The 576,716-nt window shown below is 45.2% G+C and overlaps 19 protein-coding genes and 4 long non-coding RNA genes across 23 annotated transcripts in view; 5 read left to right on the forward strand and 18 right to left on the reverse strand.

Moving 5' to 3' along the window:
- Positions 1-3,818, reverse strand: part of LOC135809325 (uncharacterized) — an 11,161-nt gene extending 7,343 nt beyond the window's left edge. Inside the window, exon 1 of the mRNA XM_065322657.1 lies at positions 3,518-3,818. Coding sequence (XP_065178729.1) covers positions 3,518-3,611 — 94 coding nt within the window. The 5' untranslated portion in view covers positions 3,612-3,818. The remainder of the gene's footprint in view (positions 1-3,517) is intronic.
- A 6,326-nt stretch (positions 3,819-10,144) lies between these two features.
- On the forward strand, positions 10,145-11,687 carry LOC135810449 (uncharacterized). Its single transcript, XM_065323942.1, has 3 exons — positions 10,145-10,798; positions 11,018-11,526; positions 11,645-11,687. The coding sequence occupies exons 1-3, from the start codon at positions 10,244-10,246 to the stop codon at positions 11,685-11,687; spliced, it is 1,107 nt and encodes a 368-aa protein (XP_065180014.1). The 5' UTR covers positions 10,145-10,243.
- Positions 11,688-11,701: 14 nt separating this feature from the next.
- Positions 11,702-14,139, forward strand: LOC135810450 (uncharacterized). The gene is made up of 3 exons (XM_065323943.1): positions 11,702-12,054; positions 12,250-12,897; positions 13,351-14,139. The coding sequence occupies exons 1-3, from the start codon at positions 11,980-11,982 to the stop codon at positions 14,137-14,139; spliced, it is 1,512 nt and encodes a 503-aa protein (XP_065180015.1). The 5' UTR covers positions 11,702-11,979.
- A 16,718-nt stretch (positions 14,140-30,857) lies between these two features.
- On the forward strand, positions 30,858-32,934 carry LOC135810451 (uncharacterized). The gene is made up of 3 exons (XM_065323944.1): positions 30,858-30,920; positions 31,885-32,068; positions 32,438-32,934. Exons 1-3 carry the CDS (start codon positions 30,858-30,860, stop codon positions 32,932-32,934), a joined length of 744 nt encoding a protein of 247 aa, XP_065180016.1.
- A 6,517-nt stretch (positions 32,935-39,451) lies between these two features.
- Positions 39,452-119,001, reverse strand: LOC135809326 (uncharacterized). The gene is made up of 99 exons (XM_065322659.1): positions 118,937-119,001; positions 118,542-118,664; positions 118,002-118,187; positions 117,560-117,682; positions 115,482-115,637; positions 115,007-115,204; positions 114,664-114,786; positions 113,754-113,909; positions 112,543-112,749; positions 112,140-112,286; positions 111,535-111,684; positions 110,251-110,427; positions 108,778-108,903; positions 105,241-105,363; positions 104,688-104,873; positions 102,556-102,681; positions 102,231-102,386; positions 101,884-102,081; positions 101,565-101,687; positions 101,040-101,195; positions 100,621-100,818; positions 100,310-100,432; positions 98,612-98,767; positions 98,137-98,334; positions 97,787-97,909; positions 96,765-96,920; positions 95,771-95,977; positions 95,348-95,494; positions 94,747-94,896; positions 94,119-94,295; positions 93,547-93,672; positions 93,129-93,248; positions 92,721-92,897; positions 92,079-92,201; positions 91,546-91,656; positions 90,941-91,054; positions 90,703-90,816; positions 90,057-90,170; positions 89,630-89,743; positions 88,357-88,470; positions 87,555-88,067; positions 86,565-86,708; positions 86,104-86,213; positions 85,358-85,639; positions 84,228-84,644; positions 83,534-83,723; positions 81,790-81,993; positions 80,864-81,070; positions 80,000-80,104; positions 79,344-79,586; positions 78,153-78,524; positions 77,544-77,834; positions 77,212-77,349; positions 76,794-76,928; positions 76,428-76,603; positions 75,517-75,667; positions 68,627-68,758; positions 68,024-68,152; positions 67,700-67,834; positions 67,284-67,415; positions 66,973-67,095; positions 65,543-65,665; positions 65,202-65,319; positions 64,784-65,001; positions 63,888-63,999; positions 63,396-63,589; positions 62,457-62,568; positions 61,571-61,779; positions 60,555-60,663; positions 60,100-60,314; positions 58,750-58,928; positions 58,123-58,261; positions 57,113-57,219; positions 56,382-56,637; positions 55,793-55,968; positions 55,407-55,560; positions 54,598-54,785; positions 54,173-54,329; positions 52,486-52,803; positions 51,563-51,768; positions 50,984-51,101; positions 50,534-50,824; positions 49,818-49,963; positions 49,074-49,623; positions 48,716-48,873; positions 48,342-48,464; positions 47,825-47,894; positions 47,407-47,604; positions 47,028-47,140; positions 46,739-46,824; positions 46,263-46,387; positions 45,745-45,847; positions 44,590-45,118; positions 44,209-44,343; positions 43,270-43,398; positions 42,545-42,696; positions 41,927-42,062; positions 41,203-41,278; positions 39,452-40,377 (listed from the first exon to the last, which is right to left on the reverse strand). The coding sequence occupies exons 2-99, from the start codon at positions 118,600-118,602 to the stop codon at positions 40,301-40,303; spliced, it is 16,674 nt and encodes a 5,557-aa protein (XP_065178731.1). The 5' UTR covers positions 118,603-118,664; positions 118,937-119,001; the 3' UTR covers positions 39,452-40,300.
- On the reverse strand, positions 118,890-149,568 carry LOC135810452 (sushi, von Willebrand factor type A, EGF and pentraxin domain-containing protein 1-like). The gene is made up of 21 exons (XM_065323945.1): positions 149,340-149,568; positions 134,361-134,513; positions 133,969-134,166; positions 133,091-133,222; positions 132,668-132,820; positions 132,276-132,473; positions 130,516-130,662; positions 129,953-130,102; positions 129,541-129,717; positions 128,796-128,921; positions 127,524-127,646; positions 126,413-126,598; positions 124,618-124,749; positions 124,195-124,347; positions 122,906-123,037; positions 122,482-122,634; positions 122,090-122,287; positions 120,788-120,934; positions 120,417-120,566; positions 120,005-120,181; positions 118,890-119,110 (listed from the first exon to the last, which is right to left on the reverse strand). The coding sequence occupies exons 1-21, from the start codon at positions 149,566-149,568 to the stop codon at positions 118,890-118,892; spliced, it is 3,435 nt and encodes a 1,144-aa protein (XP_065180017.1).
- Positions 149,569-153,716: 4,148 nt separating this feature from the next.
- LOC135809328 (uncharacterized) lies at positions 153,717-154,956 on the forward strand. The gene is made up of 3 exons (XM_065322661.1): positions 153,717-154,249; positions 154,554-154,681; positions 154,875-154,956. The coding sequence occupies exons 1-3, from the start codon at positions 153,801-153,803 to the stop codon at positions 154,937-154,939; spliced, it is 642 nt and encodes a 213-aa protein (XP_065178733.1). The 5' UTR covers positions 153,717-153,800; the 3' UTR covers positions 154,940-154,956.
- On the reverse strand, positions 154,871-162,662 carry LOC135809327 (uncharacterized). The gene is made up of 9 exons (XM_065322660.1): positions 162,341-162,662; positions 161,364-161,519; positions 160,571-160,714; positions 159,755-160,178; positions 159,256-159,447; positions 158,522-158,727; positions 157,897-158,257; positions 156,228-156,328; positions 154,871-155,949 (listed from the first exon to the last, which is right to left on the reverse strand). Exons 1-9 carry the CDS (start codon positions 162,656-162,658, stop codon positions 155,410-155,412), a joined length of 2,442 nt encoding a protein of 813 aa, XP_065178732.1. The 5' UTR covers positions 162,659-162,662; the 3' UTR covers positions 154,871-155,409.
- A 12,609-nt stretch (positions 162,663-175,271) lies between these two features.
- On the reverse strand, positions 175,272-236,116 carry LOC135810453 (uncharacterized; the record flags this gene model as incomplete). The annotated part of the gene is made up of 67 exons (XM_065323946.1): positions 175,272-175,721; positions 176,630-176,705; positions 177,474-177,609; positions 177,746-177,897; positions 178,625-178,753; positions 179,080-179,214; positions 180,762-181,257; positions 181,898-182,000; positions 182,546-182,676; positions 184,591-184,676; positions 185,167-185,276; positions 185,587-185,784; positions 186,095-186,164; positions 186,483-186,605; positions 188,045-188,202; positions 188,452-189,001; positions 189,516-189,661; positions 190,343-190,627; positions 191,162-191,279; positions 191,784-191,989; positions 192,450-192,767; positions 193,944-194,094; positions 194,644-194,831; positions 195,517-195,673; positions 196,128-196,303; positions 197,177-197,432; positions 198,058-198,164; positions 199,062-199,200; positions 199,622-199,800; positions 199,953-200,167; positions 201,046-201,154; positions 202,628-202,836; positions 203,098-203,209; positions 203,439-203,632; positions 204,789-204,900; positions 205,061-205,281; positions 205,486-205,603; positions 208,063-208,176; positions 208,553-208,672; positions 209,133-209,264; positions 209,922-210,056; positions 210,394-210,522; positions 210,736-210,867; positions 212,527-212,677; positions 214,188-214,360; positions 215,412-215,546; positions 219,650-219,787; positions 219,996-220,286; positions 220,780-221,154; positions 222,365-222,610; positions 223,061-223,165; positions 223,445-223,651; positions 224,513-224,710; positions 225,704-225,884; positions 226,345-226,761; positions 227,542-227,823; positions 228,608-228,717; positions 229,247-229,390; positions 231,232-231,741; positions 231,874-231,987; positions 233,232-233,345; positions 233,467-233,580; positions 234,072-234,185; positions 234,303-234,416; positions 234,854-234,964; positions 235,350-235,472; positions 235,984-236,116. Coding segments are annotated over 67 exons (11,808 nt in total), but the record flags the coding sequence as incomplete, so codon positions are not given.
- Positions 236,117-236,303: 187 nt separating this feature from the next.
- Positions 236,304-395,328, reverse strand: LOC135810454 (fibrillin-2-like). Its single transcript, XM_065323947.1, has 45 exons — positions 395,301-395,328; positions 394,452-394,556; positions 372,398-372,511; positions 371,678-371,854; positions 370,203-370,325; positions 289,147-289,299; positions 288,677-288,880; positions 287,639-287,764; positions 286,238-286,363; positions 285,651-285,806; positions 285,278-285,481; positions 284,132-284,257; positions 282,590-282,745; positions 281,629-281,832; positions 279,842-279,988; positions 278,868-279,017; positions 277,340-277,516; positions 274,523-274,654; positions 273,474-273,593; positions 272,453-272,629; positions 270,920-271,123; positions 266,748-266,894; positions 266,155-266,280; positions 264,179-264,334; positions 261,258-261,461; positions 260,491-260,616; positions 259,480-259,635; positions 259,107-259,310; positions 257,564-257,689; positions 256,540-256,695; positions 253,938-254,141; positions 252,679-252,804; positions 248,918-249,121; positions 248,348-248,494; positions 246,176-246,325; positions 243,179-243,355; positions 241,559-241,684; positions 239,994-240,113; positions 239,067-239,243; positions 238,433-238,555; positions 237,937-238,047; positions 237,386-237,499; positions 237,155-237,268; positions 236,550-236,663; positions 236,304-236,428 (listed from the first exon to the last, which is right to left on the reverse strand). The coding sequence occupies exons 1-45, from the start codon at positions 395,326-395,328 to the stop codon at positions 236,304-236,306; spliced, it is 6,642 nt and encodes a 2,213-aa protein (XP_065180019.1).
- On the reverse strand, positions 289,875-305,097 carry LOC135810971 (fibrillin-1-like). The gene is made up of 22 exons (XM_065324340.1): positions 305,088-305,097; positions 304,456-304,578; positions 304,105-304,257; positions 303,662-303,865; positions 303,119-303,241; positions 301,906-302,061; positions 301,213-301,416; positions 299,045-299,191; positions 298,735-298,884; positions 298,270-298,446; positions 297,989-298,114; positions 296,584-296,709; positions 295,099-295,281; positions 294,613-294,735; positions 294,118-294,273; positions 293,278-293,481; positions 292,623-292,745; positions 292,063-292,218; positions 291,430-291,633; positions 290,822-290,944; positions 290,517-290,610; positions 289,875-289,908 (listed from the first exon to the last, which is right to left on the reverse strand). Exons 1-22 carry the CDS (start codon positions 305,095-305,097, stop codon positions 289,875-289,877), a joined length of 3,099 nt encoding a protein of 1,032 aa, XP_065180412.1.
- LOC135809330 (uncharacterized) lies at positions 306,242-306,995 on the reverse strand. Its single transcript, XR_010552184.1, has 3 exons — positions 306,844-306,995; positions 306,547-306,669; positions 306,242-306,358 (listed from the first exon to the last, which is right to left on the reverse strand). It is a non-coding gene; the product is annotated as an uncharacterized LOC135809330 (long non-coding RNA).
- Positions 316,268-329,383, reverse strand: LOC135810972 (fibrillin-1-like). Its single transcript, XM_065324341.1, has 18 exons — positions 329,323-329,383; positions 328,269-328,424; positions 327,819-328,022; positions 326,994-327,140; positions 326,666-326,815; positions 325,410-325,586; positions 323,635-323,757; positions 322,969-323,124; positions 321,743-321,946; positions 321,238-321,384; positions 319,581-319,730; positions 319,171-319,347; positions 318,874-318,996; positions 318,563-318,685; positions 318,208-318,363; positions 317,483-317,686; positions 316,643-316,765; positions 316,268-316,443 (listed from the first exon to the last, which is right to left on the reverse strand). The coding sequence occupies exons 1-18, from the start codon at positions 329,381-329,383 to the stop codon at positions 316,268-316,270; spliced, it is 2,757 nt and encodes a 918-aa protein (XP_065180413.1).
- Positions 346,249-348,281, reverse strand: LOC135809329 (uncharacterized). The gene is made up of 3 exons (XR_010552183.1): positions 348,129-348,281; positions 346,715-346,837; positions 346,249-346,392 (listed from the first exon to the last, which is right to left on the reverse strand). It is a non-coding gene; the product is annotated as an uncharacterized LOC135809329 (long non-coding RNA).
- Positions 395,329-412,418: 17,090 nt separating the features above from the next.
- On the reverse strand, positions 412,419-414,232 carry LOC135810455 (integrase/recombinase xerD homolog). The gene is made up of 2 exons (XM_065323948.1): positions 413,480-414,232; positions 412,419-412,505 (listed from the first exon to the last, which is right to left on the reverse strand). Exons 1-2 carry the CDS (start codon positions 414,230-414,232, stop codon positions 412,419-412,421), a joined length of 840 nt encoding a protein of 279 aa, XP_065180020.1.
- Positions 414,233-414,327: 95 nt separating this feature from the next.
- Positions 414,328-428,427, reverse strand: LOC135810456 (mucin-2-like). The gene is made up of 13 exons (XM_065323949.1): positions 428,382-428,427; positions 427,591-427,656; positions 426,748-426,852; positions 424,559-424,657; positions 423,886-424,011; positions 423,029-423,094; positions 422,172-422,276; positions 420,679-420,777; positions 420,006-420,131; positions 419,145-419,210; positions 418,288-418,392; positions 416,795-416,893; positions 414,328-414,839 (listed from the first exon to the last, which is right to left on the reverse strand). The coding sequence occupies exons 1-13, from the start codon at positions 428,425-428,427 to the stop codon at positions 414,328-414,330; spliced, it is 1,620 nt and encodes a 539-aa protein (XP_065180021.1).
- Positions 428,428-430,424: 1,997 nt separating this feature from the next.
- Positions 430,425-438,449, reverse strand: LOC135810811 (uncharacterized). The gene is made up of 5 exons (XM_065324243.1): positions 438,327-438,449; positions 437,458-437,523; positions 436,600-436,704; positions 431,281-431,379; positions 430,425-430,733 (listed from the first exon to the last, which is right to left on the reverse strand). The coding sequence occupies exons 1-5, from the start codon at positions 438,403-438,405 to the stop codon at positions 430,552-430,554; spliced, it is 531 nt and encodes a 176-aa protein (XP_065180315.1). The 5' UTR covers positions 438,406-438,449; the 3' UTR covers positions 430,425-430,551.
- Positions 432,791-434,557, reverse strand: LOC135810810 (uncharacterized). Its single transcript, XR_010552404.1, has 3 exons — positions 434,435-434,557; positions 433,629-433,694; positions 432,791-432,877 (listed from the first exon to the last, which is right to left on the reverse strand). It is a non-coding gene; the product is annotated as an uncharacterized LOC135810810 (long non-coding RNA).
- A 2,037-nt stretch (positions 438,450-440,486) lies between the features above and the next one.
- On the reverse strand, positions 440,487-475,967 carry LOC135810457 (mucin-2-like). The gene is made up of 15 exons (XM_065323950.1): positions 475,913-475,967; positions 475,419-475,544; positions 467,746-467,811; positions 466,662-466,766; positions 461,546-461,644; positions 460,873-460,998; positions 460,016-460,081; positions 458,258-458,356; positions 457,585-457,710; positions 456,715-456,780; positions 455,425-455,529; positions 442,900-442,998; positions 442,225-442,350; positions 441,350-441,415; positions 440,487-440,596 (listed from the first exon to the last, which is right to left on the reverse strand). Exons 1-15 carry the CDS (start codon positions 475,965-475,967, stop codon positions 440,487-440,489), a joined length of 1,440 nt encoding a protein of 479 aa, XP_065180022.1.
- Positions 475,968-483,701: 7,734 nt separating this feature from the next.
- Positions 483,702-504,193, reverse strand: LOC135810459 (mucin-5AC-like). Its single transcript, XM_065323951.1, has 13 exons — positions 504,157-504,193; positions 503,536-503,598; positions 502,502-502,627; positions 499,773-499,877; positions 499,172-499,234; positions 498,139-498,264; positions 495,410-495,514; positions 494,809-494,871; positions 493,776-493,901; positions 487,350-487,454; positions 485,303-485,365; positions 484,270-484,395; positions 483,702-483,748 (listed from the first exon to the last, which is right to left on the reverse strand). The coding sequence occupies exons 1-13, from the start codon at positions 504,191-504,193 to the stop codon at positions 483,702-483,704; spliced, it is 1,155 nt and encodes a 384-aa protein (XP_065180023.1).
- Positions 504,194-507,215: 3,022 nt separating this feature from the next.
- LOC135810460 (integrase/recombinase xerD homolog) lies at positions 507,216-507,638 on the forward strand. The gene has a single exon (XM_065323952.1). It carries the CDS (start codon positions 507,216-507,218, stop codon positions 507,636-507,638), a length of 423 nt encoding a protein of 140 aa, XP_065180024.1.
- Positions 507,639-510,817: 3,179 nt separating this feature from the next.
- Positions 510,818-559,320, reverse strand: LOC135810461 (mucin-2-like). The gene is made up of 31 exons (XM_065323953.1): positions 559,284-559,320; positions 558,060-558,122; positions 556,662-556,787; positions 553,942-554,046; positions 552,009-552,071; positions 550,315-550,440; positions 548,350-548,454; positions 546,415-546,477; positions 544,721-544,846; positions 542,985-543,089; positions 541,734-541,796; positions 540,336-540,461; positions 537,619-537,723; positions 536,332-536,436; positions 535,684-535,746; positions 533,844-533,969; positions 531,135-531,239; positions 529,848-529,952; positions 529,200-529,262; positions 526,652-526,777; positions 524,914-525,018; positions 523,663-523,725; positions 522,262-522,387; positions 519,060-519,164; positions 518,409-518,513; positions 517,811-517,873; positions 516,778-516,903; positions 514,060-514,164; positions 512,787-512,849; positions 511,386-511,511; positions 510,818-510,864 (listed from the first exon to the last, which is right to left on the reverse strand). The coding sequence occupies exons 1-31, from the start codon at positions 559,318-559,320 to the stop codon at positions 510,818-510,820; spliced, it is 2,940 nt and encodes a 979-aa protein (XP_065180025.1).
- A 1,737-nt stretch (positions 559,321-561,057) lies between these two features.
- On the reverse strand, positions 561,058-567,764 carry LOC135810812 (uncharacterized). The gene is made up of 3 exons (XR_010552405.1): positions 567,435-567,764; positions 565,974-566,072; positions 561,058-561,161 (listed from the first exon to the last, which is right to left on the reverse strand). It is a non-coding gene; the product is annotated as an uncharacterized LOC135810812 (long non-coding RNA).
- Positions 567,765-576,716: the final 8,952 nt, after the last annotated feature.

The following is a 576,716-nucleotide window of genomic DNA, read 5'->3' on the forward strand; positions in this document are numbered from 1 at the left end:
TTTTTTTTAAGACATAACCTGGGATTCGAACCCGCACTATCGCCCTGCATGCATTCCCCCGATACACTTCGCATACATACTCATTCTTCCACGTTGCTTCACATTATGATCTTGCATTTGAAAGCCCTATTTGAATATTGTGGCCAGCTGTCTTTGACGGTACGGTACGGGTCAGGTACGGGATAGCGCCAGGCATGCCGACGGCACAAACACACAAACATGGAATTAAAGCTGTGTGGACCCTGGCTAGCGCCCGACGCTTTACTGAAGTAAAATATATAGTCACTAGTTCCAGTGCCAGGTTCAGCAAAAAATTGCTACTAAATATCGACGTCAAAGGAGTATATCGTGGCTAGCTAACACTCTCCCACTCCCTCCAAATTGGCCGGTGTTCCCCATTGTGCCTTGAGATGTTGCAATAAAAATAAATAAAAAAGGAGCAAACATCTGTCTGGGATTACAAGTAGGTAGTTCAGCCTACGGTTCTGGCCCATAAGAGGTGAAAACTGCAGTCACGACTCGTGTGGCACCTGTTTCGGCTCACTTCGAGCCCGCTTCTATCTGATCCCGTGGCCACCTCTCCCTTGTCGATGCTATTTTTAGGTAGCCGAGGTCATTACCTCTCCATTAATGCCTCACATGCCATGCTTGAAAAAAAGTAGGGGTCAAACGGGTGTACCTTTAACTAACGAACGGGTAATTTTCTCAACGGGCGGGTTAACGGGTACCCTTTAGCAGCCATGTTTATTTTTTGCGCAATTTTCACATAAATCAAGATTTTAATTCATCTGTTCTCGGGTTGCATTTTGACATCACATTGTGATTCGCAAATCGATTGGTGTCTGATAGTCGCAGGAGTAGATCTACTAGGTGCGAAAAAGCAACAACAATGCAGACATCCAACGTGGAGTTGTAAATAATTGACTGCCACCTGGAATACACGATCCCAGCAGTGTTGCTCCGTACTGACTGGTTCATCAAAATCCAAACGGCTACCCTTTTACTAACGGCACCTGAGATTAACGGTCGGGTACCCGGGTACCCGGTACACCCCTTTGACCCCTAAAAAAAAGGGAGCTGCGCCTTGTGCAAAGGCATTGCGAACTACTAATTTTGACCAGATGCATACTTGGCCCCGGGAGGAACACCCAATGTTTGTGTTCAGCGGCCTCGAATAAGTCTAAAACAAGAGGATTCTAAAACATTTAGGTTCGCGCTTCATCCCGGTAGAAGGGGAAACGATCACAGAAAACAGCCCACAGCGATTTCCCGATGGTGGGCGAAAACAAACGAGTGAACTGTGAACACAGTAGAAGCGGTGACGATGAGAACGTGTGTGAGAACGTGTGAGTTGGTCAAGTACGCGCGCACGACATGTCGCGAACCATGGACATGCCCTTTACATAAACCACTCGAAGCAGACCATATTTTCCTTAGTGCCCAATTTTCTTGTGAATCAAGACTGAAGAATATTTACAAGGGGAGAGCGATAATATAGGGGAGTCGGAGTGCATGCCTGTAGCAGTAGTGTGCCGTGAAAGTGTCTTGCGTACAGTGTCAGCAGAAATATACAAGCGATAAATTATATACAAACGCATCGAAATAAGCTCACAAGGAGTAGCAAAGAATCAAAGAGAAGCAAGAAGAGCACCAAGTTGTGGAACTAAAACAGCTCCACGTGCATGTAGCTGAAAAGGTGACACATAAAGATACGCACGGTGCAACGAGTCCAACTGTGAGCATGAAAATGGATAGTGAAGGCCATCAAACGATTCAAAGATGCCGATAGTCGTACACACAGTCCGTGTTGGTTGTCAGTGCATGTGCAAGCCAAAGTGCATGGGTTCAAAGGGTGCCCGGAACGGAAACATTAGAAATGCAACGAAGTGCAAGGTGAGAAAAAGGGTACCCAGAATTGAACCTTAGATATACAAACGAGTGCAAGGTGAAAAAGGGGTGTCACAAAGGGATGCGAGTGATTGAACGTACAAATCATGCACTGAACAAGGATACATGTATACTAGCTGTGAATTCTTGGTTATATACATGCATTGTGCTCGTGACTACGAATAAATCCGATCGCATTCGCGACACGACATGCGTGTGCACATTCTGTATCGCTATGCACTTCAGTTCGCATGTGCATGTACGCACCAGATAGTGCAGTGCTGGACGGAAACCACACCAGCCCCATTCGGACTTCTAGAGGGTTTTATGCAAAACTCGCGAATTTGACTCTTACTGTCAACTCCCTACACTACAGGGAGGTTGCCTGGTGGACTGAGCTGTCAACATCTGGGCGGTGCTTGCCATAGCAACAGTGTCTGGTGGACTGCGTGGCAAGTGCTAGTCTCTAGCTCTGTACATGGCGTGCTGCACATACATTTGCATACAGTTGTAGTGACCTCGCTGCATGACGTCAGCTCGCTCACTACAGTACTGTCGGTCGCCGAAGAACTGGGGTGTCAGCCTCCTCCTCGCCTAGAACTGGGGGTCAGCCTCCTAGCCTAGACCTGGGGTGTCAGCCTCCTCGCCTAGAACTGGGGTGTCAGCCTCCTCCTCGCCTAGACCGTTCTTATTTTCATGTACTACAGTAGTCGATGCACAGTTGAGTCCTCGTGTATACATTGGTATGCTGTGCTTGATGAAATTCTAGCCTGGCCGTTCTTCGGCGCCCGACAGTACTGTAGTCATACGCATGCGCATGAAACATGTCTTCCTCTTTGTTCTAAAATAAACAACTATTAGACAAAGTTACCCTCTCCTCGGAGTTGTAAATTATTAGCCCCCAGGGTGGTGTGTCCCTGGATTCATCTGTCCCCATGTGAACCGGCAGATAAGACCTCTGCCACCTTGGGTGCCCAAATTGGTGACCCCCGACGCTGCGCTTGCGGAGTATTTGTAGATTTGACTTTTCCGGATTTGGGATTTGTGGTGCCTCTCGCCGCCCACCCGCCCTCGGCACACCTGGAGCTGCTGCGGACTTTGCTCTCCTCTTCCGCCGCCATCCGTCGTCATGCTGCTTCTGTTTTCTCCATCCGTCAGCCTGCCAGCCATCACTGGTTTTCGCCGCAGTCCGTTCCTGCGTGCACCACATTCTGGCTGCCTGTCAATCGCCAGCTGTTAACTTGATATTTTGATATTTATTATTTAAAGGATTTCCCAAAGGCATAGCCTATCGGAGGGATTTGACATTAAACTTGAGCCTCACCAGCCGCACTTCACCGCCTGGACTCGGAGCTGCTGTGGAGCAACCACCCTCCGCCCACCGTGGTCGCTACACAGTAGCCATAATCTTACTACTTCAAAAGTGTAGCTTTAGTTTTCTTGTGTTCGCAACACGCGTGGACGAGTGTTAGTAAAAGTTTGTCGCACATCCGCGTTGTCAGCGGGTGTTCGTGTGGACACTCAAAAATGGATCGAAAACGCTATGAAGACGGGTAAAAGCGCTTCACCTCATCTCCGTGCAAACCTGTAAGCGGAGCGGCCCAAATAATTGAACAGAAGTGTCGCTCACCTTCCGTGACTCCTCCTCGTGCCGTGTAGTGCGGAGCCAAACTGACAAAGAGTGCCCAAATCACCGGAAACACCAAGAACATGTTCAGCTCCATAAGACGTGCGACCGTGACCAGAAAAACCCGTGACACACTAGCTTGCGCTGTTCAGGTTGAGAAAATGACGGGAGTAGCGGAAGTAGTTCCATGAAGGGACACGACCCTTATAACAGCTAAGCAGAAGAGCAACAAACAACAGGAAAGAATGCCACAACTCAAGAAAGTCGGACCAACACACCAAAGCCTCTCTACGACTAGCTCTCTTTGACTTACTGGGCCAGCGAGCCGTGTTCCTGCCTTTGGCATTTCGAGGAGTACTGTGCTGCAGTGCAGCATGGTTCTTCGTTGCGCTTTCATCGGATCGCGGACGGACCGTCCCACGTGAAACCGTGCCTACTGCAGCCTACATCATGTAGCCTTGTAGGCTAGCGTCCGTGCAGGATCCGGTTATCATTCACGGCATCGGTCATACATACTACACACACGTCATTAGTACATAGCTTATTGATAACTGCAAGTGGCCCTGGGTTGGACCTACTGTACTACTACTACTAGTAGATCTACTAGTGAGAATGAGTTAGTTGAAGACACCACTGCAGCTGTACTTATGGTTGATAAGTACTACAAATTACAATAAATAAGATGAATTGTGCACTCATAACAACAGCAAAAATGAAGAAAGTCAAGTTCCATAACGTTTTCTTGTGACTGTCATCAGTGGAACGCCGTCACATAAAAATGTAATAACTAAAACACACACTTATAATTATACATGTAGCTAATATGGTTTCAGGTAGAAATACAGCAGCTAACAAGTACAAAAAGCGAAGTTTGCACCTTTGCAATGTGTGAATATAGTGTATGTGAGAAAGGTAGTGGCAGATGAATGTGATACTGTGTGAATGAATGTAATGGTGCGTGTGTATTACTTGAAGAGTGTGAGTGATACAACGTTTTCTTTCTGTTTACATAGCACAGGGTCACGAGTACGAATATACACAGCTTCCAACACCTGCAATTGCTTGAAGAAACGTGCGCAACGAATAACACTAAACCAGGAATCGTCAAACACCTTACGACATTCTGGACTGGACACCAAATGCTTGTACACTGCAGACTTCCTCTTGTCAACATCAAACTCCTCCTCATCACTACTCTCATCCTCCACCTCCATTCCAATGCCGCCGTCCATCCCATCGCACTCGTATTCGTCGTCATCAGTCTCCATCTCCTCGCGACACCGCTTCCCTCTCCTTGATTCGTTCTGTGCCGTGCCTGTGCTTCCTCCTGCGTCTCCTTGCCTTGTGTTCTCCACTTGTCTCAGTCGTGCCTCTGCCAGTCTCTTGCTTCTCCTCGGTTCTGCTCTGTTTTCAAGTTGTTCCCCTTCCGCTCTTACCGTTGTAGCAACATGGTTTGTCGAGGAGCGACCGTCCGGCGGCCTCCCTTGCCGTGGTCCGGTTTCCGAGGGGGGAACCAGATTAGTCTGCTCGTTCTCCATGGAAGTAGTCGGTGTTTCTGTTTCCGAATTGTGAGCCGTGCTAGGTGTAGAAATAGGCAGCGGATGTTTCCGTGGCCTCCCACGCTTGGGCCTGCTTAATCTGGCAGCCTGGGACTACAATGATAATGGGACGTGCTGCTTGATGCGTTCGGACAAGTGTTGAAGCGTCCTGCCAACATACCGACTACCACATTGTCGGCATTCAAATTGATAAATGAGATGGCTCAAATGGTGGGTTGGCAGGACGTCCTTCAACACTGTGAACGAACGCACCGTTGTAAAGACAGTAACTACATTCACTGCATAGTATGTCTTTTGCACGATCGATTTCACTGCACGACTGACTTTTGTTGATTCAGAGCCTTTCCAAGGCAGGCATAAGAACACCCGACACGGTGTTGGCCCGATTTTGTGTTCCTTCCGCGGCTCTTTGCTCGTGAGCAGTTTTGCTAAGAGTGATGATGGATATCCATTTTTCAGGAAAACTGAGCCCAGGAAATCGAGTTCAGGTTGTAATTTACTGTCAGCGCAAATGCGTCTTGCCCTATCCACCAAGTTCCGGACTAAATTGATCTTGTACTGGGCCGAGCAATATGAGTCATACATTATAATTATATTGGCCAAGGATCTGCTAAAACCACCCTTTGGTGCTATTTTGCCGAAAATGAGTTTTTGGCGGGAAGTTGGTCCCTGGCCATTGCCCAAACATATGGTGAAGTATTAGGCTCAAATTGTATAATAAATTATATTCATTGAAATATGACCCATCTTATGAAAGCTTTTGGTGCATAAAAATGCCGAAAATAATTGATATTCACAGTATAATTCGTATCTGAGGCTTCATACACCTGTCATACACCTGTCTATGTACAGAGAAAAACTATTTTGCACAGTTATCCAGTATTCTACTATGTATGTTCCGAACATATAATTAGGACATTGGCCGTCTGCTTGGTCTGGTGCTGGGCCGGTGATATCTCTGCTCTCTGCGTGGCAGTGCTGACGAATCTGTTGGTGCAAGTACTTTGCACGCTCGGTGAGATTCCAGCCGTCTCGAGCGTCACTGGCAGATGATCAGATGCCAGGCAGTAATACACTTTTGATAAAGGTCACGGGCCACGTTAGCTTCATCAATATGAGCTTTGAGTGCGTCAGTGTGCTTTTAAAAGCGAGTTTCTGCCGTTCTTGCCCTTACGATCTGAGACTGCAGATCGGAACATACACCGCACACATCTTCTTTTGGCCTCATAATTATCACATCACTGCACTCGCTGCTCCATATTTTCAGGAACGTTGTGTATGCTGCTGTTCCTCCAGCCTTGATATATTCAGTATGCGCATGCTTCTTGGTAGACAGGTGGTAGTACTAGTAGCACATGGCAGGTAAGTTGGAGCGGGCCTCTGGCCCTGGCCCCTGGGCCCCAGGGAAGTCCATTGATGTCACCATCGTTGCAGGCAGCGCATTCCAGGGCAAAGTACCCGCACGTGCGTGCTGAGGGGGGAGCGACAGCATGCTCATACTCATAATATAATAATATTCGCGGGATCCGCGTTAGCATCACTTGAATGTTCAGAAACACACAAGCTATAGCCTTCGCTTCCGCAGGCCACCACTATGCCTTTACACCTTAGTGGCGAATGCAGACCTCACAAGTGAGTCAGGGGAGAGGAGGTGAGTCTCTCAACCAATCGGGCGTGTAACGGCCCATAACCCTGTAAACTGCATCCTTGTTATCCTCACTCGAGCTGTGAGTACCCAGTTGACCGTGGGTTTCGGCGCAGTTCAACACGCGTAAAAAGTCTTTTTACACGCTCCCTGCTGCCAGCGCGGGTCTCGAACTCGGGACCTCATGATTCGCAGGCAGGCCTGCAAACCAATCGGCCATATGCGTTGGTCGCTCATACTCATACTCCTTTAAAATTTTGTTTTAGCTTCCACTCCTTTACATAATGATTATGTGCGTACATGATAACAGTCTGGCACACCTCGTCACCATCCACTTCATAGCGATAAGTCTTAGTGGACCGGACCTTTCTCCGCGCTGCATCCATTGTGCGATGCTTCCATGGTGAGAAGTAACTGCACCGCGTCGTCTAAACACATCGAGCTTTCCAGCGACGTAACACTACTACTAACAGTACAGCTCCTCGTTCGTCATTGCGAGCGCTGTGTTGCGTGCAGTGAGTAGAGTATCCAGTGACACGTTCTTGAAACAGTTGACATCGGCACAACTGCAGCACTTGTCCACTCGCGCCTGTACCTCTTCAACAGTACTGGGCGCCGCCTGGCCACGGGATTTCTTAGGTTGGCCCTGTCCTCGGGCGGCGAGGGCTTGTGCTGGCTGTAGCGCTGGCGACTCGTCCAAATTCTCCTCCGCATCGATCGCAAGCGCGATCGGCAGGGTCACGAGCGGAGAGGCGTCGGTCGATTCGTCATCGCTCTGGTCGTCAGAATCTTGATCTGACCACCCGAAGAACGATCTATCGTCATTTGGCAGTGCTGACGACTCCGCTGCCGAGAATCCGACAACAATATTTGTGCGAACGAGCGCCTTCGTCCTCCTTCCGCCAGGACTGTCACCTGCGATGATGAGAAAATCGAGACGTGCTGACGTTTTCATCATTTTCTCCGAAAAATTACACAGCACCGAAGGGTGGTTTTAGCAGATCGCGTCTTGCCCTATCCACCAAGTTCCGGATCTTGTACTGGGCCGAGCAATATGAGTCATACATTATATATTGTCCTGTAAACGTAGGCTTACGATAAACCGATGTGACAACACCATCACACGTCCTTTCGACTAAGACATCCAAAAACGACAATTTTCTGGATTCTTCGTGTTCACACGTGAAGCGCAGCGCAGGATGGACATCATTCAATTCAGTTAGAAAGGCTTCACTGTCACGTCTTGATTCGAAATAGGTAAATGAGTCATCCACAAATCGAACGTACAACTGAGGCCACTTTACTTTATCCATTCTCGACTCGCAATATCCAACGCCCCAGTCAAATCTGCCGTTAGCGACCTCTGCTGTTTTTTTGTTTTTTTGTTTTTTTTGTAAAAGCCTCTTTTACGGGCGAACAAAACACAATTTGCCATGGCGGAGAGAACAAATCACATAATGATGACGTCGCATGTGATCAGACAGCAAGAGAAGCATAGCATAGTCCGCACAATCACGGGGCAAGGCTCAACGGGACACCCTAGCCTCCACGACAGCCAGGCCTGGCTGTCGTGGAGGCTGCAGGGAGGCACAGCAGTAGGAAGTAACGAGCGGGTTCTGGGACAGGGGGCGCCCGGGTCCCAAAAAATGGGGTATTATTGAAAAATGGGGTACTAATAGTACCCCATTTTTGCGGTGAAAATTATTTTTGGCCCGGTTTTTTTGCGGATAAAAATATGTGCCAGGGGGTGCCCCTACCTCAAAAAAAAGGGGGTATTATTGAAAATATGTATTGGGGTGTTATGCTCTACCCTAAACAATAAGGTAATATGGTGTCATGATTTGGAATTCTACATGTATCATTAATTTTGATTTTTAGGGTGTGGGTAATATGTCCTACCCTACATCATAATATTGCATTCCGATGTCTAAAATATTACTATTTCAAATGTCAATGTTATCTCACTTTTTCCAATTTTATATTAATCAGAACTCATAGTTTTGCAGTATTTTGACTTGTAATTTCAATTTTTCGGATCATTTTCCGGACGAGAACGCGCGTCGACACCCTGCACACATACTCCGCAATCTCCATGGGAGTCAAGTCCACCCGATCCGGGTGAAGAAGCATGGGTCTTAGCTCGTAGGCTGTGCCCAGATCGGTGAGTAACCGAACGGTTAATTCATCTTTATTACTACAAGAAAATAAATAGAACTTCTCTACATATGGTTCGGAGGTTGACCAGGCCGACATCTTTGATCTGATAGAGAGAGAAATTCTGGAGACGGTACTCGATCATCCAATGGACTCAAAAATGAATTGTGAACCAAAAATGAAATTATATCAGGTTTTATAGGTCCCGCCAAGTCCCGTCCCGCCGGGTCCCGCCTCCGGGAAGGTGACGACCTTGGAGAACACGGTGAACACGGTGCGCGCCAAAAACCAAAACGTTGCTCGCGACATGCCGTGTCTTTTTTTGTTCGGGTTTGGAATCTTTCCATTGACATAAGTCAATTAGTTTTCCATCTATGTCCGTAATCGAAAGGTCCATGAGGTGTAGAATTTTTCTAGCTTTCCTCTCGTATAATTCTTTTCGACATACAACAATTCTTTCTCGAACTTTTAGCTGCTGGAATACCGGATTCATCTTGACCTCAGATGCACAGATCAGGCATCCATGCATTGACGTCACAGTACATCATTGCAGCACTGATTTCACTGTGAAGTGTGGAACATGGGTCAATGCGCGATAAAAGGATGAACGTGATTTCAGCGGGAAGTGCGCTAATTGGTCACATGTTTTCAGCGGGAAGTGCGGTAAGTGGTTAATTGTTTCCAGCGGGAGATGAGTGGATTGGTTAATTGAAAAACAACCAGTTATTCCGAATTCAACTATTACGAAAACCCTATAAAAATAGGTCCTCGGTACCTTGTCAAGCCATTGTGTGGTTGTCCGCCACCACCCCTGCTCAGGATGGAACCCCTTCGGAAGAAACCTCGTCAGTCTTTTGATGTAGTGAGATCATCTGATCTGTTGCAATTCTTTAGTTATTGTCCTGATCAAGAGTTTGCAGATGTACTAAAGTTTTTCTCTCATGTTCTACCGTCGCTGGAGCTGCTTCTTGAAGAGAATATTGAGCAATGGGGTCAGTACAAGTGTTCTTTGGTAGTTCAGGTGGTGATGCAGAAGCTGAATCCTGCTACAGGACAAATGGTTTCCAACACATTCTTCTTCCGATCGAGTACAACGCTGGTGCTCAACACCATGGAGCTGAGGGACCTTCTCAGTACAATGATTGCTCAGATCAACGCTCGTCTTGATGATTTCGTTCGTCATGGATCAGGTTGGGTAGTTGAACGGATTTCCTGTTTACACATCGAAATGTCACGCTATTGTGTACTTGGAGGAAGTTCGTACATCCCCTTGCCACCGGAGTTGAAGTCGAAGAAGGCCATTGTTAACGTGCAGAACACTGACAACAAGTGTTTACTGTAAGTATAGCAGTGGGGTTTCAGTGTTGTGTTATGGTGTATGGATTGAACTGTATGCCGCCTGTCCATGTCTTATGTCATCCGTACTTTAGATGGTCAATACTGGCTGCTAAATTTTCGGCAGACAAGTCTCGTCCATGTCGTCAATCGTCGTACGCAGAACATGCGGATACTGTGGATGTGAGCGGCATCGAGTTTCCAGCAAAACTGGAAGACATACCAGTCATCGAAAGACTGAACGACGGTCTTTACATCAACGTCTTCGGATATGAAGAGAAAGTCATATATCCGTTAAGAATTTCTCAGCAACCGCAGTCCGCCATCAATGTATTGCTCATCCAAGACGAACGCAATGACGTGGAGGTGCAGCACTGGGTGTGGATAAAGTCATTCAGTCGTCTTGTTGCTACTGGAGCACGTCGAGCACATTTCGTCTGCTTCAGATGTCTCTCAACACACGTCACGGAGAAGGCATTGAATAATCATATGATGTACTGCAGTGAACATCCTGAAGCTACGGTGGAGATGCCAAAGGCTGGCGATAGAGTGATGTTCAGGAATGTGAACAAGCAGCTTCAAGCCCCATTTGTAAGTAGAACACACTGTGGTCTGTTTTTTTTTTTTTTTCTTTCTTTACTGCACATGTTTCTTGACTCTGAGTGTTCACCTTTCTGCTGTTTTACTCGGTGTTGTCTCTGCAGCTATTCCTAATTCTCTATCTGTCCTTTCTGCTGTTTTACTCGGTGTTGTCCCTGCTGCTATTCCTACTTCTCTCTCTCGCTCTCTCTCTCTCTCTCTCAAATGCAGGTGATCTATGCCGATTGTGAGGCTTTCATAGAACCTCTGTCCGCTGACAATAAAATCGGTCATTCGACATTCCAAAAGAACAAGCATGTAGCCTGTTCCTGTTCGTACATTGTAGTACGATCTGATGGCGTCGTCACGAACCGTTTCTTCTACCGTGGAGAAGATTCTATGTTCTGTTTTCTGCTGTCACTTGAGCAAGAGGAGGAGACTATCCGTGATGAGCTTCTAGCATGTAATGCTGGTCAAATGATCATTTCAGAAAGTCAGCAACGTGAATTTGAAACGGTAGTCTCCTGTTGGATCTGTGGTGAAGCGTTGGGTAGCGATCGTGTACGTGACCACTGTCACATCACCGGTGCTTATCGTGGTGCAGCACACAACCATTGTAACCTGAACATGCGGATTGAGCCGTTCAAGATCAAGATTCCTGTGATCTTTCATAACTTGAAGGGATCCGATTCTCATCACATCATATCTGCCATTGGGAGAACGTCCATTGATGAGATTACGTATGTGAACGAGAAAGGACAAGAACGGGTACGTTACATATGCGTGGTGTGTGTGTGTGTGTGTGTGTGTGTGTGTGTGCGTGTGTGTGTGCGTGGATCATGATGTTTTTCTAAGAAGGAAGATCATTACTATGTTGGTACTCATATTCACGTTTATATGATTGATATTCATCTTTACAGCTGCACCTTAAAACTGTGTCTCCTCTTTTTCTTTCTTCTTCTCAGACCAAGCGTCTCGGTGCTATCAACGTGATTCCCATCAACAGTGAAAAATATGTCACATTCGGATGGAGACAGTTCCAGTTCATCGACAGCCTGGCATTCTTGAACACCTCCCTAGACCGGTTGGTTTCGGCTACACCACCAGATGCATTCGCCCTTCTATCCGCACGATTTCCAGACGAGGATGAACGCAAACTGTTGACACGAAAGGGTGTCTACCCGTATGAATATATGGAGTCGTACGACCAATTCGAAGAAACGCGTCTACCACCCAAGGATGCATTCCACTCAACGCTAACGAACACGGTGAGTAGTGTGACAGATATAGTAGATCTTTCTCTCTTTCTTTTTTCACCATCTTACTTCGAAGTACTAAAATAAGCCAAAATGTGTTTGAACGCTTCCTGCAGCTTCATACTAAATAATTGATTTTGTGGGCGAACTACTAAAATAAGTTCGTTGATTTGTTTTTCTTTTTGGTGTACATTTTCTATTCCCTAGGGTATCAGTGATGAAGATTATGCCTATGCGCAAACAGTATGGACTGCGTTTGACTGTGAAGATCTAGGAGACTATCACGACCTCTACCTGGAGACTGATGTGCTGCTGTTGGCTGACGTTTTCGAAAACTTCAGAAGAACTGCTCACGCAACCTATGGATTGGATCCCGCTAATTACCTCACCTTACCGGGATTTGCCTGGGATTCGCTGCTGAAAATGACGAAGGTGTCCCTTCATCTCATTTCCGACATTGACATGTTCAACTTCATTGAGCATGGCAAAAGAGGTGGCATAAGCATGGTGTCCGCTAGACACGCCACCGCCAACAACAGATATCTATCGGAATACAATCCAGACGAGCCGTCAAGCTTCATCCAATATTTAGATGCGAACAATCTATATGGATGGGCCATGTCTCAACCCTTGCCCGTGTCGGACTTCTGCTTTGAAGCAGTGACGGATGATCTTCTGGAGTCGGTACTCGATCATCCAATGGACTCTTCGACGGGATACATGGTGGAGTGCGATTTAAGGATTCCAGATGGTGTGCATGACATGATGAATGATTATCCGTTGGCTCCTGAGCAGATGAAGGTGACACGAGATATGCTTTCTCCATATCAGACCCACATGGCAGAGAAACTAATGGTAAGTCATGGTCTATCTGGTGGATATGCTTGTATTAATCTTCTAAGGTTTGTGTATATCTATACTGTACTCTTGTAGGTGAGCGGTTTGGAAGCGAAGAAACTGGTGCCAAATCTACTACCGAAAGAGCACTATGTTCTGCACTACAGAAACTTGCAGCAGTATGTGTCCTTGGGTGTGGAGATTACAGATGTGCATCGTGTGCTCTCCTTCACACAACACCCATGGATGAAGCCATACATCGACACTAATACTGACCTGAGAAAGCTATAAACTTCTGATTTCGAGAAAGACTTCTATAAGGTGGGTACTCCACTTCATGTGTGTGTGTGTGTGTGTGTATTTAGCGATAGTGTGGGATCTAGTATGTACTGGAAGTGTGAATGACCTGAAGATAACAGTTTTCTTATTGTTGTTTTTCTTGTCTTTTCTTTGTATGCCTGTTTATCATAGTTGATGAACAATGCTGTATATGGCAAGACCATGGAAAACGTTCGAAACAGAGTAAACATCAAGCTCATTCGTGAACAGGATGAAAAACCACGTCTCCAGAAAAGCATCAACAAACCTTCGTACATCCGCAGTGTAGCCTTTGAGAACGATCTGATAGCAATCGAGTTTGCCAGGACAAAGGTGACTCTCAATAAACCCATTTATGTGGGTACAGCCATCCTCGATCTGTCGAAGCACTTGATGTATTCCTTTTACTATGAAGTTCTCCTACCCCGCTATGGACAAAATGTACGTTTGCTCTACACTGATACTGATAGTCTGATCGTACATATTCAAACCGATGATCTGTACACCGATATGTCAAACAACATAACAGCCTATGACACATCCAACTATTCACCATCCCACCACCTGTACAGCACGGTCAACAAGAAGGTGGTAGGGAAGTTCAAGGACGAACTAGGTGGCAAACCCATCAAGGAGTTCATTGGTTTGCGGAGCAAGATATACGCATACCGCTGTGAAGACAACGACGACAATGGCAAGCGTGCCAAAGGTGTGCAGAGAAGCGTGTTGAAAAACACCATAACCGTCGATGATTATCGAACATGTCTCGTCGAGGAGTCTCAGCTGAAGAGAACAATGAATGTTCTTCGAAGTCGACGACATTGCATTCACGGAGAGGAGCTACGCAAGATTGCCCTCAGTGGATTCGACAGTAAGCGTTACATTCTGGAGGATGGTATCAACACCCTGGCATTCGGACACAGGGATATTCCAAAGCACTGAGGGATTTCCACACATACTAGAGCATATGTCATATCTTCTCATGAAATACATTGTAAATACTATGCGATTCATAATATTCACGTTAATCCAAAGCATGAGCTACATTGTACATATGAAATGCTAATACTTTTTGAGATCATTCACATCCTTCTTTGTTAACCAGGTATGGAATTTTTCGTCTTGATAACCCCTCCATTTGACGAGCCGACTGTTCTTGTTGTATTTCAACACCTTATCGAATCTCAATCCTGTGTGTCTGGCATGTTGTAGCTCAGCTCCATAGAACTGTCCTTGAATGACTTCTCCCATCAGGTCTTGAACACGATAGGTGTGGGGTACAGTGGGTAGGACATCGTTTACCACGAACACTTCCTCTGTCCAGTTGGGCGTGTACCCTTTCTCGAAATGACGTTTAGCTACAGCCAAACGCACATCATCACCCACTTTGAATTTTGCTGGTGATTGCTTCGAGTGTACGTCTGCATCTTTTGGTTTTCCATCAAGAGAAGCTTTCGTGGGACTCATGCCGATACTGCGATGTTTCGAGCTGTTGTACTTGACCATAAGCTGAGGAAGGACGTCAAGATACTGTGTCGTAGCTTTCTCCGTGAAATGGCGCCACATTCTGCCTTTCAGTGTTCTATTGAAGCGTTCCACCACCACGGCTTTTCCTTCGTTGTGGGTGCTGTACATGATGATGTTGTGATCCTTGACCCATTGCTTCATTGTTGCATTGTAGAACTCCTTGCCTTCGTCTACCCATAGTTTTTGTGGTACCCTGTTCGATGTTTTCAGGATCATGTCGAATGCATCCCTGACAGCAGAGCCAGTTTTGGTTTTCAGGGGTACTGCCCAGGCATAGCGACTGTACAGATCGATGACGGTCAGCAGGAATTTGTAGTTCTTGTTGCTTCGGGCAAACCGTTGCATATCCACTAGATCGGCACTCCAGATGTGATCCACAGACCTGCTCTTCACCTTGCGTCTTTTGAAATGCACTCGTCTGGGTTTGTGCAATTCGTTAGCCAGTTGCGTGTGGAATGGTGTGGACTGCGACTTCTTCTTCTGTCTTCCATCATGAAGTGCTTTTTGCACTTTCGTATCCCACAAGGCTCCACCACCTCGCAAGACACCTAAACTGAGAACCAGTTGATCGTTTTCCAGCTTTTCATCCTCATCGAAGACTCTTCGGAAAGTTCGAAGTGCTTCATCCAGACCATATTTGGAAAATAGCTTTCCCATCAATATGGCATACCATCCACATACTGCTGTGCTTCTGTCTTGAACGGCTTGGGTGTTGGTGATGATCTTACAGTCTGCATAGGCTTCTTTAAAGAAATCGCACAGTGCAGGTTCAGTGTAATCTTGCTCCATAGTGTATAGACTGCGTCCGAAACTGTCAAAAACCAGGATCACGTTTTGCTCGCGACACACGGTCAACCAATGATGTCCACCTTCCGGTGCATCGTACACCGGTAGAACGTTGTCGGTGTTGACGATACAAAAGTCTCCATTGTTCAAGGGTGGTAAGAGGTCGTAACTTGTACACCCCACGAACCCTCCAACACCATTCAATCTTCCTTTGATGTCGGCACTGCTGAGAGGGTAGTCCATTCTTGATCATAGCCTGAAAATTTTCGCGCACGTGATCACATTGAACGTCCACTCAGGATATCCTTGATGATACGAGTGATCCTGCTTTTATCCTTCAGAACCTCTTGAATGAATGATGCATCGTCCACCATCACCTTTTGTGCTCTGATCATGAAATGCTCGGGATGGATCAATTTTGCTTCAGTTGTTCTACCATACGTAGAAGTCATATCGTTGAGATCTTGAAACTTGAGCTGCGATCCTGGTACAGCTAGCACTAGGGTGGCTAGTTCATGAATCTTTCGTTCTGATCGAAGGAATCCATCGACATGTTTGTGGATTCCCACCGCACCCGCTATGGTTGCAAACGGGTACCTGGACATGTAGATGCGATTCGTCTCGTTGACCAGAGTAGTGTAGTCGTTCATCGTCTGCGTCTTCAGGGCATCCGCAGCCGCTTCCACCCGACTCCTGAACCTCAGTCGATCTTCATCGTAGAGTTGCAGCAGTTGTGATCGGCTTGTGAAATAGTTGCTCTTCAAAAAGGTTGCCGGTATATTTGTATGTCGGAGGAAACTGTCCAGGATTTGTAGGATCCATCGGTCAAATTCGTGGTCTTGTAATAGATTGAAAGGCACCGATGTTAAAGGTGCCTTTCTCTTCTTCCTGACATCTGCAACGGAATCGCGAACTTGATCGGTAGTGGAATCATAGTTGAGTATGTTGGATGCAATCACATTTCTCACAGACGGGTAACTGATGTGATCGGGATTGTTTTTGAAGTGGGTGTCATATAGACGCTTTACTCGCGGATCAGCTTGCAGTTCCAACAGGGTGGAGGTGCTCAAACTGTGATCTGGCACTTGGGAAAGAACTTTCTTGACGCTTTTCAAGTAGGTATTGTAGTTATTACCTCCTTTTTGCCGCATGAGTGGTGGTATACCGAGAACTTCCCACGAATTTACTCTCTTCTTGAGGATGTGTTGAGGATGTTTCGACATAAACTGCAAGGTTTGCAACCTTTTACGCTTGGGTATCGAGAAGGATCCCTTTCTGGACCCCACCCTCTGTATACTGCTCGGTAGCCCATTTGAGAATTTCACCGTAAGATGCTCCATTCTTATTCATGATTGGAATTTTTTTTCAATGTTTCGGCTAACTTTTCGGCTAACTTTTCGGCTAACTTTTCGGCTAACTTTTCGGCTAACTTTTCGGCTAACTTTTCGGCTAACTTTTCGGCTAACTTTTCGGCTAACTTTTCGGCTAACTTTTCGGCTAAACACGCACATCAACGAGGTTTTTATTCAAAAGTCACCTTTAATGCAGTGTCTTCGCAATACGTGTAGTACTGATTAGAAGAGCAATCAATGGTTAGGATAGGTCTGCGACACACCGCCAATAACTTCTCATACAATCTAAAGATAATGGATGACTTCGTGCACAGACCACCAAACAGAGTATTGAGATAACGCTTGATATTGCTTTTATCAGTGAAGCGAAATAGATACATAAAGTTTGCATTGATCTTCATGTCCTTAATGTTATCAAAGCTCTGAGAGAGAAAGAACACGTTCAACTTATGATGATGACTGTACATGGTGAAGAACTTGTAGAGACACTCTCTTTGGCTGCCGTGCTTCAAACCCATCACTCTGATGTCATCAATGATCACATAGGTGTTAGGCTGGAGATCCATGTCTTCGATACACTCGGGCATGGTGCTGTAATGCTTGAAGGATTTGAGGCTTGGGAGACGATACTGATCGGCCGGCGTGTTGGAGATGACAACTATACGCTCAGGTTGCACACGTTTCAGGAGCTTGATGAGAAAGTAGGATTTACCCATGTTGCTCTGTCCCAGAAACAATACGTTTTGACCCCAGGATTTCAGAGCAGGAATGATTTCCGTGAACCAATCCTTAGACTCGAACTGAAGACCAGGAATGTGCAGCCCGTGTCGAGCAGTGGCCGTGGTCGGAACATCGTCGTTCCTTACGGGACTAGTCTTTTTCTTCCTCCCGATTTCCTGTCCAAGGAGCGAGATAAAGTCCATGATCAGATGTTGTAGGATGGACCGATGTGAGCGGAACTCATAGAAGACGGTCCTGCACTGTTAATGTTCTGTCGAATTTTTTGAGCAAATGGAGTTTCAGGACGGGTTAGGGATCTACGAGGTGCAGACAGGAACGATGAAGCTTCGTCGAGGGCACGATGTCCTAGTTTTTTGAACAAGGCCCTTCCTTGTTTCTTTATTCCTCGTGCCCTGCGGCCTTTGGAGCGAACTTGACGAGCTGGCTTCTTGGTTTTTCGAGATGCTCGTTGACGAATCTTCTTCGGTGCATGCCGACGACGACGACTTTTAGTGCGCTTCATGGCACCTGCTGAGCTTCCCTTCCTTACTCCTCTGCCGAATATTTTATCCATTACGTTGTCACCCAGTGATGCCATGGTACCCATGGCCAAGGGAGCAGCCAGGTTCGTCAGGAGTGGTATGGCCTTGGCGGCTAATCCTGGTGGAATGGCTAGACCTCCTCGGTGCATGGCAGGGTTGTAAGCTGTTTTCATTTGCGTTTCCACAATGTCTCCGGACTCTCCTCTCCCCAAAAGCATGGGAAGAAGTGTCATTCCTGCCATGGCAGCCAGGGGTCCAAGTCCACCGCGTTGCATTGCATCTTGTTTTGTCGTGGGTTCCGCCATCTGCTTTTCCATCTCATCCGGTCCAGCACCGATTAGGTTTTTCCAGAAGCTCTTTTTCCAGAAGAATCCACCGTGTTGTCGACTCGATGTTTTCAAATCACCACCGTAGACACGATGTCTGGTCTCCAGGTCACCACCTTCCATGATGCCCTTTTACTACTAGGTCGGAATTAATTCATACAACTTCGGCTTTGATACCTTCATCTTTGCTCATGGTGTACAAGTACTTGTCCATGCAGAGAAGGTTGACTTTGATCGAGGCACCATTTTCACTAGGTCTCCTCACGGGGGCGTTTGTCACGTCGCTAAATTGATAGTCGATGGACAGATTTCCTCTCGATCTTGGATTGTCTGTGGTCCGATCCAGATTCAAGTTGATAGGCACCATAAAGTAGTGATTGCAGTAATCTGCAGCGGTGATGGGGATTTGCGTTCCATACGTCTTGCCGAAAAAGTCTTGAACCAGATTGTAGCCACGCAGGTAGGAGGATTTGTTGTAATCGTAGAAGTATTGCCCTTCAGTATTACGACTCACATCCCACTGGAACTTGAGCGGGTTGTCAAAGAGCGTCTGGTCGTTGACAGTGACACGAAGTTGACTGAGATTTGCATGAATCATGGCCAGTCTGTTCGAAGAATGCGATGCTTCACCTCCAGCCAATGCTGGCTGTGTACCATGCGTCAAATCTGTGAAGAACAGGATCATCCTGCGTGGAATGTCCGCATTGTGAAGCAGTTCCAGTGTACCAGCATCATCTGAAATGCTCTTTTGTATGAGACGAGGGCACCACGTGTGGAAATAGAGTTGTTTGGGAAGGCGTACACGATCGGTGAGATTGGGTTCCATGCGATAGGTAGTGTACACAAAGTCCAATTGGAGTAGATCGATCTCAATATCACCGACGCTCAGAGCACTGTTGGCACCACCGCCTTGATCGCTAAGCATGATGTATCTGGAAAGCTCGGATTGTGGCAGATCAAAGCGAAGCTTCACCTGTGTACCCGGGGGTAACCAAGCATCGTCCTGATTGAAAAACGGTAGGAAGGGTCTCAGCTTGTACTGAAACCGTCCAACAGCTGCACGAAGTGCATTTTCCTGAACCGTGTTGGAGAAGCCTTCGTTGGTGACAAGCTCGACGGTGGGTGCACGCCTGAGTGTGAAATCATCGACGAAATCCGGTGCTTGTGCTGCATTAGCGTTTGCAGCGTTTGTTTCGAAGGCATAGCCATGCTTACGCTTCACACCAAGTTGATAGGGCGATAAATCCACACCTCTCAATGCTCTTTGCGGATCCAGTTTCTGTAGACCGTAGAGATCCGAGTCCACGTACTGAAGGCGTTCGCTGCTGCTTTCCATTAGACTGAGGATATGCTGAACCATTTGCATGTCGGCAACTTTACTCGATTGCGTGACCTCTGTTCCGTTGATCTCCACTCGAATGTTCTTGAACCACGAAAAGGCTGGTGACGTGGTGCACACCCATCGCGTGTAGTCTCCAGGCTGGTTATTGAGATTGTTTTTGACACTATAGCGCATTTTCACGATGAAATAGCTCTCCCCCAGAGCAATGAAATTCGGCGACGAGATGTCTAGTTCATTGTTCAGGGATGGTGGTGATCGATCTGCTGTGGAAAAGAGTCGTACTCCGCGTCTACCCTCAAGCAACGAGAGTTTCTTCTCCGTCCTGTCGATGATGTTCTTCTGAACGATCTTCGTGTTGGTCAGGAGTCCCGTGAAGGACTCCGGAGCTTGTGGTGAGTATATCTCCTGTGCCATTCTTGCGAGTCACATTATAATAGGGGTGAATTTTTTTTAAAGATCCAATATCCAGTGTCTTGCGAAAGTCGTTCATCATCGATATCAATCGTTGATGCTCCTCGTTAGTGAGCTTCCCATCTTCCAGAGTAATGCCCAATTCCAACATGAACGAGTCTTCAGCTCTCTCCATCTGCTGCAGTTGTTCAATACACTTGACAAGCTGACGTTTGGTGTCGAGAACGTGTTTACCAATGCATGCCATGATCACACCGATGATCGTGCTACTGATGGCGATGATTCGAATGCGATGTTCTCCAGATACAACACCACTCCCTTGAAGAATGTTGAGAATGGTTTGAATGAGTATGAGAAAGGACAAGATTGCAGTGTTGTAAATTACGTACTTCTCCCGGCAACGCACCTTTTCGCTCTCCAATTTCTTTCGTTTTGCTATATCCTCCACCATGTCACGCACGTGACGGACACGAACATCTGGAAGATCCATCTAAGTAGTTGTGTTGGTGATCCGAAGATCAAGGTAGACGGGATATCCGGAAGTAATGTGTTCACCGGTGTTGAATTTCAACCAGAACGAAATGCTAGTCACGTTTTCGTGTGGAAGCAGCAGTCGTTTGTCTTCTTTCCCGAACACGTAGTTATTCAAACCGTTGAGGGTTTGAATAAGAAAAGTCTTCAGCACCCTCGAATCAGTATTGTCTTCGTACTCCACAGCAGGTCCAATGAGGTCGGTGTAGAGCAGGACAAGTCTTCTGCCTTTCGTCAGATCCACAACGAACGGGAACGTGTGAGATCCCTCGATCGTGTATGGCTTGAGAATAGTGCCCACACCCAGCACCAATGCGGGTGAGTCCTTCTTCAACAAGCACCGTTTATTCCTGGGTACCGAGACACTTATACGGCTGGTGTGACGAGAGTAGGAAAACACAATGTCTCCGTGTCCTGCTCGTTTCAGAGTGGCATTGATAATAGACGCCAAATCGTCTACATCGCTGTATGTTCCCGTCTTGATGGAAAGTCTATCCTCTTCTTCTTCTTCTTCTTCTTCTACACCATGTACCACATAGAGTTTGTTCGTTGCCTCGTCTATGTTCTCAAAGTGTACTTCAAACTGAGCCGATTCAACATGCAGGACTTTATCACGCGTATCGAGCTCCTTCACATTTAGAGTAAAGTTCGGTTTGTGCAATCCCCTGCTCACGCCCGACGTGTTGTTCGCCACTGTCAATATCACAGACATTCTGGTGTTGTGATGACACTCACTATAGATAGGTTTTATTTTTCATTTTCATCTCAAGAATGTAGTGTAGCCTGTGTGCTATATATTATGTACAATCAAAGTAGCACTTTCATATATCGTAGTGTGCCATGAGTTCTGTGTGGATGCGCTGGATTGTATGAGAAGATAAACTCTCTGCAAAGTGCAAATGACAGAACAACTTTGATGAAGTGCCGTTGAAGAATTGAGTACCACCAATGCTATAATTGCAATCTTCGATTCCATTGGTTCTGGAAAATGGGACAGTGTCTAAGTTGGAATGTATCAAAATGGAGTTTACGTATAGAGTGAATAGGCCTTCTGAATTCCGAGCGTAACTTATGACACACTTTGTACCCAAGAGATCCGTCATGCTCGACACAGGTTTATCCAAAGCCGCCGATAATTGGCTGACTACAGACGAAACGGGTATGTTGAATGATGAATGGCCGGGACGCGTGAAGTAGTTGCCACTTATGTGGGTGGCAGTGAACAACACGTACAAACTATCCAAGCTGAAATTTCCGACAGTATCGATATCGAATGCCTTCAATGACATGTTTCTAGGGTCAGGTGCGTCCACTTGAATTACTTGGAACATTGCAAAAGACATGTTGTCGTGAAACAGATTGACGAATCGTTCTCTAATGGAAACTTGGCTGGGTTGTGTAATGTTGAGGTAGAAGTGATCGTCTCGGAACATGTCGATGCTGTTCACGTTGATTCTCTTGTCCTTCATGTCAACGAGATTTATCCCTCTGTATCTGTTTCTGCTCACCCTGGTGACGGATTCAAATCTGCTAGGATGAGAGTATATGTAGAGGTAGGCGTTTCTCCGAATGAGAGGTAGTAGATGAAACGGATCGGATAGGTTCTGATTTGATTGCGGACCCATGGGACCTCTGGTTCCTTGAGGACCTATGGGGCCGATGATTCCTTGGAGACCCACGGAACCTCTGTTTCCTGGAGGACCGGTTGGACCGATGGTTCCTTGGGGACCCATGGGACCTGTGGTTCCTTGATCACCTTGCACACCACGTTCACCTTGTGGGCCGTCTTGCCCATCTTCTCCTCTAGGTCCAATCTCACCTTCAGGCCCGACCAATCCACGTTCTCCACGTGGTCCAACTTCACCTCTGGGACCTTCTGGACCAGGTATTCCTTGATCACCTTTTTGACCGCGTTCACCACCTTGCCCATCAGCTCCTCTAGGTCCAGTCTCGCCTTCAGGACCGATCAATCCACGTTCTCCACGTGGACCAGCTTCACCTCTTGATCCATGAAGCCGACCAAACGCCATCCATTTCAAGCTGAATTTCTTGTACACGATGAGCGTGGTTGCATCGAGATAGAAGTCACCATTTCTCCCTACAGAGTTCAGTGGCATGCCACCTCCGCTAAGCCATCCCAATCCCCGATCACCACGAGGTCCTTTCATCTTGCGCACAGTGTCCATACCAGTTTGCAATCTCGATGATGCTTGTTGGATTTCGTTCCTCACCCATCCAGCAGGGACAGCACATGACGAAGAGTTACTATAGTCAAACGTTACATTACAGATGGAGTGCTGATTCATGTCGAGGTTAGCATCCATGGTCACGGATCCATCTGTTTTCACGTGCAGCTCATCAGCTGCTATGGCTTGATCTGTGTAGCGCGTAGATCTGTTTTCCACATCTTCCACTTTGCTCTCATCGGCTTTCTCCTCCTTCAGTTTCTCCACATCATGAACCAAGGTGTTTTCGGTGTCATCGTTCCCCACAACTGATTGTATTTCGGTAATATCATTCTGCATGCTTTGCATGTGCTTGAGGGAAGTCTCCTCCCCATCACTCCTATGGAAATGCGTAGCCCAGTACGCCATCTTCACACACACACACACACACACACACACACACACACACACTGTTCTAATTATGATAGGAAATATTTTCTTTCTCAAATAAATCATTATGATACTCATGTGTGCTAGTGGTAATCTAATGAAGCGATGATATGTTAGCAAGAGAGAGAGAGAGAGAGCAAGAGAGCATGAAAAAAAAGGGTTAGGATATAAAGTCTTTCTGATCAATCAATGTGGTAAGATAGACTAAGCATTTAGCAGATTCAAGTCCAGTGAATTGTCCGGTAGGGTGTCAGGGAGAGACGCTGCCGCCGCCACCGTTGTGTCAAACGCAATGTCAGCAGTCACGTTGTCAGCAGTGCTCCACTTCTTGAGGAATGCAATCACCAGTCGAGTCAATTCAGTCTCGGGAAGGTCTTGCACGGTGTCGTGATCCCTTTCACAAAGCCGTGAGTCTACAAACATCAGGGGGATTGCCGAAAGCCATGCCTTGAATTCGCACTTCTCCCTGTTGAAAGATATAGTGGAAGGATGCAGATAGAGCTGACACTCTTCGTTCATCGGGAAGTTGGGTATACCCTTGGTTGGCTTGAGATACAAAGCAGTCACACTCTTCCCTTGGTACATTGCAGGGAAGATGTTACTCCGTATCCTGTTGATATGCGGAGATCTCACGGCACGTCTCAAAGGTGTTGAGGTCTTCAGGAAGAATTGAATGAGATCGTCTTGTGAAGCCTGGACGTACAGCTTAAGTTGACCAAAGCGTCCTTCACATACCGTGCCATTGACAAGCATGCCCGGTAAATCACCGCGCGTATAGTAGAAATCGGTGCCAGGAGCAACATGATAGTCGTGGGCGGTCTTGCTGTACATTGCTTGAACACACTCTGCTGCCCCATCCGTAATAATGGTGGCGACACCTGGCAGTATGGTAGGACGAGGAGATGGCATCTTGATCTTAGGCAGAGGCTCCAGATTCGGATTACGGCTAGCACGTCGCTTGTAGAGACCGGGTTTCTTTATCGTCTTGATAGCGAACGGGTCAATACCCAAACAGTCCACAACATCTTCACCAGCAACAACAGCATCAGTGGCCATCATGATATCAGTCACGAGAGATCCAGAGAGATCCAGAGGGAGAGAGAGAGAGAGAGAGAAGGCTTGAGCAACGAAACAACAAAGGCAGTTGTGAGTGAATGGAGGACTGTGCTTGCACATATATACCCTTTTGACCGCCGCCGAGTTTGAAATAACATCCTATGGGAGGTGACGACCTTGGAGAACACGGTGAAATTGTTCAAGAATCAACCAATCAGAGGACACGGTGAGCAGATGATAAGATTTAACCAATCACAGCACGACTTGCACTTGACCTGTCGGAACATGTCTCGGTCATGACTGAACGTGTCTCGACCATGTCTCAGAACAGGTTCCCGAGAGTGTAAATCTCCAACGCATTGCTAACGTTGATGACGTACTGCAGTCTTGGTAAATTGATAGAGTATGTTGGCAAGATCAGGTGGGAGAGAGGTCACGTGATCTACTAAATATTCCAGACTGTAGTCATGCCAACAATAGGCATCTATTAGAAGATGCATCATGGACAGGTCTGCAGGTGACATCAAGGACAAATTAACTTTCAGAGTGTTCAGCTGTCTAGCGGACAGAGGACCCTTGATGTGTTCCATGAGATGTAGAAGAAACATCAGTGGAAAACATGATGGAAGAGGTTGTGTAATGCGGCTGCTTCTCAACCATGATACATTACTGCGCGGTAAAGAAGAACGCAGTGTGCGCACTGCATCATGATCCTCATGAAGTATACACGATAATGCTATTGCATAGTTCATGCTTTTATAGCTACTGGACTTCTTCATTGCTTGCAGTGCCTCTTGAACAGGGTGAAACTGTGCATGCGGTAAAGTGAACTCGATCTTGTTGAGAAAATGAACAAGATGACGATTCACACCTTGAATGCGATCGGAATCCGTGTAGGTCTTTATGCTAGTACAACGCTCTCTCCACTTTACCTCGGGCATGTAAATGTCCGCCATTACCAATGCACACTGAGAACAAACTCTATGACCAGCATGCTCAACTTGTTCTTCACGATGATAACACACTTCTTCACTTTCCTCTATCTCCTTCTTCTTCTTCTTCTTCTTCTTTTCCTCCAGCGCACATTGCTTCTTTGAACGTACATAAGCATACAGGATCTCAAATTCAGAATCCATTTTCACTGCACCACAACAACTTGAAACTGACTGGATCATCATTCAAGAACACACCTTTTATACTTACATAATCATGACACCATATTACCTTATTGTTTAGGGTAGAGCATAACACCCCAATACATATTTTCAATAATACCCCCTTTTTTTTGAGGTAGGGGCACCCCCTGGCACATATTTTTATCCGCAAAAAAACCGGGCCAAAAATAATTTTCACCGCAAAAATGGGGTACTATTAGTACCCCATTTTTCAATAATACCCCATTTTTTGGGACCCGGGCGCCCCCTGTCCCAGAACCCGCTCGTTACTTCCTACTCACAGCCATCCATTGGAGGCTGCCAAACTCGGCGAGCCCCACGCAGACACATGACACTCGAACGCAGCAGGGCGAAAGACAGCCTGCAGCGGAGGTGGGCAATTAGCACAGAATACGCCTCCCTCCCACGTAGCGACTGGAGATGTGCAATCCGGCTCACCAGTGCAGCGGCACCCTTGCCGCATCCTCCGGTGGAAGAGAGCACAAAGGGGAGAAAAGTGGATCGCTCCACTTCTCGGACTCTCCGATCATATCGACGCCGTTTCTCTTGCTCATGGTGCCGGTAGCAGCCAGAGAGAGAGGAGGTGCGGTTCGAAGACGCATAGGGGTTGAACACCCGTACATCAATAAAAGTGCGTTCGAACCGACCCCCCCAAACTGGCACTGGCCACCACATCCAAACGAGCTTGATCCTCGGCGACCTCTGCTGTAGGCGACCATCTACCGTTAGCGACCGATTTTCCGTGCACCGACGGTTTCACATACAAACTGATCTGTCCAGAGCGACCATCTGCTGTGCGCGACCAGCGACCGCGATTTCATGCACGGTGGCTGCATTCAAATCTGCTGTAAGCGACCGCGACCCAGGTTCAGTAAGGTGCGAAACTGTACTTGCCAGTGCGCTGTCAACTGCAAAGTGTGAAAATGCGCTGTCTTGCAAGTGCGATCGACTGGCGCCTGGCTTGTACTGAGGCTGTGCTGTAGCTCTCAAGTCCAGGCAGTGTCGATCTACTGCCGTGTCGCATACGCGTACTATACGGGTATGGTCGTCGTTGAATATCCAATATTAAAATGATATAAAAAATCACATTATTCTCGTCGATTTGAGTACATGGAAGCATATACCTGGTATGCCGGATTTACCATACATCTGCCGTAAGAGACCATCTGCCGTAAGCGACCGCTTTTTCTTGCACCAAGGGGCGGTCGCTTACGACAGATTTGACTGTACTACTAGTACTAGTAGACTATAGTAGTAGGACTCTAGTCTAGGACTCAGATGCAGAGTACATGTACATGATTGTACTAATATTAATAATAATACCGGTACACAACAGAACAACAAGGACAATCAAGGCTTGTTTGCTGCTACTTTAAGTTTCATGCTTACGCAATCATCAGGCAACATGAAGATCGGGTGCCGACCATGCCGGTATATATGCCAGGAGAGGGTGGTATAAAAAGCTGTGTGAGACTGTGGGGGCTAGCGCAGTAGCGGTGATGTTTTAGGCAGGGGGCTGTGTGCAGAGTGTGTGGTTGTTGAAGGCAGGGGCTAGCAGTGCAGTGTGAGCGCGAAGTGTGTGGCTGGTGTGGGCAGGAGGTGGTGAACAATGCGTGTGGATGTTGTAGGCAGGAGGCTGTAGAGCTAGCAGTGTGATAATAGCGCAATGTAAATGGATATGTCTGGTGTGGGCAGGGTGTTATGAGCAAGGTGTGTGAACGTGAATGGTGTGGGCAGGAGGCTGTGGAGACATGTTTAGGTGACACCGTGGTTTTTTAGGAGATACTTGTTCTCGTGTCGGCACTTGGACACCATTTCGGAGCGCTTGTTGAGGCTGGACGGTGACCCTAGCGTGTTCAGGATGTGATACTTTTCTCTGGTACAGAGGGAACACCGCTTCGTGATGTTGGAGTATGCCCGGGCGCGATCTTTGCGTAATTGCGTGATTGCGTAAGCATGAAACTTAAAGTAGCAGCAAACAAGCCTTGATTGTCCTTGTTGTTCTGTTGTGTATTACGCTCTGCCTTTGTGGTGTTGAGCACTGTCAAGCACTCTGGGTACATCCTTCGGTAATACCGGTACATGTACTCTGCAGTCTGCATCTGAGTCCTAGACTAGAGTCCTAGCCTACTACTACTAGTACTAGTAGATCTACTAGTAGTAGGACTCTAGTCTAGGACTCAGATGCAGAGTACATGTACATGTACTACTAAAAACTTGTAGTCCAAGGCCTAGGCGTGTGTGGCATTAGTACTATCATGATCATGGCATAGGCATAGGCGCTACATGTAGCGAGTCGAGAGTGACTGACTGTGCACTGACAGTGACAGTCTGTGTAGAATCTACTGAGTCTGTCCGTAATGAGATTATGATTACTGTTTGTAACCAGTGAGTGCGTTCGATTACACGCGCGAATCGATTCACGAATCGATTCATGAATCGATTCGCGCACATCACCCCATGTGAATAGAGGGAATGGATTCTGAATCGATTCCAGGGCTCATGACATGAAATCGAACGACTTGAATGCATGCGAATGGATTCATGAATCGATTCAAGTGTGTAATTGCCCATTTCACAAGCAATGATGCATTGTGATGTGAAGTGGGGATTGTATGAGGAGCGGAGAGCGGAGATATAACAGTGTATACCAACCCGAAATCGGGTTTTCCTTTGCTCGAGATAGCATTTTCAAAACGCAGTTTTACTAAAATTTGACAAACAAATTTTCGTAAGGAAAACTGCTCCACACGTGATCCATCAGCTCAAACGCGGGAACTAGGCCTGTCCGAAAAATGTGTTTTAATTTGCTGAAAATGGAAATGCAAAATGCACGGTTTTCCAGCCAACATTCAAACAAGAAATCAAAGGGGAATGTAAAAAAAATCAAAAAATCAAAGCCGAACAACCCAAAACGCAGAGAAAATGCATCCGTTGCCATGGCAACCAGAATTTAAAATGGCCGCCATGCCATGGTGATCACAAATTTTTTTCCATGTCACACTGTAGATGTACATGTACGTATACATGTAGTATCCCTGCCTAGCGCCTTGCTAGTACATGTACTCTAATCATGTCACGTGTACACGCACTGCATGGTCATAATCTTGTCACCCCTTTTGCTGACATTGCCTGACAAACCTGCAAAGCTAATCATTTTCTCACCATTGCAAGTGACTTCAACGGTGTTTGCTGGATTGCATACTACCTATACCATGTATACTACACATGTACTACTATACTACTACTACTAGAACATATATTTGTTGTTTTTATCACACCTGCATGTACATGTAGAACTAAACACCCATGTGTTCCCATTTGTGTGATTAGGAGGCCAGTGCAACTAAATTAAGTCTAGTGTCTCAGCCAAGAGGGACAGAAGACACCGAAATAGCAAGCCGAACTTGACTTGGTCGAGCTGAAACCTTGGCTGAAACCTTAGAATTCGACCAAAAATGGGCAAAATTCAGAAAAAATGCAAAAATGCAAAATGTACCCCAAAATGCAAAAAAAATTCAGAACATTTTTCGGACAGGCCTAGCGGGAACTCTAGCTTCTTCTTCACCCTTTTTTCAGCGCATTATAGATCTTATTAGGGAGGGTACCCGGGTGGGACTGTTATATCTCCGCTCTCCGCTCCTCATACAATCCCCACTTCACATCACAATGCATCATTGCTTGTGAAATGGGCAATAGGGCTTGAAAGTGATGACGTCAAAAACGGCCAGGGAGTACTAAGTTGACATCAGATTTCTATTTTGGATCCACTAAGGTGTGACTTTGCTATTGCCTCAGTATGTGGGTGCATAGCAACCCACTCATGTCGTATGCAGGGGTGACTTTTATTTCGCCACCAGTTGTAACCCCGCCCCCAGTAGCCAAATCAGTCAGTTTCACTGGTTACATCACCTTGCCGAGAGTAAGACGGCTTGAAATGTGCTTGGATCCATACAACAACTGGATCCAAGTGGATCCAATTTTTGAATTTTTGAAATTGTTGCTATGCTGTGACGTAGCACTTTCAAGCCCTATTGCATATCGGAGCTTCGAGCTTCGATATAACAGTGTATACTTCACAGCGCACGTCAACCGGCCTCCGTGGCAACAGTTATTTATGCACAAATGGCGACTACGAGCGTCAGTGATATAATTTTGACGCAGCAAACCAGCACACCCAGGCTGGAATATAACACAAGGCCTAACACCAACTAAATGTGTGGCCACATGAAAACCAAAATCTGGAAAATATTCATAACCTAGTATGGCGAAGAAGAAGCTAGAGTTCCCGCGTTTGAGCTGATGGATCACGTGTGGAGCAGTTTTCCTTACGAAAATTTGTTTGTCAAATTTTAGGAAAACTGCGTTTTGAAAATGCTATCTCGAGCAAAGGAAAACCCGATTTCGGGTTGGTATACACTGTTATATCGAAGCTCGAAGCTCCGATATGCAATCGAACGCACTCACTAAGTCTGTCTGTGTTGGATAACTACAAGTACATTGTAGTCGACTGCATGCAGATCATTATACATAAATGACTCGTAATCGATAATCGTATGAGTATGACACCACCAGTCATTACTACAGTATGAATACGTATACCATGTAGTACATGTATGTCACTTCTCTGCGGTTGACGTCACCGTATAACTATAAGAATTAGCACCTAGATTAGAATAGAACGGAGAAGTAGTGTTCTCTGTCCACCCGGGAACGTGCTGTGGTGGCCCCCACTGCCACTGTACTGGCAATGTTCACGTGTCCAATAGTGGTGTATACACGTATGGCCACCGGGTGAGTGTGCGGATGTGTGCGCAACGAGTGAGTCGAGTGCAGGGTGGACAGAGAACTACAGTCATGATTGTATACCAGGGAGTCGTAAAATACCTATTTACGTATTTTACGACTCCCTGATGTATACCAGCTAGTGAACTAGTACTGTCGATTGTCACCACTGCCAGTGGTCACCATGGTCACGCCGTGAGTCTCGCCAAGAGAGCCAGATGGAGTGACAGCTACATCCCAGGATCCCGTCAATGAAGGGATCCTGGGATGTGAAGGCTTGTGGTGAATTATTTGTGGTCTCACCTAGTTGTAAGCTAGACCTGCACGTCGGTCCGCAAAACTACAAACATTTCATTATTTTGTAGGCAGTACGGACTCCGGAGCTCCGTCGTGTGGCCAAAGGAATCCGACCAGCGAATCTTTACTTTGAACTGAGACAGTTTGAGGCAAAAACAAACTCAAAACAACCAAGCCAAACTAGGTGCTCACGTCATGTCAGCACCGCGACCGGCAGGCCTGGCAGGCTGGCACTACCTGCCCACTATGCACTACTCAGTATGTATCTAATATTGACTGAGTACGAGGTCAATATCGGAAATAAAAGCCGAGTAAAAGACCGAGGCGAAGGCGAGGTCTTTTACGAGGTTTTTATTTCCTATACTGACCAAGTACGAAGTCAATATTAGATTTATCACGACTAACCAAAGCATGTGTTCAACCGCTAAAAAGGAGTCAAATATAAGCGGTCAATATAGCCCTAAGGAGTCAAATATGCAGGAATATTTGACTGCTTAGGTATGGCAAAAATCTATGTGAGTCAATACTAAGGGAGTGATAAAGTATTATAAATGCCGGCTTTGACTCAGTTTGAGTATCAAAGCCAAGTTAGCCCACGCGGGCACATGCGCATGATGGAATCATGATGCATATCATTAATTATTATTCTGTGCCGAGTATGATCTGTATTTTTGCACTGCTGCCACTGTTGCCTTTATGCGCGCTGCATGCAGTACTCAGTGGCAGTAGCTAGTTGAATGCAGTTTGGTTTGTCTTTCCTTTGGACAAGAAGTGCTTTCCGTGTCATTGCGTGGTGGCGTTGGTTTGCTGCCACTTGGAATGGCCGTTCTTTCTTTCATGACCTCCAGTGGTCCACATCCCCTGATCTTGATCTCTTTACTGATGCTTCAGATGTCGGCTTTGGTGGCTATTATGCCCGCCAGTGGTTTTTGGGACGGTGGCCCGCTGAACTGCTCGACGAACCGATTATGGTTCGCGAGCTGATCCCTATTGGCTAGCTCGCGCCGTTTGGGGTCATGCTTGGTCTGGCAAGCGGCTTATGTTCCATTGCGATAATGAGGCTGCTGTGCTGGCATGGCGGATAGGGTCATGTCGTAACAAGAATGCAATGGCTATTATCAGATTTCTGCTGGCTGAAGCTGCATCTGGCAATTACATTTTGTTCATACGGCACATTGCTGGTGTAAATAATGCTGTGGCTGATGCGTTGTCTCTGTTTCAGATGTCTCGGTTCCGAGAACCTGGAGAACTGGCCCCCGCAGCCTGCAGCCATCCACATGGTACACGTGCCTTCCCCCAGCTCGCTGCTCTGAGTGCGGCCAGTGACGCGCTAGTTGAGGACTCCGTCTCGGAGCGTACCAAACAAACATTTAAGCCTGGCATTGCTGCTTATTTAGAGTTCTGCCGTACTAACTCCATTGTGGCACTTTCTCCTACTACTGAAAATATTGTGTCCTTCACCACTGTAGTCTCTTTCAAGTCTTTGTTGTAAGAAGTCTGTCTCTGTCAACAATTCGCGTTTACCTAGCGGCAGTCCGCTACTACCTGTTGTGCAATGGGGGGGCAGTGGATGTTTTAAAGTCTGCTCGCCTAACAGCAGTGTTGCATGGCATAGAGAGACGGCAACCCCCCTCAGCGTTGGCTCGGAGAGAGCTTTCGGTGGACGACTTGATCCATTTCCGGCGATACTTGCAACGTTCAAATTATGCATATGTGGGTCAGACTATGCTGTGGGCAAGTGTAACTCTAGCCTTCTACGGCTTGCTGCGTGCCAGTGAGTATCTGGCGCCTTCTATTCACACGTTTGACAGCCAAAGAGCACTTGTGTGGACGGCCGGCTGTCAGTATCGCACCCGACTCGGTCACGTTGCGGCTGAAAGTCACTAAGACGCGCCAATCTGGCGACGGTGGAACTGTTACGGTGTCTTCTACTGGCGACGAAACGTGCCCGGTACTGGCAATGTCCGAATTCCGGCGCACGACAGCTCAAGCCTGCAGCTCTCAACCTGTGTTCGCTTTTGCTGAAGGGAATAACCTTACTCCGCCATGTTTGAACAAGATACTTCGTCAGGCTCTCAACTGCAACCAGGTGAGCTCCCACTCCATGCGGATTGGTGGGGCGACACTCCTGGCGTCCAGAGGTGCAAGTGAAGCGGTGATACGACGGGCAGGGCGGTGGCGCAGTACAGCTTCTGAGCGCTATGTTCGGCAAGTGGCCGGCATGCCACCCCAATGGACAAGTAGTGTAGCATCTCTACGTGACAGGGTGTGAGTGCAAGTGAGTGTTATGTTCTGCTGACATTAATGATTCCGTGACGATAGGCGGTATACAGATCCCATCATTTAACTATAAGCATTAGGTGGGGTTTGCCATTGTCACTCATGTCGGCCCTGATAAGCAGTGTGATGGATGCGTTTGGCTCCAGGTGTCTGTTTTTGGGAGGGCCACGTATACATGGCTGCTGTGTTGCTGCTGCAATGTTGTGGCAGTGCCATCTTGATGTGATGGACTGGTGTTGTAACAGTGTACCCATTTGCTGTTGCTGGGTACCGTAGTTTGTCAGTTGTGCCTGTTTGAAGTTGCCAGGCCAGCTTGTATTGGTGCGTTCCCGTTTGCTGTTGCCGGGACACCATGTTTGTAACGGCGTACCCGTTTGCTGTTGCCGGGGCCGTGTTTGTACTGGTGCGTTCCCGTTTGCTGTTGCCGGGGCACCATGTTTGTAACGGCGTACCCGTTCGCTGTTGCCGGGGCCGTGTTTGTATTGGTGCGTTCCCGTTGAGTTTGCCGGGGCACCTTGTTTGTAACGATGTACCCGTTTGCTGTTGCCGGGTGACATGTTTGCCAATTGTGCTTGTTACAAATTGCCGTGCTGTGCTCGTTATGAGGCGACAGGAATTATGAGCCATGCATTGGCTTGTGCCCAATGGCTCTTGCTAACACGGCAATTTGCTATCATTGGTGATATTTCAAAGAGTGACAAATGTGAAAAAAAGATAATGGCAAACCCCCGCTAGGTTCTATGCTTGGTGTGCTGGTGCGAGCAAGTTTTGCAAGCATATTGCAATGTGGAATACATGCGTGTGTATACATAATACTTATTATTACGCTTGGCCACAAGGCCTAGCGGGTATGTGCACGCACACTTGGGTGTGCGGTGGCAGGTGCATGCATGTGGGTTTTAAAACTACTTATAAAGTAGTTACCGTAGTTTATAAGTATTAAAGGTTAGTACATGTATATTGTATAACCAAGCAGGCTTTTCATTATACCGGTAGTTATTGCGCTTCCAAACCTGGGCTCTGCGCCACGAGGAGAAGTTGTCTTTCAGCATACGCTAAATGTAATAGCGATGTTTGTGTGGTTGAGGTATTTCTAGGCGGCGCGCAACGCTGATTGTTATTTCAGCGTGTAGAGCTTACCCGAATTAGTCTAGATCTTAGTTTTCAGCGTCGTAGCTGGCTGCGCTCCGACTTTGTTGGAGGTTTCGTGGTAGATGTACATGTAGCTGGAACTGACCATGTCGTATCCCCACTTCAGGCACTTGCGCTCCACTGAGCGGTCAATGAGTGGCGTTGTTGCAGATCTTTTGTGTGCGAACTCCCATCCTATCCAGTTCGCAGGAGCGAAGGCGGTTTGACCAAAGCCGCAAAGGAGCTGTGTTGGACCTAGACAACTGTTACTTGAACTGCGCAGTAAGCTCTGCAATATTATACCGGTATTGAAAAATATGTGCTTGTCCTGGCTGTGAATCTGTGATCACTGACTGAGGCATGCAAACAGAGACACGTCAGGGAGGTGGTTGACGAAGGCCAGTTCCCGTAAAAAAAATTAAAAAATCGAAAATTATTGGTTTGGCCGCACCTGCCGCACCGTACCGGTTCCGACGCCCCTGTTATGTCTGCTTCCCTTGTTCTTCTATATGGGCACAACCACAGCATATTTCCAGGCAGTAGGAAAAACGCAGCTGGACAGGGAATTGTTGAAGATAATAGAGAGGTTAAGTTACACGTTTTTTGCCCTTTTTCAAAACGCGGTGCAAATCTCACGTTACGTGTAATTTTTAGAGGTTAAGTTACACGTGCGACGTGACGTGAAATTTTGCCTGGCAGGATTCGGGTTTAGTACGCACAAATATCAAATCTTCCAACAAACTCGATAAAACTCGATAAAATTCCGGAAACTCGCACAAATTCGGTCGGGATAACCAAGCGCAACTTCCAAAAACTCACGTCATGAACTTACGTGCGGGACAGTCAACTCACGTAAAACACGTCAAATTTTACGTGAGTTTTTTCACTTTTTGACGTAAAAGTTCACGGACGTAAGACTTTTACGTGAAACTTAACCCAAGAGAGAGAGAGGCTAGGAGATAGAAAGTGTCAAGGCTTTCAGAATCTCTTTGTTTATACCGTCACAGCCTGGAGACTTCCCTGTGTAAAACAGCACTGTACTGGACAATAAGCAGCAGTTTCACATGACGATCGTTTTGCCGTATATATAAGGACGGCTCATCAGGTGTGACAATTCCACACAGTGATCGACTTTCTCTCTGGTGGAGCTAAGCCGTTCGTACGTCATCACTGCTCTGGTCGCTATGGCAACGTGAGCATACAATTGGCGATTTGGCAAGTTTGGCTTATTGTATGGAAGCGAGAGATGTGCCATTCGAACCGATATCAAATTGTCTTCCTGCTGGACTAGCTCCACCAAGAATCGCTGCTCTGGGGAGTCTGGTGTTAGGTGATCATGTACTGTGCCAAGATCGATATGTCCCTAGCGTCTCTCTTCTGCTTGCATTTCAATTGAAGCAGACAGGGGCCGTGGCGGAAGCCATGATGAGGTGAGAGACTCATCAGGGGTTTCATTGTTGACTGTGTGAGGCGGTGGACGCAGTGGAAGCACAAGTCTGATGCATCACCCCCAATCAGCGAAAAAACATCAGTTCGCTCCCGGTCAGCTGAGACATTATCTGCCGACCCAGAATCCGGCGTAGCTTCCACATTGTTGGTGCAAGTAACAGTTACTGGGTTCCGCTCCACTGCCACTTCGGACGATTCCTCGTCCGTCAATGCTACTTCCGACAATTCCACGTCCGTGCCCAGAGCTGCACCTGGCCAGCCTGCAGCCGTTCGCGTACTATCCGCAGCAAGCTGTGGCACCGCTGCCTCAATTATTGGGCGCACGGCTGAGGTACACTGCGAATACTCACCCTCACATAATGGTGGAAATGGGGGGATGCCTAGCCCACCACGGCGGCATGGAAGTCCCATTAGCTGACGAAGGGGACTACTACGACCAAGAGTACATAATATGTATGTACTCTTGCTACTACTACTACAGTCAACTTCGCTTATAACGACACTCGGTGGGGCATCAGAAAAGTGTCCTTATTCGCGAAGTGTCCTGATACCCGAAGTCTCATATTACCGTATATCAAGAGTACATAACCCCCCAGAGTGTGCAACGCCTGATCCAGCTCTGCATAGGGTCTTGGTCGAGCGTAATCGGATCTTTGCGTCATAATACCGTACACATCTGAGAGGAACCCGGGGAGTCGCGGGTACTCTTTTTTTAAAAAGAGTTGGCACCTATGAATTCAGGGGATGGCCCACGCCTGGTAAAAAGAAAAAGAAAGAAAAAAGGATGTCTGGCACCTATGAATTCAGGGGATGGCCCACGCCTGGTAAAAAGAAAAAGAAATCATATTTACAAAGAAAACTAAAGAAAAAGAATGTTTGGCACCTATGAATTCAGGGGATGGCCCACGCCTGGTAAAAAGAAAAAGAAAAAAAGAAATCATAACAAAGAAAACTAACTAATAGCGAAAACAATACAGCCATAACAAGAGGTGAGGGTTAACCCAGACGACACTCAGCATTCACTAGAGCTGAGGGGCACTCCAGCTGCTGATCCAAAGGTGCTCGCCTGGATCGATGACCTCTTAAGCTTGCAATCGCCGATCTGATGAGGGCAAACCCTAGGCGGCAACGAAGGTGAGCCATCACCATGGAGAACGGTTCCTTCCGCTTCTCGGCCAGCATTGATGCAATGCGCTTGAGGAAAGCAGAGGCAGCCTTGCCTTGACCACCGGAGGCACAAAACACCAAGGGGACGAACGATGCCTTCTCTACTTCCCTAACACGCTCTTCATAGTGTCGCCGTTTCTCCTTCTCGTGCTTAGTGAACGTGCTGTTGAGGGAGGGAGCGGTGTTCGATCGGACAAAAGGGTTAAATACCCGGACATCAAAGAATGTCCTCTCGAAACGGCCGCCCCACACCCCGCTGGCAGCAACATCTAGGCGGGCGCCATCCTCGCTGATTGCAGTACGATACCTCATCCGTTCCCCGGAAAGGGGCTGGAGAGACGGCTCCACACTTACGTCATGTGCGACGCGTGAAAGCAGTGAGGCGGTGATGTCTCGCAGCTCGTTATGCCGGAGTGACGGATACCCTCCAATAGGGCACGACAGGGCATGCGCGGTGCTGAATGCCTGACCACAGACGCAGGCGGACGGCAGCATTGGAGGGACCCAGCCATAGCGAACATGGATGGCGTCGCGAAAGCCAGCCTTGCTGAGGGAAAAGCCGTGGACTTTCAGTGGCCGGCACGTGAGCCAATTGGAGGCCCCCTTCAGCGAAGCAAGCTCCACACAACGCTGCAATTCCTGTGAAGCGGCTGAGACGACATCCTTGGCGATGGTTGACTCCTTATTCCGCTGTCGGCTGCGGACTTCGGACTTCCTGTGCAGCGTAAGCTGCGTGACGTCGGGCAGGTAGGACATGCCAGAGAGGATTCCCTCAACCAGCGTTTGGGTGATGTGGCAGGATGAAAGGAACTGTTCTGCTAACGAAGAGACGATGATTAGTCCCAGGCCACCCAAGCGACATGGTAGAGCCAGGATCTTCCGTTCGGCAGAGCCTGGAGAGGGGCGACCGAGGAGGGCTGGGAGTAGCAGGTGTACAACCGCCTGCTCCAAGGGCTCCAGCAGGGTAGCTGTGTTGGGTACTGTCCTGGCCACAAATGCCCAGCGATGCCGTAGACCGTGCGTAAAGGTGGAATACGCCGCATGCGGCTGGGAGTGGGCAAATGTAGACAGCTTGTCAACCTCCTTGCACCATGTGTTCACCTTGCCCGTGACATAAGCCGCTACAAATTCCGGGGTGCCGAGTGCTGCACCTAGATGTCGGTACCCATCTGAGCGGACTTGGATACGTGTGTCAGCGAACAATTCAGTGGCACGCTCGAGATGTGCAGGCTTCACTAGTAGTACGGATTTCTCCGGGTTGAGGAAGTATCCATAGGCCTCACCGCGCTGCGATAGGATGTCCCACCAGTGGCGAAGTGGCAGCAGTGTTGACGCTGCTGTAGCGTCATCGGCGTACCAACTCTGGGTGGCTCCACTGCTACGGCATTCTTCAATGAGGGGGATTGTGGCGATAGCGTACATGGCCATGGCGAGCGGGTCCCCTTGGGTGGTGCCCTCACAAGACCACACTGTCTCGCCATCCACAAATAGCTGGGCAGGGCTTCGGTATGTGTTAACAAGAGTTGTCGCCAGCTCGGGACACAGGCATTGGACATTGCGCAGGCATACGTCCCGGTTGATGCGATTAAATGCATTGGAAGCGTCGTACTCTCGGATCAAAAACAATGGTGCCCTGCCTTGTGCTGGTGTGGAGTGTACGCATGACATCACGCATGACATGGGGTTATGTACTCTTGTGGCATGTTCGTTTGGTAGGATCGGGATCCCGATCCACCAGATCCACTGGATTCGCACCCTTTCGATTGCTCGAATCCGGATCCGGATCCTTCGGATTTGGATCCGGTCAACCCACCTCGGGGAGCAGGGTTGACCGGATCCAAATCTGACCTTTGTGCGTATATGGCGGGTAAAACTCGTTTTTGTGCACACGTGGATCGAGATAGAGCTTGCTGACTTTTTGTACAACTGGCGCTGTGAGTACGACTTTTTTAATACTTCGTCCACATGGCAACAGTCAAGGCTCAAAAAAGTGTCCAGTTGACTCTGAAGGATCCGACGGATCTGAGATCTGAGATCTGGATCCCGATCCTTACCAATCGAACATGCCCTTGGTTATACCAAGAGTACATAACCCCCCAGAGTGTGCAACTCCCACATACCCTGTTGAGTGTTGTCCCGACAGAATTTCAAGTTGACGTCATTATTTATGACGCAATGCTCCTTGCAGCAGTGATTTACAACATGTGTACGGGTGTCAACGCATCACACGTTTTTCTTTGCAATAATTTGTACAGGATCGATCGGCTTCGGTCAACCACAGGTTCCGGATTCGTATGATAATCCGTGTACAGTGCGCATTGCATCATCAAAATGACGTCAACTTGAAATTCTGTCGGGACAGCACCCATAGTGGAGTTGCACACTCTGGGGGGTTATGTACTCTTGGTTATACGCATGCACAAGAAACATTCTTCTTCCTCTTTGCTCGAAATAAAACAGCAACAGTTAGACAAAGTCGCCCTCTCCCGTGGAGTTGTAATTTATTAGGCCACAGGTTGGTATGTCCTGGGAAATATCTGTCTCCATGTGAACAAATAGAAATAGGACCTCTGCCATCGTGGGTGCCCAAAAGTTCGCAAAGTAGCTGTTCTGCTGCTTTCTGCGTAGCAAAAGTGTAGATTCTGCGGATTATGTCAATTTATGTGAAAATTGCGGAATTGTGTTTTTCAAAGGGGACAACATAGCGTATAGCTGCACTTTCTGAGGACACAGCGTCAAACACGGACCAGATTACCCGCACTAACTTCACACTGCACTAGAGTTCCCAGTAAAAAGGCAGTAGCCTGTTGGGACTCCCCTAGTAAAGTAATCACAATAGAAACTACTGCACAGACCAACAACTGTAGCAGGAAGGGTACATGTACCGCCGGGTGGACAATTTATTGAGAGATGCTGTACGAAAACACCCTAAAACACAATGCGTACTGGAAATATTGGACGCGCAAATGTTCAGAATACTAGTAGGCAGTGTTAGCAGGGAGTGTTGGAATGCAGCTCTTCAGCCGCGTGAGCTGGGATGACGGTGTGCCGGCAAGCTATACCAAATTCCGGTCTGTGGTGCCACAATCAGTCATGGGCTGTAGCACTATTGAGCCGGAAGATGGTCATTCAAAAGGGGGCATGTGAACGCACATGAACGTTTAAACGAACACACTTACATCGGAAGTAGGATCGAATGCGAATATCACCAGAAAAGCGGCGATGCTATTCAAGCAGCGGTGGTATTCGGGATTATTTAAAATAACATTGACTTCAAAAGAAGTGTGTTGGGGTCAATAAAAATATTCTTAAACGCGCATTGGCGCAGAAGCTCTTAGGCTAGTTGAAAAAAGAAAAGAGAGGTAGAAAGCCTAGAGCTGGCCTTGCAATGGCAAAATCATTTTCAAAAATCCAATGGGAGCTTTCTAGGATATACATGAAGCAGATCAATACGGAAAAGAAAAGAAAAAAGGACATATTGGCAGAGGCAGCAGTTAAGCAATTGGGAATAAGGGGCAGGGGTGTGTGCAAAATGCCAATATTGGCGAAGAACGATACAGGTGAAGAAACAAGCAAATGGGTAGCAGCAATCAAGCAGAAGACCAGCTTCTTTAGATGGCTGCCTGGAGGACTCCAGGGCCAAGCATGTTGGAGCGAATATTGTTGATGATATCGGCACCGGTTGCATCTGAATGAGAAAGAAGAAGTAACAAGGAAAAAGCGCGACAGTGAGCCTTCGTACATATCCTCCCTCGGCGATCATTTACAAAGTGGCGAACCATAAAAATGTAGGGGTGACTGGGCCATTCACAGATTCGTTAGAGCCTTAGAGCCCCGTTCTAAGCCAAGCAGAGCGGGACAGGCGCAGGTGCAGGGGTTCGTCATCATAGTATTGGTAACAAATCAACAGAGCACATCGTCAATAATGAGGCAGAAGTACTGACAGTACTGACAGTGCTTCCACCATGCCTTTGGCGCTGCATACTGCTAGATGATTATTCCTTACCATGCCGGCTGCTATGAATTTCTGTGATGGACCTTTGATGAAATGCAGACTTTTCTGGCGGGTCCATTCCCCCACTGCAGCATTCACAAGTTGTCACTACCTCTCCCCCCCCCCCCCCTTCCCCTCCCCATCGGCCCACCCCACTGATTGCTCCTACTCAGTTCCAATTACACAATACCCAGTAAGCCAGCTCTAGATGCTCATGGTGTACAGTAGGTATTGAAATCCTTGAACAGCAGTATTTTATTGAATCATGCAACAATGGGACTTTCAAGGGACCTTTCAGGACAAGACAAGATGAGAAAAATTGCAAACAAGGTAAAGAGAAGTTGCAAATCCTTATTCCGAGATGCCTTGGTTCTACAATGGAACAAAGACCGATGTCACAACAGGCAATCTCAGTCTCATTGTTGTTCCCAACAGAAAGGACAGAAGCATTGTGTCAGCACAAGGGTTTGTCCCATGAAGATAACTACCTTCACACTATCCTAATTCATGAGCACTTACTGGGCGAAGATTTCTTTGCATTGAGGTAGAGTTCAGCAACACTTGTCATGGCTTTGTACAAGAAGATGTACTGAGCCTAGAAAGGCGAGATATTCCAAAGGAGAAAAAATCAGCAAATTAACACACTTCATTTACGAACGTGTAAACACCTGAAGTACCATGGTTGAACGGGACTGAGACAGGCCCATCACTCGCACATATGCATGCAAGCACACACACGCACACACAAAGTGTGTGCATAAAACAGCATCAGTGAAACAGTTGTGTAGAGTGTAGTTCACCAGGTAAAACTGCTCGAAGCAAGAGCACATAGATCAGATGGCGCAGCCTAGCAAGCGTGTGCGACAGTGAAATTCATCGTCACTTTGATGAGCCATGCAGTACGCGACTGAAGTATTGCATTTCATTAGCACAACTTGCGCACGAGTGACGTACATGACAACTCTGCATTTCTGGCTGCCTACTGAGATGCAGTCTCTGGTTAATGTACTCGAACATCTAAGTGTAACTCTAAAGTCAAGGGATCAATTTTGGGATAAGGGTTCATGTAAAAAACACACACACATCTACCCACCCACCCACCCACACGCACACACGCGCGCGCACGCACACACCCACCCACACGCACACACACGCACACACGCACACACCCACACACACCCACACACACCCCCACACACACACGCACATACACAAAGATGATATAGGTAGTCAAGAAACTGACCTCAGTTTGAACCATCAAGTTCCTCTGCATGCGCATGGCACAGATGGTGCCGTAGACATCGATGGTTGGGCGGTACACAAGGCGTTGCAGCAATGTGTCAACACAGATGAAGGTGCCTGTGCGACCAACACCAGCACTGCAAACGGAGGAGAGTAATGGCACATGCACAACAGGATACATCAGGTATAGCATTGAACAGGTACAAGTAATAAATGAATGCACAGAGGCTAGATGTTGGGGGAAAGTCTCGGCTAGAGAACGGCGACTATCCCACTGACAGCGAATACGCTACTCCATAAAACACGGTACTAACTGCTGTCACCGCAAGTCGCACAGTTTTCTGGCCTTGGAAACCACAGCGAAAGGCAGCACCACTGGGATTGCGACTAATAGCCTCGCATATGCACACAGAATGTCGCACTGAAGCGTATGTCATTTTAGTATTCTTTGTTTGTGTGGATGAAAAGGCATGTCATGTAGATTCAAATACCCCCCCCCCCCCCCCCCTTGCACACACACACACACACACACACACACATAATGTGCGACATGTAACGTTGCATTAGAAAGAGCAGGCACGCATGGACTCTGAGCCTTGTTGTTTCCTGCAACACGTACCTGCAATGTACTGTCATAGGTGCGTCACTGTTGGCTGGGACATACTGGCGTACTGTGAAGACGAAGCGGATGAGAACGTCTGATGTGGCCGGCACACCATGATCAGGCCAGGACTGGAAGGCTAGATGATGAACGGTCTTCTCAGTTTGACCCTATGGCAGAACGTAGAAGTGAAGAAACAATATAATTATAGACTTGGATGGATGATTGGACATTAGAGCGTATCTTGTACATCCTTGGTCCTTTTCTTCCCTATAATATATTGAAGAAACATTCCCTGCAGTATTTAAAAAAATGTCTGCTTGAGACTTCGCATTCTCTAAAGTATTGCGAAACTTTGCAACATATTGAATGTTTGCTTTCGAAGCCTGGAAACATTGCAGAGCACTGGTCTTCATCTCCTGAGAGTCCTGGGAGTGCTGGCAAGAGAATACGGCAAGCAGGCCATGGAATAGGGGGGGGGGGGGGGCAGTTTTGCAAAATGGCTCTACATGTACTTTCAAAAAACAAACTATTGCCAGCCGCTTGGTCATGCCAGAAACTGCTAGTAATCGGACAAGTACACACCGCTCCTCTATAAACATTGATACAATGGCCAGGGCACAATTCAGGCTGCGACACAGCCAAACCACAAAAGCCGGCTAAAATTCCAGATCAGGCTGCCTGGGGAACATCTGTTGAGGCCAGTTAACAATATCGAGGCCAAGCAAAGAAGTTGGACTCACATCGGAGACTAAGATCTTTCGGACGTGCCAGTCAGTGTTGCTGGTATCCTCGGACAACAACGTAACAGTCAGCTCTCCATGCTCAAATGGTTGATGAAGCTCTTCCGGCCAGTACTTGTGGCATTTCACCTGAAACCAGAACACCAAATGCAGACGGCATTGTTGAAGTGGCTAGTCCATGATTGCAATACGGCATAAATCACTTGGCATACATCTGGAATTGGTATGATAGAAACATGGTTATAATGTACATACTGTATTGTACAAAAAGTCCATCTCTTATTATTATTATTTATTCAACATCTTATGGCTTCCGATGGCAGCCAAAACGGGAAGATGTGGGTGATAGCCAACCATGGTAAAAGAAGGAGAAGATTATATACATGAAAAGGAAACAGCCGAAAAGCTATATTGATTAGTTTTTTTTACTTGCAAGTATAATTATTATGGTGCACTCAGTCATCAGCAGTCCCTCAGATTCACTTTAAATTCTTTCAATGATGCAGAAGTCTTCACTCAGTCGGGAAGTTGTAGCCACGCACAGTAGCCCTGGAAGAATGGCTCCACTCCAAGTGTAAAGTCCGTCTCTTATACTAGCACACTCCAAGTGTATAAATCCTGTTGTAGTTTCATCATTCCCTTTAGTCATGAATTCCATCGATAATTGCGACAAGAAAACGTTCTAGAGTACTACATGTATATTTGTTGCTATGGTTGTGATATGAGTGCGCATATAGTTTTATTCATTGCATTATCTGACATAGAAGCTTGTTTCGAACAGGTCAGCAGCCTGATTTTTTAAGCCTGGCTTTCATTTCGATGTATGTAGAGAAAAGGTTTGAAATCAAGCCCAATTCAAATAGAAATCATGATTCCCCCGCGCCTGCATGTACATAAACCAGCCCAGCTTGGCACCTACATTCATAGCAAGCCACTTACACGTGAGCGCTCTAGGAGTTGAGTAACCATGGCAATGACCGGGACATTGTTGTCCCAAATCATGCACCAGAAGTCTGCGGCAGTCTGCGGCAGTGGTCCTTGGCAAGCAATGTACACATTCCTCTTGCGATATCCCTACGGGCAAATGAAAGGAGTAGTGGAGGAGAAGAGATAATTAGGCTGTTAAAAAAAAAGACTTTGCCGTGCAAGGTAAGAGGCAACTAATTGCAAAACGCATGGAAGAACCACACTATCACAAACAGTCACCTATTCCACTATTCTTTAGATGAAAACCATTACATCAAAAAGAAAGAATTTTCAATGCACTCTGTAAATCCCATTACACAGGCAACAAAAAGTCAAGAAACGCATAGAACTTACATGAATGAAGTTGGCGTTGATATAGTCACTAAGGCCAGTTCGCGGTGGAAGTACAACACGAGAGTGATCGTATGCCAAGATGTTGGTGTAGCGGTTCTTTGGCTTGTTCACTTCATGCCTGGACACGGTAGCGAGCTGCGATGTACCGACTGTTTTGATGAAATCAAACTCTTCAGCAAAGATAAGGTCATCATTGGCACTGCGCACTCGAGTCTCTCCTTGCATGTTGGAGACCTCAATGGGCTTACTCATCGTGGTGTCCTCGACGGGCAGTGATGGTTTGGTGCTAAGAGAGTCCTGTCTAGGCTCAGATGATACCTGAACACGAGATGGTGAGGGACTTTTGAAAGAAGAAGTGTCGTATGCTGTGTTGGGCTGAGTCCTGTCTCCTATAGGAGATGTCACTGCATCACTCTTGCTCATGCTGGATGTGCGCACAATTTCATTAATCAGTGCGTCTGACTTGGGTGTTGTGTACTTTTTCAAGTTGCTCATTGAGTTCTTGTGCAGTTCTTCAATATTCATTGACCTGTAGCACAAAGGAATAGCAATGCACATAGAAAGCAATTACACCAACACAACACCGACCCCGCCATCTGCCATGTGCTTATTTTTTACACAAACATTCGTATTTTATGATAAGAAACAAACAGCGAGCTAGACCAAGTAACTTGTCGACATGCAAAGACTACTTCGAGCGAGAAGGCTATACATATGGCACGAAAAGCGACGCACTTACATTCCCCGAATTTCGGAATTATCAAGTTTTCAGAATCTGGAGGGAGGAGCCAAAAAAGTAGTAAAACTTCCGGGAGTATGGTGGCGAAAGTGCATGGTTTTCCGAAAACAGCTCGGTTCTTTCCGGCTTTGCCGGGCATGCGACAAATTTCGGTTTTGGCGCTTTCTTTACTCAACATTCTGTTTTTGCATGGCAACCATTGGAAATGAAGTGGAATCAGATTTTCGGAATGCAAAACAATGAAAATGGCATTTTCGGCAAGTAACAGTTACTTTCTTTTCGGAAAGACACAGTGCAAAACCTCTCTAATATTGCTCTGTTTGGGATTAGCCAAATAAAACCAAGATGTACTTGCAATGCTAGCCAACTGCAGCAAATCAGGCAAACCGGAAGAAAAGAAGCTCACCACCACTTACTTAGTTTGGAGTTTTCGGTGGTAGACGAAACCAAAAATGGCAGCCGCCCCAAGTAGTAGAATAAGGACAACCACAACGGCAATAACCGTTCCAGAAGAAGATTCTGAGAGAGAGAGAGAGAGAGAGAGAGAGAGAGAGAGAGAGAGAGAGAGAGAGAGAGAGGGAGAGTTCAAAAAGCATGCACACACCAGCCATGAGCAATACATATTGAAGTCGTGGGGAGCAATGGGTAGAATGAAAGAAACGGGCACACTTCACCTCTATACCTCCTACATATATCATTTGTTCTCCTAAGCTCGTTATCATTGTTGAGATGATTTTCCTTGATGACAGTCTCATGAAATTTGATTAGGAAATGTCTTCATTCATAATACCGGAATATCATTCTGCTACTTCAACGTGCAATGTTAATACTTTGCACAGCTCTAGTAGAACTCCTGTCTCCACATCATGTGAGATTGAAGAGAGCACAGGGGAGGGTGGGGTCACTATTCATTAGCTGACCATCGGTACCCTACCTGCAGGAGTAGTTGTGCCGAAAGATCCAGCCACAACATTTGTGGAAAAGGCCAAACGCAGTGTTGCAATGTCTGCACTCAGTGCGTTTGGAGATGGGCCGCTGGTGACAGCACTAACAAGAATCCTGGAATGGACAACAGAAAGAAAATTTATATTATTGTAAGCAGCCAGAGCAAAAGGAAGTGATGGCTGAAGTAGCAGATCTCAATAGGGCGGAGTACAAAATTCATTTGAATACATCGCATACTGAGTATGGCGCTCTGTCACCTCCTGAATGTGATGACCAACATGAGAGGTTTCCCGAGCTATTCACGGGGAGGGGTAAGACTCTATGTGCTTCATTCTATCAGCACTGCTTGCCACTGCTTACCACTGCTGACCACTGCTTACCACTGCTTACCTGAATTCTATCAGCACTGCTTACCTGAATTCTATCAGCACTGCTTACCTGAATTCTATCAGCACTGCTGCTTACCTGAATTGGCTTCCAGATGGCAAGGGAGGATTACACACAACTGAACAGGATTGAGGATTGGTCTCGGAGCCGAGTTGTGCAATGGACTGAAACAGATTGGCAGAAGAGGAACACAGTATACATTTACAGCAGCAACACCACAGGATACAGCACCGGCAAACATCTTACACTTGTATACAGTCGCAACGAATACGCACACACACACGCTTGCATGCGCGCGCACGCGAACAACAGACTCCCTGTTGTACGGAAAAGAACACAACACGAAGTAGCAATGCGCAGAACTTACCGTAGTCCCTCCAGTTGATGAGGAGATGTTGAAACGAGGTCCATACAGAGCAATGTATGGCGGGCATGGGCATGTCCTGCACTTTGAGTACTCAGTGTATGGAACAGCAGCAGCTAAAGAGGATAGCATACAAAATCAACAAGAAGATCTTGTAAATTAACAGAGCCGCAACATGTTGGTTGTATGGCACCACCAAGCAATGCATTAACAGATGGGGACACGGAACAAACTGAGATCAGCAAGAAAAAGAAAGTATGTAGTTGCACTGAGGTGCACTAGCTCTGCACAGTTAATATTTGCATTTATTCATATCATGTCCATCGCCTGGCTACTACAATACACAGTAGTTCATGCACAATAGCAGCACTCTCAATCTCACCATTGCTGTACTTTCCACCACACGCTACAGCCACTTCTATCATATAGTATTCGATCTTGCCGTGAGTCTCATCATCTGCCGGAATGGTAACTAGGATATGGCGTGTGGAATCATAGTTTGGTGCAACTGACACAAATACATTCGGTGGCACAGTAGGTAACATGGCAGTGCCTATCGGCAGCTGAACAGTTGGAGCAGCTGTAGAAAGAGAAGCAGAAGAAGCAGAGCCCTCGCATATGAAGAGAACAAGTACAAGGCGGGGAGCATAACCCAGTCTGGAAATACTTCAATTGAAAGTAATCCAAGCAATCAGCAATTAAACGCTACACCAGCAGTGCAGCAGAGCACCAAGGCTGTCAATACGTGTAGCTGTGCATAAAGTAGTTCGCCATTTGCATTCAAGTCAACTTGAACTCACCTTGTACAGGACTGTTAAAGCTGATAACAGTGTTGTTGTTACTTGGTAGGCCACCAATGTAGGCAATGACCTTGGAGAAGACATAGAAAAGCAAGGAGTCAGGAGTCAAGCCAATAGTGCTGATTACTGTAAAACACGTAATTTTCGGTGTAACTTTAATTTCGGTGATTTCGGTAGAGAAACCAGGCACCTAAATTTAAATTACATCTAAAAGGCACTAGAGTATGCACTGTATGTGAAGGGAACGCTGCTCACCTAATTCTAAATTACACCTGAAACCTGGCAGGTCCCTGGCACCGAAATTGTAATGCACCTAAAATTACATGTTTTACAGTATGCATGAAAGTTGCTCGCAACGGAACAACTTATGTTCAGTCTTTCGAATGTCATTTACCTCAAATGGTTCTTCACTTTCGGCATCACACTTTGTGGATTGAACAATAAAGATGACTGCAGTACATCAATTCAGAACTGCAGATCTGCTGCGAAGGAAGTTTTCAGAGAGCTGCAAACATACCTCAAATGTGTACGAAGTGGAGCCGGTCAATTTGCGAAGAACAAGAGAAAACGGCCTGTTTAGCTCAGTGCCAGCAGCCTCATTCACAGGTAGCGAATCATAGAGTGTGTCGTTGAGAATAACCTGTACAGAAGGAATCATTAAAAGCATCACAAGAACAATGGTGTATAGATAGTATTAGATACAGTAACAATGGTGTATAGATAGTATTAGATACAGTAACTGCACTGACGTACCCTTACATCTGCACGAGCATGTCAAACGCCAATGCAACATAATGAACACCCCTGCAACCTTTTTGGATTGCGTGCATTGCATTAACATGAATTCCTTCAGAGTTCCTATGAGCCGCAGAGTCTGGCAGCTGTACTTACCAGTCGTCCATTCACCGACACCCTCTTTGTTGCCTTGCGAAGAACTTGGTACTGCGTAATGATGCCATTCAGTACAGATGGAGATGTCCAGGAGACTGTGACATGAGCAGGCTGGCCACTAACTAAGGTAGCAACAGTATTGCTCACCGAAAGTGGATCTGAAAAAACAAGGAAGATGCAAAAGGCATGAAGCCTGAACTTGATATACGCTGGCAATGACACAGCTCAGTCAATCTGGACTTGATTTGCCTGATGCAAAAGAGAGACCATATAATTATATTGGGAAGACGCAAGCCCGGGCAAATTAGCGTAAACAAATACTGACACTGCTACTCCCTGCTGTGTACGAATGACTTACTCGTGACGGCTGATCTGAAGCTTCCATTGACTGACGGTCCACGACCAGCAGCGTTAGCAGCTACAATAGAATAGGAGTAGTTGTAGTAAGCTTCCAGGCCTCTAACAACTGTTGTAAAGGTGCTGCTAGTTACATTGAAATCTTGCAAGAACGAGGTCAAATTGCGACTGTCAGATGACCAAACAATGATGTGGTAAGCTTGAATAATACCATGATGGAATGTTTCATTCGGGGCATGCCAAGACAGTCGAACAGAATCATGCTGGATCTCCAGAACAACTCCCAAAACTCCAGCACCGGGTGCTTCTTCAATTGTAAATATATTGATCGCTGAGGAAACATTGCTGCAGCCAATCAAGGTGCAGCTTGACACTGATAGACTGTAAGTTGTATTTGGGTGGAGATTGTCGAAAATCTGACTATAGGAGTCAGCAGAAGTCTCCTCCGGCACGCCAACACGATGAGTACAGCCGGTTAGTGGGTCTTGTCCAATAGTGCCATTTAATGAGTCCTTATTACGTTGGTAGGTGACGCTGCGCATGTTTGCAAACTGCAATGGGAGAAAAAAAGACAAGTGAATAGGTCCAGCCCATGGTCACAAACAGTAAACAACAGAATAGGAAGCTTGCTATAGCATCGTCATCCCACTTCTATGAACTTACAACATTGGAAACCTTATATGCAAGTTGAAACTAAATGGGGAATCATAGTACACATATAAAATGCACATGCACAGTGACTTACATGACCTGCAGAAGTGAACCGCATGAGTGTGAAGACGTAATGAGTGATGATACCATTACGTTCTGTCACAGCCATCGGTGACCACACAGCTTCAAAATTTCTGGAAGAGATTCCTTGAACCGAGAAGACTGGATTTCCAATGGGAACTGCATGGCCGACATATTGCACAACAACACGCACACGCAGTATGCACACATACCATACACAAGGGCATAGGCACAGGCATAGGCACACACACACAAACACAAACATTGTGAAGCAATTAAAATTCCAGAGAGTGGTAGCAGAGGATAGCAGTGATGTGACAGTGCCCAGTCCATATTGGGATACACGGGTACAGTCTAGTACAGTAGAACTCCCTATTCGGGCAGGTTGGGAGCGAGCTCTGTTTCCTAATTAGGAATTGCCCACGACATAATAAACACTTAGTGAAGTGAAAAGATGACAAATCCACAATGGAGCTTCAGGGTTCTTTAAAAAAAAGTAGATGCAAGTCACTTGTTATGCCTATCAATAATACTATCAATAATACCCTTGGGGTCTTTTTCGGTCGAAAATCCCGGTTATGTGAGCCCTAATGGGTAAGAAAGGTGCCCGGAAGACGAAAGTGCCCTGGAATAGGGAATTTTACTGTATGACATCTTATCTTGGGTATTGGGTTTCATATAACAATATCACAAAGGAAATGTTACTTCAAGTAGAAAGGTCTTACTTACCACTTTGACAAGTGACAAAAGACACGTTGGAATTAGTTCCCGGACCGGTCAATGTGGAGGAGTAGACTTCAACCCAATATCGCACAAACTCGTCCAGAGAATCAAGCACATGTGAAAACGTGTTCACAGCCAGATTGAATGTGACGTTGCTCTTATTAGATACAAGTGTGTTGGTCAAAACCAATGTAGTACCAACTGGTATTCCATGATAGTTGGATGGACGAGCCCAGGTAATATTGGAAGCTGTTGGGGCTACAGATGAGAAGTTCAACTGCTCGACAGCCTCAGGCACTGGGAAGGAAATCACAAAATGAAATGAAACAGACACACTCCGAATGAAACTACAATATTCAAAGTGCTATCTGCGGCTACAAGTACATTGTCGCCACTGTTGAATGGAAAGAGTGCTACAAAACACAGGCAACCGATTTTCTTAAAGCAATGAATTACCTGACTCTCCGGTGAAAATCAGAGCGCGGAATTCCGGCCCCTCTTGGCCCAGGCCATTATAGGCAGTAATTGTCAGCACATAGCCGGTGAAGCTTTCGAGTTCAGGTCCACCAACAGTCTGCAAGGTACAGGGAAGCAAGTTCAAGCACACACACTTCTATACAGTTCTATACAGTTCTACAGTTCTATTTCGACATTTGAATACAAGAACGCCAAAGTGTAGATTCGGTGTCTGTCTTGAAAGCCAACTGGACAGTAAATGTGGCTGACTGTGCATAGATCCCAAGTAGCCTTGTACAGGCAGTTATGTACAGGCAGTTAATGTTTAAAATAGTCACATCACAAGTGTCCCTCCATCCACCCCATCCACCCCTGAAAAAGCATGAAGACGAAGGCAAGGCGAAAAATAGATACAATAGATGCGACATGTTGCACAGGAGCACGCCCGGACCGTACCAAGGCTACAGAATAGGGGACAAGCGACACAGGACTTTGCAGAGCATTCAACACATAGCTGTACAGGAGACATGCCTAAGCAACGTTGATCACCAGTACCGCAACTGGAGGTGCAAAACTTACTGTTGATACGCTTTCTCTTGATGATGACACAGATCGGTTGGCTGTAGCCAGGGTAACTTGTGCATCTTGAACACGCAGGACATACCCTCTGATAATACTGTTGCGGTCTACCTCGGGAAGTGCCTCAAATGACACTCTCAAAACAGCACTTGACTGAGTGACAGTTCCATTAGCTATCACAACATTCTGGACAATGCCAGTTGGTGCTGGATACAGAAGAGAAAGAAAGCAACAGTCTCAGTGATATAGGGACCGGTAAGTGACGGCAGCTCCAGGGTCGTCCTAAGCCGGTGTAGTGTTCACACATACATATATGGACTGAACACTACAGCCGGGTGGCCATCACAAACAGATGCATCCCGCTGCTCACGGCAAGACACAGCAAGGGTACGATGTACGATAATTATTTTACCAGTACAGTTCATAAACATCACAGGCTGAAATGGCAAGAGAAGGGCAGGGAAGCCTTGACCATGGAGTCATGGGGAAGCCTTGACCATGGAGTCATGGGGAAGCCTTGACCATGGAGTCATGGGGAAGCCTTGACCATGGAGTCATGGGGAAGCCTTGACCATGGAGTCATGGGGAAGCCTTGACCATGGAGTCATGGGGAAGCCTTGACCATGGAGTCATGGGGAAGCCTTGACCATGGAGTCATGGGGAAGCCTTGACCATGGAGTCATGGGGAAGCCTTGACCATGGAGTCATGGGGAAGCCTTGACCATGGAGTCATGGGGAAGCCTTGACCATGGAGTCATACTACAGGTGTGAGATACATGTACTTGTAAAACACATGTACTTGTAGAGGCTTTCGCTAAAAGTGCCTTGCAAGACAGGCAACATGATTGAGTATCCAAAGTTCAGGGCTGGATGGAAGATCTATGAAATTCTAGTCTGAGAAGGGCAAGCAAAGTAGATCTTACCATCTTCCAAAGTTGTAGCATTGGTGTTTGTTGTGACCACGGAGCAACCGATCTGCGTGCAGGTTGTCACTGCAAATGTGTACAACTGGAACTTCCTCAAACCAGAGATAACAAGTGCCCGGGCGTCCTCGTGATTATCGGTGATGGGGACAGAGAACGTGCGTGATCGTGCAATCGGCGAGAGCGGACTGCTGAAGGCCACCCTATAAGCCGTGATGAGACCATTCCTATTCAACAGGGCTGGCGGAGACACAGTCAAGCTAATAGAAGTAGAGCTTACAACCGTTGCCTTGACAGCTGAAGCAGATGTGGCAGGCGCTGTAGAACAATAGTCAATACAAGAACAAGGACAGGTTTCAATTGTTTGCTGCATGGATCAGGCTGAGAACGTGTGATCGATATTGAAAGTCTCAATGGACATCAAGCACAATGCAATAAAAAGTCCTCGTCATCCTACACTACAATAGTAAATAAAAATATGAAGCACTAGAAACGCGGAGTTTGTCCTGGGGTCAGGTGCTGTTCCGACAACATCACATGCCATCAACTTTCAACCTATAGTCCATTTCAAAAAGATTAGCAATCAGGTTTTGGTCTTAAAAAGTATGAAGATAAGGGAAATTCGGGCAACAAAGTACATAGAATGGCTTGTTAGGACACGGCAAATTGTTCTGTGAAAGTTTCGAAACAATTGGACCAGCCGTTAAGGAGTTAGAATTTCGGCCAGGTTTCCGGCCTTTTCCCATGGTTTACAATTTGCCCTGGATGTCAGTATCGATTTTGTATCAAAACCCACGATTTATCCTTTCCTTTTTGGCCTTGTGGTTATGAATGCTGTCTGCTGACCATGAAGTTGTGAGTTCAAATCCCAAACTATCTTCAAGTCAAACTTTTTTTCATTGTTTTGGTGATCACGCTGGTACAAAAGTACAAGCCAAAGATGAGAAGGACTGGGTGGCTGCGCCAAACGACTTGTTGTTGTTGGAGCTCGCGTTTCCTGCCGAACAAAGACACTTGACTGGTTCACGCCATGTGAACACACCCACAACACTGAAACGGTGTGAGTGAACACGGAAGTCATTGCGCTGTAGCTACGTGTTGTTGCACATCGATCGATCGATTTCTCTTTGAGAATTATTAATTATTAAAAAGTATTTCAAGATCGCCACTTTATTTGAATTTAGGAGTCAACGCCGTCTTCTATCAGCTTTCACAGGCGTCTGCTTTTCTCAAAATGTCGTCGAAGTCACACGGATAGCTTTGCCAAGTCATGGCCTTGGGAATGAGTCTGTGTCGATGTCGTTTTCGTCACATCGTGAGAGTAAATTGCATCGCAGCCGCAGTCAAAGAAATTGGGCACGAAACGAATTGGGACCCATCCCGCTCGTCAACATTTACCACACTTCCGACATGTCCTCTCTGTCCATATCGATACGAGGAAGAACTCGTTTGTTGTAAACCAGACGTACATGTACCGACGAGAGTGAGTTGTCATTTTTTCATTCTTTCGCGCGGATTATTTCTTCGAATTCACAGTGAGTTTTTCCAGCCAGCTCTCGAGCGCGCATACGGTAAGACGGCAAACTCCCCGGGCGATCGCCAGGATTGCTAATCTTTTTGAAACTGACTGTAGGCACAAACTTGAGCAATCCAAGTCATTACAAGCATGCTTGAAAGCAGATCTCACCAGATTCCAAAGTAGAAAATAGTACAACCGCAGTTTCTACGGAGCACTGTGGCGTCCCATTAGCTGACGATGTGCAGGCCGCCATAAACCCAGCATAAATAGCACCCTCCTCCAAGCCATCAAAAGTGAATTGGGCGAACTGTGAAGCAGGGCTTACCTGCAAAGATGTTACCATAAACAAATACAAATGGCACGTAATGAGGGGAATTCATATTGTAAAAATTGATCCAGCGTGGCCGAAAGAGATCCCCAACACTACGGGAACAAGGATGCACATCAATTTGAAAATTGCCTCTTATAAATCGCTTTTCACTTTCCACACAAGTCACAAGCTATCAAAAATCCATGACACGCTTGCGATTGCAATGAAAACAAAGCTCAGAAGTTAGTTCACCGTACAAGTGTCAGCAAAATACACTACTAACCTGGCGAGTTACATTATTTATAGGATCTGGGCTAGGACTGGGAGCAGCATTCACAAGAGTACGTGGCACTGAAAAACGGTAATGAGTGATAGGACCGTTGGAATCCAAAAGACCAGGAAGTTCAACAGTCAATGTGGCCGTAGTTGACGTTGTTGTTTCCAATGTGACCCGTCCACTGGCAGAGGGTTCTGGACACCGACAACATTGAATTTAATTTAATTTACAGCGAAGGCAACCAATGATTACAACTTTGCTACGACTTTGAACACTCCAAACACAGATTTGCTATGACTTTGCATATGCAAGCCATGAATCCCAACATGGGAATCTGGCTACCATATTGACTGGCAGCTGTGTGCATGTACGTGTTAAAAAAGACAACATAACTAAAAGATTCCGTGTTCGCTTATAACAGAGTAGTAACAAAGTGTGATGCACTCAATCCAGAAGTACAAAATCCACATGCTCAATTGCTGGCAACTTACGAAGACGCATAGATTTTGTTATATTGAATGGAATTTGACCATCTCTGAAAATTAACACAGTTTAGTGGGGTTCAAGCTATTTGTGCATGAACTATGGCATGTAAAAGAGGAAGACCAAAATGTTGCACATTTTGACTAACAGTCCACCACTATGAAATGATTTGTGATTCACATTGCCTAGAATAAAAAATACCATTTCGTTTGGGAAATTAATGTTGTTCGCCCGTGCAGTACGATGTAATGTCTCCATTCACCAATCACAACTTTCAACCAACCACAACACAGCATTATCCATGTGGGAAGAAAGAAGACTGAAGAACCTACCATCAGTCAAAGTAGTAAACATGGGTGCCTGCATCTGATCACTGCATCCATCAACACTGCATGCCTGTATGGCTACACTGTAGGTGCTGCTGGGCTCCAGGGCCAATGAAGAAGAAGCACAGTTCTGTCGAGTTGAAGAACTTGCAATTCTCAGCTGCAAAAAGCAAGAAAACAGGAAATTTTATCATCTTTTGCAAGATATTATAAGCGGGAACACACACTTTGCTTTTTGTGTGCAGTTGGCCGGAAGCGCTAGGTCCAACATTCACAGGCAGTATTGTTAGATGAACAGAAAGCAATGTAGAACATGTCATCACACTACTGGCAAGGAGATCCATTAAAAGACGGCAACAACAACGCCATACGTGGACAAAATGGAAACTCACCATCACAGGTGTTGCCGATTGCCTAACATTCTGCACCCTCTCAAGAGTGTAAAACACAAGGTAAGAGGTTACTGTGCCATGCTGCAGAGCTTGTAGCGGAGGTGAGAAGCAAACCGTGAAGCTCGTGGGTGTGAGGTCACTAACTGTAGGTGTTCCGCTGAAGGCAGCTTCTGGTCCTGTAGACAAGTACAGAATTGTCAGATAAGGTTAGGTGTGGCCATGATGTGTGAAGCATGCTGCTCAAAAGGTTCTGATGCCGATTACTTCGGACAACCAACAAGAGCGAAGAAGATCACAATTCTCAATGCAAAGAGTGCACATTTCATTCTATTGAGAACTTAATTTTGTCTCCAAAGAGACTACTCGTATGCTGGATAACTCGCAACAGACTAGGCCATAATTATAATCTTGACAATGCATCAACACGTAACTGATGGCTTGCAGCAATAGTCTACTTTGAAGAAGTTGGCTGCTCCCAACGTGAACACTAACTTCCTCAGGTGCTACCGCTGAAAGCACTGGCCTATTTCTATCGTTCACAAAGTATGCACATGGAAGAGACAGGAAGTGTACAGGATAGAGAACGTACGTGTTGTTGCAGTTGTTGTTTGGAACACAGGGCTGAGCTGGCTTTGATGCTGGTAGGTACTGTTCAGAGAAGAGCTACTGTAAACACGAGACTGAACACTGTACTGAGTATTGGGCTTCAGGTTTGTGAACAATACTGAGGCATCGGGTGCGGCCTCCCCAATGGCATGGCCAGGAACGGTGGCATTGAGCAGAATAGATGATGTTTCACCAGATTGAGTAAGGATGGCTTCATATGCCGTCACAAGACTGTTAAGCTACAACAAGAGAGAGAGAGAGAATTACAACCAAACGTATGCACGCAAACACATACATTTAAAACTCGGGATGTACTAACAGTGGGAAGACATTTATTATTGACGGAGAAACGGAGAGAAAGACGAACTAAACGACTACATAGACATTATGAAAGAGAAAGAGAGAGAGAGTGTGTGAGAGTTTGAGAGAACGTGCTAGACAAAAAGGCCTGGGTAGCTATGGCAAAAATGGGCGCGCAAGTAGCTACCCAGGCCATTGGAACGACAGGTGAGTACGCACGTGGTGCATACAGCATTACAGGCAAGCTAGAAAAGGTTGCAGAATGTACGGGAGGAGGTACCTGACAACACAATAAACCTGGTAGACAGCCCGCTCAACATGGCACGTGCTTCGTTTGGAAACATAGCAAAACAAATATGCACTGGGCTACGTTTCACTGATGGTCACGACTCTATGTGCTACGACACAACTTACCTCTAGAATGGGAATGGAGTTTCCATTAAAAGTGACATTGAGAGTTGAGATGAAAGTGATGTTGTCACTCAACGAAGAGAACATTACATCTGGGGCACGGTCGGCAGCTTTTACAGCGGAGAAAAAAAGAAAAAAAGTGGAAATTAGTACAGTGTTGCATCAATAGTAACAAGAACCACTCCTGGCGTTCCAGCCAACAGGCAAATGACCGTCCAGGGTATAAGAAGTACGGGGCACAAAGTTTAAAACGAGAAAAATGCAACGTTACAGGAGTGCCACTCCTTCTCTCTTCTGGACTAGAGAAATAAAAGACGGGCGTTTGATGGCAGGGTCGTTGTACCCGCCGAGTGGGGAAATTTTGCAAATCTGTAATTCTCGTCACGCTTTCAACTCTTACATTAGGCTACACAGGAGGAAAGTCAAGCACCAGGTCAAGTCCAGATTGGAGTTAATGATAGCTTCCATGCCGTCCTACCGGTAGGACCCAAGAAATCGCGCCGCAAAAGTGCTTTTGGTTCGGAAATTTCTTGAAACAATTGTTGTGATGAGGTCTTTGTCAGGCAAAGTAATGGCGGAAAATGTAAGACTATGTCTAGTGCATTGCATATGTGCAATTTTATCAATTGTCAAAATGGCCGCACGTACTCATGTCGGAGCGCTAGCAACTCTGTCCCAAATGAATTTTGACCATTGCGCATCAATCGTGGTGAAGACTTTATGTTTTTATTAGCCTGTCAAGGCAGTGGAATGCAAAATTCCATACTTTGTTTCCATGGTTACCATGGGCTGTTGACATGGAATTTCATAGTAGGCCTTGTGCGATCACGTCTAAAATTTGTGGACTCCTTCATTAGCCCATTTGCAACCGTTTAGGGTCAAGTTTTAGGTCAATGTTAGAACAGAGGCCGTGCAGCATGCCTGTGTATGATGGTCCTACCGGTAGGACCGAGGTCTGTTTAATGAAAGAGAGCAGCCGGAATAATCCTATTGTTTTCATAATTATGCAATACCTTTGGAGTTGGTTGTGATATTGCGTGATGTTCCTGTACTGCATACAGATGCAGCACTCTCGAGACAAGACGAGACTGTGAAAGTAAACACCGAGTGCTCCTCAAGATTGGAAATGGTAGCCACGACGGAATCACCACTCTGCGAGATGCAAACAAACGCAACGTCAGGTTGAATAAGGTTCTGAATTCTCGGAGAGATTTTGCAGAAAGCAACAAAACGAGTACACAAGGAGGGCATGTAGTAGATTGTGAATCGTTGAACCCCCCACCAACACTTCAACACTTCAAACCACAACTACAGTCACAATAAAATGGTAAATGTTTGGTCAAGCATCGGTGCACACACACACACACACACACACACACACACACACACACACACACACGCACACACACGCACGCACACACACAATGAATATAAGATGCAGCTTCAAATTATCTTCTGATAACATTTGCCATTGGAAACATATCCTTGGTTGAAAGCAGCAAAAATAAAGCTTTGTGAGTGACTCCTTTGCCCCAGTGTGCATGTGTGCACACTGCTACCAGTTTCGCAAACGCCGAGGTAAGGCAGAAGAATATTCTGTACAATAGCCATTGAAATGATTGTCCAATGCCATCTCTTACCAAAAGGCTAGCACTTTCAGTCTGGGGCGGAGCGTCAGTACGCGGGACAATTTGCTGATAAGTGATGGAAAATCCTCCAATTTTTCCATTGCGCAAGACAAGCAAGGGCTGTGCAATGGTAAGAACAATGTTGTTCACACCAGCCACAAGGCCGAGGGACGAGAAGTCAGATGCAGGTACTGTACAGGAGAGAACAAACGTATGAAACCCAATTAGTGTCAAGGAACACATTATATTCGCTGCAGCAAATTCCACATCAAAAACACTCTTGGAAAGGAGGACAGAACAAAATTCTTTGAATGCATTTGTCATGACCCGGATCGGACTCGTCGTGAAAGCGACCATGCATTGAGTTCAGCAGCCAAAAGCTGGGCTCCGAAATATCCTAGAGTTCTGTAAGAACCATGATTAGTCCTACGAAGGATTTGGCACTTTCGTTAGTTGAGCAATCATGGCTTACAACTCGTGGCTTAGAGTCGCAAGTGTTGTCGTACGTCGGCAACACCTTCAGTACAAGTCGTCAGCATTGTACTCACTACACTGTTGAGCTTGAGGGGACCCTGCTTAGTCCTGCAAGGGAGCTGATACCTTTGTTAGTCGAGCAAGCATGGCACCTCTTCTCGCGTCGTACGACGTAAAGGGTCCTGCAAGTGTTTCGCGCACTGCGGACTCCGTTATCCCTTTTTTTGGGAGAGGTCGCGGCTTGACCGTGAAGCACCCTACGGGGTAATGAGAGGGAAGAGCCTACGGGCAGGAGATGAAGGGTGACCAACGACCAAGGCAGCGTACGGAGGCGGCGTGCTCTAGCTGCAGCAACTTCCGACAGCATACTCCAGGCGATGCAGGCCCCGTCGCACGAAGAGCCTCGGAGTCCTTTCATGTAATGTGGGTGAGCAAGCTCCCCGTATGGATTGATCATTCTTTGTACTATATTCTAGTTTGGCTGATTGCACATATTGCACCACTGTTTGTAATAGAAATAATCCTTACGCATTCTTGCCACTGTATACTTTTGATCACATAATGTAGCATATATAAGGAGCTGTTTTGCTAACATTCATCCTCGATTCTCGGGGAGCTCACTACTCCTCTCGATTCTGAGAGAGTCACTCCGACTCTCTCCTGCTTTGGTCTTTTGACTCTACACACTTGATCTTTCGATCTAGTACTGCAATGGTTCAAATAAACACTGTTCAAGTGGAATCAGAAACCTGTCGTTCTATGTGAGCTAGCAACTTGGATGGCGACTATATTGGTCGTCTACCTGGGTAGCCACTAGATCTAAGCCAAGTCACAAACCCGCCGAGCGCGGCCATGACACATTAAAACTTTTCATGACAGTGTACATACCTGAATCTAAGGTAGACAGAGTAAGCACTTCACTGAAATCTCCGGCCACAGGGTGAGCATTCACAGCTTGAACGGCAATGGAATATACAGAGCCAGCTGACAATGAACTCAACGAATACTGATGAGAAACTTGAGCAGCTGTAACTGGAATTGAATGAACGGCGGCGGTCTCTGAAACTGGCACACCACTTAGCTGTGTTCTCCTCACAGACAATCTGCACATTGACAGAACATATCGCACACAATATGCATTTATATGAGCCCCGGCCAGCGAAAAACACAGCACAAAGTTACAACAGCTTAACGGCTGGAATGGAATGGTGCTCTCTTCTCTCTTCTTCTGCATTGCTCCATTCCAAGCTGAAATACAAAATTTGTGTATTTTAAGGGAAATGGGTATGGAGAGAAATATAACACAAGAAAGGAACAACTCCTAAGTGACCAACAACTCTGACCTGTAATGAGTGATCCTGCCATTTTGCATGGTATTGGTCAATGGAAGAATAGTAATACTGGCAGTTGTTGCTGTGGCTGTGCCTGCTGGTCGGGGGAGTTTCCCAGGTTCTGCAGAGAAAGGAAGAAAAGTATTTATTCAAAAGCCACAACACTCATGTTTATAGTAAAGAAAAAGGGACCCAGAAACTACAAGCTACGCTATAACGTCCACTAACACCACCAGTTACTAAACAATCAGCTCACGCGATAACATTGCGGTACTGACGTTCTACAACTAACTGGCTAAGAGCTCTAGCACATCTTGTTACTTGTATGTTATTTCTATAAGTTGGAAGGCTCAGGTCACCCCATGAGAGAAGGTTGAGTTATTGAATGACTTGAAAAGAAATGAGCACCTACTCTATACCGACTCTTGAAATAAGAGATGGTGCGCTAATGAGCGGTCTCAATGACTGACACAGCTGTCGGAAGGCATTATATTTCAGTACTCCGAAGGAACGTCTTGTTGCTGTGGGAAGTGCGTGTGTGGTTGGCCACAGAGCGCAGGTGGCGGTGTGGTCAATGCACCAAGTAATGAATAATCACTGCTCTAGCCAAATGCCAGGATGGTGACTTCAAATTCAGGTATACCCTGAATCAAGAGTACATGAAAACCAGAGTGTGCAGCTCGGATGGGTTGCTGTCACGGCGAAATTCCGTGATTACATCATTTTAGTGATGTAGTGCGTACAAGCAGGATTCAAGCAGGTCTCTTTCTGCACAACTGCAGCTCAGTTGTACGCACTACGCCATTTCCCGCCTAGATCTGGGCCAAATATGATGTAATCACGGAATTTCGCCGTGACAGACACCCATAGCAGAAAAGGCCCCAAGCTGCACACTCTGGTTTTCATGTACTCTTGCCTGAATGGCTTGGACGGAGTTTTCTTCTCTAATGAGATGATCAAAGACACACTCCTGAAAAACAAGCTACCGATTCACAAGTAAAATAGGTGGAACATGGTGTAGAACTTACTGGAAGTAGCTGTCTTGATAGTAAGGGCTGGGCTACTAGCACCAGACATGCCATTCTGAGCAGAAACTGTGATACTGTACTCAGAGGCAGGTGTCAGTGAAGTCAAAGTAGCCACAACAGCAGAGTTTTGTGAGGTTGCTACAACCGTTTGAGTAGTGGGACTCTCAGACACTGTGTAAGTGCTAACGGATGTCCTCAAAATTGAAACGCTGAAAACATGAATGAGAGACCAATACATGAAATAAATTAATGGTGCTGACTGCTGACCCACTTCACATTGGATACATACTAATTTGGTGCAAGTATTATTAAAGGTAGAACACAGTTTTATTGCTAATGGGGTTTCACCCTTACGCGATCATCAGGCACAATTAATCGAATATCATATTGGGGAGGGGGGTATCAGGTGGGAGTACATTTTCTATTTTCTCAAGCATTCCAAGCCGGTCATGGTCGAAATCCTTTATCTCCTTGACATGTGGTTGGCACCTTCGGGACTTCAGGCCAAAGGTTTTCCTGTTTAGTGTGTCATTTTCGTCTTTGCTTTTCAGGAAGGAGAATGATGCCTTTCTCTGCCATCTCGATGAGCCTAAAGATCAAGACCAAGCCACTGCGGATATTCAATCTTGGCGTGGAAAGGTAGGGAGAACGTGCTCAACCTCATAGGCGGGAGAGGTCTACACAGCGTTAGCTATAACGACCAATAAAGGCACATTGTTCACAGCCGTTGCAGCATTCCCAGCATTCCAATCAAAAATGTAGGTATTGATATACACAAGACATACGGTGCAGTGTTTTAACAGGCAAAACACACAGCCATGCATCAAGACGATATACTGTACTCATTCTTCTACTGAGGGCAAAACAAAATCACGACGACTCTCACCGGTATTCAGTAATTCTCCCATTGCGGAGCGACAATGCCAATGGCAAGATTGAAATACTAGCATTCGTCGAAACGACTGAGAGTAGGCTAGGAGCGGCAAGTTGCCCAGGTGCTGCAGAAGAGACCATATGCAGGAAATTGAATCGTCAGCTTTATTCTTAATGAAACAGTTACAGTGGTTGTAGTTTAGCACCTTGCTAAATTGCAAACAACAACCCAATTCCAGAGATCAGGAAAGGTCCATCATAATAATTATTATGATGCGGCCTATAAACAATATCAGTGGTGTGCATGTACACACACTATTATATGGAAATGGATAATGGTAAAAACAGCAAAAGACGCCAATGTGAACATAACAGTCTATAATTATGCAAACACTACAGCAACACAGCAGAATTCGTGAATGTCCATATACATGCATGCATGAATGTATGTACAGACGAACTTCAAGGGACTGAGCAAGTTTGTTCGTCTTAGAAAATTGTTATGCATATCGTATGGATAGTATTTACTAGTATGTGAAGGTGAATGCTATGGCACATGTAAACCGTTTATTCACAGCATAAGCAAGCAACAGGTCCAATGTGCAATGAATTCATGACAGCTTGCCTCCACCTTGTAACATGCTGTCAATTCCGTTTGCCGGTACAAGAGGCCTAGACTATCAAACAAAAAACTACAGCTAGTGCCCACACACATTAATCGAAAGTTCGTACTACGCGATGATTTTTTTTAAATCACGCTTCAGGAAAGTTCGCCAAGCAGAGTTCGTTGTAAACGAATAATTTTGACTTGATATGATGCCTGGCCAAGCATAGGATTGGCCCTAGTTCGTACTAAAGGAAAGTTTGCCTTATCAGTGTTCGTCCTAAATCAGTTTGACTGTATGTATTTGCTCCCACCCACTCAACATGCACACAGTTAATGCATGCATACCTGCATTGCTGGTGGTGGCAGAATCTGAAGTGCTGAACAGTCCAGCTAGGGTGTTGAAAGCACGGACACGTATTTGGTACTTTGTAGCAGCAGTAAGGCCGCTGACAACATGATCCCCACTGCCTGTGACATTGATACTTGTCACCACTGGAGTAACGAGTTCCTGGCTTTGTTCTACCGTTGAGTATTCAATGCTACAATCATACAGAAAAACACACAAACCTTATAGATGTTGCATGTATTGTAGATACTTGCAAAGGAGAATAATATATTGAGGAACTACAATCAAGATACATGTGCACACAAAACTACTGCATTTGATGATCAGTTCTGTTTGGTGAAGATGTCACGCCACTAAATGTTCCACACTCTCTGTCAAATGCTACTGCTGCTTATTGTTGGACTGTTACAAGTAGTGAGAAAGGCGAACAACAACATCAGCAGTGAGACCAATTCTAGCTATGAACAAGCTGTTTACTCAACACAACACACCTGTATTGTTGAATTACTCCAAGTTGCCGATTAGCTGTAAGTGCAGCAATCGTGACACGCAACTGCGTGGCACTGTTAACAGTCACTGTCGGAGCAGTTGGCGCCAAGGGAGCTGGGAAAAATGAGAATTGCAAAGAGGACATATTTATTAAGATTCAATTAACAGCAGGCTGAAGACAAACACAATGGAATCAGAAAGGCATGGTGGAGACACTTGGATTTTCATTCAGATGGTTAATGGTGAGCTCTTAGAAATATACTCAAACGAATGAAATTTAGTACTAGTGGTGAAACGAATATTCGAATATTCGAACATTCGTTCGGTTTGTCACATTCGAATATTCGTTAAGTCACATTCGAGTATTCGTTACGTCACTTCGAATGCAGTGCCTGTACATACATGCATGCCGAACACGGTACAGTGCAGTGCGTACAGCCTGCCGGTGACTTTGTACTGCATGTTCGCACATGTATGTCCATACTGGACTGCCAATGTTGCACATAACATTTATGAACTTCGAAGTAGCCTTATGTGGCAGTATATTTTACGTGGCACTACCGTTTGTCATACCTAATAATATATTAGTATTGACAATATCCATCAAATGACTGAGAGGAGGGCATGTGATGTCATCTGTGTTACCAAAAGAATACTCGTTCATTCGTTCGTTAAGCTGAAGAATATTCGACTAGTAGGTTTTGACATTCGTTTCACCACTAAAATTTACACATTTGGGAAACTTCACCTCCCAACCAGGCCCGAAAACTTTGTGTAATGTAAATTTGAATTTGAATCGCAGTGAAGAGACCATTTTAGGAGCTGTGAAGTGAATTTTCCTAAATGTGTAAATGGCTGCGTTGGAGTTTCCGGACAATTAGAAAAGAATGAAATTTACCTTCTTCTAATGTTGTGCTAGTTACTCCATTACTTGGAAGGCTCAAGCCACGATTATTCCGAGCAGATACTGTGATTATGTACTGCGATGCTGGGAAGAGACCACCAATCCTGAACATCACTGGATTGAGCCATTGGTTGGGCTGGAGGACCAGTGTTCTTAATTCAGCAGCCTCTGTTACATTAATTCCAAGGTATTGTGTCCGTTGAATACTAATCCTGTGAGCAAAATTTCAAGAGAATACCCATTAGGTCGTGTATTCCTTCAAAAGCACACAGGGTGATTTCCAATTGCAAAACGTATGGTAAAATTCACCTCAAACTAGAGATCTAAACAACATGCATACCTGCAAAATTCAAGGTGGGCAGCTAGCCAATATGAGCGAAGCAGCCAACTTCATACGTATGTAGCAACTTACTGGTAAAGACTCAAACTGTTATCACCATTGATGCTGTTGGCCGCGACACCGGGGATTAGAATGTCAATTCTTCGGCTTGCAGTGGTGCTTATGGTGGCAGGTTGCAGTTTATCCGGAACTAAAGAAAAAGACAGGCATAGGAAACACCAACTGAAGGAGCATGACCAGTATAATGGTCCCAGGTTTGAGCCTCGGTTGGGTTAAGGAAATCCATTTGCATGTTTAAAGAGACCCTTTAAGCAAAAGGCTGCTGGCCATCATAGACCAGTAGCATGGACACACATGGAGAGATACAGATAAGCACTTTAAAAACAAGCCATGCACTTAGCCGAATCTCTTACTATTGCATGTAGGCAGAGATGTTTGTGTGCCAGACGAGCATTGGCATGTAAAAGAGCCATCAGTGTTCTGACACATTTCAGCCATATGACATGGTGATGCAGTGGAGGAGCATTCATCAATATCTGAACAAGAACGCAGAAACAACACACTAGCAGCATGACTGAGTGTCCACAAAAAATGCTACCCCGTAGCACCCGCAGCATCATCAAAGCAGGCCAAAAGGACCTGGTCTCTACCTGGTCAGTCTGCCCATAAATTACAGATCATGCAAGTGAGAGAGAGAGAGAGAGAAAAATGAGACTGTCATCAGGGAAATAAGTCTCAATGATGAAATCTAGCAATAAAGAACAATATATACATGGAAGAGTACGAAATGCACTAGGTGAAAGAAAAATAGGAGAAAAGAAGGAGAAGTAGGAAAGACTAGAGAAGTGTGAACAAATAACATGGGTGGACGAAGAGAATATAAATTGATGAGGAGGTGAGAACTAATAACAATGTGAGACTATGAGAGGGTAAAGTGTAAGGAGTACGCACGTGGATGTGTGTGTGTGTGTGTACTTTTTGTTAGATTTCATTATTGAGACGTATTTCCCTGATGAATGTCTCTAGAAATTTTTTATTGCTATAATAAAGTTATTGTCTCCGTGCCGCTTATTAACCCTTTGTGTACGGACTGTACAACTTTCGATCCCCTGGGATCGAAATTTTCAAAATTTCAATCGATCGTAACTCAGTCATTTCTTTTTCTTTTTAGTTATTTCCAGAAACTAAAATATGTAGGTCGAAGAAAAAACTGCCAGCTGTCCATTGAAACAATCGCTGAAGCGCTCTGATGTGCAGGTCCAGAGTTACGAAGCTTGAAAGTCGAATCACGGCAAATGTCGCTCAATAGCCGCGTGTGCAGATTTGAATGAGGGATTTCCCCATCATTCTGGACATGCAGTGACGTAGAAACACGTTCAACATGGCAAGCGGACTCGTGGCAGTTTGTGAATTTTTTGAAGTGACACTAGTTGTTACAAGCAAGGAGAGCGAAATGGCTGATACAAGACGATTTCTGTCGGAATATTGGCGTTGGAGCTAAGACGCTGGGCTGTAGCGCTGGAGTTTTGACCTTCTTGGTGGCAAGTATGGGCACATTGTGTTTCTCTTGCGACGAGCTTTCCATGAAGGACAATATTGAAAAAATCGTCAAAAGGAGACCAAAGTTATGACCCGGAGAATTTTGGAATTTGAGAAGAGTCGAGATCAAATTCAGTCTACGTACATTTTTTCCGTACATAAAGGGTTAAAATATCACTGCACAAATAGTAATATTCATCGTCATTTAGAAATGTTGGCATTTCGTGTAAGGAGCAGAACTGCTATAGCCATAGAGAAAGTGGTGTGACTGGTACAAAGCAAAGCACCTCAGAACTAGACGTACCTGAGCAAGGTGATCCAGTATATCCAGTCTTGCAAGCACATGTGAATCCCTTTCCAGCTGGTGCATTAGTACAGGTTTCAACTGATGTGCAATTGTGCACTCCACTCTGACACTCATCCACATCTGTGCACACAGAATGCAGCCAGCCAGGACCAGAATGAAAGATTCGACACGTTTTAATTAAAATCTCAGAAAGTATATTCATAGGTAAGGAAAGTAGGAAAAACAAAACACACAACAGACAGAAAAAAACCCAGAGCCACTGCGAGCTAGAACAGTAAACATCAATGAAATGCATGCCTCAGCCTTACCGACACATCCCGTTCTATCTCCGTTGAGTTTAAAGCCAGCACCGCACACGCACTGATAGGAGCCAACTGTGTTTATACATACACTGTTGATAATGCCGACACACACTCCAGTTTGTAAACATTCATCCACATCTAATCCAAGGGAGAAACAAAGGAAGATAAATGCACCTAAGCTACAGGCTTAGACAGTATTCCAGTCCAGTATATTATAGATTCACACCAATATACCAAAAAAATGTTCAAAACCGAGTTCTAATGGATAAAAGGAACTGAAAGTGATGCCATCATGATGGGACAAATATGTTGCAGCAGCCACGAATGCTTAAAATTTTATTTTCTTCTGAGGGAGTTGTCGATTTCCACGGGCGTTGCTACACATAGCATGCAGCAGTTGTATAACTAACTTAAATTCTCACCTTGACATGGACTAGCAGAAGTTCCACCACCAGTATATCCAGCTACACAACTACACTGATAGCTTCCACTGGTGTCGGAGCAAGTTGAAAATGGTGAAGTGCAGGGACTGACTGAAAGGCTACATTCATCGATATCTAAAATGGATAAACGAACACGTATTAATGTCTGGAAAAATACATGCTCAAGGTGTGGTCCAATAGTTCATAGCCATACTACTTGCATGGCAACAGGAAAACAACCAGCAGCAATGGCTAGGCTAACGTTAGCATCAACCCTTGCAGTGACCAGCAGCCATAACATGAAATTGGATCATTGAAACTTACTTGCACAGCTGCTTATGCCGTCACCGGTAAATCCAATAGCACACGCACAGGTGTAAGAACCCATGGTGTCAGAGCAAACTGCATTAGATGCAGTACACTTGTGAACACCAGTGGTGCATTCATCGACGTCTGTTAGTGCAAGGGATACACAGAAAGGGATTAGCAATATGACTAGGTGCACGCACACACTGCGGGCCGGCTGATCGCGCACATTGCACACATTGTTAACGAGAAGGCAATATCTGTGCAGCAAGTGTGGCGAATGTGTCCTGGCAAGGCAATATCTGTGCAGCAAGTGTGGCGAATGTGTCATGGCAAGGCAATATCTGTGCAGCAAGTGTGGCGAATGTGTCCTGGCAAGGCAATATCTGTGCAGCAAGTGTGGCGAATGTGTCCTGGCAAGGCAATATCTGTGCAGCAAGTGTGGCGAATGTGTCCTGGCAAGGCAATATCTGTGCAGCAAGTGTGGCGAATGTGTCCTGGCAAGGCAATATCTGTGCAGCAAGTGTGGCGAATGTGTCCTGGCAAGGCAATATCTGTGCAGCAAGTGCGGCGAATGTGTCCTCAATCCTTGCACACTACAGATTTAGGAGGGTCACTTACTAGCGCAACCTGATGGTCCTCGGCCATTCCCATTGTATCCAAGTGGACATGTGCAGACAAAAGATCCCAAGGTATTATTACATGTTGCTGCAACTGCACAATCAGCTGTTCCTTCTGTGCATTCATCTCGGTCTGAACACAAGAACAGAAAAAGTATTCATACCTCTTAATTTTTGTCACCAGCACATCTCACTACATAGGATTTACTTTCTGGCTAAAATGTTTTGATGAACAACCCATACAAATTGGCGAAATGAGTGCCACGAGTTTCCATGCACTCCCGTAGGAATTTCTAGCCGGTTGGCCAATTTTCCAGGTGTAAATTCTGCCGTGGCACTGTTAAGAAAACCTGTGGCGGTACTCTTCAAACAACCACAGACATCTGTCCATGGTACCTTTGTACTTGTTCAGCATACAGCACTTTTGTATTACTGTCATGGCCCTGCGTAGATAGCACTACTCACCAATACTATAGTAGTGCTGCACACATTCATTATCAGCCTGTCACCTACCTCTACCGCGGCTCTTCATCAATGTTCTCTTCCTTTTGATTAGGATAGGGTTACCTCTCCTGTCGCCGGACCTAGACTATCCATTACCATAGAACTGTCAGCTATTGTCTCTGTTGCCGGTCCGCTGTTCTGCTGTTCCGCTTAGTTGCTCCGATTCATGATTAGCATTAGCTTCAATACTTAGATACATTACTCTTTGCTGAGTTTAGCACAGCTCACTAGTCGTTCGCTGCTGCCTGCTCGATCCTTCCCTTCGTGGCCGCTCGCATAGATTTCAGCTAGTATAAGTTCGCTGACTTAGTCAGATATCGAGGAGTCTTCGATTAGTCTTGGATTAGTCTTGTATGAGTCTTGGATTAGTCTTGTATGAGTCTTCGATTAGTCTTGTATGAGTCTTGTATTAGTCTTATTCTCTTTTATAGCTTTCTTGACTTTCTTTATAGGAGTTCCGCTACCGCTCAAGCGGACTTGTCCGCTTGAGCCGGTGTGGCCTTTGACTTTGTAGTTTCTTACTGTTCCTTTGTTCCTTTACTATCGGACCTGAGGGCTCCGCCACCCTGACTTCTCTCTGTGCTTTGGGTCTGAGGTACGCCTGAGTGGAACTACCAAGAGGCGCACATATACTTTGTGCAAACGGGCTTGGGATAACTAACACGTAGGGACGATCAGCCAGCCACGACACTTGGTGCTGTGACCAGGATTCTTCTTGGTCTAGTTTCCCAGGTCCTCCGCCCTACTCTTGGTGTACGCCCTTTCACTCTCCATCATCGTTCCGTCCTCCGCTGTGGCTCTGCCGCACAGGCTCTGTAATCTACGCCGCCTCACGAGTTCTTTGGATTGTGAGTGCCTACTGACGATTCCTCGTCGATCGACGAGTCGTACGCCAAATCCGTTGAAGACACGCGCTCCGAGTTGCGAACGGCAACAAAGAGAATACTTACGCCAGGTTACCACTGCGTTCGCAGTCGTTTCCTCTTTGAAGAGACTGAGCAAAAGAGACGTTCCTCGGTGTTGATCGTCAGTTGCGCCGCTCTGCTGTTTCAGCAAAGCCATACGCTCCCAAACGTGTTGTGGTACTGTCTGTGCTGCTTCCGTTGGCCTACGCCTTTGTGATCAGTCCTGCCTCCGGAGCCCTGGTCAATCTGTTCGCCTGTGTTACGCCTGTGAGCTGTGTTACGCTCGCAAAGCAAAAAAAATTAGTTTCGTCTCTTCGCCGGATGCTCCGCGATCCTTGTTGTACATGATTGTACAGTCCGCACTCTCTGAGCATGCGCTCACTCCGTTAACGCGTTGTGTGTTCAAACCAGCTCAGCTGGTATGGTTCACCGGTTTCTCCGCCGATGTACATGTACTTGTACTTACGTAGTTCCTGTGGGAGCTGTTGACGAAACGCTCATGAGTTACGTGAGTGCTCCGTTGTACTCGACGAGTTTGGGTCCCGCGCGTTGGGTCATTCACCGCTGCAGCACTTCCTCCGGGAAGAGGTTGACTCTACGCGCTCTCCGTCTGATGGAGATGGCCATCCTCCAGCTCTGTGCTCGAGCTCGTTTACGCTGTGTGACGGAGTATGCGCGTCATGCCTCGTCGGTCTTCCGCTTGATTCCGCCAGACCACTTACGCTTATCCCCTGGTGTTGGCCTTTGTCCGCTGTCCACAGCTCCTGTGGTGCATTGATTGTCTTGATAATTGAGTGATTGAGAGATGGCTCTCGTGATACTGATACGCCCTGCAACAGGCGCCTGGCGCCACCTCCGTCCTATTCATGTTTCGTTTCTGTTTCCGCTGATAATTGTCCTTTGTCCCGCGTGGCGATTGAGTTTCGCCTGGTTTACGCTTCGTCTGGTCTGATGCGCCTTTGGCGATGTGGTTCCGCCTGGTGCAAGAGAAGGATTGTGCGCACGATTGGTGCGGTTCGGATCGTCACTGGAGAAGTTCCTGGTCTCGTGACTGGATCCAAGATCGGAGTAGAGAGAAAAGGCTCCGATGGCTCGCGGTTAGTGGTTGCGCTGATTGCCCGTCGTTGTATTGCTGCCGAGTGCTGGCGACGGAATTGAAGTCCGATCTGACCGTGGAGTGGTTTGTGTTGTAAAATGCGTAGCCGGCTACGTGACAAGCGGCGAAAGGCTGCTGTGGTGCTCGGGAGCTCGCGTCCGACTGATCAACGGAGAGCGGAGCTGGCCAGGTAAGAGTACGGAGATATATGCACGCGATCAGACCATCGTCATTTTGTGAGTTTTGTTTTTGGTTGTCAGTGGAGGTTAGCTGGTTTCATTTTTCAAGGTTTTGGAAGGGTTTGTCTGAAGTATTTGTTTTGCAAGCAGTAACGGGTTTACTGGGTTTTGAAGGGGAGCAGAGGTAATGAATGGTAGTTATTGAGTTCACGGAGGTTGAGAATCTTGGGTTTACTTTAGATTGAAGAATACGTACTAGAAAGTTCAGGCACCAGCTGTTGACGTAACATTGTTTTGTTATCATTTTGTTATTATTTTTGGAGGTTTTGTTGATTTATCCACCTATTCTATCACGGGTTCCGGGTCACTGATGAGTACCATTCTACTATGATGTCTATGTGAAGTACACCTTTGGGCTGTTACTTTTTCGTGTTACCAGGGTGTCAGGCTCTGTTTTGAAGTACATGTAGGTTGAAGGTAGTTGTAGTCTTGTCGTATGAATCATTGCGGGGAGTGTGACTGCATTAATGTTGTTATTGTTGCCGTTGTTGTCTATCGGTACGAGAGTACACTACGCCGCCCAGTGGGCCTTCCGTATCCCTGTGTCGTTCATTTCCGCCGGTTTGCATACTGTGGTTGTAAATCACTCTGGTCCGCGTACCAGAAAGACAAAGTACGTAATCATTGTGGTTGCACATGTCTCGAATGACACTGCTCTTACGCCTACTTGTGTTGTCTATCTGGCACACGCCGCCGCTGCTGATATTGCAGCCTAGGGAGACCTATTTGTATCTCACTGAAGTGCCTGATGGCTTGTTACAGTTTGATACGCGCCGTCCTTTCCGCCAATTGTGCCCCTCTGTGGTGTTTTTGGTATTCCGCTGCTAAGTTCACTTAGCCATATCATGAATTTTACGCTGCATTATGCTGGGCTGTTGCCACCTGGCCTTGACTGACCAGGCTGCCCACCATAGTTCCATGACCCATCAATCTCGTTGTTACACGAAGCTGGATTCTGTAGTGAATCTGATCAGTACGTGCAACACAGCTTGGGTCCTCTTTCCGCTAACGCTTTTGGCGTTAAATCCCATTGCTGGAGAGTCAATTCTCCCACTGCCGCTCAGATCATTGATTGTGGTGTGCAGCCGTGAGCCATGCTAACAGACTATCACGTCGTGCTCGTTCAGCACAGTTCGTGTGTGTGCACACTTGGTCTATGGCTTGCATTCCGCTGAGGTACAAACCGTTGCGTTTCCTACCCTCATGTGTATCAGGTAAACGTTACGCCAGAAACTTTGTGCATGCGCATTCTGTGTGCACAAAACGTTCGCCTGTATCTGTCTGCACTGCCCGTCCTCATGACATTGGCGCTCGTCTGGTGCATCTCGTTTCTAGTAACCTTATCTGGTTGCTGGTCCTCGCCGATTGGTTGAAGTTTCCCCAAACTTTGTGTATACTAACTATGGTGTGGACTATTCCTGGTACGAGACCGTCTCTTGGATGTTGTGTATTGCGTCCCAACTACGCCCGGTCTTCGTGATTATTCTCAGTGATTCTTGTGGATCAACTGTCTCGCTGCCGTGTTCTTTATGAGCTAGGCCACCATCCTTCGAGATGGAAGAAAAAATTCGCTTCTTGAGTTGGTGGAAGATCTGCCTTCTCCCTACGCCAGTCCAGTCACCTGTGAGTGAGGCATTCCTACTGCTACCTGACTTCGAGTCATTGGCTCTGCTGTTCTACCACTACGTCTCATCGTTTCACCCTACCATGCGGATACCATCACTCACCTATAGTACGATGACATGAACACCAGGATTCCATTCCGTGGTCTGCTGAGCCTCACCAAGTATCTGTCTTACCCAGCCATTGCCACCAGTTGCTGGAGTATCAATGTTTCTGCTATGTCTTCGTTGTCCGTCCACCCTGTCACTATAGCCGATTCCGTTTGGTACTGCACTTACACTAGTACTGCTATGATGTCGTCTGTTCCCTACTACCCTGAGTGCACTGTTCCAGTCTACCATCTTGTACTGCCATCATCTTCTATAGTGTCTACCGTCAAAGTACTGTCTTCCATGTGCCTAATAGTGTCTGCTCAACTTGATTCAAGTGCTGTCGTCCACCATCGTCATGAGTACCGCCCGCACTGATCTCTGTCTGCTACCCGCTGAGTGTCACCAAGTAAGACTATCTATGTACGAACAATTGTGCCCCATATCGTTAGTTCTCTAAGTTCAGCCTTTGCTCATAGCTACCTCTCGAGTGCCTACTGCCCAACTGTTACCCCTGGTCCTGTGCCTTAGGCAGTGAACAATTAGCTCCTAGCCCCATCGTGCTTTGATTAGGATTGTTTCCCAGCACACAACAAGATTTTGTGCCAATAGATTAGATCCGCTGTCCATTCGTTTTGTTCTGTTCGGCATAGCTCATCAGTTATCCTAGTTTTGTTCTGCTGCTAGTGACTGTTTTGCGTCACAATTTTTCCAAAGTTAGACCCTGCTAGAGATGCCACCTGCCAAAGAAATTAGACTTTACATTGTGTTCATTAGTTCTAACCGTAGGTTCTTTCCGATTTCGTTTTCCTGATTCGAAGTCTGAAGCTTTGTTCCCTCTTGCTCACACCCTCTTTGGTACTACGGCGATGTTTAGTTTCCTTTTATTTTAGCCCTTTTTCATTTGCTCTTTTGTGTTATTTCTTCCCGTCACGAGGACGTGACCCTTTTCTTTGTAGCCGAGGGAGATGTCATGGCCCTGCGTAGATAGCACTACTCACCAATACTATAGTAGTGCTGCACACATTCATTATCAGCCTGTCACCTACCTCTACCGCGGCTCTTCATCAATGTTCTCTTCCTTTTGATTAGGATAGGGTTACCTCTCCTGTCGCCGGACCTAGACTATCCATTACCATAGAACTGTCAGCTATTGTCTCTGTTGCCGGTCCGCTGTTCTGCTGTTCCGCTTAGTTGCTCCGATTCATGATTAGCATTAGCTTCAATACTTAGATACATTACTCTTTGCTGAGTTTAGCACAGCTCACTAGTCGTTCGCTGCTGCCTGCTCGATCCTTCCCTTCGTGGCCGCTCGCATAGATTTCAGCTAGTATAAGTTCGCTGACTTAGTCAGATATCGAGGAGTCTTCGATTAGTCTTGGATTAGTCTTGTATGAGTCTTGGATTAGTCTTGTATGAGTCTTCGATTAGTCTTGTATGAGTCTTGTATTAGTCTTATTCTCTTTTATAGCTTTCTTGACTTTCTTTATAGGAGTTCCGCTACCGCTCAAGCGGACTTGTCCGCTTGAGCCGGTGTGGCCTTTGACTTTGTAGTTTCTTACTGTTCCTTTGTTCCTTTACTATCGGACCTGAGGGCTCCGCCACCCTGACTTCTCTCTGTGCTTTGGGTCTGAGGTACGCCTGAGTGGAACTACCAAGAGGCGCACATATACTTTGTGCAAACGGGCTTGGGATAACTAACACGTAGGGACGATCAGCCAGCCACGACATTACTTTCCCTGCAAGTTCTATCATCATTGCATCCATTGCAACACTCAAATCCTATACTAGTATAATAGAATCTCCCAAAACACTGGAATGTCCTCACTAAAATATCTTTCGGTGAAACGAAAAACTGAGACTTTTCCGGCAAAACTTCTGAAGAGAGAACGGATGCTGCCCAAACACCTTACAGTGCACTCTGGCGCGGTAGTATGATCATGATTTTCGAAAACAATCCCATATACTTCAAACCTTTCCTACATACTGGGAAACGTTTGCGCCAGTTTTAATTTGTGATTTGCTAGCACAGACTAATTTTGCAACTGAAGATGTTTGTGATTGGAGTCAATTTCCTCACTTCCTTTACTACAGTTCTATGCTGATGTTCGTGATTGGAGTCAATTTCCTCACTTCCTTTACTACAGTTCTATGCTTTGCGCTAGTTTACTGGCTGCAACTTCACACCCATCGCCAAACCGTGAAGGATTCCAGATGGCAACGGTTTCCAAGTTTACAGTTTGGGATTTGATAGATAAAGAGATACTATGTCCTGGCCCATGTTCCGCAGGCAAAGGATAGCACAGTGGCGCTACTTATTCCAAAAGCAGGCAAGCAAGACTTTGCACAATCATGATATTCTATAGATGGCGGGTACAATGGGACCAGATCAAAATTGGATTGTGAAAACAAATGTGAATTTCTAAACATCTTACCAACAGAAAGCACAACTTGACCAGATGTACTGCCACGGTCATTAGTTGCTGTGCATATGTAGTTGCCATCAGGGACTATCCTTTCACCATTTGAAGCAATTGCAAAGGAGGATGTGAACATTAAAGTACCCTCAGTTGTACCAGAGGTGAGCTGCAAATAGGGCAAAAAGAACGTGAACCCGACCTTACTGCGTCAAACGTCAACCCAAAACAACTGAAATAAAAAGCATTCTTCTAACGCTGAGTTTTGTATTCAGAAACACTCAACAGATGGTTATCTTGCCTTTGTGTGTTGCACTTTACCCTGGCTAGAGCACAGAGCACTAGTTTCAGCAAGGACGCAAAACACATTGTCTACTGCCATTCATCTGCACGGATCATCTGCACGGATTTAGGCAAAAATCGATGGCGCACACTGCACTCAAGATACAAAAAAGTGTGCATCATATCCAAATATTGGTGGTGGTGGTGGTGGTGGTGGTGGTGGTGGTGGTGGTGGTGGTGGTGGTGGTGGTGGGTGGGTGTGCGCGTGTGTGCATGTGTGTGTGTGTGTGTGCGTGTGTGCATGTGTGTAATGTGTGCATGTGTGCATGTGTGGAATGTGTGGAATGTGTGGAATGTGTGTATGTTGGGGGGGGGGGGGTAGATTTGGCAATAAGTAAACCCAGGCAGCTAACACCATCAAGAGAAAGCAGTCAATGCACCATCAAGAGAAAGCAGTTAATGCACCATCAAGAGAAAGCAGTTTTAAATGCACCATCAAGAGAAAGCAGTTAATGCACCATCAAGAGAAAGCAGTTAATGCACCATCAAGAGAAAGCAGTTAATGCACCATCAAGAGAAAGCAGTTAATGCACCATCCTGTCTATTGTGCAGACTATAGAGAGGCGTGCCAATGGAAGGATTCTTACCAATGTTGTTGTTGAACTGAAGGCTGAACCAGCAGCAGCAGTAGCAATCCTGTTGCCACTAGGCGAGGTCCAAACAATGCCTCCAGTCACAACACCAGTAAAGGAGCAAATGAAACTGACGGAGGCAGCATTTGGAACAATCATCGGCATGGTGACAGTCTGAAGTTCTGCAAGTACTGTAACATAAAAACCACAAACGCAAAAGAAACTGAACAATTCGGAAATGACACAGGAACCAGGGGTTCTCCAAAAAAATAATCTCTACGTTCTTCTCCACGCAAGTTCTGCAAAGTAACTAGCAAAGAAAAGTTGCAGAAACACACGTAGGAATTTGGGCTTGCTTGAGCAAGACAGAACAGTACATACCAATACAATTTCCAGCAGATGTTTGCAACTGGCCGTCCGGACAAGTGCAGTTGAAACTGTTTGCAGTTGAGGGATTTTCAGTACACGTGGCACTGCTGTGACAGTTGTGTCCACCAAGCAGACATTGGTTGAAGTCTGGAAACAGGACAAATACGCACAGAACACATGAAGCTGAAATGCTTACCAAAACAAGATTAGAAAGACACAAAGAGAGAAAGAGAGAAAGCAAACCTCTGTAAAAAAAAGAAAAGAGAAACGCCTCTTCTTCATAATTCTTACTGCTGAAATACGCACTTTCCTGTATGATGGCAAAGAAATTCCTGTTGTATTCCTAGCCGATTCAACGCTGATACTTCAACTAAAAAATTTAATGGTGCTGATATGCAAAGAACACTTCCATTCACACATGTCAACGTACCTTGGCATGGGGCACCTGCCACTCCCGCTCCAGTGTATCCAGCTTCACAGCTACACGTAAATGATCCAACATTGTTAGCACAGACTGCATTGTTCATAACGTCACAGTTATGACTGCCAGCCAAACACTCATCCACATCTGCAGCGGGAAACAAACGAAGACAAGTAAAGTTACACAGCCATACACACCGTTGTGTTGCTCTGTAGTCGACATGACCAGCAGTGGACCAGCAGTGGACCAGCAGTGGGCGAGAAGAGAGGGATCCAATCAAGTCAGTGATAGCAGAATTTTAGAAGTACAAGCGACATGGGGCTAAAGTAGCAGGAACTTACCTCGACAGTTATTGTCGCCACTGCCAGTATATCCAGATTTGCATGGACACATGTATGAACCGACAGTATCTTGGCAAGTATTGATAGTGCTATTACATGGACTCCTTGTGGTGCATTCATTGATATTAACACATGCATCATCAACACTGCTGGGAGTTGTGTAGCCTGATGGACATGCTGAGCACTGTCGACCAGATGAGGGAGCCACTAGATCTGTGCAGTTACGCAATGCTGCACAAGGTGTAGTCGTGCAAGCATCAATGTCGGACAGACACTGATCTCCAGTGAAGCCTACACACAACAAGAGGAGGGAGAGAATGGAAGTTATAGCAACATTTGCAACCAATTGCCGATCATTACAGCTGTAAGTGTACCAAAACAGTCAAAAGGTTCAATTCATACGGGAATGACTATATGCCTACGAACTTCCTGCTTGCATGTTTTACTAGGAGGCCCTACACAAGCGATTGTCATTATCCCCCTTACTAGGTTTACAAAGATGTGAACTACCACAAGGATCATCAATATCTGTTCTTTTATTCTTCCTCTTCGTTCTCCATGAAACCTGAAGAAAATGAGAACGCCCCTAGGTGGATGAATGCCACTTACCCGGGTCACAAGCGATGCAAGGAAGCTGGGTGAACTGGGAGACAGGAGTTTGGGGTGGACTACCACAAGATCCTTGACAACCACAAAGTGCGATAGGAACTTGGAGAAGGGAAGATTGACCAGCGCTGTCGGTGGCAATTATTGATAGAGTCGATGATCGTACACGGACACTTGGCAGCCAGCGAAGAGCAAGCTCATTTGTACCATTCGCAACCCAGGATAGGTCGGAAGGAGTACCAAATCCAGTCATTGTGTGGATTGACAAATTGACAATAGAGTTAGTAGAATTTACTTTGACGCCTAAGGAGCTGTTTTGGCCAAACACTCCAACAAAGAATGTAGTATTTAGAATGATTGCAGGAGGCACAGCACCTAGAAGAAAAAAACACAAGAAGTGCAATGATCATTGATCATAAGAGTTTTCAGTTAGTTAGTATAGCTTGACCATAAAATTCTTCAGAAAACAATGATTTGTGCACTCTGGCACTCACACGTGCACCGATAGTTGGCTTTGTCAGTACAAACAAGTTTGACTTACACAAGTACCATAAGTACATACCGTAATTTTATGTGGGGCTAATGCAGTTAACCCTGATCACATGCGCAGACTCTCGCTGATTCTGTTCCTCATGTTCCTTATACTTGGACATGTCGTTTTTGTCTTTGGGTATCTATATACATGTACAGCTTATGCCCCAAGAGTGTGCAACTCCCGCATACCCTTCTGTCAAGGCAGAATTTCAAAATGAGGTCATGTTTCAGTATGACGCGATGCTCTTACTTCAAGCAGCAACAGTAATTTGTGATGTTTGTTCAGGTATCAACGCATCACACATGTTTCCTTCAACTAGTATGTACCGGAATAAATTGTGATTTGACCAATACAGGCGCAGAATACGTCTGTTGGTACGTGAACGATGTGCATTGGAGGCGATGTACTCTTGCTAGTACTAATGACATGAGGTAGTCATAGCTTTCGAAAATTGAATATATAGAGCCATCGCTCAGCCTACCCTGACCATGCTTGCAGTTGGCTTCGCAATTGCACGCAATTGCACGTAAAAATTTGTTCAAATTCCACATAACAATTTTCCGTACAAAATGGAAATTTGGCAGCACTGACACAACGGTGACAACAACAACGATGAAGACAGCGACAACAACAAGAATGGTCATCTTTTTAAAACGTACTGATGATTAAACTGGTCGCATCGAACGCGTTCTTAAAATCAAGTGTAGCTTCACCAAAGCCCTCTTGCCCAGTGGCAGCAAAGTCCAACGCGCACTGCACGTTGCCATTGCAGAAAGCAGGTGGATTTTGAGTGAGCAAGTCTGCAATGAAGACGGGGCTGGGAATACCAGCATGAGGGTTGAATGTTGCGTACGAGGCTCCAGGACCATAAGTGAAAGGACTGTCCACTTGCTGAAGATGGTCTGTAATAACACAGTAGAATGTTGCAAGTAGACACGCAAAGAAGAGCGATCACCATCAGCATTATGCTCACTTCTCTTTTTTATAAATTCGAACTCTTTACCATTCGACACTACAGCAGGACACTACTATTCAGCCAAGAACACTGAATGACCGTAACAAAATATGCTGGCAAAGAACTGGAGGGTTAGCATGTTGCAATTTTGTCCTTTTACTCTAATAAACTGAAAACGGCAAATATATTTCCCAAACACAATATGAAATGGAATTGGGGATGATCGAGTCGTTCATATAGCATGATGTTCATATAGCATGAACGACTCCAGTGCAAACACAAACACGCACACACACACACACACACACACACACGCACACACATACACACATGCAGGCAATAGCCATAGCACACACTTACACAGGGAATACGCAGTAGTGAAAACAACTGTCCTGTTAGCGGTGGATGAAAGATCATTCTCGATGTTAAGTAAGCCAGAAATTCGTGGAATTTGATTTTGATAAACTGGAAGGCAAAAACAGTGCAACATGGAGCATGTGTGAACGCACAAAACAGCACTACATAACTGAAAGAAAATAAGCATTTTTTTATTCAATGATACGTTTTCGGTTACTGAGGCAACTCGCCTTGCTCATCTAGTCATGTCGAAGACCTCGGCAGGCACAGGCGATACTGCACATTCACCTAACGTGTTGGAAGCTGTGTGTATCCACGACCAACAGCCAGACTTATGCAAACAAAAAGACTCAAAAAAGAAGTCACCACACTCACACCTTTGCACCAACTTTGCTATATTTCCACACTATCTTTCATTTCTTTTCGCACTTTCTCTCTATACTGAGTCTAGAAAACGCTCTTGCAATTCACCCAACAACTTGAATTGTGTGTGTAAAGAATGAGTGTGCAGCGGATCCTATTTATTGCTATGATCCGGATGATTAAAGGTTTTCTCCTCGGGCATTTGGGGTTCGAATTACCAGGAGTCTACCTGTATGTCATAAGTCGACCCCCGCTTTTTAGCAAGATGCCTGATCCACAGAAGATGCCCAGAAGATGTATTTATTCGGGAAATACGCTAACTGGTAAACACGTCATTGGCGAGCAGAGGACGTTTCCAATTGTGCACCTAGAATTGTACATTTACTGGCTGATCTTGAATCAACACAGCATCTTGAATCAACACAGCAGCAGGCAATACTAGTGGTGACAGGCACCTGGATCTCTTTTTCTTTTGCAAGTACAGGTGCACACAATCTACAATACCTTGCATTTCCACGCTCAGGGCAATACCAGACTGAACATTAACTGTTGCCGTTATTCTGCCGGCAGAAACTGATACAACATTGGCCCGCCTTAGCATTAGGAATCGAACACTTCCATTAGTCACATTTCTGGTGATGTCAGTACCGTTCTGGGTGATAATAATGTTGCCAGCACTGCCCAAGTGCATTTCATAAGTCAGGTTCTGACCTGAAACAAATAAAACCACGTCAAATCACAAGACTGAAGTGTACTGGCACATTCTACACTATGGGTGATATCATACGGAACAAAGAGCAATATTGAATACCAGCTGTTAAGCTATACTGGCTCTCAACGTCTGTTTACCACAACTCCATGAGCGACTCTGACTCGCGCTGCTGCCTGGGGCTTCACAAGGTGTTTGTCGCGCTGGAAACAAAGTATCTCTGTAAGTTTGTATCCCTGGTGATGGTTTGGCCTGGAGAGCAGTATATAAGTGGTACTTTTCAGGCACAATCTTTCTCAGCCTACTCAAGCGCAACTGATGAGGGGTGAATTCCCCGAAACACTGTGTATTGAGCAGGGAGTGGTGCTTTCTTGCAGGTTTGCTGAGAGGAAGGTGCGACGTGCGCCTTGTGTGCTCCGGATGGCAGTCGTGAGTCAGTCAAGTGTCAAGTGTTCGGCAAGAAGCGTGTGTTCCTAGTTGGAACAATAAACTTCACAGCTGTTAAGGATAGTATTAATTTTGCCAACACATGTGTGTGGATGAAAGGTGCAACAGGAAGGTGGAGAATTGATGGCAATCATCCGTGAAGAGTTAGAAGTATATTCTAAAAACATGAATAAAACAGCATGGTTTCATAATACAATGAATACATGTATATGCGCATTCATATCATAATCATAGCAAGTGTTCCAGAACGTTCTCTTTTCATATCAAATTTTACCTAATTCAAACGCCAGTCTTGTTGCAGATGTGGCTCCAAACGGATTAGGAGGATTGACTTCATAACGAGCTGATACTCTGAATTCCATGTTGCTATTTCCAAGAAGAGTGACATTAGTTGATGAAAGAACAAATTCACCAGTAACATGAAACTCGTAGGAGAAATTTCTCATGGTGGTTACATGTGGATCACCAAAAGATGTTGCTGAAAACAAAGTACAACGAAACAGCAAAGTCAAAGACAAGACGTACTTTGTGCATCCTGTAAAATCGGTTGTGGCAACAAACGCGATTAGGCCGGCTGCAGGGACGCCGTAATGTCGCACTTGCCCCAGCACCATTCAAACAATTCCCTTTGGCAGTTCACGGCACGAACTTCAACAAAGCCCCGTGAATGCGTACCAGGGGAAGGCTAGACAGCATGTTTCTAGACATCAATAGGCATCGTATGAAAAGCCAGTCAATAGCACTAAAGAGCGAAAGCCTTTGTCACGGTTCGGTTTCACTCGCGCACCGGGCCCGAGCTGGCAGCACAAACAAACGCCGGACGCGAGCTGGCAGCACAAACAAACGCCGTACTCACACGAGCGTTGGGCGAACGGATGGCCACAGCCATCAAAAACAGGAACAAACCCATCCACGGCTCTTTCTCTTGCTAGCTGTGCTGCTGCGTGCATCCAACTGTTTTGCAATTTCTCCCTCCCACCCACGCCTCAGGGCCTGGTATTTATTATCGCTCTACACTATCCTACGTCTCGCAATGAGTGCCACTCAGCATGATGGTACTCCAAGCTACATTGTATTTGATCTGTCCTAGCTCACTATTCTGGACAAAATATTAATTCAATTGCAATGAAGCGCCGGGGGCCGGCGGGGGCATTCGGCGGCTTGGTCTGATTCCTAGCTTGTTGGTAACCGGCTTGAGATTTCCAAGGTTGCTATGACAACGTGCAGTCATGCGCAGGGCCACCCAACATGCATTTGGGGGCCCAGGAAAGACAGAAACGCGTTGCTAGGCAACAGCAAAAGCGCTCGGCGAGTATCACGCTACTCATGCAGCACGCACGTTGGCTTAGGGTATCACGCTACCCTTGCGCTGCGGGGTACCACATTGCCCCTCGCTGGAATCAGACCCGCGCCCCGGATACCTTGCGCTGGCCTCCTGACGGCCAAACTCAACCAACTACTTGTGCGCTGTGACTGGGGTTGTGCATGTATTAGCAACATAATGTGGCCGAGGTCGGCAGACTTTCAATTAGCCAAGCGAGCTACTCAGGCCAGGGTGCATGATCACTATTCGCAGCACTTATCGTCCATGCAGCAGTCGGGTTAATGGTGGAGTATATTTGTGCACACCCAGAAGAGGACATACAGTAGGTATCGGCTATAGCGTGGGTGTTTGAAAAACGACTTTCTATTCATATTTCCGATCTTTCTTACACACGATAAAAAAAGGGAAATGCCTAGTTCGCATGCTGGGATCCCAAACCACAGGAATCTCCACGTTTCAACCATCTCAGAGCTTTGGAGAGCCTCCTAAAACTCAGAGAGGATATAAGAACAGCTCTCGAACTTTCCCTCAGTTGCCGTTCTTGGATTTTTCCATATTTCCTTTGAAGAGAAGGGAACGGAAAGGTTTCGTTTTGAAACTGTGGTTCTGTAAGGCTGGTGTGCATTGTACATTACTTTCAAATTTGTACGTGTGCTTCCGATTTGTCTAGGGTACAATACTAGTAGCTACTTACCTGCTAAGACTGGATCACCGGTACTGTATGTACTGTATGGAGATGGACGAAGAGAGTAAAAATAGGAGAGGAAATACTGCGAGTTGGTTCGCAAGCAGGCAAGGAGGTACGTTTCGTCCATGTCGGACAACTGGACGTATGCGCGCCCAGTGGAGCCTGAAAGCAAGAAGTCTCCATCGTAGCAGCAAACCTGTGAGAAGATGCCAGGCAATGCAAAACAGACAAATTAATGATTTTTTTGATACTACAGTCCATTTCAAAACTATAGACGCGTACCTAGGCAAAAACCGTTATGCCAGCATCTATACCACATAACTTGAAATCTGTGATCACTTTGTGCATAATTTTTTCCAAATTGGGCGTCTGTTATCCAATCCTTTAGAAACTATATGAGAGTAATTGTGGAGCGATCCTGAGCAATATTCCGAAAACTATTCTCAAAAAGGTCCAGCCAAATTTGAAATATTTCAAAAACCCTACGCGTCTCTAGTTTTGAAATGCACTGTAAGTGAGAGGCCATGATACAGGCTGAGAGTGACACCTTAACTGGAGTTTAGACCAAAAAGAATTGTACTGTATCATGATCGACTGCTTCCAAATTTCCAAACTAGTTAGATGAAGAAAATGCCCCATCCCCATCCCCTCCCCCTCCTCTCTGCCTAGGCCTATATAAACTGACGAATTCTGAACTTACAGTTGCGATGCTGCCAATGCCCAATGCAGGCAGCGGCGTGCTGCGATAGCAAGTTTGACTCGTCACAGATGTGTAAGTAGAAAATGCATCCTGCAGTCTGATGCTGCGATGCAACTCTGGACAGACTGGATACACGTCTGGGTTGACAGTCAATGAGCTGAACGTTGGTGTTGCCCTGCATGTTACTTGGTTGAGTAAACTTGCACTGCAGCCAGGAGTAAGTCTGGAGATATATCTGCTTGTCACATTATCAATATCATTGGAACTGCTGAGACCAGACAGAGGGTGGAACTGGCCTCCTGCACCAATTACAGCTGGACTGAGTTCTCCACTCCACTGAATGCCACCAACAGGGTAATTGAAGATTGCAAATGATTGACAGGCATCACTTGCAATTACTGCTTGGAAGGTGTTCAGCTGTAATGAAGACGAAACCAAAAAACGGAGCATGAAGAGCTAAGTACGGAGCCAAATCAATTGGATCTGCATACACATGCAGACATGACATGCAGACAATGTGTGCTTTTGAGTTGATAGAGGTTTAGCACTATGTAAAGTCAAGCAACTTTGCGTGAAAAAAACTTTAATTCCCCAGTTTGCACTCAGAGAAAGTTGTTAACGGAGAGTACGTACATGGGGACTTCAGTATTGAAAGTGATGGATTGCGGGGTACATGGGGGATTCTCTCTCCGAGTCTTTCGTGTTTCCCGTCCAGAGTTGCCATAGGCAGCCACGTGGTTTGAAAACTCCGTATGGCGGAACACAGATCCCTATGCAGTGTACATACTGAAACTTTCCGTAGATTGACCAAGGTTCTTTGTAACGTGATAATGTAGCGTGAAACCTGTCTATCGCACCAATTCGGTTACACTTATCGGTGGCTCCACATTACATAGGAAATCTAAAACATACCAGTTTATTCGACAGGCTACATGGAGAAACTGTCCGGAATATTCTACAACAAGTGTGACACGGAAGCATTCTGGATGCTAGGAAGCAATGTTTGTGATATGAGTGCACACTATGTATTCATCAATGTACCTGCTTATGGTAGTGTACTTGCTTACAGTACCCACCTGCTTATAGTAATGTACTTGCTTATAGTAATGTACTTGCTTATAGTAATGTACCTGTTTATAGTTGGATGACTGGCGAATGCCATTCCAAGTCACAATCAGAGCTTCGGTAGCAGCAAATGTCTGGGTAGGCTTCTGAATGCTGTTGATATCGCTGTTTATTGCTTGCACAGTAGCGGCATCGGCACGTGTCACGGAAACACTTGCACCGCAGCTCAGATCTGCACCTTCTGAAGTCCAGAATGGTGCCACGACTGTTGAAGCATCTGTTACATGCCGCGGCAAGTTAACTTGTCCAGCAAACTGGCGGAAAGAAAGGAAGCCACTTGGAGAGACCTGTATTCCCAAACAAAGGCCAACAAGCATAAATCAGCTGTCCATTTGGCGATGTTCTATGCAGGCCTGGAGTGGTGCTTAGTGTATGCATACCAGCTCTCGGGGTATTTGCAGAATTGAAAACATGTAGCAGCACTGCAACTACTTTACTGTTTTCTGATGATCGCTTAGTGAATGAAACTCGGAGTAAAAGCATGTTTTTCGTCCTCTTATTATTGTTTGAACTTGCTCTGCCTCTCGGTATTGAACACTCTCTTGGACACCCTGGAACCTCTCTATTCTAACAGCCCTGATAAAATGGTGTAGTGCACACAGTCAACACGGATCCATTCCGAGGGCCCTCCAAACGGCTTCAGAAAAGCATACCTGTACCAGTCAACTTTCAATGGCCATGTTTAACAGAATCATACATCTTTTTGGCTGAGGCCTAAACGTGTGTGTATGTGTATGGCTGTGAAACTGACCGTAACATTGGTGTATTGCTCATAGGATGCTCCAAAGTAGAAGGGTTGGCTCAGTGAGACCTGAAGGCCAAGCTCAGGGCCACTTGAACTATAAAGGTTTGCCGGCAACTCTAAACAGGGGAAGAAGAAGAAGAAGAATAAAAAGAATAAAAACTGAAGGTGATGCTTCCCGACTTGCTGTATGCCATGACGTCGAGAGCTCAGGTCGGCTGAGGGCAAATAGCCTCACCATCACTATGCTCCCACTATGCATTTTTTTGTCTTTGCCTGTGAGCTGTGATCATTGTAGAAAAAAATGCGATATACATACAAGTACCTTCTAGAGGAAATCAATGAAAAGAAGACAACATGCTTTCAACTAGCAAAGAATCCGCATTCTACCTGCAGAGACACCATGGCCTATGCTTATCCGTAGTCTACACACACGTAGATGGCCAATTCTGGGATGATCTTAAACTTACCAACACATCCAGATGCCTCGGAATAGTACTGGCTTGAGCTTGTGCATTGGTCACATCTGGAGCCAGTATAGCCAGTTTTACATGTACACTGTCCCGATGGTGAGCATGCTGTTCCGGATGAACCATGTTGCGAACATTCGCAGCCTGTACACAAAAGTTGGCGAATAATGACAAGATTGAATTGCCAGATGTGCGTCTGATCAGGGTTCCAGATTCCAACATACTAGAAAAGGCACATTCTAAAAAAACTCAGTGAGAGATAGGTAATATACTGTAACGCCGTGTATAAATGCTGGGTGCATTCCTGTAAAAGTCTATGCAGAACTAGGCTTCCACCACTGTAGTACTCAAATCAGGCTTGCATTCAAACCAGTTTTTTCACTGAACTTCACTTTTTTTCGAGTTGATGGTGCATATGGAAAATCAGGCGTGTATTCAAAACCGGCTTCTATAGGAGACGGGCTCATATACACGACCTTTCGTCACTGGCAATGCATTCCGCTACTCATCAAGCACTTTTAAACCGGCAAAAAAAACAAAAAAAGCATTAACCCGCAAGCGTGCACTTGCAAACACACGGATATCATTTTAAACGTGGTGTCCCAGCAACTTCAAACGGGACCGCACCCATACAAAATACAGCCCGGCAACAGCACCACAGTTCATATAACAGCATCAGTAGCAATATTGCCAAAATGCAAATTCTAGACCAGACTCAGCAACTAAATTCATAGCAATTAAATTTTCTTTTTGGCCTTGATACTCAAAAGCCCACAATTTTAAACACTAAATTAGAATGTGGACTGCATGTTTGGATGGCATTTTGCATGGGGAAGGGAGGGGGTGGGGGAGGGTGCAGAAAACAACAGTACTGGCGTGGTAGTGATGTGTGATAAACATTCGGCTGCATAGCCAGTGCTGTTTAGTGCATAACTTTTGTGACGTATATACACTGTACAAAGCTGGGCAACTAACTCCAACTTGACTTACCCTGGCAACGCTGAACAGAGTTGATATTGAAGCACGTGGTGGTCGAAGAAGGGAGGAAAGAGCCTGATTGACAACTGTCACACTGACGGCCAGTGCTTAGTCTCTTGCAACTACATTGCCCTGTTGCCCTATCACATGTATCACTCAATGATCCACTGCTATCACATGAGCACAGGGAGCAATCTCCATTGTCAGCATAGTATCCTCGATTGCAGCTGCTACAGGTTAGGCCAGAATAAGCAGCTGTGCAGCTACATTCGCCTGAAGTTGAGTTGCACATGCCAAGAGTACGACCAGCTTGGCATGGACATGAGGTGCATGTACTGAAATCATTCAACTTTGCTGTGTAATACCCACTAGCACACTGGTTGCAGTTATCTCCTTGAACATTAGATTTGCATGTACAAGTGCCCGCGGTCTGGGAGCAGCTGGTTGTACCACTTGCATCGCAGGAGCAGGGAATACAATTTACGTTGTCTGTAGCTCTCCTGTGAAGTGCTGGGCACGACCGAACTGGAGAACAACAAGCGAAACCAAGTATTCAGGTCAAAAGCTGACAGTATACTCCACTTCTTCACATGGCAAGAATGAGGTAAGTAAAACAGGGCTAGGGCATACTGCAATGGCAATGTAAAAACACGGGTTTATTCAAACAATACGGCATGGAAAGAAGGAAGAACACCAAAGATACAAGGGATGAAACTCGGCGATGAAATTAAAAAGAAAAATTGAAATAGTCTAATCCAAAGAAACTCTTGGCAGATGTATCAAGTGCAACAGAACTCCAGCAAGTACCACTTACGGTTCTGACAGTTAGCACCTTCATAGTTTCTGGTACAGTTGCAAGAATATGAGTTCACATTGTCAATACAGGCTCCACCATTCTGGCATGGTGAGCTCGAGCATTCATCAACATCTTCGAGAAGAGAAGCAACAGACAAAAGAAAGAAAGTAAATTGATCAGTTTTCCGGATGACTATTGTACGCAGACGGTGTGGCTCACATGATTTGCTGGCACTGTTTTCATGAGCCTATGCCTCAATTTGCCTCAATTTGAAAATCTTGGTACGGGATATCACTGTGTCGGTCGTACACTAGTAATATGATGTCATGCCATAGGACAAATAGTGGAACATTGTAAGCTGAAATCAGGTTGCACCCCCACCAGAGACTGAGCACATTTTGTGAAAAGTGTGCCAAACTTGATTGCATTCTTCAAACTGTGTACGAGTCACCATGGTCACCTTGTACGGTATAATGGGTGAAGCCTTAAGGCCGATTCATACTTAATTTCGCGTACGGGAAACGCGTCGCGTCGCAAAAAAGTTGATCTGAGCTCAACTATTTCGCGTACTGGAAAGCCGTCGCGCGACATGAAGTATGAATCGGCCTTTAAAGATTGTGAACGTGATCATTTGGGACAAAAATCAATGTTCTCGCCAGGTTTCACTGTGAAAAAGTGAAACTGCTCGGTCTGCTTCGGCTTTGAGGCAGGAGCAAGCAGAAAATGTTCTGGCAGAGCTGGAACAGGTGAAGTCCCAACCAAACGGGCTGTTCAGGTGAATCCTGTTCTAGGACTGGGAAATATATTGACATTTTAAGTATATCCCACTGGCTAGCAACTCGAAATCTAACTGCTGTGCATGAAAATATAGCAATAGACATTTTGCAGGGAAACAACAGGGCAAAGGCAAAGATTTTTCAATATGGCTCAGCGAGGATTCGCTCGGCCATACATACAAGCTATGCTCAGCCATACACGTCACGCTCACCCATACCGTAAAGTACCGTTGACCGCACCCTCTCTAATCCCCCCCCTGTCGATTTTCTACCTGTGAAGCGACTTCGGCATATACAACAAAAATACGATGTTGAACCGACGCATGCACTGCTGTACACAATACTTGCCAGTCCAGGATGAAAATGTGCACAATCCAGCACATCGAATCTGAACTTCTACGTTGTTGTACATCGTCCGCCCCTGCCGAAAATCCAGCTGGGAAGCGACATGGCGTGGGGGGCGGATCAACAGTACTTTCTGGTACTAGTGCATGTCATGCGCAGCATTCTCTTACCTGTTTCGCAGTTAATTCCTGTATAGCCAGGTAGACAGGCACACGTGTACAGAGCTACACCTTGGGTGCATGTAGCAGCATTTTGGCATGGGTTGTTTGCACATTCATCAATGTCTGGCAAACGAGCACATCAACAAACCACCGCAATCACTATCTACACATCACGTCAGCATGAGATTGAGCAACATGCCCAGAATGGTCTTGTAACCACTGGAAATGCACAATGCTGTGTCTGTCAGGACAAGGACTAGTTTTTGTTTCTGATAGAGATCTAATGCTGTGTCTGTCAGGGCAAGGACTAGTTGTTTTGTTTCTGATAGAGATCTAATGCTGTGTCTGTCAGGACAAGGACTAGTTGTTTTGTTTCTGATAGAGATCTAATACTGTGTCTAGGAGAGCTCTGAACACATACAGGACAGGCACTTACCAACACTGCAGGTGCTTCCAGTATAACCTGGCTGGCATGCGCAAGTGAAGTCAGCAATCCCATCAGAGCATGCACCGCCATTCACACAAGGGTTTGGTGCGCAGTCGTTTATGTCTGCATAGAGAGAGGAAGGAGACACAGCGGTGGCAATCAAAAATAAGAGAATGGGAATGATTCCAAATACGACAAAGGCGCTGTTTCGATCTATATGATAGAGACGTCTGCTTGTGTTAGACCAGTTCCCATTTCAACCCAAAATAGGAGATCCTACCTTCCTCTATCAGCAGATAAATTAAATGTCACTTTGAAGTGATGACGCCACACACACACAAGGACAAAACACACAAACACACACACATACACACACACACACGTGCGCGCGCACACACACACACACACACACACGCACACCTCACACACACACACACACACACACACACACACACACACACACACACACACACACACACACTTCGAATCCCTATCAGAACTTTCTTCCACAACAGATCTCAGTCAACATCGTTTCTATTATGACATGCACTATTATCTATAATTCGAACCTGGAAGTACGGGATTAAGCCTAGTATTCTAAAGGAAGGGCTATGCCTTGATTTGGAACAAAACAAGAAAAGAACGGATATCTTACTCATGTCACAGGTGATGCCTTGGAAACCCGTTGGACAAGTGCAGTTGTAACCATTCACTTGATCCATACAAGTGGCACCGTTCAGACACGGAGATGACGAACATTCATTAATATCTGCGCAGAGAAAGAGATGATAATGAAACCAGTACCGGAAATCGGTACCCTAGACCAAAACGATAATCCAACAGGACGGAAAACAGAAAGTTCATTTACAGTTCAATTATCGTGTACAACTAACCAGTCTGGCAGAATGTTGATGTGTATCCCGGCAAGCAAGTGCAAGTGTATTGATTGATGCCATCCTGACATGTCGCACCATTTTGACAAAGCGAGTTTGCACATTCATCAATATCTAGAGAGGAAATAAAGGCAATGAATCAGTCAATCCGTCTTATTGGCACGAGTCACCATCGTGAGAATAAAAGATAATAAGAACGGGCATGTATCTCTGGGGACTTGCCAGCTCTAAACTAAACTGCACTGGTACCCGGTCAACACCAGCCGAGGGATGTCTTGATCCGAGAAGGCGAGATGTTGATTAAGGATTTTAGCAACGAAGGAAACCCTCTTGCAGACCATTACATTATGATTAGCATTTCATACTCCTGGCTGAAGAGGCTAGCAGATGTGTACAATCTTAATTGCTTCAGGTTTTTACAGCAAATATACAGAATTGTTGAATTCTCGGGGTGAAGAACTCCTACAAAGAAGGCCCACTCCGCATTCGGATTCCACGGGCGGCTACTACTAAAAGCACAGACTGCGACATGCTCATGCTGTCATCACGACTAAGTCGTCAGCAAGTACAGTGGAAAGCAAAAGAGCTACACATCAAAGACCTACCTGTTTGACATTCACTCCCGGTGTATCCAGGATCACACGTACACTGGTAGAGGTCAACCAGATTGTTACAAACTCCATTCTGGCAAGGGTTACTGCTGCATTCATCAATGTCTGAGCAACATTTCACAGACAGCACACACAGGAACATCAATTAAAAACACTAGTGATTTTTACAGCAATCATTTACGGCAATAAGTCAAACAAAGAACAAATAAGAATCTCGGATATTGAGCCAATAATAATGTAGAAAGGAAAAGGGTATATGGAAACGAGTTAAGAGTAATAATGTGAATAAATACTATAGTATTAGATACTGAGTGAAAGTGACCACTATACAGTTATTGGCAGGAAATCACTGCTAGAACTCCTCATCAAATAAATAAGGAGTAATGGACACCAGGAGCTACTTGTATGCCGGTCCAAGGCCCATTTTTGGCTGAATTATACTTGGAGATCTAAGCCTAATTTTGGCCCAAATCAGGTTTAACACAAGCACAGCACTGGGTTCGATTATGTAGCTTCAAGACACTCACCTTGACAGTTGGTACCATTTCCAGTATAGCCAAGATTGCATGCACATGCATAGGAGCCATCATTGTTGCTACACGCTGCATTAGCTGAACATGCGTGTGTCCGAAGGGTACATTCATCGTTATCTGCAGTGCATAACGCGGTACACAGTGCTTGAATAAACTTCCGCACCAACAAATACAAAATACACTATTTTTGTCAACTTGGAATTTGTTGGCAAGAGACTGTCGATTTCATAGAACACCAGAAACTTTGGACGCATCCGATTACATGCTCTGAGATTACGGCCATGTAAACGAATGAATGGAATTTGTCGTGAATTCTGTACTCGTGACCGTGGAAAGGGTTCACGTATACAACTATTAGTATAAATCATGTACTCAAATATAATATGTAGCAAACAAGCATGCGGTCCAGAAAGTACACACCAAATGCGTAAATTCTGGCGGTAGAATTCGAAATTCCGCCTTCACTTCACTTCAATTCCTTGGATTCTGACGACGAATTCTGTGTAATCATGCATGGAAACGAATTCCAGAATGGACAGAATTGGGTGTGATCAAATGCTCCCATGCTCCCTGCCAATCGGCAATTTGTTCCCAGTTTGGTAGAAAATGTGAGAATAGCGCAATACTGCAACTCACCAGCACACGTGGTCGTTGTATAATTTGTTGGTTGTCCACTGTGTTCGCAAAGAACATGATCAGCTCCTTCCAAAGTGTAGCCAGTATCACATGAAAAGTTCAGCCGCTGGTTATAAGTAAAGATGCCCAGAGATACGGTACCATTGCGTGGCGGAGTAGGCCTCTGGCAGGTAACAACTGCAGGATCAAACCAGAATGCAGAAATGTTTAAAAAAGAAAGATCCCAAAACAGCGTACACGCAACTGTCGGGCACAGAAACAAGGTCCAAAGTGTCAGGCACAGACAGAGCTGCAATGCAGAAACAAGATCCAACGTGACTGCATCGCAAGTGACAATCACGTACAACCGGCCAAAGACTGCCTGCCTAGATGCAAAGGGTGTGTGACAAACTGAGTGTACAGACTTACTTGTACAAGAGAATCCTGTGCCATTGTAGCCAACAACACAGTCACAACGATAAGTACCAATCATATCCGTACAGTTTGCATTCGTGTCACATTCGTGCCCACTTACACACTCATTGATATCTACAAAGAGAAGACATACAAAATGCAGATCAAAAGGCTGCATTGCACAAGTTCACCACCTGATTCCGGGCATTGAAGTTGACTGTTGATTATGGTTCAAAGAGAGAACAGTTACCGGTAAGTATGGCTGATATGACAAGCCCACCTTTTTGTGTTCTTCTCAGACATGCTCTCTAAGAAATAATTTGATCTATCGCAATCGTACTACTGTGCTAGGGGAAATTAATATGGCTATGTAAACAGTAGATGACACACAATTCCACAAGCACATGTTATAGGATACGGAGACAAAACTTACTTGTGCAATAGGTCCCGTTTCCAGTGTAGCCACTCTTACATGAACACCCAAAACTTCCTTGAGTGTTAGTACACATTGCATCATGGTGGCAATCATGGAGAGTAGCGTTATCACACTCTACAATATCTGGTTGATGGAATAAATAAGACAAGAACATGACAAAATACTGTAAGTCGAATAAATTCACAGCAGCAGCTTCTTGTGACTGCAGTGGACCCGTAGCAAGCCATATCAGGACAGACAGAAGCAGGTTTTGGTTAATCCGGCAATACCATAGCCTTTCATACAGTTTGTGTATGATATGGAGGGTATACACATGATATGGAGGGTATACTAGGGTATACACATGATATGGAGGGTATACACATGATATGGAGGGTATACACATGATATGGAGGGTATACACATGATATGGAGGGTATACACATGATATGGAGGGTATACACATGGCCACCTCAACAGTAAACACACATTGATGGCCAAACGTTGGTCCGGCCATGGCCTGACCAACCGGACCGGTTCCGCCGCCTCCACCCTGCATATCCTTAATAACTACATTGAACTACACTCACCTTGGCACACGGGGGCCGCGGCTGTAAGACTTCCACTATCATCACAAAGAGAACTAGGCTCACCAACCAAACGGTAGCCAGTATTGCAGGAGTAAGTTACATTCTGATCAAAGTTAATTGTCGGCGGAAGTGGACTGACACTACCATTTGCGGGTGCAGTAATTTGACATACTTTGACTGCATAAGAAAAAACATCAGAAGCAACAAAAATCATGTAGATAAACTCCATAATACATGCTATTTCTTGGTTAAACTCCAGTGCCTTACGTTTAAATATGTACTCTGATAAAACCAAATTGGCTGTGCTGCAAACAGCCTCCTCTGTACTGTCAACATACACAGTCTAGAGTTGCGCGCGTGCGCAGTATGCAGCACATGGACTTGGCCCGACCGCAAATATTCGAATTTTCGAACCTTCGACCTAGATATTATCCGATCGATTATTCGTTGCAGTTGAAGACATCGAGGAAATTAGAATAATCGATTATTCGCTGCGTCACTAGTTATCATAATTATGGACTGAACTCCCATGGCATGAACTGGGCTTATAGACAGATTCAATCTTGCTATGTAAGAATGTGCAGCAAGAGCCTAAAAGCAGATATGCTGGGAAAGATATCCAACTTACTTGTGCATGTTGGTGCATTCTGCCACAGCCCACCAGTGTTGGTACACGTTTGAGCTGTTTGGCCTGGAATGTTCTCATAACCAGGAACACAGGTTACAACTCCAGTGGTAAGAATGGAATCAATGAACTGCCCTTCTGGAATCTTGCAAGCTATAGCAAAGAATGAAACAAAATAATGAAGAAAAACATTGCTGAGGATTCAAGAAGAGGCCTTCTCCATCTTGCCCATGAGTGCGATCACTCTCAGATTTCTTCATATACCAGAGAACATCAGTTGCAACAATTTACAGGAAAGTGAAAAAGGCTGCAGGTGCAGAAATATTCATCGCACCGTCTTGGTTACAACAGTACGAATGGGAATCTTACAAATGTTTGCCCCTGAAAGCATCATCAGGAATGGAAAGGACTTTGACACAGAGACTAGTAACATAGTTCAAAGGTAGAAATAGACATTGCACGTAAGTGACAATTCACACAGGTGACGATACCAGTAGGGCCCTTAGGGTGATATCCAGCAGAAAACAGCACAAACATTAGTAGCAAAAACATTACGTAAAAGCATTGAAAAAATCGTATGGCCAAATGGGCAAAAAACACATACCTTGACAACTGCCAATGTTCTGCCAGGACACAAACGCATCTTGGCAAACAGGCAGCGACCCATTGTAATAGTATCCATCGTTGCATGTTACTGTGCCACTAGCTGACACAGAGGCAATGTTGTGACCACTACCATCAACCGTACAGGCTAATCATAAACAGAAATCACAAAGAAGGTGTAAACACACATGAGGAAAGCTAGCAAAACACAACCAGCACAGGACTATTATCAAAATACACAAGCATTGCAGGCGCAAGTCAGCGCACCTCAGTGCTATTTACCACCATTTCAACAAGTCTCCAACAAATCACCTCTAACATGTTAGTGCACTTGAAAAGTAAATCTCTGAGGTACACATTCTCACATGTGCATATGTAACAGCAAACAAGTAGGCCAGCATGCAGTGTGCAGCAGGAGTCATACCTTGACAAGCTGGTATTGATCCAAAATCAGCGACATCACTCGAGACGGAACAATTAACAAGCGTGTTGCTCGTGCCTGTTGAAAGCCTATATCCCTGATCGCAGTTATACACAGCTGAAGAGTACAAGTTTGCTGAAGAGCCAGAAACAGCTACTCGAGTTCCATTCACAACACCATTGGTGATTGCTGCTGGCTCGCTGCACAAAGCTGCAAAGCACAAAGATTGCCCAAACACATGCCATTAAATTATTATTATTGCAGTACAATGGTGCTGATTTGAACCTCAATTTTCCGGCAAGTAACTTTTAACTATCCCAAACTGTATGTTAAACCCAATATCATGTATGTCAGATTGAAATAAGCAAGACATTCAAATTAAATTTGAAAGCATTGGGACACCTTTAAATTCAAAGGATAAATCAGGGAAGTGAACTGCCTGAAAGGTTCGATTGCTGGTGAGGTTGGCATTCTTTTCTCTTTTCAGACTGATCCTTTGAACCTTCAAAACCATAATTTGAATTATCGTACTGTAAATCAACAATTTTCTACGAGAGAGAGAGAGAGAGACAGCATAACAATGGACTAGGAGGAGCAATTGGTAACGTTACAATGACAGCCGTGACTGTAGTATACACCTCGATGTTCTAATGGCTACTACTCAGAAGTGTCACAGGTAAATAATGGAGTGATCATATGCAATAATTTAATCAAAACGATGGCTGGATGTTACAGAAACCCCTGGAAACAGGAGCTGGACGTTGCAGGAACCTCTCATTTCGCTTCACAAGAGAATCTCAAAGTGAGAACAGCCTTGCAATTAAGAGTGTCTAAAACTGAGGGAGGCAAAAACTTCAGTGAACTCATGGGACGGAATCATACCTGATGATCAACACCAATCGAAAGAAGAGAAACAAAAAATAAGTTACCGGCAAGCCACCACAGGTGTGCTGCCCTCTTATGTAACAAGGCAGAGAAGGACGTATATAAAATATACCTCTGCAGTTTCCAACTCCTTCCCAATTGCCAGTTGTTGAGTTCTTGGGGCATGTAGCAACTGAGTTGCCTTCAACACGTGTATAGCCAGTTGCACAGGTTACTTGGCCAGTAGTTCTGTCAACACTGGCGATGTTCAATTCAGGGAAGGTACAACCTGAAGAAAAAAAATCAAAACAAATGCAAGTAAGGCAACGTGGCGACAATAATCTTAATAGTGCAATGAATAAAACTACAGTTGTCGCAGGACTTCATGGCGCTCGGACAACTGCAATACTAGTACACAGACTCTCACTAGCTACATAGTACTCTGATTCTGGCACGTTATTTCTGCATTGAATAGTGATTGATTTTCCGCGCCGAATTTCCGACGCTGCATGCATGTCCAATGCGCGTCAACAGTACTTCACACTTTCCTTTTCCCGCGTTATCACCTCAGCTATGCCAGTTTTGTATGTGGAAACCCCTATAATAGCAGTTTGGTCCATATTTTTAATCATTCAACATCTACCTTCACTGATGAGCTATGTATTAGCGAAGCAGCTGTCTGAAGGAGTTTATCAATATCGTCTAGGGAAGTGTCCTCGCAATGGTGATGGTTGTGTGCAGGAGGGTCTAGTCGGCTAAAGAGCGCAATGTAATGAGTGAGCCAATTAGTTTTATTCATTGCATTATTGAAATGCAAGTAAAACTACACTCACCAATCTGGCAAGAGAGCAGAATCGGTGGTACAAAAGTTCAGAAAAACGATTAACTGCTGACGAAATATGTTAGTACAGTCAAACCTCTTTAGCCCGAACACTAATAAGGCGAACATTCCATTAGTACGAACTAGGGCTAATCCTATGGTTGGCCAGGTATCAAATCAAGTCGAAATTATTTCTCAACGACGAACTCCTGAACGATGATCTATTTTCAAATTTGATTTGAACAAACTGCTGACGAAACACGTTAGTAACTTAGTATCACAAGCAATCAGTCAGTCTGAAGCTCCTGTCCCATGCAATGCGTACAACTCCTCACCCCGACAAGAGGTTCCATTTCCGTAGAAACCAGCATTACAAGCGCATGTGAATGATCCAACAGTGTTTGTGCACGTTGCTGATGAGTCACAGTTATGTGCACTGGATGCACATTCATTGATATCTGAAATCATCGTAATAATTGTAAAAAAGAACATAATTTTACACTGCACAGAAACACACACTTCCAACACCAGAAACACCAGAAACATATTAATCATTATACTGATACAGGTGAACCGACACTGAATAGTTGGTATGCAGCCGCCATCTACAATGGAAGTTTGGCTATGAATTAAGTTACATAGGTAAGCACCAATGAAAACATAAAAGCAATAAGCAATTGCTCACCATCACATCTAGGTGGTAAGGTAAACTCTGGATTGTCATTTACAACAGAACATTGAATAGTTGCCCGGTCACTCGATAGACTGTATCCTCCATTACAGGTATACACAACTGAAGAGTAGAAGTCAGCAGTGGAGTTTGCAACAACAACGACACTTCCATTTGCCACTCCATTCACAATCACCGGAGTGCTGCACAAGGCTATATGAAAAAGCAAAAAGGCGTGAATAGTAAGAATGATGTGAAAAGGCCATTGCAGCAACATAGTAGGAAAATGGTGAATAAAACACACTTGACAAGATGGCAGTAAATACCCAGATGCCCAGAAGTAACTGGGCATTCTCCGTCTGCATTCAATAGTTATTTCAAAACGATACTCCTTCAAACCCACCCACCCCCAAACAAAAACTTTTTCGTTTTGAAAATATTATTGGTAACTTTAGCTGGCCCCTATTATACATAATAAATTGTCAAGTACCTCTGCAGCTTCCAACTCCTTCCCAATTGCCAGTTGTTGAGTTCTTGAGGCATGTAGCAACTGAATTGCCTTCAACACGTGTATAGCCAGTTGCACAGGTTACTTGGCCAGTAGTTCTGTTAACACCGACGATGTTCAACTCAGTGTAGGTACAACCTGCAAATGATAAAGACCAATGGAAGTAAAATTTACACTTATCCAGCTGGCAAGAGAAAAGTTGTTGTAGAATTATTGCAACAAAAGATTAGACCAATGAGCAACTGCTTGCAGAAATACCTAAGCATCACCAGTAAGGGGCCATCGGGAAATAATAGTGTCATGACCCGGATCAGACTCGTCGTGAAAGCGACCACGCATTGAGTTCAGCAGCCAAAGCTAGACTCCGAAAGAACCATGATTAGTCCTGCGAAGGATTTGGCACTTTCGTTAGTTGAGCAATCATGGCTTACAACTCGTGGCCTAGAGTCGCAAAGTGTTGTCGTACGTCGGCAACACCTTCAGTACAAACCGTCAGCATTGTACTCACTACACTCTGAGCTTGAGGAAACCACGCTTAGTCCTGCAAGGGAGCTGATACCTTTGTTAGTGGAGCAATAGTGGCACCTCTTCTCGTGTCGTAAGACGCAAAGGGTCGACAGTACTTCGCGTACTCTAGACCCCAGGCCTGTTGGAGGGAACACGGCATTGCCGTCTGCTGCTATGCTTGGGGGAAGAGCCCGCCTGTACTGCTGCAATGCATCCCAGCCACCGGAGCGCGGACCAAGATCGTGCCAGCATTTGGAGATCACTGATATTCACATTTGGGTGAGTGGGCTCCCCGTATTGATCTCTGTACTATATTCTAGTCTGGCAGCATTTGGAGATCACTGATATTCACATTTGGGTGAGTGGGCTCCCCGTATTGATCTCTGTACTATATTCTAGTCTGGCAGCATTTGGAGATCACTGATATTCACATTTGGGTGAGTGGGCTCCCCGTATTGATCTCTGTACTATATTCTAGTCTGACTGATTGTAATAATATTATAGAAATAACACGCATTCTTGCCGCTGTATACTTTTGATCACATAATGTAGCATATATAAGGAGCTGTTTTGCTAACACCTCGATCCGGGGAGCTCACTCCTCTCTCGATTCTCGACTCTCGGGGAGCTCACTACTCCTCCGACTCTCTCCTGCTTTGGGTCTTTTGACTGCTCAAGTGGAATTAGAAACCTGTCGTTCCGTGTGAGCTAGCTAATTTGGATGGCGACTATATTGGTCGTCTACATGGGGAGCCACTAGACTGATCTAAGCCAAGTCACAAACCCGCCAACGCGCGGCCATGACAATAGTATTTATTTAGATTAGAAACGAAAACAAGTCGTTTCTCTTCAACCCCCATCACCTCCTTGAGAAACGAACACATGCAAATGGTACATAGTATCGTTATTTTTACTTTTTTTGTACATCGATATTTTTCAAGAAATGAACAGGCGCTCAATCCGCTCCCCCTAAACGACTAGTTATTGTTTCTAAATAAATAACTATATTCAGGGATGGCCTCTAAGTGTGAATGTGTTCAAAGAAGCAAATAGGAGATCATCTAGATCTCGGTCTGATTAAGCCAACAAAGCAGGTACACATGCTGGGGTCCATTTCTAGATATCAAAGTCAATCTAAAGCGCTGGTCTCATGCAATGCGTACAGCACCTCACCCTGACAAGATGTTCCATTTCCATAGAAACCAGCATTACAAGCGCATGTGAATGATCCAGCAGTGTTTGTGCACGTTGCTGATGAGTCACAGTCATCTGTGCTAGAGATACATTCATTGATGTCTGCAATCATCGGAATAATTGTAGAAAAGAACATTACAGTATATTACATTGCACAGACACACACTTCCAACACCAGAAACATAATTATACTGATAGCGGTGAGCCAAAACTACATAGTTTGTAGGCAGCTGCCATCTATACATAAGCATCAATGACAACATCAGTAAAAGCAATAAGCAATTGCTCACCATCACATGTAGGTGGTAAGGTAAACTCTGGATTGTCATTTACAACAGAACATTGAATAGTTGTCCGGTTACTCGATAGACTGTATCCTCCATGACAGGTATACACAACTGAAGAGTAGAAGTCAGCAGCCGAGTTTGCAACAACAACGGCACTTCCATCCGCCACTCCATCCGCGATCATTGGAGTGTTGCATAAGGCTGGATGACACAAAATGAAAAACAACAAGACGTGAATATCAAGAAAACATGTAGTGCAGAGCAGGAACAAACAGTTTATTGGTATGGGGAATGAGGTTAAATGAAAAAAGCAAAACAAATGGTGTGAATAGTGAGGAACAACACAATCCATCAATCATAATTATACAGTTTGTGGACCCGAAAGGGTGAAACACATTTACGAGACATAAATTGTCAAGTACCTCTGCAGCTTCCAACTCCTTCCCAATTGCCAGTTGTTGAGTTCTTGGGGCATGTAGCTACTGAATTGCCTTCAACACGTGTATAGCCAGTTGTGCAGGTTACTTGGCCAGTAGTTCTGTTAACACCGGCGATGTTCAATTCAGTATAGGTACAACCTGAAAAATAAGAGGAATGGGGGGGGGGGGGGGGGAGAGAGAGAGAGAGATGCATTCTGGCCTATAGCTACATACTTCTAACAGAACGTGGCACCAATATTCTCTACATATTATCAAGTGGCATTCAGATGGCAGGAGGAGAAACGTCCAAAGTTAGGAGAAGCGACTTCTTCGACTTTCAAAGAAAAGTAATCATGCGATGCACCAACGCTATCATTGTGATCCCAGTCGGAAGGGTGATCCCAGTCGGAAGGGAGGGGGAGGAGGCATTTTACCGTAACAATACCACATTGTTTGGTTCAGATGGGGCAGGAGATTATACTGACTAGATATAAAATCCAATGTATACCCACTATTACACAAACTTACCCTGACAAGAGGTTCCATTTCCATAGAAACCAGCGTTACAAGCGCATGTGAATGATCCAACAGTGTTTGTGCACGTTGCTGATGAGTCACAGTTATGTGCACTGGATGCACATTCATTGATATCTGCAATAATAGGATTAATTGTAATAAAGAACATTATTTTTTAATATTTTACACTGCAAAGAAACACACACCTCCAATACCAGAAACATAGTATACTGATAGAGGTGAACCGACACTGCATAGTCGGCTATGAATTAAAAGTTACATAGGCCAGCATCAAGGACAACATCAGTAAAAGCAATAAGCAACTGCTCACCATCACATGTAGGTGGCGAGGTAAACTCTGGATTGTCATTTACAACAGAACATTGAATAGTTGCCCGGTCACTCGATAGACTGTATCCTCCATTACAGGTATACACAATTGAAGAGTAGAAGTCAGTAGCGGAGTTTGCAACAACAATGACACTTCCATTTGCCACTCCATCCGCGATCACTGGCGTGCTACATAAGGCTGAATGTCACAAAGTATGACACAAAATGAAAACAACATGACGTGAATAAGCAAGAAAAACATGTAGTGCAGAGCAGGAACAACAAGCATACATGTACAAACATATATACGTATACTTCTACATACTCCATGCACAAATTGTCAAGTACCTCTGCAGCTTCCAACTCCTTCCCAATTGCCAGTTGTTGAGTTCTTGGGGCACGCAGCAACTGAATTGCCTTCAACACGTGTATAGCCAGTTGTGCAGGTTACTTGGCCAGTAGTTCTGTGAACACCAGCGATGTTCAATTCAGTGTAGGTACAACCTGGACAAAAATGCAAGGAAAATCAACTAAAATTACACTCAGCCATCTGGCTACAGGAAGCTGAACTGGTGCAAGTTCAGACAAACTAGCTGCTGATGAAACACGTTAGTATCACAAGCAATCAGTCAGTCTGAAGCTCCTGTGCCGTGCAATGCGTACAACTCCTCACCCTGACAAGAGGTTCCATTTCCATAGAAACCAGCATTACAAGAGCATGTGAATGATCCAACAGTGTTTGTGCACGTTGCTGATGAGGCACAATCATTTACACCAGAGGGACTGCATTCATCGATATCTGCAATAATAGGAACATTAAGCACCAATGACAACATAAAAGCAAAAAGGAATTGCTCACCATCACATGTAGGTGGTAAGGTAAACTCTGGATTGTCATTTACAGTTGTGGCAATTGAAATCCGACACTTGGCATAAGGGACTACACCATGCAGTCTGCAGCCCTGCGTACGTACAGTACATGTGTTGCATACTACTTTATCTGTCTGATGACATAACTCGTACTCATCACAGTCAAGGTTCAAAAGGTGCTGGCAAAAATGAATGGGGATTGGATACCAATACTCCTTATGTGTACCATGTTTGTGAACTGTGTGTATCTACGCTGTGACCTTTCGATCCGTTTTGGATGCATACGGCTCTATTGTACAAATTAGGTGCAGTGCATTACATCATTGATGTCCATTTGTGGCGCTGTCCCCTATGGCAAGAGTCGGATTTCACTTGCCACAACTGTACAACAGAATATTGAACAGTTGTCCTGGATTCAACGCTCGATGGACTGTATCCTCCATTACAAGTGTACACTCTACCTCGCCGCCGGGCACATGGTTGGCAGCGCAACAAACGGCCATAGCATGAATGCAGTGTGGGTCATGCCGGTGGTCGCAGCCGTGAAAAGGAGGAAACCTTTTGCAAGTTACCCTTGTGCTGCATGGAGGTTACCACATTGCCCCTCGCTGGAACCAGACATGTACCCTGAACACCTAGCCTCCTGACGATCAAACTCAACACATCTGTGCTGCGTGCCTGAGGTTGTGAATGTGGTCGATGTCCACTGGCTCCCAATCAGCCATGCTAGCCAGGGCAGGGGCATGATCACAGTCCGCAGCACCTGCTGTCCGTGGAGCAATCGGTTTAAGTAGTATGCAATTAAAGGGGAAGTTAAGACTTAAATCAAATTTTTACCGCCATATTGCCAGGTGTGTCTTTACCACCATATTTATCAACCATAAGTACAGCTGCAGTGGTGTCCTCAACTTCATTATTATATTTAAAGGGGAAGTATACCCTAAAATCAAATTTTCACCAGTTGTAGTCTTCGGGGTGCTGAGTCGAATGGTCTTGGTCCGAGGAAGCTGAGACGCTCCCTTCCTACTTTAATCCCAATCGAACTCGTGCACTTCCACAGAAACTGGATGACTGCGCCCTACTACATGGGGATTTGTATGCAAAATGTCACTAAAAGCGCCATTTCGTTCTTATAAAAGCACGGATGAGGCCCATATGTTGTAGTCTTTTGGACGCTGAGTCGACTGGTTTTGGTCCGAAAAGGGTGCGATGCAGCGTTCGGCCCTTATTCCCAATCGAACATGCTTGAACAAACGGTCACGTGCTCCTGCGTACACCAGTCACCTGGTCACTGTGCCTGCAGGTTTTGGTCCGAGAAAGCTGCGATGCAGCGTTCCTCCTTTATTCCCAATCGAACATGGTTGAACAAGCGGTCACAGCGCCAGCAGGCGACAACTTTCACACCAAGGTTCAACTCGAGTTCAACTCGAGTGGCAGGACTGCACCCAAAAAAGGTCAAACAGGCTGTAAGTTGTACCCTGCAGGCACGGTGACATTTTGCATACAAATCCCCATCTAGTAGGGCGCAGTCACCCAGTTTCGGTGGAAGTGCGAGAGTTCGATTTGGATTAAAGAATAAAGTAGGAAGGGAGCGGCTCAGCTTCCTCGGACCAAGACCATTCGACTCACCACCCTGAAGACTACAACTGATGAAATTTTGATTTTAGCCTTAACTTCCCCTTTAATTCCACGTACCACAGGCTTTCCAACAAACTAACACCTACAGTAAGCACAACAACAAATCAATAACTATACTCACCATCACAAGTGATGCCACAACAACAAATCAATAACTATACTCACCATCACAAGTGATGCCACAACAACAAATCAATAACTATACTCACCATCACAAGTGATGCCACAACAACAAATCAATAACTATACTCACCATCACAAGTGATGCCACAACAACAAATCAATAACTATACTCACCATCACAAGTGATGCCACTAGTCGCAGAAGGTTTCCCGTTGGCTTGACAAACCACACTATGACCACCATTCAGCTGATACCCGGTCAGACAAAAAATGCTCAGGCTGATGTTGAACGTGAAGCTTCCCTGACTGACTGGGGTGATTAGACCGTTGGTAGGCGGCTGGGGCACTGTACAAGTTATAACTGAACAGACACACAGACAGACAACTCCTCAGAGTGCAATCCAACTAGCACAAACTGCAGTTTTCAGGCCTGCACCAATACAAACACTGATTATCAGTAAAGAGTGGCAAGTTGTATGGCGAATATGTACAGTGGTGACAGAAATGACTAAGATAAAAAAAAGATTACGAAAATCCATTCACCCGGGGCTTGCAGTTGAACAAGATCAATACAGAGCCTTGGTACTGCACATGGCCAATGTGCTAGGGCACAGACTTGTACATCACCGAGATACAGTGTAGCGGCTTGGACTATGAAACCGTGTTTTGACTTCGGTCACGTCCACACTGGATTATCTCAAGCAAAACAGATTGAACAATGATCTTACTTTCGCAATGTGTTGTATTTCCTGTGTAACCAGTCTTGCAGTGGCAGTTAAATGTGCCCATTGTGTCCGTGCAAATGGCGTCTTGATGACAGTTGTGAAGATCAGAACTGCACTCATCAATATCTAGATACATGTGAAAAGTGAGCATTCAAAATAGACATAGGCAATGAGCATTCCACACACAAGAAAAGAACATAAGGGGAACATAAATAATGAAAGCACGTCGAATGTGGTATATGTCTATGATACTATCTCATCTCTGTTACGCCTCTAATTGCTTCTTTCCTGCGCTTTCACGGTCTCTGCTAAATTGCCTTGTAAAACTGCATAAGTCTGGTATTCGTGCTGTGTTTCAGGCTCCCCGCCGCACTGCAACAGCTCCCTTGCTTGCTAAGTTATCCATACCATCACTTCACCAAGTCCTTTTACAGAAGCTGCTTGTATTTGTTTTCCGGTCTATACACGGATCTGCAAGCTCTCTCTTTCAAGATTATTTTGTATTACTTGCCCAGCCTCAGATACCACTTGCTGATCGTATAGTCACCCGTGGGCAGCTGCATAATTTACTTCGCATCCCATTCCTACCCAATCCTGCTGGGAGATGTTCTATCCAATTTCTGGGCAGCACCACATGGAACTCTCTACCTGATGCTACCCGCTCTCTAACAAACCTTGTTCATTTCAAAAAATCTCTTTCAGATCTTGATCTCACTTCACTCCATTAGCTATTGACACACGAGTACGTTCTGTCCCCTGTCCATCATCAATATTATCTACATGTACAACCACAACACACATAAAATACACTGCTGCATGGTATTTTTATAATTGTCCTGCTGACGGTCATGACATCTTATCAAATATTAATCTATCATACTATTATATTTTTCATCATAGCCTAGGAGCTGTGGCATCATTAATGATCCACAGCAAGAAGGCAGCAATGACTGTACCTATGGTGAAGTAAAATAAAGCTAACATAACATAACTTGAGGGGAACATGAGGGGAACATGAGGGGAACATGAGGGGAACATGAGGGGAACATGAGGGGAACATGAGGGGAGCGTCATCAAAGTCAATGTGTAAGTGAAATTGCCCTCCATCAACTCCAGGATAACATGCATGGCTGGATACAACTGCTATCTTCATACTTGGCACAGGTATGGGTATGAGTGCTGCCATTTTGTGGCAAAACCGATTACTAGTAGCAAGAGTTGTTTGAAATAATAAGAGCACAGTCTCTACAGTCCATTCAGAAAAAGATGGACTTCTAGCTTTTGGCCATAAATAGGGCAAACGTTGAGTTTTTTTAGAATTTTTTTCTGCAATCCCCTATGGAATCCTCTTCCAATTATGTTTCTGAAGCCTATTTCTCCAAAAAGCAAGCCATAGCAAGAATAGGATTTCGGCCAGGTTTTGCCCCAAGAGCACTGAATTGAGAAACCCATCAAAATCCAGGCCGTTTGGCACTGCCTGCAACAGTGCATTGTACGGTTCGAACCCCAGTTCAGGTACCCTTTTGGACCCTTTTTCAAATTTCAAATTTCACAGCATGCACTGCACTGTGTGCGATAAAATCTTGAAAAATCGCCTAATACGGGAGCTCGCCAGAGCCAGGGCCCATCTTTTTGTGAATGGACTGTAGTAGTAGCGCGGGTCACAATTGGAATATGCAAAAGTATATTGGCTGCATATAAAACAGCAGTACAGCATGCCACTCACATACATGTGTTTGTAAGGAGGTTTTCGGTCTACTACTTCCCACGCCATTGTAAAACATCAGTTTTGACAATATTCCTAAGTGTGGGGAGAAAAGCAGTCTTGATATGGGTAGTTACGCCTATATAGACTGGAGTTGGCTTGATAGTGGAGGATTGAAAACGAGAGAGCTTGGAAGCTCAGGGCCCTACGCTATGCTTTTATGCTTTTTTGCCTAGCTCATCGTACATGTTATAAGAACTGAGGCAAAAGTATTTGCAGAATTTATTGCGGATTGTTATTTCTCTAATAATCATCTTCTTTTGGTTTGCTCCTTCTTTTCTTTTTATCTCCTTATACTGTAAATCAACAAATTTTGGCTGATGAGAAATAGAAACCTCTCTATTAGAGAGGTTAAGATGCACGTTATTTCCGACGCGACGCGCAATTTCACGTCAAATTTGAAATCGATAAGTATTTTTGCTCTCACATGCATCCATTGCTCAATAAAGCATCAATTTTCTCTATGACAAACTTTGGCCTGTGATTTACTTTGGCCGGTTGGTACCAAGCGGCGAAATCAGCGAAATTAAATCGCCAGCGAAAATTAGTTGATTTTAATACAGTAATCGGATTTTCTGGGATTTGTAGTAATACATGTACATTGACCTGTTGAGCCAATGACGACGCCGAATGCATGGTTGCCTGTGGAGCACATTACATAACTTAGCAGTCTCCTAAAATACGTATCCTGTCCGACTGCAAAAGAGTCTGCAGATTTAGTTTTTCTGCGCGTCGACGGGATGTCTGCGACGCGAAAGTTCAGCTCGCGTTATTTGGCTCGCACGTCGAAAAATCAACGCGAGTGACCTGCTGCTCACGTGGAAATTTGGACATTACATAACTTTACAGTCTCCTATAATACGTATCCTGTCCGACGGCAAAAGAGGCTGCAGATTTAGTTTTTCTGCGCGTCGACGGGATGTCTGTCCTGACGTTCACTGGGACCGGCGCTGACTCTGCCGATCACAGGCGTTCTGGACTCGACAGGATGTCTGTCCTGACGTTTCCTGGGACCGGCTTAGACTCTGCCGATCACGGGCGTTCTGGACTCAACGGGATGTCTGTCCTGACGTTGCTGGGACCGGCGGACTCTGCCGATCACGGGCGTTCTGGAGTCGACGGGATCTCTCTTCCGACGTTTCCTGTGACCGGCGCTGAATCGCTCGTTCACGCTTATTTTGGAGACGACTCTCTTCCAAAGTACATGTATATTTATGCTGACGCTGTTTATGCTGACGCATCCTATCACCTATTCGGCGTCTATTCTAATTTAATTTCCTCCTCGTCTCACTATTTCTTTCCAAATCTCCCTCTACATCAGGGAGTCGTATACATAATACGACGAATATTGGTACGGTACGGGATAGATACAGGAGCCCGCAAATATTGTGGACAGCTGATATGTACAATCCTGTAGAGCCTTTGTAGTCACAGATACGGGACAGATACGGGATAGCGCCAGGCGTGACACAAACAAACAAACAAACACACAAACAAACAAATACCAAATTAAAGCTGTGTGGACCCTGGCTAGCGCCAGACGTTACTGAAGTAACGTCTTCTGCATAGCTACGGGAATTAAATAAAATAGTAGCACCGTCTCTAATAGGAGCGCAGGTAGAGCTGTCGCTGAAATAAAAAAGAGCCCTGGGCTCTTTAATATCAGAGAAAATACGGTAAATATATTCCAGGCAACAGGTCAGTTGCATACCTAGGGCATGAAGCACCTACTTCCAAGTAGATGTAGCACCAACTTACAGTCCCAATACACTTACTCTCACAGTAGGTTCCATTTCCAGCATAGCCGGTCAAACAAGAACAGGTATAACTCCCCACGGAGTTGTTACACCGTGCATCACGGTGACAATCATGAAGAGTCTCGTTGTTGCATTCATGAATGTCTGACAACGCGTAGAAGGCAGTAGAAACAGTCAGGTCATGATACAACACTACACATGCAGCGAAAAGTAAGAAATAAAGAGAAAGAGGTTGTGACTTTTAAACGTGTTGTATGCTAAAGCAATCAGACAAGGCATCCTGCACATAGACTTGCCGGGGCTCGGGAGGCTGAGGCTGAGGTGCGGAACAGCGGTGAACAGCTAGACCACCCTTGCTTCGAAACCAACGCCCACAATTTCCACAGTGGCAAGCCCCTCGCTGCTCAGCAATCGGCTTTGCCCGCTCAACCACACATTTGTGGCGAGCACGATTTCCAGGGCGCGAGAAGGACCGATTGCAATCCGCACATACCACTGGGCAAGGCTGAGGCACATTCTCCACAGGCTCGGCGTACATAGTTCGCTAGTCAGCACGGGACTCACAGGCAATAGGGTACCATTCCTTGGCGAGGCCACGAACTCTTAGGTCGGAGACAACGCAATCCTTCCAGCGCTTGCGAGGGCCATGTGCTGGGCGACGTGTGGGAAGTGAGCCAAACAGGATCTGTCTCGGCATCCGGCTACTGTTCATCCGGACAACATGGCCCAGCCACTCTAGGCGACGCTGTGCAACCTTCACGCAGATGGTATCAGTGTCACCCCACATCTCCAACAGTTGGGCGTTGGTCGTGTCATTATGCCAGCAATCTCTGCGGGGCACACCCAAGATGGAACGGATGCACCGCATATGGAAGACTGACAAGCGTTGGAGATCGTGTTGCAATGGTGTCCAACACCCATAGAGGAGGAGCGACAGCACACATCCATTAAACACACACCTCTTGATATGCAAATCGAGGTCAGAATTGCTGAAGATGGTTCCTTGCAAGGCGCCACAAGCACGAGAGGCATGCGCAATCCGAGCAGTGATGTCCTGTGTCGACCGGCCACCGCGATGGATGAGAGATCCAAGATAGCGAAACTCCGCACACACACACACACACACACACATACACACGCAATTTCAATGTGCAAAGAACTGTCATATTTCCATGCCCATGACAGTAGCTTGAAAAGCATGCAAACTCCAAAGATCTTGCCGACAGGCATCTTTTCTTGCGGACAATAGAAAGGTTCCGGAAGTACTAATTATGTTAGTAAAAAACGTAATCGATCTACGGAAAGTCTTACGTGCACTTGCATGCAAATCCGTGTTCCGCCATACATAGCTTTCACGTAGCTGCCCATGGTAACTAACTCCATACGCGACAGTGTACGACCTTTGGGAGAGAGGCATACATGTATACCCCAATCCACTTACGAAGTACAAACCCCTGCATATCCTTAAGAACTACATTGAACTACACTCACCTTGGCACACGGGGGCCGCGGCTGTAAGACTTCCACTATCATCACAACGAGAGCTAGGCTCACCAACCAAACGGAAGCCAGTATTGCAGGAGTAAATTACGCTCTGATTAAAGTTAATTGTCGGCGGAGGTGGACTGACACTACCATTTGCAGGTGTAGTAGTTTGACATACTTTGACTACATAAGAAAACATCAAAAGCAACAAAATACAGTAAAAAATCATTAAGATAAAGTCCATAATCCATGTTATTTCTTGGTTATACTCCAGGGCCTTATATCTAAATGATGTGTAGTCCGATCCTTGGAGAGCTGAAAAAGTACTTACTATCCGAGGCATTTCTTATCCAAAGTTGAATCCTACGGTCCCTCCAAAACGATACATGTGCAGTATGTTAAAATGCTCAAAATTATTTTTTGCACTCAGAAAGACACGTGGCTAGTGCCACAAAACCAGATTGGCTGCGCTGCAAACAGCCTCCTCTGTACGGTCAACATACACAGGTGTAAAAAAACACCAACTAGTATGTAGTAAGAGAGGCCAGATCTATCAGGATCTGCTGAAAAGTCGTCATACACTACCGTATTTCCCCGTAAGTTAGTACGTACTAACTTTCGAACTTAGCAGCCACGTGAGTACTAACTTTCGGGGTGGTACTATCTTTCGGGGAGTACTTTTTTATCGGGGGTAAATGACACACAGTGGGAAGCCTGCGCAACTCTAGTGTCTGTGCTTATGATGCATGTATTGTATGGTGTCTGTACATGTAGGACGGGTACGAACTTACTATCTTTCGGGGGGAACTGTCCTTCGGGGTGATAACCTCTGCAGTGGAAAGTGTGTTTTTTATAGGAGGGTACTAAGTCATTGGGGAGAACTAACTTACGGGGAAATACGGTAGTTCCACGTATTATCAGAGTATGTCGTACCCGTGAATATTTATACGCACTTTACATAATAAAGTGCGTATGGTAGGAAAATCAATTCGATGGTAAAGGACTGTGCCAACCATGTGTAAGTCTTACCCGGGTATGCACTAATAGCTACAGGTGTTCTGAAACCAAACAGCAAAGCAGCCGCATGGTGGATGAAAAGGCACAAAGGCATGAAGTCTGTTTTGCTTCTACTGCCCAAGGCCAAAAGCTATCAAAAATTGTCAAGGTTACTATCATATGGACTGAACTCGCATGGCATGAACCGGGCTTATAGACAGATTCAATCTTGCTATGTAAGAATGTGCAGAAAGAGCCTAAAAGCAGATATGCTGGGAAAGATATCCAACTTACTTGTGCATGTTGGTGCATTCTGCCACAGCCCACCAGTGTTGGTACACGTTTGAGCTGTTTGGCCTGGAATGTTCTCATAACCAGTAACACAGGTTACAACTCCAGTGGTAAGAATGGAATCAATGAACTGCCCTTCTGGAATCTTGCAAGCTATAGCAAAGAATGAAACAAAATAATGAAGAAAAACATTGCTGAGGATTCAAGAAGAGGCCTTCTCCATCTTGCCCATGAGTGCGAACACTCTCAGATTTCTTCATATACCAGAGAACATCAGTTGCAACAATTTACAGGACAGTGAAAAAGGCTGCAGTTGCAGAAATATTCATCGCACCGTCTTCCCCAGTCTTGGTTACAACAGTACAAATGGGATTCTTACAAATGTTTGCCCCTGAAAGCATCATCAGGAAGGACTTTGACACAGAGACTAGTAACATAGTTCAAAGGTAGAAATAGACATTGCACGTAAGTGACAATTCACACAGGTGACGATACCAGTAGGGCCCTTAGGGTGATATCCAGCAGAAAACAGCACAAACATTAGTAGCAAAAACATTACGTAAAAGCATTGAAAAAATCGTATGGCCAAATGGGCAAAAAACACATACCTTGACAACTGCCAATGTTCTGCCAGGACACAAACGCATCTTGGCAAACAGGCAGCGACCCATTGTAATAGTATCCATCGTTGCATGTTACTGTGCCACTAGCTGACACTGAGGCAATGTTGTGACCACTACCATCAACCGTACAGGCTAATCATAAACAGAAATCACAAAGAAGGTGTAAACACACATGAGGAAAGCTAGCAAAACACAACCAGCACAGGACTATTATCAAAATACACAAGCATTGCAGGTGCAAGTCAGCACCATTTCAACAAGTCTCCAACAAATCACCTCTAACATGTTAGTGCACTTGAAAAGTAAATCTCTGAGGTACACATTCTCACATGTGCATATGTAACAGCAAACAAGTAGGCCAGCATGCAGTGTGCAGCAGGAGTCATACCTTGACAAGCTGGTATTGATCCAAAATCAGCGACATCACTCGAGACGGAACAATTAACAAGCGTGTTGCTCGTGCCTGTTGAAAGCCTATATCCCTGATTGCAGTTATACACAGCTGAAGAGTACAAGTTTGCTGAAGAGTCAGAAACAGCAACTTGAGTTCCATTCACAACACCATTGGTGATTGCTGCTGGCTCGCTGCACAAAGCTGCAAAGCACAAAGATTGCCCGAATACATGCCATTAATAATAATAATTATTATATTGCAGTACAATGGTCCTGATTTGAACCTCAATTTTCCGGCAAGTAACTTCTAACTATCCAAAACTGTATATTAAACCCAATATCATGTATGTCAGATTGAAATAAGCAAGACATTCAAATTAAATTTGAAAGCATTGGGACACCTTGAAACTTCAAATTCAAAGGATAAATCAGGGAAGTGAACTGTCCAGGTGGGGTTGGCATTCCTTTTCTCTTTTCAGACAGTTCACTTCCCCGACAGATGCTTCGAACCTTCAAACTAGACCATACCGTATTTTCCGGAGTATAGTACGCACTTTAGATGTGCTATTTTAGGCCCTAAATCGCAGGTGCGCACTATGCTCCGAATATGAAATGCATGTACTTCAAGAGAGACAGCATAACAATGGACAAGAAGGAGCAACTGGTAACTTTACAATGACAGCCGTGACTGTAGTATACACGTTCTAATGGCTACTACTCAGAAGCCTCACAGATAAATAATGGAGTGATCATATGCAATTATTTAATCAAAACGATGGCTGGATGTTACAGAAACCCCTGGAAACAGGAGCTGGACGTTGCAGGAACCTCTCATTTCGCTTCACAAGAGACTCTCAAAGTGAAAACAGCCGTGGGAATAAGAGTGGCTAAAACTGAGGGAGGCAAAAATACAGTGAACTCGGCACGGTAAGGAATAATCATACCTGCATACCATTAAAACCAATAAGGAATCATACCTGACCATTTACACCAATAAGGAACCATACATGACCATTTACACCAATGGAAAGAAGAGAAACAAAAAATAAGTTACCGGCAACCCCCCACATGTGTGCTACTCTCTTATGTAACAAGGAAGAGAAGGACGATAAAATATACCTCTGCAGTTTCGAACTGCAGTTTCATTTTGAAAATATTATTGGTAACTTTAGCTGGCCCCTAAATACATAATAAATTGTCAAGTACCTCTGCAGCTTCCAACTCCTTCCCAATTGCCAGTTGTTGAGTTCTTGAGGCATGTAGCAATTGAATTGCCTTCAACACGTGTATAGCCAGTTGCACAGGTTACTTGGCCAGTAGTTCTGTTAACACCGACGATGTTCAATTCAGTGTAGGTACAACCTAAACAAAATGCAAGTAAGGCGACGTGGAGACAATAGTCTTAATAATGCAATTGTTAGGTGCCTCCTCCCGTACAATCTTACCTACAACCTTTCCGAAGCTGGCCGGCCTGCATGTACCCGTACTACGTCATACTCACCTTTCGTTCCGTTGGCCTGGGTAGCTACTTGCGCGCCCATGTTTGCCATAGCTACCCAGGCCTTTTATATTGGGCTGTCCGTTCTAATGTCTGGAGAAGATGTCGTCAGTCGTCCTTCTTCAGACTCAACACAATGAATAAAACTACAGGCGCACTCATATCACAATCTTAGCAACGAATAAATTTTTCCAGGACATTTTCTCGTCCCAATTATCAATGGAAACTCGTGACTGAAGATAATATCAAAATAAAAATATGATTTATGCACTTAGAGTGATAAAAACAAGGATACGAGTAAGAAAGTAGCACACAATTGATAAGAGTATAATACACTGGTTACTGAGGGTTTCCTTTGATCATTGGGACGAGAAAACGTCCTGGAACAATTTATTCGTTGCTATGTTTGTGATATGAGTGAGCCTATAGTTTTATTCATTGCATTATCGAAATACAAGAAAACTACACTCACCAATCTGGTAAGAGAGAGCAGAATCGGTGCAACAAAGTTCAGACAAACGATTAACTGCTGAGTAACTGCTGACGAAAACACGTTAGAATCACAAGCAATCAGTCAGTCTGAAGCTCCTGTCCCATGCAATGCGTACAACTCCTCACCCTGACAAGAGGTTCCATTTCCATAGAAACCAGCATTACAAGCGCATGTGAATGATCCAACAGTGTTTGTGCACGTTGCTGATGAATCACAGTTATGTGCACTGGATGCACATTCATCGATATCTGAAATCATAGGAATAATTGTAAAAAAGAACGTTATTTTACACTGCACAGAAACACACACTCCAACACCAGAAACATAATTAATACATGTATACTGATACAGGTGAACCGACACTGCATAGTTGGTAGGCAGCTGCCATCTACAATGGAAATTTGGCTATGAATTAAGTTACATAGGTAAGCACCAATGAAAACATAAAAGCAATAAGCAATTGCTCACCATCACATCTAGGTGGTAAGGTAAACTCTGGATTGTCATTTACAACAGAACATTGAATAGTTGCCCGGTCACTCGATAGACTGTATCCTCCATTACAGGTATACACAACTGAAGAGTAGAAGTCAGCAGCCGAGTTTGCAACAACAACGGCACTTCCATTTGCCACTCCATTCACAATCATCGGAGTGCTGCACAAGGCTATATGAAAAAGCAAAAAGGCGTGGATAGTGAGAATGATGTGAAAAGTCCATTGCAGCACCATAGTAGGAAAATGGTGAATAAAACACACCTGACAAGATGGCGGTAAATACTCAGACACCCAGAAGTAACTAGGCATTCTCCGTCTGCATTCAATAGTTATTTCAAAACGATACTCCTTCAAACCCACCCACCCCCAAACGAAAACTTTTTCGTTTTGAAAATATTATTGGTAACTTTAGCTGGCCCCTATTATACATAATAAATTGTCAAGTACCTCTGCAGCTTCCAACTCCTTCCCAATTGCCAGTTGTTGAGTTCTTGGGGCATGTAGCAACTGAATTGCCTTCAACACGTGTATAGCCAGTTTCACAGGTTACTTGACCAGTAGTTCTGTTAACACCGACGATGTTCAATTCAGTGTAGGTACAACCTGCAAATGATAAAGACCAATGGAAGTAAAATTTACACGTATCCAGCTGGCAAGAGAAAAGTTGATGTAGAATTATTGCAACAAAAGATTAGACCAAAGAGCAACTGCTTGCAGAAATACCTTAGTGTCACCAGTAAGGGGCCATCAGTAAAATAACAGTATTTATTTAGAAACGAAAACCCTCCTCCCTGATATTTTTTCCTTTTTTTCTGGTCGTGCTCAATCCGCTCCCCCTAGACGACTATTTTTTCGTATAGTTTTGCTCTCCCTAGCAGACACAACAATTCTTAAAGATACAACAATGCTTACAAATCGTTTAAAAACCTCTAGCTTTCCAAACAATGTCCGTATTCTCACGGCAGATGTGGAATCACTTTACACTAACATGAACTGGCATGACACTATAGCTGCAGTCGATTCCCTGTTAGTCAACCACCCACTTCGAAATCTCTTGTTAGATCTGTTAAAGTTTGTTCTAGAAAACAACTACTTCATTTTTGATAACATTCTATACCACCAAGAGTTCGGAATGGCCATGGGTACCCCAATGGCCGTAAATGTGGCCAACGCTTTCCTTTTCGTACATGAAATGAAGTCTATTACCACATTCAAGTCATCCATGCATTTATTCAATAGATTCATTGATGATCTTATCTTAGTGATCGAAGAATCTGCTAATTTAGCAGCTTTGCAAGCGTCTCTCTACAGTGAGCTTCCAAGTATCAAATTAAATTGGACATTGCCCTCGGACTCTTGCATCTTCCTGGATCTGGACATTTTCAAAACATCTAACAATGATCACTGTGTGTTTGAGTTTCGTACATTCCAGAAACCTCGCAACGCATACCTTTACATACCATTTATCTCCGATCACCTAAGAGCTAATCTGCGTGCTTTCATCAAGGCTGAGCTGCTGCGTTACAACAGAACAAACTCAAGACTTGCTGACATTCAACATGTAAGATCTTTGTTCTGGAAACGTTTACGCAGAAGAGGTTATCCTCCGCAATTTCTGGCTAGCTCATTCACTGATGTTTTGCCTACTGTAATGAATCATGCTATAGAAAGCAAAACTCCCAAGCCTAAATCTGATACTATTGTATTTACTACTCAGTACCATCCGCATTTCATTACTAATGATTACAAAGCTCTCATTAAACAATCCTTTATGAAAGACGGGAAAATCTTTTTCAGGAGAACTAAGCAATTGTTCTATTAATCTTGTACAATTTAGATTCCTCTACTACATGTAGTACTAAGCTTACATTCTATTGTACAAATCACTGACACTGGCAGAGCACAGCGCTCTGCGTTTAGGTGGGAACCAGAAATTTCTGGTTCCCACCTAAACTTTCCCGCCCATTTTTTCCCGCTCTTTTTTGATTCTGCATGATCTTGACTCTGTACAAACATTCTGGTACTATGACCGCATATTTTGACCCCCAGTCTTACGTTTTAGTACATTAGTTCAACTTGTACAACTTTTTTGACATTTGTTACACTTGTCTGCAACTCAAGTTATTGCGACTTTAAACTTGCTTGATAGCGCATTTACCGCCCAAGCACCCATCTGGCACATAGAATCAAGCCCTATATAACTACCAGTCTTTATTCATATCATTTCATCCTTGTCTCTGACGAATCCTTACAGGCAGAAACGCGTAAGATTAATGGATCATAACTATATATAAAGACTTGACCTTGCTGTGTGTGTGTGTGCTGTGTCGGAGGACCTTACATCCTACCACATTTACGGATGGCGCCTAAGTGTGAATGTGTTCAAAGAAGCAAACAAATCCTGGGAGATCATCTACATCTCGGTCTGATTAAGCCAACAAAGCAGGTACACATGCTGGGGTCCATTTCTGGATATCAAAGTCAATCTAAAGCGCTGGTCTCATGCAATGTGTACAACTCCTCACCCTGACAAGAGGTTCCATTTCCATAGAAACCAGCATTACAAGTGCATGTGAATGATCCAACAGTGTTTGTGCACGTTGCTGATGAGTCACAGTTATGTGCACTGGATGCACATTCATCGATATCTGAAATCATAGGAATAATGGTAAAAAAAAGAACATTATTTTACACTGCACAGAAACACACACTTCCAACACCAGAAACATATACTGATACACATTATACTGATACACATGATGATCTTATATACTGATACAGGTGAACCGGAACTACATAACTAGTACCAAGTAACGATATATTCCGAGCAGCTGATCTCATTTTTCCTCTGACCATTTGCAGGTTTCCTGGTCCAGGAGAAGTCATAATTCTTTGTTGCCATTCATCAGCAGAGATATATGTTGAGTGGCAACTGCTGATAATCCATTTGTCTTCAACTATACTCACCATCACAAGTGATGCCACTAGTCGCAGAAGGTTTCCCGTTGGCTTGACAAGCCACACTATGACCACCATTCAGCTGATACCCGGTCAGACAAGAAATGCTCAGGCTGATGTTGAACATGAAGCTTCCCTGACTGATTGGACTGATTAGACCGTTGGTGGGCGGCTGGGGCACTGTACAAGTTATAACTGAACAAACACAACAAACATTCTACTTAAAAAAAGTGTAACCAAATATTGCACAAACTGCAGTAGTCAGATCTGCTGAAAGTTGTTTCAGTACTATCATGTGAGGTCTACAAGCACATGTAAAAGGAGCAAACATTCATAAAAAAATATCAGGCTTTCCAACACCATCACTGGACCAAAGGAGGACAACGGCTTTCCAACACCATCACTGTGCCAAAGGAGGACGCCAACACATATCATGTGTTTCGCATAGAAAAATGCATTCATATGCGTTAGTCCTTCTTCACAACAGTCTGATTTGACGCAATGTCAGTGAAACCTGTGAGGGAACAGTCTTGCCAGAAAAGATCTTACTTTCGCAATGTGTTGTATTTCCTGTGTAACCAGTCTTGCAATGGCAGTTAAATGTACCCATTGTGTCAGTGCAAATGGCGTCCTGATGACAGTTGTGAAGATCTGAACTGCACTCGTCAATATCTACACATGAAAATTGAGCATTCAAAATAGACATACGAGAAGAAACACACGAGTGCAGAACAGCAAAGACTATTAGTGGGTTGTCAGATCGCAGCAATTACCAGGTAAGACATGCCATAGTACATGTGTACCTAAACCTGTAGAAGGATCATCTTTCCCACTCACACACACACGCGCGCGCGCGCGCGCGAATCATAGCTTGCACATGGCTGCTAGACCTCCACTTCATACCAAGTAGATGTAGCACCAACTTACAGTCCCAATACACTTACTCTCACAGTAGGTTCCATTTCCAGCATAGCCGGTCAAACAAGAACAGGTATAACTCCCCACGGTGTTGTTGCACTGTGCATCACGGTGACAATCATGAAGAGTCTCGTTGTTACATTCACGAATGTCTGACAATGCGTAGAAGGCAGGAGAAACAGTCAGGTCATGATACAACACTACACATGCAGCGAAACGTAAGAAATAAAGAGAAAGAGGTCGCGACTTTAAACGTGTTGTATGCTAAGGCAATCATCATCAGACAACTGATAGTAAGACTGGAGACTAATCACACGCCAGTCTTGGTGCTGAATAGTTAAACTAAGGGGTACAACCAAACGTTCATTGAGACGTTCAATTCATCTCTTGAAAGTGGGCACAATAGCAACCAAAGCCTTGGAAAATGTGAGAAATTCAAAAGAATTTATAGTAGGTAAGGGGCCGTCCAAGGTTACCAATAATATTTTCAAAACGAAATGTTTTCGTTTGGGGGTGGGTGGGTTTGATGGAGTTTCGTTTTGAAAATAATTATTGAATGCAGATGGAGAATGTCCAGTTACTTCTGGGTGTCGAAAATTGACATCAATATTTTACTGGAATTCGTTTTACCTGCAGAAAAGATGGGTGGGTGGGTGGGGGCTGAAAATACTAAAACCTTTCGTTTTGTAAAAACAATCGGTAACCCCGAACGGCCCCTAAGCTGAAACGAGGGTCATGCAATGCTGCCTGGCTGTAAAAATGCATTTGGGGCTGGATGGCATATAGCGTACGATCTGTACTTTGTATGCGATATCGCTAAAATATATGTTGCAGATTGCCATACTGACACACACACACACACACACACACACACACACACACACACACACACACACACACACACACACACACACACACACACACACACACTCACTATAAACCAAGAGGATATCAAGATGTTAAGCAAAGTGGATTCATCAGTTGGCGATGGGTTATTTTCAACTATGAGTATGAACAACACTGCAAGCACGCAAGGAGCAGCACGTACACACTGTAGTGATCTAACTGTTGCACTGACCTCTCAATTCACTTACCTTGGCATATTGGTTTGGCAGCATCCAGATCACCAGTTGCTAGGCAATGAGCACTGGCTTCGCCCACAAGGCGGAAACCAGTGTGACAAGAATATACAACCGTCTCATTGAAGTTGATAGTAGCAGAAAGAGGAGTTGCGGTGCCATTGTTGGGTGCCTGAATCGGACAGGTTTTGACTGTGCACGAAAACAAATCAAAATGACATGGCAGGCAGAGTATAGACGTTCACAGGAAGATGTACCCGGTGTGCTGATGGTGTAAACTTCAAAGTAGACATTCAAATATCTCACAAAACACTGCATTGTGTCCACACGCATACATTCAGGACCAAGAGCAAAAGTATGACAGTTACACGCGAAAGACTAGGGAAGGATTGTATCTACAGAATACAATGGATATGTCATCACTCACTGGTGCAGGTTGATACATTCTGCCACAGACCATCAGCATTCGTACAGGTTTGTGCAGCACTACCGACACGATCCGCATAGCCACTGATGCAAGTTATGGCTCCAGCGCTGGAAATCGACTCAACGAACTTCCCAGCAGGAATCTTACATACTGCAACGGGAATGAAAAGGAAAGACATACACCGAGAACAACGCATATAAAAGGACATCCTATTATGATGGTTGTCACAATATTTGTGCCAGGCAACACAACCTAAAGTTAACATGCACATAGTAGGCAGGGAGCCTCGCGTAAAATTAAGGCACTGGACTCCAGTTCGGACAGGAGAAGAACCTGGAGGTGAGAGATCACACAGACCACTGGACACATACCTTGACAAGATACAAGGTTTTGCCAGTGTACGGATGACTCTCCACAGACTGGCAGCGTTCCATTATAGTAGTATCCATCAGCACACACGACTGTGCCATCATGAGATACAGAAGAGATACTGTGACCGGTGCCATTAATCTGGCAAGCTGACAGACAACACAGACATGCACAGAAACGCCCGTGCACTCAATATACACCTGGATGCTTTTGAATAGATCACGCATCTGTATCAAACCCGACAAAACAACATGTCAATTCACGATACACACAAAGAAAAGGACTCGAAATCGATTACTAGGACCGTAAAGTACCGCGAAAGCACCCCGTCTCGCAAGACCACCCTACCTTGATTTTACAGCCAAGGGAAGGAAAATCGTACGGCAGAGTGCTACTACCTTCCTAATAGTTTGTACGGTTTGAGAACCGTAGTGTACCGTAGGTCACACTTTGGCATGTTTTGTGTGGAGCTGGCATCCGCTCGAAGGTAAACTGAGTACGGAATGACTGCACAACGTGCGATGTGTGTACAAGATCCGCGTCATATGACTTACAGACAGGTCACCAGACTCACCACCACCAAAAGACAATCACGAGAGGACAAGATGATGGGGCACTGTACGGTAGGGCTGGAACGAATGCTCAATGAAGCGAACGAATATTCTTTTTCCAATTACTTGTGGAACGAAGAATATTCCGAATATACTAAACCATGCACCATACATGGATACCTAGTTGTATCCATGGTAACCATAGACCATCATCACCTGGTGGTTACCCCAATAAAAAGAGAGGCATTTGAAAAAGGACAATGTTATCATTTGTCTTGCTGATGATAACACGTGCAGTTCTTACATTATTTTCATACGTACTTCCGTAGAGCGAAACATCCCTATTATCCGCCTCCGACCTCTATTAAATTCCTTTCTTTTCTTAGAATGGACTCAGATGGAGAGCCAAGGATAAAGGGCTCTTGGTCCTTTTTTCTTTTGTTAGAAAATAATAGTGAAACACGTCAGAATATTCAGGCCACAGATACCAGGCCACTTAGAACAGCAGGTCTCCGTAGTAGATAAAGAGTCATCAGTAACTTGCCCGGCCTACTTTTCAAGGATTTACGGCGATAAAAAGCCAAGTACTTTATAGGTATATTTTGCAATTGTCAGCACGAGTCGAGTACAATGCGTAAGTGCAAGTAATTGGCATGATTGCTGCAGATCCATGAATACTAGTATTATTGAATACATTATTTACACCCAGAGATCAAGAACTACAATACACATTTTCACACAGTACAAACATACCTTCACATGTAGGTGGTGAAATGAACGCAGCTGCATCATTTGTCACGGAGCACTTTGTTGTTGCGTTAGTGACGCCAGTTGACAGTCTGAATCCCGGATTGCAATTGTACACAGCAGATGAGTAATATGTAGTACTGGACTGGTTGAACTGTGTTCCACTGGCATATCCATTGGCGATGGTCGGTGCAGTGCACAGTGCTGTGACATTACGCAAACAGAAAACAGGTCTTGTTGTATGACACTCCAAAAATACTGGGTAGACATGGAAACCTTCACAAAGAAAACATTGGCTTCACAACATACACAAATGGAAGTACTCAACAGACCAAACTTTTTATATTGAAAGCAACCAGTGTGTAGAGAAAGGAAATATGAGCAAACTAGTGTATTACCTTCACAGTTTCCTACTGCTCCCCACTCTCCAGTTGTAGAGTTGGATGGACAGGTTGCATTGGTATTGCCTCCTACTCTTGTGTAACCAGAGGAGCAAGTTACAGTACCAGATGTAGTGATGGAATCAACATTTGCCTCAGAGAAGGTACAGCCTGGAGTGAACACATGAAAGTGGTCAGAATGAGAGTCAGAAGATAAAATGAACAAAACAGAACAATAACTTGAGATGCATGCACCTGAAAGAAGGCATTTTTATTGCATTAGTGTCAAGTTAACAAAGTTCTTCCCCAAGTGTAGCAAAAAAGAAAATTTGTTCCATGCTTGCAGTGGGTAAAAAATGACATTGTACATAGTACTCTGAAGCAGTCTAGAAACGAGGGAGCAAAAAGTTTGATTGATGCGCACTGGTACGTATATCCTTACTCTGACATGGGGAGGTCGAGGTTCCAACTCCGTAGTAACCAGGATTGCAAGAACATGTGAAGGATCCAATAGTGTTTGTGCAAGTTGCTGCTGAGTGACAGTTATCAGTGCTAGAAGCACATTCATTGATGTCTGCAATCACAGAAATGATTATATCAAGACAATACACAATACATACAGTCAGGTACACGAGTGATAATCATATGACGTTAAAGGGGAAGTTAAGGCAAAAATAAAAATTTCACCAGTTGTAGTCTTCGGGGTGCTGAGTCCAATGGTCTTGGTCCGAGAAAGCTGAGACGCTCCCTTCCTACTTGAATCCCAATCGAACTCGCGCACTTCCACCAAAACTGGGTGACTGCGCCCTACTAGATGGGGATTTGTATGCAAAATGTCACTAAAAGCGCCGTTTCGTTCTTTTAAAAGCACGGATGACCGCGATTGGCCCATATGTTGTAGTCTTTTGGACGCTGAGTCGACTGGTTTTGGTCCGAAAAGGCTGTGATGCAGCGTTCCTCCTTTATTCCCAATCGAACATGGTTGAACAAGTGGTCACGTGCTCCTGGGTGCCCAAATCACCTGGTCACCACGCCAGCAGGCGTCAACTTTCACACCAAGGTTCAACTCGAGTTCAACTCGAGTGACAGGACTGCACCCAAAAAAGGTCAAACAGGCTAGTAAGTTGTACCCTGCAGGCACGGTGACCAGCTGACTGGTGTACGCAGGAGCACGTGACCGCTGAAGATTGCTGAAGTCATCAAAAATGCTTAGAAAGTGGATCGTACCCATGCCCGGCTCAAGTTCACCAAAACAAGGAAATAGATCAACCCATTCATTGTGTACAACAACATATCAAGAGCAGCACTACTCAGCAAAACTCAGCAAAACAAAACATACCAATACATGTAGGTGCTGAGCTGAACGCAGCTGCATCATTTGTTACAGAGCAGTTTATTCTGGTATTATTGACGCCAGTTGACAGCCTGAATCCCGGATTGCAATTGTACACAGCAGATGAGTAATACGTAGTACTGGACTGGTTGAACTGTGTTCCACTGGCATATCCATTGGCGATGGTCGGTGCAGTGCACAGTGCTGTGACATTACGCAAACAGAAAACAGGTCTTGTTGTATGACACTCCAAAAATACTGGGTAGACCTGGAAACCTTCACAAAGAAAACATTGGCTTCACAACATACACAAATGGAAGTACTCAACAGACCAAACTTTTTATATTGAAAGCAACCAGTGTGTAGAGAAAGGAAATATGAGCAAACTAGTGTATTACCTTCACAGTTTCCTACTGCTTCCCACTCTCCAGTTGTAGAGTTGGATGGACAGGTTGCATTGGTATTGCCTCCTACTCTTGTGTAACCAGAGGAGCAAGTTACAGTACCAGATGTAGTGATGGAATCAACATTTGCCTCAGAGAAGGTACAGCCTGGAGTGAACACATGACAGTGGTCAGAATGAGAGTCAGAAGATAAAATGAACAAAACAGAACAATAAATGAGATGCATGCACCTGAAAGAAGGCATTTTTATTGCATTAGTGTCAAGTTAACAAAGTTCTTCCCCAAGTGTAGCAAAAAAGAAAATTTGTTCCATGCTTGCAGTGGGTAAAAAATGACATTGTACATAGTACTCTGAAGCAGTCTAGAAACGAGGGAGCAAAAAGTTTGATTGATGCGCACTGGTACGTATATCCTTACTCTGACATGGGGAGGTCGAGGTTCCAACTCCGTAGTAACCAGGATTGCAAGAACATGTGAAGGATCCAATAGTGTTTGTGCAAGTTGCTGCTGAGTGACAGTTATCTGTGCTAGAAGCACATTCATTGATGTCTGCAATCACAGAAATGATTATATCAAGACAATACACAATACATACAGTCAGGTAAAAGTAAAAAAGTAAATTATCGCGTCCGTTCCCGAAGGGAACTCACGACGGCCGCTAACACCCGGTAAACCCTAGCGGCAGACGCAGCGCCTAACGGTGGGGGTGAGTGGATAAGTCTCACAACCACTGGTACAAGTACCGAGAACGACCCCCATTAGCTGCATCCATGTACCCCTTGTGCCTGGCCACAGTTCCCAGTTGACTGTGGGTAGCAGCACGGCTGAAAAAAAACCGCTCCCAGGCAGGACTTGAACTAGTCAGGTACACGAGTGATAATCAACATGACGTTAGGGGCCATCCGGCAATAGAGAGGTTAAGTTACACGTTTTTTGCCCTTTTTCAAAACGCGGTGCAAATCTCACGTTACGTGTAATTTTTAGAGGTTAAGTGACGTGAAATTTTGCCTGGCAGGATTCGGGTTTAGTTCGCACAAATATCAAATCTTCTTAACAAACTCGATAAATCTCGATAAAATTCCGGAAACTCACACAAATTCGGTCGGGATAACCAAGCGAAACTTCCAAAAACTCACGTCATGAACTTACGTGCGGGACAGTCAACTCACGTAAAACACGTCAAATTTTACGTGATTTTTATCACTTTTTGACGTAAAAGTTCATGGACGTAAGACTTCACTAAGGGCATGTTCGATTGGTAGGATCGGGATCCCGATCCACTGGATTCGCACCCTTTCGATTGGTCGAATCCGGATCCTTCGGATTTGGATCCGGTCAACCCTCCTCGGGGAGCAGGCTTGACTGGATCCAACGGATCCAAATGTGACCTTTGTGCGTATATGGCGGGTAAAAATCATTTTTGTACACATTGTGGTACGCACACGTGGATGGAGATAGAGCGTGTTGACTTTTTGTACTACGCACTCGATGAGTACGATGTTCACCCTTTTGGGTGCCTTGTGAGCGCCATTTTCAACATGGCAACAGTCAAGGTCCAAAATAAAGTGTTCAGTTGAATCTGAAGGATCCGAGGGATCTGAAATCTGGATCTTGATCCCGATCCTTACCAATCGAACATGCCCTAAGCTCCATGCACCAGTTCATCTGTCAAGATTCAAACACCAGCAGAACCAGGCTGTTCTAGCGCTCATTTTTGGTGCATGTCACGCATGGGCTGTGCACTGGGGAAATCGCAAACACATACTTCAGCATGAAGTGCGTCACAGCCACACGCTTGAAATTTCAACTTCACCCGTTTCCTGGACTTCGAGTTTCGGCGCTTGAGTATTTTTTTGTTTTTACAGTGCTCTATGCTCGTTTAGCATGAAGTGTGCCACGCTTGAAATTTCAACTTCACACCGGGTGCATTCAACCGTGATTTTCTCGAAAAAAATGATGTGCAGCACACGGTTTTCTCAATGGTAGGTGATTCCGTAGGTTTTCAGCAGTAGTTTGCGATTATTCGGACCGCGGTGCGGCAAAAGACCATGGTTTACAGAGCGAAAAACGAATACGTCGAATTCGACGCATTCGCACTATGTACGGCTGGTAATGGGTTAAGCAAAGGATGTTCATCTAAAAAATATATCTCAGGAGAGATATATGTTGAATGGCAACTGCTGATGATCCATTTGTCTTCAACTATACTCACCATCACAAGTGATGCCACTAGTCGCAGAAGGTTTCCCGTTGGCTTGACAAGCCACACTATGACCACCATTCAGCTGATACCCGGTCAGACAAGAAATGCTCAGGCTGATGTTGAACGTGAAGCTTCCCTGACTGATTGGACTGATTAGACCGTTGGTGGGCGGCTGGGGCACTGTACAAGTTATAACTGAACAAACACAACAAACATTCTACTTAAAAAAAGTGTAACCAAATATTGCACAAACTGCAGTAGTCAGATCTGCTGAAAGTTGTTTCAGCACTAGGATCCTACCTTAGGAAACGCAAAATCCGAATCGACTTTAATACACCCAAGCAGGATCTTAATAAAAAAGCTAACATTGAATCCCTTCTTTACCGCAGGCAGTTTTTAAGCTTAGTTACCATGCACAAATTTATTTTCAAGTATCGACATTGCCTAGCTTCATTCCATTTCAATATCACGCAGAGTGCGAGACGCCCTAACAAAATAATTCTCCCTAAAGCAAAGACCACATCAAAATCGTTGTTTCTCTTCCAAACCTCCCTCTTATGAAACTGCCTCCCACCAAGACTAACTGCAGAACCATCCATTATTGTTTTCAAGAATGAGCTTCGCAAACTCACTTGCAAACATAGTGCTTCGCTCTCCGGTATGCCTACGCCATGTACATAACCCCCCCCCCCCCCCCCCCCCGTGTACTCCCCACCGCATTCACGCTGCACAACTTTTCACTACTTTCACTTTAGCTCATACATGTACATGTACATCCTTCAAAGCGGTGAACCCCTTGATAGGCGACAAGCCTCTGGGTCATCCTAATAAAGATATTATTATTATTATTATTACTATCATGTGAGGTCGACAATCACATGTAAAAGGAGCAAACATTCATATAAAAATATCAGACAAAGGCTTTCCCACACCATCACTGGACCAAAGGAGGACAACGGCTTTCCAACACCATCACTGTACCAAAGGAGGACGCCAACACATGTCATGTGTTTCGCATAGAAAATGCATTCACATGTGTTAGTCCTACTCCACAACACACTCTGATTTGACGCAATGTCCATGAAAACTGTGAGGGAAGTCTTGCCAGTAAAGGTCTTACTTTCGCAATGTGTTGTATTTCCTGTGTAACCAGTCTTGCAATGGCAGTTAAATGTACCCATTGTGTCAGTGCAAATGGCGTCTTGATGACAGTTGTGAAGATCTGAACTGCACTCGTCAATATCTACACATTAAAATTGAGCATTCAAAATAGACATACGAGAAGAAACACACGAGTGCAGAACAGCAGACTATTAGTGGGATGTCAGATCGCAGCAATTACCAGGTAAGACATGTCAGTAAAAAACATAGTACATGTGTACACAAACCTGGACTGCCTCCGTTAACAAAAACTTCGCAATCACTTTCTTGCCATGAAAGAGGTACGATGCAAGGAAAGCGACCTTTCGCAACAAGCTGAGCGGAAACGATGGTTGCGCTGTGGAAACATAGGTGATGACAGTCATAGCGAGCGAAACTGAAATACAACTTCTCCGAGGGGATATTGCGCTGCTTGGCCTCTCTACCACTTTAGCACTAAGTAAGTTGGAGAGCGATAGAGAGCGATAAAACGGAGCAGCGAACCCACACAATGAGCGAGTGAACAAGGAGCTGCTCCGATCGCACGGCTCAATGAAAATAATTCTGAACTGAAGTTCTTGTTAAACCTGCGCAAAGCCCAGATTCGAATGCTGATCGCCGTGTACATGTATTCTTTCAGAAGTCTGCAGTGCGATGCGTGTCTCATGGCTAAAGAAAGTCGACTGGACTTGCTAGCCGCTGCCGTTCAGTGCTGGCAGGGGTATCCATTAGAGAAAATGGAATCAGTTCGGCTGTGCTTTTACTCCTCGTTTTGCGAGTTCTGGAGAGCGAAGATGAAACCAGGGAGTCGTAAAATATTTTTCACGGCTCCCTGGTGGAAACGAGTAATCGCCATCGCGGCGGATCACGCAGCTTGAAAGCCAGGCGACGTCAAGGTCAGCGGAGTGTGATCAGCAGATAACAACTCGCGTGCAGCAGATGACGACAGCGACGCAAACTGAACTCTCTGCTCATTCCGCCAACAGTTTCTCTTGTAAAGACGCTGCACATAGGCTGAATCACCTTTGTCCAGTGATTTGCAGTCGATGCAAACTATTCTCGACCTGTTCTAAGCGTTTTCATTTCCATCAAAATCCATCACGAAGTTTTTGTTAACGGAGGAAGTAGAAGGATCATCTTTCCCACTCACACACACACACACACACGCATGCGAATCATAGCTTGCACATAGCTGCTAGACCTCCACTTCATACTAAGTAGATGCACCAACTTACAGTCCCAATCCACTTACTCTCACAGTAGGTTCCATTTCCAGCATAGCCGGTCAAACAAGAACAGGTATAACTCCCCACAGTGTTGTTACACCGTGCATCACGGTGACAATCATGAAGAGTCTCGTTGCTACATTCACGAATGTCTGACAATGCGCAGAAGGCAGTAGAAACAGAAACAGTCAGGTCATGATACAACACTACACATGCAGCGAAACGTAAGAAATAAAGAGAAAGAGGCCGTGACTTTTAAACATGTTGTATGCTAAGGCAATCATCATCAGACAACTGATAGTAAGACTGGAGACTAATCACACGCCAATCTTGGTGCTGAATAGTTAAACTAAGGGGTACAACCAAACGTTCATTGAGACGTTCAATTCATCTCTTGAAAGTGAGCACAATAGCAACCAAAGCCTTGGAAAATGTGAGAAATTCAAAAGAATTTATAGTAGGTAAGCTGAAACGAGGGTCATGCAATGCTGCCTGGCTGTAAAAATGCATTTGGGGCTGGATGGAATATAGCGTACGATCTGTACTTCGTATGCGGTATCGCTAAAATATATGTTGCAGATTGGCATACTGACACACACACACACACACACTATAAACCAAGAGGATATCAAGATGATGAGCAAAGTGGATTCATCAGTTGGCGATGGGTTATTTTCAACTATGAGTATGAACAACACTGCAAGCACGCAAGGAGCAGCACGTACACACTGTAGTGATCTAACTGTTGCACTGACCTCTCAATTCACTTACCTTGGCATATTGGTTTGGCAGCATCCAGATCACCAGTTGCTAGGCAATGAGCACTGGCTTCGCCCACAAGGCGGAAACCAGTGTGACAAGAATATACAACCGTCTCATTGAAGTTGATAGTAGCAGAAAGAGGAGTTGCGGTGCCATTGTTGGGTGCCTGAATCGGACAGGTTTTGACTGTGCACGAAAACAAATCAAAATGACATGGCAGGCAGAATATAGACGTTCACAGGAAGATGTACCCGGTGTTCTGATGGTGTAAACTTCAAAGTAGACATTCAAATATCTCACAAAACACTGCATTGTGTCCACACGCATACATTCAGAACCAAGAGCAAAAGTATGACAGTTAAACGCGAAAGACTAGGGAAGGATTGTATCTACAGAATACAATGGATATGTCATCACTCACTGGTGCAGGTTGATACATTCTGCCACAGACCATCAGCATTCGTACAGGTTTGTGCAGCACTACCCACACGATCCGCATAGCCACTGATGCAAGTTACGGCTCCAGCGCTGGAAATCGACTCAACGAACTTCCCGCTAGGAATCTTACATGCTGCAACGGGAATGAAAAGGAAAGACATACACCGAGAACAACGCATATAAAAGGACATCCTATTAGCATGGGTGTGACAATATTTGTGCCAGGCAACACAACCTAAAGTTAACATGCACATAGTAGGCAGGTTTTTGTTACAGGTAATGGATGCGCGAAAATGGGAAACCTCGCGTAAAATTAAATGGGAGTCTCATGCAAAATTAGGGCACTGGACTCCAGTTCGGAAGGTTGTGTTCAGTCACACAGATTCAAAACTTGTGAAAGAACATCTGCAAAAAAAGTCGCTTCGGACACAAACTAAACGTTTCGTGAGGGTTCGGGAAACAATGAAAGCACCTGTTCTGCTGACCCATTTTTGGACAGGAGAAGAACCTGGGGGTGAGAGATCACACAGACCACTGGACACATACCTTGACAAGATACAAGGTGTTGCCAGTGTACGGATGACTCTCCACAGACGGGCAGCGTTCCATTATAGTAGTATCCATCAGCACATACGACAGTGCCATCATGAGATACAGAAGAGATACTGTGGCCAGTGCCATTAATCTGGCAAGCTGACAGACAACACAGACATGCACAGAAACGCCCGTGCATTCAATATATACCTGGATGCTTTGAATAGATCACGCATATCAAGAGTACATAACCAAGAGTGTGCAACTCGACGATCCCCCAGCCCACGGCGGAATTTTTTATGACATCAGTCTTTGGCGGCGGTCTGGCTTACTGATGCCATCATGCGTAGCCAGAGATCAAAGTACAAATGAGTTGTACATTACAGCTACGGTAGTTGAAGCAGAACAACGGACGATAGATCAATGTGTCTTGAACCTGACGAACTCTCACCGTATCTACAAAACAAGCGTGGGAAAGCATACCCACTTCGTCATGCTTCTGCCAAAGAATGACGCAATAAAAAACTTCCGCCGTGGGTGAACCCATCGCAGCTCAAGATAGGAGTTGCACACTCTTGGTTATGTACTCTTGCGCATATGTATCAAACCCGACAAAACAATACTGTAAAAGCCATATATATAACGAAGTGACAACTCTAACGAGTTAACGAGGAGAAACCTGTCGTTAAAATAGAAATCGTTATAAAGAAATTGATACAATACTGTCCTGTTGAGCGTTGAGAATAAGTGAGGATCGTTACCTTTGGTACACGTAAACTAGTCAATTTTGGGAAATCGTTATATATGCGCCTCGTTAGAATAATGGCTTTTACAGTATGTCAATTCACCCAGTCCCGCGAGAGGACTCTACCTTGATTTTACAGCCAAGGAGAGGAAAATCGTATGGCAGTGCTACCACCTTCCTAATAGTTTGTACGGTTTGAGAACCGTAGTGTATTAAGGTCACACTTTGCCATGTTTTTGTCTGGAGCTGGCATCTGCTCGAAGGTAAACTGAGTACAGAATGACTGCACGAAGTGCGATGTGTGTACAAGATCCACGTCATATGACCTACAGACAGGTCACCACCACCAAAAGACAATCAAGAGAGGACAAGATGATGGGGCACTCTCGCCGGTACTTTACGGTAGGCCTGGAACGAATATTCTTTTTCCGATTACTTGTGGAACGAAGAATAATCCAAATATTCTTCACCATGAAACATCCCTGGATACCTAGTTGTATCCATGGTAACCATAGACCATCACCTGGTGGTTACCCCAATAAAAAGAGAGGCATTTGAAAAAGGACAATGTTATCATTTGTCTTGCTGATGATAACACGTGGAGTTCTTACGTTATTTTCATACGTACTTCCGTAGAGCGAAACCTCCCTATTATCCGCCTCCGACCTCTATTAAATTCCTTTCTTTTCTTAGAATGGACTCAGATGGAGAGCCAAGGATAAAGGGCTCTTGGTCCTTTTTTTTCTTTTCTATTGTTAGAAAATAATAGTGAAACACGTCAGAATATTCAGGCCACAGATACCAGGCCACTTAGAACAGCAGGTCTCCGTAGTACATAAAGAGATATGAGTAACTTGCCCGGCCTATTTTTCAAGCATTATGGCAAAAAAAGCGCCAAGCACTTGATAGGCATATTTTGCAATTGTCAGCACGAGTCGAGTACGACCGTAACGAGTAAGTGCAAATAATTGGCATGATTGCTACAACCGTAAAACAGATCCATGAATACATTATTTTACAAACATACCTTCACATGTAGGTGGTGAACTGAACGCAGCTGCATCATTTGTCACGGAGCAGTTTGTTGTTGTGTTAGTGACGCCAGTTGACAGCCTGAATCCCGGATTGCAATTGTACACAGCAGATGAGTAATATGTAGTACTGGACTGGGTGAACTGTGTTCCACTGGCATATCCATTGGCGATGGTCGGTGCAGTGCACAGTGCTGTGACAATACGCAAACAGACAACAGATCTTGTTGTAAGACACTCCAAAAATACTGGGTAGACATGGAAAACTTCACAAAGAAAACATTGGCTTCACAACATACACAAATGGAAGTACTCAACAGGCCAAACTGTTTATATTGAAAGCAACCAGTGTGTAGAGAAAGGAAATATGAGCAAACTAGTGTATTACCTTCACAGTTTCCTACTTCTTCCCACTCTCCAGTTGTAGAGTTGGATGGACAGGTTGCATTGGTATTGCCTCCTACTCTCGTGTAACCAGAGGAGCAAGTTACAGTACCAGATGTAGTGATGGAATCAACATTTGCCTTAGAGAAGGTACAGCCTGGAGTGAACACATGACAATGGTCAGAACGAGAGTCAGAAGATAAAATGAACAAAACAGAACAATAAATGAGATGCATGCACCTGAAAGAAAGCACTTTTATTGCATTAGTGTCAAGTTAACAAAATTCTTCCCCAAGTGTAGCAAAAAAGAAAATTTGTTCCATGCATGCAGTGGGTAAAAAATGACATTGTACATAGCACTCTGAAGCAGCCTAGAAACGAGGGAGCAAAAAGTTTGATTGATGCGCACTGGTACGTATATCCTTACTCTGACATGGGGAGGTCGAGGTTCCAACTCCGTAGTAACCAGGATTGCAAGAACATGTAAAGGATCCAATAGTGTTTGTGCAAGTTGCTGCTGAGTGACAGTTATCTGTGCTAGAAGTACATTCATTGATGTCTGCAATCACAAAAATGATTATATCAAGACAATACACAATACATACAGTCAGGTACACGAGTGATAATCATATGACGTTAAGAACAGGATGTTCATCTAAAAATATATATCTCAGCAGAGATTTATGTTGCATGGAAACTGCTGATGATCCATTTGTCTTCAACTATACTCACCATCACAAGTGATGCCACTAGTCGCAGAAGGTTTCCCGTTGGCTTGACAAGCCACACTATGACCACCATTCAGCTGATACCCGGTCAGACAAGAAATGCTCAGGCTGATGTTGAGGGAAAAGAGGTCGCGACTTTTAAACGTGTTGTATGCCAAGGCAATCATCATCAGACAACTGATAGAAGACTGGAGACTAGTCACACGCCAGTCTTGGTGCTGAATAGTTAAACTAAGGTGCACAACCAAACGTTCATTGAGACGTGTTAGTCATGAAGTTGGTTGTTCCAACGCTCCTCGTGGGCTCCGGATGGCAGCCGTTAGTCAGTCAAGTTCAAGTTTGGCAGGAAGTGTGTGTTCCTCGTTGGAACGGCCAACTTCATGCAGGTAAAATAAAAAAGAATATATGAGGCGACTTTGAGATTGCTGAAGTCATCAAAAATGCGTAGAAAGTGGATCGTACCCATGCCCAGCACAAGTTGTAAAATGTAGAAGCACACCAAAACAAGGAAATAGATCAACCCATATATTGTGTACAACATATCAAGAGCAGCACTACTCAGCCAAACAAAACATACCAATACATGTAGGTGGTGAACTGAACCCAGCTGCATCATTTGTTACAGAGCAGTTTATTCTGGTATTATTGACGCCAGTTGACAGCCTGAATCCCGGATTGCAATTGTACACAGCAGATGAGTAATACGTAGTACTGGACTGGTTGAACTGTGTTCCACTGGCATATCCATTGGCGATGGTCGGTGCAGTGCACAGTGCTGTGACAATACGCAAACAGACAACAGATCTTGTTGTAAGACACTCCAAAAATACTGGGTAGACATGGAAAACTTCACAAAGAAAACATTGGCTTCACAACATACACAAATGGAAGTACTCAACAGGCCAAACTGTTTATATTGAAAGCAACCAGTGTGTAGAGAAAGGAAATATGAGCAAACTAGTGTATTACCTTCACAGTTTCCTACTTCTTCCCACTCTCCAGTTGTAGAGTTGGATGGACAGGTTGCATTGGTATTGCCTCCTACTCTCGTGTAACCAGAGGAGCAAGTTACAGTACCAGATGTAGTGATGGAATCAACATTTGCCTTAGAGAAGGTACAGCCTGGAGTGAACACATGACAATGGTCAGAATGAGAGTCAGAAGATGAAAGAAAGCAGTTCTACGGCATTAGTGTCAAGTTAACAAAGTCCACACAAACCAGGAGGGCTTGATGAAGAGCAATTACTGGGGACACTCAAGCTGACTGTGAACCTCATGAACATGCAGACATGGAATGATGAGGGAGAGGGCATTCATTTGCCAGTATATACTGCTAGAATTCACACGTGATAGACCACATGGATTGTGCACCAAACATAGAGTGCAGGTTAGCCACTAAGGGTATTAAATAAATCCTTTAATGGATCAATGACTGTGGAGGATGCACTTCATTGTTGCAGTGAAAACGGAACAAGTCCTGATGTTAATATTATCAGTGAATATTGAGTTTACGAACGCTATGCGCATGTGGAGAACGGGAACACATTTCATTATGTGTTCATATTGGGTGTGGCGGGCGCTCTTTGCTGGTCCATGATGAAAGATGCAAGTCGATGGTGGTGTGATATGTGTTAAGGAACTTTATTGGTTCAAGTTAATTTATTCTTCAGATATTGTGCCGTGTAGTTTTTGTTTGAATGAATGGAATGGATGTGAAGGTGTAAAAAGTAGACAGGTAAGGTTATGCATGGGTATGTGCAGCTGTTAGAAGGGTCATACATGGAATGTCTTGTTGTGTGCTCTCTCTCTCTCTCTCTCTCTCTCTCTCTCAGGAATTTCAAAATTTTATATAACATGTATGTGCCAATAGACTGAAAAATGATGTGACAGTCTTTTTGAAGAGTATTGTTTCCAACGAATTGAGCGGATATGCTAGTGACATGCATCATAACTCGTTACACACGCGTTTTCATGTCTTGAGTAGAAGTGCAAGGTAGAGGAAAGATACGATTGCCAGAGAAATGCAACTGAATGATCGGCCTTGAAAAGAAAAAGTAAATAAAAATTCTAAAGTAGGAAATATTGTGAGAATCAGTGTCCTGGTGCACGAGTAGAGACAAATTCTATTCTACTGGACCCTGTGTACGTAAGTCGCAAAAGACATTTACTGAAAAGGTAGTTCAAAAACAATGTTCATCACTTCAAGCAATAAGTTAAGTTTGAAATACGAAAAAGAAATGTTCTGAAAGGGAAGTGAATTAGAATTTTTTTAAGATCAACATGACAACAGAAATCACTGAAAAGAAATTGTTGGATGAAAGTGAAAATATCAATAGTAATAGAGACATATTATCATACCAAGTTTGTATTGTTTGTACTTTAGAATGCCGCTGCATGATATGTGTCGTATGATTTGACCTTAGATGGATGCTTCAGACCACACTGGGCTAAGTGGACAGCAGCAAGTAATATACCGAGCTCGCCAGGGGTCACCTTGCTATATCAATGTGTTGTGCATATGCTGTGCGTGTGGATGTGACTGTGTGTGTGTGTGCATGTAGCTGTGTGTGTATGCATGTAGCTGTGTGTGTGTGCATGTAGCTGTGTGTGTGTGTGTGCCTGTAGCTGTATGTGTGCATGTGGTTGTGCAGACATGTGACTATGTGCAAGCACAGATACAGATACAGACCATGATACGGGAATGCAAGCATGTGCTTTGTTCAGTTTCTCACAGGAGTTTTTTTTGTGGAACGACAGAAGCAAACGCTCGATATGTTTTTTGGGTACCGGCTTTAATACTTTGATACGCTTTTTGATGTGTTTCTGGTGCAGACATGCTAAAGGGAAAAAGTGTTTATTTAGGAGCAATCATGTCTGAAATGCAAATATGTCGTGGATTCCAGCAAGTCACTGTGCTGTTGAGCTTTGCCTTGGCCTGAAATATGTGTAGGATATACCAGTGAGAAAGGTGCAAATGTCGACATGCATACAAGATCATTTCTGCATCATTCTGCTTCTAATAATAATAGTAATCATGAATATAATTGCAAATGACAAGTGTATGCAAGATATTATTTTGCATGCACCTGTCACCGGTAATTATGAACGAAATAAGAAGCTAAATGTGTCACTGTGTTGTAATGGTTACCAACGTTTAATGCTCATGATTTATCCGTAGATGTCATTGGTTCTGGTTGCTTGTATTCCACTTGAAACGAATGCCCGAAAACTGGATCTGTAATTTTCTGAGTCCTGACTTATCAAATTTGTAGGTTTTCTTTACGAAAATAAGAAGCAATGTTCCTTCGAGCTACAAACTTGCTCCGTGTTATGCGTTAACTCAGTTTTGTTGTGTTTTGTATTGTGCAGGTGAATGGGTGTTTTCTACAGTGCGACTGGAAGACTCACAAATGTGCCTTCTGGGGTACCCTGCGTTGGACAGTTTGTTCGTCGATTACTGTATAAGCAGAAATATTCGTCTGGAATTTAATTTCGTCTTTTTCGTCCAAGGAACTTTTGGACTAAATTAAGTGCCGGACTAATGTCGATTTGTCCAGCTTTTCTATACACTATTACGAACAATGGACAAAATGTTCAACCGGACGAACTCCCTTTCTTAGGAGTTGGACGAAAATTTTGACCGACGAAATTTTCTGCCTCTACAGTATCCTTTTTTCTATAGTTATCATGTCACTTGTGCATACTGTACAACAAGCAGGTTTTTTAAGCATACTGTGTGCAATGTAATCACGGTGGATAAAGTAAAAATATTGTACTCAGATGGAGAGCCAAGGTTTTTTGTTTAGTAACTGGTGGTGTTAGTGGACAGTATAGCGTAACTTGTAGTTCCTTGGTCTTTCTCTTTTGTATAAAAATATTGTGTTTGTATAAAGGATGTTGTAAACTGGTAGCATGATGTATCACTGTATGCTGAATGCTCTGCAAAGAGATTTGCCACGAACTCGTGAAAATGATCAGGAATAAACTGTAAATGAAGAAGTATGGAGACAGCAGATACCAGTTTATTTGCACTGTGCCACATTTCTACCAAGTTCTTTGTAGACCCAACATTTGTTCTGTTTTGGCTCCAGCCCCCGCGGCCAGACCTGCCAGGAAAACCTGGGGGCGTTCGTTTTTGATCTATAGCTTTGGGTAGAAATTACTTCGTTCGCTAGATGCAAACGGGAAAGTCTGAAGAAAAAATTGACTGCCACCACCAGGACTCGAACCGGGGACCTTCGGTCGAGGCCAGCGATGCTCTAACTATTGAGCAGTAGATGTGTTCGGGTTTTTCCTACCCCAAACAGTAGATTCTACTTTCCTCTACCAGCTATACCAGGTTTGAGGCTGATAAAAATTGGTAGAGGTACGGTATTTCTTTATTTGTTTGGCAATGAGAGCTGGTTTCCAAAAAATACCGTATATCGTACTGTAAAATCCACATTCTAACGAAAAGGGTACATCTGCATTCGTAAACTACCATCTGCCGGCCTTTAACAATGACTTTATTAGGATGACCCAAAGGCTGACCGCCTATCTTGGGGTCCGTCGCATTGAAGGATGATGGTACAAGAGAGTACAGATTGGGAAAAGGGTTTTGATCCACTCTACTCTACCAAGTAGACAAAAACGAAAGCAGCCTTAGGTAGAAAATGGATATGGTCAAAACCAATCATGTTTGCCCATTTCTGCATTGCAGTACAAACCTTGCCAAGTGTGGCACATTGAAAAATATTCTGGTTCTGGTCCTGCATGTACACCAGTTGTTTTGATCTTGGTTCGGATCGTGCTAGCCAAATGAATCCCAAAGCCACATGTTACAAAAATAGTATAGAGATTATGCGATAACGTCAAATCCGCCATATATAGGAGCCAGTTGGGGTGGCAAAATGCCCAAAGCGGGTACAGAAACCCCTTATTTAGAAGAATTTGGGGTGGCAATGACGTGTATCGCATAACCTCTTATACCCGGTAAGTACAGCCTGAGAGAACTACAACCGAAAGTAACTACAAACTGAGGGAATGCACCCAAATATGGGGATGAAATTTAGAGATACATGTAGCATGATTCTACATAAGTCCATATATGATCATTTCAGCCCAATTCCTTCATAAAAGGAATTAAAATACAGCCGCATGCCCTCCACAGATTAGAGACATGGAGCTTGTACTTGCTGAATGTGACCAAGTGATTGCGCGATTGGCGACATATTTTACTCGAACTGAATATGGCATGTGCTGTGTATGCACGTGTGTACATGCAAGTGTATGTGCATGGGTGTGTGTATATATGTGTGTATGTTGATAGTCTAGGGGCTCCCGTAAGAAGACCATAGGTCTGTGGGAAACACCCTAGTAAAATAAAAGTTAATAATAATAATAATAAATAGTAGTAGTAGTGTATACTATGTATGTGAGTGCGTGGTCACTGTGGTGTAAGCTGTCACAGCTTTCATCATCACAACCACAACCTACGAGCGACAGAAAACAAAGTCCATTGAGTTGAGCCAGAGATGACACACAACTAGCTCTGCATGCACAGCATTGAAAAAGCTGGTAAGAATGCAACAACATTATCCTTCTTCAAGGTATCATAATTATCATGCAATACCCAATCACTGATGCTTGCACAACTGATAGCAGGTTTTACTTCCATAGCATAATACTTCTCCTTACCATGAGGCTTATTCTTATACCTAACCCTATTGCACATAAGCGATGTTGATAATATAATTTATCATGTTATATCCACACACAATACGGTTAGCACTGGTCACAGTACCATTGACATGCTCCAGAACCCTCCTTCTTCTCCAATACATGTACCTCCACATAAAGAACATACCTTTGGGGGCCAGCACGACTATATAATCCATACACTGGTGCCAAGCCTAACATCTACACAAACCTCAGCTGCCATCGGCATTGCCATCAACTCTTAGTCGTGGAGTCGGAGCAGCACAATGCTAGCCTAGAACTGGAACGCCTAGGGAAACCCACACAAACCCACACACAAACCCACACACACACACACAGAAATCTTCATAGAACAATTTTTCCAATGCATGTACAAGCATACCGTATAGTCACGTATAAGAGCCAGATTTAGCCTTGCACAAGCTGATGCAAGGTCTAGGTTTCCAATGGAATCAGGCTTGCATTCGAACCAGGTGTTGTAATGTATATTTGGGCCAGGTGAAATCCTACTCCGAAACTGGCATATTCGGACACACATGTTCAAACAAAGTGATGTAATGGGTATTGGGGCCGGGTTCCAAGCTTTGCACTTTGGGTCGGATTTCACTTTGTGCAACAGTAGTAACAGGAGCGGTTTAGTGTAGCGTATGTCGTCAAACCTTTGCCGGTCGGATACAACAGCTGAACATGTACTCTCTACGTTTGACAAACGCAATACCGTGATGTTGCGTATAGAGCCAGGTGTACTCCTGTGCCAGTGTCAGTACCAGGTTTCTGTTCAAAGCAGGTAACTATAGGTTACTACAGGTTTCTATAGGCTTATTTAAATTTTTGTTGAAAGGATCTCACTGGGTACTCGTAAACTCATTCGCCAAAAACTCTGCTCGTTTTTGCGGCGAGCTCGTTAGCACTAACGAGCACTGCATACGGTATAGCATGCACATTACAGTACAGTCAGTGCATCTCGTGAACTCTCCGTTCTAGAGAAAGTCACGCTTAGTCGTTTCGGAAGTTTTTTCCCGCAATGCAGCGAAGAACAGGGCACCTTGAAATCTTTCAAGTACGGTCTTTTCTTACAATGGCGGCTCAACGAAGGTGAAGAAAACACATCTCGACACCAAACATCCGTCCGATGTGAAGCCAGTCGAAAGCAGCAGCAACCCCAACGTCGGGGGTGGAATTCAAAGAAGCTGAATTCAGAAAATCGTCTTGGCCACATCCCTCGATAGCTCGCTCTTTGGTGGAACTGTTCACTTGTTTGTTATCCTGTAAAAGCCATTATTCTAACGAGGCGCATATAATTAAAACGATTTCCCAAAATTGACTAGTTTACGTGTACCAAAGGTAACGATTCTCACTCATTCTCAACGCTCAATAGGACAGTATATGTATCGATTTCTGTATAACGATTTCTATTTTAACGACAGATTTCTCCTCGTTAACTCGTTAGAGTTAGCACTTCGTTATATATATGGCTTTTACAGTAGATGCGCTCGCTTCAGCACTAACAATTTGGTACGAGTTATGACTGAAACGGTCCACCGATGTATTCAGACCATACAAAGTCAGATAGTGCAACGCCTGGGCACTAAAATTGACAGGAGGTACGGAAACGGAGACATTCAATGACACTTTATCACACATAAATATAAGGTACACTGTAGATCCCAGGCTCATGGGTACATAATGTAAGGTGTGCGACCATGCCCACACGGTCATGTGCGTAGATGTGTGTCTGCAAATGACACCGTGCCTTACATGTACTGTCGCCGTGTGGTGCCTTTCTGCAAGTTTCAGGTGCACAAGTATATACATGCACAAGAGAAGCCATAGATGGCCAATAGCCACACCGGACCAAACAATGATGGAAAGGAAAGAGACGGGGTACTAACTGTCTAATACAGGTCGTCCCTCGTTAATACATAATCTCTGGGACTTGACAAATGTTATGTATTAACGGGGTTTATGTACTAAACGAAAGTGTACATAACTTGCTTGTATACTAGAATTTTTCACTTTTTTCAAATTTTCTGAGTGTTTCTTGCTGCCATGACTAGGGAGCGAGATATTCTTGATTCCCTCGATATAACATAAAAATTATGTTATAACGGTCACAGTCAGCGAAGATTCTACAGTTTACATGATACATGTCCAGCCGTTCCTGTATACAGTCACTCGAAAAAAAACAGAGCTTTGTCGGTTTGTGATGTGCGCTCTGATTTCTGAGCTAATTGAATCCACAAGTAGAAACTAGAACACGACGTGCCTCCACTGGAAGGCCAAAAGACCAACAAATTATGTACTATTGAGGTAGGTGGCATGCGGGTACGGAGAAATGTTATGTACTAACGGGGTTTATGTACTAACGAATTATGTACTAACCGACAAAATTTGTATGGAAGTGACCACGTTTCGTCCGGGACTTGAGATTTCTTATGTACTAACGGGGTTTATGTACTAACCGGACTCGTATTAACGGGGGACGACCTGTATCATGATAGCCATTTTGATCATAGCATGTACTACTGCCGTGGACATGGAAATCCAGCTCAATGACCAGGGCTGGCGCCCTCAGCGCATACAGATCGGTGAATGCAGTGCACATGTTGATCCGATGCGACCAGCGCGCTGCAGCGCATAAATGCATAATGACGGCTGCATGACCAGCTACCTGGGGCCGCTACTCGGCGCTTGACGTGCGACCGGATTTCCATGTCCATGACAGTACATGTAGTATTATAGCTTACAAAGTACCATTTTTTCTTTTCTTTTGCTTCACATTATCATATTCATCAATTAGTAGGAGCCGTGGTTGGCTCTGGCCATCCCGGCGAGAAGGCAGATATGCATGTTCGATTGGTGAATAAAAATAAAAATACCACACCATACCATACCATATTTGTACATGTTTTGATACCGGCACATCCCGTAGTGCCCAATGTAAAGCTGCTCCACTTCTTTGTATGACCATACGGGACAGCAATGTTGGTTCAAATGTCCACATGCCATGTGCATCCTCTATTTTCTAGGTTTCTACACATAGCTGTAGTCACATGATGTGCAACTAGTAACTACTCTGTCTTTACAGCATAGTGATTGTAATGATAATTTTTCCTGGCAAAATACATCTGGATTTAGATATTCTTGCTCCGATATCACAATCCTTGCACTCAGTCACTGTAGTCTGTAGCCCATACAGACTGTAGTACACTGTACAAGAAGTCTCCAGACGTCGCGATCGTATTAATTTTGACAGCTGGACCATTTGTCAGGAAGTACTTGTAAAACTGCGGCAATAATTATTCTAATGCCACACAGTGCTGTTTCAGTATAATCCAGTCACAATATTCCAGTTATCTTCCAGTTTGATAGGGTTACTAAACCATACGGCCATAAACAACTGCACAGAACAAACTAAATGGGATCCTTGTTTCGACAAAATGTTTTTTTCTGAGCACGATGCATGGCGATTTGTGCATGCAAGATGCTTCAAATTCTTCTCCAGCTTACCGATAAATTCCGTGGTATTGCCGACGGCCCCTACAATTTCGACACGTTTTGCTTCCAAACTTTCGCTGCGGCGATGCCCTTCAGGTTCACCAGCTTCTTTGGCATACTCCAATCCTACAAAACTTGAAACGGCAATTCTCTTTGGGGCTTCAAGATCTTTTTTTCTACCTAATGCGGAAAATAAGGCACACCGCCCGTGTTTGGACATGAAAGCTTCCAAATTTGCCTGTTTTTGATCACAAATGTCAACAAGGAAGACCTGACAGTGAAGAGGAGTCTGATCCTTTGCCTTTGCGGCTGCTAACAAATGAGAGCATGCGCGCGCGCGACATATGATTATGAACATGAACAGCATGCAGCTACAGCAGTTGAAAGCGTACATGTATGAAACGCGGGACGGCGGACTGTGACCAGTAGATCTACCGCGCGCAGTGCGGTGCAGTGGATCATGGCCATGCATGGAGCCCAACACAGCATACCTGTACTCGGTGTACGCGACTGGGTACGAGCATCGTAGATGTACGACTACTACTATTTTAACTTACTTATAAGTAGCACAATGTCATGTTTTAGGGTAAACTCTCGCCACTCCGGAGACATATTTTCCACACCTGTGTACGAGCTCGTACTATTATTAATTTTTTATTTTTTTTTTACTAAGGCCACAGCTTCCAAACATGACATGCAAAGCAGCGGTGCAGCATCGCAGGCATGAATCGTGGACGTGGAGGTCTGATGTGCTCCACCGACCTAGGGGAGCACATCAGACCCCGTCACCACGTCCACGATTCATGCCTGCAATGCTGCACCGCGTACCGCTGCTTTGCATGTCATGATTGGAAGCTGTGGCCTTAGTAAAAAAATAATAATAATAAAAATAAAAATAAAAAAATTTAATAATAGTACGAGCTCGTACACATGTGGAAAATATGTCTCCGGAGTGGCGAGAGTTTACCCTAAAACATGACATTAATATTATCTTCCTATCATACCCTGGTTTCTCATCATTGTGTTGCTTTTGCCCGTAAAAGAGGCTGTTCTAAAAGTACAATGTCATGTACTACATAATGCATTGTTTCCTCATTTGTTGCTGTTGGATTCTTTTCTACTTCTTTGCTTTGCACTTTTTGTCATAGGTCGACATCAAGAATTTTTTAGGTACATGCAGCAGATCTACAGGGCTAGCGCCTACATGTAGGCTAGATCGAGTAGGGAGAGTACAGTAGGATCTTCAGACTACGGCCAAAATCACTAAATTAGGCTATTCAGACTACGGCCAAAATCACGTCTGAACTTGAATTTCCATGGTGATCCAGTCGTGTTTCAAAATGATCATGCACAATCGCTGATCAAACACGGCTGAGTCGTAGAAACGTGGTCACAGTTGGCCGTAGTCTGAGGGCATGTTCGATTGGTAGGATCGGGATCCCGATCCACTGGATTCGCACCCTTTCGATTGGTCGAATCCGGATCCTTCGGATTTGGATCCAGTCAACCCACCTCGGAGAGCAGGGTTGACCGGATCCAACGGATCCAAATGTGACCTTTGTGCGTATATGGCGGGTGAAAATCGCTTGTGTACACATTGTGGTACGCACACGTGGATCGAGATTTTTTTTTTCCGACTGTCGACACTGCATTTATTCGCACAGCAGAAAAGCAACCAACAGAAAATCACGGAGTCACACAACAAAACAAGATCATCGGATAATAAAAAGTGTGGCTAGACACGGCTACTCCGCAAGAGTCTCAGTCACGCAACTGACAGTCGTTGACTGCCAGCACAACAGGAGTGGCAGCATCCAAACGACTGCGGTAGGGAGAAGCACGGTGACCACGGAGGCTCATGTTGCAGGATCGAACCAAAGCAAAGGAGACGTGGATCGAGATACAGCAAGGCTGAGCCAGCCTAGCTTGTCGAATTGTTGTACAACTTGCACGTTGGCCGTTAACATTCATGCGTATGGCACTTGTTATTATTGCATGTCACATGAGGGTTGCCTGTACTACAGCCAATGAGCGCTCTTGCTCAGCGGTCTGTATTTCTCGGTATTGCCCGGCAAGTTATTGCCCGCTCAGTTACATGTACGCGCATGCGGACTGTCATTCTTGTACTTTGTGGTTCGTGATCAGATCAAGTGTCTACTGTTCGGAGTTTCAAATTTGAAACACAAAACAGCAACTTGATCTGACTACAAACTACAAAGCACGAGAATGACAGACCACACACGCGCGCATGTAACTGAGCGGACAATAACTTACTTGTTCCAGCCACCTGAACCAGCCGCCTCAGAAGGTGAATGCAACCTTGACATCGATGTCGATGCGTTGATGAGCAGCCGACGAACTAGACGAACTGAATGCGTTCGAGACGAAGTTGTGGAGCCCATCCCACTTTCAGTTCCTGTTCCTACACGCAGTGCTCAATCACGAACAACAACACCATCGATATCGTAAAGAAATAGAGAATTTCAAAACCACAAACGACGTTTACCACTGAACAAGTGTGTCGGGAGACTGAGAAAGTCGGAAAGGTTTCTCTCCATTTTCTGGAATGTTTGGGTCAAGCATGCAATAAATGATTTACTGCGCCTCGTACGCACTCGTACACGGGCAATACCGGCTTGATACATGACCTCACGGCTGGCGCCGTTCGGTCATGTATCAGCCGGTATTGCCCTTGTACTCGTTTGTACTCGTGCAGTAAATCATATATAGGCCAAACTAAAGAAGGTGTGTGGTTCGACTAACATGGACATTTTTTTTGCGGGCGGGCGGGCGGATTTTTTTTTTTTTAATATATATTTTTAGTACAGTTTAGTGCTGTCTACAGCATTGGGTATCACGCTCCTCGGTTTTCGCCTTGTTGAGCACTCTCAGTAGGCTGCTCTAGTGCTGCTGCATCGCGCAATGCCAGCTACATATTGTAGTTTGAGCACTCTGGCGCTAGAGCGACGAGCTACCTTAATGTCTGTGGTGCCTCCTTTGCACCATGGCTGGTAGCTCGGCCTATTTAGCTCGTAGCTGTACTGACCGCTCATCTATACAAAAACATATAGGGTACCCCGTAAGAAGGCCTTAGGCCTGTGGGAATGCCCTATTAAAAATTTAATAAATAATAATAATAATAATAATGAGGCCTTTATGGCCGAAACAGCTTGCTGTCTACAGCATTGGGTATCACGCTCCTCGGTTTTCGCCTTGTTGAGCACTCTCAGTAGGCTGCTCTAGTGCTGCTGCATCGCGCAATGCCCGCTACATATTGTAGTTTGAGCACTCTGGCGCTAGAGCGACGAGCTACCTTAATGTCTGTGGTGCCTCCTTTGCACCATGGCTGGTAGCTCGGCCTATTTAGCTCGTAGCTGTACTGATGAGGCCTTTATGGCCGAAACAGCTTGCTGTCTACAGCATTGGGTATCACGCTCCTCGGTTTTCGCCTTGTTGAGCACTCTCAGTAGGCTGCTCTAGTGCTGCTGCATCGCGCAATGCCCGCTACATATTGTAGTTTGAGCACTCTGGCGCTAGAGCGACGAGCTACCTTAATGTCTGTGGTGCCTCCTTTGCACCATGGCTGGTAGCTCGGCCTATTTAGCTCGTAGCTGTACTGATGAGGCCTTTATGGCCGAAACAGCTTGCTGTCTACAGCATTGGGTATCACGCTCCTCGGTTTTCGCCTTGTTGAGCACTCTCAGTAGGCTGCTCTAGTGCTGCTGCATCGCGCAATGCCCGCTACATATTGTAGTTTGAGCACTCTGGCGCTAGAGCGACGAGCTACCTTAATGTCTGTGGTGCCTCCTTTGCACCATGGCTGGTAGCTCGGCCTATTTAGCTCGTAGCTGTACTGATGAGGCCTTTATGGCCGAAACAGCTTGCTGTCTACAGCATTGGGTATTTTTAGTACATGTAAATACACTGTACTGCCTTTAGACACCCAGTACATCGGCATTATTACGCAGTGTTATGCCATACATGTTGTATAAAGGGATCACTGGCTAATACTTTGAAACATTGTGTAGCTCTGGAACGAGAAGAGAATAACTTCAAGCGGTGACTCTGACTGTCCAAATCATCAAGCAAATGAAGAACGATGCGAGTTGAAAGTAAGTTCGGGAACTACTTCGAACTCAATCGAAGGACAAATTGTACAATGTACCGGCACATGTATTGCTAGTTTTGTGTCGGCGTGCACGAATACATGGGCTTTTTCCATCGACGCTTCCTGTGCTTAAAACCAATGCATGGCTCGTAATTATTATCGCCTTACTCAGGACCGCCGGATGCAGCGTTTGAGTGGTCCGGTAGTATCATCCGGTACAGGTGAACTATCGTTCCCAATACACGAGGAAAGTGCAATCTCGTCTGTCCTTCATCCCAAAACAGAAGGCCGTCCTTAATCTGGAACGAGGCAATCACTCTCAACCGGACGGTCACTTCAAAATAAGTCTCGCCAGTCTGCCGGTGGTCGTATCGAGTAGACTCAACTACCAGCACAAGGCAGCAGTCGTACCACTCACTGCACTGCACTGCAGTACAACTACAAGTCAAGTCCAAAAGGAGCCGCCTGCGTCCGCAGACTCACGCTGCACAACACGTAGACGTGGACGTGTTCAGTCCACGTACGTCAGTCACACGACAGCCCGCCGAAAAAAAGTTACGGTCGGGCTGAAAAATGTACGGTCGGTCGGGTGAGTCGAACCACAGACCTTCTTCAGGGTGGCCTTATTATTATCAAATTTTTGATAGGGCAATCCCCACAGGCGGGATTCACAGAAGCTTTTTTGCGATACGACACGCGATGCGACAGCCGCGAAACCGGGAAATCCCCAAATCGCAACCATCGCGGACCCCACGCAACTGCCACAACAGGGCCATCGCATGCGCGCAGGCCATCGCAGAAGTTGAGCTTGGCTCAACTTTTGCAATGCGATGCGATGCGACAAGCGATTTGGCGTACGATTTTGACCTTTTCTACAGCAAAGTTGTACAAAGGTTCAAGAGTTGCCTATAGGCCTTGGCGGATAATACTACAGTACAATTTTATTGAAACAAAGAAAAATGATGGCACCTATGTACAGGGGATGGCCCACGCCTGGTATAAAGTAAACGTAAAAGAGAAAAAAGTAGTACAGTGAAATCGATAACAATAGTTCAGTTCCCACACAATACCGCTCCTGAGCCGGATCAGACCACAATCCTAGCCTCGGCAACCGCCAGTGCGGCAGAAGCAGAGACAAGGCGGTGGCAGTGGATCGGTCGGCGGGCACCCCGAAGACAGGCAACACTTGCACGCAGGAGGGCGAAGCTCAGCCGGGCACGAATCCAGGCCATGACAGAGGAGTAGGCTTCACGAGTCTTCTCGGACCCTTGGCGGATAATAGGGAGGTTTCGCTCTACGTAATTACGTATGAAAATCCGTATGTGGTACGCGCCGGGGAGCGAGGGCAACTTTCATACGTAAATCTCTCTACGGATTTCCGTAGGAAAGCTCTTTCCTACGTTGGGTCCTCCGTAGGACTTTTTGAAATAATTTTCGCTTTTTTGTCCATGGCAATATTCAAGCCGCGCGAAACACAAGGTACACACACCGTACACCACGTGCAAAATATAATGGAAAACGCGGTTTCGGTTCATGGTGCATACGGTGGGCGCATGCAGCCAACGCGTCTCCAAAGCAACAACACATGTTTAACAGTCGTGGAGTAATCACGTAGAGCGAAATTCGAAACCCAACAGCTCTGATTTTTACGTATGAAAATTCCGTGCAGTTCATACGTTATTTTCATACGTAATTCCGTAGAGCGAAACCTCCCTAATGCTCGAAAAGGTGGCAGATTCTGCTTTTTTTGCACCGAAATTGGCAGAACCATACAAACCTTATGGCGGGCAATTCCTCGAATTCTGCTCCATTTCTTTATCCACATACCAAACATGCATGAAACTTACCAGAAAAAGTACCGAATTCTGCCAATTTTTCTGCCGGCATTATCCGCCAAGGCCTAGTTGCCTATAAATTTGTACAAGTTGTATGAAACCGCGCAAATATCATGGTGACGTAGCCAAATCAGCAAGATGTTGTCGCATCACTGACTTCTTCTGTGAATGGTATTTCGCGAGTTCGCATCGCACGCGTCCGTCGCAGATCGCGTCGCATCGCGTGTTGCATCGCAAAAAAAGCTTCTGTGAATCCCGCTTAAGGCCTTCTTACAGGGTACCCTAGAAATGAAAGTACTGAATTACGGAATAGATGCAGGGAAGAGCATAAGCGGACTGCAGCGGGGAGTGCATTCCAACGGTCGGAACCGATGAAAGAAACTGAAAAGAGACCGAAACGAGTTTTAGCTTTGGGTAGAGTCACAGACGAAGATACCTGGGAGCGAGTGCAGGAATTGGTACGAGTAGAAGTAGAACGAAGGCAAAAGCAATCAGTAAGGAGAGTAGTAGTTAACTGATTCAGGACACGAAACACTAAGATATAGAGTTTGAACTGATAGCGCACAGACAAAGGGAGAATGTGATGGCGTGCATTAATAAGGGGTACGTCAGAAAAGCGAGGCATACTGAACACAATGCGTAGAGCTCTATTACTAAGACGGACTAGACGGTCATGCAGAGTTACTGACAAGCAGTGAGCAAATGAGTTGCTCCCATACTCGAGTACTATCTGAATGGAACAAATGTAAAATGCACGCTTTGCAGTTACCGTCATGTGATCTCGGACCTTTCTGAACATGGCTAACTTACTTCCAACTTTCCGCTCTAGTTGCCTAACGTGCTCTCCGAAGGAGAGATGTTCGTCGAGTACAATGCCAAGGTATCGAATGTGTGCACTAGGGTTGATTGTGACCTCACCCAGCTGTAGAGCGACGCTAGGGTCAAGGGGCTTGCACTTTGACCTGAACACGACAAACTGCGTCTTGGAAGGATTCAGCAGTAAGCTTCTGGCCGCCAAGAACTCTTTCACTTTCACCATGTCTTCTGCCAACTCCTTGCACAATAGTTTGACGTTCTTGCCAGCTTTGTACAGGGAGACGTCGTCCGCGTACTGTCGAGCCTTGCAGTGCTGGGGTCACCCCAGGCGAAATTACTGGTCAGTCGGCGACTAGGCCCCGGCGGATAATGCCGGCAGAATTTCGAGCAGAATCAGGGGTTTCAAAATCGGAGCAGAATGCGGCAGAATGAGGCAATTGGCGGGCAGAACGGAGCACCAGAGGAGCAGACGGAGCACCAGACGAGCAGAACGGAGCATGAGACGAGCAGAACCGAGCACTACAAATGTAGACGAGCTGAGAACCGAGCACTAAACGAGCAGAGCGGTAGACGAGCAGAACCGAGCACTGTAGTTCTCAGTACGCAGAGCTTACGCACGTCGACGTGACGTCATGCCACTCAGCTTCGGTATCCGTAACGGACCTTTTGCAGTTTTGGCCTATTTGGGAGTCCTTGGTAATCAGGACGGTCTCGTGTATGGCTCCCTGGACGTTCGAAGATTCGCCTCAGCTCAGACTCACTGTACTTGGACATTTTTGGTCGTTGTTCATGACCACGTGACGGGTATGCATAAGCTCTATAGAGGAGTTTTGCAACACCTTGTGAATCGTTACATGCCATTTTAGCCCAAATTAGGGCTGGTGCCTTCAGAAATGGAAAGGCCGGATCGCGGGATAATCGATGTTCTACTGTAAAGGAATATTAATGTTTTACTTTTTGTTGTACTTTAGTTCATTACCATTGCCTGGATGTTGAATTGTGGGCTGGTAATTTAGTGTCTTGACCTGCGACCCTGATATGCTCTGTGTGCGGCAATGGCGGAATTCGGTGATGTACGTGACAGATCAGCCGACTTCGATTCCGCCGAAGAAGATCTTATAATTGTTGATATTCTTGACGACGAAGATGATACACCAGTGGACACGGAAGGCCAGTCTGGCGAAGAGTGGCAAAGCCTGGACATAGCGGAGGAAGCTGAAATCTCCCGTGTAAGGTCTGTCTCATGATTTTGCATAATGACCACCTGTGCTACAGCAAGTGAATGGAGTCACACACCTCGCAGGTCTATTTCCTACTTTGCTGACCTCTAGATCTGTAACACACCAAAGGCATTCCTCTGCTTTAAAATTCTTGCCGCACCACTTGTACAAGAAAAGAGGAACTTGTCTATTGTATTACATTGATCTATAATGAAGTTCAAGTAATACTCTAATGTACATGTCATCTCTGACATGGAGCAGAATTGAGCAGAATGTGGGTGTTTTGCGAGCAGAATGCGAGCATAATGAAAAGCAGAATGGGCCTAATTCCCGAGCATTATCCGCCGGGGCCTATCGGCGACACGCATTTTTCACAAAAATTTGCGTTTCACCTGCATGCTGGGAGAGTATGCGTGTATACATGTACTCGAGTCTCATCCTGAGCACGTTTTTTTCTTTCTTTTTTCAGCTCCAGTATAATAATAATAATATTCGCGGGATCCGCGTCGGCATGGCATCGCTTGAATGTTCAGAAACACACAAACTAGCCTTCGCATCCGCAGGCCACCACTATGCCTATTAGAAGGAAGTTAGGGAAGTTAAGGCAAAAATCAAAATTTCACCAGTTGTAGTTTTCGGGGTGCTGAGTCGAATGGTCTTGGTCCGAGAAAGCTGAGACGCTCCCTTCCTACTTTAATCCCAATCGAACTCGCGCACTTCCACCGAAACTGGGTGACTGCGCCCTACGAGATGGGGATTTGTATGCAAAATGTCACTAAAAGCGCCATTTCGTTCTTATAAAAGCACGGATGACCGCGATTGGCCCATATGTTGTAGTCTTTTGGACGCTGAGTCGACTGGTTTTGGTCCGAAAAGGCTGCGATGCAGCGTTCCTCCTTTATTCCCTATCGAACATGGTTGAAGAAGCGGTCACGTGGTCCTGGGTGCCCAAATCACCTGGTCACCACGCCAGCAGGCGACAAACTCATTGCGCGAAATCACGCGACACCTGTACATTTTCGATCTGCGGGATGAAGATGACGACGTCCATGCATCAGGTATCAGGGGGTAGTAAGATACTGGTATATTACTACTCCACGCCTCAAATCGTGCTGTCAAGCGTATGCGGGGGAGTGTAGCATGCCATCCCTTACACTTTCCAGCTCAGGGTTACCCTCGCTACCAATGGACGAAATTTCAGGGTCACAGCTTGCGCAACGGCTTTGTCCTGTGCGAATGGCCACTCGACATACTCAGCACAAATTTTCTATTGCATGCATGCACAAAATGTTCAACTTTCGTATTTTTGGCGACTTTACCACCGTCGTGGAGGCTGGTTGGTGAGGAGCAGGTAGCCATCCCTTGTGGAATCAAACACATGGTTCCACAGTGTGGCTGATTCCGCAAGAGCCAGGTCCATACGAGGAACATTCGCTTTGTCTTTTGCCATCGAAGTAAGTCACTTTTCTTGTTCTCAGTGTTTTTTACGTTCAACGTTTCTGAGATTTTTGAATTATTCACTTTTCATTCTTTCATACTTTATTTCTTCATGTTCACTGCCTCACTTGCCTTCTGATCTGGAGAATGTGACGGAGGTGACTGTTGGTTACTGCCTGGTATAACGGTTGTCGTGCTGTTGCTGTATTTCCGTCCTGCTCGCGACGTTGTAGATCACAAACAATTTGAAATCACATGAATTGTACTTACCGTCGTGCGTGCGGTATTAGGAAACACTGTGCAGATTAGATCGTCGCCATGTATCTATATGTGTATCTGGTCATCCTGTGCCACGCAAGAACTCCAACCAGATGCATTCGTCCTCGGCCCTGTTGATCGATTGTCCACTCGTCTTTCCTTGAAGAACGATCGATCAAAAAAATCGAGCTCGAGGACTTTTTGCAAAAAACGGCTGAAAAAGGAAGAAAAAAGGGTGCTCAGAATGAGATTCGAGTACACAACCATGGTCCCAGCAGTTTATGTGGATGTCGCTCATAGATGCGCGATTTCGCGCAATGTTTCACACCAAGGTTCAACTCGAGTGACAGGAGTGCACCCAAAAAAGGTCACACAGGCTAGTAAGTTGTACCCTGCAGGCACGGTGACCAGGTGACTGGTGTACGCAGGAGCACGTGACCACTTGTTGAACCATGTTCGATTGGGAATAAAGGAGGAACGCTACATCGCAGCCTTTTCGGACCAAAACCAGTCGACTCAGCGTCCAAAGGACTACAACATATGGGCCAATCGCGGTCATCCGTGCTTTTATAAGAACGAAATGGCGCTTTTAGTGACATTTTGCATACAAATCCCCATCTCGTAGGGCGCAGTCACCCAGTTTCGGTGGAAGTGCGCGAGTTCGATTGGGATTCAAGTAGGAAGGGAGCGTCTCAGCTTCCTCGGACCAAGACCATTCGACTCAGCACCCCGAAGACTACAACTGGTGAAATAATTTTTGCCTTAAAGGGGAAGTATACCCTAAAATCAAATTTTCACCAGTTGTAGTCTTCGGGGTGCTGAGTCGAATGGTCTTGGTCCGAGGAAGCTGAGACGCTCCCTTCCTTCTTTATTTCCAATCGAACACGCGCACTTCCACCGAAACTGGGTGACTGCGCCCTACTAGATGGGGATTTGTATGCAAAAAGTCACTAAAAACGCCGTTTCGTTCTTATAAAAGCACGGGTGACCACGATCGGTCCATATGTTGTAGTCTTTTGGACGCTAAATCGAATGGTCTTGGTCCGAGGAGGCTGCGATATAGCGTTCAGCCCAAATTCCCAATCGAACGCGGTAAAATACGGTCCCGTACGAGATCCCGTACCGATGCGTACAAAAGTCACTGGCCTGGTCACCGTGCCAGTGCATGCAGTGCAGTGCACTGACTGTGCCGGCCGGCTACAGTCTATGATCTAGTCTGTGACACGATCGAGGGCATGCCGGCATCTCGCTCTCATCCAGGGTTCAAGAGTTCATAACTGAAACTCACCGAATGAGCTTTCGGTCTATGTTATGTATGTAGCCGGCTAGCCAGACATGTCGGCAAGGGTGCATGACGGGAAGAGTTCAAAGTGTGCTGCAGTGCTTACACATGGATTACAATGACTGTCATGTTCTTTGAATCTGGGTGTGAAATGCCTTCTTTTTCCTGGTTCATGGCGACACTAGCCGCTCAGCACTGCGTGTTTTATTTTTCCAGCCACTGCGTTTGCTATTCCGTATTCGACGCTCTTGACTTTGCATGAACTCAGCAATGGCTGGCAAAGAGACCCCGACCAGTTTGCGTACAGAAGCCATAGATGTATTAGCATATGCAAGGGAGCCAGAGTTTACCACTGAAGAGCTCCAGAGTTTCCGTGACGGTGGCGAGGAGCACGTTGAAAATGAGGAGGAAGCTGCTGCTGCTGCGAGCGTCGAAGAAGCCTGGCCTCCCCACACCAGAGTCGGCAACGTTTCCTGGTGTGAATGTACATGCTGCGTGCAGATGGAGTGTAGACTGGACTGCATATGCTGCCGTGAAGTGGGTGCCGTGTTGCAGTTCCTCTCAGGCACCGCACAACGGTGCGTGTCTGAGACGGAAGAGTTCCAGACAGGATGCCTAAATAAACACGTTTTGACCATCGCCTTGCGCGGATACCTGGACATGACCAAGCAGCTGTGCAACCAGCCGCCGACAAATTTTGACAATAGGTGAGTGAGTTCAACTAACTAATTACTTCAACTTTTATCTTGCCTTAGCTGTGGGGACAGGTGTGTAGATCAAACTATAAAAAAGGTCTTGGGAGGACTGGGGCGAACTCGGTGCCTGTTCACAACTCACAAGTTCTCAGTAACAGTCTACCGTGAGTGGCACTAACAGCGCGGCCGGATAAACCTGTCCCCAACAGGTGTCTATTTTCTTAGATGGGACTGGACTCAGTGAAAGTGTGCTGTGCTGTTCAGTCCACTTTCATGAAGTCATGATGGATTGAATATTGTGTACTTCCTTGCCCAGATCATTCAGATATGCTGCCTACCGACAGGTAACGTGGATGATCCATGGGAAAATGGGTCGTGGTGTAAGATGTCGTATTCCAGCATGCCTTGTGGGAGCAATACGCCAGTGCTTTCCAAACCCTCCGGGTAAGCAGTGATTTCTTATGGAGTGAATATAAATACGAGTGAAATGTGGCAACTCCATTGCTTGGAAGTCTTATGAACTTGGAGATGTCAACTTATAAAGATAAATGAATGAACGCTTCGGGTGCGGATCTGCCTGCCTGCGTGCATGTGTGTGTGTGCGTGTGCGTGTGTGTGATGACAATTGTCTGTGAAGGTGTACCGTACCATGGGTTTGAAGAAGCCAGGGATGAGGCGGATACTCAGTGGCCCGAAGATTGACATCATAACTTTTAGAGGTAAGCAATGACTTGCCTTCTCTAATACTTCAATGTAAAGAATAAGCTATTTAGGATTCCTGAACGATAGGCATTGAGGACTGGCAACAAAATCAGATACATGTGCACAGGCATAATCTCCGAACATGCAAATTGGACAACACACCATTTGTTCTTGTTGGTCATTACTCCTTGCAAAACACTTCCACCACAACTAAAACGAAAAGAAGGGAAAAAGGCCAGCAAAGGCACAGCATGCTCGCACCATCACATATACGTACACGTGACACAAAAGGTATCATAGTGCGAGCATGACTCATACTCATAGTCACAGCACATACAGCCCGGCGCAGTTGTACAAGCGAATGATCGCGGGCACAAACGGCTTTAAAAAACAAATAATTTATCATGAGAGCAGCTCAAACAACTACAGGTTTGAAGCGGAAATAAAAATAGAGCTGTGTTGCCGTGTGTTCATATTTGGGTGGGAACATCGCATTGAACAACGCACTGCTGTTGTCCTTCATCTTCGCTGTCCTGGTCTTCCTCCTGCACATACCCTGCATCATCCTCTAACGTTACTTCATACTCTTGTTCCTCTTCCTCCTCTGGTGCAACTGATGGTGATGCTTCTGCTGTTGCTGCCATTGCCAATCTCGTTTGCAGATTGGCGACCACTGCTGCCTTGACTGGAGCCCCGCGTCGCGACACGTTGACAGGCTTACACTTCTGGATGGGTGGCACTGTCAGCCTCTTCGTGGCCACATCACTGACCTGCTGCATCATGCTGTGCATGCATCCGTATTTCTTTTCACTGTAGATTTTTTTGGCCACGAAATCACCCTTCACTCGAGAAAACTGGACCTTGTACTGTGGCTGACCTTTTGATGTTGCCTGTTCTCTGCCAGCATTGAAGTTATGGTCAAGAGCAGCAAGCTGGGTGCGGGCCTCCATTCCCTCTCTACTGAATTGAATTCGCTTCGGCATGTACTTCGTCATCATGCTATGGTACACCTGCATGCACATGACGAACAAGAAAGTTATTCAGGTCACTGATACCTGGTTCTGACTGATATGCTCCTTATGTCAATTATTGACAGAACTTACGTATGTTATGGGAACACAGTGCAATGCTGAGTGAGTCAATATTTTAGTACCACTGCCAATATGAGCACGGCGTTCCGATGGTCGGTCTATGTTATGGCTGGTGTAAGGATAACAGACATTCTCCCATTGGACTGTTGGATATTTGTAAGTAAAAGTCATATATCCAGGATCCATTTCCTCCTTACCTCTAAGTTTCCAGTGTGCTGGAAATCTGACAAATGCATCAAATCTGCCAGCAGTCTCTTGTCTTGAACAACTGATTCCAGAACCTTGTAGGCTGGAGACCCTAAAGAAGTGAGAAAGATAAAAGAGTCAGAATCTATACTGCCGGTCTACTGTTAATTTTGTGTGAGTGGGTAAAAGTGTATACGTAAATGTTAGATGCTCAGACATTGTATTGCTCATGCTTGACTTATTGATAGGGGTGTCATCGAGTAGTAGGGTACCCGTGCTACCCGTAATTAGAGCGGATATTTTAGGGTAGCAGTTTACTGAGTACTCCTGAGAACCCAATCGGGTAGTTGCGGTACGGTGTTTTCACAATGGTGCATGTAAAAAGCATGGCTACTTGCTTACTGTACGCTTTCTATGTAGCGCAAGTGCACACGCACTGTACAAACCATGTCCGCAAAAATACCCGATAGGGTGCCCGTGCTACCGGATAGAAATACGATTTATTCCCGTAGCTATGCAGAAGACGTTACTTCAGTAACGTCTGGCGCTAGCCAGGGTCCACACAGCTTTAATTTGGTATTTGTGTGTTTGTTTGTTTGTGTCACGCCTGGCGCTATCCCGTATCTGACGGCAAAAAATCATAGGGATGTTATAAATTTTTCAATTCTATTTTTTTCAGGCATATCCTTGGATTCGAACCCGCACTATCGCCCTACATGCATTCGCCCATACACTTCGCATTCATACCCATTCTTCCAAGTTGCTTCACGTTATGATCTTGCGTTTGAAGGCCCTATTTGAATATTGCGGCCAGCTGTATGTGGCCAGCTGTGTTTGTTGGTACGGTACGGGAGACGGTGTCGTATTACCCTCGATCGTACCTGTCCCGTACCTATCCCTACCGTACCGTACCATCAAAGACGGCTGGCCACAATGCATATTCAAATAGGGCTTTCAAATGCAAGATCATAATGTGAAGCAACTTTGAAGAATTAGTATATATGCGAAGTGTATCGGGGGATGCATGCAGGGCGCGATAGTGCGGGTTCGAATCCCAGGTTATGTCTAAAAAAAAAGGAATTTTTTAAAGAATTTTATAACATCCCTATGCTTTTTTTCGTCTAGGTCATCAAGGCAAAAAAGCATAGCGTAGGGCCCTGAGCTTCCAAGCTCTCTCGTTTTTACCTGATCTCATTACCCGGCCAAACCCCTACCCGTTGCAGCCCTACTTATTGAAATTCAGTGCTGCCAACTTTCCGTATTTTCCGTATTTGTAAGGAAAATCACTCCTTCGTCCGCAGTGCGGAATTGAAAAATGGTATGGAAAATTGAAGAGGATCGATCAGCCACCGATACTTATGTAGAAGCATGGCAAGCGGAAGCTGAGCGATGAATATCCCTGTGCCAAAGTGAGCGCATACCATGCTTCGACTACATGTAGCACAAAATATCATGTCATCACGGGTACAAGTCACACATGTTTTGCACTAGCAAAATCAGCCACCGACAAGCATGTGGGTGTCAAAAAAGCACAATACAAGCAATGCATATGACAGTACTCTGGTAGTACGAAAGGAGACACTGCAACATATGGAAAATCAGTCCGCAAAGAAAGACCCAGTTGGTTGGCAGCACTGGAATTTGATATTGATAGCGACACAACTTTCACGCTTTACTTACCGGGTGTCAGCCACTTTTTCTGTCGCTGCTCATCAGTGGAAAGCGGAGGATGTGCACACTGCGTGAAGAGTGTACCCTCAGTCCAGCTATGTCGGTTGACGATGTGGTAGAGGACTGAGTTCCACTTTTCACGCAGCAGCACAGCATTGCCTCCGCACGACCGGGCGCAGTACCACAAGTGGTTATTGATGGCCGGTAACCACTCGAGCAAGGCCTGCTGGTCTTTCCTCCTGCATCCTGCCCTGATCTTGGAGGCGACACTCTTGGCATAGTGCCATACATCAAACTGATGCTTGATGGAGTGGCGTCCTCGCATCTCCTTCTTTATGCTGGGGCTCCGGTCAGTGACAACAGTGGCAATCTGGAGAAGGGGATGAAGCACGCAAATGTACACATACAAGGAGAGAAATTTGATCCCAGAGGGTGGTGGCGTTCCCACGGCGGATGCGGAAAACTCGGCTTCCAGCCGAGTCTCACGCAAACCGTGAAATTTAAGGAGAGAAATGTAGGATTTGTGGGTGTTTTCCTCAGGGTCATAAATCATCAAAACAAGCAGAACTTCAAAATTAGATTGCAAGTTGCACATTGTTTTAAAATAAGGAAAATATATCCAATCTGTACACACCTTCAACCCTTGCTCCAAACAACGGTCAAGTGTGACAACGAATCCCATCTTCTCCATTGCCACTGAGCTGGTTGTGTCCGTGGACATCGCCAGATGGTAATCAACAATTAGGTCGGATGCAACATCCATGAAAGTGTATGTCCCGAATCGTGCGGAATAGCCAGGGCTGTCACACCTGCCATCTCCAGCTAGAGTGAGTTGTCTGCCTACAGTGCAGCATAACAAAGATAACATATGCAGAAATTTCCTCCTGCCCTTCAACAAAGTGTGGGTACTCCCAAGTGCCAAAATTCTGGACGTGAAAGCAAACAGCTAAACATACTGATGGGTTTTGCTTTTGCAAGTATGCATGGTGTAGTGTACATGTATGTGCTGATGATACACTCATGGACATTTCTTACGTCATCATTATCATCAAACTATTGACGTCACACCATGCGCAGATAATTTTAGTATGTCTGCCTTTTTGTATTGACACACGGGTCTCCTTGTTCTTGTTACGTTGACATAATTTACTTGCAATTGTAGTTGGTCTTCTTCTAGTCTCCATGTAATCGATCATAGAATAAACCGAACCCCGTCTCTAGCTGAGACACTACACATGGCCCATGGAATATTCACTGGTCAAGGCAGTGAGCAGATTCTCCTGTACTGTTCTCCCTCAGCATCACAGACAATCCACCAATGCTGCACTATATACTACATAGCATATACAATCAGCAAAGACCCCTTACCTAACAAAAGTGAATGAACACGCGTACGCTCTGCAAGCCATGCCGCTTGGATAACTGGAAATACAAACTTCTGTTGTATTGAAAAGAAGGTTCGTCTTGACATGAATTGCAAGTGGAAAAATTCAGCAAACTTGCTGAATTTACTGTAGGTGCCGCCGCACAGAAGGATGGCTGCTACGAGCAGAATAGAACCTGCAGTGCAAAGTGCCAACATTCATGAGTACACACAGCTATCACTGTCTTGATCACGATGTGCCGGAGACTTAAACGTCATGTATAATGTTTGCTGGTCTCGATAAGATTTCAGCATGCAGCCCTCAAATCCCAAACATCACTGACACTCCCATGAACCATGGTATTTAAAATTAACAAAACCCTCCTGAATACAGCCCCTCCCAACTAAATGCAGTGCCAAAAACCTCGCCAAGTTTCAGTAATAGGAGAAAAAGGTGATTTAAAGAAATGGAAGCCAGAAAATATTGGAAAAACATGTACTCACACAGTGACTGCTGCTGAGCCTTCCCCGTGGTGGTGTGGGACCGCCAAATGACGTCACAGTCCTGCTCACATATCATCTTCACCACTAGCATAGGACCAACTAAGGTTTTGGTTCGACAGATAACTTTCCCTCCGCACTTGGGGCAGTACTTCATTAGCATAAAGAGGGATGACTCACAGACAAAGTACATGTCTTCAGGTGATGTGTCACTGGCTGGAGGCAAGCTGTCGGATTCACTGTGGGAGGCTGAACTATCAGTGTCTGGCACGTAGTCTGATGAGTTTGATATTATTGTCTCTGTGCTAGAAACTTGGATACCAGGTGCCACTTTGACGGGAGTAGATGGTTGGAGAGTGCTGATTCCAGTGACTGTTTCCCCCCAGTCCACCCTCTTCTTCCCTGCCTCAGCTCCCGTAATGCCCACCTATGAAAGTAGAGAATTATACACGGGGATTATAATCAAATCAATATGAAAGGTAGGATGAACAAATTCTACTATACCTATGGTCCTAAGTTATAACCTACTGTTCAAGTACTGAGTATACATGTTGTTCTTCTGAAGATACACGGAACACCTTACACAGACCATCCTCAAAGCAAGTGGTCAGATCATGCAAGGGGGCATCGTAAAATTGTATTTATTTGTACTATTTCAAAGTAGACAATCAGCAGAGATGGGCACATACATATGTAGCCTTTGGAAATAACTCCAATACTCCAATACTCAGATAATCGGACTCAGACTCTGCGTTTTGCTGCCACATTTCCCCCATAATCTAAACCTAACAGGAAATTACGTAAACGCATAGCTGTTACCTCCATGTCCTCTTCACACACCATCTTTGCAGCATCATCATAATCAGCCAACTCTGGAGCCGGACCATGAGTCGCTGTCACTGCAGTAGCATGCACTTGTTGTGTTGAGCTTGGCTCTGCATGTGCAGGACTCGCGGCAAATGTCTGCGTGGCAACAAAAACCATTATGCACCTGTTAGGCATTTTTCACTTCCCTTAGGCCACCCTTTGTTAATTCATTGTTTAACGTCCTTTTTTTCGCGAAAAGGTACGCGGGAGGGCAGAAAAAAAACAAAAGCCCATTCCAAAAACTGGAAACCCCAATCAAACATTTTGACCAGTAAAGCATGTGATATATACAATATATCTGGGTCTAACGGCACTTGCAGGCATAGAACAACACTCTTTGATGGTACATTGGAGCACATGCCTGATGAATCCAACAAAACAGGTACATAGCATGGAGTTAGCATGTCATGAATTCATTACATCTGGATTTTTACTAGGACACACACCGTACGATATTTAAAAGCCAACAAAAAAAAGAAAAAGAACACAAGACAAAGGCATGCCCGGGAGGCAAGATTATAAGTTTAAGGTTATGATCGGCACACTGTGAAACTACACAATCATGTATTTACAACTTCGCATATTATTGGTACTACTACTTTCTTGTTTTTTTTTCCGGTCGGAGGCAAAAAGGTACGCGGGCGCGGACGTTAAACAACGAAAAAAGAAAGGGTGGCCTTACAGATAATTGGACTGATTGAGTACTACAGATACTTAGTATGACTGTAATGGTATGATCGCTTACCTTGCCACTGTCCACTGCATATGCCGTCTTGGTAATGCTATCATGGCCATCCAACTCAGAAGTTGGGTATTCCGTGGCTGTGGCAGTTGCAGAGGCTACAGGAGGCTGAACTTGATGTTGCGGAATTGACGGTCCCGTGTCTGCTTGAGGTGATATCTGCAAAGACACGGTAAAGGCAACTGTTGTAATTTTTGCACTTATGTAATAATAATAATAATAATAATAATACCACAGCACGCGTACAAAGGCCAAAGAACAATGCATGAGAATACACTGAAATTAAGCCAAGTCCGCTTCTGTCTCCAGTCAACAAAAACTCATCCATAAACAATGTCTGATCAGAGTCCATTTCGTCTTGTCTGCAGCAAATGCTCGTGCTCCTTCTAGGTCGCTGGCATTCTTCAAAGGGATGTCGTGCCCTGCCAGGTCCTTCATGATGGTGGTAGGGAGAGTAGCCGCGGGACGGCCCCTTCGTCCACGTGACCCCGCTTGAAAATAGCAGGACATCGCAAGGCAAGGGGGTGACTGCTCACTCATCCTCAGCACATGGCCAGTGAGGCTACGTCGTCGCTTGGCAACAAGCTCCGACAGTGGCTGCGAGCCACATCTGGAATACAGATCATCATTCGTAATTCTGTCTTGCACTTATGTACTAAGGCCAAACAATATGCATCAGTCCTAATTAGCCTTTTCGAGCAATTCGCATACAGCATATCTATGAGTTTAGTTTGGCGAAGCTTAGCGTCCTGGCTACTCTGAAAGCACATGTCTGCATACAGGTAGTGGAGTTTTGGTGAAAAGTACACGTTATTCAGAGATTTTTGACCGCATGACTTTATTCAAGTAACAGTGGATCAGGGAGTGTATGTGCCGAACTGAAACACTGTATAACAGTCACAGTGCTTCACTTCTCCTTCACTAAAATAACCTAGAGCGGAAACACATTCCGCATCAGGTGCCGGTATAAAAGCCCGTACCTTATTTGGTTCCCTTTTTTGTTGGTAAGTAGACTTCCGTCGCTTCGGCGGAGGCGGATGGTGTGGCCAAAGTCTCAGGGACGGGACAGCGGTTGGCTTCAGATGTAGCGTTGGCGGAGTATTAGCCGAGGGCACGTCCGCAATAAAGTCGTCTGGATGTACAAAATGAGCAGAGCAGACCGCGCAGGTATCGGGCAGAGTAACCCTCCTCAGTGCTCTCACCCAAGCGGCGCGTCGTTTTGCCTCTGCGGGGAGTCTGTGAAGGGAGATGCCTCCACCGCTACGATTTCCGCAGCCCACAACGGCACAGGCAGGCATAGCCGGTGGTGGAATAAAACAAAAACGAACACAAGGTACAGAGCTGCTAGCGTCACCATGTACCAAGAAAGCGAAAGGACTTCAGACTTGATTAGCAATGTAAAAACAACTTCAAACAAAGACTCAAAGTAGTGGCTAGTGCACGACTGTATTATGCAGTGCAGCACACTTTGAACTCTTCCCGTTGTTGTTGTTGTTGTTGTTGTTGTTGTTGTTGTTGTTGGTGGTGGTGTTTTTATTTGAATTCGCAATACCACCCGTCCCTCCCGTCATGCACCCTTGCCGACATGTCTGGCTAGCCAGGCACAGCGCATTAGTTCTTCCGCCTGTTTCTACGCAATATGGCATGCGTTCTATTTCTTTCCTGGCGGCAGACAGATGGAATGCTCTTCCCACTGACTGCCGTCAGGCCCCGTCTCTTACTCTGTATGTAAACATGGTAAAAATTCACCTAGGGTTCCCAGTAAAAAGGCAACGCCTGTTGGGACTCCCCTAGTAAAAATAATAAAATCTACTACTACTAGTGTACTAGCCGGCTACATACATAACATAGCTAGACCGAGAGCTCATTCGGTGAGTTACAGTTGTGAACTCTTGAACCCTGGATGAGAGCGAGATGCCGGCATGCCCTCTTTCGTGTCACAGACTAGATCATAGACTGTAGCCGGCCGGCACAGTCAGTGCACTGCACTGCATGCACTGGCACGGTGACCAGGCCAGTGACTTTTGTACGCATCGGTACGGGATCTCGTACGGGACCGTATTTTACCGCGTTCGATTGGGAATTTGGGCTGAACGCTATATCGCAGCCTCCTCGGACCAAGACCATTCGATTTAGCGTCCAAAAGACTACAACATATGGACCGATCGTGGTCACCCGTGCTTTTATAAGAACGAAACGGCGTTTTTAGTGACTTTTTGCATACAAATCCCCATCTAGTAGGGCGCAGTCACCCAGTTTCGGTGGAAGTGCGCGTGTTCGATTGGAAATAAAGAAGGAAGGGAGCGTCTCAGCTTCCTCGGACCAAGACCATTCGACTCAGCACCCCGAAGACTACAACTGGTGAAAATTTGATTTTAGGGTATACTTCCCCTTTAACTTCCCCTTTAAGGAGGCTCCGAACAGTTGCGCAGCGCAGTGTAAAAAGGGCACCTCCGAAATCTGTTTTTTGCCGCGAGATTCGAAAAATGTTGTGTTCCATGCGGAAACAAGCTGTTGTTCAGAAAGAAGTTTTTTGATTTCTCTGTGCTCGCAGTTGTTCCAGGATGTAGTTCTACTCGTTACAGTGTTTCTGTAGCCGTGGCTGTTTCTACACTGGAAAGAATCACTGGCCATGGCTAGTGCTAAACAAAGGCAGTTCCTACGCTGCTTGATTTTTTTTGAAAGCTTTGTTGAAGCGGTACGATGTGGCCACGAAGAACAAATATATTACTGACGAAGAAGGGTGAGAAAAGCAGGCTGAAGTCAGTGAAGACATCGATGTCGAACGTAGTGATACTAGTACTGGCACTGGAATTTAGCATGGACTACCTGTGGAGCGTGAAGTGGCTGCCCACTCGCTGGTAAGTGGACCCACTTGCAGCTCCAGTCGCACGAGTGCCGTTTGAAACTGTTTCTGTGGATCCTAGAGTATCCTGAGCTCAGTGGACGACGCATCTCAGAGCTGCTGAACTTACTTGGGCTACTGTCCCTGTACAGGAATGAGGTTCGTGTCAACCACTGTACTGCACTGATGGTGTAAGGAAAACGCTGGCCAGAAGCTTGTGTTCTGAACCAGGGACGAACTTCTAAATCCTGCTTTTGTAAAAATGGGGATGCCACAACTAAGATGTGCACACTCAGGTGTGTATTGGGTAAATGCCTGTGGTTGATTATTTTGAATCCTTTTCTATGCGCAAGTACATGCGTTTGTGTGTGTGTGTGTACGCGCGCATGTGTGTGTGTGTACGCGCGCATGTGTGTGTGTGTACTCGCGCGCGCGCACGAGTGTGTGTGTGTACGCGCGCGCACATGCGCGTGTGTGTGTGCAAGCTGTTGAAAGGTGTAATCCGAGCACAAGTTGCTATGTCTAACGTAGTTTGTTCGCTATCCTCGCTTCAGCGTTGGGCAGGTGTACGAGTGTGTGTGTACGCACGTGTGTGTGTGTGCGCGCGTGCTCGTGCCCGCATGTGTGGGTTCGCACGCAATGTTGATCTGGGTTATGCACATGTCCCCACGAGTGCACTGTGTGCATGTGCATGCAAATGTCTGTGTACATGTATGTGTGTATGCACGTGCATGTGTGCGCGCGTGTGCAAAGCTAGGTGTGGAAGGGGGGGGGGGGGCTCACGGTGCTGGTTCTGTATGCCTCTCTGATGTCCGCAAGGACAGTGTGGTAATGGCTTTACAGTACAGGAGTTGCATGTGAATGCGCATTTGTGAACCGTATTTGAGACACAAAAAGAATTGCCGAGAGAGCATGACAGTACATTACATGTATATCGTATATGTGCACGCCAGCGTGTGTAGATGCATATTGCCCTTCATGCGATGTTTTTCTGGAGTCTGCTGCTATCAACGCAAGTGACAACCAGCAAATGCACGCCCAGTGCAGTGGCTGGTCTTCAGGCTTTTATTTACACTAAGTCCTACTATGGACTAGTAGTGTTACAATGATGCGTGCATGAGAGTGCGTGCATGTGGGTGGGTGTTTATGTGCGTGCGCACGCGTGTGAGTGTTTAGTGTGCCTTATTTTGAATGCCTGCTTTCACATTATTCATGTGCCAGTTTCATGGTCGAGGTTGTTATGAAACCTCGCTGCCTTACATGTACATGTACACTACTCGTATATCAATGTGCTAGGACTGAAGGCTACATGACATACATGTACATGTAATTATACATGTACCTTTCAAAGCACAGACTGTCTGGTATGTCCAAAGGAGGTTGCAGCATGAAAATAACTTCTTCTAAAATAATATTACCATACTACCATGTCATTGGTAGTGATATTCAGTCAAGAAGGCAAGAATGGTCAGATTTTCTAAAAATGCTATTTCAGAATTGGCCTAAAAATACCATATTTTGATACCTATATTGTTTGGTAGGGGCCTAAAGTGCCTGGTGACACCATCAAAACTGTCCATTATCGGTTTCCTTGGGGCTCAAGGATCACAGAAAGCCACAAAAATCAATATGTCCATGGACAAAATGTTGCAGGCTGAACCATTTCACAATTCAGCACCCGATGGAAATTTCGGTACCCGTAATTTCGAAAAAGTGGCTCGCCAAGGGCAAAACCAAGACGCAGTCTATCTTGTGTAGCCAAGATACCTCCAAATGTGGTTCTTAAACATATGATGAAGAAAATGCTTAGTATCCTCCTTCCAGGAGGCTTCTTTGGGTCAAAAACCAAATTTTTTTACCATTTTTTTACCGAAAATCAAGAAATTGTACACTCACTAAATACACCAGAATACCTCTTATATGCCTGGTGACCCTACCTAAAAACTATACCAAATTGGAGAAGAGACATCACTCCACCATTCTATGCATAAAAAACAGGGTGTCCATGGACCTTTTATTTTTACTTCTTTAGGTGGGAGCCTCCTTAAGTTAGTGGCGAATGCAGACCTCACAAGTGAGCTCCAGTATAGCTGTATTTTTCATTGCAAGCCCTCCTCGATTGATGTGTTCGTTGTTCAAACGAAGTGGACATTCAATCATGAAGGCAGAGGACATAGGAGCCTGATTGGAGTTTCTCGTGGCATAGGACGGCCACACAGAGACACTTTGGGATTTTCTGAATATAAAATACCCTACGCACGATGCTGAGATCAATTTGTGCGATATCAAATTGTTTGTGATCTACCACATCGAGCAGAACGGGATCCAAACACAAGCTTACCGACGGTTAGGCTGCCGACCTGACTGGACAAATGATCCCTGGCTTCACCCGACGCCAGAAGTCGGACACCATGTCCTTTGCCGCGACGTCCATCTCCAAAAAGAACTCCATCTTCGTCGTGAAAAGGCTTGAAATACTCAATATTCAACCGAGATTCGCGGTCTCACCCTTTCTCAGATCAAATCATTTTTTGTTGTAGCAGTTGCAGGGCAGATCCCTGCCACTACTTCAACAGAAGATGGCTCTAAAGCATGCCTGGAACAAGCCATATCGAGGTTGCAAGCCACCCCTCTCAGCACTTTTTTTGAAGAAATTCGAAATTTCAGTGGTGGAAGATATACTATGGAGAGAATTTCAAAAAGTATGTTTCGCGGAGCGATCGCTCAACCTACGTCATTCAAACTTTGCAGGATGGTTCAGACGTACACGTACATGCTAGGCATGGAACCATAGCTGACACACAGAGTCACACACACAGCAGATTCGTGTGCACAGATACTAAATTAGTGGACGTCGTCATCTTCTTCCCGCTGATCTCAAATGTACTATGCCGTGACGTGCTATTTCGCCTGACAGATGGGAGCTTTCTGACTGACAGATTGAAGAGAGAGGGCCCCAAGACGGAGCCTTGCGGAACCCCCTGTTGCTGCTATATGTCAGGCCTTGCTGTGTCTTGGTGACCACACGTTGCTTCCTGTGGGTAAGGTAGCTACAGAACCACTGCAAGGCAGTACCACCGACACCGATCTCCAGAAGTTCACTCAGTAGAACTTCATGACTAACTGTGTCGAATGCCTTAGACATGTCTAGAAAGGCAGCTACGACATAATCACCATTGTCCAAGGAGAGCATCCAGTCGTTGATCACGGGAGTGAGCAAGTCCTCGCAGGAGTGGCCTCTGCGGTAGGCAAATTGCTCAGCAGGTAGGGGTAACAGTGGCGGTGGTGCATTATAGACATAGTACATTAGTTGGTCGTGTACAATATGTTCCAGTAGCTTAGACATGTGGGACAGGAGTGATATTGGTCTATAGTTGGATGGGACTGACTTATCTCCACGCTTGTAGATAGGCCGCACATTTGCTACAAGTTTGTATGTCGATGGAAAATCGCCAGACGTAAGAGACTTGGTAAATAGTTTGGCTAAAGATGGGGCGATCTCATCTTTGATGAGCTTGTAGGCCTGGGCGGGGATGTTATCAGGTCCTGTGGCTTTACGACTGTTCATTCTCTCACCAGCTTCTTCGTGAGAGTTACTGGTGACCGCACTCGGGGAGCAGCACATCACCTCGTTCGAGTACCATTTTGGCCCGGTCCTGCGGGTCGAGCGACCATGCAGTTCATCGGCGCAGTCCTGTGGAACCAGCTCCCGCCTGATCTCCGTTCCGAGCCCAGCCACCTTCAGTTCTGTGCCCTGCTAAAAGCGCATCATGGCTCCGCTTAAATGCTTTTCGGCTAGTGTGTTTCTGTGGTATAGCGGACTGAAGAATAGTAAACGTGTTTTGCAATATATGTATGAACCTATTTTGTATAGTATGTTCCCATTCCGTTTTTGCTTTGGTGTAGCCCTGAGGTTGATTGCTTATTTATTTCTACCCTTCCTCTCTCCATACTTCTGTCCCCCCCCTCTCTCTCATTCCTTCTGTCGTCCACATGTATCAAAGGAGGCGAAATCGCCTGTTTGTGGTGCGACGTTAAATAAACTTCTACAACTACAACTACAACAACAGAATGATTGCCCTCTAGTGCGCCTCTCGGTGCAAGTAGCAGCCGACTGGAGGGTGAACATTGAGGAAAGAAGAGGACTTGTAAGCTGATGAATACAGCGGAAAACAAAAATAAAAAGCCTCAAGTAGTGTACTGCCAGAAAGTGATGTATCGTTGACAACGTCTGTAAATGTCTTTGTGATGTCGGCTACTTCGGCAGCAGGTTCCTGGTTGATTTTAATTCTACCCAGTAGATTGTTCATGACACTCCATTGCTCTCTTGGGTGGTTTCGATGATTGATTAGTTGTTGCTGGAAGTATGTAGACCGTTTCTTCCTACAAGTTTACATTGTCTTCGTAGAGTTCGGAAATGTTGCAGCAGGTCTGAGCGATCAGGACGTTTTATCATTGCACGGTGTGCTCGTTTACGCTTGAATAAAGTCTGCCGGAGCTCATCGTCTACCCAAGGCGATGGAGTATAGCTCTTCTTGGCGTTAACAGTCTTTAGTGGGCAGTACTCATTCAATGCATCACTGACTGCATCCTGCCAGTGTTCAGTATAACTATCTAGAGACATCTGTGATGAACTGCGTGTGATCTGCTGGTGGAGAGTAGACATATGTATAGCAGCTGTCTCTTGGAATTGCTTAATCTTCAACGTACGCAGCGGTGGCTTTCGTACTTGTACCTGTCTGTTTGTCTTGAGCGTGCTGGTGGTAGCATGGATATTGTAGATCCCGCCAGATGTCCCCCTCCCGCTGGAGAATCGCTTACAGACACTGCCGCTGCAAGCTACGGCTCCGCCGAGCCAAGGCTTCGCCGCCCGCTGTCTATTGTTCTGTGTGTCTGTCCAGGGTCGCCAGCCCCGCTTGCATAACATCCTGCCGGATGTCCACCTCCCGCCGGAGGATCGCTTACCGCCGCAAGCCACGGCTACGCAAGCCAACGCTTACGTGCCCCTCCATGCGTCCACCCACAAGGCTAAGTATCTATGGATTAGGCCAATAGCAGAGGCTCCCAGCCCGCGAGGCTGGGGAGGAGGGGGCTCTCGGGTCGTATTTGCATTAGCCCCACGGGACGAGGGCGAACCTCGGCCAAACCAGTACAGGAACGCCCCGCCGAGGTCAGGGGGGGGGGGGGGGGAGATCTCCCACTAGCATAACCCACGGGTCCCCTGCTTACAATCCGCAGCCACGCCGCCGGGCCAGTGTGTTCCGGGAGGCGGGCCGCCGTTCGGCGACTCGGCGCAGGATGCATACACCGCAGCTTGGCCGCCGTGCCATGTTGCCTGTTTAGGGAATGTGCACGTGTGCGGGCGTATGCGTGTGTGCATTTGTGTTGCATGCGCTTGTGCCTGTGTCCTCTTAGGCTCGCTAGCCGCCGCTCTCTCAGCGCGAGAAGAGCACCTGATTGCCAACTCAGTAGCCACTGGCACACAGCGCACGTACGCCCCAGGCTGGCGTGCATTCCTGGAGTTCATGGGTCGCATGCGCCGCGACGCGCATCACCCAGATCAGAACGATGTCATGCTGTTCGCTGCCGCAATGTCTCACTCAGTCAGCGCCAGCACCCTGAGAGTCTACCTGGCCGCGGTCAAATACCACCTCCTCCGCATGGGAGGCCCGGTCGGGGTTACATCCTCAAGCAGCATCACAGCCCTGCTCAAGGGCTTAGAGAGGGAGAGAGCGTCTCTCCCCAGGCATCCGTCAGCACGCCCTCAGCGCCAAGCAATCACCGTCCACCAGCTGAAGGCTCTCCGCCATTTCTTGGATCTGTCCTTGTACTCTCCGACAGACAGACTAATGCTATGGGCTGCTCTGATGACAGCCTTCCACGGCCTGCTGTGTGTGAGTGAGTACACGTCGCTGTCACCACACGGTCTCGGCGGCTTCAAGACGCTGAGGCGCGAACACCTCCAACTAGCCCAGCAGGAGGCCTCTCTGCAGCTCCAGAGGACGAAGACATCTCAATTAACAACAGGCGGGGAGGTAGCGCTGCATCGCTACGCTGACCCTGCACTATGTCCCGTCCGAGCCCTGCAGGCTTACGTTCGGTCCAGCAAATGGAGCAATGACAAGCAACCCCTCTTCAAGTTTCAGGATGGTCGCCATCTCACGCCGAACGACATCAATGCTGTCCTACACAAAGTGCTAGGTCCAAGCATCAGCAGCCATTCCTTACGCGCCGGGGGAGCCACACACATGGCGGATCGAGGCGCCCCAGAGTATGCCCTGATGGCTGCAGGCCGCTGGTCCAGCGGGGCATATCGTACGTACATTCGCAGGCCCGCACGCAGGCATGCCACAGCACTACTAGAGCCTGCGTGTCGCAAGCCACTCGGTACCTTTATTGGAGGCACGGGTGCTGCCGATGGGCGCCGCATAGTGCACGCACATCGGCACCATTGAACTATTCATGTGTACTAAGATTTAGTGTTCCGCTGCCATAGCAACCTAGTAGTACACGTAGCCGTTCCGACGGCGCAGGACCCCGCGGGTCGCTTCTGCTGTCCTTGCCTCCCTGATGCGCGATATGTGTACATCATAATAATCATGACCTCATACTGAGTACATGTACGTCATACTTGATCACCGATCACAGGCTCATGATTATTCATGCTGGAATAAACGCTTGCGACACCCCACAGGCTCGTCTCTCTTGTGTGGCATGAGGGTTAACACTTCTTCGTACTGAACTCCAAAAAAAGGCACCTCGACTGGGTTTAGAAGTGGACTTTTGGCGGCATATCAGTATTCGACCCGGGTCAACTGTCTTCATGTAAACGCTCACCTCTTTTGTCTATCGTACAGACTTTCAACCCAGGCTGAACTCGACCCGGGTTGAAATTTCTCATGTAAACACAGCATAAGTTTGCCCCATTGGGCGCTTTCGATTACACGTTTACACAATTCTGGAACTGGGTTTTGTAATTCTCGAATGACCAAAATGTACGAATTCCGGCCATGTAAACAAACGACTGGAATTCACAACGCATTTTATTCATGGCATATCACAAACAAAATAATTGGTCTGTGAGAAAGGGTTTGCTCCCCACACCTACTACTTCGTAAAATAATTGGTCGTAAAAAGATATCACGTACACTCTCTCGCGCGCGCGCGCGCGTCGACCCAGCTTCGCGTACTGGTCCCGGATGATCCCGGCGAAGGCTCCATGTCGGCAACAATATTGGGCTTCGATAAAGCTGAACGCGTGTGCGAAAGGACCACCCAAAATGAGCCGGTCTAATCATCTCCCAGGGGAAACTCAACAGTGGCAATTAGCTTTTCGGGAAGACAAAAGTAGCAACTACATGCAGTTTTAGCCCTGCTTTCGCGCCACACCGGCCAGGGAGGCTCTTCCTTGACTTGAGTCATACATGGCCAGACCGGTAACACACCGAGTGTGCTGGCGCCAGAATTAGAGAAATTCCGCCCTCTCTTCAGAATTGACGGAATTGGATTCAATCAATTCTAACGACGGAATTTGTGTAATCGAACTCTGCATCAACAATAACTAATTCTAGAATTGACCGATTTGTGTGTAATCGAACGCGCCCATTGTAAAGAACGGCTTTAGAGGATGTCCAGATTTGGGTTATTGTAGGCTATCACTAGATTTATATTATGTGGGTGGCCCTATGTGTTTATAAGCGTACTGCTGGGTAGAACCCCATTATTTCCCAAAGACGTAGTCTAAATTGAAGGGTGTTCCATTATAATGGGAGGCTGTAGGGTTGAGATAGCAGACAGTGGAGGGCTAATGATTCGTAATGAACAGCCTAGCTAGAGAAATACAATTATGCTGAATGTTCCAGAATGGTCCTTTACTCAATAATACCTATAGCCTCGAGGTATGCCTTGAAATACGAAATATACCGAAACAGAAACACAAAATAAGAATAAGCGCAACGCTCAAAGAAGAAGGACAGAGGCATGTCAGTGAGGAGTGGCATTGTGTTTGGTGTCAGAGAAGTGCGTGCAAATGTGACTGTGAAACAGGGACTGCGAGGCTGTGGCTCTCAGGTCTGCGGGCAAGGCATTCCAGACAGTAGCGGTGCGGAAGAGAAATGACCTCCCGGCGTGTTTCCCAACCCGTGTCAGAGTGAATGCGAGTTGGCGGCGGCGACTACGCGTGGGGCAGTATCCCGGTGCTTCAAAAAGTTCTGGTTGGGTGGTGACCAGATGGAAGAATTCCATAAGGCAGGCGATCTTCCTGCGCCAGGATAGACTTGGCCACCCCAACTGTTTAAACAATGATGACTTGGGCTCGTCTGATGGGCAAGGGCATCTCTCAAGCCGCATGACTGTGCGAGCTACTCTGGCTTGCAGCCGTTCAAGGGTGAGCCGCTGTGCAGCAGAGAGGGAGGACTCCCATACTGGGGCGGCATATTCTGCTGTGGGGCGGACATACGTAAGGTACAGCTTCCTGACGATGTCTCCTGTTAAACGGTCAGCCATATGGCACAGAAGAACGCAGCGCTGTCTAAACTTGCTTATTGTCTGTTCAATTGTCTGTTCAATATGCTCCTGGAAGCTAAGTGTTTCACTCAACAACACTCCCAGGTGACGGTGACTGGTTGACGGCTGAATACCGCGGATGATCTCTGCAGCTCAGGCAGTGACAGCATCCCAGGAGTACTTCTGAAGTGCTGTGCTGATATCATTGCTCCGTCTGCTGCTGCTCTTTTCAATTATCCCGTGGTACAGTACCCTCTGCCTTCAAGCTTGCACACGTATCACCGCTAAAATCTGAATCAATGCCTCACTATCCCGTGGTACAGTACCCTCTGCCTTCAAGCTTGCACACGTATCACCGCTATAATAAAGCTGGTGACCCAGCAGTTCCCACTCACTTCCGTCCCATTTCCCTTCTCCCAATCCTGTCCAAGCTATTAGAGAAGCTGGTGCAGAAGGAATACTTGTATGATGTTGTATCAGTCAGGAACAGCACTGAGTCACTTCCCTCCACTCAGTTTGCATTTCGCAGCGGCCATTCCACTGAGGATGCACTAGCTCTCATCACCAACCGTATCCTTACTGCCCGGGACAAACGAATGTACACAGGTGTCTGCTTACTGGACATGTCAAAAGCATTCGATAAAGTTAGGCATCACCTACTAATTCTCGACCTCTTCGATGTTGGCGTCACGGCCACAGCCCTGCGGTGGTTCATGACAATCATGTCTTACCTCTCCGAACGGACCCAGCGTCTGTGTATCGGACCATCACGCAGCACCATCACTCGCTGCACCTGCTGAGTGCCACAGGGATCTGTGCTCGGCCCCATTTTGTTCAACGTAGACACTCGGGAAATACCCTATGTTGCTGGACAAGCTTTGTCTTTGCAGTTTGCAGATGACATTGGTCTCACTTGCAGCAAACCGACTAAGCCTGAAGTGTCTGCAATTCTGTCTGCGTCAGCTTCAGCTATTGCTAACTGGCTAAACGACCGTGGCTTGATCCTGAATGCTTCCAAAAGCCAGGTGATCTCCATTTCTGGGAACCTACCTGAGAAGCATACTCCACTCTCGGTTAACTGTAACGGGACCCTGCTGCCACTTGTGGAGTCTGCCAGGTACCTTGGAGTAACATTTGATAGCAACTTGTCTTGGGATGACCACGTAACCCGCTGTGCAAACCGTGTATCACAAAAGATCGGAGTCCTGTGGAGGATGCGGCGTTGCCTCAGCACACAGGGTCGGATAACTTACTTCCAGTCCATCATAATGCCCGATCTTCTATATGGATCAAATGCATTCTCGACATCTCTGGCAGCCAGGCACTGTCATCGACTACAGGTTCTGCAAAACTGTGGTGCCCGTGTAGTGTTCGGACGCCCGCCATGGACATCCGCACATGACCTACTGGAGCGCCTCTCACTGTCGGGCTACTGAAGTATACAAGAAGAAGCTGGCATTCCTTGCATGGCGCTGCCGTTACGGCCAAGCAAGTCCTGAGCTTCAGGTTCTCTTGCTGCCAGCTTGTGGCCGGTCCACGCGCCTGGACTCCGCATGGGTCTCTGCCTGCCACCCGCCCGCTGCAACTCTGGAAAGGGGACATTCGCCTTCCAGGGTGCGCTATGCTGGAACAACCTGCCTAGCAGCTCCATCCCATTCCTCGTCAGTTCCGTGCTGCAGCAGTCTCGTTTCTTCTATGAACTGAGAACATTGCAAAGCAATTGTACTGTCGTGGACATGGAAATCCGGTCGCACGTCTAGCGGCCCCAGGGCGATGGCCATGCAGCCGTGGATAAGCGGTAGGTCTACACACATGCATTTATGCGCTGCAGCGCGTGCTGGTCGCATCGGATCTAATCAACATGTGCACTCACGCAGCGTTCTGAACGCGCTGAGGGCGCCGGCCCCGGTCAATCGACTGGATTTCCATGTCCGCTACAGTACGTGTGGCTGTCAATGTACATGTGTGTGTGTGTGTGTGTGTGTGTATGTGCGTGTGTGCGTGCGTGTGGGGGGAGTATGTGTCTGGGTATGTGTGTGTGTGTGTGTGTGTGTGTGTGTGTGTGTGTGCGTGTGTGTGTGTATGTGTGTGTGTGTATGTGTGTGTGTGTGTGGATGTGTGGATGTGTGGGTGTAGCTATGCAATGCTTCGATTTCTCTCTCTTCTCTTCTCTTCTCTCTTCCTGTCGGTGTCTCCCGCTTCTGGGCCTGTTGTTGTTATGTCTACTGTGTCTTGCCGCTACTCCGGCTTTGTCCGTGACCACGATGTGTCGCCGCCTTTTCTCCTTTATCCTTTCCTTTCTCTTTTTGTAAAAGCTTTCTTCTCGCCGTGACCACGATTTTTCTTCTTTTTCTCCTTTATTCTTTTTCTTTCCTTCTTTTCTCTTCTCCCTTTGCTGAGAGCCTTCTGTTCCATATTTTCTTTTCATCTGTGTCCCCATTCCTGGGTTCGAGCGTTGAGCGTTGTAACGTTGTAGGATTGGAACAAATCAAGCAAGTACGGGTTTGCTGACACGAGGGATTGTGCTTTTCAGTGCATGAGCACAGCAGACAAGTTACGGATTGAAGTCAGCAAACACCAGTTCAACATTGGAGAGCTATCAGCAGTGATTTTTCAATGGCTATACTCTTGCAGAATGGATGAAGAACAAAAGGATTGTGATATGGTGCGATATAATTATGCGAGAAGGAAGACTGGAAAAAATGAAGAAAGAAGGAGGGTTGGAATGGATGAAGAAGTAAGATTGGGAAGGATGAAGAACAAAAAAAACTGCTAAGGGAAAACAACTTTTCATCTGGGCAACGGATTGGAATGAAATGGGAAGCTAAATGAAAATAATACTTCAAAGAAGTAGAAATCGAATCAAAAGATCTACGCACACTGAAAGAATATAATGAATAGGTTGCTATATGTCCTATTATCAGCCTAGATGAGCTAGAACTGATGTTCTGGAACACCAGTCTCGAGCATCTTGCTGCGGATTGTATTCATGATGTCAGCACCTGTTGCATCTGTAGATGGAAACAGGGAACAGCATAATATTAGCAAAACTATAGAACTTATATACAATGGTAAACCCAAAGCATAGTGTTGCGGACATTGAAATCCGTTGAAAAGTTCAGCGGCCACGCGCTGTGCTGGCCGTGCACGCAGCTGTAGGCACAGCTGGCCAATTTTGACAGTGCTACAGTGCGTGCACACGTTAAAGAGCAAGTAAGGGCGCCGGCCCCGGTCATTCCACCGAATATGTCCACAACAGTAGCTGTAATAATTGTCATCTTTGCCCAATGCTGGTTCATGCAGCGTTGCGCAAAATAAAAAAGGCAGGTCATGGAGTATCTGGAGTATAGCATGTGGAGTATGGAGTCTAGCTACTAAGTTGAGTAATAACGCATAGGCTGGGCTGGCTTTGAAGGCGTTCATATGGCTCTGAGCGTTACACGTGCTGCTCATACACAGTGTTGTGGATGGGTATTTTGAGTACATGTACAGCATGGGTTTGTGGTTTGGGTGCACAGTTGTGTTGCTGTTGTGTTGGAGCCGGTATTCGTCTCGAGCCTTCCATGTTCAATTCTATTGCTGCCGTCTTCAACAGTCGTTTGCTAAAAATAGTGTTAGATTGTGGTTGAATGCACCTCTACAGTGCAATTATGCAGATGGCAGATGGCTGGGTACAGGAGCTGCAATCGGCCAGTACAACAACAGCACTACTGAAAGTGTTGTCCGCAATAGTTTCTAAAGAAGTATGTCCCTGGGGGTCTGGTCCAATGTTCTACCAGCCACAGGCATTAAAGCAACGTTGAAATTCTGGTCTAATGTTCTACCAGCCACAGGCATTAAAGCAACTTTGAAATTCCTTGAATCCTCTCTCCCTCTCTTTCTGTCTGTTCTTCTCTCTTGGGTGGTAGTGATTACTTACTTGGTGAAGTTTCCTTGACCTTGAGGTAGAGGTCGGCAACGGTTGTCATTGCTTTGTAAAGGAAGATATACTGGGCCTGGACGAGGATCAAGAGCATAAAGAGCACATATCAATGTCTTTTAAAGGATCTCACTAAAAATCATCCAAGATAGCTGTTCAGTATAAGTAAACAAAAGCAGAGGACACCTGACTTTGGAGAAGCAGAGTGAATAAATTACAATACATGTAGTCCTAATTTTACGAAATTAAAACACAAATACCTCTTAGTGTGGATTATAAAAATACTACATAGTACAGGGAATAATTTACTTTCAATCTTTTGCATAGCAATTCCAAAATGGTGCGTAGCAATTTTCTTCAACACTTGACAACCGTCCTTCTGGAGAGCTGATCAGAGTGCAAGCTCAAACCACAAGTACACTGTAACACCTTAGTTGCAAACCTAGCCTGGTGCCAGGATGCATAGCCCAGCACTTTCGAAGTTTCGTGCATCTATTTTATCCCTAAGAGACACACCCGGCATGTACACTGTGCATCATAGGGCACAGTGAACAATCAATATGCATCGCAGTTTTCTGCGACACATTTCTGAAGTTGCTTCGCACCTCAGAAGAATTGCGTAGCAAACTGCGATGCGATACCGGTTAAATTATTCTATGTAGTATCACATTCTTAGATGGCTAATATACACTAGGCTTATTACACACCACGTGCTGACAATTATCAGTGATATACATAATAGAGATTTATCATGCCTATTGTACTATTTCAGCTTTGAGTTGAGGGAGATCAGAACCACCAGTGCAAGTTTACAAGATGCACAGAAGTGTATAAAGATGCCTACCTCAGTCTGGACCATCAAGTTGCGCTGAACACGCATGGCACAGATTGTTCCATAGACATCGATAGTTGGACGGTGTACCAAACGTTGCAGCAACGTGTCAACGCAGATGAAAGTACCCGTGCGACCAACACCAGCACTGCATTGTAGGAGCATCAAGAAAAGAAAAGAAAGAGTCCAGCACCTTGCTTTTCAAAGGCCTATTGTACTTCAACACGGGTAAATGAAGTACTAGAGACCAGAAGACCACTTTGAATAAATGCATCAGTTCTTACCTGCAGTGCACAGTAATAGGTGCGTGGCAGTTGTCAGGAACATATTTGCGCACTGTGAAGACAAAGCGGATGAGAACGTCTGATGTGGCCGGCACACCATGATCGGGCCAGGACTGGAAGGCCAGATGATGAACAATCTTCTCATCAATACCCTACGGAAAATAGAGGTAGCATTGAGTAGGACACATATGCTGGGTTAGTGTACATATGCTGGGTTAGTGTACATATGCTGGGTTAGTGTACATATGCTGGGTTAGTGTACATATGCTGGGTTAGTGTACATATGCTGGGTTAGTGTACATATGCTGGGTTAGTGTACATATGCTGGGTTAGTGTACATATGCTGGGTTAGTGTACATATGCTGGGTTAGTGTACATATGCTGGGTTAGTGTACATATGCTGGGTTAGTGTACATATGCTGGGTTAGTGTACATATGCTGGGTTAGTGTACATATGCTGGGTTAGTGTACATATGCTGGGTTAGTGTACATATGCTGGGTTAGTGTACATATGCTGGGTTAGTGTACAGGAGACACATTTTAAAGTAAAGACAAGGACAACTGCAAAGAAGAGTATAATATACCTCACGATCAGGCTTGCATGCATCATGAAAAAGCATTTGCCAAACAAGTGCTGTCTTTTTGTTCGAAGTTGTTCTCTGGCATGCCTAGACCCCTGGAATGATTCCATCTGGGGGATACGTATGCATTTTGTTGCACCTACGGCAGCTTTTAAAAGCACACAAATTAACGTTATCCAAACTTCGAGGCCCCATAAGTACATTGTACATGTACAAGAAAAAAATATCAAGAGAGGTTTGACCTGGCTTTTTATCAGAAAGGCCCAAACTACTATATAGACCAACAAAACACACTCACATTATAGATAGAGATCTTTCGGACATGCCAGTCATTGTTGCTCGTGTCCTCTGCCAGCAGAGTAACAGTGAGCTCCCCATGACCAACTGGTTGGTGAAGTTCTTCCGGCCAGTACTTGTGACACTTGATCTAAACCAGCGAAAAGAAGAAGAAGAACTAGTCACTACAGCGTGCCCTGGTCTGTTTAATCGCTGAACATCCTTACAGCTCAACAATGTTTCTTGTTGAAATGTTCTTTTCTAGCTGCGTATATGCATCAATGGAGCATTTCTCTGCACTCAAACACATCTTCTGAATGGTAGAGTAAAGCTTTCGAATGAAGGTACTTGAAAACCAGAGGGGGAAAGGGGATCGGCGTGACTCAGTGTTCCCTGGCAGCAAGAACACTAACTACAAGGAATATTATCTTGGGACTTTTGAACTACCACCATAAGGCTGAGCAGTAAACCACTTACACGAGAGCGTTCCATGAGTTGAGTTACCATTGCAATAACCGGAACATTGTTGTCCCAAATCATGTACCAGAAGTCTGAAGCAGTCTGCGGCAGTGGTCCTTGGCAAGCAATGTACACCTTCCTCCTTTCATAACCCTATTGAACAGTACAGGAAAAGGCCAATAAAGTATGATTTTGAAAACCCTCAATTCGATGAATATTATTGTGATGTATCGGGGCTCCCCCGTACTAGGTATTAAACAAAAAAACTACTGTCTGCACTTCATGGCACATCATGGAACTAGCCAATACAAGGAAGCGAGAGCAAATATGCAATTAAAGAAAGAAGGAAAGAAAAAATACATATCGGTACAGACTGGGGCTTTTGTGCGTGCGGTGTGTAGCTACAATGAGGGCTGTATCCCACCAGCTTGTGTAGTGGTGTCACAAAACGCACGACTTTCGATGTCTAAAGAAAATGTTGAACGGCGTCGCCTGGGATGACAGCTACAACATAGCTTAGTGATAAGGGCATCACTGGCCTAAAGTGAAGGTCCCTGGTTCGAGTACTGGTAGTGAGTCAATGTTTCTTCAGACGTTTCTCTTTTTAACACCCATAACTGATGAAAGGATGATCATATATATGTGGTATGAGTTTATTGTGAATAAAGCACTGCGAACACCAGACACCTTTTAAGTAGAATTCGAGTTCTTCAAAGACGATCACCTAGTCGTAAAAATACTGCTAGAAGATACTCAAAAGTATCTAGGTGAGGAAAGGTGGCCAAGGCTCACGAGTGTTTGGCTAAAAGTACAGCAACGCCTCACTTCTAGAATGTAATACTGTAACAGTAAGCATACTAATTTACTAGCAGCTCCAGTCAACACAACACATCGAACTCACTCCTTCTGGACTAACCAAGAACTGAGGGGAAACCCTCGTCGTGGCCAGCTTCATATTTCAGAATAAATGCAGGGAGTCATATTCGACTCCCTGCTGTGTTCAGAGTACGGTGTGGGAGGTAGAATAAGGATGTGTGTAGAGAAATAGTTGTCCATTATGCATGAATAATAATAAGTAATTCGGGGATCACCATACAGAGCATGCAGAAAGAGTGTAAGTCATTATGTGATTGGAAGGCCAACGGGAATGGGGGAAGCAGTCTCTAAGACCATTCCCGTCACAAATACACTGTGTGAAAAGTGCTGCCTAGTGAGTCCTGGTAAGCTGCCAGTTAGTGCAGACATCTCAGAAGGCATGCAATGCATATTATGCAGCCATTTCGAATCAGGGTGCGTGAAATGAAAAAAGACATGCACCTATAGAACATGACTAATTGAAGCTAACATTTGCTTATGTATACCCTTCACATGCATGAAGCACTGTAAAAGCAGAAATTTTCGGTGGTGTAATATTTTCGGTATTCTCCAAAATTGGCGGTTCGGCGGAGGGAAATTTTTTCGGTAAAATCCGTTTCCAGGCAAGTGTACTTGTACTACATGCATACAGTACCGGCAGTACCGACATTTTCGGTGGGTTTTATTTTCGTTAAAAATTGTCGGCACCGAAGTTACCACCACAAACACCACCGAAAAATTCTGCTTTTACAGTAGGTGTGTGTGTGTGGGGGGGGGGGGGAGAGAGGGGTAGATTTCACAGGCCATCACGCTCACACTAAGCAAACGAAGAAAAAAGAACTCACGTGTACAAAGTTTCCATTGACATAGTCACTAAGGCCAGGGCGCGGTGGAAGTACAACACGAGAGTGGTCGTATGCCAAGATGTTGGTGTAGCGATTCTTTGGCTTGTTCACTTCATGCCTGGACACGGTAGCGAGCTGTGTTGTACCGACTGTTTTGATGAAATCAAACTCTTCAGCAAAGACAAGGTCATCATTGGCACTACGCAACCGTGTCTCTGCTTGCATGTTGGTGATATCGATAGGCTTACTCATGATTTCATCTTGAACTGGCAGAGAAAGCCTTCTACCTTGTCTTGAGTCAGTTGATGTCCGTGATCTTGGGCTGCTTGGGATTGGTGGGGGAGCACCTAATTTGGCTGAAGGACTTCGTTCAGGCACACGTGGTGTGATGCTCTCTACAACTGGCTGTCCAGTTCGGGGTTTTTGGGGCTTCATGGGTACAATTACGTCAGTCTTCTTTCTCAAAGACTTTTCGAGGCTCTGTATGTTCACTGACCTACACATACAGGAGCAGAGCAACAAAACACAGTGTGAGCACCAAATGCAGGACAAAATAACTTCTAGTCTCCTGCATTGACTCCCCAAGGTCAGTGGTGATCAGAGCTGGTACTGGGGACAACTTAGGAAGCAAGACGTTTGTATCGTAATATGTGCTCCCTACATTCACAAGTAGCAGGATCCAAGGGCACGTGGCCGTCCCCGTCACAACTGGTTTACGAATTTAAAGGAGGGTTCCAATATGTCATGCAGTTCTCTCTCTTCCTCTCTTCCTCTCTCTTCCTCTCTCTTCCTCTCTCTTCCTCTCTCTTCCTCTCTCTTCCTCTCTCTTCCTCTCTCTTCCTCTCTCTTCCTCTCTCTTCCTCTCTCTTCCTCTCTCTCTCTCTCTCTCTCTCTCTCTCTCTCTCTCTCTCTCTCTCTCTCTCTCTCTCTCTCTCTCTCTCTCTCTCTCTCTCTCTCTCTCTCTCTCTGCCTGCCTGCCTCCCTCCCATATTTCAAACTCCCACTACCCACAGGAGTTTTGCCTGAATTTTGTAGGATGAATGTTGTAAGAGCCTCAGGGATACAGATACTAGATCTTTACCGTGAACTCATCAACCATGCCAGAGACTAGATTCAACACACGTTGGATTGCTTACTGTGTCTGTAGTTTCCTGTAGTACAAGAATCCAACAGCCACTCCAGCAAGGACCAGAACCACAGCAATGATGGCTCCAATTATAGCACCACCAGAAGAAGAGCCTGAACAACAACATTACACACACAGTTTGGACAACAATCCGCAACAAGATTAAATTTTATTGAAGTCGTAACAAAAGACACAACATAAGAAAGGCGTGCGGGGCAGGGGTGGGGATTTATTGGATTGACAGCCATGCATAGTCAGGGTAGGAGGTCCTTGATACATAGCGCACCCGCCAAGTAGTGTTGGACAAGTAGTTGTGAGTATAGGCCAGGAGACACTGGCTACAAAAACTATTCATAAATGCTACGACAGGCACATCAAGTACCAGCCGCAGCCAGGGGCGTCGGAACCAGTGCGGCATGTGCGGTTAAAGCCGCACCAATAATTTCATATTGTAATTTTTGAAGCAATGAAATATGACCTGTTTGGGCCCAATTTCCCGTGGGGGACGCCCATAGGACCCCACCTCTCCATAGACGCATAAAAAACCAAATACCTTCCGACGCCCCTGTCAGCCATGCTCGAGCAATAAACATTATGCATGTCGAGCTAAAGGAACGTGATGGAATTTCAAAATTTTCAGTAGATGTTTATCTCATACCTGGAGGAGATGCAGTGCTATAGCTTCCAGCCACAACAACACTTGAGTACTGGCGGGAAGAGGTCAGTGTAGACATGTCTTGACTCAAAGCCTGTGGACTAGGGCCCTGTGTGAGAGCACTCACGGCAACTCTGCAAGCACAATGATTAGAAATAGAAAACAGTTGAGACAACAGGCAATAGCCACAAAGAATGGTCCAGAAATTCTCCTAGAGATACCTTAGTTTGGAGACGGAGAGGTTTAGAGAAGGATGGTGTTGTAAGTCGACTACAATGGCACACTAGTAAAGTTTCTTGAGCTAGAAATGGGAGTTCTCGTTTTATCGATGCAATCGACATGGGGTGCATTATTCCCCCACACGAAGAACTCCTCTTTCCCGATCTCAAAACATGTAGAATTGTACACTGGAGTGACGCTGTGTACTAGCCAGGCATTATAGTTGCAGGAGAGAGAGAGAGAGAGAGAGAGAGAGAGAGAGAGAGAGAGAGAGAGAGAGAGAGAGAGAGAGAGAGAGAGAGAGAGACAGGAACATGGACAGCGTGAGCATGAATATTACTGCAATAACAGGCATTGAGCATTGTGCGCAAGACTAAATATCTGGCTTATAAATTCAGGGCTGGTATTTGGGATCACAAAACGGCAAACACGTCAGAGGCCATCTTGAATCACTCTACGTCATCAGATACCCGCACGTGATGCGCATGCGGGGCCCCGAGATCGCGACTGTGCAAAAGTGTACTTGCCAGTGCAGTCTTTGACCTAGCTGCAAGAGCAAGTGCTAGTTTTTATCATAGTTTTTATTTTCGGTGGTGCTTGAACTAGTTCGAACTGCTTCCCTTCGACTTTCTTTGACAGAGCGGGTGCTGTTAGGGTTTCCTGTTGTCAGTTTGTATCCACCACCGGTCTTGTTTGTGAGTGCTTGTACAAGGAGGTGTTCAGTAGTTATTTTCAGTCCGCGCCATGGGTCGCATCCAGGGTAGGAAAAAGTCGCACTCTGACCGGCTTGCTAATCCCGAGTCGAGAAAGAAGCGAACTAGTGGCCAGTTCGGCTCAGTATCATGGCCAGCTGGACGTAGATCAGATCGCCCTGAGGTCGAACAAACCGACAGTAGTCCTGAAATCCTTACCTCGCAGAACATTGACGATGTGGAGCGCGGTGTTCAAGAACAAGGAACCATGGTAATAATTGGATTCGCTCCAGAAAATTATTCTCGTGGTTCCCGGTTCCTTTCCCATGACTCTAATATTTCCTATGGTCTGGATACGTGCATCACGCTGAAGCCTAGATGAATCAGATTGTAAGTCAGTCTTCTCTCTAGCTCAAGATTTTGCGAACATGTTATCAGTGAACAATAAAAGCAAAGGACACAGTGCAACAAATGGAAAATGCACGTCTCCTTCTTTTCCTTGCCGTGTGGACTGCACTGTCACAGTCTGCAGTTCTGACTGGAAGGTGTCTTCCGTTTGTGAAAGAACCAGCGCAAATCGCGCGTGGCGCGGCGTCCTTCAAAACGACACAAGTGAGCTCTACATGAGCCGATTTTGACAATCGATGGCTCAAAATTTTCAGTAGGAGATGCTTCATACTTTGACCGAAGCGAATTTCGCCAAAACGATCCTAGATGTGGGACACGTTTACCGAGTTTGAGGGTGTTATTTGAGGTCTAAATTGCGAAAATCAAAAAATCCTTCGGTGAATCCCTTTGCCCCTTTCCCTTTGCCTGCAAAATCTCAGCCTGCTAGAGAGAACTGTGGCTCACTTGCGTGGATATGAACAGGCCAGAGTCGACGCGAAGTACAGCAAGATTCCCTGTACACAGCATGGTGTGGCACATGTCACGTGAACCAAAATGGCGCCCACGTGTTTCTGTACAAGTACTAGCCCTGAAATTTGTGCACGGCAAGCCCTAGGATCATCTCCAAATATGGACGCATCACACACCAGGACACAAGTGATTGTTGCTACTTCTCTTTGGCACGAGACAACAAAAAGCACGAAATGCGAAGCAAAAAGAGACCCTGAGTGACATTCAAGGGTAGCTTACCTAAAAAGGCCACCAGCGGGCAGAGGAGGGTTACACACTACCGTGCAGGATGTTTGGTCATCCTCTGCTCCAAGTAGCGCTACGGACTGAAGACGAAATATAGAAACAAGCAGAGGGCATATAATGGATGACACTTGTGGGTGAAAAGAAAGATACAATGAGGAGGTTCAGTCTCTACAGCTCAATACCCTTTAGTTACGGAAGTAACATGTTCCCATCAATCGTATTACACCACTCACGACCAAGCTGCTGCTCTATTATAGGAATGAAAGCTGATCCGTAGTAGACTGTGGGTCGCAGCACGGCTTGAACGTGGTACCCTCTGTTTCTCATTCATGGTACCCTCTGTTTCTCATTCATGGTCTTGGACCATGTCACTATACCTGCCTGGGTTGACATTTTCTAGCTTTGGCCCTTCTTCTTAATTTTAATCCTTGGCTCTCCATCCGAGTCAAACTCTGGACAACTAGTCGCATATAACCACTGTTCATGATACTGCACATGTCCAAGTAGTGCAGATGACCCTGGACAAACTAGAGAGAGGTAGTCAGACAGTACGTATAACTTATAACCTACCGTGGATCCGGTTGCTGCTGAGATCCTGTCGCGGGCTCCATACAAGGCGATGTAAGGTGGACAGGGACAAGTCGTGCACTTGGCATACTCAGTGTATGACACAGCAGTAGCTAAATAAGGTAGAGACGTGAAGCCAAGAAGAAAAATGGAACAGCCAAAATCAGTGATGTTGACAAATCATAAGGAAAGAAAGTGTCAACATATCAGTGAACAAATATTGGAAGCAGAACAAGGATAAGCAGAACATGCAGACGTGGTGTAAGTACAAAGAAAACTAATGTGACAGCTGATGTTGTCACCCTGATCCTGACATAGATCCTGAAATGCATTGTCGTTTCATGAGTTCGAGAGACTAAAAAGAGAAAAGCCTGGACACAGTGCTTGAAATGGTCAGTCAAGAACAACATTAGAGCAACTTACCCTCGCTGTACTTTCCACCGCACGCCACGGCCACTTCTATCATATAGTATTTGATCTTGCCGTGAGTCTCGTCATCTGCTGGAATGGTAACTAGGATATGGCGTGTGGAATCATAGTTTGGTGCAACTGACACAAAGATATGAGGTGGTATCGTAGGCAACATGGCTGTTCCAGTTGGCAACTGCACGGTTGGAGCAGCTGTAGGAAGAAAGAAAAGAACATTCAATTCAACTTTGCAGCAATGGGGGCAGGTGCATCACGTGGGTCACGTGCAACACTACAAGGACACCCATGCCCTTGGGTGATTCTAGTCATAACTCATTCCGGCAGTCAGGAGGATGAGTTAACGCCAAATCAAGCCCGTGAATCAGCCACAACCGCACAACTACACATTGTTTTTCCCCAAGCCTAATAAAGTCTAAACACTGTTATGTCACTGTGTCAACGATTGGCACCATGACACTTAATGTGCACGATTCACTGTAGCCGGTACACCATCACAACTCACCTTGTACATGACTGGTATAACTGATGACGGTGTTGTTCTTGCTTTGCAAACTACCAACATAGGCGATGACCTAAGAAGAGGTGCAAAGTGGTACAGTTTTACACTCGTGCTCAACTATTCTCCACAGCAGCCAAATGTGTATAACACTACCAACTAAGATACCATTGTGAAGACGTAGAAGCCCTTCTAACTTATTCAAATTCCCCTCCACAAGAACACCCAGAGAAAATGCATGTACAAGAACCACAGATAGAAAATTACCTGCACCTTCAAAAGAAAATCTACACATTTGATTCTAAGCTATTCTAAGCTATTCACTGAGCATTCACACTACTAGTACACATACAGAGCAAAAACTGTAAACAAACGAAAACAAACGAAAACATACCTCAAATGTGTAAGAAGTGGAGCCAATCAACTTGGGAAGTACCAGGGAGAATGCCTTGTCCAGTTCAGTACCATCATCCTCATCCACAGGTAGCGAGTCATACAGTGTATCATTGAGAGTGACCTGCAGAAAGTGAATACGTTTGTAGGATGAGAAGGCATGCACTGATAATCTACAGAAGGTACTTTCAAAATCACTATTCAAGTGGAATAAACACATACACACACACACACACACACACACACACACACACACACACACACACAAACACACACACACACACACTCACTCACACACACACACACACACACACACACACACACACACACACACAAACACACACACCACACACACACACACACACACACACACACACACACACACACACACACACACACACACACACACACACACACACACACACACACACACACACACACACACACACACACACAAGCACACAAGCACAAAAAACTAGCACAGCTCCAGACTGCTGTGGATGCCCTAGCTGAATGGGGCCGGAGCTGGAAGACCGCATTCGAGCCGACAAAGTCGCAAGTCTTGACGATTTCGCATCATCGTCAACCCTGGCCGATTCCTCCAGCCACTTTCAATGGGGTGGCCATAGAGGAAGTGGAGGAGCTGAAGTTGCTCGGAGTGCTCTTCGATCGGAGCCTCTCCTTCCGTTCCCACATTCGACAGGTTGCAGTCCGTGGTCACCAACGTCTTGGCTTCATGAGGAAGGCCCTGCCAATTCTCGACAAGGCCAAGTATGCCGTGTACCGTGGCTCCGTCCGCCCAGTACTTGAGTCCTGCCCGCTTTCATGGTTAGGTGCGTCCCAGTCTACCCTGAACCAGCTGGACCAGGTACAGCACCGAGCCCTAAAGCTCATCGGCCCAGGGGCATACCTCCCAAGCCTCACTGTTCGGCGTCAAGTCGCAGCACTCACATGCCTGTACAAGCTGCATTGGATTGACGGTCCCCAATCCTGACCACCATGACACCACCGAGGGCAGTCGCTAACCAGCACCGGCGCTTCACTCGCCACCAGCAAGAGAAGCAGCACCAGCACCAACTAGCACCGACACTGCCCGCCGGAGCCCGTAATAGTGCTCTCCGATCATTCCCCCATGCCACGATCCAAGACTGGAATCGTCTCCCATCTACCCTGCTACGCAATCTTCCCATGCAGAAGGGAATGCAGGCATTCAAGGAAGGCACCTACAAGTCTCTCCGCAGTCGAGACTGGCTCTCAGCCACAGATGCCCTCTGAACCCTCCCTGAACACCCTCTCCGCTTGCACCCTGACCCCCCTTTTTTTACTCTATCACATGTATCATCTTTCCGTTTTCCTTCCTATATAAATGTACTCCCCCTCCCCTCCCTCTGTGCCTACTCCCCTAGTTTTGGGTGCACTGAAGTGTCGCTGAAGCCGAGACCTCAGGTCGGCGGAGATGCTCCAGTTTCACCACCTCTATCATGCAGTATTCTGTTCTCGAGGTTCGTGGTTTCTCGTAAAAAAAAAACAAAAAACACGCATCATTCCTCGGGCCATGCTTACCAGTCGTCCATTCACTGACACTCTCTTTGTTGCCTTGCGAAGAACTTTGTATTCCGTAATGATGCCCTTCAGTATAGATGGAGATGTCCAGGAGACTGTGACATGATCAGGCCGGCCACTAATTGCGGTGGCAGCAGCATTGCTCACTGGAAGTGGATCTGTAAAGGAAGTGGCAGAAAAAACAATAAGCTATGGTATGGCATGTCAATGCGAAAAAGAAAAAAATCAACCCTCCACAATCATTAGTGCCAGAGCTAGTACATGTATTCTTCACTTGAAACACACCGTGATCTATAGCATGCTGAAGCGGTTAGGGTGTCTGCACGCCTAACGATACTCAGAGATTATCATCTACAGTGCTGCAGATATATTTGTTGTAAACACATCCACAATGTGACTGTACATACTTGTTACAGTTGTTGTAAAGCTTCCATTGACTGACGGTCCACGGCCAGCAGCATTAGCAGCTACAATAGAATAGGAGTAGTTGTAATAAGCTTCCAGGCCTCTAACAACTGTTGTAAAGGTGCTGCTAGTTACATTGAAATCTTGCAAGAACCTGGTCAAATTGCGATCGTCAGATGACCAAACAATGATGTGGTAAGCTTGAATGATACCATGATGGAATGTTTCATTCGGGGCATGCCAAGACAGTCGAACAGAATCATGCTGGATCTCCAGAACAACTCCCAACACTCCAGCACCGGGTGCTTCTTCAATTGTAAATATATCGATCGCTGAGGAGACATTGCTGCAACCAATCAAGGTGCAGCTTGACACTGATAGACTGTAAGTTGTATTTGGGTGGAGATTGTCGAAAATCTGACTATAGGAGTCAGCAGAAGTCTCCTCTGGCACGCCAACACGATGAGTACAGCCAGTTTGTGGGTCTTGTCCATCGGTGCCATTTAATGAGTCAGGATGGCGTGGATAATTGGTGGTGACGGAGTCCACGGACTGAACAAGTGAAAGACACAAAAGACGGTTTCTTCACGTGTGTGACAGTTAAAAGGTGCTGGAAGCTATATACATTCACTTACTCAAGCCTAACTTATGCACTCAGAAGGAGTTATTTTACGAAGAAATTAGTTTAGAAGTTGCGACTTTGGCGGTATTAGTGATGAAGTTGGTTGTTCCTACGTGGAACATACGCTTCCTGCCGAACTTGACACTTGACTGACTCACGACTGCCATCCATGTCCTTGTGTGTTCCGGATGGCAGTCGTGAGTCAGTCAAGTGTCCCGTTCTGCAGAAAGCGTCTGTTCCACGTAGGAACAACCAATTTCATATGAAAAGTAGTTGTCTAATATTTGTCCAGGGACATGAAATTACAGTAATACAACCAAGCAAAAGTGTGATACTTTGTATCCTTTGTTGTAAATTATGGTCTATATATGTGGACAGTATGTGTCAATATGCCAGGAACATAAGAATATGTAAGTTACAATTGGCTTAGAAGTACAGACTTACATGACCTGCAGAAGTGAACCGCATTAGTGTGAAGACGTAATGAGTGATGATACCATTACGTTCTGTCACAGCCATCGGTGACCACACAGCTTCAAAATTTCTGGAAGAGATCCCTTGAACCGAGATGATTGGATTGCCAATAGGAACTGCATAAACACACCACATTGCCAAAACAGAACTTGACTCAACACTGAGCACAAAACAAGTAAAAAGTTTCATGTTTGAGGCACTTTCATATCCACTAAATATGGCCTAGAATGAGTCCACCCAGTGGCACTCTACTGGAGGATGATCCAACATGCAAGCACTTTAAAAAGCACACACTAACGTGGTAATTGGTAAAGCCAGCCATACTGGTAGTGGCAGAGCATTGCCTTCATATGCAAAGAGATCTTTACAGTAATGTATACCTGTATTGTCTAGTCATTCTTCAAATATGTAATCTGCTCAATCTGCACATGTAAAACTAATACCGCTATACACAATCAAAAATCAATAACAATGCTACGGTATAAAGTAAAGTACTGCGAAAGTGCCCCACTGCCGTGGTGGTGTTTTGTTGGTGGTGATGTTTTGTATACGTTCATTGTACACATGCTGCAGTCAGTCCATACAAGCGCAACACAAGAATATTGGGTATGTGTTGGGCCAAATGGGACCCTAGGAAAACTCAGGTTCTTACACCACACCACATGACCAGAGTTGCATTTGGCAATATGGTCTTTCCTCGACTGTAAATCAAGGTAGGACGCTGCAGAGAGAAGGGACAGCACTTTGGCAATACGTTACAGTACTTTGGTGACCGACATCTTTCAAGTCTCACTTACCACTTTGACAAGTGACAAAAGACACATTTGAGCTGGTTCCTGGGCCAGTCTGAGTGGAGGAATACACTTCAGCCCAATAGCGCACGAACTCATCCAATGATTCAGTCATGAGTGAAAACGTGTTCACACCCAGATTAAATGTGGTTGAAGAGGAATTCAAAGTATTCGTCAAAATCAAAGTTGTGCGAATGGGGATTCCATGATAGTTGGATGGACGACTCCAAGTAAGGCTGGTGGACCTGGCGGCTACAGACGAGAAGTTCAACTGTTGAACCGGCTCTGGAACTACAGGTACGTGTAACAAAAGCAGATAAATGGGCATCATCATCAGTCTAGTTTCAAAGATCTGGTATTACCTCATATGCAAGTTTTTGCTTGAATGCGTTACGGAGACCATGCCCATAATACAGGGTTATGAGAGAATTTACATGGTACCCATGAAAAGTGCTTAAAGCAGAGGATGGGCTTCTATTTTGTGGCTAAACTCATGGAAAATATTATTAAAATATAAAACATTTGCATGGGTGCTACAAGGATAGAATTCTTTGTTGCCATCTTCAAAAGGTCCGTCAAATAGTCAGGACTACTTGCTTTCGTGGAGTGTGGCTGGTGAACAGTACGTGCTGTGGTCTGCAAGCGTCGTGTGGTCTCGTCGGGTCAAATGAAAAATCTATTACTGCTACAAGGATATATCGGAATTTGGCATTGTCTGCACAATATTCTCGTTAGCAATGTGTGCCTGGCGTGCAAAAGTGCTCAGATATTTCAGTTTGCATTTCAACTAGGGCTGAGAGGTAGGCAACAAAATATATCTCATACCTGATTCCCCAGTAAAGACTGGAATGGAATATTCTGGACCTTCCTGGCCAAGACCATTGTATGCTGCGATTGTCAGAGTATACCTGGTGTAGCTATCGAGCATATTCCCACCTACCGTCTACAATTGAGGAAACGAAAATGTAAAACAAAACAAAATTGGACCGAAATCAGACCATGGAACCAGGTGCAAACCCCCAATTGCAAAAAAATTGAAAATAAAATCAAAAACTGGACCACAGGAAAAATAGCGACATACAAGCCAAAGGTTCTTCATCATTTTGTGAGAGCTTGGACAATCCACTTGACCAAGCAAGGCAGCAATGCCTGTTCATTCTGGCAAAGTAAAATAAAATATACCAACCAACCAAAGGCCATAACCAATAGCAGCATGCCTGTATATTTTGGGAACACCTGTCAGACTAGTGTGTGTGGTAACTTGAGAGGGTCAGGGATTTTGTGCAGGCAATCAGTGAACAGTTTTGGACATCAGACGTGTGCAAGCAATCAGCACTCGGCGTGACATTTGAAATACGCAATTCACTGTTTTAAAGGGAATTCCCTTTTTCCTTCGTCATGTTCATACTTTGCTCTGCACTCGGATGTGTATCAGTATACGGCTTACCGTGTCAACATTCTCTGTGGGCGAAGCTACCGATTTGTTAGCAGTGGCCAGAGTAGTACCTGAGTCTTTAACCCGGAGAATATAACCTCTGATAATACTGTTGCGGTCTACCTCAGCTAGTGGTTCAAATGACACTCTCAAAACAGCACTTGTTTGGGTCACAGTTCCATTAGCTATCACAACATTCTGGACAATGCCAGTTGGTGCTGGATACAAGAGAAACAGCAGGACAGGAAACAGCAAATTGAGCAAGACACATATACAAGTGCATAATATTGTGAATACTGGAATACTAAAAATAACTTCTCATTTCCAGGATACTGACTGACTTAGACAGGTTACAATAGGTTAGCGCTTGCACCCGAATGCTTCAGAGCAGTGTATAGGAAATGGGAGAGCCAAGTGACTACATGCAATGGAAAGTCACAGAGCAAAGCTGCATACAAATTCCGGTTGCTGCTCAGTGACACTGCAAAGGAAAGCGCAAGCCAAAGTCAGCGCAGCAAGAGCTACCCAAGGCGATTTGGGTGCGCATGCGCAGCAGTTGAGTGCACGTGTGAAGCCAGCTCAGTCGCAGCTAGCTAGCATGAGATAGAGAGCAGCGCATCGGTCTTATCGCTAACTTGGGTTAGCCCAAAAGCTAACCCAACATATAAAGGAGCTTACCATCTTCAAAAGTGGTGGCAAAGGCATCAGTGGTCGCCGCAGAACAACCAGCTCGAGTACAGGCCTTCACTACAAATGTGTACCGCTGGAACTTCCGCAAGCTTGATAAATGCAAAGTGCGCTGTGCGTCTTGATCAGATGAACTGGTCACTGCAAATGTTTTAGTGATAGGAATGCTTGCGAGTGGACTGCTGTAAGAAACACGGTACTCAGTAATAATGCCATTTCGATCCAACAAAGCTGGTGGAGAGACAGTGACAATCACTGAAGTGGAGCTAATGACTGCTGCAGTGGCAATCGAAGCAGATTTGGCTGGGCCTGCACAGAGGAGGGAAGAAGTGGTATCGAATAAAGATTAAAATTGTGTAAGGAATGCTCTGTAAACAAACTTGAGAAAATCATATTTTTAGTTGAGTGTACTGAAAAGGTCTAGGGGCAACGCAAGGCAAAATTTCACATCCAAAATCTGACTACAGTCCATTCAGAAAAAGATGGACTTCTAGCTTTGGGCCATAAATGGGTCAAACGTTGAGTTTTTTTAGAATTTTTTTCTGCAATCCCCTACGGAATCCTCTTCCAATTATGTTTCTGAAGTCTATTTCTCCAAAAAAGCAAGCCGTGACAAGAATAGGGTTTCGGCCAGGTTTTGCCCCAAGAGCACTGAATTGAGAAAAACCATCAAAATCCAGGCCGTTTGACCCTGCCTGAAACAGTTCAAACCCCAGTTCAGGTACCCTTTTTGGACCCTTTGTCAAATTTCAAATTTCGCAGCACTGCACTGTGTACGATAAAATCTTGAAAAATCGCCAAATACGGGAGCTCGCCAGAGCCAGGGCCCATCTTTTTGTGAATGGACTGTAGAACCATTTCAAAACTGCAACCCAAGTATGGATTAAGATACAAACCGCACATAAATGTGTCCTTCTTTGGCCACTATTCAAAAGGTGATGAAATGGATTTAGCGGGTTTTGCATTCCAGCTCTTCAATTGTACGTGAATAAATTCAGCTAAGGAGTTTCCTTTATCAGGCTGCTTTGTTTCTCGACATAGTCCTTGTTCATCAGTGACATGCCATGGCCTTCGGACATTTCAAAATGATACAAACATGCATAGATTGTGACCCACAACAATGGCTGGCATTATTGCCAGCAACATTTTGCTGAAGCGAGTGTGGAGCTGAAGCTGGATGGGTTACTGTCGTACAACCTACAGCCAGGACATCACCTCTAAACACGACCGAAGAAAGGGAGTGAAGCCAGGGCCCATCTTTTTATGAATGGACTGTAGTCAAGGTGGGATGCTCTTGAGAGATGGGGCACTCTTGTGGTACTTTACGGTTATCTTTTATACCCTCCGTCTTCCTCCTTCCCAAATGACCAAGGAAAGCAGAAAAACGGGAAGAAGTTATGAAAACACAGAGTACACCCAGTGTTCAAGTCTGATGCTAAAGTAAAATATGCCGTATGTCCTGGTCTGCATGCCTATCAAACTCACTTGATTCTTGAGTGGAGAATTGTATTTGAATAGTGGAGGAGGAGCATTGTAGAGCACCAGCAGCCGATGATGTGCAGGCCGTAGCTGATCCGGAATATGTAGCACTCTCCTCCAGGGTAACAAAGCCGAATGTAGGGGGTACTGCTGTCACCTTTGGTCCGCAATCAGTTGGAAGAAATATCAGCACAAAGACCAAAGTAGAGAGGTTGCAACAGATGTCCGGATCAATAACCATTGAGTGAAACAGCATCAACAATAAAATAGAAGTGACATTGGCCATAAATTGTCCCAAAGAGCAAGGCAGGTGCACTTCCACACTCTTTGCATTCTGCCCGAACACAGTATTATAGTGTTACAGAATCATTGTCATTCCATCGCACTAGAATGCAGAGGTTACCGTGTTTTCAGGAATTAACACCGTATGTAAATTAGTACCAAATGGAAATGAATGCCATGCTTCAAACCTGCAGATTTGTCGCATTCGCCGTACGTTTTTACCACGGCGGGGCATACCACCATGGTATACCGGCATTATTATACTGCTCTGATCATGTCTGTGAACTGACTGTTGAATCTTTACGTGTTAGTGCACACGCGAACACACACACACAGACACACACACGCACATACATGCTTGCATACACACACACACACACACACACACACATACACACACACACACACACACACACACACTCACCTTGCGAGTTATCAGATTTATGGGATCTGAGCTAGCACTGCCAACACCATTTACATGAGTGCGTGGCACTGTAAAGCGGTAATGAGTGATAGGACCATTGGCTTCCAAAAGATCTGGAAGTTGAATGGTCAACATGGCTGAATCTGAAGTTGCTGTTGCCGATGTGACACTTCCACTGGCAGTAGGGGCTGGAAAGAATGCCACAATCACTGTATTAGTAAATTGGCCTTTCAGATGGAATTCACGGCCAAACAGGGATCTGATTGGCATGCACAGCCACTGGACCCACTGGACATACTCATGCGAGCACTAGCATGTACAGATCCAGAGTAAGTACAGGCAATGTGGCCACCACACTGATCACTACACATTGGACATGACATTCGGTACGGGATATGTTTGATGGCATCTTGTCGTGTCAACCTACACGGCATGCACTCTGTGCACGTAGTGTACACGTACACATGGAGGAATCAGCAGGGAAAGCTGATGCTGAAATGTGACCTGCGCTCTTGCCCACTCATAGGGGTCACTTGCTCATGTGATATGCAAACACCCACAACCCCTCCAAAAATGCACACTCGCACAGATTAAAAGCTGGTGGGCTTTGGCTGCGTCAGACGAAGTACGTCAGATTGTGACATAGCTTAGGGGAGTGTTCAAAAATAGCTTCGGGAAATAAAGTCCTCATTTCAAATATAGCAGCATGATTACCATTTGGCAGCATGTTGTCTGTTGACTGTCACTACATAGATGCAAAATGATTAAGAACACCCCACCCTAAACTTGGTTTTACTGTTATATTGTACATCCCTTCTGTTGCAGTACAAGAGGCAGAAATTGAACAGTAATGTGTTGGAGGATGCCACTTACCATCAGTCAAAGTAGTAAACTTTGGAGCCAGCAACTGATCACTGCATCCACCAACACTACATGCCTGTATGGCGACACTGTAGGTGCTGCTGGGCTCCAATGACCCGGAAGAAGAAGAAGCACAGTTTTCTCCAGTTGAAGGACTTGCAATTGTCAGCTGGGAAAAGCGAGAAAACGACAATGATTCAAACAATATACCTTGTTCTGGCGTAATGCGCCAAATTAGTGCAGAGAGGGTGAAAATAGGCAAGTCCGGTTTGTTAAAGTCATCGACGAGTAGTCATCGGTTTTCGATTTCATTGACAGACAGGAGTTGACATATCAGGATATCAGGAATTCCTGGTGTTATATATAATAATACACAAGTTCTACAAGTGCACATTTCCTCATTAGGACAGGTGCTAATTAAATCTGACTAAAATCATTTTTGAAATACAAAATTTAATAAAGCACCAAAATACTGAATATCGTCGACAATCATAATCGCTGTACCCAGCCAGTTTGAAGACCTAATCACATAATGGTTTCTTTGCTGCAAAACCTGTCAGTATTGTGAGATAGTAGATGGTGCTGGTGAAGCAGTCCGACATGAGATAGTGTGAGAAACTTACCATGACAGGTGTCGCAGCTTGCTTAACATTCTGCACCCTCTCAAGAGTGTAAAACACAAGGTAAGAGGTTACAATGCTATGCCGCTGGGATTGTAGCGGAGGTGAGAAGCAAACCATGAAGCTCGTGGATGTAACGGTACGAATTGTAGGTGTTCCACTAAATGCAGATTCTGGTCCTGTAGACAAAAACAGAAAAGTTTGATTCCCAGATGAGGTGGCTATTCTTGAAACCAGGCCTAAAAGGTGTGACAGCAATGTATTGGCATCACTACTCTAGAACACCACAATTTGAGCAGTACTAAAAGTGCAGCTTGCATCTTCTTACTCTATAATACGTATACACAAGAGAGAGATTGGAAGCTGTGTTGCAACTCCGAGTTTCACGTATTCACGATCATCAGATAACTCCAAAACCGGCAGCCTGAACATAAGGGGGAGCAAGGTGAGAAATACTGAGGGGAGCGTGCTACTTGATTACGTGAATACGTATACATGTATATCCCATGGGACAGGAACAGAACTGCAGTAAATATGAAGTATGCTTGTTGCATAGCATTCAGGGATTACAGTGCAAACTTGTTGACTTCACTAGTCGTCTACTTCAGTACAATCGTATGCCATATCAATACATCAAACATAGCAGATGCAATTAACGATTTGCAGCAATCAACTGCACAACATATATATTCCATGTTTGAAGTACATGTACCATAAAGTACAGCGAGAGCGCCCCACCATCTCATCCTTCCGTGGTCATCTTGTGGAGGTGGTGTCCTTTTCGTAGGTCATACGATGCGGACTGTGTACACACATTGCACGTTGTGCAGTCAATCAGTACTCAGTTTACCTTCTAGCGGATGCGAGCTCCACACAAGAACATATCAAGTGTGACCTCAGTACACCAAGGTTCTCAAACCGTACAAACTGTGTAGCACTCTGCCATACAATTGTCTTTCCCTTGGCTGTAAAATCAAGGTGGGCGCTCTCGCGGTACTTTATGGTATGTACATAGAACAGAGTCTGTGAAGTGTACAGGATAGAGAACATACGTGTCATTGCGGTTGTTGTTCCGAACTTTTCACTGAGCTGGCTTTGATGTTGATGGCTACTGTTCAGAGAAGAACTACTGTAAACACGAGACTGAATATAATACTGGATATTCGGTCTCAGGTTGGTGAACACTACTGTGGCGTTAGGCGCTGTCTCCCCAATGGCATGGCCAGAAACGGTGGCATTGAGCTGAGTAGATGATGTTTCACCAAATGGAGTAAGGATGGCTTCATATGCAGTCACAAGACTGTTGAGCTACAATAAGAAAGAGAATTACACATGCGTTTTACATACGCAAACATGCACAAACATACATTCAATACTCATGATGTCATAATCACCTAAAATGAAGTGGTGTAGACCCGTTCACCCAAGAATCCTGAGATAAAGGGTATGGCAAAACTTGATTTTTCACTATTATGGGCTATGTGTGCAGCAATGCAGCAATAAGACTCCAAAGAATGAAATGGTGGACATCACACAACTGCATTGTAAATAAAAGGGGGTTTGTCAACTGACAACCGCTCTATTTAGTTGCAATTCACTCTTGGCGCATGTGCTGGATGAAAATTCTTTTATCAGTAATGTCGAAAATAATCGGCGTTTCGGGCCAGTCACCCATTGTCAGAAGGGGCGAACCTGGACCTACCATGGCATATGTCGAGTGCGTCAATTCGTGTTCGAGAATTAGAAATTCCGCCCTCTCTTCAGAATTGACAATTCTGACGACGGAATTTGTGTAATCGAACGGTGCATCTACCATAACTAATTCTAGAATTGACCCAAATGTGTGTAATTGAACGCGTCCAATGTAGTATGATTTAGGCAAAGCGGAATAATACATACAATGGAATGCACCAATCAAAATGCGACAACTTACCTTCAAGATGGGAATGGAGGCTCCAACAAAAGTCACTGTGAGAGTTGATGTGAAGGTGATGTTGTTGCTCAACGAAGAAAAGGTAACATCAGGGGCACTGTCCGCAGCTATAAAAGCAAAGACAATAAAAATTATCACAAATCCCGTTTGAACCTTTCCCTCAAACTAATGAACAAATCCCATAACTGGTACTTTAAGTGGCGAGGCTTGCTGCAGCTTCATACCAATAAAAGTGGTGCAGAGCAGTCCTGCTCTTTCCAGACTACACTGCAATCAGCCAACTCCGTTTCTTAATACAGTGTCCATAAAAGTCTGTAAATAAGTACCTGCCCAAAATAAAATAAATATTCTCTTCATCCTTTCGACTCCGTCTGTTGAAGTCAATAATAATAAACAATAACATTATACATGTACTGCCTGGAATAAGTACCGGCACGGTTCGCACATCCAGCGTGTCGCATGTACAGGTATATGTGCATGCTAAGGCATGTCGCATCTGGATAGATTCTACTGCACCAGGGACGTCCGGTAAAGACAGGTTTTACTGGACTATAACTGCTCCTTTGTGGGTTTGCAAAACCACTGTAAATCTGATGAGGCGGTTTGCCGAAACATTACTAATGTAACCGCACAAAGAAACAGAGTTGGATGATTGCAGTGTAATTGCGAAAGAGCAGTTCTGCTCTGTATGAATTTCATTTGGTAATTTAAGAGCCCATACTAGTAAACCATGGACAGGTGATATGTGGCAAAATTAATTATGGTTACTCCTAACAACTCTCTTGTTTACACGCTCATACTACAATGCAAACTGCTGGAATGCTGGCAGTTTCAGGGTTTCAGGTTACCATAAAACAACATCTGGCATTCATAGCGAGGCCAGGACCTTGAAAATCAAGTATATTACAAAAATCAAGTATATTACTAATGGAATCCATTCCCCGTTACAAAAGACTCACAGGATCTAACAATCAAAGCTGTGGATGTTTATAGAATTACAATACCTTTGGAGTGAGTTGTGATATTGCGTGATGTTCCTGCACTGCATACAGATGCATCACTCTTGAGACAAGACGCCACTGTGAAAGTAAACACTGAATGTTCCTCGAGACTGGAAACAGTAGCCATGGCTGAATCACCACCCTATGAAATGCAAACAAACGTGCTTTCAGTTTGAATCAGGAAAGGTTCTCAGAAAGTGGAGGATATGAAGAAAGCAACAAAACTAATAAACTAGGTCATTTATTAGATTCTGAGCCGTGAAAGAATTCACACATTAAAAAAATCACAGATAGCCACAACAAACTTGCAAAATGCTGGTAAACCATTTGCACGCACAATGAGCATAAAAAAGTAGCTGCAAACAATCTGTTGATAACATTTGCCGATGGAAACAGATCCTTTGTTGAAAGCGGCGAGGTCGAAGGAACCTCGGTGAGAGACTCCTTTGCCCAAGTGTACATGTGTGCACACACTGCTGTGCCAGTTTTGGCAAACGCTGAGGAAGACAGGAGAATATTCCGTACATAGCCAATTGAAATGGATGTCCAACGCCATCTCTTACCTGCAGGATAGCAAATGTAGTGCCGGCCGCATTTTCAGTACGCGGGACAATTTGTTGATAAGAGATAGAAAATCTTCCAATTTCTCCATTGCGCAAGACAAGCAAGGGCTGTGCAATGGTAAGAACAACGTTGTTCACACCAGCCACAAGGCCGAGGGACGAGAAGTCAGATGCAGGTACTGTACAGGAGAGAACAAACGTATGAAACCCAATTAATGTCAAGGAACACATATATTCGCTGCAGCAAATTCCACCTCGAAAACACTCTTGGAAAGGAGGACAGCACAAAATTCTTTGAATGCATCAAAACTTTTCATGACAGTGTACATACCTGAATCTAAGGTAGACAGAGAAAGCACTTCACTGAAATCTCCGACCACTGGGTTAGCATTCACAGCTTGAACGGCAATGGAATATTTAGAGCCGGCTGACAATGCACTCAACGAATACTGCTGAAAAACTTGAGCATCTGTAACTGGAATTGAATGAACGGCGGTAGTCTGTGGAACTGATACTCCACTTAGATGTGTTCTGTTCACAGATAATCTGCACATTGACAAAAATTGTATGGACAATTTATGAATCCATCTACCCTTCCACATGCCCTCCGATGTATTTCTTCATCATTTCCACCGGATCAATGCCATTCCTCATTATTTCCCATCATTATTAAGCAAATTTTGCAGAATTCTTCGCACTATGTAGGAATTTATTAGTAAATCTGTCTAGGGAGGACGCATAATACTCACACCCGCGAATAAAAGTAGAATATAGCAACAAAAGCAGCAATAGTAGCAGTACAAATAGCAACAGATTAGATTTTGGCTTAACAATTCCTCCATGAACACTAATATTGAAAAGAGTAGCAGCAGCTTCCCAAGCTGTGTGCTCACTACGCTGATTGCAGAGAATTACACACATAGAAGACGAAAGATCACTGGAAATTAGGCGCAACTGAGTGGGTTTCAATTACTTATTTCGAGGGCTAAGAATGGAATTATGACCATGACTTCTCTCTTCCACTGCGCTGCTTCATTTTCATTTACAATATGGCGGCATTTGTACTCGCATGGCAGGTAAAACTAATGATTACAGGAAGGTTGAAGAAAGTGTTGAATAGTCTCTGCTGGAAGGATGAGTACACTATAGCTTAGTGGTAGAGCATCGCTAGCCTAGAGTGAAGTTCCCTGGTTTGAGTCCTGGTGGTGATGGTTTGCTTCCATTTCCCTTTTTACTCTCTCTCTCTCTCTCTCTCTCTCTCTCTCTCTCTCTCTCTCTCTCTCTCTCTCTCTCTCTAATGAATATGGCCAAATGGAATGGCTTCTTGAGAAACAGATCGAGCATGAGCTAGCTCTCTGTGTGTCTGTCTCTTTATATGTCTGTGTCTGGAGGAAAGAAGCAGCGTGTACGAGAGCAACTCTGACCTGTAATGAGTGATCTTGCCATTTTGCATGGTATTGCTCAATGGAGAAATAGTAATAGTGGCACTTGTTGCTGTGGGTGTGCCAGTTGGTTTGAGGAGTTTTCCAGGTTCTGCAGAGTAAGGAAGAAGAGGATTGAAAAAAAAGCTTTTACGAACTAAGACCAAACTGCTTTCTTATAATCCTATGGCTAGTTCAGCAATACCATCCTTGTGTTATGGCATTCGTCATTCTGCCACAGCATACATACCAGCACCCATGAGCACACACATGTACTCTTACAGTCATGTACTACTGCAGTGCATCCGCTTGAGTGCTACCACATGATGCGTACCCATCATGCATATAAAAAAAGTGGCGAATTCATTTTGAAATAGTGGGGGAGGGCACAGCGTCCCGCCGTGTCGCTTTGGCCAGAACCCTGTGGATGGTGAGACTGAAGATGGATAGTGAGTTGTGAAACAAGTATCACAAGTTACTGACTCGTTACTGACTTGTCAGTCGGGCCAACATGACTCTTCAATGTTCGAGGAGTCCATCTCCAGGTGCAATCATGGGGTATTCACTGCTTGGGACAGTTCCTTATACTTGTACATTGTTTGGAAGCTTCGGTCAAGAAGAGCAAATAGAAGCATTCAGCCCGGTAAATATGCACTGCGCCATGATATCGCATGTAGTATCGACATGACTGGGCCTTACTATCTGTAATGTAGGAAATCCCAGTGCTTTCTTGCAATTAGTGTTTTACTACAGTGCTGCTCAACGAAAATTGTTACGAAATCCAGTTCCGCGAGTCAAGTCTACACCATGTACCTGTTTACATCCCAGTGTTTGGGTTGATCTTGAGAAACGGGAGGTACCATGATCAAGTCCTGCTTGGAAACGGGTTTCAATGATGCTACGACACAAAGGGAATTTTGAACTTGTTATCTGGTAAAAGGATAATATGGATGCTACAAATGGGATTTCGGCCTTTGGTCTCTGGTTGGTGGATCTGGCCTATCCTTCCCCATCATCCAGGAGCTGCATCTGATGCGTGATCATGGTGTGGTGGCGTTCCAAGGTGGTTCTTGAATTGCCCAACAGCTGTATCTATTTATTTATTTTACTTTTTACACTAAAGTGGCAGAGTTATGCTTCATTTCCTTCTTTAGTACAAAGGTGATGTTTGATGTTGAGTGTAATCTAGCCGTTAAATATTCAATCTTCGCTGACTAAAATAGCCTATCTGAAGGAATTTTTGAAATACTTGCCGAAATCTCGTCCTGCTGATGATATGCTGTGGTGGTCAAAGTAGTAGCAAAGTACTGTCGTGGACATGGAAATCCAGTCGAATTACCAGGGCCGGTGCCCTCAGTGCGTACAGAACGTTGCATGCAGTGCACATGTTGATCCGATGTGACCAGTGAGCTGCAGCGCATCATAAATGAATGTGTGTACCGTATGCGTACCCACGGCTGCATCACCATGGCCCTGGGGCTGCTAGACGTGCGACCGGATTTCCATGTCCATGAGAGTAGCTGCTAAGTTCATTGAAATCGACCGATTCACAAGTAACATAGGTGGAACATGGTGTAGAACTTACTGGAAGTAGCTGTCTTGATAGTAAGGGCTGGGCTACTAGCACCAGACATGCCATTCTGAGCAGAAACTGTGATATTGTAGGCAGAGGCAGGTGTCAGTGAAGTCAAAGTAGCCACAACAGCAGAGTTTTGTGAGGATACTACAACCGTTTGAGTAGTGGCACTATCAGACACTGGGTAGGTACTAACAGATGTCCTCAAAATTGAAATTCTGAACAAATGAGGGGAAAAAGAGTGCATGACATTAATCAATAATGCAGATCGTTCAAGGTAAACCCACGTCACATTGAATACTTAGTAGTTCCGATGATTGAGGCACATCGTTTACAAAAGCATTCCGACCACAATGGAAGTATTGCTCTGCAAAGACACAGAATGTTGTATAAACAGGCAGACTCGCAGCCATGCATCAAGATGACACACTGCATTCATTGTTCTTCTGAGGACAAAACAAAATCACTACGACTCTCACCGGTATTCAGTGATGCGACCATTGCGGAGTGACAGTGCCAATGGCGAGATTGAAATTCCAGCATTCATTGAAGAGACTGAGATGACGCTAGGAGCTGAAAGTTGTCCAGGTGCTAAAGATTATGGAAAAATGTACATAGGGATTTGATAGACAATCGAATCGTCAGCTTTAAGTGATGAGGAAGACAAAGCAGGATGGATTGGATATTATTTGCCATGATTGTAGAAGTAGTGCACAGGCCAACATAGCAGACTTGCCCCTGTATCCACATGAATGCATGCATGCATGCATGTTTGCATGAATTCACCCACTCAACATACACACAGTTAATGCATGCATACCTGCATTGCTGGTGGTGGCATTATCTGAAGTGCTGAACAGTCCTGCTAGGGTGTTGAAAGCACGGACACGTATTTGGTACTTTGTAGCAGCAGTAAGGCCGCTGACAACATGATTCCCACTGCCTGTGACATTGATACTTGTCACCACTGGAGTAACGGCTTCCCCGCTTTGTTCTACAGTTGAATATTCAATGCTACAATCATACAGAAAAAGACACAAACCTTATAGATTTTGCACGTAGATGCTTGCAACCGAAAATTACCAAACATTTGGTGAATGCACTTTTAATAATTATTTGTAGTGACATATGCAGAAAAGAGACCATATCTTGCAGTTGGGGTACCCTGGTAAAGATGCAAAGCCACTAAATGTTTCCACACTCCCTGTCAACTGCTGCTGAAGATCATTCTTGGACCTACCAAGCATCCCGATTTTTTCGGGAGTATCCCGCACTTTTGGATGAGCTCCCGCGATCCCGAAAATCACTGTCACACGAAATAAGTCTTGATATTGTTCCTGGAGCACTTCAAGTGACTTGTCTAGTTGTCCTTGTTGATTCTGTACCGCCTTAGCTGTAGTACCAGTGGATTCTCTAGTACTCTTCCATGAACAGTCCCCGACAACCTCTTTTGAGTCTTGAACATGTGTAAAATGTGATGTACATGTACATGTATATCATTACCCGATCAACTACAATTGCTACCGACAATGTCACAAAATGTTCAGGGGCGTAGCACCCGCTACGACTGGCCGTACCACTTTTTGAAAAGTGTGGTCCGTCCGGAACGTGCAAAACCGTAATAACAAATATCAGGATCCATCAATGCATATGCGCATCAGGCTTTGACCTTTTCCTACTGTAGACTCGTATTCGTAGAGCTGCCATGCATCTGCAGTCGTACTGAGTACTAGTTGTACTCGACTCGACTACGCACTGAACAGTCCCAGAACGCAGGATTTCGTGTCTTTTTTACAAAAAATTTCCCGCGGGAGGTCCCCTGGACCCTCCTGCAACACGGCCTTCAGCCGCACGCCGACCTTTGGTCGTACCACTTCCCAAACCCTTCCTACGCCCCTCATGTTAGTGTCATCATATAAAAAGTAAGTTGAAAAAAGGAATTTCGGAAAAAATATGGCATATCCCGAAAAATCCCCGGAATTTGCCGTGGTGATCCAAAAAAGCACTCTCAGTACTTGGCAGGTATGAGAAAGGCGAATCTGTTCCTTTCTTTTTCCAGTCGGTGAGCAGAACTTGTGCAGCTGAGCACATTGCATAGCATACCTGTCAACAATATCAGGAGCGAGGCCAATTATAGCTATGAACTATCTGTTTACTCAACACAACACACCTGTATTGTTGAATTACTCCACGTTTCCGATCAGCTGTAAGTGCAGCAATCTGGACAATCAACTGTGTGGCACTGTTAACAGTCACTACCGGAGCAGTTGGCGCCAAGGGAGCTGGGAAAAATGAGAATTGCAAAGAGAACACAATATTAAATTAACAGCAGGCTGATGACAAACACAATGGAATCAGAAAGGCATAGTGGAGTCACTGGGATTCTCATTAAGATGGTTAGTGGTGAGCTTTTAGAAATATATTCAAACAAATGAAATTTACCTTCTTCTAATGTTGTGCTAGTTACTCCATTACTTGGAAGGCTCAAGCCACGATTATTCCGAGCAGATACTGTGATTGTGTACTGCGATGCTGGGAAGAGACCACCAATCCTGAACACCACTGGATTGAGCCATTGTCTGGACTGCAGGACCAGTGTTCTTAATTCAGCAGCCACTAACGGTACACCAAGTCCAAGGTATTGTGTCCGTTGAATACTTATCCTGTAAGCAAAATTTAATTTCAAGAGAATGCCCATTAGTTCGTGCATTCCTTCAAAAGCACACAGGGTGATTTCCAATCGCAAAACGTATGGTAAAATTCACCTCAAACTAGAGATCTGAACAACATGCATACCGCAAAATTCAAGGTGGGCAGCTAGCCAATACAAGCGAAGCAGCCAACATCATAGGTATGTAGCAACTTACTGGTAAAGACTCAAACTTTCATCACCATTGATGCTGTTGGCCATGGCACCGGGAATTTGAATTTCAATGCTTCGGCTTGCAGTGGTGCTTATGGTAGCAGGTTGCAGTTTATCCGGAACTAAAGAAAAAGACAGGCATTGGAAAGGCATGGAGACTAGGTCTTTCACACTAAAAAAATTCAACTCAGATACTGAGCCAATAATATTCCAGGGGAACTCACTTAGTACATACCTGGGTAGGAAGTACACCTGCTTCGTACAATCCTTTTTTGTCGCACAGATTTTCCTACCATAAGCGCCGTAATGGCAGCGGACCGACAGGCATGGCGTGGAGCCCGCCCCACCTAACAGGACTGACCAGACATGTTGTATGCATATTCTATTTTATTTTATACTTTGGATGAAGTTTTCCATTAGTCATATTGGTGTTGTTGCTAACGGCTTTTGTTGACGTCACTTCTGTCATTTCATTGTATCGTATTACTCTTCAGACATCAATCCTGAATGGCATAAGCGAAAGTGGCACCCCCGCCACCTACGCGGACATGCTTTTAATAATAATAATAATAATAATAATAATAATAATAAGCGCCGTACTCTGTTAAAACATACAACTTGTGTATGACAGACTTTTCAGCACGTCCCAATAGAGCTAGTCTCGCATTCTACGTACTTTTTGGTGCTTTCATACCTCTTTACACATTATCTTCGCTTTATGATCACACTTTTTACCGATACATTTCAGTGCCCCAGAACGGTTTATAGCGGCTCAGAATGAGTTGAGGAGTCACTGAACATCAAAAATATCCCAAGTCAAAAAAAGTAGAAGTCATCCGTTGTCGTCAGCCTACGAAGCGCTTGTTGTCAGGTAGTCCTTTGCTACTTCCAGAAGCACAACTATTTCATATCGACACTTTCCACGTGTTCACCTCACTCAGGTGTACGATCGGCCGTGTTTCTAACCAGCCAAAACTGATTCGTTGTGAGCAGCTCTGCTACCAATGTGCCAGTGGTGACTATAATATTTTAGAATGAGGTCTGTCTCGTTGTCCAGGAAATGACCAATCAGCAACATCCTTGATTGATAAAAGCAAGCGTCCATAAACAAGAGTATGCAGCTGTAATCTCTTTTCTATGGGTCAGGCGTGCGGCGCACTGCCTTCATTACATCATTCAGCTGCAGTTCGTGCACTGCGGAAAATCAAACACTGCACTTTCCCTCTGGTTTGAAATGAACTTTTGTACGGAACTGGAGTTCACGCCACAAAATTTAGATATCGCATAGGTACTGGAACGAATCAAGCAAAAACGGATGGGCTTGCACGAGAAATTGTGGGTTTGAGTGCATGCTTTCAGAGCGTGATGAAGGCAAGTTACGTAATGAAGGCAGCGCCGCACACTGACCCATAACCACAGTGGCAAACTCTTGGTAACGCACGCTAGATAAAAGCAAGAGTACATGAAAACCAGAGTGTGCAGCTTGGGGCCTTTTCTGCTATGGGTGTCTGTCACGGCGAAATTCCGTGATTACATCATATTTGGCCCAGATCTGAGGCGGGAAATGGCGTAGTGCGTACAACTGAGCTGCAGTTGTGCAGAGAGAGACCGGCTTGAATCCTGCTTGTACGCACTACATCACTAAAATGATGTAATCACGGAATTTCGCCGTGACAGCAACCCATCCGAGCTGCACACTCTGGTTTTCATGTACTCTTGATAAAAGTATGTGCTGTCCGTAAAGGGTTAAGGTAGGACCAAAGAGGGGAAGGTACAAAAACCATGGCTTCCACGAGTTGGAATTCTTCGCATCCATAGGAACACTACCACCATCAAGCATCAAGGATTCTACTTTAGTAAAATCTTTTGAAATCATTGTGTAACAAGACAGATAATTATATCAAGAGCTAGTACCATAAAGTACTGTTGATCCCCCCCCCCCCCCTCCATGTCGCTTCCCAGTTGTTTTTTTGGCAGGGGACGGGAGTGAGATCAAGTACGTCAAGTGCAGTACGATGTACAATGCGGAAGATCACGCTGGGCATGCTGGATTGTGCACATTTTCATCCTGCACTGGCAAGTATTGTGAACAGCAGTGCATGCATCGGTTCAACACAAGTTCTCATTGTGTACGCCGAAGTTGTTTTACAGGCCGAAATTTCAACAGTACTTTACGATAAGCACCATAGAGTAATAACATGGCATGTATCAAAATACACACATGCACATCTACACATATTCTATAACCACATGAAGCAAAGAAGCCACGGGAATTTTGATGAGGCCTTTCGTACCATTTGAAATGGGGATATGAGCAGCAGCCCATATATCTAGCTTTTGGGCGGTCAGGACAGTGACAAAATTGCACCTACTCAAGTAAAAGAGTGCAAGTGGCACCAACTACATGGTGAAACCACCAATACAGAGCAGGATACAACAACAATGGGGACTACACTATTACATGTACAATGTCAAAACAGAGACAACCCTCGCATGTACTTCTTCTGCATACACAGTTCAGATTTCAGCAGGGCAATATACACTACATACTCTATTCCAGAAACAGTTGCGAATCGCTTACCACTACAAGCAGGACGTTGGTCATCAGTGGGGCATTGGCAAGCAAAAGAGCCAGCTGTGTTACTACATGTCCCTGATGCACATAGGGACGGGGACTGGGAGCATTCATCGATATCTATACAAGTACACAAAGAGCAACAGGTTTGCCACAAGACAAGAACATCTGCCCATGCTGCTGAACCCATGGACTTCCTTTGTGAACAGCCTCTGAATAATATCTATATCAAAAGATATCACCAGTGCTCATAGAAAGAAAAGAGTCCAAGAGTAACATCAAGGGATAGAACTGTACTTCACAATAGAACGAATTAACGTCCCGTATATTCCACTGATGATCGGAAAAAGATTCTACCAATTCTAGAAGATAACCCCTACACGTAGAGTTCGAACAAGTGTCATCTTGCGTGGTGATGTCAGCGGCTTTCAGACTCTTTATAGCCCTGACTAAAGTAAGACTAGGTGCTAAAGCCGCATAGAACTACTAGACGTACCTGAGCAGGGTGATCCAGTGTAACCAGCCTTACAAGTACATGTGAATCCCTTTCCACGTAGCAAATTGGTGCAGGTCTCAGTTGATGTGCAGTTGTGAACTTTTTGGCACTCATCCACATCTGGGCACATCATGAAAAAAACCAAAGATATGAGCACGTGAGTTTACCCAGGCTCGTATCAAGTCGCAGTGTCGAGGAAAGTGAACTCACGTTTTACTGAAACACAACTAGTTAGTACAGTTCACTCTAGGTATACTGAACCATGATGGGCAGAAGAATCAGTTCTTTATAGCTGAGAACATAAATGCCCACAAGGTATTCTGGCTTGTAGCCTGTGGCTGCGTCAGTGCAATAGATTCACATGATCCCCTACAAGATTCGCTATAAACTAAAACAGTTGGCTACAAATTAATGATCAATTTGTATGAGTTCAAGCACGGACATGGAAACTGGCTTTCTATATCATAATTCGTGCGCGTTTGTTGTAAATAGAGTCAGCTGTACATGTATATTTTGCCAAAGTACCCTCAACACCTTCATCGTTCTGCTGAGGAGCCACAAATCCATGCTGCATCCTTACCGACACATCCTGTTCCATCTCCGTTGAGTTCAAAGCCAGCACCGCACACACACTGATAGGAGCTAACTGTGTTTATACATACACTGTTGATAATGCCGACACACACTCCAGTTTGTAAACATTCGTCCACATCTAATCCAAGGGAGAAACAAGGAAGATGAATGCACCTAAGCTACAGGCTTACATAGTATTCCAGTATTATAGATTCATACCAATACCTATACAGCCTATACCTATCTATGCCTATACAGCCCCACATTCACACACAGCTTTTCATACAGCGCTACAAGACCCACTCTCTCCTGGCATATATACCGGCATGGCCAGTATCATCCTCGTGTGCCCTGATGATTGCGAAAGTGACAAATTAGCCTTGCTTGCCCTTGTTGTTCTGTGTATTATGCTCTGCCTCTGCAGTGTTGAGCACTGTCAGCACACTGGGTGCATCCTCCGGTAGATTCATACCAATAAAACAATAATGTACAAAAACGATTTCTAATGGCTAAAAGGAACTGCAAATAACGCCATCATGATGGGATGCCGAACCTGCAGGAGAGATCAATGTTTAAAAACAAACTTCAAATTCAAAAATCTGGGTTTGAGATCTGTTCACAATGTTTACAACTATACATGGGAGACATTTGGGTACCAGTTTAACTTCTTTGTTCATTTCCACAGGGCTTTCCTACACACAGCATGTGGTGACAGGAATGTGTCGTGGGATTGAAGACGTCATCACTTAATGCATGTGCAGACAACTAACTGACTTCAACTCCCAACTCTTCTCACCTTGACATGGACTAGCAGAGGTTCCACCACCTGCATATCCAGATAAACAACCACACTGATAGCTTCCACTGGTATCCGAGCAAGTTGAAAATGGTGAAGTGCAGGGACTGACTGAAAGGCTACATTCATCGATATCTAACATGAATAATCAAACATAAACAAACATAGATATTAGCATATGCACCTAGTACTCTATACTGAGAGGCCGGGCCAATAGTTCCTTGAATATATTAATTTATTAACAAGAAAACAGCACAATCAGGGGCCCCACAGCAGGGAGAGGAGAAACAATATTAATGTCATTGCTTATCCAGTAAGAAATATTTATAAAATAGAAGAAAAACACATGGGAACGAGTTATGAATCAGTCTTGTGCCCTGTTATCGCACATTCTGACTGCTTATTATCTTGTTACAGTCGTGGATACCGGTAGTTGCTTCATTGCTTATGCCATTATTTTAATGAAACTTACTTGTACATGTGGTTACACCATCACCAGCAAAGCCACTGCCACACGCACAGGTATAAGAACCCATGGTGTCAGAGCAAACTGCATTAGATGCAGTACACTTGTGAACACCAGTGGTGCATTCATCCTGATCTGAAACAGAAGACATTTAGATCCTGATTTAACAATGTTTTCAAGAGCACGGTGGCTTGGCACCGGCGGTAACGCGAATGTGCGGACTTACTTTTTACATAAATGCATAGCTATGATACAAAATACATCCTTATAGAAAAGCCCAGTTTAGTGCAGCACAGCAAGCCAGGTGAATGTGTACCCAGTCATTGCACACTTATGATGATTACTTACTAGTGCAACCTGATGGTCCTCGGCCATTCCCATTGTATCCAAGTGGGCATGTGCAGACAAAAGATCCCAAGGTATTATTACATGTTGCTGCAACTGCACAATCAGCTGTTCCTTCTGTGCATTCATCTCGGTCTGAACACAAGAACATTTTAAAGGATGTTTCTGTCATACAGTGTGAGCTTCCGAAGTTATGTGCATCAGAAGTCACAATGGTACTATTTATTCAGAAAGCAGAGAAGCAAGACTTTGCACAAACTTGATCTATAGGCCATACAATGAGTAGTTGTTCTTTACTGCTATACATTCTACTTGGTCCGCCAAGTTAAAATTGGCGCTTATCTTCGCCCTTCATTTTTCGTTATTCTGCCTGTCTGATACGATTGACCATTGCATCCAACAAAAGGACAGCACAAGCCATCACAGAAGTTGCGATCGGCTCGTTTTAGACGTTTGACTTGAGCTGCCAGTGACGGACATTTCCGTCCACACAAGACGATTTCCAGTCCGTAAAAGAAGTCTGAATGTTCCCACTCCAGGGCGATGGAGACTAGTTTCTGCCTACTTGTACAGTTGCCTGATGCCAGTGATGGTAAAGATTGTTTACCGCAGGGAGGTGTAGAAAAATTGCTTCTGGAGCTTGAATTTGAGTGCTGCCACAGTACAGCGCCTAGTGAAGAGTTAACGCCAGAAAATTGCTGAGAAGAAACTGCAGCTCATGCCAGCACCAATATCTCCAGAATGAGAGACTAATCCGGCTGACGCACTCTGAAGCTCACAGAGGACCTGGCAAAGGAGCTGATCTAAATAAACAGCGAGTCCTGGGGATTCGCTCGTGCAAAATACCTTTCGGAAAGCTTGCAGAAAAGAACTCCTCCTGCTCCAGAGAGTTCGTGCGACACTGCACTGGTACGTGGTGCAAGGCGTTAGGTGCAGCACATGCAGGTGCTCCATCACACGGAAGCTATCCTTGCGCTGCAAGCACCAGCGGTTCTCTTGGTCGCTGATCAGTAGGTACAAGTACGACAAGCGCAGAAGGCGATTTGAAAAAGAATTTCAGTGATGCGCCGTTGCCTTTTTACCTCAAACAAAGGCAGTATGGCGACGACGCCACACCAGTAATCTCACTCAGCTTCTGAGCTGCTAGGTGACAGGCACGGCAGGTAACTGCCTTTGAGCATGATTCGAGACGAGGAAAAGTCGAACCAGCTGCTGTATGACGTAGGCGCTGACCGGTGGAATGCACTGCCACCTGCTTACCGCCTTTCTAATTCACCTGCTGAATTTCGATCATCCATCAAGACGTTCTTAGGGTGCTCTGTAAGAAAGCGATGACACCTGTTGGGAATTCCCTAGTAAAATAAGAATACAAATAAATAAATAAATGACATGTGCAGCAGCCGTCCGGATAGAATGTGTTGAGCTCCATATTCCAGCGAAGATATTGGCGAAAAGGACGTCTAACCTGCTTGGATATTCGGCAGCGTTGCTTGCTGACATGTCAATCATCATGTACATAGTGTTTTCTGGTCGTGCCATGCTTCAAATATTTGTATTTTCTTCCTGAGACAAATGTGAAAATGAGCGCCAATTTTAACTTGGCGGACCAATTAACACTATTGAGATGCCTTTTGTTGGTGAATTTGTTTGTTTTCTTTTTTTTTTTGTTGGCTCTTCTGCCTGGATTTCATTGACAGATGCGTTAAGCCAATGGATCCTTCCATGAGTGACAGGCGAACTGTAAAGGGTTAGTCCCAGCAGCAGTCAAAAGGTTAAGTGGATTAATGATCTTACCAACAGAAAACACAACTTGACCAGATGTACTGCCACGGTCATTAGTTGCCGTGCATGTGTAGTTGCCATCAGGGATTATCCTTTCACCGTTTGAAGCAATTGCAAAGGAGGATGTGAAGTTCAATATACCTTCAGTTATATCAGAGGAAAGCTGCAAATAGTGCACACATAAAACAAATCCGCAGTGCAGTGTCAAATGAATATCCTACAGCAGATACAGTGAAACCAAGAGCATAACCGTAGTGTGCAGTGTCACATGTGGGTTCAGGACATTGCAATTTGGCACCTACAGTTCATTCATAAAAAGATGGACTTCTAGCTTTTGGCCATAAATGGGTCAAACTTTTGAGTTTTTTTAGAATTTCTTTCTGCAAACCCCTGTGGAATCCTCTTCCAATTATGTTTCTGAAGTCTATTTCTCCAAAAAGCAAGCCCTAACAAGACTAGGATTTCGGCCAGGTTTTGCCCCAAAAGCACTGAATTGGGAAAAACGGATGAAAATCCACTCCGTTTGACTCTACCTGCAACAGTGCTTTGTGCGGTTCGAACCCCAGTTGAGGTTGGACCCTTTTCCAAAATTTCGCAGCACTGTACTGTGTACTTGTACTTGTATAATAAAATCACGAAAAATCGCCAAATACGGGAGCTAGCCAGAGCAGGGTCCATCTTTTTATGAATGGACTGTAGCCATCACTGAAACAACGCAAAAGAGCAGTCGCGTATCTGGACTTGCAATTCTCATGAATGACGAATTCTGCTTTGCCATAACTCGTCTTAAGTTGAGCATTTAGATCAATTCGGATGGTGAGCCAATTAAGTTATGGTGAAAAAGGAGGACAAAATGTTACGAGTTATGACTAACTGTCCACCAACATAACCAGATCTTATACAGTCAGCGAGTGCGACAAAATGGCACAAAACTGACCAGGAGTACTGAGACATTCGGCGACCTGACACCTAGCTCCAACACTTCTCCAAGGCGCAAACCAACAACCTTCCAACTTGGAAGGCTCAGTTTTGTCGCACTTGCTGACTGTATAAGATCTGGTTACGTTGGTGGACAGTTAGTCATAACTTGTAACATTTTGTCCTTCTCCTTTTTCACCATAATTTAGATCAATGCACTATAGAAGTTATGCAAATGATGCAATGGGGATGAGTCAGCAGAACCGCTTGTGGGCGGTATGTATGGAACGTGAGTGGCTAGTGCAGCGCTGTACTGTGACTTCACCAAACCATCTCAACTAATGATTTAATCTCCATAGTAAGACTGTTCCAGTTATAAACGGTAATATAGAGATTTAGCCAGGTTGTGGTATAGGTCATGGATGCGTATGTATACATATCTACTACACATGATTTCTTTACACATTTCATCTAAATGTGGGTAATCTGCCTTCTCTTTTCATTCCTTATATCATGAAAACCATTACTGTAGATGTGTGAATCAGGATGTCCTCTGTCAGCAGGGTATGCACTACACTCCGGATAAAAAATAATAATCACCAGATGCAAGTCAAAGGGAAGAGAGAGAGAGAGAGAGAGAGAGAGAGAGAGAGAGAGAGAGAGAGAGAGAGAGAGAGAGAGAGAGAGAGAGAGAGAGAGAGAGAGAGAAAGAGATAGATAGATATATAGAGAAATGATTCTTAAATGATTCTTACTGCTTGTGTTTTTGAACTGAAGGCTGCACTGGCAACAGTTTCAATCTTCTTGCCATTGGGAGATATCCAGAGAATGTCTCCATTCACTACACCATTGAAGGTGCAAATGAACCGGACGGCAGCAGCATTAGAAACAATCGTTGGAACGGTAAAATTCTGAAGTTGTGAAAGTACTGCAACATGAAAACAAGAGAAATGATAAATGATAAATTTTAGGGTGAAACAATCACATCAATTACGTGTCTCCTACCCGTTATGGTTGTACCCAATGCTCACGAACAGTTGCAAAATGTGCTTATCAACTACTGTACTGGGGAGGCTTTTTAGCCAAACATTGTGGGAAAGCACTGCAGGCCAAGCTACTCACAACTCGAATCAAGATATCTACTATGGAAAACTGCGATTTCAAGTGGTCTGGCACATGTGGGCCAAAACACGTGAGATAGTCGCTATCGCTGCAAACTTGATCCTTAACAACACTGGTAAACAACCAATTTCCAGTGGTCATTTCATCCCATATGATAACAATCTCTACTTATTTGATTCATTAGTGGCTATGGAATATGATTCATTTTATCACCACTGCACACTTTCTCCATTAACAGTATAATACAGGTGACTACCAAAATTTATTTTAAAAACGGACAAAAATTGGAGGTGTATCCAATTTCGAAAAAAAGTGTGAGCACCGACGAAATCCACACCATCAAGTAAAGCCAGTAAAAAAAGTGTGAGCACCGACGAAATCCACACCGTCAAGTAAAGCTAGAAACCTAACGTGTTCGTTCCCTTCTCATAATGGAAAAATGTCAAAATACAGCAACTCGTAGAGCTAAAGCAAAAGCATAGCTATACACTGTACATGTGGCATAAAAAATATAATTCAGCTGCACAGGTCAAAAACAGGGTGAAGGTGAAGAGATGACTAAAGCGTAATGAAAACATCAATGAGGAGCAGTATTCCTGACACTTTCACGAGGATTGGCGCCAAACAACTGAAGTGACAAAACATTTCCCTTCTGAACACATAGTTCGGGGGACAACTTACGAATATACAACGCTTCCAATACAGACAATTGTAATACAGACCTGCCACGGGCCAAAACTGAGAAAACATCATCTCTGTACAACTCACGACAACTATCACTAACCCACAGACCAAAATTAATATTAGTTCAACCTTCACAGGGGTTTTGGGCTCAAGCAATAGAGAAGGTTGCTTACCCGCACAATTCCCAGCAGCTGTTTGCAACTGCCTGTCAGGACAAGTGCAGTTGAAACTGTTTGCAGTTGAGGGATCTTCAGTACACGTGGCACTGCTGTGACAGTTGTGTCCACCAAGCAGACATTGGTTGTAGTCTGGAAACAGGACAAACAGGAAAGGCACACTCAAATAAAGATACAACAAATTAAAGAATTACAGATGGAGCGGACTCGCTCCCTTCTATTTACACTGCAACGTTCGAACACATTTTCGTAGTTAAAACAACGTTTCGGCATATAGCCCTCATCAGGTTTGCAATGATGTGCACTCTACAAAGGAGCAGCAAATATACTGTGCCGTGCTGTGTTTGCGCTAAATGTGTCAGCTACAAAGGTGGCGAAAGGGATTGGTGATATATTAATACCCAGATACGATATATTCACAGTAGTGCCCAGCCAGCATTAGTGTTTACTTGTGGCCGCAAGTTGCGGATTTCAACAGCTTCTCGCAGTTTTCTGCTTGCTCTGTCGCCTGCCCTTGCCAGGACTGACACAGCCGAGAACACACTATCCGCAGCAGCTATACTCTCGCCAGAATGTTTGTCGCGCACGTGGTCACCCCATGGCTTATCGAGAGTGCGACGGCGTGCCTCGCCATTGTGCTCCCGAATTCTTGTTTCCAAGGAGCGTTCCGTCTCCCCTACATACGTTTCCCGGCACCATTTGCATTGCAATTCGTAGACTACATTCTTTGTCATACATACTCGTTCGCCTCCAGACTGACAGGTAATGCAAGGCCCTAGTGGACGTCCTCTTCGTCTTTTTTCAGTAATGTTGGGCTCGTTTACGCACTTGGGTGGTAACAGCGCCGAACGGCACAGTTGACGCCTGAGGCTGCCCGAGTGCTCGTATACGACACGTACCGGCAACTTGTATTTCCGTATTGCTTTGTTCACATGGTGGTGTACTTCATCGGACTTGAACGGTAGTTTAAGGAAGGCAGAGCGGGGATTACCGCGTCGTCTACGCCGAGGTTTCCTGGCAGCTTCCCTTGCTTCCGATATGATACTGTCTGGGTAGTTATTTATGCGCAGTTGTTTGTGTATTTTTTGTTCGCTCTCGGCTTGCATCATGGGGTTAGACGATAGTCGCTGTGCCCTTACGAATTGAGATTGAGCGACGGCTAACTTGATGTGGTGAGGAACTGCCGATGAATAATCCACCAGTAGGCCACTACTGCATGCCTTCTGGAACAATTTGAATGACAGCTCTCCGGTTTGCCCAACCGCGATCGTTACGTCCATGTAGTCTATGCAGCCACTGTCACAACTTAATTCATGCGTGAATTTGATACGTTCGTGGCTGGCGTTGAATCTTTCTATGAGCTCCAGAAGGCGCTGCCTACCATGTGTCCATAGGATGATGATATCGTCGATGTATCGTCTGAACAGAATAGGTTGGAAGGGTGAGTCCTGAAGAAGTCGTGTCTCAATGGTGTGCATAAACAGGATGGCAAATGGAGGTGCCAGGTTGTTCCCCATAGCAACCCCATCTAGCTGGTGGTAGATCTGTCTGCCAAATCTGAAGTAGTTATGACTCAGAACAAACTTCAGTAGTGTCCTGACTTGGGTCACGCTCAGCCCGAGCATATCAACTCTGTTACGGTGTTGCTCTAGCACGTCACTAACGGCATTCACGCCCTCTTCGATCGGTATGCTGGGATACAAACCCACCACATCCATCGTAGCCAGAATCGTTCCAGCAGGTGCTTTAAGGCCAGGGTATATGGTGCGGATATTGTCTAGCGCGTCTTTGGTGTTGATGAGGTGCGATGGGACAAATGCAAGCAGTTGATGCAATATGCGTTCGAGAACCACCGAAATTCCTGTGACTGGACTGTCACAAGCAGAGACAACAGGTCGGAGGGGCAAATTTTGCTTGTGGTCCTTTGGAAGACCGTATAGTTCCGGGAATCGTGTGTCATGAGGGAGTATTGCAGTCAGAAGATCAGGATCCATATTCGTGCATTGCTCTTCCAGTATGGATTTAACCTCTTTCTCATACGCAGTGATAGTTAGATCCACTTTTCTGTACATAGTGCTGTCAGACAGAAGTGCCTCTGCCTTCTCCAGGTAGAGTTCCTGTTTCATAGCTACTAGCTTCTTGCTCTTGTCGGATTGCTTTATCACTACACTGGGGTCATGGCGAAGTTCTCTCAGTCCGTCGCGTTCCTCTTGCGTCATATTATGCTTGGGAGGTCTTTGTTTGCCATATGCTGCCAAAACTTCGTCCTTGAAGTTGGCCATCTTTCTTTCCCCATCCTGGCTCATTCTGGGCGGTTGCTTGAAGCCATGCTTCTTTAGCTTCCACAGCCTGCGATCACACTCGGTACCGGTATCGTGGTCGTCCTCTGGCTGGTCCACACCCTGAGGCCGCGCCTGCTGCCATCTCAAAGTGTAGGCCATCCGTTCTACGGAGGTGACCACTTCTGATTTCTCACGACTGGTTAACTTGCCCGTGGACGGTACAAAACCGGGTCCCAGTTCCAATACCCGTCTGGCATTGTCTGTTACACACGAGTCCATGACAAGCGTTCGCCGAGAATGCTCCATTCCCGTCCGGCCGGGACTACCCAGGGCTGTCCCACTCTGGTAGGACGACGCGGGCAAACATGCCTCATGCGCTTCCCTGGCATCTTCTTGGGCTTGAAGCCTAGACACCTTCCATCGAAGCCTTGCATTGGTACGGATGCGCTCCTCCGTAACCACACAGCGCCGCAGGGCGCGAATACGCACGTAATCCTCCCTGGAAAACGACCAAAGCTGTTCGCAGAAGTACCGGCACTGTCTTGTACGGAAGTCCCTTTCTGCGCACTTGTCCTGTATTGCGTCGCTCAGAAGTCGGAGACAGTACTGGAAGCGTCTTTGCTGTCGAACACTCTTGTGCCTTGAGGCTGGAGGTGGCCGAACCGATTGCGTGATGAACCGTGGGATGATACGCTCCCGCCGGCATTGAAGAAGAAACGACAACTGGCACTGGCTCCTCTGGAGAAATGTGTTCGAACGTTGCAGTGTAAATAGAAGGGAGCGAGTCCGCTCCATCTGTAATTCTGTATGAAACTGCAGGAGGCCTCACCGCTTCTAACAAATTAAAACACACAGAAAGGGTAAAGGGAGAAAGGAGTATTGTCTCCTCACAGATTATTTGGCGTATAAGGATTTTTTTAAATAAATTCAGAGCGATGCTTCTCGCAGCTTCATTGTAACAGGGCAGGTGGCAGAACTGGCCAACACTCTGCAATTTCGCACAGTCTATTGGAAGTTGTGGTTCAACATTTTGGTCGCTATGACATTCGTGATGAAGTAGTCAAGGAAGCAAGGCTGACTTTTAAAACAACAAGGTTGCTAGGAGGGTATGGAATGCAGCATTAAACCCTTGGGCAAAAAATTGTCACATGCCACATAATCATAGTAGTGGGAACGTTCTCCGATATAATCATGTGAGAGATGATGGTGGTAAAGTGTACAATTCGTGGGTGTTTCACAAGAAAAAGAACTCTTGCACCATTAACTGACAAACCAGGAAACGTCATGCTCAATAGTGTACGCTGGTGAGGAAGAGTTGAGCTAGGACAGGAAGTTCGCAATCACAAATCGCAGGATCAATATGCGAGTCATATTTTCTTGCCATTCAGCGAAATCATCAAAATCAAGTATGCTGCTTGTCAGAGCTAAGAAGCAAGCTCATTTACAACTGCTATCCATACGAGATCCCATCCTGAACTGGTGTTGATGTTGGGCTCCACGTCCCGCATTTCGACAGCCACCGGAATCTTTTTTTGTGCTCTGCCTCGCTATGTCGCAAAAAGAATTCCGTACTTGTCATCCACCACCTTGTTTCGAGCCTCATTGCATGCATTTTTATTCTGGTGCCAAGCTTCGGCCGGTTGTCCGACATAGCCATCACCATATCAGCATTAGATCACAGTATGCCGGGTGCAATCTCTTTCTCCTGTTTTGCAGGCCACACAAGCCGCTTATTGCCTGCCTCTCCTCTTTGGCAGCACTGAATCCACAAACGTTCTGCACTGAAAACAATTATAGCGATGAACAAATTAAATGCGCGCTCATATCACAAACATTGCAACAAAACTAGTTTTGTGTCCAGAACGTTTTCTCGTCACAATCATCAGTTGCATATCGCGACTAAAGGGAAAGGGAAAACAATTATAAAGATTTATACATTAATATCACAAGTACCTTGGCATGGGGCGCCTGCCACTCCCGATCCAGTGTATCCAGCTTTACAGCTACACGTAAATGATCCAATAGTGTTAGTACAGACTGCATTGTTCATAACGTCACAGTTATGACTGCCAGCCGAACACTCATCCACATCTGCAGCGGGAAACAGACAAAGACAAAAAGAGTTGCACAGCCACACACATAACAGCGTAACAAGAGAATAGATCACTGCTGTACTTGCTCTATAACGGACACGAAGAGTTTGCCAGCAGTTGGTAAGAGCAGGGGAATCCAATAAAGTTAGTGATAGCAGAATTTAGAAATGCTAGCGACAAGGGGCTAGAAAGTAGCAGGAACTTACCTTGACAGTTATTGTCGCCACTGCCAGCATATCCAGATTTGCATGGACACATGTATGAACCGACAGTATCTTGGCAAGTATTGATAGTGCTATCACATGGACTCCTTGTGGTGCATTCATTGATATTTACACATGCATCATCAACACTGCTGGGAGTTGTGTAGCCTGATGGACATGCTGAGCACTGTCGACCAGATGAGGGAGCAACTAGATCTGTGCAGTTACGCAATGCTGCACAAGGTGTAGTCGTGCAAGCATCAATGTCGGACAGACACTGATCTCCGGTTAGGCCTGTGGACAAAGAAGAGAAAAAGTGACATTTAAAACGGAAGGTGCAAGCCAAGGCAATGTGGAGAGTATTGGAGAAGGTTAATATGCTGGTACAGAGTAAAAAAAATGGTGTTCTCCACCAACTGGAATCGAGTCAGCCACACTAGAATTATAGAAATACATACAGAACAGAACAACAAGGACAATCAAGGCTTGTTTGCTGCTATTTCAAGTTTCATGCTCACGCAATCATCAGGCAACAAAGCCTTGATTGTCCTTGTTGTTCTGTTCTGTATTACGCTCTGCCTTTGTGGTGTTGAGCACTGTCAGCACTCTGGAGGTACATCCTCCGGTAGAAATACATACATGTACTCTAACAGTGGACTCAGCTTCCTGCTGGTAGCATTTCAATGAGGAAATGCTAACAGTAATAGTAATAATAACCCAAACAATACTAAACTCGACAGGCACACAACACTACACGGAAAATTCAGTTTTCATCCATTTGACTTACCAGGGTCACATGAAATGCAAAGCAGCTGCAAAAATTTGGCGACTGGATTTTGTGGTGCACTGGCGCATGTTCCGCGGCAGCCACACAATGCAACTGGAACGTCAATGACGGATGTCAGACCCATATCATCGGTGGCAAGGATTGAAAGGGCTGATGGTTGCTTGCGGACACTTGGCAGCCAGCTGATATGAAGTTCATTTGGACTAACCAGCACCGAGGAAATGTCCAAAGAAGTATTGCCAAACCCACTGAGTGTGTGCACCGACAGATTGACGATAGAATTTGTTGAATTGACCTTCACAGCCAACGTACTGTTTTGGCCAAACACTCCAATAAAGGTGGTGCTACTCAGGGCTATTGTTGGAGGCACAGAGCCTGAGCAAAGATACAGCAGGGTATGACAAAGTTACGTATAGAATAGCTGTAATGGTACTTTGAAGTATAGCCATCGTAAGGTTCTCAGTTGCTTAGTCTAAAACAGCGGTCAACACGCGGCGAACATCACACGTTCTATCTAGCTGCAAACAGTTTTGTCACATCTTGCAAATCCATCCCTCGCCATTAACGTACTAGTTGATGAGTGACATCTTACTTGGGACTTCCTGGATGTATTGACCGCCATTTTACAGACTATAGAGGGAGCAGCATGTGGAGTCTTCAAACCTTTTTCAAAGTAATAAAAGGAAGAAGAACAGCTTTTTAGCCTGTAGTGTGATTGCATTATTATAAAAAAAAGAAGAGAACATACGGAAGATTCATCAAGTTGCAGGGGGACGCATCTCAAGAATGAGGAAAGAAAAACATGATCACATATTTTCATAGAAGAAGCCACCCTGACCCACACTACCAAAACCTCACTTCCATTGTCTTCCGTGTATGGCACGGAACATTTGTTGGTATTGCCATTTTCAGTGGATGGTGATGTGGCCGGTGTGACTTCTTTTGCAGCTTGAAAACAATGAGGATGCTGGGGGATGCTTACTGTAACCCGGAATCCTTCGCGGTTTTCGTGATGGGTGTGAAATTGTAAAAGTAAGGGAGTGTGAAACGTAGAACTGTAATAACGAAATGAGGAAATTGATTTCAATTACAAGCATCTCCAGGTGAAAATGTGCCTGTGCTCGCAAATCGCAAACTAAAGCCGGCGCAAACGTTTCCCGGCTTACAGTATGCTTTTTTTGCTGTACTTGTGTGGAATGTTGTGTTTTTCGTACTTTCAAGCGGCCATAAATACCACAAAATGTATCCCCATACAAATATTATTTCTGGGGACAACTTCGAACACTATCTTCGGAAGCATACAGTGGTCAGGGTTGAGTCAATTTTTCACCACGCAGAAATTGCAAGTCAGTGATGAAAGGCAGAAACACATACAAGTACTTTCATAGGAGCATTATTGTACTTTGAAATGTTGGTTCTGTCATTAGGCTCGGACGTTGCATTCAGCAACCACCAACCGCGATCATCCATACATGTTGATGCCATTTCTCATTCTTTTATCAAGTTTTGTAACTTTTGTTCCATTTTTGTCTCCGAGAAAATTTCAATACAGAGGGCTGTTTACGGGCAGGTGCCATGAACTTACCAATGAGACTACTGACAGTATCAAAGTGTGTCTTGAAGTCGAGTGTTGCCTGGCCAAAGCCTTCTTGAGCAGTGGCAGCAACATCCAACAAGCACTGCTGATTCCCATTGCAGAAGGTTGGTTGCACTGCACTTTTAGGAATCTGATCTCCAATAAAAACAGGGGGTGGAATATCAGGATGAGGGTTGAATGTTGCATAAGTTCCAGACCCATATGTGAAAGGACTGTCCGTATTATTAAGGTGATCTGTAGGCACAGGCAAAGTTGACCAGGCATATATACACCAGTGAGCAGTAGAGCCTACTCAGCCTGCACATGTTAAAAAGAGTGCTTGAACAATGCACTATTCAAATGGGAACATTGCAGCTCAGACATAATAGTGAAACTGTGCCTCATTTGGTCAAGTTGGATAGAGCAAATGAGAAAGTACCCTATGATAGCATGCCTTGTTGAATTGTTAATTTCAGCTTCATTATCACATGAGCAATTCCTTGCAGAACAATGACACTGGGGTCTTCAAACTGTAAACGAATAATATCACCTACAAGTAGCTGATAATATGAGTTATTGTGATGAGTAAACATGCAACGGTCTCAGCAAACCAAAAAAAAAAAAAATGGACGGATACGACATATGAGCATTGCTAAGAGCAAAGTGATGACCACAGCCAGCAGTACCAAAACGTGACCCACTTACACAGTGCATAAGCTGTCCTGAATACAGCAGTTTTGTTTCCGGTAGAGGAAAGATCATTCTCGATGTTCAAGAGGCCGGAAATTTGCGAAATCTGATTCCGGTAAACTGAAGAAAAAAACATTGACAGTTGCTTTGCGGATGGTAGTTCAAACACAGTAGTAATGAACACGTGTAAAACAAATCAGATAACGTTCAGATCCCTCTCTAGCTCGCTCCCGACCCCCCCCCCCCCCACACACACACACCAGCATGGACAGTTGAAGGGTTGACATTATTCTTCCACTTACAAAGACATGAGGCTATGGCATATTCTGATGTTCCATACAAAGATCAGGATGGGCTTGTGTGTGCTTAGAAAAAGGCAAAAAGTATCAGTAACCATACCTTGTAAGTCTACATTGAGGGCAACACCAGCTTGCACATTGACAGCGGCTGCTATGCTGCCAACCGAAACCAATGCAATGTTGGGCTGTCTGAAGCTCAGATATTGAACATTTCCACTAGCAACATCGTTGGTGATATCCGAACCACTCTGACTGATGATAATGCTGCCGGTGGAACTTAAGTACATTTCATAGGGTGAATTTTTCCCTGAAAGAAAAAAACGAGTTTCAAAGGCAATCACACTCCAACACAGGTATATTCTTAAAAAGGCTTCAGGAATTTCATCAGATTAAGGATTTAAACACGCTGCAATATTTCACATTTCCTCAAGCATTTTTATTGCCTTCTCTTCAGGTGGATACAGGCAAGTATGTAAGTAGGGCTCAGTTGCTTTTAAATGTTTTTGGAGGCTGTCTACATTCACACAAGAAAGCCAAACCTATGCACACAGAAACAGAACACAGTCATGCCCAGGCAGGATATCTACACATCGTTAGTTCAGTTCATTCATTGTCTAGTTTTGTCACAATACATATCATGCTGATCACACCTCTTCACATGTACATCGCTAGTGACTGATTGTAGACTGCAGAATTCGCTATGTTTCAATGTGTGGGTGAGAATCATTACGTTATCAATTATTCTGTGTTTGTGTATCATCACTGATCTACCAACTGCTGCTTATGTCACCTGTATTGTGCTGGTTAGTTTCTTCTATCTGAAGAGGAAGCAATGAAAGTGCTTGTGTAAATGTGAAGGAGAGAAAAATACTCAGTAATATACCCATCAGGTGCTCCTATAACATCAGTCATGCACAATAGTACTAGTAGAAGCCAGTTATGCTGCACACACGTTGAACTCCAAGCAAATGCAAGCTAAGTTGACATGAGAAAGCACAAGCAAACTGGAAAGACAATACAACAAAAAGAGAAAGTAAAAGCACTACAAACAAGCAACGTACCAAAAATAATGCACACCGGGTGCGTACAACAGCTAAGGCGCATTCAAAGAAACAACATCACGGTCACATTACACAAATATGCACAAAGAACAGAATCGACTCTTTACCAATCTCAAAGGCCAGTCTTGTTGCTGATGTGGCACCGTATGTATTGGGAGGATTAACTTGATAACGAGCTGATACTCTAAATCTCAATTTATTGGCCATGAGGGCACTAGTTGATGCCAGAATAAATTCGCCGGTAGCATGAAACTCATATGTAAAGTTCCTGATGGTGGACACATGTGGATCACCAAAAGATGTTGCTGGACAAGAAACAAAAGAATGGAGAATTAAGAACTCAGATGGTGAGCCAAGGAAAAATTGTAACATGGAAAAACATGGGCACAAGTTATGCGATCGAGTCCACCAACTAAATCAGATTTTTGAACAGTCAATCGTGCACAATCTACTAGTAGCACAAAACTGACAAGGAGTACTGAGACATTCCAAGGCATGAAAGTCAGCTTGAGCATTGCTCGATAGCACTAACCAACGGCCTTCCAACTACGTTTCCTATCATGTTTATTCTTGACAGCGCTTGAAATCTTGACAGGTGTAGTGAGTCCACGCCGACTCCACACTCAAAATAACCTGTGTTCATTTGTTCAGCTGTAGTATCGAAAGATTCCTTTCAGGAATCAGGACCATGAAAAATCAGCCAAAATTCAAGAAGGAGCTTCACGAGCAACATTTGATTTCCTACAGCACGGTCGCTAGTTACGGGTCAACAATCGTCTTTGGGACAAGAAAAGGCGGTCGCTGGTCGCGTTCAGCAGGTAGTTGCTAGTCACAGTGCATTTTGAATGTGAGACCGTCCGTGCCTGGCGAAGTGGTCGGTAGTACCAGGCTGGTTGCTAGTGATGGTGGTCTTTAGTTACAGGTTTTACTGTATGCGAATGGTCTTAACTACGCACGTATGCAGTGGGAATAGTAATGGCCTGGCCTACATCAGGATCAAGTAGGTAAGCCACTTATGAACATGCGCGTGAAATATGCCAGTTGCTAAATGAAGTAGCACACTTACTGTAAGAGGTGAATCTCTAATGGGGCACAACGTCTACGTTTTAACGAGAAAAAATCCATCACTAACTCAAGAAACGTTACATGCATGTTATTCCTTCTCTGCTAGAGAAACAGAAGACAGGTGTGTGATGGCATGATGGCAGGGTCGTTAAACTTTGTGCTCGCCAAGTGGGAAATTTTTGCAAATCGTTTAACTTTAGACTCGTCACACTTTCAACTCCTACGGTACTCACCTGAAAAAACTTGAGTCTCAGTGCTATACGGAGCAGGGCGAAGAGAATAAAAATAGGACAAAAAGTACTGAGAATTGGTTTGAATACAGGCAAGCAAAGCTGTCTCATCCATGTCAGACAGCTGGACATATGCTCGTCCATGAGAGGCTGTACTTAGGTACTCCCTCTCGTAGCAGCACACCTGTAGCAAGGTGTATACAGGCAAGAGAAACAGAAGAAACAGAATACAAAGTGTGAGAAACTAGATAACTGTGCCAATGTATCACAAGGAGATCCTAAACATCTCAAGGCAAGCTTTTCCAGCAGGTCGCATCTAGATACACAGAGACCAAAAATTTCCAGCACTTGCACAAATATCCTTTTTTTTAAACACCCTGAAATCAAACAAATCAACCAGACAAAATTGAAGAAACTTCGAGTCTTGCTTTTGGAATAAGACTTAGTGGAAGGCTGTCGCCATTTGTCAAGTGGGAGTAAAACAACCTTTTTGGTGTTGATGAGCAGTTTGCAATCATATGAAATAAGCAACAGAGCTTGAAATACTGCGCGCAGCTGGAAGGAAACCAGATCTAGTAGACTGGGATTACGGTCATGTCTTGCCAGAACTCAAACTGAATATGCTGAAAATGTTCAGAACTTACAGTTGAAACGTTGGCAACACCAGCTAAGGGCACCGGGGTGCTGCGATAGCAAATTTGCTTTGTCACTGAGGTATAAGAAGAAAATGCTTCTTGAACTTTGATGCTGGTTTCTGACTGTGGGCATACTGGGTATACATCGGAGTTGACATTCAACGAACTGAACGCTGGTGTTGCCCTGCACTTTACTTGGTTGAGTAAATTTGCACTACAGCCAGGTGTAAGTTTGTAGATTAATCTGCTTGACGGGTTATCTATGTCACTGGCATTGTGGAGGCCAGACAGAGGGTGGAACTGGCCTCTTGCACCAATTACAGCTGGACTGAGTTCTCCACTCCACTGAATGCCACCAACAGGGTAATTGAAGATTGCAAATGATTGACAGGTATCACTTGCAACTACTGCTTGGAATGTGTTCACCTGTAATGGAAAAACCAGAGAAATGAACAAGTTGTAAGTACCTGTATACAGGATCAGTCGTGTGTGTGTGTGCCAGCTAGTTCGGTTGGTGGGTACACGTATGCCTGATTGCGTTGGGTCTGCTGCCAACGGGCTTGGCTGCTTGAAGGTGTAATGTTGTACCTGCCACCTTTGTTGGTTCCAGGGTTCATATACTTTCTATTTGAAGTATACATACCTGTTAACCATGGACTGCTTCTAGCTAGATTAACTCTTGTGTAATCTATGGTGCTTGTGAAGCTTATATCAGATCCACTCTGATTTGGCCACCCACACTAGTAGCAAGTATTAAATTCACTGGGTGCAGGGGTAACTGCAGTTGGACCCCTGGACGGATACCCTGATGCCGTCAATCCTTTTTCTTCACCTTGTCCTCACCCACTTACTGAGGTGCGGTGAGCCCATAAGTGGGATCATTTTCAAGTCCACCCAGAGTTTTGGAGATTTCAGGGGGTGTTGGCCGTTGGGCGGTTCAATAGCCAATTGAATCATCTTTTCAAGATTCCTTTTGAGTCTCTCTCCCCTCTCCCGGGGAGACCTACGTGACCAGTTTTGGCAGTGAGCAAAAAAGTACAAGTATGTGTGTGTGTGTGTGTGTGTGTGTGTGTGTGTGTGTGTGTGTGTGTGTGTGTGTGTGTGTTTGTGTGGGGGGGGGGGGGGGGGGGGCTAAGCATGTACATATTGACTGATAACTGCACGAAATTGACAGTAATAAGTCTACTAACGACGCACAGTACCCACCTGCTTATAGTTGGATGACTGGCGAATAACACTCCAAGTCACAATCAGAGCTTCTGTAGCAGCAAATGTCTGAGATGGCTTCTGGATGCTGTTGATGTCTTTGTTTATTGCCTCAAGGGTTGTGTCATCAGCAAGTTTTGTGGAAATAGTACCATCACAGTTTGATCCTGCACCATCTGGAGTCCAGAATGGAGCCACAATTGTTGAAGCGTCTGATACATACAGCGGCAAGTTGTCTTTTCCAGGAAATGGTTTGAAAGACAAAAATCCATCTCGTGAGACCTGTTAATAACACAACAAAGTTCGGATTTATTATAATATTGTATCTTTATCAACATGTCCCTACAAGAAGCAGAACAGGTAGGCAGTGATCGGAAAGTTTGGCTGGATATTGCAAACAGATGTACTGACTCTGCATGAAATTTGATTTTGATTTTACTGGATCTCAACTTTCCCATGTCCCCTGGATCTGTCCAGCTAGCCCCTACTTCTAGCTACTAGCAATTGTACGTCAGATTCGAATGTTTCACCTAACTTCTTCCTGCTGACAGATGCGTTAACCCCATATGTTTCATTTTTCATCATGGGAACTGTGTTTATATTTATTTTTATTTTTTATTGTTTGTGTCTTTCCCTCAAAATTGAAGAGACAGGATATACAGGCGTTTGCATTCTTCAGTGACAAGTGCTCTCATCTTGCACTCGTACTACAGAATCCACATGCATCAAGTTTCCATAATCCATTTTTTCCATTTTCCAAAATCGTCTTGCCATGCAAAATGCGACGGACGGGGGAACCCCCGACTTCATCCCTGACAAGTGTGCCTTATGAACCCTCTAATACTGACTGCATTTTCGTTGAATGGTATAAAAATAAAAATAAACGACAAATGAGTGTGGGGGGGGGGGGCACTTTTTTACAGGAGGGCACTTAATCAGAGTAGGAGGGCACTGCGCCCCCTACCCTCCTTTGGCTAGAACCCTGGTACTTGCAGTTGCCATAGCCATTACAAAACGATAGCACCTAGTGCCAAAAACGGCTAGCTACTTTTCTCTTTCAACTAACCGTAACATTGGTGTGTGCCTCATACGATTGTCCAAAGTAGAATGGTTGGCTTAAAGATACATGAAGACCAAGATCAGCACCACCAGAAGCATAAAGGCCTGGTGCCAGGTCTGCATAGTAAAAGAAAGAAACAGCAGAGATGAAGGAACTACTCCCACATGCATCAAGGAAAGTAATGCCGTGCAGTGGAGGTGACCCAGTCAGAACATATTGGCAAAGAAAAGAAGAAGGTTGGCCACCAATTTGGTTCAAAACTATAGAGCAGGCCAACAATGGCCCATAACACTGGATTAGGCAATGGCCCATAATATCCACAGGACATAATGTACCAGGCAAGAGGCTATATGTTTGGTAGGGGCCCTCCACATTTGCTGACAGACATAGCGATGGACTAAGCATGCCGAATTCACATTCCCAGGCGGAGCTGCATTGTTGTTGTAGTACGCTATTTTGTGTACGTCGTGTGTACGTCATGTTGATGCATGCGCGTGTTGCTGTGGTGTGAAAAGCAGTCTTCGTCTTCAGTTTGTCATGTCTAGTTGTGTTTTGTCGTCGTGTCAATAAACAGTCTTCTAAATGTAGTTATCGTCGTTGTGAATGCATATGCTACTCGTAGCGGTTTAACACCTGTCAACTTACCAACACATCCAGATGTCTCGGAATAGTACTGGCTTGAGCTTGTGCATTGGTCACATCTTGAGCCAGTATAGCCAGTTTTACATGTACACTGTCCCGATGAGAAGCATGAGGTTCCGGTTGAACCATGTTTTGAACATTCGCATTCTAAATGCAAAAAGGCAGATATGAAAATTACAAATACGTAAGATTGGACGCATGAATGTTGTAAAAGACTTGTGCCTCTCTTCCAGTCAGCTCTTATCCTATCAAGCTTTGCAAGAGAAGAGCCCTGCAATAGAATGCTCATATCTTAAATGAAAAGGTCTTCGAATGTCTCAATGTCCTTGTCACACGGTTTTGTGCTTGTTGTCGCACTATCTGGCTGTATATTAGCAAGAGTACATAACTCCCAAGAGTGTGCAACTCCAGCTATGGGGTCTGCGACGGCAGAACTTCACATCACGTGATGAACCCGTACACATTATTTGCACTCTGTGCATGATAGATACAGGATTGTACGCAGCCCAGCTTTGGGTACAACTCTCTTGTGTCCACTTTGCACTGTTTGCCAGCATAACCTTTTGAACCATGTCACGTGATGTGAAGTTTTGCCGTCGCAGCACAGCATAGAGGTTGTGCAGGCAGTTCCACAGGGTTATGTACTCTTGATATATGGGAGGTTTTGCTCTACGGAATTACGTATGAAAATAACGTAGGAAGTGCATGTAATTTTCATACGAAGAAATCAGAGCTGCTGGGTTTCGCTCTACGTGATTTCTCCACGATTGCTAAACATGCCTTGTTGCTTTGGAGACGCGTTGGCTGCATGCGCCCACTGCATGCACCACGAACCGAATCCGCGTTTCCCATTTTATTTTGCACGTGGTGTACGGTGTGTTCACCTTGCGTTTCGCGCGGCTTAAACTTTGCCATGGATAAATCCGGAAAATGCGAAACATATTTCAAAAAGTCCTACGGAGGACCCAACGTAGGAAAGAGCTTTCCTACGGAAATCCGTAGAGAGATTTACGTATGAAAGTTGCCCTCGCTCCCCGGCGCGTACCACATACGGATTTTCATACGTAATTACGTAGAGCGAAACCTCCCTATTATCACGTTACCTTGGTGGACTGTTAGTCATAACTACAGTAAAACCTTTAACTAAAGACCACCGTGACTAGCGACCAGCCTGGGCACGGACGGTCTCACATTCATATTTAGTTGTGCGGTGCAAACCTCTAACTAAGGACCACCTGCCACTAAAGACCGCTTTCTCTGGCCCCAAGGGGTGGTCGTTAGTCACAGGTTTTACTGTAGTAACTTGTAGGTCCTTTTATCTTTAAATAGCTGATTTTTTCTTCATCAACCGCCACTCCAGCACCTTAATATTGCTGATTATTGCAAAACATTGTTTCCAACTGTGCAGCAGTCGAATCCGTCCTGGATTTCTCTGTCTCACTTCACTATAATGGTGGTGGTCAACAAATCACACAACATGAAGTGCTCAAGCATGCGACAAAGTAAGTTGATATTTCTCGAATGTTGACTGATGAACACGAACAGTCCCTTTCAATGCGGTAATTTTTTGAATACTTAGAACAAAATACTTGCATGGACAAACCCACTCCCAAGACATTGCAACTCTGAACGAGTTTTATAAATACTGGTTCCGCTTTGAAGTAAAAAGAACAGGTTCAGATCTTCAGTATCGTCTCTTCTGGAGTGTTAGCTGCACGAATAAAAAACTCACAATCGCCCCTGCGCCTTTGACTCCGTGAATCGACCAGCGTATGAGTAAGGAGTCATTCAACTACTTTTCGTGCACTGCAATTGATCACTGTACTAGCGCAAGCATCTTCGCGTTGTCAGTTCTGAGTGAAGGACAAACTAGGAATCCTTTGCAAGAACTTCAGTCGTGCATCTCATCTTAGCCTACATTTCGAAGCTCTCGCATTAGGGTAAGAAAACAGAGAGTGAGGATTGCAAAGTTCCGAAAGATTACTTACCCTGGCAACGCTGGGCTGAGTTGATGTTGAGGCATGTGGTAGAAGAAGGAAGAAACGAGCCTGATTGACAACTGTCACACTGACGGCCAGTGCTTAGTCTCTTGCAACTACATTGCCCTGTTGCCCTATCACATGTATCACTCAATGATCCACTGCTATCACATGAGCACAGGGAGCAACCTCCATTGTCAGCATAGTATCCTCGATTGCAGCTGCTACAGGTTAGGCCAGAATAAGCAGCTGTGCAGCTACATTCACCTGAAGTTGAGTTGCACATGCCAAGAGTACGACCAGCTTGGCATGGACATAAGGTGCATGTACTGAAATCACTGAACTTTGCTGTATAATACCCACTGGCACACTGATTGCAGTCATCTCCTTGAACATTGGATTTGCATGTGCAAGTGCCCGTGGTCACTGAGCAGCTTGTTGTACCTCTTGCATCGCAGGAGCAGGTGACACAATTTACGTTGTCTGAAGCTCTCTTGTGAAGTGCTGGGCACGGCCGAACTGAAGAACAACAAGCGAAACCAAGTATCCAGGTCAAAGGCTGACAATATATTCCACTTCGCATGGCAACAATGAGGTAAGTAAAACAAGGCTAGGGCATACTGAAATGTTACTCCAGGAAGTACCACTTACGGTTCTGACAGTTAGTGCCTTCATAGTTTCTGTTGCAGTTGCAAGAATATGAGTTTACATTGTCAATACAGGTTCCACCATTCTGGCATGGTGAGCTTGAGCATTCATCAATATCTTAGAAGAGATAGGAAACAGAATGTGGTGGTGTGATGTATTGGAAACAGAATACCTTTTACTTCGAAGTACAAAAAAACAGAAAAGTAGCCTAGCCATGACACAGATTTTCAACTACAAAGTTTGAATAAACACTGCACAGCTGTGAACATAGTAAAAAATAAATTAAAAAACCTAGGCTCCCCATCCTGCCTAAGCAAGCACTCAGAACTTGTTTCAAAGTGTCGACACGAAAACGAGTTCCTATAGATATACATACCAGTACATTATAAATACAGTGAAACCTGTCCTAGGGGACCGCTCAAGGGACCTCCAAAATGTGGTCGCTATGTACAGGTGGTCTCCTTATCCAGGGTCTTTTGACTGGAAGTAACATCCCTTGATCCTGCTACCAGCTACTTAACAATCAGCTCATGCGATAACATTGCACTACACTGACCGACGATACTCATCAGTGTTCTACAACTAACTGGCTATCAGCTCTAGCACATCTTGGATGCGCACTCCAACAGCCTTCCAACTTGGAAGATTCTAAGTCATTATGACATAGGAGGGGAAGGCGCGAGCTGACGGCTGACGGTACGTATATGTAGTGGCGGAGCGACCTAATACGAGTATACATGATATACAGCCGAGAATAACGTAGTCGAAAGCTACACAAGATGAGTTAAACTCATTTCCACATGTTACATGTATTGTACAGACAATTATTTGCAAAAAGGTTTCGAACATTCAGGGAGAAGACATTACTTCCATGGCACATTGGCAGAACGAACAAGGCAGACTCAAACATCCCAAGATTCTGCAGCCGTTGCATTGCCAGTGTTGGGGTGGCAGCTCCGTTACTGAGGCCGTACATGTCGTCGATCTCGGCTAGCCGCCGCCAACTAGCCAGCGCAACCTCGGCAACGCGCTCGCATCAGCTCCATGCCCGCGTTGACGGAGCTCGTACCAACAACCCGAACAGCTGCAAGTTGCGACTCCACAGTGACACTGGCCGTCCGTGCGCTCTCATCCCTCGCTCCATTCCCTTCTTCACTTCATTTGCTAAAAACTGTTCACTATCCCCTGCTCACTCTCCCCCGAAGGAGAGCGCGGAGAAACGTTACTTCTCCAAACAAGCAACACACAGCTTCAGTAGATGAGCAAAAGAGAGACTTGTCACTGGTTTAATATGATGATTCCACGCTTAATATGCATACCGGTATGGGTTTCCATTTGCATTTGTACAAACTAGGACTTACCATTTTCACAGTTGAGCCCAGTGTAGCCAACAACACATGCACAGGTGTATAGATTCACTCCTTGGGTACAGCTGGCACCATTCTGGCAGGGATTGCTGGCACATTCATCAATGTCTGTGATAGCAGTAGAGGAATTTAAATAGGAGTTGATATTAGCCAACAGCCAGAAGGGTAAGCAGCAGCTTTCACCCTGTTTATCAACTCATCAATAGATCTGATTTCCCTCTTAACTTACCAACCGAACAGTTCCTTCCAGTGTAACCGGGGTTACATGCACATGAGTAGTTTGCGACTCCATCAGAGCATGTGCCACCATTCCCACAGGGGTTTGGTGCACATTCATTTATGTCTAGGGATGAGAAGAGCACAATAGGGATAAGCTTGGTGGAAGACAGTTACATAATATTATGTTAGAATATACACTGTATATAGAAGGGAACACAAATGCCTAGGCCCTACCACACTGCATAAAAAAGCCAACCAACGATCAAAATAAATTTAGTGAAAAAGGGAAAAGAGGATGAAGGAAGTGCTATATCTGGAAGCTGTTTCAAGTTCTTCATTTCAAAGTATTAGTAGCTACAATGTAGTGTGCAGAATGAACCTGTTCAGGGGACAGAATTATGGGGAAACTGGATCATGACAAGTACTGTGCTCGTACTTGGGACAATGTGTTGGTGAGATTTGATATTGTATCTGGAGGCAATTGTTGATTCCTCTCACAACGTATGAGAGCAGAAAAGACAGGGTGCTCTTTAAATCTCTCCCATGTCAAATGGACGCTGCAGTGTACTTGCATCAAACATTCCACACAAGTGAAACACAATCTAGGTGTCTTACTTATGTCACACGTAGTGCCTTGATAGCCCGTTGCACAAGTGCAACTGTAGCTGTTCACACGGTCTGCACAAGTGGCACCGTTCAGACAAGGTGATGTCGAACATTCATCAATATCTGCACACGGAAGGAACGGCATTGAAGCAAATGTGGTATATCGGTCTAACCCACTGAATTGGCAATGTAATATTCTTACTTCATAAGACAAATGATTAGATACAGCGTGAAACTAACCAGTCTGGCAGAATGTTGAGGTGTATCCCGGCAAGCAAGTACAAGTATACTGATTGATGCCATCCTGACATGTCGCACCGTTTTGACAAAGCGAGTTTGCACATTCATCAATATCTAGTGAGGAAATAAAGGCAATGAATCAGTCAAAAGCAGGGCACGTATCGCTGGAGATACGCCAAGGCTAAACTGAACCACATCGCAACCGGTCAACATGGAGGCCACCGGCCCAGGGAGGACTTGATCCCAGAAAAAATGCTAGATTTTGATATTCCATTATTCCGAACATATACCATCTGTCTGCTGGTGTGTCCCAAAGAGATTTGACTGTACGTGTAATCACAATCATAATTGCTTCAGCTTATCCAGTAATTTTAAGGTATGGTAGAATTCTCAGGGTGAAACCTCATGCAAATAAGCCCCAACACAGCCCTAAAGTGGCATGTGTGGCTGCTCGATCCCAGAATGAAACAACTGGTGCTCGATCACTGACGTGACTTCTAGGTCTTAAGTACAACTGTAGAAAGCAAAAGAGCTACGCAACAAAGACCTACTTGTTTGACATTCCGTCCCAGCGAATCCAGGATGACATCTACACTGGTACAGGTCAACCAGATTGTGACAAGTCCCATTTTGGCAGGGGTTACTGCTGCATTCATCAATGTCTGAGCAACATTTCACAGACAGCACACACAGGAACATCAATTAAAAACACTAGTGATTTTACAGCAATCATTTTACGGCAATAAGTCAAACAAAGAACAAATACAAACAAATGATGATCTGAATGCAGATAGATAGTATTAGATACTGAGTGAAAGTGACCACTATACAGTTATTGGCAGGAAATCACTGCTAGAACTCCTCATCAAATACATAAGGAGTAATGGACACCAGGAGCTACTTGTATGCTGGTCAAAGGCCCATTTTTGGGCATGGCTGAATTATACTTGGAGATGTAAGCCTAGTTTCGACCCAAACCAGGTTTAACACAAGCGCAAGCACTGGGCTCGATTATTTCTGATTGGACTGTAGCTTCAAGACACTCACCTTGACAGTTGGTACCATTTCCAGTATAGCCAGGATTGCATGCACATGCATAGGAGCCATCATTGTTGCTACACGCTGCATTAACTGAGCATGCGTGTGTCTTAAGGGCACATTCATCGTCATCTGCAGTGCATAACGCAGTACATAGTGATTGTGGACCGATTGGGGTAAGAGTACAGTTGAATAAAACTCCCCACAAACAAATAATGCTAAATTTCATGCAACTAATAAATAGGACTGCATTAACTAAACATGTACGCGTCTCAAGGATACATCATTCATAGTCATCTGCACACTGCTTAACAGGTTTTAGGTGTTTAGGTGTATTTTGAACTTTACTTGATCTACCACCAGCCGTGTGATGTGCATCATCATGAACTTCTTGGACTACGAGGGGAGTCACTGGGTGATTCCGCGGTGTATGTATGACAAAGCGTCAAGATGGCAGGTTTTTTGACAACTACCTCCTTTTCTTAGAACTCCACAGGGTTCCTATGCATATCTGCTGTACAGTATGATGTCCATAAGCAGCATGAGGCAGTAGTCACAATCAACTAGTATGAGCAGGGAGTGCTAATCACATAGAACAAGTAAAGAAACATTGATTGGAAAGGAAATAAATATGGCAACTCACCAGCGCATGTAGTCGTTGAATAATTCGTTGGTTGCCCATTGTCCTGACAGAGAACATGGTCAGATCCTTGCAGAGTGTAGCCAATCTGGCATGAAAAGTTCAGTCGCTGGTTATATGTGAATGTTCCAGGAAAAAAAAAAACTGTTCACTATCCCCTGCTCACTCTCCCCCGAAGGAGAGCGCGGAGAAACGTTACTTCTCCAAACAAGCAACACACAGCTTCAGTAGATGAGCAAAAGAGAGACTTGTCACTGGTTTAATATGATGATTCCACGCTTAATATGCATACCGGTATGGGTTTCCATTTGCATTTGTACAAACTAGGACTTACCATTTTCACAGTTGAGCCCAGTGTAGCCAACAACACATGCACAGGTGTATAGATTCACTCCTTGGGTACAGCTGGCACCATTCTGGCAGGGATTGCTGGCACATTCATCAATGTCTGTGATAGCAGTAGAGGAATTTAAATAGGAGTTGATATTAGCCAACAGCCAGAAGGGTAAGCAGCAGCTTTCACCCTGTTTATCAACTCATCAATAGATCTGATTTCCCTCTTAACTTACCAACCGAACAGTTCCTTCCAGTGTAACCGGGGTTACATGCACATGAGTAGTTTGCGACTCCATCAGAGCATGTGCCACCATTCCCACAGGGGTTTGGTGCACATTCATTTATGTCTAGGGATGAGAAGAGCACAATAGGGATAAGCTTGGTGGAAGACAGTTACATAATATTATGTTAGAATATACACTGTATATAGAAGGGAACACAAATGCCTAGGCCCTACCACACTGCATAAAAAAGCCAACCAACGATCAAAATAAATTTAGTGAAAAAGGGAAAAGAGGATGAAGGAAGTGCTATATCTGGAAGCTGTTTCAAGTTCTTCATTTCAAAGTATTAGTAGCTACAATGTAGTGTGCAGAATGAACCTGTTCAGGGGACAGAATTATGGGGAAACTGGATCATGACAAGTACTGTGCTCGTACTTGGGACAATGTGTTGGTGAGATTTGATATTGTATCTGGAGGCAATTGTTGATTCCTCTCACAACGTATGAGAGCAGAAAAGACAGGGTGCTCTTTAAATCTCTCCCATGTCAAATGGACGCTGCAGTGTACTTGCATCAAACATTCCACACAAGTGAAACACAATCTAGGTGTCTTACTTATGTCACACGTAGTGCCTTGATAGCCCGTTGCACAAGTGCAACTGTAGCTGTTCACACGGTCTGCACAAGTGGCACCGTTCAGACAAGGTGATGTCGAACATTCATCAATATCTGCACACGGAAGGAACGGCATTGAAGCAAATGTGGTATATCGGTCTAACCCACTGAATTGGCAATGTAATATTCTTACTTCATAAGACAAATGATTAGATACAGCGTGAAACTAACCAGTCTGGCAGAATGTTGAGGTGTATCCCGGCAAGCAAGTACAAGTATACTGATTGATGCCATCCTGACATGTCGCACCGTTTTGACAAAGCGAGTTTGCACATTCATCAATATCTAGTGAGGAAATAAAGGCAATGAATCAGTCAAAAGCAGGGCACGTATCGCTGGAGATACGCCAAGGCTAAACTGAACCACATCGCAACCGGTCAACATGGAGGCCACCGGCCCAGGGAGGACTTGATCCCAGAAAAAATGCTAGATTTTGATATTCCATTATTCCGAACATATACCATCTGTCTGCTGGTGTGTCCCAAAGAGATTTGACTGTACGTGTAATCACAATCATAATTGCTTCAGCTTATCCAGTAATTTTAAGGTATGGTAGAATTCTCAGGGTGAAACCTCATGCAAATAAGCCCCAACACAGCCCTAAAGTGGCATGTGTGGCTGCTCGATCCCAGAATGAAACAACTGGTGCTCGATCACTGACGTGACTTCTAGGTCTTAAGTACAACTGTAGAAAGCAAAAGAGCTACGCAACAAAGACCTACTTGTTTGACATTCCGTCCCAGCGAATCCAGGATGACATCTACACTGGTACAGGTCAACCAGATTGTGACAAGTCCCATTTTGGCAGGGGTTACTGCTGCATTCATCAATGTCTGAGCAACATTTCACAGACAGCACACACAGGAACATCAATTAAAAACACTAGTGATTTTACAGCAATCATTTTACGGCAATAAGTCAAACAAAGAACAAATACAAACAAATGATGATCTGAATGCAGATAGATAGTATTAGATACTGAGTGAAAGTGACCACTATACAGTTATTGGCAGGAAATCACTGCTAGAACTCCTCATCAAATACATAAGGAGTAATGGACACCAGGAGCTACTTGTATGCTGGTCAAAGGCCCATTTTTGGGCATGGCTGAATTATACTTGGAGATGTAAGCCTAGTTTCGACCCAAACCAGGTTTAACACAAGCGCAAGCACTGGGCTCGATTATTTCTGATTGGACTGTAGCTTCAAGACACTCACCTTGACAGTTGGTACCATTTCCAGTATAGCCAGGATTGCATGCACATGCATAGGAGCCATCATTGTTGCTACACGCTGCATTAACTGAGCATGCGTGTGTCTTAAGGGCACATTCATCGTCATCTGCAGTGCATAACGCAGTACATAGTGATTGTGGACCGATTGGGGTAAGAGTACAGTTGAATAAAACTCCCCACAAACAAATAATGCTAAATTTCATGCAACTAATAAATAGGACTGCATTAACTAAACATGTACGCGTCTCAAGGATACATCATTCATAGTCATCTGCACACTGCTTAACAGGTTTTAGGTGTTTAGGTGTATTTTGAACTTTACTTGATCTACCACCAGCCGTGTGATGTGCATCATCATGAACTTCTTGGACTACGAGGGGAGTCACTGGGTGATTCCGCGGTGTATGTATGACAAAGCGTCAAGATGGCAGGTTTTTTGACAACTACCTCCTTTTCTTAGAACTCCACAGGGTTCCTATGCATATCTGCTGTACAGTATGATGTCCATAAGCAGCATGAGGCAGTAGTCACAATCAACTAGTATGAGCAGGGAGTGCTAATCACATAGAACAAGTAAAGAAACATTGATTGGAAAGGAAATAAATATGGCAACTCACCAGCGCATGTAGTCGTTGAATAATTCGTTGGTTGCCCATTGTCCTGACAGAGAACATGGTCAGATCCTTGCAGAGTGTAGCCAATCTGGCATGAAAAGTTCAGTCGCTGGTTATATGTGAATGTTCCAGGAGACACAGTCGAACTGCGTGGTGGAGCAGGCTTCTGGCAGGTCACAACTGTAGAAGCAAAATGCAATCTATCATAGTTAGTTTTGAATGATTGCTGCGTTGGATTCACTACCAGACAGGTGTACGGAATTATGACATCACCAGGACACTCCTACGTATATCTATACCAGAGTGTCGACATGGGGTTCCATTTTCTGTCACCTGACTGCCAGGACTCTCTGCAAACAATCGAGCTCAATCATGGCGAGCAAGGAGAGTAAAGCGACTGAAGACGATCGATCTTCCCCATGAGTCAGTAGCTGGAGCACAGCCTCCGGGCCGAATCGCTAGTTTCGAAGCACTCTTGGTAGTGAGGTTGGGCTTATCTTCTTTCTTTTATCAATACTCTCCAAGGGTGCTAAGAATACTGAGTTATTCGCCGGAGAAGATAGGACAGTTGCAACTCCGCGTATTGGCTCACGACAGAGCAATTTGTTCTTTGTGTGATTTTGAGAAGATAAAGCAAGGGCTAATTTTACCGGTCGTATTGCAGTGCAATGTTGTAGTTGCAGATTGCTGCTCAAACGATTCTCAAAAGCAACAAAAATCCCCTTCCCAAACGGAATTGCACATTCACGAATATGTACATGTACTCGTGGTTCAACATTTAGGACCGAATACAATACCTACATGATCTACATGAGAGAGACCTATTGTGATTACCTTTTTCCATTCAGCAAGTTATTGTGTACAATAGCCATACATCACTGAGAACTTCATTAAGAAAGCTTACTGCATGTACTTGTTGCAGGGACTTACTTGTACAAGAGCGTCCAGTGCCATTGTAGCCAACAACACAGTCACAACGATAAGTACCAATCATATCCGTACAGTTTGCATTCGTGTCGCATTCATGTCCACTTACGCATTCGTTGATATCTACCGGAGAAGAAAGCAAGTTAATTTGAATGTGAAGAAATGTTCCATGTCTTATTGGACCAAGAGAAATGAAAATGAAAACTAAAGCTAAAACTAAAAACAAATTCAATAAAGCATCAAGAGTTGACTCGGATGGAGAGTCAAGGATACATTTTTATAAAAGAAAAAGCTGAAAGTCTCAAGCATGTACATCCGCCAATGTCCTTCACAGCTGAGACTTTCAGCTCGATCTTGTCTTGGTTGCGCTCACCTTCCCCTCCTATGTTAGAACTTTCCAAATTGGGAGGTTGTTGGAGTGCGCATCCAAGATGTGTTAAAGCTGTTTGAATTCTTTATTCTCACGATGGCACCATCGCCAATAAGAGATAAATTTATGAGAAGGTGAGATTGTGGGTTAAACAGTTGGAAAGTGATTTACATCACTTTGAACTTTACAAAAATGGATCTGTTAGCCAGTTGGTTGTAAAACGTCAGTACCGTCGGTCAGTGTCGTGCAATGTTATCGCATGAGCGGATTGTTTAGTAACTGGTGGTGTTAGTGGACATTATAGCGTAACTTGTAGTTCTTTGGTCTTTTTTATTTTGCATCAAGAGTTCTTCATCTTTCTGTTCTAGATTCAATAATAGCATTTGTGGTATGTTAAGCCAGCTGGTCCTATTTATTGCGTTTCTATAGTACCCTTGTCATTTATTCAAAATATGAGATTTCCTCCAGTGAAGTCACCATAAACAAGAGTATGTAACCAAGAGTGTGCAACTCATATCCAAAGCTGTGATGGACTCATCTATGGCAGAAGTTGTATTGGATCATTTTACGAGAGCAGGGTCAAGTGTGTGAATCTTTTTCTGCACTTGTCATATCTGTTGAATGGGCTCTACAGACTGTTGTTCAGCTTCGGTTACAGTAGCTGCTTTGCACACACGTTTCTCTACAGACTGTTGTTCAGCTTCGGCTACAGTAGCTGCTTTGTATACGCGTTCTGTACTTCAGTCCTGCTCAATGAAATCCAGTCGGGTTACTCAAGTTTGTGCCTTGCACCATTGCGCAGCCCAATGTCGGCAGGCTTACGGCTGCGCAACACCCAGCGTGTACTTGAGTGACGTGACTGGATTTCATTGAGCAGCACTGGGACGGTGAGAAGGCAATCATGCCCGTGAAATTGGTGAAGTAAAATATAAGTCAACAACAACACTGTAAATGATGGCATCAGTGAGCCACATGGCGGCCAAAGACTGATGCCACAAAATATCGCACTGTGAGTTGAGAGATCGACGAGCTGCAAACTCTTGGTCATGTATTCTTGTTATGCATTCTTGTTAATGTTGTTATCAGCCGGGTTTCCACAAAACATATGTTTGGTGCTCCTTACTAAGTGCTAGTAAGAATGAGTACTGGTACTGAGCGCTTCTGGTAAAAACAGGATCCTAATTACAAAGCAACTCACTTGTGCAATAGGTCCCATTTCCAGTGTAGCCACTGTTACACGAACACCCAAAACTTCCTGGAGTGTCAGTACACAAGGCATCATGGTGGCAATCATGGAGAGTAGTGTTATCACATTCATTGATATCTTTCCATGAGATACACAAGAAACACAAGGAACAAAAGGACAGATTCAACCTAAGCCCATCAACAAGTCGTACAAGCAGCCCTAATTCGGAAAGCACACGTACTCGCTACAACCAAGAGAGAAACAGATCAATGCAACAATTGTGTGTGTGTGTGCATTCGCGCACACGTGTGTGTGTGTGTGTGTGTGTGTGTGTGTGTGTGTGTGTGTGTGTGTGTGTGCATGTGTGTGTGTGTGTGTGTGTGTGTGTGTGTGTGTGTGTGTGTGTGTGTGTGTGTGTGTGTGTGTGTGTGTGCATGTGTGCGTGCGTGCGTGCGAACGTGTATGTGTATTGGGGAGCAGCGCAGCATCTAGGAGATAACATGATACCATAGTACCAAAAGCAATAAGAGTCCAAATATTCTACACCTTGTTGTGCATATCCATATGTTGTAGAAAAAGGTTCTACAATTCGGATAATTGCTGCACCCTGGCAGAACAGTAGCCTAGCCATGACACAGATTTTCAACTACAAAGTTTGAATAAACACTGCACGCCAGAGGTCCCGCTGAGCCTTGCACTTTTCCCCGCGTGCATCCACTACTATGCACCGCACTTGTGAGCACTAAACTAGTGTGCACTGGACTGACAAGTGGAGTGGTACTGCTGCATACTAGCACAATAACCAATAGCCTATAGCCAATGACCAAACGATTAGACTGACTCCCACACGATTCAGCTGCACTAGAATGTTTCCAGAGTGAATAGGTCATAGTCACTGGTAAGCAAACAAGAACATTTTGGACACGAACTCACATAGATTAGGCACAGGAGCAAGAGGGCATGCATCAACAATTTCTCCACAATGGCAGCACAATACTGTATTGCGTGTAGGACTTGAAATTCGTCAGCTTCTTCACTTTCAGACTACAGAAAAAATCACCTACTTTGCCTCAGTCATTTCCCACTTGTCATGCAAGGGTTGTTCTCAAATGTATTTCCTTCCTTTAGATCTCTCCACCAACATTTCCATTTTCACATACCGTATTATCTCTAATATAAGCACGGTCCTTTATTTTTTCAATGTACCTCCGCCCCGTGCTATTAATGGAGACGTTCCTTTATTGGAGACTGTTCCATTATTATTTCAACCTCATTTCAGAGGCATGTTGCCATGCCAAATTCATGTATGACACACACATTTCAGGGTTTTTTCGCCGGTACAGATAATGAATTTACACAGTGTGCTTATAATGGAGACTGGGCACTTTATTTTTTGAATGCTGCCCCAAGGTGGTCTATTATTGGAGACGTGCTATTATTGGAGACTGTGCTTATATTAGAGGTAATACGGTACATGTATTTTTCGCCCTTGCGATTTCCGTGATAGGGATCTATTTGCCTTTGAAAATCAATGAAACATAATGAAATGAAAAAATGAAATGACTTGAAATTGTGATGGCATAAACTCTGCGGCACCGCCACAACTAATGACAGTCAACTGATGACACTCACCTTGGCAAACAGGCTGTGCAGTTGTCAGACTTCCACTGGCATCGCACTCAGAGCTTTTCTCTCCAACCAGACGGAATCCGGTGTGGCAGGAGTAATTTACTTGTTGGTTGTAGTTAATAGTAGGAGGAAGTGGACTGGCATTGCCATTCGCAGGTGCAGAGATTTGACATGTTTTAACTGCATTAGAGGATCAGCAAAAGAAACAACTTTTAAAGGCCACACCGAATAAGTCTTTGATTTCGGGTAACCCAACCGACCAATGTTTTGAGCGCCGACCGATGTTTTGAGCGCTGAGCGGTTTCTTTTTTTGTTGTATGCATTCATGCATATCGATGTATTTTTATGTGCGCATGATTGTACGAATGTACGTGCACACAGTTTGCAATGTTTCAAGCCCAAGCCAAGGCTCTTCCTTCCTGGCTCTGGCTAGACATTTCGGTCCTTTGTTTCGAGTTGACTCGTTCGAGTCGGATTTGTTGCAGGGTGGTTGTAGTCGCCAAGAGTAACATTTTCGACACTGATATGTTTTACGAAGTAGTTTAGAAACTTTAGTGACCGCGTATCTGTCTCCAGATTCCGTCACTATAGTTGACGGCGGCCGAACCGTCGTCAACTGCTGCATTGTTACAGTCACGGAGGAGTGTTAGAAACTCTTCGTCCAGAAGGCGTCACTCGGTTCGAAGCAATGTTTGCTTCCTCCACCGAAACCGGGTCAAGCCGTAACGGTGCTGACAAGAGTGATAATGTTGGCCGTCATTTGGAGTTCAACGCGGCCATTCTTTTTCTTTACGTTAGAACAACAGGAAGCTGTAGTTCCTGGTCCGTGATGATGGCTGAACAATGTGTTGATGCGCAACATCTCGGAGCTCTGCTTTGCTCGGTGTCTGAGTATGACCAGTTTGGCTGTACCTGGTGGTCTGATCGAGTTGTTGTCTTGTTTATTATTATTATTCTTTGAAACTAGGACGGAGGCAGAAAAAATAATGTGTTGTCTACGCACGCATCTACGCAAGAATCACCACCTACCAATTAGGACATGTGTCAAAAGAATTGAACGTTTTCGTTCCCTTCTTCACAAAATACTACAGGGAATGATGGAAATAAGCTAAGAGACTACAACTATAAGGAAACGAGATACATCACTCCAATTATGTGTAGAAGTGACACGAAAAAATGTGAAGAGTCAAGAAAACAGCACGGAAATCCAATGAGTGACAAAAACGTAGTGACAAGAAAAAGAGAGAAAATATCAAGAGATCAAGGGATCTATTTCGCACCTTCACGACGAACAGTACCAAACAACTGCAAAGACAACACATTCTCCTTCTGACCACAACGCTCAGGGTCTAACTTACGTATGTACTAAGCAAGAGCAGTGCTTGTTGTCGTGAGTGGTATTCCGATGATGTATTCTCTGTTTTGTCGCGTGGTAGGTCTGACAACTAAACTAAACTGAGCAGTGAACTATATAGGGTCAACGCAACGCAGCTTCCAATCAGCAAGGGCGGCGGGATGAGGTGAAAGCTTAGCACATAGATAAGAAGAGCGCATGTTGACGAATATGGTGCTAAGGGCTGATTTCCACTACGGTACCGTGAGTGCCGTGCCGTGAGTACCCATGGCGATTTGCTCACGTGAGGGACAGTTTGGGCGTGAATTCATTCCGTGGCTCCTGCCGTACCGCGCCGTGGACATTCCGGTGCCGAGGGCCTCCGTGAGGTCGAATGCAGTGAGTAGTAGGTATTTTACTACTCCCTGAAAGGAAGTTTTTTCTTTCTTTTGTATTTGTGATACGAAGTTTTTTCTTGGCTTTAGGCTTTTCGATTGGTTGATTCTTGAGCCTTCTCCAGTCATCTCCCCCACTATTTTCCCTCAGGACCAAAGTCAGAAATTGATAAAAATGGTGATCCGGCCTGCCGACGGAATGCACGGAATGACTGTGCGCAGGTGTAAATCACTCTCAGCTTCAAGCTCGTACCGTGGGGTACACGTGACCTACCCAAATCGTCGGCATGGCACTCACGGTACCTCTTTATCCTTTCTTTTCTCTTTTTGCTAAAAGCTTTCTTCTCGCCGTGACCACGATTTTTTCTTTTCCTTCTTTTCTCTTCTTCCTTTGCTGAGAGCCTTCTGTTCCCATATTTTCTTTTCATCTGTGTCTGCTGCCGAGTTTCCCATGCCTGGGTTATTTGGACTTCATTCGCTTCCTTGTCATTGGACATGTTCAGTCCGTTCGGTTTGCGAATTCAAATAAACACAACCAACCAGCGTAGAAGTAAGGTGTTAGATGTGGCGCATACAGGTAGTGATCTAACAGAGCATGGAGAGGAAAACTGCTACAGGTGCGGCCTAAAGCAGATATTTTCACTTCACCAAGGCTTTTGTATTTAAAAACACAGAAGAGAGTTTTATGCACCAGTACCAGGACTGTGTTAATACACGAGAGTTTTCAAACTGGGTTTAAGTCTGTAAGGTTGAAATGGTTACGCTGGCAAAAGTTCATATCCAGAGTCCTATGGGCTGGTGTGGCTACTTTGGCTGGAAGTTTGCGCGTGCAATGCTGAATAGAGGTAGTACGGGTATAGCGTATAGCGTATAGCATATAGTGTACATTTCTCGTATCCCCTTGTGTATTCTTGCCTCCGAGAGACTGCGGCCCGCTACATGGGCAGTTGCGCACTCCTAGGATCATGTACTCTCGACACAAGTGCACTGTTCATGTGAATACTCGAAGTAATATCATACGATGACCTGCTTCAACATTGCATGTGCACTCCACGACAAGGTACTCATGCGGTGCTTGCCAAATTGAAAATGTAAATACTCATGGATTGCTACTCTCCAGATTCTATTCACTCCGGACAAAAAAATCAACCACTGGTCAGAGATGCTGATACAAGATAAATGGATTGACTGCATAGCATGCCTGCTAAAGATAAGGGCTACAGTGTTCCACCAAGATCCAATTACAGCGAAGCCGTGCTACCAGAGACTTACTCGTGCATGTTGGTGCATTCTGCCACACACCAGCAGCATTGGTACATGTGGTGGCTGCCTGAGAAGGAGTGTTCTCATAACCAATAACACAGGTTACGACTCCACTGCTAGTAATCGAATCAATGAACTTCCCTAGTGGAATATTGCAGGCTGTAAAGGGGCAAAAAGTGTAAATTAAAAAAACAGAAATATAACATCGCAATCATTGACATCATATGCAGTCATTTAACACAGTCATGCATCTACACACATCATACATGGATCGGAATTATGATATGAATGCAATAGGTAAGTCCAGTTGAGTTTTGAACACACACACACGACTGGAGCTTAGCATCCTATTAAGTTAACCCTTTGTGTATGGACTGTACAACTTTCAATCCCCTGGGATCAAAACTTTTCTAAATTTCAACCGCTCGTAACTCAGTCATGTCTGGGTTATTTCCAAAAACTAAAAAATGTAGGTCAAAGAGGAAACTCCCACCTGTCCCTTGAAATAATCGCAGAAGCGCTCCGATGTGCAGTTCCAGAGTTATGAAGCTCGAAAGTCGAGTCACGGCAAATGTCGCTCAATAGCCGCGTGCACAGATTTGACCGAGGGATTTCCCCATCTCTCTAGGGATGCAGTGACGTGGAAACGCTTTCAAAATGGCTAACAGACGCGTGGCAGTTTGTACAAGTTACGCTATATTCTCCACTAACACCACCAGTTACTTTACAATCAGCTCATGCGATAACATTGCACGACACTGACCAATGGTACTGACGTTCTACACCTAACTGGCAATCAGCTCTAGCACATCTTGGATGCGCACTCCAACAGCCTTCCAGCTCGTAGAAAAAACATAAGGAGGGGCATGTCATCGCATGAGCTGATTGTAAAGTAACTGGTGGTGTTAGTGGAAAATATAGCGTAACTTGTAGCTCTTCTGGTCCTCTTTTCTTCTTATAAAATAATAATGGGGAATTGTGTGTTGCTCCCTACATGGGAGCTTGCGGTTTCCCTGCCGACTTGAATTCTCACTTGACTGACTCACGACTGCCATCCAGAGCAAAAAGAAGTCGCACCAACCTCTTCTTAAAGGGGAAGTTAAGGCAAAAATTAAAATTTCACCAGTTGTAGTCTTCGGGGTGCTGAGTCGAATGGTCTTGGTCCGAGAAAGCTGAGACCCTCCCTTCCTGCTTGAATCCCAATCGAACTCGCGCACTTCCACCGAAACTGGGTGACTGCGCCCTACTAGATGGGGATTTGTATGCAAAATGTCACTAAAAGCGCCATTTCGTTCTTATAAAAGCACGGATGGCCGCGATTGGCCCATATGTTGTAGTCTTTTGGACGCTGAGTCGACTGGTTTTGGTCCGAAAAGGCTGCGATGCAGCGTTCCTCCTTTATTCCCAATCGAACATGGTTGCAGAAGCGGTCACGTGCTCCTGGGTGCCACAAATCACCTGGTCACCACGCCAGCAGGCGACAACTTTCACACCAAGGTTCAACTCGAGTTCAACTCCAGTGACAGGACTGCACCCAAAAAAGGTCAAACAGGCTAGTAAGTTGTACCCTGCAGGCACGGTGACCAGGTGACTGGTGTACGCAGGAGCACGTGACCACTTGTTCGACCATGTTCGATTGGGAATAAAGGAGGAACGCTGCATCGCAGCCTTTTCGGACCAAAACCAGTCGACTCAGCGTCCAAAAGACTACAACATATGGGCCAATCGCGGTCATCCGTGCTTTTATAAGAACGAAATGGCGCTTTTAGTGACATTTTGCATACAAATCCCCATCTAGTAGGGCGCAGTCACCCAGTTTCGGTGGAAGTGCGCGAGTTCGATTGGGATTCAAGTAGGAAGGGAGCGTCTCAGCTTCCTCGGACCAAGACCATTCGACTCAGCACCCCGAAGACTACAACCGGTGAAATTTTAATTTTTGCCTTAACTTCCCCTTTAAAATAATAATACAGACATCATGACTTTGCACATTTATCATTACGACCCAGATTATACACACACACAACCTAGATGGCTAGATGGCTAGGATAAAATACTCTTGATGACTATAGTAGTCAAAGCTTGCAATCTCTCTCTTGTGTAGTAGTTATTTTATGATTCTCTTTTAACTTTTCAGCTACTAAAATTTAGGTTTCAATCTATTTAAATGATACATGTACATACCCTGGCAAGATGCAAGGCTTTGCCAAGTTAGTAAATGATCTTCACAAACAGGCTGCATTCCATTGTAGTAGTACCCAGCATCACAAGTTACAATGCCACTAACAGATACAGAAGATACCCTATGACCACTGCCACCGACTTGACAAGCTGAGAAAGCAACAGGGAACATGTACGCACACACACACACACACACACACACACACACACACACACACACACACACACACACACACACACACCACGCACACATATGAATACACACACAAACATGTACACATATATGCACATATGCACACACGCGCACGCACACACACATATGCACATATGCACACACGTGCACGCATACACACACACACACACACACACACACACACACACACACACACACACACTCTCAAACATACATGCATGCACACACATGGGTAAAACACACAAACACACAAGCACATGAACACTTAAGTAATGGCTACCAGATATGAGGCGGTAATTCATACATATTTTAAAACATGGGAAATCCACCGATTTATGTAGGTAAAACACTGAAATTCCTAGTGATATAGTGGAATTTACCTTGACAAGTAGGTGCTGAATAGAAGTCAGCACTTCCGTTCACAACAGTACAGTTCAATCTTGTGTTGCTCACTCCACTTGATAGTCTGTACCCCTGGTTACAGTTGTACACAGCTGTCGAGTACAACTCAGCACTGGAGCCAGAAACAGTCACTTTTGTTGCATTGACTTCTCCCTCACTGATGCTTGGCTTGTTGCACAAAGCTGGGAGAGATGAATTGCACGCACATGCACACACACACACACAGACACACACACACGCACACACAGACACACACACACGCACACACACACGCACACACACAAACATACACACACAAACATACACACACAAACATACACACAGATACACAGACACACACACACACACACAGACAAACACACATGAACACACAGACACACACAAACACACATGAACAGACAGACACAGATACGAACACACAAGAACAAACACTGGATCTGCTGTTCAGTGAAACAATGCATACCTGCCACATGTCAACATACAATCTCCCCAAATAGGAATCAGCAAGGACCTTCTTACTTTGGCATTCTCCAACTCCCTCCCAGTTGCCAGTTGTAGAATCCACCAGGCATCTAGCTAAAGCAACGGCACCCTGAACACGGGTTTAGCCATTACTACAGGTTACTTTGCCAGTACTATCGATGGTGTCGGAATTATTCATGATGAAGTCACAAAAACTTGCCAATGTATCCATCGTTTCAATTGTATTTGCCTCGTAAGTTGCACAACAGTCAAGCAGATCATCCAAGAAGGACGGGTTGGTATTATTTTGCCAAGTTGAAACGACTACAAGAATGGCGAACGGACCTCATCTGTAGCTTCAATTTAGGAAAATTTAGGACGAGTCTTGGTTTGAAATTTTGACAACGTCTGGCTCCCGGCACTGGCGCGAACGGTTCACAGACCACTTTTGGTCAAAATTCTACGGGATCAGCGCCGGGCAAATCGCAAGAGTTGGGCACTGGCCAACTTTGCATGTACGCCATGACCCCATCTCATGAAACTTCCTACGAAAGTTCATTTGCGTTCCCTGCAACTTTCGTGTCCAAAGCTGCGAAAGCTTGTGCGAAGTTTTGCACTTTATTTATTTTATTTATTTATTTATTTATTACAGCACCTCATAGCACAGTGAGAACACCGGCCAATACAAAGAGAGAGGGTGTTAGCCAACCACGGCAAGGCAGGGAGAAGGGGAGGAGAAGAAAAAGGAACCGGCATGGATAAGCAGTGATTGCAACCAAATCAGAAACACAAAATCAAAGTCAAGGCGCGACAAGGCTCTTAAAAAGGCGGAGGGAAGAAAGGTCCTTAGAAGTGCCAGCCACGCAGAGTACGCAATAAAAAAGGGAGAGTGAAGTAGAAAGGAGGACTTAGGTTTCGGAAGGGAAAGGGAGTTTCTCGTGCTACGGGAAGAGAACCAGTTGAAACAGCACTTTATGACGTAAAGCGAAAGTTTGTACGCATTTTCGTTTTGCAGAACCTCTCTAATTTATAAGAATAAAAAGAGCACCAAAGAGCTAAAAGTTACGCCATATTATCCACTAACACCACCAGTTACTTTACAATCAGCTCTTGCGATAACATTGCATGGCACTGACCAACGGTACTGACGTTCTACACATAACTGGCAATCAACTCCAGCACATCTTGGATGCGCACTCCAACAGCCTTCCAGCTTAGAAGCTAAGACTTTCAGCTGGTGCTTGTCTTGGTTGTGCTCACCTTCCCCTCCTTATGTTAATTCTATAATTTAGGACCTTCCAAGTTTTCTTCTGATAAATTATATTTCCGCTGATTCAACAGAGTACAGGTAGACTCCCTCTAATTCGAATACGGTATAATTCGAATATTCCGTGTAATTCGAACTTTTTCGTCGTACCGATTTCTGCAAGTCACTTCAAGTCAAATTCGAATGCATAATTCGAAGTACGAAAAGTGCGCCCGCTGGATAATTTGAACTCTGCCTTCGTACAGAAGAGCAGTTTACAGTACAGTGACTATGTCCTTCGAGCGCTTATTTCGAAGTGAGATGGAGTTGCTCTACTCGTAATTCGAAGTTCGTTTTTTCTCCTTCTCTACCGAGAGTAACTCAAAAATTGATAGCGTTGAAGAAACCCACCTTCTCTCGAAATTTGATACAAGCCTGTGCAAGGCAAAGTGCAAAGATTTGATTGAAGACGACTTCTTCCAGGTGGTTGGCTCCCTTCGCGGATCTCGATGGCTTGTCGTGCCACGCTAGCTCATGCGCAAAGAAGTTTGGGACTGAACAACAACTGGAAGTCGTAAATATTGTCTATGCCTTACGATGTGCTGCTCTCCGAAGGGCTTTTATGACGCAGAGAAGGCAGCGCTCTTCTTTTGCGTTGACATCGTTTCAGGACAACTGCAGCGATTGAAAACTGCTTCACTAGAACTTTGTAGGAGATGAAAATAATGTCCAATGACTTCATGTCGATCCAGTGTTTTGGTGAAATGAACTAATTTCGTAGTTCGTGACCACCTATGTTTCGTTGATGCAGATAAAATGTGCAAAAATAATCAGCACGCAATTTCGAGCATTTTGACATACATAATATCAGTACATGGGACTGCATTTGGATAATTAGAAGTTCCGGATAATTCGAATTTAGGGCCTGGCAATTTCAGGTTCGAATCAGAGGGAGTCTACCTGTACAGGAAAACCATCTGGGAGCACAGACCACATAGAAAATGAGATCGTGGACGCAATAGAACATTTTTCAAGAGGTCTTCTAAAACAAACAGCATGGGTTGAGGACTTCGCCCGACCCCGGCCACCTCTCAAGAAAACTGTTCAAGATCCAGGTGGGTCGTTCTTTGGTTCTGTTTGGTTTTCACTGGAGGCTTCTTTCTTCATCCTTCTTTATCCATATTCATGTGTTGTTCCCATCTATCAACAGTTAACACAAGCATCTGCATGCCGCACTCACACAACGAGCAACCAGTTTGGGGAATAGGAGGGTTTGTCAATTGCTTTGCCAGGCTCCGAGTGAGTGACAGCTTAGAGCTGTGTGAATGTGTGTGTATGGCAGCTGGGTAGGGCCCTGCTGCGGAGGCTGAGTGAGCCGTATTGAGAGGCTGAGTTAGCCGAGGCTGAGTGAGCCGTCTGAGTGTGAGAGGCTGAATGATCCGTATGAGGAGCTTGGTAACCAAGGTTGACTCCCCTCCATGTATTTACAGAGTTTCGCCGGTAGACGGCATCGGTGTAGTTATTGTAGGCCGGTATGATAATGGATACCGACAGGAGAGAACTAGAACAGGAAACATGATGATGACAATAGTGGAGTGGGTGGGTTGAGAAAGAAATCCACTGCCAATGCGGACAAAGCAAGAACTGAAATCAGGAACAGTGGACTTCGGAGAACAATGAGCACGTGAGAGTTAGTTGGGAACAGAGCATGCGCCTTCTGTGTAAACATATTTTTTGCGCGTGCGCAAAAAATCATTTAACAAAGGTCATGTATTTGGTACTCTTGTATGTTGTATGGTGAAAGCCACAATAGGTATATGTGCACATTGTGAGGTTCTTGAAATTTCTATCCAGCGGCTTCCCTAAGAATCGTGAGGTGCACATTGCCCGAGCATTTGCATGCCGTATCCCCTCCGGGGCATACAACTCCCTGATATAAATCTAGTTCTTGGCTTGAAAATGGTATCTTAGGGGAATTCTATGTGGTGCAGATCAGCCAATTCAAAGCATGCGAAGCGTCAACAAACTCACCTCTGCATGTTGTACCGTTTCCGTGGAAACCAGCATTACAAGAACATGTGAATGATCCAACAGTATTTGTGCAGGCTGCTGATGAGTCACAATCATTCACACCAGAGGTACTGCATTCATCGATATCTGCAATCAGAATGGGAAAGCACAGAAAAGAAAATAGGCTACAAAAACCATGACTGATGCATATGCATATCCATGACACCTACAATTACACCCAGCAGCAAAAATCACCAGCATGTCAGGCGCATGCCCCGTATGGGTTCCTGGGTGCCCGGACCCCCCCCCCCTTTTTCGCTCAAAATGCAGGATTTTGCTTCATTTTTTGAAAAATTTCCCGGGGGAGGTCCCCGGAAACCCCCTTTGAAGGGCACCGGCGCACGCGCCTGCATGTCATATACAAAGTCAAATGGATTACAATGTGGTGCGTCCACTTTTGTAAAAATTTTCAGGTGTTCTGGCCTTTCCTGAAGTTGATTGCCGGCTGACTGTGACCAGGATCCAAAACTTGTTTCTGGTGTGCTCTGCCTTGCAGATGGCTGGTCAGAATAACGTACGCTGCAGCAACCGACCAGGTAACCTGCGTCATGCTCAGCAATAGCAGGACCAAATATTGCTGTTGTTAGGCGCAATCATCTCGCTCTCTCCAATAATCTCGCTCTCTTCAAATAATCTCAATGTAGTCGTTTCGTTCGTCCTGGTCTCATCGTCTATAATAAATGTCGTTCCCTATAACTTGTTCCCATTGTCCGTTGTAATGTCTGAAGAAGATGTCGTCAGTTGTCCTTCTTCGGACCCAACATTGGCGCCCAACGTGGGGCTCGAACCCACGATGGCCGACTGAGTCGGTAGAGCATGAGACTCTTAATCTCAGGGTCGTGGGTTCGAGCCCCACGTTGGGCGCCAATGTTGAATGTTTCACAACAGCAAACGGACGCCAAAGAGAGATTGTTGCAGAGATTGTTGCAGAGATTGCTGCAGAGATTGTTGCAGAGAGAGAGGGCTCGACTGAGAAAATAACGCAATATAAAGGGCCTGGGTAGCTATGGCAAACATGGACGTGCAAGTAGCTACCCAGGCCAAATGAATAATGCATGAACTTGTGGGCCTAACACTGTGATAAAGAAATGGCACACTGATATAAGGGCAGTGATCCATGAACTGCTTTGATTCTTGGGACGCACCAACACTGATTTTAGGGTAGTTAGATACTTAATGATTTCCAGAAATCATAATACGTTAAGTGAAACAATATTTACCTTGACAAGTAGGTGGTCCATGGAAGTCAGCACTTCCACTCACAACAGAACAGTTTACTCTTGTGTTGCTCACTCTACTTGATAGTCTATAGCCCTCGTTACAGCTGTACACAGCTGTCGAGTACAACTCAGCACTGGAGTCAGAAACAGTCACTTGTGTTGCATTGACTTCTCCCTGGCTGATGCTTGGCATGTTGCACAAAGCTGGGAGAAATGAACGTACATTAGTATACCGCACAAGCCAAGAATGATCAGACATGCATCAGGGGAAGCCATGATGTAGACCCTCTTCATACCTGCATTTTAGGGTGTCACATGTCAACATACAATCTCCCCAATAGACCTTATGCACATTGTACAGATGTACGAAGTTCTGTGCTAGGACCGTAGGTGTGTACAGACCCGGTTGGGTGTTCATTGTGTGCTATGCATGCGCATTCGACCAATTTTAGCCTCATAATTAATCGCAAACAATCTCTTTTCCAGCTTCTTCACTTCGGTTGAACCTAACAACTAGCTAGATCTTAGTCAAAAAAGGTTTTCGTATGAAATGCCTTCAGGGCCTACGTTGTATTTCTTAGTGGAAATAGCAGAAAACACAATAGGGTCCTGCACATTCAACAACCAACCGGGTCTACGGGATTCTACGAGATTTCGTGCGTCTGTACAACGTGCATAAGGCTTATTAGGGGCCGTCTGTAAATATCGATGTTTTTTTAGAGACGATATTGGTGCGTCTGGGGGGGGGGGGGGGAGGGGGTTTGAGCCATGTGCGTCTTTTCGAGCATCAGAAAAATATCGATGTAAATATCTGAAGTTTCGCCGATCCCTGCACGCGGACGTCTAAATGGCTATACAAGAAATGTGAAACCAGCTTCCGTTCGCAGAGCTAAAACTCGCGACACAAGAACAAAATCAAAAATTGGAAGCTGTACGCCCATGGCGAATTTCAAGAGCAAAAGAATGAGCTATTGATTGTGGAAATCGGCCGAACGATGCCTGCAGGAGACCTTTTTCAAGACGTAGAGGCAGTGCGAACAAACACGGACGAACTCCACAAGAGTTTCCAGTCATAATGCTCTCCTTCTCAATTAGACCATATAAATACTGCAAACTTGCCATCTTGGGTTCATATTATTGACAAAAAAAGGAAAAAAATGAGCATCCAAAAATATTGATTCCATGATCTAGATGTACATGTGCGTCTTCTGGGGGGAGGGGGGGGGGGGGTCAAGGGAGAGAAGCACCAATATCGTCTCTAAAAAAACATCGATATTTACGGACGGCCCCTTACAGTCCATTTCAAAAACATTGACAATCAGGTTTTGGTATGAAGATAAGGGGAAATCGGAAAACAAAGTACATAGCAGGGCTGAGTGAAGGATTTCGGCCAGGTTTCTGGCCTTTTGCCCTGGTTTTGACTTTGCCCAGGAAGCCAGTAGCGATCTTCATCAAAAAACCATGATTTATCTTTGCCTTTTGGGCTTTGTGGTTATGAATGCTGTCTGCTGACCATGAAGTTGTGGGTTCAAATCCCAAACCTATCTCCAACTCAAACTTTTTTTAAGATGAAGAAAGGAAAAGGACAAAATGTTACGAGTTATGACAAACTGTCCAACAACGTAACCAGATCTTATACAGTCAGCGAGTGCGACAAAATGGCACAAACCACAAGGAGTACTGAGACATTCGGCGACCTTACACCTAGCTCCAACACTTCTCCAAGGCGCAAACCAACAACATAACTCATAACTCGTAACATTTTGTCCTCTTCCTTTCTTCATCATAATTATATTGGCTCACCATCCGAGTTCAAACTTTTTTCTTCGTTATTTTGGTGAGTCAAGTCAAAGAAGGTGGCTGCCCCAAACAACTTGTTGAATGTTGTTGTTGGAGTTTGCGTTTCCTTCCGACTGACTGACACTTGACTGGCTCGCGTCATGTGAACATACACACAACACTGAAACGGTGTGAGTGAGTAGAAGGCATTGCGCTGTAGCTACGTGTTGAATATACAGGCACATCGATCGATCGACTTCTTGTTGAGAATTATTTTATTATTTCACGATTGTCAATTTATTTGAATTTAGGAGTCGGCGACATCTTCTATCAACTTCCACAGGCGTCTGCTTTTCCCAAAATGTCGCCGAAGTCACACGGATCGATGGCTTTGCCAAGTCATGGCCTGGAGAATGAGTCCGTATCCGTGTCGTTTTCGTCACACGGTGAGAATAAATTGCTTTGCAGGGACACAGCTCAAAGAAACTATTTGGTCACAAAACAAATCGGGACTCATGCCGCCCTTCAACAGTTACCAGGGTTTCGACTTCTCTATGTACATGTACTCCATATCGATACAAGCAAGAGTTAAGTTGTTTGTTGTCAACCAGGGAGCCCTACACATGTATAGGGCTCCCTGTTGTAAACCAGACGTACCTGCGTGCGCGAGTTGTCACAGTTTTCCATACTTTCGCGCGGAATATTTCTTCGAGTTCACAGCGAATTTTTCCATGCACCACATGCGGTAAGACGGCAAACTCCCGGGCGATCACCAGGATTGTCAATGTTTTTGAAATGTAGGAATCAGCAAGGACCTTCTTACCTTGGCATTCTCCAACTCCTTCCCAGTTGCCAGTTGCAGAATTCACCGGGCAGCTAGCAACAGCAACGATGCCCTGAACACGGGTGTAGCCAATACTGCAGGTTACTTTGCCAGCACTATCGATTCCAGCAACATTGGACTCTGTGAAGCCACATGCTGAAACATAACATATAATACAAAGGCAAATTTACATTTATGTACAGAAAAGAAGCGTACTTGAAAAGTTTACGAAGTAATTTGTGTGCGAAATTTAACTCGGACACTGAGCCAATCAGAAATGTAAAATAGAGAAAAAAACACATGGGAACGAGTTATGAAGCAACTATCCACGACTGTAACAAGATAATAAGCAGTCAGAAAGTGCGAAAACAGGGCACAAAAGTGACAGACTACTGACGCATTCAACGACCTGAGACCTAGCTCTAACACATCTCCAGTGCGCAAACCAACAGCCTTCCAACTGAAAGTTCACGGTTAGGTAGTACCGAAGAGGGGAAGGTTTATCTCTGATATTGCTGACCCACCAAAGCTGGGTGGTGTGTTGCTTTGCTGCTTCGAATTGTAGTTAGACCGCATTGTCATGTTATTAACTAGTCTGATCATCATCCTGTAACATTCGGCATTATTTGTTGCCGTGGGACTTAGCTTGTGCACATTTCGCTGCGCTCACCTTCCCATCTTCATTCCTACTTAACCGTGAACCTTACAAATTGGAGATTTGTTAGAGCGAGGTCTCAGGTCGTTGAATGTCTCAGTAGTCTGTCAGTTTTGTGCCCTGCCATCGCACTTTCTGACTGCTTACAGTGGCGTAGGAAGATGCATTGTGAGGTCCTCGAAATTTCTAAACAGCGGCTTCCCTAAGAATCGTGAGGTGCACATTGCCCGATCTTTCGCATGCCGTGTCCCTTCCGGGCATACAACTCCCTGCTATAAATCTATAGTTCTCGGCTTGAAAATGGCGTTTAGGAATATTATGTTGTGCAGATCAGCCAATTTAAAGCATGCGAAACATCAACAAACTCACCTCTGCATGTTGTACCATTTCCATGGTAACCAGCATTACAAGAGCATGTGAATGATCCAACAGTATTTGTGCAGGCTGCTGATGAGTCACAATCATTCACACTAGAGGGACTGCATTCATTGATATCTACAATCAGAACGGGAAAGCACAGAAAAGAAAATAAGCTGCAAAAACCATGGCAGATGCATAATATGCATATCCATGACACCTACAATTATACACAACAGCAAAAAATCAGCAGCATGCCGTATACAAAATCAAATGGAATCACAATATGGACTCGGATGGAGAGCCAAGGATAATTTATAGAAAAAGAAATTTATAGAAAAGAAAAAGGACCAAGGAGCTACGCGATAATATAATAGGGAGTTTTAGTCCCACGTAATCCGTGGGTACTTTACGTGTGTGTACCACGTGATACTCAGTGACCCACGTACAGACGTTTTCTGATTCACGACATACCGTGTATGGAGGCTCACCCACGTTCCGCCAGAACGTGGGTGAAAATCAGAATGGAGCGCATTTTGCGAGCTGTGAGGGTGCTCAGCTGAAGAAATTTCCGAAGCACGAAATAAAAATATTCGATGAGCTTCTTTAAGTCCCGGGTAGCTTCGTCTTTGACCAGGTTTGGGCCTTTCGCTTCATGCTTTTGTTTGTTCCGTGTGACTAAACACAACATTGCAACGTGGATGCCCTTCATCCACTTTACGTGGATCACCCACGTACGCGTTTCCGTTACGTGGGAACTAAACCTCCCTAGTGTCCACTAACACCACCAGTTACTATTAAAACAATCAGCTTATGTTATAACATTGCACGACACTCACCGACGGTACTGATGTTCTACAACTAAGTGGCTATCAGCTCTAGCATCCCATGGATGAGCACTCCAACAGCCTTCCAACTTCATCGACATGCAAGTACATCCGCCAATGTCCTTCACAGCTGAGACTTTCACCTCTTTCTTGTCTTGGTGCATTCACCTTCCCCTCCTATGTCATCATATGACTTAGAACCTTCCAAGTTGGAAGGCTGTTGCGCATCCATGGCGTGTTAGAGCTGATAGCCAGTTAGTTGTAGAACGTCAGTGCCGTCAGTCAGTGTCGTGGAATGTTATCGCATGAGCTGATTGTTTAGTAACTGGTGGTGTTAGTGGACATTATAGCATAACTTGTCATTCCTTGGTCCTTTTCTTTTCTATGAGTACAATAATGGCACGTACACTTTTGTACAATTTTACAGGTGTTCTGGCCTTTCCTGAAGTTGATTGCCGGCTGACTGTGACCAGGATCCAAAACCTTTCCTGGTGTGCTCTGCCTTACAGATGGCTGGTCAGAATAACGTACGCTGCAGCAACCGACCAGGTAACCTGCGTCATGCTCAGCAACAGCGGGACCACTATTGCTGTGATAAAGAAATGGCACACTGACATATGGGCAGTGATCCATGAACTGCTTAGATTCTTGGGAATGCACCAGCATTTTAGGGCAGTTAGATACTGACATTTCCAGAAACCATAATACATTTGTGAAACAATATTTACCTTGACAAGTAGGTGGTCCATGGAAGTCAGCACTTTCACTCACAACAGAACAGTTTACTCTTGTATTGCTCACTCCCCTTGATAGTCTATAGCCTTCATTACAGCTGTACACAGCTGTCGAGTACAACTCAGCACTGGAGCCAGAAACAGTCACTTGTGTTGCATTGACTTCTCCCTCGTTGATGCTTGGCATGTTGCACAAAGCTGGGAGAAATGAATGGCATGAACGTACATTAGAATACCGCATAAACAAAGAATAATCTGACATGCATCAGGAGAAGCCATGATGTAGATCCTTTTCCTACCTGCATTTTAGAGTGTCACATGTCAACGTACAATCGCCTTAACTAGGAATCAGCAAGGACCTTCTTACCTTGGCATTCTCCGACTCCTTCCCAGTTGCCAGTTGTAGAATTCACCGGGCAGCTAGCTACAGCAACGATGCCCTGAACACGGGTGTAGCCATTACTGCAGGTTACGTTGCCAGTACTATCGATTCCAGCAACATTGGACTCTGTGAAGCCACATGCTGAAACATAACATATAATACAAAGGCAAATTTACATTTATGTACAGAAAAGAAGCATACTTGAAACGTTTACGAAGTAATTTGTGTGCAAAATTTAACTCTGAGCCGATAAGGAATGTAAAATAGAGGAAAAACACATGGGAACGAGTTATGAAGCAACTATCCACGACTGTAACAAGGTAATAAGCAGTCAGAAAGTGCGAATACTGAGCACGAAAAGTGACAGACTACTGAGACATTCAACGCCCTGAGACCTAGGTCTAACACATTTCCAGTGCGCAAACCAAAATCCTTCCAAATTGGAAGGTTCACGGTTAGGTAGAACAGAAGAGGGGAAGGTTTATCTCTGATATTGCTGACCCACCCAAGTTGGGTGGGGTGTTGTTTTGCTGCTTCGAATTGTAGTTAGACCGCATCGTCATGTTATTAACTGGTCTGATCATCATCCTGTAACATTCGGCATTCTTAGTTGCCGTGGGACTTAGCTTGTGCACATTTCGCTGCGCTCACCTTCCCATCTTCATTTCTACTTAACCGTGAACCTTACAAATTGGAGATTTGTTAGAGCTAGGAATGTCTCAGTAGTCTGTCAGTTTTGTGCCCTGTTATTGCACTTTCTGACTGCTTACAGTGGCATAGGAAGATGCATTGTGAGGTTCTCAAAATTTCTAAACAGCGGCTTCCCTAAGAATCATGAGGTGCACATCGCCCGAGCTTTCGCATGCCGTGTCCCTTCCGGAGCATACACCTCACTGCTATAAATCTATAATTCTCGGCTTGAAAATGGCGTTTTAGTGGAATACTATGTTGTGCAGATCAGCCAATTTAGAGCATGCGAAGCGTCAACAAACTCACCTCTGCATGTTGTACCATTTCCGTGGAAACCAGCATTACAAGAGCATGTGAATGATCCAACAGTGTTTGTGCAGGCTGCTGATGAGTGACAATCATTCACACCAGAGGGACCGCATTCATCGATATCTGCAATCAGAACGGGAAAGCACAGAAAATAAGCTGCAAAAACCATGGCAGATGCATAATATCAAGAGTACATAACCAATAATAGTGTGCAACTCGACGATCCCCCAGCCCATGGCGGAATGTTTTTTTTATGAAATCAGTCTTTGTCGGCGGTTTGGCTCACTGATGCCATCATCCGTAGCCAGAAATCAAAGTACAAATAATGTGTACATTATAGCTACGGTAATCGAACCAGAACAACGGACGATAGATCGATATGTCTTGAACCTGACGAACTCTCACTGTATCTACAAAACAAGCGTGGGAAAGAATACCCATTTCATCATACTTCTGCCAAAGAATGACGCAATAAAAAAAATTCCGCCATGGTGAACCCATTGCAGCTCAAGATAGGAGTTGCACACTCTTGGTTATGTACTCTTGATGATATGCATATCCATGACACCTACAATTATACACAACAGCAAAAAATCAGCAGCATGCCATATACAAAAACAAATGGAATACAATATGGACTCAGATGGAGAGCCAAGGATATTTTATAGAAAAGAAAAGGACTTCTTGGGAATGCAACTACATTATAGGGTAGTTACATACTTACATTTCCAGAAATCATAATACATTTGTGAAACAATATTTACCTTGACAAGAAGGTGCTGAATGGAAGACAGCACTGCTATTCACAACAGAACAGTTTACTCTTGTGTTGTTCACTCCACTTGATAGTCTATAGCCCTTGTTACAGCTGTACACAGCTGTCGAGTACAACTCAGCACTGGAGTCAGAAACAGTCACTTGTGTTGCATTGACTTCTCCCTGGCTGATGCTTGGCATGCTGCACAAAGCTGGGAGAAATGAATGGCATGCACGTACATTAGTATACCGCACAAACAAAGAATAATCTGACATGCATCAGGAGAAGCCATGGTTCGTTCACGAACTCTTTCGTTAGATCACTCCACCAGCAGGTTCGTTACGTACTAAATTCGTTTTTGGTCGAAGTCTGTCACCCCGAAAGTTCAGAAAAAAACTGTTATTCCGTGCCCCATAACGGACATGGTGAAAGTTAATTCCAAACGAAACTTTGTACTTATACAGTAGACCCTTTTCATATTATACCTGCATTTTAGGGTGTTAACTTTTGAATTGACCGTAAACTCCAACGGTGTCACTAGGGACATTTATCATCGTGAACGTTGGCACTTTCGTTGCGGGTGACATTATTTTCGTAAAAAGAGTCTGTGGATGATGTGATATGATGCCCATGTTTTATCACGTGATTATTACGTCATATATTTTGCCTGCATGTTACGTCACAACCAGCATGCGCCATCTTGGATTCTAGTCGGCTTAACCCTTTTACGGTCTCACATTTGAAAATCGATCACCGGTGATTGATTTCTTCAAACTATCGTAACTCAGTCAATTTTTGAGCAAATTCGAACATCTAAATATCTGGGTTGAAGAGAAAGCTCCAGGCTATCCGTAGGGACAATCGCCGAAGCGATAGAGAGTGAACGGCTGCGATGCTACGAAGCTCACAATCTGCGTCACGGCTCATTTGCGATTTGAGTGGGCGAGCTGGGTCTTGAGGACGGGTTTTTCCCTTTGCAGCTGGCTGTCGCCATAGAGACACGGATTCAAATGAGAGTATGGACTCGCAGCACTCCTCACAAAAAATGTGAGCTCGATGTGAGCAAGGAGAGGGAAATGGCAGTTGAATCTTGTTTCTCGTCGTGAATCAAGCACTGGGGCGATGTCGCTGCGCTGCAGCGCTGGATCCACGGCACGCTTGGTGTCGAATTGTAGCTCGGCGTGTTGCTCGTGTCCAGAGCTTTCCAGAGAGCTCAAGATCATGAAAATCAGCGAAGGGAAACTGAAGTTATGGATGAATCAAGGTACGAAATTGTTGAATTCTGTAAATAGCCTCATTTTGACTGGATTCTGAGACCGTGAAAGGGTTAAGTGCATGCTTAGCTTGATCTGGTTGTCTGTTCTTTTGCGAGAACTGTGGGAATACGCCCAGTGAGAAGGCAGATTTTGCCTGTGCTTATGGTGAAGTAAAATCGAACTAAACAAACAAACCAACTTTGGCACTTTCGTTGCGGGTGACATTTCCCCCATTCTTTTGTTTAGAGAAAATAGTCCCTGGAGGATTGGCAACGCGAGCTGCATTTTTTGAAAATGTTGTAATCAAATGTATACTCGAAGAACTCTAACCAGTCTTCATCACGTGCTGAGGAAAGAGAAGGTAATCTCTGCGAAACACCACTCTGTATTGCGCATTACTTAACATTCCATCAACTGTGAGGACCTTGCTAATTTCAAGTGTGAAAAAAAGAAAAAAATGAATATCCAGTAAACTGGATATTTGTCGATGGGTACTGTATGGGTACTACATGACATTGATATTTTGTCTTTTTTCGGAATATCTCTTTATTATTCTGGTGGCGCAGAGTAGCGTAGACTCTACCTGCGTAGTCCATGTAATTCTGTCACCATGACTGCTTGTCCCTGTACATGGAAAATTGGCACATAATCTATCATCAGGGATACTATCCTTCCTTCATTGGCATGCATGTACTGGGGGAAAAATCAGTGTACTGGTAGAATTGATTCGAGCTGAGCAAAATTCTCACCGATACTAAGTGGAGCCGATCCCAAACACTCATACTCCTGCTCATAGTCCTGCCCATCGCTGAAGGGATGATAGCGAACAAGCTATGCTAGACATAGCAACTTGTGATGGGATTACACCATTTAACAGCTCGCAAGGCTGATGAATTGACCACTACTAATTTAAGCCTGGGTTAGATCACACAGTTGGTTGAAGGGGCTTTTTCTGGCCATTGAATCCTTTTCAAGGTTTCTTTTTTTAACACAAACACACACACACACACACACACACCGCAGCACATACTCCGGCATGCACTGACTGTTGATAAACCACCCAGGAGAATGAAAGAAGAGCTAGGAGAATGAGAAAGAGCAGGAAGGCGTGTGCGATCATAATCGTCGGGAACTGAACCCGCACTCTCTCAATTGGAAAGCGACTGCACATACCACTGCACCATATGGGACGCATACACACACACATACACACATACACACACTCATTCACACATACCCCTGATTTGCCGTGAGACAGGAAGACAGTGATAACGATACTAAGAGACTAGTATATAAGCTCCCAAAAGAGTGAGCAACTCCTGATACCCTTTCTATGGGGTTTGCTGACTGTGACAACTCACATCACGTGGTGTAGTGTCCCAGTTGTAGGTTTCCAGCGCGTTTTTAGCGAGCAGCGGAGAAATAGAAAAGCACTCTCGGACAGAAACTCACTGCGTGTATGCAACTCTCCAGCATGATATTGGCAGATATTCGGATTGCGCGCACGCTATCCATCATTTGCATGTAGTACAAAACGAACCCGAGACATGTGATCGGAGTTTTCGCCGTCGAAGACGGTTGCAGACTCTTAGGAGCTTATATATTATTGACGATACCTGCCACATGTTAACGTACAATCTCCCCGATTAGGAATCAGCAAGGACCCTCTTACCTTGGCATTCTCCAACTCCTTCCCAGTTGCCAGTTGCAGATTTCACCGGGCAGGTAGCTAAAGCAACGTCGCCCTGAACGCGGGTGTAGCCATTACTACAGGTTACTTTGCCAGTACTGTTGATTCCAGCAACATTGGACTCTGTGAAGCCACATGCTGAAATATAACATATATACAAAGGTAAATTTATATTCATGTACATGTACAGACAAGAAGCAAACTTGAAAAGTTGACCAAGTGATCAGTGCATGCATGTTTAATTTGTGTCCTACTCAATTCCCGTTGTGCAAACTCATTGTACAGCCTAGTTCACATTCGACGGGGTGCGACGTCAGGATCAACGGGAAGCGACGGGACGGTCTGACGGCGTCCAATGTGAACACCAGGAACGGGCACTCAACCGTAGTACCGTACAGATCGGGAAGTGACGGGAAGAGTTGGATCAGTTCAACTTTTTATACCGTAGACGGGCGTAGATGGGGATGCAAGCGTACAAAACGCGTGCAATTTGAGTGTGAACAGGAGGCGGCATCATGAGCCGACTACTCCCGATTCGTACTTGGAAAGTTTCTAGCATTTCGAACACTACGCTTCCCATGATAACTCACAGAATGGCTAACACCACTGAGTTGAATTTTAGCAAGATAAGGTTTCATGTCACTTCCTTTATTGAGGGATAGTTCAGAAGCGTGACAGATGAACTGCTTTATCATTTCCGGGGCTATTATTAGAATGGCAGAACGTTCGGGGCTACATTTTGGTCTTCACGAAAAACTGGTCTTGTGAACTTGATTCCACTTCAATCAAGGATAAATAATTGAAAAGAAGTCCCGAAAAACAAGATATTAGGCCCGAAAGTCACCCCGTCATGGATCGTGCCTTATGACTCGCGCTGTTTGACGTTGAACATCGCAACAAGTGCGGCATGTCATGTCGTACGAATCATACACGATTTTACGATTTTACGGCTCACCCCAGCCCGACAGGCCCTTATGTCCCGTACTGTCAGTGTTGCATTGAATGTGAACCAGGCTTAAGTAGAGATGTTGTATATCAGCACAACAGACCGAATTTCTCTCTTCTTATTTACCTGATGATCGTAGTAATATGTGAAACTCAGAGTTGTGACAAAGCTTCCAATCTCTCTTGCGTCTCTTCTTATTTAAAATTAAATAAGTTGCAGATGCAGGTACGTTTAAAAATCAATTCACCGGTAAGCTGAAGGTGTGCTAACTGACAAATTGCTCAGTAGGACAGATCTAGTTATAAATCAGGGAGGTATATAAACAAGGGAGAGGATCTCTGTGGATCATGTTTGACACAGCCTGATGCCCATACAATTTTATTTCCGCCGAGTGCCTTTCAGGGCATCAGAGTTCATGCGCCACAAAGAAAATGAGATCGTGGACGCAATAGAAATTGGGTGATTTTTCAAAAGGTTCAGAAGGACGTGTTGTGTTCCCTTCGCCCGACAGCGCCCACTTGTGCCCCCTAGAAAACTGATCCATACGCCAGGGCACAATGCGGGTGGGTCCTTTTTTGGTTCTTTCCTTTTCACTGGAGGCTTCTTTCTCTATCCTTCTTGAGCAATATTCGCGTATTGTTCTCCATCTACTTGATAAGGCTTGAAAGTGTACTAGTGAAACTGAAAACTTATTATCGCATTCTTGTCTCCGAGGAAACTGTTCATCTATGAATAGTTAACGAAAGTCATATATTTCATACTCTCGTATACTTTGAGATGAAAGTCACAATAGGTATATGTGCACGTTGTGAGGTTCTTGAAATTTCTACCCAGCGGCTTCCCTAAGAATCGTGAGGTGCACATACCCGAGTTTTTGTATGCCGTGTCCCCTCCAGGGAATACAACTCACTGCTATAAATCTATAGCTCTTGGCTTGACAATGGCGTTTTAGGGGAATTTTATGTCATGCAGATCAACCAATTTAAAGCATGCGAAGCGTCAACAAACTCACCTCTGCATGTTGTACCGTTTCCGTGGAAACCAGCATTACAAGAGCATGTGAATGATCCAACAGTATTTGTGCAGGCTGCCGATGAGTCACAATCATTCACACCAGAGGGACTGCATTCATCGATATCTGCAATCAGAATGGGAAAGCACAGAAAAACCATGACTGATGCATATGCATAATCACGACACCTACAATTATACGCAACAGCAATAATCAGCAGCATGCCGTCTACAAAGTCAAATGAAGTACAATATGGCACGAAGTACTCCACTATGTTACAATGCTAGAGGAGTTCCACCCTTTGCTGAAGTTGATTGACCGCCTGTTGTGACCAGGATCCAAACTTTGTTCCAGCGTGATCTGCCTTGCAGATAGCTAGCCAGAGTAACAAGTGGTACGGCAGCCGGCCAGAAAGTCCATGCTATGTTCCGCAGCAGCAGGAAATCCCTCTATGTAAGGGCAGGAGCACTGGAAGATTTTAGCATCCGAGACATCCAACACCTCAGATCCATCCTACAAAGCCTTACAAATTTTACGCAACAGAAAAAATGGATATAATTATGACCCTGCAATTTAGATTAATTTGTACATACCCTGGCAAGACTTAAGGTTCTGCCAGTTTAGTGACTGATCTTCACACACAGGCTGTGTTCCACTGTAGTTGTACCCAGTATCACAAGTTACAGTGCCGCTATCTGATACAGAAGATATCTTGTGACCACTGCCACCAATTTGGCAAGCTGAAGACCAACAATGAACATACGTGCCCCCACGCACGCACACACACACACATACACACACACATGTACACACGCACACGCGCACATGCACAAACACACACACACATACACACACATGCACACACATGCACACACATGCACACACATGCACACACATGCACACACACACACACACACACACACACACACACACACACACACACACACACACATATATATATGTACACACACATGTACACACACACACACGCACACGCACACACACACAAACGCACACACACACATACACTGTTACTATGATTGCATGCAGCAGGAAACTAAAGTAAAGATGAATTTTATTACTGGTGTGGAATGCACACACACACACACACACACACACACGCACGCACGCACGCACGCACGCACGCACACACACACGCATGCACGCACCTTTTTTGACCTTTTAACGCCCATCACTGGAGGCGATGATAGCGATACTACAGCAGAACCCATAGCAATTTGTGCTGGGATTGCACCATTCAACCGCTTGCAAGGCTGAAGAATCGACCGCCACTATTCAGCCTGGTCTGGCCTGAGGTGACTTTTTCTGGCCAGTGAATCCCAAATTTATGGTCTTTTTCATTTTTACCCACACACACATCACACCACATACTCCACCATGCACTGGCTGTTAAGGTGGCTCGCGCCTATTTCTAAACTCGTCTTCTGCGCAGGTTCTCGCGCATCCTACGTTCGAGAAAAGACATGCGGAGTTGGCGTAGCGAGCTTGTAGCGCACTCCAGTTTCGAAGGGTCCAGCTCGAGCAGATGGCCTGAGTACGAAACTCTCGTACTCGAGTCTAGAGAGTGAGCTTTTTTCTTCTTTTTTTCACTCCTTCACTTGGCTACTTTTTTTTAGGTGCATTTTTTACTTGTGGAAATTGTCACCTGTCAGAGAAGTGTTGGGATGTCCCTTCCAGCAGGCACTGCCCATGCCCATGGTCGGCTTCGGAAAAAGAGTAGAATAAAAGCGTTGGAGTCTATGTGGATGTCTTGGAAGGAATGGGGGACGGCACAGACGGGTACGTGAATGTGTAAAACCTGAGTATTTTGTATTTTCGTTGAATTGGTTCAAGTGACTTGGCGAGTCCCTTCCACAGTAGAACGCCATCCTTCGCAAAATTTGTCTGACTATTTTGTCAAGAATGGCCGTTCTATAATGATCAATCGACTCTGAAGCCAGTGAATTGTGGAGGTCGCGCTTGAATATAAATTGAAATGGTCACGAATGTACGAAAGTATTTTTGATTCGAACATGTACTAGACAACGTGGTTGCATTGTGTCAGTAGAGGGTACTACTGTAGTATCTCACCATTTCTTTATGGTAATCGCTGTCCACCAAGAACTCTACTATAGTTATTGCCACGGCTTGATCACAGCGGTACACTGAATTTTTGTTGAGAAATTCCTTCAATTTATTGTCTTATCACTCTGACTAGACTCAGTGCTTGAGCGTTTTATTTAGGAGGCATTTTTTAGAGATTGATATTTACCAGTATGTGTTTCACATCACTCCTGACGAGAATAAGCATTTGAAAGCAACACTGGCTGACAGCAATCATGCTCCCCAGGCTCAAGTGTGTGTGTGTTACAAGGGTGTGCATGGCAATTTGGTAGAGTATGTGTGAACACAAAGTCCACTATTATATTCACAAACTCAAGTACATCGCAAAATTGTGCCTTTGTATCGCATATTGTGACTTCATAACTTTGACTAGCCCTAACCTGCTGTCTGACTGGTGTGTCATTGGTGAATGTACATGTACACTGTCTCCCTTCACAACTACGTGCATGTAACACAATATTTACAGTGCACTTGCAGTGTATATAGCTAGATCAATGCACAGTAATCAGTAAATTGTGGCTGCCTCTGTCACATTGTCATATTCACGCGACGTACATTCTAAATCATCGAAAATGCCCAAACCTATTTCTACGTGTGCAGAAGAAGATTGAACACATTCTTTCCTTGCATCTGCGCCTTGATCCTTGAAGGATAATGGCGTTCCTACGAATGCGGAAAACTCGGCCTCTAGCCGAGTCTGACGCGAACCGTGAATTTTTTTCCTTGACATTGGTTGATGGCATCAGTCACATCTAAGAGTGACACTCTATCTCAAACATATTTACGCAAAGAAGTAGTAATCTTATCTTCATTGGAGCGATGGTCTGCAGGCGTGCGATCATGTGTGTGCCTTGTGTGTGTGTGTGTGTGTGTGTGTGTTTAGTCACTGTTTACACGCACGTTTGTGCGTGTGTGGTTGTGTGTGTGTGTCTGTCTGTCTGGCCTGGTATGAGGTTGCTCAGGATAGGTCTGCCTGGCGGGTGGACTGTCTTATCTTCCATCGGTCATTTCGCCAGCCAGGTGACAAACAAGGCACAAATGTGGCGCAGAGCAAAGTCTCCCCATCCAGGATCAGCGTGGTGCTGTGCAGTGTGGTACATGCAGAAGGTGGTTTCACTCTCGTGGTGGCCTGCGTGTGCATCATTGTTTGCCCCTGGAACCATCGAAAGTGTCCGCGCCGGCATCATCTATTCCGCTCAGCGTCCATGCTTCTCTCTTGTGTTTGACATGCAATCGGCAATTCAAGTCAGTGCCTGGTTTCAGACGTCACATGTGCGACCGTGGCCATCGGGCAACCAAGTCTGACAGAGCGTCATATTGTGTCCGCTGTTCTCGCTGCAGCCGTCAGTTCCGTCGACAGAGTGACCTGAGTCGTCATCTCCGTTTCTGCTCCTGACAATGACTCCGGCTTCTTTCGGAATGGTGTGGCCCTTGCTACAGTAGCAGTAGTAGTAGTAGTAGTAGTAGTAGTAGTAGTAGTAGTAGTAGTAGTAGTGTGTGTGTGTGTGTGTGTTCTGCCTCGCCTAATAGCTATCATCGCCTTTGGCGATGGGCTTTCCAAAGGTCCAAAGGTGTGTGTGTGTGTGTGTGTGCGTGTGTGTCTGGAGCGCCACCGGGTGGCGTGCTCTTTCTCTCTCTCTGCTGCCCCTCCGGGGCCCACGTGACCCTTGTGGTAGTGGCTCGACAGGACAGGTGTGTGTGTGTGTGTGTGTGTGTGTGTGTGTTTGCATGTATGCGTGTGTGTGTTTGCATGTATGCGTGTGTGTGTGTGTTTGTGTGTGGTATGTGTGTGTACACGTGTGTCTATGTGTATTGCAGGGTTGGGTGGGCTAGTAGAGAAGGGTAGATGTATATGTACATGTACATGGGATATGTAGGTGTACATGTACATGCACCAAAGCAAACTTATCAAAATGGCATTCTGCGCCTATATGGCGAAATTGAGCATTGAAGCATATGTTTTTTATTTTCTCATTGGCATGTACACAGTTAGTCCATTCAATAACCAAAAAATGAGGAAGATTGTAAATCAGGTTCTTGATGAAATACCCGTCCGCTATACATCATAAATCCTGTACAAATTTGACAATTTAGTGAAATTGTCATCGCCTATATCTCAAAAGTTAGCATTGAGACCCCGTTTTTTTAACTCGCCATTTGCATACACTACCTAAGAGCAACCGCCCACCAAATTTTCAGAGCAATCGTTAATTTTTTTGAAATAGGCGTGAGCCACCTTAACCACCCACGAAAATGATAGAAAAGTCAGGAGGAGTCTGAGAAAGAGAAGAAAGACGTGTGTGACCATAATCGTTGGGAATCGAACCCGCAACCTCACACACCCACAAACCCACACACATGCACACACGCACACATGCACGCACGCACGCACACATGCACCCAGGAAAATGATAGAAAAGTAAGGAGGAGTCTGAGAAAGAGAAGAAAGACTTGTGTGACCATAATCGTTGGGAATCGAACCCGCAACCCCCCCCCCCCCCCACACACACACGCAAACGCACACATGCACGCACGCACGCACACACAATATTTTCACATTGTGGATTTGTAGCAAAGAAAGGACTGATCCATGCTCTGCTTAAATTTTAGGGCAAGAGAAAGTACATTTACAACAAATTACCTTGACAAGTAGGTGCTGAATGGAAGCTAGCCTTTCCAATCACAACAGAACAGTTTACTGTTGTGTTGCTCACTCCACTTGATAGTCTATAGCCCTCGTTACAGCTGTACATAGCTGTCGAGTACAACTCAGCACTGGAGCCAGAAACAATCACTTGCGTTGCTTCGACACTTCCATGAGGGATAGTTGGCTTGCTGCACAAAGCTGGAAGAAATCAATGGCATTCGCAAACATAAGTATAGTGTACTAACAAAGGACAATCCATTCCACAATCCACTACCCATTAAGAGAGGTCACAGCGTGGGACCTAATGATTACTGATATGGATAGCGGGAACAGCATCATGATTACGATACTGATCACAGCACCGCCACAGTCTTTGGCATATCGTCAACTGGTATTTTCTGTGAACAACTATCCAACAATTATAATAAGGCAAACTATCTACCGAGTGGAGTGAAAAAGATACCTATTGAAAGAAGTTACAATGATAGTTCAGAGGCCTATGAACCTAGTGCAATTAGTTAAGAACACTTGCAGTCCATACAGCAAAGCAAGAAGACACTCCTCTAATCTTTGAATCGTTTTCTTAACCTTTTCATTAGGATAATACATAGTACATCATTCCCTGCACTGCTCTGATGAGAAGGGAAAGAAAACATTCCATGGATTGAAGGAGTGTCTGGTGCATGAGTAACATCATGAAAACTGGAGCAGTTTTAAGGTCAAGGGCAATATGATACTTTTTGAAGTCACTGTAATGAGCGACCTAGTGACAAGACAAACTGAATTTCTCTCACGATTCACAATTGCACAAGTAGTAGTTTCAAGGAATAATATTGAACTAAGTGATTACACGAAGAGACAATGTTATTAGCACAGGAAGACTCAAGTGAAGGTAAGACTAAGAAAACAGAAGTAAAGACTGCAATAACTGAACTGAGAAACTGACAGACGGATCTATATACGGTACGGTAAGTCTATATCTATATACGGTATGGTAAGTCTATATCTATACACGGTATGGTAAGTCTATATCGATATACGGTACGGTAAGTCTATATCTATATACGGTATGGTAAGTCTATATCGATATACGGTACGGTAAGTCTATATCGATATACGGTACGGTAAGTCTAGTTACAACTCCCAGCGCTAGCTAGCGATCTCTAAATGTAAGCAAGGCAGTTATGCATCACTGGCCACTGTGACTTAAGGTTTGTGTAGGAGAAAGTCCGTCTACTACAGTCAAATCTGATGTGCACGATTTAATGTCTACTAATTGAGGACATTTGACTGCAAAGCTTGCAGGAGATCCCCTCGACAGGCCCAAAGCCTTTGGGAAATCCTTAAATATAATAAAATACAAAAAAATACAAAAAGGAGAATCTTAGGGCCGGGTTCCACTGCAGCTCCCATAAGCAGCACGAGGCAGAAGTTACATTCAACTAGGGTGAGCGGGAGTGCTAGCCACATACATGTAGAATGAGTAAGGAAATATTGATGGGAAAGGAAATAATTATGACAACTCACCAGCACATGCAGTCGTTGCATAATTTGTTGGTTGCCCATTGTCCTGACAGAGAACATGGCCAGATCCTTGCAGAGTGTAGCCAATCTGGCATGAAAAGTTCAGCTGCTGGTTATATGTAAATGTTCCAGGAGACACAATGGCTTTGCTTGGTGGAGCAGGCTTCTGGCAGGTCACAACTGTGAGAGCAAAAGCCATTTTAATTGAAGTTAGTTTCACATTGTGTCATAACTCCCTATGAAAGAGGTTTATCTCAGTTGTTGTTTCCTCCCACAGATACAGTACAAGACTGGAATTCTGCCATGTATAGGAAATCATAATGATTGCCATTCAGAGAATATTTCGCAGCAGCATCGACTTCACTACCAAACAGGCTTGTGTAAGAGAGGGGATGGGGGGTGGCTCATTTTCTTCAAACCATCCTCATGTAAATGCGAAATCAAAATATGTTTGTATTTCCGCAAAACATTTGGGTTGAGAGTGAAGAAAGTCGACACAATGAGTTCCCCTACCCAAACTGACGTAGACTTGCACTATGTACTCTCGGTTCAGCATTTAGGGCCGAATACAAAATACTTACACGAGTGTGACCTATCGTGATTAACGTTTCTCATTCAGCAAGTTATTGTGTGTGTGTGTGTGTGTGTGTATGTGTGTGTGTGTGGGGGGGGGGGTGTCTGTCTGTCTCTCTCCCCTCTCTCTCTCTCTCCCCCTCTCTCTCTCTCACCCCTCTCTCTCTCTCTCTCTCTCTCTCTCTCTCTCTCTCTCTCTCTCTCTCTCTCTCTCCCCCCTCTCTCTCTCCCCCCTCTCTCTCTCCCCTCTTTCTCTTTTCCCCTCTCTCTCTTCATTCCCTGCATGGTGCCCTGAATGGCATAATCGAGAGTGGCAATCCCGCCACACTTGCGATAATGCACTTAAAAATATAGTAATTGTGTGCAATAGCTACTAAGCCATTGACCATAAGAGGAAACAGCCAAACTTCATTATGGAAGCTTGCTGCATGTACTTGTTGCAGGGACTTACTTGTACAAGAGCGTCCAGTGCCATTGTAGCCAACAACACAGTCACAACGATAAGTACCAATCATATCCGTACAGTTTGCATTTGTGTCACATTCGTGTCCACTTACACATTCGTTGATATCTACAGGAGAAAATAAAACATATCCATCCAAAATGTAAAGAAATACATTACAGTAGTGAAATCTACCTACCACAGGAAGTGGTAGGTAGAACACAGACCAGCACTCAACAGCAAGAACAAAAGCGAAAATCAGCCAAGGCACGCCAGGCCAAGCGGCATACTCAGGTCGAAATTGGAGAAATTGTACATTATTGCGTTGTATGCGAGCGGAAAAGAGAAAAAAGGTAGTTCTGTAGATTGCTGGACATCGCAAGCCGGGAACTCTCTTGCACGAAGCATAGACACTAGAACTCGGCTAGCTGGCCTAAAGACTGAAGGCACGGGCCATAAGCTTACATATACACGTCATCCGTGGGGCCAGAGTGCGTCTGATGATGTACTAGTACATCATCCGCACTCAAGGGGTTAGAAAGATAGGCTGTGCTACACGAGAATTTCCAACCTGGGTCTAGCTCAACCCGGGCTGAAAGTCTGTAAGATGGAAAAAAAATAGGTGGGTGTGTACATGAAGACAGTTGACCCGGGTCAATTATTGATATGCCACTAAAAGTCCACTTCATGGTCACGTGAATGTTTTCGGGCGAAATTTGCCTGTGCAGTGCTGTTCAAACCTGACGCGAGATACCCACAGAGGTACAGTTGTACGATTTCTCGATTTCAACCCTCCCCGCCCCCCCCCCCCCCCCCCCCCCCCAGGGGAGGGTTGAAATCAACCCAGCGCAAAATTTCAACCAGGGTCAAGCACAACGCACCATGTAAACACGCCAGTCAATCTCTGTTCATGGCGGGTTGAAACTTGACCCGCGTTGAAACGCCTCATATAGACACAGCCATAGGGTGCAAGTTTCGAATGAATGGACTGAAATGGAAATGAAGACTGGCAAGTGCTTCTAGTTAGAAGAGAATCCTGATAATACAAAGCAACTCACTTTCGCAATAGGTCCCATTTCCAGTATAGCCACTGTTACACGAACACCCAAAACTTCCTGGAGTGTTAGTACACAAGGCATCATGGTGGCAATCATCATCCGGGAGAGTAGTGTTACCACACTCATTGATATCTGGCCATGAGATACACAAAAATGAGGAACCACGGGACTAGTTCAAACTTACTGTAAACCCATCAATTAAATTTTCCTAGGTATAATTGAAATAAGAATGGCATGGCGAATTGCGAATTGCAAATTGGTGGCATACCCACGTACTGCCTAGGGCGCGAAAAAACCACCTTGCTGGAAGTATGTTTCAAGTTCAAACTAATTCATGATTTACGCGCGCTATATACGACTATATCCATGTAGTCTACGTGGAGACAACAATTTAATCAGAGCTATGGAAAGTATGAATGCTGCAATGACGTCAGTAGAAAATACGGAACTGGAGTCACAAATTGAATAGATTTTTGGTTGGAGGAAAGCAAATCAGCACACGAAGCACAGAAGCCATATAATTTCGACTAGGCCTTTCGTACCATTACTCTTCAAGTCGAATACAATGGTGATTAACAAGGTAGCAAGCAAGTCCTTATAACCGGCACTTTGGCGGTCAGAGCATTGACAAAAATAGCACTTGAAACATAGTGCTAGTGGCGCCAACAACATATTTGGCGGTCAGAGCATTGACCAAATAGCACTTTAAAAGATAGCACAAATTGAAAAAAACAAAGGTTTAAAATATGCAAAGGGAGTGATTTCCCACTGACGTCACTCCCCATATTGCTCAGCTCACACGCTATCATCGCACTAGCAATGGGCGTCCAAGGTCCAAGGTGAGTGTGTGTGTATTCGCCGTCCGAATGATTTATCCCGACACAAGAACTACTGCCTCGCCTAATAGCTATCATCGCCTTCGGCGATGGGCTTTCCAAAGGTCCAAAGGTGTGTGTGTATGTGTGTGTGTGTGTATGAGTGTGTGTGTGTGTGTGTGTGTGTGTGTGTGTGTGTGTGTGTGTGTGTGTGTGTGTGTGTGTGCGTGCATGCGTGTGTGTGCGTGCGCGCATGTATGTGTGTGTGTGTATGTGTGTGTGTGTGTGTTTGTGTGTGTGTGTGTGTGTGTGTGTGTGCGTGCGTGCGTGTGCGTGTGTGTATATCGGGGAGCACCGCAGTACCTATAGTCCATTCACCAATAATTGATCTCTGGCCACTTTTCCTATACGCTGTATTAGGCTAAAAACCTCATCCTAATTCGACAGGAAAACATGGGATTTGGATTGGTATGTCTGCACAATTATCAACGCTAAATCCAGTCAAAATACTCGTAACCCAGCGGAAAACATAACTCTATTATGGTCTTAAGAAACACATTTCAAAAACATAACGAGAAGAGAATTCCATACTGCACGGCAAAACAATTTTGAGAAAAAGGTCAACCCTTGACACATTCTCCCTGTGCATGTACAGTAGGTATCAGTTATAGCGTGGGTGTTTGAGAAACGACTTTCTATTCTTATTTCTGATATTTCTTACACACGATAAATCAAGTGTGACATATCAGATGGATGTGCGCAGAGACAGGATGGCCATCATACGTACAACGTATCGCTGCTGTGCATGCGGGTGTTCATAGTCCCATACACTTGCCATGTGGCTATGCAGCATGAGATACATGACAACAACAGTTGAATCTGCAGCACTTTGATGCAATGCGAGTCGGATCAGAACTGCATTGGGCAGATGTTATTACTACAGGCGATACACTTTGTACTAATATGGTATGTTTTGCTACACGAAATCCATTCTTAGGATCGATATATTCCACTATTCGATAACATTGCTTGTAAGAATAAATGTTTACTTGAAACCCATGTTATGATGATGAAAATATGAGAGGTCATTCTTGTAAACAGTATTCTTTTACACGATCACGCTATAACCGATACGCACTGTAGTAGGTTCGACAATTTCGATAATTGTTGCACCCTGGCTGAATTTAGGGTACCTGGGTCTTAACTCGAAGAACTGCCATGTACTGCACTGGTCAGAACTCACCTAGTGTGCACTGGATCGACACGTGAATTCACATGCACACACATACACCTTCTCACCCCCCCCCCCCCCCCGCACACGCACACACACACACACACACACACTTGTACTTGTACTTGTTGCTCACTGCCAAAACTGGTGACGTGGGTCTCCCCGGGAGAGGGGAGAGAGACTCAAAAGGAATCTTGGAAAGATGACTCAACTGTCTATTGAACCGCCCAATGGCCGACACCCCCTGAAATCCCCAAAACTCTGGGTGGACTTGAAAATGATCCCACTTATGGGCTCACCACACCTCAGTAAGTGGGTGAGGACAAGGTGAAGAAAAAGGATTGACGGCATCAGGGTATCCGTCCTGGGATCCAACTGCAGTTACCCCTGCCCCCAGTGAAGATAATACTTGCTACTAGTGTGGATCTGATCTAAGCGTCACTAGCATCATTGATTACACAAGAGTTAATCTAGCCAGAAGAAGTCCATGGTTAACAGGTATGCATACTTCAAATAGAAAGTATACGAACCCTGAAACCAACAAAGGTGGCAGATACAACAATACACCTTCAAGCAGCCGAGCCTGTTAGCAACAGACCCAACACAATTAGGCATAAGTGTACCCACCAACCGGACTAGCTGACACACACACACACACACACACACACACACACACCTTCTCACCCCCCCCCCCCCCCCGCACACACACGCACACACGCACGCACACACGCATGCACCCACACACACGTACACTCAACTGATGACCCTCACCTTGGCACATAGGCTGTGCAGCTGTAAGACTTCCACTGGCATCGCACTCAGAGCTTTTCTCTCCAACCAGACGGAATCCGGTGTGGCAGGAGTAATTTACTTGTTGGTTGTAGTTAATAGTAGGAGGAAGTGGACTGGCACTGCCATTCGCAGGTGCAGAGATTATACATGTCTTAACTGCATTAGAGGATCAGAAAAAGAAACAACTTATATATAATTATATCATGAGGATTGCTTGAAATTCACGAATCCTCTGCTCTTTGAACTGCAAGCTGAAATAATTTGTGGCAGAAAGTGGATCGTCCTTTTGCAGACCCAATGAGGTGGCTTGCGAGGCGCATGCAAGTATCATTGTTCTTTTTTCTTCCTGGACACATTGGATCGACAGAATAAGACTATCAGCTTTCTAGAGAGCCCAAGATCGTAAAAAATCAGTGACCGGCCAGTGAATTTATGACATTTCTGAACGACCTGAGTGAATCCATTGCATGCGCGCACACACACGCACTGGGAATCAGGCAAGTTTCCGTGTCACATGCTGGGGGTGAAAGCGATACAAACACAAAAAAAGAGTTTTATGAACCAGAACAAGGACTGTGAAAGGAATTATTTGGGTGGACACACCCATTCCCATAGCGCTGCACATCCGAACCAGTTCCATTATTTTACAACGTTTCGGCACTTGGCCATCGTCAGGTAAGAAAAACAATTCAGATGTGCAGCGCTGTGGGAATGGGTGTGTCCACCTGAATTCCGTTCACAGATGAAGCTGCAGAAAGCCTCAGCCCTTCTTCATACAATGACTGTGTTTATAATTATATCTACATGAGAATTTTCAAACTGGGTGCTTCCATGCAGTACAGTACATGTATCTACAGGTACATCATCCACACCAGTCTAAAATAAGTTAAATAACACAGAGAATATTTTCCGAGCCGAACACTTTCGTTCCCTCCTCATTATGGGCTCACAATAATAATACGGTAAAATCTCGCCAGAGCAGGACTGTCTCTAGACTCTCTACCATGCACCCCTCCCTGACTTCTTGTCAGGGAAGTGATAACCATTGTGTCCAACATATGACTCTGTGAAGTGTGATGCCGTACTGCACTTCAGACGTGCGCTCGACCCAATTGGAAATGTATGCAACAGTTCACACCCTCTTGACCAGGGATCGCACTAACCCTGGGATTTGGTGTGTCTGTACGACTCCCTACTCTTGACCTTTGGTCGGTGCACACACAGTTTCCGTAGGGTGAGTACTTGTTCATGTAGTGTCTGAATGCGGCAAGTAGGACTAGCCCATCCGCCCCTCCCCACCTGGACCTACTAGATTGGTCGGAGGTAGGGCGCTCTGGTGGGATTTTACGGTACTTCTAATAATTAAAAGGATTGGGGGGGGGGGGGGGCTCCAAATTCAAAGAGACCTGTTTAGGAAGTGAACCACCTGAAAAGAGAAAATATGCCAACTCCACCCATCAAACCGGGTAATACTCCTTTATTGCGGTAACTACTGCCAGAGACTTACTCGTGCATGTTGATGCATTCTGCCACACGCCAGCAGCATTGGTACATGTGGTGGCTGCCTGAGAAGGAGTGTTCTCATAACCAGTAACACAGGTTACAGCTCCACTGCTAGTAATCGAATCAATGAACTTCCCTATTGGAATCTTGCAGGCTGTGGGGAGGGCAAAATAAGAGGAAAATAAGACCATGCAGAGTAACACAAAGTACCATTGCCCCCCCCCCCCATTTCCTTTGGTCCCACACTTACAAAGTGTTTGAAAAGCAAAGGATACTGTACTGACTCGATTGGAAACCCTTCTCAAATAATAGCCCCAAGCAATGAAGAAAAAAAGAAGCATGGGGCGACCAGATTGTGTCACGTTTGTCAAAATTAAATAAAAATTTCACGGTTCGCATGAGACTCGGCTGAAAGCCGAGTTTTCCGCATCCGCCGTGGGAACGCCACCACCCTCTAGGATCAAATGCGCAGATGCAGCGCCTAAACGGGGGGAGGTGAGTAGATCAGACCCACCACCAAGTGGTCAAAGACCGAAATCCCATTAGCTGCATCCATGGCAGGCATAGTGGGATGGTCTAAGACCATGATTGAGAAACAGAGGGTACCAGGTTCAAGTCCTGCTTGGAAGCGGAAGGAATTTTTCCAGTCGTGCTGCGACCCACAGTTAATTGGGAACTCGTGGCCTGGCACGAGGGTAACATGGATGCACGTTTGTCAAGGTCAAGCACATACAAAGAACGCACCAAGTGCATCGCGTGAAGGGTAGATCGAACTGCCCATAACTTCGGGGTCCGGAAAACCGAGGTATTAGTTTATAACATGTAACGTAATCTCTTGCTCACACAAGAGCTGCACCCCTGGACTGCATTGCATAAAGGGCCAAAGTGCAATTCTCGATCTGGAGATGGATTTCACTGGCTTCCGCTGTACAGGATATCCTGGCAGAAAACCTACATTATAGATCATATAGTACATACCCTTGCAAGATACAAGACTTTGCCAGTTCGGTGACTGATCTTCACAAACAGGCTGCGTTCCATTGTAGTAGTACCCAGCATCACAAGTTACAATGCCACTAACAGATACAGAAGATACCTTATGACCAGTGCCACTGACTTGACAAGCTGAGAGAGCAACAGGGAACATGTGCACACACACACACACATACACACACGTGCACGCACACACACACGCACACACACACACCACCCACACAAACACACATGCGCCCGCATATGCACGTACACACCCATGCATGCACATGCACGCACACACACAAGTATGCACACACGTACATACACATCACACATGCACATGCACACAAACACATAAACACACACGCGCGCGCGCACACACTATAATTCCCTTTCGGAAACTAGGACACGAAACAGAAAAGTCACTGGAAATTCCGATGAGGCCTTACCATCACTCTTCAAAGCCAGCACACTAGTTATGTGGGCAGCAGCAAACAAGTCTGTACACTTAGCTTTCTACTTCCTCCGCTAAGCAAAAATTTGTTGCATTTTTAGTGTTCTTGTCATGATATTTCTGTCGGCGTTAGACATACATGTCAGTGATCTATCCCCTACATTGGGTAGCTGAGTTGTCGTCCATTGTTCTGACAGGCTTTTGAACCTCCGAAAAGCGTGGAGTCCTTTGAAAAAATCGGCGAAGCAGAATCGTTAATTCCGCTAGGACCCTAAAGGTCCGACGCGGCATTTTAGGTTAATGAGGCTGAATGTGTTTATCTTTAAAACGCTATGAATTATATGAAAACGGAGCGATTTTGGGCCTAACACACTGTCACATTCTCAGCCTCACCTCCTTATGCAACCGTTTCTAGACAGGATGTCACCAGAACACAACCCCAGGCGTGCGCGCATAACACCAAAGTGCGAAAATGAGAAACAGTTTGAAAGGCGTGTGGCTCGAAGAAGTGTCCAGGAGCTGGCCAGCACTCAGGCACTGCTGTACTAGCACGAGTCGATGGTGCGCATCCGCACACAACCAAAATCAATGCACTTGTGTTTGCAGCGCAGTGGAAATCAAAAGCGTTCGACATTCAGGTTGTCGTTCAGTCGGCGCAAAATCCTTATCTCAACGTCGACGACTTGGCGTTCTTCCACGGCCTGTAGACAGACATGTCACTCGTGGCAAAGGAAACCAGAAAGGAGCTTCTGCAGGGTGTGGAAATGTGCTGGCACGACTACACCGCTGCGAAGATGGGGAGCGTTTGTTTGGGTCTGTATGGCTCCTTCCATGGCGTTCCGGAGAGTGGCCATAACTACCAGCGCCACCGTGGAGGTCGTCAAGCTCACAGTTCGAGCGAAGAACTTGGCGATCTCCACGATCAAAATAATCGTGTCTTGGAAACTTATAAAGGCTGCGGAACAAAAGCTGGCAGCGACAGTCAGCGAGGATGCAGACTCGATGTCATCAGGGAGTGAGTCGTCATCAGATTCAGACGAAGAGTGAAGCTAGACTGCTTTGAAAGGAGCTGTGTGACATCTGTAAATAGATATCTTTCATATGCTGCCTTGTTTTCCACTTTGCAAAGCATGTTCGTAGCCATAGAATGATTTGGACTGAACTTTTAAAACGCAACGAAGTTTTGCTTAACGGAGGAAGTAGGTGGTCAGAGCAATGGCAAAGATGCCACCGAGTGATGAATAAGTGGCTTACTGATAATGGGGCATTCATCCATACACTGTATTGTACCAATTTCTGATATTCCGAGAAATGAAATACATTTTACAAAATTTACCTTGACAAGTAGGTGCTGAACGGAAGTCAGCACTTCCAATCACAACAGAACAGTTTACTGTTGTGTTGCTCACTCCACTTGATAGTCTATAGCCCTCGTTACAGCTGTACACAGCTGTCGAGTACAACTCAGCACTGGAGTCAGAAACAGTCACTTGTGTTGCATAGACTTCTCCCGCCTTGATGCTTGGCATGCTGCACAAAGCTGGGAGAAATGAATGGTATGCACGTACATTTACCGCATAAACAAAGAATAATCTGACATGCTTCAGGAGCAGCCATGATGTAGACCCGTTCCATATTATACCTGCATTTTAGGGTGTTAACTTTTGAATTGATCGTAAACTCCAACATGGCAGCTTGTGATCGGGTTACACCATTCAACAGCTTGCAAGGCTGATCGGAATTGACCATCACTAATTTTAGCCTGGTTTACACCACACAGCTTGTTGAAGTGGCTTTTTCTGGCCAATGAATCCCTCCTTCTCATTTTTCTCATTTTTTCTCATCTATTCATAATTTAGGGATGGCAATAAACAGAATCAGCTGAAGCCTCATGTCACGAAGGTTTTATTGAGATGTCACGAATAAATTCTAGAGAAAGTGGTGATGGACAAAGAAATAACTATGATGGAAATGTGATCTTCATGATTTTTTTATCACACACGCACACCACACTACATATTTCGGCATACCTGGCTGTTGGTAAACCAACCAGGAGAATGAAAGAAGAGCTAAGAGAATGAGAAAGAGAAGAAAGACGCGTGCGACCATAATCGTCGGGAATTGAACCCGCAACCTCTCAATTGGACATCGACTGCACATACCACTGCACCATATGGGATACACAAACACATACACACGCACTCACACACTCACACATACCCCTGATTTGCCGTGAGACAGTTGCCACATGTTAATGTACAATCTCCCTAATTAGGAATTAGCAAGGACCTTCTTACCTTGGCATTCTCCAACTCCTTCCCAGTTGCCAGTTGTAGAATTCACCGGGCAGCTAGCTACAGCAACGATGCCCTGAACACGGGTGTAGCCATTACTGCAGGTTACATTTCCAGTACTATCGATTCCAGCAACATTGGACTCTATGAAGCCACATGCTGAAACATAACATATAATACAAAGGCAAATTTACATTTATGTACAGAAAAGAAGCGTACTTGAAAAGTTTACGAAGTAATTTGTGTGCGAAATTTAACTCGGACACTGAGCCAATCAGAAATGTAAAATAGAGAAAAAACACATGGGAACGAGTTATGAAGCAACCATCCACGACTGTAACAAGCAGTCAGAAAGTGCGAAAACAGGGCACAAAAGTGACAGACTACTGAGACATTCAACGACCTGAGACCTAGCTATAACCAAGGGTAGATAAACAAGAGTGTGCAATTCCGGATCTCTCCTGCACAATCTGCAGATACCCTGGTCTACGGCGGAATTTTTTGTTGACGTCACCTTTTTTCAGAGAAACGCGCATTTTGTCGCAGAGCAGTGTGAGAGCACGTGCTGGGCACCGATCTTGTAGTGTAAAGCCCGGCCAAGGGCACGAGGGAAAACTTTCCAAAAGACTCGCAGTGCGTGCGTCGTCGAAAAGATTACGGCAACAAAAATTCCGCCGTGGGCCAACCCATCCGTGAGTTGCACACTCTTGTTTATCTACTCTTGTTATAACACATCTCCAGTGCGCGAACCAACAGCCTTCCAACTGAACTTTCCCGGTTAGGTAGTACCGAAGAAATGTAAAGTAGAGGAAAAACACATGGAAACGATTTATGAAGCAACTACTCACGACTGGAACAAGATAACAAGCAGTCAGAAAGTGCGAAAACAGGGCACAACAGTGACAGACTACTGAGGCATTCAACGACCTGAGACCTAGCTATAACACATCTCCAGTGCGCAAAACCAACAGCCTTCCAACTGAAAGTTCACGGTTAGGTAGAACAGAAGTGGGGAAGGTTTATCTCTGATATTGTTGACCCACCAAAGCTGGGTGGTGTGTTGCTTTGCTGCTTCGAATTGTAGTTAGACCGCATTGTCATGTTATTAACTGGACTGATCATCATCCTGTAACATTCGGCATTCTTTGTTGCCGTGGAACTTAGCTTGTGCACATTTCGCTGCGCTCACCTTCCCCTCTTTGGTCCTACATAACAGTGAACCTTCCAAATTAGAGATCTGTTAGAGGTAGGTCTCAGGTCATTGAATGTCTCAGTAGTCTGTCAGTTTCGTGCCCTGCCATCGCACTTTCTGACTGCTTACAGTGGCGTAGGAAGATGCATTGTGAGGTTCTCAAAATTTCTTAACAGTGGCTTCCCTAAGAACAGTGAGGTGCACATTGCCCGAGCTTTCGCATGCCGTGTCCCTTCCGGGCATACAACTCCCTGCTATAAATCTATAGTTCTCGGCTTGAAAATGGCGTTTAGTGGAATATTCTGTTGTGCAGATCAGCCAATTTAAAGCATGTGAAACGTCAACAAACTCACCTCTGCATGTTGTACCATTTCCATGGTAACCAGCATTACAAGAGCATGTGAATGATCCAACGGTATTTGTGCAGGCTGCTGATGAGTCACAATCATTCACACTAGAGGGACTGCATTCATTGATATCTACAATCAGAACAGGAAAGCACAGAAAAGAAAATAAGCTGCAAAAACCATGGCAGATGCATAATATGCATATCCATGACATCTACAATTATACACAACAGCAAAAAATCAGCAGCATGCCGTATACAAAATCAAATGGAATACAATATAGACTCGGATGGAGAGCCAAGGATAATTTATAGAAAAAGAAATTGATAGAAAAGAAAAAAGGACCAAGGAGCTACGCGATAATATAATGTCCACTAACACCACCAGTTACTATTAAAACAATCAGCTTATGTTATAACATTGCACGACACTCACCGACGGTACTGCTGTTCTACAACTAAGTGGCTATCAGCTCTAGCATCCCATGGATGAGCACTCCAACAGCCTTCCAACTTCATCGACATGCAAGTACATCCGCCAACGTCCTTCACAGCTGAGACTTTCACCTCTTTCTTGTCTTGGTGCATTCACCTTCCCCTCCTATGTCATCATATGACTTAGAACCTTCCAAGTTGGAAGGCTGTTGCGCATCCATGGCGTGTTAGAGCTGATAGCCAGTTAGTTGTAGAACGTCAGTGCCGTCGGTCAGTGTCGTGGAATGTTATCGCATGAGCTGATTGTTTAGTAACTGGTGGTGTTAGTGGACATTATAGCATAACTTGTCATTCCTTGGTCCTTTTCCTTTCTATGAATACAATAATGGCACGTACACCTTTGTACAATTTTACAGGTGTTCTGGCCTTTCCTGAAGTTGATTGCCGGCTGACTGTGACCAGGATCCCAAACCTTTCCTGGTGTGCTCTGCCTTACAGATGGCTGGTCAGAATAACGTACGCTGCAGCAACCGACCAGGTAACCTGCGTCATGCTCAGCAACAGCGGGACCAAATATTGCTGTGATAAAGAAATGGCACACTGACATATGGGCAGTGATCCATGAACTGCTTAGATTCTTGGGAATGCACCAGCATTTTAGGGTAGTTAGATACTGACATTTCCAGAAATCATAATACATTTGTGAAACAATATTTACCTTGACAAGTAGGTGGTCCATGGAAGTTAGCACTTTCACTCACAACAGAACAGTTTACTCTTGTATTGCTCACTCCACTTGATAGTCTATAGCCCTCATTACAGCTGTACGCAGCTGTCGAGTAAAACTCAGCACTGGAGCCAGAAACAGTCACTTGTGTTGCATTGACTTCTCCCTCGTTGATGCTTGGCATGCTGCACAAAGCTGGGAGAAATGAATGGCATGAACGTACATTAGAATACCGCATAAACAAAGAATAATCTGACATGCATCAGGAGAAGCCATGATGTAGATCCTTTTCCTACCTGCATTTTATAGTGTCACATGTCAACGTACAATCTCCTTAACTAGGAATCAGCAAGGACCTTCTTACCTTGGCATTCTCCAACTCCTTCCCAGTTGCCAGTTGTAGAATTCACCGGGCAGCTAGCTACAGCAACGATGCCCTGAACACGGGTGTAGCCATTACTGCAGGTTACATTTCCAGTACTATCGATTCCAGCAACATTGGACTCTGTGAAGCCACATGCTGAAACATAACATATAATACAAAGGCAAATTTACATTTATGTACAGAAAAGAAGCATACTTGAAACGTTTACGAAGTAATTTGTGTGCAAAATTTAACTCTGAGCCAATAAGAAATGTAAAATAGAGGAAAAACACATGGGAAAGAGTTATGAAGTTATGAAGCAACTATCCACGACTGTAACAAGGTAATAAGCAGTCAGAAAGTGCGAATACTGAGCACCAAAAGTGACAGACTACTGAGACATTCAACGCCCTGAGACCTAGGTCTAACACATTTCCAGTGCGCAAACCAACATCCTTCCAAATTGGAAGGTTCACGGTTAGGTAGAACAGAAGAGGGGAAGGTTTATCTCTGATATTGCGTTTTAGGGGAATACTATGTTGTGCAGATCAGCCAATTTAGAGCATGCGAAGCGTCAACAAACTCACCTCTGCATGTTGTACCATTTCCGTGGAAACCAGCATTACAAGAGCATGTGAATGATCCAACAGTGTTTGTGCAGGCTGCTGATGAGTGACAATCATTCACACCAGAGGGACTGCATTCATCGATATCTGCAATCAGAACGGGAAAGCACAGAAAATAAGCTGCAAAAACCATGGTGAACCCATCGCAGCTCAAGATAGGAGTTGCACACTCTTGGTTATGTACTCTTGATAATATGCATATCCATGACACCTACAATTATACACAACAGCAAAAAACTCAGCAGCATGCCATATACAAAAACAAATGGAATACAATATGGACTCGGATGGAGAGCCAGGGATAATTTATGGAAAAGAAAAAGGACCAAGGAACTACAAGTTGCGATGTAAGATTACGGCAACAAAAAATTCCGCCGTGGGCCAACCCATCCGCGAGTTGCACACTCTTGTTTATCTACTCTTGCTATAACACATCTCCAGCGCGCGAACCAACAGCCTTCCAACTGAACGTTGATTACGGCAACAAAAAAATTCCGCCGTGGGCCAACCCATCCGCGAGTTGCACACTCTTGTTTATCTACTCTTGCTATAACACATCTCCAGCGCGCGAACCAACAGCCTTCCAACTGAACGTTCCCGGTTAGGTAGTACCGAAGAAATGTAAAGTAGAGGAAAAACACATAAGAACGAGTTCTGAAGCAACTATTCACGACTGGAACAAGATAACAAGCAGTCAGAAAGTGCGAAAACAGGGCACAAAAGTGACAGACTACTGAGGCATTCAACGACCTGAGACCTAGCTATAACACATCTCCAGTGCGCAAACCTTCCAACTGAAAGTTCACGGTTAGGTAGAACCGAAGAGGGGAAGGTTTACCTCTGATATTGCTGACCCACCCAAGTTGGGTGGCGTGTTGCTTTGCTGCTTCGGATTGTAGTTAGACCGCATTGTCATGTTATTAACTGGTCTGATCATCGTCCTGTAACATTCGGCATTCTTTGTTGCCGTGGGACTTAGCTTGTGCACATTTTCGCTGCGCTCACCTTCCCCTCTTCGGTCCTACATAACAGTGAACCTTCCAAATTGGAGATGTGTTAGAGCTAGGTCTCAGGTCATTGAATGTCTCAGTAGTCTGTCAGTTTTGTGCACTTTTATCGCACTTTCTGACTGCATATAGTGGCGTAGGAAGATGCATTGTGAGGTTCTCGAAAATTCTACCCAGCGGCTTCCCTAAGAATCATGAGTTGCACATTGCCCGAGCTTTTGCATGCCATATCCCCTGCGGGGCATACAATTCCCTGCTATAAATCTATAGTTATCAGCTTGAAAATGACGTTTAGGGGAATATTATGTTGTGCAGATAAGCCAATTGAAAGCATGCTAAGCATCAACAAACTCACCTCTGCATGTTGTACCATTTCCGTGGTAACCAGCATTACAAGAGCATGTGAATGATCCAACAGTATTTGTGCAGGCTGCTGATGAGTCACAATCATTCACACTAGAGGGACTGCATTCATCGATATCTACAATCAGAACAGGAAAGCACAGAAAAGAAAAGAGACTGCAAAAACCATGGCAGATGCATAATATGCATATCCATGACATCTACAGTTATACACAACAGCAAAAAATCAGCAGCATGCCGTATACAAAATCAAATGGAATACAATATGGACTCGGATGGAGAGCCAGGGATAATTTATGGAAAAGAAAAAGGATCAAGGAACTACAAGTTGCGATGTAATAATTATAATGTCCACTAACACCACCAGTTACTAAACAATCAGCTCAAATTCATCGACATGCAAGTACACCCGCCAACGTCCTTCACGGCTGACACTTTCACCTCGTTCTTGTCTTGGTGCGTTCACCTTCCCGTCCTTTGTTATCCTATAACTTAGAACCTTCCAAGTTGGAAGGCTGTTGGAGTGCGCATCCATGGCGTGCTAGAGCTGATAGCCAGTTAGTTGTAGAATGTCAGTACCGTCGGTCAGTGTCGTGGAATGTTATCGCATGATCTGATTGGTTAGTAACTGGTGGTGTTAGTGGACATTATAGCGTAACTTGTAGTTCCTTGGTCCTTTTCTTTTCTATGAATACAATATGGCACGTACACTTTTGTACAATTTTACAGGTGTTCTGGCCTTTCCTGAAGTTGATTGCCGCCGACAGTGACCAGGATCCAAAACCTTTTCTGGTGTGCTCTGTCTTACAGATGGCTGGTCAGAGTAAAGTACGCTGCAGCAACCGACCAGGTAACCTGCGTCATGCTCAGCAACAGCAGGACCAAATGTTGCTGTGATAAAGAAATGGCACACTGACATATGGGCAGTGATCCATGAACTGCTTAGATTCTTGGGAATGCACCAGCATTTTAGGGTAGTTAGATACTGACATTTCCAGAAATCATAATACATTTGTGAAACAATATTTACCTTGACAAGTAGGTGCTGAATGGAAGACGGCACTTCCATTCACAACAGAACAGTTTACTCTTGTGTTGTTCACTCCACTTGATAGTCTATAGCCCTCATTACAGCTGTACACAGCTGTCGAGTACAACTCAGCACTGGAGCCAGAAACAGTCACTTGTGTTGCATTGACTTCTCCCGCCTTGATGATTGGCATGCTGCACAAAGCTGGGAGAAATGAATGACATGCACAAACATAAGTAACTTGCAAAAACAAAGGATAGACCACATAATTATAATTATAATTATAATTTCAAAATCTACCACCCATGAGGAGGCCTTATTCCACATCTAATCATTTCTGATTCGGATAGGGGGAGGACTATTACTATTAGTACTATATTTCTGATTTGGATAGTGGGAGAACTATTAGTACTATATTGGCCACACGTTCACCATATTTTGTCATTGGCACACAGAAGCTGAATTATTACCTTGGCAGTCTCCGACGTTTTCCCATGTGCCAGTTGTCGAGCCTACTGGGCATGTAGCCACTGCGCTGCCCTGAATACGGGTGAAGGCGTTGTTACAGACTACCTTGCCGGCAGTATTGACACTAGCAACATTTGATTCTGTGAAGCGGCATTCTGGGTAAAACACACAAAATGGCAACTTCAAACTTTTCTACCAAAACCCCATAATTATAACTGAATTTCATTTAAAATTAAAATGTGCAACACGGCTGCTCGTAAAAATTGATATGAGCCCCTCTCCACATAAATTCGATTGTTCGACACGCGCAAAAGGCCGCCGTTAGTCATTACTGTTACGTTGGTGTGAAACCAAGCGAATCAGTTAATTTTAAAATACATTTTTTGACTGAAGCAGGTTGAAGCCTGATGTGACTAGCTAGGTGAACATGTGACATGTGTGATGTCAATGTGGAACGAAGTAGTCAAAGCCAACCGGCAAAATAATGATATAACACAGCAGTGATAAAACCATTCTGCCTCACTTTCCTATGAAATAGCTGATACATGCCCATAGCTTGCTCTAGCACCGAACTGGTTGAAAAGCGGGGCAGTTTGTGGTTAGCGCAACATTGAATTTTGAAACGGATGGTGCAAAAAGTCAGGAGGGATGGTAAAATGTTGGGAAATTAATTCATGGCAAGAGCAACTTCCAGGACATGGCACGTAGCATATAGGGAAGTATTGGGCACTTAAAAGGAGTCAACTTCATTGCCGTTCATCACCCTACACAACAGGATCAGAGTGAAGACATGATTAGTTCACCAAAAAAGTTGGGAGAGTTGAGTTGATAAAGGAACAGTGCACTCACAAAATCGGTCAAGTATGCTATCGCTGGCAGTCGCTGGCATACTGTATGATTGATCAGTCATAGTCAAAATAATCTGATTCTTATGATTAATTTTCTGATGCACAATAAACTTGTGTTACTAGATCAGGTTAAGTTAGAGAATAGATCCACCGTTCAGAGTCTTCAACAGAATGACAGAGGTGTGTGTGTGTGTGTGTGTGTGTGTGTGTGTGTGTGTGTGTGTGTGTGTGTGTACATGTGTGTGTGTACATGTGTATGTGCATACGTGCATGTGCATGCATATCCATTCACGGGTACTATTGAGTGGTAATACCAGGAGTAACATTGATCTGGCCGCTTATCCACGTATCCATGACATTTCACCACCTTCACCACTGTCAGGATTTATAGATGAATACAGAAAACTGACAATTGATTAGGAAAGTCAAAACAAACCCCACATAATATCAAGTACATCAATAATAGAACAGGTACTTTATTCAGATCACACTAGGTTAATTTTTGCTCGGTCAAACACTCACACCTGGTCTCTTTGCTACAGACAGTCACTTCAGGTTCATCTGCTGGTGAACCTGAAGTGAAGCTAGCAGCAAAGAGACCATGTGTGAGTGTTTGAACTGAGTAAAAGTAATGTGTATATGGTTGCAATGGAGTTGGCTAATACTTATAATTATAGGTTATAGACAATTAGTTAGAAAAGTTCATATTAGGAAGTAGTCACCGCATGTTCAAATAGAAGTATGAAAATTGCAGTTGGAGTTTTAGTTGATTCCTCGTTCAAGATACGTCAATTTCATAGGCTAGGCACGCAATACTCATGAATCATACCTTGACATCTTGACCCATTTCCATAGTATCCACTGTTACAGGAACATTCAAATGAACCAATGGTGTTGTTACATGATGCCATTGCATGACAATGATTACCACCAGTGGTACACTCATTGATGTCTGCAACAGGCGCACAAATCATCACTTTTAAAACCATTCAACGGAAAGTCCGTTTCTTTTCATGAAATCCACCATGTTTAGAAGAGAGCCAACAACGCACACCTTGGGCACATTCTGCATGTTAAGTTCTTCTGAAAGTCTGGTGCTACTCTTGATCGTGGGGAAATACTTTGATACACCGTAAACAAAAGATCATCGCTAAAAGGGCACCTATGTATTTCATTACTGAAAGTGTAAACGTGCAAATGGTCAGGGTTCTGACATAATACTATCCAAAAGGTCAACTTCCATGAGAAAACGTCAGTTTGTTAAGAAAGAGGTCATGATATGAGTATTGATGGATAGTTGACTGTACACAGGCTGATGCTGATCGAGGGGAACACAGACATAACGAAGGAGGCATGGGGGCTGGCCTTGACAGAATCATGATGCGCAGGGAGAAGGACACTGACCACCAGCATGCACAACAGGAACATACAACTTACCATCGCAAGTAGGAGCTGAATGGAAGTCAGCAACACCACCAACAACAGAACACTGGATGGATGTGTCGCTCACACCACTTGATAATCTGAAACCACTGTTGCAGTTGTACACAGCTCTAGAGTACAACTGGGCTGTGGAACCAGTCACCATAACTCTTGTACCATCAACTCTTCCATCAATGATACTAGCTACAGAGCACAGAGCTGGACATATCAGCAGCAGGAGCGGCAACACAAGCAAACCCGAATTTTGATTTAAAAGTTGAGAACCTCGGCAAAAACTGAACTGGAAATAGCAAGTGGATACAGTTACAGTTTTTGGTTAACTAATGGGTCTGATAGTCATAGCTTGACCTGTATTAGCTTTTCTGCTTACGCTGTCCGTCCATTTGACTGCTGGTCGTCCTCTCTTCCTTGTCCCAGACACAATGCCCTCCACCAGATCGGTCAGCTAATAGGCTTCCATAATACAACAGTGTTTACAGCAATTTTTTAAAGTGCTACACAATTTCTAACAGGATCTGTAAATACCACCAGTACTGCAAGACCAATTTGCAAAGGAGATCACAGAAGAATGCCCATCTCAAGAATGAGCAATCATAGGGCCAGGCATAAACAGCACACAGTACATACCTTGGCAACTTCCTACATTCAACCAGTAGCCAGTTGAAGAATTCCTTGGACAGATTGCCGTTGCAGTGCCTTCAACACGTGTGAAGCCGGTAACACAAGTTACCTTGCCACTCGCCTTCTCAATACTAGCAACATTTATTTCACTGAACTGGCATTCTGAAGAGTCAAAAATTAAAACGAAAATGGAAAGTACTGTATAAATCTGGAAAGTGCTATGCCACAGTCACCATTGACAAGATTTCACACTCTCCCATGCCTTATTTACTCTGAAAACATAATTGGGCGGTCTGACTTTGGCCACACGTGCCCAAGCCAGATCGCCAAAGTCAACTGCAATGCCCATGGTTTTAAGTGAAGTCGGTAGCAAAGAGACGGAGTGTTTAGACTGAGGAAACCTAACGTGTAAGTGGCTGTAATAGAGTTTGCATATACTATAAGTTTATACTCCAAATCCTTGACATTCTCATTTCACCCCTACTGATTGATCGGAGCAGACTATTTCTTCCAATCACATAATCCTACTGAATCTTCTGTGAGTGAGTCCACCGTGTACAGCATACCTTCACAAGATGTCCCGTTTCCGTAATATCCACTCTTACAGGAACATTCAAATGAACCAATAGTGTTTTTACATGTTGCCATTGAATCACAATTATGACCGCCTGTGCTACACTCGTCGATATCTGGAACCGACACACAAAATGATGAACATTAAAACATCAACATCATAGGAAGAAATAGCTCTGTCCTGCTCTTTTAGTAGTCAAGCACTCTCATATGGGGTAGCAGGGCTTTAGCTAGGTCAAAATAGTAGGGGGGGGGGGGCAGATCTTTCGATCACTACGATCTACCTGGCAACCTATGTCAATGTTTAAAAAGGAAAGCAACAGTTAACTCACATATGAACAAGTCCAAAAAATTGGTACAGCCCACAAGTAACCGATCACAAACTAAACATTAAGCTGTCCGATAGTGAGACAGTTGGTTCATAAAACAGTATTCTTCAACAATCAGGGACCCGATACATGTACTCGATTCAACACATTGAGACAGGTTTCAACTTTCAAGGCTGTTGTTTTCTTGAAAGGAGATGTATTACAGGTAAGTCTTAAATCATTTTAATTGTCAATGACCCCGACCATAAGCTTAGCGAATACAATGCAATTTTACTGTCAAGAAAGACATCATGTTGCCTGCTTACAACATACAACTTACCCACACAAGTAGGAGCTGAATGGAATTCGGCAATACCACCAACAACAGAACACTGGATGGATTTGTCGCTCACACCACTTGACAGTCTGAAACCACTGTTGCAGTTGTACACAGTTCTCGAGTACAACTGGGCTGTGGAACCAGTCACCATAACTCTTGTACCATCAACTCTTCCATCAATGATGCTAGCTGCAGAGCATAGAGCTAAGTACCACACAGTACCAGCAGTGACATCAGCAGCACATGCACAAGCAGCAAAAGGGGGGGGGGGATTCAGATGATCATTGAAATACACGCAGTAAAAATCGGACTAGGAGTGATGACAACTCTAGCTACACAGAGTGCTTGCCCCACACCCTGCCTGTCTTTACTCGATAGAGAAAGGCTCCCAGCGTATAGAGTGGTTTCTTATCTATCACATGACCATACGTTACAGCCATGTTAGTTCCAACCCCAATAAAACCTTACATTTATGGGTCACATGATGTTGGCACATTGGTTCCACTGTCCACATACCATGAACACTTACTACGAGAATTTAATTCCATTTTAAAAGTACAGGCACATAATTATATAATCAAAAAAGAAAAAGGTGAAGAAGAGGTTGGTGCGACTCCGGCGACACTTGGGGAATTGTGAGTCAGTGTCATTGAGAATTCAAGTCGCCAGGAAAAGCGCGAGCTCCCACGTAGGGAGCAACACACAATTCCAAAAAAAAAGAAAGGTAATTTTTTCACAAAGAAAAGCACAGAAACATAGGCAGTCTTGACCTCCACAAAAAAGATATTATTGGACAAAGCATAAACACGATACAAATATCTAAAAAGTACTGCTAGTTACCTTGGCAACTTCCTACATTCATCCAGTGGCCAGTTGAAGAATTCCTAGGACAGCTTGCCCTTGCAGTGCCTTCAACACGCGTGAAGCCGCCAGCACACCTTACTTCACCACTTGCCTTCTCAATAACAGCAACATTTATCTCACTGAACTGACATTCTGGACAGTCAAAAAATAGAGAGCACATTACGAGTGCTTTGCATTCTATGACATTTCGTTTGTTATCACACAACTACATTGAGAATCTGCGCCGATAACTGTTACAGATGTTACAAAAAACATGGAACAAGTCCATGCTAACATGCAAAACTGGTTTCAAGGGATATGGAGGGGATTCGTGCAGAAAAAAAACAATCTACAAAAAGTACTTGCATCCCTACTCACAATGGAAAGTAGAGCAGTACAGCAGTAGAGCAGTAGAGCAACGTCAGAGCAATGCACTTTCTTTGCAAGACCCAACTGACTTTTGTGGGCACATGTTAAAAACTGATGGCATACCTTCACATGATGTCCCATTGCCATAATAGCCACTCTTGCACGAACATTCAAATGAACCAATGATGTTGCTACATGATGCCATTGCATCACAATCATCAACACCAGTTGTACACTCATTGATATCTGTGGAAAGCACACAAAGTAATACATACCGCATAGTAACATCAACATCATCAGCAGCACGAATTAGTGGTTTCGACTTTGGCGAAGATTGTTCGGAAAGGGTTTGCTCCCCACACTGGAGCTCGTGCTATTCCGCCGACTTGACTTGACACGACTGACTCACTCACTCACGACTGCCATCCAGAGCACACGAGAACCATCAGCAGAACATATCAAAGGTATATACAACAATTCTGGGACATTTTCATTGTGCATTCACATACCTTCCCGGTGACACATCAACTACATTCAACTACATTCCTAACTTGAGTGAAATTTCGGAAAAAAAGAAAGAAAAAAGAGGTACATAATGCACACACTTACCATCACACATCGTGCCATTGATCATAGATGACTGACCGTTAGCTTCACAAACAATACTATTAGCACCATTCAGCCAATACCCTTTTGAACATGAAATGCTTAAGCTTTCATTGTATGTAAAGCTATCCTCGCCATTGCCCACTAACCCATTACTTGGAGGACCGGGAACCGGGCATCTTACAACTGAACAAAACAAACAAACATCAGAACAATAAATGCAACACCAGCAAACCCATATCAAAGCTCAAAGGGTCTTCATCTCTCTATGGCTACCGTGAAAGAGAAGAGAATCACTCAAGAGATATAACAGTAATAACATGTTTTAAAGGATTGGGAGAACTTCAAATTCAAAGGATCAGTTGGGGCAGTGAACTGCCTGAAAAGAGAAAAAAAACTTCACTTCCCCGACTGATCCTTTGAATTTGAAGTTCTCCCAGTCCTTTAATTAACAATTAATTACTTTCTGTCACCTCTGGCAGTACGTTCCAGAAACTGACAGTGGTTGGTCCCCTGGGGAAGGGAAAAACCCCCAAGTGCCATCAGTGTGTGTGGCACGTGTCATGAGCTGCCTTTGGAGTGAAAACTTGTCAGCGCCTTCTAGGTTCAGCCTTCTCCCATAGCTCAGATGGTTAGAGCATTGCTCGTGACAAGCAAGGTCCCTGGGTCTGGCATTTTTCAGGTAGTTCACTTCCCCAACTGATCCTTTGGATATAAAAAGTATAGGACAATATTTCGCACGTCAAATGAGTTTGAAGGTCACACTTCATTGGATATAAAAAGTATAGGACAATATTTCGCACGTCAAATGAGTTTGAAGGTCACACTTCAGTTCCAATCTGGGCGTGCCCAATCATGGCAGCTCATTGTCAAGTTTGTTCTTCCTTGCAACACAACTGATGGGTTGCAAGCCATGATGGACTCATGGTGGACTCTTGAACTGAAGGATACTAATTCTACAGCATTGAGTGAAATATAGAAACTACCGGGAATACTGTGCTCTTTCCTCTTTACATCAGCGGAAAGTTTTCTACATTTATGGGGTTGATGTCAAGTTGAGAGAAATTATTGGCTCTGTCTGTGCTCTATTTGGAAATGCTATACGATAATGTGATATCCATTTATCAAAACACAACAAAACACCATTCCGTAGCCGGAATCCACAAGATGCCGCTGTTGCGGATTGTGTGCAATGTTGAACATGAATGGCCTGAGTGGACCACAGTGATTTGAATCACTGGTATCAAAATGTTACGTCCAGAAAAGGAATCAAGCAGGTCACTTTGGTGGAAGGTACAAGTAGTTCCATCAAGAAGTTCCATCAAAGAATATCCAGGCTTAACAGAGCAGTAACAGTACATGGTTTGACGACATAACACACCAACACTACACACCACTAGGACCTAGGAGTTTAGCAGAATTACTGGAATATTCCGATAACAACAACTGCAAAGAACATTCATATCAAAACAACTGCAAAGGTCTTACTTCCGCAAAATGTTCCATTTCCGGTATAACCAGTGTTACAGTGACATGTATATGAGCCAAGGGTATCTGTACATCTCGCATTTCTATGGCAGTCATGAAGGCTCCCATCAGTACACTCAAGTACGTCTAAGAAGAAACATATCACAACAGAATATTTTTTAAAGGGAGCCAAATCAAAACACCGTTCGTTTGGAGAAGTAACGTTTCTCTTCGCTCTCCTTCAGGAGAGTGAACAGTTTCATCAAATGGAGTAAAGAAGGGAATGGAGCGAGGGATGAGAGCTCATTGACGGTCAGTGCAGAGTAGCGACTTGTGGCTGCTCGGCTGGTTGGTCACCCGGAGCTCCGTCAACACGGGCAAAACGCTGAAGCGAGTGCGTAGCCGAGGTTGCGCTGACTAGTTGGCGGCGGCAAGCAGAGCTCCACAGCCTCAGTATCAGAACTGCTACCACGACACAGGCACCGCAACAGCAGCAGAATGTTGGAATGTGTGAGTCTGCCTTGCTCATTCTACTATTATATCATGCAAGTACTGTTTTTTATGAAGATCTTTTTGCAAATTGTCTGTACATGTGCTCAATGCTTCCGTTTTGTTGTGTAGATTTCGACTTCGTAGTTCTCAGCTATAGTCTATTGGTAGAATTGTACAATGTGTTTACTCGTATTATGTCCGCGGCTTTTGACACTCTGCACGTCAACTATCTGTATGTGCATCATACTTACAGTATAGTACTCGGCAGTTTCCGGGTTTTATTTGTTGAAGGAAATAGTTGACAGTTCATGTGTGACTGTTTTGATATAATTCTGTGTTGCCTATTCTGCAGTTGCATGCGTATTAGCACCTCATTGACCCCACTCGTTCCTCATTCTTCATTCCATTTGGCCTAAGCGAAGACTAGCCAAGCTTGCTTGGTGATGTCAACGCGAAAAGGCTGATAATAATAACAAGAGCGCATAAACAGTATGCAACTGTGGTTATGGGACAGTGCGCTGCCTTCATTACGTGACTTGCCTTTATCACGCTCTGAAAGCAAGCATGCGACGAACTTTCCAGGAAGCCCAAGATTGAAAAATCAAATTCAGTCTGCGTACATTTTTCCGTACATAAAGGGTTATGGTGAAGTGCCACATGAAATCAGCATTTTTATGTACTGCTCACAGAAAATGTAACATCTTCAGAGGAATAACATCACCAAAATACTCTTTTCATCCATTCAAACATATGTCAACCGATACTCTCGTACTTCGATATCTGATCAACAATTTGTGTACGCGTTAACCTTAAGGAACACTCCCACTGTTAGGAAATACTTCAACGTGCAACAAAGACCACAGTGACAATGCCAACCACAAGGGCAACAACACAAACCAATTCATAATGCTAACTATACATCCGCCCAACTCACCTTCACAATGTGTTCCATTTCCTGTAAACCCTGACATGCATGAACATCCATAACTTCCATCAGTGTTCACACACCATGCATCATGGTGACAGTCATGTAAAGATGTATCGTTGCATTCAACAATGTCTGCAAATAACGACAAGACAGCAGAGTAAAAATTACTGCAACAGATTACAATATGATCAGCTTCAAATGCATACTATTACAATACATGATAATGGTCCAGTTCGAAACACATTCGCAATGTTCACAGCAATGACAGCACAACAACTATCACGCACCTTGGCACTTGGGAGGTACAGCATCAAGAGCACCACTTGAATCACAAAGAGCTTTGTCTTCACCCACAAGACGGAAGCCGTGGTCGCATGAATACACAACTCGCTCATTGAACTGGATAGAAGCAGAACCAGGACTTGTGCTGCCATTTCCCGGGGTTTTGATCGGACAGGTTTTGACTGCACATGTACAGAAACAAAAGAGGTATACACACCTGAATTAGGTAGGCACACAAACACACACACAAACACATGCGCACGCACACACGCACACACGCACACACACACACGCGCACACACACTCACACACACACACACACACACACACACACTACCACAAGCAAGTTGAATCATCAAAGTCTTCCATGGCAAAAAGTTTACTAAAATGGATATGTTGTAGCAAGCTGCCTTGAGTCACAGTCAAAATATTCTGCACAAAGTCCTGGAAAACAGTTATTCACAACTTACTTGTACATGTAGGTGCATTTCTCCATACACCATCTGTATTGGTACAGGTTTCAGCTGTATTATCTTGAACAACTTCATAACCATCGACACAAGTCACAGCCCCATTGCTTGAAATCGACTGTATAAACCGTCCTGTTGGAGCTGTACAGGCTAAAAGCACATGGTCAAAGGAAACAAATACAAAAACGTTCGAGAAAAAGCAAATAAACATACACACGCACTTGACAATCATCCTCGTAAGGCTTGGTAAACATGAACAGGAATTCCTCACAATAACACGCCCTAGTACATCATCAGTTGAAATCCTTACCTTGACAAGATGCAAGGTTCTGCCAATTTGGAGACAGATCTTCACATGCAGGCTGTGTTCCATTGTAGTAGTATCCATAGTCGCAAGTTACAGTGCCATTATAAGACACACTAGAGATCTTTCGACCGCTACCATCTATCTTGCAACCTACGTCAATGTTCAGGAAGGAAAGCAACAGAAGAGGCCAAATGTTAACTCACATAATTTGGTACAGCACACGAGAGACCGATCACAAACTCAACGCAACCCTTTGTGAGCCCATCGATCGATATCGATCAATTGGTACAGTGGCAATAAAATAAAAAGATATATCTCTGGCGTTCCTTCACTGATTTTCATAAACAAAGCATATATGTTTCGAAAAGAACCTTGACTACCACATCCGTTATCCGAAGGAGGTAAGATGCCGCTGTCGTGAGACTCGTAGTAGCAGGAAAACTGAAAAATGCACTCTGATCGAAAATTTCAAAATTTCACACCGCATTTGGCGGGGATTTCTCCGGAATGCTACGTCATGCTCAAGCATGCCGCACACCACAATGTTGCGCTTGAAACGAGCTTTCAGCTGTATTTTGTTTGAAGTCAATGTGATGAAGGAGAATGGAATGGGAGCGGTTTGAACTTTGCTGAAGTTGTTCGCCCAGGGCTGCTGTTTTGAGCGGCGTTCTAGGCCATGCAGAGCAAAGGACGTGCAGGTAGCTGCCTTGAGTGTGGTATTAGTCGCTTCCTCTTGGAAATACCTTTCCAGCAGTGGCTAGTTCGTCAAAATCGGTGAATGTTTGGTAGGGATACAAGCGAAAGTGCATGTTATTTTGAAGGTGAGTTAACACGCCTGCACTCGCTATTGCAGACCAGTGGAGGGCATACATCATATGGAGGATTCATGGAGTGCTGGGCAACCGAATCTGGCATGTGATAATCATGTAGGATAGTCCACGCACGAGGTGCAGCCCATGAAATGGGCACCCATGAACTGGGCGGAGCGTGGACGGCCTGTATGATAGTGTGTATGTATGTCCACGCACAAAGTGCAGCCCATGAGATGGGCGCCCATGAAATGGACGGAGTGTGGACGGCCCACGTACGAAGTGCAATGCCCGTTAGGAGGCAGGAGTGTGGGAGTATGAGTGTGATGGCCGAAGGCCGTGATAATTGCCAGATGAGAGGATATAGCTGGCCCAGCACTCCTATTTATTTTCGTCTTGTATGAATTATGATACCTGTGTTGAATTAAGGATATCAGTATTATTCATAGATGGGAAGATGTGGGTGGGTGAGAAAGGAGCAAACCGGTGTTCTTCTCACGACCCAAGCAAAGCAAATATGAAGTAGCAATGTGGCCAGCGCGAAGTATGGTGTATGCGTTACGGGTTCAAGCTCCGATGTGTGCTGCAGCCGCATATGGCTGGTTGGCTGGCGAGTTCAGGTGAGTTCCGGCGTACGCATGTTACATGCCACCGCAGCGTGCATGTACGTGTTGCTTGACATCAACAGTACATAACCCCCCAGAGTGTGCAACGCCGATCCAGCTCTGTGTAGGGTCTTGGTCGAGCGGAATCGGATCTTCTGATGTCATGCGTACACTTCACACCAGCGCAAGGCCGGTCTCGAGGCAGGGCACCATTGTTTTTGATCCAAGAGTACCCGCGACTTCCCGGGTTCCCCTCGGATGTGTACGGTATTATGACGCAAAGATCCGATTCCGCTCGACCAAGACCCTACACAGAGCTGGATCAGGCGTTGCACACTCTGGGGGGTTATGTACTCTTGTTGACATGCATCAATGAATAGCGTGGGATCTGAGGGCTCTTTGGAAGCCGCAGGAGCGCGTGTGAAGTGGTGGCTTGTGCAATGTGTTAACCTACATTACCGCAAGCTCTAATGTGCTATAAATTGTCGTACTTTCAGTGGGGTCACAAAGGGTTAAGCTGTCCGATAGTGAGCCAGTTGGTTCATAAGTCAGTATCCTTCAACATTCAGGGACCTGATACATGTACTCGATTCAACACAGTGAGACAGGTTTCAAGGCTGTTGGTTTCTTGAAAGGAGATGTATCACAGGGAAGTGTTTAATCATTTTAAAATGACCCGACCATCAGCTTAGTAAGCAGAATGCAATTTTACTGTCAAGAAAGACATCATGTTGCCTGCTTACAACATACAACTTACCCACACAAGTAGGAGCTGAATGGAAGTCAGCAATACCACCAACAACAGAACACTGAATGGATGTGTCGCTCACACCACTTGATAGTCTGAAGCCACTGTTGCAGCTGTACACAGCTCTAGAGTACAACTGGGCTATGGAACCAGCCACCATTACTCTTGTACCATCAACTCTTCCATCAATGATCCTAGCGACGGAGCATAGAGCTAAGTACCACATAGTACCAGCAGTGACATTGGCAGCACACGCACAAGCAGCAACAACAAAAAAGGGGATTCAAATTATCATTGAAAACACACACTAAAAATTGGGCTAGGAAACTCCAGCTACATAGAGAACTTGCCCCACACTTTGCCTGTCTTTACTCGATAGAAAAGGCCAAAAAAACAGTTGGCTACCAACTAAGTTCCCAGCTTATAGAGTGGTTTCTTATCTATCACATGACCATATGGGACAGCCATGTTAGTTCTGTCCACATACCATGTTCACTTACTACGAGAATTTAATCCACTCTAGAACTGGAGAAAGACTGCAACTGATATCTATATTTAGGTACCTAATTATAATTATAATCAAAATGAAAGGTCATTTTGCACAAAGAAAAGCACAGAAACATAGGCAGTCTTGACCTCAAATAAGATATCATGGGATAAAGCATAAACACGATACAAATATCTAAAAGTCCTGCTAGTTACCTTGGCAACTTCCTACATTCATCCAGTGGCCAGTTGAAGAATTCCTTGCACAGCTTGCCGCTGCAGTGCCTTCAACATGTGTGAAGCCGGCAGCACAAGTTACCTTGCCACTCGCCTTCTCAATAACAGCAACATTCATTTCACTGAACTGGCATTCTGGACAGTCGAAAACAGAGAGTGTATTACACGCGCATTGCATTCTATGACATTCCGTTTGTTATCATCCAACTACATTGAGAATCTGTGCCGAGAACTGTTGGCATTCTACTACACATGTTAGAAAACAAAAAGTCCAGGCTAACACGTGAACAGGTTTGAAGGGATTCATGCAAAAAACACAAATCTACAAAAAGCCAGGCTACGGGCATACCCTACCTATACCAAAAAGTAAAACAATGTCAAGGCAATGCACTTTCCTTGCAACAAACCAACTGACTTGTGGGAACATGTTAACCCTTTGCGGACTGATACCGTACATAAGTGTCAAAACGCCAGACCCTGATTTCCTGATGCCGCACATGTGCGTCAAGTAAAAGCGCATGCTTGCACAGTGCATATACATCAATGTTCAAATTGTCGTAACTCTATTATCCGTTGTCCGATCATCGTCAACGAGGGCTCATAGGAAAGGTGAGAGAATAAGCTTTCCAGGGGTATGTCGTTTGATGTAGCACGAGGGAATCACTGAGAGTCGAAGAACAGTACGCGAATATGCTTGAAAATGTTTTGAAAATGTCATGCGCAGAGCGCCTCGAAGTGATCAGCGTGCCTCAAAAGGGGGCTTCTCCTGTAACTCATCGCTGCACGGCGCATGCAAAGTAGAGACCAAAGGAATTACTTGAGCTTCATGAATCTGCAGGACTTTGAATCATCGTTCTACGTTGAGCAAAACTTAGCAACGATGAAATTTGTTGAGGTGTGTACAGAATCTCGATCAGGCATAATAGGGCAGCCCTCAACAGGCTTGAAGGCGATTCTGTTGCTTCTGCTGGGTGTCTAGTGGCGATACTCAGAGAGGGGGAGATCTATAGCTTCAAAAATGAGACCAAGATCAAAAAAATACGAAACAAAGATAAAAAAATTACAAAACTGGTGAGTGAAATTAGATAGCTTTCGAATTCATACTGGGATTGTTGCGTGTGGCAGCGCATGCGGTGGTAGGAAATTGTGGATTTAGTACCCGGGCACAACAGGTTAACAATTTATGCCATACCTTCACAAGATGTCCCGTTGCCATAATAGCCACTCTTACACGAACATTCAAATGAACCAATGGTGTTGCTACATGATGCCATTGCATCACAATCATCAACACCAGCGGTACACTCATCGATATCTGTAAAAAGCATACAAAGTAATATACACCGCATAGTACCATTCACATCATCAGCAGAACATATCAACATTTTCGACAACCACTCTGGGACATTTCCATTGTGCATTCACACACCTCCCCCACACTTGCTATGTTCGCAGCAATGACAGCACAACAACTATCACGCACCTTGGCACTTGGGAAGTACAGCATCCAGAGCACCAATAGAATCACAAAGAGCTTTGTCTCTACCAACAAGACGTCACCAAAAAAACCAGGCACGTGTGCTCTTAAAGGGGGGGGGGGGGTCCGGGGAGCTTCAACCGGGAAATTTTTCAACAAATGAAGCAAAATCCTGCATATTGAGCGAAAAAATAGCGAGCAGAATGCAATTTCACTGCAAAAAAACATCAGTTTACCTGCTTGCAACATACAACTTACCATCGCAAGTAGGAGCTGAATGGAAGTCAGCAATACCACCAACAACAGAACACTGGATAGATGTGTCGCTCACACCACTTGATATTCTGAAACCGCTGTTGCAGTTGTACACAGCTCTTGAGTACAACTGGGCTGTGGAACCAGTCACCATAACTCTAGTCCCATCAACTCTTCCATCAAAGATGATAGCTGCAGAGCATAGAGCTAAGTGCCACATAGTAGCAGCAGTGACATTGGCAGCACACGCACAAGCAGCAACAAAAAAGGGGGATTCAAATGATCATTGAAAACACACAGTTGGTTACACCGTCCGCATACCACGAAAAAAGTGAAAGGTCATTTTTCACAAGCACAGAAACATAGGCAGTCTTGACCTCAACAAATAAGATATCATCGGACAAAGCATAAATACGATACAAATATCTAAAAGAATTGCAAGTTACCTTGGCAATTTCCTACATTTATCCATTGGCCAGTTGAATTCCTTGGACAGCTTGCCGCTGCAGTGCCTTCAACGTGTGTGTAGCCGGCAACACAAGTTACCTTGCCACTAGCTTTCTCAATAACAGCAACATTCATTTCACTGAACTGGCATTCTGGACAGACGAAAATAGAGAGTGCATTACAAGTGTATTGCATTCGACAAAATTCCGTTTGTTATCACACAGCTACATTGAGAATCTGCGCCGAGAACCGTTACAGATGTTACAAAAAACATCTCAAAAGTCCATACTAACATGCAGAAGTGGTTTGAAGGGTTTTGGAGGGGATCCATGAATAATATTATGGCATACCTTCACATGATGTCCCGTTGCCATAATAGCCACTCTTACACGAACATTCAAATGAACCAATGATGTTCGTACATGATGCCATTGCATCACAATCATCAACGCCAGCCGTACACTCATCGATATCTGTAAAAAGCACACGAAGTAATATACACCGCATAGTAGTAGTACCATCAACATCATCAGCGGAACATATCAACATTTTAGACAACCATTCTGGGACATTTTCATTGTGCATTCACCGCACCCCCCCCCCCCCCCCCCCCCCCCACACACACACACACACATTGGCACTTGGGGGAGGTACAGCAACAGAGGAGACCAAATGTGAACTATAAGGGAATAAGGGCCGAATGCTGCATCGCAGCCTTTTCGGACCAAAACCAGTCGACTCAGCGTCCAAAGGACTACAACATATGGGCCAATGGCGGTCATCCGTGATTTTATAAGAACGACATGGCGCTTTTAGTGACATTTTGCATACATATACCCATCTAGTAGACTACAACTGGTGAAAATTTGATTTTAGGCTGAACTTCCCCTTTAATTGTCAATGACCCCGACCATCAGCTTAGTGAAACAGAATGCAATTTCACTACAGAAAAAAGACATCAGTTTGCCTGCTTCCAACATACAACTTACCATCGCAAGTAGGAGCTGAATGGAAGCCAGCAATACCACCAACAACAGAACACTGGATGGATGTGTTGCTCACACCACTTGATAGTCTGAAACCACTGTTGCAGCTGTACACAGCTCTAGAGTACAACTGGGCTATGGAACCAGCCACCATTACTCTTGTACCATCAACTCTTCCATCAATGATCCTAGCGACAGAGCATAGAGCTAAGTACCACATAGTACCAGCAGTGACATTGGCAGCACACGCACAAGCAGCAACAACAAAAAAGGGGATTCAAATTATCATTGGAAACACACAGGAAAATCGGGCTAGGAATGATGAAAACTCTAGTTACATAGAGCACTTGCCCCACATTTTTCCCGTCTTTACCGGATAGAAAAGGCCAAACAAAAAGTTGGCTACCAACTAAGTTCCCAGCTTATAGAGTGGTTTCTAATCTATCACATGACTATACGGGACAGCCATGTTAGTTCCAACCCCAACAAAGCTAGTCCTCACATTCATGGGTCACATCGTGTCGGCACGTTGGTTGCACCGTCCCATGATCACTCACTACGAGAATCTAATATCCCATGACAAAGATGTGAAACCACTCTATTAACTGGTGAAAGACTGCAACTAATTTGTATCTTTAAGTACAGGTACCTAATTTATAATTATAATCAAAAGTGAAAGGTCATTTTTCACAAAGAACTGAAACATAGGCAGTCTTGACCTCTACAAAATAAGATATCATTGGACAAAGCATAAATAAGGTACAAATATCTAAAAGAACTGCAAGTTACCTTGGCAACTTCCTACATTCATCCAGTGGCCAGTTGAAGAATTCCTTGCACAGCTTGCCGCTGCATTGCCTTCAACACGTGTGTAGCCGGCAACACAAGTTACCTTTCCAGCCGCCTTCTCAATAACAGCAACATTCATTTCACTGAACTGGCATTCTGGACAGTCGAAAATAGAGAGTGCATTACAAGTGCATTGCATTTGGCAAAATTCTGTTTGAAACCGCACAACTACAGTGAGAATCTGCACCGAGAACCGTTACAGATGTTACAAAACCATGGAAGAAGTCCATGCCAACACGCAAAAGTGGTTTGAAGGGTTATGGAGGCGGTCCATGCATAACAATTTATGGCATACCTTCACATGATGTCCCGTTGCCATAATAGCCACTCTTACACGAACATTCAAATGAACCAATGGTGTTGCTACATGATGCCATTGCATCACAATCATCAACGCCAGCGGTACACTCATCAATATCTGTAAAAAACACACAAAGTAATATACACCGCATAGTACCTTCAACATCTAAAAAGTCCATGCTAACACGCAGAAGTGGTTTGAAGGGTTTTGGAGGGGATCCATGAATAATAATTTTAAAAAACCTCTCATCCCACCAGAAGCTCAAGCAGCTACTCTTTGCACATGAATAATAAATTATGGCATACCTTCACATGATGTCCCGTTGCCATAATAGCCACTCTTACACGAACATTCAAATGAACCAATGATGTTCGTACATGATGCCATTGCATCACAATCATCAACGCCAGCCGTACACTCATCGATATCTGTAAAAAGCACACGAAGTAATATACACCGCATAGTAGTAGTACCATCAACATCATCAGCGGAACATATCAACATTTTAGACAACCATTCTGGGACATTTCCATTGTGCATTCACACACCTCCCCCACACTTGCTATGTTCGCAGCAATGACAGCACGACAAATATCACGCACCTTGGCACTTGGGAGGTACAGCATTCAGAGTACCACTTGAATCACAAAGAGCTCTGTCTTCACCCACAAGACGGAAGCCGTTGTCGCATGAATACACAACTTGCTCATTGAACTGGATAGAAGAAGAAACAGGACTTGTGCTGCCATTTCCCGGGGCTTTGATGAAACAGGTTTTGACTGCACATTTATTGAAACAAAGATGTTTACACACATGAATTGGGAAGACACACAAACACACACAAAGACACACACACACACACACAAGAAACATCCCTTATAAGGCACTACCACAAACAAGAAAAGTTGAATCATGAAAATCTTCCATGGCAAAACGTAAAAGAGGACATGCTCAGGTGAGCTGCTTTGAGTCACAGTCAAAATATTGTGCACGAAGTCCTGGAAAACAGTTGATCACAACTTACTTGTACATGTAGGTGCATTTCTCCACACACCATCAGTATTTGTACAGGTTTCAGCTGTATTATCTTGAACAACTTCATAACCATCAACACAAGTCACAGCCCCATTGCTTGAAATTGACTGTATAAACCGTCCTGGCGGAGCTTTACAGGCTAAAAACACATGGCCACAGGAAACAAACAAAAGAAAAACTTTCCAAAAGATAAAGCAAATTAACCCTTACAGTGCCAAGGACGAGATAACTCGTCCTGAAACTACACACTGAATGGCCAAGGACGAGATGACTCGTCACGCACACGGAGCATATAGAAACGAGCCTTGACCACTGTACAAACAGCTATAACATCCACATACCTACTTCAAATTTGACATATGACGGCTCATTGGAAAGCTATTGAGCGCAGCTTTCCAACAATTTATCATTCGATATAGCGTAACATACGCATGCGCAGAAGCTCGAAGTCCGGGAAATTCATGCTTAAGTTGACGAGGTGTTTGATTACGGGGAACTTACCCAGTGCACAGCCCATGCGTGACATACACCAAACTGAGCACTAGAACAGCCTGATTCTGCTGGTGTTTGAATCGTCTCTGTACATTGAGTATGTGCCGTAAAATCAAAACGAGAGAGCTTGGAAGCTCAGGGCCCTACGCTATGCTTTCTTGCCTTGATGAACTAGACAAAAAAAAGCATAGGGATGTTTTTTCAGACATAACCTGGGATTCGAACCCGCACTATCGCCCTGCAAGCATCCCTCGATACACTTCGCATACATACTAATTCTTCCAAGTTGCTTCACGTTATGATCTTGCATTTCAAAGCCCTATTTGAATATTGTGGCCAGCCGTCTTTGATGGTACGGTACGGTACGGGACAGGTACGGGCGTGGATAATACGACACCGTCCACCGCCATCATGACCTAGACAAAAAAAGCATGAGGATGTTATAAATTTATCAATTCTCCTATTATAACACGGGATTCGAACCCGCACTATCGCCCTACATGCATTCCAAAATACACTTCGCATTCATACTCATTCTTCCAAGTTGCTTCACGTTATGATCTTGCGTTTGAAAGCCCTCTTTGAATGTTGTGCCCAGCTGTTTGTGGCCAGCTGTCTTTGTTGGTATGGTACGGTACGGGTCAGAAACGGGATAGCGCCAGGCGTGACACAAACAAACACCAAATTAAAGCTGTGTGGACCCTGGCTAGCGCCAGACGTTACTGAAGTAACGTCTTCTGCATAGCTACGGGAATAATTTGTCGCTGACTGTAGAATAGCACTACAAAGGCGCATAGGAGCGGATTTCGAAGTGTTTGTAGGCCGTTCTCCTGCTCCTGCAGAGCACTGAGCACCATGAATCGAGAGGGGAGACACTCAGCTTTCCAGGGAGCCTATGATGATGAAAATCTGTTACTGGTGAGTGAAATGGCGATATTTTTAGTGCCCAATGTGAACATTATGTGTGGTGCGAGTGTGTGTGCTGGCCAATCGTGTAGTAAGTGCTCTAGCACTGAAAGAGTTAACACACATGCACACTTGACAATCATCCTCGTAAGGCTTGGTAAACATGAACAGGAATTCCTCACAATAACATGCTCTACAGCACATCATGTGTTACTACATCATAAGTTGAAATTCTTACCTTGACAAGATGCAAGGTTCTGCCAATTTGGGAACAGATCTTCACACACAGGCTGTGTTCCATTGTAGTAGTATCCATTGTCGCAAGTTACAGTGCCATTATAAGACACACTAGATATATTTCGACCACTACCATCTGTCTTGCAAGCTACGTCAACGTTCAAGAAGGAAAGAAATAGAAAAGACCAAATGTTAACTCAATTTGAACACGTCCCATAATGAGATACAGCTCACGAGAAACCAATCACAAACTCAACTAAACACTAAGCTGTCCGATAGTGAGATAGTTGGTTCATAAGACCGTATTCTTCAACATTGCGGGACCTGATACATGTACTCGATTCAACACAGCGAGACAGATTTTAACTTTCAAGCCTGTTGGTGTTTCGAAAGGAGATGTACTACAGGGAAGTTTTTAATCATTGCAATTGTCAATGACCCAACCATCAGCCTCGTAAGCAGAATGCAATTTTAACTGTAAAGAAAACATCAGTTTGCCTTCTTGTAACATACAACTTACCATCGCAAGTAGGAGCTGAATGGAAATCAGCAATACCACCAACAACAGAACACTGGATGGATGTGTCGCTCACACCACTTGATAGTCTGAAGCCACTATTACAGTTGTACACAGTTCTTGAGTACAATTGGGCTGTGGAACCAGTCACCATAACTCTTGTACCATCAACTCTTCCATCAATGATGCTAGCTGCAGAGCATAGAGCTAAGTACCACACAGTACCGGCAGTGGCATCAGCAGCACACCCACAAGCAGCAACAACAAAAAAAGGGGATTCAAATGATCATTGAAAACACACAGTGAAAATCGTGCTAGGAATGTTGACCAGGCAGGCACAGTGGGGTGGTCAAAGACCATGATTTAGATACGCGAGGTACCTGGTTCAAGTCCTGCCTGGGAGCGGTTTTTCCAGCCGGGCTGCTACCCACAGCCAACTGGGAACTTGCGGCCAGGCACAAGTGGTACATGGATGCAGCTAATGGGGTCGTTCTCGGCACTTGTGCCAGTGGTTGTGAGACTTATCCACTCACCCCCACCGTTAGGCGCTGCATCTGCCGCAAGGGTTTACCGGGTGTTAGCGGCCGTCGTGAGTTCCCTTTGGGAACGGACAAGATAATATACTTTTTTTTAATGTTGACAACTCCAGCTACACAGATTACTCGCCCCACGTTTTGCTGATCTTTACTCGATAGAAAAGGCCAAAAAATAGTTGGCCGCCAACTAAGTTCCCAACTTATAGAGTAGTTTCTCGTCTATCACATGACCATATGGGACAGCCATGTTAGTTCCAATCACATGACGTCGGCACGTTGGTTCCACTGTCTACATACCATGATCCCTTACTACGAGAATTTAATACCATGACAAAGATGTGAAACCACTCTAGAACTGGAGATAGACTGCAACTGATATCTATATTTAGGTACCTAATTATATTATCAAAAGTGAGAGGTCATTTTGCACAACAAAAAGCACAGAAACATAGGCAGTCTTAACCTCAACAATAAGATATCATTGGACAAAGCATAACAAATTGATACAAATATCTACTTCCTCCGCCCAAGCAAAATTTTCGCTTATCTTTACACTTTTTACTGATACCTTCCAGGTTCTCAGAACGGCCTATAACAACTCAGAATGAGTTGAGGAGTCGTTGAACATCAAGAGAAACTCTCCAAGTCGAAAAATGTAGAAGTCATCCTTTGTCATCAGCCGACGCAGCACGTGTTGTCGGGTAGTACTTCGCACTTTCCAGAAGCACAAATATTTCGTATCGACACTTTTCCCAGCGCTTCACCTCCTTCATGGGTACGATCGGTCGTGTTTCTTACCAGCCGAAGCTGACGAGCTCAGCGTTGCTTTGCAGGATCGTTCACGTTGACATCAGGCGGATGAGCTGGGTGAGTGACAACCCTGTCGAGGCCTTTCTTTTTTCCCTGTTTTGCCCAGTGCCGATGCTGGTTCATTTTGCAGTACCGTATGTGGGCGAGCGTCGCTGAGTGGCTTCCTCAGCTTCAAGCTCACGTGCATTTTTACCGTACACACATCTTGTGCCGGATGCAATCCAACACGCTGGCTTTTCGCAACATGACACCTCTGCTCTGTACTCCAGTGGTACTCTAGCAGCACCCACCTTGACCAGTGACTGACTTCGTGTTCTTTTTACCAGTTCACTCGCATTCGACGCGCTCTACTCTAGGTGTTTCTCTACTCTTTGCCGACTTCGCCGACTTGTTTGGAACTGGTACGCCTGAACCAGCAGATTTGTGTGATGGTGAAGTGCACAAGATGAAAAAATTGCTGTCAGACACCTGTCATTGGGCTGAAGGAGATAAGCGAAAATTTTGCCTGAGCGGAGGAAGTAAAAGAACTGAGAGTTACCTTGGCAACTTCCCACATTCAACCAGTGGCCAGTTGAAGAATTCCTTGGACAGCTTGCCGTTGTAGTGCCTTCAACACGCGTGAAGCCGGCAACACATGTTACCATACCACTTGCCTTCTCAATACCAGCAACATTTACCTCGCTGAACTGACATTCTGGACAGTCAAAGATAGAGAGCGCATTACAAGTGCATTGCATTCTATGACATTCGGTTTGTTATCATCCACCTACATTGAGAATCTGCGCCAAGAATTGTTGGCATTCTTCTACATAATTATGTTAGAAAACATGGAAAACATCCACCCTAACACGCAAAACTAGTTTGAAGGGTTATAAAGTCAGGGTACAGGTAGACTCCCTCCAATTCGAATACGGTATAATTCGAATATTCCGTGTAATTCGAACTTTTTCGTCGTACCGATCTCCTGCAAGTCACTTCAAGTCGAATTCGAATGCATAATTCGAAGTACGAAATGTGCAACGATTGGATAATTCGAACTCAGTCTTCGTACAGAAGAGCTGTTTACAGTACAGTGACTATGCCCTTCGAACGCTTATTTCGAAGTGAGATGGAGTTGCTATATTGTAATTCGAAGTCATTCTTTTCTCATTCTCTAGCCAAGAGTAGCTCAAAAATCGATCCCTGGTCCGCTCCAGGATCGACAGTAGCGTTCAAGAAACCCACCTTCTCTCAAAATTTGATTGAAGCCCGTGCGAGGCAAAGTGCAAAGATTTGATTGAAGACGACTTCTTCCAGGTGGCTGACTCCATCCGCGGATCTCAGTGGCCTTTCATGCTGCGCCAGCTCGTGCGCAGAGATGTTTGCGAACAACAGCACTCTTGACTGGAAGTCGTAAAAATCGTCTATGCCAATGCTCCAATTCCGTTCCTCAGAACGACGTGCTGCTATCCCACGCCCTTTCATGACGCGGATAAGCCGGCGCTGTTCTTTCCGTTGAAATTGTTTCAGGACAGCTGCTGTACCGGACAATTTCTTCACTAGAAGATCAAGATATCAAGTCAAATGACTTTGTGTCAATCCAGTGCTTATTATGAAACGGCCTGGTCCATTGTACATGACCACCGATGTTTCATTGATGCGAATAAAATGTGCGAAAATAATCAGCAAACGGTTTCGAGCATTTAGACATACACAATCAGTGCATTGGGCTGCATTTGGATAATTAGAAGTTCCTGATAATTCGAAGTTGGGGCCTGGCAATTTGAGGTTCGACTTAAAGGGAGTCTAACTGTACGTGCATCTAGCCCTACCCCTACCCACACTAGAAAGTAAAGCAACGTCAAAGCAATGCACTTTCTTTGGAAGACCCAACTGACTTTTGTGGGAATGTGTCCACGGCGTACTTCATACCTGTACAAGCTGTCCCGTTCCCATAGTAGCCACTTTTGCACGAACATTCAAATGACCCAATGATGTTGCTACATGATGCCATTGCATGACAAATATTAACACCAGTGGAACACTCATCAATATCTGTGAAAACATGTAACAATAACAACACACAATAGAGAAAGAGAGAAGAAAATTATAGTTACAACCCAGAGTGTCGGGCTCTGTACCGTCTTTTGACCAGAGCGTGAAACTCCACCTCATGGTATTGACCACTCTGAAGATCAAGCAGAGCATGAAATTCCACCTCACGATGGTTGTATAACAACAACAACACATGTTTCTTTTACATCGAACAGGCTCTATACAATTCTGACACGGGTGATGAGGACCACAGTGATGGCAGTGACAGCCAAGACATCATACAGCAGCTAGTTATGCTTATTACTAAGAGTACATAGAACCCAGAGTGTGCAACTTGGGACTTTTCCTACTATGGGTGTCTGTCACCGTGGAATTTTTGTGATTACATCATATTTGGTGCAGATCTGAGGCGAGAAGTGAAATAGTGCGTACAGCTGAGCTGCAGTGGTGCAGAAAGAGACCTGCTTAAATCCTGCTTGTACGCACTACATCACTAAAAATGATCTGATTACGGAATTTCGCCGTGACAGCAACCCACCAGAGCTGCACACTCTGGGTTTCATGTACTCTTGTTATTGCCGTCTCACTCACCTTCACAATGTGTTCCATTTCCTGTAAACCCTGACATGCATGAACATCCATAACTTCCATCAGTGTTCACACACCATGCATCATGGTGACAGTCATGTAAAGAGGCATTGTTGCATTCAACAATGTCTGCACAGGAGGGAAAATACAGCAGTGTTCAAATTACTGCAACAGATATCACAGCTTCAGGCAAGTCCAAATGAACACTTGGTGTGCAACTGATCATCATAAACATCTCAAAACAAATGAATCGTAAAGTCATACAAAATGCCATGCCAGTAAAGGTATGGTGTAAAACACAGACAAAAGCATTGTACAGTACTTGGAAATGGTGCAGTACAAAACACTTCAACTAAAGGAAGCGGCAACGATACAACACGAATTACACACCTTGGCACTTGGGAGGTACAACATCCAGAGTACCACTCGCATCACAAAGACCTTTGTCTTCACCCACAAGACGAAAACCGCTGTCACACGAATACACAACCGTCTCATTGAACTTGATAGAAACAGAAATTGGATTTGTGCTGCCATTTCCCGGAGCACTGATCTGACAGATTTTGACTGCAAAACATGACATATTGATGTACACATTACACATTACACACACACACGCACACGCACACACACGCGCACACACACACACACACACACACACACACACACACACACGCACACACACACACACACGCAAGCATGCACGCACAGAGAAGTGTGCACACTTTTATGGAAACACTCCTAAAAGAACCAAATTATATGCAATTGGGAGTTAACAATCTTGTTGTCACAAGTCTGTAGCTAAGCAGCACAAAAGTGGATGTGCTAGAGCGTAAGTAGCCATCTCTCAACATATCCAGCATTTATAAAATAAATTGGAATTTAGACGGCAAATCCTGCACTCTGGGCGACTCCCTGTACAAAATCATACAACTTTTTCTCCCCGGTTTTGGACGTTCCACGGCCACATGGACCGACTTTTTGGGAAGTTTTTTGTTTTTGTTTTTTTTGTTTTGTTTTTTTGGTACGGCCATGGCCCTGCTGTCTTTAAACATTTGAGCATCTATAAAAAAATTGCTACAAATATAGGAATTGCAGCGTTGCTTTAAAATTATACCTTGAATTGGACAATAGAGGTTATGCGATCACCTCACCAGTTGAGATGTTTTGGCGAAGTAGCAACACAGAGCTGCACTAGCAATTCATGCTGCATAATCATGTCAAAGACTGATTATAGCTTACTTGTACATGTAGGTGCATTTTTCCATTCACCACCTGCATTGGTACAGGTTTCAGCTGAGCTACCTTGAGCGACTTCATAACCCTTAACACAGGTTACCACCCCACTGCTTGATATCGAATCAATAAACTGTCCTGGTGGGACTCCACAAGCTACAGAACACATAGCCACATAGAACAATGCAAACCATTTAAAAAAGATAATGCAAATACAAAGGAATTGAAGCAAGCATGTGCAATGCACAATCACTCTCGTAAGGCAAAGCATCGTAAACCAGTCTCATACAATGGCACGTCACCAAATATGAATGCCAGACTCAAAAACGAACCTTGACATGATACAATGTTCTGCCAGTTTGGAGACAAATCTTTACACACAGGCTGTGTTCCATTGTAGTAGTATCCATTGTCGCAAGTTACAGTGCCATCATCGGACACACTGGAAATCTTTTGGCCGCTACCATCGATCTTGCAAGCTACATCAAAAGCAACAGAAGAGACAACATGTTTAACCCACAAATATGTATGTACACATTCAAAAGGCTTGTTGTTCAAGAACTCTAGAACATGATGTGGAATATCACATAAGAATTCTTCTTGGTGTCTCTGATGCGATGATTGAAGAAACTATAAGTTGACAAGGTATCCATTGGAATAGGGTTCTGTTGCAATCGTTGAATGAGAACATTCGACGCAAGTAACAGTCCTCCAATTCAAGCAGCTTAGGTTAGAAGAATACGGAGTGCTGTGACTGTACCACTGTGTATTTTCTAGTGGAATTCGTGTACAGATACTCTTACTGTAAACTATTTAGCAGCAAACCTGGAAAGGTGTACTATGGATTTCACCGTGAAAACGGAACATCAGTTAGCACACTTAGTACATGTCACTTACCCACACAAGTAGGAGCTGAGTGGAAGTCAGCAATACCACCAACAACAGAACATTGGATGGATGTGTCGCTCACACCACTTGACAGTCTGAAGCCACTGTTGCAGTTGTACACAGCTCCCGAGTACAACTGGGCTGTGGAACCAGTCACCACAACTCTTGTACCATCAACTCTTCCATCAATGATGCTAGCTACAGAGCACAGAGCTAAGTACCACACAGTACCGGCAGTGACGTTTGCAGCACATGCACAAGCAGCAAAAAAAGAGGAGGGGGGTTAAATGATCATTGAAAACACACAGTAAATATTGGGCTAGGAATGATGAAAATTCCAGCTACATAGAGCACTTGCCCCACCAAACTTCGCCTGTCTCTACTCGATAGAAAAGGCCAGAAAAATGGTTGGCTACCGACTAAGTTCCTAGCTTATAGAGTGGTTTCTAATCTATCACATGACTATACGGGACAGCCATGTTAGTTCCAACCCCAACAAAACTAGTCCTCACATTTATGGGTCACATAGTGTCGGCATGTTGGTTGCACCATCCGCATACCATGATCACTCACTATGAGAATCTAATATCCCATGACAAAGATGTGAAACCAATCTATTCTAACTTAACTGGCGAAAGACTGATAACCAAAAGTGAAAGGTCATTTTCACAAAGCACCGAAACATGGGCAGCCTTGACCTCAACAAATAATATATCATTGGACAAAGCATAAAATACGATACAAATATTAAAAGAACTGCAAGTTACCTTGGCAACTTCCTACATTCATCCAGTGGCCAGTTGAAGAATTCCTCGGACAGCTTGCCACTGTAGTGCCTTCAACACGTGTATAGCCGGCAACACAAGTTACCTTGCCACTCGCCTTCTCAATAACAGCAACATTCATGTCAATGAACTTGCATTCTGGATAATCGAAAATAGAGAGTGCATTACAAGTGAATTGCATTCTGCAAAATTCCGTTTGAAATCGCACAACTACAGTGAGAATCTGCACCGAGAACCGTTACAGATGTTACAAAACCATGGAAAAAGTCCATGCCAACACGCAAAAGTGGTTTGAAGGGTTATGGAGGCGGTCCATGCATAACAATTTATGGCATACCTTCACATGATGTCCCGTTGCCATAATAGCCACTCTTACACGAACATTCAAATGAACCAATGGTGTTGCTACAGGATGCCATTGCATCACAATCATCAACGCCAGTGGTACACTCATCGATATCTGTAAAAAGCACACAAAGTATTATACACCGCATAGTACCATCAACATCATCAGCAGAACATATCAACATTTTAGACAACCATTCTGGGACATTTTCGTTGTGCATTCACCGCTCCCTTCCTCCTTTATTCCCAATCAAACTGGCTCACTTTCACCGAAACTGGGTGACTGCGCCCAACAACAAAATAATTACTTACAGCATGTTTGAGCGAGTTTCTGTCACTTGAGTTGAACCTTGGAACGAAAGTTGTCACTTGCTGGCGCGGTGACCAGGTGACTGGAGTACGCAGGATTACGTGACCACTTATTCAGCCATGTTCGATTGGGAATAAGGGCCGAATGCTGCATTGCAGCCTTTCGGACCAAAACCAGTCGACTCAGCGTCCAAAGGACTACAACATATGGGCCAATCGCGGTCATCCGTGATTTTATAAGAACGAAATGGCGCTTTTAGTAACCTTTTGTATACATATCCCATCTAGTAGGGCGCAGTCACCCAGTTTCGATGGAAGTGCACGAGTTCGATTGGGAATAAAGGAGGAAGGGAGCGTCTCAGCTTCCTCGGACCAAGACCATTCGACTCAGCACCCCGAAGACTACAACTGGTGAAAATTTGATCTGTAATTGTCAATGACCCCGACCATCAGCTTAGTGAGCAGAATGCAATTTCATTGCTGAAAAAGAAATCAGTTTGCCTGCTTCCAACATACAACTTACCATCGCAAGTAGGAGCTGAATGGAAGTCAGCAATACCACCAACAACAGAACACTGAATGGATGTGTTGCTCACACCACTTGATAGTCTGAAACCACTGTTGCAGTTGTACACAGCTCTAGAGTACAACTGGGCTATGGAACCAGCCACCATTACTCTTGTACCATAAACTCTTCCATCAATGATCCTAGCGACAGAGCATAGAGCTAAGTACCACACAGTACCAGCAGTGACATTGGTAGCACCCGCACAAGCATCAACAACAAAAAAAGGGGATTCAAATTATCATTGGAAACACACAGAAAAATCGGGCTAGGAATGATGAAAACTCTAGTTACATAGAGCACTTGCCCCACACTTTTCCCGTCTTTACCGGATAGAAAAGGCCAAACAAAAAGTTGGCTACCAACTAAGTTCCTAGCTTGTAGAGTGGTTTCTCATCTATCACATGACTATACGAGACACACATCGTGTCGGCACGTTGGTTGCACCGTCCGCATACCATGATCACTCACTACGAGAATCTAATATCCCATGACAAAGATGTGAAACCACTCTATTAACTGGTGAAAGACTGCATCTAATTTCTGTCTTTAAGTACAGGTACCTAATTTATAATTATAATCAAAAGTGAAAGGTCATTTTTCACAAAGAACAGAAACATAGGCAGTCTTGACCTCAACAAATAAGATATCATTGGACAAAGCATAAATAAGATGCAAGTTACCTTGGCAACTTCCTACATTCATCCAGTGGCCAGTTGAAGAATTCCTTGGACAGCTTGCCGCTGCAGTGCCTTCAACACGTGTGTAGCCGGCAACACAAGTTACCTTGCCAGCCGCCTTCTCAATAACAGCAACATTCATTTCACTGAACTGGCATTCTGGACAGTCGAAAATAGAGAGTGCATTACAAGTGCATTGCATTCGGCAAAATTCCGTTTGAAACCACACAACTACAGTGAGAATCTGCACCGAGAACCGTTACAGATGTTACAAAACCATGGAAAAAGTCCATGCCAACATGCAAAAGTGGTTTGAAGGGTTATGGAGGCGGTCCATGCATAACAATTTATGGCATACCTTCACATGATGTCCCGTTGCCATAATAGCCACTCTTACACGAACATTCAAATGAACCAATGGTGTTGCTACATGATGCCATTGCATCACAATCATCAACGCCAGCGGTACACTCATCAATATCTGTAAAAAACACACAAAGTAATATACACCGCATAGTACCTTCAACATCTAAAAAGTCCATGCTAACACGCAGAAGTGGTTTGAAGGGTTTTGGAGGGGATCCATGAATAATAATTTAAAAAAACCTCTCATCCCACCAGAAGCTCAAGCAGCTACTCTTTGCACATGAATAATAAATTATGGCATACCTTCACATGATGTCCCGTTGCCATAATAGCCACTCTTACACGAACATTCAAATGAACCAATGATGTTCGTACATGATGCCATTGCATCACAATCATCAACGCCAGCCGTACACTCATCGATATCTGTAAGAAGTACACGAAGTAATATACACCGCTTAGTAGTAGTACCATCAACATCATCAGCGGAACATATCAACATTTTAGACAACCATTCTGGGACATTTCCATTGTGCATTCACACACCTCCCCCACACTTGCTATGTTCGCAGCAATGACAGCACGACAACTATCACGCACCTTGGCACTTGGGAGGTACAGCATTCAGAGTACCACTTGAATCACAAAGAGCTTTGTCTTCACCCACAAGACGGAAGCCGTTGTCGCATGAATACACAACTTGCTCATTGAACTGGATAGAAGAAGAAACTGGACTTGTGCTGCCATTTCCCGGGGCTTTGATGAGACAGGTTTTGACTGCACATTTATTGAAACAAAGATTTATACACACATGAATTAGGAAGACACACAAACACACACACACACACACAAGAAACATCCCTTATAAGGCACTACCACAAACAAGAAAAGTTGAATCATGAAAATCTTCCATGGCAAAACGTAAAAGAGGACATGCTCGGGTGAGCTGCTTTGAGTCACAGTCAAAATATTGTGCACGAAGTCCTGGAAAACAGTTGATCACAACTTACTTGTACATGTAGGTGCATTTCTCCACACACCATCAGTATTTGTACAGGTTTCAGCTGTATTATCTTGAACAACTTCATAACCATCAACACAAGTCACAGCCCCATTGCTTGAAATCGACTGTATAAACCGTCCTGGCGGAGCTTTACAGGCTAAAAACACATGGCCACAGGAAACAAACAAAAGAAAAACTTTCCAAAAGATAAAGCAAATTAACCCCTACAGTGCCAAGGACGAGGTAACTCGTCCTGAAACAACCACACTGAATGGCCAAGGACGAGATGACTCGTCACGCACACGGAGCATATAGACACGAGCCTAGACCACTGTACAAACAGCTATAACATCCACATACCTACTTCAAATTCGACATATGACGGCTCATTGGAAAGCTATTGAGCGCAGCTTTCCAACAATTTATCATTCGATATAGCGTAACATACGCATGCGCAGAAGCTCGAAGTCCAGGAAACAGGTGAATGTCAAATTTCAAACGTGTGACTGTGAGGCACTTCATGCTAAAGTTGACGAGGTGCTTGATTACGGGGAACTTCCCCAGTGCACAGCCCATGCGTGACATACACCAAACTGAGCACTAGAACAGCCTGATTCTGCTGGTGTTTGAATCGTCACTGTACATTGAGTATGCGCCGTAAATCGAAATAATTTGTCGCTGACTGTAGATTAGCACTACAAAGACGCATAGGAGCGGATTTCGAAGTGTTTGTAGGCCGTTCTCCTGCGCCTGCAGAGCACTGAGCACCATGAATCGAGAGGGGAGACACTCAGCTTTCCAGGGAGCCTATGATGATGAAAATCTGTTACTGGTGAGTGAAATGGTGATATTTTTAGTGCCCAATGTGAACATTATGTGTGGTGCGAGTGTGTGTGCTGGCCAACCGTGTAGTAAGTGCTCCAGCACTGAAAGAGTTAACCCTTTAAGAGCCACAGGAAAATTTCAAAATTCTGCATTTTTTCGTGTTCCTTGGATCATAGCTTCAGTTCTACTCACTCAATCCTCACAATCTAGGGCTTCCTGGCACGGTCTCCGCGAGAGGAAGAGAATGAGGTCGATCATGATAGCCAGCACACTGTCTATCCAGCGCTAGATCGCAGCGACAGTACGAAAAATGCCCCAAATGCGTCCAATTGCGTCCCGCTCCAGATATTTCATTTTACTCGATCGTGGAGTTCCAATTTTTTCGCTGTGTACTCTTGACAATATCAACAGTGAAACCCGTGCAAATTCGAGTAAACCAGCGTGACGAAAAGTCTCAAAATACTCAATACTAAAGTCGCACTGCGCGCTTTTGAAATTGCCGCGATCGCGGCTCAACTTACGAGTGATCTATCTCAGGAACCGTTGCTCGCAGCGTTTCGCGGATTGTTTCTCCAAACAGGTGAGAGTTTTCTCTTCGCCCTGGATATTTCGATCGATGGATTGGAGCGAGATTGGACTGAGTTACGATCTTTTGAAGTTTTGCATTTGAATGCGTCGTTTACGACGCATTCAAGTATGGGGTGGCTCTTAAAGGGTTAACACACATGCACACTTGACAATCATCCTCGTGAGGCTTGGTAAACATGAACAGGAATTCCTCACAATAACATGCTCTACAGCACATCATGTGTTACTACATCATAAGTTGAAATTCTTACCTTGACAAGATGCAAGGTTCTGCCAATTTGGAGACAGATCTTCACACACAGGCTGTGTTCCATTGTAGTAGTATCCATTGTCGCAAGTTACAGTGCCATTATAAGACACACTAGAGATCTTTCGACCACTACCATCTGTCTTGCAAGCTACGTCAACGTTCAAGAAGGAAAGCAATAGAAAAGACCAAATGTTAACTCAATATGAACATGTTCTGTAATGTGGTACAGCTCACGAGAAACCGATCACAAACTCAACTAAACATTAAGCTGTCCGATAATGAGATAGTTGGTTCATAAGACTGTATTCTTCAACATTCAGGGACCTGATACTCGATTCAACACAGTGATACAGGCTTGAAAGCTGTTGGTTTCTTGAAAGGATATGCATTATAGGAAAGTTTTAAATCATTGTAATTGTCAATGACCCCACCATCAGCTTAGCGAGCAGAATACAATTTCACTGCAAAAAAGACATTAGTTTGCCTGCTTCCAACATACAACTTACCATCGCAAGTAGGAGCTGAATGGAAGTCAGCAACACCACCAACAACAGAACACTGAATGGATGTGTTGCTCACACCACTTGATAGTCTGAAACCACTGTTGCAGATGTACACAGCTCTAGAGTACAACTGGGCTATGGAACCAGTCACCATAACTCTTGTACCATCAACTCTTCCATCAATGATGCTAGCTGCAGAGCACAGAGCTAAGTACCACACAGTACCAGCAGTGACATTGGCAGCACACGCACAAGCAGCAACAACAAAAATGGGGATTCAAATGATCATTGAAAACACAAAGTAAAAACCGGGCTAGGAATCATGAAAACTCCAGCTACACAGACTACTCACCCCACATTTTGCCGATCTTTACTCGATAGAAAAGGCCAAAAAATAAATGGCCGCCAACTAAGTTCCCAAAGTACCGTATTTCCTCGTTTAATAGACCCGGTCTTTTGTTTTTTGAAGAGGGTTGGACCCCCGGTCTCTTATTTGGGCATGGTCCATTATTTGAGCACGGTCCACTATACTTTCATCGGCACATCGCTGGAAATGGTGGATTTTTAACACGTCACAATATAGAAGTTCTATATTATGATGTGTTAAAAATTCACCATTTCCAGCGATGTGCCGATGAAAATATAGTGGACCGTGCTCAAATAATGAAAGAAAGCACTAGCCACTACAAAAATTGTAGTTGCGCAACCTAAAATCGCGTCCTTTTTTGATCCACCACGTGCTTTCTTAGTGCGCATGTGCAAAGCGATGAACTCAAATAAGAGACCGGGTCTCTTATTCGGGCATGGTCTACTATTTTTCCGTGAGGCCTCTAGGAGGGTCTACTATTTGAGCATGGTCTATTATTCGAGCATGGTCCATTAATCGAGGAAATACGGTAGTTTCTCATCTATCACATGACCATATGGGACAGCCATGTTAGTTCCAATCACATGACGTCGGCACGTTGGTTCCACTGTCCACATACCATGATCCCTTACTACGAGAATTTAATCCCATGACAAAGATGTGAAACCACTCTAGAACTGGAGATAGACTGCTACTGAAATCAATATTTACTAATTTAGGTACCTAATTACATTATCAAAAGTGAGAGGTCATTTTGCACAACGAAAAGCACAGAAACATAGGCAGTCTTAACCTCAACAATAAGATATCATTAGACAAAGCATAACAAATGATACAAATATCTAAATGTACTACTAGTTACCTTGGCAACTTCCTACATTCAACCAGTAGCCAGTTGAATAATTCTTTGGACAGATTGCCGTTGCAGTGCCTTCAACACGTGTGAAGCCGGCAACACATGTTACCATACCACTTGCCTTCTCAATACCAGCAACATTTACCTCGCTGAACTGACATTCTGGACAGTCAAAAATAGAGAGCTCGTCACAAGGGCATTGCATTATGTGACATTTTGCTTGTTATCACACAACTACATTGCGAATCTGCGCCGAGAACTGTTGGCATTCTTCTACTTCAGAAGTACACATGTTAGAAAACATGGAAAACGTCCACCCTAACACACAAACCTGGTTTGAAGGGTTATAAAGTCAGAGTACATGCATCAAGCCCTACATGACCACCGATGTTTCGTTGATGCAAATAAAATGTGCGAAAATAATCAGCACACTATTTCGAGCATTTCGACATACATAAACAGTGCATTGGGCTGCATTTGGATAATTAGAAGTTCCTGATAATTCGAAGTTGGGGCCTGGCAATTTGAGGTTTGAATTAAAGGGAGTCTAACTGTGCGTGCATCTAGCCCTACCCCTACCTACACTAGAAAGTAAAGCAACGTCAAAGCAATGCACTTTCTTTGCAAGACCCACTGACTTTTGTGGGAACGTGTTAACAACTTATGGCATACCTTCGCAAGATGTCCCGTTCCCATAGTAGCCACTTTTGCACGAACATTCAAATGACCCAATGATGTTGCTACATGATGCCATTGCATGACAAATATTAACACCAGTGGAACACTCATCGATATCTATGAAAACATGTAACATTAACAACACACAATAGAGAGAGAGAAGAAAATTATAATTACAACCCAGAGTTCCGGGCTCCGTACCGTCTTTAGGTTACCTCCTGAAGATTGACTAGAGCGTGAAACTCCACCTCATGGTATGGACCACTCTGAAGATCAACCAGGGCGTGAAATTCCACCTCGTGGTATTGACCACTCTGAAGATCAAGCAGAGCGTGAAATTCCACCTCACGATGGTTGCATAACAATAACACATGTTTTGAATGATATCTCTAACATCGAACAGGCTCTATACAATTCTGACATGGGTGATGAGGACCACAGTGATGGCAGTGACAGCCAAGACATCATACAGCAGCTAGTTATGCTCATTACTAAGAGTACATAGAACCCAGAGTGTGAAACTTGGGACTTTTCCTACTATGGGTGTCTGTCACCGTGGAATTTTTGTGATTACATCATATTTGGTGCCGATCTGAGGCGAGAAGTGAAATAGTGCGTACAGCTGAGCTGCAGTTGTGCAGAAAGAGACCTGCTTGAATCCTGCTTGTACGCACTACATCACTAAAAATGATCTGATCGCGGATTTGTTTGTGATCGGGTTTGTTTCATCTGGCAATGTTTGCATGATGCATGTAGCACCCTATTTCAGTCCATTTTTGCTATCGTGCCCTCAACTCGCACTCGAGGAGGCCAAAGCAACTTGCTTGTGGTCCCACCTGCTAGCACGGCTCGTTCTGCTAAGCGCCTAACGCACGCTGGAGCCATAATGTGGAATAGATTGCCCCCAGCAGCAAAATGTTCAAATAGGTATTTGGATTTCAAATCTCAAGCCTTGCAGTATACATTATCAGCGACATAGGTTTTCCAATGCTCACTGGATTGATATTTGTTCGTTGCAACCAACCTTCCGTTTTCTTTTCTTTCTCTTTTTCTCTTATATCTACTTTTCCACAATATCCTTTTACATTTTTATTCACAGTGGGTCCAATGTTATTAGGCAGTTTGCCTGTTTTGATTTCCACTATAAATAAAGTATACACAACAAAAACAATTTTGCCGTGACAGCAACCCACCAGAGCTGCACACTCTGGGCTTCATGTACTTGTTATTACCGTCTCACTCACCTTCACAATGTGTTCCATTCCCTGTAAACCCTGACATGCATGAACATCCATAACTTCCATCAGTGTTCACACACCATGCATCATGGTGACAGTCATGTAAAGAGGCATTGTTGCATTCAACAATGTCTGCACAGGAGAAAACGACAGCAGTGTTCAAATTACTGCAACAGATATCACAGCTTCAGGCAAGTCCAAATGAACACTCGGTGTGCAACTGATCATCATAAACATCTCAAAACAAATGAATCGTAAAGTCATGAGGGTGTCAATGAATCAGAGAGAGCATCAATGAATCAGAGAGAGAGTGAGTGTAGAAGCAACGCAATATATAGGGCCTGGGTAGCTATGGCGCAAGTAGCTACCCAGGCCAACGGAACGAAAGGTGGGAATGACGTAGGTGAGAATGACGTAGCACGGGCGGAGGTACCTAACACATAGACAAAAGCATTGTACAGTACTTGGAAATGGTGCAGTACAAAACACTTCAACTAAGGAAGCGGCAATGATACAACACGAATTACACACCTTGGCACTTGGGAGGTACAACATCCAGAGTATCACTTGCATCACAAAGACCTTTGTCTTCACCCACAAGACGAAAGCCGATGTCACACGAATACACAACCGTCTCATTGAACTTGATAGAAACAGAAATTGGATTTGTGCTGCCATTTCCGGGAGCACTGATCTGACAGGTTTTGACTGCAAAGACATGTATTGATGTACACATTACACACACACACACACACACACACACACACACACACACACACACACACGCACGCACGCACGCACACACGCACGCACACACACACACATGCACGCACGCAGTCACGCACGCCCGCACAGATAAGTGTGCACACTGTTATAGAAACACTCATAAAAGAACCAAATTATATGCAATTGTAAGTAGCCACCTCTCAACATTATCCAGCATACTCTGCATGAAATATTCATAAGATTGAGGATTTGGAATGGGGAACAAATTGAAGAAAAGATTGACTGTCACCACCATGACTCGAACCAGAGACCTTCGCTATAGGCCAGCGTTGCTCTGACCAATGAGCTTTGGTGTATTGTATTCTGCATGAACATAACTTTATTTCTTCACTAACTGGACATGCACAGGTGCCTTCTAAGTTCTCATCATCCCAATGGCCGATTCTCACAGAAAGATTGAGCAAGGAAGGAGAGCTCAAGCCAGATGGTGAAATTCATTTTCTCAGAGGACATTGGCATCCTTGCTTGGCTGGCAATGTATGTCTATGGTGCCATGAGGTCGCATCTCAGTAGAGTTCAGGAGTGTCTGCTTCTTTGGTATTAACGATCTAGCTTTCTAACGGGTAAACATTCTCATCCCACCACAATGTTGAGCACTCTTTCTGAAACAGTAGATAATTAACTACTTCTTCTGAATCAGGAGTTAAGTCAAGTTGCACTGTATTTAATTTGAGCATCTGTAAAAAATGCTACAAATACAGGAATTGCAGAGTTGCTTTCTGATAAGGTTGGAACTAGATGTACGCAAAGAAAGGCACCATATAAAAGTATACCTTGAATTGGACTTTGATTCCTCCTTGAGAATAAAGGTTATGCGATAACCTCACCAGTTGAGATGTTTTGGCGAAGTAGCAGCACATTACTTTTGTCGAATGCTGTGATGGGGTGAGTCCGCTGTATACATAGCGCCCATAAGCGGTTCCGCTGATTCACCCCATCACAGCATTCGACAAAAGTAATGTCCTTCAATAAAGGGTTTGAACAAAGATGAATTTGCTTACTTGTGCATGTAGGTGCATTTTTCCATTCACCACCTGCATTGGTACAGGTTTCAGCTGAGCTAACTTGAGCGACTTCATAACCCTTAACACAGGTTACCACCCCACTGCTTGATATCGAATCAATAAACTGTCCCGGTGGGACTCCACAAGCTACAGAACACATAGCCACATAGAACAATGCAAACCATTTAAAAAAGATAATGGAAATGCAAATGAATGCAAGCATGTGCAATGCACAATCACTCTCGTAAGGCAAAGCATGGTACACATGCAAGAGTCTCATACAATGGCACGTCACCAAATACGAATGCCAGACTCAAAAACGAACCTTGACATGATACAAGGTTCTGCCAGTTTGGAGACAGATCTTCACATATAGGCCGTGTTCCACTGTAGTAGTATCCATTGTCGCAAGTTACAGTGCCATTATCGGACACACTGGAGATCTTTTGACCACTACCATTGATCTTGCAAGCTACAGCAAAGCAACAGAAGAGACAAATGGGTTAACCCAAATGTACTTGTACTGTCTTGTACTTGTACTTGCTTACTGCCAAAACTGGTCACGTGGGTTTCCGCTTGGGAGAGGGGAGGGAGACACAAAAGGAAACACGACTCAATTGGCTATTGAACCGCCCAACGGCCGACACCCCTTAAATCCCAAACTAGGGTGGACTTGGAAATGATCCCGCTTATAGGCTCACCACACCTCAGTATGTGTGGGTGAGGACAAGGTGCAGAAAAAGGATTGACGGTATCAGAGTTACCCACATACATGTATGTACACCTCCAAAAAAGCTTGTTCTAATACTCGAACATGATGTGGAATATCACATACGAAAATTCAAATATTCTTGGCGTCTCCGATGCGATGATTGAAAACACTATAAGTTGAAAAGGTATATCCATTGGAATAGGGTTCTGTTGCAATCGTTGAATGAGAACATTCGACGCAAGTAACAGTCCTCCAATTCAAGCAGCTTAGGTTAGAAGAATACGGAGTGCTGTGACTGTACCACTGTGTATTTTCTAGTGGAATTCGTGTACAGATACTCTTACTGTAAACTATTTAGCAGCAAACCTGGAAAGGTGTACTATGGATTTCACCGTGAAAACGGAACATCAGTTAGCACACTTAGTACATGTCACTTACCCACACAAGTAGGAGCTGAGTGGAAGTCAGCAATGCCACCAACAACAGAACATTGGATGGATGTGTTGCTCACACCACTTGATAGTCTGAAACCACTGTTGCAGTTGTACACAGCTCTAGAGTACAACTGGGCTGTGGAACCAGTCACCATAACTCTTGTACCATCAACTCTTCCATCAATGATGCTAGCTGCAGAGCACAGAGCTAAGTACCACACAGTACCAGCAGTGACATCAGCAGCACATGCACAAGCAGCAACAACAAAACAAAGAGAATCAACATGAAAGCACTCAGGCAACACTGGGAATAGGAAGTCCAGCTACACAGAGCAGAAAACAAAAACCAAATAAGAAAAGTGTTTCAAAAATACTTCCAATTACTTCATGGTATTTTGCTGCCAGTCCTGACCCCAAGAATGAGATATAAAACACACGCACTTTGGCTACTTACCCTTGCATCTTCCGACATTCACCCATTGGCCAGTCGAGGAGTTTCCTGGACATCTTGCGGCAGCAGTGCCTTCAACATGGGTAAAGCCAGCAACACACGTCACCTTGCCACTGGCTTTCTCAATACTTGCAACATGTATTCCACTGAACTGGCATTCTAGACAGACCAACAAACACACACACGCACACAAAATGAAATACTCGCATTGTATAGGATTTGTAAGTTATCACATAAATAGAACAAGGCCCAAGGCTAGTTCGTTGGAACTCTAATGAGTTTCAATCTATGCAATCATCAGGCAACACAGTAATTATCACATAATTAAATGTGTGCCTGGATTCTAAACTGATCAGAACACCTTGTAGCTGGTAGGAGTCTACTACAGATGGCAAAATACTTTTCAAAATAGTGTAGTGTCCAGGCCACCATACATAGGTGGGGAGGGGGAGAGAATCAGGCAAAAGTGGTTCAGAAAAGTGAGGATAGTTTCTCGCACAGAAAAATGCGATAATACTAAGAAGGACACACTTCAGGCTCGTGAACAACAAAAGCAAATGAACAAAGACAATAGATTAAGTACAGTAGAGAGGTGATGGAAACAGCGCAAGGAAGAAGAGCTCAAACAACAACGCTGAATGCGCGACCCATACACATAGAAAGAATGAGAAAAAGGTGTAAGTGTGAGGAAACCTAACAAGTGTGAAGGGTGATGCAACAAAAATAGACAGATTGAAAAAAACTAACGGATTGTTGACGACCTACCTAACAGCCAACTGTGAATTCAATCTGCTTTTGCTTACAAAATTTAGATTTCTTAGTGTGAATATACACAGCATATGTGTGTGGGTCACACATTCATCGTTGTTGTTTCAGCTCTTCTTCCTTGCGCTGTTTCTATCACCTCTTCGCTGTACCTAACCCGCTGTCTTTGTTGATTAAGGCTTTTGCCTGTATTTTATCTATCGAGAAGGCTTGAAGGTATACATGCACTAGAGAAAAATTTCACGATGCTGAGATATGTCCTACTTCTTAGTATAAAAGTGAGGATACTTGCCCTTACATGTGGACCTATTGCCACACAAGAAATGGAAGTAACTGAGGTCTATCTCAAACATCAATTGAATAGTGCCCACAGGGTACTCCATACCTGTACAAGCTGTCCCGCTGCCATAATAGCCACTCTTGCAGGAACATTCAAATGAACCAATGGTGTTGCTACATGATGCCATTGCATCACAATTATCAAGACCAGTGGTACATTCATCGATATCTGTAAAAAAGAAAAAGTAATAGGTACCTTTTGAAACTCGGGTACTCGGGTACTCGTTTCCATATGTCCTTTTCCTTTCTACTTTTAATAGGTACCTTATCAATAGTATATCAACATCATCAGTGACAGTAGAAGTTATCAACAGAACAATTCTGGGACATTCCCATTGTGCATTCCCACATCTCCCACTGTGACCACACATCATTCAATAACTACATTCCTAACCAAAATGAAACAAAAAAAGTACATAATGTACACACTTACCATCACAGGCCGTCCCATTGATCATGGTTGACTGACCGTTAGCTTCACAAACAATACTATTAGCGCCATTCAGCCGGAACCCGTCTAAGCAGGAAATGCTCAAACTTTCATTGTACGTAAAGCTATCCTTGCCATTGCCAATAAGTCCATTACTTGGTGGGCTGGGTACCTTACAACTTACAACTAAACAAACAAACAAACAAACAGAAATCTGATTCACAGCCATTCCACAGCAGGGGCTCCGATTTGCTACACTATGGCTGGCTTGAAAGGAAACAGGAATCTGATCTCTGAAAAGAGAAGGACTCGTTCTCCGTTGTTTGTGTTGAGAGAAACTGCTTTCTTGGTAGGATAGATCCGTGACAATACATGTGCACAGTGTCTGCTCTAGGATATCAAACCAAGCCGGTACACGTGTACGTGGTGGCACAACTCTTGCAACCGGGTCAGAGCCGGATACGTTCAAGTGTGGCTATTGCACATGAGGGAGTCCTAAAAAATTACGACTCCCTGATGTACATGATTGTACATGTATGAACGTACTCTGTCTGCACGAGCCTGTCATATCAGTGTGTACCCCCTTGAAGTATAAAAAAGTACTCAACATGACTCCCTACTGAGTCACAAGTGGCCAGTGTTCTTTTTCCAAACGGATCCAAGCACCCCCAACCCAGCTCTGGAACAGACATTGTTACACGGCTTCCTGTATGACACACAAACACTAAACTATGGCTTCGGAGTACAACAAAAATACAACCATATCAAAACAACAGAAGCTCTTACTTCTGCAAGATGTTCCATTTCCATTATAGCCAGTATTGCAGTGACATGTATATGAGCCGACGGTATCAGTACATCTTGCATTTCTATGACAGTCATGAAGGCTCCCATTAGTACACTCAAGTATGTCTAAGTAGAAACAAATGAATTCGCCATCGCATAAATTCAATCAAGACTTCTGCTTTCTACATCAATCGTAGCATTTAGAGGAGCAAGCCCACAGCAAGAACTCTTTGGAGCATTTCGACAATAGAAACGCTAAGTCCACGGACTTCTGAGCTACAACATGCGCATGGATTAACTTGAAACAGCAATAAGGAAAGCGAACCAAAACAATATTAGATGATGGAGACCTCAATAACAATACAACTCTGCATGCTCTAACCTCACTTACCACCACAGTGTGTTCCATTTCCTGTAAACCCTGACATGCACGAGCATCGGTAACTTCCATCAGTGTTCACACACCATGCATCATGGTGACAGTCATGTAAAGATGTATCGTTGCATTCAACAATGTCTGAACATAAAGACAAGGCATCAGCAGGGTTCTAGCCAGGTCAAAATAGTGTGTGTGTGTGGGGGGGGGGGGGGGGGGGGGGGGCAGGGAAAACAGTTACCCCATCACCCACTTTTTTTCCATTTTCAAAATAACTGTCTTGAAATGTGAAATGCAACGTACGGGGCGAACACCTGACTTCACCCCAGACAGATGTGCCTTTTATGAACCCTCTAGTACTGACTACTGTGTCAACTGCATTTTCGTTGAATGGGGTGAAAAAAACACAAAAATCAGAAAATGACGCTTTCGCTTTCGGATTGCCACCAAGCTCTCCACAGAATCAGCTGAAGTCCAAGTTTGAACACTCCAACTCTAAGCACAACCATTATCTAGACAAATGATTGCTACAATAACACAAAATAAGGCACCAGTAAATGTAGAAAGTCCCCAGGGTGTGCTATGCACTTGAAAATGGTCCAGTTCAAAATACTTGATCCGCCCAGTTAAAATTGGCGCTTATCTTCACACTTCTCTCAGGAAGGAAATACGAATATTTGAAGCAAGCCACGATCACAAAGCACTATATACATGATTATTTACATGTCCGTAAGCAACTCAGTCGAAAATTCAAGCAAGTTACACATCCTCCTCGCCACTATCGTCGCTGGAGGAAGAGCTCAAAACGTTCGATCCGGATAGCTGCTGCACGTTTCATAGCTTGTTCCACTTCTCCTCGTCTCGAATCACGCTCAAAGGCAATGCATGCCTGTCACCTTGCCGATCAGAAGCTGAGTGAGACTGCCTGCATGTTGGCTGCAAGTGTTATCCCCGTTCGTCGCAATAATGCGACTTTGTTTGAGACAAAAAGGCAACGCCATATCAGTGTCCTTTTTTTCAAATCGCCTCTTGTGCTTGTCGTACTTGCTGATCAGCACCCGCGCGAGCCGCTGGTGCTTGTACCTGCAGCGCAGTGATAGCTTCCGCTTGATGTAGCACTGGTTACCTGTGCGTCTGCACCTAGTACTAGTAGTACCTACTAGTAAGTCCTAACGCCGTGCACCAGGCTTTTCGGCTAGTTTCCTGAAAGTGCTTTGCACGAGTGTTTCCCTCAGCACTTGGTGTTTTACTTGATTAGCTCCTTTGCCCTGTCCTCTGTGAGCTTCAAAGTGTGTCCGCCGGATTGGTCTCACTTACTGGAGATGTCGACATGAGCTGCAGTTTCTTCGTCAGCGATTTGCTGGTGATAGCCCTTCACTAGGTGCTGTGCTGTGCAAGCACTCAAATAAGCTCGCGAAGCGCTTTTTCAGCTTTTCTATACCTCCCCGGGGTAAAAAATCCTTGCCATCAGACACCTGGAAGTAGACAGAAACTGTATTCTCCATCGCTCTGAAATGCGAACATCCTGACCTATTTTACGGACTCGAACGGAGGTTGCAGTGTTTTCTTGCGCTGACGGAAGTGTTCGTCGGCGGCAGCTCCGTCAAAAAGACTCAAACGAACCGATCTCAACTTCTGTGATGGTTTGTGCTGCCATGTCGTCGGATGCAATGGTCAATGGTTATGTTCGGATGGTGAATCGGTGGTTCCATGCCGTGTGACACAGGCAGAACACCGAAAAACCAAGTGAGAAAATAAGCGCCAATTTTAACTTGGCGGACCAAGTATATTAGCTATATTCGCAGCAATGGTAACACAACAACTATCACGCACCATGGCACTTGGGAGGTACAGCATCCAGAGTACCATTAGCATCACAAAGAACTTTGTCTTGACCCACAAGACGAAAACCGTTATTACATGAATACACAACTGTCTCATTGAACTTGATAGAAGCAGAAACTGGATTTGTCCTGCCATTTCCGGGAGCACTGATCTGACAGGTTTTGACTGCAACAAAGAGTAAACAAACATTGCACATACTTGGATACACAGGCACACACCAGATATATATCGTGCACATTGTACATACATACATGCACATCGTATATACATACATGCACATACACACGTGCACCCATGTGTACACACACACACACACACAAACACACACACACACACACACAAACATACATACACACAAGCATTTTTACACCCAATTACTCTCCTACACACATGCCTGCACCCACGTGCACGCATTGACACCCACATGCACACCCACCTGCACCCTCGCACAAAGACACACACACAGGTACGCATGCTCATGCAAACACACATACGCACACCCACCTGCACCATCACCCACGCGCGCACGCACACACACACACACGCACACACACGCACACACACACACCATGTACCATGTATACGCCCGTCGCAAGAGAAGCACGCAAATCTGCAAATGCATTGGATGTGCAGATTTTCTCTTATAGCAACGATAGCGACCAAGATCTGAATGAGACAGATCAAGACTTGCGCCAGAAAACTGTCTAATCCACACAACTGGCGAAGCCATGTGAATCGACCACCAATGCACACCTAGTCTACACCACACGGAGTACATCGGTATAAAACGGCCAAGACAGTTACCTATGCACAGCCTACACTTGCCGGGGTAACCAGTATAGACAGCACGCTGCTTTGGTAGAAGCAGATACTAGATGCACTGGTACCTTGAAGTGAAATTGGAGTTACTTTACCTACCAGCCTCGGCTACTGAGTACTTGGAACCCAGAGCCAACAGACATACCAACAACCTGAGGCATGAAAGCCAATATAGTAACGACACACTGGATTGTGACACACACGCACACACACACACACACACACACACACACACACACACACACACACACACACAGACACACACACACACACACACAACTTATTGTTGACGTAATCTTTTCTACGACGCAGAGTCTTTTGGGAAGTGTTGCCTCGTACATTACAAGGTCGGTGCTCAGCACATGCTCTCACACTGCTCTGCGGCAAAATGTACGTGCTCTGTAAAAAGGTGACGTCAACAATAATTTCCGCCGTGGGCCGGGGTATCTGCAGATTGTGCAGGAGAGATGCGGAGTTGCACACTCTTGCTTATCTACTCTTGCTATTACAGTCCTCGAAACAAAAACAATAGGGCACTAGATGATTGCTTACTTGTGCAGGGAGGTGCATTTTGCCAAACACCAACAGTATTGGTACAGGTTTTTGCTGTGCTACCTTGATCAACCTCATAACCATCAACACAGGTTACAGCTCCATTGCTTGAAATCGACAGAATAAATTGTCCTTGTGGTACTTTACAGGCTACAAAACACGCGGTCACAGAATTTAAACATTGTGTAAAACATTTTTCAAAAGATCAACATATACACACGTACACAATGCACAATCACTGTTCTGACGGAACTTCACAAGCAAAGGAGGAGGATGCTAAGAAGCAAACCGTAAAGATTACAATAACAAAAAAAACTAAAAAACCATCAGTTGAAATACCCAAACACTTACCGTAACAGGATGCAAGGTTTTGCCAATTTGGAGACAGATCTTCGCACACAGGCTGTGTTCCATTGTAGTAGTATCCATTGTCGCAAGTTACAGTGCCATCATCAGACACACTAGAGATCTTTCGACCACTGCCATCAATCTTGCAAGCTATAATAAAGTTTAAAGAGGAAAAAAGCAACAGTTGAGACAAAAATAAACCCACACACATACAAAATGCTCAAAATCGTACATAATTTGAATTATCACACAAGATTCTTCTTGGCCTATCACTGTCTTAGCACAACTAGCACAATTTCATTATTTCATTACGTGCCGCGTTTGCAATCTCTGTTATCTAGTGGTGAAACGAATATCAAAACCCAGTAGCCGAATATTCTTTGGCTTAACGAACGAACGAACGAATATTCTTTCGTTAACACGGATGACATCACACACCCTCCTCTCAGTCATTTTATTGAATATTGTCACTATTATTAGGCATGACAAACGAAGGCACATATTTCTCCACTATTTCTACAATGTAGGTCATTTTTCACAAAATCCCCAGCTGAAGTGCATTTTACACGCTCAAAAACAGCTCAAGACGTGATTTTTCGTTCGGCCGCCATAACTCCATTCCAAGACCTCGGATCGCGTCCGAGTTGCTTCGAGACGATAGCTGAGAGTTTTCTAATGCCGATGGAACTTTCGATGAAGCGGTTCGGTCAAGTATTCGCGAAGTTACGGAAGTTTGAAGTCGCCCGGTACACTCTGCATACCCGGTTAGCGAATATTCGCAATGAGAAATATTCGTTCGAATGTGACAAACCGAACGAACATTCGAATATTCGGTATATTCGTTTCACCACTACTGTTATCTCTACATTGGTTTTCATTCATTCATTTCTTAAAGGGGAAGTATACACTAAAATCAATTTTTCACCACGTGGCCCAGTATATTCGTAGCTACCTATACCGTACTGTACTGCAAACCCGACCGGTTACGGGAACTCGCACCTTTTGACTTTGCCTTTGGCAGTTTGGGCAGGTTTCGGGTAGGTCTACATTTGTGTGTATGTGTGTGAACAAGCCCTCTTTAAAGGGGAAGTATACCCTAAAATCAAATGTTCACCAGTTGTAGTCTTCGGGGTGCTGAGTCGAATTTTCTTGGTCCGAGGAAGCTGAGACGCTCCCTTCCTCCTTTATTCCCAATCGAACACGCGCACTTCCACCGAAACTGGGTGACTGTGCCCTACTAGATAGGGATTTGTATGGAAAAAGTCACTAAAAACGCCATTTCGTTCTTATAAAAGTGCGGATGACCGCGATTGGTCCATATGTTGTAGTCTCTTTACGACTCCCTGCTTTGAACCTTTGAGTTGAACATTGATGTGAAAATTGTAGCCTGCAGGCACGGTGATTAGGCGACTGGTGTACGCATGAGCACGTGACCGCTTACTCAACCGTGTTCGTTTGGGAATAAGGGCCAAACGCTGCATCGCAGCCTTTTCGGACCAAAACCAGTCGACTCAGCGGCCAAAAGGCTACAACATATGGACCAATCGCGGTGTGCAGCATGCTTGAGTATGATGTAGCATTCTGGGGAAATCCCTGCCAAGTGCAACGTGAAAATTTGAAATTATCGATCGGAGTGTATTTTACAGTTTTTCTCCGACTTCGAGGCTCACTACGGTGGCATCGTACCCCCTAGAGACTTCGGATAACTTGGACGCGATAGCCAAGGATTTTCTCGAAACGTAGATACTTTCAAAATTTTGAAGGACGCTTCACGCAGCTTCACGGCGAGGAAAGTAGATGTTGCGCTACAGCAGTGATACAAGCACCGTTCCAGTCTCACACCTACAGTGAGGCGTGTAGAACCCCACGCCACTCGCCGTTTGTACATGTAGCAATGCACCCGCCACGACGTGCTTTGCACTTCTCTACGCGAGCTGTCACTAGGTACCGCGCTTTGCTTCCTTCTTTTATACTGCTGTTTTTTCCATGTCCACTTCATTCCTGATGATGGTCATAAAGACTGAAACGTCGAAACGATACCTCTAATGGATTTGTGTGAAATGCAATGCTCTCTTGAGTGTAGGCAGGTTGCCTGCAAACTATTCAAGTGTAGATGCGTTGTTTGTGAAAATCAGTGAATGAACACCAGAGATATGATTTTTTAGTGCCCCTGTATACCAATCGATCGATATCGATCGATGGAGTCAAAAAGGGTTAAAAACGGAACATCAGTTAGCACACTTAGTACATGTCACTTACCCACACAAGTAGGAGCTGAGTGGAAGTCAGCAATACCACCAACAACAGAACATTGGATGGATGTGTCGCTCACACCACTTGATAGTCTGAAGCCAGTGTTGCAGTTGTACACAGCTTTAGAGTACAACTGGACTGTGGAGCCAACGACTGTAACGTTTGTACCATCGACTCTTCCGTAAGTGATACTTGCTGCAGAGCATAGGGCTGGACAATATACAGCAGTAACAGTGCCAAAAGACATACACATACACAACTATTATTAACACTTCAATCTTCAACTGGGCTGCGCAAACATACATGTATACCCTTGGGAAATCATTTTTATGTAGTAAATCACCAAAAAGTGGCCAATCCTGATGTCATACCTTGGCAACTTCCAACATTGACCCATTGGCCAATTGAAGAATTCCTTGGACAACTTGCTGTAGCATTGCCTTCAAGACGTGTGAAGCCGGCAACACAAGTTACCTTGCCACTTGTCTTCTCAACACTAGCAACATTGATGGCGCTGTACTGGCATTCTGGATAGCGAAAAGACACGGGGCATAGCAAGACCACTTTGTAACTGCTTGAGATACTAAGTAGAGTATTACTGCACGGCCAGCGAAGTGCCAGACCACGCCACCACTCCCCTTATTCATGGCTCACACTTGACGGGTTTACGTGGCTCTAGTAAAAAAAAAGAAAAAAAAAGTGAACTAGGCAAGCCAGATTTAATATGAAAAAGAATTTTGTCTAAACTGGAAAATGAAACAATGTGTGTCTCATTCCCTTTTGGGCAATGCTGATTTATTCAGCACTGATACACTCATACCTCGGTTATCCGGACCCCGAAGTTACGGGCACTTCGGTCTACCGGGCACTATTTGGGCGAGTTTCAGGGGAAATATTACTACTCTTTTGTCACTTTTCGTAGAAATATTGACGTCATATGCCATATCGATGGCCTTTTCCCCATCAAGATGTATATGATTCGGAGTTACGGACATTTCAAAGTTACGGGCAGTGCAAGGTCCCGGACTGCCCGGATAAACGAGGTATGAGTGTACATGTAAGTATATAATGGCATCCAAGTCTGGGTCGGGCTGCGTTTTAGGGTCAGCAGGTCAAGGCCACAATCAAAAGTGTGGGTTACATAGACAGACAACAAACCATGTAGAAATTACAAATGCCGTAAAGCCTGATATTATAATAGGGAGGTTCCGTGACTTGTTCACTTGTTCGTACACGAAACGAAATTGATTTCGCTTCGCGTTCTAATTGTATAATGAATAAAAGAGGTTCAGTGACTCAAGAACCAGGTGCGCTTCGATTACCATGGCGACACGATGGCAACTGAAACAGTAACAGAGAGATAGCAACAGAAACACGGGTACAAGATTGTACCGCAAAGTACAGTTGATCCGCCCCCTCTCTAATCACTACCCCCCCCCCCCCCATGTTGACTTTCTGCCAGTGAAGCGACTTCGGCGTATACAACAAAATACGATGTTGAACTGACGCATGCACTGCTGTACACAATACGTGCCAGTGCTGGATGAAAATGTGCACAATCCAGCACATTGATTCTGATCTTCTACGTTGACAGCCTTGATCTAATTCCCGCCCCTGGCGAAAACTCAGCTGGGAAGCGACATGGTGTGGGGGTGGATCAACGGTACTTTACGGTACTGGTTTTACTATTGTGTTTCCTTATCTGGGACAGTGCGATATCGGAGCAGCCCACAAACCGGACTTCACTCTAACCCAGACCTGACTTTGGTTCGTATGAAACAAGCGAGTCACAGAACCCCTCTAATATACTCCACCTGCACTACACGACTTTTTTTACATACCTTCACAAGCTGTCCCATTTCCATAATACCCATTCTTACACGAACATTCAAATGAACCATTGGTGTTTTTACATGATGCCATTGCATGACAATTATGACCGCTAGTGGTACACTCATCGATATCTGTAAAAAGCACACAAAGCAATATACACCCTTATTAGGGTGCAAATCCTTTTCAGCAAGTATTCACACCACATTCACACAAATCCAGATCGATACGCATTGAAAAACATTTTTGCGCAGTGCCTGGGCACTTGATTTTCTTTTTTCTGCACTTTTCCGCATGATGCCATTACAACTTCAGTTCATATCGAGCAATGGACTCGCGGGAGTGTTCAAACAAATTTGACCTCGATTCGAGCAAGGAAAGTCGAATGAAGACTGAAAGCAAGCTTCTTTGACTTGCACAATTGCACTCCGTCTTTAGGACAAATTCGCTTAGTCCTAAAGCTCATCTCCAACCTTGTGAAGGCTGGAGCTTCAATTCAACGCTTCCTTGTTGCAGTAGCTTTCCAGGAAGCCAAAGACCATGAAATTTAGAGAATGGATGCCTGAGTTATGAACTTTTACGTGTGGTGTTGTTTTCAGTAAAAATGACCCGTTTTTGCTGGTCCTTAGGGCCCTGTCAGCAGTGCCTCAAAGCAGTCAATGGGTTACCATTCTCCCCAGCAAGAAAAATGGTTACACACACAATCACCTGTCCTGAACAGTGCCGTAAGACGGCCACATGTCCCCTTTCCCACCCATTATATACACACATGTACACACATACACACATGCACACACACACACATACACACACATATACATACACACACATACACACATACACACACGCACACACACGCACACACACACACACACGAACAAGCAAGCACACACACTTACCATTACATGTAGTGCCATCAGTCATGGATGGCTGACCATCAGCTTCACAAGTAACACTATCAGCTCCATTCAGCTGATACCCATTCAAGCAAGAAATGCTCAAGGTGTCATTGTACGTAAAGCGTTCCCCGCCATTGCCTACAAGTCCATTACTCGGTGGTTTGGGAAGCTCGCATGTTATAACTGAAGAAAACATAGAGATACTTGTAGCAGTGAATTGAAGGGGAAAGGGGATTTTTTATGCTGTTTTTTTTCTACACACCGGTGTGTAAGATGCACACGTTGCATGTTACTGCATGATTTCTTATACCCTACGAATGCTCGTGAGATAGCTTTTCACATGAATATGGGCACATCACAACTCGCATGCATGGCATGCACGTACATATTGGATGTGTGGGAAAAAATCTTCTCAAGGTGGCAGAATTGCATCACTTTGGACATGCAGTCATTTTTTTCTCTGGCTCTGTCCTCGTGACCACTGTAGCCGATGAAATAAATACACACTTAGTATGTTCTGATGCACCACAGCCACTGTTACAGCCAATTTTATCATTAGAACCTATGTCCGTTCAGCTTGTTCTCTTCATTGTGACATTCCGAACAGTAAATGATTGTGATGGTTCAAGATATAATCACGACATCTGATATATACGATCACTCCATTCCTGGTGCAGACTGTACTTTCATGTTGTTAGCCGATCATCCGACAATAAAAGAAAGAACACCCCCCCCCCCATATTACTGACATTACACCTTACTTCTGCAAGATGTTCCATTTCCTTCATAGCCAGTGTTGCAATTACAGGAGAACGAGCCGCGGGTATCCTTGCATCTTGCATATTCATGGCAGTCATGAAGGCTGGCATCAGTACACTCCATTATATCTGTTAAGAACACATGATAAATGATGATTCTAGTCTTAGAGACAAAGCTCCTTGGTAAAACAGGGCATAGGCTTCCCAAATGCCTTTCGATTCAAGCCAAATATGGTTCCTCCTCCCTGTTCAATGTTGGATTGGGCAAGAATTCACCCCCGGTTGTACCCCGACTAGCAAGGTACAGTGTATCAAGGAGCTCAATATAGACACACACACACACACGCGCGCGCACACACACACACACATGCACACAGACACCAGACACACAGACACACACACACACATAGAAGACAAAAGGCAACCCGGAATCAATTGCAGCTCAGAGTTTCATGCCCATATGGCAATCATCTGACAACTGATGTACATGTACAGTAAAACCTGTAACTAAAGACCACCGTGACTAGTGACCAGCCTGCTACTACAGACCACCGTGACTAGTGACCAGCCTGCTACTACAGACCACCGTGACTAGTGACCAGCCTGCTACTACAGACCACCGTGACTAGTGACCAGCCTGCTACTACAGACCACCGTGACTAGTGACCAGCCTGCTACTACAGACCACCGTGACTAGTGACCAGCCTGCTACTACAGACCACCGTGACTAGTGACCAGCCTGCTACTACAGACCACCGTGACTAGTGACCAGCCTGCTACTACAGACCACCGTGACTAGTGACCAGCCTGCTACTACAGACCACCGTGACTAGTGACCAGCCTGCTACTACAGACCACCGTGACTAGTGACCAGCCTGCTACTACAGACCACCGTGACTAGTGACCAGCCTGCTACTACAGACCACCGTGACTAGTGACCAGCCTGCTACTACAGACCACCGTGACTAGTGACCAGCCTGCTACTACAGACCACCGTGACTAGTGACCAGCCTGCTACTACAGACCACCGTGACTAGTGACCAGCCTGCTACTACAGACCACCGTGACTAGTGACCAGCCTGCTACTACAGACCACCGTGACTAGTGACCAGCCTGCTACTACAGACCACCGTGACTAGTGACCAGCCTGCTACTACAGACCACCGTGACTAGTGACCAGCCTGCTACTACAGACCACCGTGACTAGTGACCAGCCTGCTACTACAGACCACCGTGACTAGTGACCAGCCTGCTACTACAGACCACCGTGACTAGTGACCAGCCTGCTACTACAGACCACCGTGACTAGTGACCAGCCTGCTACTACAGACCACCGTGACTAGTGACCAGCCTGCTACTACAGACCACCGTGACTAGTGACCAGCCTGCTACTACAGACCACCGTGACTAGTGACCAGCCTGCTACTACAGACCACCGTGACTAGTGACCAGCCTGCTACTACAGACCACCGTGACTAGTGACCAGCCTGCTACTACAGACCACCGTGACTAGTGACCAGCCTGCTACTACAGACCACCGTGACTAGTGACCAGCCTGCTACTACAGACCACCGTGACTAGTGACCAGCCTGCTACTACAGACCACCGTGACTAGTGACCAGCCTGCAACTACAGACCACCGTGACTAGTGACCAGCCTGCTACTACAGACCACCGTGACTAGTGACCAGCCTGCTACTACAGACCACCGTGACTAGTGACCAGCCTCCTACTACAGACCACCGTGACTAGTGACCAGCCTGCTACTACAGACCACCGTGACTAGTGACCAGCCTGCTACTACAGACCACCGTGACTAGTGACCAGCCTGCTACTACAGACCACCGTGACTAGCGACCAGCCTGCTACTACAGACCACGGTGACTAGTGACCAGCCTGCTACTACAGACCACCGTGACTAGCGACCAGCCTGCTACTACAGACCACCGTGACTAGGGACCAGCCTGCTACTACAGACCACCGTGACTAGTGACCAGCCTGCTACTACAGACCACCCTGACTAGTGACCAGCCTGCTACTACAGACCACCGTGACTAGTGACCAGCCTGCTACTACAGACCACCGTGACTAGTGACCAGCCTGCTACTACAGACCACCGTGACTAGTGACCAGCCTGCTACTACAGACCACTGTGACTAGTGACCAGCCTGCTACTACAGACCACCGTGACTAGTGACCAGCCTGCTACTACAGACCACCGTGACTAGTGACCAGCCTGCTACTACAGACCACCGTGACTAGTGACCAGCCTGCTACTACAGACCACCGTGACTAGTGACCAGCCTGCTACTACAGACCACCGTGACTAGTGACCAGCCTGCTACTACAGACCACCGTGACTAGTGACCAGCCTGCTACTACAGACCACCGTGACTAGCGACCAGCCTGCTACTACAGACCACGGTGACTAGTGACCAGCCTGCTACTACAGACCACCGTGACTAGCGACCAGCCTGCTACTACAGACCACCGTGACTAGGGACCAGCCTGCTACTACAGACCACCGTGACTAGTGACCAGCCTGCTACTACAGACCACCCTGACTAGTGACCAGCCTGCTACTACAGACCACCGTGACTAGTGACCAGCCTGCTACTACAGACCACCGTGACTAGTGACCAGCCTGCTACTACAGACCACCGTGACTAGTGACCAGCCTGCTACTACAGACCACTGTGACTAGTGACCAGCCTGCTACTACAGACCACCGTGACTAGTGACCAGCCTGCTACTACAGACCACCGTGACTAGTGACCAGCCTGCTACTACAGACCACCGTGACTAGTGACCAGCCTGCTACTACAGACCACCGTGACTAGTGACCAGCCTGCTACTACAGACCACCGTGACTAGTGACCAGCCTGCTACTACAGACCACTTCGCCAGGCACGGACGGTCTCACATTCATTATTATGGTTGTGCGGTGCAAGCCCCTAACTAAGGACCACCTGCCACTAAAGAGCGGTTTCTCTGGTCCCAAGGGGTGGTCGTTAGTTACAGGTTTTACTGTACATAAGGTTGGACTCAGTAGGCAGTCATTGTCCTATAAACAGTCCGAAGTCCAGTAGGGAGTCAAACGCACGATCTAGTTATATTTTGTATGACTCAGTCAAACTCAAGGAAGTCGAAACATTTTCAGTACGAAGTCTGAGTTTTTGTCAATTGGGATCAAGAGCCCGCCTCATTCGCCAATCATGGACTATGCAAGTAAAGTGGACATTCTCTGGTACATTCATGTGGTTTATTCTCCACTGAAATAATTAAATATACTCATAATTCCGCTTCACTCACCATCACAATGTGTTCCATTTCCTGTAAACCCTGACATGCATGAACATCCATAACTTCCATCAGTGTTCACACACCATGCATCATGGTGACAGTCATGTAAAGAGGCATTGTTGCATTCAACAATGTCTGCACAGGAGAAAAAAGACAGCAGTGTTCAAATTACTGCAACAGATATCACAGCTTCAGGCAAGTCCAAATGAACACTCGGTGTGCAACTGTGATTCATTCAAACATTTCTTTCCAATAATCAACAGGTTATATGCATATTCAATAGAATGATTGGTACAGTCCATTCTATGCCATACTTCTCATGGTAGGGCCTATATGTAAAAAAATTGGACATTGGTTTCAAATTATGCCAGCCACATAAACAACACTGTACACTACGGGGCACAACTCCAAACATATCAGATCGCAGTAGCACTACACAATCACACACCTTGGCACTTGGGAGGCACAGCATCCAAAGTACCACTTGCATCACACAAAGCTTTATCTTCACCCACAAGACGAAAGCCGTTGTCACATGAATACACAACCGTCTCATTGAACTTGATAGAAGCAGAAACTGTATTGGTGCTGCCATTTCCCGGAGAACTGATCTGACAGGTTTTGACTGCACAAATATACATTGCACACATGTGGATACACAGACACACATCAGACACATTGGCACACACATGCACGTACGCACGTGCACATGCACTCTCTCACACACACACACACATACACTCACACACAGGCAACCTGCCCTTATAATGATAACCGATTGATAAGCCACTGTGACGTGAAAAAATCCAGTAGGGGCACCAAGAGCAAATAACCGTAAAAAATCCCTCGAAGTGTGCACCTCCAGCTACGGGGTCTGCAACGGCAGAAATTTACATCACATGACAAACCCGTGCACATAATTTTCACCTTAATAGACACAGGGTTGTACCTACTTCCTCCGCATCATTAAAATTGTCGCTTCGCACATCACAATATTTGTGACTAAGACTCGTCTTAGTCAGACTGTCGGAATCGCTGTTTTCTGTGTTCGAACACTGGTGCGACCCTTCCTGCGCAATGTCTACTTGTTACTGAAGCCGTGGTGGTCTCGGATTTTGTCGGAGCTCTCTTCCGCATCAAGCAAATTCATCGCGCTTCGCACTATTCCGCCCCAGAGGCATTTCGTTTTCTGGAGTTCGTGCCGTCCCACATCGTTCGAGTGGCCATTTATCAAGACCACAAGCTCGGGTATAAGAATCCTGGTATCTCTCCTGAATACAAAATGCTGAAGTTGACGATGGCAAGAACAAAGTGTTCTCAAATTCCTAAAATGCGCTACTTGTGGCGCATGTTGCTGCGAAGGTAGCAGGTCTGAAAACACCAATAAAATCAGCGAAACGCTTGCCAAGGAAAGAAGGTGCGGAACTGCTTACCCTATCCCGCTGGAAGGTCGTTACAGTGTACTTGAAAAATGCTAGCTTGCCTTCATCGCCTGCCACCTGGAGGCATGGATCGCTTGAAAACGAAGTTTCTTGACCTGAATTTGAACGCGCGTCTTCTTCAGCGTACTGTTGAGTGCTGAAGGGTCTGCCCCAAACTCTGATGAAGCCGTCGACCTTAGCTGCAAGTGCGGCGAAGCGGGAGGCCACAAACTAAAGTTTGGTCCGTCGACAATGCTCTGCCTCAATTCCTAGCTGATTTCTTTGCCCTTCGAGTGGACAAAATAAAGTCGAAAAATCGCTCTGGGAAGCGACAATTTTATGACGCGGAGGAAGTAACTCTGCTTTGGGTTCAACTCTCTTATGGTCACTTTGCCACCGTAAACTTTTGTCATGTGATGTGAAGTTCTGCCGGCACTAGGCCCAGATTCTGCTCCGCTCGCCTCGATATGTTGCCGCAACGTGTTGCTGCGAAATCTTCGATCTTTTGCCGAGCCTGCACCAGAAACCCGATATTTTGCTCATTTTGCTCCGGCAAAACATGTAATTTATCCACTTCCCGTACAACGTTTCATAAAAAACGGGTGGTTTCTGGGTTCTTCAAAATCATGGTAATCCACTGTGAATCCCAGTGATATTTGAATCATATTTCGGTGACATGATCTCGTCCTTGGCAGTGTATTGTGCTGAACGGGTAAGAACAAGGAAATCCAAGTATCAGGCATCGATTTTATCCAAGATCTCGATACTTTGCTCCGATTTTGCCGGCAACTTCCGCTTTAAAAGAAAAAAAATTCACGGTTCGCGTGAGACTCGGCCAAAGGCCCAGTTTTTTAAAATCTCCAATATTTTGCCGAAAGAGTTGCCGGCAGGATCTGTCTGGGCCTATCCGTCACAGCACTGAATAGAGGTTGTGCAGGCTTTTGGGGTTAATGTACTTTTGATTACACTAATGCAATTTTGTATGCATCATAAGCATGGGACATGCATGTACGTACATTTTTGGCGCTAGGAAGAGGGTTAACAATGGGGGAAACATGTGATACGACATACATGTATGAAATGAACTAGTCACCGCTAAAAGTTCAACATCAAATCAATATTGGTCTGATGTAAGTACCGCTATAAGATACATAAGAGCAGGTCGACTGTGTAAGATCTAGCATTGAAGAACTAACTGTACCTAGGAATGAAGGAACTTTACTATCCCGGACACCACACCGCTAGATTGCTTACTTCTGCAGGTAGGTGCATTCTGCCATACACCAGCAGTATTGGTACAGGTTTCAGCTGTGCTACCTTGATCAACCTCGTAACCATGAACGCAGGTTACAGCTCCATCGCTTGAAATTGACTGTATAAAATGTCCTGACGGAACTCCACAAGCTGCAAAACACAAGGTCACAGAAGGGAATGATATATGTTTCCCAAAACAATAACAGAAACATAAACATTCAAACATGCGACATGCCTAGGATGGCGCAAACAAGCTGTGTTTCTGGCATGAGTGACTTTAGCTGAACAGCAAAGGATGGTAAGACAGGATCCATCAGCCTGCTGGTGCAAGAGTTCATGGCGAGGCTTAGGGCGTAGGTCCATACTGCGGGTGGACCGCAGCGCAAATCCAACTGTCCTTCATGAAATGGTATCATGTCGATATTCAACTGACTTTCTGTCGTTCAAAGAATGTTCAAAGCTTACGGCTTACCTTCACAAGATGTCCCATTTCCGTAATATCCAGTCTCGCAGGAACATTCAAATGAGCCAATGGTATTGTGACATAATGCCAGTGCATTGCAATCATGACCACCATTTGAACACTCATCGATATCTGTGAGAAAAAAACAACACAAACAGAACCCTTCAGAAATCTCGCTTCAGATATTTTGTTGAACCATGTGACTACACCACTGATCCATGGCGGACACTCTCTAACAAAATATGGGTGCATCTCACTAGCACATAATTCCCAAGTGTGCGTGTGTCTGTGTGTGTGTGTGTGTGTGTGTGTGTGTGTGTGTGTGTGTGTGTGTGTGTGTGTGTGTGTGTGTGTGTGTGTGTGTGTGTGTGTGTGTGTGTGAACTTCTCCATCATATGGCAAATGTGTTGATGAAATGAACACGCCACAATGCTGTTCGTCTTACTTATGCATTTGCCAATGTCAGCGTTAAAGAGCCCATTTTCTGTTTTGCCAAAAAAACTTCCTGAACAGCACATAATGATAGTATCAACATCACTCAAGGCCGCTTCAGGAATTATGCATGCTTCCATTTACATGTGTGGCGTCTCAAACCCTCAGTGCTAAGCCATGGCCAGCAGTTAAACGGTCCGACCAACTGGTGAGACACATCGCCTTGTATGTTGTATCCCACGCTCAAAGCACACCTGTACATATTCCTTGCTTCTTGGCGTTACTCGGAATGCATACTCAGTGAATCATGCATCCTGCTGAACCTTTTGTTTCATAGCCTCAGGCAGAGCTTTCCACACAGTAGAGAGAATGGAAGTCAAGTCGCAATTCACAATCATCACGTCGTAACATTTCCATATATGCACCACCCCGGAGTGGTCCTACACATAATGCAATCTATAACTCTCTAGTCCTTAGGGCAACAACATCAGCACCTCACACAAATTCTGCATTATTATACAATCATAGGCGCTTTACTGCAAAAGCCTCTCTAATTTCTATCAAGTAATCAGACTGGACTCATCCTCGGGTTGACACAATAAAACTCAAGATGAACGACGAAGAAATGGCGAATACCATTACGTGCAGAGTAGGAAGTAGGAATTGTGAATTTTAAGGCAAGGGGGAATTCTAAAAGGGTAAGCAGCAACTTTCGGCCTGTCTATCAGTAAAGCAATTCCCCCTCCACTACATGCGCTCTCTGGCCGACCTCACCCACCAGCAACATTTTTGTTTGAAGTCATGATGCTGGTGATACAAGTGATAGTGTTATTATGACCATGCTCAGCACGACCTCCAGACCCTTCAGGGCACACTAGCACTTGCTTCTCGGGCTGCCGTACCTAATAGGACTTTCACCACTGCCTGTGGAATATCTACAAGAAATTTCAGGAGTTATTGAACATTACACAGATTCCCATGATAACCTCACCTTGACACTTCGGGGGCACAGCATCCAAAGTGCCACTGGCTTGACAAAGAGCTCTGTCTTTACCAGCCAGATGATATCCGCTGTCACATGAATACACAACTGTCTCTTTGAACTGGATAGAAGTCAAAACAGGACTTATGGTGCCATTTCGTGGAGCACTGATCTGACAAGTGTTGACTGTACAGACACACACACACACGCCCACCCATGTACGCACATGGCATACACACACACACACACACACACACACGCGCGCGCGCACGCATATACAAATGAAACACACATGAAAGTATCAGACTCAAGCTCAACTCCCTTGGGGCAAATTCCCAAAAAAACTGTGTACAAAGCAGGAAGCGGTGTGGATACGAATGTTCCATGAGCTTTTCGTGAGCTGTAGATGATCTAAAGTAAAGTCAAGTAATCAAGAACAGCGAGAGGCCCCACGTAGGGATCAACACAGAAATCTGAAAGCACATTTTGGAGCAAGGAAAACTCGCTCATACACTCATACGTCAGACGTCACGTGAGGTCACTTCAGTCAACCGGGTACCCTTTGGGCGAGTTTTGTGGAAATAGTGACGTCGCGCCATAATTCTGGCCATTCCCCGAACATATGTTGCAGCCATGGGCAGAGCTTGGTCCCTGACCGCCTGTATAAATTAGGGTTGAGTGCACAACAATGCTTATTTTCTTGATCATTCACGTCAGATAATATGCTCAGGGGTCTGTGGAGCTGCCCGGCACATCATGTGCACGCACGCTTTAAAATTAAATTACTGAAAGTCAGACTAACTGGCCAACTGCATACCTTCACAAGATGTTCCATTTCCGTAATATCCATTCTTACAGGAACATTCAAACGAACCAAGGGTGTTGTTACATGATGCCATTGCATCACAATCATGACCACCAGTGGCACACTCATCCATATCTGTAACGGGTACACAAGATATCAAGAGTGTATAACCCCCCAAGAGTGTGCAACTCTGCATATGGGGTCTCCGACGGCGAAAACTCACATCACGTGTCTCAGATACGTTCGTACTATGTACAAACGAAGGATAGCGTGCGCGCAATCTGAATATCTGCTGGAGATCTGCATACCCGCAGTGAGTTTCTGTCAGAGAGTGCTTTTTTTATTACTCCGCTTCTCGCTAAAAACGGGCTGGAAACGTACAACTGCGACGCTGCACCACGTGATGTCGGCGTACCCCATAGAAAGGGTATCAGGAGTTGCACACTCTTGGGGGGTTATATACTCTTGAAGATATGAGCAAGTAAATGAAATCGGACGAACTAACTGGACCCCATGCCTGCATTCATTCTGTGGGGTTAATGCAGTTGACCCTTTTTAGCACTTATCACATGCAGAGACCCTCACTTCTTCCTTTCCTCATGTTCCTTATACTTAGCTTGTTGAAACGAGCGTATCTATAACAAACGAGCGAACAGTTCCACTAACGAGCAAGCTATCGAGCGAGCTAACGAGTTTCATCAAGAGTCCATAAACAAGAGTATGCAACTGTGATCTCTTTTCTATGGGCCAGATGCGCGGCGCGCTGCCTTCATTACATCATTCAGCTGCAGTCCGCGCACTGCGGAAAAATCAAACACCGCACTTTCCCTCCAGTTTGAAATGAACTTTCGTACGGAACTGGAGTTCACGCGCCAGAATTCAGAGATTGTGTAGGTACTGGAACGAATCGAGCAAAAACGGATGGGCTCGTGCGAGAAATTGAGAGTTTGGATGCATGCCTTCAGAGCGTGATGAAGGCAAGTTACGTAATGAAGGCAGCGCGCCGCACACTGACCCATAACCACAGTTGCATACTCTTGTTTATGCACTCTTGGTTTCATTGATGCGGCAAATATGATTTTTTGAAATATATTTTTTCTAAGTTCGATTATTTTCAATTCAGCTGGTTCAAATAATTATCACCGACGGCATTTGGGGTTGCTGCTGCTTCGCTTCGGACTGCTGTTTGGTGTCGAGATGTCATTTCAGCGCCGTCGTTGAGCAGACTTTGTAAGAATAGACTGTTTTGCAAAGATTGCAAGTAGCCCTGTTCTTCGCTGCATTGCGGGAGAAAACTTTCAAATGACTGAGTGTAACTTTCACTTGAATGGAGAGTTGACAGAAGCATGTCCTGTGACAGATCAGCAGATGCGGAACAAGACATCAGTGGAGCTCACCAAAGCTGCAACGACAACCGAAACAACCCAGTGTTGTGCAGGCATAGTCACCGTAACTGCGAGTGATTTTCACTTTGCGTGGGACTGAACTCTCGACCAGGGAGTCGTAAAATATTTTACGACTCTCCGGTCGACATGTACCACCATGTGTACGGAGCACGGTACGGTGTTCGTTTGTGCAAACGAGCTGGCCGCACAAACGAGCCGAGTTTCTGGCGAGAGAGCTAACGAGTACCCGGTGAGATCGTTTCAACACTATACTTAGCCATGTCCTTTTGTCTTTGGGCATCTACATACATGCACAGGGCATGCACTGCTCGTGCACGTCTGCACACGCTGACTGATTGGGGCACCCCATATGCCATATACACAGGACTGTGCACCTGTCCCAGCTCAGGGTCGCCTTTACAGCTCAACGATCAAACATACACTTTATATCACACTTCTGAATACTCATTCAATCACTCGGTGCTCTATGTTGAGCTAACACACTCAATCTCTCTCTCTCTCTCTTTCTTTCTCTTTCTTAGCTGATATCATAACGATCGGCTTAGGCCAAGTAAAAAAAGTTGATTGTTTATCGTCCGCGCCCGCCCCGATGTTTAGGTGGGAACCAGAAATTTCTGGTTCCCACCTAAACTTTCCCGCCCCTTTTTTCCCGCTCTCTTTGATTCTGCATAATCTTGACTCTGTACAAACATTCTGGTACTCTGACCGCATATTTTGACCCCAGTCTTACGGTTTAGTACCGTATTTTCCGGAGTATAGTGCGCACTTTAGATGTGCTATTTTAGGCCCTAAATCGCAGGTGCGCACTATGCTCCGAATATGAAATGCATGTACTTCAATGCAGATTGAAGTGCGCACCCCCAATGAAGATTGGGGGTGCGCGTTATACAAAGGTGCACACTATACTCCGAAAAATACGGTACATTAGTTCAACTTGTACAACTTTTTTGACATTTGTTACACTTGTCTGCAACTCAAGTTATTGCGCCTTTACCGCCCAAGCACCCATCTGGCACATAGAATCAAGCCCTATATAACTACTAGTCTTTATTCATTATATTCCATCCTTGTCTCTGACGAAGCCTTACAGGCAGAAACGCGTAAGATTAATGGATCATAACTACTTCCGAAGTATATACAAAGACTTGACCTTGCTGTGCGTGTGTGTGTGCTGTGTCGGAGGACCTTACATCCTACCACAGTACTGGTAAATGCACTGTATGTCCTGCCTTCTACGGCCTCTAATCAGCATGGCTTAGATTTTCGAAGGTCAAGTCCCCAGACTGAACCATAACTTAGTTGCTATGGTGCCAGTATGGGCTTGAAAAGTGAAAGATTATCAGCTGCCTGATTTTCTTCATTTTCTACATTGATTGTTGCACCTTTCCTTATTAGAATCCTCAAAATTGTCTTGAAGATGTCATTCATGGCTGACGATTCACCTGCATCCCATGGATTTATCTCACTCTGCGCCAAATGGCTTCAAAAAAAATACAACAAAAAAACCGAAGAAAAAGGCATGTCTGGGGTTGCGAACACCTACCCTACAGCTATACATGTACCGGGTACTTGCATAACCTGTTAATAAAAATAAAATAAAAACCCTCCCGTCCGCCCCGATTTCTTGGGAAAAGCTGACGATAAACAATCAATATATTTTACATGGCACTGGATCAGTGGCACGGGATCAGTTTTTTGAAATTGGATTTATAATTTTATAATGGATTGCGTGAATATGAATTCTGCACGTTCGCAAACTTCTTGGGACCAGTTGCCCCGTGCAATTTCGAAGCCCTTTGACAGGGTAAACCCAAAAGGTATGTGACTCAGAGATGCAGATATTCAAGATAGTCAAGGGCAGAGCTCGGTCCCGGACTGCCCGGATAAATGAGGTTTGAGTGTACACCACGCTTATTTTCTTATTGAATGTCAGACTAACTGGCTAACTGCATACCTTCACAAGATGTTCCATTTCCGTAATATCCATTCTTACAGGAACATCCAAATGAACCAAGGGTGTTGTTACATGATGCCATTGCATCACAATCATGACCACCAGTGGCACACTCATCTATATCTGTAACGGGTACACAAGATATGAGCAAGTAAATGAAACCGGACGGGCTAACTGGACCCTACGCCTGCCTTCAAATAAATGCCACATTCTGTCGGGGGTCCTACAGTCCATTTCAAAACTATAGACGCGTACCTAGGCAAAAGCCATTATGCCAGCATCTATACCACATAAAATCTGTGATCACTTTGTGCATATTTTTTTCCAAATTGGGCGTCTGTTATCCAAGCGGACCTGAGCAATATTCCGAAAACTATTCTCAAAAAGTTCGAGCCAAATTTGAAATATTTCAAAAACACTGCGCGTCTATAGTTTTGAAATGGACTGTAGGCCCACGTTTGTGCGTTGCGCGTGAATAAAACAACGAGAGTACTTGAGTATGGTACACTGTACTCAAGTAGTTACCGTAGTTCCGCGCATATAAGCCCATGGGCTAATACAGGTAGACTCCCTCTAATTCGAATACGGTATAATTCGAACATTCCGTGTAATTCGAACTTTTTCGTCGTACCGCGGTACCGATCTTCTGCTAGTCACTTCAAGTCAAAATCGAATGTGTTATACAGTATAATTCGAAGTACGAAAAGTGCGCCGGTTGGATAATTCGAACCCAGTCTTCGTACAGAAGAGCTGTTTACAGTACATTGGCTATGTCTTTTGAACGCTTATTTCGAAGTGAGATTGAGTTGCTATCCTTGTAATTCGAAGTTCATTCTTTTCTCCTTCTCTAGCCAAGAGTAGCTCAAAAATCGATCGATGGTCCGCTCCAGGATCGACTATAGCGTTCAAGAAACCCACCTTCTCTCGAAATTTGATTCAAGCCCGTGCGAGGCAAATTGCAAAGGTTTGATTGAAGACGACTTCTTCCAGGTGGCTGACTCTCTTCGCGGATCTCGATGGCCTCTCTTGCCGCGCCAGCTCGTGCGCGGAGATGTTGGCGCACAACAACACTATTGTCGTAAATATTGTCTATCCCTATGCTTCACTTCCGTTCTTCAGAACGACGTGCTGCTGTCCTACGGCCTTTCATGACGCGGATTAGGCAGCGCAGTTCTTTTCCGTTGGAATTGTTTCAGGAAAGCTGCAGTGACTGACAACTTCTTCACTAGCAGATGAAGATAATGTCAAAATGATTTTATGTCGATGCAGTGTTTTGATGATCCGTTGTACATGACCGGTACGACCACCTATGTTTCATTGATGCAAAAAAATTGGGGAAAAATATTCAGCATGCGGTTTCAAGCATTTTGACATACATATCAGTGCATGGGGCTGCATTTGGATAATTAGAAGTTCTGGATAATTCGAAGTTAGGGCCTGGCAATTTGAGGTTCGAATTAAAGGGAGTATATGAAATAATGCATTTTCCGGGAAAATAAATCAGTAATAATGGTTCGTTTTTTAGCCCTGGGCCTATATTCGAATTTTGAAGGCAGCTGGCACGCGAAAAAGTACAAGTCCGTGCGCGGTTGTCCGCCTACCATAGGTACCGGTACTGGTAATGTAGTCTGCACTGACATGCTGTACTACGGTGTTTGGGTCTGTTTATTAGCCCATGGGCCTATAAACGGAGGTGGGCTTATATCCGGATATAGGCCCATGGGCTTATATCCGGATATAGGCCCATGGGCTTATATCCGGATATAGGCCCATGGGCTTATATGCGCGGAACTACGTACACGAGTACGAGATTTGCACGGGTCTGTTGTCTGTGTGAATCCGATGGGCAGTTTGTCCACTTTTGTACAAACGTGTTTTCGTTCATTTTCACGTCGTGTGAATACCCTATAAGAATAGCATTGGGCCTAACCCATAGAAATAATAATACACACAGCTCGCATCTTCCCTGAACCTGTTAGACAGGAGCAGAGTCGACGCATCTGTCAACAGTGTCAAGCCAAGTTAGTCGATCTCCTGCAGCTTGGAGAGCGCTTTCCAGGGATCTATCCCCCGCAATAGTGGACGGCCACGGGGTCTTTTTATGTCGTTTTTTTTATTGATGGATAGCTCCAGTGCTTGGAACGAGGCGGATTCTGGACCCTCTCGCACCACATGGCCAAACCACAGCAGCCTGCGTCGCCGGCATGTGGCACTAACTGGAGACAATTAAATTAAATTAGTGTGGAAAATGCGGCATTCGATTGACTGCTATAACTCAAGAACGGTTAGGATTTGTTATATACACATTGTATGTAGATCTGTTCAGATGGACAAAGCTTTCATACAAAAAGACCAGACCGATGTTGGATCAATAAAAGTTGCCAAAGTGAAGTGTTGAAAATCTTTTGAGTTCCATTGAGAGCGAATATGCCCAAATTCGCTCTATTTCAATTTTCTTGAAGTCCCCCAGACCCCCCCCCCCCTCAAAGTTTAGCCGCACCACTCCAAAACTCCTTCCTCCGGCCCTGCTATGTGCTATTGAGTGCTGAATACGACAATCAATATTTAGTTGAAACTACAGACGGGACCCCATACATTTTTCAGTTAGTTCCATATTCTTTATCTGGGCTAAAAATTGATGAACAAGATGTATCTGTTGCTACAGTACACCATCCCTTCTTCCAGGCAGATATTTCGAGCAGATTTTTTAAACAATTGGGTAGGACACACAAGCTCACCACTGCACAGTGTAGAACTTGAGTCTGACGATTGCCCGTTGGCTTGACAAACAACACTCTCCGCACCACTGAGCTCATAGCCAGCCCAGCATGAGAAATTCAACGTCACATTGTACGTGAAATTGCCAGTTGTCACACTGCCATAGGCCGGTGCCACAGGCTGTGGGCAGCTAACCACTGTAACACAAAGAAAGTAACGATAAGCCATCAGAGTGCTGGAAGTATACTATTCGATTATAACGACACCAAAGCAATACCGGTAAGTTGACAGTAACAATGCCCACAGAGTGACAATGCCCATGGCCACCATCCATTGACAAATGTATTACAGGCTCACACAACAAGCCAATGAAAAGCTAAGAGCTAATCCTGGTGGTCGAAGCAAAAAAATAGCAGACGACAACAGTTTAGGAAACTTTACTTCTCAAGTGGACCCTGATGATGGGGAAGGCCCTAAAATTTGGGAGTTGAGAAGTGAAGTGTCCTAAATGTGTAGTGGCTGTGTTGGAGTTAAATGTTGATGGGTATGGATCACGCATTTTTTGTTTGCTGCTTTTAGCTACTCTTCTTTGTTTTATCACCTCTCTACTGTGTTAAAGGGGAAGTTCACCCTAAAATCAAAAATTCAGAACTTGTAGGGCAAATCCACTGATTCCAATGGCGAAAGTCCGCACAGTAGGGACCGGCAGATTCTGCTCGAAAAGGTGGCAGATTCTGCTCGAAAAGCAGTGATTCCAATGGCGAAAGTCCGAGGTTGATCTGAGCAACCGTTCTGGAGTTATAGCATCTGGAAGTTTAGACTAAATTCTATGACGTCATGATGACATAACTCTGCTCGAAAAGCAGTGATTCCAATGGCGAAAGTCCGAGGTTGATCTGAGCAACCGTTCTGGAGTTATAGCATCTGGAAGTTTAGACTAAATTCTATGACGTCATGATGACATAACTTATGATCTATTCCCACACAAAGTTTATCTCTTTGACGTCACAGTAGGGACCGGCGGATTCTGCTCGAAAAGGTGGCAGATTCTGCTCGAAAAGCAGTGATTCCAATGGCGAAAGTCCGAGGTTGATCTGAGCAACCGTTCTGGAGTTATAGCATCTGGAAGTTTAGACTAAATTCTATGACGTCATGATGACATAACTTATGACGTCATTGAGATAAACTGATTTTTCAAAATTTGATATGGGATATACCGTAGTGTCTTGTATTAAAGCATGTCTCGTATAGAAGCCTTTTTTGAATAGAAGCCTGATTTTTCAAGGTACACTGTTGGCACATACGCCTAGTTTTAGTGTTGACATACATGTACATAGAAATACCTGTCTTGTGTAGAAGCCTGCAAATTTTCTCCCAAAAAGTCATATAAGCTGCGGCTTTCTTACGCGACTTTACGGTATGACACCTTACTGGCATCTAAACTGGAAACATATCCCCCAGAAAGCTTGTTGCAACAACGAAAAACGACATAAATTGGCTATTCACCATCTATTCCCACACAAAGTTTATCTCTTTGACGTCACAGTAGGGACCGGCGGAGTCTGCTCGAAAAGGTGGCAGATTCTGCTCGAAAAGCAGTGAAATTGGCAGAACCATACAAACCTTATGGCGGGCAATTCCTCGAATTCTGCTCCATTTTTTTTATCCACATACCAAACATGCATGAAACTTACCAGAAAAAGTACCGAATTCTGCCAATTTTTCTGCCGGCAGAATCCGCCGGACCCTACATCACAGGGATGGGCAAATTATGACGTCATCATGATGTCACAGAATTTTGCCAAAACTTGAAGATGCTATAACTCCGGAACGGTTGCTCCAATCAACGTGGGACTTTCACCATTGGAATCAGTGCATCGTTCACTATAGGTTGTGAAGTTTCGATTTTAGGGTGAACTTCCCCTTTAGGCCACACTTTGTTTTTTCTATGTTTCTCGTCGGCAAATTTTAACAAAAGGTATGCAGGCGGGCGGAAAAAACAAAAGCCAAGGAAAAACAAGAACTGAAAACTGTATACATTTTACATGTATATGCGTGATTCATACAAGACGCTGCGCATACCATGTATACAGTACTACATTGTACAATCATGTACATGTAGTCCCATACATGATTGCACTACGTTATCACATCAGCCCACGAATATCAGGCAAACTGCAATAATGAGAGTATAAAGTTTGATGAATACGAGATGGCGAAGAGAACATACATTTATCTGCTATCGCATCAACAAACGCTTTCCCACTCGTCATTTTTGGTTTTGTTACTTCAACGTTCTTGTCTCCGCTTATCAAAACTCTTGTCCCCACGCTGCTCATCTTTTCCTCACCATGGCCATGCGTCTATTCCTTGGATTTTCTGCCCACGACATTATTCCACAGACGCCAGTTGCCACGGAACTCGTCCGACTTACGGTATTCCTGGGACCTACGAGGCTTAGGCAGTGAACGACTGAAAGTGAAAGCTTCGTCATCGCAGAAAACGGACGGGGAGCGCTCCTTTGCTGCTGTGATGCAAACGTTTACGATTTTGATTGACGCATCTAGCTGCTGCAGCATGTGCAGCATACATACATGTACAGTCATGTACATAGTAATTACTTTTTTTTTCTTCTGAAATTTCTGAAAACCTACGCGGGCGATGACGAGAAACATAGAAAAACAAAGTGTGGCCTTAAAGGGGAAGAATGGTCTAGAATCAAAATGTCACTACTCGTAGCCTTCAGTGTGCTGAGCCGAATGGTACTGGTCCGAGGAAGCTAACACGCTCCCTTCCATCTTTATTCCCTATCGAACTCGCGCACTTCCATCGAGACTAGGTGACTGCACCCTACTACATGGGGATTTATATGCAAAATGTCACTAAAAGCGCCATTCCGTTCTTATAAAAGCACGGATGAACGAGATTAGTATGAGGGGAGCCTCAATACAACAAATATTGACAAGTCTGAGAGTGGGAAAAGTCTACAGAGAAAAGTTGCAGTTGCCTTTTCATAAAAAATAAAGATAAGGAATGTTCTTTTGGCTCATCTAGGGAACCTACCATTGCACATTGTACTACTTGAGTCTGACGCCTGCCCATTGGCTAGACAAACAACGCTGTCCACTCCACTAAGCTCATAGCCATCCCAGCATGAAAAGTTCAATGCCATATTGTATGTGAAGTTGCCAGCTGTCACACTGCCATAGGCCGGCGCTGAAGGCTGTGCACATGTAATCACTGCACCAGAAAATGAACAAGAAAAAGCCAAAATTATATAACACATGTGCACAGAAAATAGCAAAAAAAGTAGGGGTGAAACGGTTCCATGTTTTTCATGTTCGGGTACCCGAATGCCAGCATTGTTTCCCACGGTTCGGGTATCGGTTCCATGGACTCTTTTGTCCAGACCGACAAAATGCGTTCGCGACAATTATTTTTTAGAAAAAACATTTTTACGAGCAAGAATGAGACATCGGAGAGTCCAAGTGTGAAGAAGATGATGACCAGAGAACTCTTTGGAAGAGTGGGGATCGTAAGGTAAGACATTAAAAATCTTGAGTAGACTTGACGTTTACATGTATTTGTACAAGAACGAGATTTTTCGAGTTTCGGTTCGAAATTTGACGGACCGGGTACCCGATTCTTTTCAGCTGGCGGTTCCAAAACCGGTTCCTTAAATACATAAATACAAGGTGCGTACAGAGAAATAACTATGGTTGTGGGGTAGCCAATATTAAAATTGTTCGATCACACTGAATTTGATTTCAAGGTTGTGGAATCTCACTTTCCGACCACCTCGCCAACCTCTGCTCGGTCCTAGATTTTACTCTATAAGTGCACACACAGGATGATTATTTTTTCACAGATCAGACCACTTTGCCTGGTCTGAAAAGGTGACCAGAATTCCAAGGTTCCTCTGCATCTTACTGATGACCAGGATGACAAGCATGACGTCTGAACTACACTTGCCATTCACTGGTGAATTTAAGAAACTGGTCTGCCTAATAAGGTCTTTCACAGCATCGTTTCTTCAAACCTTATCAGAACATGGTTATAATGTGATTGAGAAAGCCAAGAGCTACATTTTGTACAGCTTTATTGTAGGCGAAAATATGAAGTATGTACACTGATGTTGTCATTTGCCCCAAACACGAGAGAAAAATACAGAGCATAAATTGACATGCCCAATCACACTACTATCATTGTACTGATTAGTATTTGCAGAATAAAAGGCACAAGAGGCCTTATCAGAATCACTGGTGCTGTACCTCATTCATTCAAAGAGCGATATCACTAGCCTATTTACACGCATAGCAGGCATACAGTGGTGCCTAGCAACAGGATCAGACACAATACAGCAGTGCAGGGCTGGCAACATATAAGGCGCCCACTTCAGACAGGCAAATACACAAAATACGACATTCATCAACAGCAAATGGGTCAGTCACTAACAGTTATTGCTTTACAGATTAGTCCACCAACTTCAACACAATATTAGAGAGGTTCTGCACAACGAAAAGTCAAACGAAGTTTCGCGGGCCTTGCACAAATGTGTGCGAATTTTCACACGAACTTTGTGTTCTGCACATTTTCGTAGTTTGCATGCGCCAAGTGCACATACAGTAAGATCGGGCGCCGAAGAACACCTCGCCGAAGAACACCCAGGCTGGAAAACCGGCAAAATTTAAGAACAGTCCAGGCTAGAATTATCAGATTTAAGAACACTTTTAAAATTTGGAATTTCCAAGTTGCGAATTTACACGTAGATCTACATTGTACATGTATGGGAGGTGAGTACATGTCATGTACACGTGTAAACAGTAACTGCTACATGTACAGTCATTCCCATTTACGACACCCACGAGAAGTACTACATTGCACTACGTGTACATGTACATGTATATGACAAACGTCATGACGTCACTCGACTCGCCGCGCGCGTGTGAATACCGGTAAGAACGGTTTGGCTAGAATCAAAAATTTAAGAACTTTCCTAGGCTGCGCTCGAGCCCCTGCGTTCTTCGGCGCCCGATCTTACTGTACGCCATAACCCGATCTCAATTTCTCCCTTCATGATACAGTGGAGATTGGATATAACGACCTTGGATATAACGACAAATCGAGTTTAGCGACAAATTTATGTTGCCCAAGTCGTTTAGCAAGTCCTTTCTGTACATTATAGATCAGGTATAACGACCTCGAAAATAATGACAGATCGGATTTACTGACACTTTTTGGTGCCCGAAGACCTCAAAATGCATCGAATATAACGACTTTCCTCTTTTATCATGCGTATTGGCATGCATGGGACATGTTTGTGTCTCCACGCGTGCTGGTAGCCGCAGTGCAGTGCACGGTCTAGTGGCCATGCATGACTTTTGGCTTGAAGACACATGCAAGACACATGCACATGAGCATCTGAAATCCATATGCATTATATTACGCACATGCATATCTGCAATACATTTCTGCCATTTTGATATACATATTGTATACTAAATGTGAAGATCGGGTTTACAGTCCATTTCAAAACTATAGACGCATATGGTTTTTGAAATATTTCAAATTTGGCTGGACCTTTTTGAGAATAGTTTTCGGAATATTGCTCAGGACCGCTCCACAATTACTCTCATATAGTTTCTAAACGATTAGATAACAGACACCCAATTTAGAAAAAATTATGCACAAAGTGATCACAGATTTTATGTGGTATAGATGCTGGCATAACGGTTTTTGCCTAGGTACGCGTCTATAGTTTTGAAATGGACTGTAGTGACAGATCGAATATAGCGAAATTTTGTTTTCTCCCGAAGGTGTCGTTACATCCAATCTCCACTGTATAAAGAAAGTTTGTACGCATTTTCGTTTTGCAGAACCTCTCTCAGTATTATGCCCAGTAGCTTTGAACGGCAGGTACAACTAACTTTCCAGGGGCGTCGGAAGGTAATTTAGTGTGGTATTTAGTGTGGTACAGTCAGCCATGTGAAGTACAAATTTAATCGTGTGGGAGGGATGGCTGAGCCGAAAATTTTGGAAATTTAGAGCCCTAATCAGTGCATTTTATTAATTTATAGGGTACCTGGGGGTAAAAAGTGGTACGGTCACAGTGTCTGCTCTAGGATTGTAGGACAGCCGGGTACACGTGTACCTGGCGCAACCATTTCAACCGGGTCGGAGCCGGGTACATATGTACCCGGCGCTGTCTCACCAGCCGAGTCACGTGCTTTAACTGGTTGGTTGGTTTATTTTAATTCAGACAATAAACGGAAACTAGGCCCAATGATAAAAAGGCGAATGGATAAGCCGCATTTAGAAAAGAGAGGACAGGAATTAGAAAATTACGAAGGAAAAAGAAGTATCTGACACATACAAGCAAGAGTACATGAAAACCGTTTTCATGCACTCTTGATTAGGGCTCAAACGGTCACGGTTTTACCCCTGACGATTAACTGCTAAGCTAACGGTCGGTTAACCGGTTATAACCTATAAGCCACGGCAATCCTGCGGACTCTTTTTTAACAGTATATTTGACTATACTCATTCAAAAAATGTACCCTGTTCAGTACAACGCGCACTTGTGCATTCTCTTGCATGCTCATTCATACATACTCTCACAGCAAGTGACCAGATATGACCGAGTTGACAGCCCAGAAATTGCGTACCCGTGCGACAGCCCGCGAAAGTGCACACTTTGCAACGACCTGATACTTGAAAAATTGACTGAAAAGTTACTGCGCAACCGTTATCTTTATCGGTTAACCGTTAATTCTTCGTAACCGGTCTGAAACCGGTTAATCGGACTAATCGTTTGAGCCCTACTCTTGATACAAGCCATGTAGTCAGTCCTTTCAAAGTTCGAAAGTGTAAAGTACCAACCGGGTCACAGGTGACCCGGTACTATATTTTCAACCAGGTCCGAGCGCCGCCCAACCGGGTGGATTACCCGGCTCACCCGGCGCTGGAGCAGACACTGGGTCAATACCGTAGTGACCGTACCGTGTCCGACGCCCCTGCTTTTTACACGTTGTGCCCCGGTATCTTCAAACAGCAGGTACTCGACTAGATTTGTATGAAGGTACACAGGTCCTTGGCAGGTATAGCCAACTCAAGTACCGTACATATGAAAGTACACATGGCATGACCTTTTGTCTCTTTCAGGGAGTGCTATCTTAGGCTGTGTTTACAGGAGGCGTTTCAACCCAGGTTGAGTTCGACCCGGGTCAGATTTCAACCCGCTATGCACACAAAATGAATGGCGCGTTTACATGACGCATTGCGCTTGACCCGGGCCGAAATCAACCCGGGTCAAGAAAATCGTACAAATGTACTTCTGTGCGTATCTTGCGCCAGGTTTGAACAGCACTGCACATGCAAATTTCGCGCGAACGGACTCACGTGACCATGCAGAACTCTAGAAGTGGACTTTTGGCAGCATATCAGTATTCGACCCAGGTCAACCGTCTTCATGTAAACCAGGGAGTCGTAAAATACGACTCCCTGATGTAAACGCTCACCTATTTTGTCAATCGTACAGACTTTCAACCCGGGCTGAACTCGACCCGGGTTGAAATTTTTCATGTAAACAGAGCCTTACTACACCAAGGTCGGTAATAAAACGGAATGAGAAAGTAAAACAGAAACATAATACAATGTATGGGGGCACACACTCTTGGTACTACTGCAGATGAAATAGGAGGAAGCGAATGCCAAGACAATAATTATAAAATGCTTCTGGTTTGGAGCTTGTTGCTGACTGTACAACAATGCAGTTGTGGCATATGAAATCTGACACTTGCAACAAGGGACTACGCCATGCAGTCCACGCAGAATAATGCGGACAATTACCGCAACTTGACAGTGGGAAACTAGCTTTTTTCGGAGCACAGGAAATAGGTCTCGACCTGCCGTACCTAGCTAGGTCTACGGTGATCGCGACGAAAAAAGTTTTTGTTTCAATCGAAAGTTGACGAAAGTTCGCACAACTTTTAGTTACTACGACCAGGTCGGAAGGGCCAAATCTCGTTTCGTTTCATTCTTCTTTTCCGTTTTGTTCTTCACATTTCATTCTAACTGTTACTAGCACTTTAACAATTTCTCCTGAATGCAGCAGGGCAGCTTTTAGAGAATGTCATCTCCCTTACCTTTCCAGCTTCCGTGAACCAGGCTCCCACAGATCGTACGAGCGGGAAAACGAGTGTGTTCACAATGAATGTCAATGCTTTCGAAAGGCAGACGCGAATTTGCCTACATATATTTACAAAGGTCGATAGCCGCTGTGCTGGCTTCGTTCCTGACGCCAATAAAATTGACGGAAGCAAAAGAGGTCAAGGATCATTGAAGGGGAAGTATACCCTAAAATCAAATTATTATTTTCACCAGTTGTAGTCTTCGGGGTGCTGAGTCGAATGCCGGGAGGGTCTTGGTCCGAGGACGCTGAGACCATGGAGACGCTAGCACGCTCCCTTCCTCCTTTATTCCCGAACTCGCGCACCCCCACGGAAACTGGGTGACTGCGCCCTACTACTGTCGTGGACATGGAAATCTGGTCGCACGTCTAGTGGCCCCAGGGCGCTGGCCATGCAGCCGTGGATAGCGGTACACACATGCATTTATGGCTAGCTGCAGGGCAGCGCGCTGGGCGGATCAACAATACATGACTGTCCACACCGCACGCAGCGGTCTGTACGCGATGAGAGGGCGCCGGCCCCGGTCAATCGACTTGATTTCCATGTCCGCTACAGTAGATAGGGATTTGTATGGAAAAAGTCACTAAAACGCCGTTTCGTTCTTATATCTATAAAAGCACGGATGACCGCGATTGGTCCATATGTTGTAGTCTTTTGGCCGCTGAGTCGACTGGTTTTGGTCCGAAAAGGCTGCGATGCAGCGTTTGGCCCTTATTCCCAATCGAACACGGTTGCGTGAGCGGTCACGTGCTCAGGTGTACACCAGTCGCCTGGTCACCGAACCTGCAGAGTACAATTTTCACATCAAGATTCAACTCAAAGGTTCAAAGCCGGGAGTCGTAAGACCAAGAGGCTTTTACGACTCCCTGGTTCAAAGGTTCAACTCGAGTGACATGAACGGGCCCAAACAGGCTGTAAATGAGCACGTGACCGCTTACTCAACCGTGTTCGATTGGGAATAAGGGCCGAACGCTGCATCGCAGCCTTTTCGCGGTCATCCTCGCTTTTATAAGAACGAAACGGCGTTTTTAGTGACCTTTTCCATACAAATCCCTATCTAGTAGGGCGCAGTCACACAGTTTCCGTGGAAGTGTGCGAGTTCGATTGGGAATAAAGGAGGAATGGAGCGTCTCAGCTTCCTCAGACCAAGACCATTCGACTCAGCACCCCGAAGACTACAACTGGTGAACATTTGATTTTAGGGTATACTTCCCCTTTAAGGAGGGCTTGTTCACACACATACACACAAATGTAGACCTACCCGAAACCTGCCCAAACTGCCAAAGGCAAAGTCAAAAGGTGCGAGTTCCCGTAACCGGTCGGGTTTGCAGTACAGTACGGTATAGGTAGCTACGAATATACTGGGCCACGTGGCTCCGGAGGGTCAGTCTATTATAATCATAGTTTCCTGTGGGCTTGGTATTTAAACATACAGTCCATTTCAAAACTGTAGACGCGTACCTAGGCAAAAACCGTTATGCCAGCATCTATACCACATAAAATCTGTGATCACTTTGTGCATAATTTTTTCCAAATTGGACGTCCGTTATCCAATCGTTTAGAAACTATATGAGAGTAATTGTGGAGCGGACCTGAGCAATATTCCGAAAACTATTCTCAAAATGTTCCAGCCAAATTTGAAATATTTCAAAACACTGCGCGTCTGAGAAATACCGTATCCATGACCATGGATGTGAACAATAGACCATGCCTAAACTTCTCCGGATCCTCTTGATAAAATAGGTACCCGTAGATCTACTTCAAAGTACGGCTACCCCTCATGTACAAGAAGCTGTTGTACAAATGTAAAAAAAACACAAGTGTTTGTCGTGGGCTGTGAAAAAAGAACTGCTTCATCGTATCTCACACCGATAGTGGTCATTTACCGTACATGTACGGTGTAGCATGTAATTGTTACAAGACGGAGAGTGCTCCTGTCCTCCGCCTTGTCAACTGATCAACATCTGTAGGGCTCAACATATCAAACAAGGCTTACGTGATATCAAGAGTATAATTGTAAGCTCCAGGGAGTTTATACTCTTGGTAATACTTCGATGTTATTATGTATACATATTCGTATAATATTTTTTTCTACAAAATCCACATATCTCCAGACACTGGATATTATACCAATGTGTATACATAAATATATTGGAGAGATTCTGCAAAACGAAAATGCGTACAAACTTTCGCTCTACGTCATGAAGTGAGGAACTTCGCACGGACTTTTGCAACTTAAAGGGGAAGTTAAAGCAAAAATTAAAATTTCACCAGTTGTAGTCTTCGGGGTGCTGAGTCGAATGGTCTTGGTCCGAGGAAGCTGAGACGCTCCCTTCCTACTTGAATCCCAATCGAACTCGCGCACTTCCACCGAAACTGGGTGACTGCGCCCTACGAGATGGGGATTTGTATGCAAAATGTCACTAAAAGCGCCATTTCGTTCTTATAAAAGCACGGATGACCGCGATTGGCCCATATGTTGCAGTCTTTTGGACGCTGAGTCGACTGGTTTTGGTCCGAAAAGGCTGCGATGCAGCGTTCCTCCTTTATTCCCAATCGAACATGGTTGAACAAGTGGTCACGTGCTCCTGGGTGCCCAAATCACCTGGTCACCACGCTAGCAGGTGACAACTTTCACACCAAGGTTCAACTCGAGTGACAGGACTGCACCCAAAAAAGGTCAAACAGGCTAGTAAGTTGTACCCTGCAGGCACGGTGACCAGGTGACTGGCGTACGCAGGAGCACGTGACCGCTTGTTCAACCATGTTCGATTGGGAATAAAGGCGGAACGCTGCATCGCAGCCTTTTCGGACCAAAACCAGTCGACTCAGCGTCCAAAAGACTACAATATATGGGCCAATCGCGGTCATCCGTGCTTTTATAAGAACGAAATGGCGCTTTAGTGACATTTTGCATGCAAATCCCCATCTCGTAGGGCGCAGTCACCCAGTTTCGGTGGAAGTGCGCGAGTTCGATTGGGATTCAAGTAGGAAGGGAGCGTCTCAGCTTCCTCGGACCACGACCATTCGACTCAGCACCCCGAAGACTACAACTGGTGAAATTTTAATTTTTGCCTTAACTTCCCCTTTAAGAGAACAGGAAATGAACTTTCGTGAGAAGTTTCGTGAGAGTCATGGTGAACGTGCACTTGGCGCGTGCAAACTACGAAAATGTGGAGAACACAAAGCTCGTGCGAATATGCGTACATATCTTCGCAAGGCCCGTCGCGAATTTTCATTTTGCAGATACTCTCATTATACCAATGTGTATACAGTGTACAGCACCACCACTATTTCTTGCCACAGAACAGAAGCTGTAAGGCACGGCGGAAAGGGTCCATAAAATGCTTATGGACTCTCAACGACGGGCTTTCTCCGGCTCGTGACCGTACAGTGATATTGGCTTCTGTAGCATAGAGTAAACGAGTTGGGAGCTTATAATCATGTTCATACGCAGGGTTGAACACTAGTATGTACTCTTTGCTGTGATCAAGAGCACAGTCATAACTAGTCGAGGTGTCAACGAGTAGTAGGGTACCCGTGCTACCCGTAATTTGATCAGGTAGTAGGGTAGCAATTTGCTCCTGAGAACCCGATCGAGCATGGTGTTTTTGCAACGGTGCATGCTACACGACTACGTGCTTACGGTACACTTTCTATGTAACGCAAGTGCACACTCACACTACAAACTGTGTCAAAAAATACCCAATATGGTACCCATGCTACCCGGATAAAATTACCCGAACACGTCACCCGACCAAATCCCTACCCGTTGCAGCTCATATAACTATTTAAACTAGTGAGTTGTAACTAGGGAGTACTTGAAGTACTAAAATGTATTTACTACTCCCTGGTTGTAACATACGTATTTTACGACTGCCTGGACATTGTTATTATTATTTATTCATATTTTAATAGGGCAGTCCCCACAGACATAATCTCTCGCATACAGTGCTGTCCCGGAAGAAGTCAACGTCATTTGTTACGATGCAATACTCCTCATGAGCATTATTTACGTTTCTACGGGTGGTGAAGTATTGAACTAGTTTGCACAGGAACGTGGATTTGTCCACCAAAGCCCTGGGATACGTCTGATTACACTTCGAAGTACATCCCAAAAAAGGGTGTCGGGACAGCAACCATAGTGGAGTTGCACACTTCTGGGGGCTATGCTGACACCAGGGCACCCATACTCCCACACCATTCATGTTCAAAATTGCAATTGGTGAAGCCTGAAAACAAAAGCTTGAACCTTCTCTGGATATCCATTAGACGGAACTTGACTTCTCGGTTTTTGTTACATCCCTAGGCTCTATGCAGTGAACGTAGTATGCGTGTACGTATACCCGAAGAAAACTGTATACCATTCATGTACACCGTACGCAACATGGGCATGTCCTTGTCGCAGGTGCCGCATGTCGTGTCACAGAAAGTGATACATGTATGAGAATATGCCGTTATAGCATACTCTCGTGGAACAGAATTCGAGCTGTTTTGGTCATTCCCCATGCATGTTAGTCACAAATTTCTGAAATGGACATTTGTACATGTGCATACTTCGTGGTGCAAACCTCCACACATTGGCATCAACTAAAAATACGCTCTCAAACGTCTACATTTGAACAGTTTTGGAAAAAATGCAGGAAGTGCACGCCGCATCTTGATAAAGCGAAGGTGCAAGTTAAAAGGTGCAGACGGTAAAGTAAACAATCAAAGGGCTTGCTCAAGAATGAAGAAACCCATGGCCAAAGGTCAGGAAAAGCGGAGCATTCTGATTTTCCTCCAGTGCCGCCATGCACACACACACACATCAGGTACTGTAAACTGACTAATATTCACGACGGATTAATGGTCGCTATTCTCGCGAGAAGAGCGTAACGCGAATATTAACCATCATGAAATCTAACTTCAACAGTGGGTGTATGTAAGTGGTCCCAGTGCTTCGCGAACTTTTGCCATCGCAAACTCGCTGGTTCTAAGAAATCGCGAAAAATTAGTGACGTGAATATTGGGCGGTTTACAGTACTTCATTTTGGCCACTGTAGTCTACCCTGCTACAGTCAAGCTGTCAGGTGAAATCCGACAATCGGATTTCACCTAGCACAACTGGAGAGGAATAAATATGCGGCTAAGCAGATATCCAGCTTAAAGCGACTACAATGAGACCGCTGACAAAACAATAATTATAAGACCATAAGACCTTAAAACCAATACTCCCAAAATCCAATGAAGGATGATGTGAAAAATTGATCAGGTGATGGCCTTTTTGTCCATGCCATCACCACTATTGCAAGAACACATGTGTATGGGATGCTTACTGTTTTAGTTGGCAAGTGCTTCTCCTGGCAAGACTTCATCAACTCGAACATAATGTTGCCACGAGTCTGTTAAGTAAAAGTCTGAGCCCCATATTTCTACTTCAAGAATGCCCACATACAACCTACTGTAACAAGACAAGCTTTTACAATGTGTTGCAAACTTGGATGATTCTTCAAAAAACAAGAGATGCATTAATGTAACGATATTCGGATTTTTGTGGGTTAGCGAGGTGAAATTCTAACGAATTCTGTCTCAAAACCGGCAAATGACTGTACTTGTACATATCGATTTGCACATAACGACTTCAAATGCTAATGATTTTCTTAAATTCGTTAACATAACTGGTCTTACAGTACCGATATCGTGACATCTACGCGCCGCACGGTTACATGCATGCCGATGTAACCCCTCTGAAGAACCCCGAGTACGCCCCTGGTGACCTTTCTTATCCTTTCTTTACAGAATTTAAAGTATCAATAGGTGGTAATCCTTCACAACCAATCCCCTCACCAGTGCAAACAGGAACATGTCGCCAGTAACCAGTCTGTGTACAGGACAAAGCCAGACCGCCACCCTTGTTCACGAATCCATGCTGACATTTCACGACACCGGCAGGATTAATTGACGTGATGTATTTTCCAGATGGTACCTTGCACTCTGCATCCAAAAATTGAATTGAGCACCAAAAGACCAGCATCAAAGATCAGAAAGGTACAGACAAACCAGAGTGATCACTTACCTTTTTTAAAGATTGGATGCACTTGCCAAGCAACAGGAATTGCAGTGAACGACATAGATGGCAAATAATATAATTATTATATAAATTAGGGGTGAGACAATCATGCAAATTAATCGCTGCTTACTCATTATTGTTGTACTCGATACTCATTTTACAGTTGCAAAATGTGCTTTTCAAATACTGGGAAGGCTGTTCAAAGTGCTGGAAAAAACAGGGAGGCCAAGCTACTCACGACTCCTTCAATGAAACACCTGAAGATAGCCACAGAACCAACAACTATAACAAGCAAAATGAATACAGATAATCGATGACCAATTTTCAGTGATCGTTTCACCCCTAATATAAATGTAAAATCATGCCTCACGGTAGGAACGGCAATCTCCTGTCCGACAGTGTACATGCATACATGACACCTACCTTCTTTATCACAATGCATGTGAAGTATACCAACCATGATGTGATGACACTTACCTATTACTGATTGCCATAAAGACTCACTCGAGCATACCCAGGCAGTGTAACCACTCAAACGAGAAAACAAAAAGAACTAGGAAAAAGAAATACGGATGGATATGATCATAGTACTGGGCATCAAACGCACGAATGCAACATATATTCATGTGGCTGCTGCCAACAGCTGTCTCTTTTGGCGCTTTGGTCAATTTATCGAGAAGCGAGATTGAATGTGGAGAGGGTTCATTCTCAAGCTTAGTTATTAAGCAGGCAACTTATCAAGTTCAACGAAGTACAGAGTATGATTGTCAATATATTATTCAGGAATCTTACCTTGTGCAAAGCAACTCACCACATCCATGCCGTTCTCTTCTTGAGAAATAATAAGCGATCTACCCTTACCTTCACTAGTTCCGGTACTTGAGTAATTAATGTCAATGTTTAGGTACTAGAGGTCAAGTTCAGTTTATACAAGACATAAGCCAGTAGTTGGAAAATACCTTCGCAAGTGGTCCCAGGGCCGTAATGTCCAGGCGAGCAGCGACATAGAAATCCTCCATCTGTGTCAGTGCAGGTAGCATCACTACTGCAATTATGGACACCAGTGGTACACTCATCAATATCTGCATAAAGACATAAACACAAAGACAGTACAGTTCGGCATTCCACAAAATAGTATCAATGATACATTGTGAAAGGCTTGTTTTTAAGCATAGAGGCTCTTGACCCAACAAAACTTCCTTCCAAATAAAACACAATGTACCAGTACATTTCCTAAGGGGCCGGTCACATTGAGGGAACAATCCTCAGATTATAAACCGGGAATAATTTTTTCTGCTTTTCATCACGGCCACACTGGATACGCACAATGAAAATAATCTCACCGACACGAGCTACTTTTTTTGTCACCATTCGCTTCTGGCTGTCTGTCAACCCCGCTCCTGGGTCAGAGCTGAATCAGCAGTATCGCTCCACTTCAGAACGCAATAAAAAACAAGGAAACTCAAAGAAATCAAGTGAAAGCAGCGGATGATTATAATTTTCGGCGGAAAAGCGAGGCCTCGAGCTGATTTTCATCGAGTGGATAAAATCTCTCAAATCTCCCGCTCAGCAGCAACTATCCATGGTAACCACGGATTTTTTCAAATTTTCCCTCAGTTTGACTGGCCCCCTAAGGGGCCATCCATAAATATAGGTATTTATTTAGAAACGAAAACTAGTCGTTTAGGGGGGGGGGAGGGGGTTGAGGGGGTTGAGCGCCTGTTCGTTTCTCGAAAAATATTGATGCACAGTGTGTATGTGTGGGCACGTCCAGAAAAGAAAATATCGATTCTATGCATCGTTTGTATGTGTTCGTTTCTGAGGGAGGGGGTTGAAGAGAAACGACTAGTTTTCGTTTCTAAATAAATATCGGTATTTACAGATGGCCCCTAAGCAAAATGTGGAGAGAAGTTGGGCAATATATATAAAGTGCCCAATTCTTAATCGAACACGGTAAAGGTTTTAGTGATAGCTAGTGATGAACTATTTTCACGAAGAATTCTTGAATACTTTCCAATAATTCTCGAGTTGGAACAAAATTACTTTTTGATTTATTGGCACCACACTGACTTGAACTCTTGAAAACTTTTTAATAATTCTTGAGTCGGAACAAATTTTCTTTTGAATTACTGGCACCACGTTGACTAAACCTGGAACCTTCATTGAGGGCCAGTCATAATACAACTCCATAAACCAGCACAATGTGCTGTACTGATAGCCAGAGACGACGTCGCAATGCCGACCAGGCTAGTAGGACCCTCGGGTAGCACACACTTCTCACATTCACTATGGCTGTCGGGAAACTCTATGCATGAAAGATTTGCTGCAAGCACTTAGAGGCAGTGAGAGCACATTTTATAAGCATTGTACCATGCATACTTGAACATTGCCTGTCCCGGAACACAAGAGCAGACAGGAAGCATGTTCAACTTACTACTGCAGAGTGTGCCGGAGATGTTTGTAGCGACTCCCGTCGGACCACACTCCACAACAGAAACACCAGCCAGTGCATAACCTTCGATACACGACACGGTGAGATTGCTGCCGTACGTTAAATTTCCTCCAGGAAGGAGGCCATTATTTGGTGGAAGCGGAACAGGACAGGTCACATCTAGACAGAAAAAGCCATTCAAGCAATGTGTACTTAGAAACACATTGCATTAGGGGTCGTCCATAATTATCGAACTTTTTTCACGAAACGAAATAATTTCGTTATGGGGTGGGAGGGGGTTGACCAATTTCGTTTCAGAAAAGTTCGATACATGTACATGGCCATAGGAGCAGTGACACACTTGCGACTTTTGTTGTATACATGTATTATATGCATGTATATGTCAACAACTTTTACGTTCTGAGGGGGAGGGAGGGAGGGGTTGGGTCTAAACTAAAATAATTCGTTTGGTGAAAAAAGTTCGATATTTACGGACGGCCCCTTAATAATTGGCATAATATATGTTGGAGGAGCAACTACAATGGCTACATAAAATTTACGCAAAGATCAAAATAACATCACAAAATGGCATCCTCAAAATTCGCACATCCGAGGGTCATGAACGCATGGTGGCATTCGATACTGTTGCACAAAGGCAACACACCGCCACGACCATTGATTCTGATGTACGTGAGCATATAGGTAAATAAACTAAGTGCTTACTAATATCACAGTTCCTGCCTGTGAATCCTGTCACGCAACTGCAGTTATAGCCACCACCAGAGTCCTCAATGCAAGTTCCACCATTCATACATGGTGATGGAGAACAAGAGTTATCTGCACAGAAAACAAAAGCAATGATAATGATCACCTTCCGATCACATGTACGTACGGCCCATGTCACAGAAGCAAATGAGAACATAGAATGATAGAGCTGATCCATGTGGCAGAGGTCATCAATGTATACAGTCTATTTAATGGGCGATTTGCCACTTTCTTGAAAGCTTCATTAATAATGTCCATCCGGCCGGACCACCGGAAATCCAAATGCTACGCCCTGAATTTTGTTCACACTACTCAACATGCAGGAGTTAAACAGTTAGTTTACACTAGCTACAACTCTGTCTCTCTCTCTCTCTCTCTGTCTGTCTGTCTCCCTCTCCCTCCCTCTCTTTCTCTCTCTGCTATTGGCGCGCCTGGTTGTGATGAAGCCGAGACCCAAGGTCGGCAGAGCATCCCAGACCACGCCACCACTCCCCTTATTCATGGCTCACACATGACGGGTTTACGTGGCTCTAGTAAAAAAACTTTTAAAAAAACTAGCATGTGTGTGAAAAACTCAGTTATGGGTAGGCTTTGCTCTGACTTACTTGCCAGATTCACTTATACCCGTAAAGCACCCGCACATCCATAAATGAAATTTTAGCCACTCTGCTATCTAACAATGATAGGAGTTCGCGGTACGAACTCTTCAGGCATTTGTAGCACACGCTGTCAGAAAGGATACGAATGCATTATTGCGAAAGAGCAGTTTGGCACTGCTAATAATGCAGATCCATGTGACGTACATCAGCGACATACTCATGACTTCGTCTTACGGCCCAAGTTACAGGGTATACAGGCCCTCTCTCAAATAATATAACCAGTCCGGTTAGTACATAAACCCCATTAGTGATCTGAAATCCCTGGCGAAACGTGGTCTATACAACTGTTTACAGGTCCGGTTACAACATAATTCGTTAGTGCATAAGCTTCGCTATAACGACCCTTTACCCAGGTCCCTGGGGTGCCAAACCCTCAGTATAAGACAATATTAACCATGCATGACCAAGGCCAAAACACGTAGGATAAAGCAGAAAGACGCAACGTATTATATCTATGGATTCGTAGATATTGACGATCTTTTGCATCCAAGGAAGAGCTATGTTGGAGATTTTCAATTATCTTATAACGAGTTGAAGCGTCGATAATGTATGTTGTATCGAGGGTAGCCCAGGTAAGTACGAATTAGTGCCTATTTCACCTTTAGCTGCAAGTACTGTTACAAGACAAGTCTCGTTATAAGATAACTTTTTCGATGACCCAGAGCTTATCTACTAGTACAGTCTGTATCGGCTATAGCGTACCCTTTTGATTTCCGTGATGTTATCACTACAACCGATGCATCACTATATGCGATACGATCGATTTTTTTCTTTTTTCGATCGACACATGAAAGGCAAGGAAATACTTCCAGCTAGCATGGCGTTTTGACAAATGAGCATGCTGCATAGTTGACAGTGCCCGCATTTCCATAAAAAAATTCTGTTACGTACATGTACATGTATCACTATAAAAATAAGCAACGTGAAGAAAGTAAAAAAATAGGGCCTTTGATATTATTGCTACATGTATTTTAAAGTTATCACTATAGCCGATAATAATATAGTGTGTTATGCATGTTTTGATTCTTTGTTGCCATCATAATATCCGATATATCATTACATCCGATAATATTGGTTATAGTGATATTTGTACTGGACAAAATGCGTTTTGCTTTTGAAATTTCGTACCAATATCACTGTAGCCGATATATTCTTATATCCGGTCACTCTATAGCCGATACAGACTGTACTAACGAGGGAGGATCTGTAGTGTGTGTGGGGGGGGGGGGGGTAGGAGGTACGCGGTTTTGGAACTGGCCACGAAGGAGAAGAAAATGCATTACACGAAGCTATAAGATCAATTTCCTACCTGCCGAGCCTGAGCTGTCATCGACATCTTGTGATAAACAAATGGATGGTGCAAAGAAGACCAAGAGAACTACCAGAGTGCTCACGAACGTATTCATTGTGACGAGATCTTCGGTACAGAGATGCGGTATGCTACGGAAAGAACGAAAATCGGCCAGCGATCTGCAAACGCACGAAGACTCGGGCATCAAAGCGGGAGCCAGAAGGAAAATGAAGTTCACCCAGGCACTTACTTTATTGATACCGGTTGTTAGGAAGCGGACGGTAGAGTAGAAGATTAAAATGATGTGGAAGGACTTGGGTAAGGGCCAGCCTTACTGGAGAGCAGCTTATAGATACAAACTCCCCACCTTCACAGGATGTAGTGAAATCAAGTAGAAAGGGGAAAAGGAGAAAAGCGACAGTTCCACAGAGGAGATCGAGCAAGAGCGGCGGGAACGGAAATGCGGAACCGTGAAATATTTTTCGAAATGTACGACCATTGACTAGTCGATCATGACTGTACCCGATCGCGTACCCACCGGTACCGCCACAGCTACATGAGTCGGTGCACGCGCAATCAGCCAGTCACACAGCTCAACTCCGTACATCATGGTACACACGGTTCATGGTACAGCAGTGCAGCTACACGACCTCTAACGGTAACTACATGATTGTACATTGTAGATTGTGCAGGTCTGACTGTTCAAAATCTGGTTTGTTGGTGGACTCGATCTTGTGCCCCCATTTTTTCCATATTACATGTACAATTTTTTGGACAATTTTTTGGAAAGGAAACGTTTGTAGATGGGGAGCATCAGGGAGGCCCGGAACTCAGGAGCAGACACCTTCAAGCTCGATAAACACGGAGCAAAGAAAACTACCTTATCACTTCCAATGCATGGAAAGTTGGTTACTCCCCACACATCGCCGCAGTCGCTACATTGTATCCCTAAAAATAATAGTTTTCGCATTTCCAGTGGAGTGATAGAGAGAACAAGACAGGCCATAGGCCTACAGTCCATTTCAAAACTATAGACGCGTAGATCTACCTAGGCAAAAACCGTTATGCCAGCATCTATACCACATAAAATCTGTGATCACTTTGTGCATAAATTTTTCCAAATTGGGCGTCTGTTATCCAATCGTTTAGAAACTATAATTATGGGAGTAATTGTGGAGCGGTCCTGAGCAATATTCCGAAAACTATTCTCAAAAAGTTCCAGACAAATTTGAAATATTTCAAAAACCCTACGCGTCTATAGACCTTATTCGATAAACGTCACAATCACGTGAACCGGGGTCCCGGGAACCAGGGAGTGGCAAGAGACCTGCACTCACTGTAGCCAGTGCTCAGGGCATGCTATTTCGGCATATGAAAGTCGAAATACCTTTCCTGTACAGTACTCCACAAATGGCCCCACTCTCATAAAAAAGTTGCCAATGCAAAGGAAAAGGCAATGACAATACCAAGACTCAAGTACATAAGCTCATTTACTCTGTAGAAGCTTGAAGAGCAACTATCCGCTTGTAGTCTGTAATGTAGAGCGACTCCGCGTGTTTCCCCAAACACCGGTCGAGGAAAATATGGCCAGAACAAACGACGAATGGCGGCAATGCTCTATGTCGCGGACACGTTGCTCGTAGCAGCGCCGCTTCTCCTTCTCTTGCTTGATATAGCAGGAAGCGAGATGGCACGGTTTTAGTGGGCATGAGAACCGAGTACGAGTATTGTACACTTTTTTCCTTACGACTTTTTTGGCTTTTCAACTCTCTCAGTCTGAGACTAAACCAAGGCCTTAGGGGCGTTCGAAATTTCGCTAGCTTCTCGGAGAAATAATTATTATATCCTGGGGGGTTAGTTGAAGAAACTGGAATGGAACGGATCTCGAAGACGAAGCCTCGATCGATCGCGAAGGATCGGGAAATCTTTTGAACATGCGAAGCGCCAAAGAGGCCGCGATCTTGAGTGACTCGTGTGTACATGACTTTGTAGTACGCGCTGGGCGTGAACAATGGTGAAGCTAGCAGCAAAAAAGACACTACGGCTGTGTTTACATGAAGCGTTTCAACCCGGGTTGAGTTCGACCCGGGTCAGATTTCAACCCGCCATGTGCACAAAGTGAATGGCGCGTTTACATGACGCATTGCGCTTGACCCGGGTTGAAATTTCGCCCCGGGTTGATTTCAACCCTCCCCCCAAGGGGAGGGTTGAAATCAACCCGGGTCAAGAAAATCGTACAAACGTACTTCTGTGCGTATCTCGCGCCAGGTTTGAACGGCACTGCAGATGCAAATTTCGCGCGAACGGATTCACGTGACCATACAGGACTGTAGAAGTGGACTTTTGGCGGCATATCAGTATTTGACCCGGGTCAACTGTCTTCATGTAAACGCTCACCTCTTTTGTTTGTCGTACAGACTTTCAACCCGGGCTGAACTCGACCCGGGTTGAAATTTCTCATGTAAACACAGCCTACGACACTACTCGTACTCAGGTAAATAATGTCATGATCAACCAGCATGCGCTGACCCCCAAACACGGGAATCTCCATGTAGATCTACTAGTACTACTGTAAGACATGCTATTATAACGAGTCGCAAATTATTTAACGATTGTCCAAAATTCATAGGTTAACGAGAAGATATGTTAAAACGATCTTGCAGTATTCTGCCATATCCACACACAGCATATATGAAGCAGTACGGCCTCAACGGATTTATTATAACGAAGAAATGTCATCCGTTAAAACGTTAGATTTGCTTCCTCGTTATATATACATGTCTTACAGTAGTGTATAGGCACCTGTTCTTTGAAGCTGCGAGAGCTGGGAGAGTTTTGGAGAATATAAGATCGAACACTTCTCCAACTTTTCCGAGAGGATTTTAGAATGCACCCTTCCAAGTTAGTTTTCCCATACCTGGGTTACTCGGACCTCATCCACTTCCTTGTCATTGGACATGTTCAGTCAGTTCGGTTTGCGAATAAATAATCAATGTCAGCAAGAGTAGACTATAATACCGGTACTATAGACTATAAGTAGGGTGTTCGGACGATTTTGAAATTGCTCCGATCTCCTCGATTTTAGTCTCGTTGGAAAGAGTAGGATAAACTAGCCGGGAAATACAATTATAAGGTTTGTCTAAATCCGACCAGACGTTCAAGAGTTATGATCGTTTGAAGTGCGCTTGTTGGCCCTTTTGCTGGAACAGTTTTGATGCAGGCTAGTGGCACAAAACCGGGAAATAATATTCAAAACCAACTAGAACAAGGTGAAAATCAATTTCGTTCAGGGTCTTTCAAATTTTCACAGATGATAGCCAATAGAGAGCTTCCATCACTTGACCATTTTTTTGGTATTCCATCTAGCCAAATTCAAATTACGCCCATAGCAACCGCCATAGCAACGCATACAAATTAGTCAAAATAGATGCGAAAGATGTAACCATTCACAGGCTGAAGCTAATTGGAATACGGGTACTGCAAAGACGCATCACCAGGAGGAGATTACAGTTATCTACCCCATGTAGATGAAGCATCCAAGAAAATAACATACGCACTCAGCAGAGACGGCACCCGGGCATGTTGCGCCGCGGGACTGGATGCATGCAGCCAATTAACAGGTATGCTGCACCATTGCAACACGATGTAAGCTTCAGCAAGGCCAAGGCAGCAGCAGTCCTGCTAATCATCAGCTTTAGAAGGACAACTTGTTCCCAGTCATATACGGCGCGTGCAGCACTTCGGGGCAATATTGGTGTCGCACGTCACATGTAATTCATTCATACGATTTGCACAATCAACAGACAGTTCATTTATCGGATGATTGTGCAAGCGTAATTTGGATGTAAATTATAAAGTCGACAAATACACTGGCCCTACATTGCCCATGCTATGTGGATGACAATGTACTCCGGCACGGTGCATACGGCATTGCGTAGCTGCACTGCGTTAGCGCGCTGCAATTTTGCAAATCCTCAGAGTGTCAATTCTGTGCAGATTTTCAGCTGCATATTGAACGCAGTATTGGCAGGAAATCTGTTCTTGACCAATTTGTCTGCACAATGGCTTTCTCCACTCTCCAGATACAGCGACCAGAGGTTTATCTGATGTGGTAGCTCAGCGAAACTACAAATACTGAGACAGCACTACAGCCAAGTCCATCAACTCCATGTACATGTACATGTACACCTCTCCTGACGATCATCTCTAAGATCATGGAAGGTATCATCAATCGGCAGCTTGTGAACCACCTGGAAACCCATCAACTCTTCTCCTCGTCCCAGTTTGGCTTCCGACATGGACTGGGCACAAGTGACCTACTGACGGCTCTCCAGCATTCCTGGGCCACTACCCTGGCTGGCGGCGGTCTTGTGCATGCCCTGGCAGTTGATATTGCCGGGGCATTCGACAAGGTTTCCCACCCAGGTGTCCTTGCGAAGGCACAGCAATGTGGCATCCACGGCCAACTCCTGGCTTGGCTAAGGTCGTATCTCCATGACCGAAAACTGACTGTAGTTGTTGGCGGTCAGTCCTCCCCACTGTTCCCGATCAAGGCTGGAGTGCCCCAGGGTAGCCTCCTAGGTCCCACTCTTTTCCTGTTATATGTAAACGATGCAGAACAGTGTTTAGCCCCAGGCTCCAGTCTAGCTGTCTATGCGGACGATACAACACTCTATGCCCTAATCAGAAACCCAGATACCATCGCTGCTGCTTGCAATAGCCTCCAAGCATCTATTGACCGCCTTCAGACTTGGGGTGCCCAATGGAAGATAAAGTTCGAGCCATCAAAATCTCAGGCAATACTTTTTGACCGCCACAGACCATCCCTGGATGTCCCACAGCTCACATTTGATGGCATGCAGGTGCCTGAGAGCCCTCAGCTCAAGCTGCTAGGAGTGTTATTTGACAGTACTCTCTCCTTCCGGGCCCACATCCGTTCCCTTGCCGTTAGAGCCAACCAGCGACTCGGCCTGCTCCGAAAGGCATCTCGGATCCTGGACAGTGCAGGGCGCCTAACTGTGTACAAAGGATTTGTACGGCCTATAATGGAGTACGCCCCTCTCGTCTGGGCAAGTACGGCACATTGTCACCTCCATCAGCTGGACCTGGTCCAGCGTCGAGCCATGAAGGTTATTGGCCCCTCATTGCTCCCCAGCCTGGCAATCCGAAGGCATGTTTACGGGCTGTGCTACCTGTATAAGCTGCAATGCATACCAGGTCCAGCTCTGCTTACCAACATGGTACCTCCCCCAGCAAGAGTTAACGCTGCACCCCGGACGCGCCGGCAACGCCAGTCCCTCGGTGGCCACTCTTTCCAACTCGCAACTCCTCTGCCAGCCTCCAGTCCAGAGTTCATCCGCCGCTCCTTCCCATACTTTGTCCTGGAGAGCTGGAACACACTGCCTGCCCCAATCCTCGCCGAACGCCCAACTCTCAAGAAATTGCCGACATTCAAGACCAAGGCCTACCACCACCTCCGCCAGACCAATTGGCTATGGGCCACTGAAGTCCACCAGCACTGAGAATAACCGGTTGTCTCTATTATTATCATTTTCTGTCTCTCTCTCTCTCTCTCTCTCTCTCTCTCTCTCTCTCTCTCTCTCTCTCTCTCTCTCTCTCTCTCTCTCTCTCTCTCTCACTCTTCCTCTCCTGGGAAGCTCCTCATGCTCATTCTCCCTTTCTCTGTCCATTTCCCCTTCCTGATGCGTAGACCAACTGTTGAACCCGAGACCACTAGGTCGGGGGAGGTTGACCTACCTCATCGGCACGCATGCCACGCTCCTCTGTGTTGTCAAAGTTCGCTTGTCCACTTTTGTCTACCTCCCCGTTTATGTTGCTGGCCAGTGCTTTGTAGTAAAAAAAAAAAAAAAATGTACTCCATACATTTGGTATCCTGGCGCAAATCGATCGCTCATAGAACAAGAAGACAGCATCGTACAGCCTCCAACTTTCACACACTGCGTAGTTTTTCGACGCTGAAGACGATGGAATGGTCGATGGCGTTGCGACCGGCCCAGAAAAGGCCGAAATCGATACCCTGAAGTTGCGCAGGGCGTAACATTGCTACTTGAAATTCGTCGTGTGGAAACGGGACTTACGGTCTCAACAGCAGGGACATCTCCTCTTTCCAACAAAGAAACAAACTCGTCCTGAGCTGCTAAAATTTTACCTTGCCAAGGCAAGAAGCACAGACTCAGTGCACTACAGTGCATTTCAAAACTATAGACGCGTAGGGTTTTTGAAATATTTCAAATTTGGCTGGAACTTTTTGAGAATAGTTTTCGGAATATTGCTCAGGATCGCTCCACAATTACTCTCATATAGTTTCTAAAGGATTGGATAACAGACGCCCAATTTGGAAAAATTTATGCACAAAGTGATCACAGATTTTATGTGGTATAGATGCTGGCATAACGGTTTTTGCCTAGGTAGATCTACGCGTCTATAGTATAGTTTTGAAATGGACTGTAGTGATATGATGTACGATTGTGCCACGGACCCCGTACAAAACTGTTTCCACTCAAAATGCGCCTGGGTTCGAGGCACCGAACACCCTACTATCAGTCAGGGAGTCGTAAAATACCGGTATTTTACGACTCCCTGATAACAGTATGGCTGCGTTTACACGACAACGCATGCACGGCCAGTTTTCCGTTTTCAGTCCCGCATTTCTTTTTTCGTTTTCGTTCGTTTGCACGATCAAAACTGATCCGAGGACAGCCTCAGGTGGTCTCCGTTTGTATCGTTTTCGCGCGTCTACTGGTCTACTGGGTTACCAGCGCTTTGGCCGAGTGGTTGTGGGCTTGCCTGCGAATCACAAGGTCCCGAGTTCGAGACCCGCGCTGGGAGCAGGGAGCGTGTACTGTGCTAGCAAATGCGGTGATGCATGCGTGAACCACTTTACATGCAGTGAACTGCGCCGACACCAACGGTCAACTGGGTACTCACTACTCGGAGTGAGGGTAACTAACTTGTATGCAGCTAACGAGGTTAGCCCCCTTGTCGGGCATTGGTTGTGACTTGTGAGACTTACCACCTCACCCTCGCCGTTAAGGCGCTGCATCTGCCACCCTGGTAGCACAGGCATGGTGGTGGCCTGGCACATGCGAAACTTCCTAAGCTGGTTGTGTTTCTCAACGCAATTGTATAGCCGGTGGTAACGCGGACGTGCAAACTTTACTTTTTACTGGTCTACCACGGGAGCAAAGGATCCGCAAAAGTTCGTCATGCGTCACATGACGAAAAAACATTTTTTTGATTGTCGGATCCGTGTAAACGGCCGAAAACGAAACACACGTGACGGAAAACGAGGCCAGCATACCGCTTCGTACTCTTGCTCATACTCAATAGTACAAAGAGCAAAACGTAAAAGCAAGAGTGCATAAACAGTTTATGGACTCTTGGTAAAAGCTGTACACCAAAACGGAAGAAAACCAAAACGCTGGCCAAGGTGGAAGAATTTGAAAACGGAAATGTTCTGCTGGATAAATTTGGGTGTGTAAACAGTCGAAACGGTATGCTGGCCTCGTTTTCCGTAACGTGTGTTTCGTTTTCGGCCCTTTACACGGATCCGACAATCAAAAAAATGTTTTTATACTTTCGTCATATGACGAGTATTGTTTTGTGGCCTGTTTTCAACTATTGCTTGAGTGTGATTGGTGCTTCCACGACAACACTTGGCACATGACGAACTTTTGCGGATCCTTTGCTCCCGTGTAGACGCGCGAAAACGATACAAACGGAGACCACCTCGGATCTGCTTTGATCGTGTAAACGCACGAAAACAAAAAAAAGAAAAGCGGGACTGAAAACGGAAAATGGTCCGTGCGTTGTCGTGTAAACGCAGCCTTGGTCCCACGTAATCCGTGTGTACTTTGCGCGTGTGTACCACGTGATACTCCGTGACCCACGTACAGACGTTTTCTGATTCACGACATACCGTGTATGGAGGCTCACCTACGTTCCGCCAGAACGTGGGTGAAAATCAGAATGGAGCGCATTGTGCAAGCTGTGAAGGTGCTCGGATGAAGAAGTTTCCGAAGCACGAAATCAAAATATGCGATGAGCTTCGAAGCTTCGTCTTTGACCAAGTTTGGGCCTTTCGCTTTTGTTTTCAACGGTTTGTTCCGTGTGACTAAAGGCAACATTACGAACGTGAGTCCATTGCATGAACTTTACGTGTATTAGTTGGCAACATCCTGCTCAGCTTGAACACTGGCAGACACTTGAACATCATCAGCTTCGCCGAAGAACAGGTCAAGGTCGTTTGCTGGCCTCTTCGCAGGTGGCTCAGCAGCAGCACTGGTGTTGTCATCACCAACCTCCACCTCGGGCGATACCAGCATGCAACGGTGGAGTATCTCGCGGCGGAGTTCCTCACGCTGAGCCTCATCCAAGAAGGACAAACTACGCGAGCGAGGATCGAGTGCAGCTGCAATGGCCGCCGTGCCCTCCACATTCACTGGAGACAAGTTGAACTTGTTCTTAACCTCCTGAGCCAGCTGCGCACAGAATGCTTTCACGCATGTTGATGACTGCTCTGCTTGAGCATGTGCCTCGCTGCAACGAACAAGTGATGTTGTTATTGGCAGCACAGAAGACATTGTCAGGTACTGTTGGCCACTGAGGACTGCCGTTGCCTTCTCATATGGTCGAAGGACCGACACCAGCTCCTCCGCCAATGCCCAGCGCTTCTCCTTCAAAAGGAGCGCACGGTGATCGGACTTTGGTGTGAGCATCGGGTCGGTAAGCACAGAAGAAACTGGCACCTTCAACTCAACCAACCGCTGGATCATATAATACGAGCTGTTCCAACGAGTTGGGACATCCTGTATTAGCTTCTTTGCTACAGACTCCGGCATGTGCGTCTTCTGCTTCTCTAGCAGGTGCTGTGTGCTAATACAGCTGTGGCTGAAATGCCCCACCAATCGTCGGGACTCAGCAAGCAACTTCTTGATGGGCGCAGCATCATCGAATGCGTGCCGAAGGCACGTCTGCAGTCGGTGGGCAGCACATATCTCGCTGGACCAATCCAGTCTCCGGCCAGCTGCCACCATGTTTGAGGCCTCGTCATGCACTATGGCAGTCACCTTTTCCACAATGCCGAATTCTGCTACAATGCACTGGATGTGCTCGGCCACGTTGGTTGCCGTGTGACTGCCGTCCATTGGGCGTGTTGCCAGCACGAAACTCTGCAACTCCCAAGAATCGCTCAGGAAGTGAACAGTGTACGTAGCAAAGGATCGTACCGCCTTTGATGTCCATGCGTCAGTGGTCAGTGCGACGGCTGGGACTCCCTTCAGCAGCGCGCACAGTTCCGCTTTCCCTTCCTCATGCCTCTTGACAATGACTTTGGACACATGGGTCCTGCTGGGGATCGTATACCCAGGCTCCAAGTGCTGGAGTAAGCTCTGGAGGCCAGAATCACTAAGGACACTCAGTGGTCGCATGTTGCTGGTCACCCAACCGATCAACAAGTTGGTTATGGCCTCAGCCTGAGCTGAACCACACGGTTTTGCTGCAACTTTCGAGGCGAAGTCCGTCATCGTTTTCTGGACAGGCTTTTTTTCATCGCTAGCCTCGGTCGCCAGAACAGCAGAGTGATATTTCTTCAGGTGAGTGTGGAGATTACTCGTCGTTGCTCCGTTGTAAGACACAACCTTCTTACAGATTGAACAGACTACTTCCTTATCTTTTCCGGCCACTTTATCGAAGTGCTCCCACACTCCGGAACGCGATGACCGAGACGAACGTTTCGACATGATTGCAAGAAATTACGACAATCGGGGATCGTTCACTTTCAATGACAGATGTCAAAACTCAAAAGCACCTCCCTACACTACAAATCTACCTCAAAACTCTAAAGAACACGCAGAACAATTATTTCACAATACTTCGTCTCGACAACACTCCTTCAACAACGGTTTGCAAGGACCGGGTAGTTGCAAGTACTTCGAATCTATCCGCCAAGTACCGTTTGCCAGCGCTGTTGTGAATGTAGCACCATGCGCGCCACAGTAGATCTACGACTCGAGTACTGTACTCTGTAGTCAGTACAGTCAGTTAGTTGATCATCGCGCGTGAGCTCGCGACCTCCGACTCACGGAAATCGACCCTACTGTGCAGTACAGCGCAAGTCATGTCGCAAAACGTAGATCTACAGTGTGCAGACCGCATGCATGCAGCGCGAACTACGAGTGTCGATCTCAGTGCGAGCACACATTCAGTAAGTGCGTACGACGTACACCGTACAACACAGACTCCGTGTTCGAACAGGAACCTTGAGAGTTCGTTCGTTCGTTTTCAAATTTATCGAACGAATATTCGAACTTTCGTTCGTTCGTTTCACCCCTACTCTCTACGTGATTTCTCTACGTTTCACGTATAGCAGAACCTCTCTATTGTTTATTCTGCAGACTCACCTACAGTCCATTTCAAAAATACCGACACATGGTATTTTTGAAATAGTTCACATTTGCCTGGAGCGTTTTGAGAATATTTCTGGGATATTACTCAGGTCTAGGCTTTTCCCGAAATCGGCCCATTTATTCACCTATTCGGCTTTTCGCTCGGCTCAAAAATACATCAGATTTGGCTGCAAAATCAGCTGATTGTTCAAAAATTGGCTGCAAAATTGGAATATATTGGAAAATCGGCTAAAAGAATTGTTGGCATATTGGCTTCAAAATTGGTGAGATGTTGTTGTTGTTTATTTTACATTGGAGGATTTGGTAGATTTTCAGCGATTCTCAAAGAAACCCTCCAAAATCGGCGAAAAGGTTAGCGATTTTTCGATAAGTCTCGTTCTCGGCGAATTTTTCGCCCAGCCGATTTGGGGAAATCCTACTGAGGTCCTTCCCACAACTAACTGTTATTCTCATATAGGTGTTTTTTAAAGCGATCAAATAACAAACAACAAATTTCGAATTTTTTGTGCACAAAGTGATCACAGGTTTTATGTGGCATAGATGCTGGCCCAACGGTTTTTTTTAAATCACGCGTCTTAATTTTTTTGAAACGTATTGTAATACTGTTTAGGCCGAGTAAAAAAAATTACTAGATGATCGTCCTTTTTTTTGGAAAAATCGGGGAGGGCGGGAGGATTTTATTTTTATTTTTTTACTTTTTACCCTCTCATGCACACAGTGTACACAACAACATCAAGGTTTTTTTCTCTTTTTTTCTTTTTTTTTCTTTTTTTCTTTTTCTTTCTTCAGCAGATCGATACTGACGTTGTGATATACTAGTAGTATGTGGTCCATATAGTAAAACTCACGATTTAAAAAATAAAATATTTCTTGGGGCGCTGACAAAAACTGGGGCGGACGGGGACGATCATCTAGCTTTTTTTTTTACTTGGCCTTATCACTCTCTTATTATTGACCCCCACAGAAACTTGTGATCTCTAAGCGGTCAAATATCAGCATACTAGTATATTGACCGCTTATATTGACCACTTATTATTGACCACTTAGCCCGAGGACTTAGAACTTTTTCCTCAACTTAGAAAAAAATCAGAACTGAAAGAAGAAAAATCAGAAGCCAAATGCTGGGATTTGAACCCAAACTGTCAGATTCTCAGTCAAAGAACTTGGGGAACATACTACAAGAGACAACTGAAAACTTCGGTTTACACAGAAGTAATGTCCAATGTAAACGGCATATGTACATACTATTATACTATTACAATAGTATTCCTTTCTTCCTATAGCAAAGCAAAAACAGTTTTAGGTATGCTATGTCGTGATAAATCTATTATTGCCCTCATAATCGGTCAATATATGAAATATAGACCTCGTAAAAGACCTCGGGGGACCTCGGTCTTTTACTCGTTCTATATTTCATATATTGACCTCTTTAAAGGGGAAGTTAAGGCAAAAATTAAAATTTCACCAGTTGTAGTCTTCGGGGTGCTGAGTCGAATGGTCTTGGTCCGAGAAAGCTGAGACGCTCCCTTCCTACTTGAATCCCAATCGAACTCGCGCACTTCCACCGAAACTGGGTGACTGCGCCCTACTAGATGGGGATTTGTATGCAAAATCTCACTAAAAGCGCCATTTCGTTCTTATAAAAGCACGTATGACCGCGATTGGCCCATATGTTGTAGTCTTTTGGACGCTGAGTCGACTGGTTTTGGTCCGAAAAGGCTGCGATGCAGCGTTCGCCCCTAATTCCCAATCGAACATGATTGAACAAGTGGTCACGTGCTCCTGGGTGCCCAAATCACCTGGTCACCACGCCAGCAGGCGACAAATTTCACACCAAGGTTCAACTCGAGTTCAACTCGAGTGACAGGACTGCACCCAAAAAAGGTCAAACAGGCTAGTAAGTTGTACCCTGCAGGCACGGTGACCAGCTGACTGGTGTACGCAGGAGCACGTGACCGCTCACTCAACCATGTTCGATTGGGAATAAAGGAGGAACGCTGCATCGCAGCCTTTTCGGACAAAAACCAGTCGACTCAGCGTCCAAAAGACTACAACATATGGGCCAATCACGGTCATCCGTGCTTTTATAAGAACGAAACGGCGCTTTTAGTGACATTTTGCATACAAATCCCCATCTAGTAGGGCGCAGTCACCCAGTTTCGGTGGAAGTGCGCGAGTTCGATTGGGATTCAAGTAGGAAGGGAGCGTCTCAGCTTTCTCGGACCAAGACCATTCGACTCAGCACCCCGAAGACTACAACTGGTGAAATTTTAATTTTTGCCTTAACTTCCCCTTTAATCGTGCAATAATAGATACATATAGTCTACTCCTGATACAACGAACACCATCGTGCAGGATAATTAGTTCTTTATAGCCGAAGTTCTTTATAAACGAAAGTGCAGTCACACAATACAAGAAACACGTCATGACTGACATGTGTCCCATGACACTGTTTCCCCATCAGGGAGTCGTAAAATACCGGGAGGCGACACGCCACACATTTCACGATCCGAGGATTTCCGCACTCGACCCGCGAAATTTGAAGCGTGATTGAAACGTCGTCGTCATCTTCTTTTTCTCAATTGTTTTTGCTATATGCTTCGAGGCTATTCTGGATCTCCAGAGCGAAAGCTGGTTGTTTCTGATACGTACCACGCATTACCTTAGGTTGAGCCGTGGCTTTTAATTTTTTTTGGAAGTTCACTGCTTTGGAGACGACGGAATGTCAAGGTAAGTTATTCACGAAATGTACTCAAATTTGAATTGAGTCAATGCGAATGACACCCTGTTTTCGGAATAGTTCTCCACTAAACACACCATGCCCATGGCCCCTTCATGTTGTCCAAGTTCCATTCTAGGTTTGTGTGAAGTTTCGAGATGAAGTTCGACGATGTACTCACCTTTCCATGGAAGGGAAAAAAAAGTAGCATATCAAACAGAATCCATGCAGTATTTGACGCCACTATCCTCATTCTTCTGCATTCAAAGTGTTTCACATCTATATGGCCCATGAACTGCAAACAATATTTGTCATTTCTTAACTGTTCATAGCTGTTCATAACTGTTCTGAACACATTGCCTTCAGGAAACGTAAGGCCGAGTCGCCTCACCGACTGAGCAAAGTTCTCTGCGACGAAAGTCACACTATCGGCGAATGCACTCAAGGTGAATACCCGTCAATATCCTGTATACTGCTTGTACCGCTTATCACAGTAGCATACACACAAGCACACATACACACACACACACACACACACACACACACACACACACACATGCATGCTCGTGCACACACAAGCGCAAAATTCACATATCACTGGTTCAGTTGTTTTTATCTGTGTCGTATTTTGTCTTATACAGAGCTTCCGAGCCACGCCGAGTCACCTGACCAACTGAAGGTTCTGTGCGACGAAAGTCACACTATCGGCGAATGCACTCAAGGTGAATACCCTGTGGACTGCTTATACCACCAAGAGTACATAAACCAGAGTGTGCAACTGTGCATATCAGATCTGAAACAGCGCAGTTCGTGCACTACGTCACCCTGATGAGGTCAGCCAAGCCGCGACTTACGTACAGCTCAAATGTTCATGTTTCATAGCCCGGAAATCAGCCAAGTTTGCTTGATTTTAGACGTCCTGTTTCAGGATTTCGGTGTTTTGTGTGACTGTGTACGCTGCGTACATCCACCGACAAGTAAAGTCACCAGGCTATCCGTCTCAAAAAACCGAAATCAGGACAAACTCAGTGAACTGCACCACCGCGACTGGTTACGCAACTTTTCACCGTACCTGTGGCTTACCATGCCGTCAGAAATGACGTAGTGCACGAATTACGCTCCCACAGGAACCATCCCGAGTTGCATACTCTGGTTTATGTGCTCTTGATACCACTTATCACAGAAGCACACACACACACACACACACACACACACACACACACACACACACACACACACACACACACAAGCGCAAAATTCACATATCACTGGTTCAGTTGTTTTTATCTGTGACGTATGGTGTCTTATACAGAGCTTCCGAGCCACCTGACCAACTGAAGAAGGTTCTGTGCGACGAAAGTCACACTATCGGGAATAGCTGTTGCGATGACGGACAGCATTTGTTGCCATGCTTGCGAAATATCAGCACCCTTGCATGCCTTCAGCTGGCACACTTCCTGGCGTAGCAGATTTGCAGTACCTGATGCCTTGTGTAACCGTGTCGTAATAACATGCAGGAATGACTCCGTCGCCTCAGTAACACTCGCCTGTCTCATTGTCAGCAGTTTGCAAATTCCATGGATCACTGCACCTTCCATAGGCCTGTACACCATGATGGCACTACCACTCTTACATCGATCTGCACATAGACAAAGTATGGTTTGAGGATGGAGGTTTACATCATCTACGGTGATGATACATACTAGGTACACACGTAAATTTTCAGGACTTCAATAAATATCCTGTCACAGTGAACAGACAATGCATCGTGGGCAGACTAGGATGAAAAGGATGGTGTCGACCACCTAATTTATCGGGTCAGTTCGGGCACTTAGGTATGCTACAGATTATACATTCGTGTCCACAAGGAAGAGACAAAAACATGCAAACGAAAGAATCTCACCTGTAGCCCACAGCTGAACATCCTGAACATCCCCACAACTCAGGTCACCAAGTGAATACGTGGCGTCATCTACATCTTCCACGGTGGACTCATCACTTTGGCAGTCATCTCTGTCAAGCTCCATCATCCTTTACTTCGAAGGCCAAGGCACAAAGTATTATTACTTAGAAAAACAAAACGAACTGCTGACACTGGATTCGTTGTGTGCAGGATAATTTTATTGAGTTTTCAAATTTTTTGGACCAAACAGCGAACGCGTCCTTTTGCATGACCTGCGCCGCTTTGACCTCATGGGAAGTCCCTCGCCATGCAGCGCGTGAGGTCTCAGCACTCGTGCCCGAGCTGAGGCAATCATCCGACGCGGTTGTGCATCTCGTGTCGCCTCCCGGTATTTTACGACTCCCTGATCCCCATCATATGCACAACTATAACAGCTATGCTGTTTCCCACTATAACAGGAGCTTTTCCAGCTTCCATGTACTTATTACTGTACATGTATACCCACAATTCTATTTTTCCGGTTGTCGACTCTTCATTTTTTTTGTGTTTTTCATTATTAAGTTAGCGCAGATTGAGTCATTATTAAGTTAAATATTTTGTTCTTACATTCTGCAGTCCATAGACTGTGTACATCACCGACAAAGAAGAATAAGAAGAAGAGGAATGCTGCAGATCAGGGACTGGGAGAAGTAAAAAAAAGTTTACTACTCCCTGCTGTAGATCTGCCTGACATGTGCATGTGTACCAATCTGAGCAGCTAAATCAGCTGCTCCCAGCAGTTGCTACCGGAGTGCACGTGCAGCTCCAGCTCGGGGAGAGTTTGTATGGAAGCATTTTCCCGCAAAGCGACGACTTCCGCCGAGCAATTGTACAATCAAGATTTTTCTTGAATCCATTGAACTAGTACCACCAATATTAATAAGCTTTGGGAGCTTATCTACTCTTAGTACCATCAAGTGTATATAGCCCCAAGATAACACAAACCAGAGTTTGCAGCTCCGTATCTATGCTGCACAAAACCGATCCCACGACAAAGTTTATGTATACGTCACCATGGATCATAGAGAACCCACCATACCTACGGCTAAATTTCCGTAACGCTATTAGGTGATACTAGTACAGGTCCTCCCTCATTATAACGAGTCCGGTTAGTACATAAACGCCGTTAGTAAATAGAAATCTGAAATCCCCTGGCGAAACGTGGTCTATACAACTGTTTACAGGTCCGGTTACAACATCGTCCGTTAGTACATAAAATTCGTTATAACGACCCTTTGCCCAGGTCCCTGGAGTGCCAAACCCTCAGCATAAGATAATACTGACCATGCAGGACCAAGGCCAAAACACGTAGGATAAAGCAGAAAGACGAAATGTAATATATCTATGTATTCGTGAATATGGACGATACTTTGCATCCAAGGAAGAGTTATGTTGGAGATTTTCAATTATCTTATGAGTTGGGAGCATCGATGATTTATGTTGTATTGAGGGTAGCCCCGGTAAGTACGAAGTAGTGCCTATTTCACCTTTAGCTGCAGGTCCGAGGCTGCTACAAGATAAGTCTCGTTATAAGAAAACTTTTTCGATGGCCCAGAGATTATCTACTAACGAGGGAGGACTGTAGAAGGAAAATTGCGTGCCTTTTCACGTTTGGTACGACAAGAAGCAATGCACAACAGAAATTACCTTGGTGAAACGGTAAAATGACCATGTGAACCAATGTGAGATGTAGTAAAGGTGAGTCACTATGACCTAAGCAATATTGATCTAAACAATAAAACTTCGCCGCGGGATGATTTTCCGGGAGCTTCACACACTGGTTTATGTACTTAGAAGTACTCTGATATACCCCAAGAACATGGGTGTCATGAACTCTTGGTACCAGCGGCAACGCGGCAGTGGGAACTGCTAGATGACAAGGGACAAGACCGACCCAAGTAGGCTGATACTGTCCAGGACGTGGAGGATGTCAATGAAATTGAGATTATGGACAATGGAGGAGACCCGCCAGGAAGAAACAAGCGATGTCGCGAGGAGGAGGAGGAGGAGGAGGCTGAAATCAACCGTGGGTCGCAACAAAGCTGAACAATATCCTCCTGCTTCATTGGCATTGGCTAAGAATGTTACTAACATGTAAAAAAGAAAACAAATACTTAAACAATCGACGAGGAGACAATAGTCGTAAAACGGCAATAAACGAGAGAGCTTGGAAGCTCAGGGCCCTACGCTATGCTTTTTTGCCTTGATAACCTAGACAAAAAAAGCATGGGGATGTTATAAATTGATAAATATGGTGGTAAAGACACACCTGGCAATATGGCGGTAAACACACGCCTGCCCACACACGCTCTCTAGGCTGCAAAGTTCTGGCACAGAGCTCTCCTTCTCACCACCACCACCATCAGTTCGTGCCTGGCGCCTGGTCGATGCATGGCTGGCGGTATCCAGCATAGCAGGCTGGTACATCAAGTAGTGCATGGCACATAGATGATGACACAGCAACGACATAGCTCGATTGCGACGTACGTTTCGTCCCCGCTGTTATAAATTCTTTAAAAAAATCCTTTTTTTAAGACATAACCTGGGATTCGAACCCGCACTATCGCGCGCCCTGCATGCATTCCCCGATACACTTCGCATTCATACCCATTCTTCCAAGTTGTTTCACATTGTGATCTTGCATTTGAAAGCCCTATTTGAATATGCATTGTGGCCAGCCGTCTTTGATGGCACGGTACGGTAGGGGATAGGTACGGAACAGGTACGATCGAGGGTAATACGACGCCGTCTCCCGTACCGTACCGTACCATCAAACACAGCTGGCCACAAACAGCTGCCCGCAATATTCAAATAGGGCTTTCAAACGCAAGATAATAACGCGAAGCAACTTGGAAGAATGGGTATGAATGCGAAGTGTATGGGGGAATGCATGTAGGGCGATAGTGCGGGTTCGAATCCCAGGATATGCCTTAAAAAAAATAGGAGAATTGAAAAATTTATAACATCCTATGCTTTTTTGCCGTCAGATACGGATAGCGCCAGGCGTGACACAAACAAACACACAAACACCAAATTAAAGCTGTGTGGACCCTGGCTAGCGCCAGACGTTACTGAAGTAACGTCTTCTGCATAGCTACGGGAATAAGATTAATTGTGCACTCATAACAACAGCAAAAAATGAAGAAAGTTAAGTTCCATAACGTTTTCTTGTGACTTTCATCAGTGGAACGCCGTCACATAAAAATGTAATAACTAAAACACACACTTATGTACATGTAGCTAATAATTATGGTTTCAGGTAGAAATACAGCAGCCACCAAGTACAAAAAGCGAAATTTGCACCTTTGCAATGTGTGAATATAGTGTACAGTAAAACCTGTAACTAAAGACCACCGTGACTAGCGACCAGCCTGGTACTACCGACCCCTTCGCCAGGCACGGACGGGCCCACATTCAAAATGCACTGTGACTAGCGACTACTTGCTGAACGTGACCAGCGACCGCCTTTTCTTGTCCCAAAGACGATTTTTGACCCGTAACTAGCGACCGCGATGTAGGAAATCAAAATTTTGCTTGAAGCTCCTTCTTGAATTTTGCTGATTTTCCATGGTCCTGAAAGGAATCTACAGCTAAACAAATGAACGCAGGTCATTTTGACTGTGGAGTCAGTGTGGACTACACTACACCTGTCAACATTTCAAGTGCTGTCAGGAAAAAACATGATCGGAAACGTCTTGGAGAGCGCATCGAAAGCGCTCTCTGATCGATGTTACTACTCAGAGAAGAAACGAAGACGAACGGATCTGTCACCCCAGTCATACAGACGAATCGACGATGGCATCAAGGAATTCAAAAACAAAGCAGCACCTCAAGGTCCTGGTGCTGAAGGATCGCGTTCAAGCAATCGAAAAGTCACAACAAGGACAGTCGGTACGACTGATCGCATGAACAAAATTTGAAGCCCAGCGCAAAACTAAACTTCCACAGGGAGCGTTTGACTCCTGGCTTCAGAAGTAGCAGCTGAATTTGATGTCTGCAAAAAAATCATCTTCTCTCTGTCTCTCTCCATCTCTCCGTCTTTCTCTCCAAGTGTTGTTTTACCTGAAAATCAGTGAAATAAGAATGGCGTTCTGCAAGTCCTGGGGCTGCATTTTGACATACATATCATATAATGGGACCCATATAATATTATGGTCGCGCGGTGCAAACCTCTAACTAAAGACCACCTGCTACTAAAGACTGCTTTTGCTGGCACCAAATGGTGGTCGGTAGTCACAGGTTTTACTGTATGTGAGAAAGGTAGTGGCAGATGAATGCCGTGTGAATGAATGTAATGGTGTGTGTATGTATTACTTGAAGAGTGTGAGCCGGTGATACAACGTTTTCTTTCTGTTTACATAGCACAGGGTCACGAGCGATTCCTGGTTTAGTGTTATTCGTTGCGCACGTTTCTTCAAGCAATTGCAGGTGTTGGAAGCTGTGTATCTTCGTACTCGTGACCCTGTGCTATGTAAACAGAAAGAAAATGTTGTATCGCTCACACTCTTCAAGTAATACACACGCACCATTACATTCATTCACACAGTATCACATTCATCTGCCACTACCTTTCTCACATACACTATATTCACACATTGCAAAGGTGCAAACTTCGCTTTTTGTACTTGCTGGCTGCTGTATTTCTACCTGAAACCATAATTATTAGCTACATGTACATATATATATAGTATGTGTTTTAGTTATTACATTTTTATGTGACGGCGTTCCACAGATGACAGTCACAAGAAAACGTTATGGAAGTTAACTTTCTTCATTTTTTGCTGTTGTTATGAGTGCACAATTTATCTTATTTTAAATATTAGAAAAAATATAATATTTTCATTGCCTTCTAACCTATGACCTTCCCAAGTACATACAGGAATGAATTGCAACACGAAAAAGGCCAACAAAATCAACCGTGCCATCATCTTCAATATGCTCAAATATGCCAAAGAACTTGTGTGAAGTACTAACTTGTTGCTGTTGCAGCAGTAGTAGTGACTTGCGCCATTGTAGGTGATGTGTTCTTCATTGTCGTTGCCAGTAAAGTAGTAATGTCAGAATCACCACCACCAGTAACTAAGGAAAATAGCGAAAAAGAAGAAAAAATACATTGTTATCCACTGAGTATTCTATACAACTGTGAACGGTACCATTCGGCTGTTGAATGAGACAACAAACTCTCTCTCCCTCAGACAAGTGTTTCGCCTATCAAAGGTGTTGTGTATGCACTACCATATTTATTGTACTCTTATGGACTGCCCTGTCCATGTATGATGCTCCCCTGCTCTGTGCTGCATCTACTGTGTTCTATGTATGTAACTCACATGTCTTATTATGCATTCTTGTTGTACCCTTCACGCACTACGCTCCGTATGCGTGCCTTGCACATATCCGTGTCCTACCTACAGTGCATTTCAAAACTATAGACGCGTAGGGTTTTTGAAATATTTCAAATTTGGCTGGAACTTTTTGAGAATAGTTTTCGGAATATTGCTCAGGATCGCTCCACAATTACTCTCATATAGTTTCTAAAGGATTGGATTACAGACGCCCGATTTGGAAAAAAATATGCACAAAGTGATCACAGATTTTATGTGGTATAGATGCTGGCATAACGGTTTTTGCCTAGGTACGCGTCTATAGTTTTGAAATGGACTGTAACTAGGATTCTATGCGTATGCATCTGGACACTCTCGTGATCCCAGTATCTGTACTGCCTTCTTTGTACCAACGCTTATCCTTGTAGTTTTAATATTACCGCTAAAGTCCGTAAATAAGTACGTATTTACTTTCGAATTTAGTGACCACACCCGTACTAACCTTCGGGCTGGTACTGACTTTCGGGCATGAACTAACTTTCGGACCGGACTTGTGTGTAGTGGAGAAGTCATTTTCATGTCGATGTGCATGCTACGTGCTGCATGTGCGCATCGTACCTGTACTTATTTCGGGCAGTATGTTTATCGGGCTTGACTTGACTTCAACAGACAGAGCCAAAAGAATGAAGGGGGTATTTCTTTCGGGCAGGTACATATTTACGGACTTTTACGGTAGTTTCCTTTGTCTGTTGTCCTTGTTCATGCAAGATAACAGAACAACATAACATGGTGTCAGAATAATTCGAAATAGTTTCATTTTAGTAGTCTGTTGGTAATTTTGCGTCGGGATCAGTCATGCCCAAGGCGCAGAGCTCGGATGCGGCCTCCGCTACTAGCTCTGAGCTTTTGACTTCCGGCGTAATGGCTCAACTGTTGACGACTCTGCAGCAACAACAGCAAGCCCATGAACTAAACACCGCCGCCCAGTCTGCCTCCACTGCACAGCTTCTGCAGCAGATCACGGCAACGGTCTCGGGCCTGGTTCAAGCCGCACCAGCGCAGGCTCCGGCGCGCACGCCGCCGCTGCCGAATTTTCGTTCCCTGAACAATTCAGACGATGCTGATGCCTGGTTCACCACGGCCGACCGTGTCCTCACTGGTCATGGGATCGCACCAAATCGCTTCGCGCTAGCCATAGCTCCTCACCTCACTGGCAAGGCTTTGGCAGCATACAACGCGATGTCAGCAAACGACACCACGGACTTTGCTCTCGTCCGTACTGCCGTGCTTCGCCGGTTCCATGTCGATGCGAAGCACTATAGGAAAAAGTTTCGTTCCGACACTCTAGGTGAGAGTACCTCGCACGTGGATCTGGCTACGCGTCTGACCGATATTTTCAATAAATGAATTGCTGCTGAGAATGCTGGCGATGTCGCTGCTGTACGCGACGTTCTTGTACGAGAGCAGCTCATCGCTACATTGTCACAGGACGCACATACCTTTGTGTTGGAGCACGAGGATAAATCTGCCTTGGACACAGCCAAGCTAGTGGATACCTACGTCAGTGCTCGCCCTCCACCAGTCCAAGGCGTCTCCGCAGTTTCTTCTGGGTATGGCAAACCCCGATCTGCCCAACCAGCCCGTACCTGTGACTTCTGTGGTGGTCCACATCACGCACGTTCGATATGTCCAGCCAGGGAGAAGTCGTGCTCTGCATGCGGCAAAACAGGCCATTGTGCCAAAGTATGTCGTACCACTAAGCGCCGCACAGGCAGGGTTGACCAGTGCGACCAGTTGGATGAGCCACCAGAGTGTACACTGCCTGCTTCGGTGTCTGCCTCTACGCTGTCTGCTTTGGACGTGACTCCTCTGTTCCTGGGTGCCGTTTCATCCTCAGCCAAAGCATGGTACGTGGATGTGAACGTCAATGACTCCTCGATCCGCTTCAAAGTGGACACTGGCGCGGAGGTCACAGTAATTTCCAGTGCAATCTACGAGTGCATGACGGTTCGACCACCGTTAACACCGTGCCATAGTGGATTGTTCAGCGCTACGAATGACCAGCTAAGAACGCTCGGTCAGTTTTCAGCCACGCTTACGCGCCCCGGCCAGCCACCAGTGACAGCGCCAGTTTACGTTGCACAGGGCCTGCGCCACAGCCTTCTCAGTTGCCGGGAGTCTGAACGCCTAGGACTGGTGAAGCGTCTCTTTGACACATCCGAACCCCACGCAGCCACAAACCGATCCTGATACAGCACCAATGCTGCCAGTTTCGTCTGACTCCTCCGATCACCCCCCTGTGGTGCCGCACGAGTCCTCTAATGAGCAATCTTCAAATCGTCTCCCGGATGATCTCTCTAGCACTATGCCTGATTGGGTTCTGCTCGAGTTTCCGCATCTATTTACCGGCCTAGAGAGCATGGCAGATGAATATCACATTGCTCTGACCGACAATGCCCGTCCTACTAGTATATACTCACCGCGCAATGCCTCTCTGCCACTGAGGGCCAAGGTACACCAAGAGCTACAGCGCATGGAGTCTATGGGAATAATTAAGCCCGTCTCTGGTCCCACTGACTGGTGCCATGCCATGGTTGTAGTGCCGAAGCCGGATAAGTCCGTGCGCATCTGTGTTGATTATAACCCTCTCAACGCTATCATCCGTCTGGAATTACATTAACTCACGACCGTCGACGAAACGCTGGCCCAACTGGAGGGTTCCACAGTGTTCACCAAGTTAGATGCCAACTCTGGGTTTTGGCAAATCCCACTCAGTGAAGCATCCCAGTCCCTGACAACATTCAATTTTATACTCATATATACAACAGAGAGATTGGAAGCTGTGTCACAAGTCTGAGTTTTACATATTACTAGGATCATCAGGCAGCCTCAGGTTGCCTGATGGTCATAGTAATACGTGAAACTCAGAGCTGTGACACAGCTTCCAGTCTTTCATGTGTACAAGGCCCTACCCTACATGGCTATTGAGCGCTCTTCGGACAGTGAAGCACACCAGTAGATAACTCATATTATATGTTTAGTTATTGGGGTGGGGGGGGGGGGGGGGATGGAGGGGGGAATTGAGCGACAAGGTGCTATGCAAATTGCTCTGCCACTTCGAGTATTTTGAAATCAATATTAGACATTGACACCAACAAAAGCACCGGCCCGGACGGAATCCCGTCTATTCTTCTGAAGCTCATTGCCGACCGCATCGCCCCTTCCTTAACAATAATTTCAATCACTCCTTCACCCATGGACAAGTCCCGAGAGACTGGCGAGATGCCATGGTGTCTCCAATCTTCAAGAAGGACAGTCGAGCCTGTCCCACAAACTATCGTCCTATCTCCCTCCTACCCGTCGTATCAAAACTGCAAGAAAGAATCGCCCACAAAGCTCTCTACAGGCACATCCAACCCCATCTCCCTCCAGAACAGTCAGGCTTCAGGAAGAACGACAGCACAGAGGACCAAATAAGCCGCCTGCTGCACGAACTTGCTGCAGACCTTGAGGTCAAGAAGTCAATACACAACAACGTTGAGACGTTTTCAATGTTTTCCACAAATACAAGCATGAAATGCCATTAGATTAACAGCGGACACAATCACACCTTTTTGGTACCCTTTTTTCCATATTACACACCTTGGCTGAAATAATTCATAGTTCACTTTAGACCCAGTTAGACTGAATCTCCCACATGCGTGAAACGCCACCACCCTCAATGCCGAAGGTGCAGAGTCAGCTACGAAAGCACTGGGAGGTGAGTACAAAGATCAAACCCACTACCAAAGTGGTCAGAGACTGATATCTCATTTCCTGCATCATTCCTTCCGATGATTTACACGTACCAATCAACTGTGGGTTTGCAGCAAAGCTGAAAAAATCTCTTCCCGCTTCATTGACATTGGGTAAGGGGCCATCCGTAAATATCGATAGTTTTTTCAATCCGTGAATTTTACAAAGTAACCAGGACCCACCACCCACCCACCCTACTTTTTACGGAATAAATTTTGATGACACATGTACTGTACCTACATAAATGTAGGTGGAGTCCATGGAGTCCATACACACGCAGGCAGCTGTACCAAACAAAGTACTGTAGTCTGCCGTGCCATTTTCGTTAGGCAGCTGTACCAAACAAAGTAGTCTGCCGTGCCATTTTCGTTAGGCCACGCTCCACATGGGAACTAAACACCGCCGCCCAGTCTGCCTCCACTGCACAGCTTCTGCAGCAGATCACGGCAACGGTCTCGGGCCTGGTTCAAGCCGCACCAGCGCAGGCTCCGGCGCGCACGCCGCCGCTGCCGAATTTTCGTTCCCTGAACAATTCAGACGATGCTGATGCCTGGTTCACCACGGCCGACCGTGTCCTCACTGGTCATGGGATCGCACCAAATCGCTTCGCGCTAGCCATAGCTCCTCACCTCACTGGCAAGGCTTTGGCAGCATACAACGCGATGTCAGCAAACGACACCACGGACTTTGCTCTCGTCCGTACTGCCGTGCTTCGCCGGTTCCATGTCGATGCGAAGCACTATAGGAAAAAGTTTCGTTCCGACACTCTAGGTGAGAGTACCTCGCACGTGGATCTGGCTACGCGTCTGACCGATATTTTCAATAAATGAATTGCTGCTGAGAATGCTGGCGATGTCGCTGCTGTACGCGACGTTCTTGTACGAGAGCAGCTCATCGCTACATTGTCACAGGACGCACATACCTTTGTGTTGGAGCACGAGGATAAATCTGCCTTGGACACAGCCAAGCTAGTGGATACCTACGTCAGTGCTCGCCCTCCACCAGTCCAAGGCGTCTCCGCAGTTTCTTCTGGGTATGGCAAACCCCGATCTGCCCAACCAGCCCGTACCTGTGACTTCTGTGGTGGTCCACATCACGCACGTTCGATATGTCCAGCCAGGGAGAAGTCGTGCTCTGCATGCGGCAAAACAGGCCATTGTGCCAAAGTATGTCGTACCACTAAGCGCCGCACAGGCAGGGTTGACCAGTGCGACCAGTTGGATGAGCCACCAGAGTGTACACTGCCTGCTTCGGTGTCTGCCTCTACGCTGTCTGCTTTGGACGTGACTCCTCTGTTCCTGGGTGCCGTTTCATCCTCAGCCAAAGCATGGTACGTGGATGTGAACGTCAATGACTCCTCGATCCGCTTCAAAGTGGACACTGGCGCGGAGGTCACAGTAATTTCCAGTGCAATCTACGAGTGCATGACGGTTCGACCACCGTTAACACCGTGCCATAGTGGATTGTTCAGCGCTACGAATGACCAGCTAAGAACGCTCGGTCAGTTTTCAGCCACGCTTACGCGCCCCGGCCAGCCACCAGTGACAGCGCCAGTTTACGTTGCACAGGGCCTGCGCCACAGCCTTCTCAGTTGCCGGGAGTCTGAACGCCTAGGACTGGTGAAGCGTCTCTTTGACACATCCGAACCCCACGCAGCCACAAACCGATCCTGATACAGCACCAATGCTGCCAGTTTCGTCTGACTCCTCCGATCACCCCCCTGTGGTGCCGCACGAGTCCTCTAATGAGCAATCTTCAAATCGTCTCCCGGATGATCTCTCTAGCACTATGCCTGATTGGGTTCTGCTCGAGTTTCCGCATCTATTTACCGGCCTAGGGAGCATGGCAGATGAATATCACATTGCTCTGACCGACAATGCCCGTCCTACTAGTATATACTCACCGCGCAATGCCTCTCTGCCACTGAGGGCCAAGGTACACCAAGAGCTACAGCGCATGGAGTCTATGGGAATAATTAAGCCCGTCTCTGGTCCCACTGACTGGTGCCATGCCATGGTTGTAGTGCCGAAGCCGGATAAGTCCGTGCGCATCTGTGTTGATTATAACCCTCTCAACGCTATCATCCGTCTGGAATTACATTAACTCACGACCGTCGACGAAACGCTGGCCCAACTGGAGGGTTCCACAGTGTTCACCAAGTTAGATGCCAACTCTGGGTTTTGGCAAATCCCACTCAGTGAAGCATCCCAGTCCCTGACAACATTCAATTTTATACTCATATATACAACAGAGAGATTGGAAGCTGTGTCACAAGTCTGAGTTTTACATATTACTAGGATCATCAGGCAGCCTCAGGTTGCCTGATGGTCATAGTAATACGTGAAACTCAGAGCTGTGACACAGCTTCCAGTCTTTCATGTGTACAAGGCCCTACCCTACATGGCTATTGAGCGCTCTTCGGACAGTGAAGCACACCAGTAGATAACTCATATTATATGTTTAGTTATTGGGGTGGGGGGGGGGGGGATGGAGGGGGGAATTGAGCGACAAGGTGCTATGCAAATTGCTCTGCCACTTCGAGTATTTTGAAATCAATATTAGACATTGACACCAACAAAAGCACCGGCCCGGACGGAATCCCGTCTATTCTTCTGAAGCTCATTGCCGACCGCATCGCCCCTTCCTTAACAATAATTTCAATCACTCCTTCACCCATGGACAAGTCCCGAGAGACTGGCGAGATGCCATGGTGTCTCCAATCTTCAAGAAGGACAGTCGAGCCTGTCCCACAAACTATCGTCCTATCTCCCTCCTACCCGTCGTATCAAAACTGCAAGAAAGAATCGCCCACAAAGCTCTCTACAGGCACATCCAACCCCATCTCCCTCCAGAACAGTCAGGCTTCAGGAAGAACGACAGCACAGAGGACCAAATAAGCCGCCTGCTGCACGAACTTGCTGCAGACCTTGAGGTCAAGAAGTCAATACACAACAACGTTGAGACGTTTTCAATGTTTTCCACAAATACAAGCATGAAATGCCATTAGATTAACAGCGGACACAATCACACCTTTTTGGTACCCTTTTTTCCATATTACACACCTTGGCTGAAATAATTCATAGTTCACTTTAGACCCAGTTAGACTGAATCTCCCACATGCGTGAAACGCCACCACCCTCAATGCCGAAGGTGCAGAGTCAGCTACGAAAGCACTGGGAGGTGAGTACAAAGATCAAACCCACTACCAAAGTGGTCAGAGACTGATATCTCATTTCCTGCATCATTCCTTCCAATGATTTACACGTACCAATCAACTGTGGGTTTGCAGCAAAGCTGAAAAAATCTCTTCCCGCTTCATTGACATTGGGTAAGGGGCCATCCGTAAATATCGATAGTTTTTTCAATCCGTGAATTTTACAAAGTAACCAGGACCCACCACCCACCCACCCTACTTTTTACGGAATAAATTTTGATGACACATGTACTGTACCTACATAAATGTAGGTGGAGTCCATGGAGTCCATACACACGCAGGCAGCTGTACCAAACAAAGTACTGTAGTCTGCCGTGCCATTTTCGTTAGGCAGCTGTACCAAACAAAGTAGTCTGCCGTGCCATTTTCGTTAGGCCACGCTCCACATGGGAACTGTTCCAACCATTGGCGATGTAGCAATTCTTCGATGTGGAGTTCAAATAAGAGCTGGACTTGACCGGGATTATTCAGGTATTCTGATACTTCGAATAATTGTGCAATAATTAAACTTGTGAATAATATCTGACAAACTTCCCTCTTTCTTTTGCTTCAAGAGTTTCGATCTCCACTACATTTTTTGGAGACAACAATCTACGTGTACGTGTGGTTCGACGCACGCAGACCCACGCACACGCAGTACTGGGCGCCAGGTCCGCGTGTCATCGATATTTTATTTACTTTGAATTTCGGCTGCACATACCACCCAGGTACGAAAATTTCACGGATTGTAAAAACTATCGACATTTACGGACGGCCCCTAAGAATGTTACTAAACTGTCGTGGCAACAGTGACACTTTTCATTGTGGTTGATGTCTCAACTGCGTACATAGTGTAAAGGTCATCATGGCATGTTCCACTTGACCCATCCACTTAATAAAACGTAACTGACCTGTGATCTCTGGCTCTGTCGTTGGCGACGTGCTATTCACTGTTGGTGACATTGTTGTTTGCATTAAAGTAGTAGTTTCAGAACCACCACTGTCAGTATCTAAGGAAACAGCCAAAAAGAAGAAGAAAATACATGTTATCCAATCAATATTCTATAAAACTGTGAACGGTACCATTCAGCCGTTGAATAATACTACAAACTCTCCTCCTCCATGTGCTCTAAAGTAAAGGCGACCATTGCCACCCTCGGTAGCCATTATTCACACCAATAATTTCAAACAACGAAGATGTAACGGGTAAAAAAACATTTCCTTCTGACAACTGTTTCGCCTATCAAAGGCTTGTCAGAGAAGGTGATACTGGAGTTTGTAATTGAAATGGCAATATTACTGGCAATATTTATACTCACTGAGGGAAAGACACAAACGGGAAAGTCTGAGGAAAAAACTGACTGTCACCACAAGGACTCGAAGCATCGTATTGGAAATCAACTGTGGGTTTGCAGCAAAGCTGAAAAATCTCTTCCCACTTCATTGACATCAAATTTTGGTAAGAGTGTTACTAAACTGTCGTGGCAACAGTGAAATTTGTCATTGTGGTTGATTGGTCCGTGTCGTGCAATGTTATCGCATGAGCTGATTGTATAGTAACTGCTGGTGTTCGTGGATGTGATAGCGTAACTTGTAGCTCTTTTGGTTCTCTTTTCTTTCTATAAATTAATCCTGGGATCTCCACCCGTGTCTAAAAAAACACAAAATTTTGATATTATCCACTGCCTTGTAACCTATTACCTTCCCAAATATATACAGGCATGGATTCAAAACAGAAAAAGGCAAACAAAATCAGCCATACCATCAACTGCGAAATCTCTTCTCGTACTCTCTTCAAATCCCAGATATCCCTGCTGTTGCACAACTCTGTATGCTCGTGTAGCGACCACCCCTGCCCGTACACGTAAGTAGTCATTAACCCCTAGTTAAGCTCTGCCCACCCTATTCTTCCTCACTCTTTCTCCTTTCTTTCACTATTATCTCTTATTGGCCACTGGCTATTGTGAGAATAAAGATTTGAAACTTCCATCTGCTCAAAAATGGCTAAGAACTTGTGTAAGGTACTAACCTGTTGCTGTTGCAGCAGTAGTATTGGCTTGCGTCATTGTAGGTGATGTGTTCTTTATTGTCGTTGCCAGTAAAGTAGTTGTGTCAGAATCACCACCACCAGTAACTAAGAAAAATAGCCAAAAAGAAGAAGAAAATAAATTACTATCCGCTGCCTTATAACATTCCCAAATACATGTCAGACCTCGCTATAACGGAATATTCGGGGTGGGCCAACGTTTATGTTATAGTGAGTTGGGGACACCAGTATGCAACATGTATGTCAAAATGACGCTCTTTGCTTACTGATCACAACTGTCTAGCTAAAATAGTAATGATCCACTCTGGTCAACTCAGGAAGTGTGTTGTACTAGGGTGTCGACTGCATTGTGTTGAAAACACTACTTCTCGAAGTACACATTATGTACCCAGTCCACACGACTGTAGTGTCGGAAGAATGCATGAATGCCAGTAGACGTGTTGAGTGCAAGCATGGGTATGCAGCCGTGAGCAGAAATTTCAAAAAAAGAACGTGATTTGGGCCGAAAAGACGATGCACTGTAGAGGAGACGGTTTCAAATAGGACATAGGTTGCAAACCGGAACGGTCTAAATTATAAAGTTTCTCTCTTGGTATTTTGATTAGAAAACGTATGTCACAGTGAGACTACGATGTGTTTAACTCAGCGCCAAAATTTCATGGCTCTGCGATGACCAGAAGCGCCATACCAAGCATTTGAGTTTTCGACGTGTTGCTTCCCACTGCGACTAGAGTTTTACGTCTTTTGAAAAATCAAGTTCTTGTCGCAGGTAAATAGTGGCTCGCCTCTCGCCAATAAAGAACCGTACACCAATGTAAACTAATGGAAGCACACAAAAGGTTTATTGGTGCTCTGTACTGGCCGTCGTGGAGCCATAGCAATTACCTAATTTCAGACCCAGAGTGAATTTGACGAGCACTCTGAAACCTGTCCAGTTTGGAGCCACCTCTGTAAACACCAACAATTGAGGGGAACTTGGAGGCAACGGGCCAACACAAAGGAGGGGCTCAGATCGATCGACTCTGGCCTCAGAGCAAACTACAACATGCCAGCTTCCTTCCACAAACATATTTCGAGTGAACAATCCATACTGATGATCGGATAAGGTCTACACAATTTTGCTGTCAACCCGTTCCGGTATCGAACCGTCGCCTCTACGTGTTGTATTATATTGATGTCGCTGGGCACTTGGGACCAGGCGAACAAAGCGAAACAGTGTATTATAGCAAAAATTACGCTTTAGCAGATTAGGTCATAGTGAGGAAATTTTATATAGAAGTGATGCGGTTTTGGCAGGGACATTTGCATTTCGTACGTTGTAGTGAGGTTTATATTATAGCGAGGGTCGTTATAGCAAGGTCTGACCTGTATACACAAGCATGAATTACAACACGAAAAATGGCCAGCAAAATCCAACCGCACCAGCAACTTCCATATTTTTCAAAAATAGCTTAGAACTTGTGTAAAATACCTGTTGCTGTTGGTGTTGCAGCAGTAGTAGTGGCTTGTGCCACTGTAGGTGACGTGTTCTTTGCTTCTACAGAACATAGATCGTCAGGAGATGTTTTCAGTTTCCATGTCGCCAAGAGGCAGCAAGCCCCCCCCCCCAAAAAAAAGAACAGCAAATGCAAAGACAAAGACTCATAGCCAGCAAAACATTGAAGACTGGCACCTGGCAAAGTTATGTCATAGCTGTACAAATCTGTACCCAATACACGGCAGCCCAACATATGAAGAACAGCATGAGAATGGAGTCCCAATGCCCATTTTATTCAAATCTGCCACTGACCCAGCACAATGGTCCCGTCTTGGACTACCGCTATCAGGCAATGTGACATGCAGAGGGAAAAGGAAATGTGCTGAAAAGTCAACACTCCCATCGTACACTGGGATTGTCAACTTTGAAAGGGCCAAATAGGGGTTGGGTGGGGGAGGGGGGAAGGGGGAATTGAACGACAAGGTGCTATGTCAATTGTTCTGCTACTTCCAGTACTTTGAAATCGATGTTAGATTGACCACGACAAACCCAAGCCTGTGTTCAATGCCTAAAAGGGAGTCAAATATAAGCAGTCAGTATATCTCTAAGGAGTGAAATATGCAGGAATATTTCACTGCTTTTAGTAACATGTATAGCAAGAATCAATGGAAGTCAATACTAAGAGAGTGATAATGTACATTGTGGTACAGGAAACCTTCAAAGAAAGCTACAACCAAGAACACATTCCAATACTTCGCAACTATCAAAAGGACCGTGAATAGGTAAAGCTAAACAACGCTTAGACATCCGAGTAAAGCCAACTTGAAACATGATTGTACTTTTCAGGAAACTGACCTGCACTTGTTGCCAATGCCGCAGTTGGCGTGGTATTTGTTGGTAGCATGCTTGGCGACAGGGAAGTGCTTGATACCATGGTTGTTGCTGATGAAGCTGTTTCTCCAGTACTTGCATTTCCAGTAGCTGAGACAACAGCACAAAGCAAATACAATGCAATACACAAAGTTGAGATGTTTTCAATGTTTTCCAAAAAATATAAGCCTGAAATGCCATTAAGTGAACAGCCGAAACAATCACACTTAATTAGTACCCTTTTTCCGTGTTTCACACATTGGCTAAATTATTTTACAGTTCACTTTAGACAGAATTTTCCGCAAGCGTAGCGACGCCTACAACCTCAATGCCCAATGTGAAGATTCAGCTACTAAAACACTGGGAGGTGAGTACAAAGATCAAACCCACTACCAAAGTGGTCAAATACTGAAATCTTATTTGTTGCATCATTCTTTCCCATGAAATGCTACGATTTACATGAACCAAATCAACTGTGGGTTTGCAACAAAGCTAAAAAAAATCTCTTCCCGCTTCATTGACATTGGGTTAGAATGTTACTAAACTGTCGTGGCAAAAGTGACACTTTTCATTGTGGGTGATGTCTCAAAGGCGTACATAGTGTAAAGGTCATCATGGCATGTTCCACTTGACCTATCCACTTAATAAAACGTAACTGACCTGTGATTTCTGGCTCTGTCGTTGGCGATGTGCTATTCACTGTTGGTGACATTGTCGTTTGCAGTAAAGTAGTAGTTTCAGAACCACCACTACCAGTATCTAAGGAAACAGCCAAAAAGAAGAAGAAATTCCATTGTTATCCCATGAATATTCTACAAAACTGTGAACAATACCATTAAGCTGTTGAATACTACAAACTCTCCTCCTCCATGTGCTCTAAAGGCGACCATTGCCACCCTCGGTAGCCATTATTCACACCATAATTTAAAACAACAAAGATGTAACAGGTAAAAAAACATTTCCTTCTGACAACTGTTTCGCCTATCAAAGGCTCGTCAGAGAAGGTGATACTGGTGTTTGTAATTGACATGGCAATATTACTAGTATTATTTATACTCACTGGTTTGAGGGAAAGACACAAACAGTAAAAGTCTGAAGAAAAAATTGACTGTCACCACCAGGATTCGAAGTTTCGTATTGGAAAATGATTGTGGGTTTGCAGCAAAGCTGAAAAATCTCTTCCCGCTTCAGTGACATTTTTCATTGGGGTTGATTGATCCGTACCGTGTCGTGCAATGTTATCGCATGCGCTGATTGTAAAGTAACTGCTGGTATTCGTGGATATGATAGCGTAACTCTTTTGGTTCTCTTTTCTTTCTATAAATTAATCCTTGGCTCTCCACCCTTGTCTAATAGAATACAAAATTATGTTTGGTTAACGTAGGAGTTAACCGTTGTTAACAGTCATGTACCATTGCTTCGCTGTTGGCCTTTATAACGGGTTGCATAACCCTCCTTACGTGTGTGCATGATCTTGCTCTCTCTACATACTGCTGTGTATCATAGACATCACATGCCCACGCTCTGCGCATGCGCAGATTTCCTGTGCGCACAACAGAGCTTGCTGTCTTTCCAGTTTCCTTGCCTGCAGTCAGCTTTCAAATTCTCACCCACCCTCCTCATCCCATTTCTTACTCTTACACTCCACATATTTTGAAACACACGGATGCGGGCACTCCTCCGTAACTGGCCTCTCGCACACTACTATTAAACTCGCATGGGTCATAAACCGCTCCTGCTCAACGCAGGCCGACCCACCAACTCGCATGGGTCACAAACCGCTCCTGCTCAGCGCAGGCCGACCCACTTGGTCATATACAGCTCCTGCCCTCGGTAGGCCGACCACACGATTTGTTAACGCGCACTCAATAGAGGCCAGCTACTCTGCCCGACATTCCCATTCTTCCGAACTCACTCTCTTGTCTTTTGGTGTGTCGCGTCCTGCACGCGTGTGTGTCTACTCCATACTCTAGCTTGGGGAGTAGAATGTTAATTGATATTATCCACTGCCTTGTAACCTATTACCTTCCCAAATATATACAGGCATGGATTGCACCACAGAAAAAGGCAAACAAAATCAACCATACCATCAACTTCCATCTGATCAAAAATAGCTAAGAACTGGTGTATGGTACTAACCTGTTGCTGTTGCAGCAGTAGTATTGGCTTGCGTCATTGTAGGTGATGTGTTCTTCATTGTCGTTGCCAGTAAAGTAGTTGTGTCAGAATCACCACCGCCAGTAACTAAGAAAAATAGCCAAAAAGAAGAAGAAAATAAATTACTATCCGCTGCCTTATAACATTCCCAAATACATGTCAGACCTCGCTATAACCGAATCTTCGGGGTGGGGCAACGTTTATGTTATAGTGAGTTGGGGACACCAGTATGCAACATGTATGTCAAAATGACGCTCTTTGCTTACTGATCACAACTGTCTAGCTAAAGTAGTAATGATCCACTCTGGTCAACTCAGGAAGTGTGTTGTACTAGGGTGTCGACTGCATTGTGTTGAAAACACTACTTCTCGAAGTACACATTATGTACCCAGTCCGCACGACTGTAGTGTCGGAAGAATGCATGAATGCCAGTAGACGTGTTGAGTGCAAGCATGCAGCCGTTAGCATTAATTTCAAGAAAAGAAAGTGATTTGGGCCGAAAAGACGATGCCCTGTACAACGTGTTGTATTATATTGACGTCGCTGGGCACTTGGGACCAAGCGAACAAAAGCGAAACAGTGTGTTATAGCAAAAATTACGCTTTGGCGGATTAGGTCATAGTGAGGAAATTTTATACAGAAGTGATGCGGTTTTGGCAGGGACATTTGCATTTCGTACGTTGTAGTGAGGTTTATATTATAGCGAGGGTCGTTATAGCAAGGTCTGACCTGTATATACAAGCATGAATTACAACACGAAAAATGGCCAGCAAAATCCAACCGCACCAGCAACTTCCATATTTTTCAAAAATTGCTAAGAACTTGTGTAAAATACTAACCTGTTGCTGTTGGTGTTGCAGCAGTAGTAGTGGCTTGTGCCACTGTAGGTGATGTGCTGTTTGCCTCTACAGAACATAGATCGTCAAGAGATGTTTTCAGTTTCCATGTCGCCAAGAGGCAGCAAGCCCCCGAAAAAAGAGCAGCAAATGCAAAAACAGAGACTCATAGCCAGCATAACATTGAAGACGGGCACCTGGCAAAGTTATTCCATAGCTGTACAAATCTGTACCCAATGCACGGCAGCCCAACATATGAAGAACAGCATGAGAATGGAGTCCCAATGCCCATTTTATTCAAATCTGCCACTGACCCAGCACAATGGTCCCGTCTTGGACTACCGCTATCAGGCAATGCGACATGCAGAGGGAAAAAGAGATGTGCTGAGAAGTCAACAGGCCATCGTACACTGGGATTGGCAACTTTGAAAGGGCCAAATAGGGGTCGGGGTTCGCTTGGGGGGGGGGGGGGGTGGGGGAGGAGGGGGAATTGAACGACAAGGTGCTATGTCAATTGTTCTGCTACTTCCAGTACTTTGAAATCAATATAGATTGACCACGACAAACCCACGCACGTGTTCAATGCCTAAAAGGGAGTCAAATATAAGCAGTCAGTATATCCCTAAGGAGTGAAATATGCAGGAATATTTCACTGCTTTTAGTAACATGTATAGCAAGAATCAATGGAAGTCAATACTAAGAGAGTGATAATGTACATTGTGGTACAGGAAACCTTCAAAGAAAGCTACAATCAAGAACACATTCCAATACTTCGCAACTATCAAAAGGACCGTGAATAGGTAAAGCTAAACAACGCTTAGACATCCGAGTAAAGCCAACTTGAAACATGATTGTACTTTTCAGGAAACTGACCTGCACTTGTTGCCAATGCCGCAGTTGGCGTGGTATTTGTTGGTAGCATGCTTGGTGACAGGGTAGTGCTTGATACCATGGTTGTTGCTGATGAAGCTGTTTCTCCAGTACTTGCATTTCCAGTAGCTGAGACAACAGCACAAAGCAAATACAATGCAATACACAACGTTGAGATGTTTTCAATGTTTTCCAAAAATACAAGCCTAAAATGCCATTACGTTAACGGCCGACACAATCACACTTTAACCCGACTGCTGCATGGACGATAAGTGCTGCGAATAGTGATCATGCACCCTGGCCTGAGCAGCTCGCTTGGCTCGCTTGGCTAATTGAAAGTCTGCCGACCTCGGCCACATTATGTTGCTAATACATGCACAACCCCAGTCACAGCGCACAAGTAGTTGGTTGAGTTTGGCCGTCAGGAGGCCAGCGCAAGGTATCCGGGGCGCGGGTCTGATTCCAGCGAGGGGCAATGTGGTACCCCGCAGCGCAAGGGTAGCGTGATACCCTAAGCCAACGTGCGTGCTGCATGAGTAGCGTGATACTCGCCGAGCGCTTTTGCTGTTGCCTAGCAATGCGTTTCTGTCTTTCCTGGGCCCCCAAATGCATGTTGGGTGGCCCTGCGCATGACTGCACGTTGTCATAGCAACCTTGGAAATCTCAAGCCGGTTACCAACAAGCTAGGAATCAGACCAAGCCGCCGAATGCCCCCGCCGGCCCCCGGCGCTTCATTGCAATTGAATTAATATTTTGTCCAGAATAGTGAGCTAGGACAGATCAAATACAATGTAGCTTGGAGTACCATCATGCTGAGTGGCACTCATTGTGAGACGTAGGATAGTGTAGAGCGATAATAAATACCAGGAGGCGTGGGTGGGAGGGAGAAATTGCAAAACAGTTGGATGCACGCAGCAGCACAGCTAGCAAGAGAAAGAGCCGTGGATGGGTTTGTTCCTGTTTTTGATGGCTGTGGCCATCCGTTCGCCCAACGCTCGTGTGAGTACGGCGTTTGTTTGTGCTGCCAGCTCGCGTCCGGAGTTTGTTTGTGCTGCCAGCTCGGGCCCGGTGCGCGAGTGAAACCGAACCGTGACAAAGGCTTTCGCTCTTTAGTGCTATTGACTGGCTTTTCATACGATGCCTATTGATGTCTAGAGACATGCTGTCTAGCCTTCCCCTGGTACGCATTCACGGGGCTTTGTTGAAGTTTGTGCCGTGAACTGCCAAAGGGAATTGTTTGAATGGTGCTGGGGCGAGTGCGACATTACGGCGTCCCTGCAGCCGGCTTAATCGCGTTTGTTGCCACAACCGATTTTAACCCGACTGCTGCATGGACGATAAGTGCTGCGAATAGTGATCATGCACCCTGGCCTGAGCAGCTCGCTTGGCTCGCTTGGCTAATTGAAAGTCTGCCGACCTCGGCCACATTATATTGCTAATACATGCACAACCCCAGTCACAGCGCACAAGTAGTTGGTTGAGTTTGGCCGTCAGGAGGCCAGCGCAAGGTATCCGGGGCGCGGGTCTGATTCCAGCGAGGGGCAATTATGTGGTACCCCGCAGCGCAAGGGTAGCGTGATACCCTAAGCCAACGTGCGTGCTGCATGAGTAGCGTGATACTCGCCGAGCGCTTTTGCTGTTGCCTAGCAACGCGTTTCTGTCTTTCCTGGGCCCCCAAATGCATGTTGGGTGGCCCTGCGCATGACTGCACGTTGTCATAGCAACCTTGGAAATCTCAAGCCGGTTACCAACAAGCTAGGAATCAGACCAAGCCGCCGAATGCCCCCAAATTCTGCGTTGGTCAGCCGAATGACCTTAGTGTGGTATTCAAGCGCTTCAGCTACATCATGTACATGTACGTAGTTCAAATGCATGCCATTCGTATGGTTGTTTTCCCTTAGTGACATTGATAAGGGTTTGAATCGCATGTAGTCGGCAAAAGCAATGGGTGGCATGATGCCTTAGGTGGGAGCTATAGCACAGCAACTGAGGGTGCAGGTTACTGAGGTAACTTATCATCAGTATCAGAGGCGTGCGTGCACAGTCAGTGCTAGAACGTGAGTGCATATGTCAGCGAATGGGCGTACCAGCGTGTGTACCTGCATGCGTGCTTGCGTGGTGTCAGACTGCGGGTGCGCGTACGCGTGCATGCATATGTGTGTGCATGCGTGGGGGTGTGCGTGCGTGTGTATGTGTATGCGGGTGCGTGTATGTGGGTGTGGCTGTGCGCGCTTGCGCCAGCGCAAGGTATCCGGGGCGCGGGTCTGATTCCAGCGATGGGCAATGTGGTACCCCACAGCACAAGGGTAGCGTGATACCCTACGCAGCACAAGGGTAGCGTGATACCCTACACAGCACAAGGGTAGCGTGATACCCTACACAGCACAAGGGTAGCGTGATGATACCCTACACAGCACAAGGGTAGCGTGATACCCTACGCAGCACAAGGGTAGCGTGATACCCTACACAGCACAAGGGTAGCGTGATACCCTACGCAGCACAAGGGTAGCGTGATACCCTACGCAGCACAAGGGTAGCGTGATACCCTACACCGCACAAGGGTAGCGTGATACCCTACGCAGCACAAGGGTAGCGTGATACCCTACACAGCACAAGGGTAGCGTGATACCCTACACAGCACAAGGGTAGCGTGATACCCTACGCAGCACAAGGGTAGCGTGATACCCTACGCAGCACAAGGGTAGCGTGATACCCTACACAGCACAAGGGTAGCGTGATACCCTACGCAGCGCAAGGGTAGCGTGATACCCTACGCCAACGTGCGCGCTGCATGAGTAGCGTGATACTCGCCAAGCGCTTTTGCTGTTGCCTAGCAACGCGTTTCTGTCTTTCCTGGCCCCCAAATGCATGTTGGGTGGCCCTGCGCATGACTGCACGTTGTCATAGCAACCTTTGAAATCTCAAGCCGGTTACCAACAAGCTAGGAATCAGACCAAGCCGCCGAATGCCCCCAAATTCCGCGTTGGTCAGCTGAATGACCTTAGTATGGTATTCAAGCGCTTCAGCTACATGCATGTAGTTCGAATGCATGCCATTCGTATGTTTGTATTCCCTTAGTGACACTGATAAGGGTTTGAATCGCATGCAGTCGCAAAAGCTATGGGTGGCATGGTGCCATAGGTGAGAGCAATAGCACCGCAACTAAGTGGAGCAGATAGCTTCTCATAAGTATCAGAAGCGTGCGTGCACAGTCAGTGCTAGAACGTGAGTGCGTGCGTCCGCGAGTGGCCGTACCAGCGGGTGCGCAGCGTGTGTGCATGCGTGCATGCTTGCACGGTGTCAGAGTGCGGGTGCGCGTACGCATGCGTGTGTGCATACATGTGGGTGTGCGCGTGCGTGCGTGCGTGTGCATGTGTATGCGGGTGCGTGTATGTGGCTGTGCGCGCTTGCGCGCCTGCGGACGGTGAACAGTTACTTTCCACAGCGGACATAGTGCTTGTAGCAGGCACTTCGCCGTTCTGCCGAGTTTCATGATCTCGGATTCGGTGAAGCCGCTCAATGCTCCTGTGGTTGCGGGTCCGGCTCTGAGGCCGTGCAGTGGATACTGGTTCGGTGGGTACCCTGCGCTGCTCAGGAGCTGACGGATTAGACGTGTGAGTCTTTGTGCAGCCAGGAAATTGCCACAGCTTTCGATGACCAGTGGTCTATTGGGCAGGTTGGCGCGTCTGGAGAGATAGGTGTGCATGGCTCTGACCGAGCAAACCGTTGAGTTGGTGGTTGTGAGCCGGACGGAGTGACCCTTGCCGAGTTGGTCGGTCTTGGACTTCTTGATTGTGACCTGTATGGCCTGCGGCGTGATGGAGAGGTCATTTGTTCGGAGGCCGCCGTCTGACATGGTTGTGGCGGTTGTGGAAGTGTATTCGCTTGCCCGGAGACAGGCGAAGAAGCCCGGGCAAATAGCTGCCCATGCCATGGCTCGGTCGGTAGCGTTGAGATTAGACCTAATCAGGGCGTTGCGCATAGCTGCCATGTGGGGCCGGAGGATTGGCTTGCTGGCGTTCTTAGTTCGGTTGGCCTGTGCACGTGCCACTCCTTTAACTGCGAGGTTCACTCTTCGCGAAGAGAGATCTTTGCCGTTTTCTTTGGCAATTGCCCAGATCGCCGACACATACAAGCGGACGGTTGACGCGGCATGTTGACGTGCCAGGTAGGCTACAAACGCCGTCATGATGGTGTCTGTCATCACCTTGGTGCCGACTAGTTTGCAGAGTTGGTGCAGTCGTTTCCAGGCTGTCGCGCATGTGGCGCTCAGGCACCACAACATCAACAGAGACTCGACCAGCCCGCTGTGCTGCTGTTGCTGCTGTTACTGTTGGGAGTGTTGGCTGTACACGTGGAGGTACCAATGGTTGCAGACCCATCGATGTGGTCAAGTGGCTGTGCGCGTTCAATATGTAAAGCCACACGGCGACGCTCACCGCCATACTTGCGCTCTAGCAACTTCTTAGCTGCGTCATAGGCTGATGGTGAGTAGCCAAATCGCTCGATGGCTGTCAGTGCTTCTCCTGCCAAATACTGCCTCAATTGCAACAGCTTGTACTGAGGGGTGGCGGGTGCACTATCTACACATGCCATGAAAGCTTCTCGGAATGACTCAAACGTACGTTTGTCACCGCTGAATATCGGTATGCCAACTCGTTGTAGCTGCTTCCATGGCTCTGCACGAGCCTGGTTTTGTTGCATTTGAGGTAGCCCTGTTGCATACATTTCAATTTGATTTCCAATATTGGATGGTGTTGCATAACCCTTGGCTGTTGCATGTACCTGGAAGACATCTGTGGTTGGTCGGTATGCCCATATACATTAGTACCTGTAGAAGCCATTGACATTGTGCTCATAGGCGGTGCCTGCCACTGGATACATGACTGGGGCGCTGCCATTGACACTGGAGGCTATCTGAAAGAGTGTGGATTAGCCTGTGTACCAACACTGTACTTAGTATTCACTGCAGTATTCACACTATGCGTACTGGTTGAGTATACAGAATTGCTTGGAAGAACATTGCTACTGCCAGTACTGCCCAAGGGTAATGTAGGACCAGTAACCTTAGAACTACTACTAGATGTACTGCCTGAGGTAGTTGTGTTTGCAGTAGCAGGCCTAGCATGCACACTCACACCATCATTGACACTTACTGCGGTAGGTCTACAGGTAGTGGCACTTGTCATGGTCACTTTTGGTTTTGCGGAACCATCTGTATACTGGCCAATGTTGGACTGGACAGCGCTGCGCTGGTGACCTCTGTAGTCTGGGATGGTACCACCAGTACCAGTAGCTGTTGAAATAATTGAATGCCCTGTTACTGCTGTGCGGTCATCCGTGTCAAAACGTAGTTGTTGATCAGTTGCATTTGTTGCATCTCCGCTGGCGGACCTGTTCACGTCTCGTTGTTGTAGCGATCTGGCCAGCAATCCCGCTGTGACTCAAACCCAAGCATGGCAGTGGTCCTGCGGACGGTTCATTGCTGTAAACATGTCCTGGCCACCAGCCGCCGACTTCCCTGGCTTCATCGCGGCACTGTTGATGCGAATTACCGGTATACTGCTGCGTTTCAGCTGAGGCGACTGGCACGCGGTGAGTTGTTCTTACAATTTCAAACGCCAAGTCCGTCGCTTCGTCAAATTGCCTCTGGAGTACTTCCAGCTCACTAATCATCTTATCCTTCTCTCTCGCATTGCTCTCTGCTTCGTATAAACCAGCTAGATCTGTGATCGTCCCTTCCGCCTTCCGCTCTCTCATTATGATCTTTCGAGCTCGTTCATTTCTTTTTCGACATCGAAATAGCTCTCATCGGCCGTGCATCGCATCTGCACTCGCTGGGCTTTTACTATCAGCCCTCGTCTTGTCCTGCGTTTTCCTGGCTCGGAGCGCAGAAATTGCAAAACAGTTGGATGCACGCAGCAGCACAGCTAGCAAGAGAAAGAGCCGTGGATGGGTTTGTTCCTGTTTTTGATGGCTGTGGCCATCCGTTCGCCCAACGCTCGTGTGAGTACGGCGTTTGTTTGTGCTGCCAGCTCGCGTCCGGCGTTTGTTTGTGCTGCCAGCTCGGGCCCGGTGCGCGAGTGAAACCGAACCGTGACAAAGGCTTTCGCTCTTTAGTGCTATTGACTGGCTTTTCATACGATGCCTATTGATGTCTAGAGACATGCTGTCTAGCCTTCCCCTGGTACGCATTCACGGGGCTTTGTTGAAGTTCGTGCCGTGAACTGCCAAAGGGAATTGTTTGAATGGTGCTGGGGCGAGTGCGACATTACGGCGTCCCTGCAGCCGGCCTAATCGCGTTTGTTGCCACAACCGATTTTATTAGCACCCTTTTCCGTGTTTCACACATTGGCTAAAATATTTCACAGTTCACTTTAGACAGAATTTTCCGCATGCGTGGCGACGCCTACAACCTCAATGCCCAAGGTGCACATTCAGCTGCTAAAGCACTGGGAGGCGTGTTCAAAGATCAAACACACTACCAAAGTGGTCAAAGACAGAAATCTTATTTGTTGCATCATTCTTTCCCATGAAATACTACGATTTACATGAACCAAATCAACTGTGGGTTTGCAGCAAAGCTGAAAAAATGTCTTCCCGCTTCATTGACATTGGGTCAGAATGTTACTAAACTGTCGTGACAACAATGACACTTTTCATTGTGGGTGATGTCTCAACTGCATACATAGTGTAAAGTTCATCATGGCATGTTCCACTTGACCCATCAACTTAATAACACGTAACTGACCTGTGATTTCTGGCTCTGTCGTTGGCGACGTGCTATTCACTGTTGGTGACATTGTTGTTTGCAGTAAAGTAGTAGTTTCAGAACCACCACTACCAGTATCTAAGGAAACAGCCAAAAAGAAGAAGAAAATACATTGTTATCCCATGAATATTCTATAAAACTGTGAACGGTACCATTTATAAGCTGTTGAATAATACTACAAACTCTCCTCCTCCATGTGCTTTAAAGGCGACCATTGCCACCCTTGGTAGCCATTATTCACACCAATAATTTCAAACAACGAAGATGTAACGGGTAAAAAAACATTTCTTTCTGACAACTGTTTCGCCTATCAAAGGCTCATCAGAGAAGGCGATATTGGAGTTTGTAATTGACATGGCAATATTACTAGTAATATTTATACTCACTGGTTTGAGGGAAAGACACAAACAGTAAAAGTCTGAAGAAAAAATTGACTGTCACCACCAGGATTCGAAGTTTCGTATTGGAAATTGATTGTGGGTTTGCAGCAAAGCTGAAAAATCTCTTCCCGCTTCAGTGACATTTTTCATTGGGGTTGATTGGTCCGTACCATGTCGTGCAATGTTATCGCATGAGCTGATTGTAAAGTAGCTGCTGGTGTTCTAGGATATGATAGCGTAACTAGTAGCTCTTTTGGTTCTCTTTTCTTTCTATAAATTAATCCTTGGCTCTCCACCCTTGTCTAAAAGAATACAAAATTATGTTTGGTTAACGTAGGAGTTAACCGTTGTTAACAGTCATGTACCATTGCTTCGCTGTTGGCCTTTATAACAGGTTGCATAACCCTCCTTACGTGTGTGCATGATCTTGCTCTCTCTACATACTGCTGTGTATCATAGACATCACATGCCCACGCTCTGCGCATGCGCAGATTTCCTGTGCGCACAACAGAGCTTGCTGTCTTTCCAGTTTCCTTGCCTGCAGTCAGCTTTCAAATTCTGACCCACCCTCCTCATCCCATTTCTTACTCTTACACTCCACATATTTTGAAACACACGGATGCGGGCACTCCTCCGTAACTGGCCTCTCGCACACTACTATTAAACTCGCATGGGTCATAAACCGCTCCTGCTCAACGCAGGCCGACCCACCAACTCGCATGGGTCACAAACCGCTTCTGCTCAGCGCAGGCCGACCCACTTGGTCATATACAGCTCCTGCCCTCGGTAGGCCGACCACACGATTCGTTAACGCGCACTCAATAGAGGCCAGCTACTCTGCCCGACATTCCCATTCTTCCGAACTCACTCTCTTGTCTTTTGGTGTGTCGCGTCCTGCACGCGTGTGTGTCTACTCTATACTCTAGCATGGGGAGTAGAATGTTAATTGATATTATCCACTGCCTTGTAACCTATTACCTTCCCAAATATATACAGGCATGGATTGCACCACAGAAAAAGGCAAACAAAATCAACCATGCCATCAACTTCAATCTGATCAAAAATGGCTAAGAACTGGTGTAAGGTACTAACCTGTTGCTGTTGCAGCAGTAGTATTGGCTTGCGTCATTGTAGGTGATGTGTTCTTCATTGTCGTTGCCAGTAAAGTAGTTGTGTCAGAATCACCACCACCAGTAACTAAGAAAAATAGCCAAAAAGAAGAAGAAAATAAATTACTATCCGCTGCCTTATAACATTCCCAAATACATGTCAGACCTCGCTATAACCGAATCTTCGGGGTGGGGCAACGTTTATGTTATAGTGAGTTGGGGACACCAGTATGCAACATGTATGTCAAAATGACGCTCTTTGCTTACTGATCACAACTGTCTAGCTAAAGTAGTAATGATCCACTCTGGTCAACTCAGGAAGTGTGTTGTACTAGGGTGTCGACTGCATTGTGTTGAAAACACTACTTCTCGAAGTACACATTATGTACCCAGTCCGCACGACTGTAGTGTCGGAAGAATGCATGAATGCCAGTAGACGTGTTGAGTGCAAGCATGCAGCCGTTAGCATTAATTTCAAGAAAAGAAAGTGATTTGGGCCGAAAAGACGATGCCCTGTACAACGTGTTGTATTATATTGACGTCGCTGGGCACTTGGGACCAGGCGAACAAAAGCGAAACAGTGTGTTATAGCAAAAATTACGCTTTGGCGGATTAGGTCATAGTGAGGAAATTTTATACAGAAGTGATGCGGTTTTGGCAGGGACATTTGCATTTCGTACGTTGTAGTGAGGTTTATATTATAGCGAGGGTCGTTATAGCAAGGTCTGACCTGTATATACAAGCATGAATTACAACACGAAAAATGGCCAGCAAAATCCAACCGCACCAGCAACTTCCATATTTTTCAAAAATTGCTAAGAACTTGTGTAAAATACTAACCTGTTGCTGTTGGTGTTGCAGCAGTAGTAGTGGCTTGTGCCACTGTAGGTGATGTGCTGTTTGCCTCTACAGAACATAGATTGTCAAGAGATGTTTTCAGTTTCCATGTCGCCAAGAGGCAGCAAGCCCCCGAAAAAAGAGCAGCAAATGCAAAAACAGAGACTCATAGCCAGCATAACATTGAAGACGGGCACCTGGCAAAGTTATTCCATAGCTGTACAAATCTGTACCCAATGCACGGCAGCCCAACATATGAAGAACAGCATGAGAATGGAGTCCCAATGCCCATTTTATTCAAATCTGCCACTGACCCAGCACAATGGTCCCGTCTTGGACTACCGCTATCAGGCAATGTGACATGCAGAGGGAAAAAGAGATGTGCTGAGAAGTCAACACGCCCATCGTACACTGGGATTGGCAACTTTGAAAGGGCCAAATAGGGGTCGGGGTTCGCTGGGGGGGGGGGGAGGAGGGGGAATTGAACGACAAGGTGCTATGTCAATTGTTCTGCTACTTCCAGTACTTTGAAATCAATATAGATTGACCACGACAAACCCACGCACGTGTTCAATGCCTAAAAGGGAGTCAAATATAAGCAGTCAGTATATCCGTAAGGAGTGAAATATGCAGGAATATTTCACTGCTTTTAGTAACATGTATAGCAAGAATCAATGGAATTCAATACTAAGAGAGTGATAATGTACATTGTGGTACAGGAAACCTTCAAAGAAAGCTACAACCAAGAACACATTCCAATACTTCGCAACTATCAAAAGGACCGTGAATAGGTAAAGCTAAACAACGCTTAGACATCCGAGTAAAGCCAACTTGAAACATGATTGTACTTTTCAGGAAACTGACCTGCACTTGTTGCCAATGCCGCAGTTGGCGTGGTATTTGTTGGTAGCATGCTTGGTGACAGGGTAGTGCTTGATACCATGGTTGTTGCTGATGAAGCTGTTTCTCCAGTACTTGCATTTCCAGTAGCTGAGACAACAGCACAAAGCAAATACAATGCAATACACAACGTTGAGATGTTTTCAATGTTTTCCAAAAATACAAGCCTGAAATGCCATTAGGTTAACGGCCGATACAATCACACTTTATTAGCACCCTTTTTCCGTGTTTCACACATTGGCTAAAATATTTCACAGTTCACTTTAGACAGAATTTTCCGCATGCGTGGCGACGCCTACAACCTCAATGCCCAAGGTGCACATTCAGCTGCTAAAGCACTGGGAGGCGAGTACAAAGATCAAACACACTACCAAAGTGGTCAAAGACTCAAATCTTATTTGTTGCATCATTCTTTCCCATGAAATACTACGATTTACATGAACCAAATCAACTGTGGGTTTGCAGCAAAGCTGAAAAAATGTCTTCCCGCTTCATTGACATTGGGTCAGAATGTTACTAAACTGTCGTGACAACAATGACACTTTTCATTGTGGGTGATGTCTCAACTGCATACATAGTGTAAAGTTCATCATGGCATGTTCCACTTGACCCATCAACTTAATAACACGTAACTGACCTGTGATTTCTGGCTCTGTCGTTGGCGACGTGCTATTCACTGTTGGTGACATTGTTGTTTGCAGTGAAGTAGTAGTTTCAGAACCACCACTACCAGTATCTAAGGAAACAGCCAAAAAGAAGAAGAAAATACATTGTTATCCCATGAATATTCTATAAAACTGTGAACGGTACCATTTATAAGCTGTTGAATAATACTACAAACTCTCCTCCTCCATGTGCTTTAAAGGCGACCATTGCCACCCTTGGTAGCCATTATTCACACCAATAATTTCAAACAACGAAGATGTAACGGGTAAAAAAACATTTCTTTCTGACAACTGTTTCGCCTATCAAAGGCTCATCAGAGAAGGCGATATTGGAGTTTGTAATTGACATGGCAATATTACTAGTAATATTTATACTCACTGGTTTGAGGGAAAGACACAAACAGTAAAAGTCTGAAGAAAAAATTGACTGTCACCACCAGGATTCGAAGTTTCGTATTGGAAATTGATTGTGGGTTTGCAGCAAAGCTGAAAAATCTCTTCCCGCTTCAGTGACATTTTTCATTGGGGTTGATTGGTCCGTACCGTGTCGTGCAATGTTATCGCATGAGCTGATTGTAAAGTAGCTGCTGGTGTTCTAGGATATGATAGCGTAACTAGTAGCTCTTTTGGTTCTCTTTTCTTTCTATAAATTAATCCTTGGCTCTCCACCCTTGTCTCAAAGAATACAAAATTATGTTTGGTTAACGTAGGAGTTAACCGTTGTTAACAGTCATGTACCATTGCTTCGCTGTTGGCCTTTATAACAGGTTGCATAACCCTCCTTACGTGTGTGCATGATCTTGCTCTCTCTACATACTGCTGTGTATCATAGACATCACATGCCCACGCTCTGCGCATGCGCAGATTTCCTGTGCGCACAACAGAGCTTGCTGTCTTTCCAGTTTCCTTGCCTGCAGTCAGCTTTCAAATTCTGACCCACCCTCCTCATCCCATTTCTTACTCTTACACTCCACATATTTTGAAACACACGGATGCGGGCACTCCTCCGTAACTGGCCTCTCGCACACTACTATTAAACTCGCATGGGTCATAAACCGCTCCTGCTCAACGCAGGCCGACCCACCAACTCGCATGGGTCACAAACCGCTCCTGCTCAGCGCAGGCCGACCCACTTGGTCATATACAGCTCCTGCCCTCGGTAGGCCGACCACACGATTCGTTAACGCGCACTCAATAGAGGCCAGCTACTCTGCCCGACATTCCCATTCTTCCGAACTCACTCTCTTGTCTTTTGGTGTGTCGCGTCCTGCACGCGTGTGTGTCTACTCTATACTCTAGCATGGGGAGTAGAATGTTAATTGATATTATCCACTGCCTTGTAACCTATTACCTTCCCAAATATATACAGGCATGGATTGCACCACAGAAAAAGGCAAACAAAATCAACCATACCATCAACTTCCATCTGATCAAAAATGGCTAAGAACTGGTGTATGGTACTAACCTGTTGCTGTTGCAGCAGTAGTATTGGCTTGCGTCATTGTAGGTGATGTGTTCTTCATTGTCGTTGCCAGTAAAGTAGTTGTGTCAGAATCACCACCACCAGTAACTAAGAAAAATAGCCAAAAAGAAGAAGAAAATAAATTACTATCCGCTGCCTTATAACATTCCCAAATACATGTCAGACCTCGCTATAACCGAATCTTCGGGGTGGGGCAACGTTTATGTTATAGTGAGTTGGGGACACCAGTATGCAACATGTATGTCAAAATGACGCTCTTTGCTTACTGATCACAACTGTCTAGCTAAAGTAGTAATGATCCACTCTGGTCAACTCAGGAAGTGTGTTGTACTAGGGTGTCGACTGCATTGTGTTGAAAACACTACTTCTCGAAGTACACATTATGTACCCAGTCCGCACGACTGTAGTGTCGGAAGAATGCATGAATGCCAGTAGACGTGTTGAGTGCAAGCATGCAGCCGTTAGCATTAATTTCAAGAAAAGAAAGTGATTAGGGCCGAAAAGGCGATGCCCTGTACAACGTGTTGTATTATATTGACGTCGCTGGGCACTTGGGACCAGGCGAACAAAAGCGAAACAGTGTGTTATAGCAAAAATTACGCTTTGGCGGATTAGGTCATAGTGAGGAAATTTTATACAGAAGTGATGCGGTTTTGGCAGGGACATTTGCATTTCGTACGTTGTAGTGAGGTTTATATTATAGCGAGGGTCGTTATAGCAAGGTCTGGCCTGTATATACAAGCATGAATTACAACACGAAAAATGGCCAGCATAATCCAACCGCACCAGCAACTTCCATATTTTTCAAAAATTGCTAAGAACTTGTGTAAAATACTAACCTGTTGCTGTTGGTGTTGCAGCAGTAGTAGTGGCTTGTGCCACTGTAGGTGATGTGCTGTTTGCCTCTACAGAACATAGATCGTCAAGAGATGTTTTCAGTTTCCATGTCGCCAAGAGGCAGCAAGCCCCCGAAAAAAGAGCAGCAAATGCAAAAACAGAGACTCATAGCCAGCATAACATTGAAGACGGGCACCTGGCAAAGTTATTCCATAGCTGTACAAATCTGTACCCAATGCACGGCAGCCCAACATATGAAGAACAGCATGAGAATGGAGTCCCAATGCCCATTTTATTCAAATCTGCCACTGACCCAGCACAATGGTCCCGTCTTGGACTACCGCTATCAGGCAATGTGACATGCAGAGGGAAAAAGAGATGTGCTGAGAAGTCAACACGCCCATCGTACACTGGGATTGGCAACTTTGAAAGGGCCAAATAGGGGTCGGGGTTCGCTGGGGGGGGGGGGGGGGGGGGGAGGAGGGGGAATTGAACGACAAGGTGCTATGTCAATTGTTCTGCTACTTCCAGTACTTTGAAATCAATATAGATTGACCACGACAAACCCACGCATGTGTTCAATGCCTAAAAGGGAGTCAAATATAAGCAGACAGTATATCCCTAAGGAGTGAAATATGCAGGAATATTTCACTGCTTTTAGTAACATGTATGGAAGTCAATACTAAGAGAGTGATAATGTACATTGTGGTACAGGAAACCTTCAAAGAAAGCTACAACCAAGAACACATTCCAATACTTCGCAACTATCAAAAGGACCGTGAATAGGTAAAGCTAAACAACGCTTAGACATCCGAGTAAAGCCAACTTGAAACATGATTGTACTTTTCAGGAAACTGACCTGCACTTGTTGCCAATGCCGCAGTTGGCGTGGTATTTGTTGGTAGCATGCTTGGTGACAGGGTAGTGCTTGATACCATGGTTGTTGCTGATGAAGCTGTTTCTCCAGTACTTGCATTTCCAGTAGCTGAGACAACAGCACAAAGCAAATACAATGCAATACACAACGTTGAGATGTTTTCAATGTTTTCCAAAAATACAAGCCTGAAATGCCATTAGGTTAACGGCCGATACAATCACACTTTATTAGCACCCTTTTTCCGTGTTTCACACATTGGCTAAAATATTTCACAGTTCACTTTAGACAGAATTTTCCGCATGCGTGGCGACGCCTACAACCTCAATGCCCAAGGTGCACATTCAGCTGCTAAAGCACTGGGAGGCGAGTACAAAGATCAAACACACTACCAAAGTGGTCAAAGACTGAAATCTTATTTGTTGCATCATTCTTTCCCATGAAATACTACGATTTACATGAACCAAATCAACTGTGGGTTTGCAGCAAAGCTGAAAAAATGTCTTCCCGCTTCATTGACATTGGGTCAGAATGTTACTAAACTGTCGTGACAACAATGACACATTTCATTGTGGGTGTTGTCTCAACTGCATACATAGTGTAAAGTTCATCATGGCATGTTCCACTTGACCCATCAACTTAATAACACGTAACTGACCTGTGATTTCTGGCTCTGTCGTTGGCGACGTGCTATTCACTGTTGGTGACATTGTTGTTTGCAGTAAAGTAGTAGTTTCAGAACCACCACTACCAGTATCTAAGGAAACAGCCAAAAAGAAGAAGAAAATACATTGTTATCCCATGAATATTCTATAAAACTGTGAACGGTACCATTTATAAGCTGTTGAATAATACTACAAACTCTCCTCCTCCATGTGCTTTAAAGGCGACCATTGCCACCCTTGGTAGCCATTATTCACACCAATAATTTCAAACAACGAAGATGTAACGGGTAAAAAAACATTTCTTTCTGACAACTGTTTCGCCTATCAAAGGCTCATCAGAGAAGGCGATATTGGAGTTTGTAATTGACATGGCAATATTACTAGTAATATTTATACTCACTGGTTTGAGGGAAAGACACAAACAGTAAAAGTCTGAAGAAAAAATTGACTGTCACCACCAGGATTCGAAGTTTCGTATTGGAAATTGATTGTGGGTTTGCAGCAAAGCTGAAAAATCTCTTCCCGCTTCAGTGACATTTTTCATTGGGGTTGATTGGTCCGTACCGTGTCGTGCAATGTTATCGCATGAGCTGATTGTAAAGTAGCTGCTGGTGTTCTAGGATATGATAGCGTAACTAGTAGCTCTTTTGGTTCTCTTTTCTTTCTATAAATTAATCCTTGGCTCTCCACCCTTGTCTAAAAGAATACAAAATTATGTTTGGTTAACGTAGGAGTTAACCGTTGTTAACAGTCATGTACCATTGCTTCGCTGTTGGCCTTTATAACAGGTTGCATAACCCTCCTTACGTGTGTGCATGATCTTGCTCTCTCTACATACTGCTGTGTATCATAGACATCACATGCCCACGCTCTGCGCATGCGCAGATTTCCTGTGCGCACAACAGAGCTTGCTGTCTTTCCAGTTTCCTTGCCTGCAGTCAGCTTTCAAATTCTGACCCACCCTCCTCATCCCATTTCTTACTCTTACACTCCACATATTTTGAAACACACGGATGCGGGCACTCCTCCGTAAGGGGCCGTCCGTAAATATCGATGTTTTTTTAGAGACGATATTGGTGCTTCTCTCCCTTGACCCCCCTCCCTCCCCCCAGAAGACGCACATGTACATCTAGATCATGGAATCAATATTTTTGGATGCTCATGAAGTGCCCAGGATGTTGAGGGTCCGGTGTAGGCGTGAAAATCCCGCCGCACTCACGCAATAGCTGCATCGCCTGGGGGGAGCGAACCGGGTTGGCGCTGCAGTGCTCACAGCCATCGTGTACTGGTGTAGCCAAAGCGGCTACGCTCGGGCTTGAATTTTTTCAAATCCTTGTTCAGACAGTGAAGACTGGAAACTCTTGTGGAGTTCGTCCGTGTTTGTTCGCACTGCCTCTACGTCTTGAAAAAGGTCTCCTGCAGGCATCGTTCGGCCGATTTCCACAATCAATAGCTCATTCTTTTGCTCTTGAAATTCGCCATGGGCGTACAGCTTCCAATTTTTGATTTTGTTCTTGTGTCGCGAGTTTTAGCTCCGCGAACGGAAGCTGGTTTCACATTTCTTGTATAGCCATTTAGACGTCCGCGTGCAGGGATCGGCGAAACTTCAGATATTTACATCGATATTTTTCTGATGCTCGAAAAGACGCACATGGCTCAAACCCCCTCCCCCCCCAGACGCACCAATATCGTCTCTAAAAAAACATCGATATTTACGGACGGCCCCTAACTGGCCTCTCGCACACTACTATTAAACTCGCATGGGTCATAAACCGCTCCTGCTCAACGCAGGCCGACCCACCAACTCGCATGGGTCACAAACCGCTCCTGCTCAGCGCAGGCCGACCCACTTGGTCATATACAGCTCCTGCCCTTGGTAGGCCGACCACACGATTCGTTAACGCGCACTCAATAGAGGCCAGCTACTCTGCCCGACATTCCCATTCTTCCGAACTCACTCTCTTGTCTTTTGGTGTGTCGCGTCCTGCACGCGTGTGTGTCTACTCTATACTCTAGCATGGGGAGTAGAATGTTAATTGATATTATCCACTGCCTTGTAACCTATTACCTTCCCAGATATATACAGGCATGGATTGCACCACAGAAAAAGGCAAACAAAATCAACCATACCATCAACTTCCATCTGATCAAAAATGGCTAAGAACTGGTGTATGGTACTAACCTGTTGCTGTTGCAGCAGTAGTATTGGCTTGCGTCATTGTAGGTGATGTGTTCTTCATTGTCGTTGCCAGTAAAGTAGTTGTGTCAGAATCACCACCACTAGTAACTAAGAAAAATAGCCAAAAAGAAGAAGAAAATAAATTACTATCCGCTGCCTTATAACATTCCCAAATACATGTCAGACCTCGCTATAACCGAATCTTCGGGGTGGGGCAACGTTTATGTTATAGTGAGTTGGGGACACCAGTATGCAACATGTATGTCAAAATGATGCTCTTTGCTTACTGATCACAACTGTCTAGCTAAAGTAGTAATGATCTACTCTGGTCAACTCAGGAAGTGTGTTGTACTAGGGTGTCGACTGCATTGTGTTGAAAACACTACTTCTCGAAGTACACATTATGTACCCAGTCCGCACGACTGTAGTGTCGGAAGAATGCATGAATGCCAGTAGACGTGTTGAGTGCAAGCATGCAGCCGTTAGCATTAATTTCAAGAAAAGAAAGTGATTTGGGCCGAAAACAACGTGTTGTATTATATTGACGTCGCTGGGCACTTGGGACCAGGCGAACAAAAGCGAAACAGTGTGTTATAGCAAAAATTACGCTTTGGCGGATTAGGTCATAGTGAGGAAATTTTATACAGAAGTGATGCGGTTTTGGCAGGGACATTTGTATTTCGTACGTTGTAGTGAGGTTTATATTATAGCGAGGGTCGTTATAGCAAGGTCTGACCTGTATATACAAGCATGAATTACAACACAAAAAATGGCCAGCAAAATCCAACCGCACCAGCAACTTCCATATTTTTCAAAAATTGCTAAGAACTTGTGTAAAATACTAACCTGTTGCTGTTGGTGTTGCAGCAGTAGTAGTGGCTTGTGCCACTGTAGGTGATGTGCTGTTTGCCTCTACAGAACATAGATCGTCAAGAGATGTTTTCAGTTTCCATGTCGCCAAGAGGCAGCAAGCCCCCGAAAAAAGAGCAGCAAATGCAAAAACAGAGACTCATAGCCAGCATAACATTGAAGACGGGCACCTGGCAAAGTTATTCCATAGCTGTACAAATCTGTACCCAATGCACGGCAGCCCAACATATGAAGAACAGCATGAGAATGGAGTCCCAATGCCCATTTTATTCAAATCTGCAACTGACCCAGCACAATTAGTACGGGGGCCAGGGCTGAAAAAAGTCCTTCAAAAAAAGTTTCGTTCCGACTTTTAGCGCACAACAATTTGACACCACAGAGTCATAGCGGGGGCAATACAGACATGAAATCTAAAAAAAATCGCTTCGAAAAGTGAATGGAAGGTCCCGAACGAGGTGATTTTGTCCTCCACTCGGCCAGTACGTGCGGTATGCCCTGGAAGTCGTAAAATAATGACTTGCCAAGACAGATGAGACTTCCCTGCACGACCCCAGTGCAGGCCCGCTGCACAAAACTTCAGTCCTGGTATTGTTGACACGCAGGTGATGGTTTCGGCACCACGAAGGGCCCGGGCAACAATTTCGAAAGTGGAGTAGGATGTGGTATGTTGACTGGGTTAACTCTCTCTCTCCTCCGATCGACTTCCGAGTCAGTCCTGGTATTGTTGACACGCACGTAGCGGTTTCGGCACTACGAAGGGGCTGCACCTCTAGCACCAACAATATGAGTTTCACGACGGTAATCTGGCGCCATCATTGAGGTGCCGGGATGTCGGAGGGCAACTCGGCAAAGCGTCTCTGCTCCCGTCGTCGAGTCAGGAAGGAAAGATAGCATTTTTCTTTCGAAAGTTGTTGCTTTGAAAGAAGCACAAGTACCAAAAGACATCTCAGTGCCAATCTCTCAACGCAGCCCAGAAAGTGCTCGATGCAGCTGAGGTAAGAGAGGTCAACGCAATTCCCTTTCATGCCCGATTGCTCGAGAGGTAGATCTACATTGCCATCGTGACTGTTTCTGCCACTACAAGCGAGTTTTGGAAGACAAAAATGACATCGATTTATCGGACAGTACAGGTGGAGAGGCGTAAGTGTTGGCTAGCTTCCTTGCAGTAGTCCACAAGAAAGCCTTGTGGCACAGGAAAAGAAGTTCCTGGATCCCATTCCAAAATTGAAGCTCGGAACATTCTCAAACAGAAAGTCACGAACGCCAACCAGCCAGAGCAAAGCAGTATCTGTATTGCGTGCCGACTGCGCTCTTTTCAGCAAGATGGCTGTTATTCAGTCACTTATTGCCCAGAGTCGCCATATGGATGTTCGTCAAATTCTCTCGTACCCATTGGGCGGATCAGCACCGTTATCTCTCTGTACCTCAGATGGCACACTAGTGAAAACTAACAAGTCTGCACTGCTCCAGTTGCTCGTGAAGGTTTCTGATGGTGTACGTCCACCCGGAAATACTCCATCTGAGTCAAGTGCTCTCATTGTTGATGCTATGGCTATGTTGCAAGCCATGAGCCAGAAATCACTACCTGCTACCTTCTCTGACCTTGCATATCACATCTTCATGCACTGCTCACCAAGGCTGGAAACTAGTGGATGGCAAGCTCCAGGTTGACTGGTTGTCCCTGGAGCCTGCTCCCACAGCCCTAATGAAGTTTGTTAAATACTGCTCCATCTGATATCCGCACTGCTGCATCGCCATCCCTATTTCGCCATGCATTACTTTCATTCTTAGGGTACTTCGTAAGAAGACCTTGAGTCTGTGGGGACTGCCCTATGAAAATATGAATAAATAATAATAATAATAATAGTAATAAATGCGGCTGCAAAACAGGCTGTGACGGAGGCCGCTGCTCCTGCAAAGCACAGTCTTTGCATTGTACTGATGTTTGTGGATGCAGCACTGCAGATAGCTGCCAGAACAGGGCCAGTGATCTGGGCAACTAACTGCCACTATAGCATGAGATTGAGTTTCAATTACGTACATCTACATTACATACATGTACACATCTATGGACAATGTACACGTAAGAGTATTATGCTTTTTTATATTCCTTTCTGGCATTCCTGCAGTCTGTATATATCCCAATGGTCTTCATTCCAGATCGTGTTAACTTGATTTTAGTCATTCAATCGTTTTACAACATTACTGTAGGCTAAAAACAAGAATAAAACAGTAGTTGCTATGGTGTTGGTATGCAGTTGCCATGGTTACCATGCACTAAACTTCAACGGCTAATTTCAGCACCTTCCATCACGTTTCGAGGGTCAAAAAATATATCGTTGAGCTCCTTGTGGTCCGCTCTACACGTTGAAACTCTCAAAAAGTTGTGCGCTCTCAACTGCAACGAAAGTAAATATTTTGGGCACCTGGCCCCCGTACTAAATGGTCCCGTCTTGGACTACCGCTATCAGGCAATGCGACATGCAGAGGGAAAAAGAGATGTGTTGAGAAGTCAACACACCCATCGTACACCTGGATTGGCAACTTTGAAAGGGCCAAATAGGGGTCGGGGTTCGCTGGGGGGGGGGGGGGGCGGGGGGGGAGGGGGAATTGAACGACAAGGTGCTATGTCAATTGTTCTGCCACTTCCAGTACTTTGAAATCAATATACATTGACCACGACAAACCCACGCACGTGTTCAATGCCTAAAAGGGAGTCAAATATAAGCAGTCAGTATATCCCTAAGGAGTGAAATATGCAGGAATATTTCACTGCTTTTAGTAACATGTATAGCAAGAATCAATGGAAGTCAATACTAAGAGAGTGATAATGTACATTGTGGTACAGGAAACCTTCAAAGAAAGCTACAACCAAGAACACATTCCAATACTTCGCAACTATCAAAAGGACCGTGAATAGGTAAAGCTAAACAACGCTTAGACATCCGAGTAAAGCCAACTTGAAACATGATTGTACTTTTCAGGAAACTGACCTGCACTTGTTGCCAATGCCGCAGTTGGCGTGGTATTTGTTGGTAGCATGCTTGGTGACAGGGTAGTGCTTGATACCATGGTTGTTGCTGATGAAGCTGTTTCTCCAGTACTTGCATTTCCAGTAGCTGAGACAACAGCACAAAGCAAATACAATGCAATACACAACGTTGAGATGTTTTCAATGTTTTCCAAAAATACAAGCCTGAAATGCCATTAGGTTAACGGCCGATACAATCACACTTTATTAGCACCCTTTTTCCGTGTTTCACACATTGGCTAAAATATTTCACAGTTCACTTTAGACAGAATTTTCCGCATGCGTGGCGACGCCTACAACCTCAATGCCCAAGGTGCACATTCAGCTGCTAAAGCACTGGGAGGCGAGTACAAAGATCAAACACACTACCAAAGTGGTCAAAGACTGAAATCTTATTTGTTGCATCATTCTTTCCCATGAAATACTACGATTTACATGAACCAAATCAACTGTGGGTTTGCAGCAAAGCTGAAAAAATGTCTTCCCGCTTCATTGACATTGGGTCAGAATGTTACTAAACTGTCGTGACAACAATGACACTTTTCATTGTGGGTGATGTCTCAACTGCATACATAGTGTAAAGTTCATCATGGCATGTTCCACTTGACCCATCAACTTAATAACACGTAACTGACCTGTGATTTCTGGCTCTGTCGTTGGCGACGTGCTATTCACTGTTGGTGACATTGTTGTTTGCAGTAAAGTAGTAGTTTCAGAACCACCACTACCAGTATCTAAGGAAACAGCCAAAAAGAAGAAGAAAATACATTGTTATCCCATGAATATTCTATAAAACTGTGAACGGTACCATTTATAAGCTGTTGAATAATACTACAAACTCTCCTCCTCCATGTGCTTTAAAGGCGACCATTGCCACCCTTGGTAGCCATTATTCACACCAATAATTTCAAACAACGAAGATGTAACGGGTAAAAAACATTTCTTTCTGACAACTGTTTCGCCTATCAAAGGCTCATCAGAGAAGGCGATATTGGAGTTTGTAATTGACATGGCAATATTACTAGTAATATTTATACTCACTGGTTTGAGGGAAAGACACAAACAGTAAAAGTCTGAAGAAAAAATTGACTGTCACCACCAGGATTCGAAGTTTCGTATTGGAAATTGATTGTGGGTTTGCAGCAAAGCTGAAAAATCTCTTCCCGCTTCAGTGACATTTTTCATTGGGGTTGATTGGTCCGTACCGTGTCGTGCAATGTTATCGCATGAGCTGATTGTAAAGTAGCTGCTGGTGTTCTAGGATATGATAGCGTAACTAGTAGCTCTTTTGGTTCTCTTTTCTTTCTATAAATTAATCCTTGGCTCTCCACCCTTGTCTAAAAGAATACAAAATTATGTTTGGTTAACGTAGGAGTTAACCGTTGTTAACAGTCATGTACCATTGCTTCGCTGTTGGCCTTTATAACGGGTTGCATAACCCTCCTTACGTGTGTGCATGATCTTGCTCTCTCTACATACTGCTGTGTATCATAGACATCACATGCCCACGCTCTGCGCATGCGCAGATTTCCTGTGCGCACAACAGAGCTTGCTGTCTTTCCAGTTTCCTTGCCTGCAGTCAGCTTTCAAATTCTGACCCACCCTCCTCATCCCATTTCTTACTCTTACACTCCACATATTTTGAAACACACGGATGCGGGCACTCCTCCGTAACTGGCCTCTCGCACACTACTATTAAACTCGCATGGGTCATAAACCGCTCCTGCTCAACGCAGGCCGACCCACCAACTCGCATGGGTCACAAACCGCTCCTGCTCAGCGCAGGCCGACCCACTTGGTCATATACAGCTCCTGCCCTCGGTAGGCCGACCACACGATTCGTTAACGCGCACTCAATAGAGGCCAGCTACTCTGCCCGACATTCCCATTTTTCCGAACTCACTCTCTTGTCTTTTGGCGTGTCGCGTCCTGCACGCGTGTGTGTCTACTCTATACTCTAGCATGGGGAGTAGAATGTTAATTGATATTATCCACTGCCTTGTAACCTATTACCTTCCCAAATATATACAGGCATGGATTGCACCACAGAAAAAGGCAAACAAAATCAACCATACCATCAACTTCCATCTGATCAAAAATGGCTAAGAACTGGTGTATGGTACTAACCTGTTGCTGTTGCAGCAGGAGTATTGGCTTGCGTCATTGTAGGTGATGTGTTCTTCATTGTCGTTGCCAGTAAAGTAGTTGTGTCAGAATCACCACCACCAGTAACTAAGAAAAATAGCCAAAAAGAAGAAGAAAATAAATTACTATCCGCTGCCTTATAACATTCCCAAATACATGTCAGACCTCGCTATAACCGAATCTTCGGGGTGGGGCAACGTTTATGTTATAGTGAGTTGGGGACACCAGTATGCAACATGTATGTCAAAATGACGCTCTTTGCTTACTGATCACAACTGTCTAGCTAAAGTAGTAATGATCCACTCTGGTCAACTCAGGAAGTGTGTTGTACTAGGGTGTCGACTGCATTGTGTTGAAAACACTACTTCTCGAAGTACACATTATGTACCCAGTCCGCACGACTGTAGTGTCGGAAGAATGCATGATGCCAGTAGACATGTTGAGTGCAAGCATGCAGCCGTTAGCATTAATTTCAAGAAAAGAAAGTGATTTGGGCCGAAAAGGCGATGCCCTGTACAACGTGTTGTATTATATTGACGTCGCTGGGCACTTGGGACCAGGCGAACAAAAGCGAAACAGTGTGTTATAGCAAAAATTACGCTTTGGCGGATTAGGTCATAGTGAGGAAATTTTATACAGAAGTGATGCGGTTTTGGCAGGGACATTTGCATTTCGTACGTTGTAGTGAGGTTTATATTATAGCGAGGGTCGTTATAGCAAGGTCTGACCTGTATATACAAGCATGAATTACAACACGAAAAATGGCCAGCAAAATCCAACCGCACCAGCAACTTCCATATTTTTCAAAAATTGCTAAGAACTTGTGTAAAATACTAACCTGTTGCTGTTGGTGTTGCAGCAGTAGTAGTGGCTTGTGCCACTGTAGGTGATGTGCTGTTTGCCTCTACAGAACATAGATCGTCAAGAGATGTTTTCAGTTTCCATGTCGCCAAGAGGCAGCAAGCCCCCGAAAAAAGAGCAGCAAATGCAAAAACAGAGACTCATAGCCAGCATAACATTGAAGACGGGCACCTGGCAAAGTTATTCCATAGCTGTACAAATCTGTACCCAATGCACGGCAGCCCAACATATGAAGAACAGCATGAGAATGGAGTCCTAATGCCCATTTTATTCAAATCTGCCACTGACCCAGCACAATGGTCCCGTCTTGGACTACCGCTATCAGGCAATGTGACATGCAGAGGGAAAAAGAGATGTGCTGAGAAGTCAACACGCCCATCGTACACTGGGATTGGCAACTTTGAAAGGGCCAAATAGGGGTCGAGGTTCGCTGGGGGGGGGGGGGGGGGGGGGAGGAGGGGGAATTGAACGACAAGGTGCTATGTCAATTGTTCTGCTACTTCCAGTACTTATATAAGCAGTCAGTATATCCCTAAGGAGTGAAATATGCAGGAATATTTCACTGCTTTTAGTAACATGTATAGCAAGAATCAATGGAAGTCAATACTAAGAGAGTGATAATGTACATTGTGGTACAGGAAACCTTCAAAGAAAGCTACAACCAAGAACACATTCCAATACTTAGCAACTATCAAAAGGACCGTGAATAGGTAAAGCTAAACAACGCTTAGACATCCGAGTAAAGCCAACTTGAAACATGATTGTACTTTTCAGGAAACTGACCTGCACTTGTTGCCAATGCCGCAGTTGGCGTGGTATTTGTTGGTAGCATGCTTGGTGACAGGGTAGTGCTTGATACCATGGTTGTTGCTGATGAAGCTGTTTCTCCAGTACTTGCATTTCCAGTAGCTGAGACAACAGCACAAAGCAAATACAATGCAATACACAACGTTGAGATGTTTTCAATGTTTTCCAAAAATACAAGCCTGAAATGCCATTAGGTTAACGGCCGATACAATCACACTTTATTAGCACCCTTTTTCCGTGTTTCACACATTGGCTAAAATATTTCACAGTTCACTTTAGACAGAATTTTCCGCATGCGTGGCGACGCCTACAACCTCAATGCCCAAGGTGCACATTCAGCTGCTAAAGCACTGGGAGGCGAGTACAAAGATCAAACACACTACCAAAGTGGTCAAAGACTGAAATCTTATTTGTTGCATCATTCTTTCCCATGAAATACTACGATTTACATGAACCAAATCAACTGTGGGTTTGCAGCAAAGCTGAAAAAATGTCTTCCCACTTCATTGACATTGGGTCAGAATGTTACTAAACTGTCGTGACAACAATGACACATTTCATTGTGGGTGATGTCTCAACTGCATACATAGTGTAAAGTTCATCATGGCATGTTCCACTTGACCCATCAACTTAATAACACGTAACTGACCTGTGATTTCTGGCTCTGTCGTTGGCGACGTGCTATTCACTGTTGGTGACATTGTTGTTTGCAGTAAAGTAGTAGTTTCAGAACCACCACTACTAGTATCTAAGGAAACAGCCAAAAAGAAGAAGAAAATACATTGTTATCCCATGAATATTCTATAAAACTGTGAACGGTACCATTTATAAGCTGTTGAATAATACTACAAACTCTCCTCCTCCATGTGCTTTAAAGGCGACCATTGCCACCCTTGGTAGCCATTATTCACACCAATAATTTCAAACAACGAAGATGTAACGGGTAAAAAACATTTCTTTCTGACAACTGTTTCGCCTATCAAAGGCTCATCAGAGAAGGCGATATTGGAGTTTGTAATTGACATGGCAATATTACTAGTAATATTTATACTCACTGGTTTGAGGGAAAGACACAAACAGTAAAAGTCTGAAGAAAAAATTGACTGTCACCACCAGGATTCGAAGTTTCGTATTGGAAATTGATTGTGGGTTTGCAGCAAAGCTGAAAAATCTCTTCCCGCTTCAGTGACATTTTTCATTGGGGTTGATTGGTCCGTACCGTGTCGTGCAATGTTATCGCATGAGCTGATTGTAAAGTAGCTGCTGGTGTTCTAGGATATGATAGCGTAACTTGTAGCTCTTTTGGTTCTCTTTTCTTTCTATAAATTAATCCTTGGCTCTCCACCCTTGTCTAAAAGAATACAAAATTATGTTTGGTTAACGTAGGAGTTAACCGTTGTTAACAGTCATGTACCATTGCTTCGCTGTTGGCCTTTATAATGGGTTGCATAACCCTCCTTACGTGTGTGCATGATCTTGCTCTCTCTACATACTGCTGTGTATCATAGACATCACATGCCCACGCTCTGCGCATGCGCAGATTTCCTGTGCGCACAACAGAGCTTGCTGTCTTTCCAGTTTCCTTGCCTGCAGTCAGCTTTCAAATTCTGACCCACCCTCCTCATCCCATTTCTTACTCTTAAACTCCACATATTTTGAAACACACGGATGCGGGCACTCCTCCGTAACTGGCCTCTCGCACACTACTATTAAACTCGCATGGGTCATAAACCGCTCCTGCTCAACGCAGGCCAACCCACCAACTCGCATGGGTCACAAACCGCTCCTGCTCAGCGCAGGCCGACCCACTTGGTCATATACAGCTCCTGCCCTCGGTAGGCCGACCACACGATTCGTTAACGCGCACTCAATAGAGGCCAGCTACTCTGCCCGACATTCCCATTCTTCCGAACTCACTCTCTTGTCTTTTGGTGTGTCGCGTCCTGCACGCGTGTGTGTCTACTCTATACTCTAGCATGGGGAGTAGAATGTTAATTGATATTATCCACTGCCTTGTAACCTATTACCTTCCCAAATATATACAGGCATGGATTGCACCACAGAAAAAGGCAAACAAAATCAACCATACCATCAACTTCCATCTGATCAAAAATGGCTAAGAACTGGTGTATGGTACTAACCTGTTGCTGTTGCAGCAGTAGTATTGGCTTGCGTCATTGTAGGTGATGTGTTCTTCATTGTCGTTGCCAGTAAAGTAGTTGTGTCAGAATCACCACCACCAGTAACTAAGAAAAATAGCCAAAAAGAAGAAGAAAATAAATTACTATCCGCTGCCTTATAACATTCCCAAATACATGTCAGACCTCGCTATAACCGAATCTTCGGGGTGGGGCAACGTTTATGTTATAGTGAGTTGGGGACACCAGTATGCAACATGTATGTCAAAATGACGCTCTTTGCTTACTGATCACAACTGTCTAGCTAAAGTAGTAATGATCCACTCTGGTCAACTCAGGAAGTGTGTTGTACTAGGGTGTCGACTGCATTGTGTTGAAAACACTACTTCTCGAAGTACACATTATGTACCCAGTCCGCACGACTGTAGTGTCGGAAGAATGCATGAATGCCAGTAGACATGTTGAGTGCAAGCATGCAGCCGTTAGCATTAATTTCAAGAAAAGAAAGTGATTTGGGCCGAAAAGACGATGCCCTGTACAACGTGTTGTATTATATTGACGTCGCTGGGCACTTGGGACCAGGCGAACAAAAGCGAAACAGTGTGTTATAGCAAAAATTACGCTTTGGCGGATTAGGTCATAGTGAGGAAATTTTATACAGAAGTGATGCGGTTTTGGCAGGGACATTTGCATTTCGTACGTTGTAGTGAGGTTTTCTATTATAGCGAGGGTCGTTATAGCAAGGTCTGACCTGTATATACAAGCATGAATTACAACACGAAAAATGGCCAGCAAAATCCAACCGCACCAGCAACTTCCATATTTTTCAAAAATTGCTAAGAACTTGTGTAAAATACTAACCTGTTGCTGTTGGTGTTGCAGCAGTAGTAGTGGCTTGTGCCACTGTAGGTGATGTGCTGTTTGCCTCTACAGAACATAGATCGTCAAGAGATGTTTTCAGTTTCCATGTCGCCAAGAGGCAGCAAGCCCCCGAAAAAAGAGCAGCAAATGCAAAAACAGAGACTCATAGCCAGCATAACATTGAAGACGGGCACCTGGCAAAGTTATTCCATAGCTGTACAAATCTGTACCCAATGCACGGCAGCCCAACATATGAAGAACAGCATGAGAATGGAGTCCCAATGCCCAATTTATTCAAATCTGCCACTGACCCAGCACAATGGTCCCGTCTTGGACTACCGCTAGCAGGCAATGTGACATGCAGAGGGAAAAAGAGATGTGCTGAGAAGTCAACACGCCCATCGTACACTGGGATTGGCAACTTTGAAAGGGCCAAATAGGGGTCGGGGTTCGCTGGGGGGGGGGGGGGGGGGGGAGGAGGGGGAATTGAACGACAAGGTGCTATGTCAATTGTTCTGCTACTTCCAGTACTTTGAAATCAATATAGATTGACCACGACAAACCCACGCACGTGTTCAATGCCTATAAGGGAGTCAAATATAAGCAGTCAGTATATCCCTAAGGAGTGAAATATGCAGGAATATTTCACTGCTTTTAGTAACATGTATAGCAAGAATCAATGGAAGTCAATACTAAGAGAGTGATAATGTACATTGTGGTACAGGAAACCTTCAAAGAAAGCTACAACCAAGAACACATTCCAATACTTAGCAACTATCAAAAGGACCGTGAATAGGTAAAGCTAAACAACGCTTAGACATCCGAGTAAAGCCAACTTGAAACATGATTGTACTTTTCAGGAAACTGACCTGCACTTGTTGCCAATGCCGCAGTTGGCGTGGTATTTGTTGGTAGCATGCTTGGTGACAGGGTAGTGCTTGATACCATGGTTGTTGCTGATGAAGCTGTTTCTCCAGTACTTGCATTTCCAGTAGCTGAGACAACAGCACAAAGCAAATACAATGCAATACACAACGTTGAGATGTTTTCAATGTTTTCCAAAAATACAAGCCTGAAATGCCATTAGGTTAACGGCCGATACAATCACACTTTATTAGCACCCTTTTTCCGTGTTTCACACATTGGCTAAAATATTTCACAGTTCACTTTAGACAGAATTTTCCGCATGCGTGGCGACGCCTACAACCTCAATGCCCAAGGTGCACATTCAGCTGCTAAAGCACTGGGAGGCGAGTACAAAGATCAAACACACTACCAAAGTGGTCAAAGACTGAAATCTTATTTGTTGCATCATTCTTTCCCATGAAATACTACGATTTACATGAACCAAATCAACTGTGGGTTTGCAGCAAAGCTGAAAAAATGTCTTCCCACTTCATTGACATTGGGTCAGAATGTTACTAAACTGTCGTGACAACAATGACACATTTCATTGTGGGTGATGTCTCAACTGCATACATAGTGTAAAGTTCATCATGGCATGTTCCACTTGACCCATCAACTTAATAACACGTAACTGACCTGTGATTTCTGGCTCTGTCGTTGGCGACGTGCTATTCACTGTTGGTGACATTGTTGTTTGCAGTAAAGTAGTAGTTTCAGAACCACCACTACTAGTATCTAAGGAAACAGCCAAAAAGAAGAAGAAAATACATTGTTATCCCATGAATATTCTATAAAACTGTGAACGGTACCATTTATAAGCTGTTGAATAATACTACAAACTCTCCTCCTCCATGTGCTTTAAAGGCGACCATTGCCACCCTTGGTAGCCATTATTCACACCAATAATTTCAAACAACGAAGATGTAACGGGTAAAAAACATTTCTTTCTGACAACTGTTTCGCCTATCAAAGGCTCATCAGAGAAGGCGATATTGGAGTTTGTAATTGACATGGCAATATTACTAGTAATATTTATACTCACTGGTTTGAGGGAAAGACACAAACAGTAAAAGTCTGAAGAAAAAATTGACTGTCACCACCAGGATTCGAAGTTTCGTATTGGAAATTGATTGTGGGTTTGCAGCAAAGCTGAAAAATCTCTTCCCGCTTCAGTGACATTTTTCATTGGGGTTGATTGGTCCGTACCGTGTCGTGCAATGTTATCGCATGAGCTGATTGTAAAGTAGCTGCTGGTGTTCTAGGATATGATAGCGTAACTTGTAGCTCTTTTGGTTCTCTTTTCTTTCTATAAATTAATCCTTGGCTCTCCACCCTTGTCTAAAAGAATACAAAATTATGTTTGGTTAACGTAGGAGTTAACCGTTGTTAACAGTCATGTACCATTGCTTCGCTGTTGGCCTTTATAACGGGTTGCATAACCCTCCTTACGTGTGTGCATGATCTTGCTCTCTCTACATACTGCTGTGTATCATAGACATCACATGCCCACGCTCTGCGCATGCGCAGATTTCCTGTGCGCACAACAGAGCTTGCTGTCTTTCCAGTTTCCTTGCCTGCAGTCAGCTTTCAAATTCTGACCCACCCTCCTCATCCCATTTCTTACTCTTAAACTCCACATATTTTGAAACACACGGATGCGGGCACTCCTCCGTAACTGGCCTCTCGCACACTACTATTAAACTCGCATGGGTCATAAACCGCTCCTGCTCAACGCAAGCCAACCCACCAACTCGCATGGGTCACAAACCGCTCCTGCTCAGCGCAGGCCGACCCACTTGGTCATATACAGCTCCTGCCCTCGGTAGGCCGACCACACGATTCGTTAACGCGCACTCAATAGAGGCCAGCTACTCTGCCCGACATTCCCATTCTTCCGAACTCACTCTCTTGTCTTTTGGTGTGTCGCGTCCTGCACGCGTGTGTGTCTACTCTATACTCTAGCATGGGGAGTAGAATGTTAATTGATATTATCCACTGCCTTGTAACCTATTACCTTCCCAAATATATACAGGCATGGATTGCACCACAGAAAAAGGCAAACAAAATCAACCATACCATCAACTTCCATCTGATCAAAAATGGCTAAGAACTGGTGTATGGTACTAACCTGTTGCTGTTGCAGCAGTAGTATTGGCTTGCGTCATTGTAGGTGATGTGTTCTTCATTGTCGTTGCCAGTAAAGTAGTTGTGTCAGAATCACCACCACCAGTAACTAAGAAAAATAGCCAAAAAGAAGAAGAAAATAAATTACTATCCGCTGCCTTATAACATTCCCAAATACATGTCAGACCTCGCTATAACCGAATCTTCGGGGTGGGGCAACGTTTATGTTATAGTGAGTTGGGGACACCAGTATGCAACATGTATGTCAAAATGACGCTCTTTGCTTACTGATCACAACTGTCTAGCTAAAGTAGTAATGATCCACTCTGGTCAACTCAGGAAGTGTGTTGTACTAGGGTGTCGACTGCATTGTGTTGAAAACACTACTTCTCGAAGTACACATTATGTACCCAGTCCGCACGACTGTAGTGTCGGAAGAATGCATGAATGCCAGTAGACATGTTGAGTGCAAGCATGCAGCCGTTAGCATTAATTTCAAGAAAAGAAAGTGATTTGGGCCGAAAAGACGATGCCCTGTACAACGTGTTGTATTATATTGACGTCGCTGGGCACTTGGGACCAGGCGAACAAAAGCGAAACAGTGTGTTATAGCAAAAATTACGCTTTGGCGGATTAGGTCATAGTGAGGAAATTTTATACAGAAGTGATGCGGTTTTGGCAGGGACATTTGCATTTCGTACGTTGTAGTGAGGTTTTCTATTATAGCGAGGGTCGTTATAGCAAGGTCTGACCTGTATATACAAGCATGAATTACAACACGAAAAATGGCCAGCAAAATCCAACCGCACCAGCAACTTCCATATTTTTCAAAAATTGCTAAGAACTTGTGTAAAATACTAACCTGTTGCTGTTGGTGTTGCAGCAGTAGTAGTGGCTTGTGCCACTGTAGGTGATGTGCTGTTTGCCTCTACAGAACATAGATCGTCAAGAGATGTTTTCAGTTTCCATGTCGCCAAGAGGCAGCAAGCCCCCGAAAAAAGAGCAGCAAATGCAAAAACAGAGACTCATAGCCAGCATAACATTGAAGACGGGCACCTGGCAAAGTTATTCCATAGCTGTACAAATCTGTACCCAATGCACGGCAGCCCAACATATGAAGAACAGCATGAGAATGGAGTCCCAATGCCCAATTTATTCAAATCTGCCACTGACCCAGCACAATGGTCCCGTCTTGGACTACCGCTAGCAGGCAATGTGACATGCAGAGGGAAAAAGAGATGTGCTGAGAAGTCAACACGCCCATCGTACACTGGGATTGGCAACTTTGAAAGGGCCAAATAGGGGTCGGGGTTCGCTGGGGGGGGGTTGGGGGGGGGGGGGGGAGGAGGGGGAATTGAACGACAAGGTGCTATGTCAATTGTTCTGCTACTTCCAGTACTTTGAAATCAATATAGATTGACAACGACAAACCCACGCACGTGTTCAATGCCTATAAGGGAGTCAAATATAAGCAGTCAGTATATCCCTAAGGAGTGAAATATGCAGGAATATTTCACTGCTTTTAGTAACATGTATAGCAAGAATCAATGGAAGTCAATACTAAGAGAGTGATAATGTACATTGTGGTACAGGAAACCTTCAAAGAAAGCTACAACCAAGAACACATTCCAATACTTCGCAACTATCAAAAGGACCGTGAATAGGTAAAGCTAAACAACGCTTAGACATCCGAGTAAAGCCAACTTGAAACATGATTGTACTTTTCAGGAAACTGACCTGCACTTGTTGCCAATGCCGCAGTTGGCGTGGTATTTGTTGGTAGCATGCTTGGTGACAGGGTAGTGCTTGATACCATGGTTGTTGCTGATGAAGCTGTTTCTCCAGTACTTGCATTTCCAGTAGCTGAGACAACAGCACAAAGCAAATACAATGCAATACACAACGTTGAGATGTTTTCAATGTTTTCCAAAAATACAAGCCTGAAATGCCATTAGATTTAAACGGCCGACACAATCACACTTTATTAGCACCCTTTTTCCGTGTTTCACACATTGGCTAAAATATTTCACAGTTCACTTTAGACAGAATTTTCCGCATGCGTGGCGACGCCTACAACCTCAATGCCCAAGGTGCACATTCAGCTGCTAAAGCACTGGGAGGCGAGTACAAAGATCAAACACACTACCAAAGTGGTCAAAGACTGAAATCTTATTTGTTGCATCATTCTTTCCCATGAAATACTACGATTTACATGAACCAAATCAACTGTGGGTTTGCAGCAAAGCTGAAAAAATGTCTTCCCGCTTCATTGACATTGGGTCAGAATGTTACTAAACTGTCGTGACAACAATGACACTTTTCATTGTGGGTGATGTCTCAACTGCATACATAGTGTAAAGTTCATCATGGCATGTTCCACTTGACCCATCAACTTAATAACACGTAACTGACCTGTGATTTCTGGCTCTGTCGTTGGCGACGTGCTATTCACTGTTGGTGACATTGTTGTTTGCAGTAAAGTAGTAGTTTCAGAACCACCACTACCAGTATCTAAGGAAACAGCCAAAAAGAAGAAGAAAATACATTGTTATCCCATGAATATTCTATAAAACTGTGAACGGTACCATTCATAATAATAATAATAATAATAATAATTTAAATAACCGACGAGGAGACAACAGTCGTAAAATAGCAATGAAAAATATCAATTGTGCACTCATAATCATGTATAAACAATTAAAATGAAACAATTCCAGAACGTTTTCGTGTGACCATCATCAGTGGAACATCGTCACATAGTAAGAATCACTAAAACAACCAGTTATATAGCTAGAGTAACATGAAAAGAAGCGTGAGAATGCAGCACAGCTAGCGGTTATGCATAACGCGTGTAGTGTGAACCTTTGCAGTGTATCTGAGAATGGTAGCAGTAGATGAATGTGGCAGCTGTGAGTGCGTGTGAACAAAAACTGGTGAGTGCGTATTATTTAAAAAGTGTGAGTGCTACAACATTTTCTTTTTGCTTGCATAGAACAGGGTCACGTGTGCGAATATATACAGCTTCCAACACCTGCAACTGCTTAAAGAAACGCGCGCGACAAATAACACTAAACCAGGAATCGTCAAACAACTTACGACAATCCGGACTGGACACCAAATGCTTGTAGATGGCAGACTTGCTCTTGTCGATGTCGAACTCCTCCTCGTCCGTATCACTCTCATCCTCCACTTCCCGTTCCTGCTCACCCTTACTTTCCTCCTGACCATCCTGTTCATCCCCATCATCATCCTCCATCTCCATCTCCTCATGCCATCGCTTCTTTCTCCTTGACGTGTTCACTGCTGCGCCCGTACTTTCACCTGCCACTACTGGTTCCGCCTTCTCCATTTTTCTCAGTCGTGTCTCCGCTAGTCTCTGGCTTCTCCTCAGATTCGTTTTTCCTCCATTTTCATTTCGTTCTCCTGGTGATCTTTCCGTTACCGCCATCGGGTTTGTTAATGAACGGTCGTCCGGTGGTCTCCCATGCCGTGTTGTTGTCGTCAAGAGTGACACCAGATTCGTGTGTTGCGCTACTGTTGAGTCCGGTGTTGTATCCGTTTCTGGTTGTGTTGTAATACTGACAGGCGTAGTAGTAGGCAACGGGTGTTTTCTCGGCCTCCCACGCTTTGGCCTGCCTGCCCTGGCCGCTTTTGACAACAAGGACAATGGGACGTGTTGTTTGATACGTTCGGACAAGTGTTGAAGCGTCCTGCCAACATACCGACTACCGCACTGTCGGCATTCAAAATGATAAATGAGGTGACTCAAATGATGGGTCGGCAGGACGTCCTTCAACACCGTGAACGAACGTATCGTGGTGAAGACAGTTACTACATTCACTGCATAGTACGTCTTCTGGACAATAGACTTGACAATACGACTGACCTTTGTCGACTCCGCGCCTTTCCAAGGCAGGCACAGGAAGACACGACAAGGAGCCGGGCCGATTGTCAGTTCCTTACGGGGCGCATTGTTCGTGAGTAGTTTCGCTAATAGTGATCCTGGATATCCGTTCTTAAGAAAGACAGAGCGAAGGAAATCAAGTTCTGCTTGCAGTTTACTCTCGGAGCAAATGCGTCTTGCCCTGTCAGCTAAGTTTCGGACTAGATTGGTCTTGTATTGCGAAGAGCAATATGAATCGTACATAATATACTGACCAGTGAATGTAGGCTTACGATACACCGATGTCACACCACCCTCACATGTCTTTTCCACGAGTACATCTAAAAACGACAATTTGTTGCAATCCTCGTGTTCACATGTGAAGCGTAATGCAGGGTGGACATCATTCAACTCATCTAGAAAGGCTTCACTGTCACGTCTTGTTTCGAAATAGGTAAATGAGTCGTCCACAAATCGAACGTACAACTGAGGCCACTTTATTTTGTCCATTCTCGATTCGCAATATCCAACGAAGACATTTGCCAGTACCGGGCCCAACGGAGACCCCATCGCCACACCGTCTGTCTGCTTATACATAACATCACCAAACGAGAACTCTACGCCACTCGTCACCATCAGCATCAAACGTCGAAATGCTGTCTCCGGTAACCATGGAAGATCAATGTCATCATCATTGTGGTATAGTCTTCGCGCGCAGATATCTATTGTCTCGTCTAGTGGTACGTTTGTAAACAAGCTTACAACATCGAAAGAGCACATATGGGCAGTAGGCGGAATAGGGTTGTCACGAAGGATTTCAACGAATTCAAACGTGTCCTTAACGTTGTGTTTACAATAATGCTCTAATACCGGTTGTATCATGCCGCAGAGCCACTTGGATATAGCGTATTGGGGCGATCCTATCATGGAGAGTATTGGTCTAAGCGGGCAGGATGGTTTATGTATCTTGGGGAGGCCGTACATGCGCGGACGAACCGAACCGATAGGCTTGATTCGGAAAAACTCGGATTCTGTTATGTCTTTTGCTGCTCGGAGTTTCTTCAGATAGGTTACTATTTCCTTCTCCCGGGCCAATGTTTTATCATGTGTTGAAACCGGACCGAGTTCCACAAATTTACACCCGTCGTCCAGTATGGTAGCCATTTTTGTATTATACTCCATTCGCGTTAAGATAACTGTTGCCCGACCTTTGTCTGGCCGAGTGATGATGATATCATTGTTCTTTTTCAGCTCTGAACGAGCTTTCATGTGTTCGCGGGATAGTGAAAATGTTCTCCGTTCAGCGGGTTTGTCAGCGTGTTCCTCGGCTGTAGCACGCAATGTGGCCGTACACACCATTTTCTTTGATTCCGATACCGGTGCAAAACCACTCAATTTCCGATAGAATGTGAACACGAGGATTGCAACAAATTGTCGTTTTTAGATGTACTCGTGGAAAAGACATGTGAGGGTGGTGTGACATCGGTGTATCGTAAGCCTACATTCACTGGTCAGTATATTATGTACGATTCATATTGCTCTTCGCAATACAAGACCAATCTAGTCCGAAACTTAGCTGACAGGGCAAGACGCATTTGCTCCGAGAGTAAACTGCAAGCAGAACTTGATTTCCTTCGCTCTGTCTTTCTTAAGAACGGATATCCAGGATCACTATTAGCGAAACTACTCACGAACAATGCGCCCCGTAAGGAACTGACAATCGGCCCGGCTCCTTGTCGTGTCTTCCTGTGCCTGCCTTGGAAAGGCGCGGAGTCGACAAAGGTCAGTCGTATTGTCAAGTCTATTGTCCAGAAGACGTACTATGCAGTGAATGTAGTAACTGTCTTCACCACGATACGTTCGTTCACGGTGTTGAAGGACGTCCTGCCGACCCATCATTTGAGTCACCTCATTTATCATTTTGAATGCCGACAGTGCGGTAGTCGGTATGTTGGCAGGACGCTTCAACACTTGTCCGAACGTATCAAACAACACGTCCCATTGTCCTTGTTGTCAAAAGCGGCCAGGGCAGGCAGGCCAAAGCGTGGGAGGCCGAGAAAACACCCGTTGCCTACTACTACGCCTGTCAGTATTACAACACAACCAGAAACGGATACAACACCGGACTCAACAGTAGCGCAACACACGAATCTGGTGTCACTCTTGACGACAACAACACGGCATGGGAGACCACCGGACGACCGTTCATTAACAAACCCGATGGCGGTAACGGAAAGATCACCAGGAGAACGAAATGAAAATGGAGGAAAAACGAATCTGAGGAGAAGCCAGAGACTAGCGGAGACACGACTGAGAAAAATGGAGAAGGCGGAACCAGTAGTGGCAGGTGAAAGTACGGGCGCAGCAGTGAACACGTCAAGGAGAAAGAAGCGATGGCATGAGGAGATGGAGATGGAGGATGATGATGGGGATGAACAGGATGGTCAGGAGGAAAGTAAGGGTGAGCAGGAACGGGAAGTGGAGGATGAGAGTGATACGGACGAGGAGGAGTTCGACATCGACAAGAGCAAGTCTGCCATCTACAAGCATTTGGTGTCCAGTCCGGATTGTCGTAAGTTGTTTGACGATTCCTGGTTTAGTGTTATTTGTCGCGCGCGTTTCTTTAAGCAGTTGCAGGTGTTGGAAGCTGTATATATTCGCACACGTGACCCTGTTCTATGCAAGCAAAAAGAAAATGTTGTAGCACTCACACTTTTTAAATAATACGCACTCACCAGTTTTTGTTCACACGCACTCACAGCTGCCACATTCATCTACTGCTACCATTCTCAGATACACTGCAAAGGTTCACACTACACGCGTTATGCATAACCGCTAGCTGTGCTGCATTCTCACGCTTCTTTTCATGTTACTCTAGCTATATAACTGGTTGTTTTAGTGATTCTTACTATGTGACGATGTTCCACTGATGATGGTCACATGAAAACGTTCTGGAATTGTTTCATTTTAATTGTTTATACATGATTATGAGTGCACAATTGATATTTTTCATTGCAATAATAATAATAATAATATTAACCCTTTAAGAGCCGCCCCATACTTGAATGCGTCGTAAACGACGCATTCAAATGCAAAACTTCAAAAGATCGTTACTCAGTCCAATCTCGCTCAAATCCAGTGATCGAAATATCCAGGGCGAAGAGAAAACTCTCACCTGTCGGGAGAAACAATCCGCGAAGCACTGCGAGCCACGGTTCTGGAGATAAATCACTCGTAAGTTGAGCCGCGATCGCGGCAATTTCAAAAGCGCGCAGTGCGACTTTAGTATTGAGAATTTTGAGACTTTTCGCCACGCTGGTTTACTCGAATTTGCACGGGTTTCACTGTTGATATTGTCAAGAGTACACAGCGAAAAAATTGGAACTCCACGATCGAGTAAAATGAAATATCTGGAGCGGGACGCAATTGGATGCATTCGGGGCATTTTTCGTACTGTCGCTGCGATCTAGCGCTGGCTAGACGGTATGCTGGCTATCATGATCGACCTCATTCTCTTCCTCTCGCGGAGACCTTTCCAGGAAGCCCTAGATTGTGAGGATTGAGTGAGTAGAACTGAAGCTATGATCCAAGGAACACGAAAAAATGCAGAATTTTGAAAATTTCCTGTGGCTCTTAAAGGGTTAACTGGTTTGAGGGAAAGAGACAAACGGGAAAAGTCTGAAGAAAAAATTGACTGTCACCACCAGGACTCGAACCAGGGATCCTCGCTTGTAGCCAGCGATGCTCTAACCACTGAGCTATGGTGTAGTCGTCATCCCAGCAGAGACCGTTCAACGTTTTCTTCAGACTTCGTAACTCACACTTCCTATGAATCCACACAGGCGGGTGGGACGCAGCCCTCACTGTAACCCACACACTTCACGTACAAACTAGCACGCGGGGAGCCCCAAGTCATAAAATATTAACTGGTTTGAGGGAAAGAGACAAACGGGAAAAGTCTGAAGAAAAAATTGACTGTCACCACCAGGACTCGAACCAGGGATCCTCGCTTGTAGCCAGCGATGCTCTAACCACTGAGCTATGGTGTAGTCGTCATCCCAGCAGAGACCGTTCAATAATAATAATAATAATAATAATTTTGAACGGATTGGGAGAACATCAAATTCAATGGATCAGTTGGGGAAGTGAACTGCCTGAAAAGAGAAAAAATCGCCAGACCCACCAGGACTCGAACCCGGGACCTTGCTTGTCATGAGCAATGCTCTAACCACTGAGCTATGGGACCGGGCTGAACCTACAAGGCGCTGACAAGATTTTCACTCCAAAGGCAGCTCACAACACGTGCCACACATACTGATGGCACTTGGGTCTTTCTCCCTCCCCCAGGGGACCAACCACGGTCAGTTTCTGGACCCTACCAGAAGTGAAAGAGAGTGATAAATTTTGAACGGATTGGGAGAACATCAAATTCAATGGATCAGTTGGGGAAGTGAACTGCCTGAAAAGAGAAAAAATCGCCAGACCCACCAGGACTCGAACCCGGGACCTTGCTTGTCATGAGCAATGCTCTAACCACTGAGCTATGGGACCGGGCTGAACCTACAAGGCGCTGACAAGATTTTCACTCCAAAGGCAGCTCACAACACGTGCCACACATACTGATGGCACTTGGGTCTTTCTCCCTCCCCCAGGGGACCAACCACGGTCAGTTTCTGGACCCTACCAGAAGTGAAAGAGAGTGATAAATTTTGAACGGATTGGGAGAACATCAAATTCAATGGATCAGTTGGGGAAGTGAACTGCCTGAAAAGAGAAAAAATCGCCAGACCCACCAGGACTCGAACCCGGGACCTTGCTTGTCATGAGCAATGCTCTAACCACTGAGCTATGGGACCGGGCTGAACCTACAAGGCGCTGACAAGATTTTCACTCCAAAGGCAGCTCACAACACGTGCCACACATACTGATGGCACTTGGGTCTTTCTCCCTCCCCCAGGGGACCAAGTGCCATCAGTATGTGTGGCACGTGTTGTGAGCTGCCTTTGGAGTGAAAATCTTGTCAGCGCCTTGTAGGTTCAGCCCGGTCCCATAGCTCAGTGGTTAGAGCATTGCTCATGACAAGCAAGGTCCCGGGTTCGAGTCCTGGTGGGTCTGGCGATTTTTTCTCTTTTCAGGCAGTTCACTTCCCCAACTGATCCATTGAATTTGATGTTCTCCCAATCCGTTCAAAATTTATCACTCTCTTTCACTTCTGGTAGGGTCCAGAAACTGACCGTGGTTGGTCCCCTGGGGGAGGGAGAAAGACCCAAGTGCCATCAGTATGTGTGGCACGTGTTGTGAGCTGCCTTTGGAGTGAAAATCTTGTCAGCGCCTTGTAGGTTCAGCCCGGTCCCATAGCTCAGTGGTTAGAGCATTGCTCATGACAAGCAAGGTCCCGGGTTCGAGTCCTGGTGGGTCTGGCGATTTTTTCTCTTTTCAGGCAGTTCACTTCCCCAACTGATCCATTGAATTTGATGTTCTCCCAATCCGTTCAAAATTTATCACTCTCTTTCACTTCTGGTAGGGTCCAGAAACTGACCGTGGTTGGTCCCCTGGGGGAGGGAGAAAGACCCAAGTGCCATCAGTATGTGTGGCACGTGTTGTGAGCTGCCTTTGGAGTGAAAATCTTGTCAGCGCCTTGTAGGTTCAGCCCGGTCCCATAGCTCAGTGGTTAGAGCATTGCTCATGACAAGCAAGGTCCCGGGTTCGAGTCCTGGTGGGTCTGGCGATTTTTTCTCTTTTCAGGCAGTTCACTTCCCCAACTGATCCATTGAATTTGATGTTCTCCCAATCCGTTCAAAATTTATCACTCTCTTTCACTTCTGGTAGGGTCCAGAAACTGACCGTGGTTGGTCCCCTGGGGGAGGGAGAAAGACCCAAGTGCCATCAGTATGTGTGGCACGTGTTGTGAGCTGCCTTTGGAGTGAAAATCTTGTCAGCGCCTTGTAGGTTCAGCCCGGTCCCATAGCTCAGTGGTTAGAGCATTGCTCATGACAAGCAAGGTCCCGGGTTCGAGTCCTGGTGGGTCTGGCGATTTTTTCTCTTTTCAGGCAGTTCACTTCCCCAACTGATCCATTGAATTTGATGTTCTCCCAATCCGTTCAAAATAATAATAATAATAATAATAATCTTCACTAGTTTGAGGGAAAGAGACAAACGGGAAAAGTCTGAAGAAAAAATTGACTGTCACCACCAGGACTCGAACCAGGGAATAATAATAATAATAATAATAGCACATTTCGCGTAGTAGAGCACTAAATAAAGAAATTCAGTGTTTTTTCCGCTTCTGTCTTGTGAGCATTATCAGCTAGGTGTAGTAGCTGCTGATACCGATTTCTCCCCGGGTGTCGAGCTGCACAGTTTCCTCCAGTCTGTCTTGTCTGCTGCTTGTTGTCGGCACCTGGAAAGGTCTTCCATGGTCTTCATTGGCACACCCAGCTTATTCAGCTGAGCGACCAGACTTGTGGCCAGTGTCAACCTTGGCCGTCCACGAGGTGCTTTGTTGCCCTTGTCAAAATAGCCGCTCATGGCTACTTGCGGTGGCGTGTCCGTGTCCATCCGTAGCACATGACCGGTCATTCGTAGTCGCCTACATGCAACTGTGTCTGATATAGGGTTGCTCTTGGTTCTGCGGTATAGGTCGTAGTTTGAAATTGTGTCTGGGTATCGTATTCCAAGGAGTGATCGCATTTGACGCCGGTGGAATGCGTCTGCCTTGGCCATTGCTGTTGACGATAATCCCCAGGTCTCGCAATTGTACAGGAATGTCGGCAGTACGATAGCGTTGTACAGGCGTAAGCGTGTCTTCTCCGCTACTTTATCTCTACGCAGCCATAGGGCGTACAGCTGGCCAAACACGCGAGAGGCAAGTTCCATCCTGCGCCGAACATCCTCTTCCTCCCCCATCAAGGAGCCAAGCTGCCTAGATGTCCGCCAGCTCTCGGATTCAGGTGACACACGGATCCACTCTGTTTTATCTGGATTTACTTTTAATGACCAATCGTGCAGTGTGTCTGCTATTACAGGCAGAGCATTCTCAAGCCACAGCCTGCAGGTTGAATAATAGGAGATTTCATCTGCATAACCCGTCTCTGGTGGTAGACTTGCGTCGCCAGCAGGGCGGGGCGCGAGACGAGTTCTGCATTCCTGTAGTGCAGCCTCCAGATAGCAGATGAAGAGAACTGGGCTGAGACTGTCGCCTTGTGGTGTTCCAATAGTGCTCTCAAACGGTTCAGCTGTGGCACTTGCAACCTTAACAGTGATAGTTGTGTTGTGGAGTAGGTGGTGGATGAGACATGTGCAATCTGGATTGGTGATTGCAGACATCACCTCCAGCAGCTTCAGGCGGTTAATCGTATCGAAGGCCTTGGACATGTCCAGGCCTAGAATGTGAAATTGCTGTCGGTAACGAATGGCTCTTGCAGCGATCCACCGCTGGGTCCATACCACATCCGCTGTACTACGGCCCGGGCGGAAGCCGGACTGTGTAGTACCAAGATGACGGGAGAGTGCCCCGGATTCCGTGATGCGCCGAAGCACAATGATCGATATCACTTTGCGGATAGAGTTTAATAAAGTGATGGGCCGCAGACTGGTTACAGGACCCTTGGGCTTGTTAGGCTTAGCGAGAGGTAGTGGCGACTTCAGATTCGGAGATGGGAGTGGCGAGGGAGTATGGTGATGGCGGTGGTATTTCACCTGCTGTTTTGGCACTGAATTGTGAGGAGAAGTGATCTCGAACTCGACTGGCCTTGTCTGTGGCATGAGCAAGAATACATCCATCAGCTCGCTCGACAATCAATGGTGATCGTTGTCCACTACCACTCTTTAGCTGCGCTGCTGCAGTAAACATCTGAGCAGATGTAGGTGCCTTTTCAACCCGCTCTGCAATCCTATCCAGGCGTTCCATGGCATCGCTGCGCTGAATATTTCTGATCTGGTGCATGATGCAGTTCCGTTCCCTCTTTAGCTCTTCTGGATTGTGATGGCCTGATTGCTGAAGTAATCTGATTTCCCGTTGGCGCCGTGAGAGGGTTTCAACCTCTGGATTAGGTACACAAACCCTGCGTGAACCGCTTCTGTGCATGCGTCCAAGAGTGCTCTCTGCCACGTCGATGACCGCTTGCGCTGTTGAGTCCCAGGTACTGATCACGGAGCCACTGTCAGATGACCCACAAGATGCAGGTTGTTCACGCAGTTTCTGGCAGAGGCTGGACTGATATTCCTTACGGACGTCAGCGTTTTCTAGTCTCTGGATTGCGATGGGAGCAGCGGCCTTGCCTGCTGCGGCAATGTGTACACGGTATAGACCAGTCAGTTCCATGTCCGCAATGACTATTTTATGATCGCTGAATGTCTCGGTTCCAGCATACGAACGAGCTCTCACAACTAGTGGCTTGTAGCGCTTTGGGATCACGATGTAGTCAATCATGTTGTGGATCATTTTCCTGAGGCCATCAGGGGATGCCATGCATCCAGTCCATGTGGGTCTATAGCGCATTGAGTAGCGGAAGAGCGTATTAGCCAACACCAGATGATGCATGTTAGCCCACTCTACCAGCGCTTGACCATTGTCATTTCTTACACCTTTGCCATATTGACCCACACACGCTGCTTCACCTGCTCCGACCTTGCTGTTAAAATCACCAAGCCCAATCACGAGTGTTCTTCCACTGCACTTGTTCCAGGCTGTGGACAAGGCGTCATAGAACCTTTCACGAACCTCAGGATTACTCTGCGCTGCTGGGTTTGTGGGGCCATATGCCACGACGAAACGAACAGGTAAGGTATTGCCCTTGCCTTGCGGAATGGAGAGGTCGACAGTTCCGACTCGGTCGGATTTTTTTTGGAATGTTGATACAAATTTGTTGAGCATGTTCGATATGACAAATCCATTACCTCCATGCCGGCCCTCTGCTTGACCGAAGCTGACAAACCGATGCGAATCACCGAGAGGCTTATCGACGGTCGTTGTCATCTTGAGCTCCTGAAGTCCGCAGAAATCAATACGATAGGCGTCCATGTCACGAGCTAGTTGCTGTTGCTTCGACGCAGAACAAAGTCCGCGCACGTTGAACGTGGCGAAACGAAACCCCCGGGGTATCATTTTTCAGAAGAGTTATTGAAAGTTATTGAAACGTTAGATGTCACAAGATTTGAGAGTCAGGTAAGAAGGAGAAAGAAGAGAAGAAGGAGAGAGAGAGAGAGAAAAGAAAGCTAGGCAGTCAGCCTAACACCTGAAAAGAGAAGAAGGAGAGAGAGAGAAAAGAAAGCTAGGCAGTCAGCCTAACACCATTTATAAGCTGTTGAATAATACTACAAACTCTCCTCCTCCATGTGCTTTAAAGGTGACCATTGCCACCCTCGGTAGCCATTATTCACACCAATAATTTCAAACAACGAAGACTAACGGGTAAAAAAACATTTCTTTCTGACAACTGTTTCGCCTATCAAAGGCTCATCAGAGAAGGCGATATTGGAGTTTGTAATTGACATGGCAATATTATTACTAGTAATATTTATACTCACTGGTTTGAGGGAAAGACACAAACAGTAAAAGTCTGAAGAAAAATTAACTGTCACCACCAGGATTCAAAGTTTCGTATTGGAAATTGATTAACCCGACTGCTGCATGGACGATAAGTGCTGCGAATAGTGATCATGCACCCTGGCCTGAGTAGCTCGCTTGGCTAATTGAAAGTCTGCCGACCTGGGCCACATTATGTTGCTAATACATGCACAACCCCAGTCACAGCGCACAAGTAGTTGGTTGAGTTTGGCCGTCAGGAGGCCAGCGCAAGGTATCCGGGGCGCGGGTCTGATTCCAGCGAGGGGCAATTATGTGGTACCCCGCAGCGCAAGGGTAGCGTGATACCCTAAGCCAACGTGCGTGCTGCATGAGTAGCGTGATACTCGCCGAGCGCTTTTGCTGTTGCCTAGCAACGCGTTTCTGTCTTTCCTGGGCCCCCAAATGCATGTTGGGTGGCCCTGCGCATGACTGCACGTTGTCATAGCAACCTTGGAAATCTCAAGCCGGTTACCAACAAGCTAGGAATCAGACCAAGCCGCCGAATGCCCCCGTCGGCCCCCGGCGCTTCATTGCAATTGAATTAATATTTTGTCCAGAATAGTGAGCTAGGACAGATCAAATACAATGTAGCTTGGAGTACCATCATGCTGAGTGGCACTCATTGTGAGACGTAGGATAGTGTAGAGCGATAATAAATACCAGGAGGCGTGGGTGGGAGGGAGAAATTGCAAAACAGTTGGATGCACGCAGCAGCACAGCTAGCAAGAGAAAGAGCCGTGGATGGGTTTGTTCCTGTTTTTGATGGCTGTGGCCATCCGTTCGCCCAACGCTCGTGTGAGTACGGCGTTTGTTTGTGCTGCCAGCTCGCGTCCGGCGTTTGTTTGTGCTGCCAGCTCGGGCCCGGTGCGCGAGTGAAACCGAACCGTGACAAAGGCTTTCGGTCTTTAGTGCTATTGACTGGCTTTTCATACGATGCCTATTGATGTCTAGAGACATGCTGTCTAGCCTTCCCCTGGTACGCATTCACGGGGCTTTGTTGAAGTTCGTGCCGTGAACTGCCAAAGGGAATTGTTTGAATGGTGCTGGGGCGAGTGCGACAGTCATTACGGCGTCCCTGCAGCCGGCCTAATCGCGTTTGTTGCCACAACCGATTTTGTGGGTTTGCAGCAAAGCTGAAAAATCTCTTCCCGCTTCAGTGACATTTTTCATTGGGGTTGATTGGTCCGTACCGTGTCGTGCAATGTTATCGCATGAGCTGATTGTAAAGTAGCTGCTGGTGTTCTAGGATATGATAGCGTAACTAGTAGCTCTTTTGGTTCTCTTTTCTTTCTATAAATTAATCCTTGGCTCTCCACCCTTGTCTAAAAGAATACAAAATTTTGATATTATCCACTGCCTTGTAACCTATTACCTTCCCAAATATATACGGGCATGGATTGCACCACAGAAAAAGGCAAACAAAATCAACCATACCATCAACTTCCATCTGATCAAAAAAGGTTAAAAACTTGTGTAAGGTACTAACCAGTTGCTGTTGCAGCAGTAGTAGTGGCTTGCATCATTGTAGGTGATGTGTTCTTCATTGTCGTTGCCAGTAAAGTAGTTGTGTCAGAATCACCACCACCAGTAACTAAGAAAAATAGCCAAAAAGAAGAAGAAAATAAATTACTATCCGCTGCCTTATAACATTCCCAAATACATGTCAGACCTCGCTATAACCGAATCTTCGGGGTGGGGCAACGTTTATGTTATAGTGAGTTGGGGACACCAGTATGCAACATGTATGTCAAAATTACACTCTTTGCTTACTGATCACAACTGTCTAGCTAAAGTAGTAATGATCCACTCTGGTCAACTCAGGACGTGTGTTGTACTAGGGTGTCGACTGCATTGTGTTGAAAACACTACTTCTCGAAGTACACATTATGTACCCAGTCCGCACGACTGTAGTGTTTGAAGAATGCATGAATGTCAGTAGACGTGTTGAGTGCAAGCAAGGGTATGCAGCCGTGAGCAGAAATTTCAAGAAAAGAAAGTGATTTGGGCCGAAAAGACGATGCCCTGTACAACGTGTTGTATTATATTGAGGTCGCTGGGCACTTGGGACCAGGGGAACGCAGCGAAACAGTGTGTTATAGCAAAAATTACGCTTTAGCGGATTAGGTCGTAGTGAGGAATTTTTATACAGAAGTGATGTGATTTAAAATCTTGTAGGACGCATCACGCAGCTTCATAAGTAAAAAATTGGTTGTGAGCAACACTGGCTCACACTCAAATCACTGCTTTTCACCAGAAAAATATTATATTTCAACGTTTCGGTCATGAAATAACCGTCATCATTCCTGATGATGGTTATTTCAGGACCGAAACGTTGAAATATAATATTTTTCTGGTGAAAAGCAGTGATTTGAGTGTGAGCCAGTGTTGCTCACAACCAATTTTTTAGAAGTCATGTGGTTTTATTTATTTATTTATTTATTTCTGCACCTCATGGCATGTCAAGACAGCCAATTGAATTGAGGAGAGGGTGAGACCAACCACGGAAGAAGAGAAAAAAGAAAATGAAGAGTACGTACACAAAGTGGGAAGGGATTAGCAACTTACAAAGCAATGGGATGCTCAGCGAGCTTTGGCAGGGACATTTGCGTTTCGTACGTTGTAGTGAGGTTTATATTCTAGTGAGGGTCGTTATAGCAAGGTCTGACCTGTATATACAAGCATGAATTATAACACGAAAAATGGCCAGCAAAATCCAACCGCACCAGCAACTTCCATATTTTTCAAAAATGGCATAGAACTTGTGTAAAATACTAACCTGTTGCTGTTAGTGTTGCAGCAGTAGTAGTGGCTTGTGCCACTGTAGGCGATGTGCTCTTTGCTTCTACAGAACATAGATCGTCAAGAGATGTTTTCAGTTTCCATGTCGCCAAGAGGCAGCAAGCCCTCCAAAAAAGAGCAGCAAATGCAAAGACAGAGACTCATAGCCAGCATAACATTGAAGACGGGCACCTGGCAAAGTTATTCCATAGCTGTACAAATCTGTACCCAATGCACGGCAGCCCAACATATGAAGAACAGCATGAGAATGGAGTCTCAATGCCCATTTTATTCAAATCTGCCATTGACCCAGCACAATGGTCCCGTCTTGGACTACCGCTATCAGGCAATGTGACATGCAGGGGGAAAAAGAGATGTCCTGAGAAGTCAAAACGCCCATCGTACACTGGGATTGTCAACTTTGAAAGGGCCAAATAGGGGTTGGGGTTCGCTGGGGGGGGGGGGGGGGGAGGAGGGGGAATTGAACGACAAGCCGGTGCTATGTCAATTGTTCTGCTACTTCCAGTACTTTGAAATCAATGTTAGATTGACCACGACAAACCCAAGCACGTGTTCAATGCCTATAAGGGAGTCAAATATAAGCAGTCAGTATATCCCTAAGGAGTGAAATATGCAGGAATATTTCACTGCTTTTAGTAACATGTATAGCAAGAATCAATGGAAGTCAATACTAAGAGAGTGATAATGTACATTGTGGTACAGGAAACCTTCAAAGAAAGCTACAACCAAGAACACATTCCAATACTTAGCAACTATCAAAAGGACCGTGAATAGGTAAAGCTAAACAACGCTTAGACATCCGAGTAAAGCCAACTTGAAACATGATTGTACTTTTCAGGAAACTGACCTGCACTTGTTGCCAATGCCTCAGTTGGCGTGGTATTTGTTGGTAGCATGCTTGGTGACAGGGTAGTGCTTGATACCATGGTTGTTGCTGATGAAGCTGTTTCTCCAGTACTTGAATTCCCAGTACCTGAGACAACAGCAAAAAGCAAATACAATGCACTACACAACGTTGAGATGTTTTCAATGTTTTCCAAAAATACAAGCCTGAAATGCCATTAGGTTAACGGCCGACACAATCACACTTTATTAGCACCCTTTTTCCGTGTTTCACACATCGGCTAAAATATTTCACAGTTCACTTTACACTGAATTTTCCGCATGCGTAGCGACGCCTACAACCTCAATGCCCAAAGTGCACATTCAGCTACTAAAGCACTGGGAGGTGAGTACAAAGATCAAACCCACTACCAAAGTGGTCAAAGACTGAAATCTTATTTGTTGCATCATACTTTCCCATGAAATGCTACGATTTACATGAACCAAATCAACTGTGGGTTTGCAGCAAAGCTGAAAAAATGTCTTCCCGCTTCATTGACATTGGGTAAGAATGTTACTAAACTGTCGTGGCAACAGTGACACTTTTCATTGTGGGTGATGTCTCAAAGGTGTACATAATGTAAAGTTCATCATGGCATGTTTCACTTGACTCATCAACTTAATAACACGTAACTGACCTGTGGTTTCTGGCTCTGTCGTTGGCGACGTGCTATTCACTGTTGGTGACATTGTTGTTTGCAGTAAAGTTGTAGTTTCAGAACCATCACTACCAGTATCTAAGGAAACAGCCAAAAGAAGAAGAAAATCCATTGTTATCCCATTAATATTCTATAAAACTGTGAACGGTGCCATTAAGCTGTTGAATAATACTACAAACTCTCCTCCTCCGTGTGCTTTAAAGGCGGCCATAGCCACCCTCGGTAGCTATTATTCACACCAATAATTTCAAACAACGAAGATGTAACGGGTAAAAAAAACATTTCCTTCTGACAACTGTTTCGCCTATCGAAGGCTCGTCAGAGAAGGTGATACTGGAGTTTGTAATTGACATGGCAATATTACTAGTAATATTTATACTCACTGGTTTGAGGGAAAGACACAAACAGTAAAAGTCTGAAGAAAAAATTGACTGTCACCACCAGGATTCGAAGTTTCGTATTGGAAATTGATCGTGGGTTTGCAGCAAAGCTGAAAAATCTCTTCCCGCTTCAGTGACATTTTTCATTGGGGTTGATTGGTCCGTGCCGTGTCGTGCAATGTTATCGCATGAGCTGATTGTAAAGTAACTGCTGGTGTTCTAGGATATGATAGCGTAACTTGTAGCTTACTGATCACAACTGTCTAGCTAAAGTACAGTAAAACCTGTAATGGCGACCACTCGGATATGGCGACCACTCGGATATGGCGACCACTCGGATATGGCGACCACTCGGATATGGCGACCACTCGGATCTGGCGACGACTCGACCATGGCGACCACTTTTCCTTGTCACGGACGCATTCACGTTCAAAACACCTCAGATAAGGCGACCACTCGCTCAACGCGACCAACGACCACCCACCCGCGACTGCGTTGCACAGTGCTAGTCATGTAAATGTACGCTTTGCATGGTGCACCAGGCATGGTAGATCTACACATCAGTGCAGGAAGTGTAGATGTACATGGTGCATGCACGGCATTTGACAGGTCTGAGGACCCCAGGTACATGAGTCGTGCTAGAGTAGCATAGGCGTGTGCACTGTGATGCACTAATCAAAATGATGTATCACATGTGGATATAGTCACGTGACCCGCTGAACCTGGATAAGAAGACCACCTGGCCACGGCGACCACTTTTTCTCGTCCCTTGAGGGGTCGCCTTAGACAGGTTTCACTGTAGTAATGATCCACTCTGGTCAACTCAGGAAGTGTGTTGTACTAGGGTGTCGACTGCATTGTGTTGAAAACACTACTTTGCGAAGTACACATTATGTACCCAGTCCACACGACTGTAGTGTTGGAAGAATGCATGAATTTCAGTAGATGTGTTGAATGCAAGCAAGGGTATGCAGTCGTGACCAGAAATTTTAAGAAAAGAAAGTGATTGGGGCCGGAAGACAATGATGCACTGTACAACGTGCTGTATTATAATGAGGTCGCTGGGCACTTGGGACCAGGCAAACAAAGCGAAACAGTGTGTTATAGTAAAAATTATGCTATAGCGGATTAGGTCATAGTGAGGAAATTTTAAACAGAAGTGATGCGGTTTTGGCAGGGACATTTGCATTTCGTACGTTGTAGTGAGGTTTATATTATAGGCAGGGTCGTTATAGCGAGGTCTGACCTGTATTATACAAGCATGAATTACAACACGAAAAATGGCCAACAAAATCCAACCGCACCAGCAACTTCCATATTTTTCAAAAATGGCTTAGAACTTGTGTAAAATACTAACCTGTTGCAGTTGGTGTTGCAGCTGTATTAGTGACTTGTGCCACTGTAGGTGACGTGTTCTTTGCTTCTACAGAATATAGATTGTCAGGAGATGTTTTCAGTTACCATGTCGCCAAGAGGCAGCAAGCCCCCAAAAAAAGAGCAGCAAATGCAAAGACAGAGACTCATAGCCAGCATAACATTGAAGACGGGCACCTGGCAAAGTTATTCCATAGCTGTACAAATCTGTACCCAATGCACGGCAGCCCAACATATGAAGAACAGCATGAGAATGGAGTCCCACTGCACATTTTATTCAAATCTGCCATTGACCCAGCACAATGGTCCCGTCTTGGACTACCGCTATCAGGCAATGTGACATGCAGAGGGAAAAAGAGATGTGCTGAGAAGTCAACACGCCCATCGTACACTGGGATTGTCAACTTTAAAAGGGCAAAATGGGGGTTGGGTGGGGGGGGGGGGGGAGGAGGGGGAATTGAACGACAAGGTGCTATGTCAATTGTTCTGCTACTTCCAGTACTTTGAAATCAATATAGATTGACCACGACAAACCCACGCACATGTTCAATGCCTAAAAGGGAGTCAAATATAAGCAGTCAGTATATCCCTAAGGAGTGAAATATGCAGGAATATTTCACTGCTTTTAGTAACATGTATAGCAAGAATCAATGGAAGTCAATACTAAGAGAGTGATAATGTACATTGTGGTACAGGAAACCTTCAAAGAAAGCTACAACCAAGAACACATTCCAATACTTAGCAACTATCAAAAGGACCGTGAATAGGTAAAGCTAAACAACGCTTAGACATCCGAGTAAAGCCAACTTGAAACATGATTGTACTTTTCAGGAAACTGACCTGCACTTGTTGCCAATGCCGCAGTTGGCGTGGTATTTGTTGGTAGCATGCTTCGCGACAGAGTAGTGCTTGATACCATGGTTGTTGCTGATGAAGCTGTTTCTCCAGTACTTGCATTTCCAGTAGCTGAGACAACAGCACAAAGCAAATACAATGCAATACACAACGTTCAGACGTTTTTAATGTTTTCCAAAAATACAAGCCTGAAATGCCATTAGGTTAACAGCCGACACAATTACACTTTATAAGTGCCCTTTTTCCGTGTTTCACACATTGGCTAAAATATTTCACAGGTCACTTTAGACTGAATTTTCCGCATGCGTAGCGACGCCTACAACCTCAATGCCCAAGGTGCACATTCAGCTACTAAAGCACTGGGAGGTGAGTACAAAGATCAAACCCACTACCAAAGTGGTCAAAGACTGAAATCTTATTTGTTGCATCATACTTTCCCATGAAATGCTACGATTTACATGAACCAAATCAACTGTGGGTTTGCAGCAAAGCTGAAAAAATGTCTTCCCGCTTCATTGACATTGGGTAAGAATGTTACTAAAATGTCGTGGCAACAGTGACACTTTTCATTGTGGGTGATGTCTCAACTGCGTACATAATGTAAAGTTCATCATGGCATGTTCCACTTGCCCCACCCACTTAATAACACGCAACTGACCTGTGATTTCTGGCTCTGTTGTTGGCGACGTGCTATTCACTGTTGGTGACATTGTTGTTTGCAGTAAAGTAGTAGTTTCAGAACCACCACTACCAGTATCTAAGGAAACAGCCAAAAAGAAGAAGAAAATACATTGTTATCCCATGAATATTCTATAAAACTGTGAACGGTACCATATTAAAGCTGTTGAATAATACTACAAACTCTCCTCCTCCATGTGCTTTAAAGGCGACCATTGCCACCCTTGGTAGCCATTATTCACACCAATAATTTCAAACAACGAAGATGTAACGGGTAAAAAAACATTTCCTTTTGACAACTGTTTCGCCTATCAAAGGCTTGTCAGAGAAGGTGATACTGGAGTTTGTAATTGACATGGCAATATTACTAGTAATTTTTATACTCACTGGTTTGAGGGAAAACCACAAACAGTAAAAGTCTGAAGAAAAAATTGACTGTCACAACCAGGATTCGAAGTTTCGTATTGGAAATTGACTGTGGGTTTGCAGCAAAGCTGAAAAATCTCTTCCCGCTTCATCGACATTGGGTAAGAGTGTTACTAAACTCTCGTGGCAACAGTGACACTTCTCATTGTGGTTGATTCGTCAGTGTCGTGCAATGTTATCGCAACAGCTGATTGTAAAATAACTGCTGGTGTTCGTGGATACGATAGCGTAACTTGTAGCTCTTTTGGTCCTCTTTTCTTCTTATAAACAAACCTTGGCTCCCCAACCTTGTGTAAAATATACAAAATTTTGAGATTATCCATGACCTTATAACCGATAACCTTCCCAAATATATACAGGCATGAATTACAACACGGAAAAAGGCCAACAAAATCAACCAAGCCATCAACTTTTTTGATCTAAGCAAGGCCTTCGATCGTGTGTGGCCTGCAGGCCTTCTAGCAAAACTCTCCCACTATGGTGTCCACGGCAACGCCCTGCAGTGGTTCCGACGGTACCTGTTGGGGCGTCGGCAGAGGGTCCAGGTGGATGGCGACCTATCGCCTTTCCTCGGGATCCCTGCCAGCGTCCCTCAGGGATCTGTTCTTGGGCCGCTTCTATTCCTCATCTACACCATAGACCTTCCACACGCATGTGAGAATCCCGGCACCACATGTAGCCAATTTGCAGATGACACCGCTCTGATTTCCATAGCGAGAACTCTTCAAAACTGCACCCGAAACTTACAACAGAGTGTCACAGCAGCTGGAGACTGGCTTCAAAGATGGCATCTGCTGGTTAACACGAAGAAAACGGTCATCCTCCCGTTCTACCACAATAACCGTCCCCCTGAACAGCTACCCCAGCTCACCCTCAGGAATAGTCCGCTTAACCCTTTGGAGTCCGTAACTTTTTTGCTTCCGCAGAATTTGTGGCAGTCACGAAAATGCGCACTCCATTTTCAACATAACTTTGGTTCTACTTCACCGATTTTGAAGATCTTGAGCTCGTTGGAAAGCTCTTGATGAGAGAAATACAATGAGCCCAAACTCGCCAAGAGCACTATTCATTGTCAACCACAACGTGCCCCAAACGCGAGTCCAGCTCCAGATCTGAGACGAAATCGGTCTCCTGTAGCCATTTCACTGAATCTAGCCGGAACTGTTCAAATTTTTTCGAGTAGAAGCTTACCTTGCCGTGACTTCCTGCCGCGCCGGTCATGACACGTGCCGCCTGTCATTAAGCTGGGAAAATCCCTTTTTTTCACGCACTGCTGACTCGCAGCATGCAGCGCAGAAAATTAGAAATGTTTGATCGCTCGCCGCTCCCTCAAACTTCGTCGGAGAGACTTCGGACCTGTTCGAGGCGATAGCTGAGAGTTTTCTCTACCATTTAGACCCTTCGATTGTTGAATTTGGTCAAGATTTGGCCGAGAACCGAAAGTTTGACTGCGCCCACATGCATACAAAATGCCCATGGTTCGAAATCGAACCATGGACTCCAAAGGGTTAAAGGGGAAGTATACCCTAAAATCAAAAAAATTCACCAGTTGTAGTCTTCTGGGTGCTGAGTCGAATGGTCTTGGTCTGAGGAAGCTGCGACGCTCCCTTCCTACTTGAATCCCAATCGAACTCGCGCACTTCCACCGAAACTGGGTGACTGCGCCCTACTAGATCGGGATTTGTATGCAAAATGTCACTAAAAGCGCCATTCCGTTCTTATAGAAGCACGGATGACCGCGATTGGCCCATATGTTGTAGTCTTTTGGACGCTGAGTCGACTGGTTTTGGTCCGAAAAGGCTGCGATGCAGCGTTCCTCCTTTATTCCCAATCGAACATGGTTGAACAAGCGGTCACGTGCTCCTGGGTGCCCAAATCACCTGGTCACCACGCCAGCAGGCGACAACTTTCACACCAAGGTTCAACTCTAGTTCAACTCTAGTGACAGGACTGCACCCAAAAAAGGTCAAACAGGCTAGTAAGTTGTACCCTGCAGGCACGGTGACCAGGTGACTGGTGTACGCAGGAGCAAGTGACCGCTTGTTCAACCATGTTCGATTGGGAATAAAGGAGGAACGCTGCATCGCAGCCTTTTCAGACCAAAACCAGTCGACTCAGCGTCCAAAAGACTACAACATATGGGCCAATGGCGGTCATCCGTACTTTTATAAGAACGAAATGGCGCTTTTAGTGACATTTTGCATACAACTCCCCATCTAGTAGGGCGCAGTCACCCAGTTTTGGTGGAAGTGCGCGAGTTCGATTGGGATTCAAGAAGGAAGGGAGCGTCTCAGCTTCCTCGGACCAAGACCATTCGACTCAGCACCCCGAAGACTACAACTGGTGAAAATTTGATTTTAGGGTATACTTCCCCTTTAACGTAGCACAAAAACACAAACACCTCGGAATAATCTTTCAGCATGACCTCCGTTGGACGGAGCATGTTGAATACATAGTCAAAAAATCACTCAAGTCTTTCAATATTCTTTTTAGACTAAGGTCTACACTCACCAGTGATTCTTTATCTCACATCTATCAGACATACATACTACCTATATTCTCATATGAGAGCAATACTCTCACACACTTCCCTTGACAGGCTAGAACGTCTCCAGCGGAAAGCCGCCAGAATATGTCCCCACCTTCCCCTTTACACACACTTAGAACACTCCCACCTATTGCATCGCATCAAATGGTCAACATTATTTTCACGCTTTAAAGTTACAGTCTGTTTCCAAAAGAAATGCAAGCAGGTTTGGGTCTTAAAAAGTATGAAGATAAGGGAAATTTGGACAACAAAGTACATAGAATGGCTTGTTAGGACACGGCAAATTGTTCTGTGAAGGTTTCGGAACAATTGGACCAATCATTAAGGAGTTACAATTTCGGCCAGGTTTCCGGCCTTTTCCAATGGTTTCGACTTTGCCCAGGAAGCCAGTATCGATTTTTTTATCAAAACCCACGATTTATCTGTTCCTTTTTGGCCTTGTGGTTATGAATGCTGTCTGCTGACCATGAAGTTGTGAGTTCAAATCCCAACCTATCCTCAAGTCAAACTTTTTTCATTGTTTTGGTGATCAAGGTGGTACAAGACAAAGAAGATGGCTGCACCAAACGACTTGTTGTTGGAGCTCGCGCTTCCTGCCGAACTGACTGACACTTGACTGGCTCACGCCATGTGAACACACCCACAACCCTGAAATGGTGTGAGTGAATATGGAAGTCTGTAGCTTTTTGAGATTTATTTTAGTATATCAAGATCGCCAATTTATTTGAATTTAGCAGTCAACGCCGTCTTCTATCAGCGTTCACAAGCGTCTGCTTTTCTCAAAATGTCGTCGAAGTCACACAGATAGCTTTGCCAAGTCATGCCTTGGGAATGAGTCCGTGTCAATGTCGTTTTCGTCACACGGTGAGTAAATTGCATCGCAGCTCAAAGAAACTATTTTGGTCACAAAACGAATTGGGACCCATGCCGCTTGTCAACATTTACAACACTTTCGTTTCGACATGTCCTCTCTAACTCCATTATCGATACGAGGAAGAACTCGTTTGTTGTAAACCAGACGTACATGACTTTATCAACGCGAGCGAGTAGTCATTTTTCCTGCTTTCGCGCGGAATATTTCTTCGAGTTCACAGTGAGTTTTTCCAGGCAGCGCTCGAGTGCTCATACGGGAAGACGCCAAACTCCGCGGCTGATCGCCAGGATTGCAAATCTTTTTGAAACTATAAACATTATACTCTTCGCACATTCTCTGCGCCACAATTATGCCCCACCGCATATACTCTCGCTGCATACTGCTAGCAGCGTGCAACCTTCGTATAATTTACGTCGCTCTCGTACTTGGCACTTGCCAACTCCGCGGACTGATCGCTGTCTCCATTCTCCCCTGTACAGTCTGTATCGGCTATAGAGTGACCGGATATAAGAATATATCGGCTACAGTGATATTGGTACGAAATATCAAAAGCAAAACGTATTTTATCCAGTACAAATATCACTATAACCAATATTATCGGATGTAATGATATATCGGATATTATGATGGCAACAAAGAATCAAAACATGCATAACACACTACATTATTATCGCCTGTAGTGATAACTTTAAAATACATGTTGCAATAATATCAAAGGCCCTATTTTTTTTACTTTCTTCACGTTGCTTATTTTGATAGTGACACATGTACATGTACATAACAGAATTTTTTTATGGAAATGCGGGCACTGTCAAAACGCCATGCTGGAAGTATTTCCTTGCCTTTCACGTGTCGATCGAAGAAAATCGATCGTATCGCATATAGTGATGCATCGGTTATAGTGATAAAATCACGGAAATCAAAAGGGTACGCTATAGCCGATACAGACTGTACAAGGCCCTTCATTACTTTAACTGCTTGCCCACCCAGCTTCACAAAATCCTTTCTCGTACTCTCTTCAAATACCAGATATCCCTGCTGTTGCACAACTCTGTATGCTCGTGTAGCGACCACCCCTGCCCGTACACTTAAGTAGTCATTAATCCCTAGGCTCTGCCCACCCAATTCTTCCTCGCTCTTTCTCCTTTCTTACACTATTATCTCTTATTGGCCACTGGCTATCGTGAGAATAAAGATTTGAAACTTCAATCACGCAAGAATGGCTAAGAACTTGTGCAAGGTACTAACCTGTTGCTGTTGCAGCAGTAGTATTGGCTTGCGTCATTGTAGGTGATGTGTTCTTCATTGTTGTTGACAGTAAAGTAGTCGTGTCAGAATCACCACCACCAGTAACTAAGAAAAATAGCCAAAAAGAAAAAGAAAATAATTACTATCAACTGCCTTATAACCTTCCAAAATACAAGTCAGACCTCGCTATAACGTAATCTCGTAATTTAATGCGTGGGGTAGTGCCTTTGTTGTTTGCGTTACGCAGAGCTCACTGACTTGTCAGTTCGAGGACTCTGGCAAGGTACGTTCGGGCCTGGTTTTTAAATCTGGCTTTGGAAAATTATTTTTTCATTGCTACCAGGTTCGGCCTCATTTCCACTGTGCTGCGCTGACGAGTCCACAAATAACGAAACAGTTCTGTCCGCAGATTGAGTATAATGTAATCTCCGTTTATATAATGGTATAGTGAGTTGAGGAGACCAGTATGCAACATGTATGTCAAAATGACGCTCTTTGCTTACTGATCACAACTGTCTAGCTAAACGGTAGTAATGATCCACTCTGGTCAACTCAGGAAGTGTGTTGCACTAGGGTCTCGACTGCATTGTGTTGAAAACACTACTTCTCGAAGTACACATTACGTACCCAGTCCACACGACTGCGGTGTTGGAAGAATGCATGAATGCCAGTAGACGCGTTGAGTGCAAGCAAGGGTATGCAGCCATGGGCAGAAATTTCAAGAAAAGATAGTGATTTCGGCCAGAAGGACAATGTACTGTACAACTTTTTGTACTATACTGAGATATCTGGGCACTTGGGACCAAGTGAATACTGCAGAACAGTGTGTTATAGCAAAAATTACGCTTTGGCGGATTAGGTCATAGTGAGGAAATTTAATACAGAAGTGATGCGGTTTCGGCAGGGACATTTGCATTTCATACGTTGTAGTGAGGTTTATGTTATAGCGGTGGTCATTATAGCGAGGTCTGACCTGTATATACAAGCATGAATTACAACGCAAAAAAATGGCCAACAAAATCCAACCGCACCAGCAACTTCCACATTTTTCAAAAATGGCTAAAAACTTGTGTAAAGTACTAACCTGTTGTTGTTGCTGTTGCAGCAGTATTAGTGACTTGTGCAATTGTAGGTGATGTGTTCATTGCTTCTACAGAACATAGATCGTCAGGAGATGTTTCAGTTTCCATGTCGCCAAGAGGCCGCAAGCCCATAGAAAGAGCAGCAAATGCAAATACAGAGACTCATAGCCAGCATAACATTGAAGACGGGCGCGTGGCAAAGTTTTTCCATAGCTGGACAAATCTGTACCCAATGCGGGGCAGCCCAACATATGAAGAACAATACGAGAATGCAGTCCTACTGCCCATTTTATTCAACTCTGCACTGGACCAGCACAACGATCCAGTCCTGTACTACAGCTATCAGGCAATGTGACATGCAAAGGGAAAAAGAGATGCGCTGAGAAGTCGACACACCCATCCCACAGTGGGATTGTCAAAATTGAAAAGGCAAAGGGGGCGGGGGGAGCGGGGAGAGGGAATTGAAAGGCAAGTTGCTATATAACTTTTTCTGCTACTTCGAGTACTTTGAAGTGTATGCTAGATTTATCACGACAAACCCAAGCACGTGTTCAATCCCTAAAAGGGAGTCAAATATAAGCAGTCAATATAGCTCTAACGATAGCTTGCATAGACCTCGGTCCTACTGGTAGGACCTACCACTAGGACCATCATACACAGACTTGCTGCATGGCCACTGTGCTAACATTGACCTAAAACTTGACACTAAACTGTTGCTCAGGGGCTAATGAAGGAGTCCACAAATTTTAGACGAAGCCACACAAGGCATACTACGAAACTCCATGGTAACAGCCCATGGTAACCATGGAAACGGAGTATGGAATTATGCATTCCACTGCCTTGGCCAGGTAATAAAAACATTAGGACAGTAGTATTCGTAGTTCTAACATTCAGTACATTGTGATGGGGTGGGGGAGCAGTGTAGCAAGAAGGACCCATGAGTGTGTGTGACCCCGGTAGCCTAATCGGTAGGGCACTGTCCCGGAAAGACAGGGGTGCTGGGTACGAATCCCACTCGTGGACCCTTCTTTTGCAACAGGACCTCACCACGGTTGATGTGCCATGGTCAAAATTCACTTTGGACAGAGTTGCTAGCGCACCGACAAGATTATGTGCGGCCATTTTGACAATTGAAAAAATTGCGCATACACAATGCATTGGATTGCATTACATTGCATTGCATTTTGCGCCATTACTTTGCCTGCCAAAAACCTCATCTCAACAATAGGTCTTTTGCCAAATAAGACACGCAGTGACTTGGCGGGGCATGGCATGCGTATTGAATGCGTGACACAGGCACGGGGTACATGCAGTGCATTCCTCCCAGCGCGAGCTCTTGTTTTGGAACCGCAACGATCAATCACCGCGTTTGGCGTGTACTCGCCCACGTGTAAATGTGACTTTTCCTTCTATTTTTGTTCGTGCCTTTACTTTCAGAAACTAACTTCTTCAAGCGATCGCGCTCGACATTTTAGAAGATAAAAGAACAGCCGCTGGAGATTCTCCGCCTGGTTCTTGTAAAGTGTTCAGCTTTGTTATGTAGGACATCTTCCCAGCTTCTCTAGTCATGGGGAAAGGCGATCACTGCTGTGTTCCGCAGTGCAACAGCGACCGACGTTCGGACAAAAATACTTTGTTCCACGTCTTCCCTGGTAGCAAAGAAACAAAAACTGGAGAAGCTAGAAGCATGAGCAGGGACGAGTTGGACACAAGGAAGTCTTGGATTGCCGCCAGCCGTCGAGATGAGAGGGACGGTGTGTTTACCAACATGTCGTACAGTACAGTGGTGTGTTCTAACCACTTCACGGACGAAGACTATGTCCAAGGGACAAAGAAGTCGGGCGCAAGGCTGAAATCTACTGCTGTTCCAAGCGTATTTGCATGGAAGAAGCCCACGAAGAGAAAGTCTCGCGAGCGTGGTGCTTCTCCTCCTCCTAAAGTAGCAAAGGAGCCCAAGTCAGACGCTGCAAAGCTGAAAGCCACGACGAAGGAAAATGCCAAGGAAAAAGACGAACTTGAAGAAGCACTGGCTGCTATCGACGATATCCAAGTCGACTTCAGCCTGAAACTATTTTCTCTAGCTCGGTTTGAAGACTCTGACTCCGATATGCAGTACTACACTGGGTTTCCTTCACTTGCTGCATTTGATGCATGTGAACAATTTCTTCACCTGGATGATAAGAGCGTCATTTCCTTTCACAGCAAACCCTTGGATGCCGACTCACGGAAAAGGAAACCCGGTGCTGGACGGAAGAGCAAGTTGGCTTGGAGAGAGAAGTTTTTCCTTACCATGGTTCGTCTTTGCCGCGGCACAGACATCCGAATGCTGGCTGATCTGTACTTGATAGATACTGGGACTGTGAGTCGTATCATCACAACAATGGTCAATACATGTACCTGCGACTGGGAATGATACCAATATGGCCGCACCCTTCCCAAGTGTCAGAACGATTGCCCGATGTGTTCAAGGACCTGTAGCCGACAACATTCTTGATCATTGATGCCACAGAGCTAAAATTCGAAGTTGCGTCCAGTCTGCCTGCACAGTCCCAACTGTACAGCTCGTACAAGACACATACCACCTTGAAGGGCCTCATCGGTATGACCCCAGATGGTGCTGTGGCGTTCATCTCCGAGTTGTTCACTGGATCTATCAGTAACCGCGAGCTAACGATCAGAAGCCACTTCCTAGATATTCTCCCAGCAGCCGGCTATGGGACATCGATTATGGCAGATAAAGGATTCGACATCCAGGATCTTTTAGTGCCGTATGGCGTCAAGTTGAACATTCCCCTGTTCAAGCGATCAGGACACCAGATGGCCCTAGAAGACGTTCAGAAAACGCAACAAATCGCCAAGTTACGAATTCATGTTGAGCGTCTGATGGAGCGGATCAAGGAGTTCAACATCTTTTCCAAGATTGTTCCAACAACTCTTTTCCCCATCATCAATCAGATATGGACAGTCTGTTGCCTTCTCACATTGTTCCAGGCTCCTTTACTTGCTGATGCAAATTAAGTTATCCATGCCAACTGTTGCTAGCATTGCATGGCGAATTGATCTTCAGCAACACGAATTTCGTCATGCCTGAACAGTCATGCACAATCATATTACTGAGCAGATAATGACTTCCTCTGTACAAAATTTGAACCGATATAATTTGGATTGCAATATTTACATAAGTTCAATGAATAAAGTTAGTCTTGCCGGGATTGTTATTACGGTCACAACGGACCTACAACGGCGAATATATTATACATGTATTGTACAACCATACGCATGAAGTTGAAATGATTCGAATTTTATCTTGCAGGTTCCTTTCAGTTTGAGGCCTAATTACATGCTATTGCATTTGATCTGTATTTACGATTTCAACCCATTACAAGATTACAATGTATAACTGGGAAGAAAAGAATGAAATGTAATAATAATGATTCAAGTGGACAAACAGCTGCCAGGCAATGTTCTCAATCATCCTGGAAAACCTGGCCGGCAGAGATTTCCGTGGCCTTTTTCAGATGGGATGAGCAGAACTGTAGCAGGCATGGAAGTAGATCCTTCTTCCAAAATTCATCGTCGAACAAGATGCGTTCCACGGAAAGTTGACGAGGCCCAGTCCAGATGACAAAGTCACACCAAGATAAGCCAGACACACCAAGTTGCCCTTGAACTTGGTAGTAGTACGCGTGACTAGCACGGAGCCGGGGTTGACCATTGACAAGCTCACAGCAGACGTCTGGCAATGAACAGGCCTCAGCAGGGGTTAAGTCATCTCCATAAGCGGTGTGCGGACATTTTATCTCCAGCAAACCATTTGGATCGGCTGGACAGGACCCATCATAGACTTGGCCGTCAGGACTAGCGCCAATGTACTGGTAAACAGGGTGGATGACCAGACCACATTGCCGCACCTCGTAGTCCGCGTTGCACATTGTTTGCTTGCTTGCCAAATAATCCCTTCTGGCCAAATCCTCACAGGCTCTTCCATGAGAAACCGCTCCAACTCGAGACAAATCCTTGTCCTGAAAGAGGCTCGTCACGAATGCATCTGTCACCTCCTTCCGGTGAGTTACGAGGTGGAAACGTGAAGAAGTCAGGGTGATTCTCCTCTGTTTTTTCCACAATTCACTGCTACCCTGACTACGAGTGAGCTGCTCGATGGCTATGGTTTTGCTATGGAGTAGCGGTCGTGCAAACTCATCACCTTCCCTAGCAGACTTCGGCAGTGGTAAATCACAGAAGTGCTGGCTGGTAGAACACTCAGCGCCAGCAGGTTGTTGGCTGGTAGGTGATTCTGAGGTGGCGTTTCGATCATCACTTGCTGTTTGCGAGCTTGACGCTGCCAACTGCGGTTGGTCAGCTATCGCCACAAATGGTCGCTTTCTAGCTGGAGGCACATCAACTTTACCCCCCTCGAGCTGGTGGTAACACAGCACTGAGCCGAATGGGACAGCGCCCACCTTGGACGGACACTGGTGCATCTCCTCTCCACGCGACAGCAAAGTTGCAATGGGGTACCTGTGGCCGGTTGCGGTGATCTTATCCAGCAGGCGATCAAGTTCCTCACACTTAATCTCTTTGGTTGAAGGACCTCTCGCCTCATAGAGCGAGGATGCTCGCCGGACACTCCGACTGTCATCCATATTCTTCAACGGATCCGCTTTTTCAATTACAAGTGAAGAAACTGGCTGTGCGACAACTTGACGAGGCCGAGGACCCCAAGCCTGCTTCTCAGTTGTGCAAGTCTGCTCTGCTGGTACATCCTGCTGCTTCTTCGCACAGTGCTCGATGCTTAGGAGCAGTGCGACGAGATGATGGCACGAGCCAGCAACTCCAGCAGTGCAAGAGCAGTGTGCATAAGCGATAGACATCAGGTAAGTTGTAGCAGCTGCTTCAACTAAACACTCAAGTGCATAACTTTCTTTCTTGGACTGGGACGCCCAGCACTTGGCTTTGATGAAGTATCTGGTCGGGGTCTCAGTAGACATTGCAATCTTGCAACAGCTCACAGAATGTATGTAACTCCAGAAGAAGAAGTTGAATCCGCGGGTGAAGGACTTTTCACGGTAGCATGCTTGCCGCAGGCTCGGAGGTGATCGAAAGTCACACCAAGCGATAGGTCATTTGGCAAAGCAGAGCTTGATGTGTCCCACCCTGTGTCAGGAAACTAGGACGAGATATAGCTGCTACAGTGGACGATGTGCTTATTGCATCACTATGTGCTTCCACGAGCTCAGCGTCAACAATGCTCTGAATGGCAGCACTCTTCCGTTTTCCTTGCCGACGCCTGCCGCCAGATGTATCTGGAGTGCGCAGTTTTGGATCGTTGTGGTAGAACCTGGCCCTGAACAGATGGAGGAAGTTGGAAAGCAAAAACATGTACCGACGAGAGAGCTTGGAAGCTCAGGGCCCTACGCTATGCTTTGTTACTTAGCTCATCATGCATGTTGTGGGAACTGATGGAAATGTTTCCTGGGAAGGCGCTGACTCTGCCGAGCACGCGCGTTCTGGAGTCGACGGGATCACTCTGCCGACGTTTCCTGTGACCGGCGCTGATTCGCCCGTTCACGCCTATTTTGGAGACGACGGGATCTCTCTTCCAAAGTATGTTTTTGCTGACGCATCCTATCACCTATTCTGCAACTAACATCCATTCTAATTTCATTTCCTCCTCGTCTCCCTATTTCTTTCCAGAAAGTCTCTCTATACATCAGGGAGTCGTACTGTATTGGCAGCTACCCTAACGGGTCACGCCGCCCACCACCCAAGCATGGGTATGATGAGGGACAGTGGCAACAGAAACAGAAAAAACAGCAAGCAGGGAGAGAAAGCAAGACAAAGACGGCGATAGTAGTACATCTGGTGTGCGACGTATAGAAAAGAGAGATGACAAGAGATGCGCACAAAATAGGAAACAATAATTATTTTTGCAGTTCCGAAACAATCAACCAGGTGATGGAGTGTGGGCACCCGAAGTCCCACCTGGACTCCACTGGAAGAACATCCCACTCAGGGATATCAGCGATAGGCCAAGCGTTGAAAAACAGCCATGAGGACACATCGTCTAGAAGTCCACCGCGCTCGAACTGAAATTGCAGATTCAAACAATTTTCCACGCGGCATCAGGCAGCGTAACTCTTCTCCCTGCATCACCATCCATCTCCAGCAACCGTCTCCACTCACAGCTCATGCCTCTGCCACCACTGTACTCCTCCGAGCTTCGCAGTTTGAAACCATTCGGGGGTCAGCTACACCACCGCGAATGGAGAGACGAGGACGACAACGGTCGTGACTGAAAATACACTGCCTTGGCGACCGCGTCGCGGAACCCTCGCCCCAGCAAATTCAGAAATATGCCAGGGGCAACTCTGGTGGACCCAGAGCCACCCCCTTGGCAAAACTAGTAAGAGGAACGACTGAAAACTCAGATAAAACGGAGCTACAAAAAGTGCAACCGTCCCCTTCAAGCACATATGCAACACACAGGGAGTCGTATACATGTACATAATATTGTGGCCAGCTGTTTGTAGCCAGCTGTGTTTGATGGTACGGTACGGTACGGGACAGATACGGGAGCCAGCAAATGGCCAGCTGTGCGATACGGTACGGGACAGATACGGGATAGCGCCAGGCGTGACACAAACAAACAAACAAACACCAAATTAAAGCTGTGTGGACCCTGGCTAGCGCCAGACGTTACTGAAGTAACGTCTTCTGCATAGCTACGGGAATAAAATTTCCTTTTCCTTTTGCGAAACGTTATTTGAAGACTGCATCCCGAAGTGGTACTTACCGTTCGAGCAACTCATCTCGTTTCCCGGACACTCGGGCTCCTCTAGCTCGCAGGTACGTCTTCAACTGGTTCACCGTCCATTTTTCAAACGACTCGTTGTCCGGAGGCATCACAAACCGAACATTGGGATCTTCAACTTCATTTTCAGTCACATGACTAGTTTCAACGTTCCCTTCATCGCAACGTATCGCGGCAAGAGAAGAAGGGCTCGGCTCATGGACGGCTTCATCAGCCATGTATCAAACTCACTGCAAAGGCCCAGCGAGAAGTATATGCAAAGAGATACTTTCTAAACAAACAGCGGACAGCGATGAAAAAGCGAGAATAAAACAGAAACCCTTCGCTGTCAGTTTTTTCGATCCAGGAGAGCCACATTTTTCTGGCCACGTGGGCGAGTAAACGCCAAACGCGGTGATTGATCGTTGCGGTTCCAAAGCAAGAGCTCGCGCTGGGAGGAACGCACTGCATGTACCCCGTGCCTGTGTCACGCATTCAATACGCATGCCATGCCCTGCCAAGTCACTGCGTGTCTTATTTGGCAAAAGACCTATTGTTTCAAGACATTTCTCAACCAAAAGCACTTTTGCAGCTCGATTTCTTGGGTCCTACCGGTAGGACGGCATGCAAGCTATCACTAAGGAGTGAAATATGCAGAAATATTAGACTGCTTTTAGGTACATGTATAGCAAAAATCAATGGGAGTCAATACTAAGAGAGTGATGTACATTGTGGTGCAGGAAACCTTAAAAGAAAGCTACAACCAAGAACACATTCCAATACTTAGCAACTATCAAAAGGACCGTGAGTAGGTAAAGCTAAACAACGCTTAGACATCTGAGTAAAGCCGACTTGAAACATGATTGTACTTTTCAGGGAACTGACCTGCACTTGTTGCCAATGGCGCTGTTGGCGTGGTATTTGTTGGTAGCATTGTTGGCGACAGGGTAGTGCTTGATACCATGGTTGTTGCTGATGAAGCTGTTTCTCCAGTACTTGCATTTCCAGTAGCTGAGACAACAGCCCAAAGCAAATACAATGTAACACACAACGTTGAGACGTTTTCAATGTTTTCAAAAATACAAGCAGTATCGTTATCTTTATTCTCATGATGGCCGTAGCCAATACAAGAGAGACAGTACTACCGTATTATCTCTATTATAAGCACAGTCTCCAATAATAGCACGTCTCCAATAATAGAACACCTTGGGGCAGCATTCAAAAAATAAAGTGCACAGTCTCCATTATAAGCACACTGTGAAGTGCCCTGAAAACCACCTGGGTCTCCAATAAAGGACACGGTACGGTGGTATATGTACGCACATTGCATGTACATGTTACCATGGTCAGTCGCGTGCACCAAAAACAACTTACCGTACCGTAGGCGTAGAAAGGTACACGTGCTGCGCACTGTAAGCGCTTGGCGCATGGCATGGTTTTTCCTTTCACCCACGCGGTAAGATCGTTCTTTCCTGTAAGCTTGTGTAAAGATGGCAGAGAACTCATCGAAGAAACGGAGAACTCTTTCTCTCCAGCTAAAGTTGGAAGCTGTAGAATATTCTAAGCGTGTAAACAATTCTGCTGCTGCCCAGAAGTTCAAGGTCGGCAGGAACCAGATCGTACTTTGGCGGAAAAATGAAGCGAAAATGAAGGCTGAGTTGTCTGGCGGCAAGAAAAGTTCGAAGAGTCAACGTCTCTCTGGCGGTGGGCGCACGCAGCTAGCCGCTGCGGTGAATGACCGTGTTCGACAATGGGTGCTGAACATGCGAGAACATCGCAAATGTGTTTCTCGCCGTCTTATTCGCTTGGAGGCAATGAAAATCGCTTCTGAGCTTGTTGAAGCGGGCAAACTGGAGGCAGACAAGTTCACAGCGAGTTTGGGCTGGCTAGAGAAGTTCTTACGTTGCAACAATTTTAGTCTTCGTGCTACAACGACTACGTGTCAAAAGCCACCTGCCGATTACGTTCCAAAAATCATCGACTTTGTGCTGTTCCTGCGAACGCAACGCCAGCAGCACAAGTACACAGATGCAAACATCCTCGCTTGCGATGAAACAGCAGTTTGGCTCGATCCCATTGGGAAGAACTGCATCACCACCAAGGGAGCGAAGGATGTTACCATGCAAACTCTTGGGCACGAGAAGGTGCATGTCACGGTCATGCTTTGTGCAAGAGCGAACGGAACGAAGGTGAAGCCCTATGTTCTCCTACCAAGAAAGCGCCCTGTTCCTGCAATCGTGCAAAAGTTTGGAGGGACGTTGATCCTCAACTGGGCCGGAAAGGTCTGGATGGATAACTCATTAACTGAAGATTTCCTGCGCCGTGCCATCGGGCCACTAGCTTTCGGCAAGCGTCTCCTTGTCTGGGATGCATTCCGGTGCCACCTCAGCAAGGATACCAAGGCAGTGATGTCTGAGCTGAAGCTCCACCAAGCTATTGTACCAGGGGGGTGTACAAAGTACGTCCAGGCACCGGACGTTTCGTGGAACCAGCCGTTCAAAGCCGCGATTCGCAAGTACCACGAAGACTGGATGCTGCATGGTGAGAAGGAGCTGACCCGTGGCGGCAACCCTCGCCCACCGCCAATGCACGTCTACCTGCAATGGGTCGTGGATGCCTGGGCCAGCTTGACCAGCGCCATAATCACGAGCTCCTTCAAGGCGTGCGGCATTACGATTGCTGCCGACGGGTCCGAAGACGACCTGATACATTGCTTCAAATCACACGGTCAAATTCCAGAAGGCCTGCCGCAGCTGAAGGCCAAATCAGCCGAGATTGTTACTCAGCAGCCTGAGGTGATCGAGGAGGAAGACCACGTGGACGACGCTGAAGCTGAGGTGGTGGTGGTGGTTCCAGATGAGGACGAATCGGACGACTCGAGCAGCTCGGAAGAAGACTACCGGTAGTGTGATTGCGTGTCGGACATGTTCGGCTTGCTGTTCTTCCTGTCGTTGGGTTTCTTTTTACTTACCGGTACTGGTTACGGTATACTTCTGGTTGTGTGATTGCGATTGTTGTGTGTTGCGTGATCACCAACCTGTCACTGTAGGTTTATTACCGGTATGTTTTCCACTGTACAGTATGGAGATCGATACGGTATCTCTACTTTCCTACATCGCTGTACTGCTTGCTCTAATTGCTTCCAGGTCTGGCTTGTGTAAATTCACTATCTGTACCTGGCAAAATGCAGTACCGCCATTTAAAAAAAATGAAAATGTGTGCATTTCTATCGGTACCTGGTAAAATGCAGTACGAAAAACCCTGAAATGTGTGTGTCTGACATGAACTTGGCATGGCAACATGCCTCTGAAATGAGGTTGAAATAATAATGGAACAGTCTCCAATAAAGGACCGTCTCCACTAATAGCACGGGGCAGAGGTACATTGAAAAAATAAAGGACCGTGCTTATATTAGAGATAATACGGTATGTGTGATCAATTAGAGTGGCTGCAATAAACCGGGAGAAACGGTGGCTAGTGGCAGCCGTGGTTTGGGTGTTTCATTTAAGTAAAGACGAAGAAGGAAGTATATCCATTGCGAAGGCAGGTAGGCGATAGAGCTTGATTAAAATACTATACCTAGGATGGGCTACAGCGGGGGTCGGAGCATGTGCAAATTGATAATACTAGTGTTAGCCCCACAAGTAATTACAATTATATTAATTCATAAAACTTATTAGTTCATGCATTATTCATTTGGCCTGGGTAGCTACTTGCGCGTCCATGTTTGCCATAGCTACCCAGGCCCTTTATATTGCGTTGCTGCTCTCTCAACTCTCTCTCTCTCTTCAATAAGCTCTCTTCAATAATCGCCCTCTTCAATAATCACCATGTAGTCGTTTCATTCGTCCTGGTCTTAGTCATCCCGTCTATAATAAATGTCGTTCCACCAACATACCTGTTCCCGTCGTCAGTCTCTTGTTCAGACTCAACATTGGCGCCCAGCTTTTGCCGAAGCCCGCGACCCTGGGATTCTCGTGCTCTACCGCCTGGCATTCGTCTCGTCACGTAAATCTCGTCTCGTCGCCAACCTCGTCTCATCTCCAACCTCGTCTCTTCTATGTCAACCTCGTCTCGTCCAAGTCATGCAGGTCAGCTACTTTCTTTATTTCTCTCTTTCTTTTTCTTCTGTCCTTCGTCGTCAAATTTATTTTCGGTTTATTTATTTCATGAATTTTTTTGTAGTGTGTGTGCGCGCGTGTGTTCATAAAATGTTAGTAATAAAAGGGCCGATCATGGTGAGCCACGCTTTAATTTTTGATGTTTAGCAGAAGTGCTACTACGCTATTTTTAGCCATGCAGGCAGTATCAGTAGGTTCCTCGTGACATCTAGTTTCTTATCTTTAGACTTAGAGAAGTACAGGAACAATAACCGTGCGTGCGTGCAGTGTGTGTGTGTGTGTGTGTGTGTTTGTGTTTTTTCTACTTCAGTCATTTTTTTATCTTTTTCTCTCTTTCTTCTTTCTTTTTTTCTGCGAGGACGCGGGGTTATTTTTTCATGGAGGGTGGTATGTTAGCCCCAATAGTAATTACAATATTAATTCATATAATTCATTAGTTCATGTATTATTCATTTGGCCTGGGTAGCTACTTGCTCGTCCATGTTCGCCATAGCTACCCAGGCCCTTTATATTGTGTTGCTGCTCTCTCAACTCTCTCTTTTCAATAAGCTCTCTTCAATAATCTCCCTCTTCAATAATCACCATGTAGTCGTGTCGTTTGTCCTGGTCTATAATAAATGTCGTTCCACCAACATACCTGTTCCCGTCGTCAGTCTCTTGTTTGGACTCAACACTATGATTGGGGTAACTTCTCTTTTGAATGTATTTATTTCTCGGAGGGAGTAACAGTGTGGTGGCAGGTGATTGTACTGAGTGCATGCGGAGTGCAAGAGTGAACATTGAAGGCGGGTGGAGTGGGTGGTGGGGAGGGCAAAGACTTGATGACACCTCAATTCTCGGCTTGATGGCTCGGTGATGTAGCCTGAGGTCGCAAGCTGGATGTGGCGGGAATCGAGCTTGAAATACAATTAGGTTAACAGCCGACACAATCACACTTTATAAGTACCCTTTTTCCGTGTTTAAGTATAAGTACCCACCGTTAGGCGCTGCATCTGCCGCTAGGATTAATCGGGTGTTAGCGGCCATCGTGAGTTCCCTTCGGGAACGGCCACGATAATTTACTTTTTTTTCTTTTCGTGTTTCACACATTGGCTAACATATTTCACAGTTCACTTTAGACCCAGTTAGACTGAATTTTCCGCATGCGTAGCAACGACTACAACCTCAATGCCCAAGGTGCAGATATCAGCTACTAAAGCACTGGGAGGTGAGTGCAAAGATCAAACCCACTACCAAAGTGGTCAAAGACTGAAATCTTACTTCTTGCATAATTCTTTCCCATGAAATGCTACGATTTACATGAACCAAATCAACTGTGGGTTTGCAGCAAAGCTGAAAAAATCTCTTCCCACTTCATTAACATTGGGTAACAATGTTACTAAACTGTCATGGCAACAGGGACACTTTTCATTATGGGTGATCCCTCAACTGCGTACAGGGTGAAACGTTCATCATGGCATGTTCCACTTGACCCACCCACTTAAAATACGTAACTGACCTGTGCTTTCTGGATCCGTCATTTGCAGTAAAGTAGTAGTTTCAGAACCACCACTACCAGTGTCTAAAAGGAAACAGCCAAAAAAAGAAGAAAATACATTGTTATCCCATGAATATTCTATAAAACTGTGAGCGGTACCAATCGGCTGTTGAATAATACTGCAAACTCTCCTGCTCCATGTGCTCTAAAGGTGATCATTGCTACCCTCGGTAGCCAGTACTCACACCAACATTTTCAATTAGCATCCCCCCACCTCACGAGAGCAACCGTGTTTGGATTAAGCTGGGTGTGAAGATTTGAGCACCTGGTATTATGGTTCTGCTTGGAGCCACTAGTTGTCTCGCAGCTGAGCCGGCAAATGACTCCACTTGGAGCCGCGGAATGACTCCACATGGAGCTGCCGAATAATTTCGCATGAAGCCGCCGAATGACTTCGCATGGAGCCGCCAAATGACAGGCATGAATTGCAAAATGGAAAAGGCCAACAAAATTACCCATACCGTCAACTTCCATATGCTCAAAAATGGCTAAGAACTTGTGTAAGGTACAAACCTGTTGCTGTTGCAGCAGTAGTAGCGGCTTGCGCCATTGTAGGTGATGTGGTCTTCACTGTTGTCGCCAGCAAAGTAGTAGTGTCAGAATCACCAGTACCAGTAACTAAGGAAAATAGCCAAAAAGAAGAAGAGAATACATTGTTATATTTATATTGTTATATTCATGGGAATATTCTATAAAACTGTGAACGGTACCAATCGGCTGTTGAATAATACTACAAACTCTCCTGCTCCATGTGCTCTAAAGGTGACCATTGCTACCCTCGGTAGCCAGTACTCACACCAATAATTTCAATTAGCATCCCCACACCTCACAGCATAGCAACCGAGTTTGGATTAAGCTGGGAGTGCCGATTCAAGCAACTGGTATGATCGCTAGTTGCCTCGCAGCTCAGCCGGCAAATGACTCCACTTGGAGCTGCCGAATGACTCCACATGGAGCCGCCGAATGACTCCGCATGGACCTGCTGAATGACTCCGCATGGAGCCGCCTAATGATTCAGCATGGAGCCGCCAAATGACTCTGTAGGGAGCCGCCGAATGACTTCGCTTGGAACCGCCAATGACAGGCATGAATTGCAACACGGAAAAAGGCCAACAAAATCAACCATACCATCAACTTCCATATGCTCAAAAATGGCTAAAAACTTGTGTAAGGTACTAACCTGTTGCTGTTGCAGCAGTAGTAGCGGCTTGCGCCATTGTAGGTGATGTCTTCTTCATTGTTGTTGCCAGTAAAGTAGTAGTGTCAGAATCACCACCACCAGTAACTAAGGAAAATAGTCAAAAAGAAGAAGAAAATACATAACTATCAACTGACTTATGACCTTTCCAAATACAGGTCAGACCTCGCTATAACGTAATCTCTGGGGTTTGGCAATGTTTATGTTATAGTTAGTGAGTTGGGGACACCAGTATGCAACATGTATGTCAAAATGACGCTCTTTGCTTACTGATCACAACTGTTGCGCTAATGTAGTAATGATCCACTCTGGTCAACTCAGGAAGTGTGTTGTACTAGGGTCTCCACTGCATTGCGATGAAAACACTACTTTGCGAAGTACACATTATGGGACAATCGATTATTTTATTTTGAGCGCTTTGTAGTCCAGTTGGTCATTCGGCGCTTCCAGGTCGCGTTTGGCCGGTCATTGTAGAGTAGACTGTTCGATACCGGAACGCTTTGACAGCCAAATTTTTGTAGACCCAAACCGATCATAAGCGTTGATTTTTCACTCGAAATATGTTTGTGGAAGGAAACTGGCATGTTGAAGTTTGCTCTGGGGCCAGAGTCAATCGAACTGAGCCACTCCTTTGTGTTGACCCATTGCCTCTAAGTTGCCCAATTTTTCGCTTCAAAAAAGTTCAAATCAGAGGTGGCTCCAAACCGGACACGTTTTAGAGTGCACGTCAAATTCACTCTGGGTCTGAAATTAGGTAATTGCTATCGCTCCACGACGGCCAGTACAGAGTAACAATAAGCCTTATGTGTGCTTCCATTAGTTTTGATTGGTATGCGGTGCTTTATTGGCGAGAGGCGAGCCGCTGTTTACCTTCGACAAGAAGTTGATTTTTCGGAAGTCATAAAACTCAAGTCGCAGTGCAAAGCAAGCAACATGTCAAAAACTCACCTGCTTGGTATGGCGCTTCTGGTCATCGCAGAGCCATGAAATTTTGGCTCGGAGTATTATCACATCGTATTTTCACTGTAACATATGTTTTCTAATCAAAATACCAAGAGAGAAAGTGAATATTAAGTCCGTTCCGGTTTGCAACCTGTGTCCTATTTGAAACTGTCGCCTCTACATGTACATGCACATGTAGCTGTAAAATGCAGACGTGCTTGCATGTGTGTGGCCAGTTAAAAATGTGTTCTGGAGCCCCAACAGCAAGCCATTATCCTAAAACATTTCGCTGGGGACACCCCCGGACCACCGTCAGATTTTTCTCCCTCCAAGTGTGGCAGCCCTGTTATAACCTTTCCAAATACAGGTCAGACCTCGCTATACCGTAATCTCTGGGGTTTGGCAATGTTTGTTTATGTTATAGTTAGTGAGCTGGGGACACCAGTATGCAACATGTATGTCAAAATGACGCTCTTTGTTTACTGATCACAACTGTTGCGCTAATGTAGTAATGATCCACTCTGGTCAACTCAGGAAGTGTGTTGTACTTGGGTCTCCACTGCATTGTGTTGAAAAAACTACTTTGCGAAGTGCACATTATGTACCCAGTCCACACGACTGTAGTGTTGGAAGAACGCATGAATTCCAGTAGACGCGTTGAATGCAAGCAAGGGTATGCAGTCTTGAGCAGAAATTTCAAGAAAAGAAAGTAGTTCGGGCCGGAAATACAATGCACTGTACGACTGACTTATTGTATTAAATTGAGGTCTCTGGGCACTTGGGACCAAGTAAACACTGCGAAACAGTGTGTTGTAGCGAAAATTACGCTATAGCGGATTATGTTATAGCGAGGACATTTTTGTACAGAAGTGATGCGGTTTCGGCAGGGACATTTGCATTTCGTACGTTGTAGTGAGGTTTATAACTAACTGTTATTATAGCGATGGTCATTATAGCGAGGTCTGACCTGTATATACAAGCATAAATTACAACACGAAAAATGGCCAACAAAATCCAACCGCACCAGCAACTTCCACATTTTTCAAAAATGGCTAAGAACTTGTGAAAAGTACCAACCTGTTGCTGTTGCTGTTGCAGCAGCAGTAGTAGTGATTTGTGCCACTGTAGGTGATGTGCTCTTTGCTTCTACAGAACATAGATCGTTAGGAGATGTTTCAGTTTCCATGTCGCCAAGAGGCAGCAAGCCCAAAGAAAGAGCAGCAAATGCAAAGACAGATACTCATAGCCAGCATAACATTGAAGATGGGCACCTGGCAAAGTTTTTCCATAGCTGGACAAATCGTACCCAATACGGGGCAGCCCAACATATGAAGAACAGTATGAGAATGCAGTCCTACTGCCCATTTTATTCAACTCTGCCACTGAACCAGCACAACGGTCCAGTCCTGTACTACAGCTATCAGGCAATGTGACATGCAAAGGGAAAAAGAGATGTGCTGAGAAGTCGACACACCCATCCCACAGTGGGATTGTCAAAATTGAAAAGGCAAAGGGGGCGGGGGGAGCGGGGAGAGGGAATTGAACGACAAGGTGCTATGTAAACTTTTCTGGTACTTTGAGTACTTTGAAATCAATATTAGATTTATCGCGACAAACCCAAGCACGTGTTCAATCCCTAAAAGGAAGTCAAATATAAGCAGTCAATATAGCCCTAAGGCTAAGGAGTAAAATATGCAGGAATTTTGGACTGCTTTTAGGTACATGTATAGCAAGAATCAATGGGAGTCAATACTAAGAGAGTGATAATGTACATTGTGGTACAGCCAACCTTAAAAGAAAGCTACAACCAAGAACACATTCCAATACTTAGCAACTACTTCAAGTATCAAAAGGATCGTGAATAGGTAAAGCTAAAGAACGCTTAGACATCTGAGTAAAGCCGACTTGAAACATGATTGTACTTTTCAGGAAACTGACCTGCACTTGTTGCCAATGGCGCTGTTGGCGTGGTATTTGTTGGTAGCATGCTTGGCGACAGGGTAGTGCTTGATACCATGGTTGTTGCTGATGACGCTGTTTCTCCAGTACTTGCATTTCCAGTAGCTGAGACAACAGCCCAAAGCAAATACAATGCAATACACAACGTTGAGACGTTTTCAATGTTTTCCAAAAATACAAGCATGAAATGCAATTAGGTTAACAGCCGACACAATCACACTTTATAAGTGCCCTTTTTCTGTGTTTCACACATTGGCTAACATATTTCACAGTTCACTTTAGACCCAGTTAGACTGACTTTTCCGCATGCGTAGCAACGACTACAACCTCAATGCCCAAGGTGCAGATATCAGCTACTAAAGCACTGGGAGGTGAGTACAAAGATCAAACCCACTACCAAAGTGGTCAAAGACTGAAATCTTATTTGTTGCATCATTCTTTCCCATGAAATACTTCGATTTACATGAACCAAATCAACTGTGGGTTTGCAGCAAAGCTGACAAAATCTCTTCCCACTTCATTGACATTGGGTAAGAATGTTACTAAACTGTCATGGCAACAGGGACACTTTTCATTGTGGGTGACGTCTCAACTGCGTACCGTAATTCCGCGCATACAAGCATAAGCCCATGGGCTTATATGTGAAATAATGCAGTTTGGGGATAAATTATCCTGTAAAACATGTTCGTTTTCAGCCCATGGGCCAATATTAGAATTTTGAAGGTTTACGAAAAAGTACAAGTCCGTGCTCATACTAGTGGCCCTACCATACTCTACTGGTAAACTGCACTGAACTGCTGTACCATGGTAGGAAGAGTCCATTTTGTGAAAAATTCTACTTGACACATGAGTTGCATTTGTGTCTCTTTATTAGCCCATGGGCTTATTAACGGAGGTAGGCTTATATCCGGATATAGGCCCGTGGGCTTATTTGCGCGGAATTACGGTACACAGTGAAAAGTTCATCATGGCATGTTCCACTTGACCCACCCACTTAAAATACGTAACTGACCTGTGCTTTCTGGATCCGTCGTCGGCAGTAAAGTAGTAGTTTCAGAACCACCACTACCAGTGTCTAAAAGGAAACAGCCAAAAACAAAGAAGAAAATACATTGTTATCCCATGAATATTCTATAAAACTGTGAGCGGTGCCAATCGGCTGTTGAATAATACTACAAACTCTCCTCCTCCATGTGCTCTAAAGGTGACCATTGCTACCCTCGGTAGCCGGTACTCACACCAATAATTTCAATTAGCATCCCCCCACCTCACGACAGAGCAAACGTGTTTGGATTAAGCTGGGTGTGCCGATTCGAGCACCTGGTATTATGGTTCTGCTTGGAGCCACTAGTTGTCTCGCAGCTGAGCCGGCAAATGACTCTACTTGGAGCCGCGGAATGACTCCACATGGAGCCGCCAAATGACTCCGCATGGAGCCGCCGAGTGACTCCGCATGGAGCCGCCAAATGACTCTGCATGGAGCCGCCGAATGACTCCGCTTGGAGCCGCCAATGACAGGCATGAATTGCAACACGGAAAAAGGCCAACAAAATTAACCATATCATCAACTTCTATATGCTCAAAATGGCTAAGAACTTGTGTAAGGTACAAACCTATTGCTGTTGCAGCAGTAGTAGTGGCTTGCGCCATTGTAGGTGATGTGGTCTTCACTGTTGTTGCCAGTAAAGTAGTAGTGTCAGAATCACCACCACCAGTAACTAAGGAAAAACAGCCAAAAAGAAGAAGAAAATACATTGTTATCCAATGAATATTCTATAAAACTGTGAACGGTACCAATCGGCTGTTGAATAATACTATAAACTCTCCTCCTCCATGTGCTCTAAAGGTGACCATTGCTACCCTCGGTAGCCGGTACTCACACCAATAATTTCAATTAGCATCCCCACACCTCACGACAGAGCAAACGTGTTTGGATTAAGCTGGGTGTGCCGATTTGAGCACCTGGTATTATGGTTCTGCTTGGAGCCACTAGTTGTCTCGCAGCTGAGCCGGCAAATGACTCCACTTGGAGACGCGGAATGACTCCACATGGAGCCGCCGAATGACTCCGCATGGAGCCGCCGAATGACTCCGCATGGAGCCGCCAAATGACTCTGCATGGAGCCGCCGAATGACTCCGCTTGGAGCCGCCAATGACAGGCATGAATTGCAACATGGAAAAAGGCCAACACAATTAACCATATCATCAACTCAATCTGCTCCTGCAGCGCTCACCCTCTCCCATACTTGTAAAGCTCAAAGTGATGTAAATCACTTTCCAACTGTTTAACCCACAATCTCACCTTCTCATAAATTTATCTCTTATTGGCGATGGTGCCATCGTGAGAATAAAGAATTCAAACTTCCATTTGCTCAAAATGGCTAAGAACATGTGTAAGGTACAAACCTGTTGCTGTTGCAGCAGTAGTAGTGGCTTGCGCCATTGTAGGTGATGTCTTCTTCATTGTTGTTGCCAGTAAAGTAGTAGTGTCAGAATCACCAGTACCAGTAACTAAGGAAAATAGTCAAAAAGAAGAAGAAAATACATTGTTATCCAATGAATATTCTATAAAACTGTGAACGGTAACAATCGGCTGTTGAATAATACTACAAACTCTCCTCCTCCATGTGCTCTAAAGGTGACCATTGCTACCCTCGGTAGCCGGTACTCACACCAATAATTTCAATTAGCATCCCCACACCTCACAGCAGAGCAACCGAGTTTGGATTAAGCTGGGAGTGCCGATTCGAGCAACTGGTATGATCGCTAGTTGGCTCGCAGCTTAGCCGGCAAATGACTCCACTTGGAGCTGCCGAATGACTCCACATGGAGCCGCGGAAAGACTCCGCATGGACCTGCTGAATGACTCTGCATGGAGCCGCCTAATGATTCAGCATGGAGCCGCCAAATGACTCTGCAGGGAGCCGCTGAATGACTCCGCTTGGAGCCGCCAATGACAGGCATGAATTGCAACACGCAATAAAAGGCCAACAAAATCAACCATACCATCAACTTCCATATGCTCAAAAATGGCTAAAAACTTGTGTAAGGTACTAACCTGTTGCTGTTGGAGCAGTAGTAGCGGCTTGCGCCATTGTAGGTGATGTGGTCTTCACTGTTGTTGCCAGTAAAGTAGTAGTGTCAGAATCACCAGTACCAGTAACTAAGGAAAATAGTCAAAAAGAAGAAGAAGAAAATACATTACTATCAACTGCCTTATAAACAGGGCTGCCACTTGCTACGAATTTTCGGAAATCGTCCGATTATTGATCGCCTTTCGGACAAACCGACCGATTTTGTTTCCAAAAGGGGACAATCGATTATTTTATTTTGAGCGCTTTGTAGTCCAGTTGGTCATTCGGCGCTTCCAGGTCGCGTTTGGCCGGTCATTGTAGAGTAGACGGTTCGATACCGGAACGCTTTGACAGCCAAATTTGTGTAGACCCAAACCGATCATCAGCGTTGATTTTTCACTCGAAATATGTTTGTGGAAGGAAACTGGCATGTTGAAGTTTGCTCTGGGGCCAGAGTCAATCGAACTGAGCCACTCCTTTGTGTTGACCCATTGCCTCTAAGTTGCCCAATTTTTCGCTTCAAAAAAGTTCAAATCAGAGGTGGCTCCAAACCGGACACGTTTTAGAGTGCACGTCAAATTCACTCTGGGTCTGAAATTAGGTAATTGCTATCGCTCCACGACGGCCAGTACAGAGTAACAATAAGCCTTATATGTGCTTCCATTAGTTTTGATTGGTATGCGGTGCTTTATTGGCGAGAAGCGAGCCGCTGTTTACCTTCGACAAGAAGTTGATTTTTCGGAAGTCGTAAAACTCAAGTCGCAGTGCAAAGCAACACGTCAAAAACTCACCTGCTTGGTATGGCGCTTCTGGTCATCGCAGAGCCATGAAATTTTGGCTCGGAGTATTATCACATCGTATTTTCACTGTGACATATGTTTTCTAATCAAAATACCAAGAGAGAAAGTGAATATTGAGTCCGTTCCGGTTTGCAACCTGTGTCCTATTTGAAACTGTCGCCTCTACATGTACATGCACATGTAGCTGTAAAATGCACACGTGCTTGCATGTGTGTGGCCAGTTAAAAATGTGTTCTGGAGCCCCAACAGCAAGCCATTTTCCTAAAACATTTCGCCGGGGACACCCCCCGGACCACCGTCAGATTTTTCTCCCTCCAAGTGTGGCAGCCCTGTTATAACCTTTCCAAATACAGGTCAGACCTCGCTATACCGTAATCTCTGGGGTGTGGCAATGTTTGTTTATGTTATAGTTAGTGAGCTGGGGACACCAGTATGCAACATGTATGTCAAAATGACGCTCTTTGTTTACTGATCACAACTGTTGCGCTAATGTAGTAATGATCCACTCTGGTCAACTCAGGAAGTGTGTTGTACTAGGGTCTCCAGTGCATTGTGTTGAAAACACTTTGCGAAGTACACATTATGTACCCAGTCCACACGACTGTAGTGTTGGAAGAACGCATGAATTCCAGTAGACGCGTTGAATGCAAGCAAGGGTATGCAGTCGTGAGCAGAAATTTCAAGAAAAGAAAGTAGTCCGGGCCGGAAAGACAATGCACTGTACGACTTATTGTATTATATTGAGGTCTCTGGGCACTTGGGACCAAGTAAACACTGCGAAACAGTGTGTTGTAGCAAAAATTACGCTATAGCGAATTATGTTATAGCGAGGACATTTTTGTACAGAAGTGATGCGGTTTCGGCAGGGACATTTGCATTTCGTACGTTGTAGTGAGGTTTATGTTATAGCGATGGTCATTATAGCGAGGTCTGACCTGTATATACAAGCATGAATTACAACACGAGAAATGGCCAACAAAATCCAACCGCACCAGCAACTTCCACATTTTTCAAAAATGGCTAAGAACTTGTGAAAAGTACCAACCTGTTGCTGTTGCTGTTGCTGTTGCAGCAGTAGTAGTGACTTGTGCCACTGTAGGTGATGTGCTCTTTGCTTCTACAGAACATAGATCGTCAGGAGATGTTTCAGTTTCCATGTCGCCAAGAGGCAGCAAGCCCAAAGAAAGAGCAGCAAATGCAAAGACAAATACTCATAGCCAGCACAACATTGAAGATGGGCACCTGGCAAAGTTTTTCCATAGCTGGACAAATCTGTACCCAATACGGGGCAGCCCAACATATGAAGAACAGGATGAGAATGCAGTCCTACTGCCCATTTTATTCAACTCTGCCACTGAACCAGCACAACGGTCCAGTCCTGTACTACAGCTATCAGGCAATGTGACATGCAAAGGGAAAAAGAGATGTGCTGAGAAGTCGACACACCCATCCCACAGTGGGATTGTCAAAATTGAAAAGGCAAAGGGGGCGGGGCACGGCTGTTCAGATTCCGAAAAAGCGGCACCTACGTCATCCGCGCCTTTGCGGCTGGCGCAGCTAGGTTGCTCAAGAAAATTCAAAAATTCGAAATTGAATTGCATCGAAATTACCTTGAATACATGGCTTCTTCGATGGATATAGGACAAACCAAGCCTGCCTTCCAGGTGAATTCAGGTTTATAAAACTCCTTGAATGCAGTCGTCTTAATGTCCAAAATTTCGAAGCTTCACTCCTGATGAAAGTGCTCTTTTCCTCGACGAACGTTTCCTTCGTATTCTTCCTTTTCATAGCATCGTGCCTATTCCTGGGGATACTTTCAGCTAGCTTCTTGCCCAAGGTAAGGTTTTCTAGCGTCTTTTCCAAGTTTTTCCTGGTGCACGATCATACTACCTCTGCAACCCAATTGAGTTTTTTTCGTCGAGGGCCACTCATTCTCGTCGAGGGTCCCTCGTTGTCAGCCCCCATGGCAACCCACAATTCAGTGCTAGAGTCTCTGTGCAGGGTGTGTGGGTTCTTTATACCACCCTTTCGGAAAGACAAGAAGACGAGGACGACTACACATGCTGTGGCTGATCATGCAGATGAGCTCCTGCATTATTTCAACATCAACACAGCAACAGACACGCCAGACGTACATCCTGCAACATTTTGTGATTCATGCAGATCGTACTTGAGAAGGGCATCCTCCTCTTCTTCTAGTGACTTTAGAACACCAACTCTCTATCTGTGGCAGCCACATGGCAGTACCACTCCTGGCCCTTGTAAAGTGTGCTCAGGTGCTGAGGATAGGAGAAAAGGTGCAGGCCCAAGAAACCGTCGACGTCATGCTCAACGGCGTCTAGGGCTAATCCCACCCACTGCAGTCGAGACGCACTTCTAGAGCTTGCTTCCCCGGCCTTCTTTGCAGGGAATGAAGCACCTGCCTTTTTATCACCCTCCCCTCTCTTTCCTGCTGTGTCTGTTTGTGGCAAGTGAATGCAGCCGTGCAGCACCCATGTTGCGAGCGTCTGTCGTGTGTGTCGTATATGCATGAACTATTCCAAGATGCATTTGAGGTAGAATGCATGTCATATGATTGCAAAGCTAAGCTGTGGGCAGCTCAGCTAAAATCTCCTTCTTCCTTTATCTCGTCTATTCTTGCTGAGCGCAGAATTCAATGCAGCCATGCCACGAATCTTTCGAGCCCGTGCTTAAAAAACACAGAATAGACAGACAGGCATATCACTCCGGGGCTTTCATGGGAAACCACATTCATAAAGCACTGCAGCCAGCCACATGCAAGGAAATAACCAGCGCTCCTCTACAGACAATGACAAACATCTTCAACACTGACAACTCACCATACATCCAGTACACACCGCAACAACAAGACCTGCCAGATAGAGCATCAGCACTCCGAGACAAGTACGGCAGACTCTTCACGCAATACAAAGATTGTAGGGCAATCTTCGCAGTGTGCAACAAGATCACTCCTGACAAGCTGCATCAACTCTCTACGAACATTAAACTCTTCGTGGCAACACTAAGGAAGACAGTCTACGACCAGAACAAGACTATTAACGCCTAAAATGCACATGCTGGAGGCGCATACTGTGGACTGCATCAGTCAGTTCGGTGTATCCCTTGGACTGATGGGCGAACAAGGTGGTCCATCCACAAGTGCTTCAAGCACCTGAGAACATCCATCAGCAATCAGGGACGTGGACCGGCTCCACGCTACTAGTGTTGTAGTACGTTATTTTGTGTACGTCGTGTGTACGTCATGTTGGTGCATGCGCGTGTTGCTGTGGTGTAAAAAGCAGTCTTCGTCTCGAGTTCATGATGTCTTCGTCTTGAGTTTATCGTGTCTTCGTCTTGAGTTCGTCATGTATAGTTGTGTTTCGTCGTCGTGTCAATAAACAGTCTTCTAAATGTAGTTATCGTCGTCCATTTGTACAAGTGTGGAGATGGCACGGAACTGGGAGCAGGAAGAGAAAGCGAGTTACAACATTGGTGGCAGCGGTGATAGAAATTTGTAAACGTCAACTTCTGGATTCGTCCTGCGTGGCCTTCGCTCCCAGTTTCCGATGTCATCTCCAGTCGTCCTATCGTCAGTTTCGTCCGTCTTCAAGAAGTTCGTCCGTCGTCCTCGTCCTTCATCATTCGTCTCTCCCGTCTCTTGTCAGTCGTCGTCACTGGTGGTCCCGGACACGACGTAAAACTGTGCCCAGAAGAAAAACTGAAACAGAAAAAAAAAGAAGGATGGAAAGTGAAGGCTGCAGTGTGAGGATGTGGACGCTGAGCAGCGCTCCTTGAGATGGCGGACGGCATGGCAGACGGCGTGAGGAGTTTCGTTGGTGAGAGGGTACGTGTGTTGTTGTGAACGTGATGAGTATGTGAGTTTTGTATTTTCTGTTCTCCCAACATTTTGTTCTTTATTATTTGCTCTCCTCGAGGGTAAAGAGGCGCCCGCACAGCGCGTGTGTTCTGTTTGTTTTTTTATTTGCTCTTCTATGAGGATAACTAGAGGCCCCCACAGAGCCAGTGGATTTTGTTCTTTTTGTTATTCCTATGATTTGTGCTCTCACATTTTAGAATTTTTGCGTGATCGTGAGGTGGTGTGTTGGTGAAGTACTAGTAGTTTGGAGTTTTTGAGGTTATCAGTTCCCACACGTGTGACAGCGATCGTGGCTGGTGTTCTGGGTGGGCGGACAGAGTTTTTGTAATCTGCAGTGCAGGCAGAGGTATTTTATTTATGGGTGTGACTGGTGTGGTATGATTGAGTGATTTGTGTGATCTTTTCCTCTTTTTACTCTGTTTTATTATTAGAATCGAGGACGATTCTACTCTTGGGAGGGAGTTATGTTGTAGTACGTTATTTTGTGTACGTCGTGTGTACGTCATGTTGGTGCATGCGTGTGTTGCTGTGGTGTAAAAAGCAGTCTTCGTCTCGAGTTCATGATGTCTTCGTCTTGAGTTTATCGTGTCTTCGTCTTGAGTTCGTCATGTATAGTTGTGTTTCGTCGTCGTGTCAATAAACAGTCTTCTAAATGTAGTTATCGTCGTCCATTTGTACAAGTGTGGAGATGGCACGGAACTGGGAGCAGGAAGAGAAAGCGAGTTACAACACTAGTACACTTCTGGCAATATTTGAACAGCACGCTGCCAAGATACAACGCCATGAGGCTCCAGCCTGCAAAGCGGAAGCACTCCGACAAGTCAGCTAGTTGAGCACTGACAGTTGCTGTAAATGAGTATGCCGTTTGCATGTCAGAATCCAAAAAAGCTGATGACAATAACTATCATAGTAGTAAGGATGAAGGAAACTTTGAAAGGACATTGAAACGCGTCGCCAAAGGATGGCGGGTGGTGGTGGTGGGGAAAGGTAAGTCAGCGTAGGTACATTTACTAGTACTGGACTCTTCCACGCTCCGAACTTCCCAAGTCAACAATCAATATACCGAGTTTCGAGCAGGACATAGAATTCCTGTATGCAAAGTAATAATAATTTGTTGTAAAAACAAGCTGATCCCGCACAAGATCAGCATAATTTTATGAAATGCATCCAAAGCATTTTTGTTCTTACAAAAAAACACCAAGTGTACCCACTCGCCATTTTGGTTACCGTAGATACAGTGGTCACGTGTACAGTGACACTTTTCGGCAAAAAGATCGGCCATCTTCAATACTTTCCAGCATGGAACAGCCGTGGGGGGGAGCGGGGTGAGGGAATTGAACGACAAGGTGCTACGTAAACTTTTCTGGTACTTTGAGTACTTTGAAATCAATATTAGATTTATCGCGACAAACCCAAGCACGTGTTCAATCCCTAAAAGGAAGTCAAATATAAGCAGTCAATATAGCCCTAAGGCTAAGGAGTAAAATATGCAGGAATTTTGGACTGCTTTTAGGTACATGTATAGCAAGAATCAATGGGAGTCAATACTAAGAGAGTGATAATGTACATTGTGGTAAAGCAAACCTTAAAAGAAAGCTACAACCAAGAACACATTCCAATACTTAGCAACTACTTCAAGTATCAAAAGGATCGTGAATAGGTAAAGCTAAAGAACGCTTAGACATCTGAGTAAAGCCGACTTGAAACATGATTGTACTTTTCAGGAAACTGACCTGCACTTGTTGCCAATGGCGCTGTTGGCGTGGTATTTGTTGGTAGCATGCTTCGCGACAGGGTAGTGCTTGATACCATGGTTGTTGCTGATGACGCTGTTTCTCCAGTACTTGCATTTCCAGTAGCTGAGACAACAGCCCAAAGCAAATACAATGCAATACACAACGTTGAGACGTTTTCAATGTTTTCCAAAAATACAAGCATGAAATGCAATTAGGTTAACAGCCGACACAATCACACTTTATAAGTGCCCTTTTTCTGTGTTTCACACATTGGCTAACATATTTCACAGTTCACTTTAGACCCAGTTAGACTGACTTTTCCGCATGCGTAGCAACGACTACAACCTCAATGCCCAAGGTGCAGATATCAGCTACTAAAGCACTGGGAGGTGAGTACAAAGATCAAACCCACTACCAAAGTGGTCAAAGACTGAAATCTTATTTGTTGCATCATTCTTTCCCATGAAATACTTCGATTTACATGAACCAAATCAACTGTGGGTTTGCAGCAAAGCTGACAAAATCTCTTCCCACTTCATTGACATTGGGTAAGAATGTTACTAAACTGTCATGGCAACAGGCACACTTTTCATTGTGGGTGACGTCTCAACTGCGTACCGTAATTCCGCGCATACAAGCATAAGCCCATGGGCTTATATGTGAAATAATGCAGTTTGGGGATAAAATATCCAGTAAAACATGTTCGTTTTCAGCCCATGGGCCAATATTAGAATTTTGAAGGTTTACGAAAAAGTACAAGTCCGTGCTCATACTAGTGGCCCTACCATACTCTACTGGTAAACTGCACTGAACTGCTGTACCATGGTAGGAAGAGTCCATTTTGTGAAAAATTCTACTTGACACATGAGTTGCATTTGTGTCCCTTTATTAGCCCATGGGCTTATTAACGGAGGTAGGCTTATATCCGGATATAGGCCCGTGGGCTTATTTGCGCGGAATTACGGTACACAGTGAAAAGTTCATCATGGCATGTTCCACTTGACCCACCCACTTAAAATACGTAACTGACCTGTGCTTTCTGGATCCGTCGTCGGCAGTAAAGTAGTAGTTTCAGAACCACCACTACCAGTGTCTAAAAGGAAACAGCCAAAAACAAAGAAGAAAATACATTGTTATCCCATGAATATTCTAAAAAATTGTGAGCGGTACCAATCGGCTGTTGAATAATACTACAAACTCTCCTCCTCCATGTGCTCTAAAGGTGACCATTACTACCCTCGGTAGCCAGTACTCACACCAATAATTTCAATTAGCATCCCCACACCTCACGACAGAGCAAACGTGTTTGGATTAAGCTGGGTGTGCCGATTCGAGCACCTGGTATTATGGTTCTGCTTGGAGCCACTAGTTGTCTCGCAGCTGAGCCGGCAAATGACTCCACTTGGAGCCGCGGAATGACTCCACATGGAGCCGCCAAATGACTCCGCATGGAGCCGCCGAATGACTCCGCATGGGGCCGCCAAATGACTCTGCATGGAGCCGCCGAATGACTCCGCTTGAAGCCGCCAATGACAGGCATGAATTGCAACACGGAAAAAGGCCAACAAAATTAACCATATCATCAACTTCTATATGCTCAAAATGGCTAAGAACTTGTGTGAGGTACTAACCTGTTGCTGTTGCAGCAGTAGTAGTGGCTTGCGCCATTGTAGGTGATGTGGTCTTCACTGTTGTTGCCAGTAAAGTAGTAGTGTCAGAATCACCAGTACCAGTAACTAAGGAAAATAGTCAAAAAGAAGAAGAAGAAGAAAATACATTACTATCAACTGCCTTATAAACAGGGCTGCCACTTGCTACGAATTTTCGGAAATCGTCCGATTATTGATCGCCTTTCGGACAAACCGACCGATTTTGTTTCCAAAAGGGGACAATCGATTATTTTATTTTGAGCGCTTTGTAGTCCAGTTGGTCATTCGGCGCTTCCAGGTCGCGTTTGGCCGGTCATTGTAGAGTAGACGGTTCGATACCGGAACGCTTTGACAGCCAAATTTGTGTAGACCCAAACCGATCATCAGCGTTGATTTTTCACTCGAAATATGTTTGTGGAAGGAAACTGGCATGTTGAAGTTTGCTCTGGGGCCAGAGTCAATCGAACTGAGCCACTCCTTTGTGTTGACCCATTGCCTCTAAGTTGCCCAATTTTTCGCTTCAAAAAAGTTCAAATCAGAGGTGGCTCCAAACAGGACACGTTTTAGAGTGCACGTCAAATTCACTCTGGGTCTGAAATTAGGTAATTGCTATCGCTCCACGACGGCCAGTACAGAGTAACAATAAGCCTTATGTGTGCTTCCATTAGTTTTGATTGGTATGCGGTGCTTTATTGGCGAGAGGCGAGCCGCTGTTTACCTTCGACAAGAAGTTGATTTTTCGGAAGTCGTAAAACTCAAGTCGCAGTGCAAAGCAACACGTCAAAAACTCACCTGCTTGGTATGGCGCTTCTGGTCATCGCAGAGCCATGAAATTTTGGCTCGGAGTATTATCACATCGTATTTTCACTGTGACATATGTTTTCTAATCAAAATACCAAGAGAGAAAGTGAATATTGAGTCCGTTCCGGTTTGCAACCTGTGTCCTATTTGAAACTGTCGCCTCTACATGTACATGCACATGTAGCTGTAAAATGCACACGTGCTTGCATGTGTGTGGCAAGTTAAATATGTGTTCTGGAGCCCCAACAGCAAGCCATTTTCCTAAAACATTTCGCCGGGGACACCCCCCGGACCACCGTCAGATTTTTCTCCCTCCAAGTGTGGCAGCCCTGTTATAACCTTTCCAAATACAGGTCAGACCTCGCTATACCGTAATCTCTGGGGTGTGGCAATGTTTGTTTATGTTATAGTTAGTGAGCTGGGGACACCAGTATGCAACATGTATGTCAAAATGACGCTCTTTGTTTACTGATCACAACTGTTGCGCTAATGTAGTAATGATCCACTCTGGTCAACTCAGGAAGTGTGTTGTACTAGGGTCTCCAGTGCATTGTGTTGAAAACACTTTGCGAAGTACACATTATGTACCCAGTCCACACGACTGTAGTGTTGGAAGAACGCATGAATTCCAGTAGACGCGTTGAATGCAAGCAAGGGTATGCAGTCGTGAGCAGAAATTTCAAGAAAAGAAAGTAGTCCGGGCCGGAAAGACAATGCACTGTACGACTTATTGTATTATATTGAGGTCTCTGGGCACTTGGGACCAAGTAAACACTGCGAAACAGTGTGTTGTAGCAAAAATTACGCTATAGCGAATTATGTTATAGCGAGGACATTTTTGTACAGAAGTGATGCGGTTTCGGCAGGGACATTTGCATTTCGTACGTTGTAGTGAGGTTTATGTTATAGCGATGGTCATTATAGCGAGGTCTGACCTGTATATACAAGCATGAATTACAACACGAGAAATGGCCAACAAAATCCAACCGCACCAGCAACTTCCACATTTTTCAAAAATGGCTAAGAACTTGTGAAAAGTACCAACCTGTTGCTGTTGCTGTTGCTGTTGCAGCAGTAGTAGTGACTTGTGCCACTGTAGGTGATGTGCTCTTTGCTTCTACAGAACATAGATCGTCAGGAGATGTTTCAGTTTCCATGTCGCCAAGAGGCAGCAAGCCCAAAGAAAGAGCAGCAAATGCAAAGACAAATACTCATAGCCAGCACAACATTGAAGATGGGCACCTGGCAAAGTTTTTCCATAGCTGGACAAATCTGTACCCAATACGGGGCAGCCCAACATATGAAGAACAGGATGAGAATGCAGTCCTACTGCCCATTTTATTCAACTCTGCCACTGAACCAGCACAACGGTCCAGTCCTGTACTACAGCTATCAGGCAATGTGACATGCAAAGGGAAAAAGAGATGTGCTGAGAAGTCGACACACCCATCCCACAGTGGGATTGTCAAAATTGAAAAGGCAAAGGGGGCGGGGGGAGCGGGGTGAGGGAATTGAACGACAAGGTGCTACGTAAACTTTTCTGGTACTTTGAGTACTTTGAAATCAATATTAGATTTATCGCGACAAACCCAAGCACGTGTTCAATCCCTAAAAGGAAGTCAAATATAAGCAGTCAATATAGCCCTAAGGCTAAGGAGTAAAATATGCAGGAATTTTGGACTGCTTTTAGGTACATGTATAGCAAGAATCAATGGGAGTCAATACTAAGAGAGTGATAATGTACATTGTGGTAAAGCAAACCTTAAAAGAAAGCTACAACCAAGAACACATTCCAATACTTAGCAACTACTTCAAGTATCAAAAGGATCGTGAATAGGTAAAGCTAAAGAACGCTTAGACATCTGAGTAAAGCCGACTTGAAACATGATTGTACTTTTCAGGAAACTGACCTGCACTTGTTGCCAATGGCGCTGTTGGCGTGGTATTTGTTGGTAGCATGCTTCGCGACAGGGTAGTGCTTGATACCATGGTTGTTGCTGATGACGCTGTTTCTCCAGTACTTGCATTTCCAGTAGCTGAGACAACAGCCCAAAGCAAATACAATGCAATACACAACGTTGAGACGTTTTCAATGTTTTCCAAAAATACAAGCATGAAATGCAATTAGGTTAACAGCCGACACAATCACACTTTATAAGTGCCCTTTTTCTGTGTTTCACACATTGGCTAACATATTTCACAGTTCACTTTAGACCCAGTTAGACTGACTTTTCCGCATGCGTAGCAACGACTACAACCTCAATGCCCAAGGTGCAGATATCAGCTACTAAAGCACTGGGAGGTGAGTACAAAGATCAAACCCACTACCAAAGTGGTCAAAGACTGAAATCTTATTTGTTGCATCATTCTTTCCCATGAAATACTTCGATTTACATGAACCAAATCAACTGTGGGTTTGCAGCAAAGCTGACAAAATCTCTTCCCACTTCATTGACATTGGGTAAGAATGTTACTAAACTGTCATGGCAACAGGCACACTTTTCATTGTGGGTGACGTCTCAACTGCGTACCGTAATTCCGCGCATACAAGCATAAGCCCATGGGCTTATATGTGAAATAATGCAGTTTGGGGATAAAATATCCAGTAAAACATGTTCGTTTTCAGCCCATGGGCCAATATTAGAATTTTGAAGGTTTACGAAAAAGTACAAGTCCGTGCTCATACTAGTGGCCCTACCATACTCTACTGGTAAACTGCACTGAACTGCTGTACCATGGTAGGAAGAGTCCATTTTGTGAAAAATTCTACTTGACACATGAGTTGCATTTGTGTCCCTTTATTAGCCCATGGGCTTATTAACGGAGGTAGGCTTATATCCGGATATAGGCCCGTGGGCTTATTTGCGCGGAATTACGGTACACAGTGAAAAGTTCATCATGGCATGTTCCACTTGACCCACCCACTTAAAATACGTAACTGACCTGTGCTTTCTGGATCCGTCGTCGGCAGTAAAGTAGTAGTTTCAGAACCACCACTACCAGTGTCTAAAAGGAAACAGCCAAAAACAAAGAAGAAAATACATTGTTATCCCATGAATATTCTAAAAAATTGTGAGCGGTACCAATCGGCTGTTGAATAATACTACAAACTCTCCTCCTCCATGTGCTCTAAAGGTGACCATTACTACCCTCGGTAGCCAGTACTCACACCAATAATTTCAATTAGCATCCCCACACCTCACGACAGAGCAAACGTGTTTGGATTAAGCTGGGTGTGCCGATTCGAGCACCTGGTATTATGGTTCTGCTTGGAGCCACTAGTTGTCTCGCAGCTGAGCCGGCAAATGACTCCACTTGGAGCCGCGGAATGACTCCACATGGAGCCGCCAAATGACTCCGCATGGAGCCGCCGAATGACTCCGCATGGGGCCGCCAAATGACTCTGCATGGAGCCGCCGAATGACTCCGCTTGAAGCCGCCAATGACAGGCATGAATTGCAACACGGAAAAAGGCCAACAAAATTAACCATATCATCAACTTCTATATGCTCAAAATGGCTAAGAACTTGTGTGAGGTACTAACCTGTTGCTGTTGCAGCAGTAGTAGTGGCTTGCGCCATTGTAGGTGATGTGGTCTTCACTGTTGTTGCCAGTAAAGTAGTAGTGTCAGAATCACCAGTACCAGTAACTAAGGAAAATAGTCAAAAAGAAGAAGAAGAAGAAAATACATTACTATCAACTGCCTTATAAACAGGGCTGCCACTTGCTACGAATTTTCGGAAATCGTCCGATTATTGATCGCCTTTCGGACAAACCGACCGATTTTGTTTCCAAAAGGGGACAATCGATTATTTTATTTTGAGCGCTTTGTAGTCCAGTTGGTCATTCGGCGCTTCCAGGTCGCGTTTGGCCGGTCATTGTAGAGTAGACGGTTCGATACCGGAACGCTTTGACAGCCAAATTTGTGTAGACCCAAACCGATCATCAGCGTTGATTTTTCACTCGAAATATGTTTGTGGAAGGAAACTGGCATGTTGAAGTTTGCTCTGGGGCCAGAGTCAATCGAACTGAGCCACTCCTTTGTGTTGACCCATTGCCTCTAAGTTGCCCAATTTTTCGCTTCAAAAAAGTTCAAATCAGAGGTGGCTCCAAACAGGACACGTTTTAGAGTGCACGTCAAATTCACTCTGGGTCTGAAATTAGGTAATTGCTATCGCTCCACGACGGCCAGTACAGAGTAACAATAAGCCTTATGTGTGCTTCCATTAGTTTTGATTGGTATGCGGTGCTTTATTGGCGAGAGGCGAGCCGCTGTTTACCTTCGACAAGAAGTTGATTTTTCGGAAGTCGTAAAACTCAAGTCGCAGTGCAAAGCAACACGTCAAAAACTCACCTGCTTGGTATGGCGCTTCTGGTCATCGCAGAGCCATGAAATTTTGGCTCGGAGTATTATCACATCGTATTTTCACTGTGACATATGTTTTCTAATCAAAATACCAAGAGAGAAAGTGAATATTGAGTCCGTTCCGGTTTGCAACCTGTGTCCTATTTGAAACTGTCGCCTCTACATGTACATGCACATGTAGCTGTAAAATGCACACGTGCTTGCATGTGTGTGGCAAGTTAAATATGTGTTCTGGAGCCCCAACAGCAAGCCATTTTCCTAAAACATTTCGCCGGGGACACCCCCCGGACCACCGTCAGATTTTTCTCCCTCCAAGTGTGGCAGCCCTGTTATAACCTTTCCAAATACAGGTCAGACCTCGCTATACCGTAATCTCTGGGGTGTGGCAATGTTTGTTTATGTTATAGTTAGTGAGCTGGGGACACCAGTATGCAACATGTATGTCAAAATGACGCTCTTTGTTTACTGATCACAACTGTTGCGCTAATGTAGTAATGATCCACTCTGGTCAACTCAGGAAGTGTGTTGTACTAGGGTCTCCAGTGCATTGTGTTGAAAACACTTTGCGAAGTACACATTATGTACCCAGTCCACACGACTGTAGTGTTGGAAGAACGCATGAATTCCAGTAGACGCGTTGAATGCAAGCAAGGGTATGCAGTCGTGAGCAGAAATTTCAAGAAAAGAAAGTAGTCCGGGCCGGAAAGACAATGCACTGTACGACTTATTGTATTATATTGAGGTCTCTGGGCACTTGGGACCAAGTAAACACTGCGAAACAGTGTGTTGTAGCAAAAATTACGCTATAGCGAATTATGTTATAGCGAGGACATTTTTGTACAGAAGTGATGCGGTTTCGGCAGGGACATTTGCATTTCGTACGTTGTAGTGAGGTTTATGTTATAGCGATGGTCATTATAGCGAGGTCTGACCTGTATATACAAGCATGAATTACAACACGAGAAATGGCCAACAAAATCCAACCGCACCAGCAACTTCCACATTTTTCAAAAATGGCTAAGAACTTGTGAAAAGTACCAACCTGTTGCTGTTGCTGTTTCTGTTGCAGCAGTAGTAGTGACTTGTGCCACTGTAGGTGATGTGCTCTTTGCTTCTACAGAACATAGATCGTCAGGAGATGTTTCAGTTTCCATGTCGCCAAGAGGCAGCAAGCCCAAAGAAAGAGCAGCAAATGCAAAGACAAATACTCATAGCCAGCACAACATTGAAGATGGGCACCTGGCAAAGTTTTTCCATAGCTGGACAAATCTGTACCCAATACGGGGCAGCCCAACATATGAAGAACAGGATGAGAATGCAGTCCTACTGCCCATTTTATTCAACTCTGCCACTGAACCAGCACAACGGTCCAGTCCTGTACTACAGCTATCAGGCAATGTGACATGCAAAGGGAAAAAGAGATGTGCTGAGAAGTCGACACACCCATCCCACAGTGGGATTGTCAAAATTGAAAAGGCAAAGGTGGCGGGGGGAGCGGGGAGAGGGAATTGAACGACAAGGTGCTACGTAAACTTTTCTGGTACTTTGAGTACTTTGAAATCAATATTAGATTTATCGCGACAAACCCAAGCACGTGTTCAATCCCTAAAAGGAAGTCAAATATAAGCAGTCAATATAGCCCTAAGGCTAAGGAGTAAAATATGCAGGAATTTTGGACTGCTTTTAGGTACATGTATAGCAAGAATCAATGGGAGTCAATACTAAGAGAGTGATAATGTACATTGTGGTAAAGCAAACCTTAAAAGAAAGCTACAACCAAGAACACATTCCAATACTTAGCAACTACTTCAAGTATCAAAAGGATCGTGAATAGGTAAAGCTAAAGAACGCTTAGACATCTGAGTAAAGCCGACTTGAAACATGATTGTACTTTTCAGGAAACTGACCTGCACTTGTTGCCAATGGCGCTGTTGGCGTGGTATTTGTTGGTAGCATGCTTCGCGACAGGGTAGTGCTTGATACCATGGTTGTTGCTGATGACGCTGTTTCTCCAGTACTTGCATTTCCAGTAGCTGAGACAACAGCCCAAAGCAAATACAATGCAATACACAATGTTGAGACAATTTCAATGTTTTCAAAGACTACAAGCATGAAATGCAATTAGGTTAACAGCCGACACAATCACACTTTATAAGTACCCTTTTTCCGTGTTTCACACATTGGCTAACATATTTCACAGTTCACTTTAGACCCAGTTAGACTGAATTTTCCGCATGCGTAGCAACGACTACAACCTCAATGCCCAAGGTGCAGATATCAGCTACTAAAGCACTGGGAGGTGAGTACAAAGATCAAACCCACTACCAAAGTGGTCAAAGACTGAAACCTTATTTGTTGCATCATTCTTTCCCATGAAATACTTCGATTTACATGAACCAAATCAACTGTGGGTTTGCAGCAAAGCTGACAAAATCTCTTCCCACTTCATTGACATTGGGTAAGAATGTTACTAAACTGTCATGGCAACAGGGACACTTTTCATTGTGGGTGACGTCTCAACTGCGTACCGTAATTCCGCGCATACAAGCATAAGCCCATGGGCTTATATGTGAAATAATGCAGTTTGGGGATAAATTATCCAGTAAAACATGTTCGTTTTTCAGCCCATGGGCCAATATTAGAATTTTGAAGGTTTACGAAAAAGTACAAGTCCGTGCTCATACTAGTGGCCCTACCATACTCTACTGGTAAACTGCACTGAACTCCTGTACCATGGTAGGGAGAGTCCATTTTGTGAAAAATTCTACTTGACACATGAGTTGCATTTGTGTCTCTTTATTAGTCCATGGGCTTATTAACGGAGGTGGGCTTATATCCGGATATAGGCCCGTGGGCTTATTTGCGCGGAATTACGGTACACAGTGAAAAGTTCATCATGGCATGTTCCACTTGACCCACCCACTTAAAATACGTAACTGACCTGTGCTTTCTGGATCCGTCGTTGGCAGTAAAGTAGTAGTTTCAGAACCACCACTACCAGTGTCTAAAAGGAAACAGCCAAAAAAAGAGGAAAATACATTGTTATCCCATGAATATTCTATAAAACTGTGAGCGGTACCAATCGGCTGTTGAATAATACTACAAACTCTCCTCCTCCATGTGCTCTAAAGGTCACCATTGCTACCCTCGGTGGCCAGTGCTCACACCAATAATTTCAATTAGCATCCCCACACCTCACGACAGAGCAAACGTGTTTGGATTAAGCTGGGTGTGCCGATTCGAGCACCTGGTATTATGGTTCTGCTTGGAGCCACTAGTTGTCTCGCAGCTGAGCCGGCAAATGACTCCACTTGGAGCACCGGAATGACTCCACATGGAGCCGCCGAATGACTCCGCATGGAGCCGCCAAATGACTCCGCATGGAGCCGCCAAATGACTCCGCATGGAGCCGCCAAATGACTCTGCATGGAGCCGCCGAATGACTCCGCTTGGAGCCGCCAATGACAGGCATGAATTGCAACATGGAAAAGGCCAACAAAATTAACCATATCATCAACTTCCATATGCTCAAAATGGCTAAGAACTTGTGTAAGGTACAAACCTGTTGCTGTTGCAGCAGTAGTAGCGGCTTGCGCCATTGTAGGTGATGTGGTCTTCACTGTTGTTGCCAGTAAAGTAGTAGTGTCAGAATCACCAGTACCAGTAACTAAGGAGAATAGCCAAAAAGAAGAAGAAAATACATTGTTATCCAATGAATATTCTATAAAACTGTGAACGGTACCAATTGGCTGTTGAATAATACTATAAACTCTCCGCCTCCATGTGCTCTAAAGGTGACCATTGCTACCCTCGGTAGCCAGTACTCACACCAATAATTTCAATTAGCATCCCCACACCTCACGATAGAGCAAACGTGTTTGGATTAAGCTGGGTGTGCCGATTCGAGCACTTGGTATTATGGTTCTGCTTGGAGCCACTAGTTGTCTCGCAGCTGAGCCGGCAAATGACTCCACTTGGAGCCGCGGAATGACTCCACATAGAGCCGCCCAATGACTCCGCATGGAGCCGCCGAATGACTCCGCATAGAGCCGCCAAATGACTCTGCATGGAGCCGCCGAATGACTCCGCTTGGAGCCGCCAATGACAGGCATGAATTGCAACATGGAAAAAGGCCAACAAAATTAACCATATAATCGGTTGTGGCGACAAACGCGATTAGGCCGGCTGCAGGGACGCCGTAATGTCGCACTCGCCCCAGCACGATTCAAACAATTCCCTTTGGCAGTCCACGGCACGAACTTCAACAAAGCCCCATGAATGCGTACCAGGGGAAGGCTAGACAGCATGTCTCTAGACATCAATAGGCATCGTATGAAAAGCCAGTCAATAGCACTAAAGAGCGAAAACCTTCGTCATGGTTCGGTTTCACCCGCGCACCGGGCCCGAGCTGGCAGCGCAAACAAACGCCGGACGCGAGCTGGCAGCACAAACAAACGCCGTACTCACACGAGACCGTTGGGCCAACGGATAGCCACAGCCATCAAAAACAGGAACAAACCCATCCACAGCTCTTTCTCTTGCTAGCTGTGCTGCTGCGTGCATCCAACTGTTTTGCAATTTCTGCGCTCCGAGCCAGGAAAACGCAGGACAAGACGAGGGCTGATAGTAAAAGCCCAGCGAGTGCAGATGCGATGCACGGACGATGAGAGCTATTTCGATGTCAAAAAAGAAATGAACGAGCTCGAAAGATCACATGAGAGAGCGGAAGGCGGAAGGGACGATCACAGATCTAGCTGGTTTATACGAAGCAGAGAGCTGCTCAGCAATGCGAGAGAGAAGGATAAGATGATTAGTGAGCTGGAAGTACTCCAGAGGCAATTTGACGAAGCGACGGACTTGGCGTTTGAAATTGTACGAACAACTCACCGCGTGCCAGTCGCCTCAGCTGAAACGCAGCAGTATACCGGTAATTCGCATCAACAGTGCCGCGATGAAGCCAGGGAAGTCGGCGGCTGGTGGCCAGGACATGTGTACAGCAATGAACCGTCCGCAGGACCACTGCTTGGGTTGAGTCACAGCCGGGATTGCTGGCCAGATCGCTACAACAACGAGACGTGAACAGGTGCGCCAGCGGAGATGCAACAAATGCAACTGATATCAACAACTACGTTTTGACACGGATGACCGCACAGCAGTAACATGGCATTCAATTATTTCAACAGCTAGCTACTGGTACACATGGTACTGGTGGTACCATCCCAGAGCGGCAGAGGTCACCAGCGCAGCGCTGTCCAGTCCAACAGTCATTGGCCAGTATCATGTGACAGATGGTTCAGAAACAGTGACCATGACAAGTGCCACTACATGTACCACAGTAAGTGTCAATGATGGTGTGAGTGTTCTTGCTAGGCCTGCTACTGCAAACACAACTACCTCAGGCTCAGGCAGTACATCTAGTAGTAGTTCTAAGGTTACTGGTCCTACATTACCCTTGGGCAGTACTGGCAGTAGCAATGTTCTTCCAAGCAATTCTGTATACTCAACCAGTACGCATAGTGTGAATACTGCAGAGAATACTAAGTACAGTGTTGGTACACAAGCTAATCCACACTCTTTCAGAAAGCCTCCAGTGTCAATGGCAGCGCCCCAGTCATGTATCCAGTGGCAGGCACCGCATATGAGCACAATGTCAATGGCTTCTACAGGTACTAATGTATATGGGCATACCGACCAACCACAGATGTCTTCCGGGTACATGCAACAGCCAAGGGTTATGCAACACCATACAATATTGGAAATCAAATGTATGCAACATGGCTACCTCAAATGCAACAAAACCAGGCTCGTGCAGAGCCATGGAAGCAGCTACAACGAGTTGGCATACCGATATTCAGCGGTGACAAACGTACGTTTGAGTCATTCCGAGAAGCTTTCATGGCATGTGTAGATAGTGCACCCGCCACCCCTCAGTACAAGCTGTTGCAAATGAGGCAGTATTTGGCAGGAGAAGCACTGACAGCCATCGAGCGATTTGGCTACTCACCATCAGCCTATGACGCAGCTAAGAAGTTGCTAGAGCGCAAGTATGGCGGTGAGCGTCGCCGTGTGGCTTTACATATTGAACGCGCACAGCCACTTGACCACATCGATGGGTCTGCAACCAGTGGTACCTCCACGTGCACAGCCAACACTCCCAACAGTAGCAGCAGCAACAGCAGCACAGCGGGCTGGTCGAGTCTCTGTTGATGTTGTGGTGCCTGAGCGCCACATGCGCGACAGCCTGGAAACGACTGCACCAATTCTGCAAACTAGTCGGCACCAAGGTGATTACAGACACCATCATGCTGGCGTTTGTAGCCTACCTGGCACGTCAACATGCCGCGTCAACCGTCCGCTTGTATGTGTCGGCGATCCGGGCAATTGCCAAAGAAAACGGCAAAGATCTCTCTTCGCGAAGAGTGGACCTTGCAGTTAAAGGAGTGGCACGTGCACAGGCCAACCGAACTAAGAACGCCAGCAAGCCAATCCTCCGGCCCCACATGGCAGCTATGCGCAACGCCCTGATTAGGTCTAATGTCAACGCTACCGACCGAGCCATGGCATGGGCAGCTATTTGCCTGTCTCCGGGCAAGCGAATACACTTCCACAACCGCCACAACCATGTCAGACGGGGGCCTCCGAACAAATGACCTCTCCATCACGCCGCAGGCCATGCAGGTCACAATCAAGAAGTCCAAGACCGACCAACTCGGCAAGGGTCACTCCGTCCAGCTCACAACCACCAACTCAACGGTTTGCCCGGTCAGAGCCATGCATACCTATCTCTCCAGACGCGCCAACCTGCCCAATAGACCACTGGTCGTCGAAAGCTGTGGCAATTTCCTGGCTGCACAAAGACTCACACGTCTAATCCGTCAGCTCCTGAGCAGCGCAGGGTACCCACCGAACCAGTATCCACTGCACGGCCTCAGAGCCGGACCCGCAACCACAGGAGCATTGAGCGGCTTCACCGAATGCGAGATCATGAAACTCGGCAGATGGCGAAGTGCCTGCTACAAGCACTATGTCCGCTGTGGAAAGTAACTGTTCACCGTCCGCAGGCGCGCAAGCGCGCACAGCCACATACACGCACCCGCATACACATACACACGCACGCACGCACGCACGCACGCGCACACCCACATGCATGCACGCGTACGCGCACCCGCACTCTGACACCGTGCAAGCATGCACGCATGCACACACGCTGAGCACCCGCTGGTACGCCCACTCGCGGACGCACGCACTCACGTTCTAGCACTGACTGTGCACGCACGCTTCTGATACTTATGAGAAGCTATCTGCTCCACTTTGTTGCGGTGCTATTGCTCTCACCTATGGCACCATGCCACCCCTGGCTTTTGCGACTGCATGCGATTCAAACCCTTATCAGTGTCACTAAGGTCATTCAGCTGACCAACGCGGAATTTGCGGGCATTCGGCGGCTTGGTCTGATTCCTAGCTTGTTGGTAACAGGCTTGAGATTTCAAAGGTTGCTATGACAACGTGCAGTCATGCGCAGGGCCACCCAACATGCATTTGGGGGCCCAGGAAAGACAGAAACGCGTTGCTAGGCAACAGCAAAAGCGCTTGGCGAGTATCACGCTACTCATGCAGCGCGCGCGTTGGCGTAGGGTATCACGCTACCCTTGTGCTGCGTAGGGTATCACGCTACCCTTGTGCTGCGTAGAGTATCACGCTACGCTTGTGCTGCGTAGGGTATCACGCTACCCTTGTGCTGTGGGGTACCACATTGCCCCTCGCTGGAATCAGACCCGCGCCCCGGACACCTTGCGCTGGCGCAAGCGCGCACAGCCACACCCACATACACGCAACCGCATACACATACACACGCACGCACACCCCCACGCATGCACACACATATGCATGCACGCGTACGCGCACCCGCAGTCTGACACCGCACAAGCACGCATGCAGGTACACCCGCTGCGCACACGCTGGTACGCCCATTCGCGGACGTATGCACTCACGTTCTAGCACTGACTGTGCACGCACGCCTCTGATACTTATGATAAGTTACCTGCACCCTCAGTTGCTGTGCTATAGCTCCCACCTAAGGCATCATGCCACCCATTGCTTTTGCCGACTACATGCGATTCAAACCCTTATCAGTGTCACTAAGGGAAAACAACCATACAAATGGCACGCATTTGAACTACGTACATGTAGCTGAAGCGCTTGAATACCACACTAAGGTCATTCGGCTGACCAACGCAGAATTTGGGGGCATTCGGCGGCTTGGTCTGATTCCTAGCTTGTTGGTAACCGGCTTGAGATTTCCAAGGTTGCTATGACAACGTGCAGTCATGCGCAGGGCCACCCAACATGCATTTGGGGGCCCAGGAAAGACAGAAACGCGTTGCTAGGCAACAGCAAAAGCGCTCGGCGAGTATCACGCTACTCATGCAGCACGCACGTTGGCTTAGGGTATCACGCTACCCTTGCGCTGCGGGGTACCACCTTGCCCCTCGCTGGAATCAGACCCGCGCCCCGGATACCTTGCGCTGGCCTCCTGACGGCCAAACTCAACCAACTTGTGCGCTGTGACTGGGGTTGTGCATGTATTAGCAACATAATGTGGCCCAGGTCGGCAGACTTTCAATTAGCCAAGCGAGCTACTCAGGCCAGGGTGCATGATCACTATTCGCAGCACTTATCGTCCATGCAGCAGTCGGGTTAACATCAACTTCCATATGCTCAAAATGGCTAAGAACTTGTGTAAGGTACAAACCTGTTGCTGTTGCAGCAGTAGTAGTGGCTTGCGCCATTGTAGGTGATGTGGTCTTCACTGTTGTTGCCAGTAAAGTAGTAGTGTCAGAATCACCAGTACCAGTAACTAAGGAAAATAGACTCCACTTCGAGCTGCCGAATGACTCCACATGGAGCCGCCGAAAGACTCCGCATGGACCTGCTGAATGACTCTGCATGGAAATTTTGGCTCAGAGTATTATCACATCGTATTTTCACTGTGACATATGTTTTCTAATCAAAATACCAAGAGAGAAAGTGAATATTGAGTCCGTTCCGGTGTGCAACCTGTGTCATATTTGAAACCGTCGCCTCTACGCGTGCTTGCATGTGTGTGGCCAGTTAAAATTGTGTTCTGGGGCCCCAACAGCAAGCCATTTTCCTAAAACATTTCGCCGGGGACACCCCCGGACCACCGTCAGATTTTCTCCCTCCAAGTGTGGCAGCCCTGTTATAACCTTTCCAAATACAGGTCAGACCTCGCTATACCGTAATCTCTGGGGTTTGGCAATGTTTGTTTATGTTATAGTTAGTGAGCTGGGGACACCAGTATGCAACATGTATGTCAAAATGACGCTCTTTGCTTACTGATCACAACTGTTGCGCTAATGTAGTAATGATCCACTCTGGTCAACTCAGGAAGTGTGTTGTACTAGGGTCTCCACTGCATTGTGTTGAAAACACTTTGCGAAGTACACATTATGTACCCAGTCCACACGACTGTAGTGTTGGAAGAACGCATGAATTCCAGTAGACGCGTTGAATGCAAGCAAGGGTATGCAGTCATGAGCAGAAATTTCAAGAAAAGAAAGTAGTTCGGGCCGGAAATACAATGCACTGTACGACTTATTGTATTATATTGAGGTCTCTGGGCACTTAGGACCAAGTAAACACTGCGAAACAGTGTGTTGTATCGAAAATTACGCTATAGCGGATTATGTTATAGCGAGGACATTTTTGTACAGAAGTGATGCGGTTTCGGCAGGGACATTTGCATTTCGTACGTTGTAGTGAGGTTTATATTATAGCGATGGTCATTATAGCGAGGTCTGACCTGTATATACAAGCATAAATTACAACACGAAAAATGGCCAACAAAATCCAACCGCACCAGTAACTTCCACATTTTTCAAAAATGGCTAAAAACTTGTGAAAAGTACCAACCTGTTGCTGTTGCTGTTGCAGCAGTAGTAGTGATTTGTGCCACTGTAGGTGATGTGCTCTTTGCTTCTACAGAACATAGATCGTCAGGAGATGTTTCAGTTTCCATGTCGCCAAGAGGCAGCAAGCCCAAAGAAAGAGCAGCAAATGCAAAGACAGAGACTCATAGCCAGCATAACATTGAAGATGGGCACCTGGCAAAGTTTTTCCATAGCTGGACAAATCGTACCCAATACGGGGCAGCCCAACATATGAAGAACAGTATGAGAATGCAGTCCTACTGCCCATTTTATTCAACTCTGCCACTGAACCAGCACAACGGTCCAGTCCTGTACTACAGCTATCAGGCAATGTGACATGCAAAGGGAAAAAGAGATGTGCTGAGAAGTCGACACACCCATCCCACAGTGGGATTGTCAAAATTGAAAAGGCAAAGGGGGCGGGAGGAGCGGGGAGAGGGAATTGAACGACAAGGTGCTATGTAAACTTTTCTGGTACTTTGAGTACTTTGAAATCAATATTAGATTTATCGCGACAAACCCAAGCACGTGTTCAATCCCTAAAAGGAAGTCAAATATAAGCAGTCAATATAGCCCTAAGGCTAAGGAGTAAAATATGCAGGAATTTTGGACTGCTTTTAGGTACATGTATAGCAAGAATCAATGGGAGTCAATACTAAGAGAGTGATAATGTACATTGTGGTACAGGAAACCTTAAAAGAAACCTACAACCAAGAACACATTCCAATACTTAGCAACTACTTCAAGTATCAAAAGGATCGTGAATAGATAAAGCTAAAGAACGCTTAGACATCTGAGTAAAGCCGACTTGAAACATGATTGTACTTTTCAGGAAACTGACCTGCACTTGTTGCCAATGGCGCTGTTGGCGTGGTATTTGTTGGTAGCATGCTTCGCGACAGGGAAGTGCTTGATACCATGGCTGTTGCTGATGACGCTGTTTCTCCAGTACTTGCATTTCCAGTAGCTGAGACAACAGCCCAAAGCAAATTCAATGCAATACACAACGTTGAGACCTTTTCAATGTTTTCCAAAAATACAAGCATGAAATGCAATTAGGTTAACAGCCGACACAATCACACTTTATAAGTGCCCTTTTTCTGTGTTTCACACATTGGCTAACATATTTCACAGTTCACTTTAGTCCCAGTTAGACTGACTTTTCCGCATGCGTAGCAACGACTACAACCTCAATGCCCAAGGTGCAGATATCAGCTACTAAAGCACTGGGAGGTGAGTGCAAAGATCAAACCCACTACCAAAGTGGTCAAAGACTGAAATCCTATTTGTTGCATCATTCTTTCCCATGAAATACTTCGATTTACATGAACCAAATCAACCCACAACGAATCTCGAACACAGCGCTGTATGCCAAAACCGAGCAGACCCCACTATTCCAAGTCTGCAGGCAACGGAGACTGCTGTGGTTCGGCCATGTAGTGAGGGAAGGCGAAGAATCGTCCTCTTTCCAAGCCCTCCTAATGTCAATCAACACAACAGACATACGACGACCCCGAGGACGACCACGTCTGAGATGGATCGACGTTGTCAAGAAAGACTTACAATGCATTAATCTGTAACTTCTGGATGCTGTGCAATCTGCTTCTGATAGAGCTGCTTGGCTCGAAATTGTTAACAGATGCGTTGACCTCATGCAATGAGTGAAATGCGAACTGTCATTATTATTATTATTATTATTAAATCAACTGTGGGTTTGCAGCAAAGCTGACAAAATCTCTTCCCACTTCATTGACATTGGGTAAGAATGTTATTAAACTGTCATGGCAACAGGGACACTTTTCATTGTGGGTGACGTCTCAACTGCGTACCGTAATTCCGCGCATACAAGCATAAGCCCATGGGCTTATATGTGAAATAATGCAGTTTGGGGATAAAATATCCAGTAAAACATGTTCGTTTTTCAGCCCATGGGCCAATATTCGAATTTTGAAGGTTTACGAAAAAGTACAAGTCCGTGCTTATACTAGTGGCCCTATCATACTCTACTGGTAAACTGCACTGAACTGCTGTACCATGGTAGGAAGAGTCCATTTTGTGAAAAATTCTACTTGACACGTGAGTTGCATGTGTGTCTCTTTATTAGCCCATGGGCTTATAAACGGAGGTGGGCTTATATCCGGATATAGGCCCGTGGGCTTATATGCGCGGAATTACGGTACAGAGTGAAAAGTTCACCATGACATGTTCCACTTGACCCACCCACTTAAAATACGTAACTGACCTGTACTTTCTGGATCTGTCGTTGGCAGTAAAGTAGTAGTTTCAGAACCACCACTACCAGTGTCTAAAAGGAAACAGCCAAAAAAAAGAAGAAAATACATTGTTATCCAATGAATATTCTATAAAACTGTGAGCGGTACCAATCGGCTATTGAATAATACTGCAAACTCTCCTGCTGCATGTGCTCTAAAGGTGACCATTGCTACCCTCGGTAGCCAGTTCTCACACCAATAATTTCAATTAGCATCCCCACACCTCACGACACAACAACCGTGTTTGGATTAAGCTGGGTGTGCCGATTCGAGCACCTGGTATTATGGTTCTGCTTGGAGCCACTAGTTGTCTCGCAGCTGAGCCGGCAAATGACTCCGCTTGGAGCCGAGGAATGACTCCACATGGAGCCGCCGAATGACTCCGCATGAAGCCGCCGAATGACTCCGCATGGAGCCGCCGAATGACTCCGCATGGAGCCGCCAAATGACTCTGCATGGAGCCGCCGAATGACTCCGCTTGGAGCCGCCAATGACAGGCATGAATTGCAACATGGAAAAAGGCCAACAAAATTAACCATATCATCAACTTCCATATGCTCAAAATGGCTAAGAACTTGTGTAAGGTACAAACCTGTTGCTGTTGCAGCAGTAGTAGCGGCTTGCGCCATTGTAGGTGATGTGGTCTTCACTGTTGTTGCCAGTAAAGTAGTAGTGTCAGAATCACCAGTACCAGTAACTAAGTAAAATAGCCAAAAAGAAGAAGAAAATACATTGTTATCCAATGAATATTCTATAAAACTGTGAACGGTACCAATCGCCTGTTGAATAATACTATAAACTCTCCTCCTCCATGTGCTCTAAAGGTGACCATTGCTACCCTCGGTAGCCAGTACTCACACCAATAATTTCAATTAGCATCCCCCCACCTCACAGCAGAGCAACCGAGTTTGGATTAAGTTGGGAGTGCCGATTTGAGCAACTGGTATGATCGCTGGTTGGCTCGCAGCTCAGCCGGCAAATGACTCCACTTGGAGCTGCCGAATAACTCCACATGGAGCCGCCGAAAGACTCCGCATGGACCTGCTGAATGACTCTGTATGGAGCCGCCTAATTATTCGGCATGGAGCCGCCAAATGACTCTGCAGGGAGCCGCTGAATGACTCCGCTTGGAGCCGCCAATGACAGGCATGAATTGCAACACGGAAAAAGGCCAACAAAATCAACCATACCATCAACTTCAATATGCTCAAAAATGGCTAAAAACTTGTGTAAGGTACTAACCTGTTGCTGTTGCAGCAGTAGTAGCGACTTGCGCCATTGTAGGTGATGTCTTCTTCATTGTTGTTGCCAGTAAAGTAGTAGTGTCAGAATCACCACCACCAGTAACTAAGGAAAATAGTCAAAAAGAAGAAGAAGAAAATACATTACTATCAACTGCCTTATAACAGGGCTGCCACTTGCTACGAATTTTCGGAAATCGTCCGATTATTGATCGCCTCTCGGCCAAACCGACCGATTTTGTTTCCAAAAGGGGACAATCGATTATTTTATTTTGAGCGCTTTGTAGTCCAGTTGGTCATTCGGCGCTTCCAGGTCGCGTTTGGCCGGTCATTGTAGAGTAGACGGTTCGATACCGGAACGCTTTGACAGCCAAATTTGTGTAGACCCAAACCGATCATAAGCGTTGATTTTTCACTCGAAATATGTTTGTGGAAGGAAACTGGCATGTTGAAGTTTGCTCTGGGGCCAGAGTCAATCGAACTGAGCCACTCCTTTGTGTTGACCCATTGCCTCTAAGTTGCCCAATTTTTCGCTTCAAAAAAGTTCAAATCAGAGGTGGCTCCAAACCGGACACGTTTTAGAGTGCACGTCAAATTCACTCTGGGTCTGAAATTAGGTTATTGCTATCGCTCCACGACGGCCAGTACAGAGTAACAATAAGCCTTGTGTGTGCTTCCATTAGTTTTGATTGGTATGCGGTGCTTTATTGGCGAGAGGCGAGCCGCTGTTTACCTTCGACAAGAAGTTGATTTTTCGGAAGTCGTAAAACTCAAGTCGCAGTGCAAAGCAACACGTCAAAAACTCACCTGCTTGGTATGGCGCTTCTGGTCATCGCAGAGCCATGAAATTTTGGCTCGGAGTATTATCACATCGTATTTTCACTGTGACATATGCTTTCTAATCAAAATACCAAGAGAGAAAGTGAATATTGAGTCCGTTCCGGTTTGCAACCTGTGTCCTATTTGAAACTGTCGCCTCTACATGTACATGCACATGTAGCTGTAAAATGCACACGTGCTTGCATGTGTGTGGCCAGTTAAAAATGTGTTCTGGAGCCCCAACAGCAAGCCATTTTCCTAAAACATTTCGCCGGGGACACCCCCGGACCACCGTCAGATTGTTCTCCCTCCAAGTGTGGCAGCCCTGTTATAACCTTTCCAAATACAGGTCAGACCTCGCTATACCGTAATCTCTGGGGTGTGGCAATGTTTGTTTATGTTATAGTTAGTGAGCTGGGGACACCAGTATGCAACATGTATGTCAAAATGACGCTCTTTGCTTACTGATCACAACTGTTGCGCTAATGTAGTAATGATCCACTCTGGTCAACTCAGGAAGTGTGTTGTACTAGGGTCTCCAGTGCATTGTGTTGAAAACACTTTGCGAAGTACACATTATGTACCCAGTCCACACGACTGTAGTGTTGGAAGAACGCATGAATTCCAGTAGACGCGTTGAATGCAAGCAAGGGTATGCAGTCGTGAGCAGAAATTTCAAGAAAAGAAAGTAGTCCGGGCCGGAAAGACAATGCACTGTACGACTCATTGTATTATATTGAGGTCTCTGGGCACTTGGGACCAAGTAAACACTGCGAAACAGTGTGTTGTAACAAAAATTACGCTATAGCGGATTATGTTATAGCGAGGACATTTTTGTACAGAAGTGATGCGGTTTCGGCAGGGACATTTGCATTTCGTACGTTGTAGTGAGGTTTATGTTATAGCGATGGTCATTATAGCGAGGTCTGACCTGTATATACAAGCATGAATTACAACACGAGAAATGGCCAACAAAATCCAACCGCACCAGCAACTTCCACATTTTTTAAAAATGGCTAAGAACTTGTGAAAAGTACCAACCTGTTGCTGTTGCTGTTGCAGCACTAGTAGTGACTTGTGCCACTGTAGGTGATGTGCTCTTTGCTTCTACAGAACATAGATCGTCAGGAGATGTTTCAGTTTCCATGTCGCCAAGAGGCAGCAAGCCCAAAGAAAGAGCAGCAAATGCAAAGACAGAGACTCATAGCCAGCATAACATTGAAGATGGGCACCTGGCAAAGTTTTTCCATAGCTGGACAAATCTGTACCCAATACGGGGCAGCCCAACATATGAAGAACAGGATGAGAATGCAGTCCTACTGCCCATTTTATTCAACTCTGCCACTGAACCAGCACAACGGTCCAGTCCTGTACTACAGCTATCAGGCAATGTGACATGCAAAGGGAAAAAGAGATGTGCTGAGAAGTCGACACACCCATCCCACAGTGGGATTGTCAACATTGAAAAGGCAAAGGGGGCGGGGGGAGCGGGGAGAGGGAATTGAACGACAAGGTGCTACGTAAACTTTTCTGGTACTTTGAGTACTTTGAAATCAATATTAGATTTATCGCGACAAACCCAAGCACGTGTTCAACCCCTAAAAGGAAGTCAAATATAAGCAGTCAATATAGCCCTGAGGCTAAGGAGTAAAATATGCAGGAATTTTGGACTGCTTTTAGGTACATGTATAGCAAGAATCAATGGGAGTCAATACTAAGAGAGTGATAATGTACATTGTGGTAAAGCAAACCTTAAAAGAAAGCTACAACCAAGAACACATTCCAATACTTAGCAACTACTTCAAGTATCAAAAGGATCGTGAATAGGTAAAGCTAAAGAACGCTTAGACATCTGAGTAAAGCCGACTTGAAACATGATTGTACTTTTCAGGAAACTGACCTGCACTTGTTGCCAATGGCGCTGTTGGCGTGGTATTTGTTGGTAGCATGCTTGGCGACAGGGTAGTGCTTGATACCATGGTTGTTGCTGATGACGCTGTTTCTCCAGTACTTGCATTTCCAGTACCTGAGACAACGGCCCAAAGCAAATAAAATGCAATACACAACGTTGAGACGTTTTCAATGTTTTCCAAAAATACAAGCATGAAATGCAATTAGGTTAACAGCCGACACCATCACACTTTATAAGTGCCCTTTTTCTGTGTTTCATACATTGGCTAACATATTTCACAGTTCACTTTAGACCCAGTTAGACTGACTTTTCCGCATGCGTAGCAACGACTACAACCTCAATGCCCAAGGTGCAGATATCAGCTACTAAAGCACTGGGAGGTGAGTACAAAGATCAAACCCACTACCAAAGTGGTCAAAGACTGAAATCTTATTTGTTGCATCATTCTTTCCCATGAAATACTTCGATTTACATGAACCAAATCAACTGTGGGTTTGCAGCAAAGCTGACAAAATCTCTTCCCACTTCATTGACATTGGGTAAGAATGTTACTAAACTGTCATGGCAACAGGGACACTTTTCATTGTGGGTGACGTCTCAACTGCGTACCGTAATTCCGCGCATACAAGCATAAGCCCATGGGCTTACATGTGAAATAATGCAGTTTGGGGATAAATTATCCAGTAAAACATGTTTGTTTTCAGCCCATGGGCCAATATTAGAATTTTGAAGGTTTACGAAAAAGTACAAGTCCGTGCTCATACTAGTGGCCCTACCATACTCTACTGGTAAACTGCACTGAACTGCTGTACCATGGTAGGAAGAGTCCATTTTGTGAAAAATTCTACTTGACACATGAGTTGCATTTGTGTCTCTTTATTAGCCCATGGGCTTATTAACGGAGGTAGGCTTATATCCGGATATAGGCCCGTGGGCTTATTTCCGCGGAATTACGGTACACAGTGAAAAGTTCATCATGGCATGTTCCACTTGACCCACCCACTTAAAATACGTAACTGACCTGTGCTTTCTGGATCCGTCGTCGGCAGTAAAGTAGTAGTTTCAGAACCACCACTACCAGTGTCTAAAAGGAAACAGCCAAAAAAAACAAAAAAACATTGTTATCCCATGAATATTCTATAAAACTGTGAGCGGTACCAATCGGCTGTTGAATAATACTACAAACTCTCCTCCTCCATGTGCTCTAAAGGTGACCATTACTACCCTCGGTAGCCAGTACTCACACCAATAATTTCAATTAGCATCCCCACACCTCACGACAGAGCAAACGTGTTTGGATTAAGCTGGGTGTGCCGATTCGAGCACCTGGTATTATGGTTCTGCTTGGAGCCACTAGTTGTCTCGCAGCCGAGCCGGCAAATGACTCCACTTGGAGCCGCGGAATGACTCCACATGGAACCGCCAAATGACTCCGCATGGAGCCGCCGAATGACTCCGCATGGGGCCGCCAAATGACTCTGCATGGAGCCGCCGAATGACTCCGCTTGGAGCCGCCAATGACAGGCATGAATTGCAACACGGAAAAAGGCCAACAAAATTAACCATATCATCAACTTCTATATGCTCAAAATGGCTAAGAACTTGTGTAAGGTACAAACCTGTTGCTGTTGCAGCAGTAGTAGTGGCTTGCGCCATTGTAGGTGATGTGGTCTTCACTGTTGTTGCCAGCAAAGTAGTAGTGTCAGAATCACCAGTACCAGTAACTAAGGAAAAACAGCCAAAAAGAAGAAGAAAATACATTGTTATCCAATGAATATTCTATAAAACTGTGAACGGTACCAATCGCCTGTTGAATAATACTATAAACTCTCCTCCTCCATGTGCTCTAAAGGTGACCATTGCTACCCTCGGTAGCCAGTACTCACACCAATAATTTCAATTAGCATCCCCCCACCTCACAGCAGAGCAACCGAGTTTGGATTAAGCTGGGAGTGCCGATTCGAGCAACTGGTATGATCGCTGGTTGGCTCGCAGCTCAGCCGGCAAATGACTCCACTTGGAGCTGCCGAATGACTCCACATGGAGCCGCCGAAAGACTCCGCATGGACCTGCTGAATGACTCTGCATTGAGCCGCCTAATGATTCAGCATGGAGCCGCCAAATGACTCTGCAGGGAGCCGCTGAATGACTCCGCTTGGAGCCGCCAATGACAGGCATGAATTGCAACACGGAAAAAGGCCAACAAAATCAACCATACCATCAACTTCCATATGCTCAAAAATGGCTAAAAACTTGTGTAAGGTACTAACCTGTTGCTGTTGCAGCAGTAGTAGCGGCTTGCGCCATTGTAGGTGATGTCTTCTTCATTGTTGTTGCCAGTAAAGTAGTAGTGTCAGAATCACCAGTACCAGTAACTAAGGAAAATAGTCAAAAAGAAGAAGAAGAAAATACATTACTATCAACTGCCTTATAACAGGGCTGCCCCTTGCTACGAATTTTCGGAAATCGTCCGATTATTGATCGCCTCTCGGCCAAACCGACCGATTTTGTTTCCAAAAGGGGGCAATCGATTATTTTATTTTGAGCGCTTTGTAGTCCAGTTGGTCATTCGGCGCTTCCAGGTCGCGTTTGGCCGGTCATTGTAGAGTAGACGGTTCGGTACTGGAACGCTTTGACAGCCAAATTTGTGTAGACCCAAACCGATCATAAGCGTTGATTTTTCACTCGAAATATGTTTGTGGAAGGAAACTGGCATGTTGAAGTTTGCTCTGGGGCCAGAGTCAATCGAACTGAGCCACTCCTTTGTGTTGACCCATTGCCTCTAAGTTGCCCAATTTTTCGCTTCAAAAAAGTTCAAATCAGAGGTGGCTCCAAACCGGACACGTTTTAGAGTGCACGTCAAATTCACTCTGGGTCTGAAATTAGGTAATCGCTATCGCTCCACGACGGCCAGTACAGAGTAACAATAAGCCTTGTGTGTGCTTCCATTAGTTTTGATTGGTATGCGGTGCTTTATTGGCGAGAGGCGAGCCGCTGTTTACCTTCGACAAGAAGTTGATTTTTCGGAAGTTGTAAAACTCAAGTCGCAGTGCAAAGCAACACGTCAAAAACTCACCTCCTTGGTATGGCGATTCTGGTCATCGCAAAGCCATGAAATTTTGGCTCGGAGTATTATCACATCGTATTTTCACTGTGACATACGTTTTCTAATCAAAATACCAAGAGAGAAAGTGAATATTGAGTCCGTTCCGGTTTGCAACCTGTGTCCTATTTGAAACCGTCGCCTCTACATGTACATGCACATGTAGCTGTAAAATGCACGCGTGCTTGCATGTGTGTGGCCAGTTAAAAATGTGTTCTGGGGCCCCAACAGCAAGCCATTTTCCTAAAACATTTCGCCGGGGACACCCCCGGACCACCGGCAGATTTTCTCCCTCCAAGTGTGGCAGCCCTGTTATAACCTTTCCAAATACAGGTCAGACCTCGCTATACCGTAATCTCTGGGGTTTGGCAATGTTTGTTTATGTTATAGTTAGTGAGCTGGGGACACCAGTATGCAACATGTATGTCAAAATGACGCTCTTTGCTTACTGATCACAACTGTTGCGCTAATGTAGTAATGATCCACTCTGGTCAACTCAGGAAGTGTGTTGTACTAGGGTCTCCACTGCATTGTGTTGAAAACACTGCTTTGCGAAGTACACATTATGTACCCAGTCCACACGACTGCAGTGTTGGAAGAACGCATGAATTCCAGTAGACGCGTTGAATGCAAGCAAGGGTATGCAGTCGTGAGCAGAAATTTCAAGAAAAGAAAGTAGTTCGGGCCGGAAAAACAATGCACTGTACGACTTATTGTATTATATTGAGGTCTCTGGGCACTTGGGACCAAGTAAACACTGCGAAACAGTGTGTTGTAGCGAAAATTACGCTATAGCGGATTATGTTATAGCGAGGACATTTTTGTGCAGAAGTGATGCGGTTTCGGCAGGGACATTTGCATTTCGCACGTTGTAGTGAGGTTTATGTTATACAGTCGACCTACCCTTATAACGATAACCTCTATAACGATATTACCTATATAACGATATTTTTCTGCCAAACCAAATCACTCCATTGACTTGTGTATACAATGCATTACCTCTATAACAATATTGCTATAACGATATTACCTCTATAACGATATAAAATGGGCTGACCAATCGACATTTTCCATTTTATAACAATATCAAGCATGGGGTATGTAGAGCCCACTATCCAGGTAGGGCAAGTTTCACTTGATAAGTTACTGGGAAATGACGAAATGCAATGGGGGCAGCAGTTGGCACCTTGCTGTGTACATACTGTGCATGTACTTCAGTTTTTTATGCTACGAGGAGTGTAAAAAATGGACAAAAACCATGCATTATGACGTATGTGTATGAAATGAACCAGTTACCCCTATAACAATATTACCCTTATAACAATATTTCTTGGTCTGACGCAAATATCGTTATAAGGGTAGGTCGACTGTAGCGATGGTCATTATAGCGAGGTCTGACCTGTATATATACAAGCATAAATTACAACACGAAAAATGGCCAACAAAATCCAATCGCACCAGCAACTTCCCCATTTTTCAAAAATGGCTAAGAACCTGTGAAAAGTACCAACCTGTTTCTGTTGCTGTTGCAGCAGTAGTAGTGACTTGTGCCACTGTAGGTGATGTGCTCTTTGCTTCTACAGAACATAGATCGTCAGGAGATGTTTCAGTTTCCATGTCGCCAAGAGGCAGCAAGCCCAAAGAAAGAGCAGCAAATGCAAAGACAGAGACTCATAGCCAGCATAACATTGAAGATGGGCACCTGGCAAAGTTTTTCCATAGCCGGACAAATCGTACCCAATACGGGGCAGCCCAACATATGAAGAACAGTATGAGAATGCAGTCCTACTGCCCATTTTATTCAACTCTGCCACTGAACCAGCACAACGGTCCAGTCCTGTACTACAGCTATCAGGCAATGTGACATGCAAAGGGAAAAAGAGATGTGCTGAGAAGTCGACACACCCATCCCACAGTGGGATTGTCAAAATTGAAAAGGCAAAGGGGGCGGGAGGAGCGGGGAGAGGGAATTGAACGACAAGGTGCTATGTAAACTTTTCTGGTACTTTGAGTACTTTGAAATCAATATTAGATTTATCGTGACAAACCCAAGCACGTGTTCAATCCCTAAAAGGAAGTCAAATATAAGCAGTCAATATAGCCCTAAGGCTAAGGAGTAAAATATGCAGGAATTTTGGACTGCTTTTAGGTACATGTATAGCAAGAATCAATGGGAGTCAATACTAAGAGAGTGATACTGTACATTGTGGTACAGGAAACCTTAAAAGAAACCTACAACCAAGAACACATTCCAATACTTAGCAACTACTTCAAGTATCAAAAGGATCGTGAATAGGTAAAGCTAAAGAACGCTTAGGCATCTGAGTAAAGCCAACTTGAAACATGATTGTACTTTTCAGGAAACTGACCTGCACTTGTTGCCAATGGCGCTGTTGGGGTGGTATTTGTTGGTAGCATGCTTCGCGACAGGGTAGTGCTTGATACCATGGCTGTTGCTGATGACGCTGTTTCTCCAGTACTTGCATTTCCAGTAGCTGAGACAACAGCCCAAAGAAAATACAATGCAATACACAACGTTGAGACCTTTTCAATGTTTTCCAAAAATACAAGCATGAAATGCAATTAGGTTAACAGCCGACACAATCACACTTTATAAGTGCCCTTTTTCTGTGTTTCACACATTGGCTAACGTATTTCACAGTTCACTTTAGTCCCAGTTAGACTGACTTTTCCGCATGCGTAGCAACGACTACAACCTCAATGCCCAAGGTGCAGATATCAGCTACTAAAGCACTGGGAGGTGAGTGCAAAGATCAAACCCACTACCAAAGTGGTCAAAGACTGAAATCCTATTTGTTGCATCATTCTTTCCCATGAAATACTTCGATTTACATGAACTAAATCAACCCACAACGAATCTCGAACACAGCGCTGTATGCCAAAACCGAGCAGACCCCACTATCCCAAGTCTGCAGGCAACGGAGACTGCTGTGGTTCGGCCATGTAGTGAGGGAAGGCGAAGAATCGTCCTCTTTCCAAGCCCTCCTAATGTCAATCAACACAACAGACATACGACGACCCCGAGCATGACCACGTCTGAGATGGATCGACGTTGTCAAGAAAGACTTACAATGCATTAATCTGTCACTTCTGGATGCTGTGCAATCTGCTTCTGATAGAGCTGCTTGGCTCGAAATTGTTAACAGATGCGTTGACCTCATGCAATGAGTGAAATGCGAACTGTCATTATTATTATTATTATTATTAAATCAACTGTGGGTTTGCAGCAAAGCTGACAAAATCTCTTCCCACTTCATTGACATTGGGTAAGAATGTTATTAAACTGTCATGGCAACAGGGACACTTTTCATTGTGGGTGACGTCTCAACTGCGTACCGTAATTCCGCGCATACAAGCATAAGCCCATGGGCTTATATGTGAAATAATGCAGTTTGGGGATAACATATCCAGTAAAACATGTTCGTTTTTCAGCCCATGGGCCAATATTCGAATTTTGAAGGTTTACGAAAAAGTACAAGTCCGTGCTCATACTAGTGGCCCTACCATACTCTACTGGTAAACTGCACTGAACTGCTGTACCATGGTAGGAAGAGTCCATTTTGTGAAAAATTCTACTTGACACGCGAGTTGCATGTGTGTCTCTTTATTAGCCCATGAGCTTATAAACGGAGGTGGGCTTATATCCGGATATAGGCCCGTGGGCTTATATGCGCGGAATTACGGTACAGAGTGAAAAGTTCACCATGACATGTTCCACTTGACCCACCCACTTAAAATACGTAACTGACCTGTACTTTCTGGATCTGTCGTTGGCAGTAAAGTAGTAGTTTCAGAACCACCACTACCAGTGTCTAAAAGGAAACAGCCAAAAAAAAGAAGAAAATACATTGTTATCCCATGAATATTCTATAAAACTGTGAGCGGTACCAATCGCCTGTTGAATAATACTGCAAACTCTCCTGCTGCATGTGCTCTAAAGGTGACCATTGCTACCCTCGGTAGCCAGTACTAACACCAATAATTTCGATTAGCATCCCCACACCTCACGACACAGCAACCGTGTTTGGATTAAGCTGGGTGTGCCGATTCGAGCACCTGGTATTATGGTTCTGCTTGGAGCTACTAGTTGTCTCGCAGCTGAGCCGGCAAATGACTCCGCTTGGAGCCGCGGAATGACTCCACATGGAGCCGCCGAATGCCTCCGCATGAAGCCGCCGAATGACTCCGCATGGAGCCGCCAAATGACTCTGCATGGAGCCGCCGAATGACTCTGCATGGAGCCGCCGAATGACTCCGCTAGGAGCCGCCAATAACAGGCATGAATTGCAACACGGAAAAAGGCCAACAAAATTAACCATACCATCAACTTCCATATGCTCAAAAATGGCTAAGAACTTGTGTAAGGTACAAACCTGTTGCTGTTGCAGCAGTAGTAGCGGCTTGCGCCATTGTAGGTGATGTGGTTTTCACTGTTGTTGCCAGTAAAGTAGTAGTGTCAGAATCACCAGTACCAGTAACTAAGGAAAATAGCCAAAAAGAAGAAGAAAATACATTGTTATCCAATGAATATTCTATAAAACTGTGAACGGTACCAATCGGCTGTTGAATAATACTACAAACTCTCCTCCTCCATGTGCTCTAAAGGTGACCATTGCTACCCTCGGTAGCCAGTACTCACACCAATAATTTCAATTAGCACCCCTCCACCTCACAGCAGAGCAACCGAGTTTGGATTAAGCTGGGAGTGCCGATTCGAGCAACTGGTATGATCGCTAGTTGGCTCGCAGCTCAGCCGGCAAATGACTCCACTTGGAGCTGCCGAATGACTCCACATGGAGCCGCCGAATGACTCTGCATGGAGCCGCCTAATCATTCAGCATGGAGCCGCCAAATGACTCTGCAGGGAGCCGCCGAATGACTCCACTTGGAGCCGACAATGACAGGCATGAATTGCAACACGGAAAAAGGCCAACAAAATCAACCATACCATCAACTTCCATATGCTCAAAAATGGCTAAAAACTTGTGTAAGGTACTAACCTGTTGCTGTTGCAGCAGTAGTAGCGGCTTGCGCCATTGTAGGTGATGTCTTCTCCATTGTTGTTGCCAGTAAAGTAGTAGTGTCAGAATCACCACCACCAGTAACTAAGGAAAATAGTCAAAAAGAAGAAGAAGAAAATACAATACTATCAACTACTGCTTTATAACCTTTCCAAATACAGGTCAGACCTCGCTATAACGTAATCTCTGGGGTTTGGCAATGTTTGTTTATGTTATAGTCAGTGAGTTGGGGACACCAGTTTTCAACATGTATGTCAAAATGACGCTCTTTGCTTACTGATCACAACTGTTGCGCTAATGTAGTAATGATCCACTCTGGCCAACTCAGGCAGTGTGTTGCACTAGGGTCTCCACTGCATTGCGATGAAAACACTACTTTGCGAAGTACACATTATGTACCCAGTCCACACGACTGTAGTGTTGGAAGAACGCATGAATTCCAGTAGACGCGTTGAATGCAAGCAAGGATATGCAGTCGTGAGCAGAAATTTCAAGAAAAGAAAGTGGTTTGGGCCGGAAAGACAATGCACTGTACGTCTTATTGTATTATATTGAGGTCTCTGGGCCCTTGGGACCAAGTAAACACTGCGAAACAGTGTGTTGTAGCGAAAATTATGCTATAGCGGATTATGTTATAGCGAGGACATTTTTGTACAGAAGTGATGCGGTTTCGGCAGGGACATTTGCATTTCGTACTTTGTAGTGAGGTTTGTGTTATAGCGATGGTCATTATAGCGAGGCCTACCCTGTATATACAAGCATGAATTACAACACGAAAAATGGCCAACAAAATCCAACCGCACCAGCAACTTCCACATTTTTCAAAAATGGCTAAGACCTTGTGAAAAGTACCAACCTGTTGCTGTTGTTGTTGCAGCAGTAGTAGTGACTTGTGCCACTGTAGGTGATGTGCTCTTTGCTTCTACAGAACATAGATCGTCAGGAGATGTTTCAGTTTCCATGTCGCCAAGAGGCAGCAAGCCCAAAGAAAGAGCAGCAAATGCAAAGACAGAGACTCATAGCCAGCATAACATTGAAGATGGGCACCTGGCAAAGTTTTTCCATAGCCGGACAAATCTGTACCCAATACGGGGCAGCCCAACATATGAAGAACAGTATGAGAATGCAGTCCTACTGCCCATTTTATTCAACTCTGCCACTGAACCAGCACAACCGTTCAGTCCAGTACTACAGCTATCAGGCAATGTTACATGCAAAGGGAAAAAGAGATGTGCTGAGAAGTCGACACACCCATCCCACAGTGGGATTGTCAAAATTGAAAAGGCAAAGGTGGCGGGGGGAGCGGGGAGAGGGAATTGAACGACAAGGTGCTATGTAAACTTTTCTGGTACTTTGAGTACTTTGAAATCAATATTAGATTTATCGTGACAAACCCAAGCACGTGTTCAATCCCTAAAAGGGAGTCAAATATAAGCAGTCAATATAGCCTTAAGGCTAAGGAGTAAAATATGCAGGAATTTTGGACTGCTTTTAGGTACATGTATAGCAAGAATTAATGGGAGTCAATACTAAGAGAGTGATGATGTACATTGTGGTACAGGAAACCTTTTAAAAGAAACCTACAACCAAGAACACATTCCAATACTTAGCAACTACTTCAAGTATCAAAAGGATCGTGAATAGGTAAAGCTAAAGAACGCTTAGGCATCTGAGTAAAGCCAACTTGAAACATGATTGTACTTTTCAGGAAACTGACCTGCACTTGTTGCCAATGGCGCTGTTGGCGTGGTATTTGTTGGTAGCATGCTTCGCGACAGGGTAGTGCTTGATACCATGGTTGTTGCTGATGATGCTGTTTCTCCAGTACTTGCATTTCCAGTAGCTGAGACAACAGCCCAAAGCAAATACAATGCAATATACAACGTTAAGACAATTTCAATGTTTTCAAATACTACAAGCATGAAATGCCATTAGGTTAAAGGGGAAGTATACCCTAAAATCAAATTTTCACCAGTTGTAGTCTTCGGGGTGCTGAGTCGAATGGTCTTGGTCCGAGGAAGCTGAGACGCTCCCTTTCTACTTGAATCCCAATCGAACTCGCGCACTTCCACCGAAACTGGGTGACTGCGCCCTACTAGATGGGGATTTGTATGCAAAATGTCACTAAAAGCGCCATTTCGTTCTTATAAAAGCACGGATGACCGCGATTGGCCCATATGTTGTAGTCTTTTGGACGCTGAGTCGACTGGTTTTGGTCCGAAAAGGCTGCGATGCAGCGTTCCTCCTTTATTCCCAATCGAACATGGTTGAACAAGCGGTCACGTGCTCCTGCGTACACCAGTCACCTGGTCACCGTGCCTGCAGGGTACAACTTACTAGCCTGTTTGACCTTTTTTGGGTGCAGTCCTGTCACTCGAGTTGAACCTTGGTGTGAAAGTTGTCGCCTGCTGGCGCGGTGACCAGGTGATTTGGGCACCCAGGACCACGTGACCGCTTCTTCAACCATGTTCGATTGGGAATAAAGGAGGAACGCTGCATCGCAGCCTTTTCGGACCAAGACCAGTCGACTCAGCGTCCAAAAGACTACAACATATGGGCCACTCGCGGTCATCCGTGCTTTTATAAGAACGAAATGGCGCTTTTAGTGACATTTTGCATACAAATCCCCATCTAGTAGGGCGCAGTCACCCAGTTTCGGTGGAAGTGCGCGAGTTCGATTGGGATTCAAGTAGGAAGGGAGCGTCGCAGCTTCCTCGGACCAAGACCATTCGACTCAGCACCCCGAAGACTACAACTGGTGAAAATTTGATTTTATGGTATACTTCCCCTTTAACAGCCGACACAATCACACTTTATAAGTACCCTTTTTCCGTGTTTCACACATTGGCTAACATATTTCACAGTTCACTTTAGTCCCAGTTAGACTGAATTTTCCGCATGCGTAGCAACGACTACAACCTCAATGCCCAAGGTGCAGATATCAGCTACTAAAGCACTGGGAGGTGAGTACAAAGATCAAACCCATTACCAAAGTGGTCAAAGACTGAAATCTTATTTGTTGCATCATTCTTTCCCATGAAATACTTCGATTTACATGAACCAAATCAACTGTGGGTTTGCAGCAAAGCTGACAAAATCTCTTCCCACTTCATTGACATTGGGTAAGAATGTTACTAAACTGTCATGGCAACAGGGACACGTTTCATTGTGGGTGACGTCTCAACTGCGTACCGTAATTCCGCGCATACAAGCATAAGCCCATGGGCTTATATGTGAATTAGCACCATATCCCTCACACACTCATACTCAGCCCAAGGCAACAAGGAATTGTTTTGGAGATAGTGTGCTGCTTCGAGTAACTGGTCTTGTAATGCAAAAGCTCGAAGAGCTGGAAAGCAATGCCAGGCCACTGGCAGCAACTGGCTCGCGAGGAGCCGCAATAAACCCACATTGTGCCACAATGGGGTTGCAAGGCAAAGCCAATGCAATTGGCAACAACTGGCTCGTGAAGAGCCGCAACTAGCGAAGCAAGTGACCAGTTAGGAGCGATAGAGCTAAATGTTCCCTAGTACCATTAGCAAGATGATAAGATGGGAGGGATGGAGGGTGAAAATTTGATGCTGGCACAAGCTAAAAGTCACCACTCATTAGACTAGTCTTTGAAGTGAAGCCAACAGCAAGAAAGAAAGAGAAAGTTCCAAGGAAGCAGTTGTACGACGTCAGGCTAAGCGCGCCCGAATCCATGCGCTGGCAGTGTGAGTGCAGTGAGCAAAGTTCAAAGGAAGCAGTTGTGTGACGTCAGGCTAAGCGTGCCCAAATCTATGCGCTGGCAGTGTGAGTGCAGTGCGCAATGCACTGATGCAGCGGTGCGCAGCAGATGCAAACATGGCAGTGTGATCGGTGGATGCTAACACACACTAACTACATTACTGCGACAATAATGCAGTTTGGGGATAAATTATCCAGTAAAACATGTTCGTTTTTCAGCCCATGGGCCAATATTCGAATTTTGAAGGTTTACGAAAAAGTACAAGTCCGTGCTCATACTAGTGGCCCTACCATACTCTACTGGTAAACTGCACTGAACTCCTGTACCATGGTAGGAAGAGTCCATTTTGTGAAAAATTCTACTTGACACATGAGTTGCATTTGTGTCTCTTTATTAGCCCATGGGCTTATTAACGGAGGTGGGCTTATATCCGGATATAGGCCAGTGGGCTTATTTGCGCGGAATTACGGTACACAGTGAAAAGTTCATCATGGCATGTTCCACTTGACCCACCCACTTAAAATACGTAACTGACCTGTGCTTTCTGGATCCGTCGTTGGCAGTAAAGTAGTAGTTTCAGAACCACCACTACCAGTGTCTAAAAGGAAACAGCCAAAAAAAAGAAGGAAATACATTGTTTATCCCATGAATATTCTATAAAACTGTGAGCGGTACCAATCGGCTGTTGAATAATACTACAAACTCTCCTCCTCCATGTGCTCTAAAGGTGACCATTGCTACCCTCGGTAGCCAGTACTCACACCAATAATTTCAATTAGCATCCCCACACCTCACGACAGAGCAAACGTGTTTGGATTAAGCTGGGTGTGCCGATTCGAGCACCTGGTATTATGGTTCTGCTTGGAGCTACTAGTTGTCTCGCAGCTGAGCCGGCAAATGACTCCGCTTGGAGCCGCGGAATGACTCCACATGGAGCCGCCGAATGCCTCCGCATGAAGCCGCCGAATGACTCCACATGGAGCCGCCAAATGGCTCCACATGGAGCCGCTGAATGACTCCGCATGGAGCCGCCAAATGACTCTGCATGGAGCCGCCGAATGACTCCGCTTGGAGCCGCCAATGACAGGCATGAATTGCAACACGGAAAAAGGCCAACAAAATTAACCATATCGTCAACTTCCATATGCTCAAAAATGGCTAAGAACTTGTGCAAGGTACAAACCTGTTGCTGTTGCAGCAGTAGTAGCGGCTTGCGCCATTGTAGGTGATGTGGTCTTCACTGTTGTTGCCAGTAAAGTAGTAGTGTCAGAATCACCAGTACCAGTAACTAAGGAAAAACAGCCAAAAAGAAGAAGAAAATACATTGTTATCCAATGAATATTCTATAAAACTGTGAACGGTACCAATCGCCTGTTGAATAATACTATAAACTCTCCTCCTCCATGTGCTCTAAAGGTGACCATTGCTACCCTCGGTAGCCAGTACTCACACCAATAATTTCAATTAACATCCCCACACCTCACGACAGAGCAAACGTGTTTGGATTAAGCTGGGTGTGCCGATTCGAGCACCTGGTATTATGGTTCTGCTTGGAGCCACTAGTTGTCTCGCAGCTGAGCCGGCAAATGACTCCACTTGGAGACGCGGAATGACTCCACATGGAGCCGCCGAATGACTCCGCATGGAGCCGCTGAATGACTCCGCATGGAGCCGCCAAATGACTCTGCATGGAGCCGCCGAATTACTCCGCTTGGAGCCGCCAATGACAGGCATGAATTGCAACATGGAAAAAGGCCAACAAAATTAACCATATCATCAACTTCCATATGCTCAAAATGGCTAAGAACTTGTGTAAGGTACAAACCTGTTGCTGTTGCAGCAGTAGTAGTGGCTTGTGCCATTGTAGGTGATGTGGTCTTCACTGTAGTTGCCAGTAAAGTAGTAGTGTCAGAATCACCAGTACCAGTAACTAAGGAAAATAGCCAAAGAAGAAAATACATTGTTATCCAATGAATATTCTATAAAACTGTGAACGGTACCAATCGCCTGTTGAATAATACTATAAACTCTCCTTCTCCATGTGCTCTAAAGGTGACCATTGCTACCCTCGGTAGCCAGTACTCACACCAATAATTTCAATTAGCATCCCCCCACCTCACAGCAGAGCAACCGAGTTTGGATTAAGCTGGGAGTGCCGATTCGAGCAACTGGTATGATCGCTGGTTGGCTCGCAGCTCAGCCAGCAAATGACTCCACTTGGAGCTGCCGAATGACTCGACACGGAGCCGCCGAAAGACTCCGCATGGACCTGCTGAATGACTCTGCATGGAGCCGCCTAATTATTCAGCATGGAGCCGCCAAATGACTCTGCAGGGAGCCGCTGAATGACTCCGCTTGGAGCCGCCAATGACAGGCATGAATTGCAACACGGAAAAAGGCCAACAAAATCAACCATACCATCAACTTCAATATGCTCAAAAATGGCTAAAAACTTGTGTAAGGTACTAACCTGTTGCTGTTGCAGCAGTAGTAGCGGCTTGCGCCATTGTAGGTGATGTCTTCTCCATTGTTGTTGCCAGTAAAGTAGTAGTGTCAGAATCACCACCACCAGTAACTAAGGAAAATAGTCAAAAAGAAGAAGAAGAAAATACATTACTATCAACTGCCTTATAACAGGGCTGCCACTTGCTCCGAATTTTCGGAAATCGTCCGATTATTGATCGCCTGTCGGCCAAACCGACCGATTTTGTTTCCAAAAGGGGACAATCGATTATTTTATTTTGAGCACTTTGTAGTCCAGTTGGTCATTCGGCGCTTCCAGGTCGCGTTTGGCCGGTCATTGTAGAGTAGACGGTTCGATACCGGAACGCTTTGACAGCCAAATTTGTGTAGAACCAAACCGATCATAAGCGTTGATTTTTCACTCGAAATATGTTTGTGGAAGGAAACTGGCATGTTGAAGTTTGCTCTGGGGCCAGAGTCAATCGAACTGAGCCACTCCTTTGTGTTGACCCATTGCCTCTAAGTTGCCCAATTTTTCGCTTCAAAAAAGTTCAAATCAGAGGTGGCTCCAAACCGGACACGTTTTAGAGTGCACGTCAAATTCACTCTGGGTCTGAAATTAGGTAATTGCTATCGCTCCACGACGGCCAGTACAGAGTAACAATAAGCCTTGTGTGTGCTTCCATTAGTTTTGATTGGTAGGCGGTGCTTTATTGGCGAGAGGCGAGCCGCTGTTTACCTTCGACAAGAAGTTGATTTTTCGGAAGTCGTAAAACTCAAGTCGCAGTGCAAAGCAACACGTCAAAAACTCACCTGCTTGGTATGGCGCTTCTGGTCATCGCAGAGCCATGAAATTTTGGCTCGGAGTATTATCACATCGTATTTTCACTGTGACATATGTTTTCTAATCAAAATACCAAGGGAGAAAGTGAATATTGAGTCCGTTCCGGTTTGCAATCTGTGTCCTATTTGAAACTGTCGCCTCTACATGTACATGCACATGTAGCTGTAAAATGCAGACGTGCTTGCATGTGTGTGGCCAGTTAAAAATGTGTTCTGGAGCCCCAACAGCAAGCCATTATCCTAAAACATTTCGCCGGGGACACCCCCGGACCACCGTCAGATTTTTCTCCCTCCAAGTGTGGCAGCCCTGTTATAACCTTTCCAAATACAGGTCAGACCCCGCTATACCGTAATCTCTGGGGTGTGGCAATGTTTGTTTATGTTATAGTTAGTGAGCTGGGGACACCAGTATGCAACATGTATGTCAAAATGACGCTCTTTGCCTACTGATCACAACTGTTGCGCTAATGTAGTAATGATCCACTCTGGTCAACTCAGGAAGTGTGTTGTACTAGGGTCTCCACTGCATTGTGTTGAAAACACTACTTTGCGAAGTACACATTATGTACCCAGTCCACACGACTGTAGTGTTGGAAGAACGCATGAATTCCAGTAGACGCGTTGAATGCAAGGAAGGGTATGCAGTCGTGAGCAGAAATTTCAAGAAAAGAAAGTAGTTCGGGCCGGAAAGACAATGCACTGTACGACTTATTGTATTATATTGAGGTCTCTGGGCACTTGGGACCAAGTAAACACTGCGAAACAGTGTGTTGTAGCGAAAATTATGCTATAGCGGATTATGTTATAGCGAGGACATTTTTGTACAGAAGTGATGCGGTTTCGGCAGGGACATTTGCATTTCGTACTTTGTAGTGAGGTTTGTGTTATAGCGATGGTCATTATAGCGAGGCCTACCCTGTATATACAAGCATGAATTACAACACGAAAAATGGCCAACAAAATCCAACCGCACCAGCAACTTCCACATTTTTCAAAAATGGCTAAGAACTTGTGAAAAGTACCAACCTGTTGCTGTTGTTGTTGCAGCAGTAGTAGTGACTTGTGCCACTGTTGGTGATGTGCTCTTTCCTTCTACAGAACATAGATCGTCAGGAGATGTTTCAGTTTCCATGTCGCCAAGAGGCAGCAAGCCCAAAGAAAGAGCAGCAAATGCAAAGACAGAGACTCATAGCCAGCATAACATTGAAGATGGGCACCTGGCAAAGTTTTTCCATAGCCGGACAAATCTGTACCCAATACGGGGCAGCCCAACATATGAAGAACAGTATGAGAATGCAGTCCTACTGCCCATTTTATTCAACTCTGCCACTGAACCAGCACAACCGTTCAGTCCAGTACTACAGCTATCAGGCAATGTTACATGCAAAGGGAAAAAGAGATGTGCTGAGAAGTCGACACACCCATCCCACAGTGGGATTGTCAAAATTGAAAAGGCAAAGGTGGCGGGGGGAGCGGGGAGAGGGAATTGAACGACAAGGTGCTATGTAAACTTTTCTGGTACTTTGAGTACTTTGAAATCAATATTAGATTTATCGGAACAAACCCAAGCACGTGTTCAATCCCTAAAAGGGAGTCAAATATAAGCAGTCAATATAGCCCTAAGGCTAAGGAGTAAAATATGCAGGAATTTTGGACTGCTTTTAGGTACATGTATAGCAAGAATCAATGGGAGTCAATACTAAGAGAGTGATAATGTACATTGTGGTACAGGAAACCTACAACCAAGAACACATTCCAATACTTAGCAACTACTTCAAGTATCAAAAGGATCGTGAATAGGTAAAGCTAAAGAACGCTTAGGCATCTGAGTAAAGCCAACTTGAAACATGATTGTACTTTTCAGGAAACTGACCTGCACTTGTTGCCAATGGCGCTGTTGGCATGGTATTTGTTGGTAGCATGCTTCGCGACAGGGTAGTGCTTGATACCATGGTTGTTGCTGATGATGCTGTTTCTCCAGTACTTGCATTTCCAGTAGCTGAGACAACAGCCCAAAGCAAATACAATGCAATATACAACGTTAAGACAATTTCAATGTTTTCAAATACTACAAGCATGAAATGCAATTAGGTTAACAGCCGACACAATCACACTTTATAAGTACCCTTTTTCCGTGTTTCACACATTGGCTAACATATTTCACAGTTCACTTTAGACCCAGTTAGACTGAATTTTCCGCATGCGTAGCAACGACTACAACCTCAATGCCCAAGGTGCAGATATCAGCTACTAAAGCACTGGGAGGTAAGTACAAAGATCAAACCCACTACCAAAGTGGTCAAAGACTGAAATCTTATTTGTTGCATCATTCTTTCCCATGAAATACTTCGATTTACATGAACCAAATCAACGGTGGGTTTGCAGCAAAGCTGACAAAATCTCTTCCCACTTCATTGACATTGGGTAAGAATGTTACTAAACTGTCATGGCAACAGGGACACTTTTCATTGTGGGTGACGTCTCAACTGCGTACCGTAATTCCGCGCATACAAGCATAAGCCCATGGGCTTATATGTGAATTAGCACCATATCCCTCACACACTCATACTCAGCCCAAGGCAACAAGGAATTGTTTTGGAGATAGTGTGCTGCTTCGAGTAACTGGTCTTGTAATGCAAAAGCTCGAAGAGCTGGAAAGCAATGCCAGGCCACTGGCAGCAACTGGCTCGCGAGGAGCCGCAATAAACCCACATTGTGCCACAATGGGGTTGCAAGGCAAAGCCAATGCAATTGGCAACAACTGGCTCGTGAAGAGCCGCAACTAGCGAAGCAAGTGACCAGTTAGGAGTGATAGAGCTAAATGTTCCCTAGTACCATTAGCAAGATGATAAGCCCACATTGTGCCACAATGGGGTTGCAAGGCAAAGCCAATGCAATTGGCAACAACTGGCTCGTGAAGAGCCGCAACTAGCGAAGCAAGTGACCAGTTAGGAGCGATAGAGCTAAATGTTCCCTAGTACCATTAGCAAGATGATAAGATGGGAGGGATGGAGGGTGAAAATTTGATGCTGGCACAAGCTAAAAGTCACCACTCATTAGACTAGTCTTTGAAGTGAAGCCAACAGCAAGAAAGAAAGAGAAAGTTCCAAGGAAGCAGTTGTACGACGTCAGGCTAAGCGCGCCCGAATCCATGCGCTGGCAGTGTGAGTGCAGTGAGCAAAGTTCAAAGGAAGCAGTTGTGTGACGTCAGGCTAAGCGTGCCCAAATCTATGCGCTGGCAGTGTGAGTGCAGTGCGCAATGCACTGATGCAGCGGTGCGCAGCAGATGCAAACATGGCAGTGTGATCGGTGGATGCTAACACACACTAACTACATTACTGCGACAATAATGCAGTTTGGGGATAAATTATCCAGTAAAACATGTTCGTTTTTCAGCCCATGGGCCAATATTCGAATTTTGAAGGTTTACGAAAAAGTACAAGTCCGTGCTCATACTAGTGGCCCTACCATACTCTACTGGTAAACTGCACTGAACTCCTGTACCATGGTAGGAAGAGTCCATTTTGTGAAAAATTCTACTTGACACATGAGTTGCATTTGTGTCTCTTTATTAGCCCATGGGCTTATTAACGGAGGTGGGCTTATATCCGGATATAGGCCAGTGGGCTTATTTGCGCGGAATTACGGTACACAGTGAAAAGTTCATCATGGCATGTTCCACTTGACCCACCCACTTAAAATACGTAACTGACCTGTGCTTTCTGGATCCGTCGTTGGCAGTAAAGTAGTAGTTTCAGAACCACCACTACCAGTGTCTAAAAGGAAACAGCCAAAAAAAAGAAGGAAATACATTGTTTATCCCATGAATATTCTATAAAACTGTGAGCGGTACCAATCGGCTGTTGAATAATACTACAAACTCTCCTCCTCCATGTGCTCTAAAGGTGACCATTGCTACCCTCGGTAGCCAGTACTCACACCAATAATTTCAATTAGCATCCCCACACCTCACGACAGAGCAAACGTGTTTGGATTAAGCTGGGTGTGCCGATTCGAGCACCTGGTATTATGGTTCTGCTTGGAGCTACTAGTTGTCTCGCAGCTGAGCCGGCAAATGACTCCGCTTGGAGCCGCGGAATGACTCCACATGGAGCCGCCGAATGCCTCCGCATGAAGCCGCCGAATGACTCCACATGGAGCCGCCAAATGGCTCCGCATGGAGCCGCTGAATGACTCCGCATGGAGCCGCCAAATGACTCTGCATGGAGCCGCCGAATGACTCCGCTTGGAGCCGCCAATGACAGGCATGAATTCCAACACGGAAAAAGGCCAACAAAATTAACCATATCGTCAACTTCCAATTGCTCAAAAATGGCTAAGAACTTGTGCAAGGTACAAACCTGTTGCTGTTGCAGCAGTAGTAGCGGCTTGCGCCATTGTAGGTGATGTGGTCTTCACTGTTGTTGCCAGTAAAGTAGTAGTGTCAGAATCACCAGTACCAGTAACTAAGGAAAAACAGCCAAAAAGAAGAAGAAAATACATTGTTATCCAATGAATATTCTATAAAACTGTGAACGGTACCAATCGCCTGTTGAATAATACTATAAACTCTCCTCCTCCATGTGCTCTAAAGGTGACCATTGCTACCCTCGGTAGCCAGTACTCACACCAATAATTTCAATTAACATCCCCACACCTCACGACAGAGCAAACGTGTTTGGATTAAGCTGGGTGTGCCAATTCGAGCACCTGGTATTATGGTTCTGCTTGGAGCCACTAGTTGTCTCGCAGCTGAGCCGGCAAATGACTCCACTTGGAGACGCGGAATGACTCCACATGGAGCCGCCGAATGACTCCGCATGGAGCCGCCGAATGACTCCGCATGGAGCCGCCAAATGACTCTGCATGGAGCCGCCGAATGACTCCGCTTGGAGCCGCCAATGACAGGCATGAATTGCAACATGGAAAAAGGCCAACAAAATTAACCATATCATCAACTTCCATATGCTCAAAATGGCTAAGAACTTGTGTAAGGTACAAACCTGTTGCTGTTGCAGCAGTAGTAGTGGCTTGCGCCATTGTAGGTGATGTGGTCTTCACTGTTGTTGCCAGTAAAGTAGTAGTGTCAGAATCACCAGTACCAGTAACTAAGGAAAATAGCCAAAGAAGAAAATACATTGTTATCCAATGAATATTCTATAAAACTGTGAACGGTACCAATCGCCTGTTGAATAATACTATAAACTCTCCTCCTCCATGTGCTCTAAAGGTGACCATTGCTACCCTCGGTAGCCAGTACTCACACCAATAATTTCAATTAGCATCCCCCCACCTCACAGCAGAGCAACCGAGTTTGGATTAAGCTGGGAGTGCCGATTCGAGCAACTGGTATGATCGCTGGTTGGCTCGCAGCTCAGCCGGCAAATGACTCCACTTGGAGCTGCCGAATGACTCGACATGGAGCCGCCGAAAGACTCCGCATGGACCTGCTGAATGACTCTGCATGGAGCCGCCTAATTATTCAGCATGGAGCCGCCAAATGACTCTGCAGGGAGCCGCTGAATGACTCCGCTTGGAGCCGCCAATGACAGGCATGAATTGCAACACGGAAAAAGGCCAACAAAATCAACCATACCATCAACTTCAATATGCTCAAAAATGGCTAACAACTTGTGTAAGGTACTAACCTGTTGCTGTTGCAGCAGTAGTAGCGGCTTGCGCCATTGTAGGTGATGTCTTCTTCATTGTTGTTGCCAGTAAAGTAGTAGTGTCAGAATCACCACCACCAGTAACTAAGGAAAATAGTCAAAAAGAAGAAGAAGAAAATACATTACTATCAACTGCCTTATAACAGGGCTGCCACTTGCTACGAATTTTCGGAAATCGTCCGATTATTGATCGCCTGTCGGCCAAACCGACCGATTTTGTTTCCAAAAGGGGACAATCGATTATTTTATTTTGAGCGCTTTGTAGTCCAGTTGGTCATTCGGCGCTTCCAGGTCGCGTTTGGCCGGTCATTGTAGAGTAGACGGTTCGATACCGGAACGCTTTGACAGCCAAATTTGTGTAGACCCAGACCGATCATAAGCGTTGATTTTTCACTCGAAATGTGTTTGTGGAAGGAAACTGGCATGTTGAAGTTTGCTCTGGGGCCAGAGTCAATCGAACTGAGCCACTCCTTTGTGTTGACCCATTGCCTCTAAGTTGCCCAATTTTTCGCTTCAAAAAAGTTCAAATCAGAGGTGGCTCCAAACCGGACACGTTTTAGAGTGCACGTCAAATTCACTCTGGGTCTGAAATTAGGTAATTGCTATCGCTCCACGACGGCCAGTACAGAGTAACAATAAGCCTTGTGTGTGCTTCCATTAGTTTTGATTGGTAGGCGGTGCTTTATTGGCGAGAGGCGAGCCGCTGTTTACCTTCGACAAGAAGTTGATTTTTCGGAAGTCGTAAAACTCAAGTCGCAGTGCAAAGCAACACGTCAAAAACTCACCTGCTTGGTATGGCGCTTCTGGTCATCGCAGAGCCATGAAATTTTGGCTCGGAGTATTATCACATCGTATTTTCACTGTGACATATGTTTTCTAATCAAAATACCAAGGGAGAAAGTGAATATTGAGTCCGTTCCGGTTTGCAACCTGTGTCCTATTTGAAACTGTCGCCTCTACATGTACATGCACATGTAGCTGTAAAATGCAGACGTGCTTGCATGTGTGTGGCCAGTTAAAAATGTGTTCTGGAGCCCCAACAGCAAGCCATTATCCTAAAACATTTCGCCGGGGACACCCCCGGACCACCGTCAGATTTTTCTCCCTCCAAGTGTGGCAGCCCTGTTATAACCTTTCCAAATACAGGTCAGACCCCGCTATACCGTAATCTCTGGGGTTTGGCAATGTTTGTTTATGTTATAGTTAGTGAGCTGGGGACACCAGTATGCAACATGTATGTCAAAATGACGCACTTTGCTTACTGATCACAACTGTTGCGCTAATGTAGTAATGATCCACTCTGGTCAACTCAGGAAGTGTGTTGCACTAGGGTCTCCACTGCATTGTGTTGAAAACACTTTGCGAAGTACACATTATGTACCCAGTCCACACGACTGTAGTGTTGGAAGAACGCATGAATTCCAGTAGACGCGTTGAATGCAAGCAAGGGTATGCAGTCATGAGCAGAAATTTCAAGAAAAGAAAGTAGTTCGGGCCGGAAAGACAATGCACTGTACGACTTATTGTATTATATTGAGGTCTCTGGGCACTTGGGACCAAGTAAACACTGCGAAACAGTGTGTTGTAGCAAAAATTACGCTATAGCGGATTATGTTATAGCGAGGACATTTTTGTACAGAAGTGATGCGGTTTCGGCAGGGACATTTGCATTTCGTACGTTGTAGTGAGGTTTATGTTATAGCGATGGTCATTATAGCGAGGTCTGAACTGTATATACAAGCATGAATTACAACACGAAAAATGGCCAACAAAATCCAACTGCACCAGCAACTTCCACATTTTTCAAAAATGGCTAAGAACTTGTGAAAAGTACCAACCTGTTGCTGTTGTTGTTGCAGCAGTAGTAGTGACTTGTGCCACTGTAGGTGATGTGCTCTTTGCTTCTACAGAACATAGATCGTCAGGAGATGTTTCAGTTTCCATGTCGCCAAGAGGCAGCAAGCCCAAAGAAAGAGCAGCAAATGCAAAGACAGAGACTCATAGCCAGCATAACATTGAAGATGGGCACCTGGCAAAGTTTTTCCATAGCTGGACAAATCGTACCCAATACGGGGCAGCCCAACATATGAAGAACAGTATGAGAATGCAGTCCTACTGCCCATTTTATTCAACTCTGCTACTGAACCAGCACAACGGTCCAGTCCTGTACTACAGCTATCAGGCAATGTGACATGCAAAGGGAAAAAGAGATGTGCTGAGAAGTCGACACACCCATCCCACAGTGGGATTGTCAAAATTGAAAAGGCAAAGGGGGCGGGGGGAGCGGGGAGAGGGAATTGAACAACAAGGTGCTATGTAAACCTTTCTGGTACTTTGAGTACTTTGAAATCAATATTAGATTTATCGCGACAAACCCAAGCACGTGTTCAATCCCTAAAAGGAAGTCAAATATAAGCAGTCAATATAGCCCTAAGGCTAAGGAATAAAATATGCAGGAATTTTGGACTGCTTTTAGGTACATGTATAGCAAGAATCAATGGGAGTCAATACTAAGAGAGTGATACTGTACATTGTGGTAGAGGAAACCTTAAAAGAAACCTACAACCAAGAACACATTCCAATACTTAGCAACTACTTCAAGTATCAAAAGGATCGTGAATAGGTAAAGCTAAAGAACGCTTAGGCATCTGAGTAAAGCCAACTTGAAACATGATTGTACTTTTCAGGAAACTGACCTGCACTTGTTGCCAATGGCGCTGTTGGGGTGGTATTTGTTGGTAGCATGCTTCGCGACAGGGTAGTGCTTGATACCATGGCTGTTGCTGATGACGCTGTTTCTCCAGTACTTGCATTTCCAGTAGCTGAGACAACAGCCCAAAGCAAATACAATGCAATACACAACGTTGAGACCTTTTCAATGTTTTCCAAAAATACAAGCATGAAATGCAATTAGGTTAACAGCCGACACAATCACACTTTATAAGTGCCCTTTTTCTGTGTTTCACACATTGGCTAACGTATTTCACAGTTCACTTTAGTCCCAGTTAGACTGACTTTTCCGCATGCGTAGCAACGACTACAACCTCAATGCCCAAGGTGCAGATATCAGCTACTAAAGCACTGGGAGGTGAGTGCAAAGATCAAACCCACTACCAAAGTGGTCAAAGACTGAAATCCTATTTGTTGCATCATTCTTTCCCATGAAATACTTCGATTTACATGAACCAAATCAACCCACAACGAATCTCGAACACAGCGCTGTATGCCAAAACCGAGCAGACCCCACTATCCCAAGTCTGCAGGCAACGGAGACTGCTGTGGTTCGGCCATGTAGTGAGGGAAGGCGAAGAATCGTCCTCTTTCCAAGCCCTCCTAATGTCAATCAACACAACAGACATACGACGACCCCGAGCATGACCACGTCTGAGATGGATCGACGTTGTCAAGAAAGACTTACAATGCATTAATCTGTCACTTCTGGATGCTGTGCAATCTGCTTCTGATAGAGCTGCTTGGCTCGAAATTGTTAACAGATGCGTTGACCTCATGCAATGAGTGAAATGCGAACTGTCATTATTATTATTATTATTAAATCAACTGTGGGTTTGCAGCAAAGCTGACAAAATCTCTTCCCACTTCATTGACATTGGGTAAGAATGTTATTAAACTGTCATGGCAACAGGGACACTTTTCATTGTGGGTGACGTCTCAACTGCGTACCGTAATTCCGCGCATACAAGCATAAGCCCATGGGCTTATATGTGAAATAATGCAGTTTGGGGATAAAATATCCAGTAAAACATGTTCGTTTTTCAGCCCATGGGCCAATATTCGAATTTTGAAGGTTTACGAAAAAGTACAAGTCCGTGCTTATACTAGTGGCCCTACCATACTCTACTGGTAAACTGCACTGAACTCCTGTACCTTGGTAGGAAGAGTCCATTTTGTGAAAAATTCTACTTGACACGTGAGTTGCATGTGTGTCTCTTTATTAGACCATGGGCTTATAAACGGAGGTGGGCTTATATCCGGATATAGGCCCGTGGGCTTATATGCGCGGAATTACGGTACAGAGTGAAAAGTTCACCATGACATGTTTCACTTGACCCACCCACTCAAAATACGTAACTGACCTGTACTTTCTGGATCTGTCGTTGGCAGTAAAGTAGTAGTTTCAGAACCACCACTACCAGTGTCTAAAAGGAAACAGCCAAAAAAAAGAAGAAAATACATTGTTATCCCATGAATATTCTATAAAACTGTGAGCGGTACCAATCGCCTGTTGAATAATACTGCAAACTCTCCTGCTGCATGTGCTCTAAAGGTGACCATTGCTACCCTCGGTAGCCAGTACTCACACCAATAATTTCAATTAGCATCCCCACACCTCACGACACAGCAACCGTATTTGGATTAAGCTGGGTGTGCCGATTCGAGCACCTGGTATTATGGTTCTGCTTGGAGCCACTAGTTGTCTCGCAGCTGAGCCGGCAAATGACTCCGCTTGGAGCCGCGGAATGACTCCACATGGAGCCGCCGAATGCCTCCGCATGAAGCCGCCGAATGACTCCGCATGGAGCCGCCAAATGACTCTGCATGGAGCCGCCGAATGACTCTGCATGGAGCCGCCGAATGACTCCGCTTGGAGCCGCCAATAACAGGCATGAATTGCAACACGGAAAAAGGCCAACAAAATTAACCATACCATCAACTTCCATATGCTCAAAAATGGCTAAGAACTTGTGTAAGGTACAAACCTGTTGCTGTTGCAGCAGTAGTAGCGGCTTGCGCCATTGTAGGTGATGTGGTTTTCACTGTTGTTGCCAGTAAAGTAGTAGTGTCAGAATCACCAGTACCAGTAACTAAGGAAAATAGCCAAAAAGAAGAAGAAAATACATTGTTATCCAATGAATATTCTATAAAACTGTGAACGGTACCAATCGGCTGTTGAATAATACTACAAACTCTCCTCCTCCATGTGCTCTAAAGGTGACCATTGCTACCCTCGGTAGCCAGTACTCACACCAATAATTTCAATTAGCATCCCTCCACCTCACAGCAGAGCAACCGAGTTTGGATTAAGCTGGGAGTGCCGATTCGAGCAACTGGTATGATCGCTAGTTGGCTCGCAGCTCAGCCGGCAAATGACTCCACTTGGAGCTGCCGAATGACTCCACATGGAGCCGCCGAATGACTCCGCATGGAGCCGCCTAATCATTCAGCATGGAGCCGCCAAATGACTCTGCAGGGAGCCGCCGAATGACTCCACTTGGAGCCGCCAATGACAGGCATGAATTGCAACACGGAAAAAGGCCAACAAAATCAACTTTACCATCAACTTCCATATGCTCAAAAATGGCTAAAAACTTGTGTAAGGTACTAACCTGTTGCTGTTGCAGCAGTAGTAGCGGCTTGCGCCATTGTAGGTGATGTCTTCTCCATTGTTGTTGCCAGTAAAGTAGTAGTGTCAGAATCACCACCACCAGTAACTAAGGAAAATAGTCAAAAAGAAGAAGAAGAAAATACATTACTATCAACTACTGCTTTATAACCTTTCCAAATACAGGTCAGACCTCGCTATAACGTAATCTCTGGGGTTTGGCAATGTTTGTTTATGTTATAGTCAGTGAGTTGGGGACACCAGTTTTCAACATGTATGTCAAAATGACGCTCTTTGCTTACTGATCACAACTGTTGCGCTAATGTAGTAATGATCCACTCTGGTCAACTCAGGCAGTGTGTTGCACTAGGGTCTCCACTGCATTGCGATGAAAACACTACTTTGCGAAGTACACATTATGTACCCAGTCCACACGACTGTAGTGTTGGAAGAACGCATGAATTCCAGTAGACGCGTGGAATGCAAGCAAGGATATGCAGTCGTGAGCAGAAATTTCAAGAAAAGAAAGTGGTTTGGGCCGGAAAGACAATGCACTGTACGTCTTATTGTATTATATTGAGGTCTCTGGGCACTTGGGACCAAGTAAACACTGCGAAACAGTGTGTTGTAGCGAAAATTATGCTATAGCGGATTATGTTATAGCGAGGACATTTTTGTACAGAAGTGATGCGGTTTCGGCAGGGAAATTTGCATTTCGTACTTTGTAGTGAGGTTTGTGTTATAGCGATGGTCATTATAGCGAGGCCTACCCTGTATATACAAGCATGAATTACAACACGAAAAATGGCCAACAAAATCCAACCGCACCAGCAACTTCCACATTTTTCAAAAATGGCTAAGAACTTGTGAAAAGTACCAACCTGTTGCTGTTGTTGTTGCAGCAGTAGTAGTGACTTGTGCCACTGTAGGTGATGTGCTCTTTGCTTCTACAGAACATAGATCGTCAGGAGATGTTTCAGTTTCCATGTCGCCAAGAGGCAGCAAGCCCAAAGAAAGAGCAGCAAATGCAAAGACAGAGACTCATAGCCAGCATAACATTGAAGATGGGCACCTGGCAAAGTTTTTCCATAGCCGGACAAATCTGTACCCAATACGGGGCAGCCCAACATATGAAGAACAGTATGAGAATGCAGTCCTACTGCCCATTTTATTCAACTCTGCCACTGAACCAGCACAACCGTTCAGTCCAGTACTACAGCTATCAGGCAATGTTACATGCAAAGGGAAAAAGAGATGTGCTGAGAAGTCGACACACCCATCCCACAGTGGGATTGTCAAAATTGAAAAGGCAAAGGGGGCGGGGGGAGCGGGGAGAGGGAATTGAACGACAAGGTGCTATGTAAACTTTTCTGGTACTTTGAGTACTTTGAAATCAATATTAGATTTATCGGAACAAACCCAAGCACGTGTTCAATCCCTAAAAGGGAGTCAAATATAAGCAGTCAATATAGCCTTAAGGCTAAGGAGTAAAATATGCAGGAATTTTGGACTCCTTTTAGGTACATGTATAGCAAGAATTAATGGGAGTCAATACTAAGAGAGTGATGATGTACATTGTGGTACAGGAAACCTTAAAAGAAACCTACAACCAAGAACACATTCCAATACTTAGCAACTACTTCAAGTATCAAAAGGATCGTGAATAGGTAAAGCTAAAGAACGCTTAGGCATCTGAGTAAAGCCAACTTGAAACATGATTGTACTTTTCAGGAAACTGACCTGCACTTGTTGCCAATGGCGCTGTTGGCGTGGTATTTGTTGGTAGCATGCTTCGCGACAGGGTAGTGCTTGATACCATGGTTGTTGCTGATGATGCTGTTTCTCCAGTACTTGCATTTCCAGTAGCTGAGACAACAGCCCAAAGCAAATACAATGCAATATACAACGTTAAGACAATTTCAATGTTTTCAAATACTACAAGCATGAAATGCAATTAGGTTAACAGCCGACACAATCACACTTTATAAGTACCCTTTTTCCGTGTTTCACACATTGGCTAAAATATTTCACAGTTCGCTTTAGACCCAGTTAGACTGAATTTTCCGCATGCGTAGCAACGACTACAACCTCAATGCCCAAGGTGCAGATATCAGCTACTAAAGCACTGGGAGGTGAGTACAAAGATCAAACCCACTACCAAAGTGGTCAAAGACTGAAATCTTATTTGTTGCATCATTCTTTCCCATGAAATACTTCGATTTACATGAACCAAATCAACTGTGGGTTTGCAGCAAAGCTGACAAAATCTCTTCCCACTTCATTGACATTGGGTAAGAATGTTACTAAACTGTCATGGCAACAGGGACACGTTTCATTGTGGGTGACGTCTCAACTGCGTACCGTAATTCCGCGCATACAAGCATAAGCCCATGGGCTTATATGTGAATTAGCACCATATCCCTCGCACACTCATACTCAGCCCAAGGCAACAAGGAATTGTTTTGGAGATAGTGTGCTGCTTCGAGTAACTGGTCTTGTAATGCAAAAGCTCGAAGAGCTGGAAAGCAATGCCAGGCCACTGGCAGCAACTGGCTCGCGAGGAGCCGCAATAAACCCACATTGTGCCACAATGGGGTTGCAAGGCAAAGCCAATGCAATTGGCAACAACTGGCTCGTGAAGAGCCGCAACTAGCGAAGCAAGTGACCAGTTAGGAGCGATAGAGCTAAATGTTCCCTAGTACCATTAGCAAGACGATAAGATGGGAGGGATGGAGGGTGAAAATCTGATGCTGGCACAAGCTAAAAGTCACCACTCATTAGACTAGTCTTTGAAGTGAAGCCAACAGCAAGAAAGAAAGAGAAAGTTCCAAGGAAGCAGTTGTACGACGTCAGGCTAAGCGCGCCCGAATCCATGCGCTGGCAGTGTGAGTGCAGTGAGCAAAGTTCAAAGGAAGCAGTTGTGTGACGTCAGGCTAAGCGTGCCCAAATCTATGCGCTGGCAGTGTGAGTGCAGTGCGCAATGCACTGATGCAGCGGTGCGCAGCAGATGCAAACATGGCAGTGTGATCGGTGGATGCTAACACACACTAACTACATTACTGCGACAATAATGCAGTTTGGGGATAAATTATCCAGTAAAACATGTTCGTTTTTCAGCCCATGGGCCAATATTCGAATTTTGAAGGTTTACGAAAAAGTACAAGTCCGTGCTCATACTAGTGGCCCTACCATACTCTACTGGTAAACCGCACTGAACTCCTGTACCATGGTAGGAAGAGTCCATTTTGTGAAAAATTCTACTTGACACATGAGTTGCATTTGTGTCTCTTTATTAGCCCATGGGCTTATTAACGGAGGTGGGCTTATATCCGGATATAGGCCAGTGGGCTTATTTGCGCGGAATTACGGTACACAGTGAAAAGTTCATCATGGCATGTTCCACTTGACCCACCCACTTAAAATACGTAACTGACCTGTGCTTTCTGGATCCGTCGTTGGCAGTAAAGTAGTAGTTTCAGAACCACCACTACCAGTGTCTAAAAGGAAACAGCCAAAAAAAAAAAGGAAATACATTGTTTATCCCATGAATATTCTATAAAACTGTGAGCGGTACCAATCGGCTGTTGAATAATACTACAAACTCTCCTCCTCCATGTGCTCTAAAGGTGACCATTGCTACCCTCGGTAGCCAGTACTCACACCAATAATTTCAATTAGCATCCCCACACCTCACGACAGAGCAAACGTGTTTGGATTAAGCTGGGTGTGCCGATTCAAGCACCTGGTATTATGGTTCTGCTTGGAGCTACTAGTTGTCTCGCAGCTGAGCCGGCAAATGACTCCGCTTGGATCCGCGGAATGACTCCACATGGAGCCGCCGAATGCCTCCGCATGAAGCCGCCGAATGACTCCACATGGAGCCGCCAAATGGCTCCGCATGGAGCCGCTGAATGACTCCGCATGGAGCCGCCAAATGACTCTGCATGGAGCCGCCGAATGACTCCCCTTGGAGCCGCCAATGACAGGCATGAATTGCAACACGGAAAAAGGCCAACAAAATTAACCATATCGTCCACTTCCATATGCTCAAAAATGGCTAAGAACTTGTGCAAGGTACAAACCTGTTGCTGTTGCAGCAGTAGTAGCGGCTTGCGCCATTGTAGGTGATGTGGTCTTCACTGTTGTTGCCAGTAAAGTAGTAGTGTCAGAATGACCAGTACCAGTAACTAAGGAAAAACAGCCAAAAAGAAGAAGAAAATACATTGTTATCCAATGAATATTCTATAAAACTGTGAACGGTACCAATCGCCTGTTGAATAATACTATAAACTCTCCTCCTCCATGTGCTCTAAAGGTGACCATTGCTACCCTCGGTAGCCAGTACTCACACCAATAATTTCAATTAACATCCCCACACCTCACGACAGAGCAACCGTGTTTGGATTAAGCTGGGTGTGCCGATTCGAGCACCTGGTATTATGGTTCTGCTTGGAGCCACTAGTTGTCTCGCAGCTGAGCCGGCAAATGACTCCACTTGGAGACGCGGAATGACTCCACATGGAGCCGCCGAATGACTCCGCATGGAGCCGCTGAATGACTCCGCATGGAGCCGCCAAATGACTCTGCATGGAGCCGCCGAATGACTCCCCTTGGAGCCGCCAATGACAGGCATGAATTGCAACATGGAAAAAGGCCAACAAAATTAACCATATCATCAACTTCCATATGCTCAAAATGGCTAAGAACTTGTGTAAGGTACAAACCTGTTGCTGTTGCAGCAGTAGTAGTGGCTTGCGCCATTGTAGGTGATGTGGTCTTCACTGTTGTTGCCAGTAAAGTAGTAGTGTCAGAATCACCAGTACCAGTAACTAAGGAAAATAGCCAAAGAAGAAAATACATTGTTATCCAATGAATATTCTATAAAACTGTGAACGGTACCAATCGCCTGTTGAATAATACTATAAACTCTCCTCCTCCATGTGCTCTAAAGGTGACCATTGCTACCCTCGGTAGCCAGTACTCACACCAATAATTTCAATTAGCATCCCCCCACCTCACAGCAGAGCAACCGAGTTTGGATTAAGCTGGGAGTGCCGATTCGAGCAACTGGTATGATCGCTGGTTGGCTCGCAGCTCAGCCGGCAAATGACTCCACTTGGAGCTGCCGAATGACTCGACACGGAGCCGCCGAAAGACTCCGCATGGACCTGCTGAATGACTCTGCATGGAGCCGCCTAATTATTCAGCATGGAGCCGCCAAATGACTCTGCAGGGAGCCGCTGAATGACTCCGCTTGGAGCCGCCAATGACAGGCATGAATTGCAACACGGAAAAAGGCCAACAAAATCAACCATACCATCAACTTCAATATGCTCAAAAATGGCTAAAAACTTGTGTAAGGTACTAACCTGTTGCTGTTGCAGCAGTAGTAGCGGCTTGCGCCATTGTAGGTGATGTCTTCTCCATTGTTGTTGCCAGTAAAGTAGTAGTGTCAGAATCACCACCACCAGTAACTAAGGAAAATAGTCAAAAAGAAGAAGAAGAAAATACATTACTATCAACTGCCTTATAACAGGGCTGCCACTTGCTACGAATTTTCGGAAATCGTCCGATTATTGATCGCCTGTCGGCCAAACCGACCGATTTTGTTTCCAAAAGGGGACAATCGATTATTTTATTTTGAGCACTTTGTAGTCCAGTTGGTCATTCGGCGCTTCCAGGTCGCGTTTGGCCGGTCATTGTAGAGTAGACGGTTCGATACCGGAACGCTTTGACAGCCAAATTTGTGTAGACCCAAACCGATCATAAGCGTTGATTTTTCACTCGAAATATGTTTGTGGAAGGAAACTGGCATGTTGAAGTTTGCTCTGGGGCCAGAGTCAATCGAACTGAGCCACTCCTTTGTGTTGACCCATTGCCTCTAAGTTGCCCAATTTTTCGCTTCAAAAAAGTTCAAATCAGAGGTGGCTCCAAACCGGACACGTTTTAGAGTGCACGTCAAATTCACTCTGGGTCTGAAATTAGGTTATTGCTATCGCTCCACGACGGCCAGTACAGAGTAACAATAAGCCTTGTGTGTGCTTCCATTAGTTTTGATTGGTATGCGGTGCTTTATTGGCGAGAGGCGAGCCGCTGTTTACCTTCGACAAGAAGTTGATTTTTCGGAAGTCGTAAAACTCAAGTCGCAGTGCAAAGCAACACGTCAAAAACTCACCTGCTTGGTATGGCGCTTCTGGTCATCGCAGAGCCATGAAATTTTGGCTCGGAGTATTATCACATTGTATTTTCACTGTGACATATGTTTTCTAATCAAAATACCAAGGGAGAAAGTGAATATTGAGTCCGTTCCGGTTTGCAACCTGTGTCCTATTTGAAACTGTCGCCTCTACATGTACATGCACATGTAGCTGTAAAATGCAGACGTGCTTGCATGTGTGTGGCCAGTTAAAAATGTGTTCTGGATCCCCAACAGCAAGCCATTATCCTAAAACATTTCGCCGGGGACACCCCCGGACCACCGTCAGATTTTTCTCCCTCCAAGTGTGGCAGCCCTGTTATAACCTTTCCAAATACAGGTCAGACCCCGCTATACCGTAATCTCTGGGGTGTGGCAATGTTTGTTTATGTTATAGTTAGTGAGCTGGGGACACCAGTATGCAACATGTATGTCAAAATGACGCTCTTTGCCTACTGATCACAACTGTTGCGCTAATGTAGTAATGATCCACTCTGGTCAACTACCCAATACGGGGCAGCCCAACATATGAAGAACAGTATGAGAATGCAGTCCTACTGCCCATTTTATTCAACTCTGCCACTGAACCAGCACAACCGTTCAGTCCAGTACTACAGCTATCAGGCAATGTTACATGCAAAGGGAAAAAGAGATGTGCTGAGAAGTCGACACACCCATCCCACAGTGGGATTGTCAAAATTGAAAAGGCAAAGGTGGCGGGGGGAGCGGGGAGAGGGAATTGAACGACAAGGTGCTATGTAAACTTTTCTGGTACTTTGAGTACTTTGAAATCAATATTAGATTTATCGGAACAAACCCAAGCACGTGTTCAATCCCTAAAAGGGAGTCAAATATAAGCAGTCAATATAGCCTTAAGGCTAAGGAGTAAAATATGCAGGAATTTTGGACTGCTTTTAGGTACATGTATAGCAAGAATTAATGGGAGTCAATACTAAGAGAGTGATGATGTACATTGTGGTACAGGAAACCTTAAAAGAAACCTACAACCAAGAACACATTCCAATACTTAGCAACTACTTCAAGTATCAAAAGGATCGTGAATAGGTAAAGCTAAAGAACGCTTAGGCATCTGAGTAAAGCCAACTTGAAACATGATTGTACTTTTCAGGAAACTGACCTGCACTTGTTGCCAATGGCGCTGTTGGCGTGGTATTTGTTGGTAGCATGCTTCGCGACAGGGTAGTGCTTGATACCATGGTTGTTGCTGATGATGCTGTTTCTCCAGTACTTGCATTTCCAGTAGCTGAGATAACAGCCCAAAGCAAATACAATGCAATATACAACGTTAAGACAATTTCAATGTTTTCAAATACTACAAGCATGAAATGCAATTAGGTTAACAGCCGACACAATCACACTTTATAAGTACCCTTTTTCCGTGTTTCACACATTGGCTAAAATATTTCACAGTTCGCTTTAGACCCAGTTAGACTGAATTTTCCGCATGCGTAGCAACGACTACAACCTCAATGCCCAAGGTGCAGATATCAGCTACTAAAGCACTGGGAGGTGAGTACAAAGATCAAACCCACTACCAAAGTGGTCAAAGACTGAAATCTTATTTGTTGCATCATTCTTTCCCATGAAATACTTCGATTTACATGAACCAAATCAACTGTGGGTTTGCAGCAAAGCTGACAAAATCTCTTCCCACTTCATTGACATTGGGTAAGAATGTTACTAAACTGTCATGGCAACAGGGACACGTTTCATTGTGGGTGACGTCTCAACTGCGTACCGTAATTCCGCGCATACAAGCATAAGCCCATGGGCTTATATGTGAATTAGCACCATATCCCTCGCACACTCATACTCAGCCCAAGGCAACAAGGAATTGTTTTGGAGATAGTGTGCTGCTTCGAGTAACTGGTCTTGTAATGCAAAAGCTCGAAGAGCTGGAAAGCAATGCCAGGCCACTGGCAGCAACTGGCTCGCGAGGAGCCGCAATAAACCCACATTGTGCCACAATGGGGTTGCAAGGCAAAGCCAATGCAATTGGCAACAACTGGCTCGTGAAGAGCCGCAACTAGCGAAGCAAGTGACCAGTTAGGAGCGATAGAGCTAAATGTTCCCTAGTACCATTAGCAAGATGATAAGATGGGAGGGATGGAGGGTGAAAATCTGATGCTGGCACAAGCTAAAAGTCACCACTCATTAGACTAGTCTTTGAAGTGAAGCCAACAGCAAGAAAGAAAGAGAAAGTTCCAAGGAAGCAGTTGTACGACGTCAGGCTAAGCGCGCCCGAATCCATGCGCTGGCAGTGTGAGTGCAGTGAGCAAAGTTCAAAGGAAGCAGTTGTGTGACGTCAGGCTAAGCGTGCCCAAATCTATGCGCTGGCAGTGTGAGTGCAGTGCGCAATGCACTGATGCAGCGGTGCGCAGCAGATGCAAACATGGCAGTGTGATCGGTGGATGCTAACACACACTAACTACATTACTGCGACAATAATGCAGTTTGGGGATAAATTATCCAGTAAAACATGTTCGTTTTTCAGCCCATGGGCCAATATTCGAATTTTGAAGGTTTACGAAAAAGTACAAGTCCGTGCTCATACTAGTGGCCCTACCATACTCTACTGGTAAACCGCACTGAACTCCTGTACCATGGTAGGAAGAGTCCATTTTGTGAAAAATTCTACTTGACACATGAGTTGCATTTGTGTCTCTTTATTAGCCCATGGGCTTATTAACGGAGGTGGGCTTATATCCGGATATAGGCCAGTGGGCTTATTTGCGCGGAATTACGGTACACAGTGAAAAGTTCATCATGGCATGTTCCACTTGACCCACCCACTTAAAATACGTAACTGACCTGTGCTTTCTGGATCCGTCGTTGGCAGTAAAGTAGTAGTTTCAGAACCACCACTACCAGTGTCTAAAAGGAAACAGCCAAAAAAAAGAAGGAAATACATTGTTTATCCCATGAATATTCTATAAAACTGTGAGCGGTACCAATCGGCTGTTGAATAATACTACAAACTCTCCTCCTCCATGTGCTCTAAAGGTGACCATTGCTACCCTCGGTAGCCAGTACTCACACCAATAATTTCAATTAGCATCCCCACACCTCACGACAGAGCAAACGTGTTTGGATTAAGCTGGGTGTGCCGATTCAAGCACCTGGTATTATGGTTCTGCTTGGAGCTACTAGTTGTCTCGCAGCTGAGCCGGCAAATGACTCCGCTTGGAGCCGCGGAATGACTCCACATGGAGCCGCCGAATGCCTCCGCATGAAGCCGCCGAATGACTCCACATGGAGCCGCCAAATGGCTCCGCATGGAGCCGCTGAATGACTCCGCATGGAGCCGCCAAATGACTCTGCATGGAGCCGCCGAATGACTCCCCTTGGAGCCGCCAATGACAGGCATGAATTGCAACACGGAAAAAGGCCAACAAAATTAACCATATCGTCCACTTCCATATGCTCAAAAATGGCTAAGAACTTGTGCAAGGTACAAACCTGTTGCTGTTGCAGCAGTAGTAGCGGCTTGCGCCATTGTAGGTGATGTGGTCTTCACTGTTGTTGCCAGTAAAGTAGTAGTGTCAGAATGACCAGTACCAGTAACTAAGGAAAAACAGCCAAAAAGAAGAAGAAATACATTGTTATCCAATGAATATTCTATAAAACTGTGAACGGTACCAATCGCCTGTTGAATAATACTATAAACTCTCCTCCTCCATGTGCTCTAAAGGTGACCATTGCTACCCTCGGTAGCCAGTACTCACACCAATAATTTCAATTAACATCCCCACACCTCACGACAGAGCAACCGTGTTTGGATTAAGCTGGGTGTGCCGATTCGAGCACCTGGTATTATGGTTCTGCTTGGAGCCACTAGTTGTCTCGCAGCTGAGCCGGCAAATGACTCCACTTGGAGACGCGGAATGACTCCACATGGAGCCGCCGAATGACTCCGCATGGAGCCGCTGAATGACTCCGCATGGAGCCGCCAAATGACTCTGCATGGAGCCGCCGAATGACTCCCCTTGGAGCCGCCAATGACAGGCATGAATTGCAACATGGAAAAAGGCCAACAAAATTAACCATATCATCAACTTCCATATGCTCAAAATGGCTAAGAACTTGTGTAAGGTACAAACCTGTTGCTGTTGCAGCAGTAGTAGTGGCTTGCGCCATTGTAGGTGATGTGGTCTTCACTGTTGTTGCCAGTAAAGTAGTAGTGTCAGAATCACCAGTACCAGTAACTGAGAAAATAGCCAAAGAAGAAAATACATTGTTATCCAATGAATATTCTATAAAACTGTGAACGGTACCAATCGCCTGTTGAATAATACTATAAACTCTCCTCCTCCATGTGCTCTAAAGGTGACCATTGCTACCCTCGGTAGCCAGTACTCACACCAATAATTTCAATTAGCATCCCCCCACCTCACAGCAGAGCAACCGAGTTTGGATTAAGCTGGGAGTGCCGATTCGAGCAACTGGTATGATCGCTGGTTGGCTCGCAGCTCAGCCGGCAAATGACTCCACTTGGAGCTGCCGAATGACTCGACACGGAGCCGCCGAAAGACTCCGCATGGACCTGCTGAATGACTCTGCATGGAGCCGCCTAATTATTCAGCATGGAGCCGCCAAATGACTCTGCAGGGAGCCGCTGAATGACTCCGCTTGGAGCCGCCAATGACAGGCATGAATTGCAACACGGAAAAAGGCCAACAAAATCAACCATACCATCAACTTCAATATGCTCAAAAATGGCTAAAAACTTGTGTAAGGTACTAACCTGTTGCTGTTGCAGCAGTAGTAGCGGCTTGCGCCATTGTAGGTGATGTCTTCTCCATTGTTGTTGCCAGTAAAGTAGTAGTGTCAGAATCACCACCACCAGTAACTAAGGAAAATAGTCAAAAAGAAGAAGAAGAAAATACATTACTATCAACTGCCTTATAACAGGGCTGCCACTTGCTACGAATTTTCGGAAATCGTCCGATTATTGATCGCCTGTCGGCCAAACCGACCGATTTTGTTTCCAAAAGGGGACAATCGATTATTTTATTTTGAGCACTTTGTAGTCCAGTTGGTCATTCGGCGCTTCCAGGTCGCGTTTGGCCGGTCATTGTAGAGTAGACGGTTCGATACCGGAACGCTTTGACAGCCAAATTTGTGTAGACCCAAACCGATCATAAGCGTTGATTTTTCACTCGAAATATGTTTGTGGAAGGAAACTGGCATGTTGAAGTTTGCTCTGGGGCCAGAGTCAATCGAACTGAGCCACTCCTTTGTGTTGACCCATTGCCTCTAAGTTGCCCAATTTTTCGCTTCAAAAAAGTTCAAATCAGAGGTGGCTCCAAACCGGACACGTTTTAGAGTGCACGTCAAATTCACTCTGGGTCTGAAATTAGGTAATTGCTATCGCTCCACGACGGCCAGTACAGAGTAACAATAAGCCTTGTGTGTGCTTCCATTAGTTTTGATTGGTATGCGGTGCTTTATTGGCGAGAGGCGAGCCGCTGTTTACCTTCGACAAGAAGTTGATTTTTCGGAAGTCGTAAAACTCAAGTCGCAGTGCAAAGCAACACGTCAAAAACTCACCTGCTTGGTATGGCGCTTCTGGTCATCGCAGAGCCATGAAATTTTGGCTCGGAGTATTATCACATCGTATTTTCACTGTGACATATGTTTTCTAATCAAAATACCAAGGGAGAAAGTGAATATTGAGTCCGTTCCGGTTTGCAACCTGTGTCCTATTTGAAACTGTCGCCTCTACATGTACATGCACATGTAGCTGTAAAATGCAGACGTGCTTGCATGTGTGTGGCCAGTTAAAAATGTGTTCTGGAGCCCCAACAGCAAGCCATTATCCTAAAACATTTCGCCGGGGACACCCCCGGACCACCGTCAGATTTTTCTCCCTCCAAGTGTGGCAGCCCTGTTATAACCTTTCCAAATACAGGTCAGACCCCGCTATACCGTAATCTCTGGGGTGTGGCAATGTTTGTTTATGTTATAGTTAGTGAGCTGGGGACACCAGTATGCAACATGTATGTCAAAATGACGCTCTTTGCCTACTGATCACAACTGTTGCGCTAATGTAGTAATGATCCACTCTGGTCAACTCAGGAAGTGTGTTGTACTAGGGTCTCCACTGCATTGTGTTGAAAACACTACTTTGCGAAGTACACATTATGTACCCAGTCCACACGACTGTAGTGTTGGAAGAACGCATGAATTCCAGTAGACGCGTTGAATGCAAGCAAGGGTATGCAGTCGTGAGCAGAAATTTCAAGAAAAGAAAGTAGTTCGGGCCGGAAAGACAATGCACTGTACGACTTATTGTATTATATTGAGGTCTCTGGGCCCTTGGGACCAAGTAAACACTGCGAAACAGTGTGTTGTAGCGAAAATTATGCTATAGCGGATTATGTTATAGCGAGGACATTTTTGTACAGAAGTGATGCGGTTTCGGCAGGGACATTTGCATTTCGTACGTTGTAGTGAGGTTTATGTTATAGCGATGGTCATTATAGCGAGGTCTGAACTGTATATACAAGCATGAATTACAACACGAAAAATGTCCAACAAAATCCAACCGCACCAGCAACTTCCACATTTTTCAAAAATGGCTAAGACCTTGTGAAAAGTACCAACCTGTTGCTGTTGCTGTTGCAGCAGTAGTAGTGATTTGTGCCACTGTAGGTGATGTGCTCTTTGCTTCTACAGAACATAGATCGTCAGGAGATGTTTCAGTTTCCATGTCGCCAAGAGGCAGCAAGCCCAAAGAAAGAGCAGCAAATGCAAAGACAGAGACTCATAGCCAGCATAACATTGAAGATGGGCACCTGGCAAAGTTTTTCCATAATTGGACAAATCGTACCCAATACGGGGCAGCCCAACATATGAAGAACAGTATGAGAATGCAGTCCTACTGCCCATTTTATTCAACTCTGCCACTGAACCAGCACAACGGTCCAGTCCTGTACTACAGCTATCAGGCAATGTGACATGCAAAGGGAAAAAGAGATGTGCTGAGAAGTCGACACACCCATCCCACAGTGGGATTGTCAAAATTGAAAAGGCAAAGGGGGCGGGGGGAGCGGGGAGAGGGAATTGAACGACAAGGTGCTATGTAAACTTTTCTGGTACTTTGAGTACTTTGAAATCAATATTAGATTTATCGCGACAAACCCAAGCACGTGTTCAATCCCTAAAAGGAAGTCAAATATAAGCAGTCAATATAGCCCTAAGGCTAAGGAGTAAAATATGCAGGAATTTTGGACTGCTTTTAGGTACATGTATAGCAAGAATCAATGGGAGTCAATACTAAGAGAGTGATAATGTACATTGTGGTACAGGAAACCTTAAAAGAAACCTACAACCAAGAACACATTCCAATACTTAGCAACTACTTCAAGTATCAAAAGGATCGTGAATAGGTAAAGCTAAAGAACGCTTAGACATCTGAGTAAAGCCGACTTGAAACATGATTGTACTTTTCAGGAAACTGACCTGCACTTGTTGCCAATGGCGCTGTTGGCGTGGTGTTTGTTGGTAGCATGCTTCGCGACAGGGTAGCGCTTGATACCATGGTTGTTGCTGATGACGCTGTTTCTCCAGTACTTGCATTTCCAGTAGCTGAGACAACAGCCCAAAGCAAATACAATGCAATACACAACGTTGAGACCTTTTCAATGTTTTCCAAAAATACAAGCATGAAATGCAATTAGGTTAACAGCCGACACAATCACACTTTATAAGTGCCCTTTTTCTGTGTTTCACACATTGGCTAACATATTTCACAGTTCACTTTAGTCCCAGTTAGACTGACTTTTCCGCATGCGTAGCAACGACTACAACCTCAATGCCCAAGGTGCAGATATCAGCTACTAAAGCACTGGGAGGTGAGTGCAAAGATCAAACCCACTACCAAAGTGGTCAAAGACTGAAATCCTATTTGTTGCATCATTCTTTCCCATGAAATACTTCGATTTACATGAACCAAATCAACCCACAACGAATCTCGAACACAGCGCTGTATGCCAAAACCGAGCAGACCCCACTATCCCAAGTCTGCAGGCAACGGAGACTGCTGTGGTTCGGCCATGTAGTGAGGGAAGGCGAAGAATCGTCCTCTTTCCAAGCCCTCCTAATGTCAATCAACACAACAGACATACGACGACCCAGAGGACGACCACGTCTGAGATGGATCGACGTTGTCAAGAAAGACTTACAATGCATTAATCTGTCACTTCTGGATGCTGTGCAATCTGCTTCTGATAGAGCTGCTTGGCTCGAAATTGTTAACAGATGCGTTGACCTCATGCAATGAGTGAAATGCGAACTGTCATTATTATTATTATTATTAAATAAACTGTGGGTTTGCAGCAAAGCTGACAAAATCTCTTCCCACTTCATTGACATTGGGTAAGAATGTTATTAAACTGTCATGGCAACAGGGACACTTTTCATTGTGGGTGACGTCTCAACTGCGTACCGTAATTCCGCGCATACAAGCATAAGCCCATGGGCTTATATGTGAAATAATGCAGTTTGGGGATAAAATATCCAGTAAAACATGTTCGTTTTTCAGCCCATGGGCCAATATTCGAATTTTGAAGGTTTACGAAAAAGTACAAGTCCGTGCTCATACTAGTGGCCCTACCATACTCTACTGGTAAACTGCACTGAACTGCTGTACCATGGTAGGAAGAGTCCATTTTGTGAAAAATTCTACTTGACACGTGAGTTGCATGTGTGTCTCTTTATTAGCCCATGGGCTTATAAACGGAGGTGGGCTTATATCCGGATATAGGCCCGTGGGCTTATATGCGCGGAATTACGGTACAGAGTGAAAAGTTCACCATGACATGTTCCACTTGACCCACCCACTTAAAATACGTAACTGACCTGTACTTTCTGGATCTGTCGTTGGCAGTAAAGTAGTAGTTTCAGAACCACCACTACCAGTGTCTAAAAGGAAACAGCCAAAAAAAAGAAGAAAATACATTGTTATCCCATGAATATTCTATAAAACTGTGAGCGGTACCAATCGGCTGTTGAATAATACTGCAAACTCTCCTGCTGCATGTGCTCTAAAGGTGACCATTGCTACCCTCGGTAGCCAGTACTCACACCAATAATTTCAATTAGCATCCCCACACCTCACGACACAGCAACCGTGTTTGTAAGCTGGGTGTGCCGATTCGAGCACCTGGTATTATGGTTCTGCTTGGAGCCACTAGTTGTCTCGCAGCTGAGCCGGCAAATGACTCCGCTTGGAGCCGCGGAATGACTCCACATGGAGCCGCCGAATGCCTCCGCATGGAGCCGCCAAATGACTCTGCATGGAGCCGCCGAATGACTCTGCATGGAGCCGCCGAATGACTCCGCTTGGAGCCGCCAATGACAGGCATGAATTGCAACACGGAAAAAGGCCAACAAAATTAACCATACCATCAACTTCCATATGCTCAAAAATGGCTAAGAACTTGTGTAAGGTACAAACCTGTTGCTGTTGCAGCAGTAGTAGCGGCTTGCGCCATTGTAGGTGATGTGGTTTTCACTGTTGTTGCCAGTAAAGTAGTAGTGTCAGAATCACCAGTACCAGTAACTAAGGAAAATAGCCAAAAAGAAGAAGAAAATACATTATTATCCAATGAATATTCTATAAAACTGTGAACGGTACCAATCGGCTGTTGAATAATACTACAAACTCTCCTCCTCCATGTGCTCTAAAGGTGACCATTGCTACCCTCGGTAGCCAGTACTCACACCAATAATTTCAATTAGCATCCCCCACCTCACAGCAGAGCAACCGAGTTTGGATTAAGCTGGGAGTGCCGATTCGAGCAACTGGTATGATCGCTAGTTGGCTCGCAGCTCAGCCGGCAAATGACTCCACTTGGAGCTGCCGAATGACTCCACATGGAGCCGCCGAATGACTCCGCATGGAGCCGCCTAATGATTCAGCATGGAGCCCCCAAATGACTCTGCAGGGAGCCGCCGAATGACTCCGCTTGGAGCCGCCAATGACAGGCATGAATTGCAACACGGAAAAAGGCCAACAAAATCAACCATACCATCAACTTCCATATGCTCAAAAATGGCTAAAAACTTGTGTAAGGTACTAACCTGTTGCTGTTGCAGCAGTAGTAGCGGCTTGCGCCATTGTAGGTGATGTCTTCTCCATTGTTGTTGCCAGTAAAGTAGTAGTGTCAGAATCACCACCACCAGTAACTAAGGAAAATAGTCAAAAAGAAGAAGAAGAAAATACATTACTATCAACTACTGCTTTATAACCTTTCCAAATACAGGTCAGACCTCGCTATAACGTAATCTCTGGGGTTTGGCAATGTTTGTTTATGTTATAGTCAGTGAGTTGGGCACACCAGTTTTCAACATGTATGTCAAAATGACGCCCTTTGCTTACTGATCACAACTGTTGCGCTAATGTAGTAATGATCCACTCTGGTCAACTCAGGCAGTGTGTTGCACTAGGGTCTCCACTGCATTGCGATGAAAACACTACTTTGCGAAGTACACATTATGTACCCAGTCCACACGACTGTAGTGTTGGAAGAACGCATGAATTCCAGTAGACGCGTTGAATGCAAGCAAGGATATGCAGTCGTGAGCAGAAATTTCAAGAAAAGAAAGTGGTTTGGGCCGGAAAGACAATGCACTGTACGTCTTATTGTATTATATTGAGGTCTCTGGGCCCTTGGGACCAAGTAAACACTGCGAAACAGTGTGTTGTAGCGAAAATTATGCTATAGCGGATTATGTTATAGCGAGGACATTTTTGTACAGAAGTGATGCGGTTTCGGCAGGGACATTTGCATTTCGTACTTTGTAGTGAGGTTTGTGTTATAGCGATGGTCATTATAGCGAGGCCTGCCCTGTATATACAAGCATGAATTACAACACGAAAAATGGCCAACAAAATCCAACCGCACCAGCAACTTCCACATTTTTCAAAAATGGCTAAGAACTTGAGAAAAGTACCAACCTGTTGCTGTTGTTGTTGCAGCAGTAGTAGTGACTTGTGCCACTGTTGGTGATGTGCTCTTTCCTTCTACAGAACATAGATCGTCAGGAGATGTTTCAGTTTCCATGTCGCCAAGAGGCAGCAAGCCCAAAGAAAGAGCAGCAAATGCAAAGACAGAGACTCATAGCCAGCATAACATTGAAGATGGGCACCTGGCAAAGTTTTTCCATAGCCGGACAAATCTGTACCCAATACGGGGCAGCCCAACATATGAAGAACAGTATGAGAATGCAGTCCTACTGCCCATTTTCCTCAACTCTGCCACTGAACCAGCACAACCGTTCAGTCCAGTACTACAGCTATCAGGCAATGTTACATGCAAAGGGAAAAAGAGATGTGCTGAGAAGTCGACACACCCATCCCACAGTGGGATTGTCAAAATTGAAAAGGCAAAGGGGGCGGGGGGGGAGGGGGGGGGGGGGAGCGGGGAGAGGGAATTGAACGACAAGGTGCTATGTAAACTTTTCTGGTACTTTGAGTACTTTGAAATCAATATTAGATTTATCGGAAAAAACCCAAGCACGTGTTCAATCCCTAAAAGGGAGTCAAATATAAGCAGTCAATATAGCCTTAAGGCTAAGGAGTAAAATATGCAGGAATTTTGGACTGCTTTTAGGTACATGTATAGCAAGAATCAATGGGAGTCAATACTAAGAGAGTGATAATGTACACTGTGGTACAGGAAACCTTAAAAGAAAGCTACAAACAAGAACGCATTCCAATACTTAGCAACTACTTCAAGTATCAAAAGGATCGTGAATAGGTAAAGCTAAAGAATGCTTAGACATCTGAGTAAAGCCGACTTGAAACATGATTGTACTTTTCAGGAAACTGACCTGCACTTGTTGCCAATGGCGCTGTTGGCGTGGTATTTGTTGGTAGTATGCTTGGCGACAGGGTAGTGCTCGACACCATGGTTGTTGCTGATGAAGCTGTTTCTCCAGTACTTGCATTTCCAGTAGCTGAGACAACAGCCCAAAGCAAATATGCAATACATAACGTTGAGATGTTTTCAATGTTTTCCAAAAATACAAGCATGAGGATGCCATGTGAAAAGCTGTTTTAAAAGAAACTTGTGTGCAAGATGACTTCCCCAAACCACGCTGGCCGTGGGGAGAATGGGTCGCCCCATGGCAGTGACTCCAAGTCTACAGACAGTGACGCTGCGCCCAAGGAACGTACGACGAGAAAAGCTGAAAGCCTGGCAGAAAGTTTGTGTGCCATGGATGACGAACCGGTTCTGGCAGTACTCAGCCCACCTGGAGCTGACAAGGCCCCGTGCATGCTGCTGGAAACCGGCGACAGTACCCCAGGTGGCAACAGGCTGTCTGAGTTCGCCAGGATGCTAGGAGACTTCAAGCGAGATCTGTGTGACGATCTTCGCCGCGTTCCCGAAGACATTGTAGGACCGCTGAAAGACCGTATGTGCAGTGGGGGTGCGGCACGATGAGCAACGAGCTGAAATCAGCAGACTATCCGCTGAGAACCGCAAACTAAGGGTGCTTGTTGACAACTGTACTGAACCTGTCAGTAATGTAGGGGGAAGTAGCAAAATCCGCCAATAGTAAGATCACAAAGAAGCTTGCCACCATCAACAGTAGCCAGGCTGGCGCCACCGCCAACCCGCCATTTACGGCAGCTCCGGCCTTAAGTGACCTACACAGCAAGGTGCGTGACCTGATCGAGGAGGCTAATGAGACGAGGTTGCGATCCAGCAGCGTAATGCTGCGTGGCCTGGAAGAGCTACCATCTGAAGATCTTGCGACTCTGGTACCAACACTGGTACCTGATTTAGCCGCCGAGGGCATGAAGTTCGCATCGCGTATCGGAAGGCGCGGATCAAATAACGCAAGCACCTCCACTGCCCACCAATAAAGCCCCGGTTAGTACGCGTAGCCCTGAATGAGCGAGGCAAGGCAACCTTGACGAGGCACTGCCGCGACGCCACCTACAAAGGGGCTAATGTTTACATACAGCTTGATCTCACACGGCCCGGACAAGCACAGTTTGATCCAACCGACTAGGCTCACACAACTTAGTTTTGGGCCGTATACATTGCAGGAAAATACATGATACTGGTGAAGACAAGAGAGGAAGAAAACTATCCGTCCATCACGGAAGGAACAACAACTAACCAGAAAAGAGTGTGAATATCTCTAGCAGTCTTGCATACAATGTGTGTAACCCTAGTACTGTCAATGTCGGGTCCCGTAATGAGGTGACGGACCACGTGCCCCGCAGTACGGACGACAAGGTGCTGCGCGAGGAATATGTGGAGCCTGCGTTGTTCCTCACCCCCCACCTCTCTCGGGCGAGCCAGCCCAAAGCGAGTCCGGGTGTCAGAGGACAGCGGCCAGCTAGTGCTCTCCCCGTCCCTGCCATCCCGCCGCAAGCTGGAGAGCCTACCCATTTGGCTGGAGGCGTGGTCAGTGTATTGTGCACTGATTTGTGACACCCAACCCGCAAAGGCGGTGTCGCTGATCACGTATCAGCTGTGCATCATACAAGCGCCGAAACGCTATCGGTGGTTGTCGGTGTGCCAATACGACGAAGAGTTCCGTCGGAAACTCGCCCACAGCCCTAGCATACAGTGGGATGTGGTTGACCAGGACCTTTACACCCGCTTCTTCACAGGCCAGGCGCTCGTTCTCTGCCCGCTCTGCAAACGTCTCGGCCACGCTGCCAACACTTGCACCTCCCGGGATCAGCGCAAGCCCGGCACGACCCAGCCAGCGTGCGAGCTGTACAAGGGCCGATGTAATTTCGTAACTGCAAATATCGCCACGTCTGCAGCTCCCACGTCGTCACCCGGTGCGGGCGCGCGCCGGCCAGTGAGGCCCCGGCTAGTCTGTATCCTGTCTTATCCACGCACACTCCTGTTGTTTCTAATGCATTCGTGTCTGATTCGCACACACATACACACCCTGCCTTACCCACGCACACCCCTCACACTCCAATTGTTCTGGAGGCATTAGAAATTGAATTGCTCACACACCCTGATCCTAAGCCGCGTGCGCAGCGTGTGGCCTGGCAAAATTTTAGGGACAATCGTGGATGTGGCGTCTAATTTGGAGACGTGTTTTGCTGAGCTGTCTTTGTGCGAAGGAGCGTTCTTTGCAGTTGCAGTTTCTGTGTCAAGTAGTAGGAATCCACTTCAGGGCAGCCCGAGTGTGTGGACTCTCCGAGAATCTCCAACTCTCAATATCAGTGTGGAACGTCGGGAGAGTTGCTGTCACCTGAGGATGGTCCCGGTTGTCTTGTAGAAGCCAAGGTGATTCTCCGGAACCTGCACCTGCAGCGCGACCTGAAGCCGGCACTCTTCTTCCGCAACTGGTTGACGATGTTGGCGTTTTGTTAACGTTTGATAATCCGGACACAGGGAGAAGTGCAAGGACAGTGGCTGCAGGGCTCATTCCTGAAGTTGCCAGTTTCCGCTGAGTTCGGGAGACGTTTGAGCAACTTCAGAACCATTTCCGACCACCTAGGAAGCTTACCAGTTCATGTATACGGTATGGCTTCTTGGGGATGAAAGTACGTGGCCAGTGCATAACGTTCAGTTGCTACTGGCTGGAAATCTACGCCTGGCTGGCCGTTTCCAAGTGTGTGAATGCTGGATTTGGTTTCAAATGTACATTGTTTGGAGGGGAGAGCAACACGTTTGGCCATCAACTGGGTCAGCTGGTTTCTAGTCGCCAGCACCTAAACCACAGCACATCATTCCCCCAAACATTGTGTGAACACCATGGCTCGCACCACTCTTAACCAGTATACCAGTATCACGTATGTGTTGCTGAATACATAACATAACCCAGGGTTCTAGCCAAAGCCCCCCCCCTTGCTCATTTGTCGATTTTTGTGTCTTTTCACGCCATTCAACGAAAAATACAGTCTCTAGTCACTACTAGAGGGTTCAGGGCTACGGCTAACTAGTCACACAAGAGCAATCAAAGGGACCACGGACCTAAGCCAGGACCCAATATACGGCGAGTAAAGAAAGTACAAATCAACACAAACAAGACCGGGTGCTCACCTGAGTAGGCACGCCAAGGTGGGGCTTGGCCGGTCGTAGTACGTCATTTGCAGGGCCGCGAAAAGAAGCGACAAAACACCGACTGATACTGTACTGAGACAAACTCATCTCAATCCGCTCATAACAGACTTGATCATGCATAATCCGATCCGCATTCTCGATGTATGTTGGCATATCCATAACTACGAGGGATTTTGCTTTGTCGAACTGCTTGATGATGATTTCGCCTGCCTTCGTTCTTTCCTGTAACGATGCAATCGCGGCCTTTTCATCTTCTGTCAGATTGTGGACATGTGGAGGGCGATAGGTCTTATACAATGCTATAATAAATATCTTGCTTTAGCCTTGCTAACCCTGCCTCCTCTACCACGAACAAATCGTCTGTCTGGTATTGACGCTTACCCTTGTAGGCAAGTGGACGAATCTTAGAGTCTTTTAACAGATCTTTTGGGCTAGCTCCTGTGTTGATAAATTGAAGTGGACCCATTAACCACCGCAACCCGAAAATCATTGATTTATACAGCGGAAGGCGAAGCATTTAGTCAAGCGCTCGGGATTCCCGGTCAATGTCGTGTCTGAACACACTCTCAACCTCAAAGATGCCCTCGTGAAATCAGCGCTGAATCCAAAGAAGTGCAGCGTGACACAAGAAGGAGTGAGGCGCCGAGAACAGCGGAGACGAGGAAGACCGCTCAACCCCTGCATCTCATGCTCCTCTGGTTTGCCGAGCTGCATACGTGATTATCCCCGGCATTACCTATACGATGAAGTGTGCACTGTGTCGGAAGCGGTATGTTGGTGAAACCTTCAGGGTCGCAAGAGATCGTTTTGAGGAACACCACTACGAGGCACGTCACAGGATGCTCAACAAACCATGTGGTAAACACATGGCTACGGATCACCAGCAGCATGGAACCATCAAGAGCACAGATGTAATTTCATTGACGCTCAAATACTGGCTGTGGAGACACGGATGGCCCGGAGAAAGATAAAAGAGTCCATCGAGATTCAGGAGCGTCGTCCAGAGATCAATATCTCTTTCGGATGGCCATTGAAGGCGCTAGCACCTTCACAGTGGAACTGCTGAATCTTGCTGTGTCTGTACAGGGTTGTACACACAATGATTTTTGTGGTGACTGGCCCGTAACGTCATAATTTTTCGACATCACAAATAAAGAATTTTTCATCCAGCGCTTGCGCCGGGTGTTAATATCAACTGAATAGAGCGGTTGTCAGCTGACAAACCCCCCTTTTCTAAAATAATAATAATAATAAATGCAATGAGGCTAACAGCCGACACAATCACACCTTATTAGTACCCTTTTTCCATAATACACACCTTGGCTAAAATATTTCATAGTTCACTTTAGACCCAGTTAGACTGAACTTTTCGAACTTTTCGCATGCGTAGCAACGCCACCAACCTCATTACCCAAGGTGCAGATTCAGCTACGAAAGCGCTGGGAGGTGAGTACAGAGATCAAAGTGGTCAATGACTGAAATCTTATTTGTTGCATCATTCTTTTCCATGAAGCGCTAAGAGTTACCAAATCAACTGTAGGTCGCAGCACAGCTGAAAATATCCTCCTGCTTCATTGACGTTGGCTAAGAATATTACTAAACTGTCACGGCAGCAGTGACGCTTTTCATTGTGGGTGATGTTTCAACTGCACATACATGTATAGTGTAAAGTTCATCATGGCATGTTCCACTTGACCTACCCACTTAATAACACGTAACTGACCTGTGCTTTCTGGCTCTGTCATTGGCGACGTGCTATTCACTGTTGGTGACATTGTTGTTGGCAGTAAAGTAGTATTTTCAGAACCACCACTGCCGGTATCTAAGGAAACAGCCAAAAAGAATAATAAATACACACAATATTATCATGGATAACGGTAAGAACAAAAGTGTTACCAGTTATGGCTAACTGTCCAACAATGTAACCAGATCATTATACAGTCAGCTAGTGCGACAACATGGCACAAAACTGACAAGTAGTACAGTCAGACCTCGCTTAACTTCACACATCCGTTTCCACAAAAGTATCCGGATAGCGGGCGAGGGAACCAGATAACTGAACACACATACTGTATATGCATGTGGCATATCAAAAGGAGTGACATCGTACATACATGCAGATAAGTCCTATGCAGCACAACTAGCGTGCACCATATATAAAACAAGCGAGAAAAATAACAAGTACATGCAACTGAGTACTCTCCGCATGCATCCAGCAGGTCAAGGACCTCATTTGCTAGTACAACTCCCTGATTCTAGCTTCTGCAAACCACATGCAACCGGATACGACGAAGCTTTTTGTACACATTTCAACCAGTTTGTACACAAAATCATGCACCGGTATGCGGATCGCGAGGTCCGGTTATGTTGTATGCGTAACATATGCTGCACATCGGTAACCAGCGATTTTCTTCCGGTTGGCGAGGGATTCGGATAAAAGAGGACCGGATACGCGAGGTGTGACTGTACTGAGACATTAGAGAGGTTAAAAGATGCACGTTATTTCTGACGTGCCGCGAAAGTCCAGCTTGCGTTATTTGGCTCGCGCGTCGAAAAACAACATGAGTGACCTGCAGCTCACGTCGAAATTTGGAGTTTTATGCCAAATTTGACGTGAAATTGGGCGTCACGTCGGAAATAACGTGCATCTTAACCTCTCTATTGATTCAACGACCTGACACCTAGCTCCTTACACATCCACGAGGTGCAGACCAACAACCCTCCAACTTGGAAGGCTCTGGTTAGGAAAGTTACAAAGAGGGGAAGGAAAGCGCAGCGAATATGAGCATGAGCTATGTCCCACGGCAACAGAGAATGCCGAACGTTACTGGATGGGACATTTCCTTCCCCTCTTTCCCCTCCTTTCTACTACAGTCAGTATTGGCTAGCAAGAATACATGTTGAGCTCACTCAGTCTTGTTCGAAGTATAATAATGGTGAATACCGCCAGTCAGCCGACGCTCACATGCTACTCCTTGCATCATGTCCTCCGCGACAGCGTCGTGACTTCAGAGCTGTGAGGTCGGCTAGACTAATTTCCGGTGTATAGTGCGAACACACACGCGATATTGTCACCCCACACATAACATTGACCAGTAAACAGGTAAAGGTTACCGAAAGACCCCCATACGCACAGCATCTACTATACCCAGAAACCTGTACACGATCTTGCACACTTCCTCACCTTGTGCGTTGGCTGGTCTCCAGGTCTGAAGTGATACAAGCGAAAAGAGGAGAAGGATATGGACGACGCAAAGAGCGCCAGCGCTCGATTTGGTCATGATGATTCACTTGGGAGACGGAATTCCTTCGAAACTTGGACGAAAGTGTAGCAATATAGAAGCTGCCGCCCCTCTTCCCGGTCTTCTTTTTTGACAACCCGGGACTGTCACTCAGCGTTGTCTTCAGATCATACTAAGACGGTGAAAGAGTGTTAACTCTTCTGCGTCAGTGATCAATAACGAAGGAAACCAAGAGGTGGAAGTGGTGAAACGGCAAAAGACGGATTGTGAGGTCTCGAGGAGAAGAGCAGCATGTACAGTACCAATAATGGCAATACAACTGTTGACACCAGACTGATCATCACGACTGCCAAGAACTAGAAGGCATCCGAGGGGATACCGCGGACAACCAACGCGTGCAACGGGACCACTCAATGTATCATTGAGTCCTTATCAATGACACAGTTACTTATTAGTAGGATAGGCTAGATGTCCATTTTTGTAAGGGAAGGCTTTTTTGGAGAGGCGCTAGGCTTTCTTTCTAATATAAGAGGAAGTCATACCCAAACCAGGGGGTTGCCTCGCACGTTGTTATTTTTCGACTAGTCCAGTCCAGTCCAGATCCAGTCCGAAAGGTCATAGTCCGATTATTAGTCGCTCATGCGCGAATCTACTCGCCTTCTGTACTTCACCTCCAAGCGTGGACCACAAGCCCGGGCCGTAAAGTATGTATGATTCTTACATGACACGTGATCGTTGCCCGGGCCATGGCCATGCCGGCCAATAGGCGGTCTTCCCGCCGCGGGCATAATCAGGCCATCGGGACCATTTGACGTCACCATGGTCACTTCGGAAATTTCAGGACCGTTTGACGTCATTTCGGGAATAATTCGACCTTTCGACCTTTCGACCTTCCCTAATATGTTGCTTCGTGCTGTAAGAAATCAAATCAAGCACGCGTGCACGCTCTATCAGTCTATGCTCTAGCTAGCTCTGTCTGCCATGATGGCTGAATCTTGCCGGCCCTTACCTGCAGCCCTCGGGCCTACGGCCATTGAGGCCGTTGGGCTGTAGGCTCGAGCAAGATGTATGTAATCAAGCACGCTCAGGAGGTCATGATGGCTGAATCTTGGCCGAGCCTGCAGCCCAAGGGCCGTAGGCCCGAGGGCTGCAGGCAAGGGCAAGATTCAGCCATCATGACAGACTAGACAGAGCGCTAGAGCGTGCTTGATTTGATTTCTTACATCGCGAAGCAACATATTGGGGAAGGTCAAAGGTCGAAAGGTCGAAAGGTCGAAAAATTATTCCCGAAATGACGTCAAACGGTCCGAACATTAGGGATGTCCAGATTCTGTTTTCAATTTTTTTGCATTTTGGGGTAAATCTACTCCACTTTTGCATTTTCGAATTTTGCCTGTTTCTGCATGGTTTCGACCCAGAAAAGGGCGGTTTTCCTGGGGTTTTTTCGCTCTACGTCACAAAGTGAGAAACTTCGCAAGAACTTTCGCAACTTTGGCCGCGAAACTTGCAGGGAACGCGAAATGAAAATGTGCAGAACACAAAGTTCATGCGAAAACTTTCGCTCTACGTCACGAAGTGATTACTTCGCACGAACTTTCGCAACTTTGGCCGCGAAACTTGCAGGGAACGCGAAATGAAGCTTTGTTGTCATGGTAACGAACGCATTTTTTCCGCGGTTTGGCTAAAAAAAACTGAATTTTTTAGAACATTTTAGAAAAGCATAAAAAGACGATATGCATTTTGATAAGATTTGGCCGCATTTTGCATTTCAATTTTTCCACAAAAAATACGCGCAGAATCGGGCCAACCCTACCGAACATTCCCGAAATGACGTCAAACGGTCCTGAAACTCCCGAAATGACGTCAAACGGTCCTGATGGCCTGATTATGCCCGCGGCGGGAAGATCGCCTATTGGCCATGGCCCCGGCAACGATCACGTGTCATGTAAGAATCGCTAAAACTCGTTTCGGTCTCTTTTCAGTTTCTTTCATCGGTTCCGACCGTTGGAATGCCCTCCCCGCTGCAGTCCGCTTATGCTCTTCCCTGCATCTATTCCGTAATTCAGTACTTTCATTTCTAGGGTACCCTGTAAGAAGGCCTTAGGCCTGTGGGGATTGCCCTATCAAAAATTTGATAATAATAATAATAATAATAATAATACTCATAAAAAGGACACACTTCAGGCTCATTACAAACATCTTGAAAGTTTTCGTCTTCACAAGTATACTTTCAAGCCTTCTCATCAGGTGAAATACAGGCAAGGGAAAAGGAACAGGAACAGTGGATTAAATACAGTAAGAAGGTGGTAAAACAGTATACTTGTGAAGACGAAAACTTTCAAGATGTTTGTAATGAGCCTGAAGTGTGTCCTTTTTATGAGTATTATCGCATTTTTGTCTCAGAGGAAACTGAATAATAATAATAATAATAATAATAATCAGCCATCTAGATCTTACTGGTATCTCCTGGCCTGAGCGTGCTTGATTACATACGGTGCTTTTTCTGTGGGCAACGATTTCGGCATTGATCACTTTTCAGTATTGGAGTGCTCAGGTATCCCAAACCAAGAGTAGATACATGTAAACAAGAGTGTGCAACTCCGGATCTCTCCTGCACAATCTGCAGATACCCCGCCCGCGCCCACGGCGGAATTTTTTGTTTACGTCACCTTTTTTCAGAGAAACGCGGATTCTGCCGCAGAGCAGTGTGAGAGCACGTGCTGGGCACCGACCTTGTAGTGTAAAGCCCAGCCAAGTGCACGAGGGAAAACTCTCCAAAAGGCTCGCAGCGCGTGCGTCGTCGAAAAGATTACGTCAACAAAACATTCCGCCGTGGGCCAACCCATCCGCGAGTTGCACACTCTTGTTTATCTACTCTTGATAATACTAATAGTCAGAGGTCGCGTGCACGCTTGTTCACGTTCTCTATTTTTGACGAGCCAGTCCTAAAGCCCTACATTGTATCTAACGATGTAGGAGCTGAAGAGGATTTCCGTCGAAATAATGACGATGGTGGTGTGACTGCTGCAGGAAAAGTGCTGCCTGTTTATGACAGTATTACCAAGAGTATAACCCCCCCCCCCCCCCCCCCCCCAGAGTGTGCAACGCCTGATCCAGCTCTGCATAGGGTCTTGGTTAGGGTTGGCCCGATTCTGCGCGTTTTTTTGTGGAAAAATTGAAATGCAAAATGCGGCCAAATCTTATCAAAATGCATATCGTCTTTTTATGCTTTTCTAAAATGTTCTAAAAAATTCAATTTTTTTTAGCCAAACCGCGGAAAAAATGCGTTCGTTACCATGACAACAAAGCTTCATTTCGCGTTCCCTGCAAGTTTCGCGGCCAAAGTTGCGAAAGTTCGTGCGAAGTAATCACTTCGTGACGTAGAGCGAAAGTTTTCGCATGAACTTTGTGTTCTGCACATTTTCATTTCGCGTTCCCTGCAAGTTTCGCGGCCAAAGTTGCGAAAGTTCTTGCGAAGTTTCTCACTTTGTGACGTAGAGCGAAAAAAACCCCAGGAAAACCGCCCTTTTCTGGGTCGAAACCGTGCAGAAACAGGCAAAATTCGAAAATGCAAAAGCGGAGTAGATTTACCCCAAAATGCAAAAAAAATTGAAAACAGAATCTGGACATCCCTAGTCTTGGTCGAGCGGAATCGGATCTTTGCGTCATAATACCGTACACATCTGAGGGGAACCCGGGGAGTCGCGGGTGCTCTTGGATCAAAAACAATGGTACCCTGCCTCGAGACCGGCCTTGCGCTGGTGTACGTGTGGAGTGTACGCATGACATCAGAAGATCCGATTCCGCTCGACCAAGACCCTATGCAGAGCTGGATCGGCGTTGCACACTCTGGGGGTTATGTACTCTTGGTATTACTATATTATAGATGTACATGCAGCTCTCTTATAATGGTACTTAACCCCTGCTAAAAATTTGTTTCTTACATGACACGTGATCGTTGCCGTGGCCATGGCCAATAGGCGGTTTTCCCGCTGCGGGCATAAGGGACCTTTCGCATCACGCGTACGGATACGAAACGAATGCTGATTCGTCACCTGGGTTCGAGGATTCGTCAGAGTCCCTGCCGCGAGAGAGCTCATTTTCACGAATGGAAGCCTCTTCATTCGTGGCGCGCCCCGAATCCGTCAGGTACACATTTATTTGGCCAGGTACACATGTTTTGCCAGGTACACCTTTTTCCCTTGATCCATGATCCATGCACGTGTGCGTGTAAACACCCGCGTATGGCCGTTTTCGTAGTTACCATGCACATTTGCAGGACGACTTGCGAAACCTGAATCTGTTTTCACCGAAACGATTACGAGCCGAATCAAACTTTCGTTTCGTATTCGATTCGTAGCAACTTGCGAAAGGTCCCTATAATCAGGCCATCAGGAACATTTGATGTCATTCGGAAATTTCAGGACCGTTTGACGTCCGATTTCGGGAATAATTCGACCTTTGACCTTCCCGAATATGTTGCTTCGTGCTGTAAAACATCAAATCAAGCACGCTCTGTCTGTCATGATGGCTGAATCTTGCTCTTGTCTGCAGCCCTTGAGCTGCAGGCTCGGGCAAAATTCAGCCATCATGACCTCCTGAGCGTGCTTGATTACATACTTCTTACATGACACGTGATCGTTGCCGGGGCCATGGCCAATAGGCGGTCTTCCCGCCACGGGCATAATCAGGCCATCAGGACCGTTTGACGTCATTTCGGGAATTTCAGGACCGTTTGACGTCATTAACCTTCCCTAATATGTTGCTTTGTGCTGTAAGAAATCAATTAATCAAGCACGCTCTGTCTGCCATGATGATGGCTGAATCTTGCCCTTGCCTGCAGCCCTCGGACCTACGGGCCTTGGGCTCGGCAGGCTCGGGCTGCGGGCAAGATTCAGCCATCAGGACCTCCAGAGAGTGCTTGATTACATACTTTTCAGGGAGACTGGTTCATTGTGCAAGTCATAAAGAATATATGGAGCAGATACACGACTTACATCTTTCAAAACCCAGCTTCGTGTTATGTGTAATTTGTGTCAAAATTGTAGTATTTCTACATGACAATATGACTGGCTGTACTTCTCTTTTATGGTACTTAACCCCTGCTAAAATGTATTTTAGGAAGACAGGTGCATTGTGCAAGTTATAAGGAATAAATGGGGCAGATACAAGACTTACATTTTTCAAAACCCGGCTTCGTTTTATGTGTAAATCAGGTGGCATTCAGGCCCGCCGGAACCGGTTGGTCAAGTTAAGACCGGACCAACTGTGTAGCTACCAACGCCGAGGAGGGCATATGTCCCTGCCATATTATACACAAAGTAAGAGAGACTATGGTACGACCGGACCAATTGAAAACTGCTTCCGGCACCCGGCGGCCCTGTAATTTGTGTCAAAATTGTAGTATTTCAACATGACAATATGACTGGCTGTACTTCTCATACATGTACATGTATATGGTACTCAACCCCTGCTAAAAATGTGTTTTCGGAAGACTAGTGCATTGTGCAAATCCGCATAAAGAATAAATGTTATTCTTTATGATTTGCACCATGCACCAGTCTTCCTAAAAAACACATTTTTAGCAGGGGTTCAGTACCATATACATGTACATGTATGAGAAGTACAGCCAGTCATATTGTCATGTTGAAATACTACAATTTTGACACAAATTACAGGGCCACCGGGCGCCGGAAGCAGTTTTCAATTGGTCCTAATAGAGCAGATACGCGACTTTCATATTTCAAAACCCGGCTTCGTGTTATGTCAAATTTGTGGCAAAATTGTAGTATCTCAACATGACGATATGACTGGCTGTACTTCTCTTGTATGGTACCCCTGCTAAAAATGTGTTTTTCTAGGAAGACTGGTGTACAAGCCTCTTTTACGGTCAAAAATTAACACAACGGATTAAAATGCAATACAACATACACTGGAGAAGAAATCAGGAAAATGAATGTGTAAAATAAAGATAAAGATTTTCAAGCCCAAACCAAAAAACTTCAAATCAAAATTTAGGAAGACTGGTGCATTGTGCAAGTCATAAAGAATACATTGGGCAGATACACGACTTACATTTTTCAATAACCAGCTTTGTGTTATGTGAAATTTGGGTCAATTTTTACTATTCGGATTAGCCTAGGATACAACTCTGAACAGTTACCGTAACACACACGCCGTCTCATGTAACTGCTGCTGTTGCCATCACCGCTATCAAGTAGTTTGGACATGGCAGGAGCTCAAAACTGAACAAAGCCAGCTGGTAGTCTTTCAAAGAATACTGACGAGTGACAGTCTGTACACGAAATGTGCTGCCTCAAAAAGAAGATTCGGACTGGCTGTGACACACTACTTTCAACTACAGGCGGATGTCAAACCATGACGCAGTGTCAAGAGCGAATGCCCCATATGACCCATGAGCCTCTCGAATGATATTTTGTGAGCATTGTGTTTGTCACTTCATTGCTAGGCTACAGCATTATCATGGAAACTAAAGAATGGCTGCATGACGTGACAATGCATAATGGCGAGGTGTTGTGCTGTGTGGTGAGTGAGTGGACGGAGTGGATGCCCCAGGGGCCTCTCGTGTTGCTACTTGCTATGCTGTGCTATCTATCGAAGTCACACCTGGCTATCACTACATGACTGTACTTGCACTAACACCCTTACTAGTATATTCAGTGTAGTCTATACTTAGTAGGATCTCTTTTGCTCAGCCCTTATCTTCGGCTAAGATGCGCCATTATGTTTCCCTTTTTTGCTACAAAAAGGTAAAGTTCACTACTCTTTTTATTTTTTCATACGAAAGTCCACTATAATAGTTTGCAGGCAACCAGACAAACCTGCCTATATCCCTGATGATGGTCATGAAGACCGAAACGTTGAAACGATACTTCCAATGGATCTGTGTGAAATGCAATGCTCTCTCGAGTGTAGGCAGGTTGCCTGCAAACTATTCAAGTGCAATGAAGCTGCGTGAAGCGTCCTTCAAGATTTTTAAAGTCCACTATATTCCCGAATATGTGCGAGAAGTGGTGGCGGGGCCAGGCTGCTCTGCCGACCTTAAAGGTCTCGGCGTCTACGCAGACAAAGCGCGCCATAATGCAGTACAAACATGAGGAGGGGAGGAGGATTCTACTGTGCATTGACTTTTGCACCCTCTAGTATGTCAAAGTAAAAGGTACCCTTTCACTCTGTGGCCGTCATTTCCGTGTAACATCCTCCCCTCCAACTATTCCTCATTACTCTTATCGCTGTCCTTTCTACGAATGTACCTGGTTCCTTCGGCACCTGCGTTAGTGGCTATTGGTGCCCCACACCCCTTGTCTTGAGTCCTCCTCCTCCCTTGATGTTATCTCTGGACAGACAACGACGATCCACTGCAACCTAGAACCCAACCTACATCAAACGGATGTGGACAGTTGGAGGGACCAACCGTGACAGTGGCGTCGACAGCGAATGCAACCGGATCGGATCGCATCTGCAGCGACTGAGGAATTTGGAGGCGGCAGAAGACTCCAGTGATGGAGCGGATAATGCTGAATGCATGGAGAGAGTCGGATAGCGTGAGGGTGAGCTGATTCTTGTTGAGAGTCAGAGTGCCGTATGTAGGTTTTGTAGGAGAAAGTCTTGGATGTACAATCATCTTGTAGTCCCGATTGTAAAAACTTTGACTCTGACTCTGGCTCCCACTCTTCGTCACAGATCACACTGCTATACCGTACTTTAGTGCTGTCATTAGATGTTACCTCTTTTAATTTGGTTTCCTAATATTTCTTTCGTGCTGCACTGTCCATTAGTACAATGACGATTCCTGATGAACGTTGTAGTACTGGTATGCATGGTAATCAAACTTTCATTTTTTTCATAAATATTCAGCAGTTGAGGGTGTTGAAAAGGGAGAGTCTGAAGACGAATGTTTCCTTCAGCCTTTCTTCCCTTCTTCTGTTCATGCCCTCAAACGCACCCAAAGAGAGTAAAAAAGCCTACAGACTCTTTAAAATTCATTCGTTACCAAGAGTTTGAAACCTGTCTACGTAGTACTCTTGGTACAGCGAGAGTACAGTAGGACATTGTACTCGGCCTTTCACAGTAACCATTATTCTACACGTAGTCACAGCACCGTTTTTATTGAATCATGGGGTACAAAGGCACTTAGCGGTACCAAGGGCACAGAGTCACAAGTACAGTATGCTAACAATGACTGACTCACGACTGGCATCCGCGGAGCACACGAGTCACAGAGGTTTAGTCCAGTCTAGCACGTCACGGCGAATCTTCCACTTGGCAAACCTGCAAGAAAGCACGACTCCCTGCTCAAAAGATAGAAGCAGTCCAAACATCACTGGTGAGACAAACTTACGTGAGTCAGTGACGCTCTGTTTCCAACAAACGCCTAAGTCCTTGTGAGGCCTAGGTGGAGTCGCTCATGAGTCATGGACTGATGGAGTGGTGAAAATCAGAGAGGGTCCTTGACCGTTGTTCACAACGCTGTCACATACCCCGTCTACTACGGTACTAGTCTCGGTCTGCATACCATCGTCCAGCTTACGAACTCAGGCCAGTCAGGGAGCTGGCGGTGGTTGAAAGCCGGATCTAAACCAGTTGTGGTTTTAGTGTAAAACTCTCGCCGCTCTCATGATACATATTTTCCACACCTAGTACCTGTGTTGTATTTTCTTCCTATCATACCCTGGTTTCTCATCATAAAAAAAGCACCACAAATATTATTTGTAGTGCTTTTGCCTGTAAAAGAGGCTGTTGTGTCAACTTGTGTGCTCAGTGCATGACTCATAACAATTTCCTTCATCACAATCATTGTGTTTATTTTGCCCGTCTGCTACTTAAGTCGAATACATGACTGTAGTACTACTAGTCGCTCGCTAGTTGACTCAACAGAAAGGGCAACAAGAACCGCGATTTGAAACCACCATTCAATGACATGGGCAAGAATATAACCAAAACTTGGCAAAAAGAACATCAAACTTGCACATGCGCTTGGTTACAAGCCCGATGGGTGGGGCACTATTCAAGAGAGAGCTTTATTTTTTCACTGGCTCTAGACTGGGGCACTATTTGAGATAGGGCACAATCCAAGAGGGAGCTCTAATCGCGCGAGTACGGTAGTTAGCTGCTGGTTGATGATGCTCTCCGTCACTTTGGACAGGGTAGCCAGAAGAGACACAGGGCGGTAGACGGTGTTCTGCGCGACAGTTTCAAGAGCC

Source organism: Sycon ciliatum, chromosome 2 (genome assembly GCF_964019385.1).
Source record: "Sycon ciliatum chromosome 2, ocSycCili1.1, whole genome shotgun sequence".
NCBI lineage: Eukaryota > Metazoa > Porifera > Calcarea > Leucosolenida > Sycettidae > Sycon > Sycon ciliatum.

What these genes read in the sequence shown, in the direction of transcription:
- LOC135810449 (XM_065323942.1), top strand. Translation starts at nt 10,244, where the DNA reads ATGGTGTATGGATTGAACTGTATGCCGCCTGTCCATGTCTTATGTCAT. An exon ending in AGCAGCTTCAAGCCCCATTT is followed by an intron (nt 10,799 to 11,017) that starts GTAAGTAGAACA and finishes TCTCAAATGCAG; the next exon opens with GTGATCTATGCCGATTGTGA. An exon ending in ACGTCCATTGATGAGATTAC is followed by an intron (nt 11,527 to 11,644) that starts GTATGTGAACGA and finishes TTTTCTAAGAAG; the next exon opens with GAAGATCATTACTATGTTGG.
- LOC135810450 (XM_065323943.1), top strand. Translation starts at nt 11,980, where the DNA reads ATGGAGTCGTACGACCAATTCGAAGAAACGCGTCTACCACCCAAGGAT. An exon ending in ACTCAACGCTAACGAACACG is followed by an intron (nt 12,055 to 12,249) that starts GTGAGTAGTGTG and finishes TCTATTCCCTAG; the next exon opens with GGTATCAGTGATGAAGATTA. An exon ending in ACATGGCAGAGAAACTAATG is followed by an intron (nt 12,898 to 13,350) that starts GTAAGTCATGGT and finishes TGTTTATCATAG; the next exon opens with TTGATGAACAATGCTGTATA.
- LOC135810451 (XM_065323944.1), top strand. Translation starts at nt 30,858, where the DNA reads ATGTCAGCACCGCGACCGGCAGGCCTGGCAGGCTGGCACTACCTGCCC. An exon ending in TGCCCACTATGCACTACTCA is followed by an intron (nt 30,921 to 31,884) that starts GTATGTATCTAA and finishes TCTCTGTTTCAG; the next exon opens with ATGTCTCGGTTCCGAGAACC. An exon ending in TGCTTATTTAGAGTTCTGCC is followed by an intron (nt 32,069 to 32,437) that starts GTACTAACTCCA and finishes GCTGCGTGCCAG; the next exon opens with TGAGTATCTGGCGCCTTCTA.
- LOC135809326 (XM_065322659.1), bottom strand. Translation starts at nt 118,602, where the DNA reads ATGGGTACATTTAACTGCCATTGCAAGACTGGTTACACAGGAAATACA. An exon ending in AGGACCATCAGGTTGCGCTA is followed by an intron (nt 68,153 to 68,626) that starts GTAAGTGACCCT and finishes TTGCACTAACAG; the next exon opens with ACGTCGATGAATGCACCACT. An exon ending in GGAGTAATTCAACAATACAG is followed by an intron (nt 63,590 to 63,887) that starts GTGTGTTGTGTT and finishes GTATGATTGTAG; the next exon opens with CATTGAATACTCAACGGTAG.
- LOC135810452 (XM_065323945.1), bottom strand. Translation starts at nt 149,568, where the DNA reads ATGGTGAAAGTGAAAGAGTTCTTGGCGGCCAGAAGCTTACTGCTGAAT. An exon ending in ACACCTTGTATCTTGTCAAG is followed by an intron (nt 130,103 to 130,515) that starts GTATGTGTCCAG and finishes TTCCCGTTGCAG; the next exon opens with CATGTAAGATTCCTAGCGGG. An exon ending in TAGTGGCATCACTTGTGATG is followed by an intron (nt 124,750 to 126,412) that starts GTGAGTATAGTT and finishes CTGTGATTGCAG; the next exon opens with ACATCAATGAATGTGCTTCT.
- LOC135809328 (XM_065322661.1), top strand. Translation starts at nt 153,801, where the DNA reads ATGAACTCAGCAATGGCTGGCAAAGAGACCCCGACCAGTTTGCGTACA. An exon ending in CCGACAAATTTTGACAATAG is followed by an intron (nt 154,250 to 154,553) that starts GTGAGTGAGTTC and finishes TTCCTTGCCCAG; the next exon opens with ATCATTCAGATATGCTGCCT. An exon ending in GTGCTTTCCAAACCCTCCGG is followed by an intron (nt 154,682 to 154,874) that starts GTAAGCAGTGAT and finishes TTGTCTGTGAAG; the next exon opens with GTGTACCGTACCATGGGTTT.
- LOC135809327 (XM_065322660.1), bottom strand. Translation starts at nt 162,658, where the DNA reads ATGCCTGCCTGTGCCGTTGTGGGCTGCGGAAATCGTAGCGGTGGAGGC. An exon ending in ATGCAGTGGACAGTGGCAAG is followed by an intron (nt 160,715 to 161,363) that starts GTAAGCGATCAT and finishes GTTGCCACGCAG; the next exon opens with ACATTTGCCGCGAGTCCTGC. An exon ending in GAAAAAGTGGCTGACACCCG is followed by an intron (nt 156,329 to 157,896) that starts GTAAGTAAAGCG and finishes TCACTTCTTTAG; the next exon opens with GGTCTCCAGCCTACAAGGTT.
- LOC135810971 (XM_065324340.1), bottom strand. An exon ending in TTCAGCTCCTACTTGTGTGG is followed by an intron (nt 299,192 to 301,212) that starts GTAAGTTGTATG and finishes ACATTGACGTAG; the next exon opens with GTTGCAAGATAGATGGTAGC. An exon ending in GAACCTTGCATCTTGTCAAG is followed by an intron (nt 298,885 to 299,044) that starts GTAAGGATTTCA and finishes ATGTGCTTTTAG; the next exon opens with CCTGTACAGCTCCAACAGGA.
- LOC135810972 (XM_065324341.1), bottom strand. Translation starts at nt 329,383, where the DNA reads ATGTTTGAGATAGACCTCAGTTACTTCCATTTCTTGTGTGGCAATAGG. An exon ending in TGTACCTCCCAAGTGCCAAG is followed by an intron (nt 318,997 to 319,170) that starts GTGCGTGATAGT and finishes TACTTCTTACAG; the next exon opens with ATATCGATGAGTGTACGGCT. An exon ending in GAATGTAGGAAGTTGCCAAG is followed by an intron (nt 317,687 to 318,207) that starts GTAACTTGCATC and finishes TGTGGTACTTAG; the next exon opens with CTCTATGCTCTGTCGCTAGG.
- LOC135810454 (XM_065323947.1), bottom strand. Translation starts at nt 395,328, where the DNA reads ATGCCCGAAAGTCAGTACCAGCCCGAAG. An exon ending in AGGAGTTGGAGAATGCCAAG is followed by an intron (nt 285,482 to 285,650) that starts GTAAGAAGGTCC and finishes CATTTCTCCCAG; the next exon opens with CTTTGTGCAGCATGCCAAGC. An exon ending in AGGAGTCGGAGAATGCCAAG is followed by an intron (nt 259,311 to 259,479) that starts GTAAGAAGGTCC and finishes CATTTCTCCCAG; the next exon opens with CTTTGTGCAACATGCCAAGC.
- LOC135810455 (XM_065323948.1), bottom strand. Translation starts at nt 414,232, where the DNA reads ATGACGGCGTTTGTAGCCTACCTGGCACGTCAACATGCCGCGTCAACC. An exon ending in CACTATGTCCGCTGTGGAAA is followed by an intron (nt 412,506 to 413,479) that starts GTAACTGTTCAC and finishes TGTGCTGTGTAG; the next exon opens with GGTATCACGCTACCCTTGTG.
- LOC135810456 (XM_065323949.1), bottom strand. Translation starts at nt 428,427, where the DNA reads ATGGCGCCAGATTACCGTCGTGAAACTCATATTGTTGGTGCTAGAG. An exon ending in GGCATTGGCAACAAGTGCAG is followed by an intron (nt 423,095 to 423,885) that starts GTCAGTTTCCTG and finishes TATGTTCTGTAG; the next exon opens with AGGCAAACAGCACATCACCT. An exon ending in GACAGAGCCAGAAATCACAG is followed by an intron (nt 420,132 to 420,678) that starts GTCAGTTACGTG and finishes CTGTTGTCTCAG; the next exon opens with CTACTGGAAATGCAAGTACT.
- LOC135810811 (XM_065324243.1), bottom strand. Translation starts at nt 438,405, where the DNA reads ATGGTATCAAGCACTACCCTGTCACCAAGCATGCTACCAACAAATACC. An exon ending in GGCATTGGCAACAAGTGCAG is followed by an intron (nt 437,524 to 438,326) that starts GTCAGTTTCCTG and finishes TATGTTCTGTAG; the next exon opens with AGGCAAACAGCACATCACCT. An exon ending in GACAGAGCCAGAAATCACAG is followed by an intron (nt 430,734 to 431,280) that starts GTCAGTTACGTG and finishes CTGTTGTCTCAG; the next exon opens with CTACTGGAAATGCAAGTACT.
- LOC135810457 (XM_065323950.1), bottom strand. Translation starts at nt 475,967, where the DNA reads ATGCCATGCGCCAAGCGCTTACAGTGCGCAGCACGTGTACCTTTCTAC. An exon ending in GGCATTGGCAACAAGTGCAG is followed by an intron (nt 460,082 to 460,872) that starts GTCAGTTTCCTG and finishes TATATTCTGTAG; the next exon opens with AAGCAAAGAACACGTCACCT. An exon ending in GGCATTGGCAACAAGTGCAG is followed by an intron (nt 456,781 to 457,584) that starts GTCAGTTTCCTG and finishes TATGTTCTGTAG; the next exon opens with AAGCAAAGAGCACATCGCCT.
- LOC135810459 (XM_065323951.1), bottom strand. Translation starts at nt 504,193, where the DNA reads ATGGCGCAAGCCGCTACTACTGCTGCAACAGCAACAG. An exon ending in GACGGATCCAGAAAGCACAG is followed by an intron (nt 484,396 to 485,302) that starts GTCAGTTACGTA and finishes CTGTTGTCTCAG; the next exon opens with CTACTGGAAATGCAAGTACT. An exon ending in GCCATTGGCAACAAGTGCAG is followed by an intron (nt 483,749 to 484,269) that starts GTCAGTTTCCTG and finishes ATTGCCTGATAG; the next exon opens with CTGTAGTACAGGACTGGACC.
- LOC135810460 (XM_065323952.1), top strand. Translation starts at nt 507,216, where the DNA reads ATGTCAGACGGGGGCCTCCGAACAAATGACCTCTCCATCACGCCGCAG.
- LOC135810461 (XM_065323953.1), bottom strand. Translation starts at nt 559,320, where the DNA reads ATGGCGCAAGCCGCTACTACTGCTGCAACAGCAACAG. An exon ending in GACAGATCCAGAAAGTACAG is followed by an intron (nt 556,788 to 558,059) that starts GTCAGTTACGTA and finishes CTGTTGTCTCAG; the next exon opens with CTACTGGAAATGCAAGTACT. An exon ending in TACTGCTGCAACAGCAACAG is followed by an intron (nt 529,953 to 531,134) that starts GTTAGTACCTTA and finishes GTTTTTCCTTAG; the next exon opens with TTACTGGTACTGGTGATTCT.